The following is a 418,204-nucleotide window of genomic DNA, read 5'->3' on the forward strand; positions in this document are numbered from 1 at the left end:
TTGTCCTTTTCCTCCTTCTTTTGTTATTTTTCTTTATCACTAATTCCCAGCTTCCCGAGATAACGGCCTCATTCTTTCCTTCATGAGCTGGAGGGGAAGCTTGAGGCCCCCGCACAGTATGGGGCTGGAGCAAGCAGCCCTGCTTCCTCTCAGCTACCCTGACATCTTGAAGCCCGCTAATAGCATTCCGCAGCTCAGCCACCTGCTGCAGGAGGACCTCCACCAGGGAGCCCTGAGTGCAGCCCTGCCCATCGTGCTCCTTTCCCTCACAAGCCCAGTGCAAGCACCCTCTGCACTCCGAGCTCTGCACTGCAGCCTCCCCTCTCATCCGCTCTCTCTGGGTGCCTACGCTGGCCACCGCCGGGGCAGCCAGAGCAGAGCTCCCAGAGCGGGCCCTGGCCATACGACGGGTGCTCACCATCCCACGTGAACTGCCCCGCCGTGCCCTTGGTCGCTCGCGCTCCCTGGGGCAGGTTTTTAACCACTCAGGGCTGGTGCCGCTCCTCCTGGCTCTACCCCTGTGAGCCAGCGGCTCGCATCAACGGAGCTGCCGGCTCCTGGGCAGGTCTTGTTGAGGACTTGAGGCTCCCTCGGTAGCTCTGGCCACTCTGAGTTGAGGCTCCTGGACGCTGATCTCTCCCCCACTCCAGGGTTGAAGGCGTCCTCTCTCGAGCTACTCACCTCAGCAATTGGAGCTTCTCACCCCAGCAATTGCCTATTAAAGACAATTGTAGTTTTCTATATTGTGTTAAATGCATGGAAGCTTCATAATATAATAGCATACAACTAACAGCGATTATATGACATGGGAGGATGTTCACTTAAGGACGCATGACAGGAACAGCTTTACAGCACATCAGTAGATTATTTCAATTGCAAGGCCGTGTTTCACTTTTCAGTCCACAACATTTTCTATGTCTCACACAGTAAGAAGTATTTTAAGGAGGTCTTCTTGCTCTCACAGAATGACTTTTGATGACAAAGAGCTTTACAGATATCTCATCAAAAAAATCCCCTAGAATCTGTTCTACTATTATTCTTTTATGAAAAAGTATTACAAGTATTAAGAGTAAAAAAGAATATACTGAGAGATACCATAAGTAAAGATGCTATTACTTGCCTGTCTCTGTCTACAATAAAAGAATCTTAGAATACTATCTTCGAATAAATTCTTAAGTTTTAGATGGTTAAACTTAGGTGAGATGTACCCCACTTTGCAATGTGTCTTTAGAGAGCCTCTACAGCTTTCTTCATGTTCTCTCTGATTCATACTAGCACTTCATGTTGCTAAGAGCCTTCATTATAAACCTGCAATGCCATCTGAAGAATTACCTTTTGCTTACTTAACTCACAGAATTGTTAATATTTGTACATGACAAACACCTAAAGATTCATTGGACGATAATACAGTTCATGCACAATTCACAAAATTAAATATTATTAGGATTTCCTATTGCTGGTAGTAATAAAAGCTGCTCTTTGCAGTTCATGTTAGTAAACCTGTTTGGGGTTTTTTGTCATGTGTGTTTTCCTAAACAATAAATAAGGAAATCTTTCAATCTTTTCTGTTAGATACATATTATAAATGGAAGTAGCATATGGACAAGGGTGTTTAATTTTTATAATTTAGGCCTAAATTGTATTCAAGACTCTACATACTTGGCCTACTTTGATCACTGTGGGAGATGTAAGTAAGCATATAAGATTACAAATTAATCTTACTTACACAGTAGGAGAAAGATTTTATGTCAAGGAACAAGAGTTACAGAACTATAATCTGAACCCTTATTAGCTTATTACATATATTAGTTGCGCTGTAAAACATTAAATACTCAGCTAGAACAAAAATAGAGGTAAACAGTGTCCCAAGACACAAGTAATTTTTCACATAATCGTTCTGAAACTAATGCAGATGCTCTGGATGGCTCTTCAGGGTCAGAATGTTTGTTCAAGAGTGTAACACCAATCATGTATGCAATTACTTGGAGGATAAAAGCTTAAAAAAATGTTAGCTTTCCCAGTCATGGATTTAACTGATCAGCATAGCATAAAGTTGAAGGTAAACATACACATTTTGCTTCAAGTAACTATGGATTTTCCAGTTGGCTACCATACTCTGCGTGCTCCTTTCCTAAGGCAAAGCTCACAGTGGATATGCTTATGCTTACAGATGGGTCCTTACATGAGGAATCATGAATTCTGAAATCGGGCCTTGGTCCTTCAGTACAAAGTCTGTACTGAACATAGGTGTACGCACACAAAGGCCTGCTCAAGGTGGTGGTACTTAGAGGGACATCAAATTTTGTATTAGCTGCCACCACAGACTTGAACTCAAATAAAATATATAAATTTAAATTTCACTTTACCAGAGAAACCTGTATCACAGCCTAAATTAATTGATGGGTTTTGAAAAGTGCACAGAAAATAATAAACCTGTGGTTTACGGCTTTTTTTTCACAAACAGTGTACTCCGTGATAAAACAGGCTTTGAGTTGAAGTAACTTTTAATAGATTTCACTGAAAGGTGAAATATGAAAGTCTATTTTTTGACATTTTCTAGGTAAGACATTTTTTCTTTACTGTTTTGAAATTACCTTTTTGCTTTGTTACGTCCCCAAGATTAACAAATATTTAAAAAATCATGTAAATCCCCCAAATTGTTTCTAGCAAAAGTTTATTAATAAGCTATTTTTTTCTCATTTTTTTTCTTTCCATGGCGTAATCAGTGAATTTTACCTTAAAGTCAACACACAACAGTGTTCTGAGCTTTTTTAATTTTTCTTTTCAGGCACTGAACTGGAAAAACAAAACAAAACAAAACAAAAAAAAACAACAACAACAACAACAAAAAAACAACCCCAAAACCCACTTATTTGCAGTTCTACTACCAACCATAAATTCTTTCATTCAAAAAGCTGCCAGCTTGTCAACTACATATCCAGTACAAAACAAAACAAAACAGAAAGCAATAGCAGTAATTTACCTATCTTTATGGTGTTACAATGAAAAATGTACTTGTCTACAGAAAACATTTTTAGGTCAAGCTTAAAATCACACAAACATGTACACTTACTGTTTTATACAAGAGTGTGTGCATGTGCAACGTTTTCCTTATGTCACTTTTATTTTACTTAGAGTCATGATATCTGCATCTCCCCACCAAAAATGGCTAAATATCTATTATTCAAGACTAACATTTGATTTTGTAATTTTCTGGAAGGTTGAATGCATTTAACCAGCTACTGTGAGTTTTCCATATGTAATAAAACACAGTAGGATATTATGAATTCAGAAAAAAGGGTGGGCACTTTTATGATCTGACATTGTAACTTAATATAAAAAACTAAAAACACATGAATCCCTTATTGCCTTTTGTGTCTGTTAGTCAAAGAAACAACAGAAGAATATTTACAGTAAGAAAGTGCTTCTTTCATAGCAGAAAGATTTCTACTGTGATATGAATTATATTAGCTATCAGTTCTTCCTTTGAAATAACCCTTTTTCATGATACATCAATAAAAGTGAAGGTATTAAACTGTTTCTCCCACTTACACAGGTTTAAATCCTGCTAAATGTTTGTTTCTGCAGCTTTAATTAGAACTGCACCAGTGTAAACCGCAGTGAACTTGGCTTGCAAGAGTAAAATTACTCTTTTGCTGAGTTTTCGTGCTTAATATTGCATGTAGAACATGAAGTCTGATCATTGTAAAATATTTCATATACGGCAAATTAATTCTGGGAAATTTGCTATTATTAAGTTGTTTAACAATCATTTTTATTGGGATTTTTTTCTGCTAGTATAATTTTGGGTTGGTTTGACTGCATTTTAAATGTTAAAATACTAGACATTTTACCCCTTGTTTAGATTTCTTTAATACTGTAATTATATAGTGATTAAAAAGAGAATTATTTTGTCAGGTATACCAATTTAATGATTGAAACATTAACATATGTAATTTATACAGCACATCACAGATTAATACAACTTAATGTTGACTAAGAAAACCTATTTAGGCAGTTGCATTCTAAGCTGTAGTTTTACTCATGTGGCAGCATAAGGCAAAGTGATATGTAATTCATATAGAACATCTTCCTGATGGTGTTAAAGTTAATGGGAATGCCAAACAAGGAATTAAATTAAATAATTATCACTTATTCTAGTAAATTCTTCTGTGGTAAATAAGAATTCATTCTTGTGAGGTGCTAAACGTTCTTAGATGTCTTTAATTTCATTAAGAGCAGCAGGTGGGCAGCACTTTGCAGGAGGCACTCACCATTATCTCAAAATTAGGTTCCTAGTACCCAGCAATGAGAGTTCAAATTGTCACTGCTTCTTAAAGACGGTTCATTCACTCTCTAGTCTTCAAGGTCTGAATGCACTTAAACATTTATGAAATATCACTGAAAATACAACACTTTAAAAAGTATGAAAAGTTGCTCAATGGCCCCAATCACCAAATTTTATGGCAGGAAGAAAATAACTGAAGTGTTTTCCTTTAATATTTTCAGAGAATAGAATCAGAATCATACAACGGTTTGCATTAGAAGCGACCTTGAAGGTCATCTAGTTCCAACCATGGGCAGGGATGCCTCCCATTAGACCAGGTTGCTCAAAGCCCCCTCTAACCTGGCCTTGAACAGTTCCAGGGATGGGGCAGCCACAGCTTCTCTGGGCAACCTGTTCCAGTAAAGAACCACCCTCACAGTAAAGAACTTATTCCTAATACCTAATCTGAATCTACCCTCTTGCTGTTTGAAGCTATTCCCCCTTTTCCTGTCACTACATGCTCTTGTAAAAAAACCCTCTCCAGATTTCTTGTAGGACCCCTTTAGGAACTAAGGTTTCTTGGAGCCTTCTCTAGGCCAAACAAGCCCAACTCTCTCAGCCTGTCTTCACAGGCGAGGCGCTCCAGCCCTCTGGGCATCTTTTTGCCCCTTCCCTGGACTTTCTCCAACAATTCCACGTCCTTCTTGTTTTGGGGACTCCAGCGGTGGACACAGTACTCAATGTGGGGTCTCATGAGAGCAGAGTAGAGGGGGAGAAACACCTCCATCAACCTGCTGGTCACACTTGGGTAGAAATGGCTTAGCAAAATGTGTTGGTTTTTTGAAACTGCTGTTCTCTTAATTCTCTGAGTTCCTGGGATCAGCAACAGCTTTTATCTTCGAGATACTGAGCTCTATCTCTATCCAAATACTCTGAAGCTCTCTGAAATCTTCCTTTGTTATTATGTCTTAAGTGACACACAGTGATTACAGCATGCAACAAAATTGTACAAAACAATAGCTGTAGAGGTTATTTGTTATCAAGGCGATGGTAACAAAGTATTTAGTTGTTATACACTGGAAAATAGTGTGTGTGGGGGGAAAGATTATTACCTTGTTTGCAACTTTGTCTTTTGTGACCTTTTTCACACTCACCTGGTAGCTGCTATATGCCTGTCTGCCAGTGGAGGATAGCCAGAAAAATTTCAATATGTAAGCTGCATCAAACAACAGGTTCCCATAGACATGTTTTTCACTGATGTTTAAGCATGTTACAGAGTTGTCATTCAAAGGTTCACTTTCACACCAGCTGTTAGCTGTTTTGCAGGTTATTCCCCATCTCAAAGAGACAGTGTGGCAATGACACAAAAACTACCAGGACTTTTACAAGGCCTTTGTTTCCTCCCAGTAACTATACTTATCTTGTTAGTATGGTTGTGATAATGAATAACCTATATTATGCTTCCTTTTTATGATTATCTTAAACCTGCACTGCATTAGACCTGCACACATACACAGAAGTCTATTACAGATTTTTTTCTTGAGATCCCTACAAGCTACAAAGTGTTTGAGCTGACATAGTGTCACTAAAGCGCTATTGTTCAAGAACAGCTGCTGATCTATATACACCTCTGGCTAGTAACTGCAATTCTTTATATTAGCAGCTGTAGAAAAGGTGCAGAAGTATCCCCACTTTTCTATTTTAATTCTTTGTTGCAGTTCAGGGGCATGGCAACCCGGCAAGAGCAAACTTTGTACTATTTTTGTAACTGCCTGATGTAACTGAATTTCACTTAGGGAGAGAGAAATGTGGAAGTCTACAGTAAAGAGGCTGGAAGAGTGTGTCCAGATAAGCCCTTTAATAGAGTAAAATGGCTAAAAATTGTAAGAATTAACATACCAGAATAAGGAGAGACGGCAGCTTGTGGCCTGGTTTTCTAGGCAGTTCAGTAGCCCTCCAAAAATGAGTGAATATAACCATTTTCCATGCCAGTCTGCCTGTCAAAATCACAGTCATTTTTGAACATCATTTTAGAGGGGTAAAGAGCCTAAAGATAAGCAGTTTTTATAATTTTATGACAACTGGCAAGTGGACAGAGAAAAGACACCCTATTATTATTCATCTTGAAAGAGGCTAATGAGATCACCCTTTCTTAGACATCAGAGACAGGAGGGAAACCAGACATCATTAGTTATATTGTGCACATTACTTCTCCCTCTCCTTTTTTTTTTTTTTTTTTTAATCTTTCTATGTTACACTATCTTCTGTCCTAATGCTATAAATGGAGTGTGAATTAGAAGAGTACAGTATGGGGTCTGGAGGAATTGTCCCATCTAGACAACATTTCCACTCAGTATAAGAGATAAAAATAGAAAATCAAACTATTGCGAATTATATGACTGTTAGCCGAGGCTGATGACAGCAGAGCAGAAGCTGCAAACAGACTTTGACCCATGACAGAACTCTCATTGACTCTGGGACCTTGAGTTACAGAAGTGGTTTCAAGTTGCTTCTTTGAACAGAGCTGTGTTTACAGAAATGTCCCTACTGCCTGGTGTTTCACCCTTCTGCTTTCTATTGCTTTAATATGAATTATACTGAACAGACTGAAAAAAAAAAAACAAACCAACAACCAAACACACAAAAAAAACCCAAAAACAACCAACAACCAAACAAAAAACAAACAACAAAAAAAAAAAAACAAACCACCAAAACCCACTTGCATGATGTATATCAAATATCTAGACTGTAATTGCTGTAGTCTTGAGTCTGTTTTATGTTACATCACATAGCAGTTCTTCCAGGTGACTGAGGAATGCTACATACACAGCTGAAAAGAAACTAAAGAGCTGACACTATGACGATTTTCTTCTTTATTATTTTGCTTTAAAAAGGTTGCAATTCAAATTAGATATTTTCTTGCTATTTGATGTATGAAGACTGGTATTACAGCAAAATAATGTTTTTAATTGGTAAACAAACTACAGCCTCCTTATGAAGCAAGTATAGTTTCACTGAAGCATACTTCTAAATCACGGAATCACGGAGTCACAGAATCACACAATGGTTCGGGTTGAAAGTACATGTAGTTCCAACCCCCTGCCATAAGCAGGGGCACCTTCCACTAAACCAGGTTGCTCAAAGCCCCATACAACCTGGTCTTGAACATGGCCAGGAATGGGGTAGCCACAGCTTCTCTGGGCAACCTGTGCCATTGCCTCACCATCTCATAGTGAAGAATTTCTTCCTAAGATCTCATCTCAATCTCCCTGCTGTCAGTTTAAAGCCATTCCCTGCTGTCCTACCCCTACATGCCCTTGGTAAAAAGTTCCTCTCCAGCTTTTTGTGCAAGCTCTCAGCTTGTCTCAGAGGCATAACTTATAAGCAAACAACCTGTGCTGAGAACTGCCCTTGAGGTGAAGTACTGTTATCAAGAAATAAAATACTTTTTTAACTTTGTGATGAAGCTAAATAATTAATAAGTCTAACATCTCTCTTTTGGAAGACATATATCTTTCAGAAGCATGTAGAGCACAATGACCAGCAAATATTGGACAGTTTTTAACTGCAACTTTTTAATTTTATGACTCCTAGGCCCAGATGACATCCACTAATACCATATGAGGTATTAGCTGGATGTGAGGAAAATATTCTTTACAATGAGGGTGGTAAAATACTGGAACAGGTTGCCCAGAGATGGTGGATGTGCCATCCCTGGAGACATTCAAAACCAGGCTCAATGTGGCTCTGGGCAACCTGATCTAGTTGAAGGTACTCCTGATCACTGCAGGGGGCATGGACTAGATGACCTTTGGAGACCCCTTCCAACCCACACTATGATTTTATGATTTTAATTAACATGTTTCTGAGGTTTTAACTATCCACTCTTCTACCCTCATTTATGTTTCAGGTGGACAAAACTTGTTTTAGATGTTCTGGAAAAAAAAAAAAAACAAACAAAAAAGCTAGCTTTTCTAACTTTTATTTTTCCAGGTTGATTTTTCAAATTCATTTCATGCAGAAGATTGTGGGTAATGTTTCCCTTTTATAAACAGACTCCAAGACATTTTATTTCATCCTTTCTTCCTATTGGCAGCTTGGACTTAACATTCACCACATTAGTATCACCAGGAATGCAACAAAAATTTTATTTCCTCCCTAAGCTGCAGAAGTGGCTTGCTATAAAGGACTGCTTTCTCATTGCTGTTTATGCAATTAGAAAGCAATCATTAACATGAAAGAAGGTTTCTATTTCCTGTTCTGAACTGTGGTAAAGGGGCTATTAGCAATTACTGGCAAAAAAAAAAAAAAAAAAAAAAAAAAATGCCCCTACAGGCAGCTCTCCAGATATTCTCAGGTTTGAAGAGTTAATAGCTTCAAGCCAGTCTGCCTGACCTCAGCCTTCCTCCTTTGCTAAGAGCTGGCTGGACTAAGGAAGCAATTTGTAATGTAAGATAATAACTTTATCCAATCTACCAACTTCTGAAAATTGTTCTATATTCATTTGTGCCAGTGAATCACACATTGTTTCTATTAACTATATTTTTGCACATATTCATCTCTTTTTTTCAGGATTCCTATAAAGCTGCTGAGACTCAAAATGGTGGCAGCTTTACTGGAACAGAAACCAGTTATTAAAAATGGGTAGGATACAATTCCAGTTCCTCTCAGTCAGATCTGTATTGCCCCTTTTTGGGTACCCTCCACGTAAGGTACTGAGAAGCAGAGCCAATCTAGTAACAAAGCAATTTAGAAAGGATTCACAGTATAAGAGAGATGGGACTAATTAGGCAAGGAGCCATTGATCATTGTGAGGCTTTTGCAGGAATAGAGGAAGGTGGCTGAGATCCAAGCCCTGCATTTCCTGGAATACAAACAAAAAGGAGTATATCTAAAATGGTAAAGTTTGGATGCAGACTGAAAGATTGCCATGTTGTGAGAATGGTAAAGAGTAAAAATTTTTTAAAAAGTTCAAAACTGTGAAGTCAAAAGAAAAAAAATCAAAACCAAAACAACGCTGTATTTTTTTTTTTTTTTGGGGGGGGGGGGGGGGCTGATAAATCATTTTACCGTACAACCTGGATATGAGGCAAACAGCTCCTAAAGTGCAGAACACGGAGAAATCTCTACTAGTAAAATATATGTAAAGAAACTTAAAAACCAAAATCTAAAAAGCATCACATTTTAATTTATATATAACTCTGAAAAAATTGTCAAAATACATTGCCAAGACTGTGATAAGAAAAATCAGTAAGGAAATTCTCATCTGGTTTACCATTTTCAATGCTGTAAGACTGGAGAGCTTACTGAGTAATTTCAGGTTAATGTGCAAACGATTCAACACCCTAACTAAAATGAACTGGACTCGTAAATTTTAGTTATGCTTTGACACACATTGGTCCTTCAGTTTAGCTCAGCTTTCTTCTGAATCAAGAAGAAATACATAAAGGAATGGTCATGACTGAATTCTGTAGATATTGTCCACTTGCTGCAATATGGTCTTTATGTGCATTGGTGTTCTAGAACCAGATTAGATAAAATAACTTAAATCATGTCTGATATATATTTTACCCAATGGCTAAAGCACATGATGAGACATGTTAGAGAATCAGTGCACAGAAACAGGGCAAATAGAAGTACCAAACTCTATGTACATCGAAGAGCTAACTAGCCAAAGTGGTCAGAACTAAGTACTTTATTATACTTCAGTATAATATGTTTCTAACCCATGCTGTACATTCTAGAAGTATTTCTTACTGTTTTTTTCCTTTTTTAAGTACTTGTCAAGTGAGTATCTGATAATATTGGAGATTCTGCATCTGATTAAAATGTCGTTACACTGACGCTAAGTCTAGTACAGACGTATCCTTGTCAAAGAAGGCTTCCCAAAGTACTTCCCAAAGTGCAGAACCAGGGGTATGAACTCTACTGGTTAATTAGTTTTCTGCATTAATTCACTCTTGGTTTATCTTTCTAAGGATGTGACCTTAAGGACAGTTGAAGTCCAGGGTAGTTTTCCCATTGACTTATGAGACTGGCTTAGGCTCTCAGTCACAGGATTATCCTGTGTAATTTAAAACATCTAAGACTTCCAGTTTAAAAAACACAGAACCCAGCCTGCCTTTTATAGTCAATGGATACCTGCCTACAAACATGGAGATTGTAGGTAGGATGAACTGCTCTCTGAAGTTGTTTCTGTTGACTCTATGAAGTCAGGGTGAGTAAGCTCTTAATTAGACGGCCTGAAGCTAAATTGGTCGAATATTTGTCGAATTGGCCGAATATTGGTCAAAATTTGGTCTCAGTATAGAGATGAAACAAATAATCCTTTGAAGATACTACATGGCCTGAAACATGGATTCAAAATGAGAAATATGTAATAAAGTTGTAAAGTTTTTATTTACCATTTTATTGATGAGTAAAATATCACTAGTATGAAGAGGAATTCCTAGAGCTTAATATGATGAATACATAGTTTAATAGAATTAATTTTTTATATAATATCCCATACAGAAATAAAAACAAATATGATTACTAAATCAGTATTTGTTGGTTTAGAGCAGAAAAAGTACAAATATTTGAGATCAAATCAGCTCCTTCTTTGGAAGAGTGTGAGGTTTCCTTGAGATGATTCCAAGTACTGATTTAACCTCACCTTAAGGGAAAAAAAAAAAAAAAAAAAAAAGAAACTACAGCGCTTGATAGGTCCGCTTTCCTCCCCATCCACTAAATCTGTAATAAATGCATAAAAAAATATTTTCCACAGAAATAAGGGTCTTTTTTTAGGTTAATGATGGCTATACTAACTCTCAGATTGGCTTCAGGATTTAAAAGAAATGGTGCATATTGTGCACTTCCCTTACAATATGTCTTAATCCTTGACATGACCATGAAAGGGCATTTCATAATGTCCAGAACAACCCATTTCTCCATATAGAGAGAAGAACAAGCACTTGCACTGCAGAGTGACCTGAGCCTATTTTAGCAAACTCCTAGAAAGATGGCTTTTTTTGTCTTTGGAAAATTATGCACATATCAAATGCCTCCCACTAATTCTGTCTGGCCCATAGTACAAAAGGCAGCTAGATTTAGATAAGACGAATCTATGAAGGCAAGGAAACTGCAGACTATGACTATATGTATTTGTGTTGACTGTATGTTTGACCAAAGCATTAGGGGTTTTTTTGCACTATAGAATCAAACATTTTCTTCTGTGACATGCTTAATCTCATGAGTAAGTTCTTTAGTGGAGCTGTGATCAGCACTCTAGAAAACCTTTTCCATTTGGTCGTCTCAGGAATGTTCCCTCCACTGAAAAACAAAACACTAAACCTCCAAATCTCTTTTGCTCAGACTGAGAAGCACCTTGACCTTCTAACCAGCAATACATGAGGTAGAAGAGGCAGGTCAGTAGAATATTCTGCTAGTAATAACCAGAGTGGGGTTTGGAAGAAACTTTTGTATTTTGAGGAAGAATAAGTAATTTTGATTCCTATAAATTTAAAAAGCTCTTTGAATTGTTTAACCAAATAGTAGATAAATATACGGGTATCTTTGGAAGCTATTCTTACTAATCTAGATGTGGGGAAATATATATTCAGAAACCAGTTACCCTACATGATTTTATGCATTTGGTATTGAGTGTACAAAAATATTCATATAAGAATGCAGGAACTGTGACATTATCTTCTAAATCAAAAAGGAAGGAAAGAAAAAAGACATATGTATAGCTGAAACTTGAAGTTAAGGCTTACAAGGTGACTTTAAATATCTGTAGTGTTCTTTTTTCGAAAGGAAAGACCACTAGCTTAATACTAGAGGAATTAGGAAAAGGGGATGTAAACACCCATTTAGTCTGTAAAGAAAATCCTGGGTTTGAAACATTCTGAATATTTCAAAATTATTAAAGAAAAAATTAAATGCTTTAATATAAACTTCCGCATCATGGCTGTTATCTTCTTTAATCCTTAGAGAGCTCTTTGTGCCTCATGACTTTGGAAAGAATTAAGAAACAACTCACATTAAGAGTCCATTGTGCATTGCCCTTAGTACCATTTTCTTCTTTTCCTACAATTACTAGGATTTATTATCTTTGCTTGAAAATAGGATTTTGGTCTCATTTGAGACCCTGCTACTTAATTCCTACTTGAAGTCATAATCCCCCCTGTCACATCACACCAATCTCCTGGGAGGTAATTCTTATGTCACAGGCAGGATTTTGACTTCAGAAGAACTGATTATTTAGATAAACTTTATGTACTCGGTCTTCTTACATATTCAGTCTTTCTGAAATATACTGAGTAGGGAATACAGCAGTCAGACAATATCAAGTCACTAAACTTAAGGTACAAACTGTGAAAGTTTGAGCTAATGGTTATCCCTTCTAAACAGTATATCAACAGACTTTCTCTTAGAATAAGAAGGCAATAGAGTATACTCTTTGACTTTTCCTTCCAATATACATTTCTGAAAGATACAACTCTAATACACAGGCTGTCCACAAAAATTTAAGTTGAGGTAAGCATTTTTCCAGTCACTGGTGTGAGAAAAGTCTTTGAACCTGGACTGGTTTTAAACCTATGATTTAAAATAGACACAACCTTGTAACACTACCTGATACACACTTGTCCAAATATATAGTGTTTGTTTTGGGTTCTTTTGCCATTTCCTGGTGAAATGTGTAAGTCTGTGAAACAACTTTAAGATTAGAATAACTATCCAAGTGATTATTTGGTGGAATCCATTCTCATCGGTGTGTGTGTGGGAATCTTTTGTTGCAAATGAAGAATTCTGTTCTGGGAAAAATGCAAAGAAAAAGGCAATCGAAAACAGTAAGCATTTTCTGTAAAGCCAGACGTTAAAAAATGAGAGGAGTTACTGATTACAAAAAGAATCTATAGTTGAAAATGAAACCTTTTTTTTATTATTTGTCAGGAAAGGAAGTTCTGTGTTATCATCTCAGTGCTGAGCTGACAGAACCATAAATTTGGCTTTATTAATTGCTATAGGACTATCTTTTTGTAGCAACAAATAAAAAACCCTAACCTTTCATATGAGAGAATATCCACATCACTGAAAACTCAATAGCTATAGGTGATCAAACAATTTCAAATTAATGGATTAATTTATTGGCTATAATGTACTGAACATCTCAGCTGGGAGAAAAGAAAAACAATACAAACCAACAAACAACTTTAGTTAAACTACAGAAAGTATCCTTTATTTTATGTGATATTTTATTTCATGTGATTTATGTGATCTATCATCAGCACAAGTTTCCCTAAGGCTGCACTCAAAACATTTTTCAACGTTTTCCATTCATGTTTTCAAGTATTTCTTAGAGTAACAGCTTACCAGCTACAGTACTGATAGTGTTCAGCTTTCACATGGGAACTTAAACAGAAGCTAATATATGCTGCACTTGAGCATATTATTAAAATACAGAAAAGAGCTACCTCTCAAGCTTCAGTATATGTTTGGTTTATTTTTGTTTCGAGTTTCTTTGGCATATGCCTAAAACAGGTTATTGGAGTGGGAGGTTTGGTCAGACTTCAAGAATAAAGTAACCTATTTGCGCTATGATTCCTTTCGAAACCTCTACTACTAAACAGAATGTCGTGGTTTAAGACACTGAAACAAACGTTCATTAGAAGGAGGAATATCTTCTGCTATATTGACGCGAGCTCTGTACAGAAGACACACAGCGTTTTCAGAATCTTAGTTAAAAAATACAGATAGTTCCTTGTATCTACGGGAGCTCGAGGAATTAGGTGCCCGGTTTCCCCCGGAGATGCAGCCGTGCCACGAGCTCTCCTGCGGCTTGGAGGCGGCAGCGGGGCCCTGGTGCAGCCCAGCGCGAGAGAGCGAAGCGGCGAGCGCGGAGCTGGGGACCCTCCCGGCACCCCGGCGGGGAGCTTACTTCCCGTCATCCACACGCCATCTAGCGACGGGAAAAAGGTGGGCGGCTTTGCAAGGGAGCGGAAAGAAAAGGAGGAGGAAAAAGGCTCTCATAGCCGTCCAAGCTCTCGCCTTTGCTATAGCTGGTAAGAGCCATTTGGATATTGCAGCGAGAACTCCGGAGTGGCTCGGGGCGGGTTATGAAGAGCATCGCCGCACTTCACTCCCAGGCATTTCACCTCCTCCTCCCCACCCCTCCCCTGCTTTCAGAACATCGTTCCCCTTTCCTTGAAAGGAGCCAGCGCTCCCGAGGAATCCCTCGCATACCTCACCTAAGCCGTCTCCGCCACCCGATCCCTACCGAAGCACTGCTAACTCCAGAGGGTCTGTGCGGCGCTGCTGGCGGAGGGGCTGGACCGCGAGATCCCAGCCCCGCAGACACACGCACACACAGACACCCACAGCACACAGACCCGTACTCCCACGTTCCCCCTCCCCCCGGAGGCACTCCCCGCCTGCCCTGCCGCCGCCGGCGTAGCCGCCCGCAGCCCCTTTGTTCCGTCGGCGTAGCGATGCCCTCCTCTCTCGCCCCACGACCCCCCGCGCCCCGCTCCCCGCTCCGCCGCCGCCCGTTGCCGCCCGCCCCTACGCCCCAGGCCCGCGGGCGGCAGAGCGGCAGGGTGGCATTGCACGCCCGCCGCGGGGGATGCAGCGGGAAGCCCCCCCCACGCCCTTAGCCGCGCCAGGGCCTCGCCGCCGCCTCCCGCAGCCCGCGGCAGCCCCGCGGCAGGGGCAGGGGCAGCGGCCGCAGCCGCAGCCGCTCCGCAGGATCCGCGCCCCGAAAGGACGTGCTCTGCCGAGTTGCCAGGCGCGATTACGTTGTTTTTTTCCCCCCACCCACCCCTTGAACTTGTTGCTTGGCGCTCTGTGGTGGCGGAGGGGGGTGGGGGTGGGGGAAAGCCTTATTATCGATGTCCCTTTGGATGCGATCAAGCCTTCTCAGGAGCAACTACTTCCCCGCCGTTCCCGGCGGAGCTCGGAGATCTAGCGGCAGAGCCCGTATTTCCAAAAGTCTCTATGCAACTGAGCGCTTTCGCCAGACTTTCACAGGTAGGTGCCGCAGGCTGGGCACGTCTGGAGGGATGCGAGAGCAGAGCTGCGTGGAAGGGGCGAGAGGAAGCAGGCGGAAGGGGGGTGTGTGTGTGATCCACCGCCGAGCCGCTACAGAACCCCGCGCCCCCTTATGCGGCCCCCCGCCAGCCCCGGCCTCCGCTGCCGCCGGGAGCACCTGCCACGCTCCTGCTCCACTGCCAGCCTCCCCTGGCTTCGCCCTCCGCCGCCCGCTCGGTCGCTCCCGAGGACGCCCCATTTATCCCACCTTCTGCGGGCGCCTCCGGATCCCGCCTCCTACCCCCGCCACAGGCACCGCTGCTCTGCCCGGCCCCGGTCTCCTCGCTCCGGATCAGCCTCTGACCGTGCCCTGACGCCCCGTCCCGGGGAGACTCCCCTCCGCGCTCTTTCTCTGGGGCGCTCCCCCCTCCCGGCGCCCCTTCCCCAGCGCCCGTCTGCCCTTCAACGCATTTCCTGCACGGAAAACTTGCCTTAAAGTTTAATGCTGCCGCCCGGAGCTCCTCCCCCTGCCCTGCCGGCTCCCCCCTCCCTGCGCGGGGTCTGGAGGAGTCCCCGGGAGGTAATCAAGGTTAGGGAGAGGATTCGTCCCGCCGCTGCTCCAGAGCTGCGGCTGGGGAGGGGCGCGGCCCTCCCGGACTATCCCCTCCGACCCGACACGGCCCCTCTGCATCCCGCCCGGGCCCGGCTCTGCTGGCGGCAGCGGCCCGGCTCCGGCGGCGGGCAGGGAGCGGAGCGGAGCCGAGCACAGGAGGGGCGGGGGCACCGGCTGCATCGCGAGTGGAAGGAAACCTCCTTCCAGGTGGCTGCACCGCTGCACGAGAGCTACTAGCCGGCTTCTGGGGTTAGTGGTTTATGGAACATTGCTTCCATTCAGGGGCCTCGAGTGAACCTTGTATCCAAAGGATCTGGCTGCTACAGCAGCTGCTTTGAATACCTTGATTTCCAAGTGCCCTGATTTATTGTCCTGTCGAGCCCTGGAAAGGATACACTGGGATGAAAAAAGGCAAGAAACAAAAAGGGAGCAAAGAGATTTTTTCGTTAATACGGAAACAAGCAACAGTGTTAAATTCTATTGCCTCAAATATGCATGAGCATTTGTATTTTTCTTTTTCCTCTCTATTTTAGTGGCTGGACCAGAACTGTCTCTAGATTGACTCACTTAGCTGTAGAGCATGGCAGCAGGAGTAGCAGCTTGGTTGCCCTTTGCCAGGGCGGCAGCCATAGGATGGATGCCAGTGGCCACAGGTCCCATGCCAGCTGCTCCTCGGCAGGAGAGGAAGCGAAGCCAGGACTCTCTGATTGTGCTGAATGTGAGTGGCATTCAGTTCCAGACGTGGCTGGATACCTTAGAGCGCTATCCTGACACTCTGTTGGGCAGTTCGGAGCGGGACTTCTTCTATCACCCTGAGACACAGCAGTACTTTTTTGATCGGGACCCTGACATTTTCCGCTACATTCTCAACTTTTACCGTACTGGGAAGCTTCATTATCCCCGCCAGGAGTGCATCTCAGCTTACGATGAGGAGCTGGCCTTCTTTGGCATCATTCCTGAGATCATTGGCGACTGCTGTTATGAGGAGTATAAGGATCGCCGGCGTGAGAATGCCGAGCGCCTGCAAGATGATGCCGACCAGGATAATGCAGCTGAGAGCTCCCTGCCCTCAATGACAGCTCGGCAGAGGATGTGGCGGGCTTTTGAAAACCCACACACCAGTACACTGGCTCTGGTCTTCTACTATGTCACTGGCTTCTTCATTGCTGTCTCTGTTATTGCCAACGTAGTGGAGACAGTGCCCTGTGGGGTAAGCCCAGGTCGCATCAAAGAGCTGCCCTGTGGAGAGCGCTATGCTGTGGCTTTCTTCTGTCTGGATACTGCCTGTGTCATGATCTTCACAGTTGAGTATCTCCTACGTCTGCTGGCAGCCCCTAGTCGCTACAAATTCGTGCGTAGCGTCATGAGTATCATCGATGTGGTTGCCATCATGCCGTATTACATTGGCCTGGTGATGACAGATAACGAGGATGTCAGTGGAGCTTTTGTGACACTGAGAGTCTTTCGTGTCTTCAGGATCTTTAAGTTTTCACGCCACTCCCAGGGGCTGCGCATTCTGGGCTACACGCTCAAAAGTTGTGCCTCGGAGTTAGGCTTTCTCCTCTTTTCACTCACTATGGCCATCATCATCTTTGCCACAGTCATGTATTATGCAGAGAAAGGTTCATCAGCCAGCAAGTTCACCAGCATCCCTGCAGCCTTCTGGTACACCATTGTCACCATGACAACACTGGGGTAAGTGCAGCTGGTGTTTGGTTACAGCCAACATTTCAACAAGTGTATTGTCACTGATGGAAAATACTCAAAAAAAAAAAAAAAAAAGCATTGCTAGAAAAAAATGTGAGGGTAAGTTTGTGTTACAGAACTTCATGAATACGACTCATCACTTCTTTCTAAATGTATTACACGTAAAAGTGAGTTAAAAGTGTTGCTGAAGTTAAAATAAACCAAACCCAAAACTGCAGATAGACTGAAAAAGAAATCAACAAACCAAACAAAAATCTTGAAATTGTTTGTGTTCTTTCAAATTTTCCCTAACATTTTATTTGGTTTTGGACAGTGAAAATGGAGTATTTTATGAATATCTGTGAGTTATCAGTGAATGTTTAATAATGTGTTTGCTGACAGGACTTGTTACAGTGTTGCTAAAGTAGTGATAATTAGAAGGAGAAGTCAAGTGCGATCTTTTATTTTGATCATGCATAGAAGTATGTGAATCTGCCATTTTCTTTAAAGTGATGTATTGGTGTAGACTTGGATACAAAATCACTAAGTTATTTGGTTTTATGAAAATAAAACAGGTATAACAACCTTAATGTTTGCAAAAATTATTCCTGATGTTATTTAAGACACTGGATAAATTTCCTTTGATTTTCATAGACATGGAACTTGTAGATGACAAGTGTCAAGCTGAATTGACTGGTGACAGACTCTGGAAAATTATCTGAGGAAGTGTGAGACATGACAGATGAAGCATATGTCTTAAAACATAATTTTAATAAGAATATAAATTATTCCAGAGAACTTGGAGTTTAAAATGCCATTGTTGGCATTAGATTCCAATGCAGTTTAGTGCAAAGTTGGGAGATGGTATTAATTTAAAAAGTCTTTGATACCAGGTTATATTGTACCAGCTGATTCTATGCATCAAGCTGTAAAATGCATTTGTCTTTAATTATAACAGGGATTTAAAAAGGTGGCTGATTGGAGGAGGCAATTTGTTCCCCTATTCTGAATTTTGAGCTATAGAGTATCATTTATGAAACTGAAAATTTGTCAGTTCCTTGGAATATGTCCAGTTATTTAATAATTAAAAATATTAAAAGGCAAACTTTTCAGTTTAATGAATCAAAGCAGATAATTTTATTAGTCAAACTTTTTTTCAGATCTTGTTGAGATTTATGAAACATGTATAACATCTAAATTTAACAAAATAAAAAGTGCATTATGAAACTATTATGAAAAAGTTGACTTATTGTGTGCAATTGTAATTTAGTTGGGAAATGCACACACAAAATATTGAAAAAGATAAAAGGACTGCCTTATGCCACCATTTTTTATACAGGGCTTTTATCTTCAGAGTGATGTAACAGATGAAGATAAATATAGTGCACTGTAAATATTTCATATTACTTGTAAGGGCAAGTTATGCTAAAAAGGAATGACAAGAGCTTTGAGGATTTTAATCTGCTTTCCTGTTATTTTGGGGATTTTGTTTTTCTCTGCTAGTGGCAAAAGAAAGGGACAAGTTAACAGAAGGAACAAGTTATACATGCTAACTAGTTCTACAGACCTGTACATTCTGTGATAGTTTTAGCCATATATATTTTAATTAGAATTGTGATGATTTCAATAAGTTAGGTCTTCAGAATTTAGCAGTATTTAGAATGTATAATCTTATTATGAAAGAGTAGGGTCAGGTCTATGTGTTTCTGTAGTGAAAAGTAGTGTTTGAGGGACTTGTCTCAGTTCTGGGCAGTTTGTGCTGTACTTGTCCATGGTACTGAACATAATTCTTTTTTTTCAGGTTTATGACCAGTTTACAGTTGATTATGATGGGGATATGGTATCTGTTTGGAATTAGTATGATTTGTTTGTATAGGGTTTTGAGGAATTATTCTGAGTAAAGTCTTCAAAGTACTGATGAGATTAAAAGTCTCTTCGAAAAGAGCCTAAGAACCTATTTTCAAGTATGCAGCCATACAACATAGGTCACGAGGGGAAGAAAAAGGGTTGGAAAGAATACATGCATGCTTGACTCTTTTTTCAAGGTGGTTTGCACAGAGAAAAATTGAGCAAGTTGGGCAGAGAGCCAAAGTCACTTTCGGAAGTTCAGATATAGTTAGAAGTTCAGGTACAACAGACATCACAGATTTCTTGGAAATCTTTAATAAATGACTTAGGTAGATGAGGTCTCTTTAATAATATCATGATAACTACATACAGATTATGTTAAAATGCTATATATGAATAATTTAAATAGAATTAACATAATTAAATCTTTGAACTCTTTTCACTTGATGGAATAATTACAAAAAAGAGTGGAAAATTATATAGAAAAGAAAGAAGGGTCAGTGAAAGCTGAATGTAATTAGTACTGCTGTCTTTGCTCTGTGCTAAAGCTTCTTATCCATTCACTAATACAGAACCCCCTTTCATTATTAATTTTAGTTTTAGCTGAATAAGGGCTATATAAATGAACTCTCTATGAGCACCTTTTTACTTTTAGCAACAAAGGTAGATGAAGTCTATATGTTTTAAGTTACAATAGCACACAGCAGGTCATGTGAAATATTATAAAATAAATGAATGCTAATACTGAATAATAGATTAACATAAAGTTAAAGTTTTGAGTCTTGGTGTCATTTTTATATTTTGCTAGATAGCAAGGGTATTGAGTAAGCGACCTTTGTGATTTGGGGAGTTATTATCTTGGAAGCAGATCTATATTTCTCAGTTCTGCATGATTGCTGGGCAATTAAAGTGTCTTTAAAAAACATAGATTGCATTTTCCTCTGCAGAGTGCCAGTGACTTCACATACTACTACACTTTAGCCTCCAAGGATATACTAGCTATTAATTGTTCTTGACTGCTCAGCTAAAGTGTTGTAATTATGTACATAGTTGTACATAAAGATGTTATATGAAAGAAATGAAAGAAAGGAGGAAAAGAGGCTAGGAGAGTGAGAAAAAGATAAAGGCTGAAAGAGAGAGAGAAGAGAGTGAGAGATGACTCTAGAATAATAGCATGCACTCTACCCAAAATGGAGCTGTCTAATATAAAATTTCAAATTAGTGTTTTATCAGCATTAATTGTAGCAAAAACAAAAGTAAAGTAGGGACAAGAAAGGACAAGAAAATAAAATGAAAAGCAGTTTGTGGAGATTGAAGATAGCATTGAAAAGCATAGAAGTTAGGGGCATAAAGATCAAGAAACAGAGCAGCAACAAATCTGGCAGAGAAAAAAGTTCAGGTCTATTAAATTGGGACTGGCAGACTTACATGGGGCTTTTGTGAACAGCTACGTCCATAATGACACAGTTATGCCACTTTCTGCTGTCACCTTATAACACCTTCTGCCCTGTCAGTAGCTACCAGATGAGCTGGAACAGCTGGAAAGGTTTTGATAATGAAAGGGCAATGTCTGTTCCCAAATCAGTCAGAACTAGAGTGTAGTTTTTGTTTTATATAGATATTGTACTTTAAATAAGCAACACAGTGCTCTTCTGTGACTAGTTCTAAAGCAATCTCACTGCTGTATTAAACTTTATATTTATAGGCATTACATTGGCTAGCTTTGTCGAGTCATACAGTACTTTTGTAGATGAGAATAATACTTTATGAAGCAAAGCTTAAACAGAAGATTATTCATTTATTTCCTCTGATTGTATAAACTGGAGGTGTGTCTTCCAGAAAAGATAAAGCAACTGTTCATCTTAATTATTTGTTAAATTGCCCATAATGTATGAGGAATACTGTCTAAAATATGTCAGATTCCTTGAAGACTTACAATCAGGCAGGTGGCTGAATGTGACAGCAGAAAGCCACAGTAACAGTGGAATAGGATGACGGATTTCATTTTCCTGCACATTCTATTTTTTCCCTTCTTCACTCCTTTTCCATTCTTACTGCATCCCTATGGGTATATTCCATCTAGTAGTTTTCCTCACTTTTCCTTCAAATTACCACTGTCTTCCTCCTGTCTGGGGATTTGTCTGCTGGCTTGGCACCTTTCCTTCCTTGTTCAAGACAAGTTTAACATTCATATTAAGACTCTCTGGCTTTGTTTTTCTGCTTCTTTATTCCAGATTCCTCGTTCATCCTTCACCAGTAGATCAAATCTTTCATTCATCATTATTGTCATTCATTTGACCTGAACTTTCCTCATAACAGGTTTTTTTTCCTGACCTTTATTTGATATATTTTTTTTTCCCTTATGAGCATCACAAAATTTCCACAACATCGCTTTTATTCCAAAATGCCACGCATATTATCTTGGTTTTGTTTTTTTTCTGACCACTGCAAGTGTCTTTAGTTTCTTATGGTTTCTGCATGTTTGTTTGAGAACATCCATCTCTTCAGAACTTGTATTAATAAAACTTAGTTCAGTAAAACCTGACAAGAAAGCACAAAATTAGAAATCTTTGTTTTGTGAATAATTTCATTGAAAGTTTGGAAATATATCTGATGAATATTATAAAGATGAGCAAAGCTGCAATGCTATTTCTGTATCTCATACCTACATATTGGCTCATTCATTCATTTTGTGTTTGATATTTTCACCCTTGTTTCAAATAGCATTTTCTTTTCTTTTCAAATAGCATTTTCTTTTTTTTTTTTTTTTTTTGTACTCTTGTATACAACCTAGTGAATTTTGTATTTTACAAATGTGTTTGATGTCTCAATCTATGTTCTTTTCACAGCAGAGACATTTAGCCTGGATAGTTAGAATACTATATAACAGAGGAGGGACAAATTGTAGTGTGGTCACCTTCAAAGCACATACATAGATATTCAAGAAAAGCTCCAGGGAGAATTCAAAATACTGTAAAGTAAGGGTCATTTTGATGGCAGTAGAGAAAATTTATTTATTCTTTGATAAAAAGATTACTGAAACTGTATTGGCCTATTCTTGGCTTGACAGAGGAGTTGTTATATTCTTATTTAGTTGCACGGGGTACCAGCTTTCCTGTTTAAAAAAATGCGGAAGATCTCTTGGAGGAGCCAGGAGTTAGCTTACTTCACACATTTTCTTGAGCAGTTATTTCCTTACTTCAGTTATGAAGGGCATGAAGGTAATGCTTCACAAAAAGATCTTTCTGCTCAGAATCTAATTTATTTGTTCCTTTGGTGGAAACAGATGGAATTTTGTTTCCTTATTGTTACTGTGAGTCAAGAATAAGAACAGTGAGATTGGTGTGGGCCAGAATGTATCAAAGAAATTTGCTGACTTAGTATAGTAGAACAGATTGACTCAGAGAGTAATTATGACTAGTGCCTGATCTATTAATTATGGCCTATCATTCAACTAATCCTCAGTGAATATTGTGATTTTAGTAGAATCAGTTAAGTGATTGGACATAAGAAGTTCAAACTATCAAGTTTTTGATAAAGTAATGACAATTTGTACTTGACTCACTTCACTGTGCCTCTAAGAAGAAAAATTTGCAATATAAATGCTATATTAAAGTACAAATACAGTATGAGAAATAGAGCTACTGTAAAAAATAGAAATTGGAAATGTATTTAAAAAAATGGAAATATATTAAAAAAAATCTGGAAATGGAGCATCTGAACTGCAGAAATAAAAGTATCCGAAATAAGTTGAGAACATTTTGCAACATCGGGGTGGCAACTTTTCAGACATTTGAAAGAAAGTCTAGTGAACTGCTCCGATTGCTTGTGCTTTTTTTGCCATTATAGTCCACTGGCAGCAGTTCATAATTTACATCATGGTAAACTGATGAGACAAGTATCTGGTTCAACAGTGATTAAGTGGATAGATTGTTCAAAAAAGGGAATATAAATTAGAAATCCAGAAACAAAGTTTAGATTCAGCCCTATCAGATTTCGTCAGTTACCTGACAATGGAGCTGAGAGAGTGATGGAAAAGATGCTTGTATTTCTGTACCTATTATTTATTGGGTAATAGATGGGAGCACAGATATTTGTGCAAAACATCTTTTTTTTCTGAATTGTCTATGCAGTGGAGGAAAAAGTTTTAAGTTCATAGACAGTGCTTTGAAATGATAGCTCTATGCCACGTTTCCCAGAACAGTAATAGTTACCATGCTTAGACTTTGACCTCTGTCACAATTAGTAACCTAATTTTTCTACCATTATTTTTTAAGTATTTTTCACTGAAACATACAATTTTGATCTTCCTGGGCCTCCAGTAATATTTTATAATACCCCTGTAAAGTAAAAGAGTTGTGAAGTTTCTTTTGACAAAAATAAACAACCAATAAAACCCCATTTCCACCAAAGTACCAAAAGAAATTTGCATTATTCCTACAGCACAAACTTAAATAAATATGAATAGAGATGAAATAAAAATTAGAGCTTTTGACTAGAGCACCTGATAAGCAACAAGTGTAAGTGTTCTTTAGAAAAATACTGAATACGAATATTTACTCAGGCATCTGGTGTAAAAAGGCTTAGATTTAAACATGAGCACACATGAAGATCACATGATGAATACATCAGTCCTAGAATATTTCAGCTTTATTAAAAAAAAAAAAAAAAGCATAAATCCAACAAGATTCTGCTCTACCATAGCACAAATGAGACTGCACTCTTTTCTCTCACCTGGATATACACACCTCATGCACTATTACAAGGCATGTCTTAATGTACCCAGTCATTGGTACAGTTTTTACTACCTTAGTTTAGATTCCAGTAGTTAAGTGCATTTACAAAAGCTAACAAAACATTAAAAGACTATCTGTGTAAATATTGAAGATAGAAAGATACTATTCATATAAGCAGTCACATTCTTTGTACAGTTAGAAAAATTTTCCTTTCTTATATTCCAGTGTCTGTTATTGCCTCCCACCATCCTGAAGATGAAAGACATTGGAGTCATTGTGTAAATGTACTTAAATAGGGCTTGATTCTGCACTGTTATAGAAAAAGGGAGATTGCCTAAAAAACCCTGCAAAATTTTGTGTATTTAAAGTATTCAGGAGCAGTATTTTGCCTTCTATCCCTGTTTTTTCAGTTCCAGTGTAGTCAAGTATTACAGACATAGAGATCTCCCAAGTTTATTAGTTTATAGGAGCCAAACACTGCAAGGAAGATTTTTAAGGTCATTAAGGTATCTGGAGAGGTGGATAGGCACCTAGCTTGGATTCTCAAAAGAGGCTTAGGTGCTTAGAAACACAAGTCTTAAGTGCACAAGAATGACTGTGAGGGTAAGTTGAGTACTTCAGTGGGACTCTGGCTGTGTCCTACCCCTATAAAAATCAAATGGGTATTACAAGAGTTCATGTCTTGTTAAAACACAGCATGCCCTATATACACATAGCACTGTAGAAGGAGGTAGAATATTGTGTGTATGGTATTCTTAGGAAGAGAATTAAAACATTCAAGAAGAAAAAAAAATGGTAATATGACTGAAAGAGTAATGTAAAGCATCCAAGGGAAAAAATATAGTTTGAGCCTAGTTTTCTGTCTGCATTTTTCAAACCAACAGTTCAGTATAAAAATGTATGTAACAAATGTGTGTTATGACACGAAGATATTGTTAAATTAATTAAAATGTTCTTAGAAACTGCGTGCAAATGTACAGAACACTGTCAGGTAGGAGATTCCATTTTTTTCAAAGAAACATCCAGCCTGAGGATTTTTTGGCTTCAGTCTCGTATTTAGCTTGTATACAGTAAATTTGATAGTATGCTGATACGTGGTAAAAAAAGGTAAACCATAATTCTGAATTTTGACAGCTACAAATTCATCTCCTTCTCTGGTGTGCTGGCAATTATTTTCATTTTGTCTCTATTTTAATTTTCTGTGCATATTGTTTGTGGAATTAAGTGGGAGGTGTGAGAAGTATTTTGCCTGCATTTTATTTTTTTAATAATATAAGCTTTGTAAGCATAGTCTGTAGTAGTTGACTTTTACCTTAATCCATGTTTCTAAGTGAAACATCTTTAAAACATGTGTCCATGATTTTTCCTGATTCATTGTATAAAAAGTTATTTTCTTGAGGTATCTTGTATCACAGCTCTTTCTCTTTGAGACTGTGATTTGTGAGATGACTCTTAACCAGATGGTTTCTGGCTCAGCTTTGTAATAACTAGCACTTGCACTAAAGCTTCATATAAAAAATTAACATATGAAGCAGACCTCCCAATATTAAGAACACTTGTTTATATTTCTTCAAAGTATTATGTAATATTAAATAATATGAACATTAAAACAAAAATGTTATAAAGTCTGTGTCTGCATAAAGAAATTTGTCTATTTGATTATTGAGGAGTCTGTTTCCTTAGATAGACCATATAAACTTCTAGGAATATATTTAATTACTCTGAGTACTTTGGTAAATTAAAATAAAGTAAACATATTCCACTACAGTTTTAAATCACTTTGGATAAAAAAAGAACTGTGAAACTCCATAGAGGTACTTGTAAATATCTGATCTTATGATAATACATTAACACGTTTTGATTACGTATTCTTTGGGGGAGAAAACCAAAAACGTTAATTTGAGGCCAAACCCCAACTTTCTTCAAGTGTGTATCCAGCGACATGGAGTTTTTTTGCATTGTACTGGCAGACTCTCAAAATATTTTGGCTGATACATAAGGAAGAGTCTTTCAAGTTATCACTTGCAGGCTTGGCCATCCAAGGCATTCCTTGTAAATGGCTGAGAGTCAGAGTGAGAGATTGGGAAGGATGTAATTTAACATTGTGTAATAGCTCACAGTGTGAAAGTGTCTGCTGCATCCTAACTCCCTGCTTTGTTCAGTAAGCTGAACCAAAAGAGTTTTCTATATGAAGGCATATGTAATGTGAGTAGGATCCTTAACTTTTCATTGTTGTTACTGTTCATCTCCCCCTTTTTTTATAACCCAAAGGAGGATTTTTATTACTGTGTTAGTGGCCTCAATTTCAGTTTCTGCAACTTTTGTCTCTCCCACTTGCAGCTGCTTAACAGTTCCCTGAGCATCCTTATCAGCTATGGACAGCAACTACTGCACTGTGCAGGGTTGCTTAGGAACAAAATTGATGCTCTTTGACACGGTGGATTACAGCTGCAAGACGCTGGTCCCCAAACTCCTCTGCTTTCCACAGAGGAATGAAAAGCAGAGAGGTTGAAGGTACTTTCCAAATCTGGCTGTGAAGTGGGTATATACTTTTTTGATTTAGAATATCTAATCACTTTATTGTTGGTAAACAGCAGGCTAAGAATTGTGGCCTTTCTCTTAAGGGTACAGCAGGAACAAAAAAAAAAAAAAAATCTTTAATAGTGACTCTTTTAACAGCAACTATGTAATTTAAATACCATGGTATCTTGTATCACTTACATAATTGAGACTTTTTTAGCTTTTCTAAGATTTTTGGTCGGCTTGGGTTATCGATGTAATTTTTTACATCAGTTGATCAAATCCATGTTGAGATATGGTTATCAAGGACTAGAGACAGGCAGAACTAGACAGAATATATGCACCTGTTGTCATACACCTAATAAGAGCTAGATAAGTTATCAGTGCAACTATTTCTGGTGTTTATTTGATATGTATTTATAAAAAAAACCCCAAACTTTGAATATTTGCGTAGTAAACTTTACAGTGATTGAGAAAAAAAAAGTGTAATGTGTGATACATGTGCTACGTATGCTATCCTTGGACCATGTGCTGTTTCTGGCACCTCTCTCTCTTCACTGCATGTCAGTCAGATCATTGCAGAAATGCTACCTGCTGGAAGACTGAAATGAATTATCATTCGTATAACCTACAATTTCTTTCTTTCGAAGACCCAAAATTTTGAAATTTAATACATTAAATCATTCATGGGAGAAGCATGGTTCATCCTCCTGCTGTACTGGCAGCGCTGTGACAGCCTCTCTCCTCCTCTGGGGACAGGCACAGCTGCAGACCACAGGTGATGCTAACTTCTTGTGTGTGGTACACACAACCAGTGACTTTAAAATAGACACCTTTGTGCATCAAAGCACACATATAAGATAAAAACCTAGCTGTGGGAGGGGGAGATAGGAGCTGGTTTTGTTTCAAGTCTCTTGGAGGAGACAGAAAATAGTGTCTGGCGTGCACTGCACAAATCCCTTTGGATGCAGCTGCCTTCTGAGCAGTGACTGCCCTCTTCACACCATGAGTACACCACAATATCTGTCAGGCAGTGATTCACAGAGTGGATTTACTGTGGGTTTGGACATGCAGTAAGAAAGAGGTTGTGGGCTTTTCAACACTTTTCTGGAAGGTAAGTGAGCTTTCCCTGTTTTACTGTGTAGCCAGCACATAGAGTGTGGCATGTTTGCTACTTCTTTGCAGACAGATAAGTACAGAGAAAAATTCTAGATAATATGGAATACTGGACAGGAAAATAATTTGAACAGTGGGTCTGGATCCACATAAGTGGATTTGAAAGATACATGTATCAAAAGGCTGAAAACATGTTGGTTCACTTCTTTAATGTCGGTGTTGTATCTTCTGCCTTAGTGTACTTTCTGATACCTATTTTCCAGCTCACTAGCTATACCTCTAAGTTCCTTTGTTTTCAAAGCAAACAAATCTGGGTATAGCAGAAAGGTTTCCTTAAATAAGCTTTTTATGTTGTTTGTGTACAATTATTTTCCCAGTGCCTGCGTTTGTGTGGAAGGATATAGCAGTAGAATTTATAGATGGTATCTTCAGCATGTGGATTTTTAAAGGAAACAATCAGGTCATACAACTCTTTTAAAGGAGACATGTGCTACATCATTTTTTTTTTTTTAAGGACGCAATCAGGGCATGCTGTACAATAGAATTGTTCTAAAAGAATCTGGAAGCAGAATTCAGACCTATTTCTCTGCCAAATGCTTACCATCTCTCAGAGGTATTTATAAGCCTTAACTTACTCCTCCAAAAGCTGATACTTCTGAACTAGTCATCCTTGTCTTACTTAGGCAATAACGAAGAGAAGGAGGCATCTGGAGGTGCTCATTTCTCTGTGCTGAGTACAAATTAAATTTATTATGATTAGCAAAGATTTTAATATTTAAATACCAAGTGAAATGGATGAGATAAATCCCAACCTCCGTGTCTAGCTGGTTTGCTCTAGTCTACTTGTTCCCAGTTATATAATTCTGAAAGGCCCAGAACATACTTCTTTCAAAGATCATAGTAAAGTACATGATAGGGATTTGATGACAATTCCCACTTTATCAAAAAGGCGATGTGCCTGTAACCTTTAAATTAAAAATATTCTTGTTTTGTGTAACCTTCAAGGCTACTTCAGTGCTTTTGCCAATTTTTTTTGCCTTTTCCAAGCAACAGGCACACACAAATTGAAAAAGAATAAGGAGGTTACTGCCTCTGGAAAACTGAAAGAAACCCTTAAGTAGCTGCTAATTTTCTTCAGGAGTCATGCTTCAAATAGCAATGCTTTTGAATGAAACTATGGAGAGCTTGAAAACCTTAACTTCAGAGGTTTGTAAATTATTCTTGTTCTACTGAATGGGAAACCTAAAGATCAATTCGCATGTTGGTCTTGTTAACTGTTTTCACCACTGTCCATTTTCGAAGTGTCCCAGTAGAGAAGTGTTTAGAAAATTCCCCCATGCTGTTATTCTGGTGTCTTCCAGGAGGTGTCAGAGCTCTGGACTGCAGTTAGGCATTACCAATGCATAGCTCTGAAGCAGACTAAAAATCTTAGACTGAAATAAATTTAATCGGGGAACCTTTTCTCATTTCAGTATTCATTTTCATATTTAATTAAACGTAAAAATTACCAGTTCATTTAAAACTGTCCTCAGACTGGAGCATTGCAGAAGCTTGAGGACCATGAGTGAGGTTTACAGTCAAAACTGCTTTAGGGTTTGTGTCTTTCTCATTTACCTTCTGAATTTTGTTAGCTTCTTTGCGAATGATAGCAATCTCTGGTGAAGAAATTCCATAATTTGTTATGAAATCCTGTTATCAGCAGTGATTTGGTTTAATCTGTGTTGCTTTAATTCATTTCAGTTTGTCTTCATGTTCTGCTCCTTTAGAGCAACAAATCTCAAATTTGCCTGCCAGTAGTTTTCACACCTATTTCACACCAGTGAAAAATACCAGTGTGAAATATTTCACACCAGTGTGAAATAACGTTTCCTTCACTGTTTCCCTTTAGTGTAGGATTTCATGACATTATGTTCCTCTGTGCATTAAATGGCATAGTAAACTTTTCTCTTTTTGTGTGTAAAGAAATCAATAAACTGCAGAAGAAATATTTCCTCTTTTTATCCCCTCAACTGATTAGCTTTATCATAAACTTCCAAAAAAGTTCTAAAGCAAAAGTGCTATCCTGCATCACTGCACCACTACAGAAAATTTCCTGTCCTTTAAGATGGTTATATACAGCGTTTATTTCATAATTTGGGGAAATTAATTTTGACTTAATTATCGTTAAAAAAAAACAGTACTCCTTCAATTTGCTGTTTAAGTAAATGCTCTTTACAAGTTTGAAAAGTGATGATATTAGTGGGATAAAATGTAGTCTCTTTCTTAAGTTTCTTGCTTAATTCTAAGATGTCCTTGGAATCATAGAATCATAGAATAGTTAGGGTTGGAAAGGACCTCAAGATCATCTAGTTCCAACCCCCCTGCCATAGGCAGGGACACCTCACAAGAAGATAAGTTTATTTACATACTTCTGAGATTTGAAGTGATATTTTTAATATGCTAACCACTTTTCCACTGTCTTAAGAAACAAATTGGTAACGGAGACCCATGCAACTTATCTGCAGAGAAGTTATTTACCTAACTGGCTTGCTCAGGGAGTGTTAAAAATCTGAATCACTAGTCCTTCAAGAGAGCAACTTCATAGTGACTGGTGCTCCGTGCTGGGGTGGGGTGGTGGGATGGGACGTGAGAGAGAGATGGTGTAGGATTCTTTCTGGATCTCAATAAGAAAAGCCCAACAACAAATGCTTTAATAAAATAGCTGTTTTAATAAGTTAAAGTGAAAGAGTAACATAGATATTTTTAGGAAACAATGCTATGAGTTTCATCTTATGATGAAAGATCACGTTCCAGCCATTACTGTTCCATTCTTTTTTGACTGAAAAAAAATTAGAAAAATTAGTGGCAAAATATCCACCAATGCATATCAAATTCAAAAGATACAACATCTGCCTTGGGAACTCCTTAAGACCAGATTGCTAAAAGCTGAGAAGGTGTAATGGGAGACGTAAAAGATGCCTTTGCTTATGTTCTACTGGTGTCATCTGCTTCTGGCCAGTGATGAGGCATTGGGCTAAATGGCTTCTTTATCTCACACTCTCCTGTCCACAGTTAATGGAAATGACTTAACTGTGGGTTGGACCAGGCTTAGATTAGGGAAATAAATTAGTTTATACTTTTTTCCTAATTTCTTTTAAAGAACTTTGGGCAGTGGATAAAAGGTAGCTCTTCTTAAGTACCAAAGGTTCAGAGAATCCAAGAATATCATAGAGCATAAAAACTGTGCAAATAGGAAAACAGCTGCTTTAGACTCACTGTTATTTCTTACATCTCTATTTTGTTCAGCTATTTATATAATCAAAGGTCATGATCTAGAAGGCAATGAGAACTTATGTCAGATTCAAAACACTTAAACTTCATAAGCATTTCACTGGAAGATGAATAAATGCTGCAGCACCTGGGAGTGCTGAATGCCTTGCAGGATTTAGTGCTATTCATTTGATCCAAAGCCCATGGAAATCAATTACAGACTTGGATCTGACCTGAGAGGACTTTGCATCAAGCTTGTGTATGAGCACCTCTAGCAAGATATTGACCAGGACAACAATTATTTATTTGAATTATCTCAGACTGTAGGATTTAAACCAAACTCCATGGCAGTGCAGCAGGGATTCCTGCTATCAGTAGCTTATATAAAGATAGGGTAAAAAAAGCAAAAGGTAGAGGTTAATTATATATGTTGAAGCATAGTTTCATCATCAGAAAAAAAGTAAGACAATAGATTCAGATTTCTGATGTAACAGGTTTAGTCTGTGTCGTGGTTTAAACCGATCCACACAGCTCGTCCACTCACACACACCCCCCCCCCCCCCGACCCTCCCCACTCCCGGAGGGATGGGGAGGAGAATCGAGAGAATGTAACTCCCATGGCTTGAGATAAGAACAGCCCAGTAACTAAGGTATAACACAAATCACTGCTGCTGCCACCAATGATAATATTGATAAGAGAAAATAACAAGAGAATACGACACCAATGCCAAACGAGTTCGACCCCCCGAAGAGAGAGAGTGCCCTTCCGGGTAACTCCCAGTTACCTCCCTGGGCATGACGTGCTGTGGTATGGAATACCTCTTTGGCTAGTTTGGGTCAGGTGTCCTGTCTCTGCTTCCTCCCGGCCTCCCCTCATCCCCAGCAGAGCATGAGACTCACAAAGTCCTTGGCCAGAATAAACATCACTTAACAACAATTAAAAACAATCGGTGTTATCAGCTCTCTGCCCAGGCTGGAAGTCAAAACACAGAGCTTGCACCAGTTACTAAGAAGGAGCAAAATGGCTCCTGGTAAAACCAGGACAGTCTGTCAGCAATTTATCAAGAGGAAACTCTTTCTGGGAATCAAGAAATACAGCCTCACGTTTGTGAGCATGGAGGTTGTGTCATACATGGGATCCCTCCCTGAATATTCCACAGAAATTGGCCATAAACAACACTGGAGTAAGGAATTTTCTCAGAGGTTTTTACAGCTAAGAGGGGAATAATTTGGCATTTTTTTTTTTTCTTAGCTTACCAAAGTCTTGTTAACTCACAGAAACTTTCAGGCAACCTTGAAAGGATATCACACATTAATAGCATCAGTGAAAATGACAGCCAGAGCCTGATGTAACTAATTTTGGACTGTTACAAAAAGTGCTATTTAGAACCATAAAGGTTATATCTGTTGGTAGATCCGTTTACTAAAATAGTCAGTGAAAGATGTGCATATATTACATCTCCTCATTATCCTGCTGGTATGAAGGACTTTTAAACTGGTAGTTCTGCCTATACTTTGGGATTGTCCTGCTTAACTATATTTGGATAAGGTCATATATAAAATGGGCATATAAAGAAGAAATACTCAGTTCCCTAACAAGAATCTGTCAGACAATCAGTTAAAATGAATGCCTGGCTAAGACCCATACTCAATAACACAATGATTATTATAAGCACTTCTGTGCTTGCTTGTCTTTCAGCCTTAGAAACTATCACTACCAGTGAGAAGATTCACACTTTCTCAGGTTCCTCCCATACATGATGACCATTAGCTAAACATTTTTTTAATGAAAAACAGTTTGTTTTGGGGTTTTTTTTTGGTTTTTTTTTTTGTTTTTTTTTTTTTTTAATTTTGGTTTTTGTGTTGCTTTCTTTGTTGTTGTTGTTGTTGGTTTTTTTTTTTTCCTCTTTCCTTGTGTAAGAAACAGATGTCAATGTTCTGAAAATCCTGGAAGAAGGACAGAAAAATAGCTTTTATTCTTGGTTTTATTCCATTTGAGAACATGTTGGAGCTTTGTTGACATGGATGCACTGCATGAATGACTTTATGCATATTCACAACTTATTTGAAAGGAAATGGCTTAATAAATGGTAATCATATAGCATGTGTAAATGAGTTTTGCAGATAAGCGCGTATCTTTATCCTCGTTGCCTGAGACTGGTTATTGACTATAAAAAAGTTTCTGATGGCGTTTACTCTTCCAGGAATTTTACCAGTCATCTTATGTCTGATTTCCTTTTCTGACTGAGAAATTTCTTTTTCCTTATCTTATATATAAATAATGCTGATTTTTCTCTGTTCCTCTTGAATCACATGCTTGAAGAAAAAGAGAACAGAATTAAGGAGTGCCTAAATATGAGCTTAGGTGGGCTGCTCAAAAATATGTGTCTACTTTCAGGTGAGCTAAATCACTCTCTAGACTCATTAACTGTAATGACTGCAATGGGAGCTTCAGCACTAACTCACATGAAAAAACCTACATTCACACACCAAAAGTGTCTTCACTTTCTATGTGAATTCCACTCTAGGACAACAAAATGAACTGACCGTGATGTCAGAGACATGAATTTTTTTTTTTTTTAAATATTTTCCTTCAGATTTGAGTTCCTGTGTAATGATCTAATGCAGTTCAACTGCCTCTTATTCGATTTTCAAGCTTCTTTCCCCAAGATGCTTTTTCCTGATTGCACTGTCCACTCAGAGTGATGGCATTTTTCTCAGGAGAAGGGACACAGAATATATTGAACAGGTCACCTCTGAAAATATCTGTGTACCTGTATTCTTTTGACACATTATGATTATATTAGTCTCTGTACATGTCTTTAATGAGTTCTGGGTAAATATTTTTCTGCTAAATGAATAGAAAAAGGGAAACTATAAAAAATTCACAGCATTTAAATGTTCTGTCCTTTCTAGTGCATTGAATAAACAGTAGAAAATACATATGAAATGATATTCCAAGATATAAAATTCTGCTAGATGAAAAAAAGATGTAGCGGAAAATTGTGCAACTGTACTACAAATTGGTGAAATGAAATGAGAAAACTTACAGGGAATAAACCTAAAAAAATATACATCAGGAACACTATGTCTTACAATAAAAATGGACACTAGAAACTACAGGGGAACCTATACTTACTGTATTGGAAAAACATTGATAAATATTTTGTCTTTCTAAATGCAGAAGTAATTTCATGCCAGTTTCTTTTCATTTGTGACAGTCTTATTGATCTAATACAAAAGAAGAGTATTTTTCACCTGTGCATTTTTTTTTCCCTAAGCAGTAGTATAGATAAATTTGTGGAAAAAATAATTTATTTCTATCAGTATTTGGGTTTAGAGGTTGGAGGCAAAGCCCACAGGAGCTTTTATTTTCTTCAGCAGGCTTTAGTCAAGGATTCTAGTTGTGTCTTACAGTATATAATCTAACATTTCTATGACATCATTAGTTTATAACTTTAAAAGAAGTCATTCCAATGGGGACCGGAGTGTTGTTTTTTTTCCCATATGAAATCCAAAGTCAAAATTTTGACCTGCTTTCCTTATCAGAAAGGAAGGCAACTCTGTGATGATGGGCTTGTGGAAATGTTAATGAAAGCTGAAAACACTGTTAGAATTCTGTGGTTTTAAAATTGTTAAATGCATCATAGAAAGGTTTACTTACTTTATGTAATCCACTCCAAAATGTGTGTCTCAGCTGTCAGGTTGGAATACATCAATGTGTAAAAAATGCAATTACTCTTCAGGGCTGAGGCAAACTCTAATAGTTAGATGCTGTGCAAGCTTCTGAGACTAGACACCGTGACGATTTTGTAGGCATCTCATTAATGACTTGTAGCACTGCAGCATGCTCTGCTTTACTTATTTATTGAAGAGATAATGGGAAATAACTAGTTTCTTTGTGAAGTCATAAATAATATGACAGAAGGATATTAAATGCACTGAGATGTGACAGAAAAGCTAAAAACTTGTGGGGTTTAGTATTATATGGTGCCAGTTCTCTTTTACCAGTACATGTAAAACCAACAGATATGTTTTAGCTGTTTTTGTGAACAATTGTCAATTTAGTGTGCTAGCTACTGAAATGTGGTGTCTTAAATCATGAACAATATCCCAGTCTTGCTATTTTGCAGTAGCATTCAGAAGTTACTAAAGAATAAATCCCTCTACCCCCCTCCCCCTTCTTTTTTTCTTTTGGTCTTTCTCCATTTTTGTTTTATACAGGGATAGTTTTTGTCTGTTTTTAATTTCCCAATATGAAATACTGGTTCTACAGAGTATGAACATTTCTGACATTATTGTGTGCATCATTTGTTCTCAGTGAAAGTCCTGTTCTGAAAATGCATGCAGACATACACGCAAGGTCTATTGTGACTTCTCAGCACTTTGCTCACTTGATGATTAAAATAAAAGCTAGCTTTTTTTTCCCCTCTGTGTGTACATATGTATATGGCTGACCTAAAAAGAGAAAAATGTGGTTTATTTTGGAGTTCAGACATAGCACTGAGATACACACTGAGGTAGCACTTTCCTATCCTGTCTTCATTCCTGTTCTTCTCACTGTGAGATTTATCATGAAGCATATTATGAATTTCCTCAGAGACTGTGGTGATTAATGAAGTACCAATCTCATTGGTTAGTCTTTGGAATATTTTTGAGTACTATGCCCTAGAATTCTTTATCTTAGGTTTGACTCAATGTTTAGTATAAAGCTAGTATAGAAGACAGAGCTCCACAGTGATGCAGCCAGTTCTACTTAGGTTTCTGCGCTCTGTCCATCCTCACAGACCCAAGCACCTATAATGTAAACATGTTTCTACACATTGAATAAGCTATTTTGCCATCAAACATAGGAGCTCCTTCAAGGTTGGTAGCTTGGACACTGTTGCAGCAGGCAAGCGCTGAGGTCACAAATGTGTGGATCTCAGCCACTATGCCAGTATGCATTTTGTCTATGGAAAGCATTTTATGATTTTATATTGCCCATTACCACATCAGCTAATGACTAAGCTCATCTCCTGAATCATGCCCTTTTTACTGGAGGAGTTCCAAGCATTTTCATATGGGGTGCTGAGCCTTGCTGCCTGCTTGTCCCACTTACATCAGTTTTACAGCAGTATACATTGACTGTTTCATGAGCTACTCCTAGTTTACAGTAATGTGAAAACAGTGAGGGCTGATCTGTCATGCTTAGCACTGCCAGCAAAGTACCTTTTTAATTCTTTTGAAATAATGGAATGTAGGAAGAAGGTGAAGAAATCCTATTGTGTTTCAAGTGAGATATATATATGTATATATATATATAAGCCTAAGGTTAGAACAATTTTCATCGTCATTCAACTATTATGTGATGCTTATTATTGTAACTTGAAATTTCTCTTCAGGAACAGAAGTGCCATAATGACTTAAAATGAAGTGTTTGTTTTAAATTGAACAATGAAGTGGGGACTTGATGGTTCATACTACACTTGTAAAGAGTAAAATTTAATCTCCAATTGTTCAAATAACTGTGAAGCCACTGGATAAAACATCACTTAGTTCTGAAAAAACAAACAACCAACCCACCCCAAAACCAAACACCAAATTATGACAGTCTTTCTCATAAGTTTTAGGAAACTACAGAATTCTTGATCTGGAAATACAGCAGATGCGACACACTCGTGATCATACACAGCAAAAAGGACAGTTTACTGTTCTGGAAGTATCTTTCCATTTCTGCTAGCCATTTCGTAGGCACTATTGTTATAACTAAACCTTCCTTGTTTGCACATTTTGGATCACCCTTCAGGGGAAAAAACAAAGCCAAACAAAATGAATGGTTCTTTTGAAATGGCAGTTCTCCAAGTGGTCAAGCTGTAGACCTCTCATATGAAATGCTCTGTTTTTAAAAATTACCAAGAAGTTACATCTTGAATCTATTCTTTATATAATAAATTGAGAAATCTGATATGCAACCTGCAGGCCTAATTTTGATACTATATGTCATTGTAACTCTTTTCCGAAGTGGTTGGGAGGTCTCTGAGATACAGAGCCTTTAATAGATTATTTCTATCAGCAAACCATTCAATTAGGCAGCCACACATGGATAATCAAGGATAATAAATGGAGACCCTTGCTTGGAGCTTCAAGTGAAAGCGATAATAGATTGGATTATTGTCGCATTTTGCCATGAGTAGCTTGTGGCAGAACAATTCTGTGTTCATTACTTTCCATGTTTAAAACTATTACAAGCTATTTGAAGAGCATTTCCAAATAACATGTTTCAGAAATAATGCAGCTAGCATAGTCTGGTATATTCTAGGAGAGTTTTTCTTGAGAATACTGGATAGATGTTAAAATACCATATAACAGTTTTAATTATCAAAAGTAGTAGCTGTTCAGTAATCTTATCAAGTATTAGGTGTACTTTTAATATACGTTGTACATCTTCTTTCTTCTGATAGTAGTTATAGACTCAGGTAACCAATATTCTTGTTGCTGTGTAGCTTAAACTATTTTCCTCGGAGCAGTTATAGGGTTTGAGTAAATTGATAAAAAAACATAAAATCTGTATTGAAAACTTTACCATGACTTACAAAACATGGAGTACATAGCATGTTTCAAATATTTGCATGTTTAAATACAGTGGAGGACTTTTTCTTTTTACAATATATGTGCTATATTAAAAACATAATGAACACTTTACAGCTACGAACAGCTTTGTCATGAGAATTGTAAAATAATCATAGAGTCATAGAATAGTTAGGGTTGGAAAGGACCTTAAGATCATCTAGTTCCAACCACCCTGCCATGGGCAGTGACACCACACACTAGACTGTGTCACCCAAGATGCCGTCCAACCTGGCCTTCAGCACTGCCAGGGATGGACCATTCACCACTTCTTTGGGCAACCTATTCAAGTGCCTCACCACCCTCACAATAAAGAAGTCAATAAAAAAATGTTATCCTAATATTTCCTCAGTTATGTGTAGAATACAGCTTGAGAAAAAGGGGTCTAAGAATGTTATTAGGCTGTTCAGCTAACTAGTGGGACCATTCTGCCCCACTTCCAGTTCCAGGAAAAGATCTGCTTATCAGGTGTATATCCTTGGGAGTCCCTCTTTTCTGCCTACTGCAACATTTTTCCACTTCGTATCAAAATTTCATAGAAAACAGCCCTAATTAAAAAGCCTTCCTCTTTTGCTTTCTAGTGCAGAAGGAACCTGACAGCATCTGCTCTGATGGGAGGAGAACACAGCTGTATTGCTCCACAGGATCTTAATCTAAAGGTGTTCTCAGTTTATGTTTACAAATGGTGACGTATCTTCCTACCCATAAGAGATGTCCATTCCTTGCAAAACAACTAAGACCTTTCATAATTTTTCCTGGAAAGCTTGTATTTATCTTCAGCAAAATGTTAGGTACCTGGCTCTTTCTTAAAACAAACAAACAAACAAACAAACAAACAAACAAACAAACAAAAAAAAACAAAATCAAATGAAAACAAACCCACAACCCCACCTCCTCCCCCCACCCAAAACAACCTACCAAAAAACGTCCAAACACATATGAGGTGCCTCAAAGCTAATTTAGTGCCTTTATTTGATTTTTTTCCCCCTTGCACAGTTTTTAGGGCCTATTAAAAACATACAATATGCAATTTATATAGAATAATTACATAGTGCGTGTACCAGTATGTTTGTACATATGCATACATACATATAAACATACACACACATGGAGTATAAATGTAGTCTATATAATCATATAAATAAAAGTTATATGTGGTTGTGCTGTATATTTTAGCAGCACACCTTATATAAACTTAAATATGACCAAGAGTATTCAAATCTTGAAAAGTGCTGAATCTCATTTTTGTCTGCTAAAAAAAAATCTCCTTTTTTTGAGAGCGTGTTTTTTTACCCCACTTTATTTCAGTAAGACTTCTTGCATAGGTAAGGTCTCAAAATGTAAGGGCCTCTGTTTTCAGAGTCTGACTTAGACATTCTCTAAACAGTAGCATCTTTACATTGAATCTCTCTCTTTTGAAATTGGCAGGAGGCCCAGAAATTTTCTCCATCAAAGGCGTGTTCGCAATTTTTTAGCCTACTTTCATGCTAATTTGTTCTTGTAATCATAAAATTAATCAAAATCTTTTCCATTGTTTAAAACTAAAGATAACATTTTTACAAAATCATTTTAGAACATTTTGAATATAAATTAAGTTGACTATTAATGGCAGAAAAAATAATTACAGTTAAAGTTGTGTCCTTTAGGCAAATGGTAAGTAAATTAGTGAATGGTGCAAAACCCATTAAGGATCCTGTTGACTTCAGAGAGTTATGGATTATATCTCAGTAAAGAATCTTTACAAGAAAAAGACCTCAGAAGAGATGAAGAAGTAGGTAACTTTAGAAGTTGCATTACAGTCCCATCTTCACCTATAGTAATTATTAGATTTTTGGAGAAAAAAAAAAAAGGATAAAGGAGGATTTCTTTTAAACTTGTCTTGACCTTGTGAATGTTGTAATCTGAAACATGCATTTCCAGAAATGCTTGTTTTCACAGGTAGTCTTGTGTATAGCATCTTCCTCCTTTTGTTATCCAGGTAATTTCTTCCTGGCATTCTGTTTAAAATAAAAATGGACCTGATCATGGAAATGCAGTTATGGAAAATTCAAAAGATAAAACCCTTGCAAGATGTTATAATGTTCCCAAATGGAGAGGAAAAAGAACCAAGTAATTTCAGAACAAGTATTAAAGTCCTGAAAGTGTAGTTGAAAGTTAAGGTACTTGAAGAAGCATTTTTTTATTAGGATGTGGAAATCCAAGGGGATTTTGAAAATTGCTGGTTCTCTTCCCATGCTAGCATGAAATGAGGAGGAGATTAGGCCCAGTGCACAGCAGTAGGGCAAGGTAATGAGAGGGAAGGCATCAGCAGGTGGTGCTCTTGTCTACCGTGGGCCAAATTCCTGTGCCTTTGTGTATGCTATTTGTTTAGTCTTGGGAAGACATGAAGCGATCTTCTAGTTTAGGATTATGCAGGAAGAATGTACCCATTTTCAACTGATTTCTGGTAAATTAATGTTACAAAAAGAATTTGCTTTCCAGGAGCATCTCCTCAGGTTAGAGGATCAGGGTGGAAGAAAAAGGAAAAAAAAAAAAGATTCTTTTCAGACTATATAATTACATTTACTTCAACAAGAAATACTGGGTTTAATCTAGTCAAATGAGGGAAGAATACTAAAATGTAATTCTGTTTTTTGCAGAAGGAATAATGGGAGCCTAAGGTATGTGTCTGCTTTTACCAGATCAATGTCATTGAATGTTTGCAAGGGCTGTTTCAATGTTCAGTCTTTTGAAGTACTGTAATTATACTATGAAAAAAATAACAATGCCTTCCATATTGAATGTTCTGCAAGAAGACTGAGAATTATTCCAGCAGATCTTTAGTTGTTAACTTACTCATCAATCATATGACTTCTACAGTATTCATCAAACATAGTCACAACTAGGAAGAACTTAGAAATGCATTAAAGGAAATAAATATGATGGAAATTCTGTTTAATAAAGTTGTGGTAATACAAATGAGCAAGAACGTGTGTAATATGAATATATATATCAAGGTACATGTCAGCTAAATGGAAGGTGAAGCTACAATGTGTAAGTTAAAAACTTAAGGATTATTATTAAGATTTTATGTAAATGTAGGAACTCTGACCACTTTGTATGGTTCTAAAATTTCAGTTATGCAGGCATAAAATCAATGGAAAACACATGCATATAAAAAAACTTTTGTTTTAGGTTTGCTTATGGTTGGGTTTTGTTTGTTTGTTTTCTTTTTTGGTTTTTTGTTTTTTTTTTTTTTTGTGAATGCTTAAGTGCTTCATTAACTGTTACTTCCATACTGTAGTGATAGTTTATACTTCTAAGGAACTGAACTTTTTTTTTTTTTTCCCCAAGTTTTTCAGCAAACCAGAAAATCACTGAAATCTGCAGTATCTCACATAATAGAAGTTTAAAAACTCACTTTTACTCAAGGGATAGCTAGGCAGATTCATAGAACAGAAATTCATTTATGTTTAGAATCATAGAATAATTAGGATTGAAAAGAACCTCAAGATCATCTAGTTCCAACCGCCCTGCCATGGGCAGGGACACCTCACACTAAACCATCCCACCCAAGGCTTCATCCAACCTGGCCTTGAACACTGCCAGGGATGGAGCACTCACAACCTCCCTGAGCAACCCATTCCAGTGCCTCACCACCCTAACAGTAAAGAACTTCTTCCTTATATCCAATCTAAACTTCCCCTGTTTAAGTTTGAACCCGCTACCCCTTTTCCTATCACTACAGTTCCTAATGAAGAGTCCCTCCCCAGCATCCCTGTAGGCCCCCTTCAGGTACTGGAAGGTTCCTATGAGGTCTCCACGCAGCCTTCTCTTTTCCAGGCTGAACAGCCACAATTTTCTCAGCCTGTCTTCATACGGGAGGTGCTCCAGTCCCCTGAGCATCCTTGTGGCCCTCCTCTGGACTTGTTCCAGCAGTTCCATGTCCTTTTTATGTTGAGGACACCAGAACTGCACACAGAACTCGAAGTGGGGTCTCATGAGAGCAGAGTAGAGGGGCAGGATCACCTCCTTCGACCTGCTGGTCCCGCTCCTTTTGATGCAGCCCAGGATACGGTTGGCTTTCTGGGCTGTGAGTGCATACTGAAGCTGGCCCATGTTAATTTTGTCATAGACCAGCACCCCCAAGTCCTTCTCCACAGGGCTGCTCTGAATCTCTTCTCTGCCCAATCTGTAGCTGTGCCTGGGATTGCTCCGACTCAGCTGTAGGACCTTGCACTTGTCATGGTTGAACTTCATGAGGTTGGCATCAGCCCACCTCACGAGCGTGTCGAGGTCCCTCTGGATGGCATTCCTTCCCTCCAGCATATCAACCGAGCCACACAGCTTGGTGTCATTGGCAAACTAGCTGAGGGCGCACTCAATCCCACTGTCCATGTCAGCGATGAAGATGTTAAACAAGACAGGTCCCAACACCGGTCCCTGAGGGACATCACTCGTTACTGGTCTCCAGCTGGACATTGAGCCATTGACCACAACTGTTTGCATGCGGCCATCCAGCCAGTTCTTTATCCACCAAGTGGTCCATCCATCAAATTGATGTCTCTCCAGTTTAGAGACAAGGATGTCATGTGGGACATCATCAGTCACTTTGCACAAGTCCAGGTAGATGACATCAACTGCTCTACCCCTGTCCATCAGTTCTGTAGCCCCATCATAGAAGGCCACCAAATTGCTCAGGCAGGATTTCCCCTTAGTGAAGCCATGCTGGCTGTCACCAACACCTTGTTGTTATTCATGTGCCTTAGCATGCCTTCCAGGAGAATGTGCTCCAAGATTTTACCAGGCACAGAGGTGAGACTGACTGGTCTGTAATTCCCCGGGTCATCCATTTTCCCCTTCTTGAAAATGGAGGTTATATTTCCTTTTTTCCAGTTGTCAGGAACTTCACCTGACTGCCATGATTTTTCAAATACGATGGCCAGTGGCTTAGCAACTTCATTTGCCAGCTCCTTCAGGACCCAGGGATGGATTTCTTCAGGTCCCATGGACTTGTGCACCTTCAGGTTCTTAAGACGGTCTCAAACCAGATCCCCACTTACAGTGGGCCCAAGGTCTTCATTCTCACAGTCCCTGTGTCTACCTTCCAAGACTTGGGTGGTGCTATGAGAGCATTTGCCAGTGAACACTGAGGCAAAGAATTCATTCAGAACCTCAGACTTCTCCAAATCCAGGGTAGGCAGTTCTCCTGATAGCTTCCTCAGGGGGCCTACATTGTCCCTATTCGGTTTTTTATTCGCTACGTGTCTGTAGAATCCCTTCCTGTTATCCTTAACATCCCTAGCCAAGTTTAATTCTAACTGGGCTTTAGCCTTCCTAACCTGGTCCCTAGCTTCCTGGACAACATCCCTGTCTTCTTCCCAGGCCGCCTGTCCTTGCTTCCACCTTTTATAAGCCTCTTTTTCCCTTCGAAGTTTCCTCAGCAGCTCCTTATCCACCCAAGGAGGTCTCCTGGCCCTCTCGCCGCACTTACTTCTAGTTGGGATGCAACACTCCTGAGCTTGTAGCAGGTGATCCTTGAATATCAACCAACAGCCTTGGGCCCCCCTGCCCTCCAGGGCTATATTCCATGGAACCTTACTAAGCAGGCTCCTGAAGAGGCCAAAGTCTGCTCCCTTGAAGTCCAGGGCAGTGAGCTTGCTACACGCTCTTCTCACGGTCCTGAGGGTCTCAAATTCGACCATCTCGTGATCACTGCATCCAAGGCTGCCCTGGAGTACCACATTCTCAATGCGCCCTTCCCTGTTGGTGAGCACGAGGTCAAGCATGGCACCTCTCCTTGTCAGCTCCTCTATTACTTGCAGAAGGAATTTGTTTTCCACACAATCGAGGAACCTCCTGGATTGTTTGTGCTGGGCCGTACTGTCCATCCAACAGTTATCAGGATGGTTCAAGTCCTCCATGAGAACAAGGGCCTGTGAGCGTGAGGCTTTTCCTATCAGTCTGTAGAGTGCTTCATCCACAGGTTCTCCTTGGTCAGGCGGTCTGTAACAGATCCCCACGGTAATGTCTCCCATTGCTGTTCTCCCTTTAACCCTGACCCACAAACTCTCTATTGGCTGCTGTCCTGTCCCAAGACAGAGTTTCATACTCTCCAGCCTATCCCTAACATAAATAGCAACTCCCCCTCCCCGCGTGCCAGTCCTGTCTTTCCTAAAGAGCCTGTAACCTTCCATTCCAACACTCCAGTCGTAGGAGCCATCCCACCATGTTTCTGTCATGCCTATTATATCATACCTATTATATATCATATGTTTGTAAGTACATAGAAGAACTATCTGCTTCATAAAATCCCTAAACTGAAAACAGATGGAAGATGAAACAATATTAAGGGAAAGCTTCAAATGTTTGCTCTGTTTTCACTCTTTTCCCTGTAGTCAGCAATGGCCAGAAGACCCTTGCCTAGATATAGCTTTGATCTGGCACAGTATATGAATTCTGAAATCCTTACGTCACTTCAGAGCAATGGAGCATGAAATTGCTGTTGTTTGGGCAGTTGCATCAAGCCTGTGTGCTATAGGAATGGAGACTCCAAAATTCCAAAATATCCCTGGTGTTATTTCTTATCAGTCACTGTAAGTCCTCACATTTTCTAACAAAATAATTTGCATTTAACACATTGTCATCACATTGTCTCATCATAAATTTCATATCAACATAAAAAAAAAAAGCCAGGAAGTTTCCAAGATTATATATATATATATATAAATATATATATATATATATTTATATATATATAAATATATATTGCTTATTGCATAATTAGTCTGAGGAAATATTTTAGTTTTAATTAAAATGAGTATTTGTGCAATTTCATTTTTAGCAAAAATTCAAGAGGTACATTGGATGGTAAAAATGGGTTAGGTGGATGTTATAATGAAAAATGTTCCTGTATTCTCTACCATTACTTCCAGAAGTTTCTTGAAAATCTTATTACTGAAGAAAGTTGCAGAAAATGTCTTTAAAAGTAGATAGCTTCCACAGGATATCAGTAATGTGTATGTAACTTCTTTTTGTCTATGAGGCTAAAAGAACTGGAAGCCATGGCTTCTCCAGTGCTGAGGGGCAATGGCCATACAGTCAACCTGAAATACATTGCTGATTTAGCCCAGGAATTTGCCTTTCTTGCCACAGGGGCGCATTGCTGGCTCTTCCACCAGGATTAGCAGAGCCTTTCCTGCAAAGGTGCTTCCCAGCCAGTCGCTGCACATGGATATTCCTTCCCAGGCGTAGGATTTAGTATTTTCCTTTCCTGAAATTCTTGAGATTACTGTTTGCTCATTTCTTTAGCCCTTTGGCAGCATAAGCATCTTCCCAGGTTTGTATCATCTGCAAGTTTTCAGAGGGTGCACTCTGGGTGCACTCCATCATCCAGGTCATTACTGAAGATGTTAAACTGTACTGGCCCTAGTACTGACCCCTGGGAAACACCACCAGTCACAGGCTTCCAGCTGAACTTTGTGATGCTGACAACAACCTTTTGAGCCTAGCAGTTTAGCCAGTTTTCAGCTTACCTCAGTGTCCGCTGATCTTGTCTGTACTTCTTCAGTTTGTTGAGGGGAGTATTATGTAAGGCATTGTCTATAGCCTTGATAAATGCAGGATAAGCAATATCCTCATATCCATTGAGCTAGTCATTTCACCATAGAAGGCTTTCAGGTTCTTGTGGCATGAGTTTCCCTTCATAAATCCATGCTGACTACTCTACCTTGTCTTTTACATGTTTGGAAAGGTCTTCCAGGCTCATTAGCTCTACTACCTTCCCAAGGGTCGAGGTGAGGCTGACTGGTCTGTACAGTTACCTGGATCCTCTATCTTGCTGTTCTTGAATTTAACTCTTTTATCCTGAAGATAAATACATTAGATACCTAATTTAGGAAGTTCATTTTAGCACATACATGTAATTATGATGTGCATATGTCTTATAAAAAAACAATATGTATATTTATGCTACTTCAGGGTTTGTTTTGTTTGGGTTTTTTTCTTTAAATAAACAAAAGTTTAAAACACCTGTACTTTGAGTAGGGGTAGGGCTCATTAACGTTGCTTTGATTATCAGAGAGTTAAGAATCTTTGGGATGTTAATACATAAATGTCACAAAATGACAGTTACATTTTGAAAGATATGTATTTTAAGAGGCTTTTATGAAGACAGAACTTTTAGTAAGAAAACCTGAAGTTCAGGAACACATTTTTTCTGTTTCTGCTTGGCCATATTTGGAACTTGTGGTGGTGTTTTTTCCAGCTGCTTTCTCAATTGAATTTGTTCATATACTGGGAAAGTCCAGCAAGATATTTTTAACTGCCAGCTGTAAAAACCCATCTCCATGGCCCTGACCCCATACAAGGACAGACTGTGTATGGACATAAGGGTTGTGAGTTTCTGTGTGTCTTCAATAGGAAGATGTTTCCTGATGAAATGCAACAGATAGATGCCAATTGATTAGATTTAAAAGTAAAAAATCTTGTTTAGATTTTTTTATTTTGAGTCCACACTAGAAAAAAATTACTTCTGTCCAGTATAGATAAGAACAATACTATACATATTAAATCCTTGTGGGTGATTTTGATATCTGTGATGTTGGAACCAAGTAAAACTTCTTTGCCAATTTATCTCTAATAGCAATTTTTCTATTTGCTATGAAATTGACTTTAAAAAATATAATGTATTTTCCATTGTGAAGTACAAGTTTTACAGTATCACTTGGTGGTTTACAATAGCTATACTGCATTTATTGTGTCTTAGACAAATGTAATAGATCAAATATCTCATTTCCGACCTTGTGTTTTAGACAAATGTAACAGATCAAATATCTCATTTCTGACCTTTTTTAGTAACTTGTCTTTTTTTACCAAGGGAAAAAAAATGCCTTTTCTTGCAAGTCAGTCTTATTCTTTACTCCAAATAAACCAAAGACAATTCCACTTCAAAAGACCATCTGATCTTGGTTACATATTGAAAAAAGTCCTAGAACCCTCAAAATCTTTTCTAAATAAAATTTCTGAGAATGACACAAGTTAATGACATCATCTCCATTTTTTTAAAAAAGAAGCTACAAGACTATTCACCCTGCTTGCTTTTTTCATTTAATTTGGTCATTATCATCTTGAGTCAGAGGTAAAGACGTGTTTTGTAAGAAAACATCTGTCCTTAAAAGTGCAATGCTATACAAGAGTCACAGAAATGCCTTTGAACCTATCAAGGGAATTGGAAAATTTGGTATCAAAATGGTGGCAAAAATATATTTTATCCTGTCCTGTTCACACTGAACTCCACAGCATAACTTCCACTCAAATTTTATTATATCCAGTGCATGCAAGGCTAAGCATATAAAAAAAAAGCATATGGCCCAATAATCTGAATTTAGAAGAAACTGTGCAGATAATTTTAGTGAAATAAAAGTCAGAATATGAAATCAATATATTTCAGTAAAATATCAGAAATGGAAAAGGTCTCCTTTTCATATGGGTTATGTGAAACGATGATGACAGCTGTGAATATACTTTGCATTTTAGTGATTGATAAAAAGTTAAGGTTCAAAGTTAAATAAGTCTTCAGTCACACCTCAAACTGGAAAGCCAAAATTAACATTAGGAAAAATAGTTCTTCAAGCAATATGGTGATTGGATAGTTTCACTAAAAAATTATAACTTTGCATGGTATTGAAAGAATTTGAAAGAAATTTTAAAGGTATTCAGAATAGATGACTAGAAAAGAATAGACACAACAATCTTATTACTCTTTGTGAATTCAAGCATTTGTGAACCCCAAAGATTTGGTTTGAAGAAAAAAGCGCAAGACAAATAAATTTTTTGCCATAGTATCCTGAATTCAGTTTGAACAAGCATAAGTCAACATAGTGACATTCATTTTTACTTAGAAGTCTCCCGTGACATCATATGCAGCTATAAATTAGTGTCTGATTATGACAATGTTGGGAACCAAAGTATTTTTTTTTTCTCTATTTTGTCTTGATTCTTTAAGAAAAAACAACAGCAAACTGCACACACAAAAACCCAATTCAATGTTTTGGTGAATGTTACTACCAAGCATATATGGAAATTTATAAAAGTTAACCTGCAGAGACAAATTTAATTCTTATTTATGGATCATTACCTTGCTGGAGCAGTACAGCTCGCTAATTCCTATGCTAACTGCTGGCCACGTTTGGATTCTGGAACAGCCATATCACTGGCAAAATACTGTGAAACTGTTTTACACTAAGCAGTGGTCTGTGTGTCCCTAGCACTTCAGGCCCTCCTGAATTATTTGATTTCTCTGTCTTGATGGTCAGAATAAAAGCTCATTACATAGAAATGTAAAATGAGGCAACAACACTGAAAAGTGGGGAAAACACTTGAAATCTGCCTGTCTTCAAAACTTAGGAAAAAGGCAGAAAATTACTTAACACTTAAGTCAGGATGACAGATTCCCAATACAGAAACAACAGAATAAAAGGCAAGTGAAGTAATTTTAATAATTTCTTTTAATCAGACTTCTTCCATTTTAAAATTTTCTTTGAAATTATTTTATGTGATTCTCATTACTCACAGGAATTTAAACTTTTCTTATAAGGGGAAAATAGGTTATGAAAAGAGGTAGGTCTTATTGACCATATATAGGTTACATAGTGAAACGTGCCCAGAGCTAAACATGTCCCACATGATTGTAAGCAGCAGCTTATATTACTACTTTGAAGTTAAGAGTATGAGTGTCTAAAACACCTCTGGACCTGTCTCATGCTTCTGAGTTTACTCCCACGTAAGTCCAAAAAAAGAAGTTGAACCTTCAATTTATCCTGTAAAATTTAAAATGCTAGACTTAAGACATAAAATGTTGCACCTACATTATATGTTTAAAGTCTATAGTACATCTTCTGAACTGCAAGCTCAATTACAAACTGAGCAAAAATGGAGACTTGAGAATGCTGAAATATCAAACGAGTCAAAAATATTTGCAAATAATGAATGAATGAAGAAGTTTGATGTTAAATATGTGATGCATTCTGCATTTATAATTTAGTGTGGTTACAAGGCTGGAAACTTATTCACATTTTAATTTCTAGACAGGAGAGAGCATTTTTATGTTCTGTGTTAAAACTCCTTTGGCATGAGTACAGCCTGTTGTGAAGTCTTACGTATAATGAATTATTTCAGCATTGAGTAGTGAATTCTGTAGGCTTATAATAAATGTTGCTAAACAGAAGAAGACATTGAGAAATTATTTTTCAAATTAAGGGTAATACAAAAAGAAGACAATGAAATTCTCAGTTTTGATTATATCTGACACCTATTTTATCTCTTACAATTTGTTTTCTGAGGCAGAAGTGAAAATTTGTGGTTTGGATGGGTGAATAAACAGTACTGTCCAAAACATAAGAAACATTTCTATCAAGAAAGAATAAACAGTTAATTCATCTGTGAAATGCAATTACAATGCTTTTGTAAGAATATAGAGACTGTATTATTAAAGGTTTTATGACATAAAGATATTTATACAGGTCTTTCTCTTTTTCTTCCCCCCCCCGGGTCCATTTACACAGAATTTGTAAGGGAATTAATTATTAATTAGTTTTGTTTCAGTTGGAGCTCCAAATTGAATTTGAAGAGTTGAAGCAGAAGTAAAATATCTAGTTTTGCTTATGCACATCATGACTCTTGTTTCATGGCATGATTTGTAAGTAGCAAATTCAAGCTGATGAAGAAATGTCTCTGGAAACACCTTTTTAGTTTAAATTAACTGTATTCAGTTTTAAGGTCAGGTAAGACCATTGTGATCACTGCATCAGACTTCATATCTGACACAAGGTATAGGAGTTTTATGAAATAGTTCTGGCTTAAATTTGGGAGTACAGTTTAAGAAATACTTCCTCATTTATTTGAAGTGCCAGTGAAGAGTCCATCAGTCTTTTAATATGTGTTGAAATTTGTGTGGTATTTCTAATACAAATGAAGGATTTTTTTTCACCAAATTTTAATTTAGATGTCTATCCATAACTGAGCAAGTTTTCTGGTGAAGTGTGATAGGCCCTTTAGAGCACAGCTCACTCACCTAAGATGAGAAAAGTAGTATGATAGAAATGTTCATAGCTCTTCACAGCCTGCAGAGTTGAAGCAACTATTCATACTATAGATGTCTGCATCTTAACAGAAGAAACCCGAATCCAAGGCAACTTTGTCTTCAAGTTTGAACATTTGGAAGTTGTCTTACTTATGCTTAGCTCAGTGGAAAAGTATATCATCAGTATGTGTCCTCTTCATAGACACTGAAATCTATGATCTAATCGGGCACCAGTTAAGAGAGTCTTTTTGTGACATTAGATGGGCAATGTGCTCCTGGACTCTTTCACTATGAAGCCTGTTTTTTAAATTCCACAAATTCCTATAGTTATTTCAAGAATTCACCTTCATTTTCAGCATTAGTCTTCAATTATGTGAGCAGAACTATATGCAGAATTCTTAGAGCACTTTTTCCAGAGACAGAATGCAGATAATATAACCTGTGTAATTGTGATTCCTTTGTATGTATTAGAGAAACACACTGGCTTTTTGTCAATTACAGTAAACTAATCTATTCAGCTAAAAAAAATCTGTAAATTTTGTTTAACTTCAAGAAATTAAGGCATGAGTTAAGAGAAACCAGAATGAGAATATTCATGCAGATGAACTGACCACATAGAAATGTATTGAGGTTTCATGAGACACAAGGAGCTGTGCAAGCATGCTGTCAGTGACATTGAATATAAATATGTAAAAACAGCTGCTGTAGGTTTATTTGAGCTTTACAGAAGTTTTGATTAAGGCAATTGAAAAACATGTATATTGCACAAATCTGTCAAATTCAAGATGGTGAAATGAAAGAATGTACACTGAGAAGTAGCATCCTTGTTAACAGTTTGGGAGGGGCCTTGCATACTGTGCACAAGACTGAGCAAACCGTGTAGTCTTTACTGAAGTCTTTATCTTAATCGGCTACACGCTGGAGTAAGGCCTTAGTAAGGATTGCTTTTTTTTCACAGTGGGAATTTTCTTGAGTAGAAAATGCATAATGGAGTTAGTAGCAACTTCAAAGAGAAAGCTACAGTCACTTCTTTTTAAGAAGGCAGAAATCCCTGTTAAAAGATGTTTAAATGAGATCCAGCATTATATCTCTCATATGTTAGCACAGTGATAACAGTAAGATTATACCCACTATTAAAGGAAAAGAATAAGGAAAAAGAATGCTATTTCATTAATAGAAAAAAATTATTAACAAATCTGATCGGGAGTTGCGTGGATAGAGAGGTATGTGTTGGGGTATTTAGTCATCTGTATATAGGACTAAAACAGAGGAAAAAAAAGGGTGTTTACACTAAAGATGACAAAATTAAAATTTTTGAATGTATACAAATGTTTAAAAAAATAAATAAAAAAAAAAAATTTGCTTGTTCCTATTCCTATTGAAATGGATGTAAAATGGCCTCACAGCTTACTGGGATGAAGATGATGGCAAGTATCTGATGTAATGAAAAGATGCTAATGGCAAAGAGTCTTAGGTCAATTTAAATAATGAAGCCTTGAAATGCAGAAACATGTCTTGAGAAAAACAGGGGTAATTATTTGTGTTTACACACATACTTTTAATATATTTATATAAAATATGAATCCACATTCTGGTTTCAGGGAAAATATTTATATATTTAAGGTAAAGACATTATATAAAGAAATTATATAAATAATGGATAATTTAAAGAGCACACATATACCTGAATCACCAGATGAACCTAAGGCAGCATTGTGGTTTAACCCCAGGCAGCAACTAAATGTCACATAGGCACTTGCTCATCTGTCTCCCCTTTCCTGCCTCAGTGGGACAGTGAGAACAATCAGAAAAAGGTAAAACCCACTGAGATAAGAACAGTTTAATAACTGAACATAAATGAAATATAGCAATAAAACAACAACAACAAAAATAGTAACAATAATAATAAAGAAAAGAGAGCGAGGAATAAAACTTTATAAACGCAAGTGATGCACACAATTGCTCAGCACCCACTGACCAATACCCAGGTCATCCCTGAGCAGTGATTAGCCCTTCCTGGGCACCACCAACCCCCACCCCCTCCAGTTTATATAGTGAACATGATGTGCTGTGGTATGGAATATCCGTTTGTCTAGTTTGGGTCAGGTGTCCTGTCTCTGCTCCCTCCCTGCTTCTTGTGCCCCTACTCACTGACAGAGCATGAGAGACTGAAAAGTCCTTGATCAGGGTAAGCTCTGCTCAGCAATAACTAACACATCGGTGTGTTATCAGCATTATTCTCAGACTAAACCCAAATCACAGCACTGTACCAGCTAGTAGGAAGAAAATTAGCTCTATCCTAGCTGAAAACAGAACAGTTAATAATTTTTTTGATACTCCAAGACCCCCAAAAATGAAGTCTTGCCACGTACTGTGCGAGTTTAGCTTCTCCTAACATTTTCTCAACTTTCTTTTATGCAATATGTGAGCTTCTGATAGGAGCTTGGCATTAGGCAGGTTTTCCCCCATCCTTTCATATTCTTTGCTTCCTGCATTTCTGAGCAATTCTATGCAGCTTTCATCTGAGGTTTTGGGTTCAGTGCTCAGTGACTCTTCTCTTCAAAGCTTTTCAAAGTTTTTCTAAATTAAATAGATAGCCCAATGAAATTGCTCTCTTCATAGTTTGCTTAAGGAATTTCAGATTTTGAGATGGATTTCATACTTGGGAAGTTATTGTTTATTTGTTTAAGTGCTCGTCATGATGGGCTGGCATTCAGAACTCTGTCTCCTGCTGAGACCCTTCAGAAATCTCCACAGCTGGAGCTCCTAACATTATGATATTAGGCAATATCCTAACAGGTATTTATGTTCTGGATGAGCTGTGTTTCTTTCTTCTGAAGAAAATTGTTATGAAAATCTCTTTGAGGGATAAATGTCACCAAAAAAAAATCATCTCTACTAGTGCAATAACTTTTAGAACAGTAGCAGGCATGTATGTATACATATGGCTGCTTTTGCAGAGCTGCAGGACAGGATGGCCATCTTGCCTGACCTTACTGATCACATACTGGGAAGCTTAAGGATGAGCAATTACACACCTCAGAAAACTAAGGAAGGGCATGCTTTAGATTTGGTTCACAGCTGAGAGATGAAAGCTGATCCTTACATCCCCTCATCACCTTGGAATCTGTGTTAGACTGGTCACTGAGTTCCACAGCAGATTATCATTTCACTTTATGATTCTATTGTCTTACATCTTTATGGGGTTTAAATGGTCCCAAATCCCATTCTTCACTGTTCCACTGTCAGTTCTGAGACTCAGTCCCTGGCTTGAAAGACTGCCCATAAGCTGCTTGTAACACAGGAGCTGTGATTGATACTAGGTAATAGCATCATTGAGGGACACCAATACTGCCAGTTGTTTCTCACGTTTCAGGCAGTGATTCATAGTCAAACATTGTGAGTGCTCCATCCCTGACGGTCTTCAAGGCCAGGTTGGATGAAGCCTTGTGTGGGATGGTTTAGTGTGAGGTGTCCCTGCCCATGGCAGGGGTGCTGGAGCTAGGTGATCTTAAGGTCCTTTCCAACCCTAACTATTCTATGATTCTATGTTTCTATGATTCTATGATTTTGCAAAATAAGCAGCAATATTCTGTCGCCATAAATCAAAAGGGTGTTGTGTGCAACCCTGCATGAGAGTGAGCATCATTCCTGATGCTACTATTCGCCTTTAACCTGAATTTGTTATTGTTACCTAGCTAAAGTTTTAGCACGTAAGCATGAGATAATCTTACAGATGCTCATCTAGAGCAGCTCTACTCTTTCCATTATTGCACCTACAGGCAAGCTGTTTCCTGTCCTTGAAAAGGAATTGTTTTTGAGAACCAAAGTAGGGCAATTACAAAGTTATGATATATCCAGCACTAACGATCCGATCTCACTTGCTATTCTTCCTCAGGCAGACTCTATTGAAAGGAAACGATTCAGTAACAACTGTTTTCTGAAGTACTGGTAATCAGCTCAAGGCCATCCAGAGTGTATTGTTAGAAATATTATCCATTGTACATTAATGTGTGACTCCATTCTGGATGTCATGCTACAAGATGATCTTTAACAAAAATGACATTGACACAATGCAGTGCTTTGCCTCTAGTCATGTGGCATCCCTCCACTTCATAGAGGAGAGTAGTTGTTCATATACAGCAATCATGCAACAACAGAGTGTAGTGGCTGTTGTTCTCTGGTGAAATTAGGCAGCTCATGCTTTGCAATGGCTTTAAGGTTACAGGTCTGAGGAGATAGCATTTTGCGCCTGTTTTATGGCACATGTAGTTAAAGATTTCTCTGGATAAATGGCTTTCCCAAACAAATCTGCTTTTTTCAGCTTTTTAAATAAATGGAAGTGAGCGCTTTTTTTTTTTTTTTTTTTTTTTTTTGGCTCGAGGAACACCTGCTCATAGATGTCAATTATTCTTTCTCTTTTCCTGCCTTTAAAAAAACACTAACCATTCTAAATTGAATAGCCATTTAAATGTAGTATTAATTGCTTTACACTGGATAACATATCACGAAAAGGGTTTTTTTGTTCATTGACATCTGGTTAAACAAAGCAAAGTGGAACCTTCTGACATTATCAATGGAAAGATCTGAAAGGAAAGCTGTTCTGTACAATAGTCTCCTTCATGTATTTCTGCAACTGTTCTGTTCCAGTTTGTTACAAAATCATACGGCCTGTGCTGGTTATTTTTTTATCTTTAAAAATAAGCTGTAGTTACAGTATGCATGAGTTTTTTTTCATTGTTTATAGAGCCAAGTATAATCCATTTGTGTATGTTTGCATGATTTCTGAAACCTTTGTGGACTAAGCTGATCTTGCCTCATTGAACTCTTAGTTTGCCCAGTGAGTAGATTAATCTTATACTTCTTTATGAACTCAACCCTAGTGATTCATCATTTAGTTCCATGAAAATCCAGTTACCACCAGCTGCTGCAGCTGAACCACAAAGGTGCCTGTGTCTTCCAGATGAAGAGCAGAAGTTCTTAATTTTGTTCTGTATATTGTTTTCCTTATGAAAAAATCTACTCAATAGCTATGAAATACAAACTTGAATGCTGCATAATATTCCAAATTAAAAGCATGTGCCTGAGGATTTTATGTTTTTTACTCAACTAGCCTATTCCTAGTAGGGGTGTTTCTGCTTTCCCTTAAACTTATCTTATGCCTGATCATTCAGGTACTTCAGCCTTCTTTCTGATGGCAGGCACTTCCAAGGATGCAGCTAAGATCAAGAGCCTGATCTTAACTAAAGGTAAAATTCCAGTTCGTAATGCTGTCTTATGCACACACACACACAGAGGCACATGCGCACATTGCATTATGCAAACTAGCATTTTATACTTTTTTTTATTTTCATATTCTGAAACCTTAAAGTGCCTGGATGTATTTTAAGCAATAAAACATTTAATGCCAATCTTAATCCTACTAATTAGAATAAACCAAATATAAGACATAAAAAGCTATTTGTAAGGAAATATTTCTTTTAGAGTTTAAGTATGTCATTATACATGGGAGTGGAGAAATAAAACACGCAAATAAATGCATCAGTAGAAACAAAAAAAAATCATAGCAAATTAGAAAACACATCTGTTATTAAATCCTTTTATCATTTACTTTGAGTACAAATTTGACTAAATTATTTCTTGAATTACGCTTTGAAGCTAATAGAAACAGTTTCTGATCAGGAAAACACTTCTGTGCTGCCAGTAAAGTTGACAAATAGTATGGAATCTGCCAAGTTCCACTGAACTTTTATATCTAAATGGATCATTTATATAACATAAAGCAAGACAGTAGGTTTTGGTCTTGAAAAGCACAGGGGAGAATAAACATTTTTAGCCATGTACTGCTTATACACCTGGAATAATACATTTTCCTAACTTAATTTTGAATGGTTTTAGAAATCTGAGTGTTTCTTTCAGTACTTTTAATAATGCCTTAATTGGTATGTTTAAGCATGATTTTTTTTCTATGTTATATTAATCCCTGAGTTGTTAATTTTATATCACTACAGAAAGGTAAATATTTAAGTAGACTTAATTTAATTTGAGACTTAGTGCATGTGCAGATATGTCCACTAGTTGATAAATATTTAGCTGTTGTAGCATAATAAAAATAACAAAATCAAATATTAAGAAAACAGGAGAATGATGTAATTACCTCTAAGTCCTTTCATAAACTGATCTCTAAAAGATTAAAATCCCTGGACACTGTTATTTAGCTGTCCAGAAGCTCAATGCAGAATATCCTTAATGAGAAAAATGCAAATAGTATTGATAAAACTTTTGAATAATGTAAATTGCCTGTATAAGCCAGGTTGTCATCTCATATTTTCTGTCTTCAGCAGGTGAAATAAATCAGATTTTCTCTTTTTATCTTGCACCAGGCACAGAACTGAGTAAGATAATTGCATCCGTTTCTACCTTCATATTAACAGTAGATATTACATGCAGCATCCGCTTTACATTCACAGGCTGGGAAGGACCCCTAGCCTGACCTGTTGTAAGATGTAAGCTGTGTCATTTGTACATTTTCATATTGCTCATGATCAGGATATGTACTGTTGTCATTTCTCTGCCCTGGTTATACACCACAGCACTGTTCTGCTGATGCCTGAACTGCAGCCTAGATAAAAATAATAATCTTTGCTGACAAACCATGCCTTTCTTGGTGTATTTTTCACATACACATGGCCTTTAGTTCTGAAGACATAGTAAATGCATGAATTTAGAAGCCTTGCCATAATTCTTTTTCCATTACAGCTGCAGAAAGCCAAAAGCCTGGCTGAGCAGCCCTGGTACTCAGAACTATGAAAATTCAGTTTTAGGGCTACAAAGAATGTTGAGGAAAACGGTTGTTCAAAACTTACCCTGCAATGCCTGCCTTGTTGGCATTACAGAAGGCACTCTTTGTGTTCATTATATAAGAAAACCTACTTGGTAGCCCCTTATTTCAACTCATCTGTAGTTTTGCCTCATTAAAGTCTGAATGCAGACATAGTATTTGGTTCAGGGATAATACTGATTACTGAATATAGTTAGAGAATGAGTCTTCATTTGGCTGCAAATGTACTTATCCATATAAATCTCCCTTCTTTTGAGAGAAGCTGAATGTGAGTGATCTGTCAAGACAAATACCTGGGTTTAGCAATAAATCTAAGGAAAAATATCATTTACAAGGTAATCAGTAGCTTTTTTAAATCTCATCAGTGCAAAGGAAAGCCTGTATTTGTATCATACATTGAACAATGGTAATTATAAATTGAATCAAGGATTTTAGAATTCTTTAAGTTTGCTTAAACCAGATTGATTGATTTTTAAGATTTATTACTTATTTTTAGCCATCAGGTAAGTGTGCTTCCAATTGAATGAAATGTTGAGCAAGCCCATGATTCATGAATGATGGTCAAGTTTAATCTCTTTCCTTCATCCCCATCATTCTGCAACTTGAGGTACAAAAGACAGGGGGGTTTGAGGACCTTTTAGATACCAATTTCGAAGGGAATTTAGAGCTCTTTTATCCAGATCGACATCTTCATATGACTACAGAAATAGACAGTTCTCTCCCAGTAAATGTTTACCTTGATAAATGTGCAAAAGATAGATGATCATAGATAGATAGATAGATAGATAGATAGATAGATAGATAGTGAGATAGATTAAAATGTGTGAGGAACAATAAGCAAGTAAGCACAGATAACCAATGCAGTGCATAACAGTTCTGAATAGTTATTTGTTGTTTTAGAATATATTTGTTGAAAAATGTCTGTCAAACTTGGGATGTCCAGACAGGATTCAGGCCTCCTTTAAGTCATGTTTCAGTTTATTCCTTGCACTCTGTATGAAAGCATGGAAGTACTACCTTTCATAGAATCATAGACTCATAGAATCATAAAATGGTTTGGGTTGGAAGGGACCTATGGGCAGGGACACCTTCCACTAGACCAGGTTTCTCGGTTATACTGTACTGGATGTTCAGTTGACTTAGGATTTCGTTGTTTGAATAGAGATCCGTAGTGCCGTTTTATACAGCCTATGACATCTTGCCTGATTGCCATCTGCTTCTCATACAGGATGTGTGTCTCCATTAGGATTATGTAATAGCTTTCATTTACATACAGAAACTCTGCAGAGCTCTTTCAAATGGCACTACACATTCAAACTATATCTACTTTAGGTGAATGACATCACTCAGTAGGCATCACTGGTCTCGCTAACTGACTACAGTGGGAATTTAAATACCAATTCACAAGTGTATATATAAATATAATGTTAGGTATTAATTTTAACCAGACTCAAATGTAATGGATTACAGTACTCCAGAGCCAGCTCAAGGCAGGAAATGAGAAAGGCCAGGGCTCATTTCAGTTTTCTGAGGGCAGGTCTACTCACTGGCATGTGGGACACCCTAGGGTTTTCAAGTCTTCCACACAGTGCCAGCAGACAGACATCTATGATCTACAGGAGGCCCATTCCTTTTTTTGGAAGAGCAGATGCCAGGTCAGATGCCCTGGGCCATCTTACACAGAACTACATGCCTAGGTTTAGACAACTGAATCACATTCAGGGAGTCTATGAAGAAAACTACAGGTCCAGCTGAACTTGCGAATAACCAGAACAGAAAATACAGAATGGCTGAAGTTTGCAGTAAGGCTAATGATAAACAACATGCAGTAAGTCCATATTCAGAGTGTGGTAGTTCAGACTGGAAATGTAACTTTCATATAAACTTTTTAGCACTTGATACAAAGACTGATTTTTTTACTTAATATGCTGTTTGTACTTATTTCAAAGTTTCATTTTTCATAGTCATATTTAGAGTGCTAGCTTACTCCACAATGTATAGGATAATGAACTTACTACCCAGTTAGTTAAGAATATTTAACTTAAATTACTTTCAACTTTGATAATGTGTTAGCATAGTAACATAAAACATTATATATGTAAATTATGAAAAGCACCAATTCTGAAAACTGGAGATTTGCTGTATCTTCATGAGTAGAGTATTTTTAAAGTTGCCAACCTCAATTAGAAAAGGCATATGCATAAATATTTTCTCATGGTCTTTAAGAATTTTAATCCTTTGTTGAAAACATTGGTCTTGAAAATCTGCTGGGAATATTGGAAGGTAAAACTCCTTTAGCACATAATTCAAGACGTTATTTCTCCTATAGATAAGATATTTAACCTGTAATGTTGCAGTGAGAATATTTTGTATATTTTTAATAAACTATCGTGGGGAAAAAAAAGAAGTATTTACACTGCTATAGGCATACACATCCAACAACAAAATCATGGATTACTTAACATTTCATGAGTGGACTAATTGAATTAACTATAAAAACACCTTCTGATTTTTTTTTCTTTTAACCTCACTTGAGACCACCATTACATATCTGTTAAACCATAATATTTATGTTAGAAATGAAAATCTAAACCAGTGCATATTCAACAGAGTCGAGTAATTGTTTCTCAGGCATAGAAGTTACTTTGAATAGTCTTTGCCTTTCACAGACATTATCTAGTTTTGTCTGTTCATTACAATTCAGAAGAACCTCAGTTTTATAATTTCAACTTCTCAGGTATACAGTCCTTCCTAGAAACTGAAGATACATATTTTAAAAAAAGTCATTCTTCAAATGTGACCAAGTATATTCCCCACATATTCTATATATTAAAAAATTAGTGAGCCAGCAACTTTGAAAAGAAACAATGTTTACATGGAAAGGTTTAGCTAAGAATAGATATTTTTCAAGTAATAATAAGAAAAAACAATTATTTACATTAGTAGATGTCTTGGAGAAAATTAAAGGAGTCTTCTTGATTTATTACAAACTGAAAAACAGGAAGGCAAAATAGAAAGCAAAACAGAGGAAAGGAAAATGATGCACCTGCTGCAATAAAGAAATTCCTATTAATACTAGTAATGGTTAACGATGGCTGAAAATGTGTACAAGCTGTTTGAATGTAGCTTGTTGATACCATTACCTTAGTAATATAAAATTTTTCTACTGTAGGAAGATGTTCTGTATTATAGAATAATTCTTTTCAAGTATTGTAGAGCAGTTCTTTTCATGTGATTCTTAGAAGTAGCATCTCTTTGCAGAAACCTTTATTTTCTCTTCTTATAGAAGTTTTCTTTGATAAAGGAATTTTGCTACTTGCTGAACTAAAGTTATTTAGCTGTAGCCATGACTTCCCATTAATCTACCTATTCTGAAGTTTCCCTGCAGTGTACAGCAGTGTAAGTTTTATGTTTGGACTTCCTAAATGACAAGCCTGACAAGGAACAGTGCCATTCGTAATGCCTTGTAAGGGTCAAATCTGCAACACACCAGAAATATTCCTTCTGAAAGGACCAGGCATTGTTTGGGGCCTGAAAGGAACCCCACTAGCAATATACTTGTTACCAACTGACAAAGAGGTAAGTGAAGCAAGTATGATTTTCCAAAATGGGCTTGTATTTTTTTTTGGGTTTTTTTTTTTTTTTTGGTTTTTTTTTTTTTTTTTTTTTGTAAGAATAGAAGTAAAACCTTTGTTAGGTTTTACTTCAGATGAACCAGTGTGTCACACTCTGGAAGAAACACTACAGTGACTCTAACATCAGGAAGATTTAAATGAACTTGTGAATTATCAGTGAGCATTTGCTTTTAAATATTCAATCATTAGATTTCTTGAATACTTAAATCCTCAGACATCATTTTGTATCTTCAATATTTTATGTTGAAGGAATGATTTATCTGACTTTCCTATCTTAAGGTATACTCTGTCTCCTCTGAAATACACCTCTAAACTGGCTCGATTTCTACAACAAAGTTTACAATTGGAAGCAATCCCAGTTGCATTTCACCACTTCATAAACTTATTTTCCATGGTGACATTCCCTCTGAAACTGACATTTCCTGACATTATTTATTGCTTAATTGTAGTGGTATTTCTGTACTGAAAGTAATGATAGCATATTACTTTCCCTGGCTAACAAGTAATTTGCATTTTTTTTTTGTTGGTCGGCCTTAGAAAATAAGTATGCATTCATCCTACGTTTTTGTTCTATGGAGAGTGGTATGAATCAGTTTCAATGTAGATACTAATTCTTGCCTATGAAACTATTAGCATTTGTTTTTCACAGCTCTTTTGGAAACAAATCAAAATAGAAAGAATCAGAAAAGAAACTTTTCACACTGGCTAAAATCTCACACGTAATTGGGAGTTCTGCTTCAGTGGGGCCAGGAATAAATTCCTACTGGAATGTAATATGGTATAATATCATATCATATCATATCTTATCAATCATATCATATCATATAAATGACTATACATAGAATATTCATCCTATCCTTTTCAATAAAGCTGACTGAAAAGGAAACAACATCCCCTTGGCCTTAGTCTGCAAACCAGTAGTATATTTGCAATCAATAACCAATGTATGTAATAAATTAGCAATGTTAATTTAGCAGCAACTAAATTCGTGCGTTCTCTGTGCAGGCATTTTCCTATGCTGGATGAACTTTTCCCATTAAATGCTGCACTCATCATTTGGTTAACCATACGATTTCATAGCTTCTTTGAAAAGCCTGGTATCACACTAACCAAGAGAAGTAGACAGTAGGAAGATGCAGGATCTCCATTTTTGGAAGGAAAATCTGGGACCTAGAGAGTAAGTTGCTAGCTGGTGTTTGCAGAATATGTGGCAGGCCTGGGAACTGAAAGAGCACTGGTGCCCTTGCTTGGAGGTTAGTGTCTTCTTGCCCCCTCTGCACACCCTTGGTCCAGTTTTTTGAATTGGCTATGGTTTCATAAAACTCAGAAAATAGTCCAAAGGCATCTTAGTTACAAAAAAGCCTGTTCAATCTTTAGTAAAGATGAAAAAATCCAATAAAAAAATAATAATCTGGTGATGGATGTAGAGCACAAGACCTATGAGGAGTGTCTGAAGGAACTGGGGTTGTTTAGCCTGGAGAAAAGGAGGCTCAGGGGAGACCTTACTGCTTTCTACAGCTACCTGAAAGAAGGTTGTAGCAAGATGGGTGCCAGTCTCTTCTTCCAAGTAACAAGTGGTAGGACAAGAGAAAATGTCCTCAAGTTTAGATTGGTTATTAGAAAAAAATTCTTCACCAGAAGGGTTAATTAGCATTGGAACAGGCTGCCCAGGGAAGTGATTGAGTTATCATCCCTGGAGGTATTTAAAAGACATAGACATGGTGCTTAGGGACATGGTTTAGTGGTGGACTTGGCAATATTAATGGTTGGACTTAGTGATCCTAAAGGTCTTTTCCAACCAAAGTGATTCTGTGAATCTATGATTCTATGATTCTATAAAAACAGGAATGTAAACTTAATATTATTTTATATTTTTGCATCACACTGAAACATGCCTCTGTTAATTAGAAAAAACGTAACTTGAGAAACTCGTAATAAAAACCTAGAAAATGATAAATTACAGAAAGTAATGAGTGAGAAAAGAGACTACCTTTGTTTTTCTCAAGAGTTTACTTCAGCTACAAAAACCAGATGCTTTCATCAGCCTATAGGGCACTACTTGATCTTTTACACTCATTGCTTATTAATGGGGTCTAAAAATGGTTCTCCTACATTCCCTGAAATGCAGAAAAGTGGTCTTTTCATTGTTGAAAAAAACTGACATACAAGGACCAAATTTTATATTACATTTACAGTTCATTTTTTAAGCCTTAACACTTGTTGGCTCCAGTAGGCATCAGGAGTACTCAGCACTTTGTATTACTGACACCACAGCACCTTACATGAATATTTTGCTTAATATGCATAATCTCAGTAAAAGAAATTAAAGAAGACATTCCTCAGAAAACAGGTTTTGGAAAAAATAATATTTTTTTTATTTTCATGTATGTAAATTTTAATAGAATAGAATATGGAAGTGGGATTTTTCTTCTGTTTTATTTATGAAATAGGCTCAGCTACTTCTTTTCACCAGCTCAAAATCAAAACACTTATTTCTGCAAAGCTTACAAAATATCACTTTTCCATATAGCTGTGTGGGTAACATCAGTGCGTTTGGAACAACTCACTTAAGTGTTATTCCACATGATCAAACATTGCAAATAAGACATGTTTTTATGAATAGCATTGCTTTAGTTGCTGTTTTGTACAATATTTTTTACACAAATGGATAAAGAAATCTTTCCATTTTTTTGTATGAACAAATGAGGTTTATGTTTTCAAGTGTGGACTGCTGAGGATACCAAAGTTGGTCTTTTTTCTGACCCTTGAACATCTATGTTCTCTGTGCAAGAATATCTGATCTTACCCATTTAATCATGTCTTTTGCAGCTTTGTGTAGGAGGTGTCTATTTTTCACAGTTTGTTTTGAAATGCACATCTTGGTTTTGTGTCACTTATCTTTAAATGAAAGAAAGTTGTTCATTTATCTAATGAGATATGATACAGAATTCATTTGGGGATGATAATTGCACATTTTGTGAAGTCCTCAAAGGTGGAAGACTGGAGGTCAACAAAGTAATATTTCAATAAAGGGAGGTAGATATCCTGCCACTCCGAAGGCCTTAAAACAGTTATCTCCAATCTTGAATAAATGTCTTCTTTTCTTTCATGAACTGAACTGATATGGAAAAAATCATATCTATTTTGTTTGCTGAGTTCCCCCTTTTACAAATTTCTTTGTGTGTGTGTTGCGGGGAGGGTTTTGTTTTTTTCTGAGTGTAAGACATCTTTTTCAGAAACACCCAACAGGACATGTCTGGAATGAACTACATTCCCCAGACCCATCGCTGCTAGGAATGACAATTTATCAAAAAACATTTGCCCGAAACTCTAGTATTTCACAATGTCCTAAGAGTCTAGACATGTTCTCTGGAGGCACTAGCTTCTCTTCCTATGTCTTTCCCATGGCCATATACTATAGAAATACAAGAGTCTTTGGCCCAGAGAGCTTCTAACAGAAATTTAGGTGTAAATCAAATGGCTGTCTTGCTTTGGAATATACAAAAAATTGTCATATCTGAGATATCTCGAAGTGAAACACTTCAGACTCAACAAATTGCTGCTTCATTAACAAAGCCATTTTGCATTTTCTGGCTTATTTTTCTAATCACCACTACGGATCTAATCATCACACCTTTGTGATACTTTTTATTCTGTGATCTTCTTTGCCCTGGAGACTGCAGCTGCTGACTCCACCTGTGCTAATGCAAATCAACAGTGCAGCTGAAGAAACCTTTAGATGTGATTTGTTCGGCTTCCTTTTACCCTTTTTAAAAAAAGGGTCTAATTGCACTAGCACCAAATTTAGACTACACTCTTCTTATCTTCATCCATGCATGCTGTAAAAAGCCAGTTACAAGGAGAGTGGGAATCCTATGCTGAAATCCATGACAAGTATCCTAACCCAGAATCAAGGCACTGGAGAGCCAGGCTGATTAAAGTTACAAAGATGTACAAGTAAGCCCAGAGCTGAAAGCTGAAGTCTGAGAAGATTCTGAGTCTAGAAAAATGCTGATATCTCAGTTGGCAAAGTATAAGAAAATGAACACAAAATCTGTATAATCAGAAATGTCAGGTGAATTTAATGTCATCAAGTTCTGTTAGCCCTGCCTAAATTGCCCAAATCAGCCCAGGTGTAAACAGCTGCAGCTGCCATTGATGTTAGCAGGAGTTGCATCCACTTCCATAAGTGCATTAGGTTCACAAAGGTAAGGCGATAGTACTCCTCCCCTGCCCCCTTTTTCTTTTTTTCTTTTTCTCCTAGCTGAAAGAGCAATAAAAACAGCCTCCTAAAAAATGGTAAAGATAAAAGCAATGATGTTCAGAGGTAAACATGATGAAAGATGAAAACATTTTTTACGTTACAAAAAGACTAGATGAGCTACACAGATCATTGAAATTCATATCACAGTATAGTCACTGGTTCTATAAATTCACGAATAATTCATCAAAGAAAAATCTAAGAACTGTAGAACTACACTTTCAAAATCCCAGCATTTTAGTTGACCACGGGCTCTTTGGTTTCTAAACACTACTAAATGCATCAAAGGAGCCACTTAGATTGTGTCTTCATTTACCTGAGTGCTATTATTTGATGTTCTACTTCAGATGCAGATGAGTCTAATTTTTTAAAATTTAGCCAAAAAGTTGTACATATACACTGAAGGCAGAAATAGCCTTTAATTTTAAAAAGACTATTAACTTCCAGTTTATGTTTCTAAATTGGGTGGTTTGATGTGTCAGTACTTCAATGCCACCCCTTTCCCTAGTTTAACCTAGTATAGAGCCCCAGAGTGCTGCTTGATTCTAGCTGAGGGACACATGAGATGGCATTTACTACTAATGCTCTGAAGATTTACATTCTGTATGCAGACAGTACAAACGGTGAGCACATATCCCTGTTTTATCATTCTTAAGAGTACTAAAAGGGGGTTGTTTTTAAGGTTTTTGCTTTTGTTTCTTTTATGCCAAATGTCCGTCTCAGAAAGACGCAGCAGGACATCTGTTCCCCTAAATTCTCTGTTCCTGGTACTGATCATGGGTAGGGACAAGCTCTACATTTCCTTAAACTGAAAGACTGAGGCTCAAATTCATCTCGCCTAATACTGAAAAGTTAACTGATACATACAAATTAGGACAATAGTTCTCTTACACTTCTCCCATAGTCAGTGGAGAGTAAAAGAAAGTGCTTGGAATGAATGGTACTCCTCTCAGTCTTCTTAATGAAATGAAATGGTAAAATAGCTAGGCTCCTAACTTGCATATGCCTAGAGCAAATGGTGAATGTTAAGGATTCAGTGATTAGTGGAGAGATTAATGGTGGATACAGGTCCCAGCTTCCAAATTAAAATGAAATTACGATTACATCGTAACTATTTTTGCTTGGTTTAGGGTAAAGGAAGGTAATGAGTAATTATATTCCCCTTTTTAAGATGCCATTCACTTGGAGTTATGCAGTTAACAAATGATCTGCAGGTATCATGCTGTACATGTTACTAAGACCACATACAAGGCAAGACATCTTAAAAAACTTAACTATATGTCATTTGGTCATCTTAATGTTTTCTTATCTTTGCTTTCTGAGCTAATATTTGTTAGCTATCAACTGTCATAAATAGTTTTCCAGATATATGCTAGATTCCTACCTCACTTTAAACCTTGTCCCTGTTTCTTCACTGGCACAATTAATCCTTTCAAAGCTAAGTTAATTCACATTTTGATTTTTTTTTCCAGTACAGAAGCCAACTTACTGCAGGTGTTTGACAGCCATAAAGATATTTAATAAGCATGATTCTGAAGTTTTTTGGCTTAAAAAGTGAAGTTTTTTAGAAACACAGAGTGTGAATTTAGAATGATCAAGAACTACTATGCCATTTCCTTGGGAAACTTATGGCAGCATGCGAGATTCACATGCAATGCATTAGCAAGTGAAACCAAATTTGAATATGTTTCAGCAGGTTTAAATATAGAATCTTAGACGCATAGAATAGTTAAGGTCAGAAAGGACCTTACGATCATATAGTTCCAACCCCACTGCCATGGGCAGGGACACCTCACACTAAACCATCTCACCCAAGGCTACTTCCAACCTGGCCTTGAACACTGCCAGGGATGGAGCACTCACAACCTCCCTGGGCAATCCATTCCAGTGCCTCACCACCCTCACAATAAAGAACTTCTTCCTTATATCCAATCTAAACTTCCCCTGTTTAAGTTTGAACCCGTTACCCCTTGTCCTATCACTACAGTTCCTAATGAAGAGTCCCTCCCCAGCATCCTTATAGGCCCTCTTCAGGTACTGGGAGGCTGCTATGAGGTCTCCATGCAGCTTTCTCTTCTCTAGGTTGAATGGCCACAACTTCCTCAGCCTGTCTTCATACAGGAGGTGCTCCAGTCCCCTCATCATCCTCGTGGCCCTCCTCTGGACTTGTTCCAACAGTTCCATGTCCTTTTTATGTTGAGGACACCAGAACTGCACACAATACTTCAGGTGAGGTCTCACGAGAGCATACAGGCAGGATCACCTCCTTCAACCTGCTGGGCTGTGAGCGCATACTGAAGCCGGCCCATGTTCGTTTTGTCATAGAGCAGCACCCTCAAGTCCTTCTCCACAGGGCTGCTTTGAATCTCTGCCCAACCTGTAGCTGTGGCTGGGATTGCTCCGACCCAGGTGTAGGACCTTGCACTTGGCATGGTGAAACTTCATAAGGATGGCATCAGCCCACCTCACAGGTGTGTCAAGGTCCCTCTGGATGGCATCCCTTCCCTCCAGCATATCAACCAAACCACACAGCTTGGTGTCATCGGCAAACTTGCTGAGGGTGCACTCAATCCCACTGTCCATGTCACCGACAAAGATGTTGAACAAGACCGGTCCCAACACCGATCCCTGAGGGACACCAGTTGTTACTTGTCTCCAGCCGGACATTGACCCGTTGACCGTAACTCTTTGCACAACACTTTGTGTGCGGCCATCCAGCCAGTTCTTTATCCACCGAGTGGTCCATCCATTAAATTGATATCTCTCCAATTTAGAGAGAAGGATGTTGTGTGGGACAGTGTCAAACACTTTGCACAAGTCCAGGTAGATGACATCAACTGCTTTACCCTTGTCCATCAGTTCTGTAGCCCCATCATAGAAGGCCACCAAATTGGTCAGGCAGGATTTCCCCTTAGTGAAGCCATGCTGGCTGTCACCAAGCACCTTGTTGTTTTTCATGTACCTTAGCATGCCTTCCAGGAGAATGTGCTCCAAGATTTTGCCAGGCACAGAGGTGAGACTGACTGGTCTGTAATTCCCCGGGTCTTCCATTTTCCCCTTCCTGAAAATGGGGGTTATATTTCCCTTTTTCCAGTCGTCGGGAACTTCACCTGACTGCCATGATTTTTCAAATATGATGGCCAGTGGCTTAGCAACTTCATTTGCCTGCTCTTTCAGGACCTGCGGATGGATTTCGTCAGGTCCCATTATACACCTCACATAAACACAAAGTATAATCTAGATTAGGATATTTCTCATTTCAAATACGTTACTGACTTTGCTAGTAGAATTGTTTACTATTATTATAATTCTTAATACTATTATTTATACTCTAACAAAATTATATATATTGCATTGTCATATTTGATGCTGAGACTCTGCTAGTGATTCATATTCAATCCTCTCAAGAAAACAAAATATGTAATAGTAAAATTAAATTGTTTTATATACATTTAAGCAGGCATTCTTCTTTGCCTACTCTATCACACTGAAGCAATTTGAGTTTAGGAGAATGCACATATCCTTTTTCTGTCTGCTTGTGTGTGTATATGTTTCTACATAATTATAGAAATGTATGTATGCTTACATTTATGTCTGAAATAAATATTCATTAGTTAACATGATTTGCACTTTGACCCTATGATACTTGTCATGTTCATGAATCTTTTCATTGCAAAGTCCACTGAGTTTGCATGGCAAGAGGAAGATGCAGGATTAGAATCATAAGATGCAAGTGTCATAGTTAAGAAAAAAACATGTTCAATGTATAAATGAATGTCTTTGAAATGGAATTCTAATACTGATTTAACAATGAGAATATGTCTCCACTTTCTATTTTTAAAGCTAAGAATGCATTTACCATTTCTGACAGTTATTTCATTCTTTTTCTGGTATATCTCAATCACTATCAATGTATTCCTCCTGCTTACTACTTTCCCCAAACCTGATGAGAAACCTTTTCTATCTCCATAGATCAAAGTACTTGTTGAGAATTAGAATACTCTCCTAGCTGAGAGAAATGGGGATTTAGTACTGTTGTTTTATTTATTACTTGAAGGCTTAGATCTCTGTCCTATCAGCTCAGATGTTAAAACAGATTCACAAGACTGACAACGGTTGTAAGTCACATTATTAAAACAGCTGTATTATTTTATGGCCACAGACTACAGAGAAACTTTATATTCAGCATATAGACTGGAAGAGGCTAAAATTTTAACTATATTGGTACAAAGGTTATGCAGTTCTCAAATTAAACCACACAAAAATTTTTTTGCTGAAATTTTTACTAATTACTTGGCATTAAAAAGCACATGCTTTAATGACAATAATGATTAGTAAAGATCTATAACCCTCAAGAGGGAAGGTCCTGATTAAGAAATAAGATGACAAACTGTGCAATAGTTCTGATTAAAATGTACCATGGACGAATACACAAGGTGATGTCAATGCAGAGACCCTAATGTGCGTAAGGCATACATTAATCGGCCACTTCACACATTTGATTTACATTACTACTTTGGATTTTTAAATCAAGATTTTTATGCTTAAATAAGACTCACCCTCTTAAGTTATAAGTAGACCCCAGAGACCCTTTTGTATAAGTGTATAACATTTTGAAAGAACTGTTTGTTTAAATACTTAATGTAATCAATATTATTTGCAAGGACTATTTTTTTCCTCTTCCTCTTATTACATGGTTAGATGTCTTCTTCCGTTTTGTTCTCAGGACACGTTTTGTTTCAAGTCAGCATTTATTTGCACTGCAATAGTATGTTAAATCGACTCTATACTAGCGCAATTTAGTCAGGTCCTGCTTATTTTGCTCACCGCAGGAAGGTATTAATCAGGCTGGGAAAGTGTCTCTAGCTATGGACTCTGACTTTCAAAAATCATGAGAAAAGGAAAATCTGTTCATTACCCATCTCACTGGGACTATTGCAAAGCTCAGCTAATGAATTTCAAGTATCCTGGCACACCTTAGCGACTTACACTTCTTTTACATGTCAGAATTTTAGGACTAGATTTTAAGTATACTAGCTATTTGTTGCAGTTCCTTAAACTTGGCAGAGTTTTTTTGCCATATTTTGTCAAAATGTGTTTTACTCAGAGTATATCTTTTCCATGGGAAATATACCTTTCAGATTCCAAAGAATTTTTTAAATAATAATTTATAGAGATGTGTGGGAAGATGCTATCATAACCTGCTTGAGATGTTGCTCATTTGCTTTGATCATTTGCCTTTGATCATTTGCAAATTTAGGCGCTGTTACTGCTAACACTGTTGGGCTTAATTCTCCTTTAGATGAAGGTTTGTAGCAGTAAGGTCTTGAAGTTTTTTTCTCTTTCCATCAAAGACTACAGGCTCTAATGTTCTTGGATGAGAAGAGCTGATGTAAATGCAAAGGACATAGGGCTTTTCCCCTATGAATTCCACGAGAAATTTCCTTTCCTCCACTCCTTTTTTTCCATCATTGTCAGGCAACATGCCCAGGCTGCTTCCTACCACCATGCCAAGTCTGAGTATATACCTCTCTTGCAGTCTGATATGTGTCCATTCACATAAGCAGAAATGTGAATTCTCACAAGTCTGGAATTAGGGAAAACTTGCAGGAGGAAGTTTCTTAGTGCCAGTTTGGTACTTTCTGTAAATTAGCACCCAGAAAGTCACTTTCATTGTGCTAAAGCTTTGAGTAAAACCACAGATTGTTGTCTAATAGAAATACAAAGGAGATTATAATCTATAAACTGAGAAGTAGCTATAACTGCTACATATAATTCCAAATTCTCAAAAGATTGTATCTTCCCAGTAGTGTCATGCATTACATAGGCTTTACTAGCCGAAGAATTTACACTCAGAGTATAAAATATAGTGTCTCTCTGTAAAAAAAAAAAACCAACAAACAAAAAAAAAAAAAAACCAAAACACAACTATATATATATATATATATATAAAACTTTATGTTATGACTATTATGTTCTCTTTTCAAGGTGATAAGATGCAGGTATCAAAAGATAATGCAGTTTATTTTACAGGAGGTAGCCCTGGAAAAATTCAAGATGTTCCAATCTGATATTCAGTGCTAGGCTTATAAAAAACTAATAGGAGCACTTGTGCTAACACAAATCCTATGCAGTATAAAGCCAGTATGCACGCCTTTCAGAGTCATGAAAGATCATGCTGAGGCCTTAAGGCAATTTATTGGAATTATTTTTAGCTAATTGAGAGGGATACACCCTTGCGAATTTAGAGTTGAGAAAACGACATGAAACCTATTATTTCCGTTCCCACTCTACCAGCTGTACAGATGCTAGAGTAGGAACCCAGTTCATACTTCACTGCCCTGCTAAGGAAAAACAAACTAAAACCAGCTTCAAAAACTGCATGTACTTCTCACACTTCCTGGCAACTCTTTGAAGTTTAGCGGTTAGAAGTTTAAATAAATTTTCTCTGTTGTGTTGCTGTTTGAAAGACACCCACTGCAAGGGAAGCCTGAGTGGAAGGCAGGTAGTGACTTCTCTTGTTCAAAGTGATCTCTGCAGGTCTGTGCCTGAAGAGTCCTGTTGCAGATAGGAAGATTGTCTGCTGGCTTCTTTCCTTAACCACATCAGAAAATCCAATCTGACATCCTGAGGAAGTGGAAGTAACAATTAGCTCAAAGTGTCTAGTCAGAGCTCTGCCAGTTTGCAACCGTGTTGCTTCAGGAGTCACATGGATACAAGTAGTGAAGCGGATTGCATATTTTTGCATTCAAACCAGTATGGGTATTTTAGAACTAGAAGACTATCAACTGGAAAAATGGTAATTGCATTCATCATCTTAAAATTAGGATTTTGAAAATCTACTATTTACAGACAAATTCTGAAACTAATAGCTCAGATGTTATTTTCGTTTTAACATATGGATGTGAGGGATGCAAATCCATCAAAGACATAGACACAAGTCTCATTTTGTCCAACAGCAAACACCTTTGAAAAATGCTAGATATTTCATTGAATCAGGATGTAAGAAAAGTTAGTAAGACTGGTTTTCAGCAACTTTTTAATCTGAAGATATCCAAAGAGAAGACAGGAATATGTAGGAACTGTGGTGAGAATAAAGCTAAAGATCTCTCATGATATGTGTACTGTTGGACACCAGCAGAGTCATACAAGTAAAATGTCTTCTTAGGACATCTAAAAAACTCATTCTGCCCAATTTTATTGAGAGAGGACAAAACTCCTGAGACTGAAAATCACACAAATATAATTAATGGTTTCTGACAGGCCTTATTTGCACAGCAAGAGGCATTTGACAGCACAGGTAAATAAAACTCAGCTTCAGGTGTTAGCCATTTTAAGTTATTCATGTCCATAATGAGAATCATTTAAGTGTTATGGAAGTTGACAACATACCTTTAAATAAGACAAGAGAGCTTAAAAGCTTGATAAGCAAATTCAGGATTCTGTGCAAAATGTTGACTCATACAGGTCAGTAACTCCACTGTATTTAATATTTTTACAAATATATCACATCCTTACATTTTGAGCATTTAATTTTGGCAAATTTACACTTCAATTTGAATTCAATGAGACCAGTGATAGAAACAGTTTAATATTAATGGAAAAAAAAAAAAAAAAAAAAGAGAGAGACTCTGAATGGCTGGGTGCTCCACACAGGAGCAGAGGATTGAAACTTGGGAAATAACCAAAGTAGGGCACTCGCAGTTCAGTTCAAAAGTTGTAATATTCACAGAACAACGGAAAAACCTTTGGCACACATTTTGAGTAGTTTTGGCACTGCTTAGCTGGAGCACTGAATCAGAAATAGCCATGATGAGCAAAGCCAAGGAGAATCCTTGCAGGATCTCTGTAAAAATATTCCTAAAAATTAATGGTGCTGGAAATAGTAATCTTGGTGCCTGCTGTTATCCTCAGGCATCAGAATGCTAACGAAGACCACCTCACTGATTAGTGTATCATGATGTGAGGTGAGCAGAGACCAAATTGCACCTCTTCACAGGATTTCCAAAGTCCCATTGAAGTTTCTTCAGATTCTGAGTTGTGCAAAATAAATATGTATGCATTGACTGTGAGAGGCATTAATCTCTATTTGCTGGAAATGGGCCCATTTACTTGTTGAGTAAAGCAGGATGTGTAGAAATTAGCTTGTTCCTTCTGGCTCATCTGTCATCTTAACCCCAGGGAAAGTAGGAAGATGTAGGAGAGAAGGGGCAGGAAACAGCTTTACCAGCTCTCTGACTGCCAGGGAATCCATCACACTAAGAGTATCATCTGCTGGTGAGATGTTTTTCACTCCTCTGTGCCACCTGGTTGGTGCAGAGGGAGAAAAGTAGATGAGATAAGCCAGACCACCAAGTGCAAAACTGTAAAATGTTGTTCTCATTTTGAACATGTGCAAAGCATCATGGAATTAGGATTTATTTTAACAAACTGAAGGAATACTGTGTGAAAGGACTGTGTCATTAAATCTGGTGATAACTATACATTGGAAGTGTAAATTGTATTTCTTAAGCATTTTTTTTTCATTTCATTTTCATTGTAAATACTTCAAACTATGAAGCCTAATTTACTACAGAGAATATATGAAATGACGTGCAGTATGCTGGGTAACATCTGTCTGCACACATCACATTTCATTCAGTAGCAGTAAAATAGTGTTTTGTTAATTATACTGACTGACCATAACCTTCCCCTGCTACTTAAAAGCATGTTACTATTGAATGCCCAGCTGCCAGTTTCACTTTTTAATTTAACACTGTAATAATGGAAAGTTTTTTGAGTTATACTTCATTTTCAAGCCACATACTGATATTACAGAGGAGATCACATGTTAATAATTACATTATATGCTTCTCTAGAAGTTTGAGAGTGGGAATATTTTTTTTTTTTTGAGAGAGTGTGAAGATCATTTGCTTAACAATATTTGCTTTTATAGTAGATTGAACAGCATATTATTTTCACTATAGCCTCAAAGCATTGGCATGGAGCATTGGCATGGAGCCTCCTGCACTTAACACAGTGTTAAGAGTAGCTATGGCAGATGTGGGCCAACAGTTACTGTCAAGAAATGGCTGTTTGGAGAACTTAGAGGCTGGTGGCTAAGCTTTTGGTGCACTTCCTAATGCCCTGTATCCACATATGAATACACAAACCCAGTGAACATGACTGTGAGTAGCCTTGGCAGGATATGAAATGCACACTTGAAATGCAGTGAAAACATGGCACATTTTTTCTTGAACTTCATGATAGGGCAACTTCTGTGTTGCAAAAGTAGCTAGATTCACTAAGGCAGTTTCTAACCAGTATCCTTGTCAATTTTGTGCACCATTCTCTGTCCAGTCAGTGTTTTCTCTGAACAAGTTCATTAACTACGAATGCTGAAGACCCAAACCAGGGGATGACTTGCTCCTGGATCTTTAAGCTATAGGATTTAAACACCTTTGCACTTTAAAAATCCTCTGGATTCCCATCTCCAACTTCATATGCCAAAAAGCTTTGAAAATCCATTTCTAAGTCATAATTTGTTCCAGTTTTCTGATCTATAGCTTAACAAAATATAAATAATAATGTCTATCTACTTCATTGCCAAAATTATTTATTGTTTGCAATGTGCTCTGAAAATGTGAAGTGTTAATTATTATGATAAAGGTTTTCATGTCAAAAGAAGATTGGAGAGCAGAGAAATTACTATTTTATTCCTGCAACATTAGTTTTGTGACTGTAAATAGATTTCACCATACTTGATATGTACTCTAGCTCTTAGACAGCACTTAGAAAACTTATTCTTGTCTCTTTCTAACTTGAGAATAAGATACTGCATCAAGCATTCTTACATGTTGCCACTATTTGTTAGTCTCCAGTTGCTTAAATTTTATCGTTTCTCAAAATGTCCATGGGATATATCCTACGTCTGGCAAGGTATTGCTGATGCCAGAATCTTTTCATATGTGGGAGTGATTCATTTCAAAACAATAGTGTATGTTTGAGTGTATGAACTGAAGCATTAACAGACATAATTTCCTGCCTGCTCACTGGTTCCACTTAAGTTGTGGATCAGATGAAACACTGAATTCAATAGGAGGAAATTTGGAACTTTGATCAATACAAGACCCAGCGTGAAATAGCACTTCACTCTTATTTCTTACTGAATTGTCTAAAACATAATTACAAAGTACTCTTCTAATTAGTTACCTTTAAAATTTTAAAATTTTGCTGTTAGGACATGTCATTCAGCAGCTTTATGAAGTGTGAAAAAAAAGTCACATAAATGGATAGTGTCTGGGGAAACAGCTACTAATCCTAGAAAAACAACAGCTTGTGAGGGTCAATCTTTTAAAGTGTATGCTTCACTGAATGCAATTATTAATAATTTCCCTTCAGGAAAAATATTAAATTAAGTGTTAAAGTACAGATCTAAACAGTGTTAAGTGCCCAGAGCTACTGAGTTCATAGTTTCATCTATATTTCAGTGTGAGATAATTGACCTTCCCCAATGTAAATGTAGTGCTGGCACTGACTGCTACAAAATGACTCATCCTGTCTCAGTATTTTATCTCCTTGTGTTTATTCATTTATTTCTGTGTCCATTCTCAGTTGCAGTGAAGGTCTCTGTGAGAGTGCTTAGGACTGGATCCTTAACATTCTCAATTTTTAGTAAGCACACAGTTTGCAGGATGATTTTCTCCAATGTGAGAGCTTCCCAGTAAAGACAGATACAAATCAAAGCAAATAATATGGTCAAAGCTTTTTTATGATTAACAATCCTCTAAACCAGCTGAATTTACTGAGGTATAAAACTATATTTGTAAGCTATGGTTAAGATGATTTTCATAGGTAAACAAATAAAATCCTCAAACTGTATCATTCCAATTCAAAACCGAAAAATAGAGATCCCAACAGAAATCTTTCCCACTGTGCTTATGATACTGAAAAAGACCTGTAATATTAACTGTGGTTTTTCTTATTAAAGTGCTGTCTGTAATTATGTTTGAATAATATGATTCACGTCACTAATTACAGATTATGGCTTTTCTGAAGCAATACTCAATTCCGGATGCCTTCTGAGTGTCATGCTGGTAACATCTAAACCAGAAAAGGTGCTGCTGGTTTGCTGGTCAGAAGAAACAGATATGAAAATCCTTTACAATTGAAAGGAAGCAAGGCTGGAGCACTTGGTAGGATCTAAGAACAGCAGTGCTCATTTTTTCTACCTTAAATGTAGTGTCTTTGCATGTGTGTATGTATAAGTCTGTGTACAGAAATACATATACATGCCTATTGCTCTCCCTCTCTCTCTATAGATGTACTTATACATGCATTTTGTTTTGTCCAGCTATTCTGAGAAATAAAGCTGCTCTGTTGCTTTCACAATACGCTATCATGAATTTACATTATTTTGTGTCCCTGGCAGCATTTCACAGTGGAAGGACTGTTGCTGAAGAACAGTGATTTTGAAAAGAGTGATTAGGAAAGAAAGAATGCTCTGGTGGGAAAGATTATGCCTTGCATGATCAGAGCTTACAGTTTGATTCATTATTCTTTCACAAGACAGTTAACTTTAGACAGTTATTCTTATCTTGTACAGAGTCTGTGATTTGGCAAACAAATACTTCATGTGCAAAAATACTGTGTTCCCCAGTTGCAAGAAAATTGTAAAAATGTCAAATTTTTTCCACGTGCAATTTTGTTGTCAATTGAAAGGCTTTATTCTAAATATTAATGTGCATATTTGGTATATAGAAATCTCAAGTATATTGCAAACAAAATTAAAATTGAGATGTATTTTTTCTATAAAAAAGCTCTCCATGATGCTTTGAAAAGTAACAACTGGGAAGGGAGAAATGTAGGAACTAGAAATAATTCAGGATCATTATTTCTTCTTGTTAGAGTTGGTATTTCAAAGCCGTTTTTTATATCTAGGTCCTGGCCACCTTAGTGAAAACAGAGATTCTTATGTAATTAGTTATACAATACAGAAAGTGGCGTCCAAAGTGGCTGAACACATTATTTATATCATCTACTGTCACATCTCCATCCATACAGTAGCCTAATAGCAGAAGTGCTCAAAGGCAATGTGGGATGTGTTGTCCTGACCCGAGGTCTTAGAAAGATCAGGGGCTTCGACCTGTCCCTCTGACATCAGTAATCTGGCTGCAGGGCTGTAGAATCTCATTCTCTGATGTAATCATATGATGTAGGAGAGTTCCAGCAAATTACTTCCTTTAAGTCAATGACTTCAAAACTCATTTTTCCATATGTAAGGTGACTGCACTGGTAAGTTACACAGTCCTGGGCTAATTTCTGCTGTCAGGTAACTTACTCAGTTCTAGATATAAGGTACCAATCCAATGAAATCCAAAGTAAACCACATATATCCGTGCAGAAACTTCCAGTTTTGACAACTGTCATTTTCATATGAAGTGATACTCTGCAGAGAAATAACCATGAATATATGCAACCATTTTAACATTCTTGGATGTTAAATGTGAATGACTTTCTTAGAAAAATCATAGAATATCAGGTTGGAAGGGACCTCCAGGATAATCTGATCCAACCTTTCTTGGCAAAAGTCCTGTCTAGACGGGATGGCCCAACATCACATCCAGCTGAATCTGAAAAGTGTCCAATGTCGGGGAGTCCACCACTTCCCTGGGGAGATTATTCCAGTGGCTGATTGTTCTCACTGTGAAAAATTTTCATACCTCTTGTTGCTTTACAGCTACCCTCATTTTCTTTTCTGTGATTTTGTAGAAGACAGAGCTCCTGAGGGAAAATGTGAGCAAGTCCTGAGTGTTGGAACACATGGCTGTCCCTATGTACATTGCTCCAGAGTCTCCACACCTTGAGGGAATGATTAATTTGGAACTACATAGTATGGCCCACATACTGGAAGTCTCTTTTCCTTGGCTTGTCCTAGCTGAGGAATACATCTGTTTATATTTTGTTTTCTACTTCATTTTATGTTAAGCCAGTCAAGAGATGTTCGCTATTCCTTAGGAGCATGACAGAATCTGTCTGACCAGCACTACTGATCTTCTAAGTTGCACTTGTACAAAACTTGTTATAATGTGTATTTGGAAAGCTCATAAAGATAGTCCTATTTAATTTTATTTGCACACCTCTCCTTCAGTTCAGACTATGTGTCCTTGCCTTGAAAGACCCTGAAAGTTTTGCCCCAGGCTATCTCTCAGACCTGATTTCCTATTACATTTCTCTCCTTTATGCCACCAACACCTATCTCACAACTTCATTTGTCCCCTATCACTCTCTCTAGGCTTGATTCCATGACTATACATTCCAGCTTGCAATCCATTGACAAGTCACAATCCTACTTTAATAAAAGTCCATTAGCCAAAATCAAAGAAAAACATTTCTTTCACCAGATTTAAAGTGAATATGGAAAGAAACAATGAAAAGCCTGAAAGTCTGAAGTGCTAAGCTAGTGTCCCATTTCCTTGGGTCAAGATTGCTTGTCCAGGAACATGATCAGGCAGATAAAACTGCAGGACTTGAGAGATGATCCTTCTTAGCAAAAGTAATTAGAGCAGATTTATTTAAATCTGCTGTATTGCTTAGTCAGTACCACACCAGTAAGTAATTTCAGTATTCATTTAAGTGTTTTACGTGCCTGTCTTTTTAATATTATTTCTGTGACCCATATATAAAGGTATCAGTGCAGATTCACGAAGTTACTATTCTATGAGAATAGTAATTCTCATTTATCTTTAGTTATGGCTCATTAACACAGCACTAATTAGGGCTAGATTCTGCCATGAGGAAAGTTGACAAAGTAATAGAAACTCTTCCAAGAAGATGAAAGATTTTTATACGGCCTTAGGGTTACTGTCCCTTAAAAAGAGACTGCAGAGTTCGGTTCTGATACGTGCTTCCCCCTTGATCCGACAAGCAGTTGGCGTTGCTTCTCTTGTTGCAGTTCCTGGCTCTGTTTCTGCTCTATTTAGGTTGTCCAGTGCTCATCCAACAAGACTCTAAACGTTTTCCAACAGTACCGCATCTGTCCCATGTGGTGCAGTGTCTGAACCTGTCTCTGGGGAGAGTGCAGAAGAGTGTGATGCAGTTCCCTGTTTCCGTTTGTTTGAGTTCTTCCTAAAATGTAAGCTTAAAAAAAAAAAAAAAAGGAGAAAAAAAAAAATCAATCAAGCAAAAAACATTGTTTACCCACGTCTATTTGAGCTGCTGAATTTGAGATTTTTGCTTGACGTTGGGCATGGCCTATGCTCACTCGTTGCCCCTTCCTGCTCCTGAAAAAGACCAGCAATGGTGACACAGAAGGAGCAGCTCTTTGCCTACACCAACTCCACAGACACAGGTAGGCTGTGTTTCAGCCACTGCAAACACGATCCAGGCACACTGCAGAGCTCACAATCTAGTCTTTAAATGTTTGATTTGTTTATTAATTATTTACTTATAAATGTATCATGCCATTTAAAACCATGCTTCACTGAAAATCTGTCCTAAACTTTATTCACTCTGAGATGTGAAAGTAGAGGCATAATGCATAACCTTTAAAAGATTAAAAAACTTTCATCAGATTTCACTCAGGAAGACCCTCTCCCTTGCCTCTTAATACTTCAAAGTAGGTTGCCACTACACAGAGAAAGTGTTGCACCAGAAAGTTTGTTTCCTAGTCCTTTGACAGGCCTCCTAATTCTTTTCTCCAGTGTTCTCGAAAATAGACACACACACAAAAAAAATAACCTCAAACAATATAGCTGCTAAACTTAGCACCATCAACAGTACAAGATCAGAGCTGTTTGTTGTACTCTGGATCTGCAACTGCTGTCAAAGATTTTCTAGCCAGCTCTCCACTTAAAACTGAAAGATTCAAAGGGAAAGTTGTTTGGTTTTCTGTTCACTTTTTAAAGTTGATTAGTCTAGTGGGCATTGAATCTTTCATTATGAAGTTTCCTTTCAGGATAAAATATTTGGTTTCAGTCTTGCAAAAAACCTTTTAATCTTCAAGAAAAAAAAAACAAAAAACAAAAAAGCAAAAACACAACCATCCAACTCTGCTTTGCTAGGTTTGGATAGCATATGTTATCTTTCAGAGATATGCAGGAAAGTCCCCTAGGAATTGTAGTGCTGTTTGCCAGTATTCCCTGGGGGATTTATGGGAATGCTTATAGCTATTCCTGCCTCATCAGTTATTTTCAACCCAGATTTAATTTTATTTGTCTGCATGAAGATTTAATCTTCCTCTCATGCCATCTTCCATTCTCTCATTTGTCCTTGTTTCCTTAGTTCCATTAAATGATCATGAAGAAAGCAACAGCTGCGCTGAAATCAGCAGGGGTGAGGAAAAAGAGTACATTATTGTACAGTGTCCTCAGTAAAAATGAGAGGGAAGGAAAAAGAATGTTGTCAACAAAAATAAGAAACAGGATTTTTTTATTTCAAAACTAACCTGTTTTGTGAAGTCACAACATTATTGCTTGCACCTATATATGAGAATCTTAATATGAATGACATCACCTTCTGGATTGGCTTCAAGGGCATTTAGAAATGCCATAGTTCTTTTAATTTCTCCATAGTGACAGCAATTATTTTATAAGAATTCAGTCTGAGTCTTGCTGAAGTCAACTGACAAAGAACAATTTCTCCTCTCAATTACAGAAAAAGACTTTTCAGAAGTGCGTGTTCCATGGGAGGGTTAAATGGTATCTATAGTCCTGACAAAAATTAGCAGAAATGTACAGCTGAAGTGGCACAGATATTGGCATGGGGTGTTGACCAAGGTTTACTCATTACATACATTCATTATTTTAGTATTTATGTGTAGGAGAAGATGTGTTATTCTATGTTACAGCTGTTCTTCATTATAGGGGAACACCCTCACTATTTCTATTTCTGCCTATTTCTTCTTGCCCCATCACTGGGAGCCAGTTAGAAGAGTCTGACTCCGTATTCTTGATTTCCACCCCTACCACTACCAGGTATTTATACATATGCATAAAATGTCCCTGAGATTTTCTGCCCAGGTTGAACAATACCAGCTCTCCCAGGCTCTTCACATCACTCACATGCTTCAAACCCTTCATCATCTTTGTGGCTCTTCACTGGATTTGCTCCAGTATGTCCATGCCCTGCTTGTACTGGGGAGCCCAGAACTGGACCCAACACTTCAGATGTGTCCTCTCCAGTGCTGAGGAGGGTGAAGGGATTACACCTTCAACCTGCAGACAGCATGATGTTGTTCGTGATGCAGACCTGAAGAAGCTGTTGGCCCTCCTTGCCGCAAAGGCATGTTGTTGGCTTATGACCCAGTAGGACCTCCAGGGCCTTCTCTGCAAAGCTGCTTCCAAGACAATCGGCTCCCAGCCTGTATTGGTACACACCACTGTTTGTTCCCAGGTGTCCCAGATTGTTGACATCTCTTTGAATGTCAGCATAGCCATATGGTTCATCAAACACTCCTCTCAGTCTTGTATCTTTGAAAGTGCGCTCTATCCCGTGGTCCAGGTCATCAGTGAAGATGTTAAAACATATTGTCCCCAGTGTCAGACACTGGAGTACACCATCAGTGACTAGCCTCCATCTGGGCTTTGTGCTCTTGATCACAACCTTTAGAGCCCAGTGGTTTAGCCAGTTCTCAGATCACCTCACCATTCATTTATCTAGCCTATACAGCTTGTCTGGTAGCATTTTATAGGATACATTGTTTTAAGTCTTACTGAAATCAAGACAAACGTCAAATTCTTATCGTATATGCACCAAGCCAGTCATCTCAATGCAGAAGGCTTTCAGGAACCATAGAATCATAGAATGGTTTAGGTTGGAAGGGACCTTAAAGATCATCTAATTCCAATCACCCTGCAATAGGCAATGACACCTTCCACCAGACCAGGTTGTTCAAAGCCCTGTCCAACCTGTCCTTTAACACTTTCAGGGTTGGGACAGCCACAGCTTCTCTGGGCAACCTGTTACAGTGCCACATCACCCTCACAGTAAAGGACTTCTTAATACCTAATCTAAATCTACTCACTTTCAGTTTAAAGTCATTATCACTTGTCCTATCACTACATGCTCTTGACAAAAAGTCCCTCTCCAGCTTTCTTGTAGGCCACCTTTAGGTACTGGAAGGCTACTCTGAGGTCTTCCTGGAGCCTTCTCTTATCCAGGTGGAACAATATGCCAGCAACTTCCAATCACCTTCTTGTTCTTCATATGTTTAGAAATGGTTTCCTGGATTATTTACTCCATCATTTTTTGAGGGATCAAGGTGAAGCTTACTGACATGTAGCTCTGCTGATCCTCATTGCTGCCCTTCCTAAAGATAGGCAGGACATTTTCTGTTTTCCAGTTATCAAAACCTCCAGTGTTTGCCATGACCTTTCAAAGAGTATTGCAAGTGGTCTTGCAATGACACTGGCCAGCCCCTTCAGCCCTCCTAGGTGCATCCCATTGGATTCTGTGGATTTTACTTTGTTTAAATATTCCCTGATCAAATCCTACTCCACTGTGAGTAAGTCGTCTTTGCTGCAGACTTTGCCTCTGTTCTCAGGAACCTGGGATTCCTCAAGTCTCGTTGTACCAGTAAAGGCTGAGGGCAAGAAGACCTTGAGGCACAAGGCGTTTTGCATGTCTTTTGTCAGCATGCCTCATTCAGCAGCAGGGCCATGTTTTCCCTAGTCTTCCTTTGGCTGCTGGAGTACCTGTAGATACCTAATGATGCAATCTCAATTTCCCCCTTGCATATCTGTTTTCTTTACCTAAAAATCCCCAAACAGAAAAAAAGGTGTGGTTTGTATTAAACCAAATATAAAATGCTGTACTGAACCTCAATTTAGCTCTTTCACTCATGATCTAATATTATTGCACTGACTTTAGTATGGATAATAATTAATATCTGGTAAAATATAATTCTTTGCCCAGCTATAATTTAGCAGGGCATACAAAACTTCAGTTATATGTAGACAGAATGCTGGAATTCCCCAAGTTATTTTTAAATTGTTGTCCTACATTACCTGTTTTCTTTATATTAGTTAGTCTGAATAAAAACATTGTTTTATTGTACTGTAAGCACACAATTTTATTTACTAGCCTACAGGATCACAGACACTTAGAGTCTCACATAGCTTCTTAAAACAAAAAAATCCCAGCTTTACTGACTCAAGTATAGCATTTTGCCTGCTTGGCCAACATATCTTAAGCAAGCAAATCTCACATTTTGGTATATCCACTTTGAACTATAAGGTTCTTGTTAAATACATTATGAATTTCACCTGTCATTCTTTCACTGTTTGTACCACACTGCAGTCTCTGCAACCCACTTGGCTCATCCCTATCATTTTTTACTTCATTTATGCATTCCTCATATTCTGTCTCTGGACTTTTACCCATATTTTCTACTCAGAATGGTCTGTCTCTCTCTCTTTTCATCTCCACTTTTTTGTCTTTTTCTATGTTGGCCTTTCATTTTCAGAGAGAACACCATTTGTTAATAAGCAGGGCTCAGCTCAAATGTACATACTTTCTTTCCCTATAGAAGAGTAGCTAGGGAGATGAATAACAGGGGTTTTCAAAAGAAGTGTTTACATTTCCATACACTTAAAGCACTTTTCTCTACACAGTCATGAGTAGCCTGATTTCCAAAAGATCCGGTGATATTTTTCTTTGTTATAGTTCTCTTGAAATCAAGGCAAGGAGGCTGCTGGGTGGTTCTATTGTGTTACCATTCCTTAGAGCTTGCAGTGCTTATGGAGAGAGATTTTTTCAGTGAAGTGCAATGGTGTCAATTCAAATGCAGTTTCAGGCTGGAAATTTGTCCTGATTGAGAGTAGTTTCACTGGCAAATGGTGACATTCTGTCTTTTCAATCCTTTCAGTGCTGAAATTGTTTACAAGATATGCACACCATTTTTTTCTGTTTTTCGGTAGGGAAAAATTACTTTCTCTGTGGTTCGCTAAACTACTGAAATATTTTAAGTCCCATTTTATTAAAGTTCAGTGAAATAGGATATTACTTTGTCCTTCCCTGCCTTCTTATGTACTGAATTGTGCCTTATACAACTATGTTGATGTTAGTGGTTTTTATTATACCAAATTTGAGGCTCATTTTCACAGAAGTTATTTTTTGCACAAAAAGATGAAGCTGTGTCCAGATTATTTGTTCTCAGAAGATGACAGATCGTTCTGAAGGTTTTCAGGGAAAGGATGGTAGAATAGAAACAATTATATCATCTTTCTTAGAATGACTGAACTTTCAGTTACAAGGCTAAGAAGTTAGTACTGGCTTGTGAGCTTGTGTAAATCATTGTGCATCCTCCTCAGTCAAAGCTATGATGAAGCAAGGATGATCCTTCTTACTGGGTGGCAGGATAATAATGAATTGCTCACCAGATTACACTATTTTAAAGAGATTTTAAGATATCAGCTGCATTAAGAGTTTCAACAGAATTTGCTCTTACCAGTGCCTTTTGAAAGTCACTAAGGTGATATGCCAAAACAGACTATAACAACCCATTTATAAATTAACTTGAATACATAGAATGTGCCAGAACAAAATAAATTAATATAAATCAATACATTTTCACCTTGACATAGTACCACAGGAAAGAAATAAAGCAAAGTTAATCTTAAAATGAACTCAGCTCAGCCTACCAATTAATCAAGTGTAGAATCAAATAGGCTTTTGGCCTCACACAGGGTGTCCTGTTTCTTACCCAATTCTAAAAATAAATGTCCGGTGACATACCTTCAATATCCAACAAGAGGATTAAAGGCAGATCCTTGAATTTGGATCTAGATTTGAAGGCATGTCTTAGGAAGAAAGTCAGGTAGCTGAAGGTCCTTTTTTGTACTCAGTTTGCATCTTTCTACTGTGCTGTTACAGTAACCTCAAAGTCTTTCTCCTTTCATGCTTAATTCTCCTCTATGGCTGTGTAAAGATGTAGAGCTGGGCCCAGGTTTTACTGTAAAAGCAAAAACCGTACCTTGTTTCCAAGTCCCCCACATTTCCAAGCTAGGAACCCATCCTTGTACTCAGCAGGCCTTCTATCTTACTTCATACTTCAACTATCTTAAAGCAAAAACCTAACCCAGTTTCTAAAACCCTAACTCAGTTTCTTGTACCTCAATTATCTTAAAGCAAAAACCTAACCCAGTTTCTAAAACCCTAACTCATTTTCTTGTACCTTTTTTTAACCTTTCTGGTGCACTTTATGTCACATCCTCTTTGCTTCCTTTCTCCCCTTTTCTTGTGATAACCTAAAACTTCAGAAATCAACTTGACCTTGTTACTGCTCAGGGCAATAGCTGAGTGTTTTCTATGAAAGGGAACAGTGTCAAAGTGAGGGAGTAAGGCCAGAGATACAGGAATCAAAAGCTGATTCTTAAGCCATCAAACCACAGCTATGTTTACTGTAAAAGCAGTGAGCAGACTGCTGATTGGGAATATGAGGAGCAAGTTCATAGTACATTGGAAGAAATTTTCAAGTGAGAGAAAACTGCATGGATCCATAAAAGACTAAATTTTCCAATGCTGAAACCTGTTTTCCTGAGGTAATGTCTTGCTATCTTTTTACTAGGCAGGGCTGTGTGACGTTTTAAACATTAACACATTCACTTTCATAGCACCTCACTTTTGAATGTCTAGTAGTAGGAGTACTTTTACAGGAAAGTGAAGTATTAGCATTTACTGAAGATAAAGCAGAGATAAACTTTGAACCTGGATGTGCTCTCCCATATGGTGAGTAGGTGTAGTATTTAATAATTTCATCGCCGGGTGAAGAGTACCACCACATTTTACTTGCTTGTTTTGCTGGAGTAAAGAAATTACTTGGCTTGAGAGCCTGATTTCAATATCAACAAAAGAAAAAAGTTAAATAATTAATAAAAAATACTCAAAGTTAATCAGTTCATTTTTGCTTTAATGCTAGGTGTAGAAGACCTGCCATCCTTACTCCACATTTCATCTGCAGCTGAATTTTACGATAAAAACAAGAAAATAGGCTGTTTAAACCGTAACCCTAAAATGACTAACGTCAGTCTTATCTAATGCCTTGAGGCTTATTTTTATAGCTAAAACATCCAACTGTTCATTTTTATTTTTTTTATTTACCAAGCCATTTACAGAGCACCACAGAATCCAGCTGGCCACCTAAGGAGAAATATAGAGAGGTACCACTATTTCTATAAGAAGTGTTACACCATGCAATATTTTGAATTATTGTTCCTACATCATGATTCTAAAGGGGGTTTTGGCCATTGGCTGAAAGTGGAAAGGAAAAACTCAGACCTTCTGTGTACATTCAAGAAGAAATAAACTAAAACCATAAATAGTTATTTTCCCAGTTATTTTCCCTACCTAGTAATTATACAAACACATCTTTTATTTATAAAGTTTTCTATCCTTGACTCCTTGGAGTGCTATGTAAATGCTCAAAACAAAAATGCTGGAAAGAGGCCAGATGAAAAAACAAAATGACCATCTGAGGTAGCGCAAACAAGAATGATACAGTCTAAATTAACCTTGCTCTTCAATTCACAAACTGAATTTGCCCTCAGGAGTACAGTTCTGCTTTATGGGCCTGTTTGGATTTTCACAGCGTCTTTAATAACAAGCTGACGCACGTTCTAACACAAAATGCATGTTCTCAGGACCAGATTATGTTACAAAAGTCATCATTGTTTTGGGAGTCCTTGTTTGGAGGCATGGGGATTTCTTGTTTGCTTTTCAAGTAGCTGGGAATGAAGATGAGAAAACCTGGGAGAAATAGAGGCAGCTTTCTCTCCCACAGTAGCAGTTACATTTAATGCTATGTAATCTTCGGGATCATTAAATTGGGCTGTCTGTACATTTTTTCACATGGCTGAAATCTTATTGTGCTTCAGCCATTGCAAAATCCCCTTGCAAGTAAGCTTTGCAACTTGGCAATTTTCTTCAGTTTCATATATGTTATCAAGCATTGGCTTGAGTGACTCAGAGGCTGCTCATGGGTCTTTCCTTTAAAAAGAGAATGTGAAACCATGGAAAAGTTTTCCCTCCTGCAGAGACTTTGAATTAGTTGGAAAAATCTCTCAGTTTAGATTTTTCTAAGGAAATGATACCATATAGGATCTAATTGCTGTCGGTGATGTAGATACAGCAGTCTAGACTGTTAAAGGTAGTGTACACAGCATTACATATGCAGCTTTTAAGAGTATTATTTGTCATGCTCTGCTCAGCACCATGTCATCTTACTGTGCCACGAATTTTTGAGCCCAGCAAACACCGTAAGTTGAGAGTCGTGAACCTCAGCCTGCCAGAATATCCATAAGGAATGTGGGAAACATTAAATCCTCCTTCCTCATGTGGCCTGAAACAGGGCCTTGAGCAAAGGTGGTCTAAGAAGGAAGCAGGTGCTTTTGCCTCCACGAGCTAGGGTTTCTTGCTTGGTGGAACCATTTCTTTTTCTGTAAACAATAAAGAGTGAAGGACAGGTTTATAGTTCATCTATAGAGCATTTCCCCAGGGAGAGGCAACCCAAGTTTAAACCTCTGTGTCAATTGTTACAAAATTATTTTGACAAAACAGAAAGATAAGTCTAAGCTCTAGCTTAAAAAATTAAAAATCAGAGGGGAGAGGATATACAGATAAAAGGTGGGTATTTGGAGCATAAGATGGCAGTGGAGCAGCCCTTCTGATACTTGAGCGTGCTGAAGCCAAGCCAAGTGCCATTGCTGAGAAAGTGGCTTTTGTACTGCCTCATCCTGCACAACCAGCAAAAGGGTTGACAGCTCTTCTGTATTAGCCGGGAGACATCAGCATTCACATGATGCTAAGAGGAATGAGAACTCACAGGCCTGTACTAATGTGGTCTTGCGAACTGCTAGACAAGAGAATGGACAATGCAGGCCCATCACTGAATCCAGTCCTTAAGAACAGATTTCAGTAAATGTTAGTGGGACTTAGGTTTTAATGTCGCTGATCTACAAAGGCAAAAGAAGCTCCCATTGATGTTCTTTTGATTAAGGTAACTGGTTTTCTTAGAGAACATAAGCTTTAACTATTGTTCCAGCTAGAGCCAGAATGGCTTTGTAAAAGCCTTGTTAAACTGTTTCCCTTTTTTTTTATTTCAGCAATGTTATATTATTATTAATAAAAAAAAAAAAAGTCACTTCTCAGATGTTACTTTTAGGAAGGAGAGACAAAATAAAAATAGCAAAATTCTTTTCAAGATCAATAATTACAATTAAATTACATTTAATTATAGCAACTATTAAAGCTTTGGATTATTACACTCAGGATTAAATTATGTAGGCTGTCACAATTTCTTACAGCAAATGTAGAATGTCTTTTCTATCACTTTCTGTGCTAGCTAGATCATCAGAGTCGGCTCTTATTTGGAGGTGCCTTAAAACTTCCTAAACTGGATGTCCGCACCTCGTTTCTTTGAAATCTAAGTCATTCACCACTATCAAAGTTTACCTTTTTTAATACCTATATGACCTAGTATAATTTTTTAAGAATCAAGGAATGATTAAACACATCTTTCAATTACTAATGTTGTTTTAAATCACACTAAAACACTATGTACATAATGCTTTCTTTAAAACCTTGGAACTGAATTAATCAAAAGAGATGGGGGAAGAGGGTATGTACTAAAAGGTGGTAGAACAAAATTTTGTGCAGGCTAAGATTACCTCTTGTATGATGTGGTTAGTTAAATTCAACCTAATGAACTGTGGGCTAACATTTAAAAATCCAGTTTAAAAGGTTTTTTTTTCCCATCAGAAGATTGCTTAGAATAACTTAAATCAGTTTCTCCTTTTTTTTTATTGTACGCATCCTCAAATTATTTTTTGTATTACAGAATCATTTTGCCGTATTAGAGTCTGAGTTCAGATATCAACCTGTGAAAAGAGATGATTATTCACTTAGTCCAAATAAGATGGAAGTTCTGAAGAAATACTATACTAGTGGGAGGTAGTTTCTCATAACCTGACATATTGAATATCTATGTTTCAGTTATATGCCAAAGTTTTTTTAAGACATTTGTTTCACAGTTTTCATTGATTTATCAGTGTTCAATAAGATGGAGGAAGGTCTATATTTCTTTGGTTTTTCTGTTCTGCATCTTCTACTGTTATTCTCCATAGTACTTAAACAGTCCAACAGTACTTTAGCTGACTTATCTACCATTTATAACATAAACACAAATTCTTTTTAAAATCCTCCGCCAAGAGAGGCAATTGTTTTCTGTTATTCCATGTGTTTTTACAGGATGTTGATCTGCATCCTTGACCATGTCTTCATGTCAGCCCACATCTTCAGATTAGCCCTAAGAAACTTAGACAAGCTGCAGACCAGACTGGTCAAGGACGCTTTAAACTAGATGTGTTGGGGGAAGGGGGCATCATTCCATCCCAACACACCCAGTCAGTTGCCAACACCTATAATAAATGCTCGGAACAATGTAGATATATTCCAGCTGCTCCAGCCAACGAGCCGGCTTCAATTGGAGCTCGTCTCAGGTGCCTCTATACAAGTGTCCGTAGCATGGGGAACAAACAAGAGGAATTAGAGATGTGTGCACATCTACGGGGGTATGATATAATAGGCATCACAGAAAGACGGTGGGATGGCTCCTATGACTGGAGTGTTGGAATGGAAGGTTACAGGCTCTTTAGAAAAGACAGGCCTGGCAGGCGGGGAGGGGGAGTTGCCCTTTATGTTAGGGATAGGCTGGAGAGTATGGAACTCTGTCTGGGGACACGTGAGCAGTTTACAGAGAGTTTGTGGGTCAGGGTTAAAGGGAAAACAGCCGTGGGAGACGTTACTGTGGGGATCTGTTACAGGCCGCCTGATCAAGGAGAACCTGCGGATGAAGCACTCTACAGACAGATAGGAAAAGCCTCACGCTCGCAGGCCCTTGCTCTCATGGGGGATTTCAACCACCCTGACATCTGTTGGAACGATGGCACTGCACAGCACAAGCAATCCAGGAGGTTCCTCGATTGTGTGGAAAACAAATTCCTTCTGCAAGTAATAGAGGAGCCGACAAGGAGAGGTGCCATGCTTGACCTTGTGCTCACCAACAGGGAAGGGCTTGTTGAGAATGTGGTACTCCAGGGCAGCCTTGGATGCAGTGATCACGAGATGGTCGAATTTGAGACCCTCAGGACCATGAGAAGAGCGTGTAGCAAGCTCACAGCCCTGGACTTCAAAAGAGCAGACTTTGACCCCTTCAGGAGCTGGCTTAGTAAGGTTCCATGGGATATAGCCCTGGAGGGCAGGGGGGCCCAAGGCTGTTGGTTGATATTCAAGGATCATCTGCTACAAGCTCAGGAGTGCTGCATCCCAACTAGAAGGAAGTGCAGCAGGAGGGCCAGGAGACCTCCTTGGGTGGATAAGGAGCTGCCGAGGAAAATTCAAAGGAAAAAAGAGGCTTATAAAAAGTGGAAGCAAGGACAGGCGGCCTGGGTAGAGTACAGGGATGTTGTCTGGGCAGCTAGGGACCAGGTTAGGAAGACTAAGGCCCAGCTGGAATTAAACTTGGCTAGGGATGTTAAGGATAACAGGAAGGGATTCTACAGGTACATAGCAAATAAAAAGCAGACTAGGGACAACATAGGCCCCCTGAGGAAGCTCTTGGGAGAACTGGCTACACAGGATTTGGAGAAGTCTGAGGTTCTTAATGATTTCTTTGCCTCAGTCTTCAGTGGCAAAGGCTCTGACTGCACCACCCAAGTCTTGGAAGGCAGACTCAGGGACTGTGAGAATGAAGACCTTGGGCCTACTGTGGGAGAGGATCTGGTTCGAGACCATCTTAAAAATCTGAGTGTGCACAAGTCCATGAGACCTGAAGAAATCCATCCGTATTTTAAATGAGAAATATCCTAATCTAGATTATACTTTGTGTTTATATGAGGTGTATAATGGGACCTGACAAAATCCATCCGCAGGTCCTGAAAGAGCTGGCAAATGAAGTTGCTAAGCCACTGGCCATCGTATTTGAAAAATCATGGCAGTCAGGTGAAGTTCCCGATGACTGGAAAAAGGGAAATATAACCCCCATTTTCAAGAAGGGGAAAATGGAAGACCCAGGGAATTACAGACCAGTCAGTCTCACCTCTGTGCCTGGCAAAATCTTGGAGCACATTCTCCTGGACGGCATGCTAAGGCACATGAAAAACAAGGAGTGCTTGGTGACAGCCAGCATGGCTTCACTAAGGGGAAATCCTGCCTGACCAATTTGGTGGCCTTCTATGATGGGGCTACAGAACTGATGGACAAGGGTAAAGCAGTTGATGTCATCTACCTGGACTTGTGCAAATTGTTTGACACTGTCCCACATGACATCCTTCTCTCTAAATTGGAGAGATATCAATTTGATGGATGGACCACTCGGTGGATAAATAACTGGCTGGATGGCCGCATGCAGAAGAGTTGTGGTCAATGGCTCAATGTCCAGCTGGAGACCAGTAATGAGTGGTGTCCCTCAGGGACTGGTGTTCTGCCAGGTCTTGTTCAACATCTTCGTCGCTGACATGGACAGTGGGATTGAGTGCGCCCTCAGCAAGTTTGCCGATGACACCAAGCTGTGTGGCTCGGTTGATACGCTGGAGGGAAGGAATGCCATCCAGAGGGACCTCGACACGCTCGTGATTCAGAGCAGCCCTGCGGAGAAGGACTTGTGGGTTCTGGTTGATGAGAAAATGAACATGAGCCGGCAGTGTGCACTCGCAGTCCAGAAAGCCAACCGTATCCTGGGCTGCATCAAAAGGAGCGTGACCAGCAGGTCAAAGGAGGTGATCCTGCCCCTCTACTCTGCTCTCGTGAGACCTCACCTGGAGTATTGTGTGCAGTTCTGGTGTCCTCAACATAAAAAGGACATGGAACTGTTGGAAAAAGTCCAGAGGAGGGCCCCGAGAATGATCAGGGGACTGGAGCACCTCCTGTATGAAGATGGGCTAAGAAAGTTGGGGCTGTTCAGCCTGGAGAAGAGAAGGCTGCGTGGAGACCTCATAGCAGCCTTCCAGTATCTGAAGGTGGCCTATAGGGATGATGGGGAGGGACTCTTGGTCAGGGACTGTAGTGACAGGACAAGGGTTAATGGGTTAAAACTTAAACAGGGGAAGTTTAGATTGGATATAAGGAGGAAATTCTTTCCCGTTAGGGTGGTGATGCACTGGAATATGTTGCCCAGGGAGGTTGTGAGTGCTCCATCCCTGGCAGTGTTCAAGGTCAGGTTGGATGAAGCCTTGTGTGTGATGGTTTAGTGTGAGGTGTCCCTGCCCATGGCAGGTGGGTTGGTACTTGATGATCTTGAGGTCCTTTCCAACCCTAACTATTCTATGATTCTAAGCTTTACCCTTTTTATTTTTTATACTTTTGCTTAATTTACTTTTATAGACAATGTGTTTTGCCTGTGAAGGAAAGCAAACTACTACAAACCCAAACTGTTCAATAACCTAGTCATAAGCCATTGTTTACACAGATGGACATACCAAATGAAATTTTTAAAAGAAATGCCTAGGGCTAGAGCCACACCATACTTTGCACCTTGTGTATAGTTACCTTTGTTACTACAGGAGACACAGATGCCACCAGTGAAAAGGTTGGTGAGGTTACACAGGGCTCGGTAAGTCTGATGGTTTCTTAGGTACTAAGATGGCCTCATGAAACTCCACCAAGAAATCCCATAGGCAGTCTTGACAAAAGAGTCAACTCCCCCTCATTTGCATATGAGATCACAGAAATTGGAATAGTTAAAGGAATTTAGTAGGTTTGACCATAACAGCTGAGGAATGAAGTAAAAATGCTTCTATAAAATTAGCTTTTAACAGGAAGTTGAAAACTGCATACTGTGGCAACGATGTCTTCCTCTTTGATAAAATGTAATTTCTAAATTACTGTGAAGTCTTTGTTGGTCTGGATAATGCAAAGTAAAAAGACCATTAAATCAGCTAGCATAGGACTGGGCCTGATATCTGAAAGAAGGTCTCCAACATTTTCGTTATGTTTTCGTACAATATACCTTCATAAAAATACAACTTGTTTTTAAATTACTTTTAGCCCTAGATACTGAAGAAAATTAACCTCATAATGCTGTATTTCTAATATTAACATTCAGCACTGATTTTTAAAACATGCAGAATCCCAGGGCCAGCACACCAAACACATGAAATTGTAAATATGCACAGTTCACTACAGTAATTGTTTTCATAAATTTGAACATTTTTGCACAAAAAGCCCAGCTTGCCTAACTACTTATGTTAACTCTGTGTTCACATAAGGGGCTATGATTCTGCATGGTTTGGAAATATTTCTTCCTGAAAAAATAAGACCTTGATTTGTCTTATGTAGAAATAGCATTTATTATAGGAAAAACTTAAAAGTAAGATTTAGGGCTCACAATATACTTGTAAAAGTCAGCACAATAGCGTGCTGAAATAATCCAGTGACTAACAAAGAGAATGCTAAATACAAAAAAACCCCAAGTCAAAATAATCAAACACCATAATTTAAAACCAAATAAACTAAAGCGCTAGTTTTTCTTTTAACCTCTTTAACAGCTCTAAAATCAGATTTATTTTCCTTTTCATAACCATTCTGCTCATAACAAAACAAAGAACACAAGAGGCTCCTAAACAGATTAATGAGTCAGTGTCTCCCTGTCATTCTCAAGATCAAATTGAATTTCAAGCTTTTATGTCCCTAGTAATCTTGAAGGAGATCTTCACATTTCTCAAAGTAGAAACTGGGACAGAAGTTTCTACCAAAGCCACATCCATACAAGCAGGCACAGGTTTGTCAACAGAGCTGGCATGTTATTCATTGTACATGAATCAGTACATGATTTATGCCTGTAACTTGTTTGAAGTTTGGCTTTTCAGCCTGTACCCCAGAATTATGTAAAAAGAAATGAAAATAAGCTTAGTGATATAAAATTTCTTGGCATACTTAAGCATTTAGCTTCATGTTTTAGCTTGGGGTTCATCTCAATTAAGATTATAGCTATGGGCATAGATATTTGGGGTAAATCATCGTAGTTTTCCATCAGTGAAGAAGGGAAAAGGCATCTTATGAGCATGCATATTCTTTTTATTGCCCTTTGGAAGTATCTGTTTCTTTCTTGATTAGAAAGGGATCATAAATGACTGAAGTTTATGAAGCAACTAACTTTAGGATAATTACAATTATGTGAAACTGATCCAGCCCTTAGAGTGTGATAGGCTCTTGAACTGTGGATCAGTAAGCTTTACATTGCAAGAAGTACAATAAGAGATACTGTCTCATATCACCTTCTTTTCTGTTATCAATTGTTATTTGAGGCTTTGTGAATTACTGAGTATTGAACTTAAGAACACACAATAAAGAAATCAAAGTCGTGAAGTCAGTAGAAGTAAGCAAAATAGACAGATGGTCAATTTAAATCTAGATTGTTTTAATTTTATTTCAGTGTTCTGAGAAAAAAAAAAGAATTAAGAATGCAAGAGTCAGGGACCAGTGGAGTCAAGAACTCTTTACTTGTTCTCCATGGAAGCAAATACTTTTAACTATGATGTGAAACCAGGCAGGCCTTTGTATTTCTAAAGGTTTCAAAAGGTTTGGCTCTTTCAAGAGGGTTTACGGTATGGTGCAGGTCATTTTAAAATTTTTCTCTGGGTCCTGAAACATGAAGAGGTACTACTGATATTGTTGATCTTTCATTTGTATTGCAATGTAAATGCTATTTTAAGAATGAAACGAACAACAAAAAAAAAAAAAAATCTCTGTCATAATCCTTCTGTTTCTTTCTCTAATTCCACACTTTAAGGAACTTGTTCTCCTGTGTTTGAACACATCTTGTTTTGCCCAGAAGTCATATTTCTTATACTCCGTAAAACACAACACCCAACCCACAAGCTGTCTAAAGGTTTCCTCACTGAAACAGTAAAATTAGTTCAGTGCTACACAAGCAAATAACTAATCTGACCTGAACTTCAACGACATTTAACTTTTTGTGTTGCAGAAACACACCACCATTGTTTGCCATATGCAAGTATGGTACTATACTAAGCTGTGTGGACCTACATTCTTGTGCAGAGTTCATCCAAGTAGACCCATGGCAGTGGTTTATGCAGTTAAGGCTTACAAGTATATTTAGAAATGCAGGGAAACATAAATCACATCCTAACTAGGCATCTGCATGGAACTGAAATTCATAGACTTGTAACCATCACATGGGTGTATAAAAGTCTCTGATCCCTTTGAGCACAGATAATTGAATCATTTTTTCCTCTTAAAACATAAGAGCATAAAAGGGATGAAGCCAGTTTGTATGCATTTGCCTAATGCTGTGGTTCTGGTCATCCAAGAACGAGGCTTGGACTCCCAGGCTCAAGGATTTTCTCATCCTTTATTTCTGGCTAAGAGTTCCTTTGGCATAATACAGTGTTTCTAAAGCTAAAGAAAGAGCGAATGCCAGGAATGTCCATCTTTTGAGACATTATCCTCCATCTTCTGCTGTTAAGTACAGTGAAATCCAAACCAAATGTACTTCTTCCCAGACAACTCATTTGTCTCATTTTTTTTCACTCTCAGTGACTGGTGTTAGTTGATTGATATTTTGATAAATGTGAACTTTTTAATAAATCTGGCACATTAAAAGGATTTTTAGAGACTGAAGGGTGATATAATCATAGATGTAAAATTACATTTCTCTGCAGTAAATGGTTTGTGTCTTCCACTTTGTGCACAAAATTTATTTCAGTTTAAGTGAACAGCTCATTTGTAGCTGAAAGTAAAATAAAGCTGATATAAATGCCTAGTAAATTGTAATAGTCACTTACAGATAGTAAGACAGACTCTTCTAAATGGAAAATATTTTGTTCCAATAATACTCAGAAGGTTCAGCACCATGAAGTTGACTGCTTTACAAGGGGCTAAAGCAGAGTCAAGCCAGCTCTGGTTCTTTATAAACTGGATCATTAGTAGAGTGATTGAGATGCATGATATAAATGTAGATTTCATCATCTTCTAGTATTCACTAGTTCTAGTTAAAAAGCTCCCCTTGAGGTCTTTCTGAGTTCCACAGAAGCTTAGCAGAAGAATAAAGGTAAAACTGCAGTGGGAACAACCACTAAATGTAATTCATTGATTGTATAAATGCAGACTCAAAGTGGATCTGAAGATCACTTCACTGAAATTAAGCTGACGTCCAGGGTATTGATACTTGTAGTTTTACTTAAAGTGTTGTTCCGAAACTCTGATATAAAAGATACACCAAGGCAGCAGTTCTCAGTATTCATAAAAATACACATCTCTGTGGACAGCTAAAGGTATTAAACAGTTCTGTAAGAAATGAGTAGCCAAATATATTGTTGATCTCTAATCTACCATTAGTTCTTTTCATTATTTTTTTTTTTCCCACAGGTCATCAAATGTATTCCCTGTTCTGTCTCACTGTTACAGTCATTAAACAGGTATAAATTCCTGGAAAATAGTGTCCCATTAGACTACAGCAAAACTCTATTGATGTTTGTGTATCAAAATTTTGTGCTGAGGCACATGCAGAGCCATGTTTTAGCATGAGAATGAAATAGAGTTGGACTGTAGAACAAAACCATCTGCTACATGATTTGCGTGTTCTCTCACACCCTGGAAGCTATGCTGTGTGAATCAAATAAATGCTAACTTAAAATTAACAAACATTCAGTTTACTAGTACCACAAAAAAACCCAACAAAACAACAAAACAAACAAACAAAAAAAAAAAAAAAACCACCCTACTCTTTTATTACTAAATCACTAAGCTACTAAATGGTGCACACTCATTTCAAAGACCTGGTCTAGTAAAGCAATCCAATTTAGTCCATTTGTAAATACCAGTTCTGTACACTTTCGTCTTAAATATAACAGTTCTGTACCTGATAGCTGTGGGCATAAGTTTTGAATGTGAAACAGAGTATCTCTTTCAGACTGAAACTGCAAATTGAAGACAAAGATTTTCCTATCATGAATTAGCAACTCTGCAAAGTTAATAATAATTCATTAAATATGAAGTTATATATGCAGTGCTGCTGTTTTCAATTTCTATAACTATTTCTATACATAGGATTACTGAAAACCTTATACTGTTAACTACCTATGGACTGGGGACTGAAAAAATTAATTGCAAAACCAGATGTTCTGTTTCTGAAAGTTTCTTCTCAAACAAAAAATAGCAGAAGCCGTGGAAGAACTGATGTTCTTGGTTGGATTTTCTAACGCTTTAAAATGCCATCTTTAATTGAAGCCTTTTCTGTTCTATGTTGCTAACATATTTTTCTCTCCAGCATGTATTTTCATGTCTAATTCAAGGTTAATTCATACTCCAATCACTCCCTCGGTGAATATGTTAATAGATTGTTCATATTTAGCAGTAGTAATTATTTTTTTTCTTAAGAAGAATTTTTTAGATGTCATAACTTGGTATCATAATTTCACTACGATATTTTGTAGACTTTTGATAAAGGGTTCACATGTTGATTGAAAATTGACAGATACATTCAGGATTATAACACCAAGCTCTTTTTCTGACAGAAACTGCCAACGAAATGCAAAATTGAGGACAATCTGAAAATTACAGAAAGATTAGGGTTTTCTTCAGTGTTTACCTAAACTGGAATTAATCAGTAAAACCAGTTTCTGGTTCTTCAAACGGAATAATCGGTACTTTATGAATAGCTGGCCTGTGAAAGGATACTGTCTACCTTGGCAGCTATCTGGCCTGACAGCCTCATGAGCTGAGCGCTGCGGTTAGTCATCAGCCTTCCAGCTTCATGCCTGCCATGTCCTTCACCTGCAGAATGCTTCCAGTGGCTCACTGAAGCCAGCATATGTATGCAGGCATGTGGCATCCCACCAGGATCTGGCTATGCCTGCCACCACAATCATAAAATAATTACTGACATAGCAAATCTGGTCTTTCAGAAGGTCTCAAGATGGACCTCAAAACACACTGAGATCAATGAGACTATTATGGCCAGTAAATCCCAGCTGTGACATTTTCTGATGTGTTCCAAATTACGGATGAGGATTTTTCTGTATAATTTCTACTTTTTCCTCCATCAGGAAGCAGGTGTTTTCAGGCAATCAAGAAAATATTTGAGGTATTTAAAATTGATTTGTGTCTCACTGAAATTTAAAACTGTCAAAATATAAAAACAGAGCAGAAAATGTGATTATCATTTGGAGAATAATCTGACTCTGGCCTCTTTTAAAGGAAAGAAAAAATTCACGTCTTAAATTTAATACATTTTCAAAGTGTACATAATATAGCTCTGAATAAAACAAATTTTAAAAGTAGAATTTATTCTTCTACCATTTCCATGTTTGTTTAAAATATAACAGGTTTTTGCAAAGAACAAAAATTTCAATGGCAACATGTTTATTTTCCAAAGCATGTACACATTTCATTAATGACTACCAAAGATGGAAGTATTCAGGAATAGAACGGACTTTAAATCATTCTCCTAATGACAAATCAAAGTTTAAAGAAACTATAGAACAGCTGAAGGTTATCTCCAATCAACCTTATCTCTGAAAAAGTGATTAAATCTCTGACATAAATCTGCTTGGAAATTTAGAGTTGGATACACATCAAACTACTGCTTATTTTCAGACAATTTACACACATTGACTTCAGTACTGCTCATGTATTTCTGACTTGTCACACTAATGAAGTTCATCATCTCACAAGAAGGGCTGAGCAAAGAATTGATTCCTTTTAGTTTATTAATCAAATGTCAAAATATAAAAAATATATTTTCAGCTTGACTAAATATTTATGTGACAATAATTGAAAGTTTCACTGATTTTAAGTGTGGTTCATACCATATTTTTTTAAAGGGGAAATTTTCAAGTGAAAAGTCAAAGTATTTTTTCATGTATTCTACAGACAGCTGTTTTCAAATAATTAATTTTTACTTTAAAGCACAACTTTTCATCTGAAATAATTAAAGTCAGAAAAATTCCCAATTAATTTCAATAAAGCATTTTTGGTGAGTAGTATATCATTAAAATATGTTTAAAGTCGACAGATGATATATAAGTTGATTGTATATAATCAATAGATTATAGGTTCTGAAACATTTTGCTCAACTTCACTCATAACCTACCTGAGGGACAGTTAAAGAAATAGCGTACCTTCTTTACAGATGGAGAAATTAAATATAGAGTGATTGTCTAATTCCAAATTTGGTTATTTGCTGGTTAAAATTGTCTGATCTGCTACATTAGTTGATAATTTTAAAATTTTCAGAAAACAAAAAAAACTCCAATAATTTATTTCCTCTCTGATGCATTATGAAAAGTTCCAAGTCAGTATCTTCAGCAGAGCAGGAGCACCTGCTCCTTTCAAGTGTGGCAGCTGGGAAAAAGGTGAATTGTTCAAAAGTGAGGGGTCCCCTCCCCTTAATTTAATCTTAATTCATTCATCCAGTGATCAAAGAGATTTTATGCTTGGTGGCCAAGGTTTCCTGTGTAGGGAGAGCAGTGCAAGCAACAGCCGATCTTGTCTGTCCTAGCTGTGGTGGTGTGCAAACCTCCTCCAGTCTGTTTAGGCTGATATAGCAACAGCCTTTAACGGCTGCATAATTGTGCCCTGCTTGGGATTATTCACCTAACATTTAAAGAAACACATACAAGAGCCTCATTAAGATTTCCTTTATTTGTCTCAATAGTTATTGACTCTGTTCTTTTTTATGATGATACAAATTACTTTTCTGAAGGAAGCTACATTAGCATAAAGCAGCTTGGAGAGGGAAATCAGAGTTGTGCCGTTTCTGGGAAACAAACAATATTATTTCTCTCTAAATTAGTACAAAGGCTTTTATGCATTGATCCAGACTTCTATAAGTCTTACCTATCAATATTAGTGCATGTATAAAAATAGGAAGACAATACAGTCCTAATGTACAAGAGACTGATGCAGAGCTTGATTTTTGACTGATTCAAAGCAGGCACTATTCACAAACAATTCTTTTCTGCAAGCCATTATGGTTTTACCCCTTTGATTATGAGATGCCCTGTGAGAGACATGCTTAAGGTCCTTTTCAATCCCCAAACCTAAATCATACATGAAAGGACTATATCATGTGTAAAACAGATGAGTTAGCTGAACCCAATACCCATGATATGCAGGTTTGTTTATTTGAGCTTTATGCACAGAGGCATAGTGGCTACATTTCAGGATTGGTGACCAGCTGGAAAAATAGCAGGTTGCCACACACATATAGGGAAAGATTAATTTCTTATGTTCTTTGTATAGAAACTCAGGGTTCAGCTCAAATGCAGTGTTAGATGGGACATCTGAACTTTCACATCAGGAAGACAGAATGAGAATTGGGACCGAGGACTGGCCCCTCTGGGCATATACCTTTAAATGTTACTGTCCACTTTGTCAGCAGCTTCTTGTTATTTTCAGTAACCTCACCTATTCATGGGAATAACGTGAGCAGGCTATCACCCTAACTTGATTAGTTTGCACCTTCAAGGTAGTTAGCTCCTTATGTTCCTTTGCTAGAGGCAATCTGTGTTATATTCCAGGCAGCTACACAGTTGTCTTCCCTTCTGTCTATGCCCATTTTCAGGTTGCTCAAGAAGGCAAATTCTGCTCTAGAAATATTGCTGCTCTGCTCTGTAAATACATAGGTTAATGAAAATATACTTTCAGGGCAGAAAAAAAGGAGGTATCTGAAGTATAACTAACAAGAGCTGTTAGTCTGCTCAATCATGCTTGTATTTTTTATATTCTCTTTCTGAAGTCTACTTACTTAAATTCTTTATATTCACAACTTCTTTTCTCATCGGTAATGACAGAAGAACAGTAAAAAATCCTGATTGGCAAATATTAGAACTCAATCTGGGGACCTAAGGTTCTAGTAGGTTAGGATCTTGTTTCTGCTTGGGTTTTGACTTTGATACAAAAAAATACAAATTCACTTACATGGCTTTATGTTTATCCTGTTATACCCTCTAAAAGAGTGTCACTTTATATCCTTCTGTGTATAGAATAGTATAATTTAGTGCTAAGGCTATTTAAAATTTTTGTCCTATGGAGTCTGTGGCACAGAAACAGAAAATGTGTTACAATACAAATTGCTGGAAGAGGGCAACTTCTTTTTGCTTTCAGGATAACCAGAATGAGTAAGTCACTTATAGATGCATAAAGGAAGCACTAGAGCTATCGTAACAGTCACTGGGTTTCAATTTCAAAAAAATTACATTAAGAAGCAAATTAGTGGGTATCTTCTAAAATGTTATTTAATAAGATATCTCAAAGTGAGGTCATTCTCACAGGGAATGATAATACCAGTTTATTAAAGGGAAGGTCACATTTATATAATGTTAATCATATAAATCCCTCAAATATGACTGTTACAGTAATGCATTTTATGGATCTTAACATTGTATGACCTTTATTTGTATTAGTATTATAACTAAAAATGCGTTAATATATGAAAGCACAAAAAGGTCATCTTCTTTTGTTATATTATTTTAAACATTTGAGTATAACCACATGTTGTTATATACCATAGACTCAATGTAAAACATATCTTACAGGATGTTTTCTTCATGAGATTGCTTTTTATAGTACAAGCAGGTTAAAAAATGGGTTTTCTAGATTTAGTTATGGAGTGAAAGCATTCTTTAAAGAAAAATATTTAATTCCTTGCTTGATTTTTATCCCGTATTATGCCAAATGGATATAATACACCCATTCCTTGAATCTGTTTTAAAAAGACCTTAAATCTTTGTGGTTATATTTTTGTGGGGTTCTATTACAGAGACTGTTATAAAAGCAGCATGAAAAAATAACAGTTAAATAAGGTATGACTGCAGACTTTGGGCTGTTTATTCCCCTCAAGATTACTTTGTTGACATGATTAAAAATATGTAGTTCTTCAAAATGCTGTAAAAAGACAGGAAAGGGAAAAAGCAATTTTAAACTATAATTTTCATACAGATTTTCTAGAATTGTTTGGAGTGTATCTCTGTGGATTTTTGACAAAGAACAGAAAGTCCAAAACATCATAAAATATTTTGACAGTAGGTTTTTAAAAGGGAAATCTTCTAGGAAAATTGCTCAAGACACACATGTAAACACTGTCGAAGATCAAATTACTGCATTTTTTTCACACATGCAGTAAAATCTTTTTTTTTTTTCTGAGTAAAAATTTTATGTGACTATACAGTGTAGGTTTCTTTTCCTCTCCCTTTTCCACTTGAATGGTATGATGTCCTCTGAGCTCTAAATGACAGTCATTGTCATGTTGCTATTACTATGCGCACCCTTGTAGAGTGCCAGAGAGCAAGTAAAAAGCGTGAAAGCCAGTATTTAGTGGTAGAATTGGGACAGAAGTGGTGGTGGAGTTACTGGATTTCCAACTTTTTACACTATCTGGGAATCTGGCCCTCAATTACTAGACCTCAGGGAACTCATACTCTTAAACTGAAAAAAAAACCCCAACAAACGCACAACTAATCAGTGTGATAAATATCCCCAGATCACAGAGGAAATCAAAGATTACAGTAAGGTATTGCAATTTATTACATGACTTAGTTAATAGTCCTGGGAACTCATGGGAAAGAGTCATGGTGGATGCTTTTATCAAGGGTAAATTTCTCTTCCAATGGAAAGACACATTGTTTTAGATTGGTTTATATGATTTTTCTTTAGTTGCATATACTTCTATTGTCTTCAGTCTTTGCCCTTTGTTTTGTTTTCTTCTCCAAGTCTCACTCCATTCCTTGTATTCCTATCTCTTCCTGTGCCTACCATTCATATTATGAGGTATTAACCCTTATAATACCTGAGATGAACTAGAAGGGTGAGTCAGGGTAAGGAGCATGACAAGGCTCTGAATGCACATCCAGGAGAGTATTTCTCAATTAGGGTCTGAAGAGCTGGAAGCATCTCATATCTGATATAACCTATTGTAACACTTAGATTTTTTCTTTTTTTACATGTGAAAAGATGTATCAAAAGTTTATTGCATTATTTCATCATTAGAGGTGACCACCTTTTTGTTTTGGGATTTTTTTTTGTTGTTTTTTCCCAAAAAAAATAATCAGCACAACTTTCTGCTATAAATATGGAGGATAAGTTGGTGTTTGTAGCTATTTTCCCTCATAGCTGAGCAATAATAAGGCATAAGTCTGTTCCACTTCTGTCCCCTAGTGGGAATAAAAATAAGATGAGCCTTCAGGCTTCTAAGGTCATAAATCACCTAAATAGGAAACAAGACCTATGTTTTTCCTAATTTATCATGTTGTCATTTAATATAGATACCCTTTCATCTAAATTTTTCTAGTACTATTTCTTGCTCATCTTCTTAAGGCAAATCTCTGGATCGCTGTAATGCATCTTATATTTCTGCATTTACTCTTGGCCCTTTTCACACCTACTTCCACAACTCTGTCATTCCCACCACCCCCTCTCACCTCCTGTCTGCTGCTCCAGTGCTTCCTTTCTGCCAGTCCCACCTCCATATTCAGGTTGAATAATATCTTACAGTACTCCCAGATACTAAAAGCATGTGCTGGAATGAATTTCTCAGCCAATGACAACTTCGGCCTTTCTTGTCTCACCTAACTTTGAAGCCAGTATAAAATTTTCTAGTAATTGATGCAAATCACCTGTACAAACTAAAGTTACTTGTCTCTGCTCTTTGTGGTTTTGTTTTCTTTTACAGATTCTTTTTTTCTAGCGTAAAATTTGCTTAAATCATTCATTTAACTTCTGATTGTGTAAACATTTGAAGATTTAAATATGGAAAGTTTCAAAATGATTGCTTCATTTCATTTAAGGTTACTAATAAACTGATTTCCTCTATTTCTTATTGGAACATTTGCAGAAAAAAAAACTAAAAGGCTGCTGGCGAATGCACAGCCTTCTATTTTTTTTATTCTTAAAAGAAGCTATATCATCTCTTAATTCATTTTTCATATTGTTGAAAATTTCTGATTAAAACCTCACATATGATAGAATCATAAAATCATAGAATAGTTAGGGTTGGAAAGGACATCAACATCATCTAGTTCCAAGCCCCCTGCCAAGGGCAGGGACATCTCACACAACCATGTCACCCAAGGCTTCGTCCAGCCTGGCCTTGAACACTGACAGGGATGTAGCACTCACAACCTCCCTGGGCAACCCATTCCAGTGCCTCACCACCCTCACAATAAAGAACTTCTTCTTTATATCCAATCTAAACTTCCCCTGTTTAAGTTTTAACCCATTAACCCTTGTCCTGTCACTACAGTTCCTGATGAAGAGTCCCTCCCCAGCATCCCTATAGGCACCCTTCAGGTACTGGAAGGCTGCTATGAGGTCTCCACGCAGCCTTCTCTTCTCCAGGCTGAACAGCCCCAACTTTCTTAGCCCATCTTCATACAGGAGGTGCTCCAGTCTCCTGATCATCCTCGTGGCCCTTCTCTGGACTGGTTCCAACAGTTCCATGTCCTTTTTATGCTGAGGACACCAGAACTGCACACAATACTCCAGGTGAGGTCTCACAAGAGCAGAGTAGAGGGGCAGGATCACCTCTTTTGACCTGCTGGTCACGCTCCTTTTGATGCAGCCCAGGATACGGTTGGCTTTCTGGGCTGCGAGTGCACACTGCCGTCTCATGTTCATTTTCTCATCGACCAGCACCCCCAGGTCCTTCTTTGCAGGGCCGCTCTGAATCTCTCCTTTGCCCAACCTGTAGCTGTGCCTGGGATTGCTCTGACCCGGGTGTAGGACTATTCACTTGGCATGGTTAAACTTCATGAGGTTGGCATCAACCCACCTCACAAGAGGTCCCTCTGATGCAGTTAAATAACTTCATAAATTAGCTTGAATCTCAAAAGGAACCTGTAAGCTAAGGCATTGATTGTAAATTCATGGTTTTTATATTTGTCGAGATTTTACTAAGGAGTAATAGAGATAGTGATAGTCATTTCTAGACACAAGATGCAAACATGAAGAAAGGAATCATTCAAGTCTCTGTAAAACAGTATAATCCTTAGTGTAAAAAAAAAAAAATCTAAAACCTACTGACTTATTTAAATATTTTAGAATAATAATTTTTACCTGTAATCTAAACCAAGTCTTCTACCTAACTAGAAATCATTAAGAATCACTGAAAGTAACTCAGTATTAAAAAAACAATTTTTTAAAGTCAAATAGGTTCTCGATGTACTTTGTACATTGAGAGCAAATGTTTTCAGGTTTTACTGTTTGTTTGTTATAATGTAAGAAAAAAATACATAAATGCTGCAGAACTAGGACAAATATGGAACTATAAATAGCAATCAGTCTCAGTGAAGCACAACAACTTAATCTCCATTTAAAGCTATTCTGAGCACAAAGTTAGATTGAAGGATGTGAAACTTGTTCTCATTCCCACTGTCATCCCATCACTGTTGTCACTCCAAACATTTCCCTGTCTCCACTTGTCTTATATTCCTCTAATCCCTCAAATTTATCTCTCTGTATTTTTCTCATTTGTGACATTTCAGGTTCTTACTTTTCTTCCTCTGATGTTCAACAGAATAGCTTTTCCCTTGAATTTTCATTCTTCTCATCTTCTGAGAACCAGATCTGTTATCCTCAGGCTCCTTGAAATAAGCACAGAAAAAACCCACTTTTTTAAAAAGATATAACTTGCTGAATTTTTCTGTATAAAATTAAATTCTTTTGGCTAGAAGAACTGCTGTTACTCTTTCCTAATCCTGCTAAACCAGGTAGAGCTTCTTTATGGCATACAGGAACAAAGCATGTAGGAGTAAAAATGAATATAGGACACAGAATATAGGAATATAGCGTATTACCATAGTACATAGGATCAGTATAACTCTCATACTACAGTCCTTTGGGATCGGATCACATAATTCGTCAGACAAGCTATAGCAAAAGCGGACAGAAAAGGGGCTTCCTCAGAGTTTCTTTTTATGTCATTCCAAACTATTTTCTGAAAAGGTAGCAGAATTTATTCTCAAAATAGAATTGGCAAGAGTCCTAAGATTAGACCTCATGAGCACTCTGGTATCTGTCAGAGCTTAATACCTCCTAGCATATGATTTGAATCTTCTCTCGGAGGCAGTTGCTCTTAGGATGCCTGAGCCAGGCTCCAGAGAATATAGGATGATGCACTGTTATTTGCCACAGTCACCTACGCAGCACCCTGAGGTAAGACGTTGATATGCCTAATGTCATACAGGAAGGTGGTGTCAGAGTGAGGTTTCAAATTGTTCCCAGTCATATTTCTGATCCCTTCAGGCACAGAAGGCTGTCAGTCTTAAAGACTGTTGCTTGAAGTGGCCAAAGCTCCACCAGTCACTCAGCAGGAGATTGCTGTATGCATCCTGTCAGAGGCAGATAAGAAGCTGAGCAGCCCTAATGAGATCAGTGGTAGCCCACAGCTGTATGATGGCTGTTGCTGGCTGGAATGGCACAGAAAGGCAGGGAGAGGGGGTGGTTTTCCCTGTATTCTGTAAAATCTAGCTGAGTACAATTTCTATGCTGCGTCTTGAACAGATGTTCTTTTCTAAGGTTTTCAAGTCCAAACACACTGAATAGTTTGGTGCACAACTGGACACGACTTGACGGGCTCTCTAGAGATTGTCCTTCAGGCACAGCTTGGGTGGTCCACAGAGCATGAAGGGATTTGGGCACCCCTGCATTCGTCTATCCAGTGAAGGGCAGATGTAACTAGCACTGCAGAAAAACAGTATAGATTTATTTACCATGCCTTTGATCAAAGAGCAAATTTGTACTTGGTTCCTGTTACATGCATCTAGAGCAGCAGGTATCAATCCTATTCTATATCATAGATAAGACCGGAGTACAGGATCAGCCTGGTTTGTTGCTTGGAGTCCATGCTACTGCCCAGAGGGAACAAAAATTGTTATGAGAATAGGAAGGCATTATCCCTTCCAAGAAACCACTCCTCCGTCTTAATCTGCTGCTGTCTGTTATTGTTGTTTCATGGCTTCCTGCTTTCTTAATGCACCTCTTTTAGGACTCTGTGCTGCTGGGTGGCTGCTGGCACAAGAAAGCAGACCTGCAGGAGCAACAGCGTCAAGAATTAGAAAGCTGGCAGGGAACATGGATTTCACAGAGACACTCGCAGGGTTGGAGAGTGAGTTAAAAAGAACTCATCAGCTACAAGGTCTATAAAAAAAGTGTTTGGGAACCAGTGACCCAGAGCAAGCTGACTGATTCAGATCTGAAGACATCAATTTATAACAGGGAATAGGCTTACTTCTTGCATGTAGGATCCTGGTTAGAGACCTTTTGGCTCTGATCTAAGTAGGTTTCTTGCACCCACTCTCTGTCTTGCAACCAGTCACCCAGAACACTTTCAGGGGAGGAGAAATGGTCTGAGAAGCAAAATCACTTCAACAGTATAAATGTTAACATTGCCATGTTCTCAATTTAGCAGAATATTCAATAATTTTCAAAGCCTCAAGTATTGCTTTGTTAGTAGTAGATTTTGTCAGGTTTTTTTCTTCTATATTTATAATGTTCTTCAGCTTTATGTGATTTTCCTTACAGGAAACAGCCTCTAATTTGTATGCTGCTTCTGAAGTATGACCTTGGCGTCTCTTGTGTATTGATTAAGACAGCAGAGATACCCAAGTGTTTGAGCTCTAGTAGGTCATTTCAGTATTATGTCAATTTAAAACAGTTTTAATTTGATTTTTGTATAAATATCACATCGCCAAAGAGTTTTTGTCTGTAAGGGCACTTTAGCCATGCAGGGCAGTTTGCAATTAGCTCATATGCTGTATTGTAGTTCTAAAGGCACTGCTGGCATATGCAAGCAACCTTTCTTTCTATCCCTGCCTTTGCCTGCTCTGTTTGCCAAAAAGTTAGCTCTGCATACAGACCTCATGTTCTCTTTGCTACCCTGTCCTCCTCTTCCCTCTGAAGATCTGCTGGTCTATGAAGGGGAACTATTGTTTTGCTTTCTTTGTTGTGCACTATGTACTGACAGACAAAAACATTAAATTGTAGATGAGTCTGAATCTGTAAATGAAGATATAAAAGCCCATGAGGTCTTCTCTCTGAGACCTTCTGCTATGACTCTTTTTCTTTTTTCATGGCAGAACTTTATACTACCCCAAAAAATGACTGCACCTTGTGGATGCAGTCAAACCCTTACTAAACACCCTTCAGTCATTTCTACTCTGTAAGTCCTTTACTTCGAGGTATTATTTTTGCTGTTAAGAAATACTGTGCTACACTACCAGTGACATAATTTGTTTCTTCTTGCCAGTCATCCTGAGTTCCGGAAGGAAAGGGTTTTACATGATCAGAAACATCTGTCTGATGTACAAAGTTGTCTTTGTCCTTCTTGGATATCATGATTCTGGGGCAGTCACAAAGTTTCCTTCTAAATGCACGTGGTGTATGGAAAGATGAGTTATATCTGCAGCAAGGGAGAAGTATGAGAACTGCTGTCCTTGATGTCCTTGTATTGCTTGAAGGGGAGATGACCGAGTTAAGGCTGTTATAACGTGTTAGTACACAATACGCTTCTGAAAGAGAAGGTTGAGAGAAGGAAGGGGGAAGAAACCTGCTTGTGAATGCCATTGTCCCCCAAACATCCCAAATATACAAGGGCATCTTAAAAGGACAGCTAATCCTCTGACTAGTCTTCCAGATTTTAGTGGGGCCACTGTTATTCAAAATTGAATGTCGTCAGGAGCATGTCTTCACTGAGTAACGCTAAGAAGCAGCATCTCTCATTGGCTGCTGGCATTCTTCTCTTTCTCACCCTCTGTGCCTCCTGATAGTGCAGAAAAATGCTCTCTGTGAAGCAATGATGTAATTCAATCTCGTGAAAGAGCAGCCCTTGAGAAAAGAGACAACAATTTTACATCACACAGAAGTAGTGCATAACAACCTCCTCACTCAGCATTTTTACTTTCATTTGCACCACCCTGTTGCAGCAACAGTGAGGAATTTAAGCTTTAAAAATAAAAAAGATGCTATATTGTGTCATTAAAGCTGTCACTCAAGTTTTGCTAAAATCATGCTTTTTTATTATGTCTTTTGAAAATGCATGGTGTAAAAAGGAATGAACAGGATTAATGAAGAAAATAAAGCAAGCCCCAAGAAAGAGAAGGGAAGGATTATGTCAGGGAACCCTGTACACCCTTGAAATGGCTGTGCATCTAAAGCATCAAACTGTTGCAGAGAGTATGGGGCTGACCTTATTTACTGGGTGAAGCTGAAATGGAAAATTGAACTGCAGTTTCGGGATCTCAGGGGCAGCCAAAGGCCATCCGCTGCTCAGGAGCTGCCAATTCATATTCTCATGCTGCCCTAGTCTAATCTATGGCTAGCTGCTTTCGGTCACCTAGATAGGATCTTTACACTGCTGCAAAGGCCTATTTCAGGCAAGCCTGTTCCTGAGGATGCTTCTGAAAAATACTGTGACTTTTGGTCTCATTTTGTATGTTGTTTAAAATAATGGAAGGAAATAAAGCGTTTTGGACATTGGACATACTCTTTCCAGTTTATAAAGAACATGCATATCTGATCATGCAATATAGTGAATTCCTGCTTAGGAATAAATGCACTATGACAAGCAGACTTGAGCCAAAAAGTCACAGGAAAAGGGCTTGGACTTCAGGTTTTGTTTAACATCCTGTGCTGATCACATCACTGGTCACAAATTAGTATGGTACCAAACCATCTAGCAGAGCAGTACTTTTCACGAAACTACAAGATAGCTTAGATGCAGAAGTCTGATTTTATTTCCATCAGGATAAACGGCTTTTTGAATATTTTCCAGTAAGTCTTATTTGCTAAGTAGAGAGGATTGTGTCAAATCATATCTGCCCTAAGTGTAGGTTATCTGTCCATCTAGACAACACGCATTATATGTGTACAACCATGCCCAGCAAAGAAACCAGAAATACATGGTATCCAGAATTAAATACACATTGCCAGAGTTCCTGTCTCTTAGACCTGCAGACTGTCATTAGTTTATTGTGCATCAGGACTTGCATCATAAACTGAAACCATATGTGCATACACAATTAAAAGCTTCTTTTTTTCTCTCTTCCTATTTGTATCCTTAGATTCTTTGAAGTAAAAGGTCTGATCTTTTATTATATCAAGTATGAATGTATCTCCTATATTTAGCACACTGAAAAAACTATTTGCACAGGTGCATCCAAAACCACTCTAGCTTCAAGCTATTGTTATCTATCCTAGTTTCCTGCTGAATTGTATGGCATTGTGTTTCCTAGAATTATCTCTATGTTGTTAGTTCCTTATTTTGTTCCTATTTCAAGTTAATTTTGGGAGTTTCTTTGACATTATAAATGTCTTAACATTTCCTACACATCCTGATTAGAAGCATTTGTTTTTCATGTTCCAATGTACTGAGTCTGTAGGGCCCTGCACTTCAGGTAATCGTCTACACATGTCCATTGCAAATGCAAAATTATTATAGAATCAAAATAATGTCTGTGAATATTTGTACTAGCTGCTATGCACCCATGAATTGAACTTTCATGATTCATATCTCCCCAGCATATGAAAACAAAATGAGGACAGCTATGTACTTCATGTAAAAAATTCTAAGCTCTTTGAAGTCCTTTGAAAGATATTTTTAGATGAGCTCAGTTTCTGTCAGTCACAGGTATAAAAGGAAAGTGAGTGTATGATGTGTTGTGTGCATGTGTACATGTAAGCAAATATTTAGTAGTTCTTTATTTCTCAGTAATATTGATTGTTGAGATATTGATTATCGATAAGGGTTATCTGTCACAGAAAATATTCATTACTTTGCAAAGATGCAGAACGTTTCACAAGGTTTGTATCAAGATACCTGAAACTGGTTTGTATAGCTTAATCAATTAACTTAAAGAACTCATGATAGTAGTTTCATTGTGATAAAGTTATGATTTCAGAACACACATTACTCAAAATGGAAATAGTTGAATATAGCCATAATTATTAAAAAAAAAAAGTTCAATAAATATTTCTGTTCTGGGGAAAAAGCCAAATGCTATACTTACATTACAGGATGAGGAAAATAATTCTCTGTTTCAATTGTAACTAGAGGTTAAACAGCAGCTACTGACGTTAAAAAATTTCAAGCTACCATCTGTAAACACCTTGCATCTAAAAGTCTTGAAATAAAGATGCTCTCTGGATTATTACTAGTGATTATTTTATTTTTATTGGAATGAATGGAGAAATTCTGTAAGAATGGAAGATAATAACTGTTATATCAGTATCTAATAAGAATAAATAAGCCAACCTGGGAAATATAAACCTACAGGAAAAGCAGTGTGACAGTGATATGAACTAAACATGGATCATTAAAGACAGACAATCGGATTAAAAGAGAATGATTCCCCTCAAAACCAGTTTCTTTTTAATAAGAAGATAATTTCTGTTGATATATTTTGATTATATATTTAAAATAGTCTAAGACAATAATTTATCATTATTTTGATTTGAAAAATGTGGGAATACAAAATTTACCATAAAATCAAGAGGATGAAGTATTAGCATGATGACATATACCAAATGAACATGTAGAAGGAAACTTCTGCTATTCTGAAAAGGTCAGTTTCATTTTGATTATTATAGAATCATAGAATCATAGAATACTTAGGGTTGGAAAGGACATTAAGATCACCTAGTTCCAACCCCCCTGCCATAGGCAGGGACACCTCACACTAAACCATGCCACCCAAGGCTTTGTCCAACATGGCCTTGAACACTGCCAGGGATGGAGCACTCACAACCTCCCTGGGCAACCCATTCCAGTGCCTCACCACCCTAACAGGAAAGAATTTCCTCCTTAGATCCAATCTAAACTTCCCCTGTTTAAGTTTGAACCCGTTACCCCTTGTCCTGTCATTACAGACCCTGATGAAGAGTCCCTCCCCAACATCCCTATAGGCCCCCTTCAGATACTGTAGCTGTGCTTGGGATTGCTTCGACCCCGGTGTAGGACCTTGCACTTGGCATGATTAAACTTCATAAGGTTGGCATCAACCGACCTTACAAGCGTGTCAAGGTCCCTCTGGATGGTGGGACTACTAGATAGTGAAAATACAGAAAGCAAAATTTTCAGTTGACACAAGACTTATGATACTGATTGATTCGGAGAAAACTCCAGGAACAAACTTGCCAACAAAGTTTTCAAGCTGACAAGCAGGTATTCTTTATTGTGGGGCTGGGAGACACAGGGGATAGCTCCTCCTAACGTGTGTCTCTGTGTTGCTACACAAGCCATCCTTATATAGTCCCTAGGCGTACATGCATTGCATCATTTTCCAGAAAGCTCCCCACATGCGTACAGAATTGTGGTGGTGGTCTCTGAGGGTCGTTTACTTCATCCAACAATCTTCATCACTTCTGGCAGCCTTTGGAGCACACGCAGTAGACGCTCATACCAGTTTAATTGGTTCGTTAGCACCAGAGACATAATAATCCTCCTGTCCTCCTACTTATTGGTTAGTTTAACTGTAGCCCATCCTAGACACCTGCCATTCTCAGATACTCCTTATCCCTGTGTCCTGTTCTTCTAGACTGTGTTTCTTAAAACTATGTCAACTATAGCAATTTATCTTGTACAAGAATTCTCAGTATGTTCTCCAGCTGCACTCTATTTTTTTCTATGTATCATGCACCTCAGTAATTTTCCATTGCTACTGTTACAAAGCCATCAAACTTAACATTACTTAAAACTGATTCTAAAGGTTTATATATTCCATTTTGTGATTTTGTGCCCCACTTGTCTCAAATTCTTCCTTTTTCTGTCCTTTTGCAAATTCTTTTGCAACATTTTATATATTACCCTTACCATCAAAAGTCTTTTTGAAATAATTTCCCGTTTCTACTTGGTGCTTAATTTCATTCCTCTTCCAATCTGCATGATTTATCATAGGACATTTACAACACCAGAGGGAACATTGTATCATACCACAAGTAATCAATATTAAAATAATTAACACCAATATTCCTGCAACCAGTTGCCTCAGCCAGGAGAGATTAGGTAACCATGAAGTTAACTTTTTCCATATTTCTTCAAAATCCCAGGAGGTGTCATCCATGGCCATTTCATGAAATATCTTAGTTTGTTTCCAAATTTACTCCAGATCTGTTCCAATTCTGCCACTTTGGTCTATATAGGAACAACAACTTTCATTGATTATGGAACAAACCCCTCCTTGTGATGCCAGTAACATGTCTAGAGCCGTTCGGTTTTGTAATATCACCTTAGATAGGCTAGTTATCTCTTGTTCTGCCCGGATTATATCAATAGTTTTACTTTCCATTTCCTCTATGGTTGCTGAGATATTTACAATTGCTTTCTCTAATTCACTTACTCCCAAAGATGGAATTAGCCCTCTTACAAAACTATGAAATGCAGTATGCTGTTCAATAACAGGGTTAAACCCTCGCTTAATCCGTTTAACAAAATTTGTAATCCAGGTCCCGGAAGGATACCTGTCGATAATAGTAAAATTGGGTATTACAGCACCTCAGGTGCATGCCCCCTTCCAGTTGCAGGGTAGAGTCTTATAAGCATTTTCTCCACATAACCAATACCATCCTTTCCCTTTAGGAACGGGCCACCACTGAACTATGATACCATCTATATTAATAACATGATTGCAATTTGAATGGTGACCTACATCTGCATTTAAACAAGCATGATCTCCTACCCTGGTTCCTGGTATAATGCATCTTTGTGCGCAGGTGTAGTATTTATTACCTGGATTAGGATTAACTATTCCAAATTTTAACCTTTCCTTCAAATACAGATTGCTAGTGTTCACCCACAAATTTGTCCATGAGACAGTGTTAGGAATTGGAACTCCAGTTAATGGGGGATCCAGGCTTTCTCCTGATTTAGGCAACTGTGCACACACCCAAAAGGTCACTATGATTAAAAACCTTAGTGACATTCTGCGCTTATTTCAGGTATAAATTCTGGTCCCAAGCTTGTGCGCCAGTTATCATATGAGTCCTAATTGTGACCGACGCAATTTCATATGCAAGAGTCCTGAAGGTTCGATCCACCATGTCTTCTCTGGCTCTGGTGCTTTCTTTATTCTTGAATTATGTGTCCCAGCAGGTTGTTCCTTTATCTTCACTCCTGTAAAGGTGGTCAGTAATATCCGGTACGGTCTGCTTCACTTCTCCTGTGGAAGATCTCCTGAAAAATTCTTAACATAAACCCAGTCTCCAGATCTGAAAGGGTGGATCGGATAATCCAAACCTCTTGCTCTTGTCCCTAATATTCTCTTATTTATCTCCTCCATTTGTTTTCCCAGATTGATCAGAAACTGTCGGAGATAGCCTTCCCCCACTTCCTGAAGATTTTCTCCTTTAAACTGGGACTGATATGGTCTTCCATACAAAATCTCAAATGGGCTAACCTCTTCTTTCGACCAAGGTTTAGTTTGAATTCGTAATAGAGCCAGTGGTAACGCTTGGTACCAATATAAATTTGTTTCCTGACATATTTTACTAATCTGTTGTTTAATCAGATGGTTCATCTTTTCTACTTGCCCACTGACCTGAGGCCTGTATGGAACACGTAGTTGCCAATCAGTTTCTAATTTTTGCTAATTTCTTGTAACAATTTTGCACTAAACTATGAACCTCGGTCAGAAGAAATTGTCGCTGGTACTCTGAAATGAGGTATTATCTAGTTAAATAATGTTTTAATAACTTGTCTTGCATTATTTATCTTACAAGGGAATGCTTCTGGCCAGCCTGAAAAAGTATCTGTTAACACCAACAAATATTGATAACCCCCTTTTCTTGGTATTTCAGAAAAATCTATTTGCCACTGCTGTCCCGGATAGCTTCCTCTCCCAGTTGTCCCAATTTGATTTCTATTTTCAGTTTTAGGATTATTCTTAAGACATAGCTGACATTGTTTTGTCACTAATTGAATTATAGTATATAGATTTCTTCCTACAATTTGTTTGTTTAAGTATTTATACAAAGAGTTACTACCACAATGAGTTTTATTATGTTCCTCCTGAACTAACTTCCAGAGTTGGTTATAGGGGATTATGATTCGCCCATCAGGTATCTGAACCCCACCCTCTTTATTTTCCTGTCCTTTTAGATCTTGAATCAATTTTCTATCCTCTTTTGAATATCTAGGTTTAGATTTCTCAATTGTTAGTTTGCCATCAGGGATTAAGGACATGATTTTAGATTGTTCAGCTGCTCGTTTGGCTTCAAAATCGGCCAAATTATTTCCAATTTCCTGATCAGAGTCACCTTGATGTCCTTTACAGTACATAATAGCTACTTCTTCAGGTAGCTGAACAGCTTCCAGTAATTGTAGAATTTCTGTAGCATGTTTAATCTGTTTCTCTTGTGTGTTCTAAAGTCCTTGTTCTTTCCAGATAGCACCATGTGCATGTACCACACCAAATGCGTATTTAGAATCAGTCCAAATATTTATCCTTTTATCTTTAGCCAATTCCAGGGCTCTCGTTAACGCTATTATTTCTGCCTTCTGGGCAGAGGTGTTCGCAGGTAAAGATTTAGCTTCTATTACCTGTGAAGTTGTGGTAACGGCATATCCTGCCTTTAGTTCACCATTTTTCATGAAGTTACTGCCATCAGTAAACCAAGAATCAGCATCTTCCAGAGGTTTTTTTTTCAAGTCTGGTCAGCTCCAATAAACAGTCTCTATGGTGGCCAAGCAGTCATGTGTTAGTGGTTCTGCCAATTGTTCCTGCAAAAAGGATGCTGGATTCACAACGTTAGTGATCACAATTTCTATATAATCTTGTTCCACAAGGGTGGCCTGGTATGTTTAAAAAAATGTGAAGGAGATAACCAGTGGGCTCCTTTCTTTTCCAGGACTGCTGATACCGCATGGGACACTAGCACAGTAATCTTCTGTCCCAAGGTGAATTTGCGAGCCTCTTCAATATTCATGACAACTGCTGCCACAGCTCTTAGGCATCCGGGCCATCCTTTGCTTGCTTCATCCACCTGTTTTGAAAAATACACCACTGCTCTTCTGTATGGTCCTAGTTTCTGAGCAAGGACCCCCAAGGCTATTCCTTGTTTTTTATAGGAATATAGCCTAAAGGATTTAGTCACATCCGGAAGTCACAGAGTTGCAGCTCTCATTAGCTCTGTTTTTAAATTTCTGAAAGCCCCCTCTGCTGTTATCAGTCCACTCTAAAGAGGGAGGGTTTCCTTTAAACAGTTCATATACTGGTCTTACCAGAACACCGTAATCATGGATACAAAGTCTGCACCATCCAGTTGTTCCCAGGAATGTCAGAGCTCCTTGATGGTCGACGGTCATGGAGTCTGACAAATGGCTTCTTTTCTAGTAGCTCCAAGCTCTCTCTGTCCTCCTGCTATTTCATATCCTAGGTAGGAAATGAGGTTTGGATTCTTGTTTTATTCTAATTGGGCAGCCCCCCCTTTTTTATTTCCACTTTAACAGGCAAAGCATTTTTCACCTTACCTTGAGTTTCAGATGCCCATACTCCCAGATATATCTGATTAAGGTTTTCTTCTATTTCAGGGAGTTCCTCCTGTTTGCTTTTCTGCTGAATTAAAGATAAACTCAAAACTGCAATTAATTGATTTTTTTTTTTAATTCTAAATTCCATTTTGCCTTCTTTAAATGTTGCTTCTCTCCCTAATAAAGATTTTAGAGAATTTGGCATGCATAAAAATTTATGCATTCCTATTTGTTTTCAGAATTTGTAGTTTAAAGGTTTCAGAAAGAATGCCTCTCTCCTTTTTTTTCCTTTTTTTTTCCTTTTTTTTTTTTTCCCCTCTTTTTCTTGGTGGCCAGTAGCTCCTACATCTGTAACAAATTCTTTTCTCTCTGATTTAACACCAAGTTGCTCCTGTATCCACTAAAATTCCACTTTATTTCCTCTAATCCCTACTTTTAATTTAACCAGTGGATCTGCTAGGGTAGATTCCCCCGGTCCCCATCAGTATAGTTCCAATTCAGTCACCAAAGCCACCCCATGGCACTGCACCACCCACCCCACCCCCCTGCCCACCCCGGGCATTCTTGCTTCCAACATCCAAACTCCCCATAGCACGCACACCGATCCGCTTCCACAGAAGAAGAGCCCACTCCCCCACCTCTGCCCAACATCCCTCCTCCCATGCTCAAACACCGGACCTGCGCAAGCTCCCCTCCTTTCCCCCTTGGTTTTTCCTTTTTTATTTTTTTTTTTTTTTTCACAGGTGCTCACCCTGCTCTGCAGGGGCTGCAGATGCCTGCCTCTGCAACAGCACTTCTGTTTCAACCCTTTCTTAGCTCTGAATGTGAATGTGCTGCTTGTTGTCAGTGACAGCAATCTCTTCCTCCTTATCGATATCTGATAGGACAGGTGCAGAGGGTGCTCCTCTCGGAGGTACCTGTGATACATAATTTTCCAACCTATCTTCTTGATTACTGTTTTTTAACTTTAAACATCTTTTCCCAATATCACAGGCTGAACAACATCTCTCCATCTTAACTTTCAGTTTTCCCTGTCCTTTTCCAAAGCCAAAATTAAGGGATCTGGCGGAGCTATATTCATTTTGCATTCAGTCTGTCACTCTGGGTGGTTTCTTAAAGTGAAAAACATATCTGCGTACATTACTTCATCCCATTTTCCTTGCCACCTCAAAACAACATTAATTGCAACAATGTATTATAGTTCAGAGTTCCATTTTTAGGCCTTTTTTCCTGATCTTCCAAAATATACAAAGGCCACCATTGGTTACAATATTTCACCAATGTTTTCTTATTTACTGAGCCCCCAGGAGACCCTCCAAGTTCTTTCCGGTGTGCCAAAATGCACCCTAAAGGACTCTTTTGCAAGATGTCTTCACTCTGCTGATTTTCCATTATAAATCTCACATTCATACACACACACACACACGGAATCACGCAGACACGCTCCACACAGTTACAACACTTGAGACAAAGACAGAGACTAAAATTCAATCAAACAACAGTTAATAACACAGTTATAATATCCTGTCACCAATACCAAAATGACAAGACCAAAATCTTTACTGTAACAAGCCACAAAATAAGATGAATACCAGTAGAACCAAAAACAATACTTCCTAACCTCTATGCCTCAGACCGTATAGTAACATTAGTGGGGGGTTTCCTTGAACCCCTTTATATTTGACCAGCCTGTCAGTGTCCCAAGAAGGACGAGACCCTTATGTCCGACCAGCCTGTCTGCGTCCCACTGTGGGAACCGTACTGGACCGCCCACTGTATCAGAGGGTGATTCGACTAACCTACTCAGGGACCCATGCTGACAGCATCATGAATCAAATCCCTTATGGGCTGTTGATAGCACACTGGACCCAAAACCATTTCCACAAGACACCCCCTGCGTCTTGTAAAGTATTTAAACAAGCAAGAAGCAAAATATGCTTTGAAAAACTGGAGAAGTTCTATGTATTCTTTTTATAAAGTAAAATTCATTTGTCCAGGGTATGTACTGATGTTGTGGGTAACAAGCATAGCCTGTGTAATCTAGCAGTAGAACTTAATTTTTCCACTGTCTAAATTTGAAGCTAGAAAAAGCTGCATCCACATTTTTATAAATTTCCAAGGATTTGAGATGAATGCTCTATGAAAAGTATTTTTAAAATCAGGAGTAATCAATTGAGTAATCATTCCAAAAGACATGTCATTTGGACAAGAACTAACCTCAAGGAAGCACTGCAATCTGCATTATGTAAGTGGCAATGATTGCTGAAGGCCTTTTGGGTTTAAGATCTAGGAATTTATGAAAAGCTACAGCTTGGCCAAAATGCCATTACCTAAATCAATTTCTAATGCTAATATTTACAAAGCCTAGAAGGTGTTACTGAGGGCTAGGTAGGGATGAACTGTTCATGCTGTTGGGCATCATTAAAGAAATAAAAATATATTCCAGGTAGTTGAAATTCCTTGATGCTGAAATGCTATCATGTTTTGAGAAATTTGGCATTTTTTAAAAACATTTAAAAACATTTTAAAAACATTGGCATTTTTAAAAACATCAGCAATGTACAACATGAGAACTAGATACCATCTTTATCTCAGGTAAAAATTTTATCAAACCTTTAAACTAAGATTTTTAAAACTCTTCCTGTCTGTGTATTGGTATACAATCAAAGAGTTTTAGAGCTTCATAGAAATGGATGTCAGAATGCTTGCAAAAATATTCTCCTGACTTTAGAGAGATATGTATTTCTGTCATCTCATTTTACAGAAGGGGGTACCATGTGTAAGAGAAATTAAGTAATGTTGTTGATATCATGGAGGAAGGCAATGACCAAAAAAAGGGACAAAATAGCAGGGCATGTGATGCTGATATGAACTGCTTCTGCTGACTGGAAGTCTTATGTACCTGGCCAGCAAAACAAGGAAACTATGGCCCACCCTCTTCACAGGTCCGGTTGTTTACTCACTTTCCTTCTGGTTAGCTGGAGTCACAAGCCATTTGTTCCTTAATTTAGTCCAAAAATACATACACCAGTTACAGAGCTGTCCCTTATTGCGTTTCTTATTTTCTCTTCCAAGAGGAATCAGGCCAGTTCAGAAGGTTATACTCTCTAGATAAATGTTCCAAAACAAATGGGTTTATATATGGCCTCTGATTTAGTTAAAGAGGTCCTTTGGCAACAGTCCATAAATACTGAATTGAAACCCACTTAGAAATTGATAATCTCAAGAGAACCCAAATAATAGGGTCCTGTCCTAAAATTCTAAGACTAATGTTGGAATAAATTGCCTTTATATTAGCATCACAAGTTCTTTTGTAATTGATGTGTCTTCCCTTTAGACTGCATGTCTTGTTTTTAAATGAATGTTGAAAGACATAGTAAGGTTTGTTCGATGAGCAATTGAAATACTGTTTATACATCAGAGAACAATAATTTACATTTGTGCAAATATTTCAGTTTTAAAGGAATTATATAAATAGAACTAATTATACAGTGGAATTAAAAATGTAAAAAAAGAGAAAAATATATTACTTTCACAATATTAAATATCTGGACTGTTTTACAAATAGTGGCATGAGCTTTAGATTTGAAAATTGAAAATAGTGTCTGTAATGTTGATGATGAAAGACAGAAATGGTAATGTTACTGTTAAAATGAAAAAAATAAAAAGCTTTACATCTTTTTTTACCATTGTTTTTCTTTAAAGAGTGTACATAATTGAAGTTGCCTTTGTAATGTTACTGATAAAGATAAGAGACATAGCAGGGATATAGGAGCTGAAAATTTTGTGAATTTCTGTCTGGACAGTAAAAAGCTTTTGTATATAGTTTTCTGGCAGTTTTAGTGACAGATGCCTGCTGTCAGCTGTAGCACTGTCTTCTCTTACTGTAGCTGCCAGCAGGAAGTAGTCGTTCCAAAATTTACTAACAGCAGCTGATCAACATGACATTATAATGAAACTTGGGAGAATGTTAGAATAATACATCAGAGTAGGAACCATCATTAGTGCCATGGGTCTAAATGATATATGCCATTTTTCTGACTGTTGCACAAAGAATACAGCAGGGCACTTTGTTCCTCTATGGATTACTCTTGTAACAACACAATCTTTTGATTTAAACCCTCACAAGCATGGTTAGAATGGCTTGTGGAATAAAACACATAGGTTAAATAATTCAAAGTACTGTAGAGGGAAATGATGTGTAATCCCAGTTCTTGTAATAACCCTGCTTGGGATCAGGCAAGGTAGAGCACAGCAGTGGATAGAAATATTTGATCATTTAAGGCCTGATGCTGGGAAGTGCAGAGCTTCTCTTGAAGTTCTCACTAGAGTTAAGAGGTGTGAGAATCTCTCAGGAGCAGTCTTTCACTTCCCAAATTAGACACATAGCATTTTTGTTCAGGAGATTTATATTAGGCTGCTCTGCATTCTATACATAGCTGCTGTTCCTTTATATGGCTTGTTCTCTGAGGGGGGTATTCGTACCATGTAACTTCTGGCATCTAACTTGGGGACCTAAATTAAGACTTTGGGCTCCATACTTAGTGGTGCTCAAACAGGCAATTTAGAGCTAGTCAGCCCTAAATATCTACTATTTGGAAAAGGTGACAAGCAGCTAAAGTAAATCAGAATACAAGATATTTATTAGTGTGGCAGAGATTGTATCAAATACTGTACTTGGATGAACATACACATTTTTAATCAAGGCATAAAATCACAAATAGCAAGTGTCAAATGCTGGAGACAGCTCACCACTAAAAGTAGATTGATGGAAACATATACATGTGAAATATGCATTTTATTTATGTGACATGTATGATATTTAAGGTTTTCAGCACTCATAGCTCAAACTCAGACCATCACTTTTTATTTCAGAAAATGAAGTTAGAATCAGTTGGTAGTATTTTCATGCCTTTCCATAATTTTGCTGTATTTTTCAAAGCCACTCATCTTCTTTTTCAATGTTTCTTTATATATTTGGCTTTAAAAGTGTCTTCTGCATATTTTTAAACAAACAGGACTGAAGTCCATGAAAGCTGCCCATGTGCAGTGTTTCCAAAAATGAGTCCATGTTTATCCAAACCTTTAGGTTATGCAGGTTCAAATTACAATTCTACATGCGTATCTACAGTTTATAATAAGCGGTGATAGCCAGCCTATGGCATTTGTGACAGAATTAGCACACAGGGTGGTTGTCAACAGCAGAGAAACTGAGCCCCAGGGTTTACCTGCTTCTCCTGCCTGCCAGGTGGAAGTGCCAGCAAGGGGCTGGGAAGGCTCTGGGAAATGGCAACAGCAGAATGAGGGATGACAGGCAATGCAGAGGTCAAATACAGAGGTTAATGGCACACGTAATTTAAGGGAAAAAAAAAGAAAAACAGCAAACAAACCTGATTTTATGTAAGTCCTATAAAATGGGAATATAAAGTGCATTATACTAATATTAAGGTGGTGAAAGTTCTTTTTACTTTAATTTCAGCCTCCTTGCATGAATGGAAGTGGGTCAAATACAGGTAACCTGTAGTTACAAAGGAAAGTTCCAGATCAAACTGGAAGATACCTGGTGAACTTCAGTGGTCTGGATCCCATCCTTACTGCCTCAGATTTCTAAATGCAGAAATGAGCAAAACTATGAGGCATTGTTCTCACACAGAGTCATTGAATGATTGAGGTTGGAAGGCACTTCTGGAGGTCACCTGGTCCAAGCCACTTGCTCAAGCAAGGCCAGTTGCCCAGGACCACGTTCAGGTGACTTTTAATTTTTCAAAGGATAAAGCCTCCCCAGTGTCTCTGGGAAAACTCTGCTAGTGCTTGGTTACCCTCACAGATAAAAAGTGTTTCCTGATGTTCTAAGGGAGCTTCCCATTTTTCAGTTGTGTACACTGCCTCTTGTCCTACCCCTGGGCATATCCAAAAGAGCCTGTCTCCATCGTCTTTACTTTCTTTCTTCAGAAATTTGTACATATTGATGATATTCCCCCCTGACCCTTCTATTCTTCAGGCTGAATATTCCCAGTTCCCTCAGTCTTTCCTCATGTGAGAGATGCTTCACTCCCTTAATCATCTTTGCGGCCCTTTAGAGCCCTTTCTCCAGTAGCTCCAGATATCTTTTGTACTGGTGAACCCAGAAGTGGACACCGCACTCCAGGTGTGGTTTTGCCAGTGCTGAGTAGACATTCACAAGGATACTTTAAAGATAAAAATATGAAAGATCATGAGGATCTCCAATATCCTGGTGACTGGAAAACAAAATAAATCATACAAATACACACAGAAAGAATGTGAGCTAAGGCAATAATTGCAATATTAATTATGTTGCTACATATGCCTCATGTATTTGACTCTGAAGAGAACAGCATTCTTGTAAGGCAGCTTGAGTTTCTTTTGTCTCAAATTTCTCACATATAAAAAACTAAAGTACAGTTAAAAAAATCCTGGAATGTGGAATCACGTAGATACGCCTATGATTTATTCAGAGAAGACTTTGAAGGTATTCAACAGCATTGACATCATGGCTTTAGGATTTCTATTTTCTCTAATGAATACAGAAAGAAGAATCCTGCCTCAGAATGGATCTCACTGTACCTTTTCCCTTACACTAAACATCCAACAACCCCTGCTTCCTCCTGGATATCCCTGTCCCAGGCTGCTTCTGGCTCATCCCAGTTGTGTATTTTCTTTCTCAAGTTATTCATCTTGCTGCAATATTCAAGAAATTGGCTGCTGCATCTACTCTGCCATCCTTCTCCATCTCTGCTCTTCACCTTTTGTCCTAAAGAGCTTGAGTTCCCCTCTTTATTCAACACTACTTACAAAAGAACTCTCTTTCTTATCCTTCCTTCTTCCTTCCCTCTTGTCCTACCAATAACAATCATTATGAAACAAACATGCAGCGTGAAAACTGTTGACCTGTATTTTGGCAGTAATACTGACAGTATTCACAATTTTCTCTGTGGGTAAAAACAGTGTCATTATCTTCACAGACTACAGCTTCTAGAAATAATGTAACTTCTTGTATTGTAATATATAAATGTGGTTTCAAATTTTAACATTTCTTAATTGTGTCTATATTTCAATAATTAGTTTCAGTTTGAATAGACAAAGGTGTGATGCATTTCTGGTTTCCACCTGAAATCCTATTTACTGTGCATTATTAAAATCGGGTATTTTAAAAGTGTTTCTTCTGATGAATCCCATTTGGCTTGGCTTCTTTGGATACTTTGGCAATAGTAAAGATGTTGTTTTTGTAGGTCAGGGGGCACTGAATGGAGAATTCAGTGTTTTAATGTATTTGAAATAACTTACAGTAAGAGCAGACTTACTGTAATACTTGAATCATTTCATATGCTATAGCAATCTCGATATCTGATTAAAAAGCACATCTGCTTTTCAACATGCACTGATAGACTTCAGTATTATTTTATATACATATATATTAGAAATGCAAGAGGTATTAATATAAAAATAAGGTAAAGTAGCCTCAAATCTTGTTGGAAAACACTAGAATTTTAGAAAACTCTCCATTATCATTGTATCAGAAACATGTTGCCTTGTAATTTTCTTATTCTAAATCCATACTGTAATAGAGTCAAGTAAAAAATATCAAGAGTGTGTGGACAAACCTAAGTCATAACTGAAGAGAACAATTTAAAAAAAAAAAATCTACATTCCAACAGACAGTTGCAAAAATTACTTGTCATTTTATGGTTATATTCTCTTTATGGAGGCAGACCATGACATACTATATAGAAAATAAAGCTAGAGTATATATGAAGTTTTCACTGTAACATTTTACATCTCAGGAAACAATCTCATGGGAAATACTGTGTGATACAAGGGATAAAAGATGCATTCAGTCTTAACTGGTTTCTTTCATGGTTTTGTAGATACTGACTTGTGATTCAGAGAGGGCATATGCATTTGTTTCCAGTATGTTCTCATTTTTCAGTCACAGATGTTCTTTTGGGTACATTTGTATTCTAAAATGCAAAAGGTTTTGTCACATCTGGCTAGCCCAGAAAAGAACATCCCTTAATGACAGAAAGACAAGTCAAAGTCATAATGAGATTTAATCCCAGTTTAATTATTTCAGAACTGCTTGGGAATGTAAAGGCAGGAATCACCATAAAATGTTAAAAAGGATAGGAATCCATCCCAGTCATCATGCAATACTAACTTGCACACACTTTCATTATTTCCAATGTACTTGAATAAGCATTGATAAAATAATTAATAGTTCATAGTTGCATATGGTCTTCTGACTTTTTAGTTTTGAATGAAATGGAATTCTGTCCTTGCTGCTGATAGAGCCAAGATTTCATTGGTGGACTTGTGGGTGGATATGGCCCATTGGATTATCATGGATGATGTTACATCAAATACAGGAGGGAAAAACTGCCTAGAAATTCCCGCATCCAGCTTCTTGTAATTAGGGTACAATATAAGTGCAATAGGAAAATATATTTCACTTTTTTGTATTACATCAGTATTTTTTGATAGATTGGGGAAAAGAGGTCCATATTAGTCAACTAATGGAATTGATTAAGTAAATTAAGTTTTCTTTCTTTGCTTCCTTATTTCTGTTTTCTGTACTAGTTGCATAGTGATCTAGTGATCACTGAGAGAAGAACGGTAGAGTGTTCTGGTCTCCATTTACATATATTAAGAATTTATACAGCCTGAATTTTTCTCGGTGATGATGATTTCTAGTGAGAGGCTTCCTACTCAGTAACTATTATGTAAATCTCCCTGGTTAATCACCACCTGACACCTTGCCTTGATTGTGCTGATGCCTTTGCTTAGCTGATGTCTGTAACCTGCCTTGTCTGTGTCACTTTGGACAACTTTTATCATGAACAAAGACACTGCAAGAGGGATGTACACATCTGAAGAGTTATTTATGGCTATTACAAGTAACAGAGAATCTGGGCAAAAAAGAAAGGAGACTAAGTAATAATATGCTGACGAGCCCCCATAAAGCAAGCAGCAAGTCTGTGCCAGCCAGACAGCTTGATGGCAGGTGTGAAAGGGTCAGCCTCCATTGCTAATCCCCCATGCTGCTGATGCCATCTTTATACCTTCTCATGTCACTGTTTTTCTCCTGGCATCATTGAGCTGCCAACTATCCCTGTCTCAACAATCTTATCTCTGCCTATCATTTTACCATTCTTTTCTAGCTTAGCACTTTTTCACAGCTCCTTCTCACAACCTGGCAAGTTTGAGCCAAGATTACACAACCATGTTATGTTGAAGCAGTCCTTGAATGGCAGACTGCTTTGAGAGGACACCTAGCAGAGAGGTTACACACCAGTGACGTTGGGAGACTGACACTATCTAGTGAGGAAAATTTCTATGTTTTTAAACAGAAAGGACGAAGTACTATTCATCCCTGTCTGTACAATAGTAGGATTGCATGAACTTAAGTGGCCAAAGGCTCACCTTTGTTATGGCTAAATATGAAGATGAAAATCTAAACAGAGAAAGGAAGAAAAGTCGAAGTACCTCTCAGCTTCCCCTCAAAACATTATCCTCTGTACCAAATATTTCAGAGCCCTCCATTTCCCCACAAATTCACCCCGAAGAATTCATCTGTCACACATTCAAACCTCCATCTGCTCAGGTTTAGACAACACAGTAGTTACAATGCTGGCATCCTTCCTGCTCTAGCACTTTCATGACTGTTGTGACCACAGGAGGCGAATAAGAGATAGCACCTCCACATGTGTGAGGTGAGGGAGGAATATTGAACACCGACAACATGTTAATGAGTAGGAGAATGTGTAGATGAAGAAGGGAAAGATTTAGCTGGCATAGCAGAATATTAAGTGAGAAGCAAATGAAAATACTCTATCCAAAAAAAAGAAAGAAAAGGAATTCAATTTCTATACAGAAAATAAAAAAGTGGGAAAATTGAATATATCGACAGGAAAAATGACTGAATGCCATAGCTGTGCCAAAACTTCTTCTTTGGTCCAGAGGGATAAGGTGTGTTCATCCAGAAGAAATAAGATGCTCAAAGAGAATAATGTTCATAGATTCTGCCTAAAAGTTGAATGGAAAAGGCAGGAAATAAAATGTTCTAGTATAAAATATTTGTAGTACACCATCATTATCATGCCAGAAGAGCAGGCTTTTTATATGCTGCATAGCTCAACATAAGGAAAGACAGGGTAAGATATGTATGTAGAAGCACACACAGATAGGTATCAATGATTTAAATCACTGGTGGAATATACACCAGGCAAAATTCATGTCAGGCAGGCTGGATACCATCTGTCATAGTTAGGTTTCCACAGGATGACTAGATATAGATATTGGCAGCTTTCTGGTTAAAACCATCCATCTGAACATTCAAGAAAAGTGTTTCTCTTCTATCACAATCAGAAATTCAGTTTACTTTTTTTTTTTTTTTTTTTTTATGTAGGCAGTAGAAATACATCAGTATATCCTTAAAAAGCTTTGAGGCATAACAATAAATGGTTCTGGTTTATTCTTGAAAGTGATTTATTATGTTTCAAGTCCTTCCTAAGGCAGCTTTTTTTTTTTTGAATATGCAGTATGTTAATCTATTAGTCTCAAGCTCTGTTTCTTTCTCTCTACACCAAACTTGATGTTGAGGCTATCATTCTCCTTTGGTTCTAGGCGAAACAAAAAATTAAAATCAAAAGAGTTTTCTTCTATATAAACACCTCAATCTTTATAAAAGGAAAAAAAAGAAAAACAGAAAAAAAAAAAAAGAAGAGAAATACTGGAAAACACTTCAGCGAACTAACATCACAAATGTTTTTAAAATTCATTAAGCATATAGACAAATTACTTTATTGTTCCCAGCTTTGTGTAATCAAAATGCATAAACTCAGAAAGACTGTGTTGCTGTTAATAGGTTCCTATCCAGAAGAATCTAGCAATTAGCAAGCCAATGCTTTGATCAAAACTGGTTGATCTATGAATGATGTGATATGATGTGATGCATGAATTAAGCCATAAGCTACTGCATTATTTCTGTGGTGGCTTTCGGTTTCATCCTGTGCTATATATTTTAACAGGAATTGTGCACGCAATTTCAAATAAAGCAAATTGAAATGAAGAAGAGGTTTTTTACGATGGCTGTGTATTTTTACATTAAATACCAGCTAATCCATAAGGATTTTGCTGGTTCTCTGCCAAGAACAAAAGTTATTAGAGCTTTTAGTTTACTCTTTTAGTCAAACAACAATATATAACATGACAATTCTTCCAATGCAGTAAACTAAGAGGTCCCCACTGAGTGCAATTATCATAAGACAGAAGCTGTGGAGAATTTTATTTAAAATTGCATGTTTTAAATTAAAAATAAAAGGAAAAAGAAATCTACCCTCCTACAAGGAAATAATACTAATGTGTATTTAAAAAATTGTCTCATATTAATTTTCATGTCTTTTTACTGTAAATCCAATACTATCGTTCTAGTCTGAGAATCATAGCTATACAGTCCTGCCTAAAAATGCCTTGTGTCTTACAGTCTTGTCTTAATAACCCAGGATTTGGCTAAACTAATTTTTTATATGAGTATATTATATATATGTATATAATTATTTACACGGTAAGAATAGTAGTTTCCTGAAAAAGCTTCTGAGATTATGTGTATTTGAAAGATGCGAAGAGTATTGCAAGCCTAGGTGGCATACATTAAGAAACGTATTTTCTAACCAATGTGTAACACTGCTGTAATAGATCATTAGCTGATTTCTGCATAGTGACATTTTCATAAATATGTTTATGAAATATATGTTTACGTGACATTTTCATAAATATTTTCATAATGTGTACTCTTTGAGAATCTGCTCCATGGTTTGTACCATCTCCATATTTGGTTTTATTTCTTTAGCATGAGGAAACATCTTCTAGAAAAAAAAATAATAAAATGTTTCTCTTACTAGCAATCTCATACGGAAATTTTAATTTCTTTTAAACATGACTGATAGCTTTATGCTGCCATTTTTTTCACACTGCTTGAGTTTACTTAATAAAATAAGCATTCAAAGGAGATAGGCATCAGTTCAGGAACTAATTTTTTTTTTTTAGCAGTCATTCAAAGTCAGAAATTTCAGTTGGAATGCTATTGTACTTATATTCTGTGCTGTAGTTGTAGTACGAATTCCCCAAAAGCACAGAAAATTCAAGGTCTTTAGCTGTTACATTCCCAAATCTTTTTTGTCCTAACCAGCAAACTTTAAAGAAGCAATAGCTGCATTGTGGTGTAATTGCCCAAAGGTGAGTGTCCTGGGTTTACCTGGAGCCGTTTTGCTCCTTCTTAGTAACTGGTGCTAGCTCTGTGTTTTGACTTCCAGCCTGGGCAGAGACCTGATAACACCGATTGCTTTTAATTGTTGTTAAGTAATGTTTGTTCTGGCCAAGGACTTTGTGAGTCTCATGCTCTGCTGGGGATGAGGGGAGGCCGGGAGGAAGCAGAGACAGGACACCTGACCCAAGCTAGCCAAAGAGGTATTCCATACCACAGCACGTCATGCCCAGGGAGGTAACTGGGAGTTACCCGTAAGGGCACACTCTCTCTTTGGGGGGGGTCAAACTCGTTCGGCAGTGGTACCGTATTCTCTTGTTATTTTCTCTTATCAATATTATCATTGGTGGTAGCAGTAGTGATTTGTGTTATACCTTAGTTACTGGGCTGTTCTTATCTCAACCCGTGGGAGTTACATTCTCTCGATTCTCCTCCCCATCCCTCCGGGAGTGGGGAGGGTCGGGGCGGGTGAGTGGACGAGCTGTGTGGATCGGTTTAAACCACGACAGGGAGATACAAGTCTATTTCATTCCTGTTCGGCCCATAGTGTTGTGTTTGGCATGGAAGCCAAATACTTTCAAGGAACTTTCAGATAATACTATTGTAGTATTTGCAGCTGCAGGACGTGCGGTGTTTTGGGTTCTTGACTGCCTTGGAAGGTATAAAATTTAAAGAAATTACTAAAATTAAAATGTGTGCATATATGTATATATACACACATGTAACAGTTTTTAAAAGCTAAAATTTAACAACTGCATTCAGAGCAGATAACTACAATATAAAAATGCTCAGAATTTACAAAATCAAAGGTAATTATTTAATACTTGATATTAAAATACTGTGAAATGGGACTATAACACAGAGGAAAAAACATGTTAGCACATCACAGTATTTAATACAGTCATTAAGATAGAAATCAACATACATATAACTGGAAGAAAAGGCATATCTTGACTGACTACAAGAAGATAAATAAAAATCCAAATGTTTAACAACAAACATAAACCTTAATGGGAATGAGGTTTAAAAATAGATTCAAATTTCATCCCTTTGAATACTGTCTAAAACCCAGAAAAATCAATAAAGCTATTAATAAAATAACAGTTCAAGCAAGTGATATACATAGACATTTTAAATATCATAGATCACTTCTGGTTTGTGAGGGCAAGATCTTCTATGACGAGGTCTGGGATTTAACTGCTAATAAAAAACAGTATTTTTTTATTTTCCTATAGGACCTTTCATGCTGTCCTTTAACCACTTCTCTATGATTTCTGTTTGAGGTTATGAAATAAGTTAGGACAGAAAACGGTAGGACAGACAGAAATACACCTGAACTTTCTAAACATGATTATTGGGTTCCAGATGAAGTACGTTAGCAATGCATTTTCTCATTGATAGATGATTTCTTCATGCCACCTCCACATTAATGTTCATGCTGTTATGGAACCACTCTGTACTTTTGACAGTCTAGGTCCTAAAAATGATACAGGCATGCATGTGAGAGTGGACAAAGTTATTCTACTCTTCCCTTCATTCTTCTTCCTCAGACTGAGTGAAATTAGTGTTGGGTAATTTCTTCATACTAAAGATTCTTACAGTACACTGAAGATTCAAGCTGTTGTCACCTCTTTTAGATCTAAGGAAATATTAGATTGCTAGGATTTGATGAGGAGAAATCAGTTGAAATACGAGTAGCATCTTGATGATGCTCAGTTTTGCATCCTTATCTTGTGCTAAAGATGATGAAAGCAAATTGTCTTTTCATGCCTGAAGGAGATAAAAAGTGAAGAGATAATGGTGGCATGTGGTTATTTTGGCAGTCTTCCAAATCTAGAACTTTTGCCAGACTTAAAAAAAAAAAAAAACAAACCAAAACCAACAAAATAACAAAAAAAAAAATCAAACCAAAATAACAACACCAAAAAACCCCAACAAAACCCCCCCAAAAAAAAACAAAAAAAAACCCACACCAAGAAACCACCACCAAAACCCACTTGCAGTTTCCTTCATTTTCAAGTGTTTTGACAAAAATCTAACAAAAACTTTCTCAAATAGAAAAAATGAAGTCTAAATTTCTTTTATAAAAGACCATATTTTTTTCATATCTTTTCAGATATATATACCTTAGCATCATGGCCCATGCTTATGCCACCCTCAGGCAAGACTAGTTAAATACGCTAATTTGGGGCTAAACTGAAGAGATAAATGGTGGTGAACTTAGCGCTTGTTATTGTGGCTATTAGACAATACAGCTCCTTACAACTTGTAAGCACATGGCACTTGCCTTGACAGGACAGTGGGAGTGTAATATACCTAATCTGCCAGGCTTCCCTATATTTGTACTTCAGCCATCGTCCTCCATACCGGAGAGGCTTTAACCACTTGGCTTGCTTAATTGCAGCACGTTTCACATTTGTGAACAACCTGGCAGTAAGTCCACCCATCGATCACGAGCCCATCTGTATGTTGCATCTCTGCCTTGATGACCTGAGGTGGGCTAAAAATAATTCACCCTTATGTTGCCAATCTAAATCAATCTTAACAGCTTTATCTACCTGCTGGTTGTTCTGGCTTTCCACCATCCAAAAGTCACTATAAAGTACTGGCCATTTTTCTTGTTCATCAATGTCCAAGGCCAGCTGGATGGCTTTCACCTCTGCAAACTGATTTGACTTGCTCTCTCCTTCAGCATGTTCTGTAACTTCTCATAGGACACTCCATACAGCCGCTTTCCCTGCCCGATGCTTTCCCACAGTATGGTAGGGAAAATACTACAACTCCGCAATTCACATATTGAATTGGTTGGATATGGCCAGGTTGGATGGGGCTTTGAGCAGCATGGTCTAGTGGAACGTATCCCTGCCTGTGGCAGGGAGGTTGAAACTATATGATCTTTAAGCTCCCTCCCAACCCAAACTGTTATATGATGTTGGTGTTGATCACTAAAGAACTAAATAATCTCTCCTACTTGGAAGACTGCCTTTCCCAATTTTATTTCTTGTCCCTTTCTACATTATAGTGTTCGGGAAGGTTCCGCTGTTAAAGGGATTCTTCTTTAATATGTAAAATAATTTTCTACCACAGTAGTTTTTCTCCAAATCCTCTTTAATGAAACAAACACACAACAAAAACAAACAAGAAAACCCCAACCAAGCTTAGAAAAATCCTAAGCATCTTTTTTTTTAAACTTCACACCTAAATTCAAGAAAATATTTCTCCCCTAGAGACAGATTTTTTATTTCTTTTTAATTGCAAAGTACTAAAATAAGGAATAGGGCAAAAGAATCTGGACTGTTATGTTTGAAGGTCTTGTTCCTTCACAGTTGTTAGGTTTCATATGAGAATTTTTTTCACCATAAAGGAATACATCAAAGGAATTGCCAGCTGTGTTCCAGTGAGAATGAATGCATTTGTATGAAACAATCAGTGAAGCCTAACTAGTTCATTAGGAAGTAGCCATACATACATATATACACACATCAATAACCCAGTGAGGATTCAGTATTAAATGTTGAAAGATTTCAGCACACAGAAGACACCTACAGATAGAATTGCGTGAACCCTAATATTCTTTCTCCTGAACTAAAGGACCATACATGAGACAGTCCTATAAGAATATCTGCACTGAATTCATGCTATTTCTTCAAGCAAAACACAAGCAAACATAAAGTGAAAATACCTGATCACCACCATAGCGGAAGAAGTAAATGGGCAAGTCCCTGGAGTACTGAACCACAGCACTCTGACCTACTTCATTACTAGAAAAAAACAGCTTAAGTCAAATCCTGACAAACTAAAGCTATTAAGCAGTTTCATTCTGCTTCATATCACAGTTCAATTTTACCATAAAATCACAGCTACCACTTGCCAAGACATCACACCCTATCATAACTCTGCACAGCACGGGAGAGCTGCAATTTCCAGCTATGGGCTATCATCTGCTACACTCCACCAAGCACACACTACTGCAGCACGTCCCTGGCTGGCTGCCAGACTACTTCAGCACTCCACAACACTCCATGTCCAGCTCATAATTCAGCCTACTAGTATCAAGATACCATAATGGACATCATTGTGTGAAGAAGGATTTAGCACAGCTGTAGAATGATGCAGCTGACACTCTCATCGTAATACATCACCTTGTAAACCCAGTAATATCCATAAGAGGGGAAATCTGGCTGGCCAGATGAGAGTTCATCCAATTAGCCCCTATTGTCCTCTGTATCACATTAACACATCAGATTTCAACCTGGGGTTTGGAAGCTGAAAAAAGTAATGCAATATTTCATATGTAAAACCATCATATAATTCTTAGGCCAAAGTCTGTCCTTCATTATACCCATGTAATACTACTAAATTTACTCTGTACAGCTAATGCCCAGCAGGTGCAAAAAATTTTAGCAAAATGTTTTGCATCATGTTACGTAGCTGTCCACATGGTCTGCAATGTCAGGCTGCGTGGGAGGAGACAAAATCCACGATGCACTGAGAAGTCTGTCTAGGATCTGAGTTCACCCTGATGATCTGATTGAACTGAAAATAGGAGGTACGCCAGAAATAAACAAACCCAACAAAACACACCATTTGTAATTTTGCTCTGTGTGAGGAATCAAAACAGGGAATTACCAGGTGGCGGAAGGTGAAGACTGCATGAGCAAGTGTATTGGCCAGTGTGGCTGAACTATGCATTTGGCACCCAGACAGCTGGATGAGGTTATACAACCCTAATATAACCAGATTTGTCACTCGTTGATTAGCAGCTACAGCCTCCCTTTGCCATGGGGCTGGATTTTACAGCCTGTTAAATCCATCATATTTGTTGACCTTTGAAGTATAGGACTAGGTTTTTACTTTTGTCATCAAAAGAGGAAAGTGGATTTTTCTACCTTTCTGAAAGTAAGCCTGAGACCTTCATGAGTTGCATTTTTTCACAATGTATTTTACAAGGTGATGTCTTTGTTTCACACATGCACTCATTTCTGGGCATCTACAGGTGGAAGCAGAGATAGGGGAGTCATCCTCCCAAAGTGTGGGAAAAGGTGAAATATTGTGATGAATGCAATCCTGCAGAGATTAAGAAGAAACTGGTGAAGGCTGTGACATTCTTAGCTGGAATCAAAGACTGAGAAACAGAATAGGGCATTCTTTGAGAAGGACTGTGCAGGCATATATTCGTTAGGTCTGTCTCTGAGACACAAAGCATGCATGGGAAAACGAAGAGGGCTGTCTGCAGACACGCCATAGGCATGTCCCTCAGTTAATCTCTACTTGGAGGAGAGGCATCAATCTTCTACTAACTACAAGAAATTAAGGAAGGAATAGTGATCTGTACTGTAAAGTTGTGTCATATTATTCTCAGGTGATTAGAGTAAATTGTTGTCTTTAATGCTGTACTAAACCATATGTCTAGCCTCCTGTCTTTCTTCTCACACATTAAAGAACACTCTTACCTCTCTCTGACATTTGGTATCTCATGATCTTCAGCTGCTCCAGGTTCAGGTTGTGATTAAAAGCTAGAATCTTATTTGGATGAGTAGCAGCATTTTCAGGTATTACCCCTATAGGGAGGTATATATTATAAAGCTTAGAGAGCAGTCAGAAGCCAGGTAGTCTATACAAGAGTAAAAAGCACTTTTATTAACTGAATAAATGCTTAGTATAAAGTAATTGAGTTTGGTCTCCTGGAAACATCCAGGGCATGATTCAGTGAGGTATTCAAGAGGATGCTTAACTGAAAGCCTAGGGTTACATTCCATTAGTGAACAGTGTAAGAGTCTTCAAAAAGAAGGTTATAAAACCTTGTCCTTTAACTAACATACATGTTGGAAGTATTTAGCTTTGAATTAGGGAACAAACTGAGTGTTCAAGAGTGTTAGCAATACCTGTTGTAATATTATACTCTCCTGCAAACACAATCCCATCTGACTTTGCAATGTGACTGTCTTTTCTTGCACATTCTCTAAATTAGTGTTGTAGGAAGGTTTTTTAGTACTCTGAATGAAAACAAAAAAAGACCAATGAAATATTATAAATTGTATCGTAAAATAGTTGTTTCCCAAACTTCCAAAATAATATTTCTCCGTTCTGACTCTTCCCTATATTCTCTACATTGTAACATTTAGAAAGCATAATCTCACTTTCCAGAATGAAAGTGTGAATTTGTCAAAGTTTAGACCTCATGCCTTATTTCAGGTAGGTACTTAAAAGTTAGCTTAAATGGAGTAGTTACAGTTTTCTCTGTATATTTTGTAAGCAGTTAAGCATTTGGTTAAAATGAATGATGTTCAGCGCCGAAAACTAAAGTGATTAGGAAATCAGTTATCCAAGAAATTATCTGAGGTGATTGATACATACATAGCAACACTGCGGTGCATTTTTTGATTCACAACCTGTTGGGGAAAAAAAAAAAAAAAATAAGAAAAAAAAGTCCTGTGTCTCTTTTTTTGTTGGTGCTGCTTATACTTTCAAACAGTATTTAAGCAGCTAGAGTAATAACAAGACATTATATCCTCTGATCAAGGTACTTATTCTTCTTTATGTGGTCAGAGTTACTTATATTAACTGCCTTTTCTGGGTGGAAAGACATAAAGGAGAAAGTGTGTTTATAAAGGATGGCTGAAAAGGATTGCTCTGAAATAAAGGCATTGTATTTGGATGACAGTTAATCTTAACATTTCACCATACTGTCCCTGGAATATGGAAATATAAAGCTGTATGGAAAATCATATGTATTTCTCTGTTCTGTCAGGTGGCAAGGAAGTAATGCTGATAGATGGGGAGATGACATCTGTCACTAAACAAATGACTGTGGAAAAATCATGAATACTGCAGTTCCTTTAAGATTTTGCTGTCAAGCTGAAGTGAGAGAGATTTTTGATAGCAAGAGTCATTGAACATCCAAATCGATTCCCTTCTTTGGTAAGGGCAGAAACACATTTGTGTGAGAGAAATCTTTATCAAGGACAAGCAGGAGCAGAAAGAGAAAATAAAACTTACAAGAAAAATAAGTAGCATTTTTATTAACCCCACTTTATCCTTTCAGAGATGTAATGTCTGATAATCCCTGACATAGTCACGCAACATTTAGATATCAGAACATAGGAAATACAGTGAGATAAATTTGTCATCCTTAATACAATTGGAGAAATTATTTGATTTTCAGAAGTATAAATAGCTATTAGATATAATATTGGGTTATGAATATTAGGAAAATTGAAATAGCTACTCAGCTTGCTTTTTTCATGCATTTGATGTGGCTTTAATCTCCAGGAAATTCAGTTTGTAATACTGAATATGCATTTTTGTAGAAAGCATGTGACAGTAGTGTCTGAAAACAGCCATTTAATTTGTACACAATTTTAGCATAAGGAAAATCTTAGGAAAAAGACTTTGTTTTTCTTTCTTATTTTTTAATTACAATATGCACCAAAAAGCTATATCAATATGAATAATAATCATTATATCCACAGCTTGTTGTTTGATTGATGTGCACAATTGGGCTTGCTTGAATAGATTTTCTTCTATAGGTGCCGCAGGGATCTCTATCAGGAAAATGCTATTTAAAGCAATAATAAATGAGCAGAGAAAGTGTGAAAGCGTAAGAAGAGGATGTTTACGTTTTCAGTTCAAAGTAGCTAAATCTACAACTGACTGTGAAGAGTTGCGGAAGAATTCTCAAACACTGAGTGATTGGGCAACAAAAACTCAGTTAAGTAATGATAGGTACAAAGTGATACAAAAAGAGCTTTCCCAAACCACCTATTGACAATTATGGAGTTACGTGCTCTTCATTAACTTCTGCCACTCAGAAAAGAGTCATCATGAATAGACTTCTAAAAATATAACTCAGTGATTGGACATCACCAAAACCAAAATGGCATCATAAATGCTATGTATTTAGGTAGAAATAGAGAAGAAATACACGGTATCATACATGCCTGTAGTGCATCCTTCTCTTGAATACTGCAAGCACCTAGATATCTCCAAAAGACATTCACATAAAAGTTAACATATGATTTCACTTGAAATCATCAGTAAATTTCATAGAAGTTATCATTAGCTTAACCTGGTATTTTAAGATCGACACAGAAAAGTGTTGGAAAGTTCTGGGATCTGCCATAAACAGGGCAGTACAAAGACAAACTACCAGGGATGTCAACAAGCATTATTAGAAACAAGGAACACATTTTGAATAGGCAAAGACCAAAATGAATCTGGTTCTTCATCTTGGAAAAGAGACAAAATAGTTTTCTTTAAAATCATGACAGGCAGAAATGCAAAGCAGAAAGATTTCTCCCAGTTTCTTACAACAGAGGAATTAGGGAACATCTGAATTAAAATATCATGCAACAGTTCTAACTTGATCAAAAGAAAGTGCTGCTTTTATCCAGTACGTAATTTAAATTGTGTGATTAGGAGATTGTACATATGCATAAATTGAAATAATAATTAAATTCATGAAGGATATGTCTTAGATTGGGTGTTAATGATTTAGATGCAATCTGTGGCTCAGGCCATTGCTACTTATTGCCGGAAACTGAAAAGATACCCCAGAGGAAGAAACTCTATTCATAAGCTGTTCTTACTTGTAACTGTTAGTTTACTTAAGCCTCTATTATTGGCCGCTATCAGAGGAAAGCTAATGGGCTAAGTGGACTTTTGATCTGACCCATTATGACAATTCATATGCTCATCTAAGGCCCAGTTAGAATTAAACTTGGCTAGAGACGTGAAAGATAACAAGAAGGGATTCTATAGGTATGTTCCAAATAAAAGACTAGGGACAATGTAGGCCCTCGCCGGAAACTATCAGCAGAACTGGCTACCTTGGATTTGGAGAAGGCTGAGGTTCTTAATGTCTTCTTTGCCTCTGTCTTCACTAGCAAATGCTCTGACCACACCACCCAAGTCTTGGAAGGCAGACATAGGGACTGTGAGAATGAAAACCTTAGGCCCATTGTAGGAGAGGGTCTGGTTCAAGACCATCTTAAGAACTTGAACGTACACAAGTCCATGGGACCTGATAAAATCCATCCGCGGGTCCTGAAGGAGCTGGCAAATGAAGCTGCTAAACCACTGGCCATTATATTTGAAAAATCATGGCAGTCAGGTGAAGTTCCCGATGACTGCAAAAAGGGAAATATAACCCCCATTTTCAAGAAGGGGGAAATGGAAGACCCAGGGAATTACAGACCAGTCAGTCTCACCTCTGTGCCTGGTAAAACCTTGGAGCAGATTCTCTTGGAAGGCATGCGAAGGCACAAGAAAAACAACAAGGTGCTTGGTGACAGCCAGCATGACTTCACTTAGGGGAAATTCTGCCTGACCAATTTGGTGGCCTTCTATGATGGGGCTATGGAACTGATGGACAGGGGTAGAGCAGTTGATGTCGTCTACCTGGACCTGTGCAAAGCGTTCAACACTGTCCCACATGACATCCTTGTCTCTAAATTGAAGAGACATCAATTTGATAGATGGACCACTTGGTGGATAAAGAACTGGCTGGATGGCTGCACACAGAGTTGTGGTCAATGGCTAGAGCTGTGGTCCAGCTAGAGACCAGTAATGAGTGGTGTCCCTCAGGGATCGGTGTTGGGATCTGTCTTGTTCAACATCTTCATCGCTGACATGGACAGTGGGATTGAGTGCGCCCTCAGCTAGTTTGCTGATGACACCAAGCTGTGTGGTTCGGTTGACACGCTGGAGGGAAGGGATGCCATCCAAAGGGACCTCCACACGCTCATGAGGTGGGCTGATGGCAACCTCATGAAGTTTAACCATGCCAAATGCAAGGTCCTACAGCTGGGTTGGAGCAATCCCAGGCACAGCTACAGGTTGGGCAGAGAAGAGATTCAGAGCAGCCGTGCGGAGAAGGACTTGGGGGTGTTGGTTGATGAGAAGCATAACATGAGCCGACTTCAGTGTGCACTCACAGCCCAGAAAGCCAACTGTATCCTGGGCTGCATCAAAAGGAGCGTGACCAGCAGGTCAAAGGAGGTGATCCTGCCCCTCTACTCTGCTCTTGTGAGACCTCACCTGAAGTATTGTGTGTAGTTCTGGTGTCCTCAACATAAAAAGGACATGGAACTGTTGGAACAAGTCCACAGGAGGCCACGAGGATGACCAGGGGACTGGAGCACCTCCCGTATGAAAATAGGCTGAGAAAGTTGGGGCTGATCAGCCCAGAGAAGAGAAGTCTGTTTAGGCACCTCATAGCAGCCTTCCAGCATCTGAAGGGAGCCTATAAGGATGCTGGGGAGGGACTCTTTAGGGGCTGTAGTGATAGGACAAGGGGTAACAGGTTGAAACTTAAACAGAGCAAGTTTAGATTGGCTATAAGGAGGAAGTTCTCTACTGTGAGGGTGGTGAGGCACTGGAATGAGTTGCCCAGGGAAGTTGTGAATGTTCCATCCCTGGCGGTGTTCAAGGCCAGGTTGGATGAAGCCTTGGGTGTGATGGTTTAGTGTGAGGTGTCCCTGCCCATGGCAGTGGGGTCGGAACTAGATGATCTTAAGGTCCTTTCCAACCCTAACTGTTCTACGATTCTATGATCTGACTTCAGGTCTCCTTAGACTGGTGTGTTCCAGGAACTTGAAGATGCAACCATCAATTTATGTTTCCCATTCTCAATTTCCAAAATAATAACCAGTTCTAGCACAGTAGAAGAACAGTTACACATACAATAGAGTAAGGAATTGTTTCCTAATTACATCATGTGATTTGCTGCAGGGCTGCTAAAGATGAAAAATTTTCCATTTCCTCTTACAGCAGATAAAAACTGTTTGCTTTTTCAAAGTACCCATTGGTCACCATTTTGGATGACATGTACAAGTTCAGACCCAGCAGAAAAAAAGCTGCATTTTAATATTGTTTGAGTTGAGTATAAGATACTTATATTTTTATGTGGAAAGTTTTTCTTCTTAACCCCACCTCAAATATCCCTGCAGTTTTATCTGAACAGGCCATTTTCCTTCTTACCTGTTTAATTTTTAAACCCTACTTTTCAGCTATCTCTGCTTTAGCTGAGGACATGTGCCCTCTCAGTCAAGTGCTTACATGCTAATTATAATTATCCAAATTCCATTAAATCCATTGCTAATTTAGAATATTAGAGTTTTAGCCCTCTCAGCCTATCAGCCTCTAATTAGCAGGATATTTGTGCTTTTAGCCTTCTGAGAATTGACAGTAGTGCTTTTTGTCAACCACCATGGTTGTTAGCAGGACCATAGTTTCATTTCCACTGCATACACAAACATTAAGCAAGTATAAGGAGTTGGTTATCTCCAATTTTATTGATAACCTTCACATATTTGTGTACTGGGCAGCCTGCCCATGCTGCAGCTGCTCAGTCTGTAAGTCAGCCAGAGGTCTGGCATTCAAGGATCCCTGGCCCTTGCTTTTTTCTCTGGGCAGACAGGCAAACAGGGAAGCATATTTTGTCTTGAAAACAGTTCAGTGTTGTCACTTTGTTTCCAAACCAAACTATTATTGTACTGCCGTAGTTTGACAGAAAATTGAGTTTGTGAGCACTAGTTCCAGTGCAGGGAAATGCCCTTCCTGAGTGAGTCAGTTTGACTCTAGTTATCAGAGAACAGAACATAAACTGGGCACTCTTCATGTACAAGATAATAGATTTTCTTCATTGACAAGATAATAGATTTTCTTCATTAAGCCAGTTTTAACCCTTCACCTCAGTTTGCACATCTTCTGCGCATATTCATACAGATATGAATCCTTGACTATAATAGCAACCTGTCATGCCCTGAGAGGTTACCACTCTACTTTATATTTACCTTTTTCCTTTAACCCTCTTGGAAATTACCTTGAGTGAAAATACTTAACAGCTGTCAAAGAGGAAAAAGAAGGTTTCTCAATTTGTACTTCTTCAGGTATCACTTCAACATCTGTCTACTTTATGTTCATTCTGAATTTGTTTGGGGCAGTTAAGGGCAGTGCAGATATTTGGAAGGGAATTTTCATTTTCAAGCATGAGAAAACTAATGAGTATTTCCTCTTCCATCATAGCTCCTAAATAGGTATTCCCCCCCTCCCTCCCAATATATTCAATTACTTCCCCGCCACCAATTAAAATGCTCTCGAAGATCAAGACTGATTTAAGCTGCATTTTTTTGTAAAAATTCCTTTATCTATGAATCGATATAGAATTGAATGCCTCTCACCAGTTTTAGTATCTGTATCATGGATGTTTGTATCTAGCTTAGACATTACTTGTGGTCAAGAGAAAAGAATACTCAGCAGTGGATTAGCTTAGACATTACTTGTGGTCAAGAGAAAAGAATACTCAGCAGTGGATTTCTTTGCCAGTCCTGTCCTCTGTTAGTCACTGCTGTACTTCTGAGAAGTACTACTCTTACCACCTAAAGGAATTTATAAGACTTGGTATGTTGTAGGTCAACCATATGGTAAATGAATAAAGTTAGGTAGGAAGGATCTCATCCCGTCTCTCAATTGTTTCATTCTTTGAGATCAAAGAACCAGAAAGAAATAATGTAAGTAAACAGCTAGTGCTACTGATAAAACACAAAAACTTCTGCCTGCATTAGATGGATATATGATCACCCACAAAGCATTCCTGAAATAGGGAAACTTCATTTATGCTGCTAACATGAATTTTCATTCTTACAAAATTGCATTTGTGCCCTGGGGGAGTTGCTTTTTTTCTCAAGGGCCCACACCTTAATGCTTTTTAATCAGTTTTATGATTTTGATAGTAATGGAGGAGTTCAAAATTTTCCCAATTAAATTCCCCACAGAGTGTTTTATTTCAAAAGAAAATATCTATACTTGTCCTCCATTAAGATCCTATGCATATTATTTCACTACAGGACACCAATGAGAAAGCCAATGACTTCATTTTGGGTTACAGGTTTCATCATAGCTATATGACATCTCAGAATGGTATACATCTTCACAGGACTACTGGAGATGGCATCACTAGTGTTTTTTAGCTGAAGATGTACATATTGTTCACAGGTTGAAAGTTCATGGTGCATATAGGTTGGGTACACATGTTTGCAAAAGCATCTTGAAAATTATTTAAGTGTGGATACAGAGAAATGTGGTTAAACACTTAAAAGTGGGCCATTTAGCTTGTGAAAAGCTAATTTAGAAGTGACTTGGGGACAAGAGTATTAGTTTCTTTGCAGAAAGAAACTACTGACAGTTGAAGTTCTCTTTCATGTGAAAAAAAAACCGAACAACAAACTAATAGATACTCATGACCAGAAGACAGTTGAACTGAATAGGAAACTGGGCCAAATTTGCAACAGTGAGATTAACTAATTGCTGGGGGAAATTACTGGAAAAATTCTAGAGTCTCTGTGGCCAGATGTCTTCAGATCCAGTCTGGCTTCTATTCAAGAAGATATTCTTTGGCCAAACTCAATTTGTACTTCAAGAAAGCACAAATCGTTGGCTTTAGCACATACTGGTATGTAACATATGTAGTAACCTAATGTTTCTTTTTCAGCCATAAACTGAATGGAAAGGATGTGGCTGCACAATCACATAATTGTTTTAATATTAATTTTCTCTTTATTTGATGGAATTTGCAGGAACCACATACAGTACTAACTTTAGATTTTATAAGCTGATATGTGTACAACAAATATTTTTAAGTTCTAACCCTTGATCAAATTCCCTTTTGATGACTCTTCTAAGAGCATCATATGGGCCAAGACTGGTTCAACATTTGGGGTCTGTGTGTTCTATGTAACATCTCTACAGTTTTCATGCTATTCTTACTGCAAATGAGAATGAAGACAGAAAGATGATGTATGTGTGTACATTGCATACACGTTTTTGAGAAAATATACCAATAACACATGTCTGTACTTGGTACTGAGACCATTTCTGTTGGGCTAATCTGTTCAGTTGTCATAGAGCTTCTAGAAAGATGTTAAAAAATTAATAAGCTTCAGTGAAATTACATAGGGACAATTAAATTAATGGAAAACATGTACAACAGAAAGAATGTTTAAGTTCTTAGCCCATTCATGTTAGGAAGAGGAATACTTTGGTCATAGCTTGCACCAGAAATTCAAAGGAGAAACTGGATAGTAGAAAGTTTTTCAGTACAGTAGAAAAAGTGATAGTATATTACAGTCAGAGAAGTGAAGATTCACAAACCTGAACTCCAGAAAAGACTGTCTGGGGTTTAAATTGTTATTTCTTTGCTTGATTCATTTTGGAGTGTGAGGTTTTGGGCGGTGATCTGAATTCCACCTGACACCTGACAGTAAATCAAGCCGCATCCTCAGATTCAGATGCTCCTGTGCTGGAAGAGACACAAAGACACAGGAGGTATAGCTTCAACCAAGACTTTTAGGTTCCAGATTGTACAGGGAGCTATAAGTAAGAAGAGTTGATAGGGAGTCCATCTGATTTTTAACTGAGTAATGTTTTCAGATAATTTTTCACAGACAAGTTTTCAACATTCAGATAACATTAGCATGACTTAGCAAAGACTATGGTGCATGGACTATAATTTAAAATATTGAAACAGGAGTCTTTATTTATTTATTTATTTATTTATTTATTTATTTATTTATTTATTTATTTTTAATTCAACCACAGATACTGAAATACAAGTAATAATAGCAAGATGCAATTTAGAGCAGTTCTATGGCTATATTGGGCAGGATGTAGGACTAAATATTCACAATTCTTTCTCTGCCTGAAATTCTTTTACCATTGCTGACACTGTTCTTAATTCCTTACCAGCTGAAGTTGTTTATTCTTTCTTTGTTGCCAATTCAGTTTTTACTACTTCTTCAGGTGTCAAGATGAAAAAGCTCAATTTTAGTACCCAAGAGTCTCAAGAATTGCACTACCAATTTCTGTTTGAGACTTGACATCTGAAGTGAAATACATTCAAAGAAACATTGATTTTGCTTCAGTATGACTGTACTTGAATGCAACAAGCTGAACCTGAGAATATTACTGAAAACTCAGTAATGAAACCAGGAAAAAAAAAAAAAAAGGAGGACTTGAGTCCCCTTAAGCAGAGGAGGGAACTGATGTGCCCCTTAAAGTTTGCTTTAATACAGGAGTGATCTCACAGTTCTTACCTGTAGGAAAGATAGGAATTGGCTGTCTGTAAAGCTATCACCTTGGAGATAAAGATGTCATGGTCAGTGAAACAGCAACTCCAAAATTTGCCCTTAATTCATCCTCCCTTGCCAAGAGGAAACTTCAGGGAAGGGTCTTTTGGAAAAGTGTGTTTAAAGTAGGAATACATCATAACAGTCATAAACTGTTCTGTGAGTTGAGCAAAAAGTAGCAAAATCTACCTGGCAAAATTAACTACCTGGCCAAATATTGTATCCTTAGATTCTGCTTCATGGTAATCTGTTGCTATTTATCCTCTCTTTTAACCTTTAATAAACGCTATCTCTAATCATACATTCTCCTTTCTTAACATCTGATACTGTTTTTGCACTCTACTATACCAGAAACACGCTAGAAACTTTATACTACAGAAAATTAACAGAAGATACCTTCTACAGACCCAAATGCCCAAGGTTATTGTCATATCTCAAAAGTGAAGCGGTAACATCTCAACAAAGGAGTGAGAGCTTGTTGATTCATTGTTATAAGTCAATGCACAAAGCTTCAATGTATTCTGTAACTGCACCAGGAAATAATGGTAATTATTTAGTTTTGCAAGATAGGTACATTATGGTGTATACCATAATACCTTAATACAAGAATTTCTTTACCTGGCATGAGCATGCTCACAGCTTTTAGGAGGATATGTTCCTCAATATTTTAAACATACTTGATATTAGTTAAGTTCCACTTGTTAATTAAGCGAAGGGAAAAGGGAACTAATGAATATGATCAGTACATTTGGGAGGAAACAAGGGGTTTTACACCTCGTAAGATATACTGTATAAAAGTACTATTTGAACAATTTCTTTTTTAGAGGACAGTAACTCTGCAATCCTTTTCCACAGACAAGGTAGTTTGACCTGGCTGCATACCACAGGATATTCAGAACTTAATCTGTACCCAAGCTGGTGTATCAAATTCTACCTTCTGTAATTATAAACATGCAAATTTTAGGAGAGAATATACCACTCTGTTTAAAGAGTACTTCACAGATTTATTCAGCTTTGACCCATTTTGCACTTCATTGTGTAAATCCCTTGGATGTTGAGCATGGGTAAAGTATAGAAGTAAATGAATTATACCCTTCCATTCGTAGAGCTCAGCATTTCATCTCTGTCATGTCACTGTTATGAAGTAGACATGGTTATTAATCTTCAAATAATTTATCAAATGTGTGTTTCACACTAGAATATATTTAACTGCTGTATAATCACTTGTGGTTTCATTATTGCACCCATAGAAGATGTTTTATTTCAGTTCTGCTAACAGCTCCTGCAATATCAGATATCACATTTTCTCTCTTTTTTAGGTACATGATTTGTAGAAGATTTAGGGCCCAGCCCAACTCTTCAGAAAGATAATGTCAGTCTTTCAGTCAGGGTGTCCCATTAGTTGTCTGATGTGAGGAATAAATTTCACCATTTCAGGCACCATTTACAGGATTTTTTATTTATATATAGAATGTAGATCATGAAAGTGTTTCATGGACTAAATAAATAAAATGAAGCAGCACTGGATATTATATAAATATCCAGAGGATAAAATAAAATCCTATGAAAATAAGGTAAAACCCTTACAAATAAGTGTACAGCATACATAAACTTCTTATTTAATAAAAACATTTGTTGTATAGGCTTAATTTTTTAATGATGTTTATAAATGAAGGCTCAGTATCTAATTTCACTTGTATTTTTGAACTTTTTTGCTGCTATTGGAATTGCGCAAATTTGAGTTTTAATATTAATTCTCTATAAATATATATAGCTGTACTGTCTTTAATTTTTTGTATGTTTTACTTACTGTATTTTGTTTAAAAATATTTAGGAGACTGGATTAGAGGAGAAGCAAACAGTAGTCTATGACTTTAGAAATGCCAAAAAAACAAGTTCTATTCCCACGTATGACAGAGGTCATTGACTTTGCATTCACCTTTAAGTGGTTTGGATTAGATGCTTATACATTCAAAATCAAATTGTTGAATACTGCAATTGTCCAGAGTGTCCTGGCAGCTACCTGATTTCAGGTTAGTTCTTAGTTATATTTAAGCTTTTAACATATCCCTAATATTTTTTGCCAAGTAAGAAAGGCACATATAGAGAGGGGGAAAAATAGACTAATAGAAATAGCTACGCAATAATTTTTAATTAAGTTACTACAGATGAAAAAGCAGACCCCTTCACTAGGTTTGCTTTGCTATTTCATCTCCACACAAGCTCTAATTAATACTGTCAAAGGATCAATGCAGCACTTCAGTGCTTCACAATCTTTTGTAAATCTACCTGCCATACTCCAGAAGAAAGACATCTTTATTTTCTTCTTACAGTGCGACTCAGAATTAAATAAAGGTATCTGATCTTGGCAGATGGGCTATTTTTCTTGTCTGGAGTATAAATTGTATTAAAAGTGTGGAAGAATGTTGCTTTTATTGTTTGGGTTTTTTTGGGGGGTGTTTTTGTTGTGCCTTTTTTTTTTTTTAAGAAGAGGGGTAAAGGTGAGGAGTTAAAAATATACTGAAGATATGTACTTGCTTCTTCCTGTGCCAATGGACCAGGCTTAAAATTTCCATTGTGGTGGCTAAGTCATTAGACCCTGGGCTAAGGAAGGGTGAAGAGGGGTAAGATGGATCTCATCCCTTTGTGACTCCGTCCCTGAGATTGCTCTGCAGAAGCACACGAAATGCAAAGTTTGTGGTGCAGAAAAGACAGTTGCCAGGGCACTTATCTGGGAGTAGCAAGCCACAGATTCTTGCTTCTGATGGCTTAAAAGAGAGCTAAAAGTACCTAGCATTTTTAGTTCATGCAGTAAGATTTGAGGAAAATGGATCTTTCAACAACTCTAGCATAACCTTAGCTGTGTGGTACAAATATCCTGTCTTATTTTAACATAGGCAAATAAAAAGCAATAAAAGTGTTCTTTAAAGCCAGGCTCTATTAGAGGACATACTACAATGAGGTAACTGAAATGTGGAAAGCTCAGTTCAAGTAAGTTTGAATTAAAATGCTCATAAAACCTGCCTCTTCTTTAAACCTTACTTACAGTCATGCTTTCTAATCACTAGTGTTCACTGTCTCCTTGAACGGCAAAACCTTTCTCCACATATTCTCTGAGGCCCTACTTGTGTCACCACAAGCTGCTACGGAATCCTGTGCTGCAGGCCATCCATCCATCCATCCGTCCATCCATCCATCCAGCATTTCCCATCCCAGTGACCACTCCCAAAGCTTCTCACAGTTGCCTGCAGGAAAAGAACAGTTCTTTGTGCATTTTAGTGTCTTCTTTCTAACCCAGGCCAAAGAAAACAGGTAGTTGCCTCTTCCTTGCTGGCTGTTCTTTTAGAAAACACCATGCACAGCTCATGTGTGGTAAGCAGGGAACAAACAAATGTAACGTCTCTCATCCACCTTGTGTGCAAGCACCACCTAACTAGAAACATTCTTGGGATTTGGAATGAAGAGAACTGCTTGGGTCTGTGATGGTATAGGTTTCTTTATGTGTCTGAAATGAAAACAGAAATCGCTATTGTGTCACTTGGATCGTTGCAAAGAAGAACGTAGGAAATCCTGTAAACCTCCCAGAATGTGTAGTCTGGTCACACTGCCTAGGAAACATACTCTGCCCCAGCACAGAATAAATAAGGCAATCTTCAGCACATTCTTCATTTTTTATGTGTGCTCACTGACTCTTTCAACTGAAATTGATCCAATCTGTGCCTGTTCTATTCTTGTTTCTGTTTTTAAGTGGCACCTAGAATTAAGGCCATGGTTATCTTGTCTGAATTTAAATTTATTGGAACTGAGAAGAAAAGAGATTCACCATATTTGATACTGCAATGAATCTCTGCAATTGTATAATGTAAAAAAGGCAAAAGGTGAAATCATAATCTGTTAAAGATAATGAGAGCTTTTCCGTTTGCACCTGTATAGACAGAATATCACCCAGCACAGACTGTAGAAAGGAGAAGAGTCCCACAGACATTCATGTGTTGGACCACATCACAGAGGAGTATCATAGTGGTCTTTTTTGATTTTAAGATTTGCATGGGCCACCTCTGCTTTCAACTGTAACTGAAATGCTTTTTTAGCAGCAGCTGCAGCAATTAGTGAGGTGGAGAAGTAATGCTGCAGAAAAGAATTTTATAAATTTCAAGTGTCTGTTGATGGCTTTACTCTCCATAGAATGGCCTGTTTATCCTCAGGAAAAGAAGTCTGAATTATAGGGCTGTAAACATTCCTTTCAATTTTTTTAACAACCTTCTAGGCTATTCTGTGCTATACAGAGCATGCATGTCAATAGGAAAGCATGGCTCAGAAGCCCCTCAGATGGATTAATTGGATAGGCATTTGATCACTGACCGCAACCACTGGCTTAAAACAGTGATCTTTCCCTACTTCCAGTGATAGCAGACAGCATGATTTTCAGAAGAGTCTGTATTTCTTTACCAACAAAAAGGATGATACATGTAGCCAGTTTACTTATTTATATTTTGAGTAGCTGTTTGTATGTTCTGATGTCAGAGAGTTGCAAATGAAGTATTAGTAACCATTTGGGAGTTGGTTTTGAAGCAAAAACTGTAAATCAGTAATTTTTACCTATATTCGCCGCAGATCAACCAGCACAATTCTAACCTCTCTGCATTAACCTGCCTCTGTATTTCCCTATTGTCTAACTTTCTCTCAAATCTCTAATATGTTCTGTGCTTTCAACCATGCTTAAGATGAATGCTTCTTCACACTTTACTGCTTATTTGCCTTCCACTCCAAAGTTTGTTTACATTTTTCACCTCATGCACTTAGTAATACCTTTTCCCCAGTGGAAATAGGGAGCTTAAATTAATTATGTTTGTTGGCCATGCATCTGACACGATTAGCTCTAATTAGCAAATTTGTTTACTCATAAACATTGTTTCCAGGTAGATCATAATTCATGTGACCACCAGTGCTTATCAGTAGGTCTCATAAATATTTTACCTTTATACTCAATGTCAGAATAGTTTACTAACACTTAGAACCAATCGCTCTCTTCAACTTTATGTCTGAATTGTGTTTTACATGTTTTACTGTCTCTTAACTTTGATTACAGCACAACATACTGAAATTTAGGAGCAAACCCAGGCTACAGTTCCTGTTTTCCTGCCCTGCTTTTCTGGGATTTGCTACACTAATATTTGAGAATTACTGTAAAAATAAGAATTTTAAAATTTATCTATCCTTCACATAATTTTATTTTAAGTAGCATGGTTAACAGGGTTGCTTAATGGGTTTTGGATAATTAATCAGTATATTCTAGGTAGAATAATAGCATTGAGAATAACCAGTTTCATGTATAGCAATCAGAAATAGTTAATGCACAACGAATTGTACAAAACTCTAGTACAAATGGGTGCTATTTTCTGCAAACATAGATTTGTCTGTTATGAGGTTTGGTTCTCTGGGAAAATCCAGGAGCTTAAGCTGTACCAGAACTTAGGAGATCACTCCTTTAATGAAAATACTACTTATTCAAAACTATGTTTATTGAGTTATATAACTCAATAAAAACTTATTTTCCTAAATATTATGGTACACATTAAGTAGCAGGCATTTTTCTGTCCTATCACTGTGTAGGTGCTTCGTAATAAAGAGTTTTGACAAGCACCAGCCCAACCTGTTTTCGTAATAGTGATGAGATGTAAGAGAGATGACACTGATTTCATTCTCTACTCTTGTATCAGGAAGTCCATCTGCTTTTATCTTACAGTATATTAAGGAGAAAGAAATAGTTAACAAAGTAATACACAATACTTCAGCTTTGGAATTCATAAGAAAATCCTACTGAGGTTTATCTCTTCTCTATCTTTGTTGCAGGTTTGAATCCACACTGCTTTCTTTTCTTTTCCATTGGTCACTTTACTACTGTAGCACAGGCACACTTCACTGCAATCAGTGTGTGCATCTGCTGAGCCATGGAAACCCTTGTTCATGGCTATGACTTGCAGCCCTACAACCACTTCTTTCACACAAGGTGAATCTTCAAATGATCTCTTAGGTTCCCAGCAAAATCATAGGCTTTGGGAATAGGCAGCTGTTGAGTACAGCATATGCCCAAGTAGAGGCGAGGCGTTCTCCCAGGTTTCTGACTTGAACTAGAACAGGCTTCTTAAAAATGTAGTTCTAGCCAGATGTTCAGTAACCTACCTTTTAAATTCATTGACAGGTCTACTTTTTTCAAAGTAGACAAGGCAATATTGGCATTTTGCATCTAGTTGCTTCCTTATTGATGGCAAGGCCAGCTGACAGATAGTATTCACCTAAGAAATGCTAAGCAAATACTGCAAAACTCATTTGTGAACATTTATTTGAACTAAAGAAATTGGCTATGTCTGTGGCCTCAGTGGGTGCACTTTCTGCAAATATACTAGCAAACAATTTTAAAAGGAAGCATGTTCTTTGAAGGGCCCAGCTGAGCAGCTCATGCATATTCAAGAAATATTTAAGCATATGCTTAACTTTGAACTTCAAATTGCATTGAGTCTCAAAGGGATTCAAGCATGTGCTTAAAATTCTGCTTATGATTACTTATGTCAAGGAATTTACCATACTGTGTCCTGAGGTAAGACCACATGCATTGACAGCTATCCCAGATCAGCTAGTAAATGGTAACTTGCACAGCCAAATCACTGTGGTCTTGATAAAATCTTTGCATTAGTGTAAATTTATCTCTTGAGGCTTCTTAAGGTAAGTATTGTTTAAAAAAATGAGATCAATCTCTTAACGTGCTTTACCTTAATACACTTCTAAAGTGTATGGTTATTCCTCACAAACAAGGGATAAGAGCATCTGAGTTTTATGAGTACAAAGGTAACTGAGGCATAGCTATGTCAAACTGTATTCCAAAGGAGGAAAGCCCTTGGATCTAGATTTGTTTTTCCATTTAGCTCCATTGATAAACAGTAGAATCTAAGTGGCATAGTCATCTAGGAATTCCTATTTATTTCTTTCCTTTGGCTAGAAATAGAAAATATGAAGACACTACATTCTTAACTTAGTTCAGATAGGGTGACTCTGAGCCTTAACATTATCACGCAGATTAAGAAGGGTATTTTGTTAGGAACTATGCTATGACACCTTTTATTCTTACTGTCATCAAAATAACATTCCTTGACCTTTATGAACCACATAAATTCCAACAGAAGTTCTTGACACTTGTAAATTAAATTAATCTCTACAGGCATAGATTAATGTTTTGTGTCCTAAAAACAGCATATGCTTCAAAATAGGCAATTTAATATATGTTTTATAATGACCATAAAACTTGATTTTTCATCCAGAAGTTACCTAAAACATTATCTAATTTGTTTCTCTGATGATGATTTGATGAACACTGCTATTCCCCGTTTTCGATTATGTTTGTGTTATCTATCCTAATATACAGTTCTATTTTGACTTTGATAGTTTGCTACAATATTAGGATGTCACTTTATGACTCTTTAAAATTGCTACACAATTCATCTTCAGCTGTTGCAATAAACAGTTGATAATGATCTTTCCTTAATTGCTTAATTTATAGTTCCACTCCTCTCTTTTATATTTCCTTCTTGTGATAATCTGTTTTCCCTCAATGGACTTTACAGAAAATAGATAAGGAAAGAACATTTCTTCCTTCAGTCTAGAGCTTTGAAGAAATGCTGCTTTTCCATGCAGCTATTTGTGGGGTACAGGTTGGGATGAGTTTTTCTTCATATATGTACATTTCTTAAGTGAATGCAAGAAACAGCTGTCAAAAAAATGCCTCACAAAATAGTTCACCCAGGTCAGTTAGAATCTCCAGGCATTCCAATAATAATGACAATAATGATAATATTTTTTTTAGAAGTTATTCATGTATGCCATCATTGTTGTTGATACTACTACTACTGCAAAAATTAAACCACTAGTCAATAAAATTGTATTGTTTTCAAGGTTTAATTTAAACCTGTTTCAGTGTTCTGCAGAAAAGACAGGAAAGATCCTCACACAAGACCTGAAGTTTAGAAATCCTCCCTGCTTAAAAATACAAATAGCAATAACAAACACAAAAGAAACTTGAAAATCTAGCTGCTCATTAAAGTTGTTTCTTTAGCTGCATGAACTAATGGCAAGTCCTTTAGCAGTTTCATTTAGTGGTGTTTGCACTTCTTTCTCCCATAGTCATTTGAAAATAGGAAATGTTAGATCATGTTGACAAGTTGTCGATTAAAGTTAAATGTTGGTAGGAAATGCCATTGAGTGCCCTAATTAAAACTACCACAGCTCTTTTAAAAGTTAATGGTATCTGTCCTAGAAGCGTATGCTAATATCCCTTAGTGCAGAAAAAAAATGAAGTTCAAAACTGTGATTTAAAAACTCACTCTCATTACATGTGTCCATGAAATGAAATTCCAATGAAAGAAAATAAAAATAATTTTAAACATAGTAAGTAATTTGGAATAGATAAAATCTATTTTACCATTAATTCTATTCCCTTCCTGTAAACTGACATGCACAATATGGTTTATAAGTCATCTGTTTGTTCCCTGCGTTATGTATACAGCCAAGCAAACATGGAAAGTGAGTCACTGGGTTAGGCTGGCTTGGGAAAAGTGCTCTGCACCAGGGGTCCAGACTTCAGTGATTCTGCCTAACATGGTCCCGAATGAGTGCCACCACGTTTTTATTGGAAAAATCTATATGCTTCTAGGATAGAGAGATGACTTAGTGAAGAGACAGTCATTTTTCTAATATAGGGAACTACATCAACACAAATTCAGTGCAAGTCATTGTTCTGGGACTATGGAAGGAAAGAAAATGAATGCTTAAATTGCTACATGCCTTTTCTTTGATAGGACTCATAAATCCCAAATATTAGTTGCATAGAAACTGAAATCTATGCATCATGACAGCACTGGCATATTGTCTTTTTGAAGACAAAATTTTGTTTGGTTGGTTTTTTTCCTTGCAAAAGTAATTCTTTCTGTATTTGGAAAATCTGAGTCCATCAAACACAGCTGTTATTGGCCTTTCAGAGCACATTGGTGAATTTTAAGCACATTTTTAGGCTGTCCTACCAGTTGCTTCATTATAGAGTTGATTTATGACATGTTTGAAATACTTATCTTTTTTCACTAATCCCCAAGAAAAAAAAATGGGTAGGAAATCTACCAGGGAAATATCTTAGAATCATAGAATGGTTTCTGTTGGGAGGGATCTTAAAGACCATCTAGTTCCAACCCACCTTGCCATGGGCAGGGACACCTCATACAAGACCAAGTTGCTCAAAACCCCATCCAGCCTGGCCTTGAACCCTGACAGGTCCTTTCCAACAATATTCTATGATTCTATGATTCTTGCAATACAATATCTCACATACAGTAGCAGGAGATGTAAGACAAAACAAGATTAAATAGGATAAGACTTTACTGATGAAACTGAGGAAAGTGTCAATAGCCTTCTGTATTTGTGGTACCGACAGCACCTAAATAAAACCTGGAAGATGTAGCTTCCAGGTCCTGCTGAATTGATAAATTTTCATGAGCAGAAGTTCCTGCCTTACACTGACACATATCCCAGACTCTGACCTCCTGTTGCTACCAGTGACATTAATTCCTGTTGGAAAGAAAAACAGATCATACATGCTTCCCTGGCAAGATTTTTGACCTCTGCAGTAAGGTACTTGCAAAGCAGTATTGCACCCAGATTGTGCCATTCAGCTCTCACATGGAACAATGTTTAGGCATATCTTCAAGTTCCCCTTTTGTCCGTGTTAAAAACTTTGATGAGCCTTATAAGGAAATTTTCCTGAGGCAGTATCTAAATGGGGGAATTCTGTTTTGGTTAGAAGACAGAAGCAGAAAAGGACTGGAGAGGTTTTACATGTTTGTTGCATGTACTTAAAGAATAAGCGCATAACTTCTCATTCAGTTTTTTTCCCAGCTTGTTTTCTTGTTGTTTTTATTTTGATAATTAGCTGTTGGCTTAAGTCAGTGATATGCATTGCCTTCTACTTGTACAATTGGAATATTTACATAATTACTGTAAATAGATGCACTCATCATTAGAATGTTTTGGATTCCATGAAACTTCATGGAAATGATGTAACACACTCACTCAGTAATAGCTAAAACACTGCAATGTGATAGTTTCAACTTTTTTTTTTTTTTTAATTATATTGAGATTTTCCACAACAAAGCTCAAAGCTGTACCTGTATTGCAGGCTGCGGTATTGCACTGCAAGATAAGTGCAATACTTGTCAAATAGTATCCAGCAAATTCTACAAGTATGAAATCAGAAGACTTCTCCCAACTGCCTCTAAAACATAGGCATAAATACCTGCACAAAAATTCTTACACAGAAACATACAGAGATATATTAATCTTCAAATTCAGCAAACTTGTCTTTAGTTTTCCACAAGTGCCAACTTAGTACTGTATTAACATCTGCTTGGATGGATGGATGGATGGATGGATGGATATATGATAGATAGATAGATAGATAGATAGATAGATAGATAGATAGACAGATATAGATAAATGTGTAAAAGCATAAGATATTGGAAAGTAGATCTAAAATTCATAATTTGCTGCAACTACGGTAGGAGGTTCATTCAAAATAGTCTCACTACACTTACTCAACAAATTTTGAAAACTGCTGGTTGCATGAAAAATAGAAAGCCACAGCAGGAGAGCTAGAGAAGTTAGGGTATCACAACATTCTGAATTCCTAGGAATTCTGCCTGATAACAAAGAGATTCTTTTATAAGCTTCTCTGCTGACAGCAACAGCTGAGCCCCAGAGACAAGCAGCTTTTTACTCATCTGCAGACATCTCTAAGAAGAATGGTTTTTTTTCATGGTGATTTAAAGAACCATCCTGAGGACCTTAGAGTAAAAAAATCTACAAATCTATAGAAGGGTCAAGTCTTTTATTTGCCATCTCACTAGTCATCTGTTCTGCGTAGCTGTCCTGAAGTGATAGCAACACTTAGGGTGATTACCAGTGGACTGTATTGTATGAGGAACTGATACAGTTGTGAAAAGCTGTGCATACCCTGAGGAGTTTTCTTAGATTTTTTGTTTCTCATAATTCTGATATTTGACAGTCTGTTGGGAACAATCAGATTTTCCAAGGACTTACACATCCAGGCAACTAAAGGGGAGATGAACTCTGAAATTCTTTTCCAAATTGTGACTGATGAATATTAATATTATGGCCTACAAGATATTTCACTGTATCTGTTAGATGGTGATTTCTATAAGTATTCCTAGTGAATATCATTTCCTCATAAGCTGTATCCAGTGACATACCCTGCGTCACACTAATACAAGCGAGAAATTCCATTCACATGAGGAAATTGCTACCGAGCATGCATAAGCATTATAATATTCATTGTACCTAATAATTCCCATCTATATAGGATATAGGAAAGGATGAACGACATTTATGTTGTTGCTATTTCTGAATTGCTATTTCTAAGCCTTGGAACTCTGAAACAGACAAAAGATATATAAATCAGTGGGAGTTTTTCTCATTAAAATTTTTGGTATTCTCATTTTAGGTATTAAAATGAGATTATTCTCATCTCTCATTTTAGGTATCAAATAGCTCAATAAAACTGCAAGTCCTTTTCCATTTGTATTTCCACTTCCTTTTAAATATTTCTGAGATTGTTTTTCTTCTGATTGAATATGATTTCTGTATCAGACATGCACCAAAGTCTCGTTTCAAAAATGGCATAATTAAGGGTAAAGTTCTATCAGAGATTGCAAGGTATTTTAGATACTGTGGGAAGCAAAAGAACACACCCCCTGTAGATCATAGTTTCATTTCTGAACACTGCAATTTTTATCTTTTTATAACTTTTTTACTACCATGACTTGTGCATCTTGTGCTGTGCAACTCTTTTAATTCAGCACTCCTACACAGGAATTAATTTTACCATGGAGGAATTATTCTCTTATTTTTATGATGTGGTGTTCCTCAAGCCAGCAACACATACACACAACCCTGGAGATAAAAAATTATAGGTTTTTTGTCCTTTTGTGTGTGCTTTCCATTTCAAAGACATTGGGGTTAATTTAAAAATTATGTTGGGATGCTCTGTAGTTCTAGCTAGGGTTGTTGCTTTTGCAGTGAGCCATGCTCACTGCTGTTCTCTCAATTCTGCTGAAAGACAGGTAAGGGTAGCAAAACTTATGAAGAGAATAATGTTCACACACTCAGCTTCATTTATGGCTTGAATAGTCCTTTATTTATTTATTTATTTATTTATTTATTTATTTATTTATTTATTTATTTTAATCACTATTAGTTTGTTCAATGCATTTGCTATTAAGTAGCTAATGAAAGGAATACACTGTAGACATCTCTAATCGTGGTAAGCATATGAACAAGCAGGGTTGCCTTTTACGTCTTAGATAATATTTTAACTCTAAGATGAGGTGCTTCATGGTCACCCTCCATTCTCACATAACAGGTGTATAACTCCCACTCATTTCTAAGTTAAGCAACAGAGAAAAGTAAAGGATAATTTTCAGTGGCAGAGGTCAGTACATTAAAAATTCATGTCTTTTTTCTTCATATAGCTCATAGAGAAATATCCTGATCACTGTTTCATTTCTTGGATTTATTCATTTTAGCTTTTATTTGCTGCAGACATAAGACAGCTTGGTCACCCCACTCTCCATTCAACTGCAGTTTTCCTTTTTGCCCTTTAAGCACCAGGAATGACAGATGGACTCCTTCATCTTTGTAAGCACTATCAGACTCTCACCAATCACCATCTGAGCAGAGAGAAAGAGGACTATAGCTCACTTCTATCCTGACTTTGGAGGTTCCTTAAATACTGAAACCCAAAGTGCAGGAAATATCATCTTCTTTATTCATGTCTGCTATGATGCTAAGAATCCAACTGACTACAACTGTCTTGAAAAGAAACAGGGACATATGTACCGGTGTGTTTTAACCTCCAAGTGATTCATCATCGTTAGAATTTTACTCATTCTTAGGTTAAAATAAGTATTATCTTCTCATTACAGGTCAGCTTTTCCCTCCCAATCTTTCTCTTACCATGTGTATTTGAGGCCTGATATTGCTTGGAGCTGTATATGAGCGCATAGTGAATCCTTTTATGTCTGTCTGTCCTCAATTAATCATCACTGTGTTCTTGTGCCCAGAAAGTAGTCATTGTCCAAAAACAACCTGCAGGTGCAGGTCTGATTCTCTTTTTAATCTGCTCAGCAGTGCAAGGCTCTACAAACAAGGTTTTTAAAGGCACTGTGACATCTATCTCCCACTGATTTTGATGAGAGTAAAATGTCTAAATACCTTGAAAAATCTTGTTATAAATGGCTTAGTGAAATCCAATTTTCCAAACTGACTTAAGCAGACTTAGAAACCTGAGAACTCAGACACACAATTAGGTTACTACTGCTTAACATATTACCATTCATCAGCTTACCTTGAACTTCAATCATTTCAGGCTAGGCTAAACAAAATTATCTTATATTTGCCACTGGCTAAGACTGACTGCACAAACATTTAAAATTGCTCAGCTAATTCAGTATATCTTGTTAAATCATAGTAATATGACAGTGTTCCTGGATGATTTTTGTATTTGAAAATCAATGGGATTTGGCACTTTGATAGGATGATGAGTTTCTGTGGCATTACATTTTGTGCTGTGCCAGTTTTTTATCATTGACATTCCACATCTTTGCTCCAACCCTTTGGCACAAGGTGGCAGAGTATCCCCTTTACTATATTATGGCATATGTCCACATGAGGCAACTGTATTCACACTGACAGTTACAGCACCTGTAGCTCATCTCAAAATGTGTCATAACATTAAAGCTCATAATTAATCTGTGAAAGTAAATCTTGGATATATAAAGCTATTTCTATCTGTAGTAACAACTTATGGATACATAAGCCATCTTTACATTAACAACAGTGGTAACAATGAAACTGTGGCGACATAATGTTCTCCATGAGCTGACTGCCTCAATGGTTACCCAACTTGTAAAACAGATTAATTTCATTTTGTAGTAGGTACAGTAAATGTACTTCCCAAGCTAGCAAGTTAAAAGCTGATGTAAGAACAAGAGGATGGCCACACTAGAGATATATGTAGTCTAGCATCTTAATACTACCATGACTTGGAGCTGTGTCTGTGAAAGAGTATCAGAGCAGGGTCAGCATGCTGTGGCATCTCTGCTGGTATACCCTCCAAAATAGCAGCATTCTGAGTCTCAGAGAATTCTTCCAGCAGTGGTACCTTTGTTTTTAATAGTCTTTGTACATATTTCTTACTGGAATGTAGCTGGTCAGTTATTGATCCAGTGTCACCTTCTGAATGCCCATTGTCATGTAACACTGGATTTATCAGCTTTCGGTCAAAAAAAAAAAAAAAAAAAAACAAAACAAAACAAAACCCACCAAATCTGATTTTGTTTATTTTGACCTGACTAGAAATCATATTTGATATTCTCCAGCTCTTTAACAGTCTGGACATAACTGTCTTTCCTCAAGGTCACAGAGAAAGGCTGTGGTAGAGAAAAGGTCTGAATCTGTTTTCCTAATTTTTGTCTTGTGACATAGCCACAGATCCAGCCTTCTCTTGTACATATCAATTTAAACTATTTGGAATTCAAATGAGTTTGCTTTACTGCATTCCTAATTTGAACCAAGCTAGCTGGCAGAGAGTATTTCTTTGCTACTGCAATATAGATAAGATATACTATTATGAAGGAGACATTGCAGTGAAGGCACTTAAATGTTCTAGAACACCTCTTGTAAACCAGAAGCCCAGGAGTTCCTGTTCAGATTGTATAGATGCTTTATGTGTATTCTTATTTTGTATTATTTTACAGTAAACACTTTAAGTATTTATTTAAGGCTTTATTTCCATATTATTAAGTTGGTGCTATTTCTCCAGCATATAACTTCATCCTATTGATTACCAGTAATATTTTTCAGCTATGCTGCAAAATCTCTTGTGAATTATCATCTTACGTTTAGTTGTCATAAGGAAATACGAGGATTACTGCATACCTGCACTGTGTGCCAGCGTTCATCTAAATCTAGCTTACTTACCTTAAGTGAAGAAAAGAGCTCTTATTTTGATTTATTTTTTTTTAGACCATGTGATGATTTTTAAACCTTTCATTTTATGGGTAAAAATAATAAGTAGTTATTCTCTCCAGTCAGACATTTGCAACCTTTGAGATAATTTACAAGTTCACTCCTTTTCTAGTTCCTGACATATTCTGGTCTGACTATTACTGCAACTTTAGCATCGTCTTCTCAGGGTCCCAACAGCTCCTTCCCCAGGACACGATTTGGCCATTAAACTTTATTCAAGTAACAACTGTTTTTTCCAAGATGACTATTCCAGCTCATGTCTTTTTATATCTCTGTAGATTTCGTGTTTATTGATAGGCTGAGGTGACCTGTAAATTCATTAATGCATGCAGCACATCAGAAGGAAAACTGTCTGTATATGGTGTCTTTTCATAAATCATACCCTAATGGACTCTTAACCCCTGTGTCTTTTTTATCAGCTAAGAGAATTCTCATTGTTGGACTATATCTCTTGTACAGCAGTTTTAAGTAAAAACATTTCTTAGCAATTGTTTTATAATGAAATAAACAGAAATAAACTCCTTGTAAGTTTTAGTGTAGGTTTGTTTTGGTTTTTTAGGTGGGAGGAGGGGTTTGTTTGGTTTGGGGTTCTGCTTTTGTTTTTTTCTCTTGACTTTTAAGGAAGACAACAGCAGTAATGAAACATTTTCACTCTAGTTTGCTTTCAGTATTTTTTACACCTAATGGAGAAAAGAACATTTAAAGGGAAAACATAAGAAAAAAAACACAGTCCTAATATATTCACATAAAGGCAAAACACTGTGTAAAGGCTGTATCATGCTCAAAAGAAGATAATGGAAATTCTTTAAAGAAAAAGCACACAAGGATTTGGCCTAAAGTTTCGTCAATTGCTAATACCCCTAACAGCATCTCAGACACTGAGGCAGCAACTGCAGCAGCTGTAAATTTCAATTAATGTGAACATATTTCCTTCCTTTATGCAGTCAGAAATTATGCAGACATACTTTTGTTAACAAGGTACACACATTTCTCCCAATAATTATTTTTAAAACTTTTTTTTTTTTTTTTAATATCATTCCAGGGCATTGTGCAGAATTTTGAATAATTGCTGGAAATACTCCAAACCAGCATTTCTAATTTTTCTTCTGTGTCAAAGCAACATTGATACTAATAGATATTACCAGCAAATACCATCTCTTCATTACAATTCCTTCTGATACATTGCTTGTTAAAGAGACAGGCTTGCTTACTCTGATGTTTTTTTAAATTGGATCTACTTTTTCTTTTCATTCATTCATCTTTGAGTTTTGACATATGCTGTCATTCCGTGAAGGCTTCAAGAGCTGAGATGACCTTGCCAAAGACCAAGAGGTGTGTCTGGAAGAATTATAATTTGTTGAAAGGTGATTTATGTGATTACTGTGTAAAAGAGTACTAGTTTTCTAGTGATTAATGACAACACTGGCAGTATTGACTGATTGTTAGAAATATTTATATGACAGGTCCTTTAAGGTAGCGGTAGATGTGAAGGAAAGATTAAATGCATTTCAAAAAGACAACCATTTCTCTGTGTATGAAATCAGAGCTTGTAGTTCTTTTGCATGACTTTTAATTAATTTGTTCATGTTTGTCTTGTTTCTCAGAGAGAAATGTACCACAATTGGCTCTAAAATGTCTGCCCCACAAAATTAGTAGTGCAGAAGATTTGTTTCTTATATTTCAAAAGTAGTTAAGTTTTATTTTTCAACTGATATTATAAATCACTGCTTCTAAAAACATTCTTAGGTATAGAGCATATTCATAAAGACATTAAGAAAGATTAACAAATTGTTGCTCACCTATTTCTCAAGGTTTATGACACAAATGGACATTAAGAAAACATGCATGCTTTGTTATTTGTGACTCTGTCATATTTTTAGACACTGGAGTTTACTGCATTATTTACCAGGTTGTGTTCCTACATTAATGAGTACCCTTTAGTAAGTGATATGCTAGTATTTTAGCTATTTATAGTCATTAAAAATAGATGGCCATTAAAGTGGTAATTTAAATATAAGTTGACCAAGCATTATTCTCAGTTTCACCACATCACATAACATTAGATGTGATTACATGTGATAACATTAGATGTGATTAGATGTGATAACATTAGAGATGTGATTCAGTAGAATTATTCTTCATTTACTTAGCTGCAAGTGAAAGCAAAATCTCTTAGCCTACTGGTGTATATAGTAACTGAAGACACACATGAACACTCAAACCCTCCCTAAATATGTATATTTGTAGAGTGAGAGTTCATCTATTGTATAAGAGTTATCATAGATTAACAAGTATATTTAACTTATGAGAAATCTATTAAATATAAGCATGTTTAATTGATTTAAGCTTCCTCTTCTTTCTTTGTATTGCAGCACTGAAAAAAATTTACTTACACTAAAGTCAACTTTTTGAAATTTTTTGAGCAATGGAACAAGTTGCCCAAAGAGGTTGTGGAGTCTCCACCCTTGGAGATACTCAAAAGCTCTCTGGACATAGTCCTGGGCTGTAGGTGGTCCTGTGTGGGCAGAGGGTTTAGACCAGATGACCTGCAGAGGTCCTGTCCAACCTCTGCTGTTCTGTAGTTCTGTTCTTTGTGAAACTGGCCTCTGAAACTTCTCCGTGTAAAAATGAATTTACATTTCTGATAATAGGTCGTATGTAGCACAAAATACAAAATAGTAAGTCCTTATTGAGATGTACTGATTCCATTGTTTTGATGTGCTAAAGTAAAGAATGAGCCACGTTTGTCAGGTTTTATCTTAGCATATTTACATACACCGATAATCGCCAGAATAGTTAGCTATTATAGCTCATGAGGGAAAAGTATTAAAGCTTCTTATAATATATATCTAAATTTATCGCTCCTTTCCTTCATGTTACATTTTATGGGAGTTAATTATTAGTTACTTTTAATTATACTTTATGGCCTTTGTCCTGGAGACTATTCAAAAAGTAGATCACCATGATATGCAATTTAGTGAAACAGTTTCCAGGCATTATGCCATCGTCAAGATCATGTGAAACAATTGTCATTAAAATTAGGAAAATATTAGTACGCATGTTTAGATTATGAATAATGGGAGAGAAAAGGTTCACATTATTCTATGGTGTGCTATTCATCTGATGAAAGTTTGGGGTTTGGTTTGGCTTTTACTGTAATTCCTAGCTACTTCAAATTTAAGAGCATGAGAACAGCAACATGTCACTTCTGTTGCTCCATTTGCTGACAGAAAGCACAATGGTTTCTTATCTTGCTGAATCCTTTTGAAGTTCATGTGTGGGTGTAAAAATGCTCATCCCCCTGCTTTGGTAGCAGCTGTTAGGCAGGATTTGTCCTCAGATCCTTTACTGCTGAGTTGAGTGACTCAAACACTTCAGGTGAAATAAAACTGGCACAGGCTCTTAAATGGGTCAGTGACATCAGTGAGGAACTACTAGAAAAGCTAGGTAAATCCTTGAGCTGCTAGACCATACTGAAATCCTTGGTTAACCATGGTTACTTGTACAAGGATACTATGACTATATTATAACATTTGGTATTATGTACAAAGGCAGTAAATGTCTGTGTAGATACAGATAGATGTAACATAGCTGTAGGTCAATTTAAGCCTTTCAGGAACAATTTACGATTTTACAATAACATATTTATAAGTATTTTTAGGTCTTACTACTTGAAGAAATAACCATGAAAAGAACCAGAAAAACTGACTTAGAGACTGATCTCATAGAGACTTGCTGAATGAATAATTTTAGTTTCCTGAGTTGTACCATTGCTGGCTTCCTGCAAATATGTTCTGTAATAGAAAATGTTCTAAAGCTTTTAATGTTGTTAAAATACAACTGAAGACCAAGTAATATAAAAACATTTTAAAACAATTAACCATGATTTACAAAATGATGTCTTACATATTTATGAGCTACCTGAGGTCAGGTCTGTGTCTCACTACAGCAAAATTGAGCAGCTCAGGAACTTTCTGATGAAACATAATAAATGGAGTTCATGAAAGATGATTCTGGAAAAAAAAGTTCTGCTCCAGAAAACTATTTAGGACTACTGAAATGTTCAGGTACCAGTTAAGATAATGTATTGTTAAATGTATAATGTAAACAAATTAAAAATACCATCACAAAAAATGGAAAAACTTTCAATCAAATTATAGGTATAAATACATGTAAGTTCCCTTGGACTCTTGTCCAACAGAAATATAGTGAAATATAATGAGCATCCAAGCAGAAGCTTTATTGTAGGAAAAGCTAGAAGGTTTTGCCGTCTTAAAGTGCATTCAATATAATCACTAATAGGAACGAAATACTTGTTTGGCTTGTGAGGTATTCCAACATAGCACATCATAACCAACAGATAAAAAATAAGACAATTTGACATAGCTGTCTCATTGAAATGCATTTTAATATGGACAACCAAAGACCTAATTTCTGATTAATTAGGTCCAACACCAACAAATTATAAAAATATTTACTTAACCCAAACATCTCTGGCTCTCTTTGTGTAAGTCTGTGACTTGAAAACAGACTTTTCCTTACTTATTTCTTACTAAATTTTAGCTGAGATCTAAAAATATCTAACACTGGTTTTATGTGTTCAAAAAATAATCGAAACAACATAGACAACATTTTTGCCTTCAGAAACAAAACAAAAGATGGTTTTCATAATAGGCTTTTAGTGTAGCAATCTTGAGCCTGAATTTAGCCAGAAACGTTCATTGAATTTTGGTGTTTTGTTATTCATGCTAGCTTTTTAACAAAATTGACATTTTATTTCTTACACAATTAATATTTTAAGAGTTAAAACTATTCAGCTTCTCCCTTTAGAACTACTATATTTTTTTTCACAGATTCTTTTCCCCCAGTGCTTTACTTCAATAAACCATTTTAAGGCAAATTCTCAAATTTAAAAGCTGATTTTACTTTCAGGGATTTCATCTGTTTGAAATTTATCTGGATTTAACAGAGTACTGAATCATGGTCTTAAACCATTCCTACTCAACTAAATATATATGGAAGTGTCTCTGCTTTTCTCTATTACTCGAACCATCATTTTACACTATCAAGCCCGTGAGAAAAAAAGCAGAGTGGTAATGTCTCAGGTACTGTTATTCTGCCCTTTATTTTCTCACTTCTAAATAATGTGGATCTCACAATCTTTTGATTGTGACGACATCCAACCTTTTGCTTTGTCTCTTTCTGAATATGCTATTTCCAGCTCCTTTGTTTCTGAATTTTCTCATAGAATCATAGAATAGTTACGGTTGGAAAGGACCTCAAGATCATCTAGTTCCAACCCCCCTGCCATGGACAGGGACACCTCACACTAAACCATCCCACACAAGGCTTCATCCAACCTGGCCTTGAACACCACCAGGGATGGAGCACTCACAACCTCCCTGGGCAACCCATTCCAGTGTCTCACCACCCTAACAGGAAAGAATTTCCTCCTTATATCCAATCTAAACTTCCCCTGTTTAAGTTTGAACCCGTTACCCCTTGTCCTGTCACTACAGTCCCTGACAAAGAGTCCCTCCCCAGCATCCCTGTAGGCCCCCTTCAGGTACTGGAAGGCTGCTATGAGGTCCCCACACAGCCTTCTCTTCTCCAGGCTGAAAAGCCCCAACTTCCTCAGCCTGTCTTCATACGGGAGGTGCTCCAGTCCCCTCATCATCCTCGGGGCCCTCCTCCTCCCTCGAGAGGGGGTCAGGCCGACAGACGAGTGCTTCCGTCCCTTTCAAAGTAGAGTCCCCTATTACTACAACCCACCGCTTTTTCTTTGTAGTGCCAGTAGAGATCTTTACCCGTGCATAATCCGGCTGTTTGTGGTGCAAGTGCATTTCCTTGTTAGTCTCCTGAAGGACAGCAGTCTCCTGCGTGGGGACAACAGATTTAGGAAGAAGCCCCTTGCCTTTAATTGCCTTTTTCCTCCTTCTTTTGTTATTTTTCTTTGTCACCAATTCCCAACTTCCCGGGTTGGTGGCCTCCTTCTTTCCTTCATGAGCTGGAGGGGAAGCTTGAGGCCCCCGCACAGTATGGGGCTGGAGCAAGCAGCTCTGCTTCCTCTCAGCTACCCTGACATCTTGAAGCCCGCTAATAGCATTCCGCAGCTCAGCCCCTGCTGCAGGAGAGCCTCCATCAGGGAGCACCGAGTGCAGCCCTGCCCGTTGTGATCCTTTCCCTCACCAGACCAGTGCAGGCACCCTCTACACTCTGAGCTCTGCACTGCAGCCTCCCCTCTCATCTGCTCTGTCTGGGTGCCTACGCTGGCCACCGCCGGGGCAGCCAGAGCAGAGCTCCCAGAGCGGGCCCTGGCCGTACGACGGGTGCTCACCATCCCGCTCGCCTGCCCGCGCAAACTGCCTCGGCGCGCTCTGGTCGCTCGCGCTCCCTGGGGCAGGTTTTTACCCACTCAGGGCTGGTGCCGCTGCTCCTGGCTCCGCTCCTGTGAGTCAGCGGCTCGCGTCAGCGGAGCTGCCGGCTCCTGGGCAGGTGCTGTAGAGGACTTGAAGCTCCCTCGGTAGCTCTGGCCGCTCTGAGTTGAGGCTCCTGGACGCTGATTCAGTTTTTTTTTTTTTTTACTTAGTTTGATGGCAGCCCATAAAGATTTCTGCATCTTTTTGCGCCCAATATATTTCATAGTACATACAATGTAGATTTAAATCCCTACTGTTGAGTAACGTCTTTCTAAACTGAAAACCAGCTACTCAGAGTTAGTTAGATTAATTGTTTCATATTACAAAGAACAGTTCTTACAAGTTTAGGTCATTGTCCTAAGGGTTCACGATAGTTTAAAGTAATATGTTTTGCTTAATTATAATGATACTTTCATGAACAGAATCTCATTTGCGTTAGTAGTCATAAGTTGATTTTAATTTGGAAAGTTCATTGCAAATAAATTGTGTTCTCTTGATTTAGGTAATTATACTCACTTAGTATGTTAATGGCAAGGACTTCTTAGGCTTTTTAAAAACCTTCTATCTCTCTGTAGAACAGTTATTGAAAGGAGTGGAGAATATGTAATTCTCTTTGATCACTTTAATGAACATCAGTGTTTTTATTGTCTGTTCAGTTACATGCAAAGTGTAGTGCAACTGTGTATTAGCTACTAATTAGTGTTTTAGTCAAGAAAAATAATATAAAAGAAACCTATGTCATAATTAAGATTTTGAACAATATTGTTTTAATGTTTATCAAAGCACAAGACAAATTCCATTTAATTACCTTTAAAATGCATATGCCTTATTTAAAACCTATTGCTTTTGGTTGTTTTTTTTTGTTTATAAGGACTTAGGTTTTGTCAAAAAGACAAATTAGGGCATAGCCATTGTCGCAACCTTTGCCAGCCCATGGGCAGCAATAGTAAGGGGAAAATGCTGTGAGAACAACATGAATTTTTTTATCTCCTTGTTGGTCTCAATTGCACCATTTACACTAATATTTCTTGCAGCAAACATAACAGCATTCTGATAAACTTCTCAAGCAATGAATAGCCAGGCTCCAAGTAAGAAGATCAGCTGTTGAATCATGTTATACTTAGATGGATCATATTTATATAATCCTTTACCACTTTTATTCTGTGTATTCGTGAGACATAACATTGCAATATGCATGAGATGAGATAAAATGTTCTCATTACAATTCTGTTCCCAGTGCAAGTCCATTGTTTCCACAATTCAAGTGACAGCATAGGGGAGGAGATGATACATTCAGTAATGTATTAGCTAAACTATTAATGGTGCAGGTCTTCATATGTAAAATAGTAAAATAATAGGACAAGCATGTCTCTGACAGAACCAGATATTCAGGAAGTGGGGTACACAACTGAAGAATAATCCTCAATCCAAAGTAGAAAGACAGAGGTGTAATTTTAAAACACACAAACAAGAAAAAAAGTATGTGAAATGGCTTCTTACACAGAGAAATTGTGCAGAAAAAGTACCCCACCTGTTTGGAAACTAAAAAATAAGAAGGTCATAGGAATTGTCTACATAAATAAACAAAAATCATAGAGAGAACCTAAATATCACTCAGCCCTAGTAAGAATAAAAACATGGAAAAGTGGACTTAATTTTTAAGGGGGTGCATATAGCTTATATTGGACATCAATTAAAAATAAATGTGCATTTATATATATATATATGAAAAAATAAATTTTAATGTTTGCTTTTTAAGACAAGTGCTCCTTTCATTTAAGAAATTCATAGAAGAGGATTTTTTATATGCACTAGAAATTAGTAGTGCATAGTAAATAACGTTTGGTTACTTGGAAGAAGCTCCTTGACAACCTGAAGGCAAAATTGAGTGATACTTAATCTCAGAAACAGGGGAGACATGAGAAATTAGGGTTAATTTTCCACTTTATATAGCTGTAGCTTTTCATTACACCAGATACTGAATGCCATTCAGCCCTTGAAAGGACTCCTCTTCCACTCTAATACAGGCAATAACATTAGTGATGCTATCTGACAATAACCTCGTAGTAACGAGATCCTCAAACAAAAGGTGCTCTGTACAAATGAAATAAAATTATCTTCAAACACTAAAGCTACAAGGAGTTAGGGCCATTCAGAATAGTATTAATTTCTGCCCAGATTTCCCTTTAGACTTGCTGACTGAAACAAGCTGTGCAGCGGCTACTTCCCAGCTTCCTGCAACCAGGTGCAGCGCTGAGGATGCAAGGATGTGAGAGAGTCAAACACCATCATCTGAGTCACTTTCCTCCACCACGAAGGTATTTTTCAATAACCTAGAATAATGTATATGAACATTACAAAGATGCAGTCCCTTTGTGTATTTCTCTTTGATGATCTTCTGTTTCAAGCTTGTCCACTGGGAAGTGACCTGAATAAGCTGAGGACACAGGTATTAGTTAAATATGTTAATTGGACGAGCAATTGTTTTGGTCTCTGCACTAACATTAGTAAGAATAATGTTTCAACTTCAGTCAAACAAAAACTTCTGATAAAGTTCTATGTGGCTTCAACAAACATGATTATTTTTTTTTCTCACATATGCAGCAACTTTGCTTAACTCAAGACATCATTTTATTAATTGATATCATGTCAGCAATTGTACCCAAAGGTTTTTTAAAGAGGGCATTAGATGGGTGCGGGAAGTGACACTTTGCTCTCATTAGCCTTGTGAGACTGCTGAATCGCAGAACAGATCACCTGCTGGTCAAGCTCTTGCCTTATAACCTTGAATTAGGGCCAAATGATCATACAGTTATAGAGTTCATGTTGCATCTTCTGGTCCCTCTACTGAGTCTCCTACATGAAAACAGAAATATTGCAGAGAAATCTGCTAATTTTCATCACTTTCTGAGTTTTCTGTTACCATACAGAGCTCTTTGTAATCAAGTAAATTTTCTTCATCTCCTTTACTTACTGCTTTGCCTAATGCCACTGGATTCAGTGCAACACTTTACATGGGCTTGTGTGGATTTTGCATCACACAGGAAGTCGGCATGTCACTGGGAATGATAATACTGTATACTGATGTCTAGAAAACTTTCCTAGAACTGCATATACACCAACCACCATTTTTATAATTTTTTCTTTTACTAATTGCTTCTAGTCTCTCATTCATGGCCCTTCCCTACAAATCTTCATGCAGTGGGGTTCTGTGTACTCTGCTGCTGAGCAATTTCTAGTTCATACCCCTCTGGAAGCTGCCATATAAAAAAGGGAAGCTTGTTTATATGTTAACTTAAGATTCTTCCCATCTTCCAAAAGGACAGCAGCAGCTGGAGGAGGGATGAGTTATGTCCCAGAATCATAGCTAGAAGCACACTCTGGGCACAGCTGCAGTCCTGCAGGATCCAAATGCTTTATCTTTTCTGGCACTTCCAGCTCTCACTTGCTGGACGCTCTCCTAAATTTTCCCCAGAATGACCAGACAAGATTCGCTGTAAAGCACTCGGCTGTAACCTGGGGAATCCATAACCAGAATGCACACTGAGTTTAGCGGAATCAGCTGTCAGGAGCCACCCCCGCTTTTAGTGCATTGTTGACAAAAAAAAGTTGTTACTCTATCAAGTCTAGTATGCCAACATGGCATTAATTCTGTCTAACCTTCAGAAATTAGAAAAGGTAGCAATTATATCCTTAAAAAGTCACTTTTGAATTGACTAATGAATCATTCATTGCCCATGGCACTAATAAGTCATTAGCTGTGTTGTGGCTCATTATAAGGTGCAATACGTAAAGGGGCTCATTTATGCAACTCCTTGCCGAATGTTGACCAGGTTATTTATAGATAATACGTGCTTGTTATGATCAATTATGAATTAGATCACAGTGGATGTGTTTTTTCTGTTGAAATGTAACACGTTAAAGGCTCATTTAAAGTATCTTTACAATTAAAGTATTGTAAAAGAATCTGTTAATGCAATATCTTTTTCAGTACTATATCCTTTAGAGAAAGGGATCTTTTGTCTTGCTACATTGAAAGCTGTTAGCATTTGCTCTTTAGTTTTGTTTTTCAATTGCTGTTCTGTCTACTTGAGTTATTCATGCTTCCTTAAGAACTCTGCAACATGAGAACTAAAGTAAAATACATTGTAAACAGACTTTAATGAATGAAGGCAGTTAAGTGGAATTATTCCAGTTTTATATGCTAATGTTCTAAAGGCTTCAAAAATACAATATGAAGTCAAAGTTACTGGATATATTAACCTGTGTTTTGACAACACTGTCTGAATTTAAAAGAGACATAATTACCCCAAAGAAAGAGAGGGAGAGAGAAAAAAATGTCAGCAGGAATATTATGTGTCAATATTTGCCAATTTAGAGTCAAGGAAGTAATTTTTCAATTTTTATTTTTTTTTTTTATTTTTGCCCCAAGAACAGAATTTACAACCAAACAATTAAAAACATTCATTTCTCGCTAAAAGGAACGTAAGTAAAATGTAAAAACAGATCAGCTCTTTAGTTTAAAAAGCCTGCAGTAGATTTCATCCCAATATACATACACAGAAACCCCCTATCCCTACTGGATTAGATCATCTCTAAGGACAGCACTTAGTACCTCTAGAGTAATTGTTTCAGCCAAAAGAAAAAGCTTTTCCAGTCCTGCTAGCTAGTTGCAGTGGAAAACCCTGTTTGACATAGCCCAGCCTCTGCTTCCACACCCAGGCTTCCACAGAGAGGAAAGAAGGGATCTGAAGAGGTTCCAGTTCTCATTCTCGAAATACTTTTTTTCAAAGAGGGGGAAGTGGGAAGAACCCCCACCCAATTGTTCTTGCAGACATTTTGCAGCTTTGCAAATTGGGAAAATATCCAGAAGCCAGAGAGGAGGAAAAGAGATTGGTCCAGAAGTGGTATGCAACACCTCAGGGCAAGAAAACAGATCTTGGGGAAAATGAGGATGATGTTTAATAAATCTGGGACTATTTCCATCCCTTTCGTTCAGTCTACACCGTGCTCAGATCAAAACTGTGGGATCTTGAGAGATTTGAGCCACTGAAAAGGTGCCTGGGACTAGTATAAATCTGTCCCTTGAAGGAGAGGATGAGTTTATGGCACCCCAGCTTGCAGAGGGAAGATGGTAATGTAGATCTGAGGAAAGAATTCCAAAGACAGCAGAAGAGTGTGCTAGCTTTGGATGTCCTAGGAGAGGCTTGCCAGGATAATATATAACTACATAAAAAGAGATATGTTCTTAAATAAAGCTGGCAGACATCAAGGGTTCTTTGGCCCTTTTCCACCAAAGGCTGTATCCAGCGGCAGCATCTCCTGAAATAAGGAACTGCATGTGGTTCTGCCTTTTCTCCACAAGTACAATGTGGAGAAATACCACAACACCTACCATGGACACCACAGAGACATCAGTCTTGAAGGGTAAAAATTGCCTGAGCAAGGAATAAGGAGTCACTCAAATTCTATGTTCCATAAGGCCAGGTAAATGAAGCAAACAAAATCTGTAGAGGAGTAAATCACACCCTGGTAGCTATATTCTCTCTCTTCAGAGTCGTGCCATTTATATCAGCATTACTTTACAGAAGGTTCCTATATGCCCTGTGACTCTGCCAATATGTAATTAAAACAGCTGTTGACAGTTTTCTTTGCTGGTCCCATAAGGTAAAAGTCCCCAGTTTCTTTGAATCATTATCCTACCATTTGTTCAAAGGCATCAAAGCCTCCTATGCCATAGAGGAATTGGCTGGAAATTTTATCAGCAAGAGCTTGCTGCACCTGGGTTTAGTAAAGTATTAAACACATGCTTAAATCTACCCAACAAAACAGAGGGCCTTGTCCTGGGTTCAGCAGCAGCAGTCATTTTTCTCCTTCTTAGGAGCTAGTGCAGTGTTGTGTTTTGATCTTTTGGCCTGGGAACAGTGCTGATAACGCTGATGTTTTCAGTTGCTGCTCGAATGTTTGGTCTGGCCAAGGACTTTCTGAGTTTCATGCTCTGCCAGGGAGGAAGGGAGGCCGGGAGGAAGCAGAGACAGGACACCTGACCCAAACTGACCAAAGAGGTATTCCATACCACAGCACGTCATGCCCAGGATGTAACTGAGAGTTACCCCGGAAGGGCTGGGACTGGAGGCTTGGACAAGGTATCGGTCGGTGCTTGGCTGGGGGGAGTGGGGCAAGTTATCAGTCAGCTGGTGCTGAGGTGTTGTATTCTTTCCTCTTGTTATTTCCTTTAGCACTATTATTATTAGTGGTAGCAGTAGTGATTTGTGTTATACCTTAGTTACTAAACTGTTCTTATCTCAACCCATGGGAGTTGCATTCTTTTCGATTCTCCTCTCCATCCCTCCAGGAGCAGGGGGAGGGCAATAAGGGGGAGGGAGTGAGTGAACGAGGTTTGTGGTTGGGTTTAAACCACGACAGGCCTTAAGCATGGAAGAAATGTTTAACAGCAAAGCAATTCAGGTGAATTTAATTACGGCAATTAATTACATGCTTATGATACACAAGCATTAAAATGGTTGCATTATCAGGACCTGAGTTTGTTTCTGGGTTATCCCATAGAAGGGAAAATATATTTATAATTTGATAATTATGTAGTAGTCAGCCTCAAATTGTAGAGTCATAGAATCATAGAATATTTAGGGTCAGAAAGTACCTTAAGATCATCTAGTTCCAACCCCCCTACCTCAAGTGAGCATTTTTATATGACTTAATAAAAGAATGAAAACTTGAAGTCTCTATATAAAATAACTAAATCAAAAGTATTACTTAAAAATAAAAGGAAAAATATTTCCTAATCCAGTTAAATTGAACTCAATTGGAGCCTATTTAGTCACATTCAGAACTATTTAAAATGGTGATTGTGCAATACTTGTGTGATCAAAGTTAATGCAATATTTATGCAATCAAAGTTAATCTTAAGACATATAATGATTTTACAAGATGAGCTTGAATATAAATGACAAATTAACATAATTATTAAAGATCATAATATTTGCATGGAGAAAAATATTTTTTTATCAGAAGTAATGGTTTGTCTCATTATCTCTAAGTGTATTCCATGTATTATTTATTTTATGAGAAAGCCAGATTAAGATTTAATCAGTAGTAACAGAGGGGTGGGTTTATTTTTAATGGAATGATATTTAAGTCCCTGGAAAATTCTGCCCTCAGTAATATCTACTAGTCCATGAGTCCAACCAACCTTGGTCATTGCCTTGAACAGGAACACATCAAGCTTCTTACTTGCCCTCTTGTCTTTTAAAGTTATATTGTATTGACACATGTTATGCTGTTGCTTTTTCCAAGTGGAAAAAAAAAAAAAGACAAGAAGTCTAAGTGAGCTACATGCAGCTTTCCCACAGCTGCAGTCCATGGTGGGCCTTCCTCTCCCCGTGTTCGAGGTAGGCTCTTACTCAGCCGTTCAGACAGCAGTCATCAGAGAGGCTCCTCCTGTCAGGTCCTGGCACGGATGTCTCCTGTCACATAGTAAAGAACTTTGTGCCATTGTGGCCACCCAACTTGTCATGCTTGCAGAAAGGGAGAGGAATGTTTCACATGTCATTCTCGTCTCTTACATTCACATGTCAAGGAAATATAACCAAGCTTTTCTTGGTTTTTGACATACAAGCTGGGGAGAAGCCACAAAGATGAGATCTCACCACATCTTTACTTTGAAAAGACTTCATGTTCTTTTTTAAAAGATTGTTTATCTATTCTCAATTAAAGACTATAAAGGAACACTTTAAGTTTTCTTTGTTATTTCTACTGATTATGCTCTAGTTCCTTCTAATTGTCTTTTGGGTTTGTCCCAAAAGCCCACTTCTGAAAAATCCCAAATATCCTCCACCTGCACTGGAATTATTTAGATCTGAGGTCTCTTAAAACTTCACCAAATAACAAAGAAAGAGATGTTTTCCTGAGTTATTGTGGACTTAACCATTCAGTACGAAGAGGATCTCTGCTCATGATTGTGTCATAGACAGAAAGAATTGTTTTCTGTGAACATTACTAATAGGATTTGTGGAGAACAGACATGGGTTTAGAACTAAAGTGACAGCCCTCAAAAGTAGTGGCTGTTGAAATATGCTCCTGATTTCTGTTTAATGAACACTGAACAGCTTAATTTCAATGAAACTCACACCATAAATGCTAGCATATTTAATATTTACCCTTGATGGTAAGAGTGAAATGGGCTCCGTAAATATTGTGGAGCTTGTTAACGTGTTTTATACATATATATATAATTGGGTACATGGACACAACATAGAATCATAGAATCATAGAACGGTTAGGGTTGGAAAGGACCTCAAGATCATCTAGTTCCAACCCCCCTGCCATGGACAGGGACACCTCTCACTGAACCATCCAACACAAGGCTTCATCCAGCCTGGCCTTGAACACCACCAGGGATGGAGCACTCACAACCTCCCTGGGCAACCCATTCCAGTGTCTCACCACCCTAACAGAAAAGAATTTCCTCCTTATATCCAATCTAAACTTCCCCTGTTTAAGCTTTAACCCGTTACCCCTTGTCCTGTCACTACAGTCCCTGACCAAGAGTCCCTCCCCAGCATCCCTATAGGCCCCCTTCAGGTACTGGAAGGCTGCTATGAGGTCTCCACGCAGCCTTCTCTTCTCCAGGCTGAAAAGCCCCAACTTCCTCAGCCTGTCTTCATACGGGAGGTGCTCCAGTCCCCTGATCATCCTCGTGGCCCTCCTCTGGACTTGTTCCAGCAGTTTCATGTCCCATTTTTATGTTGAGGACACCAGAACTGCACACAATACTCCAGGTGAGGTCTCACAAGAGCAGAGTAGAGGGGCAGGATCACCTCCTTCGACCTGCGGGTCGCACTCCTTTTGATGCAGCCCAGGATACAGTTGGCTTTCTGGGCTGCGAGCGCACACTGCCGGCTCATGTTCATTTTCTCATCAACCAGCACCCCCAGGTCCTTCTCTGCAGGGCCGCTCTGAATCTCTTCTTTGCCCAGTCTGTAGCCGTGCCTAGGATTGCTCCGACCCAGGTGTAGGACCCTGCACTTGTCGTGGTTGAACTTCATAAGGTTGGCATCAGCCCACCTCACAAGCGTGTCAAGGTCCCTCTGGATGGCATCCCTTCTCTCCAGCGTATCAACCGGACCGCACAGCTTGGTGTCATAGGCAAACTTGATGAGGGTGCACTCAATCCCACTGTCCATGTCAGCGACGAAGATGTTAAACAAGACTGGTCCCAACACCGATCCCTGAGGGACACCACTCGTTACCGGTCTCCAGCCAGACATCGAGCCATTGACCACAACTCTTTGTGTGCGGCCGTCCAGCCAGTTCTTTATCCACCGAGTGGTCCATCCATCAAATTGATATCTCTCCAATTTAGAGAGAAGGATGTTGTGTGGGACAGTGTCAAACGCTTTGCACAAGTCCAGGTAGATGACGTCAACTGCTTTACCCTTATCCATCAATTCTGTAGCCCCATCATAGAAGGCCACCAAATTGGTCAGGCAGGATTTCCCCCTAGTGAAGCCATGCTGGCTGTCACCAAGCACCTTGTTGTTCTTCATGTGCCTTAGCATGTTGTCCAGGAGAATGTGCTCCAAGATGGTGTTTTCTCATAATATGTACTGATAATACTACCAGCAAACCTTCTGCACATGCATTTGTAATGATATTCTGTGTATAATACACTATTAAACTGGCACCAACTCTACTGTGCTCAGACAGTAAAATATAATGAAAGGCTGTTCTATAACTGTATAATTTATGAATGCCATGGTTATTTCAGAAGGTTATCTTTGTCCTCATGCAAATTATTTATTTTGTGTGTACCCTTTAAAATTAAAATGAAATTATGGAATGCCTTAAAGCATGACTATCATGGACCAGCTGTCTCAGTCAGCTGGCTTGTCAGTCAATACAGACTGCAAATCACAACTATACTATATTTGACTCCGATTAGGAGGCTATTTTGGGAATTGTGCCAGTGTAATGAACAAGTTGTACTGAGGAGACCATACCCTTTGTAACTGGTGAAATGAAGACCACAGAAATGATCACCGCTACACAATAATGACTTCCATTAAATAAAAAAAAAAAAGCCAAAAAAGCTTTTAAGAAAATTCCCATACCCAATCCACATCCCATTTTTCTCTTCAAACATTTTATCTTACTGCTTTTCCTGTTCCATCCTCCTCCTACTTTTTTATTTCCATCCTTTAGAAAAATTACTGCCTTTCCCAGCTGTCCTGAAGCTCTTCCTGGACAGCCACTGTCCTAGAGCATGCCCACTAGACACTGCTCTGGCTTTCAGTCTTGTCTCCTTCCATGTATGCTGAAACCTTCTCGCAAAAAAATATTTGCTGATTTATTTATTCCTTGTGTTACAGGCTGTGGCTGTGTTTCACCTCAGAGAAGTGTTTTTTTTTTTTTTATATCAGATTGGAAACTTTGAGTGGTTTGGGTGTTGTTTTTTTCTTTTGATTAATATTACTAAGTACAGACTAAAATTCATTTGTGTGCAGATCTCTGTTAAGATCTGTTACGCTGGCCTAACTGCTTTTTACTGAAGGAAATGTATTTGGGAACTTCTTTGCAAATTAAAACATAAATCATGAGATAACTTTTCTCCACATGTGCACACAAACACACCCCTCCCCAGTTAAACTGTTCTTTTTACGCCTAGATTGCTAAAACACCCTTTTCTATAGCCCTGAAAATGACAATGCCAGTCACCATATCATACTGCATTCTGTTGCTGTGTCACTTTATTGACCCCCCCATAAACATGAAGTCTGTGTGGTTTTCAGACTGTCATAGTCACCCAGACACATATATCCCCAGCTGGTTCCCTCACACTCTCAGCAGACTTTTCCAATATGTGCTTTTGTGATTTCACCCATAACCTAAAGGTACGTCCCATAAGTATCTGCTAATGTGACTTGCTATTTTCCTTCAAATCACAAATTCTGCTTTTCCTTTGCTGCGATGCTTGCATAGCCCCTGACAAAACTGCTGTCACTCATGCTGATTAACGTTACTTTGGTGTGCCTTTGCAGTCTCTGTCTGCCTGCACTTGCCAGTGAGCTGTTTTAAATCTAAATTGCCTGCCTCTGATCTTCTACTTGCACAATACCTGATGCAGTGGACAGAGAAATCCTACTTGTGCTGCTTCGAGGTTTTATACTTACAATAAACAACAATAATGATTAAAAAGCACCTAGTACCTGGATTATCTTGCTAATAGGGGGTTTTATTGGAACAACACTATTTTCTTTTTAAATGTCATGATAGTTCTTTCTTTTCTTGGCTTGTCTGAAGAAAATCCCATTTTACCTTGAAGTAAAGGAATTATTTTCCTTGAGAAGTTTGTCTATAGATAGGATCTATCATAAAAGATACTCTACTTAAATAGGTCAACTTCAGATTTTAATTCAAAATTTGGTGTAATGTTTGGGGGGGAATGAAATATAAAGTAATGAATGTTCTTTGATCTCCATTTTCTCTGGAAGGGAAAGAGAAGAAAAGGCAAAGAATAGTGTTCACTGTGCAAAAGTGAATGTCTTCGTCATCTCAAGAATATCATTCTCTGAATCTCAGTTCCACATCTCTCTCAGAAAGCTTCTTGTTCATGGCACTTACCCAAGCTGCTTTCCTCATTGCTGAACTTGAAATGCTCTCTTACCATGGCATGGCTTCAATTGTGTCAGTTAAATCAGAAAGAGAGAAAGTCAGGCCGACAAAACAAATCCAGCTTTCCTGGAGAGATATGATGCTGACCCAGAAATAACACTGAGCAGTCAGAACATCATTGCTACATTCAGTATGTTTTTAATAAAGGAAGAACGATCTAGCGGTATCTGTGCATATTCAGTCACTGTTGTGTTTCCTGCTGTCATGGTGTATGCTTACTAGAAAGATTTAAATAAGGAAAAGGAAAAATAATGTGCAGTATATTGAATGTTCTGCTTGCTACTCTCTGATATAGTATAGTGCAACACTTAATCCCTGACAAGCATCATTCTTTTATTATTAATAATCCATATGGAAAGTACATTGCTTGCAGTAGAATTTTTATCAAATTATTTTAACTCTGCATTTTCATATGTTTGGTATATTGATAACAATAATGTCTTGCTGTGCAGAAATGCAAATACTGAAGCATATTATAGCCAAGGCTTTCATGGCAAAGGTTCAGAATAGATTTGGGAAGTAAAGGACATGACTTTATATTAAGGATTTACTAAAATAATTTTTTTAAAATTGAGAACAAATTCCTTTTGGATTTTTTTTTTATTAGTATTCTCACAATTGTATGAGATGTCAACAAGCTTCTTACCATATCTATTATGTTTATGAAATGCACGGACATTACTCCAAATCTTGAGTGCAGTAAACATAAATGTGTTAAGAAAGACAGGATGATTTTGTTCTTTTGGATGCAGATGATGTTGTATAGTATTTCAAAAGTCCTTATTTTTGGCCTAACTTTTTTTGCAGTGATATCAGCTCAGCCATTAAATTCTAGGACAGTGCTCATTACTTAGTGTTTTTGACAACCCTACCCAAGGTGACAAGAAGTAAGAAAAATTACCAAGTTAAAGCTCAACATGATTTAATTGCCTATTTTATTATTTGTATCTCCTAAAAAGACAACAGCTCAAATTTTTGTGCTAATCACAAAGTGAATATTTCCATTTGTGAAATTATTAACTTACACTAAACTTACATTAAGTCAATAAAAATTTGAGGTCTGAGTATACATGTTGTCAGAAGTTAATATAGAAAAAGTTGAATAGAAAACTGATTTCAAATCACTTACGTAAGTACATAATGGAATACTCTTGTTCATTTCAGTCAATGTCACTTGCAAATGCCAAGTCCTTTCAAAAGATGGTTGTTGTTTCTTCATTATTCTCAAATTAAGGGACATCATTAAGATATAGTTGATATCGTTTGTGTGTTAACATCAGGCCCTACTCTACACACAGTTTTTGTTTTAATGTACACAGAAAGAAAAGAGGATTTTGTTTTTATTTTTATTTTCCTTAAAGCTCCATCTTGGATGGGACAGTGGAACACATTCTTATTGCAGTGTGCGTAAATTGATAAACATGTTGCTTTGGGACTTCCGTATCACCAGCTGAAATAAAATGTGTACTTGTTCTGTACATTCATGCAGTTTTATTTGAACTTGAATAGTAAGAATATATTTAATAGTTTGCTTCAATCATTCTGTGTCATTATGTATTACTAAAGCTCTCAGAGTTTGTCAAATACATCCATTAAACATGACACTTGCAAGGACGGAGTAGGATTTTTCTTGTACTAGCTCTCCACTGGGAACAGCATATTTCATGGTGAATTTTTCTTGATGAAGTGATAGCAGTGTTGAGCAATTTTAAAACATATTTCCCATTTTTCTCATAATGATTGGAGACTAATGCAAATGTCAATCCCTATAAAACTGAAGTTTTAATGAGAGGAAATTAACTGATGCAGTACTGTTAGTAATACAGTTTTTAAGATCTTTAAGATGCTGATTCAAAAAGTCTTCAACTAGAAGGCTATTTAGCATACATAACTCTAATTTTCCTACATGAGATTTCTAAATTATCCAACTATACTCTCTAAACATTTAGTATTTCACTTTCTTAGAAAAAGAAAGACAAAAAAGGACACATTTATGTGGTTGCAGTATTTTGCTTTGCCTCTATCAAAGTACGTCTCCCATTCACAGTGCATAATAAAATATATTTTTATAAGTTATGTATACATTGTGCCATCCAGTTCATAAGTTGCCAAATATTTTCACTGATCAGTTTTTTCTTTAGTAGCACAGTACTCACAGGAGGACATTATTAGTGGACCTAGATGCACCGATGTAGTAAAACCTCGTTGCATAATCATTAATAATTTTGTGATTTCAAAAATCACACCTTGGGACAAGGGAGTACTCAGGTGCCTTCATGATGTTCTGTATTAATGCTCTGTAACATAATAATAGTATTTCGGGTGTACAGCCTTCAAAAGATTGATTTTGTATGGCTGGATGTCATGCTATCTAGTGCCACTTTAGTTGTCAGACTTTGTCTGGGAGAGGGCAAATAAATGAGACAAATAAGAATGAATTATGAGAGAAGAAAGTTCCACAGGAACACTTCCCACAGATGACATACTGTCCTCAGAACCAGTGTTTAACTGGCAGGTTGACTTTATGCCAATCCTGCGTCTGCTTAACTTCCCCCAAATCTCAACATTTTGGTAAGCATATTGATTCTCCCTGGTAATCAACATGCCATTAAGAAATAACACTCAATCAAGCATACCTGACTAACAGTACAAATTCATGGCTTTTAAAGAATGTGAATAATTCTTTAATAGTTGGTAATATGAGGTATCTGGAGGCCAACAGTGGTGTTTTACAAAACACACTAACTTTTTATGGCTTTTCCTAGTACAGGCATCTCTTAATTGTACAGGAAAAAGACTAATTAATAATAACTAATGATAAGAAGTAATCAAGTAATATATTAATTAATTTCATTCCATTTCCCATGGTAATATCTCCAACTCATTTATATTTGATTTACATGAAGTATGAATGAACCTTAAGGGCTGTATTAATTAAATAATATGAGAAACTCCAGAAAATCAAATCAGGAACAATGAAACTAAGCACTTTATCAGTAAGAAGTGACTTCATCTCAGTCTTTTTCTAATTTATTTCATAATATTAGTTTTCCACACATTTGGGATTTGGACTATCTCATTTCCAAAGTCTTTTGAGTCCTACCAAGAAAGTTCTGCAGAACCTTTAGTTCCAGTGCTGAGCAGGTTGTAAAATTACTGAACACTTTGATCTCTAATCCTCAGAGATAATTATACACTGGAAGATCCCCCTGGATTTTCTACCAACATGATGTTACCAGGATGGCCATGCTATCTTCCTCTCCCCAATCCTTCTCATAGGTAGAATATTTGCCAAGTAAACAAGATATCTTGTCTCAAATCTTTCTTAGCCTTGGGGGGGGGGGGGGGGGGAGAAGACCCAAACCAAGTCTCACCAGATCGAAGTTAGTCTCTACCAAATGAGCTAAAAGGGTATAGAAGTTGGCAAATGTACAGTTCTTCTTTTAAAATGCTATAATTTTTACTAATTAAATAAATTTTTGCAATGTTTTAAGGATGATCCAACCCAACAACTGTTGTAAATGATGTATCATCTAGTCTATTTTTACTGGGGTTGATGCCAGACAGTTTGGCACCAGAAACATTGAAACGACGTGTAGGACCAGCCACAGAAATGTGGCTGCTGAGGAACTTTGCTAGTAGATATTTCAGTGCCAAAGTTGGAGGCGTGTTTTTAAGACACTCACTTTACACTCAGTTATAAAAATGACATTTGGGATCTAAGCTGCTGTGCAAATCTCAACCTTAAATCTCTAATTGTAAGCTGAATCTATTTTCTCACGTTGTACTGTAAATTCTTTAGGTTTTCAAACAGCTAATAAAGGAAGGAACTGAAATGTCAATATACTAAATTTGTTTGTTCTCTCTAAAGCCTATTACACACTGTTAAAAATCTCTCTATGACAAAAAGAACTGTCAGTCTCAATTAGCACAGCTTCTTTTCTTCTTAAAACATCATGCCTACTCCCTTTGGATTTAGGTGTTTGCAGTAGTGATATACAAAGGAAATTGTTCTAACTAATTCTTTGTAGTGTTTTGTACAATTTGTATCTCACTGGAATAAGACAAGGCTTCTGGCAGTTGCCATCTCAGGAATAATGCAGTTTCATAATGTCTTCTTTCTCTTGAAGAAGAAGCATCCACAACCAAAGTTCTTAGAGCATTCCTGGAATCGAATTCTAAGAGTTCCTCATGTAACAGTCCACATCAACTTTGTTAGGTGATTTACTTAAAATTTTTCTGAAAATAAGAAGTGTATCTAGTGTATCTATGGTCCCAGCTGAAGTCAGCTTATACGAAATGCAAGTAAACTATTAGAATATTGACATATTTTAAGAGGGAAAAATATCTAATTAGAATTATGTTTAATTTGTTTATGTCAACCTTGGAGAGGAAAGAATTTAGCATTAGAAGAAAGTATTAATAACAGTAGCTTCCTAGTACTTTAAAGCACTGTGTAAGGATGTTTACATGTGAGAAAAAGTTTTGCTGAGTTAATGATGTTTTTGACTGGAAGTGTGCAGCCACACTTGAGTAAGTGCATAGTGCCATATTTCTGAAAGAAGCATAATGCAAACATCATATTGTAGGGCTGTAACTGTGTCTATAATATAAAAGAAATGCAGACCTGTAACCATTCTGTGACCCTAAGATTTAAAGACATGGCGCATGACTAAATTTTTTTTCCCTTATGCAGAAATAGAGAACTGGAATTTGATCTCTAGTAAAAGGAAGAAGTTTTTCTGAAGAAGCTTCAACCTCTTGTTCATTGGCGATAAATAAGTACAAGGATTTCAGTGATAAAAGAAATAAATTCAACACATTTTGCTAGCAAAAATAACAAGAAAAATGAGGATTTATATTTTGGTGCATACATCAATACACACTTCACATTTTTCCAAATGCACCCACTCACATTGTTATGATGGATCTTTTGACTGTTAAGACTAGGAAAGTTCAGTGATCAAACCTACAACATTAAGCTGTGGGCAGTTATGAATGCTCGGAACAATGCAGATATATTCCAGCTGCTCCAGCCAACGAGCCGGCTTCAATTGGAGCTCGGCTCAGATGCATCTATACAAACGCCCATAGCATGGGGAACAAACAAGAGGAATTAGAGATGTGTGCACATCTACGGGGGTATGATATAATAGGCATCGCAGAAACATGGTGGGATGGCTCCTATGGCTGGAGTGTTGGAATGGAAGGTTACAGGCTCTTTAGAAAAGACAGGCCTGGCAGGCGGGGAGGGGGAGTTGCCCTTTATGTTAGGGATAGGCTGGAGAGTATGGAACTCTGTCTGGGGGCAGGCGAGCAGTTTACAGAGAGTTTGTGGGTCAGGGTTAAAGGGAGAACAGCTGTGGGAGACGTTACTGTGGGGATCTGTTACAGACCGCCTGATCAAGGAGAACCTGTGGATGAAGCACTCTACAGACAGATAGGAAAAGCCTCACACTCACAGGCCCTTGTTCTCATGGAGGATTTCAACCACCCTGACATCTGTTGGAACGATGGCACTGCACAGCACAAGCAATCCAGGAGGTTCCTCGATTGTGTGGAAGACAACTTCCTTCTTCAAGTTATAGAGGAGCCAACAAGGAGAGGTGCCATGCTTGACCTTGTGCTCACCAACAGGGAAGGGCTTGTTGAGAATGTGGTACTCCAGGGCAGCCTTGGATGCAGTGATCACGAGATGGTTGAATTTGAGATCCCCAGGACAGTGAGAAGAGCATGTAGCAAGCTCACTGCCCTGGACTTCAAAAGAGCAGACTTTGGCCTCTTCAGGAGCCTGCTTAGTAAGGTTCCATGGGGTATAGCCCTGGAGGGCAGGGGGGCCCAAGGCTGTTGGTTGATATTCAAGGATCACCTGCTACAAGCTCAGGAGTGCTGCATCCCAACTAGAAGGAAGTGCGGCAGAAGGGCCAGGAGACCTCCTTGGATGGATAAGGAGCTGCTGAGGAAAATTCAAAGGAAAAAAGAGGCTTATAAAAAATAGTAGCAAGGATAGGCGGCCTGGGTAGAGTACAGGGATGCTGTCCGGGAAGCTAGGGACCAGGTTAGGAAGGCTAAGGCCCAGTTAGAATTAAACCTAGCCAGAGATGTTAAGGATAACAGGAAGGGATTCTACAGGTACGTAGCAAACAAAAAACAGACTAGGGACAAAATAGGCCCCCTGAGGAAGCTTTCGGGAGAACTGGCTACACAGGATTTGGAGAAGTCTGAGGTTCTTAATGATTTCTTTGCCTCAGTCTTCAGTGGCAAAGGCTCTGACTGCACCACCCAAGTCTTGGCAGGCAGACTCAGGGACTGTGAGAATGAAGACCTTGGGCCTACTGTGGGAGAGGATCTGGTTCGAGACCATCTTAAAAATCTGAGTGTGCACAAGTCCATGAGACCTGATGAAATCCATCCGCGGGTCCTGAAGGAGCTGGCGAATGAAGTTGCTAAGCCACTGGCCATCATATTTGAAAAATCATGGCAGTCAGGTGAAGTTCCCGACGACTGGAAAAAGGGAAATATAACCCCCATTTTCAAGAAGGGGAAAATGGAACACCCGGGGAATTACAGACCAGTCAGTCTCACCTCTGTGCCTGGTAAAATCTTGGAGCACATCCTCCTGGACGGCATGCTAAGGCACATGAAAAACAAGGAGTGCTTGGTGACAGCCAGCATGGCTTCACTAAGGAGAAATCCTGCCTGACCAATTTGGTGGCCTTCTATGATGGGGCTACAGAGTTGATGGATAAGGGTAAAGCAGTTGACGTCATCTACCTGGACTTGTGCAAAGCGTTTGACACTGTCCCACACAACATCCTTCTCTCTAAATTGGAGAGATACCAATTTGATGGATGGACCACTTGGTGGATAAAGAACTGGCTGGATGGCTGCACACAAAGAGTTGTGGTCAATGGCTTGATGTCCATCTAGAGACTGGTAACGAGTGGTGTCCCTCAGGGATCGGTGTTGGGACCAGTCTTGTTTAACATCTTCGTCGCTGACATGGACAGTGGAATTGAGTGCACCCTCATCAAGTTTGCTGATGACACCAAGCTGTGCGGTCCGGTTGATATGCTGGAGAGATGGGATGCCATCCAGAGGGACCTTGACACGCTTGTGAGGTGGGCTGATGCCATGCTTATGAAGTTCAACCACGACAAGTGGAAGGTCCTACACCTGGGTCAGAGCAATCCTAGGGACGGCTACAGACTGGGCAAAGAAGAGATTCACAGCGACCCTACAGAGAAGGACCTGGGGGTGCTGGTTGATGAGAAAATGAACATGAGCCGGCTTCAGTGTGCGCTCGCAGCCCAGAAAGCCAACCGTATCCTGTGCTGCATCAAAAGGAGCGGGACCAGCAGGTCGAAGGAGGTGATCCTGCCCTTCTACTCTGCTCTTGTGAGACCTCACCTGGAGTATTGTGTGCAGTTCCGGTGTCCTCAACATAAAAAGGGACATGGAACTGCTGGAACAAGTCCAGAGGAGGCCCCAAGGATGATCAGGGGACTGGAGCACCTCCCGTATGGAGACAGGCTGAGGAAGTTGGGGCTGTTCAGCCTGGAGAAGAGAAGGCTGCGTGGAGACCTAATAGCAGCATTCCAGTATCTGAAGGGGGCCTATAGGGATGCTGGGGAGGGACTCTTGGTCAGGGACTGTAGTGACAGGACAAGGGGTAACGGGTTAAAACTTAAACAGGGGAAGTTTAGATTGGATTTAAGGAGGAAATTCTTTCCTGTGATGGTGGTGAGGCACTGGAATGGGTTGCCCAGGGAAGTTGTGAGTGCTCCATCCCTGGCGGTGTTCAAGGCCAGGTTGGATGAAGCCTTGTGTGGGATGGTTTAGTGTGAGGTGTCCCTGCCCATGGCAGGGGGGTTGGAACTAGATGATCTTGAGGTCCTTTCCAACCCTAACTATTCTATGATTCTATGATTCTATGAAGTATGGTAAATTCTAATGATTATTCTACAGTATAGTTATATTCAGCACATCCTTGACCAGCAACAGCTACATGTTTGCACTGTTCCCTTCCTAGTTACTTATGGCAGAGGTGGTATGAGAGGGCTACAAGCTGCCAAAGACTCGACATTTTCATTCATGTTCTGTCCAGACATTACTAAGCATCTTTCAAAATTTTTGAAATACCTGGAGATGGTAATTGTCCGAACATTTTTTGAAGATGTGCAGAGGAAGGGAGAAGTCTCTGACAACTGGGCCATCTGGTCAAAGCCTAGAGATGTGCACATTCCAGTAAAGTGAGAGTTTAAATTGAGCATATGAATTAAAAGCCCTGATTAGGTGGCTGAGCTATAACGTAACATATGGAGAAAGAGTTGCCACTAAGAGCAGTGTGTAACGATACAGGTATTCAGTCAGGATTATATTTTGTGTGAGGTGAATACCCTGGTGTGCCACAATTTGTGAACTGCCTTCATCATGGCATGATGCAGCATTTTCATACATCTTAGAGATTCCTAATGTATTAGAATTAAGTAATCTCTTGGCTGTCTTAAGCTCAGTGGCAGGTTGGTCTTTTACTTCAGTCAGTAAAGAATTTCACCCACTGTGGTGATCATAAATTTTCCAGTCATTTTGGTATGTTTTTTCCTCAGAAACAGATAAATGTTTCTGGGTGTATTAATTTTTGCTTCATATTTTGAAGAAAGATTTTGATGGCATAAGTGGAAGAAAAAGCCAAACAAACAAAAAAATATTCAGCTGTCTTTGCAGTGGGTTCTTATTCATTTTCCACTAGTACTCAATACTCAGATTTTATTGGTATATTAATGTCACTATATGCAAATTTTAAACAAGCCAGTGGTATGTCTCATGAAAGTGAATTTCAGCTTGTACTATAGGCAATCTGTTACATGTTGGCTAGATACATCAGTCATATGTTACTGTTTATGCTAAGTCATATAGCTCTTTTGGAATTAGGCAATGTGAAACAAGACTGCATTACTATCAACAGGCAAACAGTAATTTTCTGTAGATACTTTTACTATTTTAGAATGGCCAGAATATTCAAAAATACTGCAAAACAGATGTGCAATTTGCAAACAGGAGCAAAAGAATAATAATGAAAACACAATACTCTGCAACTTCTACTACTGAGTTGCAAGAGGTTTTAAATATTGCCCATGGCATTTGCTGATAAAATTCTTTAATTTTGGTGTTTTCTAATAAATTTTGATATCTGTTGTCATTATTTGTGATTACATCATAAATTAGGCTTAACCAGAATCAAATAAGGGATAAAATTCAGAATATAAACCCCATGTTAACTTCAGCGATGTATACTTCTTAAATCATTAATCTTAATAAGGTCAATATCTTAAATGAGTATATTAATATTCATTGTACATACAAAATTTGAGAGATGTGAGATCATGTCTAGAATACTATGGCTCTAAAACATTACTGTATTGGCACTACTCAATAATTCAGAATATTTTCTGATTAATATTTCATATTTATATATTGTGGTTTCTTGTACTAGTAATTTAATTTTGTAGATATGGTTATTCTTACTAAAAATCTCCCTTTCATTTGCATTTTCTTCCCACAAGTAACAAAGTTACTATACAAGTTTTTATACTTTTAAAAATAATTTTAAAAACTTGATACCGCCCAAAAAAGAGCTCAGATGTATTTTCTAAATTAAGAGGTAATGTCAATGGAAATGTAAGTTGACTTACTTAGGTAAGTTGCCACATCAATGCTGAGGCAGAGCTAAGACATTTATTTTCAAAGTTAGAAACATTGATCTTAACGACAGTGCTCTACTATGACGACTTCATTCCTATTATATCAAGAAATTGATGAACAGTTAACTGTTTTATCAGATGAATTGTGTTGCAAGAGAGTGACAGATATTCAATGTAGTAGTTGCTTCATCCCAAACTGACCTTATTTATCCAATCAGGTGCTAGATTAGATTTTAAAGTGAGTCATACTATTCGCAAATGGGACTCTTTGTTATAATGTTAAGTGAAAGAAAAATAATTGTGGAATAAGAGATGACAATATCGGTCATCTCTATTTATAAAAACATTTGGCCTTACTGCTGCAAGATAAAAGGACTGTTTTTAGGTTTAGTATTCATTTTATACGTAATATATAATTTACATGTCTAACTTCCACAGCTTCACTGAATATATCAATTCGCTATGCATCAATGGAGCAGTCAAAATACCAGTACGATGATTAGAGAAACAGCTTATTTTAGATGCATAGTCAGCTTAAACCATTAACTTCCGTAACATAATATAACATTGTATGGTCAACAACTAGTTTAATGTTGCAGTGTGTTCTAGAGCTTACCAAAACGATATTATAAACTAGAGGCTGAGGTTATTCAAAAAGCCAAAATTGGCATAAATTTATTCACTTTTATTATTGATTATTGTTCCTCTCATTTCTGTGAAAGCAGCATTATTTTTAGTGAGGTAGATAAGAGGTTTTACCCAAGTCCAGTTTTTGAGCTCGTTGAGTGTACTCAGATTTAATCTGCAAAGCCTTGAGATCCAGGTGCCCTAAAAGTAGTGGCTATTTGTTTATGGTCCCTCCATTGCCAAAGGAGAAAGATTAACTCCACAGAGTCCAAATAAAAAGAGGAAGCTGCTATAAGTGCTCTGCATCTTTCTCAGAAGTCTGTTTCTACATACAGACTACTGAGAAAGCCTAGAGACTTTGTCATCTTAAATGAAGCACATAAAATAGGAACACTAAAGGCCTAGTTTTCACATATTTAAATTTTTAAGTATTTTTCTTCATATGGCCACTTCACAGTAAGAGCTTCAGCTCCTACAATGAAATTACGAATTGGGAGCACTCCCAATAGCCCACACCAACTTTTGACTTCAGAGATTATGCTGTTCGAAAAACTCTGTAAAATAAGTTGTAAAATAGCAGTTGCAATTTTTTTTTGCCCTTTTAGTCCCTCAGGGGGAAGAGGTAATCTAATACACTGAAATTTTAAAATCACATTACATTGTCAGAAGCATGTTTCTATTTCCTCAAGGCATTCTTACTGAGATGTTAAATTCACTGTGAAGTTTAACATATAGCCACTTGTTCTACATGACAAATGGAGGTGGAAGTGACCATCAGGTCCCAAGAAACAGCATATTCAGAAAGGTGCATTCTGAGTTCCCTTTTTAACTAAAAAAAGTCACCAGTCTTTCTCTTCTTAAGTCAATTAAAGCTATGGATTTTATAATGTTGCGGTAGAGCATTTTCTTCTTTCGTATTGGCATGTCTTAAATCAATATTTATCTTTATGGACTCTTTTAGTTACAATTTCTCTAATGCAGGTTTCACTGAAATGTAATGGTTTTGGCTTAAAGAAAGAAAATTATTAATTAAAAAAAAAAAACCAAAATAAAGTATGCAAAGTAAAAATAAAAAGCAGGAGAAAATTTCCTGAAAAACATTAAATAGGGGGTTTTAAACACCTTGTTTTGTTGGAAGGAAAAATAATATGAATTTAAGTAACTTCATAGTGCAGAAAAAGAATCCAAAACAGCACTTAGTCAAATAACGTCAAAGCCATAGAAACAAATTTAAAATAGTTTAAAACTTTCTGTGCAACTACCATGCTTTTTTTTTTAGTGTTATTTTAATGCAGTTAAAACTAAGCACTATGGAACCCAGCTTCCTTAGATCTCAAGCAGATTTTAGCTACGAAGTACTATAAATCCCAAATTTAAAGACTGATCACAAGGCAAAGATGCTTTGTTGAAAACAAAAGTCTTTGGCAACTTAAATATCAAAGAGGCAAAAAGGTTGCATGCTGGAGGCTGCTGTTTCCTTACAAATTTAGGGTTCTCTGCTGTTGATGTTCCCACAATAACAAACATGGAGGCAGTTTCTGGAAGCACCATACCATCTGAAAGGCCCTTTGTTGCCCAAGTCTCCTGCTATTTTTCTTCTGGTGACTCATCCTTCCTCTGTGGACAGCTGTGGAACCTGTGACCTGCTGTGTTTTACTCCACCTTGTCCCCTTTCAACATCACTTAACACCTTTGTCTCTACACATCACTATCGTAATGTAGTATCTATAGCAACTGTAATATCACAATAGTGAACTTAGGCTTTCTTTAAAGTCATTGGAGAGAAACAGGCATCTGCAGGTTGTAATTCATCTCCCCAGATGTTGATATATGCAGGATCATGCCTCCATGACCCTAAAGGATGTCCACAAAAGCCAGTGAAAAACTATATAGGCATCTGCAATTAGTCAGGTAAATCCTATTCCATGTAGCAATAGATGTAGTCCTCACAGAGCATTCTCCAGTTTCTGTCACATTCTTTTAGTAGCATTTCAGTAAGGCAAAAATTACACAAACCTACTCCTACAATCCTTAACTAAAAAAAAAGGTTACATTAACTACAGTCTATACTTCTCAAGGTTAAAGCAGGGGACATTATAATATCCTGTGTTTCTATTTGACATAGTAATCTGGATTTCTGCAATGATTATATCATGGGAAAAATTTGCTGTTCCTACAAGAAAAACAGTTCTTTTAAAAAAGACGAGATAAAAACATTGCAAAGAATACTGTGAAAATGGGCACTGTACTATGCAATCTGGATCTAAAGAAAAACAAACAAATGAAAAAAAAACAAACAATTCTACTAGAATAAGGGGAAACTTAAGGTGAAAAAAGCTACTATGCATTAGGTTTAAATTAATTTTTCATAGCACATGATTAGACTTGAATAGTTGATCTTCTTCTATTAGGAAAATGAGGTTGTAACTGATGGAAGGAGAACATTTTAACATACACCTGCCAGATCTTGGCAAGATACTTTTCTGGGGTCTTAGAATTATCTTCTGCCCCAAAGCATAGTCATGCATCATTCAATGTTGGTATAAAAATGTCCAGTTTCCACAGAAAATATTGCATCTAAGGCCCTGGGATGGTGATGTAGAATGTTTTATTACATAAAACTTGTAACAGATTAATCAATCTGAAGAATTTAGTTCATTTTAGAAGTAACACTAAAATGCTTGATAACATTTCCACAGACAGTTGAAATGATTACCTGTTCACATATTCCAAGTAATGTATGTTTATCACAAAGCTTCATTAACTTATTAGCTCAATTTTGAGGAGTTTGTAGGAAATAAATTGCTGAAAATCACAGTTACAACTTAATATCTGGACATACTGGAACAACCATAGCATAAGAAAAATCACAAAAGCTTGACAGAAATCTCTCTTACTATTGTGAATATACTACTGTTTTAAGTAGTTTGGGGACATTTTTCTTCAATGGAGAAGTAGGCCTTGATTTTTAATTGTCAATTCCTTTTCCAGAGTTATGTTAATTCTTTATATGTTAGCATTATAGTTCTCTCCCTAGATAGCTTCTGGATGAAGACTCAGTGAACATTGTCTATCAGGGTTAATGTCATCTCCTTACTTCTCTCCAGCAGTGCCTTTTCATTCTGTTTCAGTTGTTCATCTTTCCTGGTGTCTGCAAGATTGCGCCCAACAGTTTTAAACTGCTAGCATGCTGTTAACTGAAAAGTATAGCAAATTAGTGTAAATTACAGGGGTTTGTACAATGTACACTACAAAGCTCTTAGCAAACTATGGAGTTTTAAGAAAATAAACTGAATTCCAGAGTTCTACCACAAAATGTGCTGTTGAGATCAGGGGGAATTGTATCCTAGAAGTAGGAAGAAACATCACAGACTAAACTCCATTTCCTTATACAGCCAATAAAATATCACTAATGTCAAAATGATTTTCAGAGGGAGTTCAAAGACCCTAAATTTGGTAGTAAGTTAATAAGTAATAGGGGAAGAAACTATCCGTTGGATAAAGGAGGAACACCTTATTGGAAGACAAAGTTGGTGTAAAAAAAATAGCAAAGAAAAACACCAAAACAAAAAAAAAAAGCAGAGAAGAAGTAAGTAAAGGGAAATGGAAGTTAATGGAAGAGGAAAAGAGAGTGGATAACAAAACTGGACAGGGAAAACTAATCTGATCAGCAAGGACACTTTTTATTTCTCCAGAGCAAATGTATCTGTATATACCTAAATCTTGAATCATATGTAACATTTCTACTGTTCTCAGTGACTTGATAAAGCCTTGATATGCGATTATATTCATAGATATTCTGTATATGTCACTATATAAGGTTGATCTTAAGGTCCTTTCCAACCCTAACAATTCTACAATTCTATGATACTATATCATAACAAAAAGTTCAAAGGCATTAGAGTATTTATTTTATTACTATAGAATCATAGAATCGTAGAATAGTTAGGGTTGGAAAGGACCTTAACAACATCTAGTTCCAACCCACCTGCCATGGGCAGAGACACCTCACACTAAACCATCTCACCCAAGGCTTTGTCAAACCTGTCCTTGAGCACTGCCAAGGATGGAGCATTCACAACCTCCCTGGGCAACCCATTCCAGTGCCTCAGCACCCTAACAGGAAAGAAATTCCTCCTTATATCCAATCTAAATTTCCCTTGTGTAAGTTTTAACCCGTTACCCCTTATCCTGTCACTACAGTCCCTGATGAAGAGTCCCTCCCCTATAGGCCCCCTTCAGATACTGGAAGGCTGCTATTAGGTCTCCACGCAGCCTTCTCTTCTCCAGGCTGAACAGCCCCAACTTTCTCAGCCTGTCTTCATACGGGAGGTGCTCCAGTCTCCTGATCATCCTCGTGGCCCTTCTCTGGACTTGTTCCAACAGTTCCGTGTCCTTTTTATGTTGAGGACACCAGAACTGCACACAATACTATAAGGTGAGGTCTCACCACCAGAGCAGAGGGGCAGGATCACCTCCTTCGACCTGCTGGTCACACTCCTTTTGATGCAGCCCAGGATACGGTTGGCTTTCTGGGCTCTGAGTGCACACTGAAGCCAGCTCATGTTCATTTTCTCATCGACCAGCACCCTCAAGTCCTTCTCTGCAGGGCTGCTCTGAATCTCTTCTCTTCCCAACCTCTAGCTGTGCCCGGGATTGCTCTGGCAAAGGTGTAAGACCTTGCACTTGTCATGGTTAAACTTCATGAAGTTGGCATCAGCCCACCTCACGAGCGTGTCAAGATCCCTCTGGATGGCATTCCTTTCCTCCAGGGTATCAACTGAACTACACAGCTTGGTGTCATCAGCAAACTTGATGAGGGTGCACTCAACCCCACTGTCCATGTCACCAACAATGATGTTGAACAAGACTGGTCCCAACACCGATTCCTGAGGGACACCACTCGTTACTGGTCTCCAAGTGGACATTGAGCCATTGACCACAACTCTTTGCGTGCAGCCATCCAGCCAGTTCTTTGTCCACCCAGTGGTCCATCCATCAAATTGATGTCTCTCCAATTTAGAGACAAGGATGTCCTGTGGGACAGCATCAAACACTTTGCTCATGTCCAGGTAGATGACATCAACTGCTCTACCCCTGTCCATCAGTTCCACAGCCCCATTATAGAAGGCCACCAAATTGGTCAGGCAGGATTTCCCCTTAGTGAAGCCATGCTGGCTGTCACCAAGCACCTTGTTGTTTTTCATGTGCCTTAGCATGCCTTCCAGGAGAATGTGCTCCAAGATTTTGCCAGGCACAGAGGTGAGACTGACTGGTCCGTAATTCCCCAGGTCTTCCATTTTCCTTTTTTTGTATTTTTATACCTGCAAAGAGATGTCCAGACCTACTGTGAAACACCCATGAGCATTATTATAACCTTTAAAAATTGTCTAAAGAGCTGTTACACATGTAAAGATGAAGCCATTATTAAAAGTAGAAATAAAAATAAATCCTCTTTCTAATTTTTCTATCTGAAATCTGTCACAACTTATACTGGATTTTATTAGGGAGCAGATTTATCTTCCTTCCACAGAAATTTCTAAATACTTTCCTGTGTCTTAGCTAAGAAACAATGGTTTCTGTAAATCAAGACTCCCTAAAATCTAGCCAGTCATCATCTATCTCTGAGGCTACAGGTAATGTGAATGGGATCAGTTGTCTATGTCTGAGCTGCTCACCTAGACTCTTGCAGTAGCCAAAGGAGAGAAGCAGGTACATTTGAAGCTGGCCATGCAACTGTGTCACGTCAGTCCAAACCAGAGATACAGGCTGGGTAGAGAACGGATTGAGAGCAGCCCTGAGGAGAAAGACCTGGGGATGTTGATTGACAAAAATCTCAACACGAGCCATTGCTGAGGCAGTGTGCACTTGCAGCTCACTTCTGGGCAGTGTGCACTAGCAGACCAGAAACCAACCATGTGCTGGACTGCATCAAATGGAGCATGACCGGCAGATTGAGGGTGGTTATTCTTCCCCTTTACTCTGCACTCATGAGACCCCAGCTGGAGTAGTGCCTTCAGCTCTGGCGCCTCCAACAAAAGAGGAGGCCACAAAGATGCTCAGAGGACTGGAGCATTTCTTCAGTGAAGACAGGCTGAGAGAGATGAGGCTCTTCAGCCTGGAGAAGAAAAGGCTTAGGAAAGACCTTAAAGCACCCTTCTGGTACCTAAGGGGGGCCTACAAGAAATCTAGAGAGGGACCTTTTACACAGCATGTAGTGACAAGACAAGGTTGGAATGGCTTTAAATTGGTAGAAGGGAGATTTAGATTAGACATTAGAAAGAAATTCTTAACTGTGAGGGTGGTGAGGTGCTGGCATAGGTTGCCTGGAGAAGTTGTGAATGCCCCATCCCTGACACTGTTCAAGGCCAGGTTTTGTGGGACTTTGGGCAGCTTGCTCTAGTGGAAGGTGTAGCTGCCCATGACAGGGTTGTAAGGAATCTTAAAGAATCCTTACAAGATTCTTTACAACCCAACTATTCTATTATTCTATGATTCTATGATACTTCTTATCCTAAAGAGATGATAAAAAGTTTCAGATGATCCTCTAAAACTGGTGAGACAAATTGTAACAAGTGTCTTTTTCTCTTTCTTGACTATAAAAAGAACCAAGCATGGCAACTTCTGATGCAGACATGTGGATGTCTTAATCCATATGCAATGAATTTCATGATCTATGACTATCCATAGCTGGACTGTAAGTATTATTATTGGATTATCACACTAGTACAATCAGGAATAACTTTGAGCCCCACTGTACTGTTATACAAAGAAAGAGCAGAAGCCCTCTGACCCAGAAAATAGGTAAGAAAGAAAAACAAAATTAATATCTTCATTTTACAGGTAGGTGGCTGAGATACAGAGTAACTTAAATTCTTCTCAGTTAAGAGTTTCCTGTATGTAGCTGCATAGTATTAAGTGCAGTGTGGCCCCCTGGATGCTATTCGTAGGTGTTAGTGCTTTGCTGATTAAGACAATGATATTTAGCAAAGGCCCAGAGGGAATCTGCAAAAACCCCAGTCACTGAACCCTTCTTTTCTAAGCCTTCATCCAATGCTTACTCACAAATTATTTTTCTAAGATACTTTTTACAACTGATGCATTTCTATGTGCTTGACTGATTCCTGTAGTAAATCGTGCATTCATTTTGCAAGTAAAACCTCAGAAAATGTGGATGAAGAGCAATGTGTTAGAGCATAGTGTGGGAAAAGAGAAATCAGTCCTGATAATTCTTGAAGCAGAAGAGGATTGTTGCTCCACTTTTCAGTTCACCAATCTTACCATGCTTTATAGATTCTTTGCTTGGCATTTCATTTAAATTGAAATGAATTCCATTTTCAAAATAACATCCTATCTGCATTCAAAAGCAAGAACAGTTATTTTAAAATATAAAGAGCATTTGCAAATAGTTCAACATGTTAATACTTGGTATTAACTGAATAACAGAAAAGGAGTAGTTTCAGCTCTGGAATTATGTTCTGCAATTATGTCATAAATTATCTTTAATTGCTCTCTATAAAGTCTATCTAATTTTCTCATGATTGCATCCTCCTATTTATAAACTATATTAAACCACTAACAGTATTATCTTTCTTTGAAAACAGTTAATTTTACAGACCACACCATTTCCTCGTGTAATATATATATGTAATATATTAAAGTTTTCAACTGCAGGTCTGCATAATTCTTTTTAAAACATCTCAGACGCAACCAGTTAATTATTTTTAAATTCATTCTGTGTGCTACAGGTACAAAACATTGACAGTTTTTTCTATAGGAGTAATATTTTTTATTTTATAGTCATTAGCAATTCAAAGACAAGTGAATCTTTGATATTTTCTCCCCTCTCCCTCCTCTTTCCCCAGCTGTTTGTTGGTATGGCATGCTTACTAAAAAGGAAGCAGAGCATTTGATGAAGAGAGACTTCTTCAAAGTATCATCGTCTCTCGTCTCTCCTGAATGCTGTTGCTTCATCCTTATGAAAGGCTGACACTAAATTAACAGGGAATGAAAGTGTCCCAAAACTGCAAAAGAAGCAAATCACAGATAGCAATATGTGGAGCTTTTTCCCCTAGTGTTAGTTGGATGTAGTTGAGCAAGAAAGTTGGGTGAGAAAGAGGCTGGATGAAGAAGGAAGATAGAGAAGGAAGGTCATGAACAGGTTTCATAAGATCAAGACAATTCATCCAGTTCTAAAATACTGTGCTGAATCTTTATCTCTTTAGAGAAGAAATAATATACCTGGAGGGGAAATTTATACTGCTTTTTCTTTTTAACTAATGGATCAGTTTTCCACGCCCACATTAACTTCCCATTGTAGTATTTTGCCATTAAAAACATTGGTTTCAAGGCAGTTTCTCCTGAGAAGCAACAAATAGCAAAAGGCACCTTGTATTGGTGAACAGAAACACAGGACAACAAAACACAGTGGTGTGTTTTCTGACAAAATACTGCAGATATAACTATATAGAAACAGGCAAACCCTGACCCATCTCTAAGTTCAAAGCCAGTTTCAGGGAGTATGCATTGTTACTTTAGTATCTAGATATTTTTTCAGCCTTGATCAGATTTTGATGATTTCACATTAGTGAAAGTCTGAAGATTCAAAATCTGAAACTGAGCTACTTAAAACGTCAGCCCAGTTACTTGCCAGAAGAGTGACTGGAAGCTTACTTTGTTCAGATTTTGCTTTTGCTTGTTGTTTTTTATATACATTAATTTATTACATGGATTTCTTGAGCTTCATAAAAGAAATACCTGTTGTTGGCTTTAGATGAACCTGAGGACAGGAATAAAATACAACCTCTGAAATACAGTACAAACTATCATGAAAACTCATAAATAAAAATATTTCTCTCAGTTCTTTACCCTGTACATCAAATAAGCTTGTATAAAAACATAGGCCTTGTGGTGCACCTTGAAGCTAACAGTGAACCTAAAAGGACAATGAATTTGGAAGTAGCGTCTTCCTCAAGGACAGTTCCACTTGTTTGATAACACCAGTGGTCTGCTTTTAAATTCAGTTATGTTAACCACTGATTGCAGCATATTTAGGATTTTGCTTTATGAAAGGTATTAACCTCAAGTTTGGCAAAGACTGGATTTGCAAAAGATACAAATAAATGTTTGAAAGTTGTAGACAAAATAAATAATTTTAAAATATCTGCCACTTGGCTTAGTAAGAAGCATCTGATTAGTGACTGAGAAATTTAAAAATCAGGTTATGGCTGGAGAAACAGTAGCAAACAAATTTTCCATTTTTATGGTTTGGTTACTATGTATAGTTTTGTTCTGATTCTTTTTTCCATTTCTGAGTTCTCATATGTTCAGTAATAATGTGTACAGTAGTATAGGATCTTATATGTAAGAATCATAAATATTCTACAGATTTTAATTCATATCACATCTTAATAGCACCAAAATGGAATTTCTGAACAGGAAAGCAAAAATTTAGTAAATTGGAAACATGTAATTTGAGTCAACATGAGAATAGAACTCAGAGTCTTACATCTGAACTCCTGGTTTTGAACAACTCTATAAAGAGAAGCATTTTAATCTTCCTACTGTTTTCTTTCAGTTTTGAAAGTTGGCTATTTTTAAATATTTCCAGCTCTAGTAATTTCTGAATAGACAATCTTGCTGCATCTTTTTGTGGTTTGCTAATTCATCAGCATGTAAAATTAATTTGGTTTAGGGGGTTGGAATTTGTTTAGCAAAATACAAATTTGTACAACATCTCTTCTTCCCATACTCTTTATAATAGTGTATTTCCAAAAGATTTTGTATACTGTATACAGTTCTGTACTTCAGAAAACAGGCACATAAACAATAGATAGTGGTTTTCCTAATGAATATGGTGGGTATGGGAAACCCTCTCACTTTTGCTATTTATGTGTCGTTAGGGCTGCAAAAGAGATTATCACAGCATCGCTCAGTCCCAGTTCAATGGCAGTATTATTATTCTAGTTCTGGATAGATAAAAACATTTTTGTAGCACTGAAGCATATAAGAAATGCTAACTGCATTCTTGCTGTATGGTAAAGCAGCACATGCAGTTTGTCACGCAATTGTGAATGTGGTGTCTAGCGCACTGCTTTCTAATTTGCAGTAATTAATTTTTCACTTAAATTCAATTACAATACGGCTACATCACTGCTGCTGTCACTGTTACCTTCTATTTCTTCCTGTTTTCCCATTTATCATAATGACATTCAGGGATTATTTTGCAGACTTATGTATCAGGCCCTTTGTGATAACGACAATTTAACATGCTGCTCAACATTATATAAGAATTCTTTCTCCAGTGCTTCAGATCCCAGGAAAATATCTGTGTATGAAGCAAATATCTTGTCCACATTAGCCCTGTTAAAAAAAATAAAAAATAAAAAAAAAAAATAGGATGTGTTTAGGACTTTTCTCCCAGCAAAGCATAACAAAAAACAAGCTGTATGCTGTTACTAGTTTTTTGAAGCACAGTTCTTGTCCTTTCTTTGTTCAAATAACAGCCTTTCATGACAGCAAAACCACAGCAGCCAGTCTGTAAGCAAGAGCTTAATAATGTGTATTGTGCAGTGATTTCCTGTCATAGCCTAGATTAGTTTTAAGAACACATAAAAAGTAAATTACAATAGCAGTCCTGGGAATTTTTTTGTATTTGTTTTCATGCTGTTAAAGTTTTAATCGGTTTCAGAAATCTGTTGACATAAAATAATTCATTATGCTGCCTCTAACAATAAACTCTAAATTACCTTGTACCTTCTATATACTTAAGCACAATTTGTTATATGGTGAATATCTGGAATACTTATTTTACAGCTTACTAGACAAAAGCTTTGCATTATGAACACACACACACACACACATTGTCTCTGCACCTTAGAGAGTTGCATGTATTATGAGTGATCCAAGAAGAGTAAATATGCATTTTGTATGGAAATACTGAGCAATTTGTGGCAAACTGAAAAATATAAACTAAAACCTACAATGAAAGCTCCAGTCTAGGTCGCACTTTCTGCTCCAGTTGAATTGTAGCATCATTCAAACAGAAAACTGGTGCAATGCCTTTAGTTGAATTTCGATTAGATCTCTCTGCTGTTACTGGGAGGTTTATCTGTTAGGTAACTTCCCAGACAGTGCCTGCTGTAGTGTCCCCAGGTTAACAGCTTTGAAGAGAAGCCCAGATACGAAAGATTTTCACCTATGCTGCACATATGTGGTAAAAGTAGCATTGAGACTTCCCTAGGCTATAAATAGAACTAGAAGATGGCTAAGGATGGCAGAGAGCCAGTAAATTTTGCCTCCCTGATCTCAGAGTGCTGGGATGTGCCATGACGTTAATTGAACTAGGAAAAAGAATCTTTCAGATTTTCAGTATACCTAAACAGAATTCATTCACATCAAAATTAACAATACCAGGAAAAAATATTGGGGGAATAATGCAAATCTATCTAAGAACTAAGGTTATTTTTCCTTTTTTTTGAGGTTGAATATTTCTCTTCTAGCAATATCTGTTGCTAAAGGACTGCTTATTTTTAAAGCAAAAAATAAAAAATAAAAAATAAAAATAAAATTAAAACTTTTTGAAAACATGAAAACACAATTCTCCAAAATCATGCTTGGTTTTGCCCAGCAAATAAGAAATATGAACAGCTCTCTCTATCTGCCAGCCAAAAGCCTGCTGCCCTTTTAACAAGGTGCTGTGCAGGCACACTAGTGCACTTTAGGCCTGTATGTGGGGCAAGAATATCTGACATCACTATCCTGGGAACAGAAGGCAGAAAAGTCATTCTAAGTAGGGTCACAACTCAGCTGAGCTAAGACCTTCAACCTCAGGAGTGGAGGAAGAATTCCAATCAGCTCTGGAGTCATCTATTTCAGAGCCTATTTTGCCATGTATTTCCGGGAAGGCAGGTTCCAAGGATGAACTGAATAGAGGCAGTGAACAGCATTATAAGCCAGTCACAGACCTGTTCTCCCAGGAATAGCTGGATGAATAGAAGGCTGCCAGGCTCAGGGCTCACCTGCTCCAGGTTGTGGCTAGCTGTAACATCCGTACTGAGGTTTGCAGGTGTTATGGAGGACACAGCAGTCTGGAGCTTGTTAAGCCATGTGCTGAGCTCAAGAGTTTAATGTATAGTGTATATGTAGCTGGCAATTTACTTTTAAAGGAGGCTGTGAGGGTCTATCTTTCAGAAAGGGTAGAGAAGTCTCCCACATGAGGGATAAGTTATGAGGAAGATACCCTGTGAGGATAAGCACTGTCAGCAGAGTAAGCCACGCTACATTTCCACTCTAAATTGAACATGGCATCTTTTTTAATAGCTTGAGCATGTGAAGTTTGAGGGACGAGTGCAATGTGTCTGGTGTGTCATCTGTAGAAAGCTGATATGCTCTGAAGGTCCTCAAAAAGGCTAAATGGTTCCATAAGACAATTTCTGGCATTACAGGATATTCATATTTGTTTTACAGTCATTAAAATATTCTGAAGTATGCCATATTTAGAGGAACAGAGGCTGTTTCAAAGGGATTAATTATCAAATATGCTGTTTTCCCTGAAGCCTGTATCGAGTTCACGATGCTCTTTGGGGACCAGGATTACCTCCTTGTGACGTTTAACTGCAGCCATGATCCTCAGATTCTTCTTTGGGGAGTGGATGGAACTGCCACAGAGAGGCAGGTGTATTCTTTTAGGACCAAACAGAGCATTTGAAGAGGAATAAGTACTGCTGCTGTCCTTTAAGTGTACCACAGTACTGTTTCTCCTGGGTTTAGGCTTTTTTTAGAGGGAGGAGCTGATAAGGAAAAGAATTTAATCATATTATAAAATTTGTGGAAAGGCTTTATAGGACAAATATTTTTTGTCAGATCTTATTTTGATAACTAAGAGCATGATTTTCAGGAAAAAGAAAAGACTTTTAGAATTTATCCACACCACATTATTGGGAGATGAGTAAATTTAGGCAGCTTTCGAACCAGGGTTACCGAAATGCAAGGCAAGCAGTGGCTCCAGTATGTCCTTTCACCAATCATGATGAAATCTGAAAAGATGGGAAAAGAAGATAATGTAATGTTTTTGGGCTCCACCATTTTCTTAGAGTTATTCTAGGTTTTTCATACATTATCAGTTTCCAGACTAAAGCAAAATTTTTTATGTAAGATTTGCTAGTCTAAAATGTATTAGTGGGGGAAGTAAGAGTGTGATTCCTAGCCTTGTGAAGAAGATAAAGGAGAAATAAAATAAATTTTGTTGCTTTCAGCAAGGTATTCTAATCCAGCTCTTTGCTGTGCCTCAAAATCTCTAACAATCATTCAAGATTACAAAAGCCAATTAAGAAATTATTATCAAAAAGAACCATGTGCTGAAACCCTGATATTTAGGTATTGAGAATACAGGTTCAGAATTAAATGCTACTTGCACGTTATGTACGCAGTGCCCATCCTGCAAAGGCTAACACCTTCGAACAGATTCTAGCAAAATTTTTAGATGTATAAGTTCAGTTCTGAAAAGGCAACACATATACTTGGGTTTTTTGCCTTTTTTTACTCTAATGCTGAAAACAGCTGCATGTTATTTTATGGTTTTAAATTTTGTAGGGAAAAAAAAGAAATGAAAAATACATTTCAAACTATAAAGTAGTTGGTTTTCATATTAAGAGCTTAAATCCTAAAAACTTTATGGTTAAACTTGAATACAAAAAGGCTTCATATGAGTCTATGAAGTGATTTATTCTTGTTTTGAAGACCTTAATATGAATCATACTCTGGATTTTTTACTCTTCCTGACTGCTGCACCTGCTGGCAGGACATTGCACTTATTTCAAGTAGACTATTTCATACTGATCAGTTCAAAAGAAGAAGGGTCCTTATGAAAGTATTTCATTTTAAGGAATAATACAATTAAAATGTAAATATCTTCTCTCAACTACTAGGAAACTCTTCAAATTGAAGGCAAATTTTGCTAAATTTAGGACGCACAATGCAGTCCTGGTCTTACTGTGATGTGTGTTAATTAGGAAAGGTTTCACCAGTGAAGCTACACAAACTTGTAACTGTTATGAATTGTTTCCAGTTTAGATTTATTCCAATAAACTGAAACACATAAAAGTTAATCATGACATTTCATCTGACATTTGGTAGCTTATGGCTTCTCATTCAGGCTTTTCCAGATACACTATAGCAATGGATGTGGTACAGGGTAAAGAAGACTTTAGAAATAGTGATACTTGAAAACGTCATTGTGAGTTCTATGTGTACTGAAGACCATCTGTTTAAATGAAATGCAGTTGTTATAAAATGTCCATTGTATATTGGCACATATCTAGAGTCTGATATACTGTTCAGGTTATCCTTTTCAGTGGGGTGAACATTTGAGCTAGAGATTTCCTCCCTAGACTGAGAAGCACTAGCTGTCTTTCCACTTACATCTTCCTATCTTCACATTGTCAATCAATTTCAACACTGTCTCATCAAGTCCAACCTCAAACTTGAAGAAAACATTACTTCTTTTTTTAAAGCTACTTTCAAAGGCATTAAACAAGGGAATTCTTGCTCGAACAACCAACACAGATAAATGGACCCTATAGATAAATACAGATAAATAGTGTATTCTGAGACTGAACAAGATGTTATGTTTTGAGCACACGTAAGCTCATTTGAGCACATTAGTCTCAATGCAAATCAGTAGTCCATATGCTCTTTCTTATTGTATATCATATTGAGATGTGACTAGCATACAATAAAAATGCAGGCATTCCTACCACATGCTAGGAGCTCTTCTGGATATGTGACAGCACAAGGTTACATAGTTAAATTTCTATTTCTGGGTTTTCTATGTGATGGGAGAAAGAAAAAAAAAATAAATTCAGAGCATCAAAACAACTAATCAGTCCAAGTGCAACATAGGATATTCCTTAACTAGTTTAGAAAGTGCCCTGATGCATTATTCTTAAGGGAAGGATGTAGCCTGCAGGACAGAGTAGGTAAACCTGAATTAATTTACAGGGTTATCACTGAAGAAATTTGTAGATGAGATACTGATAATTTTGACGAATGAATATGTGTCTACCCATATCTTCAGAAAAAACCACCCTGCAGCCAGTGATGAAATGATCACAGCTAGGAGAATTAGCAAGACTTTGACTCTGTATTTACATAAACGCAATTCATATATCCAGAGAAGTGTCTCTTATTAAGTGATAAGTATGCATATCCAGCCACAGGATACTGGATCATGGAATCATAGAATCATAGAATAGTTAGGGTTGGAAAAGACCTCAAGATAATTAAGTTCCAACCTCCCTGCCATACCTAACACTAAACCATTGTCACCCAAGGCTCTGTCCAGACTAGCCTTGAACAGTGCCAGGGATGGAGCATTCACAGCTTCCTTCCTCGGCAACCCATTCCAGTGCCTCATCACCCTTACGATAAAGAACTTCTTCCTTATATCAAATCTAAACTTCCCCTGTTTAGGTTTGAACACGTTACCCTTTGTCCTAATGAAGAGTCCCTCCCCTATAGGCCCCCTTCAGATACTGGAAGGCTGCTATAAGGTCTCCACGCAGCCTTCTCTTCTCCAGGCTGAACAGCCCCAACTTTCTCAGCCTATCTTCATACGGGAGGTGCTCCAGTCTCCTGATCATCCTCGTGGCCCTCCTCTGCACTTGTTCCAACAGTTCCATGTCCTTTTTATGTTGAGGACACCAGAACTGCACACAGTACTATAAGGGAGGTCTCACGAGAGCAAAGTAGAGGGGCAGGATCACCTCCTTCGACCTGCTGGTCACGCTCCTTTTGATGCAGCCCAGGATACGGTTGGCTTTCTGGGTTGCGAGTGCACACTGAAGCCAGCTCATGTTCATTTTCTCATCGACCAGCACCCTCAAGTCCTTCTCTTCAGGGCTGCTCTGAATCTCTTCTCTTCCCAACCTCTAGCTGTGCCCGGGATTGCTCTGGCAAAGGTGTAAGACCTTGCACTTGTCATGGTTAAACTTCATGAAGTTGGCATCAGCCCACCTCACGAGCATGTCAAGATCTCTCTGGATGGCATTCCTTCCCTCCAGGGTATCAACTGAACCACACAGCTTGGTGTCATCGGCGAACTTGCTGAGGGTGCACTCAACCCCACTGTCCATGTCACCAACAATGATGTTGAACAAGACTGGTCCCAACACCGATCCCTGAGGGACACCACTCGTTACTGGTCTCCAAGTGGACATTGAGCCATTGACCACAACTCTTTGCATGCAGCCGTCCAGCCAGTTCTTTATCTATCGAGCAGTCCACCTATCAAATTGATATCTCTCCAATTTAGAGAGAAGGATGTCATGAGGGTCAATGTCGAACGCTTTGCACAAGTCCAGGTAGATGACATCAACTGCTCTACCCCTGTCCATCAGTTCCACAGCCCCATTATAGAAGGCCACCAAATTGGTCAGGCAGGATTTCCCCTTAGTGAAGCCATGCTGGCTGTCACCAAGCACCTTGTTGTTTTTCATGTGCCTTAGCATGCCTTCCAGGAGAATCTGTTCCAAGATTTTGCCAGGCACAGAGGTGAGACTGACTGGTCTGTAATTCCCCGGGTCTTCCATTTTCCCCTTCTTGAAAATGGGGGTTATATTTCCCTTTTTCCATTCATCGGGAACTTCACCTGACTGCCATGATTTTTAAAATATGATGGCCAGTGGCTTAGCAACTTCATTCACCAGCTCCTTCAGGATGGATTCCATCAGGTCCCACAGACTTGTGCACGTTCAGGTTCTTAAGATGGCCTTGAACCAGATCCTCTCCTACAGTGGGCCCAAGGTCTTCATTCTCACAGTCCCTGCGTCTACCTTCTAAGACTTGGGTGGTGCAGTCAGAGTATTTGCCAGTGAAGACTGAGGCAAAGAAGTCATTAAGAACCTCAGCCTCTCTCCCAAGTGAAAAGCAGACTCCCCTTTCCCTGTCCAGGTTTCAGTTTGAACTTCCATCACTTTTTCTTAGTTTTCTAGCTCTCTGAAATTTTTTTGTAAAAGCTGCTAATCAGAATTCAGTGATTAGTTACCAAACTTTAGCATATGATTTTCAGGTGCCTTAGGGCTCGTATTGCTGTCTGTAAAAGCTCAATATAAAATTCTTTCTCGTTAATTTTACCAGTAATAGGGTAGTTCTTAATCTGTTTAAAAAAGAGCTTTACAGTTTATGAAAAGGACTTGTTTCAGGCGTAGAGTTTGAACTGGGGAGGGTTACATTATTCTTTTGTTTTGAAGTTTAAGAACTTTGTAAGAAACACACGATTGCACGGACTGAAGTGATGAAACCATTCTTCTGGAGTAAAATGTAAACCCTGTCAGTGGTTGTGAAGTCGCAAGAGCAAAAAGCTCTGTTCTTATCTCCAAGAGTGCTGGAAATGGCTTTCCTTAGCTTTTTTTAAGTTTTAAGATTAAATGATTTCCACTGAATGTAACTTTCCATTGAAGAAAAAAGCATGACTTGATGAATTTGATCATCCTGCATGTGGGACATTCACAGAACTGTTTATATTGGAATATAGACATGATAGTAGTTTAGCTCCTCTTTCAGGGTACAACAGCTGTTTTCTACCTGCTTGTAAGTAATTGTGGTGAGGATTTCTCTTTCCTTTGTGCTATTTCTCCTGCAAGAAGAAAATTGCATGATGTGGTGACTGCATGTGGCCTTTTGGCTTTCCTTGTTATGTTGCTTTCACTTGTGATAATCCTTCAGGGTGTGTGGATGAAGGTGTAAGGGACCTTTTCTCTAGGATGTTTCACTGGAAAGAAAATTACAGTAGCAGACTACCTGCAGCCTTTTAAGATCTTCCATCTCTAATGTCAGACTGAGTTAATTATTGGACACTTCAGCTGTTTAGGTGCAGTATCTCTTTGTCTACACCTAGACACATTATGGCTAATTCTTTGTGGGTTTTATCACATGGCACTCCAGACTGTGATAAGCAAGTAATTCTGCTACTTCAGAATGCTCTTGCGTATAATTCCAACCAGCTTTTTGACACATACTCCCAGACCAATAGCTGTCTTACAGCTTTCATTTGAAATGTCACTTTTAAGCTTTCAGTTTTGTTTGTGGTTTACTTGTATTGGCTACCTTGCTTGCATTTCTCTAAGCAGAAATTTTATTATTCCTTTTTGTTTGTTTAGGAATTTTAGTCTAGGCTGGACCCCCCAAAAAATCATTTTCTATTAAGTGACTTTAGTTGTCTATGATTTCAAAACATTTGTTCACTAGGAATTTGATTCCTGTTACCTGTTATTGGAAGAATTCTAATATGAAAATTATCTTCTGCCACTATCAATACTGTATTTTGAACAAGAGCCCTTGGCAAGAATCCTTGGAACTGCTTTTCTGGAAAATATTGGGGCATTTTGTAGTCCTGATTCTGAGTTCTGAGACTTCATTTTTTATTTACAGTTCAGAAAGTAAGTGCAACTGAAATAATTGTCAGATTAACATCTAAAACTCTAAAAGTCTAAATTTTACTGCAAGTTCCTGGCATAAATGCAAATGTATCTGATGGATGTAGGGAGAATGCTACTTAGGAGGCAAAAGCAACCCACTATTCCAGTTTAAAAGAAGTCTGTCACAGAACAATTACATGTGAACATTCTTTCTAGAAGGATTAAATAACACACTTGAAAACTGTAAATTGCCCATACATGATATGACTGCTCCACTCCATGTAATTATATAACTACATTGTAGTGTTTGAAACACCAATTCCAGTCTAGTAAGAGGTTTGATTGCATAAAAATGCATGTTTCAAAATATAATAATTTTTTTAATCTCCTGACCAAGTAGGTACTGTGAAGAAAATTTAACTGTTGTGGTTTTGTAGCCTGATCAAAATTATTGAGGCTCCCAAGCAGTTGTATGCCACTGCATAGAGAAACCATGTAAAATATATCTTTTCTTTCAGAACTGCACTTCTGAAATTGATTCCAGAACCAAAATGATTAGTAAGAACTTTTTTATCTTTAGGAGACATTCCTTTTTTGAAATTTCACCTTGGGTTTTTTTCATGCATTGCTAAAACAATACACCCTTTATTCTTCTCTTGTGACCAAAGCATTTATGGAGATTTATGGGATAGCTACTGCCCCAAGCTGGCGGATTTGATGTCCTGCTCAGGAGGATACACACACATTTTTAGAGCCTAATATTCTGGGTTCATTGCTTGCAAGGAATTCCACCAGGCTTCCTGAGAAGCATAAATACCATTTTAATATGTGTAAATAACCTCTAGTTATTAGTCACACCTTAAACTGGTTTGCAGCATTCATTTTCAGTCTTTTCCTGGAATGAGGTGCCATGTGTGCATGCAGAGCTGTCAGTTTCCTATAGATACACACAATAAACAAATGCTGCTGGATTACTTTATATTCAGTAGTCCATGTCTGGATTTGTTTTGGGTGGGTTATTTTTTTAGGTTGGTTGGTTTGTAGTTTGTTATATTACATGAAAGATGGCTGACTTTTGAGTTCTGTCTTTCAGATTTAAAACCTCACATTTCTGATTGAACTAATTTATATTATTAGTTTGTATGTTTAGGCCTTGTCATGACATATTAGAGCACAAAAAAACCATCCGTTATATCAAACTGGTTTCTTGCTGTTATGAAGTCTATCAGTGTCCATACAGTCAAATAGCAAATTAGCACAACAGAATAAGTGTGGTTATGTATTTAATTCTATTTTTCTTATAGCATTCTTTTAAAATTCCAGGGTAGACTTTCAGTAAAATACTTAGTAGACAAAATTGTTCTTTAACCTCCTGAGATCCATTCAGGTTGAGAATAATTCAAGAAAACACAGGCTAGGCATAAAGTTTAAAGCATAAATTTCCCTAAGTGTCCTAAAGAAGCTACACAAGAAGCATAAAATGAAGACTTTGATGTTTCTGGGTAGGACAGTCTGCAGTCAAAAGCCTTTGGGGATTTAAAAAATGAGATTTCTTGTTTCTAAAGTGGTGTCATGTGTGTTCCTGCAAATGTGCAGGGAGCCTCACTTGGAACTTCTGCCTCAGTTGGTCAGGGTGACAGTAGGTGCTGGTGGATGCCTTTTGCATAGCACCCCAGCAGCAAAAATACAATTCCTATCAATCATATAACACACTTGGTTTCCAGACTTTCTTCCTGAGGGACCTCAGGCTTATGGCTCCCCCATTGTAGAAAAATGTCCTGATACTGTCTTCTGTGGCTGTGCATTTCCTGGCTCAAGAGGGCTTAAAGCTCAGTATTTTCTACTTCTTAGCTTCCAAGCTACTGTAGGAAAGGTGGTGGTGTCAGTTCAACAGGCTTCTGGCTATAAGTCCTAAGTCAGCTGTTCTGAAGCTGGAAACACATAACCAGGATTTCCAGGACTACCTGATCTAGTGATGATTTACCTGTTGTGCAGCACTGGTGCAGGAATGCAGGCAGGTAAGGGCTGCTGAAGAAGGATGAAGGTTTGGCAGGAGGGGAACAGCTTTCTGGAAAGCAATACATAGCTGTGTGAGGACAGACAGAGGATATCTGTGAGCCCCAAGAGGTACTATAGATCGGGGATGTAAGAGAAGAGGAAAAGATGGCTCCTAAAGGGAGGATCAGGCAGAATAAAGAAACACACAGTTACCCTTGGACTCTACTAAATTTTTCAGGTACTTCCCAGCCCTTGATTTCTTCTAGCCATATGCAGTCCTTTCTGTCCCCTATGTTATTTATACATCTTTAATATCTCCAAAATCTGACAAAAGTGCTTTCCAGTAACTATATTCCTGCCATGTCATCTCCCTCCCCAAGACAGGCCCCTGGCACCTTTTCCTATTGTTGGTAAACCACACCAACACCTCCAGGTCACCCCCATCACCTCCCCTCTCCCCTTTGCCCAGCCAGCCACTCTTGCAAAGTTGCCTAAAGCTGCCCACAAGGGTAAGGCCCACTTGCTCTTTTGGGGAGCAACAATCAGTTCATGGTCAACACTGAGCTGCCCCAGCTCTCCCATCTGTCACTTAAACACCCCTGTCCTGCCTCCTCCTCAGGGATGACTATCCCCTTGCATGGCTTCTTGCTGGCAGCTCTCAGGTCCACAGCACAGTGTCCTGACATCATGGAGGTGTAACATTCAAAAAAATCTCCTGCAGCTACATGGTGCTGCAAGCCAGAGTTATTGCCTGTCAGGCAGCGTCTGGCCCACGTCTGCCTTCGTTGTCAAACAAACAGCAATCACACAGCAGTTGTTCACTGTTAGGCTGACATTTTATATTTCTTGTTAACTTAAGCCTCATATAAAAGACAGAATCACACAAAATACTGTCAGAATATTTTATTTTTCAAAAGATTTTTACCTTGTAAATGTAATTTTTTTAGTGATCAGGGGCATTTTCAAATGACTACATGAGTATCTGTGCTCTTCTCTGTGACCCAGTCTTTGACTCCTGGGTAAAAGATGATCTTCTTCTGATTGATGGCATACATAATGAGAGCTTTAAAGCACTATTTAGAAACGTAATTTTAAAATCTAGACATATTCCCCTTTGGCTCAGAGCTCAAATGAAGCAATAATAGGTCTCTCTGTTAAATCCTGAGATTTCTATCTCTGCATTCAGATTACATTTTTAGTGGTGAGTGTTATGGTGTAAGTAATAGAAAATCTGTCCTCTTCAGAAAATTGGAACTTTACCTCATAAATGGGGCAGATAGATAAAGCTTAGGAGTCAGACCAGCACTTCTGTAGGGGGAAACGGTAATTGAAGTTTCAGAAAGGCTGGGGGTTACCTCAAGCAGCAATGTATTTTATTGCCCTTTTGACAAGCCGTCCACATATGATCACCAAGTGGAAAAAAACCCTTTGTTTACATACAACAGATAGAGACTTAGTTTACGGGATGAATTCTCCTGAGACTGTTTGCTGTGAACAAATTCTATCCAAGTCAGAGCTCCTCTTCCCTGACAAGACTTCCTGTACCTCACCCTACCAAAAGCATGAGCAAGCTTCATCTAGCAGCTACAAGGCCTTTACAAATGACTCCACATGACTACCATGGTGCCGAGCACAAGATTAGGCAGCAGGAGAAACTTCTCTCCACAGAGGAATGCACTCTGCTACTGGAAGGAATGAGAGTCAAGACAGAGACAGAAGGGAACAAGAACCACAGAAGAAAGCAAGCATGAGAAAAGCTCGCAGGGACATGAGGTAGTTGAGGGTAGATGGGGAAGTGAAGGAGCAGAGGCAGAGTAAATAGCAGTAAGAGGAGCAGAAGGTCTACAGAGACAGACATAGAGTGAAAAACAAGAGGAGTGAGCATAATTGGACAGGTCAAAGCAGAGGGCGGTTCAGTGGAGGATGGCAGCACCTGCAGTTAAACCATGCAGCCCTGTTACACCACCTCCACACTATGCAGTCTGCTGTGTTACAGCTTTTTTTTTTAATCTTTTTTTTTTTCTTCATTAATGGGTAATAAAGATTGTACCCCTGCAGTGTTTTTCACTCTTACTTTATCCCAAAGCACGATTTATTCCATCCCTCCATATCTGCAGACAGGCAGGGAGCATCGCTGCACTGGGCACAGGAGCTCTGTCTACCTCTTGCTGAAAGGGCCCTAGTTTGTTCCTCATGATGGCAGCTTCTCCCTGAGAGCTAACCCCAGCCACAGCAGTCTGTGAGCTGACCTTGGGAGGGAGGCAGCTTCTTTGAGCTCTTAGACTGCAGGTCCTTCCCAGGATTTGCCTAGCCACAATTGTATAACTGAGTTTGTTGGCCTGAATGAATAAGGAGTCACACACACACATGCACATTTGTCAAATTCATCCAAATTCATGTTTAATATCATACTAGCTTAAAGATGGGAAGAGACATATTACAGACAACACCAAAAAATATACATTCCTGCTTATGTTAAATGGGAAAGGAATATCACAGAATCATGGAATCACAATATTGTTAGGGTTGAAAGAGATGCCTGGTGATCATCTAGTCCAACCCCTCTGCCAAGGCATGGCCACCTAAAGCAGGTTATACAGGAACGTGTCCAGGTGGGTTTCGATATCCAGTATCTGGATATCTCCAGCCTTAGAGTGTACTAGGAATCCCATTTCTGTCTGAGTTGTCATGTAAGATTTCTAAAGTTTACCTTCAATGTGGAAGTTGATGGACTGAGACAGCAGCTTTCCCCTTCCTGATCTTTTTGAGTTGACCTCCACAGGCTGCCTGAAAAACTGGTGACCTGCTCAGCTGCCTGAGATATAGCCAAGACAAGGAGATCTCAGTGGCTCTTTCCTCCATGTGTACCTTTGATCACCATGGATCCCTTTTGCCTCCTGGTTGTATTACTGAATAGTTTCATGCTGCTGTTCAATGCAAATGTAATAAGTGAGTGCTCTTCTTCACTCTTTATTCAGAGGATTGTTCCTAGTTTGCATTCCTGCTGTGCTTTTCACTTAGCACTTTCTGCTGGTGCAATCTTCCTTCCTTAAATGGCTTTCCTGTGAGATCACACTCCTCTCAGAACTGTTACAAAGTGCTGTAAATCACATACCATAAGAAGTCTGCATTGTACTACATCGTCTCAAGCTCTCAAGATTCAGATTGTTTTAGGGAAACCATGTACCATCTGGGGCAAGGGCGACAGACTGCTTTGTCTGAATATGCTTCCCTCTTATTTATTCTCAGTTTTATGCAACACTTCCCCAGTGTTCCATATACTGGGAAAACAATCATCATACAAAATAAAATACTCAGAATAGAGGAAATGCCAAGATTAACTTTACTGTGGCAATTTTAATCTCTCCCCTTTCTTCCTGCAAGTGCTCATTTATGAAGTTCATTAAAAATTTTTGCTAATGCACAGATTAACATTAGGTTGCTCAGTGAGTCTTCAAGCCCTCTCTTTGTGAATGAATATCTAAACTTAATCCTCTGAAAACCAAGTAGTACAAAAGTCAATACCCATGTCATGAATCTATAGCATTACCTCTTTACACACTGCTTGATGTGTATTCAAGCCTTTACCTTCATTGATGCTCACGACCTCAGACTTCAGGGTAAGTCTAGTGCTTCACTAATGTAGATTTGGGCTTAGATCAAGTATAGCACACAAAGCTATCTACAGTTTGCGTCTAGTTAAACCTAGCCATATATCACATGAAGCTACCTACAGCATGACTGTAGTTAAACCTATTCACGCTAACCTTATCACCCATGGGAAACAATTACCTCTTCTTTACTCTTACTCTGATGATTTTTCCCAAGAAATAACAGAAAGAAGGTGAAGGACATCACTGCTGAGTATGCCACGTGCATCTTGATGCTTTCTGTAGCCAGGAGATATCTTATCTGCCTATTTCAGGACAAACATAAAATAAATATCAAATGTCAATCCGCACCAAAACTGTTTATTCAGTGCCACTTGGCAAGCATTTAACAGAAAGTAAATCTTAAGTATAGTAACAGGATTGAGCTCCTATATAAAAACTGAAGGATACAAAAATCAGACATTTTAACATGAAAGGAGGATTGTCAGAACAATGAAATGTGGTGTCTTAGGTTTCAATTAAAAAAAAATAATATTTTTAGCCTGATTATATATTATATGTTATAAGTTGCCAACACAAATGCTCTAAATTATCTTGTGCTGTTTAGGGGTTGATATGGGACAGCCACATACCACACTTATGAGCTGTTGACACCAGTGTGCACTGGTGTCTTTGCGTGGGCCTGGTGGGGTCACGGTGTTCTGAGTTTATCAGTTCTTGCAGACTCAACAGACTCCAGGGGTTATCAGTCCTTGGGAAACTTTTGTATACTACTTTCTCATGTGCATTTTTCCTCTCTGCAGCCTGCTGTGTTTTTCTATCCAGACCTATCTATAGACACTTATACTACTCATTCACACACACCCTCTCCAAAAAAAAAAAAACCAACAAAAACCAAAAAAACTCACAGAGTAATTTATGATTTAAAATTGTAATATAAATTTATCAGGTTTTAAAAAGTCTTTCTGTTTCTCCCAGACACATATATAGATATACATGTATATGAATGTATACAAATCAGAGAGAGAACAAGAGAGTGTGGTGGGCAGTGTGTTTATTTGTACAGTAAGTTTTATTTAAGTTTCAATACATATTTAAAAGCATGGCTTTAGAAGTGTCTGTTTTGGTATTCTATCCACTCCTCAGCCTTAAACCAATGAATAATCAACAAGGGATTATATTAAAATCCAAACAGTATCTCCTGCATGTGCTTGAAGAAGTCAGTGCCTCATTCTGCAAGATGTAGATGTGCCCTGTGTATGAACTTGGTGCATTCAAAGCTGATTGATTTTTTTTTTCTCATGGTGGGCTCTATCCAACTCCTACTAATGTCAGTGGGCACCTTTTCAGTATCTTCAGTAGGGTTTCAGAGTAGATTTTTCATCTCTTTGATTTCAGTATGAACTTGAAGAAATCATGAACTGTAAACCTTTATGTTTGGCCAGCTCTTTGATATGAAGTGGTTTGTACCCATGGAGTTAATTCATTATTTACAGAATAATTTAAATTCAGAGCTGCGATAAGTGTTATTTTCTGATACATAAACGCAGTTTGACTTCTCAGTGGTACAAAAATGTATTCAGAAAAGTGCAAATCTAGTGTAGGCTTTGCAACAAAGTGTTTTCTGGGGAAAAAAAAAAAGGCATTTCTCAACAAGGAAAAATACTTTAGGTAATGTTTTTTGTTTTTTTTTTTTTTTCTTTTTAGTTATTAAGCTGTTTCCATTTTAAGTCTGTGGAAACACTGAACACGTCCATTTATGTCTATCCACATCTATTTAGCTAATGTTTTAACATTCTTTTTACAATGCAAAACTATTCAGGATATGGACAATCTGAAAAAGACTTCCATCTTAATGTAAAATATCAGGAAATAGATTTAATCACCTGTTCAGTTATATGCAAAACTCCCATCCTCTCTCCAATTGATGTCACTGCCGTTCAGGGCACTAACAGTTAAACAATTGCATTTTAATGATTTATTCTCAAATTCATATTCAGAGCTTCCATTAATGTTAATAAGGGTTACACAGCTAAAGCCAATTTAATCAAGTTAAGAACATATTCCAGTCTTAAAAACCTGTCATATGACAGAATGTACATTTTTGTTTAACTAATGAGATTATGGGTTGCAGTAGATATTCACTGTGTTTTAATGTGAGCAAGAAGAAAGAGGAAGAATACACAACAGATGCTGGGAAGACTGTTATTGCAAAGAATGAATTTCCACCACTGTCCTTTTTTCAGCTAAGATAGTTTTCTTACTAGCAGCTGACATAGTGCTGTGTTTTGGATTTAGGATGAGAATAATGCTGATAACACATTGATGTTTCAGTTGTTTTGCTAAGCAGTGTTTACACTAAGTCAAGAAATTTCCAGCTTCTCACACCACTCCACAGATGCACAGAAGCTGGGAGGAGACACAGACAGTACAGCTGACCCTAACTGGTCGAAGAGATATTCCATACCATATGACTTCCTGCTCAGTATATAAACTGAGGGGGAAAGCTGGCCAGGGGCTACTGCTCAGGAGCTGGCTGGTCATCGGTCAGTGGGTGGTGAGCAATTGCATTGTGAATCACTTGGTTTGTATATTCTAATATACAAATACCTATTTCCGGCCCAAATGCCTCTCTTCCCCTTCCCTCTAGAGATGTAAGCAAGGGCAGAAAGAAAAGGGAGAAGTGTAGCTGAATTCCCTGACTGTGAAGAACCCAGATGTTGTCATTTCTGGGGCTTTCAGATTGCAGCTTAATGTCTGGTTGCCCAGCCATTGTTCCCAGTCATAAGACTGAAAATCATCTCTCAGCCTTAATGTCTGTATACTTGAGAGTTAGCTGCAGCTTGGATTTTGATCCTGCTAGCAACTGGGCTGCTTCTCTAAACTACAGATGTGGATTTCATGTGTCATTATATGTGGAGAATATGCAAAAATATTGGACTGAGGCAAAAGCCATGGATTTGGTAGAGTGATTCCAAGTGTTATGGTCCTTAAAGGTTTATTTCCCTTCACACAATAATTAAGCCTCATTCTGGAAAAATGTCATAGAGGACCTGTGAAACAGGTATCTGAGATTCCATATGCAGTTGAGGTGATGGAGAGATACGTCTTGTGTATTATGGTGTTCATATGACTAACAGGCATGCAGAGGGCCATGAAATAAGAGCAGTGCCATCTGTATTGAGTCCCATGACAGGATTCAGGGGACATGCCTTCCAGTGGATGTTCAGTGTCACACAGCTATTCTGGGGTGAGGACTGCAGGACAGAAAGTGGAGTATGTAGCACTGCTCAGTGAATGGATGTGCCAAATGGGAAATAGGTCCCAAAAGCATGAGTTTCTATAGATGCTGTGAGGCTTGGCAGGCCCGTAGAGCACCAGCAACAAGGATGATCTAGTAAAATGAGTGAATGCAGTATAATAATGTGGGAAGAGGAGGAAGTGGCCAGCACAAAGTACCTGTATGTGGAAGCTGTCTCCCCACCAAAAAAAAAAATGTGACCTTACTTTTGTAAAAGGAGGTTTAGTTTATGGCACTGAATGCTGAAATTTTGATGTTGGAGTGTGGAACTTTTGTTTAAAATCAGAGTGCTTTCCACTCAAATAGAGCTTCAGATATGACTGATGGTTCTGGTCATGGATTCTGCAAAATGCAAGCAAGATATGGAAGACATTTTGCTGAGTGCCACTTACTAGTAGAGCAAAAGTACAAGCCTTCTGAAGGGAAAAAAAAAAAAAACCACACCGCAAAACAGGAAAATAAGTTAGTGGTCACCTGGACTAGCGCAGAATATACTTGTGGCTCATTGACCACTGGCAGGATCTTCCTGGAAGTTCATTGCTAGGCTTCAGTGGTGAGAGCAGTTCTGAATTAGTGTGGCAAGCAGGGTGCATCTAAGGTAAGTCATCTTGTTCTTTTACCTTTATCTGAACATGGAGTTACATGAATAACCACTGATAACCTGGAGGTAATAAAAAAATAGTGTTAAAAGTTAGGGAGAAAGAGGCCAGAGGCAGATCTGGAGCCTTTGCTATAAAGTACAAGTTCCCCTGAGAGCCTACAGGAGAGAGTTTGCCAGGGAGCCCATCTAGTCTCAAAAATTGATGGTCAGGCAAAGGCTAAAGTGGCTTGAAGTTTTGATGTAAGCAGGAAAGCTGGTGATTTCTTATTGTAAAACTGCATATTCAATACTGGAGTCACTGAAAGAAGGAATTATTCGTGAGTATGATACTGCGTGCTCTGGGAAAACAAACTGTCACCAGTCTGGGAATCCAGCAATAGAGGTGGAGACAGCCAGCTCCGAGTGCAAGTTCAGACAACTGTTCAATAGGGTTGCTCACAAACCAGAGGTCAAGAGAAACAGTTGGTGTGAAAGAGGATTAGAATTCCTGATATATGCTAAAATGAGAAAAGAATTTGTGCCTCTTCACAGTTTACACCTTGCACAGAAACATGAGATGATTTCCTAGCAATGGCGCTAGTTCTCCGTGGAAGGGACATGCAGGGGAGTGGAGAACATGTGGCTGTTCATCACTCAGCAAAGACCAGCTGGCAGCACAGGAAGAGAACTGTTGGCAGGTGTCTCTCAGATGGTGGAGCTGGCACTGAAAAAGTTATTGATAGATCTCTGCTCCAAACTACTTAAACTACTTTAGGGGAAAGATGGTAGAAAAACATGGAACTTGCTTTTCCCTGCATTACAGTTTGGGACCAAGTTATGTTTATAACAAGTGCTTTCTATGAAAGGGAGGAAAATGTATCAGCTGTACAAAACATTATTCCTGGATCCTTCTGGCCAAACTTTAAGGAATTTATTGTAAATTTCAGCTTACTGTAGCAGCCTTCAAATATGTCTGTGTGCAGCTGTGGTTTCTAAAATGTTAATGCTGCAAACTCTAAAATATTCCGAAGTAGAAGGAAGATGCAGAGTAGCATGTTTCTGAGCCAGTAATCTAACTAATCCGATTTATCAACCCAATAATCTAACCATAATATTAAGCAATTAACACTGTAGTGCCAGTATCCCTTTTACTTGAAGAAAAAGGAAAATGGAATCTAATGTTCCATTAACCTATCTTGGATATAATAAACTATGAAATTAACTGAAAAATGAGTGAATTGTCTTGTAAAGTCAGCAAAGCTTCTTATAGCATCGATCATCCTTTAATTCATAAAGCCCTTTACCACATCCTACAGTTGGTTGAAAGTATTCACATGAATTTTAAGTAATACTAAGTATTAACCTTCTAGGTTCACTATAGATGATTATAGAGAATAGATTATAGAAGATTAAAATCAAAGCTAATTTGATAGCTCTAATCTTAAAAACAAACAAAAAAACAGCAAAAAAGCAAACAAAGAAATAAAAACAAACAAACAAACAAAACCCACAACTTAACGCAAACCAAAGGCTTAACAGCTTTCCAGACCTGGAAAAGAAAAAAAAGTATTTTTCTGACAGGGTGACAGAACCTCCCAGAGTGTTTCCCTTTATTTCCTTTTTTCTCACCACCAACCAGAAGCCTTAAAATCTTTTTTTTTTTTTCATAAATTATATCTGGACTTGTAAGCAAACCCTCTTGATATGTAGCATTAATAAATGCTTGCAATCTCAAACACTGAAAAATGGTTGAGTATACTTGAAACATTAACCTTGTGGCAGTTGCTGAACAAGTAGCTGAACAAGGACTCTCCATCAACTGTCTCCCTAGAAAAGCCTTCCAAAAGTTGTGTTTTAAAGATAAATAGCATTTTAATTCAATCAGACATCTTTCACCCTTCAAACTGCTGACATAGGCCAAAAGTGGCAGATGCAGCTATCAGATGTACAACCCTTGCACTGATGAACAAACAAGCTGTGTTCTAACTCTACAGCTTTCACCTGTGTTTTGGTATAAAATGTCATTGCAGGCATGATAAACAGGGAAAATCATCTCTCCTCCCTGCTGTTTGCATCCTCCTCCACACTTCACACCAGTCAACATTTCACCAGCTAATGGTATAATTTCTCATGGCTGTAGCTATCCTGGCAGCATGCACAGCATCTCATCAGCGTCTCATTAATGTACACTGGTGATTGCTTTGGTGTCCATGCAGATGGAAGCCTGACATAAGTCACATCCCTATATGCCCACAATAACAAGAATCCATGTTCCTCTTTACTGGCAGTTCAACACTGAGCATGTTGGTACACTTACTAATATCTAGCATGTGTTTTAGAGGAAGGTTTAGGTCTCATGTAGTCTACTTAGAGCTTGTAAGAAAATGTAAACTGCACCTGTATTAGGTGAAATAGAAATGTTTTGCAGCAATATTCTGACAGAACCCCAGGCAGAGATTATATGAACCAGCCCCTTAGCACATCTGGAAAGTTGAGCTGTTGTCTGCCTGGTCACCTTCTTTGGCCTACGGTCCAAAGTCATCTGCCAGATGACCTGGTCACATGTCTCCCATGAGCTGAGGACCACATAGCTGCCTGTGATTGACACAGAAGGGCTTCTCAGAACGAGCCAGGCAGATTGCTCCACTCCTGGTGCTTCATTCCCTTTTTAGAAAACACTGCCAACTTCAGGTCTGTGTGGTAGTTAAAGCAGTTAGCCATAGCTACAGATTTTAGGTGTTGCCATTACAACTCTAACACTGCTGCAATTTTTTTTTTTTTGTTCAATCAGTTTTCACTGTAGAACTTTTGCAGGTTGTGGAGGCAGATAATGAGTGTTAGAAATAGGAAAGCACTGAGTGGAGTATTCCTTGTGTCAGTATGGAGAAAGGCAAGCATGCAGATATCTTGGGGTTTTTTTTAATTGCTAAGTAAATCTTCAAAAGTATAGCTTGTATCTTAGAACATAAATACTCACTCTCCTGTCCCTGTTTTAATGTCAGCTTAAGTAAAATGGTGCAATAACACAGCAGCTGTTAAACATCACAACATTCTGCACTAGGAAAACCTTTGGCTGGTAACTAAATTAAGAGGAAACTGATGGAAAATGTCTAACTGCTGTCCAGAATATCCAGATCTGGATGATCATAAGGACTGCTAGTTCTTTCCTCCCTTTTAGTTTAGGCAAATGAGTGGCTGGATCTGACCCAATTATTCTATTTCATTTCTGAAGATGACTTGGAACATATCTGGATATGAGCAGATGCTGAAACAGCCTAACCGAGACATTAATTTTTAATGTTCAGATTCTTTTCTGTCGAGCAATTTGGTTTATACAATACAGAGATCAGTAATTATTAGACCTCAGTAAGAAGATCTCTACTTTGGTTTGAAATTCCCTTTGTGCCTCTAGTGGCATTTAGGCCAGTACCGATCTTTCTAAGCCTGAAAGCTTAGCCTTTGGGATTGTTTTGTGGAATGCACTAATACCCTCAACTGTACAGGTTTTCAATTTACTGGTGTGAATAGGAGCCTTTCCACTGAGTTAAGCCCTGTGAAATATCTCAGTCTGTTTGAATTGAATCTAGGCATCCCATACTTTCAGCATCTATGTGATGGAGAAACAAGACTGATAGTATCTTGTTACGAAAACAGAAACTATGCCTGTTTGTAGTTCTCCATTTACCTTTGCTTTTCCTCAGATTGATACAAAGACCATCCATGGTCGAAGCATTTCCAAAATACACAAGGAATTATCCTACTTACTTACTGATACGCTCCCCCAGATTTACATTACTACAAAATTGTGTGAATAAATGCATGTTTATTGCTTAAAGTTGTATTGCAAAAAGCTGCGAGTACATGCAGATTTTTTTAAAGAAAGATATAGCATCTCAAAATGCCTTTAAGAAAACCTACTCGCTACATATTCTTGCCTCTAGCTGTCATTAGATTTACTCCATCATTTTAATTTGTAGGGACTAGATACATACTTGAAGCTTATGGAATTTTCTAGTGACATTACCATTTTATGTGCTAATCTTTAATATACTGAATGCACACTGATTTGAGTGCAAGATACGATTTGAGTGCAAGAAATGCACTTTAGGAAAACAGCAAAACAGGCAAGCAACCACACACGAAGAATATAAGAATCTTGGTGATTGATTCCACCTTCCTGAACAGTGTAGCATGAGTAAGTACTGAAGGACTCTAGCTCCTTCAGAGCCCGTTGTTCACATTTGTAGATTGTATAAACCTTAACTAGGGTGCTCCTGGATGGTGTTGGGGGCCAACCCAGCTGTCTCAGGAGAGCTGTGGACATGACAGCCCAGACTGCCTAGGGATCTAGAGATTTTCCAGACATTATCAGCTTTTAATTTCATACAGTCTCATATATGTCATTTCAAAAGGAAATCAGTAGTCTGTGGAAGTAAATTGTTTTATTAAAACAATTATCTATATAAAAGTATGTATACAAGTTTACAGTTATGGACCAAAACTGATTAGATGGGCACAGTTATTCCCCAATAAAACACTGGTGTGAAACTATCACCACTTACTCTGCATTTAATGCTGTGACTTGAAATTCCTTTCTGGTTTTTTCTGTTAGCAGGATTTTTTAGATGTCTTATTTGAATATCTAGTTCATAGCATCTTAGTCTACTAACAAAACAAATATGCTGCTCTTCCAGGCGTTGTTTACTTGTTCTCTATGTCTGACTTTGTCTTTTCTCTATGACAAAAATACCGTGCTAAGCCATTATTTTTATTTTTTTTTTTTTTATGTCTGGTTAATAAGTGCATTAGCCTTCAGTTATCACTCATAGAACTGAGTGTGAGTTTGTGATAGCGTCTCAAATAAATAGTGGAATCCCATTGTGAATCAGTCTGTGTATTACAAAATGACATTCATGTATATACCTCAGTGAAGAATTTGTGGAAGCATAAAACTACCTGTTCTCCCCTCAGGGCAGTGACATGGTGGTGCTTCATTCAGTATTACTTATCACTCAAGACACAGAATGAGGAAAAGTAAACAACATTGAGTACTATAGAAGGAATAAGTGCATCAGAAACTATTTCATCTTCATTGTATTCAGGTGCTTAGCAGATCTCAGTGTTTCTACTTAGAAAAAGAACCACTGCATATAAAAAAAATAACACCGGAGACCCAAATTATTGTTTGTTTTCTGTTACTAAGTGAAAATGAAGCCAGCAGACCAAAACAAGCAGTTTTACAGTAGAAAAGGAAAGTACTAATGAATATCAAAGTTGTAGTGATCTATGTATATTTATGCATGATTATTTATTTATTTATTCCAAATTTATCCCATACATGTGTATGCATATGCATATGTATATATACTTGTAATTAGGAGGGGAACTGCTCCACCTCTGATAAATCCTGATGTTCCAGGGGGAACATGCATTTTTTAACTACATTCCAGGAAAACTGGCTGACTTTTAGTGGAATAGACATGTGAATTCTCAGAAGACACACAAAGATATATGCAGAATACTTCCTAAAGACAGGCAGATCTACCCAAGTGCTGCTTCTGACTCAGCTGGTATCATTATAGCTGACTGTGATAATCATGACTAAAACAGAGCCATGAACCAAGGCAATGAATGCCCTTAAACATGACGCAGACTGTTCATGCCTACCATAGATCAATAAACAACACTGCAGATGAGGATTTCACAAGATTGGATATGGGTCGATCACTACCTTGGTGACATTCAGCAACTTCTGTCAGGCTTGCTGAAGTTTTTTCCCTAATTTGATCATCAAAGTAGGAAGCAAGCCAGTATTAACTATACCAGAAGAATAAGGGTGTATAAAGGGGAATTATTTTGCCCATGTATTTTCAGAATACCTACTTCTGTACAGATAGGGATAGGCAAGTTTTATGTGGCAGTTTGCAGACATATTGACATAGATTGAGACACAGAAAAGGAGTTTGCTCAGCCATCAGAGCAGTCCAGAAATCCTAATAGCACTCAGAGCAGTAACAGCCAGGCATTGCTATCTTAGAGATTTTTTTATTTTCTAGTGGTTCTTTTCTTATTTCTGATGTAATTTTAATGACTATGTTTAGATCTGCACCTAAAGTCTGTCATTGGCTCATTCTCATTAGAGCTGATTCTTTCAGCCCACTATAATGTCATGTGTGATGGCAATGTTGTTTAATAAGGCACACAGTGCAAATACCTTGCCTACTGTGGAAGGGTGGTAAACAATCTTGCATTTATTTATCTAGCTATGTAAAGCTCAGGCAGTAACACGTGCAGTGCTATAGCTCACTATCATTTTCTGTTTTATAGTTTTGGAAAAAAGAAGCAGGGCTGATAAATAAACAGATGGAACAGAATATCAGAAATAGATAAGCAAAACCAGAAGCCAGTCAGAGAACTTAAAAAAGAAGGAAACTAATTTATTAAACAGCAAATACCTTAAAGTCTTTCCAGTCTTTAGAGAGATTCTTTATTTTTAACCTCTGGAGAGCAGATGGAACAACAAAAAAGGGGTATATATGGCTAATGAAGTCTATGAAAATGACCAAGGCAACTAGAAATGGAAAACATGTGGGGTTTTCTAGCATATAGCTCTGCTATTTATTCCTGTTTCTGTACAGTACATTTTCTCATTACTTTTTCAGAAGTTCTGTTTGGATGTAAATAGAATTAAAAAACCTTGGAAACCAATGTAGCAGCCAGTTAGAATCATCAGATAAATGTTTTATATCTGATAGCCTATAAATTTGTGATACATTTATATATATATATACATATATACACTTTAGATGAAATTCATACAATGCATCTATACATACTTTACATCTCCTGTCAGAATAATACGAAACAAAACCACAGGAAGAGAAGTTTTGTGTAAAGAGAAGTTGTGTAAAGAGAAGTTGTGTTTGATTCCTCTTTGTAGGAATGAAATAATTTTACATTTCAATTCTCATAAAAATGAGAATTTCCATGAACAGTGTACAAATGGTGAAATATGGCCCTTAAAGGAACCATTAATTTTTCATCCTTAACAGTTAAGTAATTTCATAATTATGGTTGGCAGTCATACATGCTACAAAGTAGGCAGTAACTGTGTCTAATTATACAATGATTCAACTTCAGTATCAAAATTGTGTACATTCCTAAAGACTTCTTTTAATTCTAGCAATATTATGGAGGAAAAAAATATATATTTATAAAAATATAATATTTAATAATATTTAAAAATATTCTGCTTTGGCCATATGTATTGAAACGTAGATGCACTTCCGTTTGACATATGTTTTCAGATATTTGTTACAATGGTATGCATGATTTTACTAACAGACAGTGCTATAGCACTGATAAATCTACCTGCTTCTGTTCAAATATTTAACTGAAAGAATGAAGTTTGTTTTCTGTTGCAGTGGGGAATCCAGGTATCTTACTTCATTATTGAGTCTCTCTGCCCTATTGTATCCTCACAGAAGGATGCAGCTGTTAATATTTATTCCAAGGGCTGATGAAGCTCAAGATCACTCAGGTGTGATGTTGGCTGTGGTTATTTGTCAAAAGTGCCTAGGGTGCCCATTAAGAAACACGGGATGCATTGATTATAGGACCCAGTACTTTGATGTCAGATCCAACCACTGTCATTCATAGCAAATTACACTACATTTTAAAGTAGGAAACTTGAGCTTTGTATTTGTTTCATATTCTTCTGATTTTTTATTTTGATTATTCAGATGGTTAGAAACATAATATTCAGACTAGATTTACTGACAGTTTATATTCACTTGTCCTTTTGCCTATATTATCCTTTTGTTTAAATAATTATTTACCCTTTCCAGTGTTTACCCTATTAAATTGGTTTAGTTCTATTGAAAGTTCATGGAAGTTAAGCTTCTAAGTCACTTAAAGTTCAAACAAAAAATTTCACCCTGAGACTCACTAACACTGAAACCTAAGCACGTAAGTCCTATATGCTAAATATTTATCCTATAAGTATCTTTTAAGGAATTAATTCATGACACTTGGCAATCTAAATTTTATGTTCCGTTCTGTAAATTTCTCATTCAGCAGGAGGGCTCTAATTGAGTCATAACTGAGGCATGTAGTAATTAACGTTTATTCAGTCATTTCTTTAAAGTGATCATTATGGTCAGGAACTTTCTTATGCAAAACCTTAATCATTAGATACAATGTTTCTGTGCCTCCAGTCATACAAATTTATGTACATTTACTTCTTTGCGTGGCAAAAATCGTTACTAGTGCTAAGTTAATACAGCTACGAGACTGGTTCTATTCTGGCTTACAGATCATCTGCAGAATTGTTAACTAAATAGCAAAATCTCAATTACAGCATATATAAGAGCTGATAAGGGAACAGCTCTGAATTTGTTTTCTGATAAAGTAAAAAAAATTTCATTCTCTTTGTTTAGAGAGTGAGGATGGGTGTTTGCTTATAGCACAGGGCAATGCAGATTTGCACACTGCTGGTAGAAAGGGTTGCTTTATAGAATGTAACTCTACCTCAACACATTTGCATATCTGCAAACAATATCTGAATAATTAATCATTCAGCAGTAGTGCTACCTTTTTTAAAACCATACTTTGGTGGTAGAGTGGTAGAGCATGAAAATCTTATTTCAATAGCTTTATGGTCATGATAAATGTATTTTCTAAGCTATTTTGCAGAAATTGTGTGGTTTATCTCATTACACTACATTACAAAAGTAAATAGCACAGATAGCTTCCTCCTGTCCTGCAAATACAAAGAAAATCCATCTGTATGTAAAGGAGCAAAATAACAGGAAATATTTTGTCTTACTTTTCTTCTTACTCTTTAAAAATATGTTACAATCTTTTTCTTTTTTTTTTTTTTTTGTCTAACCCTCACAGTTGATGTCAAGATTCTTCAAGCAATGTTAATTAGTTTAGCAAAACTCAGAAAACACTCCAGAGTCTAGATAATTTGAAAAATCAGTACAGATCATTCTGATTTTCCAGGCTGTCTCAACATCTTGTGGTAGACAGAAGATTGAATCCTCCATGCCAATGGATATACATAACTCTTACACTACAGAAATAACCACCTTTCCTCACCTCTTCTCTGCTTGCAGTGCCCAGTGCCAGGAGAAGATGTTAACCTAATCAAAGATTTTAAGGGGAGATTAAGGAAATGGAGATACCTTGTACCGCCCTTGCTTCTGTCCATAAACATAATAGATGATCCTTTCTCTCTCCCTTGTGTCAGAATTGCTGCAAGTTAATAAATTTCACTTTAGCAAGGAACAGAAAGATCCATACTCTGTTATCAATTTCCTAAGCTGTTCCTTCACCCCACAAATCTGCCTTTTGGGCAAGATGAAGTTCTATGCCACTTGAATTTAGCATGCACTTCATTATATGTTCATACTCCTCACGCAAAAATGATTCTGCATTTTGTAAAGCTCTTAAATGACAACGTCCCTTAGCAGTTGGGGGTTGCACAGCACACAAGGAAGGTGGTAAGCCAGTTCTGTGGTGAGTGATATTTCCTGACAGTCAGATAATGCAGTCATAATAGGATTCGATTTTAAGCGTTCACTTGGCTCAGGACCACAAGTCATGGAATGCCATTGTGATGTATTTCTTAAAATAATCACGCACATCCTAGTTGCTTATGGATGCATGCATTTTAACAGAAATGTACAGATCTGAGCAAACTGTTCTGTACCTGAAAGCTGTTTTCTTAAAAAGCCAAGAGACTCTTATTTTTAACCCCTAATTGATGTTTTCCTCATTTGATAGATTTTAATGTAGTGAAAAAATGCTCCTTTCCTGCCAATGTGATGTATGCTGAATATGCCAACTAGTGTTCTGTTTATACCAGGTTTACACATGACTCATTTGACCAATTTTTTTAATATTACATTGACAATTTAATACGTAACTTGAAAATGTGTCTCCCTTAAAAAGTGGTTGCTGAAAATAAATCTGTCCAGTTGCATAAAACTTAGAATAAATTAAAACTCACTGGAACTCACATTTACAGATTTATGCATTACTACTGAATTTACATATACTGTACAGATAAATATTTTAGAAGTACAAAGAATAGTAATGACAATAAAAGGCTATTGTCAAACACTGGGAACTGCATGCTCAGAACCAGTTCTAAATTGTGGAAGAGAGATTTCCCTTGCAAACAAAGTGAAGTCCAGCTTCTGAAGACTCACAATCTACACCAGTGATAAATTATCTAAAGGAAGGGCTATATTGTGCTTCATGTCTTGCTCAAAATGAATACAAGAGTGGGAGTGTGATAATCACCTTTTCTTTTTGTAGCTCTGTGTTAATTAGTACATCTTTTGCAAACAAATAAGGAACAAGGGAATGGGGCAAGAAAAGAGAGAATAAAGGGTCTGGTGGAGATAGAGGTCTGAGTTCAGCCTGTTTGACTTGACTGAGCCTCATAAATTAGGAGGCTACTAGCTGTAGGTTGCCTTTTACAGTCAATGGATGGAGGCAGATGCCTTTAAAAGGCAATTCAACCCACTTCAACAGTGATTCAGGACTTGCTTTCTTTGTACACGTTGTCCTACGTTCAGCAGTAGCAGTCAAGTTTCACCTTCTTAGTAGCTGGTGCAGTGCTGTGGTTTTGACTTTTGGGCTGGGAACAGCGCTGATAGCGCCTATGTTTTTAGTTGTTGCTCAGTAATGTTTACTCTGACCAAGGACTTTGTGAGTCTCATGCTCTGCCAGGGAGGAGGGGAAGCCGGGAGGAAGCAGGTACAGGGCACCTGACCCAAACTAACCAAAGAGGTATTCCATACCACAGCACGTCATGCCCAGGATATAAACTAGGGGCAGTTACCCAGAAGGGCTGGTTCACTGCTCAGGTCGGGCTGGGTATTGGTCGATGGGTGGGGAGTGGTTGTATTCTCCTCCCTTGTTATTTCCCTTATCATTATTATTACTAGTGGTAGCAGTAGTGGTTTTGTGTTATACGTTAGTTACCGCACTGTTCTTATCTCAACCCTTGGGAGTTACATTCTGTCGATTCTCATTCCCATCATTCTGGGAGTGGGAGAAAGGAAGGGAGGGGGAGCGAGAGAGCGGCTACGTGGTTCTGAATTACTGACTGGACTTAAACCACGACAATGTTGATCCCGAAATTAAATGCAATTAATCCAAGGAATTCTGAGGCCAGAATTGAAACCACTCAATGCCTTTCTACAGTCAAGGCATTAAAATTATGTTGCGTGCCTGCTTAGAAACGAATCATAGAATCACAGAATAGTTAGGGTTAGAAAGGACCTTAAGATCATCTAGTTCCAATCCCCATGCCACGGGCAGGTACACCACACACTAAACCATGCCACTCAAGGCTCTGTCCAACCTAGACTTGAACACCGCCAGGGATGGAGCATTCACAACTTCCCTGGGCAACCCACTCCAGTGCCTCACCACCCTAACAGGAAAGAATTTCCTCCTTATATCCAATCTAAACTTCCCCTGTTTAAGTTTGAACCCGTTACCCCTTGTCCTGTCACTACAGTCCCTGACGAACAGTCCCTCCCCACCATCCCTATAGCTCCCCTTCAGATACTGGAAGGCTGCTATGAGGTCTCCATGCAGCCTTCTCTTCTCCAGGCTGAACAGCCCCAACTTTCTCAGCCTATCTTGATACGGGAAGTGCTCCAGTCCCTTGATCATCCTCGGGGCCCTCCTCTGCACTTGTTCCAACAGTTCCATGCCCTTTTTATGTTGAGGACAACAGAACTGCACACAATACTTCAGGTGAGGTCTCACAAGAGCAGAGTAGAGGGGCAGGATCACCTCTTTCGACCTGTTGGTCATGCTCCTTTTGATGCAGACCAGGATACGGTTGGCTTTCTGGGTTGCGAGGGTACACTGAAGCCAGCTCATGTTCATTTCCTGATCGACCAGCACCCTCAAGTCCTTCTCCGCAGGGCTGCTCTGAATCTCTTCTCTGCCAACCTGTAGCTGTGCCTGGAATTGCTCCGACCCAGGCGCAGGACCTTGCACTTAGCATGGTTAAACTTCATGAGGTTGGCATCAGCCCAACTTACAAGCATGTCAATGTCCCTCTAGATGGCATTCCTTCCCTCCAGGGCATCAACTGAACCACACAGCTTGGTGTCATCTGCAAACTTGCTGAGGGTGCACTCAATCCCACTGTCCATGTCACCAACAAAGATGTTGAGCACCGATCCCTGAGGGACACCACTCGTTACTGGTCTCCAAGTGGACATTGAGACATTGATCACAACTGATGTCTCTCCAATTTAGAGACAAAGATGCCATGTGGGACATTGTAAAATGCTTTGCACAAGTCCAGGTAGATGACAACAACTGCTCTGCCCCTGTCCCTCAGTTCCATAGCCCCATCATAGAAGGCCACCAAATTGGTCAGGCAGGATTTCTCCTTAGTGAAGCCATGCTGGCTGTCACCAAGCACTCCTTGTTTTTCTTGTGCCTTAGCATGCCTTCCAGGAGAATCTGCTCCAAGGTTTTGCCAGGCACAGAGGTGAGGCTGACTGGTCTGTAATTCCCCAGGTCTTCCATTTTCCCCTTCTTGAAAATGGGGGTTATATTTCCCTTTTTCCAGTCGTCGGGAACTTCACCTGACTGCCATGATTTTTCAAATATGATGGCCAGTGGCTTAGCAACTTCATTTGCCAGCTCCTTCAGGACCCGTGGATGGATTTCATCAGGTCCCATGGACTTGTGTACGTTCAGGTTCTTAAGATGGTCTCGAACCAGATCCTCTCCCACAGTGGGCCCAAGGTCTTCATTCTCACAGTCCCTGAGTCTGCCTTCCAAGACTTGGGTGGTGCGGTCACAGCATTTGCCAGTGAAGACTGAGGCAAAGAAGTCATTCAGAACCTCAGCCTTCTCCAAATCCAGGGCAGACAGTTCTCCCGAGAGCTTCTTCAGGGGGCCTATGTTGTCCCTAGTCTGTTTTTCGTTTGCTGCATACCTGTAGAATCCCTTCCTGTTATCCTTAACATCCCTAGCCAAGTTTAATTCTAACTGGGTGTTAGCTTTTCTAACCTGGTCCCTAGCTTCCAGGACAACATCCCTGTCTTCTTCCCAGGCCGCCTGTCCTTGCTTCCACCTTTTATAAGCCTCTTTTTTCCTTCAAGGTTTCCTCAGCAGCTCCTTATCCATTCAAGGAGGTCTCCGGCCCTCCTGCTGCACTTCCTTATAGTTGGGATGCAACACTCCTGAGCTTGTAGCAGGTGATCCTTGAATATCAACCAACAGTCTTGGGCCCCCCTGCCCTCCAGGGCTATACCCCATGGAACCTTAGTAAGCAGGTTCCTGAAGAGGCCAAAGTCTGCTCTTTTGAAGTCCAGGGCAGTGAGCTTGCTACACGCTCTTCTCACTGTCCTGAGGATCTCAAATTTGACCATCTCATGATCGCAGCACCCAAGGCTGCCCTGGAGTGTCACATTTCCAACCAGCCCTTCCCTGTTGGTGATCATGAGGTCAAGCATGGCACCTCTCCTTGTCAGCTCCTGTATTACTTGCAGAAGGGAGTTGTCTTCCACACAATTGAGGAACCTCCTGGATTGCTTGTGATGGGCCGTACTGTCCATCCAACAGTTATCAGGGTGGTTCAAGTCCCTCATGAGAACAAGGGCCTGTGAGCATGAGGCTTTTCCTATCTGTCTATAGAGTGCTTCATTCACAGATTCCTCTTGATCAGGCAGTGTGTAACAGATCCCCATAGTAATGTCTCCCATTGCTGTTTTCCCTTTAACCCTGACCCACAAACTCTCTGTTGATTGCTCACCTGTCCCCAGACAAAGTTCCATACTCTCCAGCCTATCCCTAACATAAGTAGCAAATCCCCCTCACTGCCTGCCGGGCCTGTCTTTTCTAAAGAGCCTGTAACCTTCCATTCCAACACTCCAGCCATAGGAGCCATCCCACCATGTTTCTGTCATGCCTATTATATCATACCCCTGTAGATGTGCACACATCTCTAACTCCTCTTGTTTGTTCCCCATGCTACGGGTGTTTGTACAGAGGCATCTGAGCCGAGCTCCAAATGAAGCCGGCTCATTGGCTGGAGCAGTTGGAATGTCTCTACATTGTTCCGAGCATTTATTATAGGTGTTGGCAACTGACTGGGTGTGTTGGGATGGAACAATGTCCCCCTCCCCCAACACATCTAGTTTAAAGCCTCCTTGACCACTCTGGCAAGCCTCCTACCAAAACTGCACTTCCCCTTCTTTATCATCAGACCAGCTCCATCAGCCCCCAGTAGACCTGGTCTACTAACTTCAGCCCTGTGTTCAAGACACCCAAACCCCTGACTATGACACCACCCTTTTAACCATTTATTAACCTGGCCAATCCTCCTAGCCTTTTTGGTGTCCTCTCCTGTATTCTACAGAATTGAGAAAAAGACAATCTGAGCTCCAGAGTCCCTAACCACCTCTCCCAGGGCTCTGTAGTCCCTCTTTATGTTCTCCAGGCTACTGCTATCTATATCACTAACTGCTATCTATATCACTATAGATGATATATAAAAGTTGCATATGGCTTAAAGAAGTGATTCAGTGAGTGGTGAGGTACTGGAGCAGGCTGCCCAAGAAAGCTGGAATGCTCCATCCCTGGCAGTGTTCAATGTCAAGTTGGACAGTGCCTTGAATGAGCTGGTCTGCTGGGAAGTGTCCCTGACCATGGCAAGGGGGTAGGAACGAGATGATCTTAAGGCCCATTCCAACCCAACCCATTCTATGAATCTGTATCTGCAGAAAGTTAGATACTGTATGGATTCTTGCAGTTGGTAGTAATATGATGTAGCCTTTAACACAGAAGCAGGTACCACATGACGCTCATTATGTTAAAAATTGAATGTGAAAAGAAATAAAAGAAATTAAAATCATCATTTGCATGCTTCTTCATGAGCTGCTTCTCTGCATGGTCTGCTTAAAGAAATGTTTTCAATTAACAGCAATCACACTGTTGACAGAAATAGTCTCTTTATATTCCTTTTGACAAAATTTATTAATCTCAGTATCTATGTCCTCAGTCCAGAAATGACATGAAAGAGCCTTATTTTGGTTAAAAAAGAAAAAGTTATAATATCAAATGTATATGTTCTAGAGGCTACCCGTGCATGATGGGTAAAAGTCTGCACTATTTCTATGTGTATAGTTGTAACTAAATGTCATGTTTCTTTTACGTATCAGTGTATCTGTATATAAGTTTACTTTTAAAGTTCCTCAGGTAACTTTCTGGAATATGAAACTTCCCTAAATTATATGTATATTGTGTATTAAAAGCTAATGTGCATTACAACTTTTAAGCAAATTAATATCGTACTGCTTACTTCCCAGACTTGAACACTTTTGCTTAAAGCAGGAAAAACAAGCATAGTAATTGCTAACAAGTCACAAAATGGATATTAAAAAAAGTAAACTTTGAAATAAAAAGAATGCGTTTTGTGAGAGAGTTCTAAAAGTAGCCTTCATTTCTCTTCACAGATGACCCTATCAAAGATCTCAGCTTTAGCCCTCCTACCTACTTGCCGATAACATTGAACCTGCCTGTTTGTGTAGATCATTTATTTGTTGTTAACATATTTTCATTGTGGCAGTTGCAGGAAGCTGTGTTTAGGCCCAAAGGCCAAATCTCCCACTGCAGGGAATTGTGTGACTGATTCATACTTGATTGGATTGCTGGGCCACAGGAAGAGGGGAGACCAGACCCATGTCAAATATGTTTAAATGGAAAGGACATTTATTTTGTAATATCATTGTTGCTTTGGGTCCAATTTGAGAAAGTAAATCTCTAAGAGTACTGTAAGGCCTTACAGGCACTGGAAAAATCACTTTTCTGTGTGCTTCAAAAGAAACCTCAAAAGAATTTAAGAAATTAATCCCAACTACCCTGAAATGATCTACAAAAAGTTGTCATTAGGATAACTTATGTTTTGTTGAAATCCACCAATATCTGCCAAGCCAGTAAGAAATTTGTCGAGGGAAAACACTAAGCAATTCAGCCTGTGACAAAACATTAAACTCTTGGCACAAAGGAAAGCAGAGGGTACGCATTTGTCAAGCTTCAGCTTTGCTATACAGTGGGTGCAACAAAGCAAAGCAACCTAGAGAAGCAATCCTAGAGATTGTGCTACAGACATTTGAAGCTGTCATCTCCATTTTGCAAGCTGATCTTCCATACACAAGCTTCCTGTTACTACCCAGCTGATGGTCCTTGTGATTTCTATGGACCACTGCTTGAAAATTTTTTGTGTCTCAGAGAACATAAAGCTGGAACAGATCTCAGATCACCCAATCTATGTGCCTATGCCATAAAAGCAAAATGAAAATTAACTATATTCAAATTATTTCCTGAATGTTTTACCTAGCTTGGTCTTTGATTTTCCACACATTTCCTCTTCTGCAGTACCTTGCCTAAAGCAAGATTAATTTTTTAATTCAAGTTTCCTTTAATGTTAGACCTTGCTCACAAAACGGCCTGAAATTCAAGTACAAAATTAGCAGTGGGACAGACTTGGATATGCTGTGTATATTTAAGAAGTACAATTATATATCCTAAGAGTGAAAGGTTCTTCTGAACAGTAAAGGTGAAGTTGCTCTGTATAAACTTATACTATTTTCAGACAGGCTGAAAAACTTTCATATAAGCAAGTTAAGCCCAAATTTCTTGGCCTGACTGAACTATCCATCCTGAAACTAAGAAAGAGAGAATATGCAAGATGACTTTACATTCTGCTCATACTGCAGATGCAGATGAATTCTAGGCAATATCTAACGTAATAGGTACAGTAATGTACAACAATAAGAATAGTTATTATATCTGGCAGCTTTCAATGCCAATTCCTCTAATTCCTTGAGACACCAAGCAATAGAATCCCTTTCCTCAGATCTTATCTGTTGTGCCAGGAAAGGAAACATATAAAGGCATAATAGAGCATATCTGTGCCATGAAATCATACCCCTGAGCAAGGTAAAACCTCATGCGACAAAGCCACTGTCTTCAGTGAATCACCAGAGCAGGAAAAGTGGGAAAGGACTTCACCGACCCTGCAAAATCTGTCACTTTTATTCCTACTCACCTGAAAACACTGGGTGCAAGAGAAGAGGAGTGGCTGAAAAGTACTGCCTGCGAAATGATTGATATGCATGAATAACATGTTCCCTCTGAGTGAAGCTTGGCCAAAGAGTTTATGTCACATAAAGGAATACTGCATCTTTCCCAGCTTCCTTTGAAGAGAGTTGCCAAACAGTAACACTGGCCATCAGTGAGGAGTTTTTCTCCTCTTTCCAGAGTGGAAGCCCTGTTTCCTTTTTATTCTTCCCACCCACACCCCCTCCCTTTTTATCCTGTTTTCTTCATTTCACACCTACAAAAGTCTTGTTCCTATTATATATGAAAATATGGATCTGCCATAAGTAATTCTATTTTTCTGGCCTTGCATTTTTGTGGATAAATCATGAGAATGTGACCTGATCTGCCTGATCTTCATAGATAGGTAATCAGTAGATCAGTAATGAGTGGCTGAACTCATTGGGCTTGGGGCCCCATGGGGTTTCCCCTTCCCTCTTCAACAGGGTAACTATGGATCCATAATATTACCATGGCACCACAAACTGGGACACAGGAAAGGGGACATATTCGTGTGCCACCACACACACACGTACAGAGGATGCTTTTCCTCCCATTTACACGCTCACTCATACATGCATTTGTCCTTTGCATTTTCTCTTCTGCTTTTAGAGTACCAGTAGGTTTTCTTATTACAAAGGCCAATTTGGGGTGAATTACAGGAAGAGCAAGCTCATAGTGGAGCAGACAGAAAAATTAGTTGTGCATATGAGTGTGAGTGTGTGCATATCCCAGAGGATAAATCAAATACTATTAACATATTTTTAATTTAAACAAACATTCTGTGGGAATTTGCAGTAAAATGTGCAGATCTGATGACTGAACTGCTCTTGTGGATTAATTTGAGTGGGATTTTTCAAGATTATGATTTTTGAAAGAGAAGTTTATTATTAATTTTTATCAAAAATTCATGCACCTACCTTCTTATGCTGAAAAGTTCATTAGTATTTTCAGAGTGGAAGTACAAATAATACTAAAATTTTCTGCTTTTGGTATCCATCTGCCATACAGATTTCTAAACATCTCTGGCTTTGTAGTAGGCCTTTAATTCTTCGAAAAGAAACTATTAACATATTTTGTTTTCATTGTTACAGCAATAAAACAAATAAACCACCTCCCTTTATAACTCTTCTCCAATCAAAAGAATTTTTAATTATGGTATTGGTCCTTTTTAGTGCTGATTATTCTATTACCTCCTATATAGATGAAAATTGAGTCCTGAATTACTCCAAATTATTTTTAGTTCTTTCTGTAGGCACAGAAACATAAATATAAGAATATACATTAAAATGACACTCAGAAATATAATTAGTATGTTAGGTAATATGTGTGTAAACTTCCATTAGGAGTTTTGTAAATCAAATCTTTAAATCAGCTCAGTGGGCAGGTCTTGGGCCTGTTTTGATAGAAAATATTAATGCTTGCTTTAAAAAAAAAATACAATAATATAATTCTTGGATACATAGTTATCTGTTTTTCTCTGTTTTTTCAAATCCTCACTGAGGGAGGATTGAGTTATCATATGCTGGTCTTAAGTAGGGGGATGAAAGTGGCAAGCTGAGATTTACATTTAAGTTCCATTGCTGTAATTATTTATTATTAATATAAGTCCAGTCAGTAGTGCAAAGGGTCAATATATTTTAAATAAACCTTCAGCAATCAGTTAAAAAGAAGACAAATATCTCATTCAAAAGGAGAGTAATTACTCAGGATGCTTAAGAATCACAGTGTCTCTCATTAGGTCTTATTAGTTGAAAAAAGTATTTATGCCATTTTTCATGCTAGTATGTAGCTAGAATGTATAAGTATATGATAAATACCTTAGCATAGTGAACAGTGTCAAATGATTTAGCACATCTTGCCACTTGGAACTGATGAAGCAAATTAAATAACTGAAGAAACACTAGAAAAACAAAAGCAAAGCGGTAGATATTAATAGCAGAATTTAATGATCCTTTAAAATATTTCCAACAAAACTTATTCAATCTGACATTAAGTTCCTATACAGACCTTCAGACTTCATCCACATTCTCTTTTCAACTTAGTAGAAGCTGCAAAACATATGTACGCATCCCAAAAGAAAAATTGAGTAATAGGAATCACGGTCATAAAACTGAGCTGGCCTTCCTTCCTCAGTAAAATGGTTGGTCCTACAAACTCTGAAAGACCTAGAATTATAACTCTTGCTATTGTATCTTAGCCTTCTTTCCTTTTGCTGTTTCTGTTAATTCTCTGTTTTCTACAGACGAGTATCTGCCTTGCCTACCTTCCAATCTAGCTTTCATCTACCTTAACTAGTAGAAGCATAATGAAGGCTGTAGTCTTTTGATCTACCTACTCACTGGCATATTTAGGCCAAAGTATCAAAAAAAAAAGACTGTTAATTTTACATGCCTCCAGTATTTTTTTTAAAACAGGTCTTATAGTTTGATAACGTTCGTCATACCTATAATGAAAGCTATAAAGTTTAAAGAACTAAGAATATTAAGCTTCCCACGATTCAGGTCAAGTCTCAGGAAATTATATCCATGCTGAAAGAAGACTGCCACATGACTCACTCACAGAATCACAGAATCACATAGTCATTAGGGTTGGAAGGGAACTCTGGAGACCATCCAGTCCAACCCCCCTGCTAAGGCAGGGCCACCTAGAGCAGGTTACACAGGAACATGTTCAGGCACGTTTTCAATGTCTCCAGAGAGGGAGACTCCACAACCTCCCTGGGTAGCCTGTTCAGTGCTTCAACATAAAGAAGTTCTTCTTCATGTTCAACTGAAACTTCTTGGATTTTAGTTTATAGCCATTGCTCCTCATCCTGTCACTGGGCACCACTGAAGAGTCTGCACCATCCTCCAGGCACCCACCTTTGAAATATTTATATGCATTAATAAGATCCCCTCTTAGTCTTCTCTCTAGACTAAACAGCTCCTTCAATCTCTCCTCAGACCAAGCATTCTCCTTTTGAAGACTAGGAAATGTCCTTGGGGCTCTAATTGCAGTACTCCTCTCACTCTAGACTTAAGATTTTTAAGTGTGCACTTAGACAAATTACTGTAAGGAATGTTGTAGTGTTAAGAACACAGAGGAGAATGCTTGATTAGTCTGTGCTGGCTACCTACCTGTATGCTGATACTGACATTCTTTTTCTCCCTTCTGAGGTTGTCCATCGTCACTTCAGTAGGCTTCCAAACACTTTCTAATTTAGCAAAACCACAAAATGTGGCAAAACCAGAATAACTTTAAATTGATTTTCAGACTCTAGAGTGACAAACATTGTCTGGCAGGCTCCCTGTATGGAAGCTGAATGCATCTTCAGCTTTTAAGGAAAAAAAAAAAAAACCAATGCTGGAACACTGTGTTCCACAGAACACTCCCACAGTCTTAAATGTGCTTATCATTAATATCTTCATAGTGATATTTTCTTTGGAAGGAACTAGAAAAGTACCAGCTGTTTGCTACCTTTTCACAAGGTAAGAATAATTTCATAACAATAAATCCATCACTCACTGGCAGAAATAGAATAGAATAGTTAGGGTTGGAAAGGACCTCAAGATCATCTAGTTCCAACCCCCCTGCCATGGGCAGGGACACCTCACACTAAACCATCCCACACAAGGCTTCATCCAACCTGGCCTTGAACACTGCCAGGGATGGAGCACTCACAACATCCCTGGGCAACCCATTCCAGTGCCTCACCACCCTAACAGGAAAGAATTTCCTCCTTATATCCAATCTAAACTTCCCCTGTTTAAGTTTTAACCCATTACCCTTTGTCCTGTCACTACAGTCCCTGACCAAGAGTCCCTCCCCAGCATCCCTATAGGCCCCCTTCAGGTACTGGAAGGCTGCTATGAGGTCTCCACACAGCCTTCTCTTCTCCAGGCTGAACAGCCCCAACTTCCTCAGCCTATCTTCATACGGGAGGTGCTCCAGTCCCCTGATCATCCTCGTGGCCCTCCTCTGGACTTGTTCCAGCAGTTCCATGTCCTTTTTATGTTGAGGACACCAGAACTGCACATAATACTCCAGGTGAGGTCTCACAAGAGCAGAGTAGAGGGGCAGGATCACATCAAGTTAACTTGGCAGCTCTGGACCTAATATTTGGACTAAAAGATCAAAAAAGGTCTCCATATATTTAAAGAAATTTCTAATATTTTATTTGTCAGAAATGTTCTTTGTTCCTTTAAATTTTCTAGAAATGTGTGTGTATGTTTGTGTTAATTTGTCTAGGACTTTTTGGTTTGTTTTAAATCTGATTCCATAACTTTAATGGCAAAGATGATCTTTACACCAACCCAGCATCTGAAAGCAATGGTTATCAACTGACTTTCATTACTGGAATTCACTCCAGTATGTGTTTAGCTACATATTATGTCTTCCACAGAAAGCTTTCTGATAGGATAATGCTTCTGTCCATTTACCCTGTGTTTTTATAATAATGAGGTTTGATATTTGAACAGTATGACTTCCGGTAAAAGGGTTGTTTAGGATGCAGGGAACTGCATTTCTCACTCAATTAAACTATTCCTTTAAATTTCTAAAATCTTTCATTTATTGCAAGCTATTAGAATAGTTCCTATGTTTTGTTCTTCGATTTTTTAGTTTGCTGACTTCTCTGGATAAAGGTTATGATTATTCAACATGCAACTTTTCAATTAACTATCTCCTTTCCTGCACAATCAGAAATAGCTTACACATTATATTTGCTATTTGAAAGAAAACTTTACAGAATCATCGGATAGTTGAGTTTGGAAGAGACTTCCAGCATAGATGGACTTTGTAAGCAAACCCAAACCATCTGAATTATGCTCATTATGTATCTGTCTTGTCTCTCCAAAACAAATCCAGTAGCTCTGGATAATGTCAAAGTAAAAATTTTATATCTCCTTTTCCTTTTTAAAAAATATATTAATATGCAAATTACACTTGCCAGAAGCAGACTTTTAATCTAATCTTATATGACAGAATTTGAAATTAGGTGTGTATGACCGTTAATGTTATAAGAGTGCTGCTAACTACATCTGACAACCAAATCTGTAAATTGTAAAATCTTTTGTCTCGGTGATCAAATCAGCCTTAAGGAGCTACAGTTTAAAAGAGATTATTTGTATGGCTAACAACCGTTTCTAAGGCTGTTGACAGAAAGCTAATGCATGGTCTAACATCTTAAAGTTCATCTCAGAATGTGATCAAGGTAACATTTTTGATCCATTTTCACCTGGGTAGTGTTACAACAAATGTGGGTAATCATAAAATGCTGTTTATGCAAGCTTAAATAATGATTTTACAAACCTTAACTACCAAGCCATTCCTTATTCAAGGCTCCTTACAGTGATGATAACACTTTCTCATCATAGTAAATAATATTACCTTTGTTTCTAAACAGTGGGGCTCATCCATCTTTTAAATAGACTGCAGTACAATTGGAACAGGGAGCTCAATGACATTTGAAACAAAATGAATTGGATGTTACTTGATAACATTATTATGTGGAAGATAAGTTAAAAAATCTGATATAATTTAGACCTGAACAGGGAAGATTTTAATATCTGCTCTTACCCTTTAGGAATATTTATACAGAATACTATGCAAGCACCTTAAAGTATGTTTTTCTTCCTGGATCCAAAGCAGATAAACTGATGACAACTAAGGTTTTCCAGTAGCTTGTGTTTCATAACTAGTTCTGTTCTCATAGTGATAAGAGCAAATTCTCCTTGACTTTATTTCCTACTGAGAGGTTACACATCACCACAAGTTTTTCAGGGTTAATGATAAGAGGTATTGGACCAGAGTCTAGACCAGGCTAACAGGGCCTGACACTAGGGCTTTTTGAATGAATCTTAAACCCAAGTTTTTAGCTCAGACCAAAAAAGTAGCATGAAATTAAATAAGTGTATAGACGTAAGAAAGTATTTGTTCAGATTTCATTGTAATTTTTTTCTCAAAGGGGACCACATGAACAAAGGTTTCCAAGTGCTTTGTGAGGGGTGTGGCCCAAACCAGGAAATGTGAACCAAACTCATACTGACATTAATAAGGTACTGAATATGGGTAGCATGGTATGTAGCTGATGATCTACCCTTTGGGCTGAGATCTCAGCCTACTCGAGGGAATATTTTTCAAGCACAGAAGGCTGTGCTTTTCCCTGATTGACTGACTGATATGCAATGGGGCATATCCAGGAAAATGTGATGGCCATAAAAATGAAAACTTTATTGTTTCTGTCCCTTTTTAACTTGCATTCTTCAGGAGCATGTCAGGCTGAGAGTTTGTGGCTGTTGGTACAGCTGCAGTTTCTTATGCTGACTCAGCAAACCTGCTGAAACTTGACACATAACAACTCAGGGAATAGACTAAAAATCTTCAATGAGCTGAGGAAATAACACAAACATAAATCCAGAGACCAAGTTTCTTCCTTTGTCCTTTTTTAAACTAGAGCTTACAGCTGGCTTTCTGGTGTATGTTTAAGCCTGATCTAGTAATTGACCTGAGTCCTTCTTTCTTTGGTGCTATAATAGCTGTAAATCACAGGACTGATTTCTTCTCAAGTACTGAACATCCAACAGTTTCCATTGACTTTTCATCTAGGAATGTTCCGCAAGTAATAAGAAAGAGAAGATACACAAAGGTATTTAGGGGTCTAAATGTCAACTGAAATCTATCAATGAAAGTTCAAGCATCTAAACGGAAGACTACAGAAAAAGTTTCCCAGTTAAAGTGAACAAAAAAGTTAGTTCTGTCTGTGAGGTTTTATGAAACTGAGAAAAAGATGCCAAAGCATGACGTTTGATCCAGAGCAGGTCTGCATATTTTTTTAATATTTGGGAAACACTGACTGAATTTCTTATCTCTGCTTTCTTCTGAATTGGAGGCCATTAAGAACAAATTAAACCTGAATTCACAGTACAGTATATGTATATATTTTGGCAATGGAATTTTGCATTCAAGTGATAACATTCAATTTACATAGTTGTTTACTTAAAAAAAAATAAATGCTAACTATATAGTGACAAAAGTTGCCAAAACAATTTTAGTCTTTATAAAATCTTCTGTTACAGCTTTCTTTGAGATGTATAGCTTACCCTTCCTTTAATGTGGTCCAGTTTGTTCATACCTAATATCATTGGAGAAATACAGCATTTAATCCACCAAGTATATATTCCAGCTTGCTTGGTTACTCATGTTCTTGCTACAAATCTATGGATTAATTTAATTTCAACTAGGTAGTAGGAGGTAGAAACTGGCAAACACTTAAGTCAAGGGAACTGTCTTTGCTTTTGTCAGCCTTTGACCATACTTTACATTACTAAATCATACTGAACTTCATAGTGAGTACTATGTAGTAAGCACACAGTAGCCTTTTTTCCAATGTCTCTAAAGTAAATAATTCCTTTGTAAGAAAACAGAAAAAGCTAAAGAAACTCATTTTTATGTCTAATCTATAATTCTTGTGTATGTCATTCCACTTTTCAGAAATCAAATTTAAATTACAGATATCTTAAATGTGGTTTCCTCATAACATTCACTGCTTTTGAAGATTGATTGTTCAGCAGTATTTCTATTTTTCTGGTTTGGTACTTTCAATCTACCCTGTGGACTTTGAAAAGTCTAATAATATAGTGAGCTTTCAATGAAATTTATTATCCTTTTTAGGCTACATATAAATATCTTAAATAAAACTTTGGCATCAACATCAAAGCACTAAAATATGTCTTCTGTTCTCTCCAGCTATTCCATATTTTATGTGTTTGATGTTAATGTGAATGTGATATTCAAACTTAATAAATGTATGGCAAAGGGAAAAGTAAATGTCAATAAGCTTTGTTGAATACTTTTATTAAATGCTTGTGTTGTGTAAAAAGACAGCTTAAAGAGATGCTGTAAATCCTCTGTGCCACCATTACATAGTTCTGTAAATTACAAAAAGATTTATAATCCACTACACATGTTAAAGAATTAATTTATCCCAATTATTAATGTATTCAAATTTAAACTATCATTTATATATAAGCATTTCTATATATTTATTATATATTTATATATATTTAAATATAAAAATATGTATATTCCAAATATATTTATATTCATTAATGTCTTAATATTGCCCTTATCACTGAAGGCTCTTAGAGCTATCTCTTTCTGCCAGCCTTATATTGTACTTCTATGTGGGCACAATGAATAATGCTATCCCAAAAAGAAAGGATGTTTTATTTCTATTTTGTCAAATCAAAAATGCAATAATTAAAACCATTTTCTACTAGTTTTTAATATTTTCAGTCACAGTCTAAGAATTCTTGCAGTGAAAGGACATTATTTCTCTATGTTAAAGTTCTGTGCATTACACATAAGCTGTGTTTAAGTATCTTAGTATCTATACAATCTCTACAAAAGAAGACTAAGCTGCATGCAGTGACCCTTCCTAGAACTCAGTTTTCTGGCAGCCTCTCTTCTAGGAGAGACAGGTGCAGCAGACATGGATTATTCCATCGACCTTGGTAAATGAGATTGAGACCACTAGGAAAATATTTCTGGGGCTGTAATCTCCATCCTTATGGATGCTTCTCTGCATGGTTTATATTCAAGTCATTTAACAGGGTAGCATGTTTAGGGAATCAACTACCCTATTCACAGCATCCGACTCCTCCGAATGTCAGGTGGCTCTGGCTTAAAGGGTACCGTGATCAGAGCAACAGGAGAAATTATTTATTTCACACTTTGGGGAGCACTATGAGTAGTGACAGCTCAGTAATTCTCACTGGCTGCTGTGAAGCCCTTGGTGAACATAAGTTTTCCCTCAGCAATAAAGGTAAGAGTTACACCGAGAAGAACCAGCACATATATACACCCACCTGTTCTCTCTCAGTGTTAGTCACCTTAGTGCTGCAATGGACTTCATAAGCCAAGGTAGATATAGCCCAAGGTATGTTTGAAATCAAGAGCAGGTGGTGGGCTGCTTTGGCAAGAGTGCTGGAGAGCAGTTCCCTTGGTGATGTACACCAGCTGTACCTGGTGATGTAGCTGTAACTTTGAAACAGCATATGCATGGTTTCCCCTGCCAAACTTCGACTTAGCTGTACAGGGCTTTCCTTAGTGACTTGGTCAGTTACTTCTGGAAGTATTACATAGATAAATTGAGTCCTCTCCCCCATTTCCCTCACCTTATTTTGCATTACTCATTTGTTTCCAGAACTTGCAAAAGAATAAGTGCTGGTAATCAAGGGGTCTTCTCCAAACTAAGTAATCCTAATTCTGTCTATTGTAAGACCACTTCGTCCTCACAGTTGGAGCATAAATCTCAAATGGAATTCATCTGAGGTCTAAAATTAAATGAAAATATAACTTCTAAAAAATGTCATATATAAATTGTGTCCCATCTTTCTATAGAAAAATTTCTCTGTGCATAGTCATTCTCCATGGCATAGCCAGAATTTTGAAACTTGAAAATATGGTTCCCTCTTTCATGAGCAGCTAAATTACTTTGGCTTTACCAGAGGGCATTTCTGTGCAAAATGCAGTTATCATGGCTAGCTACCATCTAGCCAATTTACACATTCTTAGGATTCCCTCTGTCATTTTTTTTTTAAGTTAAAATTCATCTTCCCTTAGCTATTAAAATTCTAATCCTTGATATCAAAGTGGAGCATTAAAAGATGCCTCTTGCACTTCTTGATGCACTTGATGAGGCCCCAAAACATTTCAGCCAACCTCCATGACTTTATGCATTAGTGGGCTGACATTATTAGCTATTCTTTTAAACTGCCAAAGAGAGCATTTTAAATTCAGAATTAGCAACAATACAGTAATTAGGTTTTAATTCCTGTGAATTTTAGTGGACATGAAACTTCAGGCCACATGTAAAGAAGGGCTTAAACACTTAAATGAGAATTCAGGTGATCTTTAAGTGTACACAACTTTGATTCGGAAAAGTCCAGTTGTGTGAGCCCTGAAAACTACCCACACCTTGAACCAGGTTTCTGTCTCAGATCCTGCAGAGCTCAGACCACTGCTGAGATGCCCCCACCACTCTCCAGCAGTGCCTCAGTCCTGACAGAACTTGGTGCCCTTCTCACATCTCTGGTCTCTGAGAAGCCTGGTATCCTGCTGCCTTTCTCCAGGAGTACTTCCTAGGAACTGGGGAAGTCACGATTTTGATATTCAATTTCTTTTAAAACATGAGCAAGCTATGATCTTTCAATCCTCAGCTCCAAGCACAACCTAGTTGTTAACACACAGATTCATAGTACATGAAGCATCGCTTGGGTTGAGGGGATTCACTCCCATTTCCTGGGAAAGGATGTGTAAGCAATGGTGGGATACTCTTAGGCCTTTCTTTTGAGTGGGTGCTAGATTGAGATTCATCTATTTGCCTAGTCCCATCTCCACAGGTGTTATATGACATGAATAACCCTTGGATTTAGAGCAGAAACTCCAGTTCTCAGGTGAACCTCAGCAGACTGGCTTTCCTTAGCCTCCTCTGTAGATCTGCAAATCGTGAACAGCATCCACTGATCAGCCTCAGAAAGACTGAATCACGTCATCTTATTCCCTTTCTGTATGAGCAGTGCATTTCTGGTTTTTGCCACAATGAATGATTCTGAAAACAAACAAACAAAAAACCAACAAACAAAAACCCCACCAAAAAACCTCACCCAAACCAAAACTATAAGACCTGGTTTAATTTAAAGAAAATTAACCAGCACCTACACTCAGAACAAGCTTCTAGGTAATCGGTTCTGCCTAGACAGAGATGCCTACCTGCAAGAGGAGACTGACAAACTTCCAGATTCAGATTTTTCCCTCTGTATATTTGTAAAGCTTTGGTTGACTACCTAATTCTCCTCACGCACATTGTAAGTGCCATGTTTTGTGGCACATAGTTTTCGTGAATGCTACATTGCCATGCCAAAATTAGGTCATGTGATCTTAAATTTCCTTTCTGATTTTAGTCTATAGCATTTACAGACTTCCTTGCAGCAATATCTCTGTTTTCCCCCATCTCCTTTGTATCCTTAGCTGAAGTCTGGTTCCTGTAAGATGTCATCAGGAAATAAATCTAACTTTTCCAGTCACAGACTGATTCTAGCGGTTGACTTGAAGTACAGCACTGGGGCCTGTGTGTCAGAATCTGAGTTCTGAGCATTTTCTGAAAATCAGATCTCAGTCTCCAACAATATCTCTGCTTTTCCATTTTTTGAGTGAAACTTGACTGGCATGGGTGAACTCCCACCCCCCCCAAAGTCAGCGAAAACTCTGCCATTGACTTCTAATTGTCATAAAGATCTTTGCTGTGAGCATACAAGGCCTATAAAAATCCAGTGGAAAAGTCAGAAAATGGCAGCTGCCTATCTGATGTTCTCAGAATTTCTGTTCCAGTAATGTGCATTAATTATGATATTGAACTTTCTGCTTCAGTAATGTATACTGAATTATGATATTGAACTTCAAAATGAAGGGAACTAATTAGTGAACACCAGTGAAAGCTAACAAATGAGATGGAATCAGTCTACATTACCCCAAAATATAAGCAGAAAAGTCATTTTACCTATTTTCTCTGTAAAGTTGTCACTGTTTGCAGTTTAGACTGTTTACCTACAACTTTCTATGAACTTTAAACTAAGTGTTCTTCTAATTTAGCAGAATGCCTTGAAGCCTGCTCCTGGCTTTCTAGTAAGCTTGATCTTTTATTAGTTATTATCTTTGTGATATTCATTACACTTTAATTCACATTTACATTTTTTTATTTCAGAAGTGAATTCATACTAGCATTCTTTTGTTACCAGCAAATGGCAGAATAATTAACAGAATATTTGATCACATTAATAGAATTCATGTTTGGTCTTTTGAGTCAAAGCTCATAAAAAAATCCTCTCTTGATATTTTCAGGATGCTTTGGTTGGTATACCCTTTTATGTTGCCTTATGTTCCTTTTACTGAAAAAGCATCCTTATCTGCACTTTTATGTTAATATAATTTTTTAATGCACTCTGAACTGGAATTGGTAATTTGAATGTAAAAGTGATAATAGTATATACAGTGTTCTAAAGCTGAACCCCAGGAATTTTTCCTTGCTCATGTCTTACTCCTATAAAATTCTACTAAAGAGGCCAATTTCTTGCACAAAAAACTAGGGGAATATACTGAGCCAAAAGTTTGAGTTTTTTACAGAAGTCAGTGACTTTATATAAAACACAGTGTCTCTCCCCCATGCAGAGGATTGCCTTTCATTTGGGAGATGAGTGAAATTTGTTCATCAGTACTTAGTGTTTGAATCCAATAGGGAAACTGACAATTTCTTAGCAGGTGATATATAACCTATATAATCTAAAATATAATTTAAGGTCAGATAAGAGAGACAAAGGAAATTCTTAGTATGATTTCTAACTTTAAGTTAAATCCAAATGGTGAAGCAAAGTGCTTTTTAGATGATTCCTCAAAAGATACTGAAGGAACTTTACCTGAGGAAGATGCTGGTGGATATAACTGGAGTGTGCCTACAATGGTGAGGCCATATGTTTGCCAGAAGGCTGTAGTTATGTATAACGTCACTATCCCTAGGTGTTACCTAGAGACTGAAAATGAAATTATTACACTCGCTACGAGGCAGAATATACATCTGTGCTCAGCTAGCTCTGTGCAAGTCTGGCAGGCTAATTCAAACTGCTGCCGCAGATGCTTGGGTAAGCTGCCAGGGAGTGCACTGAGGAGCACTTACATGCTGTATCCCGGCCACTTGGCCTTGGAGACAGTAACCTCTGGCAGCAGAGAGGGAGCGAGGAACCACAGGGGAAATAACATCAACTCTCATAGTTATTTCATCAGTGTATGACTGCCTTTGGCCTGGTACATTAGTTGCTCTTGTTCCTGTATTTTCTGAATGGTAAATTTTCAAATAAAATGTCATGGAAAAAATCACAACGTTTTTAATATAGGGAAATAATTCGGTTGACACAATTTCCTGCTATTGTCTGCATAAGGAACTACCACAGCAGGCGAGCAGTTCCGAAAGAGACTGAAGGGCAAACTAAATGCAGTTTAAAATTGTTAGCTGGGCTCAGTGACACATCAGGCATCAGCCAGCCACATTGGTGGTCAGTAACTGAGAGAAACAATGGGTGAAAGTGACTGCAGAAAGACCTACAATTAAAATCTGAAGATACGCTTTGGTATGTGCAGCATCTCTCTCTTTCTACAGACCAGGTTGCCTAACCAAAAAGAGACAGAAGGGAAATCAGCTTTCACTTTTTCCTAGCTGAAAAAATAAAAGGTTTTTAACCTTTTCTATGGCAAGAAATTTAGAATTTTATTAAGCAAAACATCTTCATAAAGCCCTCCTCTATGAAGGAAACAGATTATTCTCTTGTTAGATCAGCCCATGCTTGTTTGAAAGCATCCAATTCACTGCTGAATTAAAAGAATAATACAAAGGGGAAGGGGAAGGCCCTGCAGGGAACGCTCTCTTGGGATCCAGATTCTTCAAACAAGATACTATGCAAACTGAATGAGGCACCTCTGTGCTCTGTGAGAGCACTCTGCTATAGGTTAAAGCCTTGTATTACACTTTCTGATTTCACAGACCCTGCTGAAGGTGAAACAGGGCTTCACAACTAAAACATTTCTGATAATATTCATTATTAACACAGACTTTCATAGAGACATTTTATTATTTACCATTCGGTCTGAAACATGATGGTCAAAAGCTGCTGCAAACAACTAGATTTGTCAGTTCCCTCTCCCACCTCTACCACTAAAAAAATCCCCCAAAAACAAGCCACTTCATCCACCATTCATGGTGACTCATCTCCCCAGCTCATTACTGCCTATGAGTTGCCATGCGACAATGGTGTACTTCGTACAAATTTCTGCCACATGGGTTGTGTGGATTGGACTTTGTCTGAGTCTGTGAGTAGCTGTGCATTTTTCAGGTTATAATAAATCATCTCTAGCACAGTTAATTGCCTCAGGTGCTGGATACTTCTATTGCTGTCCATTTGCCTGGCCAACATATAGCATCTTCTTTGAAGTGATACCTTTCCCTCACCCTAGACAGGAATCACCTCTAAAGGCTAAGGACTTGTGTCCCTCTTCCAATCATCTTGTCAAAGCCTCCTTCTCTAGAAAATGATCCCAGATGCTTGGAATCCCTTCCCTCTAATTCCAGGTTAGTAGCTCCATTATCCTGGCGTCGGAGCAGCCAGGTGATAATGTGCTCAATTGGACAACGTTGGAAATCTTTTTTGCATATCCTGCAGCGCACTCAGGGACAGGGATTGAGGGGTCACCTCTTGCTCTGCCTCTTCCTCCTGCTCCTGTGAAGGCTTTGTTTTGTTCTCATTCACTAAACCAGCTGTCTTTTATGTACATTTCTTCTTGTGTCTAGGGACAACTGATAATTTGGTTCAGCCACAGTGCCTGTTGCCTAGGTTGATGTAGCCACAGTGCTTGTCAGTTTACTGACAGATCCAGAGACCTTCTTTTCCCTTTGAGGGTACTGAATAGTGTTGAGCAGGGTTCAGTAAGCATCGGCCAGGCCTCAGCACATTGCAGTGATTTGTGCCTCTCTGGTATTGCCAGGACAACAACATACATTTTCCTAAATGTTTTACCAGTTTTTCTGGATTTTGCACTTTTTCAGGGGTGAAGTTCCAAAGCACTGGAGGTGCCCACTGGCCTAGGTACTTGCCCATACTATCACACACACCCTGCCACTCATGACTTTCCAGCCTTGGGGCAGATCTCTGGGTCATATTTTTAAATATCTAATAGAGACTATTGTTTATTCACCATTTGGTCTGAAACATGATAGTCAAAAGTATGACAGCTGCTGCTAACAATTAGATTTGTCAATTCTCTCTCCCACCTCTACCACTAGAAAAAGAAAAAAAGAGACCAAAATCCGCCCTGTTACCTTAGGAAAACTAGCTGACAAAGAACATCTAATTCCATCTGAAGTGGAAAAGGAGACAAGGAATCACACTTATATACTGGAAGTCTGTACTTTTTAACTGAGTGTAACATTTGGGTTTGTGTTTAATCTATAAGACACATTGCCCTTTCTTCATCTTATAAATTTATTTTTTTCGATAAGACTTCTCAGCTCTATGCTGAGAGTAAGCTAGCCAGTTGGTTAACTATGCTAGTTGGTTAGTTAGCTAACTGCTTCACCATCAAGTTTGTCATGCTTCTGTGGAAGAAAGGTATATTTATGGCTTCACTTCAATACTGGACAATGGTTCAGCTCAGCAAAAAAAATGGTTTTATTTTATGGCGTGAAATTGTCCTCACACCATGCCAGAATGTGTTTTCCAATTGTTAAATGACAAATAGGCTTCTGGATTTCCCCTGAGTTTAAGTGTATTTTGAATTAAATTGTTTGAACCAGAGTAAGCAGACAATTGGAGTTGGACTTCTCACAGTCCCATTTAACATGATTCTCTTTTAAGCTTGCTTTATTGGTCAGACCAGGTGCATACTCCAGAATAGATTAAAATAAGTAGTTCTGCAGCTAAAATTACTTTACCAGCCATGATTTAATGTTTGTAAGCTACAGTTTTTGCAACTGCTTTAAATGGTTGCTCATTTTCTTCATGAGGAATTATGAACACTTATCAGCAATATTTTTTTCTAAATGAAGTTAAAGGATTGTTTTTTTGATGAACAGCAGATTTATTCCAAAAATATATCTATGAAGAGCCTAGAGCTATTCTCAAAATTGAGTATAGCAAAAAATACAGTCCAAAAATATTGGGTGTAAATTTCTAAAGCATTATTGTTTTTCACCAGTTCTTAAAAAAAATATACACCAAAATGAAAATTTTAACTGACCTATTATTTAAAATAATAAAGGTTTCCAAAAGCTTTTTATAATACAAACACAAAATGAATGAAATAATACTTCAACAGAATTTTTCAGGTTTACTTCTAATTACATATTTCTTCCTGTTCCATCTTATCCAACATTTCTGAATATAATATCTCATTTCAATCGAAAGCAAACTAGATTTTGCCTACTAGGCAAAAAAAAATCTGCTGCCATTACTGGTCCTATTTCTAATTGTAACTTTAGCAGCTGCCCTGCAGATATATTTTCTTTCATTTCAGGCATGACTGACCAAAAAATGTATCAGAGACATTTCTATACATTTATGGGGAAAACTATCACTGCTTTCATTCATACAGGAAGAATACTTTGTAAATGCACTATACTCTGGTTTTCCTGCAGCATTGAACTGGAACTACTTCAATATAGTATGGTCATCTGTTTAAAAAAAATAAATAACAGGAATGATTCTTATTTTTAATAACATAAATGAAACATGATAATCAAAGTGAAAATTTCTGTATAAAGAATCTGTGCAAGCCACTGGATCTGTTGGGCACTAGTCATTTCTACACCAGCTGTTATTCAGGATTGCATTCCTAGCTATGCCTTAGAAAAAGATTATTGTTATGTCAATGCAATTACTTCTTCCTGATAATATGGTAGAGGCAGTACTCATACTAAGGTATTTCTTAAAGAAGCACATGCTTCTTGGAGAAGTACTTCGTATTTTTGCATATGCTGAAAAGAATTGATACAAGTGACAGGAGAAAAGATGTAGAATCTCTAAATTTATTCATTATTAAAATTTGGCCAAGATATAACAAACATAAATTCTGTGGAGAAAAGGCATCTCACTTCTGTGTCATTATTGTATGTTGTTGAAATAACATACTAGCATCTATCAGAGATTAGTTGAATGTTTTTGTGTTCAATCCATTGATTCAAATATAATTCAGACTGCTCCAAGATCTAATAAGTTTCACAGTTGCAGCCAGATGGAAACCATGTTTACTCCAGTGGTTTGATTTTGCTTAACAAGGGGGGTGGGAGATGTTGTTCATGAACCTCCAATGTGTCCATCATTAATATTTTCCAAGAGTTAGCCATCATCACACACTAATCATAGAGGGGAAGAAGAGTTCAGAAGAAATGTTTCCTACCCTTATTTAAAGTAATAGAGGATAAAAGTCTCCTAAACAACTTCTCAGAAGTTTCTTATCTCTACAAGTCTCCTGCCTGCCGTCAGTCAAAACATTTGTTATATTCTGCTGGCAGATATCCATGGATAGGTGTGTGGTCTGAAATTCTGCTTAAGCACAGTTTACAGCAACATAAACTCCCTGTTCTTTCTTTTCCCAGTAAGGGCTTGAAAAAGGCCAGCTTGGCTTGAAAAGTTGGACAGATTGTGCTACTAGAAGATTGCACAGAGAGTACAACTAGAGAATCAGAATATACACAGAATGCCTCCCCTGTAAAGCCCTGGCCACACTGAGAGGTGACCTTTCTTGTAATATAAGATTGATGGAAAATGTGTTGTACACTAACCAGACGAAAACCAAATTCAAGAGGTCATGTTAAGGGACAAAGGGGAGATATTCATCTGTAATAGTTTGATATATGTTAGTTGTAGATCATCTGTGCTAGGAGTATTTAGTGTAACACACAAGTTTTTACTGCATTCCTGGCCAAGGACTAATGTTAAATGACCTGAGCTGTATTTTAATCCCATAAATGGTTGTGCCTATGCCATGCGACTTTCTCAGAGACAGCTTACATTCCCAAGCCTTTTTCAGTATGAATTTATTTTCTTTTTTGTATTTGGCAGGTCTTTTCCCTTCTGTTATTATTGTACTTATGCTTCTTGTTTCTCTGATACATAGTTTATTCTTAATTTTATCTCATATTAGCTACAATATGTTACAACTAGAACAAATGTAATCCTCTTTTAAATGACATGTGACATCATCATCAGTAATATATTTTCCTGCAAGTTTTTTGCAACTGCAGTGAATTAAAAATTCATTTACTATTCCATCTCTTATTACAGGAATTCTCTGTAGCTACTTAAAAAACGTTAGTGTTCTGTCAGATTCCCCATAAAGCATAATTCAGATGACTTCCTCAAACTGATACTGGTATTTCTGGACCCAAAGGTATGTAGATCACAAACATAAATTCTCTGATTGACATTACCGCTTAGTTTAATACATACTTGTTATTATTTGTCTACTGGTGTTCTAGGAGCATCTCATGCCAGGCTAGTATTCAATGAGCTGCTGTACAAAGTGGGAGCAAATTATAAACCTTGCCTCTTAAAATCTAAAGCTATAAATCAGAAATGCATTTAAGTGTCTATGAAGATTTTCTCTCTTCAGAAAAGCACTTAGGCAAATAATTTCAGTTAAGAATATGTATGAGTATGTTCCCATTAAAGAGTAATTTCTGGATTAAATCTCTGAAAGTATGATAAAGCTTAGATAAATTCTTAATTTTGCTTGCACAGTCAGAGTAATTCTATTGATATTTTACAATGCTTTGTGTATCTGTAAAAGGTACAGGCATTTGGGAAAATTTCATGCAAGGGGATAGTGATATCATGTTTCCTAAGGCAATGAAAACCCTGAAAATTCACAATGCAGACTGTAAAGTACAGATAAACTAACCTATTTCTTTAGCTTCTTGATGAATAAAGTTGTAATGGTACAGTTCTAACCCTCTTAATTTTATAACCCACAAAGTCTTGGTTTTATTGTCAATTGACACGGTATTTTTCATTTTTAATGTTTGTCCCTTGATAAAATGGATTTTTTTCAATGAAGATTTAATTACCTGGTATTAATTCTTTCATGGCATTGTTCTGCTGAAGAACTTCACTGCACATATATTTTTATGTGGCTAAACATTTGCATTTAACAGCTTTTGAAAGGCAAGTTCATGGCTACTCTAATTAATAACAATGATATAGTGTAGATTTTATAGCAAATTAGCTGTCCAACAACAAGGCCGAACAACAATAACATAAAAGTTACAGTGTGTGATTCATTCCAAAACTAACTTACAGTGAAGAAATTTCAAGTACAGAACATTAAATAATTCCACCATAAATCAAGCTTGCGCCTCATTTCCAGATTTATATCAGAAGTATCTTAGTTAAGAACACTATATGTATTCGTTATAGAATATAGAAAAGAGGAGGGCAGAACAGTATTGTATGTTTGCTTGTTTCTTTTTCTAAAGGTACTGATCATATCACTTAAATCATTGCTGTATTTTTGTGAAACATACACCTATAAACACCTATTGGTTTCGATTTTCTCAGAAGAGTTTACAACACTTTTTAATCACTTTGCAGCACCTCTGCAAATTAGAAGACTCTTACATTGACAAAACAACAACAACAACAAAAAAAAAAAAAAAGCCACAGTATCACAGAATTAGTTTTTCTCAGTACTTTCTGATGTGGTCAGCAAAATTCTACTTCTAAATACCAGGCAGTGAAGAGTTAGTTTTGCATTTTGTTTTCAAAGCTTTTGAAAGTAGAAACAATTGATTGCAGAAACAACTGATATGCCCAAGTCGCCTTAACTCTTACTCACATGGAGGGCAGAGCCATTCTGAGCATACGTATTCCTTCCTCTTGCTCTTTTCTACCTTGTCATAGATAAGAGAGAGAGCAAATTGCAGAGATAGCTGAGATCTGGACTAATCAGAATAGAAACAGGGAACAGGTAATAGACAAATCCCAGTTGCCATGAGGAAGGGGAGGAGAAGGGCTCACCTATCGCAGGTGATGTTAAAGCCTTGCATCTTGACACCTTCATTAGAGAAAGGGACAAAGCTGGGACATCCCAAAGGTGACAGGGAGTCACAGCTTGAAAACAAGAAGAGGATGTGAAGCTTATAGACACTATTTATTCTCTCAAGTTACTCTTGTTTTCCATTCCTCTACTCACTATTATCCTAATATTAATATTTCATGTTTACCCAAATTGTCCCTATTGTTTCCCTCCTTTCGTAACACATCTCATCTCCTCTTCTCACTTTCACAAATGTCCCTCTTGTTCCCAGCCTTTTATGCTTTAAATCCTGTCCAAAAAATTACTTTCTTTCTGAAAGTATGCTGTGGGGACTTTGAGTCTTCTGGGGTACTCGTATGACATGTTTGCCTTATCCTTTCGAAGAAATTCACATAGGCAGACAGATAATGGCATTTTCCACTTATTGACAGTGATCAGTTTGCTACGCAATTTGTTTTTCTAAGTGATGTTTTAACACCAAGAATCAATTGCAGTTAGTCTACAGATCCTTTTACTGTCGTTACTAGACTCACCCCAGTGTCTAATCTAGCTCAAGTGCCTGATCTTACTGCAGCTTCACGTAATCTTGCACATGCAGAAATGTGATTTGTTTTAAATATCAGTTATATCATTGCACAGATAAATTGAATGCATAACACAACCAAATGGAATCAGACATAGTTCTGCAGAAGGACAACTTGCAGATATGTTTTGTAGAAGGGAACATCTGAAACAGTCACTGTGTTTGAATAAGTGACATAACTTTCCTCAGCACCAGAACTATTTGTCTTAGAGTGTCTAGGCAGAAGGTAAAAACTATGCTGAGGTTTTAACAGTAGGCACAATGGGAAATTTGCCCTTAAACAGTGTTAAGCCTTGTAGAGCTGTATATAAATCTAAGAACTTGAACCAAACTGAATTTTCATAAAGTGACTTCAGAGGTCAGAAGTACAGACACTGTTGTGTCTGTAATGCAAACTATAACATTTGTGACTAAAATAACACAGTTTTCTTTTCAAGGAGAACTTAAAAGTTTCTGCTACATGGCTGCCTCAACAGGCTCTGTAACAATGCTATTGTCCCAGCTTTAGAAACACATCAAACTCTGACATTCAATTTAAAAAAAAAAAAAGCAAAAAAAAAAAAAACCAACAAACCAAAAAACAACATAAAATGTTTCTAGTGCTTACTCAGTGTTGTGCATATTCTGAGTCAGTCTAACACAGAGGATCCTACTGCGGAGGGCAAGGAAAGACTCTTGCTTCATCCTGCTTATTCGCCTTTCTTTTGTAACAGTCTCAAAGAGCTGGATAATATCAGTCTTCCCTGTTGTAAGAAGGTGGGGTGCAGAATTATTTGAAGATGTAACTTGCTTGGTAATTCCTAACTAGTAGAGGCTATATACTTCGTTTACACATTTGTACTCTTTATTTCTACCACTCCATTATGGAAAACCCTGACTACATGCCAGACCCAAATGCTAGAATGGAGTTTAACTCATGGCATATTTCATCTCTGTCCTGTTGAAGATTATTCTAAATTCTTTGACCAAACAGACTGTCATTCTGAATGTACTTGCAGGAAACAGCAGTCAAGTGGATGTGGAAAAAGTTTATCTTCCCATGAAAGAAACAGAGAGTTCTTCTTTAAGGTATTTTAATTTAAAAACTAATCACTTCTGTAAGCTTTTAAAATATAAGTGCATTCTTTTTCTGCAGAAAACATAGGAGAGATTGAGCTCCATCATAAGGCATAATACATCATAGCCGAGGGAATGCAACATTTCCATTTTCGCATAGAATTTACTTTGACACTGAAGTAAGAAGTGATGGTCCTCAAGTCTGATAATAGGGTAGAAATCCTGATCACGCTGAAACCAAAGGCACCCACTGACAGGAGTGACAAGATTGCATCTTGCCCTGAATACTGACTGGAATCTCTTGTCAAATTCAATTCCTATACAACTATGCTGAAGTGCTGCCCTACCCTCCCCACCCAACCTTCCCTCTTCCCCCTATTCCTTTCTTCTCTGGATATAGCTTTTACTCTTAAATGGCATACTCCTATCAATTGTTTGTCCTTTTCCTGCAGTTCAGTTTAAAATATGAGTTCACCAGTGGTTTTAGTTACAACTGGTTATAACTCATACTCCAAGCAATTGGTAGATAGATGCAGACTATAATTATTTCACTCCTATTTTTAAATACCCTTGATCAAATATGTACCTTGAATTTTTTGCTTTGGTGGCTGGAACAATGCAGAACTCTACTTTACATGATATGCCAGGGCATTTTTGCTATTCTAAATTGATGAAACTCCTCATTAACATATTTTATTGTTAGAGTGTATTTTGCCAGTATAACACTAGGAGTAACACAACAGATTTAAGTCATAAAGCTTTCTTCATAATGTTTTTAACAGCTTTCATTCCTTTAGGGCATGAGGAAAAGGTGTTGCATATGCATGCAAATTTGTTGCCAGTAAAGCTGAAATAAAATTAGTTAAAAACCCAGGGAATTTGGAGTTTTTATGGAACACTTCTACTATTAAAAAAAAATACTACAGTAATATCATCTCCTTTCCTATTTATATTAACTAACAGATTGTTTCATATGGGATCTTTAAAAGATCTATTTCTCAAAATATCCTCCAAAGCTAAGAGGAAGGCAGATGGTATAAGCTATAATTGTATGCTGTTCTGTAGTTTAAAAACATTCTGTTGACAGAGACCTGGTAGGAGTAACACAACTTCCAAATTTGCAGAGGCCCCTCTGAATTGCTCTAACTGTAAGAAAAGTCCATTGGGAACTAAGCAGTAATTGTGATTCAGTAACTTGCTCCAGATAAACTAAGCAGCATGTGAAACACCCCAGCTATTGAGCCCAGCGGTTCTGCACAATACATGTGATTTTTTAGAAGCCTGGTATCCCTAGGGTCCCTCTGAAGTAGACAGAAAAAGAGATTTCTTCCAAGGACTAGCCCCAACCACCCAAGTTCCTACTCTGAACCATCTGGCTTCTGAGTCTCACCAAGAGGGAGATAAATAACACTAACTCTCCCTGGGAAATGTATTATAAGGATATTCTTTTCTGCTTAATATTTAGGTAAGGAATTAGAAAGGGTCATTTGATCAGAAAAGAGCATCCCTGCTTAGAATAGGTTACTATAAATTCGTTTGGTCCCTCAAAAGCCTACTCATTAATTTTAAATACTGAGTGTTCTAAGGGACATCAGTGGTACAGCATATGTCATATCAACTCATGCAGTTTTCTGCACCTTTGCTGCAGGAAGTAGGAATTCATGTTGGCTTTGCACACAGAAAGGAGTGAAAGAAATAGCAAATACTGAAAAAAAAAAAAATCTTTGTTATAATTCCAACTACTCTGTGGCTGTTTCCTCACATTTTTCTGTCTTTCTTTCTCTCCTAACCATCCTTTGAGGCTGGAATAGCAGAAACAGACTACTGACAGACAGTTCAGTTACAGTCTGGCAAGAAAGGTACACACGTGGTAGATCATGGAGGAATATGAGAAGTTGTGAGAGAATTTACCATTAACATCACTGTGGTACCACCACTGAAATACAACAAGCAGCATCTGATCTTATAACTAGGGGTAAGGAATGATTAGTGAAACAATCTTAAGTATGACAAAAATGAAGAAAGAAGAACAGTGTTCTAGCCTGCAAACACAGTGTTTATCTGAAAATTGATTTCTTTCTTTGGATAAGTTAATGGGGTTTGAGTGTATTTTTTGCTAGATAACAGTGGGTCTATTTTTGCTTAAAAGAGCTGTATACCTTAAGTGAATATTCTTTCATAAGTTATCGTTTTGTGGATTGCATAATGAACTGTGAAAAACAAGTCCAATTTCAAGTGAAGTATCATAGCTGCATAAATTTTGCACATACATATTTTAAATCATCTAAATATTCATACATGAATGTTAGTCGAGCAAATAAAATAAAATATTTCCTTGACCATGTAAAAGACATAGTTTAGCAAAGAATTCAGGACTCCTGTAATAAAATTGCCTAACCCCCACCTATGTAAGAATATATTAGCTAAGAATTAATTTTCAACAATAATTTGACCTTTAGGGTATTTCTTCTTAAAAGAGGATCATTGTGCTGAAAAAGCAAAAACCCAAACAGAATAAAAAAGAGTGTGGTGCAGAGGGGCATTCTCAGTTGAATACCTGGTGAAGAAGTAGACGTGTTCAGAATTTTTCTGTGCATCAAGGTTATCCATTTAACTGGTGTCTCTTTTACTGTCTAAGAGCATACATTTTTCCAGCCCAGAAGTTTCCACACATGAATGGTAGTAACACATTTTGTAATTACCCTTCATCCTATGTCTTTGTCACAATGCATAACACCACAGTTTTTCATCATTAGAAACAGGGCAGGAATTTAAAATACTTCCAATGAATTTTAAACGTAACAGGTTTTCCTCAGAATTCTTAGAATACATATGAGTGTGTTTCAATCAAGGGAATGCCTTCTTAGTCACAGAAGGGGAGAAGTGATTAATAATACTATTATTAATCACTGTTTTGAGAAGAAGCATAGGCAAAAAAAATAATTATGTCAGAATTATTCTGGTCTCTTTTTCAGAATAAATACTTTGGAGTCAGTGGGCTAGTGGACAAAAAACAGAATTTACCATTCTGAAAATTTTGACAAGAATTTCCAAGAAATTGCTAAGAAATTATGTTCTTAATAATTCTTAATTAAAATGCCTCTAATGATTTTGATGCCCTTGTTGGCTAGTATAGGTCCATAGAGTAGATGCAAATCAGCCTCAGCGATGATAGATAGGCATTTAATAATCTTTGTTAAAAGAAATTTTCTACACACCACTCAGAACCAGAACACATATATCAGATCAATGAAAATATACTGCCAATTTCATCACCTCTGAAATTATGGTCTTTTCAGAAATATACGATGATAGGAATACCACATCATTTAATTTTATCTTCCACATATAGTAATTTCTTTGTTATTTCTCTGTAAAGAATGACCAGCTACTTGTAGAAGTATTTTATAGCAGCTCAAGATTTCACAACAGCTGTTCAATGGAAGATCTTTAACTTTTACTACCCATTCTTTGCAGATGACATACAGGCGTACCTGCAAACCTATTCATGTGAGGATGTGGGGCCATTGTGAAATGTAATTGCTAGAAGTAAGACCGAAATTGGTCTTCTGAGCCAACGTCATGTGGGATAACTGCAGATGTTTCATGTTCACTACTTCCCTTACTCTCCCTTTTCAGTACTTTGTCTGCCAAACTTAAAAGTTACATATATGTGTAACTTAGGCTTCCCAATAGCAGTGTCAATGGCTCCCAAGGGTAGCTGGGCAGGGTCTGCTAGGATCATTGGACAGGCTTTGGCTGGAGGTTCTTGCTCTGAGGGAGAGGGCAGACCAGAGCAGCACAAGGAGCAGACCCAGCCCCAAGAATTAAGTACCTCCATGGGGGTGTGGATGGACCAAGGCAAGGCCAAGCTGTGGACACAGCTTGGTGGGCCCCATGACTGGGCAGGGCTGTGAGGAGCTGGAGACAAGCAGTGTTGTGGCATCACTGGGACAATAGGTGATAGCCCCAGGGGGGTCCTAAGCCCTGGCAGGGTAGGGGAGGCAAGCAAGGCCATTAGGGCTCTCAGGGCTTTGACAGTACTGAGGACCCTGTAACCTCTGGTTAGCAAAACCAAGCGTGCTTAGCTGTAACTGTTTCATTACCCATAATAAAGCTCAATTTCCAGTATCAGGACACTAAATTAAGCATATATGTCCAAGTTTTATATTGACTAAGGTATTTAAAAACTGGAGGAAGTAAGTGAGCAATAAAGTGCTTCTCACATTTGGCACACTCTCATACTAAGACAAGTCTAACACTGTTATCACCTGAAGTATCTTGCTGGGCTCCTTTTATCATTTAACATCTTCCCTTTCCTTAGATCTACTAGCAAAGACTTTACAAATGTGAGTCTACCAAACACGTCAAAAGTTAGGTTTCCAGAGCTTCAGTGTAACCTTCATCTGAAGCAAGTGCGGCCCATAGGCAGTGCTCCTCCAACTTGCAGTGACAGCTCCTTCTCTGATGAAAAAGGCTATATAATACAGAGGCAGAGGATAAAAGACTTAGCAAAGTGGATTTTTTTTTTTTCTTTTTCCAGGTAGTTTCAGGCTGATTTCTCTGGAAGCAGAGGAAGAAAGGATGTTTTTCACTAGGGAAGCACTATAAGCAGAGGCAGTAGATAAAACTGTCCCAGGAACAGAAAACCCCACCATTTAGCAAGAACCTTAGGACAGGACTGTGCTGTATGCCAACATCATTCTTGTCTCAGCAAATTGAAAAGAGCATAAAGGAATGTAACCATTTTCAGGATACCTCATTTCTTTAGCTGTAGCTCAGTAAAGCAGCAGCTACTAGATGTTAACGTTCCATTGGCAGCACTGTTCTTCAATTTATAAAATCACTTGAAAAGGAAATAAACCAAGAAAGTAACCCAAGTACAATAAGACATGACCTTCATAACCAAAATATTCCAAATACTAATGCATTCTATAGAAAGTGACTTGATGCACCTTTTGGATTTCAATAACAAAAATGCTTTTCAGTTATGCTTCAAAATTAAGCTGCATGAAAAACAAAGTGTGCTTATGAGCTAATGAAATGTAAAATAGGGTGGCCAATTAAGAAGAGAGGCTTAAAAAGCACTTACAGAGGAGCCTTATTCAGCTCCCATTTTTAACTCTGCAATCCATGTTAGCTTCAGCAAATTAGAAGTGTATGAGTCTAGTGAGAGTCTAGTGAGAGCACCATTTGTCATGCTAGCTAAGGAACAGATTGACTGTTCCTGAGAGTTCTTCTTCCTTTGTGTAAGTACTTATTAAGGAGAGAGAAAGGATTGTTTCTGAAAAGGTGTATCACAGTTGTAAAGGAGTGTTTGGGTGGTACTGTTTCAAGCAGCAAGTAGTGCATGAAATAATAACAGATTCCTGTCTTCTTCAAGATGTCCATTTTCTCTGCATTGTTCCTACAATCATTACCAGTTTAATTCATGCAGCAATTTATGTCAATAATTACTTGGGCATCCGACAGATCTGTAACACTGTTCCATCCACTGATTCAGGGTGAGCTTTTGTTTCCTTTCTGTTTAGTCAAAAAAGACATATTAAAAAAAAATATGGTATTTTATGCTGTTCAGCATTTTCAGTACTGTCAATGGATTTTCAAAAACATGGTATGCAATACTTCCTGATCTTTATTATATCACCAACAACTCCATGGAAAGTGTGGAACTATGCCAGCCTGAATCAGACGCATTGGCTTTTAATTTTATTAAGTAAATAGAAACCAACTGGACTTTTCTGTGCAATACTTCTAGTAATATCTCCTTTATTTATCTAAGACCTATCTCCACAGCTTTTAGTTGCAGTTGCACTGTGTTTTTATACACCACAGTACTTTCTGTCATGATTTGTAATGTTACTGCACAATTAAATGAACTCCACAGATTCCCTAGATTTCACAAGGAATACTTTTCCTTTCATAATTTCCCACAGTAACCAGACCATTTTAAATTTAATATACAGGATTCTCTTTGTTTCCGAATGTTTTAAAATATAATGAACCACTAGGTTCACAGATGCTGTAGTTTTATAGTGAAGGGCTTCTAAAAATGATTTCTGCAGTTTAGAACTGTCACAACTTGAAACTTCTCAAAAGAGAAAAAAATCTAGAAGCAATTAGTCTGAAACCATTCATTGGTCCTGGACTTTGAATGAGAAAGCTCGTAATGGCATTGGTCTTGTGCAGGTGTAACTAGTGATGAGCAGACAGACAGCTGGTGTTGTGAAACTGTCCATTTAAATATCCTGTGGAAGTTTGCACTCTGGGTGCAGTAGATTGTCTGAAACATCATTAAGATGCCCATGACCAAAAAGTTGGCCAATTCTTCCAAATGTTTAAGTTTAGCAAAATAACACAATGCGAAATATATCCCATTGCTTTTAACGCATATCATGAGAGAAAAAAAAAAAAAAAAAAGAATTTTACCATGTCGTACAGAAGTATTGAGAAGTTTTACTTCTGGGTATATGAAAAAAAAATCAGCAGTACCTGTATTTTAAACAGGATTTTTGTGTGTACCTTGTAGTGAGAACATAATCATTAATTCGTTAGCCATTTTTCTGTTGAGCTATCAGTGCAATAAATTACTTTTGTAAATAGAGACTGAGCATCCCATCAGCTCCATTTTCTAAAAATAAGCCTTTTAAGTGTACTCTGTCAGTGCATTACCTTTAAACTTTGTTGTAATTCCTGCAGATTAGCTTGAAACAGTCACTGTGATCTGACCTTACATAGAGCACAGCTAACTTTTCTAGCGATATTGAAATAAGGGAACTACACGTGCATGTAGTACGTAGCTATGCTGACTATCTGGTAGACATTTTTGGATTTTTTTCTCTAACAATTTATGTAATTAATCAATAATTGAGCTGTCTTTTGAAAACATCTAAACATATTAGATGTTCAGCGTCTGGAGCATATATTAAAAAAAAAAAACCCAAAGAAACGGTGGTTTCAGCAGTTTGCTATTGGGGTTAAAAGGTCTACAGTCACCTAAACTTGTGGGCAATTGCTGACGATAATGGGCCTGGGGGCTTACTCAGGCAAATATAGATATGCATCCTCTTTATTTTGTATTCATTCTATCTAATAATGACAACTGACATCTATCTTTTTTCATACTTCAGGCAGCCTGTTGTAGATTTCAGAGTCTTCCAGGTAATTTCGTTTAGAGAAAAAAATAAGGGATGTATAGATGGATATGTTCTCCCCTAACATGTTTTATTCATGCTATATAGACAGAAGGTCACAAGCGACAGAGAGAATAACACTTTCCTGGCTCTTCAACTGTGACATTAACCCTGATCTTTAATAAGCGGTTCTGCTCCAAGACAAGATTTTAGTTTAAAAATCAAAGACAAAGAGCAGATTCCTTTCATCTACCCAAAAGGAGATTGTATGACATTATAAGCAATGATATTATATTTCCTCAAAGATATACTCACCACATAGGTTCAGAAAACATTTTCTAAAATGGTGCAAACTTCTACTATGGTTCTATTTTGCATGCACATACATTTTTACATGATGAAACTCACCCCATCTCTTTCTAGTTTATCAAGATTCTTTTCCTGCCTAGCCTTCGTTGATTGTCTGCTCTATTTCCTTCTCCTTTCCTCATTTTTTTAATTTTTGTTTTGTGGGGTTTTTTGTTTGTTGGTTTGGATATTTTTTACCCCTCAGCACTGTTGCTGACTCTTTGCCACTCAGTTCTTGTAGTTTTTCATTTCCAAATCACAGCAGTCTAGGTTAGTCTACAATAGGCATCAGCAATCAGCATCCTTTGGCATCCTTTAATTATTGTGCTGAAAGTAGGCAAAGGATCTCAGGACCATATTGAACAGCATTTCAAATGATAAAATGAGACCTGAGTCTGGTTTTGCTGTGGATTTAGATCAATGCACCATCTCTTTTGCAGTGTGAGAAAGTACTGACTCAGATTTGTCATTAATAAAGATAGCTCATAGCTTTGTTCTTGCTTGGGATTATATAATGTAGCCAGAGAAAAAGAATCACAATGCAGACAGCTACATCCCTCCCTCCACTTCCAGCTCCTTAACTGTCAAACATTGCAGAAATGAGAATACTTCTTGATTTTTACCACTGTAAATGAGATCTAGATCAAATTTATAATTCCCACATTTCCCAGCCTTCTTACAATAGGGTGTTTTTTTTTCTCTAAATTTAGGACATTTTCATTCTAGCAGTATTTAAAATCTTCATATGGGAGTTAGAAAGGATAACAGGTTTTGGGAGTACATCTATAAAATTCTCCTTAAGTGATTCCACTGGACCAAAGAGAGCAACTGCACAGAAAGGCACTTAGAACTGGAACAAAACAATTTCAGCTTCCCACTTTCAGCTCTGCTTTAAATGTCAAGGGCTTGCTCTTCTCTTGTAGAGCAAGGATATAAAAGTGTGTGATCAAGATTTAGCCTTTAATTTCAGTTATAATTTACAGTTCCTGAATCAAAGGAGGATAAATTCTTCCAGTTAGTTGTCCTGGCTGTTAGGAGTTATTGTCCTGTATTGTCCTAAGGAAATAAATCCGTATTCTAAACCCATGCTAATGAAAATTAGTGGGTTAGTTACTTTTAAACTCCTCTGTATATGGCAAAACACAAACCAGAAAACTGGCAAAGGATTAGATCTTGAAATAATAACAGAGAGCAAAAATAAATTGTTTGCATTGGGTAAAAGAGACTGTATGTAAAGCAAATAGGAAGTATTTTGAAAGAGAATCAAGCTTTGACAGTTTTTTTGCACAAATAACGTGGAAGGTTACATTATACAAAAGTTATTTTCATAACATTGTGAGATGTGAAGCACAAATAGTCCTTAAATAATTGGTTTTTACACTGGAACTAATTAAGATACAGACATAATAGATCTAAGGAAACCATTGAAAGCTTAACAGGGTTGGGTTGGGTTGGGTTGGGTTGGGTTGGGTTTGGTTTGGTCTGGTCTGGTTTGGTCTGGTTTGGCTTCTACAGAGCAATAGTTTTACCCTGGAAATCACTTAGAGGGCTAAAGTGTTCTGGTATTTGGCAAGCCTAAAAATGCTTTCTGCTACTGGCTGTTTCAACCTTTTGCAAAAGACTCTCAAAATAAGTTTGATGCCTAGAAGTACCTTCATAATTCTTCAAGCACTTTAAATCTGCACAAAACAGTGCTATGCCCACAAGACGTAGTCCTCTTCTCACCCTAGATGTTCTTTCCCACCTTCATATCACTGCCTCCGTTAGGCTGGCAGAAGTATTTGGGCAATTGTGGACCAAATTGTTAAGTAATCTGGTTTAAACTAACTCAGGAAATCAAATGGCTGAACCTCAGTCTATTATCTGAGTCAGCTCACTGTGTCTCGACTAAAGTGCCTGGTGAATTACAGCCCAAGGCAGGAGCATCACTCCTGAAGCTGCTGTGTCAGAAGGGTAGGTATGTGTAGGGACTGGAACACAGTGGGCATCAGGGAACCTGGGGAATAGACTGAAAGTGGAACATCCCAGTGCAGTAAGTTGGCTGTGACTACAAGGTTGGCATGGTGGGTCCTCAGTTTGAGATAACAGTTCCTGTTCATCCTAAACTGACTTTTGTGGGACTATTTGAGTTCCTCTGCATTGAGCTCCACAGCTGTCTGAGACTTTATGATCTTTTGCCAAGGACCAGACCCAAGCTGGCTTCCAAACTCATGCCATGCTACTCAATCTGGCTAAGAGGCCCCTCAACCACATCACGGAGCTATCACGCACCTGATCCGAGTGGATTTGCTTGAGCCATATTGTGCCTGGTTGGGCTTACAGGTTGACCTACCCATGCTGGAGCAGGCTGGAGGTATCTGTGGTCTTTTGTATCCTCCCTGCCTGTGTCACTGGGCAACCAGTGAAACTAGTGTATCAACAACTGCACAGAACTGCATGAATAATCTTGCCAGAACTGAGCTGGCCTCCCCCAGAGTCTCTGCATCTGTGGCACAGTTAATCTGTCAACTAAATAAACTGTCTGAGGATAACTGAGCACTGGCTGTGCACAGTAGAAAACGAACATATATAGCACATTGTATCATGGTAGTGTAAGGACAAGTAATGATTAACAGGTAGGTCTGCCTGTCACTGTAATTTACAAATATACTTTGTTGACAGTGAAGGCTATCAGAACTGAAAGGAGTGGGTAGAAACTGTTTCCCTAAGCTTAAATTATAGCGGAATGTAGCTAATCAGCTGTGTACCAGGGTAGGAAAATTGAGACTAAAGTTGTATTTGTCACGGATATGGTTTAGTAACGGGTATAACCACAATGTTGTCTGCAAGTGACAAAATCATCTCTGTAGGAGGAGACCTATGCCGTCAGCCCTGCAAGCTCTTGGAAAAGCAGCTTGGTGCTTTGGAAATCAGAGCCTGTTTCTTCCCCTGGATATCAGTGAATAGGCTGAGCAAACTGTATTTGGGGGGGGGGGGGGGGGGTTGCGGAGCAGACCACAGTAGGGAAAGGCTTGCCAGAAATCTCAACTCACCAGCTCAGACTGGACAATACTGGATTTCTAGAGCAGAAGAGTTATTTGCAAAGTGCTGAGTGGAGAGGAGTGAACCAAACAAGGCTTCTCCCGCGAGTGTCAGCAGGTGGCTTTGCAGCTAGTATTAAAAAAAAAAATCTGATGACAAACATACATAAGGGGCTATTTAGGTATGAACAGAAAAAGCACCTGCTGTGTTTCAAAGAATAATGAGCTAAGTAAGGCAGGGGGTAAATGGTGTTGTCTGTTATCTGGATGACATGCTAATAACGGGGAAGATTTCAGATGAACATTTACAAAAGCTAGAGGCTTGAAAGAAATTGCAAAGATGTGATTCTAAAACTAACAATAACGAAAATAGTGTCCTCATTTTTGTTGGATTTTTCCACTCCCCACACCCCCAAGACAGGTAACATAGCATATGGGCTGAAAATTAAGTCTACATATCTTCCAAAAATTAAAATCCATTATACACAGAATATAAATAGGGCCTTTAAGAGTTCTCCAGGGCTGAGCTTTAGGGCCATGAGAGAAGCTAGATGTTGAATGCTGTAAGTGGAAAGAGAGTCTGCTAGATTGGCAAAGCATTGTATGCTGTAGAATGTCATGTGGGATTTAGGTTTTTTTAATATGGTTTGTTAGTTTTTGCTTCCTAAGAGTGAGAGTTATTTCAGGTGTTATATGTCCAAGGTATGTTCTGCTGCTTAGACAGAACTATGGCATATTCATTCCAAATATAACAACATTAATTGGTTTGATATCTGTTCTTATAAAGAAAAATAAAAGGTGAAATAGCTGTGGACAGAAGAAAATAATGGTTTTTTTTTGAGGAAGGAAAAAGAAATCAAACAGTTCAATTTACATCAAAATTACATGTTACCCAAAACAGTAGCGTGTAATAGCTCTCTTCAAGGAACTGATCTGCAGCTCCAGACATCTGTAAATCTGGAATTGAAAGTATGTGACATTTCTTTCCACAATATTGGCAAAAAGTGGGAGAAATCACTAGCATAGAACTGAGACTGAGGATCATTACATTTCACACATAAAAAGTTTTTTTGGTCTCACAATGAAAATTCCCTAGCTGGTGACAGTCAAGAGCCTGGATCTTACCAGCACATTTTAAAGGCCGTCAGAAATATAAGCAAATCTGGAGTTTCTGTCCCACCTGCCATTTGTTCCAGGAAAATGTTCATAGAAAAAAGAAATACTTCGCTTACTAAATGACCTATTTATTACAGTTAAAAATATTGCTCTATAAATAGGAAAAGCCCCTGTATCAGTTAAGAAAATGAGTTTTACACACTCTGAACTTCATCATATAACAAAAGGGAAACTTTATCCTTTCTAATTCAGGAGATTGAATTATCTATGGAAAATGCTGGCTGAGGACTAAACGTAATAATACCAAAATATCTACAGAAAGTATGCAGAATAGTTTGAAATGAGGAATGAAAGAAAAAAAGTTAATTTAAGAAGCAGACATAGAAATCAATACACCAAAAAGGCAAGGAACAGGTCTGACCAGCCATCAGAAGCTGGCAGAGTATTAACAAATGGCATTATGTCACTTTTGGCTGAAACGGAATTGCTGAACACTGATTCTTCAAGGAAACACTATACAAATGTAGGTAGGCAGAGCAGACATGATCTCTCAGTGGCCAGAAGTTGAGGCCTTTGCTATTAACACCTGAAAAGTGTTTGGAGAGGTGTTTTATTCTAATAAATGTAATTTCAGAGAAATGTCTCTGATTTACTCTGGACAAATTTCAGACATTCTCCTAGCAGAATGCAGTAAAGGTCAATTTTTGAACAAGTTAACAGAGCAATTTGGGAATACATACAAGTAAGGGTAAAGGAAAAACTGTTGCATAATCCTACAAGGTGGCAGACCAAATTTGTTGTTAGGATCAAGGTTTGCCCCAAGACCTCCTGCTCAAAAGACTTCTCCAAAGTTGGTGTTCTACATTAGGTATTGTAAAAACAAAAACCAGCCAAGACCACTTGAAAAAGGTCAGTGCACAGTCTAAATGTGCATTTCACAGCTTTGATTGCACAGTGACATAGAGCAGGGAATAGAGAATGGGTTTAAGAAAAGCGTGTATTAAAATTGATGGTATATTAGGGAAAAGAAGAGATAACAAAGATGAGAAAAGGGCAGCTGTTACTAGGTAAGAGCTTAGTTACAGGGTATAAACCTGGAAGTGAATTGAAATGATTTGAGTTTTCATTGGCCGTGCAAAGAGATTATACCTGATCCAAAAAAAAAAAAAAAAAAAAAACCACAAAAAAAAAAAAAAAAAAAACAAAAAAACCCAAAAACAATTCCTCTAGGTGAAATTCTAATAAAAAAGATTAAAACCTTTAATTCTCTTTGCCTTCCTTGACCATAGAGCTCTACTCACAGAGAATTTTCAGATTTTCATAAGACCAACCAAATATGTTTTGTGCAGAAGTTATTTACAGAATTTACGAGGAAAACTGTATAGCAATTTTTTTTTTTTTTTTTTGTGATATGACTCCTAGTTCCATGGATTTGCCTACTTCCTTTTCTCAGAACAGGGTGTTTTGAGTACTTACATGATTGAAAAGGTCTTAGTTTCATCTATGATTTAAGCTTCTACAGTAACACAGCTTCTTCCTGATGTTTTCCATTTTCTTGCTGATGTTTTGCAGATGAAAAATAATGTTCTGTTCAGTATGTGCCTTTAGGAAGGAGTACTGGAACTTTTTCTTTCATATCTCCACGTATGGTAAAAACGTAACAGAAAGCTAGAATGAATACACAGTGCCTCTGCTGCAGCTCTGGATAATTTGCAGCTGAGATTATGGAATGATCCAGAATCCTCCATTCACCAGTTCATGTCTTCTAACCCTAAGGGTGGTCAAACAACCCTTCCCTCTTTGCCCCCTGAAAAAAAAATGGAAGGGCTGGAGCAGGTAAATATATATTATACATCCTTGCATCCACCTCAGTGAACCTCATCAGTTGTCTACCAGAAAAACAGCTTTCAAGAGAGATGCCTGCCTGCTATTCAACAGCAATTGTTCTTTTTTGACACAGAAATAGTTCATGGTTCAAGCAGGCAGGCAAACATATGTATTCCTTTCACAGAGAAAAACATGCTCTCAGCAGTGCTTAGGTAGGCAAGCAACCAGGCATAAAACAGTAAACACTCAGACATAGACAAAACAAGTGCAGGCAAATGCAGCCTCAAAGTTACTGAACAAAGAAAAGATGAAGAGGTTCAAGGGCATAGATCAGACCTCAGATCAATTCCTACTATTTTTATTTTTGTTTTTCATATTCTCAAAACATTTTCAGCAAAAGCAGAAAGATAATTGAGTCATCTCAGTATCGTGACCATTTTCCATAGCCAGAGGAAGGAGTCACAGCCTCAGTGTATAACACTGTGTAGGCTGTGACCCCTGTTCCTCAAATGTATATGCACACAGGTAGGCTGCAAGTCTTGCCAGCGTAGACTGGAGTAGCACTGGGTATTGTCCTGGATCTCTGCAGAACTGAGATGCCTCACAAGGGCAGGTGAAGGTGAACCTTTGTCGTCTGAAGAGTCATTAAAAAGGAACAATAAAGCATTCTTTCAATAGACAGCAGGCAGAGAGTGATGGCAGCACTTGGATGGAGAGGACTCAAATGGCCCAAAAGAAAGGAAGAGCAGAGAAAGGGGCCAGTGCAGTGTCAGTCTGGGGTCTGCTCAGCCTCAAGCAGCAAGCAGTTTTATACCTCCTGAGCCTTAAAGATCCATGCCTGGTAATGGCTTTTGGAGAGGAGAAGGAAGGGGGTGAACCATTAATTTTGTTATCCTCCATGTCACAAGGTAGTAGAGAGTCTGAATTGTTTTATAATCCCATTTTCTCCAAGTAATGATCCTGGTTGAAAGAAATTATGGAAGCACCTGTATAGACACTTTGGGCAGCCTTTCACATATATAAGGTTTGTAGTGCAAAAAAGAATAAGAAATACCTACTCATGGTCAGAAGAGTGCAGTATCAGAAAAAAAGAAAGCAGGTCTTCCAAATGAGCTTATTCGTCAGCAAATTACATGTTTGAATGGATGCCATGAGAGCCTAGTTCTCCTCAGAGTGACATTTCAATGTCCATGTTTTTCTTTCAAAGAAATACCTGCTTTCGTGTCAAGTTAGTTCAGTTTATCAGTCAAAAGAAAATACATATTTCCTTCAGCCACGCAAACACATTTTGGGACTTGAAAATCTAACTGAAATCTCTGATTCATATTACATATATATTATCTTTCTTTCTGTCAGTTTCTTTTGCTTCTGTCTTGATACTGAATAATTCTTATTTTCATAGACTTTAGGTGTCCCTCTGGTTTTCTGAAACAGGAAGAACAATGACTATATCTCTTCCTCCCAAGCCAAGAGATAAAACTGCTTGTTCCTGTTTATTTGCTTGTGTTTGTATGTATTTATTTGATAAGGGACAAATGCATGTCTCATGCATGTGTAAATAAATTATTGAGAGAAAATAAGCTAAGATTATCTTTTGTTCTGAAAGCTTTTAGAGTAATGTGGATGTTCTTATCTTGCACAGAAGAGGGCATGATAATGTCCATTATCCTCTGCAAGTTTTGTTGCTTGCACACACCAGCCTGTTGTTGCTCCATTGTTTCAGAGGACCATAAATGTTATCAGAGGCAGCGATTAGCACAGGGTGTGCAATTCCTCAGCAGGCAGGTTTTGAAATTTAGAAATTTAGTCCAGCCTTCTGATGAGAATTACTGGGAAACCAGGACAGAGAACTGAGACATGAGGCAGCAGGTTTTAGGAAAAGATGACCAAAACCAAAATCTATGTCCCATCCAAACCTGAGGCCAAACTAGGAAGTGTCAGCTCATGGGAAAGTGTGGAAAGTATTTCTGCTGGTTTATTTGTGATAGTAGGTGAGAGTTTAAGCATCTATCTATGCTATTTAGTGAGAGTTAATTTAGAGCTGAGAAGGTAATAGCAAGGTTTTTTTGTGATCAGTGGTTATCATCAGATGAGGTGTTGAAAACCTTTGCTGCTATCCAGTTAAGGCAGGCTTCAGAGTCAGTGGAGATGGCCATGGGTGTTCTCCTGTCTTCCAGGTGTGACTTTTGTGTGACTTGAATTGGACTGTGTTCAGTTCTTCTGTCAGATTTTCTCTTCTTCCAAAATCCAGAGATTTTCTGTAAGGCCACCCTGCATGTGGGTATTGATCTCTGAGCTTTGTTCTCAGGGGCATGGAAGCAGCAAAGAGAAAAGCAGCTCAGAAATATTTGGCAAGCTGTTATTTAGCCAGCACTTTTAGCCATTCTGAATGAGTCTAAAAAGGATCTAAACTTCTCTTCCGCAACAAATTTCTGGTCTATGTTTTGTTCACTTCTCTGTAAACAGTTATACCGGTGTCCTGGGTTCAGCAGTAGCAGTCATTTTTTTCTCCCTCTTAGTAGCTGGTGCAGCGCTGTGTATTTGACTTTTGGCCTGGGAACAGAGCTGATAACACCGATGTTTTTAGTTATTGCTCAGTAATGTTTAGTCCGACCAAGGACTTTTTGAGTCTCATGCTCTGCCAGGGAGGAGGGGAAGCTGGGAGGAAGCAGAGACAGGACACCTGACCCAAACTAACCAAAGAGGTATTCCATACCACAGCACGGCATGCCCGGGATGTAACTGAGAGTTACCCAGAAGAGCTGGTTCACTGCTAGGTCGGGCTGGGTATCGGCAGGTGATATCGTATTCTCTTCCGTTGTTATTTCCCTTATCATTATTATTACTGGTGGCAGCAGTAGTGATTTGTGTTATACCTTAGTTACTGGACTGTTCTTATCTCAACCCGTGGGAGTTACATTCTTTTGATTCTCCTCCCCGTCCCTCTGGGAGCTGGGGGGAGGGAAAGGGAGGGGAGTGAGGGAGCAGGCTGCGCAGGTTACTGACTGCACTTAAACCACAACCGGTTAGCCTGAAGCAAGAAAAAAAAATGGTATCAATTCACAAATGCTATTAGCCCATTCAGTATTTCAGTAGTCACTGACTGCTAGACAATAACTCTTCTTATCTTTTTGGGGGAAAGGGTAAATTGGTAATGACCCTGAGCAAAAGGGAAGATATAATATTAATGCTAAGTGATCACATTACCTGCCTTGTGTTGGTTAGGGTTAGATTTTCTAGGACAAAATTTTGCTTTTTTGCAGTCTTAGAGAGTTTTTATTACTATTTGTGCAATATCTCCTGCAGTCATAACTAGGTGCTCTATGTTCACTCTATAAACAAAACAATCTTTCCCTGGGGATTAGGTACCTCATACCTTGCAGCAACTGAAAGTACAAGAGAGGTCAAAAAAATGGAGGGAAAATAGAAGTGCAAAGGCATATATTCAGACTACGTATCTTGTGATACTTCAACCTAAGGAGAGTGCTGAGAGTCCACCTGCTGTTAAGAGCTGCTGGCTTATTATGGAATCATAGAATTGTAGAAAAAATATTGCTGGAGGTTGTGTGGTCCAGGCTGCTAATTTTAAAGTTAGGTCACACTGTTCATATCCTCTCCAGTCAAATTCTGAATATATCCAAGGGCAAAGACTCCACAGCCTAGATATGGTCATCCTTTGCCAGTTTACCAATGTATCCCCTGCAACAGAACATCCAAAATCAGAGACAGTGCACCAGAAACAATCTCACAATTGCTGAATAGAGGTCCATCATAATGTTACACATCTTCATGTCTAAAATCCTGGGGATGGAGCTCTACATGTGGGAAAGAATGTACTGCTGGCTCCTGTTCAGCTTGCCCATGAAGACCTGCAGTCCCTTCTCTGCAAAGGCACTCTTGCCAGTAAAAAAAACAGTAAAGAAGACATTGAGTATCTCAGCCTTTTTCTTGTGCTTTGACAATGAGTCGCAAACTCAGCAGCAGGCTCTTGTTTTTCTTAGTAATTCTTCTTTTGACAAAGTTTTGATTTCGTAAAAGAGAAGGAGTTTGATGCCTCATTCACATTGCCTGTCAAAATGCCTCATTGAAGTACTGTTAAGTGGGTTGTTTCCATTATCTTACATGCCACAATGGACAGCATAAATGTGACCTAAAGAAGCATGCCCCATTTCACATAGTGAGTCCCTGGTAGAGGTTGGAATAGCATGCTGTCCTCTCCCTTACCCCATTCTTTCTCTTCTGTTTAGTGCTTTTTATGCCTTTTTGGTGAAAATGCTGCCTGGGTTTGGTAGACTGAAGATATATTACCAATGTACTTGTGTCCAAGGGAAACACAAACCAATGCAACTTCTATCCTTACTTTCTGCAGAGTTCTAGTTTGCAGACCCTGCAAACCCCAACAGTCATTGTGCCCATCCTTACATCAACATGGCAGCACATCTTTATTCCCACTGGATTCTTCAAGCAGCCATTGAGGAGATCCACGAGCCTCATTTGATGTCTTTCAGCTCACATCAGTTTTCCATTCTTCAAGGGCTGGCTCTGGGTCTTTTTTTTTTATAAAATAAGCAGCAGTTACAGGGATTAGTATCCCAGATCATGAAAGAAATTCCATCATATAATATCTTATGCCTGGAACAGTTGCTGTAAATGCTTATAAGTGTCACTGCTTTTCACTAAAGCATTGTTTGCTGGAGGAAATAATTTGAGCTGAGCACTGATGAGCATGAAGGCTGCTCTTCAAGTGAAGCAGTGCTTTGTATTTTATTCTTTTTAAAATATTATTTTGACAAACAGAGGAATAAAAATAAAACACTTCAATGTCTGGACAACACGTTTCTGACATGTATAATTTTCTTTTGACTTTGCTCACAGAAACACTAGTATTTTTTCTTTCTCAGTAAAAAATCCAGTCCTGGATTTAGCTGCTTTGTGCGGGTTGTGGTTGTTTATTCAGGCTAATGGATATTAGAGACCTATGAAATGCCCAGTAAGATACCTCGTAGTAAAGAGTTTCTGGTCTGGGGTGTTAAACAGGTTTGAACAGTTTCTATAATATTTAGCACATGCTAATATAAAACTTGAGCATGATCTGATTTACAGATAATCCTTTAGTGTCATAAAAATGTATGAGCATATAAAATGAAAGGGAAAAGGAAAAAAAGTGTATCTTAATAGACCAAGTACACAAAATATTGAAGTATATATTCCATTGCTTAAAGCAGAGTAATAATAAAAATTGTAATAATAAAGAAGTAGAAATCTTTACACTGAAAATGACCTGTCAACCTCAACTGTAAACCAAAAACAAAGTCAGAAGTATCATTTCTAACTCCAGGCATTATATTCTCTAACCACAACTATCAGACTTTTTAAAAAAAAGCAAACTTATTTATTAGAGTCTCTAAATGTCTGGCCAAAGATTATTAATATACATGTATTTACACAAGCTGAAGTATACATGCATTAACAGGTAAGCACAGTCAAATAAGGAGAAGAACTGAAGAATTCTGTGCATCTCAGGGGAAAAGATAAGTTTTATTTCCCTGAGTATTTACTGATCTATTGAGAAGAAACATTTTTGATCTGGAAAACTGAGGAACTTCTAAAGAGCACTGGGGAGTCTGAGGAACTTCTAAAGAGCACCATCTTGGTCTCTGAGCCTCTTGAACATTGCTTCTGAGAACATGAATGCGTAGGCTGAGACTCATCTCTTCTGCTTTTTAGCTTTCCATAGTTAAAGCTCCTGAGTTTACCTAGGCTTTCAGATCATGATGAAAAAGAAGTTACCATGAAGTCTTTGGAAATAGCTCAACTATGCATTGAGAATTAAGAACTCTCCAATTCAGATTCCTCAGCTAACTTTCCAGAGGGAGGTAAAGTGAACCCATGTGAAGGTCTATGCAACCATACATCATGTATCCCACAGTTCTTACTATAGAAAGTATCATTACCATCGCAAAACAATGTTCTCAAAAATCGTATAAACAACATGTACTTTAACTCCTATTTGGGTTTTTCTCCATTTCAGCTTCATCTCCTGGCTCTATAAGCTCTGTTAAGGTTTTCTGGAACATTGGCACTACCTTTATTTTTAACTACACATTATTAGCATTGCACCAGTAATAAATCCTGATCATCAACAATAGGGAGCTTATTTGCTATCTTATTTGAATGACTCCAAATGACAGAGGTTGGCTTTCAGACTGAAATTCAATACCCCTTTTTCTGTGGTACTGGCCCATTGATTCCAGTGGGGATTCATTGGTGTAAATGAAGCTAGAATTTAGTCTACAGTGTTCATATAGTGTCATGCCACAGCAAAACTTTTAGTTTCACTACCTTGATAGCAGTCTTCGTTAAAGACTCCTCGCTTAGGTTCCCTTTCACATCGATGTCAAAACTCTACTTAATAAATGAAATCTTTATATAAGAAGCCAAAGCATATTGTATCTCCAGAGCTTAAAGAACACTCATTACACAAACTTGGAATTAGTTACTGGTCATTATGGAGTTATTGTCCTAGAAAATTTAAACTCAAAAGCAGTTTCTTGTAGTGCTTACAAACATCTTTTGCATTTAAATCCTGAAAACTCCTGTGCAGATTGTTTTTGAAGAAAGCAGGTTGTTATCAGTAGTTTTAGCCCTAATCCACCTCCTGCCAATTTGAAAGAGTATTATAGGGTCTAATCCTGCTCCTTGTAATTCAGTGAATAAGATTAGACAGTACATGTAAGGGCACACACATTGCCTTTATAATGGCTTCAGCTGGGAAGATACCCCACTCTTTCTCCTTAAGGTGCTCTTGTCCTCCTCAAATACTGCAGATGGGATCTGAAATGGTGTTTTAGGGCATTCTTTATAGAAGAAGGACAAAAAAGATTGTGTTAGACTTCCATGACTGCTACCCTGAGACCTTGGGAGACTAGGATACCAAAAATAGCATTCACGACTGTGTAACAACAGGAATTTTATTCCAACAAAGCAAAATAATTTGTCTGTAAAAGGAAGAGAGAAATATTTTAATGAAGTCTCACCTCCTAAGTGTTCTTTTTTTATGGTGCCACTCAGCCTTTGGCAAAAGCTACCCTGTGGCCCTAATGCATTTCTTGCATAACAGCTCAGCTGAATAAAAAGGGCTAGATATAATGCAGTACATGACCCCCATAAATTCATCCCTTTTATGGGAATAGAATAAAATAAGTATCAATGTAATTACATCTGACATTTCCAAAAGATTTTTGGAAGAACAACAACATTTATTACACTTGGTTTATGTCACATTCTGCTTTATTTTTCAAGTAATGTTTCATAGGTTTATAAAGTACTTAAGGTGGAGGAGTTTTTAAAGATTAAGTAAATCTGCTCAATCCCTTAGCTACAAGCTAAAATGCATTAATTACTTCAACTGTCATGAAGGTTTGATTGTCTTTAGTGTATCTCCAGCACTATTTAGGGCTTAGTCCTCTTATTGAAGTGAATACTTGCACTTCCAGGCATTTGGCATCACTATTTCATTCCTCCATTTTGATGAACTCTGTATTTCTGAAAATCAGACTGCTTTTGTTTGATAACTCATTTGTAATAGTTCTGTAATTACTATGTAAGAAGGACAGAATGGATGCAGATGAGCTGTCAGTGTCTTCCAGCCACCAGCAACCGCACCCTAAAATGTGACCCATATTGTCCACTGAGGGCCACAGACCATTCTCTCCTCAGAGTAGAAGTAGTGCCCTTCTCCCTGTTGGATACCAGTAGCAGCAAGTAGCAAACACACTGGAGACACAGCCACTGGGTTGCATGTCTCTTCTGCTCACCCTCTGAGATTACCAACACATCAGCTTGTTGCCTCACTTAATCTTCAAAGAACTGAATCACCAAGCACAAAGGCAATGTGCATGGCTGTCCTCAGAGACATGTCTGCAATAATTCCTGAGGAACCATGTCTCTGGGCATCTCTTTCTATTTTTCCCTTGTCCGCTTTGTTCTTCACTCTCTCTGTGAGGTTATGCTCATAGAATCATAGAATAGCTTGGGGTGGAGGGGACCTTCAAAGGTCATCTAGTCCAACCCCCTGTAGTGACCAGGGACACCTTCAACTATATCAGGTTGCTCATGTTACACATATGGTGACACTGATTTGTAGGAAGGCAGGATCCCAAAGCCTGTAGGCCATTATCTTACAAACTGAAATTTGAGGTTGAATAACTCAAACATGGTTCTTATGACTGAGAGGATCAGGGATTACCAGACAGATGAAACTTTTTTAGGCTGCGGAAAAGGGTGGAAAAACACAGTGGAGTAATACAAAATCAGAAGGAAGAAAATACTGCTCAGCTGTGTTCTGATTATTGGCACAGACAGGAATTGCTGCTTTAGTCCCTAAGAAGTTTCTATTAATTTGGTCTTTTCTTTCTTGTGAGAGTTTACCTCCTGTAGATTTTTTCTCATTCATTCCTACTCTGTCTAAAGAGGAAAAGAGCAGTGGTGCACCTATGTGCCTACTTATTAAAGACAGAATGTTGGTAACAGAAAGTAGAGATCTCCCAGTTCCTAAGGCAAATACATTTACTGGTTAATATTGATGAACACATTAAAGAAAGAAAGGCCTAGAGAGAGGGCTTGAATTGCTACCTGCCATATGAGATTGTAGTAGTACATTTTTTAGTCAAAAGAAAGGAAACTCTCCTCATATTTACAATCAAAATTTGACCCACTTTGATAACAATGAAAAAATGATTTAGTGGGTTTTTAGCTATCTTACACCCAGAACTGATCTATGCTCTCCAGCACAAATAACTGAGGTCTCACAGTCTAAGTTTACCAACAGAGTGAAGGATGATCTAAAATGCGTGAGAGGAAAAGCCAGCAAATACAACAGAAGTCACAATAATAAGACCACATGATTATTTAGTTTCAAATGCTTGAAATATTTTTAATCTTTTTATGGAAATTATTGTTACTTCAGCTTCTGTAGTGCTAGAAGGAGTCCTAAGTATGGAAATTAAAAAGATGAGTATGGTTTGTCCCACTGCTGTGCATTCTGTATGTGGAAGTGGAGTAGGACCATGCGCTTTCTGTAAGAAGTGTGCTTACAACTGCAGCAGTGAGGGAAATCAGGGAACTGACAAAGACACAGCATCAAGGAGAACCTCCGGTGTGGTACCAGCAGGATGCAAAGGACTAGTAAATGTGAGAGCAGAGCACATCCTGAAAAAGGGGTGGGAGAAAATTGGGAGGTCCCCTGCAGTAGATAAATTAATAGGAATTATGCAGAGTATGTCATTAAGTAATGTGCCTTATCATCACAAGAAAAAACATTAACACCAGGATTTGTGTGGTCTCCTCTGCAATCAGATAAAGGTTGTGAGCCAGATCATGAACGTCAGATACTTGCAGATGTAAATGGATACTCAAAAAAGAAGCCGTACTGGAGTAAAGAAAACTACAGCTGCAAGTGTATAGACCAGAACCCAGTCCTCATCAGAAGTTACACTTCACTTGAAAATATAACTTTCAAAAAAATTAGTCTTGAGAAAATTGAAAATCTCTGATTTTCAGACTACAATGACCCTTTATGTCAAACCTCCGGGCTAAAAGTCAGTTTAAGAGTCCTTGCAATCATGAGACAGCAACTCCTATCTCGCATAGGAGAGCAGAATTCACTTCTGGAGCTAAGTGTGTGCAGCATGACGCAGCATCCACAGCAGTGACATGCAGCCCTACTTCTCACTCCTCTGTCTCTTGTACTGTCTAACAGCTCAAAGCCAGCAAGTCATTTCTTCACCCATTCCCTAGACACACAACCTCTATACAGAACTGAAAATCATTGAGGACCAAGGGCACAATTGTCAGGCAGCCCCAGCACAGTTCATAGAAAAGCAGTGCTGTGAAATATATAATCTTTTTTGCACCAGGATTACAGTCCTGACTCTTCTCCCAGGATGCCTGCGTCATGCCTAAAGCTGTGCAGTTATAATGTGGGCACAAACAATACCTACAGTAAGAAAGACAGGAAGAAAAGGAAGGAAATCAGCATTCAACACACTGAAAACAACAATCCTGACAGCAGAAGAGGACAGAAGACTTGCTATATAAAGGTCTCTAAAAAGAGATTTATACTCAGTGAGAAGCAAAGCTAATTGAAAATGCATAAAAGGGAGAGGGTTTGGCAGTCCTCATTAAATTGTGCCTGTTGTTGTAGAGATAAAAGAAACACAGTTTGCAGCAAAAGGTTGAGTAGAGATTTAAAATCCAAGGACAAAATTTTCAATGAATGGCACAGGCAAAATCAAGTATGAGGGTTGGTTAAGTATACTGGTTAGAGTTCCTGACGGATTCTGACAAACAGAAAGACAAATATATCGAATACAGTTATATTTGAAGTGGAGACAGGTAGAGACTGTGCAATTATTCTGTGATGCTGTTGTGGACCTGGAGGTCAAGCTAAAGAGAGCGGCTCAGGAAATTATCTTTTAGCTGTGGTCAGAGTGCTAGTCAGGAGGAGCTTACTTGCTTAGATATTGTTTACATCTAGGGGACCAAAAGCACAGCCTGCAAGGCCAAGATAAATGATCAACAGTATTGCTTTTATAGTGTTTTCAATTAACAATGTGATTCTAAAGGTTCGCAGTAGTTCAGAGAATGCTGGTGTGTGTTCAGGAATCAGTGGTTTGGGGAATTCATTGGTTGGCGCATAAGCAGAAGGTGCCCATATGTACAGCACAGAAACCATTACTGAAAATCAGGCAAGTTTTACAGTGCTTCCACGCCAATGTCTGACGTACCACAACATTTCTCTGAGCATGACACAACCTTCAGAAGGGGAAAGAGTTACAGAGGAGGCATAATATGAATGATTCAGGAAGTCTTGTGTCAACCCTGAGCACTGCAGTACCTTATTATGAGGCATAACGATTTGCACACAGGCTGTGCCAAATGTTGACGAGAGAATTAGACACCTAAAAATGGAGTCTGCCCTCTGGGGAAGGTCAATGTAAGCCAATTGGTGGGGAAAAAGCCAAAGCAGTGCTGTGGGACTAAATACCTGTTCCCTCACAGAATCCAGATTCATGCTACAATGAGAGCTACATCCTCCAGAAATACGTATGGAATCATTGTCTTAAGTGAAACAGATGTGTCTTTCAAAATCTTAAGAAGGAAAGGGTAAGAAAGGCTTTTCTTCCAAAAGGTACCAAAGTAGGTGCAGGTGCTCCCTCTGAATGCCAGCCTCGGTGTTTAGTGCAGTCAAACCACTGTCAGAGAGCTGGGATCAAAAAGATTTTCTGCCTGAGGGATTTGACCCTCCATGAAAGCTCCAATCTCCAAAAGCTTTACTTACTGTTGGTGGGTATTTTCTCTATGTTGTAATTAGAAAAATTAAAAGCAATTAGATTAAATAATTACAAGACTTCTTGTAGCTTTGGTTTGATTGTTCACTTAAAACAGTAACAGGCTTGGTTTGCTGAATATTAAATCATTTTATAAAACAGGCTGCATAGAAGGAGATTAAGAAAATCCCTTTCCAGCTTTTCCTATAGCATGATTTCTTGAGTACACATGTGTCGTATCTCTACTCACATCTCCCTGGGAAGAGAAGCCTCACACGACCTCCAAAATCCTTGCTTTTACCACTGGGCTTCTGGCAATTTTTCCACAAATCTCCAGAATTTTTAATGAACACTGCAGCTTTAGAGAGTTTGCATTTAAAATGTGATGGAAAGGGTATGTAGTGGCCCCGAAGCTCCATTTCTGAGGGATCCATGTAAAAATTCAGGGTTTATCAGCAGTCTCTAAAAAGTTAGACTTTGAAAGGGCTCTGGCACAAAGTATTTAAATGTACACAACAGAGAGCGGAAAAATTTCAAAAACAGAGGAAACCCATGGAAAATTTATTTCTTTACTACCTGTAAAAAAGAATGGTTTTGGTCAGCATTATGAAGCCTTATGTCTGAATGACTGAGAGGATTGGTAGTGAGAAATAGAACCTCTCCCTTACAGGACATGAATTCAAATAGGAATGGTTTTAGGAGTGACAGAAAGTCATTATCATGTCATTGCTGTATGCTAATATTTAGAGATTCATTGGTGGCTTGAGTCCAATTACCAGCACACAAGAAGTCACGTTACAAAATGCACTATCAAAACTGACAGAGGTAGGCAAACCCACGTCTGCTCTTTGTAACACACTGCTACATTTCCATATCCAAAGTTATCCATTCAAAGTTGTGTCAAGACCCAAACCCAGTGTGGTTAAGCATTCAAATTCCACCCTGCACAAAAGAGGACTTTAGTCTCCTAACCATTGATTCAATACTTCCCATGTGTAATTATTATAAATTTCTCTATTTAAATAATATAAACTAAGCAATACCAAGCTTTTACAGCCTGCAAAGGCAGTGCCCAGAAGCTGGGAGGGTGAGGGTTAAGCTGTCCTTTGAGCAAGGCAACTCCCACAGGCTTTTGGTTTCTTTTCAGGAAAGGGGATATAACTATGCTTGGCTGAAACTTATTACCAGGAAACTTTAAGATGATTGAATACTATAGCATCCTCTTGTTCTTTCAAGTTTTGGGGTGATTTAACACTGGCGAAGAGCTGAGTTGTGAGGAGCCTTGAGTGAACTCAGAAGAGGCTATGTTTTGCTAAACTTAAAGTATGTGGCTTGTTTCATTTTTCCTGAACTTTCCTGAATAGGCTCAGAAATCCCTGAAAATTGGAAAGAAGCAAAAAAAAAAAAACCAAACAAACAAAAAAACCCAACACAAAAACAAAAAAACCCCGATAATTATACGAAATGAAAAAAATACTATATAGTCAAGTGCAGGTAGTAACTTCCATGGATGTGTTTTCTCAAATGTATTCTAAACAGAAAGGAACAAAAAATGTCATGAAAGAGGAAAGAACTGAATTTCAGGGGTGCAAAAAACCCATATATGTTGTAAGGAAAATTACTCTCTTGATTGTTAGCTAGAGAGGGACACTAAGGTTCTGGACTGTGATAAATCTTCTAGTGCACAGAAGTTGCACAAAGGAAATGTTATTACCTTAAAGGGAAAGTTCTTAGTCTTTACTAAATGTGTATATGTATCTAAATATTTATATGCGTGTGTGTATAAAAATATACTACAGTAGCTTTTACTCTTGGTTTAACAGATTTAGAGTTAGCATTAGAGAAGTATTAACTGAAGTATTCAATATTTGGCAGAGATCCCTAGAGAGGCCAGTAACAGTGTCACACTGACACAAGCTGGTTTGTATTTTTCAGCTTTGCCTGAAGGAATGTAAAAATAACACTGGCCCATTGGTGGCTGTGTTGGCAAACAAAAAATTAGCTTGGTTTAATTGGGTAGTGCTGAACATGACACAATAGCCTGGTTTCAAATCAGGTGAAAATATTTAACGCAAAACAAGTAATAAATAGTAGGTTGGGAGGATGGGGAGACCTAATTATTTTTAAAGGGAAGGAAATAATTCTGGTTTTGTTATTTCAAAACCACTTTTTACTATCAGTATTTTCATATATTAAACTCCAGTGCTACCTAATGGGACTAAATAACGTGGAAGAAAAAACAGAATATTTTTAAGTTGGAAGGTGTGCCAAAAGACAAACCTGCACTGCAGACTGGGGACTTTGTTAGTACTTTGCTGAAAAAAAAAGCAGAACAAGGAGTTCAGATTTGCTGGAAATCATCCCTAGATCTTGATTTGCCTATTGGAGTCCTGATCAGCATTAAAGCCAGCAGTGGCTAAAACCTGTGTCAGTCAGAGTTTTACTTGAACATGGGAGCAGCTGGATTTGATTCCCAAGTGAAATCAGCTCACTGATCTCAATGCTGTGCTCAGTAGCTGTCACAAAATAAAGGCTCAGCTGTCCTTATAAACTGCCACAGTGCTTTTCTAGTGTTAATATGACTTATACTTGGAGCAGTTTGACCTGATGGCTAATATATACTCAGGAGAAATTTAGGAATGGATTAGCAGATCAATGCTTTGTTTTGATTTTGCTGCTATTTAGCACAAGTTTTGCAACAAAAAGAACACCTGTAGGAGAAAATAATTACATACAATTTTCAGCAATATTTCTGGGATGAGAACTGGACCCAAAATGTACCTAATCACACTGCTAATAGGAAAATTCTCCCCTCCACTGGAGCAAGGTGGCACTTCAGAACATACAACTGGGCTTCAGGAAGGTGCATTTGAATCTGCACCTGCATTTGAATCTGCACCTAGATCTGTGCTTCACAGCTCAACCCTAATTTTAGTCACAATATTGAAAAGTTTTACTAAAGAATGAGTTCCTAGAAGAATGCAGAAATGTGCAACTCTGGCACCTTCCACATGTTCCTGAGGTGTCTGAAGGAACAGAGCATCCACAAACCGAGGCCAGGTGTGGGAGGTCAGTGATATTTAGCAGCTGCTTTGGAATCATTTCCCAGGAAGGACGTGTCAAACCCTTGTCCATCCTGCTGGGAAGCAATGGAGCTTGCAGCTGGACTCTCTTTACAGACAGCCTTGTTGTAGTCAATAAATCTCACATTGCTCTCATTTCCTACCTGTACCGTGGGTTCTTTATTCAGTATTTACTAGGCACTATGGCCAGACCCTCAGTTGAAGGCTAGACTAGAGATGGTGGTACTTTTGAAGGTGGAGATTTTTATATCCTGAAGTTCCTGTTGCTTCCAGTTAATGTCTCAAGTAGTAACTGGTGAAAAGTCTTTATAATATTTGTATCAATTTATTTAAAATGCTGAGCATTTGGGATGGTGTGCATTCATCCCAGTTCCTATATCCTCATTTCCCTGTGATATATAAAACACTGTCTCTTAACTTTGTATTGCATTTTAGTCCAGTTCTCCCAATAACAGATTTTCTGAAAGAACAAAGGAGGAAAATAAAGTAAGAAAAAACCCTAAACATTTGTATTCACAGGACAAAGATGCATTTCGTGATTTGTTGGTACAAATCTAGGAGTGCTTTTTTTTCCTCTACTTAGCACAGGTGCTTCGTGAACTATGCCAGTTCTACAGTTATTTTGTAAGGATTATGTCCTGGCAGTCATCAAAAACCCCATGCTGTGCAGGAAGTCTTAACAGCTCCTTTTCCTCTGACAGTGACAGAAATCTGGAAAGGAAGGCAAAATTTGCCAGCTCCCACCAATAAAGATTTGTGCAGAGAAATTACAAGGAATCACATTTTAACATTGTGAATAATCATGGCTCACCTTCCAAGCTGGTGCCAGAAAAATAAGCTATTTTGAACTTGTCCATACCTCTTCTTTGAAAACTGTGTGCTGTTCTGGTCTTGTTTTATTGTAAATAGTATAAAAGTATTGGAGAATATCCAGAAAAGGGCAAAGGTATGATCAAATGTAGGGAGTAAACTCTGTATGAACAGAGTAGGAATTGCCAGGCTAGAAAAAAGATAAAAGTAAATAGGTATGAAGACACAAATAGCAGGACGAAGGTGGCTAGAGATCATGCACCAGCTGCTTTATTGAATACAAGGTCCTGGCTTAGGGCATCATACAAAGCAAGGAACCACAGCCAGAACAGTCAAAAGGACACTGACCACAGAACTACCAAACAGTGCTGTGAATGCCAAAAATTTGCATGGATTTAAGGGTACAAAATAAAACCCATGGAAGTGCAACCCACTAAGGATCACTAACTACAAAGAAATTGCAGTTCTAGTACTTCTTGAGTTATTTATAAATAGTTGGAGGACAGAAGAGCATTCAGGGATATTATGTGTATTTAGCCTAATATTTTCCCTATTAGTTTGCTTCATGCTAAATTTTGGAATCTGAATACTAGGCTAGGTGGAGCTTTAGTCTGGGCTACTGGTATGCTTTTGTTTGTTTCTAAACCCTGAAAGAGCTGTTCAGTTCATCCTATATATCTGTTTGTGTGTGGGTACATGCACTGAAAAAAGGAACTGTTGAAAAATTAGGTCCTAACTAAGTAACACAAGTTATTGATTTTTAGGAGCAAAGACCTTGGGACATTTTCTCTTAGGGAAGTAAGTCAGAAGTACGGCAGCAAAGATCAAATTGTCTCTTTTTTTCTTCCTTTAAGTTACTTTTGGCTTCACATAAAATAGAATGGAAAAATTGAGTGTCTACATCAGGCCCCAGAAAATGCAGTCTCTGAGGAACTAAGGAGAAGTATATTCCTTTTGTAATTATTTGAACTATCTTATGAATTATTATCCAGCCAAGCATTTTGTCTCTGCTTATCACTGTGGTATCTTAAAGACTTGAAATTCTGATGTAATACAACAAAGTAATAAATGAATTCTATGTTAATTAGATATAGTGTTCTTAAGGGCTAAAGACTTTCAAGAAATTAAGATATTTTTACCCACCTCTGTCTCATTTTTCCAAGTCTAGCCCTTGATCATTTCACATTTGCATGCAGTAGTGTTCTGAAAATAGAGTTAGATCCTAAAGAGCAACTTATATATTTTTCAAATTGTGAATGTACAGGTTGAATCCTTGTGGCAACACAGTTAAAATGCTTATTTAGAATTTCAACTTAAGCTTATCACCAGTAGCAATTTAAATGATCTGTTGTTGGATGAAATGTTAAAATAAATGACTAATTAGTGTGAACTTGCCAGCATTTAGTCACCAAGCAGCTTGGAAGCTCTAGGGAACAGCTTTATAACAATTTACAGTACCCTACTTAGACAAGGACACCGTTTTGCAATTGTCAGATATAATTTGACATGTCTGTAATATTGCTTTATGCATAACACTTCTTCTGCTCTTCAAAACGGATAGTCTTCATTCTTCACTGATGGTCTTTATTTAACTGGTCTCAAAGTTAAAGTGATTAACTGATATTTGCTCCTTTACAGTGTATCTGCTTAGTCCTAGAGCTAGACTTACCATAAAGGGAGTTTGTCGAGATTGGTTTATTCACACATCCATGCCAACACAAAGGTAGTTCTTTACCAGTCATTCCTCCTTTGTGGGGTGTGAGGCAGTTCAGCTGGTGGTTTTTATTGCTGATGGACAGTCCTTCATCCACTGTACTAAACATAAGATCCCACCCAATACAGGGCAGATCTCTCAGCAGGTAAGCATCTCCATTACAGGAGCTGGTGCTGGAAGCCTCAACTCTGAGGTCCTCCATAATGGGCTGTGACATTGCATCATGTTTTAAAAAGGCCCAAAAAGGGGTTGGCAGCACAAGGCAATGCCTGCTGCAGTGTGCAGGGACCCTCAGCAGTGACTGTACCATCTCACTCTCAATTTTTGTCAGCAAAAGGCACAGGTATTGGTGAGGGCCACACAGGGTGAGGGCACCTCCCTTGCCACAAAGCTTGCTACCGTGTGAAAGGTTGTGTGAAGCTTCCTTTGCCTGCAAACTCTATAAAAGGCCCATCTTCGCCTATGAATGTGGTTGGTGGCCAGCGTGTGGCGAGAAACCCCATGATTTAGGTAACACTAGGAAAGGCAGCTTGCAACTATTTCATTAAGAACAGTTTTTCTGCCATGTTGCTTCTCTTATGCATAAAGTGTCTGATCCATTCAGAAATATTCTCTTTTTCATAAAAGCAAACATGCTTATTTTTGCCTCTAAAATCTGGGGAAAAAAAAACCCAAAACAAAACAAAATGCCAACTCAGTAGTCTGTCTGTGTAACTGTAATGCAGCTGTTAGGAGTCTGCTGAGTTATAGCTCTGGTAGCTTAAATAGCCCCTATATAACACGACCCAAGCATCATACTTCTGTGGTGCTTTGCAGCAGCTCAGGAACAGTTAGGATATTACCTTTTCCCGTGGAGTGAGGAAGAGGTGACAAATAGGATACTTTTTACCTTTTTGGATTTAATATTTTATGATAAATGAAAACAGAAGGAAATTGGTTATCTAGATCTCTGTCTTGCCTGCAAGAAACCAGGAGTTTCCTTGGGCAAGTGATTCAACTTTTCCATGCAAAAGTTCTCTTTTTTTGACCTTTAAGTGCTAAAGCACACCTCTATAAATCTGTTTAAGCTTCTTGGGTGAAAGCTCTGGTGCACATGGGGAAAAAAAAATCTCTGCATTTTATTAGAAATGTTGTATCTCAGAAGCTGGTAACTCAGCCAGGGGCAGGGCAGTTGTCCGACTCTTGCACTGCAGGATGGAAAGCCCAGGGAGAGCTGTCACTCTTGAGAAGCAGACGTGGTTTTCATCATTCATCAACAGTCATTCTGGCTGGTGCTTTAAGGAACTTCTGTGGACCCCAGAGGGGGACATGTCCATCACTACTGAGCAGAAGAGAGGGCTAATGCAACGCAGGGACCTTCACAGCAGTGAGAGAAACCTGGAAGATTTTTTGCAGTTTATGCAGTGTCTCCCCAGGCTGGAATAAAATCTGGAATAATCTATGTAATGTTCCACATCTCACACTAATGGCAATAGTTTGTATTATTAGAAATTACTTTTCCAAAATCATAAGGCTATTTTAAGACCTAGGTAAGGCTGCAAATTCATCATGATTACTGTTGGTGTCAAAGAGGTTGGGAATTGCTTTCATTGCCTTTTCCCCTGTGCTGACACATAAACACATGCCCAGTTGGGTGGCTGGCTCCCTAAACGCATGGGCCGATGAGCAGCTGTATAACCTTCACTGGCAGTCTCACCAAAGCAGCCTCTTGGGGTTCTGTCTGTACAGGAAAGGCCATTAGCCCATGCAGAAGGCAGGAGGCAGCAGGTCCATCCTCATCCCACCTAGGTGGGTAAAGCATGCACCCTGCACAGAGCAGGCGATCAGCTGGAAGATGGGAATGTAGACCTTGTCCTGGAAAGGCAAGGAACCGTTCCATTAATCAACTCCAGGGCAAGAAGCTTGAATTCTGCCTGGATGACATGCAAAATCCAGTGGGAAATGTGATTTGTCACCCACGCATAAAAAGATTTTCCATGCTGGCTTCTACAAAGATTTTGTTTAAATGGATTTCATACCATTTCCTTTGTTCTCTGGTCAAAAATTCAATTTCCTTTAAAATAAATATCAGGAAGTTAATTTTAATTGCTTTTTGTTTATTTTACAACTCCATTATTTTCTGTCAAGTTTCACATGTTTGAAAACAAAAATGTTACTAGCTTTCTGTTTCAGCAGATGTATGGGAGCAGACAACAGACCTCAATCAATGTGATATTTTTTTAAAGAATGTAAATTAATTCGAAGGAGGTGGGAGAGGGCACATGTATTTGTAACATGCATTTTAAGATATTTTTGCATTTACATTTATTTTTAATGGCTTTTATGCCCTCTAATGTCGGAAAACGTTATTGCAAGGTAGTGTTGGGTTTTTGACAATTTTTTCCTTAACTGTGTCTGTCAGTATCAGACTAAACTATTTGGTCTTTATAAAAATCACATCCTGGATTTATTTCTACTATAGATGTTCTGCAATTTCGCAGTTTTGGTGTAAAGGTCACTTTGGTGGAGGGAGGGGATGTTTCCACCCAAAGTAAGCTCTCCCAAATACAAATTTCCAATGTGTCAAACACACACAAAAATATTGCTAAATTACAATTTCTGTGATTACTTGTTTCATCCTCCAAAATACACGTATTTTTGTCTTGGAAAAACAATTACTCTTGTGTTCAACCAGAAGTTAAATAAGCAACATTGTCCCTCTCATTTCTTAAGATTGTTAAAGCAAAAGACCTTCTCTGGTCACATCAAGGAAAAATAGCTAAAAAGTATGACTCGTTTCAGTAATAATTCAGACCTTTGATTTATGAAATATTTGATCTTAGAGCCATCAAAACCCAGTCTTTATTGGACTCAGGAATAACATAAATAGCTGATGATGCCACAAATACAGCCTCTGTTGTCTGAGATTTCTTGAATTATGGGTATGACACATCACATGTATTCCACACATCTGTTAGAAAAATAGTATCGATACGGTAGGTGGATGACCATGGATAAACTCTGCAGTGGCAGTGCTTAGATTACAGACTGGGCATTCATAAACCCAAATATATTCATGTTTCGCAAGCTCCTACAAAACCTCAGCCTTTTGTGTGTGATTCAGGCTCATTTCATGCTACCAAATCTGTCATGCAAAGTGCTAAGTCGTGCCCATGTTACTCCAACAGTAATGTGAAAGATCCAGTAATTGCAAAATGAAGGAATTCACTGGCTTCCTCTCTCACCTTGTATTAAGGTGTCAAATATGCAGACGTGGTCTGCCGCCTGTTGAATACAAACAAGTGAGACAAATACACATGCCTTTAAATCCAGTCATCCCTGAATGAAGTCACTTTGTGAGCAGATAGATGTCCATGGGCTGCAAGCAATAACACATGCCTGACCTATCTGGATTATGCTTAGAGAAACCTAGGCATTAGTTTGATCATGTAGTTTCTGACTTGTGATTTAATAAAACTTGATTGGCACTTTTAGTTTGTCATAGCCTTTTCCCTTCCCTTTTTGGCTAAAGAAGTAGAATGCACCTGACTGATAACAGGAATCAGTACAACATCTCTTTTTCTTCAATCATCCAGAGTGTACAATATTGGGATGACACTTTTGATGTTAGAAAATCAGATTGTCAGTACAAATCATAAATGCCCAAGGACTGACTTGAGCTTTGGCCACAATAATAGACATATGTGGAACAGACTATATGCAAACTATGAAAAGACTGCAACTAGAGAAAAAAAGCCTGTAAAGGAGAATATGTTTGCATTTCCACTCTGAAGAGCAGTGAAACAAGCAGGGTAGCACTAGATAAAACCTTGAAATTGTTACCTTTTGAAGAGTGACTCTGAAAATTGCTTAATAAGACTCCATATTTGTTGTGTCTCCATGGCTGAAGAAATCAGACTTTCTGCGGAGTTTTGGATTTGTTTTAGAGATCAGTTATAATTTTTCCACTTTGAAATACAAGCACCACAAAACTACCCTGCCATCTGAAAATGAAGTTATGTTCTTTCTTAATTTAGACTTTATAAGGAATAAAGCCATTACAGGTGGGGGTAAAAGAAGAAAGTTTCTCTTCATTTTATGTCATCCACTTCCATTGGTAGCATTCAGTCATACATGAAGTATAGCTAATGGTAACGTTTAATCCAGTAGGGACAAGTCCATTAACAATTCCGGGCATGCCAACACAAGATTAAAATCTGTGTCACTGTCCAGAAGAGCAAGTATGTTTCTCTCCCTGTGCAGAAAAGCTAATTTCTTGGAAGCAATTTTTTTCTGACCATAATTTTATTTCAACATCTCCAACACAGTGTTTATCAACAGGAGAAAAACTAGATATGTAAGGGTTATTAATGATGTGAAAGATATTATTAACACTAAACTGTGGACAAGCAACATTACCTTTGTAAAATGTCACAGTATTACAACTTATTCAAGCTGAAGTAGAAAAATAATCAAAAGCAAGTTATTTTAAAATAAGCAGTATATCCATCTACCTGTCATTTTGCCCAGAAGGCAAGAAAAACACTGCAAAATACCTTCATGTATCAAACAATCCTTATATTCTTATTTCACTCCATAACACTGAAATACTGTAAAAAGGCATCTCCTTGAGTAGGTCCACACATAAATACTGAAATGTTAGACATGGATCAGCTAATAGTTCCTGTCACTACTTCTAAAGCATCAGTCTGCACTTGGTTCACATAATTACAGTGTCACATTATCAACAGGATGAACTATATCCCTGAGCAACATCAAACCAAATTAATTGGAGCCAGCAATGCCTCCTGTCCACAGCAGCCACCAGTGACTATATGAGCTTATGAAGGTTCCGAAATATAGGATTTCAAGGCATCTAACTAGGATACGCATCTAAATACAGATTCTGGAATCTAGTTAAAGAGATCTGTTCCAGTAGTGCTGCACACGTGTAATTTTTAAATTTCAAGATCTGATCGTGCCGGGTGTCTGCCTTTTAAATAGCTTTCTGATGATACACTTTGATTCAATTTAACAAAATACTTGGATTGTATCTAAAAGGCTGATGTAAAACAATAACGAATACCAAATCAGCAATGATTATCAGTGATTAGATCCTGGGACTTCTCCACCAAGCTCACCACCCTGGCCCCATGCCCACCACTCTCCTCACTGCTCTGCCGGGAAAAAAAAGGGAGTTAGTTAGATGTCAGGGATCCCATTTGTCAAAGGGACCTTGAAAGGTCATTTATTCACTTCTCTGCTCAGAGGAAAGAACAGCTGGGCATGCATCACTCCTGACAGCTGAAAGTCAGCTCTGGCTTTAGGAAGATAAGCACCAAAAATGCCTATGATGTGAGATGCAAATCTTTATGAGAAGGAAAGAATGATCTCTTTCTTGTATTTTTCCAGTTTTATGCATCTTGTCATTAAGACCAGCTATATTAATAATTTAGAAGAGGGATTCTATTGCATGATGTATTTTATTCAGTCTTGCATGTCACAAAATCAGAAACTATAGCATTCAAATTCTGAGCAGGTGGGGGGGTGGGTATTAGTAGAAATACTAATGTATTTTTTCCTGTGAATATTTTATACTTGACCATGTTTTGTAAAGCAAATAAACATTTATTTTACACAAGATGATCTTTGTCAGTAGTCTAAGACCTGAGAATCTATATTATATCAGCCTGGATGACAACTTATTTGAATATTTATGTTAAACACCTTACTCTTACAAAATTCAATCTATTTATCTTCACCTACAAAGCAATACATATCCTTCTGACATATGCTGAGCACTCATTGCTAGAAAGTGTTCTCTAAGTCCATACAGATTCTCCATCATCTGATATCCCCATCCACTTATCCCCTCCTCGTGATTAGGTGCGGGATTTAGACCATGTGACTTGAAGACTGCCCTCATCTTTATTATTATTCCAACTCCTGCTAAGCAGACAGATTTTGTTTTCCATAGCATTTTCCAAACACTGCTCCTCCTGCAGTTTCATTTCTAACCTTTTCTTGTGTTAACAGTTTATAAATCCTTTGTAATAGGGAATGTGCTACCTCCCTTCTCACAAACATACTAAACATACATGCCACGATCAGTGTTTAATAATAACTTAAAATCCAACAAAGAAAAAATCTGAATGGTACTTGAAAGTAATTTATCTATTAAATTCCACAGTATGTAATTAAATACTTATAGAATATGGCATGCTACAGAGTGCAATGAGCTGATATCTTGCAATAAGCTGTCACTGGATTGCCTCCACATACTTCAGTAGCACTATGTTTTTACTTGCTGGACCAAACAATATTCAGCATCATAAAGAGAGGTAGTAGAACTAGTAATTCTGAGCACTGCCAGGAATGGCATTTAGAATTTGTTTGGTTGCTTGCTTGTGTGTTGAATTTTTCATGTTTGCTTTTGTCTAGACCACAGATGAGACCTCTACAGGGCAGCTAGTTCAGTCCCCCACTCAAAGGCAGCCTATCAACAGCAGTAGGTTAGATCAGCTGTGCTTTTGTCCAGCCAAGTGTTGAAAATCTCAAAAGATAGAAATTCCACAATCTCCTGGACAGCTGGTACCAAAAATGTGCTACCCTCCTAAATGAAAGTACTGTATCAACTTAAGTGAGACAACAGATTATTCAGCTTGGCACTTGCCTTACCAAATAGTGTCCCTGTGATCTTGCCAATGGAAAGTGATGAGTTCTTCCAACAAGCAAACAGAGTAAAGACTTAAATTCAACACCGATTTATTTTTTCTTCCTTAGCAAGGTCTCTCAGGTCTCTCACTCTCCAGGCAGCCTGGGAAGACTACAGCAGGTAAAACATAGATGCCCACAGCTTGATGGACAGAATGCACAACACTGGGAATGCAGCAAGGATTATTTGCAAAAGAAAATCTATTATGCAATTAATTCAACTTGAAATTCAATATTTAAAAAACATTTTGCTTTTTTTTTTGTTTTTTTTTTTTTTTTTATCTAGATACGGTGACATGGTGCCAAAGACAATAGCTGGCAAGATTTTTGGTTCAATATGCTCCCTGAGTGGGGTCTTGGTCATTGCTCTGCCAGTTCCTGTAATTGTCTCCAACTTCAGCCGTATCTACCACCAGAATCAACGAGCAGACAAGCGCAGGGCACAAAAGGTGAGCTCCTAATTTTTTCCGCTTCTGCTATTGAAAAATTAATAACTTGAGTTTCTATATGTTGTGCATCCTCAAAGTGAGTATTTCTTAGCAAAATAACTATTCTATATATGCGCCACACAGCTAGGCCATGTCCTAGATGCTAAACAACATCAGACAAAAAAAAACACAACATGGCTCGTTTATATTTTCTGTCAAAATTTACAGATTTACTGTTGTGGTAATTCATCCTACTTGTTAGACTAGATCTAGTCTTTTCAGACAATTGTTGCAGTTCCACCCACTGAAAATCCTTCTGTGTTTCTTACACAGACTTTCTTTCCATGAGCATCTTCTGAGAAAAAAAAGAATAAAAAGAAAAAAAACCTAATAATGATTCCTAATGTCTCTCTTAGCAGCCTGCTCTACTAATCCATGTATTTAATTCCCAGGTTCAGTCTCTGGGGAATCTGATTATTGATGAACTTGTCTCCTCAGCACCTACTTTGCTTAAAAGTCTTCAGAAAAAAAATAAAAACTTACTCACAAAAAGCCGAAAGCAAAAGTCTCTTTTTCCAGCTTCCTTGATTCGCTGAGTCTATCACTAAAACACCAACTAGTTCTACAAGACAGTTCCTCTCCTTGACCCATCTGGGCAAGGTTGGGAGCCAGGAAGAACTATTTACCGGAAGAGCTGCAGCCAAGCCTGGGCAATCAGCTTCCACCCAACATCACGGCTAGTGTACTAATACCAATCTACTTCACCCAACCCTGCAATGCTAAGCATCTTAGAAAGCTTCCACTGACACCTGAAGCTCTGATAAGGGAGCTGAGATGCATTGCCTTCTGCTCCTCTGCTGATGGCCATTGAGAAGAGTGTTTACAACCCAGGCTGCAAGATGGCCAAGGCTAAGGTGTCAGCACTTGAGTTTTCTGTGGTCCGATGGCCTCTGTTCAGGGGTCCTGAGTCTCCAGAAATCCAAGGAGAGCAGGATCATTGCCCACAGAGATGTGCAGGTAGGCCATTGTTGGAGACTACATACATAGACTGTGGAACACAGCCAGCTGCAAGCTTCATCTGCCTCATATAGATAAAAGCACCAGATTTAAAGATCCAGAAGTATTTGCTTCTTTCTGGACACCTTTTTGACTATTTTTTTTTCATGAAAAGGAAGTGAAATAAATATACACAGTCATACCATTCCCAGAATATCTTAAGGAGAAACAGAGGTACATGGCCAAGTCTGCCATCATCTCAGGCTGAAAATATTTCACCCTTTAATGGCCGCACCTTGGAAGAATGCTGTCAGATGAGGAAAATGGCCATAAAAGAAACCAGGTGTATTGCAAAAATGTTATCCCTTTCTAGAAACCTGATTTCAAATGTAGTCTGCTTCAGTGATCCAAATACCACACCTTACCTATCTATTAATTCCACCCACCCTTTTGCATGCCATTTTGTCCCACAATTATAGCTGTGCATTCCGCTCTCTCAGAGCTGGGAAATACAGAGACATGTCACTTCTACACTGCGTTGTTTCTGCCAAGAAATTTTCCACTTCTGTTTGTGTAATGGCAGCAGACAAAGAACAGTATACATCAGCCAAAACACAATGCTTCTTTACTGTTCCTCTGAGCATTGCACCAGTCATGGGTAACATATCTGCTTGATCCCAGCAATAAATGTGCCTGTTTTGAGCTTTCGTAATAGCTACAGACACAACCAGCCTTACTTCCTATAGAGACTGTCTCCTACTGCATGTCAAGTCTTCTATGCCTGCTTTACACTTGCTGGTGAGAAAGAGATGGACACTAGAAAATACCTTGCTGGCAATAATTAGATTGGCAGACTGCTATTATTCCTCATAATCTCCTCCTGAATAGAAGCTGCTTGAGTTAATAACTGACTTTTCTCCTTGCTAAACAGTGAAGTCATTATATGTTTCAAACAGGAATATGAAATGATAAATGGTAGTCTTGCCAAGTGTTTTTTCTCTGCTCTCCAGAACAATACTGACAGTAAGGATAAGAGATTTCTGACTGTGTTGATGCCCTTCTTGCTTCAGAGAAAATGGCTTTGAGGTCTGATTGACTTAGCACTGATTTATATCTCCTCACTCATTTATATCTCCTATTGCAAAGCTGATCTCTGTCAATCTAAAATGACTGAGATGTTGAACTGAATATCACTCTGAGAGACTGAAAAAAATCAACAAAAGGCACTTCTTGGGTACTGTATAGTCCATATTTAGCAATATTTAGCTAGGAAATATAGCCTTGCATGTCACAGAAGGGTTCTATTGCATTGCATAAGAATATTCAAGCAAAAAGATCACATTATTGAAGCTTGAAATTCCTTCTTCATTCAATACAGTAGAAGCTTCTCGCAGCTTTCTGAAATAAGTATTCCCTTAGGCACAAACCTTATTCTTACTCTCTAAGGCTGAAGAACATAAGCTTGAAGAAGGGGCTGTTTCATGGAGCACAGCATGAACCCCTGCAGGCAGTAGTACCTCCCGCTGGCTACAACAGCTTCCATCTGATTGTGGGAGTTGTGTATTTGAATTGTGTAACTTACTTTATCAGTATCTCATGCAAAAGTTTAATCAAGATAGTCTTCAGAAATGGCAAAATATTTGGTCTGTAAGGAAACTCAAGAGCAAGTTCTCTGTTGAAGTCGAAATCTGGTACAGGAGCACTGGCAATTTTCAGCAGAAGAAAAATTTGTCACTTATATTAGGTTTGTTCAAGAGCCATGTGACCATCAGCATATGCATTTACTGAGTTCTGCACAGTCATTCAAGATTAGATGATTCCATTTGTTTCTTTTTGGCCAAAAGATGATTTACATTAAGGCTCAGGAGAAGATAGAAGAAGAAATGTATATATACCATCTCATTTCAAATACATTTCAAAGGAAGATCCTGCTTCCAACCATGGAATATATTGCAATTAGCTTTAAAACCCACTTTGTAATAGAGCTGATAGGTTGTCAGGAGAGGCCAACCTTCCACTGCACTACGGGAACTCACTAGCAATCAACACAAACAAAAAAAAAATAGGTGAAAATAAAAAGCAAAGAAAATTCATCTCTGCTTATCAGAACATTTTCTTCTATCAGATAATAAGGTCCAAGGATCTGACATACCCTGACAATTGCAATTCAGGGCAGAACTAATTATGCCCCGTAGTCTTACTGTGACTTTTCCTCAAGCACATTTATCACTACTGAGACAGTTCTGAAAAATCCTATTTGTGGAGCTTTTCTCGGCTATAAATGATTTCAAGAGGCCAAGTTATTTTGGTTGCCCATCAGTGCCTTCAGGTGGCAAAGTTAATGACAGATGTGTTGTGACTGGTCCATGTGTAAAGGAAAGGACAGAAAAAGAAAAAGTTTAGGTAAGCTTGGACACAATTTCCTATTCCATATTTGATGGGTATTAATGGTTAAGATATGGCTAGACCCTCACAGTGGTGAGTCACCCCATTCACTGGGATGACTACCAAATCAGCGGAGGGCTCCTCTTGAAACCTGTGTGTGGCTACCCAATGGCAGCTTGGCTGTAAAGCTCCATTCTATGTACTGCTGCAGCTCTTATGATGGCAATGTCCACCTTACCCTGAATGAAGCATCTTTACTAGATGCCTTCTTTGTTTTCCATATACCTATTTTTCTGCATATTTTGAAGGCAAGAGCCTTGTATTCTCTTAACCAGCAAGTCCTAAGCGTGGGTCCATCTGCCCAATATTGTTCATTATCTGGTAACTGAAGAAGCCTTAATTTAGTTACCCAAGCAATTTCTCCCAAGAGTGACAAATGGTGCCACAACAGAAACCTAAACAACTATCATCAGCTCCAATTCCTGACATAATACATAAAACTCAACCTGAATCTTTCATGTGAGTATGGTCTTCTATCTTTGTATAGCAAAATCTATCCTAAAGATTGGCTTGGCTTTATTATTTATTGATTGTGAATGATGTATTTATCTGCCAATTTATGAATAATTACTTACTAGATAAATATAAATAGCTCTCAAATAAACTGCAACAGCTAACAGCACCTGGCAGTCTAGAGCTGAGTGTTTGTAGTAGGGAACCCTGCTAGTTATTGTGACTTCTTTAAATGACATAAATAGGCCATTAACCTCAGTGGGGTTGCCAAGACATAACTAACAAAACAACTTACCCAAGATTTTTTTAATTTAGCACAAAAGCATATAAAGCTTGTGTTTACTGAACAATACAATCATAGAATCACAGAACAGTTAGGGCTGGAAAGGACCTTAAGATCATCTAGTTCCAACCCCCCCTGCCATGGACAGGGACACCTCACACTAAACCATCTCACCCAAGGCTCTGTCCAACCTGGCCTTGAACACTGCCAGGGATGGAGCATTCACAACCTCCCTGGGCAACCCATTCCAGTGCCTCACCAGCCTAACAGTAAAGAATTTCTTCCTTATATCCAATCTAAACTTCCTTTGTTTAAGTTTCAACCTGTTACCCCTTGTCCTGTCACTACAGTCCCTAATGAAGAGTCCATCCCCAACATCCTTATAGGCCCCCTTCAGATACTGGAAGGGTGCTATTAGGTCTCCACGCAGCCTTCTCTTCTCCAGGCTGAACGACCCCAACTTCCTCAGCCTGTCTTCATACAGGAGGTGCTCCAGTCCCCTGATCATCCTCGGGGCCCTCCTCTGGACTTGCTTCAACAGTTCCATGTCCTTTTTATGTTGAGGACACCAGAACTGCACACAATACTCCAGGTGAGGTCTCACGAGAGCAGAGTAGAGGGGCTGAGAAGTCACGCTCCCAGTTCATGTTCATTTTCTCATCGACCAGCACCCCCAAGTCCTTCTCTGCAGGGCTGCTCTGAATCTCTTCTCTGCCCAACCTGTAGCTGTGCCTGGGATTGCTCCGACCCAGGTGTAGGACCTTGCACTTGTCATGGTTGAACTTCATAAGTTTGGCATCAGCCCACCTCACAAGCGTGTCAAGGTCCCTCTGGATGGCATCCCTTCCCTCCAGCATATCAACCGGACCACACAGCTTGGTGTCATCGGCAAACTTGCTGAGGGCGCACTCAATCCCACTGTCCATGTCACCAACAAAGATGTTGAACAAGACTGGTCCCAACACCGATCCCTGAGGGACACCACTCATTACTGGTCTCCAGCTGCACACTGAGCCATTGACCACAGCTCTTTGTGTGCAGCCATCCAGCCAGTTCTTTATCCACTGGGTGGTCCACCTATCAAATTTATGTCTCTCCAATTTAGAGACAAGGATGTCATGCAGGACAATGTCAAAAAATTTAATAATTTGATAATTTGAATAGGTTGTGAAAGCAAGGAACAACTCAACAAATGTATGAACCTTATTTAGTTCTGTACCCATTAATGTACATAAACAGCACTTCCTTCTCTGCTACATGCTGACATCCTATAACTTATTGTCAGCTAATCTGAAGTCAATTATTTGTAACTACTGAAAATCGGAAGATCAGAGCATGGAATCTGAGCTTGATTTTTTGCTTGGAATGAGCATACAGGATGGGTTTATGAAAGGCCAAACAAAAAGTGATATAAAGAACGTTACTTGATATTTGGACAATTCTACCACCCAACCACTTGTTCGCTCCTCCCCAGCAGGGTAGGGAGAAGACTCAGAAGGATAAACATGCAAAAATTTATGGGTGTGGATAAAGAAAGTTTAATAGTTTTTTGAAGTGGGGGTGGTGGATGAGGCCTGAGGGGGTGGGGGTCAGCAACGGAGGGAGAGGGGACAAGAAAATAAATAATGCACCAATTGCTCACCTCCAACAAGCTGATGCTCAGCCTGTCCCAGGGCAAGGGCAGCCCCTGCCAGCCTCCATCCCCATCCAATTTTGTTGCTGAGCATGACATCCTATGGTATGGAATATCCCTCTGCTCAGCTGGGGTCAGCTTTCCCAGATATGTCAGCTTTCCCAGATATGTACCCCCCAATTTCTCATGCACCTTCAGCCTGTTCAGCAGGACAGTCTGAGGAGCAGAAAAGGCCTTGATGCTTTGTACGCACTGCTCAGCAGCAGCTAAAATACCCCATGTTACCAATACTGTTCTAGTCACAAATCCAAAACATAGTTCCATAGGGCTGGCAAACCTGCCATATGAGGAAAGATGGAAGGAGCTAGGTCTTTTCTCCCTGAAGAAAAGAGGGCTCAATGGAGACTTCATCACAGTATTCCGTTACTTAAAGGGTGACTACAAATAGGATGAGGACTCTCTCTTCATGAGGAGCCACATGAAGAAGACAAGGGGCAATGGGTAAGAGTTGCACAAGGAGAGGTTTCATCTGGACATAAGAACAATTATTCATTGAAACAACACCCCCAGTGAAGTGGTAGAGTTTCCCTTGCAGAAAGTTTTCAAGACATGATTAGATGGGGCACTAAATAATTTTATCTAGGCTCCATTTCTCACAGAATGTTAGACCAGATGAACTTTCAAGGTTCCTTCCAACCTGTGCTGTTCTATGATTGATTCTATACCAGCTACTATGAGGAAAATTAACACAGTTCCAGCGAAAACCAGTACACACAGAATGAGTGTGAACGAATACTTATCTTTTAATTCTACAAGATCATTAACAAAAATAATCATAAGGTAAGTAATTAGCAGTTTTTGAGTTTTGATAGTAAAAGAGTTATCTGGTCTACAGAGCAGTAGAAGAGTGACAGCAGGAATGATCTAAGTCCTAAATTACCTAGGCTACCTATGCTTCTTGCATAGCAAATTGAAGACACACTCTTGCCAGAAATGTTTCACAGTACTGCAGTAAGCCATGCCTTAAAGTGTTCCTGATAAAATCTCTCTCTTAAAACAGCTGGACAGATGAGGGCATCTTGGGTGTTAAAAGCTGAATGTTGTAAATACTCTGCGGTGCTACATTTGGCACTTATTAAAAGCTTGTGAAATTAATTTTTTATATTTCTAAAATTGACAGAGCTAACTGTTGTTAAATAACAGTGAATTCCCTTTGTAAGGTTTCTGTAAGTGCAGCCGTAGACAAGGACCCACCTCTAAGTTGTAAAATTTGAAGCTAGGAAAAAGAAAGCAATTCATTCAAAAGCAAAGTTTAGTGCAAATACAAGGAAATCTGATCATCAGTTTCTTCATGAAGTTTCAGACAAGATTATTGTGGTGGAAAAGAACCATATTTCACCTACATTGGCTTTGTCCTGGACGACATAAAAATTGCCAACATCAGAGACACATTCAGTGGCTAACAGGGAAAATCTCGCAGCAGTTTGAGGACTAAAGGAAAAAACAGGTGTTCTGTAATCACAGTTTTTCTGATGCCATCGCATCATTTTGGTGTCCTTCATAGGAATTCAATCCCCGGTGCACAGCCCTTATAAACCTGTTCCCTACATGAGCTTTTACTGATTCCCTGATAGGAAATGTGAGGAGACACTAGATTACTCATGCTACAGGCTCTGATATAAATCAGGCAGAAGCACTGAAAAGAAATCTTATCACTTTAACAGATTTGTAAACACCTCCAGTTTCAGGAGAATTTTCTGTTAGCTGAGGTATAAGCATGGAAGCCACAGTGTCTGGTTCCTGTCTTGGTAATAGATTTATCTTCTTCTTTTTGGTAAGTGATGTAAATTCAGGCCATATGAACGGATCTCAGCTAGAAAGATGTAAGCTACTCACTCCACAAAAGCTTTTCAAGATGCAATAAATTCATATTTGCAAAGGTATTTGAAAACTTCACGTGGGAAGTACAGCCCATATTGTGTGTGTTGTAGCACATAGATAAGATAGTCTGACAAACTGTTATGTTTCATATATCTTTATCAATTGGTGCTGCAACATAATTATTGCTTCATCACCGCAAAAGAAAATGAATATGCATGCTAAAAGGAAAAGCATAACTAATGCATGTTCATTAAGTCTAATAAATCTCCCTGTATGAAAAGCACACTGAAGAGTACCACGGCTAAAACTTTTGTGCCTGAAATCACTTATTTATGGGACTCCATGTTGCGCCCTGCAAAGGCATCTCTAAAGTGTCTCAAGATCCTAAGGCTAAACAGTACTACTAAGAAGAACCTTTAATATATTTATGTACATAACCCAGTGCACACATCCCGACCCATGAATATTCTGTGGCATAGGTAAAGCTCTTCCATCTGCCTTCACCCATCACACTGTTGGTGTATCTCAAGAGCTCCATTTTGAAAAGGACCTATTTTCTACCCCACCCACACCCCCCCAAAGGGATTTTTAATTGGTAGCCTTGAGGACTCAGCCATATTCACATTGGTAGCACTGGATGTGCCACCGAGGAGCCTGTGTGAGCCTGAGGGTTGGAGCATCGCACGCCCGGTGGCTCACTGCAGCACACTAAGCTGCCCAGGGCTGGTCAGTCATGGTGCTCAGTAAAAGACTGGACATTTACCCTCCAGTCCAGTCCCTGGGGACCTGCTCAGGGTGTTGGAATGTGGGGCTGCAGATGTCCTTCCAGTGCTAACAGGAGGAAGGGGAAAGCAGGAACACTGCAGAAGCACTGTGCAGGTGATTGGGGCACTTGGCTCCTTACCTCTAGCATAATTAATGCATTAACTGCATTGCTAGAAAGGCTGTGTTCACCAAGGAAGGCAGTAAAACAATGTGTTATTCTAAAATACACAATTTATCACAAAATCAGGCCACAGCCTCTCATGTGAGATTTTTGACTCAGTGATGCACGCACACACGCACAGCATTATTTTATTTCAGAACAGTTAAAAGGTAATAAATACATTACATATAACGTCAGCCAGACTCTAGCATGTCTGCTGTTAGCTGTCATGAATTCCTGGCTTGCTGCTGAGAAGATCTGTGAGTTTGAGGCTGTGGGTGCAAAGAAGCGTGGTGTTGAGCTATTCCTTATAGTCAGTTAATTATTAATCATACTAGAGAGATCTGGTGCTGCAGTGACCTGGCTGCTTCCCTATTCAGAGATTCTCAGTCATTTCATGGTGATGTTTAATGTCCCAGAAACTGGGACAAGAGGGGAAGATGTTTCCTCTATTTTCTGAAAATATCAACTGAGTAATTATCAGATATGAAAATCCCAATTAATATATCAAAGTCAGTTTTTTAAGTTCTTCACTGTATTTCTTTCCGTGCTTCAGCAGCCATTCAACACAAAATGCTGCTCAGCATTTGGCTTTCAGAATCAGAAATTTAACCATGAAGATAAACCCAGACTGTGTAACCAGACACAAAAATTACAGAATCAGGATACCATGCTAGAAATCCCATATAAGCTTCTGTTTTCCACATTACTGGATGAAAGAGTCTTTTCCTCGTTTCCCCCTAATGTTGGTTTCTTGCTTTTGTACAGAAGTAACTGGATGCTAAGTGTCCTTCTCTCATGAACCACCTTCCACTTTGGAATAAATGTCACCTTCATGAGCAATGAAGCTCACCTGAGAAATCTCAGATCTCTCTCAGCAATTTGATCCCTGCATTTTCTGAAAAATCAGATTATGATAAATGATTGCAAGTATTAAGTCAGATTATATCAACAGACATGAAGAGGCAAAAAGACTTTTAAAAGGTCTAGCAAGTATTTAGGACCTTAGCTGGGAGACAGCATAAAAGGCACTACCACATTCTGCTACTCTAAAAACCCAGAAGGTTCTGAGAAACCAGCTCATGGCAGTTGCAATATTATGTTTTTTGAACAATATATTCACCTTTAAAGACATTTTCCCTGCAGGAGCAGCTGAGATGGATGCCTGTGTTCCTGACCCGCAAGGCATAAGGAGTGGCACAGTTGCAGCAATGCAAAGAAAAGGAGGCACTTACATGTTAATCTGTCCAGTACCTTCTCCAAAATCATTGTGCTCATTAGCTGATCCATGCAAACAATAAACCTTCTGTCATTTGCATTCTAAATGGGAAGACACTCATGCTTTGCTCCACCTGGGGGACAGATGCAATGCAGCCTTTCCGTTATTATGATATTGATATTCATAAGCAGCTGATTCCAATTAGTGGTTTTAGATAAACAGAATAATGGATATGAGTACAAGTGACACTCTTCCTTTTGTCTGTTTACACAGAAAGCCAGACTTGCTCGAATTCGTGCAGCAAAGAGTGGGAGTGCTAATGCCTACATGCAGAGCAAACGAAACGGCTTACTGAGTAACCAGCTGCAGCAGGTAATGTTCCCATATCCTCCAGCTCCAGAGTAACAGCTTAATGACAGCCCAGCAGTGGCTTATTCTATTTATCACCAGGGCAAGTCAGCTTGGGTCTTTTAGGCAATGTTATATTTGGAGGTAGATTAAAGAAGGATAAATTGGACAATTACTATCATTAAAGGAAGCTTATGAGATGGCGTGGTATTAAAAGATGAGGGAAATGGCCAGATAGACATGCTGGATTCAAATGTAACCCACATTTTTAGTTAGGAGACCTCATTAAGAAAGTAAAGAGCATTTGTCTCTTAGGAATTAGGTTAGATTTATTTCATTTGACTTTAGACAGGTAGACCCTGGGCCACAATTGTTAGTGAGGGAAAGAAGTAGCTCCGGGCTATTGTTTGCACAGAGAGATGCTGCAGATTGAAAAGCATTCCCTGGAAGTGCCTATTTTGCTCTAAGGACAATCTTGGTGATTATATCAAATGCATTGAAATACAGTGTTATCTGAAGAAATTCCACCCCCTGCTTACACCTGCTGAGGAAGCCAGGACTGAGCACCAGGCAGCGGCTGGGACTGGAAACCACAGCAACCCATGCTACTGGAGACAGTCCCTTAACTGCCCGGAGCTGTACCCAGCTGAGAAAGACTGAAGACACAGAGCTTCTTAATCCCTGACATTTTCTGGTATTCAGGCAATTCCCTGGGGCATACAGGAAGGCTTTCATTCCTCTATGCCCTTTCTGTTCAGTATGTGTTAAAATGCCGAGGGCTCTAACCTATAGCCAGAGGAGGAGGAAGTGGCTGACCATCCGTCTTGTCTAGCATTAAAGATGAGCAGTCGTAGCCCTTGTTTCCTCTTCTGGTTGAAAGAACTCAAATCTCTGAACTAAAAAGACACCAAATAGTTCCATTGCCATGCAGATTTCAAATATCCCAAAGTTGAACTGTAATCTTCCCTATTATCCCACTTCATTCCCTATTTAGTTTTTTGCTTTCTAGTGAATAATTATGAAACCAGTTAATAAACAGTAAATGCTTTCTACTTAATTCTTTATTCTCTGTCAGTAACATCTGCTATATGTTTTCCAAACTCAGCAGATTGGGATCAGTGACATGAATTTTTGTGTAAGCAGCAATACCACAAATTCTTTAGTGCTATGAAATGATCCCAGGAGGTTCAATCTCCTTCAAATGAGGCACATTCCCAGGGGAAAAAAAAAAAAAAAAGTCTATTGTCACTTAAATTTATGATAATTTTAAGCATGCGTTGATCCAATATTCAAAGCTTACATGTTGATTGCATTTGTAAATTGTGTTATTCCATCTATGCATAAAAGACCTAAGTTGGAAACATTTAAGAGGAGATGCAATGGCAGGAAAGAAAATATTTTGATTAAAAAACAGATAAGTAAAATTTGCGTTATACAGTATAGCTGAAGCATTGCAGTTATATGACCGTGTACAATCCAGATTAGTTCTGATCAAATATTTGGATAACAGCCCACTTGTTCACAAATGAGAATAATACGGAGTTCTATGTATCAACAGTCCTCCAATGAAGAAGAACAGGCCTTTGTTAGCAAATCTGGCTCTTCCTTTGAAACACAGCACCACCACCTGCTTCACTGCCTGGAAAAAACTACGGTAAGAAAAGAGATCTATCTTTTCCTGTGAATTCCAACACCAGCCTAGTTTTGAATGTTTTCAGTTATTTCTTCTAATTAATAAGCCTTTATATGAAAGTAGTTAGCTAGAAAGAAAAGCCATTTTATCTTAAGGCATTATGCACACTGCATATAAATAACAGAGAGATCCCGGATGAGCGCCTCATCTAGCGTGAAAGATGCTGACATAAGTACACCATGAGATGACATTAGTATGACCAAGCTGTATGTGTGACCTTCAGAATGTTTTTCATTCATTCCAGAATGTTATCATTTGCACTTTTCTGCAGCAGAGTTCATAACACACAATTTGTAGTCCTTATACATTCAATACTCAGTACAGACAAAACAAGTTTTCGCCTGAGCCAGTGTTGGAATCAGGGAGAGCTGATGGGTGTTTCCTCTGATGTCAGCGTGATTCCTGACAAAGTTAGTGTAAAAGAGGATCCCCCAGCAAGTTGTTTTGAAACTTTAAGTGCTTAATCCAGGTGCAGGTGCAAAGCTTCAGTCTTTTGGCTTTGGTTTAGACGCTGAGATCCCAGTAGAAATAACTGATGTAATTCATAATAGCCCAAATATGCTCATCTGGATTTGAAACTCCCTATAAATCAAAAGGACTACTTATTATGTGATCTTTATATATTTCCCTGCTCAATACCTGGATAATTAGACAGCCATTAAGGACAGTAAACTACAGTCGAGTTATGATTCAGTAATAGGTGCCATGTTTACTAAGAGTGTATTTCTAGGCAGATAGCATCACAGCAATAACTCTAATCATCCTGAATTTTATATTGTTTCCTCTTTATAATCTCCTAGGGAACTGAGAGCATAATTATTAGTTGTATTGAATTTAATCTTTGTAGATTTGAGAATTTCACATAGAGCATGATGAAATTGTCTCCCTGTATTTTTATGTTTGTGAGGGGGTTATATTGCCATGTAGAATTTACCTTGTATTGTGGGTAAATTGGTCAACATCCATTAAGCTACCATTCACAAATTTACACCTAGTTTTATAAGTTTTAGCTGCATGTAAAAACTATATGATTTCTCTTGAAGTTTTCTATACATAGTGGAACTTTATGCTATTTTGTCTTATCTTTGTAGTCTAATTTTTAGATTTTCATTAAAACACCTGGTAATGCCTCTGCTGTATTCGGTAGAGATCACTAAAAGCCTTTCCACTCTTTCTCAAAAAGAAAAAAAGAATAAATATGTTTTCCCACAACAGACATTGCTAAATTAAAATATGATGTATATACAATTTAATATTCTCCTTTCAATAGCATTTCTTTGTAAATAAAATGGCCCAGTTTTTACATCACTTAGATAGTAATATGTCATCTGACAGGTGGTTATGCGTCCTTCATTCTTCCTTTTGGAGTATTGATTTTTATATAATGTGCTGTAGGACAAAGCATCATGCTTCCTATTCAGAGTATAATGTGGTTTCTTTGCCGAGATTCAGACTGGGTCCTTCTGGAACATTTTTGAGACATTTTGTACTAGACCATAGCAATCCATCTTAAAAATCATTCCACAGTTGAACATTACAAAAATATTTTAAAATCCTAGTGGTAGCCACAGGTCTTGTCAAATGCTCAAAGAAATCATGGAAAAAAATTGTATTCATTTGGTGGGAACTGAATTCAGCTGCCAATACATTTCCTCTAATCATAATGGTGGACTATGTGTGAGCCTCTTCTTTTTCTTCTTTATTTTTTAAACAAAGCTTGGTTTGTTTTTCTGTTTTATTTTCTTTGGCTGGTTTGGTTTGGGTTTTTTCTTTTTTTTTGTGGTTTTGGTTTTTAATAAGTCTATAAAACAAGTATTATCTTATTTCCTAAATTTTCATGGAGTCTACTTTCTTTTTTTTGTTGTTTGTTGGATCCTGCTGCTAGCAGTGAGTTAATATGGCACTTGAAGGGGTTCCAAGTTGTATTCTGCATATCATGCATTCCTAAGATTTAAGCGGGAAGTTGAGATTTTGGGCTCTCAACTTGTGGAATCTGGCAAGTTGCTGGTTCATGGTATAACAGCAAGGGTAAGATACATTCTTAGCCTCTCACCAGCTTTTGAAATATCGCATGATTCAAGCATCACTGCAGATGACACTAAGCAAAGGCGTATTTCCACTTTTCCCTCCCTTTAAAATCAATAGAATAAGATCTCTTCCAGTTAAGAAAGGCAGAGTGAGTAATGTTATGGGATTCTGTGAAAATTACATTAATAATGAAAATAATTGCACTGGAGGTTATATTTTACAGGCTACTTTTGGCTAAGTAAAGAACGGTTAATTAATAAGTATAATCAAATCTATTAACTTGAGCCATTATATTGTTTCACAATGTTTCCAATCTCTATTAAAAGTTCACTCAATAAACCTCTTTAATAGACCCTACAAATTGAATTCTTGTTGGTTGTTCCATAAAAGTTTTAGGAAGCACAAAATTACTTTTAATCAGAAAACTAGCAGAGTTCTTGGCAAACATACTGGAAGCCACTGAACATAATCTAAAGCAGGTGATTAGGTAATTTTTCTCTCTGAATTTTATGTCCACTGTGCAAGCACATTCAAAAACTTGATTGTGACTGGCATATACCTTACAGAAATCAATATTCAAGCAAGTTCTTTCTTTCCATGTCACTTGAAATTGGCATTCTTCAACACCACTCACTTCCACACAAACTGAGTGAAGAACAGAAGAACTAGAAATAACAATAATATGCCTATAAAGGTATTTCCATTTGTTGCAAACACTTGGGCACAGTTGCTACTCGATTTATTTTGTTCACATATTTTACATCAGTCCCGTACTGTAATTCTCCCCAAAAAACATCAGCACCTTTCCAATTAGTGCATCATTCTTCAGGGGAAAACAAAAATGCAGCAAGCTAACAAATGAGAGTGAGTGAGACTGAGTGTACAACAATCCAGACCATGCTCCCTAAATCACTCCCAATCCATTCCCAGGATATGCGGACTTATTCCAGCAGAAAATGGAAAGATTTTCCTTGTTTGTTTGTTTGTTTGTTTTAAGGAGGCTTTCCCACACTGCACGTGAACGTATCTTAACCTCTCCTTAGTTTGGTCTGCTACTTTAAAATGACTGTAAAAATTCCCCCTTTCTCCCTCCACTATAAGCAGCACCACCATTTCACACTCTTTTGCACACAAAGAAAATGTGGAAATCATGGCTGTGTGCGAAACACTCTGTAATCACTTACTGAGCCAATATAAACTGGCCATTTGCATGAATTTGGATTCGGCTCTATGACAGCCCTATAAAACAACTGTCTATGCTGAGATTAAGCAAAGATCGCATGAAGTACTTCATTTAACTAAACGTTCAGACTTCTAAGCTGCTTTCAATACATCCATCTCCTGTAATTAGGAACTTTTGGATGCTTTTAAATAACCATCTCATCTCCTTTAATCAAAACTTCTGTTTCATTAATCTTTTTCTTTTACATAGATGCATACCTCAAACCACACTTTCATATCCTGATTTTTAACATGTAATTCAAAAGGAAGCTTTATAAACTCATTTGGACAATATTTATGGATTTTATTGTGTTATAGTTCAATATAATAAATCTTACTTACTTCCAAATGACATTTAGAGCATTTACATGAGCACCACTTGCATTTTTATTAATAAACATAATCCTCTATTTTATGGCATTTCATAGATTATACAGATATTTATAATGCAAGCCACATTATTATCACATGCTATTTTACAAAGTAATTTGGATTAACATTTTCTTACTTAGGGCTTTGAGAGTTTTGTTCCAGCATTTACATTTGTATTGGTATTCATCCCAGGCTAATGTGGGCTAAATACTATAATCAAGAATAAGCTGTCTAACTTCGCAGTTTATTCAATTGTGTCAATTTAAGTCTTTAAACAATCATGATTAATATGTTCACTGTAATTATCTTCCTGTGTGTTCTTTGTCCCTTGGTTGGATTCCTCTGGGCTAGAACCATGAGTTCGTGGATGAGCAAGTCTATGAAGAGAGCTGTATGGAGGTTTCTACAGTCAACAGACCCCCAAGCCACAGCCCCTCTCTTTCATCTCAGCAAGGTGTTACCAGCACTTGCTGCTCACGAAGACATAAAAAGACTTACCACATCCCAAACACCAACATCAGTGGCAGCCGCCCAGGCAGCGTACAAGAGCTCAGCACCATCCAGATCAGATGTGTGGAGAGGACGCCTCTGTCTAACAGGTACTTCACCTGCATAAGCACACAGAGGGCTGAAGCCCCTTCCTTCGTGAGAGAAGGGATGTAGAGGTGATGTGGCTTCCATAGTCAGGCTGCGAGACTAAAGGTGAAAGTCGAATACTTATCCAAAAATGGATACTAAGACTGAAACATCCTGCACTCAGTTTGCTGCAGGCTTAGTCCAAGATAACGCAATAGTGTTTCTATATCCATTTCTGCCCTCCCCACAAACTACCACGTACTATTTGCAGCAAATAACATCCAGTTATCTCAAATGAAATAGAGCATCAAATATTATATGCCATGGAAAAAATTTAACATCGAAAAATGTGTGATTCAGATATACAAGGTGAGCAAGTGGGAAGAGAAAGAAAGGTCTGTTACTACTATTTCTACTGTTTTGGTTCAGAAACATATGACAAATGAGACTTCCTCATATTTCCACAGAGGAGAGAAATAAAACTGATTTCCAGAGTCATAAGTGTAATAGTCATAAAGAAGACTCTTCTAAATTGAAAAAAAAAAATGAAATAAGAAAAATCTATTTCCTAATTTAAGGAGTTATTACAAAAGTGAGGAAAGTGCAGGTGAAGTGTTTGTAATTTACTGAATGTCTCTGTACTCTCACAAATAAACTGTTTGGTTTTCAGATATATTCGAACACCACCTCTGAAAACACAGCAGTGGTCTCAGGAGACCCAAAAGTGTTTTCTATTGAAATCAAACATACTACCATTTAAAGAAGAAGAGTTTTCAGCACTAGTTGCCATAGAAATTTTCTTAAGTTACATTGATAGCTTGCTTTGTATAGTTACCAAGTTTGGCTTCACTTTCATGATCAACCCAGCAGCTTGCAGCTACTGAAGTTTTTCAGCTGTTATGCAATGAGACCTCCTGGCCAGTACAAAGCTACAATCTGTTTTAGCTTTTCAGGAAATATTCTTCCTGGTTCCATCCTTTCTCTGCTGGAGGACTTGCCTGAACCATACTTCCAGTGACAGCATATGTAAAAACACAAAGCACCAGCCTTGTGCTAAAATACAAGCTAAAAACACAGGCACAAAATGCCATTCTCACCTTGAATCAGCCACTTTTAAAAGGTCCTTATGACGCTGAGGTACTGCAGAAGCACCAAGAACATGTTAAATCAACCTTAATTAGCACATATATCATTGTGCCTTTATTATTAAGGATACAGAACATACAAAATGCTCTTAAATATGCATGGCATAGAGGAATCTGTAGGAGACTGGTTCCTCTTTTAATAGAATCATAGAACCACAGAATAGTTACGGTTGGAAAGGACCTTAAGATCATCTAGTTCCAGCCCCCCCTGCCATGGGCAGGGACACCTCACACTAAACCGTCTCACCCAAGGCTCTGTCCAACCTGGCCTTGAACACTGCCAGGGATGGAGCATTCACAACCTCCCTGGGCAACCCATTCCAGTGCCTCACCACCCTTACAGTGAAGAATTTCTTCCTTACATCCAATCTAAACTTCCCCTGTTTAAGTTTTAACCCGTTACCCCTTGTCCTGTCACTACAGTCCCTGATGAAGTATCCCTCCCCAGCATCCCTATAGGCCCCCTTCAGGTACTGGAAGGCTGCTATTAGTTCCCCATGCAGCCTTCTCTTCTCCAGGCTGAACAGCCCCAACTTCCTCATCCTGTCTTCATATGGGAGGTGCTCCAGTCCCCTGATCATCTTCATGGGCCTCCTCTGGACTTGTTCTAGCAGTTCCATGTCCTTTTTATGTTGAGGACACCAGAACTGCACACAATACTCCAGGTGAGGTCTCACAAGAGCAGAGTAGAGGGGCAGGATCACCTCCTTCAACCTGCTGGTCACACTCCTTTTGATGCAGCCCAGGATACGGTTGGCTTTCTGGGCTGTGAGTGCACACTGAAGCCAGCTCATGTTCATTTTCTCATCGACCAGCACCCCCAAGTCCTTCTCTGCAGGGCCGCTCTGAATCTCTTCTCTGCCCAACCTGTAGCTGTGCCTGGGATTGCTCCCACCCAGGTGTAGGACCTTGCACTTGTCATGGTTGAACTTCATAAGGTTGGCATCAGCCCACCTCACAAGCGTGTCAAGGTCCCTCTGGATGGCATCCCTTCCCTCCAGTGTACCAACCAAGCCACGCAGCTTGGTGTCATCGGCAAACTTGCTGAGGGCGCACTCAATCCCACTGTCCATGTCACCAACAATGATGTGGAACAAGACCAGTCCCAACACCGATCCCTGAGGGACACCACTCGTTACTGGTCTCCAGCCGCACACTGAGCCATTGACCACAACTCTTTGTGTGCAGCCATCCAGCCAGTTCTTTTTCCCGTGAGTGGTCCACCTATCAAATTGATGTCTCTCCAATTTTCTGCATAGCAAGTCACTTGGCTATGCAAAGTTTGTTCGGATACTTCCCCTGTTCAGAAACACTTAGGTGATGAGATGAGAAACTTTTAGATGTGCTGAAATGGTAAAGGAAAGGAGAAAGGGGCCTGTCCATGGACACAGCCCTGGACCACCTGCTGCTGGGGACAGGGGGGTGCGGTGGTGTTGGTTTGCACACCTGAGCTCTCTAACGGGACAGGATGGATATGGACATGCTAAGGGAGTGGAATGGGCACAAGGGGTTTGCAGTAACACGGACTCTTTCTTCATGGATTTTTGTTTCTTCCTCCAGCCGTTCCAGCTTAAATGCCAAAGTGGAAGAGTGCGTTAAACTAAACTGTGAGCAGCCTTACGTCACTACAGCAATAATTAGCATCCCGACACCTCCAGTCACCACACCTGAAGGAGATGATAGGCCAGAGTCTCCTGAGTACTCGGGAGGAAACATTGTCAGAGTATCTGCTTTATAAAAGAAGGAGTTATTTCTAAACTAGCATAAAGACCACTTGCAAGCTGAGCTCAAGCAGTGAGGAATGAGAGAGCTGACAAAGACAACGCCCCTTGACGTATGCGCTAGCAGCTGCAGAGCGAGAGGTGTGGGGGAAACACAACACTCTGTGGGTTTCGGTGTCATAGCGCGTGAACCAACAGGAGTTTCTTACCCGTTGTCCGAACAAAGGCGCAGTGGAATGTTCTGTGACCATCCTGACTTACTATATGAGCACAATGAAATGCCCCCATTGATGCTTCTTCTTATCATGAGAGCTCTTTTTAGAAAAAAAAAAAGAAAAATAAAAACCACAAAACAAAAATAGAAACAAACCTGTGTTCCTGCCGAATGCAAAACAACGAGAAACATTTTGATAAAGTGTCTCTTTTTTTTCCTGTTAATAAACCACAAACTTGATGAGGAACTATCAAAAAATGAAAGAAAAAATGCTCATATGAAATATGTTTGTACTGACTGAAAGAACTGCAACCATAATGCATGCTGAAATTATTTGGAGCTGTGATCTCAGTTTACTTTTGTTGTTTTTCAGATTAGGCATGATAAAATATTACTGTAGAAAGGGGCATTTCCGAGCACTTACAACAAGTTGATTGTTGATGTCCCATGGTAGTTGTACAAATAACTTCCCTTTGAAAAATGCAGCATTTCTTATTCAAACACTCATTAGTGAATTAAAGGTGTTCAGTTAGTTCAATATTTATTATTGTTTTATCTTGCTTCCTAGGTACTGTTACAACTGCAATAAGTCATTGTACACCTGTTGTATCAGGAATCAGGATTTCTTTTTTATTTAAGGTATTTTACACAACTTCATCTACACTATAAACTTCTAATGGCAAACATTTAAATAACCTTACAGCCAAACCGTGCACCACAAATGAGCTATTCAGTCATTGCTCTTTTTGTCCACTGTCCTCTATTTCTGTAACAGTTTGTCACACACTCCAATGTTGCCGTACTGTTTGGGATTTCAAGGCTGCTGATGAAGCCATACAGTCCTTTTGTCCATAGACATCTTGTCCGCTTTTGTATTTTCAGAACAAACATTTCATCCTAGTGTGCCGTTACAGCATCAATCACACCTGAATTAAAAGTATTCTAAAGGTGGTTTTGGGATCAGCTAACACTTATCTCCAAACCTTCTTTGCTGACATTCTACAGCATCCAGAGCATTAGCTATGCTGGGAGACACTGGAAGACATTCAGTAAAATGATGGCTAAATTCTTTTTGTCATTATCCGTAAACTTGCATCCTAAAACTTGTCTGAGAATTTATATTGTGTGAAGATATTTAATTACCTAAGAACACTGACAGAATAATGGATTGGGTCCCAAAGCTATAAAAATATGATTTATTGCAATTGGAATTTGACTACACGGGCAGGCCTAATAGCTAATATGAAGGCTTTACTAGTTAAGGCTTTTTTGGCTTCATTTTTAAAAGACATTGATGTTATCAGACACCTTTCTGATAAAAAAGTACCATTTTTCTTCATGAGAGTGCATTAAATGTATCGTAATGCTTCCTATATTCATGACATACCATACATTGTATACATCAAATATACATGGAATATGTGCATATCAATACATACCTATATACATCAAAAACACTGGATCAGAAATAATTGCATGTCTGCAAAATACAATATGCATATAAATCAAAAGACTCAGTGCATTAGATGCCATTACAATAAATGATTACCACAGTTACTTAATAGTTTAAATAGTGTAGTGTTTGCTAGCATTGTACAACCTGAAAATTTACATTAAGAGAAAATACCCACTAAAACCTGAAACTTGCTGATGATACACTTTTTTACTGCACACAGGTACTGATCTTTCTCTTTACCTGACAATTGAGATCGAAGAGTAGATGATGGACTATCATGCTACAGTATATACACCAAAATACAACATCACATACTAGAATTAAACGTCAGTTAACAAGTACAATGTGATGAATTATTCCCTGATCATTTACTTATATAGAAGCTTGGTTAATTTGCACTTAATTTCCCAATTTTTCTGCAAATCAGGGTAACTTACTGTAATGTGAGCTTCTGTATTTCTTTCAGACCTTAACAGAAGCAGAGGCTGTCCTCTGCCTCTCTGTCCCAGAGGAGTACTTCTGAGAAACTGCTGAAGTTGATCAATTACCTGACATTGCTCTCCTGTCTTTCACGCTGCTGAAAAGTTACAATAGACCTGCAGAAACTGGTGGGTTACACAGTTCTAATTGGGTTTAAAGGAGAGGCAGAATGGACCTGGAGTTTTTACTTCCATCCTACTTCTACCCATGGTTACTCATACAAAAAATGTTTCATTCCCACCAGCTACTGTTATAAAAGCTGCCTTGATACTATCAATCTGCAACAACTTCTTTATGCCACATGGTATGTCTTGGCTAGTTATATCAGGTAAATAATGCAAAAAGGCAGTGACTAAATCCACTTTGGGACAGACTACATACAACCCAGGAAACCTACTGACTCCATCATCTTCTAAAATATCTTTATTCTCCTTTTCATATGGACTAAAAGGAACGCACTACAGCAATACACTTGCATAACAGTGACACCCCTGAAGCAACTTGTGCTTTCATCTTTTAAATGCAGCTTAAGGAATAATTTAGTATAATTTTGCAGAATTCCGGTCCTGTCGCCTATTTCCATGTCACATGCAAAATCATTAATCAATTCTGAATTTGGGAAATACACATTCTTTTGGTGTTTTAGGTGATTTAAATGCTGTTTTAGTAGTGAATGACTGTTGATGACTGTGTAAAATGCATCTGTACTGTACATGAAATGTAATTATTTCTGTGTATCATACAAAGAAACCGAGGTTGTTGTTTTGACAATTTTGTTTGACAGTCATATATCGTATTTCGGAAGGCAGCATAATACATGTTATGCTGAATAAATAGGCATTGGAGGAGTATTTAAATAAAACATCTGCATGCTTGAATGGGTCGACTTGGTTTTGCAATAACTTATTCATGGAACCTTTTTCCTTCTCTAAGGAAGGCTACAGAGCCTCCTCAAACCTGATACCAATTTCCCTTGATAAAATATTAGTGCACAGATGAGATTAGGATCCTTTTGCACCATAAGAGCAGGTTAGACCATAGGATGGAGCACTTACAAAGGGTGACTGCTAGAGCAGATAATGCTCATCTAGCAGCTATGCATACCACAGCACTGGCATGCATGACAGCCACCTTTGCCAGGAGCTAACGGCACTGGGGAGGAGGGAAGGTAGAAGTAATACCTGCCTGCGAAGCATCCCAGCGCATTTTTAAGGAGAATGACTGTGTTTCCACAAAACAGCCACAGGAGACAAACTGAAAATGTACACTTTACATTTTGAGGCGTGGGATATACTCACTAGGGAAACACGCTGACTGCCCAGAGAAGGTTTTTGCAGAGCACAGCACAATGCAACCTCAGCTGCTCCAGACAGAAAGGTGGTTTTCGGAGAGGAAACTGGTCTGGAGAAGGATAAATTAGTGAAATCCAAGGATCATTCCATTTTGGGTGGAGAGGGTGCTTAGGAGGTCATATGCTCTCCTTCCTGCACCTGAGGCCCAGCAGGACTTCATTTTCCAATTGACCATGGAAACACCTGAAGATTATCAGGAATTCTAGAATAGCAATCAGCCAATGGGATACGTCAACATGAGGCTAAAAGAGCCATCAGGAACTAACAACATATTTTGGTTGACAAAGGCAGACATACATAAATCACCTGGATAGCTTAATTTAATTTAATTGATTACCAATCAAACCAGACTAGGATAATGAGAAATAAACCCTACATCTTAAAACACCTTCCCCCCACCCCTCCCTTCTTCCCGAGTTCAACATTACTCCTAAATTCCTCCCCTCCAGCTGTGCAGGGGGACAGGGAATGGGGGTTGTGGCCAGCTCATCACACACTGACTCTGCTGCTCCTCACTCCTCAGGGGAGGACTCCTCACACTCTTCACCCTGTTTCAGCACAGGAAACAATCCCCCATGAACTTCTCCAATGTGACTCCTTCCCATGGGCTGCATTCACAAACTGCTCCAGCGCGGGTCTCCATGGGGTCACGAGTCCTGCCAGGAGCCTGCTCCAGCATGGGCTCTTCTCTCCATGGAGCCAAAGCATGGGGAGTATGGCCCATGCTACGGAGCCATGGAGCACATCCTCCCCTCCTTCACTGACCTGTCTGTAGGGACGTTCCTCTCACACATTTCCACTCATCTCTCTGGATCCAGTTGCTGTTGTGCATGTTTTTTCCCCTTAGCTATGTTATCCCACAGGCACTACCATTGTCACTGATGGGCTTGGCCTTGGCCAGCGGCAGGTCTGTCTTGGAGCCAGCTGGTATTGGCTTCCTCCCTCAGACACAGGGAAAGCTTCTACAGCTTCTTACGGAAGCCACCCCTGCAGCCCCGTTACCAAACCCTTGCTACACAAACCCAATACAATGCTTTTGCAATAAAAACTTCAGAAACTATTTGAAAGTCCCTTCCTCCATCATATTTAACTGTATAGTCACTGTGACAAACAGCCTCTCCTTTCACTATCATTTATATATTTGCTTGTATTTATGGGTTGTTTTTACAAAATTAACTGTTATAAAAAAGAGAAAATGTAGTTATGTTTCCTTCAGAAAGCCTTGTCACACAAATCAGAACCTTTTCCAAAGACCAAGAATAGTGACTTTTGCCTCCTAAAAGCATCCCCATGCTCCCATGGCTGCATACTGAGCCCCACAGCTACAGACACAGTCCCATGGCCTCAGCGTGATGCACAGGACTGAACAGAAACACCTAATGCAAGCAGGGGGTGACCTCTTTTCTAACACAGTTGCTCTCCTTAAGTGACCTGTGAAAAACATTAACAAGCAGCTCTGTAGTTGTCTGTGTTGCAACAAGAAAGATTTGGTTCATTACAGTTTTTGCTGCAGTGAAGAGAGAACACACCATTCCTTCTCCTCCAGGTACTCCTGAAAAACAGGGGAGAAAGGAAATAAAAAGATGAAGTAGTTTTTACTGCTGCAACCATCTCTACATGTTCCTCTGTCGCCAAGCAGCCTCTCTCCTACATATATCCTGAAGCCCTACAGGAAGAGAACAGCCTTGTCAATCAATGTTCAGGCTCTTTGAACAAGCCCTAGAAAAACAGATACCCCTCAGAGTCTGAGCACAGGGAAAGGAAAAGGTTTGAAAGTGTTCCAATTTACAGCCAAGATCTATTTCAGCAACTCAGAAGGATTCTTTCCCAGAATACTTCGAACTCCTTGCTAGGGAAGGGAGTACTTTTTATCATTCCTGACATGCGGGATGAAACTGACATCCCCCTAATGAAACTAGCCCCATACTGGATGCAGACCGGCTTGGGATTTAGGCAGCCAATCCCAAGCGAGGTTACCCTGCCCATGGATGGTCATTCTTGTCGTAGCCCACAAACACCGGTCTGGGAGGATGGTCCTGTTTGAAAGGAGCCCTACCAAAAAATCCCTCTACTTCTAAAGTAACCTGGCTACACCTAATGGCAGTGCTTCCTCACCATCGGGGAAGCCTAAACCCAAATGACCTGGCCTGCCAGAATATCTTAATTCTAGCTGTGGACTTCTCCAATAACATCTCCCTAGCCCAGCTTGCTGTGTATTTGCTCCTTTCATGAGCTCTAACCTAAGATATGAAGGCAACCCTCACAGGCAACCTCCTCCTATGGGAGGATTTGGGATGTCTGAAGCATGGCTAAAGGAGCTTCCACAGACACTCCTTAAGTAAAGGTTAGTGTCAGGAGTTCCTGGACAATTTTTTATATTCTGGTGAAATTCCCTATATTGAGCTATAATCCACAGCTGAATATATCTGTGTACATGTGATCCATGCAATCCGCAATCCAAGATTCCACAATCTGTGGTTTGTTTGGCTTTTTAACAGGGTAAAAGAACTCCAGCAATGGCTCAGTCCACTGTGCACCATGACCAAGGTCTACAGGTGGCCTGCATCCAGGCTCAAACGTCTGCTCTTTCTACACAGACACCACACCACTACCTACAGCAACACAGCCCCAGCTGAGCAGTGGAAGGATAGAATTCTGCTGTACATGTGCAGTACCACTGGGCACAAGGCTTCCCAAGCAGTGCATGAGGAAGTATTTCTGACAAATATACTCCAAACAAAATTTTGGGAAGGACTATCCTTCGGCTGCCTTCTTACCTCCAAAAATAAGTGTTAGCATCTGTAGGAGAGGTGCAAAAGCAGAAAGGTTATCTTGCTTGCAATACTACCCGTGAAACACTTACACCCCCACATAGACTGTTAAAAAACAAACAATAGCCCACACAACTGAAGAGCTCAATTTCATGAGCCCTTAAAGAAGCTTTCTCAGAAGCAATAAAAAAGAAAATGAAATTTACAATGCAGTTTCTCCACAACAGAATAAGTGGAATGGGTACGGACACATCAAATTAACTCATACTAGCAGAGCTGCCACCCAGAGCATTCAAGCTCTAGGACTTCCAAATAAAAACAGCCATTAAAGAATTTAAGACAAAAGTAATTTTATTGTCTACCAAATCACACCTTTTTTTTTTCTTTTACAAATTCCAAAACAAATGGAAGAATTTTTAAAATGCAATATTATGTAAAACCCCATTTGCCACAGACTACTGTACTCAGTGGAACTAATATATATTTCAGGAGCGTGGCCAATTGTAAAAATAATCCTATGAAATAAACATTGTTCATAAAAATACAGTAAAATGCACTTTTGCCATCTCAATAAATACATTTTAACTCTGTTTCCAGTTGGCATTTTAAGCCACTAGATAGCTTTTAATGAAGAGACCGCCAAAGTATAATTTCTCCGTATGCACTTTTACAATTATTGCATAGCATCCAGAACTGTAAGCATTTTCCTTGTAGTCTTTTGTTTCTACCTTCAGGGGAATCACAGACAGGAGAAAAAATTTATTTATAAAATGTGCTACTCCCATATTGATTCCCATTTTGGAAAGAATGTTTAAGGCTTGCTTTCTTAAGAAACAGTCCTTAGAACAAATTGTTTCAAAGAAGAATTCTCCAGAATTACTCAGAAAATTTAAGTCTATTGTCCAGAGACATAGTTTTGGTTTCAATCCATGTAATATAATTAAAATTAAAAATTAAACAATTGTTAGATAAAAATAGATGTTTTAAGACAATCTTAAAACAACAGCTAAAAGTTCTGTTAGAAAAAGAAAATCTTGCCCTTTTTTACAAATCTTGCAAATTTTTAAATCCAAGTATTGACCTGCAGTTCTGCTTCCCATGCACACACAAAACCACACAATTATATATACATAGATCCCTGATTAAGACATTTTCAAAATGGCTTATTAAAAATGTAAAAGTCAATTTCAACTGAAGTCACATTTTGTTTGTCCAAAGAACAGTCATTTCTTCCGAAGATGAGTATTTCTCTTCCTTTCCTGTGATGCTTCATTACAGGTTGTCTGCCTGTGAGTGAATCAGTGTTTTACACATCACACAGCTTGTGAAAATAAGTTAAGCATTACTGTGCCCAGTGAATGAGTGCCTTTTAAAAAACAAACACATTCAACTCTGTTTCACAGCTGAGACTATGGCTAAGAGGCTGACTGGGTTATCCCTTCTTTGCTGGCCTCCTTCACTTCCATTCATCAGCTGTTTCTGATTCACATGAAGACTGGTATATCTGGCATACATAACAACAAGAAAACCCAATTAAAACCCTTTGTGACTTCATAGATGCATTGCATCACCTATAGCTCTTCCATTTCAAATTGTGTATTAAAGCTGTTTGCCATGGATGTATGTTCAAAGATCCTTGTCAGGCTTGGTGACAGTAGCTCCACAGAATTACATGACAGCTGCTGTGAGGTATCACTCTTCAGGGCCATGATCTGATGCGTTCCAGGATCCCTTCTGTCATAGTACAGAGCCCACAGCAAAGTAATCGTGAGGATCATAGCCAAGATCTGCGTTACTCCAATAGAGATTCCTAGAAATCTCAGCACTTGCAATTGCTTCGTTCCCCTCAAAAAAGTGTACATTTTTTTACCACATCCCTATGAGACAAAAAAAAAAAAAAAAAAAAAAATTAAAAGTTAGTCAGTATTATTTGGTTTGCAGTTCCCAAGGTTTAGCTCATCCTACCTAGTGGCTTTCCTGGCTCCCCAGAATTTCTCTCTTGCCTCCTTCAAACAATACTTTGAAAATTATTTTGCCTTCTTTTTAATCACTTCCATAATGACATATTCAAGTTTTCTCATACACTGAGAGGTTACTGCATGTAACCTCTAAAAGATCTATGCTACTCTAATTCAGAAATGACTCTGAGTTCCTATCAAATATAACTGTTTTCTAAAGAAGCTCAACTGGTTTTGTGAAGGTTTAAAAATCCTCTTAACCATCTTGTTTCTCTCCTTAATTTGCAAGTTTTCAAAGTCAAAGTTGTCAATTATTTTAAACTCATCAGACTTTTTATACAATTACCACCACAATCTGAAGTTTAAACAATATTATAGGAAACATCTACAGACCTGCATAACCTCATCAGTTTCTTCCCACCTTTTCTCTTTTATCTGGGCTCATTATATGCCAGCTTATTTAGTTTCACAGAAAGTCTCTAGGGAGTAGAAAAATCGATACATTCCAGTCACCAGTAAGGAGCACTGAATAAAATAACCTTTAATGGAGGACTTCTGACAAATTTCCAGAACACAGGGCGTACACAAACAGACTTTCTTTAGTACTTAGTGATAATAATACTACATACATGTGGCATTATGTCTACTTTTCATTTCCGAAGTACTTTCATCTCCTCATTGCAAAAAGCATATCCACTTACGCTAGTTACGTTCTGCCTACAACTATATTTCAAAATTAACTGGCTTAATTTCAGATTTGAATATAGAAACTTCCCTGCCAATTATGATGATGGCATACCAACGGCCAGTTTTGCTTCATATCTTGTGCTGTTGCTACTTCAAGCAACCCACGCAGGCAGCTTGACCCTGCCCCAAAGAGGTGACGATCCACACAGTGTATTAGGAATATGGTCACACACACCACCTCTGCAATTATTTATGGAATAATATTAATTATTTTTTACACAGAAAGGATCTGGTGAAAAGCTATGTTAAAACATCCCAAGTTGATGTTTCCCAGAAATGGAAATTTTTTTCTTTCCAAACCATCAGCACATGCTCCAAATTTTGTGTACATGGCCAGCCAATAATTACTGTGAAAGGCTTTACAAAAGCTCCCAAGCCCTCTTAGGGCAGCAAGGATCCACAAACAGACACTGGCTCTAGGAACTACTGTACAACAGTACAAACACAAGTTACGATGATTGTTGCTCAGGAAAGGTGATGCCCATTCTCAGACAGGATAAAACCTTGACAAGAGGGACCCTTAGTGACTGGCCAATGTTTATTCTCTATTCTAAACTCTGCAAGACTTCACAACCTGCAAAGTTGCAAAACTCAAACACAGCCACCAAGGGAAAATTCAGAGTAACAGACTGGATGGGATAACACCCCAAATAATCAATAGGCATTGGTTCCAGAAGACAAAGAACCCATCAAGATAGGCACTGTCTTCAAAATGTCATTTTTGCTTTTATATCCTTACTACATGTTTCTTATAGCTTTTCTGTGAGAAGAAAGCAATTGATCAAAGTGACAGATCTGAAGACAGGACATGCTAAATAACACTTTTCAATCACACTAAAATTCCCCAAAGCCAACAATTTCAAATGCTACAGCCCCCAGTGTATTTGATGAAAGGTCCAATTCTTGCCTCACACACAAAATTCATGCTGCAGTCAACAGATTTTCATTGAGTATCTACTAAATTAATGCACGTTATGATAATGGTATCAGAGTTAAAGGATCTCAATCTCTTTGCTCCATTCTTCATTTCACTGTGTTGGCTTCTAAACATTAATATATTTTAGACACAAAACAGTGAGTGAATGTGGATTCTTTGACACTTGAAAAGAAAAAAAAACACTGTAGAAAAAGCATTGTAATTGAACTTGATGAGGAGCAAAAAATGTCACATTGGTGTCTTCTTGAACTAGAAGGCAGTGATGTAATTATACTACTTTCCAAATTTGTTTTTAATTACAGACAAGCTGACTGCACTTTAATACTTTCAATAACTTTAAGGAATGAAGGTACATGCTAGTCACAAGTTAAAAATACTCAACCACAGCAGTATTCAAATTCAGTTCATTCATTGCCTAGAGGAAACATCCATTAGCAGAGAGCAGTAACATTAATGCCTGCATCTCCTGCAGTACAGACACATAATTGAGATGAACTATGCCTGAACTAGACAGACTGCCTCCCTCCATTTAATGATATTCTTGCAGTTCTGCTCTAATACACACTCAAAATCAGTTTTAAAATTGAGAAATATCCAGCCACCCCTGTTATCCTCACATTCATGCATTTTATTTCTGCTTATGCAACACATTCATAGATGGTAGCCTGCAATCAAAGGGTGCATAAATATACTTCCCCTGCAAAAGTAAGAGTTTGTCACTAAAAAGGAAACTCTTGTTGACAACTCAAAAGTAGTATAAAACTATGCAGCAAACATTCAGAAGAATTAGCTTCAAATTCCCACAGAGCTATGGATTAAAGGCCTGATTCATATTTATTACAAAGGCTATTTTTTCTTCTCAGTCTTAAAGCGGAAACAAACCAGATATTTCTGATTTACTGCAACATCTGAGAATAAGGAGCAGATCTTAAAGAAGGCATTCTCAGAGTAGGAAAGAGAATCACCAGCATATTCAACAGATCTCTTGTATGCTCATATTTTGGGTATACTTAAAGTATACCAGAATACAAAAAAATACTGACTATGCAATTTTGATTCTTCTGAAGATATCAACTCCAACCAATCCTTTTGTCTAGGTTACAGTTCTTGGTCACAAGATGGGCAGAGCTCCCCTTGTCCTCAGACCATAGTAAATCTCTGAGTTTCTTGCACATGTCGCGATGTATTTCCCTCACAACCACTCTCTAAGGTTAGGCTGTTCCACAGACTGCACCAAAGATGAAGCTCGTCAGAATAAAAGAAGTCCAAGACGACTAACACATTTGAAAAATAGCTTTGAAAATAATACTCTCAAACAAAACTCTAAGCCACCTTTCTTCCTATAAAAAATTGTATTGTGAAGGATTCTAACTTAGACTAAAGAAAGCTCCAAAATCCCAGTAGAAAACTGCAGCACAACTACAAAAAACCCTATGTGATCAATCCCAGCCAAAACAAACTTCAGTTTTCTGAACTACTTCAAAGAATTTTTCTGAAGTACCAAAATTAACTTGTAAAGCATTTACATAAGCCAATTTTAGGCTGGCGAGTCTAATACCATCAGGCTCCCTCTCAAACTACCAAATTATGCAAGTATGTTTGAAATCACTTTCTAAAATGGCTTTTCTCCTTCAAATCTCGAAAGCAGAAGTCAGAACGATTAGCTTTGCAAGTGCAAGCTGGTTTTGCATGATACTGATAAACACATTAGCAAGCACACCCTACGAGCCTGTGAAACAACCCACAGGCAAGGACCATGGAAAAAACAAATATTTTGCCAACCAAATACTGTACATCTCATAAAGCAACAGAGTATTTTATGGCTGGTAAAACAGAATATAGCCTGTCCATTTTTTAAGGGATTATGCAGTAGAGAAGCAAAAATATTTTTTTCTGAAAGCTGAATCTATCCAAAATACTCTGGGGTATGGTAGGGGAAGAACCATAAATATGCCCTTCAGGTTTCTTTCATAAAAAAGCCAGGCAGGCTTTATTAAGTGGGTCTTAAACAAAGCCCTGATGTTCTACAACATAATCATCTTTGGCTGTTAATTTTCTACAAGTAGACCAAAAGAACTTGAACATACAAAATGCACAGAGTACCACTTAACCAGAACATGGCTAGGGGAATGAAATATTAGCAGAAGAGGTGACATAAGAAAACCTTGCAGTTTCAACAAGACGCTCCAATGACTAGTACTCCTCAGAATTTTCTGAGCTTCCCAAGCTCAACAATTTGTTTTTCATTGAGTGACACTGCTTACGTACTCTTGCCTTTTCACATAAGCAGGAAAGATGCTCAAGGCAAATGAACATTCTGCAGCTTCCACACACATACACACTTTGAGCACTCACTATGGCAGAGTTGGTCTGTGTGGCGTCAATACTGGCAGCAGTATTACAAAAAAAACAACTATTATTGCAAAGTGAGCCACAGTTCGCTCTTCTTCAAGCACAAGTAAGAGACTAGGCTTCTTCTGGGGCCTTGCCCTATGGCAGGAGAGTCTCTACAATTAGCTGATAGAAGGAAAACAGCCTCTGCTACTGTATTTAAGGTTCCCTAGCACAGACTGGCCTTCTGAGGCACTGGCCTTTTGGCAGCTCTTCCTTCTCACTTCCTAGTGGAATCACACCAGGCCTAGGATGGATGTCTGAATGTCCATAACAAATTACATCATTTCTGCTCGTAGAGACAATGTCATACAAATGCATTTCAACAAAACCAGATTGTTTCCTGGCAATAGCTAATATTCATTTTGGCTTGTTTTTACATGGGTCTCCCCTGCTTCAGAGGTATCTCTCCATACCATCTCAACAAGAGATGCCCATGGAGGAAAGAAGGAGGCCATTAACCCAGGAAGCTAGGAATTAGTAACACAAAAAAAGGAGGAAGAGGACTATTAAAAGCAAGGGGCTTCCTCGTAAATCTGTTGTCCCCACGCAGAACCGATTTGCTGTCCTGCAGGGCGCTAATGAGGAAAACACACACACCAGAAACAGCCGGCTGATGCACTGGTAAAGAAGATCTCAACTGGTGCTGCCAGGAAAAAGCGGTGGGTTGTAGTAGTAGGGGACTCTACTCTGAAAGGGACAGAAGCACTCGTCTGTCATCCCGACCCAGTCTCAAGGGAGGTGTGTTACCTACCTGGGGCACAGATCAGGGATGTTACAGAGAGGCTGCCTGCTCTAGTAAGTCCCACTGACTATTACCCACTTCTAGAGGTACCTGTGGGTAGCCTGGGGAACATAAAGAAGGACTACAGAGTCCTGGGAGAGGTGGTTAGGGGCTCTGGAGCTCAGATTGTCTTTTCGTCAATTCTCCAGGATACAGGAGAGGACCTAAAAAAAGCTAGGAGGATTGGCCAGGTTAATAAATGGTTAAAATGGTGGTGTCATAGTCAGGGGTTTGGGTGTCTTGAACACGGGGCTGAAGTTAGTAGACCAGGTCTACTGGGGGCTGGTGGAGCTCTTCTGATAAAAAGGGGAAGAGCAGCTTTGGTAGGAGGCTTGCCAGACTTGTCAAGGATGCTTTAAACTAGATCTGTTGGGGGAGGGGGGCATCATTCCATCCCAACACACCCAGTCAGTTGCCAGCACCTATAGTAAATTCTCGGAGCAACGTAGAGATATTCCAGTCACTCCAGCCAATGAGCTGTCTTCATTTGGAGCTCAGGACAGGTGGCCTGGGAAGAATACAGGGATGTTGTCCGGGAAGCTAGGGACCAGGTTAGGAAGGCCAAGGCCCAGTTAGAATTAAACTTGGCTGGAGATGTTAAGGATAACAGGAAGGGATTCTACATGTATGTAGAAAATAAAAAACAGACTAGGGACAACATAGGACCCCTGAGGAAGCTTTCGGGAGAACTGGCTACCCTGGATTTGGAGAAGGCTGAGGTTCTGAATTACTTCTTTGCCTCGGTCTTCACTGGCAAATGCTCTGACTGCACCACCCAGGTCATAGAAGGTAGACTCAGGGACTGTGAGAATGAAGACCTTGGGCCCACTGTGGGAGAGGATCTGGTTCGAGACCATCTTAAAATCCTGAACGTACACAAGTCCATGGGACCAGATGGAATCCATCCGCGGGTCCTGAAGGAGCTGGCGAATGAAGTTGCTAAGCCACTGGCCATCGTATCTGAAAAATCATGGCAGTCAGGTGAAGTTCCCGACGACTGGAAAACGGGAAATATAACCCCCATTTTCAAGAAGGGGAAAATGGAAGACCCGGGGAATTACAGACCAGTCAGTCTCACCTCTGTGCCTGGCAAAATCTTGGAGCACATTCTCCTGGAAGGCATGCTAAGGCACATGAAAAACAACAAGGTGCTTGGTGACAGCCAGCATGGCTTCACTAAGGGGAAATCCTGCCTGACCCATTTGGTGGCCTTCTATGATGGGGCTACAGAACTGGTGGGCATGGGTAGAGCAGTTGATGTCATCTGTCAAGTGCAAAGCATTTGACACTGTCCCGCAAGACATCCTTGTCTCTAAATTGGAGAGACATCAATTTGATAGGTGGACCACTTGGTGGATAAAGAACTGGCTGGATGGCTGCATGCAAAGAGTTGTGATCAATGGCTCAATGTCCAGCTGGAGAAAACTAATGAGCGGAGTCCTTCAGGGATCGGTGTTGGGACCGGTCTTGTTCAACATCATTGTTGGTGACACGGACAGTGGGATTGAGTGTGCCCTCATCAAGTTTGCCGATGACACCAAGCTGCGTGGTCCGGTTGATATGCTGGAGGGAAGGGATGCCATCCAGAGGGACCATGACACGCTTGTGAGGTGGGCTAATGCCAACCTTATGAAGTTCAACCATGACAAGTGCAAGGTCCTACACCTGGGTCGGAGCAATCCCAGGCACAGCTACAGGTTGGGCAGAGAAGAGATTCAGAGCGGCCCTGCAGAGAAGGACTTGGGGGTGCTGGTTGATGAGAAAATGAACATGAGCCAGCTTCAGTGTGCGCTCACAGCCCAGAAAGCCAACTGTATCCTGGGCTGCATCAAAAGGAGTGTGACCAGCAGGTCGAAGGAGGTGATCCTGCCCCTCTACTCTGCTCTCATGGAGTACTGTGTGCAGTTCTGGTGTCCTCAACATAAAAAAGACATGGAACTGTTGGAACAAGTCCAGAGGAAGGCCTCGAGGATGATCAGGGGACTGGAGCACCTCCCATATAAAGATAGGCTGAGGAAGTTGGGGCTGTTCAGCCTGGAGAAGAGAAGGCCTACAGGGATGCTGGGGAGGGACTCACTAGCGACTGTAGTGACAGGACAAGGGGTACTGGGTTAAAACAGGGGAAGTTTAGATTGAATATAAGGAAGAAATTCTTCACTGTAAGGGTGGTGAGGCACTGGAATGCTTTGCCCAGGGAGGTTGTGAATGCTCCATCCCTGGCAGTGTTCAAGGCCAGGCTGAAAGAAGCCTTGGATGTGATGGTTTAGTGTGAGGTGTTCCTGCCCATGGCAGGGGGGTTGGAACAAGATGATCTTAAGGTCCTTTCCAACCCTAACTATTCTATGATTCTATGATTCTAAGTGCTACATAACTAGATTCTTGTAAGAAAGTTTTTAAAGTGGTAAGAGACTGGGACAAGATAAAATGGTTCTTTGGGTGATCTTCCATAATGCAGAATTTCACTATCTGCTGGAACAATATTCATGCTGCAGCATCTGGAAGGACACTTCTCAGGCTCATGCTCCTTTCTATGCACCCTATATATCCTTTAAAGAAAGGAAATGAAAAATATATCTTTCAGAATCTCCTAACTACTTGATGTAGACATGGGGTTTGCCGCTAGTGGACCACCTGGTCTGTTGGTCATTCTGCTATTACTAAATGCACAGCTAAAGATTTTCAGAGGTCTACTAGCATTAAAAAAAAAAAAAAAAAAAACAAGAAAAACCCAAAAACGGTAGGTACCAAAGCAGTCTCTAGGCAAAGGTGACTTTAGACAACATTTTTGTGAGAACAGTTAAAACTGTGTAGTAGAGAACATATTTACTTGCTTGTATAATTTTCACCCTAAGAACAGTAATGAGTTGCTACCATGATCACCTCCCTGACCCACTTTAAAAAGGTCCTCTCCCGATTTTAAGTTTTTTGTTTTAGATTTTTTTTTCAATAATAATCCTAGTGTAATGTAGTAGAGTTAAAGAGCATTTTCACACAAAGTTTCCGTGCATTCTCACAGTGGAGCACCTGAATTACCTGCCTCCTTGCATGAGCCCTGTTAACAAGAGAGCTCTCATCTTCCAAAGGACTTCTCAAAAGCATCCTTCACTGTACAACATACCACTCCAGTCCTCATTACTTCACAGAAAGTAGAATTTCTCTTCATTTGGCAATCTGGAGACTGGACATTACACTAAAACTATTTGGTTTGTTTTTTTTTTTTTTTTTTTATTTCTCACTTGAACAAATTTCAACTCCAACCTAACCATTATAAAACAAATATTCACGCACATCTCAGATGTTAACTGCACTGCTAACAACTCATCTCACTTCCAGGTAAGGGTGGGTGGGTTGTTTTCTCTCCTTTTTCCTTTCTTTCTTTCTCCCTCTGCTTCAGCACTAATCAATAACAAACATAAACAAACACAACAAATACTTTCCACAAACACAATTACTCAACAAACTCTTCTGCTGCATTGCAAATTATGAGTTTGGAAAACGGATCAGGAAGAACATACAAAGCCTTCTGAAATGTCCACACTTTTCTTCTTACCTCCTGATAAAGGTCACTGAGATCCTCGTGATGTGCTTGCTTAGAGCATCCTGGGAACTCTCTGACACAACAGGAGTCCGGCGGCCAGTCCATCTCTGTCATTTCCAGCCAGTCCGTGAAGTACACCACCCCACAACATTTAAACTGCAAAGGAAGGATTAGCCAAGATCAGCAATGATGATGCTACTTCTTCATAAGTCATCAGAAAAGCTACACAAATTCCTATTAATGACTCCCAGAACATTTACGTAGGACTAAAAACATCTACAAGAGCTTCTACATATCCTGTTTTGCTGCTCTTTGACATAAAGGTGACATGAAAAATGTCGTGAACAATGAGCACCTCAGAAACAGCCAATGATACTGCTCTGTCGTTTAAATCCCAACTGCTCCCTCAAAGGATGCTTCACAGAAATTGACCTACCCTGTAATTCTGTTATCCTTACTACAAGGAACTAACGCATTATAAAGGGTGACTAATGAACAAGTACACCTGTGGCAGAAGGGACTAGTAGGAAAAGGTGATTAAGGTCTTACTAGTGAAGACTATTCTTGCAAGGCTAAAACTATGGACACGTCTGTTGAAAATCAAATGAGTAAAAGCACAGATTTATCTGAATACAGAAAAAGAAAAAAGATTTTAAAAATGAGTGTAAAGGTATGGAAATGACAAATGCTGAAAGGAAAAAGGGAAAAGGAAGGAAGGAAGGGGTATTACACTAAAATAAAAACTGCGACAGAACAAACCATAAAAACAAGAAGTCTAGCTGCAAAGCAGATGAGTCATAATTGGCTATAAAAACCACATGGTCTAACAACCTGTCTTCTCCTCTGCAAAACACACCAAGAGAATTAAAGCCAAATGACCAGTCTATGACATTCCTCGCTGCTATCAAATAAAAAAGGGCTAAAGCAGCTATATTAAATTTCCTTTGGAATTGGATGGCGAATTGTTATAATGGAAGAAAAAAAAAAAAAGCCTTGCTGCAGGAATAGGAAGCTGGTTTTGGTTTTTTTTTTTTGGGGGGGTTGTTTTTTTGTTGTTTGTTTTTTTTGGTTTTGGGGGGGGGGGGGGTTCTTTTTTCTTCTTCTATCTGGATATTCTCTAGTACCAGCCTGAGTTTGTGAGTCATCACCTGGTCTCTCTGACCCATGGGCTTGGGAACATTTGCGTCCCTTACCTGCTTCAGAGACAGAGTCCTGTATATCATGCCTCTCTTCAGTCACAACCAAGCAAATCAGTGCCCTTACACTAGGTCAGCACATACTGTGCCTTGACTTCACCAGTCCTCTTACAAATCCCACTTCTTCCTTTTTCACTAGAGCTGGTTTTTGTTAACTAGTTTGTGGGTCAAAATCCTCCCAACTCTCAGCTTGTGGCTCCTCATTGTAATTGCAAAGACTACTCATTAAATATCCTTTCATTAATCTCAAATCTTTTCTTCCCCCTGCCCAGTTCTTCCTTCCTGACTTCAACTGACCCTTCCCATCTTCCTTAGCATAGTCACAAATGATAACAGACCAGCAAGGGGGTTATGGAGAAGAGACATTTACCATCTCTCTCAGATGTGAAAAGATACAGAAGAGCAAGCACAAGGCTGACCAGGGCTGAATCTTTGCAAACAAAATTGCAAATTTTTTTTTTTTTTTGCTTTTGGAAAAAAAAAAAAAAACAAAACAAAACAAAAAAGAAACAAACAAAAAACCCACAAAACAACAGCGCTAACTGAGAAGGGCTCCAGGCATAGCGCTCATTCAGACATAAAGCACATACCAGGCTCACACATCTACCATCTGAGTTATGAGTAACAGAGTAAAATTGAGAGTCCACCAATTAGGTAGGAGCTGTAAAAGAGACTTCTTAGTTCACTTCAAACTTTCCCCAGATCATTCCTCTGACCAGACATGGAATATAGGAAATTTAAGTTCTAAAAGAAGCCTTTTGTCCCTGGGAAGAGTTAAGGCACAGCTGAATTTTTATTAGATTCCTTTTTTCACATTTATTTTTATTCATATTAAAATCAGCCATTATGATGACACTACAACAACCAGGAGGATAAAAGGCAACTTCTAAATTTAATCAACCTACACATTTAAAAAAAAGATACAGTACCAGGTCTATTCAAGGAAAATGAGGCCATTTAATTATATTACCTCAGTTACAGAACAGACACACTGTACCTGTGTATGAAGAATTACTCAGTTTCACAGAGCACTTGCATAGCCAAAGCAAGGAACTGGGGAGGGTGGGGGTGTGTTTAACCTCATGTAGTCCTTACTTTTTCTTTCAGGTTAAGTATAAATACAGACTAACCAAGTGCTGCCAGGAAATGTTTAAATAAACAGGAAATCTGTGCAACAATGATAGATTTCAAGATTTCAACAAGGGCAACACAATGACAAGCACTCAGAGTTCTCTTCCTGCACGTGAGTTATATTTGGAGTTAATGGGTTTTACCTTGGGCAATTTCATGTTTTTGTAACATAACACTTCATTCTTTATAAACAGTTCTGAATTTTAGTAGGCTAGAGGGCAAAACTGTGAATAGACAAGGAAGATTTTTGGTTTGTTTCCCACCCCTTCAGTCAAAGGAAATAAAAACCCTGAGCACTTTCTCAAACCTCAGCCAAAGAGACAGTGTTTGCATCTTTCTGGAAACTTCCTGTCCCCCTCATTTCCAGGTGAACACATTATCTTAACCAGGACTGCTCTGTGAAAGGGTAACTAACAGAGTCTACAAGAAAGCGAGCACAGTTTAATATTAAAACAGCCTACAGAAATGTTTGTTTCACTTTCTTTGCAGATTTTAAATTTCACATACATCATACTCTTAAATGTTACAACAATCCTAAAAGGTGTTGGTATCCTAACCTTACTGGCAAAGGGGAAGACAGTGTCAGCAATTTAACTGAATTTTTTCACATTCTTTTTTTGGTGTTTTAGGGCATACATAAGCTCAAGAGTTGGGTATCAAGTGATGTTAACAGATTTCATCACTATACAGGATTTCACATGAAATGAACTTGCATTTATTTACCTATTCACTTAAAACCAAACCTTTTTTTAAAAAAATAACATTTTATAATATGATAAATAACATTTACCATGCATGTATTACTTCAGACCGTGAATTAACTGTCATTTTACCTCCCTCTGGAAGAAATTCCAAGCATGGGTCAGCCACTGGTACCTAGGTAGGCCATAATTGGTCATCCTGGCTTTCAGTGAGATCATATCAGACCACTGCACCGGAACCTAAAGCAAGGAAAAAAAAAAAATTCTCACAGCAGATCCGCTGACTTGTGGCTCCAAACCCAGAACTTCCATCGATTCTGAGATCTTTCCAATGCAATGACCAAAACAACTTTTGATTAAACAGTAAAATAATTGCTTCAATTTTTACGATATTGAAACTTTATGACACTTTATTAAAACATCAGGAAAAAGTTATTTGTTTCCTTTGCTTACAAATTAACGTACACTAGAAAAGGAGCTGCATTTTGGAAAGATTCAGAGACAGCTAGATACAATCTGATTATGACATCATCAGATTTTTTACCTGACATAAAACTTGCACAGAGCACCATTTGTCTGCCCCAGTTTAGGTATCTCGCTGGTGTCATCTTAGTCAACAGAAAGAAACAGGCAGCCATATGGGGAAGTGCATCTCATGATAAATATTTTAAACAGAGCAGATGAATCATTCCATTGAAGTCTCAAATCCACTTTACTTTGTAAAGTGACAAACTTAAACGTCTAACTTCTAAATACATAGAATTATCCGAGATGAATTCTACCCCAAGTCTTTTCAGTGGCTTTTTGGCTTTGCATGCAGGTATCCTGAATGTACTTGATTTCAGTATCTTGTCCAATAGTAACAAGGAAGTGTAGACATAGAGGCCCTGTGAACTTTTTTCTTCACATGCAGCCTTGTAAATCTTTCCTTCTGAAAGAAGAATAAGTATTTTTCTTCCAAATTTGGCTACTCAGAATTGAGGTGCTCTCCATTGTCAGACTATGACCCTAAGTCAGCAATTTATTTAGAAACAATAGAAACAAGTCCATGGCACTTGGCATACAATGCAGCTACTAGGCAAGATAACTAAAGTGTGCCAAATTAAAACATGGAGCTGAAGACTTTGCAGCACAGCATTCATGCTGAGTTCCGCCTTGTTCCCGCTAGCCTTAACAGTCACTGTGAAAGAAATCACAATTGCAGCTTTCACTGGGAGGACAGAGGACCCCAGCTCTTCTAGCAGCTATGACTTAGCTCTCCTGTTCAATTTGGAGTCAAAGGTAAGGGCATTTGGCAAATAGCAATAAATGTTATCTAAGAAAAAAAAAATATCAGAACACTTCCTAAGGAGCCTGGAATTCATTGTGCCAGATGCTCTACAAAAAACAGGGACAATCAACACCTGACTGACCCCATAATCCAAATAAGAACATTTCATAATGTTGCATTACCACTGCTAAGTTATACTACATTATCGAAACTTTGGTAAAGCTTGATATATCATTAATATGAATATGTTAATAATATCCCAGAAATAAAACATACCTGTAACTTAGCAGTTTTTATTTCTTAAGCTATAAAGCACTGAATTCACAACTGTCCAAGTGAAAAATATTTTAGCAGTAGAATACTAAGGATACTTAAAAACAGTACTACTGTTTTTAGACATTTAGACATAGGTAGAACATTTCTACCACAAACATTTACACTGTTCACTCTAATAAAGTAATTTGGTTTTGTACTCAATGCATTTCTCTTTCCACCGCACTGGAAGTTAGCACTCTGCTTTCTTTGGATATTATTTGATATCACTGCAATTAAGTTCATACTTGCCAAACTATGTTTTTATTATCTTATTTGAGTTGAATACAGTCCAAGGTTACATATGTAACACAAGGCATCTAACTTCTTTATGAAAATAATTGAAAGCAAGAAAAAAAATAAGAAGTGACAGAAGGAAATTAAAGCAAATCAAAACAAACTAAACCCTACTGCAGGAAGGCAGTTTGAATTCTGGAGCTAAGGAGAGGTACCAGAATCTGCTTGACTGCTCCAAGAATGCCAACATGTCACACTAAGGACCACCAATGCATCTACTAAATAGCTTCCCACCAGTTCACACATGCAGGATTGCATAGGAATACATGATCTTGAGATGTATTTGTTTGGCTATACACCAACAGTTTTCTGTAGCATGGTTTGAGCTTTGCATAAGTTCTGTAAAACTCTGTTTGCCACTGAGATCTACTTATTCATTATTATTTTTCTAATGAGTATCAAGGCTTGACCAATGCCCAAGTAAGCTGAGAACCCACACTGGCTTTTCAATCTTGTGGGTGGACAAATTAGTCATGAAGCACACTTCATGCTGAGAGCTATCAGGAGCTGGAAGGAAAATCATTCATACAAAGACTCTTAGAGCAACTTGTCCACATGCCAAGGACAGCCCATATTGGATCAGCAAAGGCAGTTATCCCCCAGTGTCATTTTTGACAACATCACTCACCCACCTACGCTAATGTCAACTGACTCTTTCAAACCCACCAGTGGCTCATGTGATTTTATGTTATGCTGAAACTAATACGACAAGTCACCCACATGGGTATAAGAGGGAGTCTTCTTTATAAAACAGAGTAGGAGAAAGCATGCTCTAGGGAAGTGACCTGCACAGGTATGAAAGAACCACTGAAAGCCAACCGTGCTCTTCCAGACTGCCACATTCCCTAAGAGGTCTCAGCAGCAAGAAACCTGAGTCTGGCCCACCTCATCACATGAAAGGCAGTAGTGTTAGGACAAAGGGAATAAGAGGAGAAAAATCAGATGGAAAGAGAAAATACACCCCCAAAATATAGTTATAACTGTCATCCTTGGCAAAACTCCCACAGAGGGCAGCTATGCCCATAGGATGAAGCATGTCTCTGCCTGCATTTCCAGTTTTAAAACACATCAATGTAAGCTGACATTCCAAGTAAAGGAATAGCTTTATTGCTGTTATATTAGAACACCCCTCTGGAATCCGTACTGCAAGCAAGGGAATGAAGGCCGATGCAAAGTGCTACCACATAACTTCAGACTTCAAATCTGCCAGAAATTCCTTTGGTCCCAAAAGACTCTCTCCCATCTTACTGCAATGTAATTGCTACTCACTGTTGAAAAGACCAGGATATTGGGCATATTTTTATTCATAAAAATGTATCAAACTGAGTACAAGACCTAAGGACATAGCAGCCAGCAGAATAACGTTTCTCTACTTACCCATTTTCTTGCATGCCAGTTACAAGTTTTTAGTTTGAAAATTAAAGGTTGGTACAGCTATAAAAACTAGACAGAGATAAAACCTCTTCACAAGTTTACAGGAGAGTGTTTTATAGCTAAGACATGTTTTGCTTAAAACTGGCATTTATAGCTTGTGGAGGCAGTGTGAAGATTTCAGCAGACAGCAAGTCCTCTGTTGAAAGAACATACTTTCCATTTACAACACAGTACACTCAGCTCTTTAAAACGTGAAGAACTTTTGGGGCAAAATCCCTTCAAATTCTCACATCTCCTCTCTCAGAATACTTATCTTAAGGCTTAAGTTCATTCTTTATTCTCAAAACTTCCACTGACTTCAATGAGAACCTGCCTAAGTGAGAATTAACAAAAAATAAAGTCCTTAAATCAGGGACTGCAGGATTTGGCTCTCAAATATAGAGAGGGTAGAGAGAAATTCAGAAGGGACCTTCCAGACAGACAAGATTTCTCAGAAGAATTCTCTATTTAAAAAAGAGCCAGTCACTTGAAATTAGGCTGTTGGAATAATGAACAAAGATAAACACCACAGCAATCAGAAAACAGCTAGTTAATGGAAATCTGTGTTTTCTTCTGTTGAAAAAATGCAGCCTCCTTTTCTGACTCACCGTTATTTCCTGCTCATAGGTCCAAACACCACAGGCCAGTTCAACACAGAATATTACAAGCAAGCTTCCAAAGTACTGCAGAAAAAAGAATGGTCTTAGTTATTTTTGCTATTCAGTTTAACTTTTAAAAAAAGACTTACCCATTTTGAAGGACATCTTGAAACATTATTAACATTTCACATGACTGAAGATATGGAATGTAAAATACTCTTCTTAACCAAAATATGGAAGAGTCATGTGGCAAACTTTCTAAAAGTTTAAGTCATGTGATTTCATACAAGCTTAACATGAAGCACATGAATATTACAACGGGAAAATAAATTCATTTCCTTGTTGCCCAAGAGTACAAGGCTATCATGACACATTATGCTAAAACAGTTGAAGACAATCTTTTTTCCTCTCATATAGGTGGGGAAAAAAAAAAAAACCCAACTTTTTTTCAGTTCTACCCATTTAAGCAACGTATCCAAATCACGACAACAGTCTAAAGCGAAAAGAAAAAAATAAACATAAAAAAAAAAGAGCAAATTGACAATACAGAAGCAAACTAGGTTCTTCAAAGCTCTGTTCTCATGAAAGTGATTTAGATATTTGAGATCAGGCATAAATGTCTAAGTTCTAACCACTGAACTACTTAAAAATAGAAAATACATGTATAAATGAAGAAGCTGTACCGGTCTTAATGAAGATGGTTAAGAAAAATCAATTGCTGTGTTTAAAAAGAGCAGAACTATCTTCTGTATAGCATCAACAAACCCTTCCTAAACTTCAGGATAAAGCCTCATGGAATTTAAGACTATTTTAATTGATGTTCTCTATTAAAAGTGATACATTTATCTTTTGATTAAAGCAGAATATAGCTCCATTCATCCTTAACTCCAAACTTTCTTCCATGTCAATGGACTGAGCTCCCCCTTGTTCTCAGTACACAAGACTTAAAGTTACAGCCATCATGGATTTTAATTTTATTTGGAAATCAAATCACAATGTAAAATAGAATAAATCTATAATTCAATTAGTAGGGTACATGCCAAAAGGCTCCTAATTTAGTCATTTAATTCTGGAATCTATTTAGGACAGGTATAAAACACATAAAACTTGTACTGAGGATACAAGATAGGGGTAAATAAGCTGTATTATTTAAAATGGAGAATATAAATCCACAAGTAGGGGGATTTAACAGTCACCTACATAGTGCCTTTTTCATGCGCCCAGTCTGGAACTGAGTAATTCACAGATACCTTAGCAGTCACTGAACAGTGTCATCCTTAACTCCTACTTGCTGATCAAATCTATCTCCCTGAATCAGGTTTGCAGACACAAACAGCCAAATTAGAAACGTGCATGTAAAAATATTCATGTGAATTTTGAAGATAAACCTGTATTCAATGCCCTCCTCCTGCAAAGGTCAGTTCAATAAAGATGATATTGAATGAAGACATCCCATTTTTCTAATCTCCACCACATCACATTGTATCATCATAGTCACTATAGCTGAACACATTGCACACCCTTACAAATCAACACTGTAAGCACATGAAGAGCTCCTGTACAGGCCTTCAATAACCAGTATGTTCATCCTCCAAAGGTTCAAAAATTTTAGTCATGCCTTGTAAGAATCATGCAGCTTTCTCTAAAAAATAAAATCCTGAACTTCTAGACAATGTACCCACTATCACCGCAGTGCCTGCAAGTTACGCAAATACTCTGCAAATGTTCACTTCGAAAGGAGATAAGAATACCACATGCTTTAAATTCATATTAAAAAAAAATGTTTAAGGATATTGTGGCTAATACTGACATTTTAGAGAGGAAAAACCACAAAATATTTTAACGAAAAGCGAATTTGAGTACTCAGCTGACAAAGAAAATTTTAGTGGCTTTATACTCCAACTAGATAATAAGCCTGGGACTGCATGCTATCACCAAATCTTATGCCAAGCTCACCGATTATGGTAAAAACGATACATGTGAGGGTATATGTATGGCACTCTCTGGAAAACTCTTCATTTGCAGTTCCTTGCAAGAACATTTCATTCACCAACCTTAACATCTGAAACTTCCTTGTTTTAGTTTAGGTAAGAAAGTTTGTGTTAGCAGATGGAGAAAGAAGAGCCAAACCCAAGATTTTCTCCAGTAACTGAATCTAGCCCAGCACAGAAAACTATTTAGCCAGATTCACTCATAATCCACTACTGGGTCTGCCAACAACTGAGCACTCCTGACCCATCAGGGCCCTGTAGAGTCAAGCCTTCTGTCCTGAGAAAGCACATCTTCTGTCCGTAAGGCAAAGGACAAGACAAAACACACAGCATTTACACACATGAAAGCACACACCACGAAATGAGCAACTACAAGCACAACAAACTTGTACAAAGGAGCTTCAGTTTCCCTCTTCTACTGAAGGGCAACCTTATACCTCTCTCTAAATGCAATGGTTTGCAAAACAAGTAATTCTTATGACAGTTGTGTATGTGTGGAAAAAACCCTCTAACCATTACTCAAATTTACTACCCTTAATTTCCATCTTCCAAAACCAGAAACTTACTGATTTCAGTGCTTATTCCTTGTCCCCAATTAGATTCCCACAGGAGTCTGAACGTTAAATGCATCTTCCTATATTTACACATTTCTGCTTTTTGCCAGAAACTTGAATGTGGTTTTGAAGCAAGACTTAATATTTCTTCCTATGGGCTGAGTGGCTACATTCTGTAAAGGAGACTAACCCACTGAGGAATGCTATTGAGCACTATGCACAAAACTGCACCAGCAGGTCACTGATACTACCTTCTACAGCACACCTCCCTCAGAACAGTTTACTGAGATGTTTTCTATGGATTTTTTTGTTGTTGTTTTGTTTTGTTTCTAGGTTTTGGGGGGCACAGAGAGGGTAGGATAGGGGAAGACACAAAAGGAAGCAAATGTTTTTGCAAAGATATCTACAGGTTATCATAAAACAAAAAACAAAACTATAAGCAATTAATGCAAACCCACAATCACTTAAAAAACAAGAGACCTTTCCCATGGCAAATACTATAGACTCTTAACATCCCTCTTTTGAAGGCAATTGCTAACCACTATGCTTCTCTCCCTAGACAGACTATGCAAAGTCATCAGAAAATTGAAGTGGCTCCTTCATCCTGTTACAAACCTGTCGGAGTCCATTTCATTGAAGGATTTCCTCCAGTAAGGAGGAAAAAGCTAAACCAGCAAGGCTGTGAAAAAACCTAAACCTTGCTTCCTTGAGAGGGGCTGAATGACTGAAATGCTGGTAGAAAACACTCTTTTGAGAGTAACAAATCAATGTAAGAATATTTGCCAATCAGAAAAAATAGAAAAAAAAATGCAGTAGGCATTTACTGCTCCTAAGTCACAGATATGCATGTGGCCAATATACTAAATTTTAGCACCCCTGCAATGTCAAATGGATGTGTCAATTAGCAGGGCTGGTTCTTCTGCAAGCTCCTCATTAAGCTTGCTCACCACCACTGGCCACAGGGGATAAAGGAAGGCAGGCAGCAGTTCATTAAAGCAGTAGCTGTCCAACAGGAGCATCTCCTCTAATACCTTTAACCTTGCACAAGCACCTGGGCTTTTCTTCTGCAGCCTTGGATAGGTATATGCATGTGGCTCCATCATCAGAGCACAGAGCTCCACCACTGACAGTCTGCAGAGGCTTAAACAACTGGAAAGAAGTGGGAACAGAAATAAAGTAATGACATGAAAACCATTTTCAGAGAGAAGCAAAGACAGAGGGGTGAAGGGCCAAGGAAAGATACTGAAGACATTCCCTGTGTGAATATCAGGTGCAACTACCTGTCCGGTGTGTGTAATCACCAGACCCTGCTCTGCTGGAATACTCTTCATGTGGAACAGGGTAAAAGTGACTACAGCTGACATCCTCACCCTGCCCTGAAAACTCTGATGCAGAAGCCACTCACAGCAAAAGCACAGACACCCACCACTGTGAGTACAACCTGCTAGTGCAGAGATACTACCAGAGCATGCTCCACTTCTACAACTTATAACAGGCTCAAGAGAGGTTTTGCTCTTAAGCAAGTCAGACAACCGTAGGTCCACTTCTGCAGGGAATTCATATATAAGACAGAAGGACAGTGGGATAATGGGTATACTGAATGGAAATCCAGTGATGATGAAATTCAGCCACAGAAGGGAGGTAAACATCAAGAAAATAATCAAAGACAGAAAAAAAAATATCAAAAAATGGGTACTAGCATTAAAGTAATAGTTTCTGTTCTAATTCAGATTGCTTTCAGATAGCTATACACACAAAGGCTATCAGAACCTGAAAAAGCACTAGAAACATATATGTTATTTTCAAATATGGATTAAAAAGTCAAAATAATTCAAACCTATTTTTAGAAAGATCTGTGTGGACTGTCCAAATAGTATCAAAAGTTTCAGTCTGAATAAAATTTCTGCACACCACAGTGGCATCCCATGGGAGGGTACAAGCTCCATATATGCCACTGCTCCATACATGGAGCATACATACTCCGGCGTATGCCCAAAATGTCCTCGTATTTCTCAATCTAAGGCTAAAAACTGAACTACAAAAGTAATTTAGCCTAATTAAGTTATCAGTTTTCCTTCTATTTGTTCTACCAAGCTAAGCGAATGACCACCAGCACCAAACACATTACAGGAACACATTTTTTCTTGATCATCTCAACCACTCAGATATAAACACACAAAAATATAGCAAATCCAAGCACAAAATCACTACTGCAGACATGCTGCATTTGTTTAAAAGGTGTTTGCTCCAACAATTCCCATTCTGTTCTGAGAGCAACAGTGAGCAGCGCACACATGAAGTGCCTCTCAACATAAAATCTGCCCCCTCATGGCCTTCTATACTGCAGAGTACAGGATTTTTTTTATGATGCAATGATGGGCAATGACAGGCAATGGCAGTGAAGGATATAAAGCATGAAGCTTTTTTTTTGCTCCTCCTCCCACCCCAGTCACCATTTCAAATACCCTTCTCCAAAGTATTGCCAAGAACACTGATTTCTCTTTTTTTTTTTTTTTGACAGTGGAAATATTAAATCCTAAGTAAATTTAGGAAAGGAAAACTAAAGTTAAAATTCTTGTGTCCTGCAGCAGCTGTCTTCAGTGCAATAGCCAGGGCAGAGTGAATACCCCGTGCCTTATTATCAGCCATCTCAATCACCCCACTGGCAGAGATACAAAAACCACATGACTATCTTCAAAGGATGCCCTTCCAAACTCTAGTGTAAACATTATGCTAGAAATGAAGCTATGAGCAGAGGCCCTCACATAAATTTTATGGCTGTAGGTACTTAGTGACCCACAAGTCACTATAACCCTCTGGTGCGAAGCAGCCCAGGCAGGTAAGGATAGCCATACTGCAAAGCCATGCATACACAGGTATGCTCCTGAAGTGATACCATGTGTGTTTTTCTTGCTCTGCCACAGCTGGGCCTGGCAATTTTTCTGCCAATCGCCTATGGAATGCCTCATCAGCATTCAGCTACTATAACCTGTAAAATCAGTGGGCTGTTAGCCCATGCACAAGGAGAATCAAAGACCCGAACACATGCCCAGTCATGCTCACTTGGAGAATTTGGTCTACAAGACTGTAGAAAGCCTTCCATTTTTGAGCAAATGTATCTTTCTCTGAAGGACCAGCGTACTTATTAATGAATCATCATTCACATGCTCTGCATTTAATTTAATAAACATCTTTCTCACACTTTACCACTCTCCTCCCAAGAGTTTTTGTTTTCTTACACAAGACATAAAGCTTTTTTTTCCTCCTCTGATTCAAGAGAAAACACAACCCTTATGTCCTTATGTCAGAGCAAATGAAAAGTAGCTTATCAGCAAGTCCAGCCTCCTCAGACTTGCTGTCTGGCACTCATACCACCTTCTCGGGCAACATGGTCCATATGGCAAGAGAGGCAAGGAAAGCAAGGGGAGGGAAGGGTAAGGTCTGAATGAGATTCCAAGGGTAAGGCAGCTGCAGAATGAAACCTTACGGGAATCTCTGAAAGACTAGAGTATATGGTATGTAAAACAAATGCCAGAAGATTTTAACAGGCTTATGCATAGCATTTCCCAAAGGCTAACAGCCTGAGAGCATCAGCCTTGTTCTTTGGAGACACAAGCCATCCAGACATCTGTCTGCACCCTGACCACCACCACTAGATCACCAACAGGAACCAGACTCTTTCTGTGCAAAACCCAGTAAGAAGTCCCTCGTCCTTCAGTAAGTTACAAGCTATGGTTTCCTTTATTTATTACAGCTTACAAAGTAAGGAGGTTATTTTAACGGTTATTTTAATCCAGCTATATCTTTTAAAAATGAAGCACTCATTAAACAGAGTCAGACAAGCTGCATGGAAAACTGAAATCCTCTGTTTATCCACTCCGGCAGCACAAACTTTCCCCTGCCTGCCCTGCTCCCTTCCAGCTCCCTCAGCCCTGCCCTGAAGGGATTAACAGTTCATTTGTCATTCCAATTTAAAATTTGGTTTGCTTGCTTGACAACACAAATCTGTGAGAAACAGTCACAAGTCAACAAAAGAATGGGCTGAAACAACCAACTTATGATAACAGCTACTAAATGCCATCCAGTTCTTCAAAATAAATACATTCCACAGCAAAATAATCAAATATCCCTATTATTTTAGATTCTTTTTACCAGATCACAAAGCTTTGCAAAGTCCAAGTTTTTTATGAGTTACAACTTTTCCTAGAAACCTTTGTAAATAATTTCCTGAATTAAAAAAAAATAAATTATGGCAATGAACATTATAATCTTCTAAAGTATGTGTCCAAGTTCTTTTGATTGACCCCTGTGCTTTTCCAAAAGCTAAATAAAATTGTTTATGAATATTTAGGACTTTGTTCACAACCTCAATTCTTCTGTGAGATACTAATGATCTGTTTTAAATGTTTAATAGCTAATTTTTGCTTTTATAAAGAAATAGGTATTACTTTGAAAATAAGAAAATGCACACTTCAGATAATTATTAGGATTTATTTGCTCAAGGCTCAACTACCTAAAGTCAGTGAACTCTGAGGAATAAGGGTTGTTGTGAGGGTATGGTAAAGTACTGAACAGGACATAGGTAAAGATAGACATTAGACCATTATTCCCTCACAGCTCAAAATATTCCCTTCCTCCTACTTCATAGAATTTTTTATTAAAAACTAAAGTTTCCTCTTCCACACAGATTTTCAAAACACTTCATCTCTCTACCACTTCTTTATTTTTCTGCCAAGTAAATCAAAGGAAAGTCCTTTTTCCCTGTAAAATAGACTAGTTTGGTACTGACACACAATAACTCTGCCTCAGCATGCCCAAAAACACTTCAAGCATTCACCATTTTCAGTGAAGAAGTGCTCTCTTACCACAGCCCCCGTGCACACAGCACAGTGTCTCTGTGATTAATTAGTCAAAAGGGCAAGATTAGGCAAGAAAACGAGATTAATTTAACTGTCAGGGCACACACTCCACACTCAGTCTGTGGCAACAAGAATGCAGTTGAACTACAGTGTCAAGGCATGCCCCAGTGGTGGGGCTGGGCTGCATTTCAGACAAGACACTGAGCTTGGCTGGGCTTTGCGGATCTGTTTACTCATTTACTCCTTCCTCACTCTCAGGGACTCTCCCATTCCCTGAGGAGAAAAAAAAAAAAAAAAAAAAAGGAATTGAGCTGGGAAAGCAATGAGAAAAGAGGAGTTAGGAAGGACAGTGGAGAAAACGTACACTATGGCAGCAAGACAACATATCTCCGCAGCTCCCTCTCTTCTTTCCTCTGTCAAGATGCAGCACCTCTCACTCCCATCCTGGTATCATTCCCAGCTCTCTAGCCTCAACAACCTCAGTCCCTTGAACCTTTAGTCTTACCAATCCCTGTCTTTTCAATAGCTTCCTGGTACCCACACCCATCATTCCACTTCACCTACCCTTCTATTACTACCTTTACTCCCCTATTCAACAAAAAGCATCATTCCAGAAACCTTTTCAGTTCTGGTGTCATTTCAGTCCCTTCTGCCTTTGGTATCAATGACTTTCAAGAACTTGAGAGGGAGGAAGCAGTATTAACAGTGTAATAAGTGGGAATGGGGGGGAAGGGGGTGGGTGTGGGGTGGGCGATGGACGGACAGGAACAAGAAAGATAAAAAGAACAAGGCTTGCTACAAAAGTTTTGAGTCATGAGTCTGGACACAGTGACACACAGTAAAACCAATACTCAGGCCAAACATCCCCAAGAACAAGAAAAATAGTAACTCCATTAGTTGAGCTTAAAAGTATAGCACACAGTGCAAAGTGTGCCACAGAATTCCAGGCAGTATGTTTCATGCCAAAAACATTCTGGAACCATAAAATACTAATATTGACAGATATTCATCTTTCAACTTCGCACTGTACCTTCTTCCTAAAGGATGAGCAACTGACTCTTCACTATTGCAGAAGTATGAAAAAAAAACCAAACTATTTTAATTGACAGCATCATAACCATGCTTTCTGAGCTTGCTGTTGTGTTGTGGTTTAAGCCCAACCAGCAACTAAGTACTACACAGCTGCTCAATCACTGTCCCAAAGAGCAGGGGAAAAAAATGTATAAAAAATATGGGCTGAGAAAAGAACAGTTTAATAATTCAACATAATAATACAATAATGATAATAATAGTAATGATGAAAGCAAATAAAGAGAGAGGGAGGAATAACCACCCCACAAGAAAAAAAAAAAAAAGTGACACACAATGCTATTGCTCACCACCTGGTTACCAATACCCAGCCTGACCCAAGCAGTGCTTTGCCCTTCCTGGTCACCTTTCCTCCCATCTATCCACTCTCCCCCACCTCCCCTGTTTATGTGTTTATATACTGGCCATGACATGCCATGGCAGGGGATACCCCTTTGGCTGATTTGGGTCAGGTGTCCTGTCTCTGCTCCCTCCAGACTTCCTGTGCCCCTCCTCACTGGCAGAGCAGTCCTTCATCAGGGCAAGCATTACTTAGCAACAACTAAAACATCAGTGTGTTATCAGCATTGTTCTCAGACTAATGCCTGTAGCAGCTAATGGAAAGAAAATTAACTCTATCCCAGTTGAAACCAAGACAGTAAATCAAAGGCATTCCCCTCAATAGCGCTTAAGGGGCTAGACAGTTCTTGTTACTTTGAGCCACTAGGTAACTGCATCAGAGCCTCTGCTCTGCTACAACAGGGCTGTGCGTTCAAGGCAGCGGTTAAATGCTAGGGTGAAGGAAGCAGATCATCACTGTGAGCACAGCAAATATTTGGATTTAAGCCAAACATTTGCAAGAAGACCTGGACACTCCCAACAGCTCAATTCCTGTCATACTGCTCCACCCCAACACTCTTCCCTCCATGCTGCTCAAATATACAGCTGCTATTGCTGTCTGTTCAACAGGCAGCACCCTTCATCTCTAAATGCCTCCCAAAACCCCACAGTGCCAGCCAAATCTCTCATCTGTGAGCTCCCCCTCCTAGTTAAGAAAATTAGGCACCGTTTCAAAGTACTTGCCTTTGAGTAAGTACATGCACAGTGCTGCACATTTATGATGAAGAAGACAAGGTCAAAAAAACCACACCTCACACTTAGTCTGAGGAGTTGTCACTGGACTTCAGACCCACTACAGTCCACTTCACCAGACCCACTACAGTCCACTTCACCACTCTGGCAGCCCTGCAGAGCACAGCCCCCCCTGCAAAGCCCAGCTTCGCTCTGTGGTGTTGGAGCTGCCACAGTGTCACCACTCTCAAAATTTAACCTTTTGAACCTCAAAAACTCCCAATTTGAACAGAAAAACAGGTTACTATCTATCACATTTCAAGGCAAACAAAAAAAGATGCCTGTAGTAGTCATCATTAGACATCTCTTCAAAGTTTCCCTTTGAACTGAAAGTTAGAAATATAGAAAGAAGGAAAAAAAAAAAAACCAAAAAACCCTCCATATTTATTTTCTCGAGAAAGTTGCTCATATCTGAAACTACTGGAGTATAATACAAATATTTTCTCTTACAAGTGGAATGTCAAATAAGCAGCACTTAAAAATGCAAACTACACGTCCAGCTCCTTATTTACCCATTGAATATCTGAATTCAAATTTTAGTGCAGTACTAGCCTCTCATCAAACATGTACTACAGTATTATAAACCCACTTAAACCAGCCCTTCCGCAAGGCAGGCCAATCTGACCTGTGAATCTCCATTTTCCTTCTGCTCACATTATATTTGTAAATGAGCTGCTGAAAAAAGACACAAAACATGAAAATGAACCCAGTCTCTGTCCTGTTTAGTTCTAAACTGTATGGGATTACACCAAGCATGCTCGTCAGTTATTTTTTCCTTTTCAATGCTCAGTTGTTAAAATAATGAAGAAATATTTCTGGTTGGTAAATAACAATTCCAGTGCCAAATGCTAGTACAAGGTATTGGAGCAGCTGTGACTGTGGTAAGAGTCCACATGGATTAGAACAAATACCCTTTATTATTACAGGACAAATAACGTAGCCATCATCAGATGGACTTCACAGAAACTACATTCACCAACACTGCATTTAGCTGCCTGAGAACTGCTGACATGAGACAGCTACATTCAAGCTAGGTTTGTCACATCTCCAGTTTACCTTTTCAACCAAAACATAGTATAATTTCTTTTTATGAAGTATTTGTCTGCTTTTAAAGAAAAGATCAGTTTAGTTTAATGATGGTTTGTCTGGTTGTGTTTCAACTCAATTAACAGACAATTTAGTCTGGCAAGTTCCAGTTGATAACCAGGTTTTGGCAAAAGTGAGTTAATAAGCTATTTGACCACACACAAACAGGATCTAACAACATCTAGCTCTGAGGAATAGTTATTTCTTTGCCAACTTAATCATAAATATCAGTAATAGGATTTGCCCTATTGACCATCAAATATTTCTAACAGTTTTTCCCTTTGTGAAAACATATGCAGACAAATTTGAATCCTGTGCTGTTTAAATCCTGTAATTACAGAAAACTCATAAATGCCAGAATTTGCAATGAAAGCTCCAGCCAGGAAAATATTTTCCAGTGGTATTTTCATGAAGCTCTTCTTGTCAAGCAACGGAGTTTACACTTGCTGTTCTTAATCAAACAAAAACTTAAGAAAAATCAGGTACACTTAAGGTTACTGTTCTTAAAGAAGATATGTGGAGAGGGTTTAGGTGGGTGTGGGTGCTGTGTTCTGTTTGGTTTTTAGCTAGGCTATGGGAACAACAGACTTTAAAACCAATTCAAAATGGACAGAGCCTCAGAAGAGGAAAAGGATGGTTCTGGACTTGAACAAAATATATTTGAAGAATCTTCTTTGAAAAACTGTAACAAGCACCATAAAACCTGGACTCTAGCTTCTCAGACTTTTCCTACATTCAAGTCAGTGTCTAGGAAAAGTCCAGATCTTCCAGTTTAGGCTGGCATCACAGCCACTTCTACATGAGGACACTCATCACTCATGACATACAACCAAATGATATTATAGACACTTAACGTATACATGGGCTTTTTATACCAACCAGCCTTCAGGACTTAGTATTTGTGAAGCAATTAAAATCAAATTATAACAGTTTTAAAATGCTGGTTCTACAAATAATTCACAGCATGCAGAAGACCAAGGTGTTATATTTTTTTACTATTAAACTGAGTAAACATTAGTTCAGTTTATATTCATGCCCCATGGGAAGGTTTCAAGCATCTAATTGCCAGATAAAGTTTGAAAAACAAATGAAAATAATTATATATTCAGATGTACTAAAATATCTAACAACATAATATCTATATATTTTATGGTCCTTATGCTTTATTAGATTTTCCAAAAATCCAATTTAATTAACATTAGCACTAGCAATTAGCATGCTGTCAGGAACGTCAAGATTTGTGTCCAAAAATCTCTGCATGCAATCATTATGGTTGTTCATGTACTTCTGAAAGATTAAAAGCATGATTGAAGAGGTTGTTCATGTTTTACATGAAGGTTCTTTTCTTCTAGATGAACAAAAGCTCATTTTGTTGATCCATCACTTTTCTGATTAGTCTGATGAATGAAGCATTGACTTATGTCTGCATACTTCTGTGGTGTAACATGACTATTTCTTTAACAATTAATCAAAGACAAGACATACTTAGGAAGATACCATTTAGTTTTGCTTATCAGTCTGCTTAGCAAGAACAAATTCTCAAGCTCCCGAGAATGAAATATTGCCACACAAAATGATACAAACGCTTGCTTTGTTTTAGTATCATTTGACTGCCTACAAACACCTTATTTCCAGATGACATGAAAAGCTATAAATTATTTCTTCTTTTCACTGGCAGTTTAAATAAACTGATGGCCAAAACCAGTTTTAACTTCATTTTCTTTTTAATTAGTTACAACTTCTTTTTCAAGGCTTATACCAAAAGCTATGACTTTTTTTCCCCAGATACTATGTAACACTGGTCTATATCATATAGTTTTACTTTCTACCTAACTCACAATAAAAACTATCACCACTGCAAAATAAAAAAATCTTAGTAAAAATAATCTTACAACCTTATAGAAAATAAGGGTAAGTTTTACTATTTATACAAAACAAATACGTACAAAGCCTTTTTTAAGGTATGCAAGAAACATTGCTAAATAGAGTATGAATTTACATTAATCCATTATTTTTATGCAAGGGCTCATAAGTAAGTAGCATCTGTCTTAGAACTTGTTCCCATGGATTCTAACGTTGCAAGTTTAAGATCTGGAAATAGAAAATGAGTGGCTATTATATTACTATAAAATATTCAGACTTAAGAGTTTTTCCTAACTATATAGCTTTGAAATAACAATCCTCATACTGCATATGGGCTTTACAAATGTTCAAAAGTAGAAACAGCTTTTACCCTCTTGCAGTTGAGGAACACTTCTATTGCAGAATTTCAGCTGGAAATCTCAAATAAAGTTTACTCCCATCCTCTCAAATGAAAAGACGTTTTAATACAAAAGCCAGGACAGCTTCCAAATTGTTTTAGCTGCAGTTAAAATATTTCTTTTTAGATAAAAGCAAAGGCTGTATAAATCCATAAATCTCAGGCAGGATTTTGCCTGTTCAGCTTCTCCTGTAATCACAGTGATCAAGTCTTACACACCTCCTTTTGCATCCATTGCTCCCACTCTCTCAGGCTTAAGACTGCTTGAAATCCTGCGTATCCTCATGTTAAAAAACAAAGCCCAACCCTGCAAGGACTACCATCTAGATTTCTAAGAAGCATACTGGTATATGGCACTCCTTGATCTTGGACAGTCTAAAAATTTTAAAACACTAAACCTTTAAAATTAGTGCAAGTTTGACTTTTTTTGGTTTTTTTGTTTTGACATTGGGGGTTTTGTTTGTTTGTTTGTTTTATTGCTCTAAAAATCACTGACTTAATGATGAAGAAAAAGGCATTTGTTTGCCTTGGCAGCTGAAGTCTGCTCACAGTTAAATTGTACATAGAGCCTTGCGCAGGAAAGACTATAGCTTTTCCGCTGCTGTTGGCTCAATTATGTAGCCTCCAAACAAAGGAAAAAGCTGGGTACTAGGAATTTATTTCTAAACTTGCCCACAACCAAAAGAAACTGCAAAATTCCACATCCACATAAGAAAAGGCAAAGCTTTTGAATACACTCGGAAATAACTTTTGTCAGCTACAAATGCTGTTACTACACACATGTAATCAACTGTGTGGATAAAGCAAAGTCTAGGTTATTTAGCTATTACACAGCCAAAAGGGTAGCATTAGGTTTATTTCAGAGCACTCAGACTCATGTTCCTATAATTATTAGTACTTAAGAGTTTGAGTTATATTTCCCCTCAGCAACTCCTCTACTAAATGAAGTGGATTTTTGCAAATGACACACTGCATGTCTTTCAGTCACAGCATAATGCAGTCTAGGCAATAAATTCTTTCCTACTGTGTGCTTTGCAATTACAATTCCTTACTGATACCATAACTCAACATGGTAATAAAAAATAAGCAGTATTTGTCTAGTGCCTGTGGATCAAAACTCTTCTTACACTGCTGAAGCAAATCAGAAGTTAGCTGTTTCTAGAGGTTACAAAACATACCCAGACAAGGAGCAACAGATTACTTTTCACTGTTCCACAGTAGCCCAGCATTCCAACCATGATGAGGAAACAGCAGACTGCAATCATGACCGGGTGGACCACAGGAAAGTAAGTCAAAATGACAGCCTCCTCCACCCTAAAGCCAATCAGAACCATAATCAAAAAAGCGTAGTAACACAAAAATGACATGTAATATGTATGTAATACAGCCATCAAAATGAAAACAGTGGATTAGCAGATGAGCTCTTTCCAGCACCTTGCACATTTCAGAGAAATCTATTCTACATGATTTTAAAGTCAAATGCTGCATTCAGGTACAAGAAAGTAATGCATCATCTGAAATCTCTTTGGAGAGAAAGCCATCTTCCTACCCTGCACTTGGCTCATAAGCGCTACTGTAATACAACTAACAGGATTCCTAAATCTCTGAACTGAATAAAGTATATAAAACTAAACAGCAATATAATATAGTTACATCCGGGCAAAGGGCCAAAAAATTGATCCCTGACGGAAGAGAAAGGCACAGGAATGAAACAAGATTGAATTCATATCTTTCCTGCTTCTCTGAAGTTCAACTGATACCAGAAATGGTGGCAAAAATACACCTTTTAAAAAAACAGTAACTAGCTCAACCGAAGGTTTCTTAATTCTAGAAATCCTGACTAGGAAACTTCCCATACAGAATGAACAACATATACTGCAATCAATCACCCACACAGATTAACAGGTTTAAGGAAAGGTTTACCTTGTTTCTGCAGTTAAAGTGAGAACATTATTCAGGTAGTCTCTCATCCAGGCAGAAACACCTAATACGCTGATGGACATCAACTAAAAAGAAAAGAAGTTATTTATCACGCATTTAAAAAAAAAATTGCAAGATCATTCATAACTATGTAGAAGATCAATCATTGGTAATATCTTTCATCCTTTCATTTATCCAAACCACATACTGTTCCCAAAACTATATGCTTAGGGTTGGGTTCTGCCCAAGTATTTAGGGAGACAGTGACAACAATCTTCTCTTCAGCATGCATAAAAAATGCCTGGAATAACTTCTCTTCCATTCAGTGATGCTACTGCTGCCTCAAGTCCCACCAGTGCACAGTTCACCACAGAAACAACAGAGAGGGTTTTGTTAAAATCAGTGACTCTTTCCGGACTCACAGTGACACCCACCAGTCTGTACGAAACTATGAAGACATGCTGAGGTACACAGCCAGTGAAGAATAAGCAGAAGCCCCATACAGGATAGTACTGATACACTGACACATACAAGAGGAGATGAGGAGATTTATCTTGGAGTTAAAATTCAGAAGAACATAATTATTTTTGCTCATTTAGACAAAGTCACACCATGAACACTATGCCACAGTTTCCTGAACCACAAGATGACAATAAAACTCACAGCACTTCAATTACAAACCCCAGACCATCAAAGTGGCTTAGTCCCTAACCTGCCACGCTCTTAAGAGGCATAAAACCACTATACTTTCCCTAGGACTACTCCTATGACAAGTAAATCCCTGAGACAGAACCCCACTTAGAACTGCCACCACCTCAACAGACCTGGATTTCTGTCACAGAATCACAGAATCCCAAGGGTTGGAAGGGACCTCAAAAGATCATCTAGTCCAACCCCCCCGCAAGAGCAGGGTAACCTACAGTACATCACACAGGAACTTGTCCAGGCGGGCCTTGAATATCTCCAATGTAGGAGACTCCACAACCCCCCTGGGCAACCTGTTCCAGTGCTCTGTCACTCTTACAGTAAAGAAGTTCTTCCTGATATTAACGTGGAACTTCCTATGCTCCAGTTTACACCCAATGAAACTGTGTACTCCAGCACACCTGGGATCTACCAGTGCTCTGGCCTCCGATTTTCATGACAAGCCAAACCCAAACAACACTGTCACAACACACCTACCACACCATGACAGCGTCAGCTCTTCTGCTGCTGTATCAGAGTCACTGCTAGAGGACAAAGCATTCTTCACAGCACTTGTCCATGTATTTTGCACTGGGATAGGTGAGTAAGTTTGCCCTTCCTCCTGGAAGAGGGCTCATGGAACAGCAGCAGTCACCCCACTTTTGTGCATGCTCTCTGGCCACAGAAGCACCACGTCTCCTCCTACACACACAGGACAGATGGAGCATGGCTCCCTGGACAAAGGGTGAAAGATGCAGCTACAAGCTCCTTCAAGGACAAGAGGGAACCACACAAAATGGAGTAAAGTTAAGGTTACTAATGCTGCTTGTTAGTTCTCAAATTATTTCAGCTGGTTTATTATACTCAAAGGAGAATTTAAGAATATCAATCTCACATGAGGATCTAAGCCTGAACCACAACTCAAGGGCTGAATCTGGCAGACTCAGGCCTTCAGCAGCACCACTGTCTAACTGAGGGAGGGAGACCTAAGCTGGTCTCACTGAATACTGCTGGCTCTCCTGCATACTACTGTTTTCATGCACTGTACCAGCTTATGCCAGGAAACCTCACCATTGCACTAACAGCCTCTTACATCAGTGAGAAGTGCTAATCACCCCTGTTGCCCTCAACAGCTAGCTTCCCACATGCTTTCATGTTTCCCCAAAGTTGTTATGAAGAACAAGTTAACTGGTTCAAACCTAACGTGTAAGAAAAATTGCTGTGTGTCCTTACTGGCTCCGTTGTCTGCAGCAGGTCCACAGCAGGCTACTTCTGCCTTCAAAATTTCATGGGAAGTCCCACTGGCTACTCCATGGCTTCCTCCTGCTCTTCAACACCAATGCACAAAGTACAGGCATTGCATTGGCTCTGGGCAGTGCCAGCAAGAGCCCTAGGTGCTTGGCATGCTGCAAGCATAGTCCTGAAAGGTAGTGCATGCTATAAGTCTACCATGTACAGATATCCTTTATGCTCTGTGGGATCTCTTTTAGCTGCTGGAACAATAGGAGTAAAGAGCTTTTTCTGTTGTATTATTTGCAGGAAGCTGCAGGAGCAAGGAAAAGTAGGTGACTAGAATCTCCTAGATAAACCTCTCAACAATGGCTACCTCCTTGGAAGAAAGTATCAGGCAAATATACCATGCAAGCAATAAAAAACACATTTCTAACACAAGTACAGGTACGAAGACTACAAGCAGACAAACTGCCTTCTTATGGCCAAAAAGCAACAGAACACATTTTTTACCCTCCACATCTCCCTGCAAGGCCTGCTGATACACAGAAAACGTCAGCTTGCACTTCCACTCTGTTTAGAGTAAAATACTAAAGATAAATTTGGTTGCTTTGCTTTGCAGCAGTGGTGCTCAGGAGTGAGAAGTCCATCAAAACCACACTCCCCAGCAACTCTTAACAAGAGCCAGATGGCCCAGCTACAAAAACTGTACCAGAAAAATGTTCTCTTGCTAAATAACATTCTTCCTCCCATACCAGACTGATGGGTTGCCTAGTCAGCTCTCCATTAGGAACTTGCAGGATGCACTCATTTTCTTTCAGCCTTCAACATGCAGCAATACAGTCCCACACAGCAAAAACTTGGAAGAAAGCAGGAGTTTGCTTCTTCGACAGAGGTCAAATTTGCTAGGCAAAAGTGTTACCACAAGGATTCTGGAGCCTGCAGGTGATTCAGAAGCAACAGGGAAATCACAGAGCAACAAACTAAAAGGCAGAGGGACAGAAAGGACTTTGTAGAGATCACAAGAAATTAACAGTCCAGCTGCTGAGAGATCACTCAGTTTGCTAGGACTTGCTACAAATGCAAATCATAGAATCACAGACTGGGTGGGTTGGAAGGGAACTGAAAGATCTAGTTCCAGCCCTACTGCCATGGGCAGAAATCACGAAGGAGAAGGACTGTTTTCCTGCTTGAATTTTCTCTCCCTAGGTACATATTTTTGCCCACATAAAATCAGTAAGTGGAAAGTCTAGGCAGATACATCTTCAAGCTGCGGCCAACACATGGCCACATGACTTCTAAAGAAACGCTTAATGACCATATCATGGAACATGACTCCACTTCCACTTACCACAAACAGCAACTGGAAGAAAAAGACAGCTCCCTTTCACCTAGGAAACATAACCTTCACCAATAATGTAACAACATGAACACTCTTTCAGTCTGTAAGAACAAGCTCTCTATGAAAGGTCCCCCTATTCAAAAAGATTTTAGACATTTAGGTCCCCCGTTTTCCTTCTATGTAAACAGCTAACAGCCAATTACTACTGTATCTTGCTGGACATAAATTACATGCAAGAAAATTCCTCCATAGCCCCAGTGATAACCATGCTACAACTCACCTGCTCACCTACCCTGTGCCCTGAATGCTCTCACCATCATTAACTCCTTCAGGTGTTACCAACTTCTGCTACACTCACAACACACATACGGTATCAACGCAAGAGCTAGCTAAGCATTACTCTGAAAACGTATATGCACAATGCCTTACTTACTTCACTGCTGCACAGATGTTAGACACAGATTATTCGAGCAACACCATCTTGCCAAACAGATCCCTTGGGAAGCACCTCTGGCATCTTATTTTGAAGAAAGTCCAAAATGAATTATTACTCCAAGTGACCTGAAAGCCAGAGTGCTGTGACACACTGGATTCATGAGCAAGAAAGCCAGTAACACTTGCCAAAGTGGGGCAGCATAAAGACATGGCTCAGAGAATAGGCAAATACTCAAGAAGCTCCTCTTGAATGAAGGGGCCAGAGAAGAGCAAACCTTGGTAACTCGAAAAAGTAATTCTGCAAGAGGTTGATGACAAAAGGTATGTTTTACAGCACATAATCTGGCAAGTGCTTGGTAGCGTTTTGCTAGCAAAGGGGAGGTGCTGGGGAAAACAGTCACATCCTTTCCAATCAGTAGAAGTGAGGCTCTGGGCAGAAACACCTTGCAGGATTAAAGATGCATTTGCAACACCAGATAGCCCTGCGTAATCATGACTGATGTTTAGTTTAATGACAAAAGATTATCAAGCACAAACGCCATCAAATGACTTGCTCTCCTGCTCCAAAGCCACAGGGGAATCACAAGAACACAACACGAGCTTGGCCTCCACAACCTCCCACTTACAACTCAACATGCATATGTGCTGCACTGTATAAGTGCTAAGCATCCTCAAGTGCCAGCTGACATCAAGGAGGCTCCAGGCATACATCACTTCACACCACCTATGGCAGAGGCAGATCTTCACTCAGCAGCACAGGAACTACATTAACAATAGCCATACAACTCAGCTCATGTGCTGAGTATGGAGAAACAGTAACAAGCTCCCCAAAAACCTTGGTGTGCATCCAAACCTACCAGCAAATAACAGAAGTCACACTGCTGCAACTCACTGCCATGCAATTTTCAAGGAGTCTGGGCAAGGGCAAGGTTTTTGTGGTTTCGTTTGGAAGATGGAAAAAGGCGGCCTTAAGAAAAGTGCAGCCCCTACTTCAGCCACTGTTTTGTAAATAATTCAGATGTAAAATACAGTTAGAGATCTGTATCAAGAATCAGATGAAAGGACACAAGTTTATGAGAAATAAAACTACCAAGATAATTCTCATATTAGCAGTTACATCATTCACCCAAATGGTTTCATCCAAGTTTCTCTGATGACAGTCTGCTGTGCTGTACACATAATATGATAGTAAGCAGTAAAACATGTTTATTTGTTGTAGCTGGCTGCACAAATCACTACGGGTTTCATTCTGAACTGTCACAGAATGTTATACAGCCACGAACATGACACTGAAGAGTTTACAAAACTGCCTCTTGTCATACTCTAAATACATTTTCACACTGACTAAACAAAGGTAACAGAATCATAGAATAGTTAGGGCTGGAAAGGACCTCAAGATCATCTAGTTCCAACCCCTCTGACATGGGCAGGGACACCTCACACTAAACCATCCCACCCAAGGCTCTGTCTAACCTGGCCTTGAACACTTCCAGGGATGGAGCACTCACACCCTCCCTGGGCAACCCATTCCAGTGTCTCACCACCCTAACAGGAAAGAATTTCCTCCTTATATCCAATCTAAACTTCCCCTGTTTAAGTTTGAACCCGTTACCCCTTGTCCTGTCACTACAGTCCCTGATGAAGTGTCCCTCCCCAGCATCCCTATAGGCCCCCTTCAGGTACTGGAAGGCTGCTATGAGGTCTCCACACAGCCTTCTCTTCTCCAGTCTGAACAGCCCCAACTTCCTCAGCCTGTCTTCATACAGGAGGTGCTCCAGTCCCCTGATCATCCTCGGGGCCTTCCTCTGCACTTGTTCCAACAGTTCCGTGTCCTTTTTATGTTGAGGACACCAGAACTGCACACAATACTCCAGGGGAGGTCTCACAAGAGCAGAGTAGAGGGGCAGGATCACCTCCTTCAACCTGCTGGTCATGCTCCTTTTGATGCAGCCCAGGATACAGCTGGCTTTCTGGGCTGCGAGCGCACACTGAAGCCGGCTCATGTTCATTTTCTCATCGACCAGCACCCCCAAGTCCTTCTCTGCAGGGCCGCTCTGAATCTTTTCTTTGCCCAATCTGTAGCTGTGCCTGGGATTGCTCCGACCCAGGTATAGGACCTTGCACTTGTCATGGTTGAACTTCATAATAAATAACATTTTTATGTACAACCAATATGCAGATCACGCAATAATATATTAAATTTCCAAACTTATCTTTAATGTAAAGTTTTTAAAGCTGTTAGAGCTTTCTCAGACAACTGAGAAAGTCCATCCAACAAAGGACTCAAGCTATTAGGAGTAGCCATTTTCAAGCATAGGTCAAATTGCCTCTGGAATTCTTCTACATATATTATGCATCAAAATGAAAATATAAAATCATATTTTATACATTAAGTATGTGTTTTAAACCTACTCACAATGTCTTTGAGGCCATACCTAAACTGACAAAAATTTTCAATTAATGAATGAATATGGATTTCTGTCTTTGAAGGAGTGAGACCAATTCCTGTTGCTATTTGCACACTTGTTTTCATTCTAATACCTCAATTGTTAATGGTGAAAGTTCCTATGCTCAAGCTTGAGAGAAGGGGTTTTCTCTATTATTCAGTTGGAGGAAAAATAAAATTATCTTCATACTGAATATCACACACCACTCTTTATTCTAACAGATGGGTTAAACAACTTCAGGTCACACTCTGCTATCCATAAGAAGTACTGACTAGCAGCACTACAGAGCAACTTGCTTTGCAGAAAAAGGTTTCCAGCTCTAAGGAAATTACTTCCAAGATACAACAACATTCATCTGAATATGTCCTTTAATTTTAGTAAGGAAATAAACCTTGAGAAAATTTTCCAATTTTGGGTAACCTGAGCTGAGACTTATCAAAGGTGGGTGGAAGGGGTGGGGAGAAATCACTACAAGGTCATGAACAAAGCATATCACAATGCTTTCACAAGATTTTCACAATTAGGTTCGATACTCAGATAACTGAACAAACACGGATGACTCAGATCTCAGGATAAACAGACAAGCACATTTTGGGGGGAGAGAGGGGCATAAGGGCGGAGGAGAGGAGGATAAGACATCTTGTTTGTATTATCTGGCAAAAGCCTTTAAATGTTTAGAGAAAGAAGGGTGGTCTATAAAAAAGGAAATTTCCCTATTCCCCACTCATGTACCTTTTATTCTACAGACATGCCAACTTTTAATTTTAGCTGAGCTTCCTACACAGGGTTTAGCCTAGCTCTCCTCCCACCTGCAAACAGCCGAAATATTTACTTATTTGCACTTTGAGTCTGGGTTTGCTTGCACAGCTACAACAGTGAGTTAACAACCTGCTCCATGTCTGGCACAGGCTGGAACTTGCACACTTTGCAATAGGGCAACTGCTAGAGCACTGAGAGCCTGATGAAGGATCAGCCTCCTCAGGGAAGCAAGAAAGTTTTCCAGCAGTCGGCTGTGCAAGGCTCTTCCAGCAACACAGCATAAAGAATAAGAGAAAAAAAATATGCAAACAAGCTGAGGTACAGTTCATCTATCAAACAGTTCTACTGAGTGTCAGCCCTATATACCAACTTCTGGCTGTGTAGCACAAGTGTACTTTAAAAACAGAGGGATACAAAAGCACATGTATTTCTGCATTCATCCTCTCTGTGACTACCTAGGCACTGCACTTCTTGTTAGGACATAATTTGTGCCACTCTTCCCTCAAAAGCATTTTACTGTCAGAAGAACTTTTGCCTCTGGGGAGGCAGAGGCATGTGCTGCTAATCATGGGTGATTTGTAGCAGTGCTCAGAGCTCTAGAGTGTCTAGATCTATATCATGAGCCACACACCACCAAGATGATATGCCTTCACATATACAAAATATACTCTCAATTTTCTGTAAGAGCTTGGTTTTGTTCATAGATTCTAGTCAACCTCACAGATGGCAGACAAATTATTTTTAAACCCGGGGTATATAACTGGAAGATTAGTATGAAAAAAGTGAAAGTATTTCGTATGATTCACAGGAAGGACCTACAATCAGCTGTTTGTGGTAACATCACTTAACTTCCCTGTTTTACATGTGAATACCCAAGAGCACAAGAAGATGACTAAAATGAACAGGCATTTTTTATTAAATCACACATTCTTATAAAACTGCAGAAAATTAACCTATCCCCTATACTTCAGGAAATAGCTACAAGAGATTAAAAAATTGGTATTATTCCTATGAGCCATGTCAAGTGCCTACCACAGACTCTCGATGGATGGATATGGTAAAGAACCAGTGCCTGGGAATGCCCAAATAGCTGGGTAGCTACATTCTACAAAGTGATGATAAATTTAAAGAAAAAAAAAAACCCAAAAACAAATGCAACCACCTACAGGCTAGATGGACCTCCCAGTTCTGCCAGAGATCACAGCTCACTGGTATAAGCATTTAGCTTGAAGTTTTTAATTCCTTTTGATCTGTGTGCTCAAACCCAGTCAGTACAGGTTTGTGCCTTCATCCTCAAGGTTGATACAATGAGTTCCACACAGTTAACCATAAGGATTACCCAAAAACTGTCGTTTCACTTATTTCTGAATGCCAATTAAGAAGTGTATTAATGTAATTTCTAACATTAGGCTGGGGTCTGGTTTTATTTTTTTCTTTCCATCATCACATCAAACCACCCTTTTTCAGAACAGTTTTGCAGAGACTTGTCTATCAATTCACTCTGACATGCAATGAAGGGTGAGCTTTATCACCTACAAAGACATATGGGATAAAAAGGTTATATAGAGGTAGATGCAAAGTTGACTTTATGACTCTCAGTTATGGCTGAACTCTGCTTTACTTTATTAGGACATGGTCTAGTAACGTAATGACATTACACAAATAATGCAGCCCAAAGACACCAAAAAGATTTCTCAAAAAAAAAAAAAAAAGGCAAAAAACAAAAAACAGAATTAAAAGTATTTCTGGTCCTTTAAAACTTCTCCTGTAGCTTGCTCTGCTGCACACATTCCTTTAAAATACACCACTTTCCCACAGAAGCCAGGGTTATTCTTACATGGCTTTTAGGTATTTTCTTTATACAAGAATGCTAAGAAAATCAAGTTTCAATTACCCAGGTCTACACTGCAGTCTCTAAAATCAGAGTATATTAGACTAGAATATATAAACCTATGTTTACACTGCTACAGGTACCCCGCCAGGCAGTGTTCATTTCAATGGGTATCATTAGTCACTTAAAAACTTGACACGAACTTGACACTTAATTCGAAGTATCTACAAACCTCACCAAGAGTAGAAGTTGGAAAGCAGCAGGAACAGTCTGGTTCCACAAAAAGGAGGACAGACTTGATTTCTTCCTCACATCACAGTAGATTAGAAAAACTGAAGCAAAAAAATACAAGATTCAATATATACATTTGAGGTTGGAAAAAGCAAGAAATACAATACCACTGCTTCCAACCACTCTTCGTGTTCCTTTGCACAACACTAACATTCTTTTGTTCTGAGTTCCCAGGTGGTACACCTAGCCAAAACTGGAAAATTTAAGTGTGCAAGGTATTCTGAACAAAAGGAAAACTAACTAGAAGCTTGCTCCTTTTTCATTTCATATGACTTTTTGTTTACAGGCACGAATTCAAGATAGATGCAAAACAATTTCCACTACCTGCCACGAGGGTTTATTGGCTGCAATCACAGAGTTGAAATTAGATGGTGCTGCTACATTTGTGAAGGAAAGCTTAGGCACTGCTCAACAGAAAAAGCACATCCCCAGGCAGAAAAACCTCACAAGGTGAAGGATGTGGCAAAATTGCTGGTTTGGCTCAAATATCCACTGACACTATTAATCATTGGGTAAGAGATCCTTACCACCTATGACACAGTCATCTGCAACTTACAACCTTGATTTGTCCAAGCCACTACAGTACAGTCATGCCCAATTACAAGGGACACAATGGCAGCTGCTCCTCCTTTTTGCCTCACATGCTCACCAGAAGAAAAAAACAACAAGGAAAGCTGGCAGTTTTCTGAAGACAGAAAGTCTATATAGAGCTTTTCCTGCACAACAGCTAGACTTTCTTTAAAAAATGGGAAAGTTGACAAAATAATTGTACTGCTTTTACTTGCTTCTACTATCACTACCCAGTTCACCTATTTTGACTATAATTTTTTGAAAGAACACACGTGGCTGAGCTGCCAAGTAAAACAGGCCTGTGCCTCTCAAAGTTATTGCTTTGCTTAATCACCTCCTATTGTAAGCAGCCAGGAGACTGAACTTTTGCTGTATTCAGCACCATTTTCTAGTTCCTGTTGTAGCACAACCCCTGCGGGCCGCTGCTCTCCATAATCTCTTGTGTTATGCCTGTGCCATTATTATGGTCTGGCCATGTTCTGCGACTGAATGTCTCCCCAGCATAAACATTTATGAAAAGAGACCACAGCAAAGTACAGAAGAACAATGGCAAGACGTGATGAGGAGGATTTCTGTGAGGACAAGTTATACAGTGCTCAAAATGAAAGAGGATGCTCATGTTGCATACATGACTGCGAATGAGCTGGAGCAGCGTCAAGAGCTTGCTGATACAGAAAAGCCTCACCAGAAGTCTCATAGACTGCATTTGTAGAACTATCAAAACTAAATTTTTCTAAGTCCTGACACACACACTAGCTAGAGATGATAAAGGCCAGTATTGCCACTAACAAGAGAAAATTAGGAACCAGTAGGAGCATTTCTTCTCTCAAGCACCACTAAGATAATCTGCCTAGTTAAGCACTAAGTCTTGAGTATAAAATACCAAAACATGCTTTTTGGGATGTCCCCTCTTTTTATCAGGCTTTCCAGAATGTAGCATGCTGCAAAGGGCAGTGTTACAGATTGTCAAGTGAGACACCTGCAGAAAGCAAGAAGTGATGCTCATTTACACATGAGGATGACAGAAGAGTGAAAACAGATGTTAACTGCAGCACTGAGTCTGAAGGATATTCCTTGTCCAGGGCACTATAAAGAAAAACCCTCACGCAATTAGAAGACCCAAGCTGGTCCTGAAACTGCAACTCCTATTATTTATGAAGAGACATCTTGCAATCAAATGTGTTATTCAACTGACCTTGGAAACCTCTTCCAGAAGGGTCTCATCAGGTCTAAACCACAGGCATTCACTTAACAACAGATATATGCCCATCTCAAAATAAAACACCTTTCAAGATCTGCTGCAATTTGCAGCTCCAGAAGTAGCGATTCATTCACATCCACAAAACTAGTGTTCTTCAGAAGCAGTAAAAGCAGTATGTCAATTGGTCTATCACCCAAACAGGATGAACCACTAAAACAGAACCTTGGGCTTACAGTTTGTTGTCGTTTAAGCTTAGGCCATAAATCAGCCGCACAGCCCTCTTGCTCACTGCCCACCTTTCTTCCTCCCCCCCCCCCCCCCCCCCCCCGGGGGGATGGGGAGGAGAATTGAAAGAATGTAACTCCCACAGGTTGAGATAAGAACAGTCCAGTAACTAAGGTGTAACACAAACCACTGCTGCTGCCACCAATAATAATAATAATGATAAGGGAAATAACAAGGGAAGAGACTACAATACCACCTGTCGATGCCCAGCCCGACCAAGCAGTGAGCCAGCCCTTCCGGGTAACTCTCAGTTACATCCTGGGCATGACGTGCTGTGGTATGGAATACCTCTTGGGCTACTTTGGGTCAGGTGCCCTGTCTCTGCTTCCTCCCGGCTTCGCCTCCTCCCTGGCAGAGCATGAGACTCAGAAAGTCCTTGGTCAGACCAAACATTTGAGCAGTAACTAAAAATATCGGTGTTATCAGCACTGTTCCCAGGCCGAAGTCAAAAACACAGCACTGCACCAGCTACTAAGAAGGAGAAAAAAAATGACTGCTACTGCTGAACCCAGGACACAGTTGATTACTTATGAATTAGTTACAGCTAAGCAGCCTTCAGGCTAAAAATTACAAAAAATATAACAAACAATGCCTGCCTCCCCCTCATACACACACAAGTACAACAGCCTGTCTAAGATTACGCATCACAGCTCATCAGCTGAGCCCAGCTTAAACACGTCTTCCCAAACAGAAAGCATGCAGCTGTACTCTTACAACCAATGTTCTGGAGAAGCTATAAGGATGGCAGCAGAGTTACTGATAAAGCTCTCTCACTTCTCTGCTTCTATAGGCTCTGACAGCAACCAAATTAAGAAGACACCAGCATGTTGTGGCAACCATCAACATCTTCAGTTTTTCAGCAATATTCATGGTCAGATTAGGAATTCTCTTAGGCATAACATCTTCTGAAGGAGCTTTATGTGCAGTAGTCTGCCCTTACCAGGCTGGAGTCCAATCATGCACACACTGGGACAGCTGCACATAGGACAGGCCTGAAGCTGACTTCAGATGTTCCCTTTAGGAGGCTGACAGACCATACCAGTGATGACCAGCTCTTAAACAGTTTTTGTCAGACCTTCAAAAGCTTCAAGACCTCAGTTTGGAGGAGAAAGAAATCCTTTTTGCACAATGTGTGGTTAGCCCTACCACTGGACACCACAGTGAAACAGAGAATGTCACTCTATTCCAGCCAGGACTCTCAGTCAGACCATGATTTTAAAAAGTCAACACATGCTGTTTGCACATCTTCGCTGTTTGTACATCTTCACTGTTTTCAGTCAAACACTGAGAACTGACACAGCCACTGGGCACATTATCAACAAGCTTGAAGGCATTTGGCGGCAGTGGCTCTTGGGAAGGAAGCATAAAAAAGACTGGGCTTGAAGAGAATCATACATATGCATCCCAAACTGGGATGCCTGTACAGACCCTGGAATCATGGCATTGCTCTTGCCTTTACCCACTGGGTCAGAACCATCCTGCTCAGAAGCAACACCGCTGTACATTTTTTAAGAGCTGATTTAATCTAAAATTCCTGACATCCAGCCCACAACCTGGGCTGGTGTTTATCCAAGTAAACACTAACTTAAGCAATAGGCAATCTAAAGCTTTCCAAATGGAAGAAAGAGCAGCGGCAAGGGGAAATCATGGCCCCCATGCCCACACCAGTAGATAAGCACCTGCTGCCAGGGAAACTTTTCACCAGAAAAACTCTGCCCTCATGCCATGCTCTGACACTCAGAAAAGGCAGTGGCAAAACTCCTGCTAAGCCAAATAGGATAAAATTTAAGCTCTGACAGAGACGGAGATGTGGCAGATTTCCCTACAACAAGCAGCTAGTAGCAGATTTCTATTTAGCTGTTAAATACACATCTGAACAGGACCAGATAGGAAGCAGAAAGAGGTTTTATCACACATTCCTCCAAAGAAGTCTGATGTAACTGCAAATACATTTAACTGCCCACCCACCATACATCCCATTTCATATCACAAATCTGGCAGGCTTGGGTATTTTTGCTTATTTGTTTATTTAGTTTCAATCAAACCAGTGCATTCATCTGCTTCATAAAATGCAGAGAACTCAAAATGGACTGGCCAATTTTTCATTCGAGTTCCAACACCTTTAAATTTACACACATTATGGAAGACAGCTTTAATTCTATGCAATATCTGTGATGCAAGTCATCTGCTGTACTGGCAATTATTATTTAATTACCCAGTCACATGCTTCAGCTCTATACAGATTTCACTTAGCTGCTCGGGTATAATATCCAGTGTTCTCATCTCAGCTAGGAAGATTAATTACAGCCATTTTTTATATTTCGGAGACAAGTATGAGAAGTTACCATTTTCTTCCCTGAGACAGATTCAAAAGATCCTTTCTCCTCTGTAATCTGGGGGGAGGAAGGGAAATGGACACATGACGACTTTCTAGTTAAGGGCAATCTGAGACATTATTTAAAGTGCAACAAAATCTAAATGATCTCTATTTAATTTTCAGTAATTGTGGGACTCCATCTCAATTCCATTATAAACCAAGCTTGATCCCCACCCATTTACTATCCCTGCATCATTCATGCATACAGCACCTCAAGAGTCAACCGTTGTTAACAGTTATGTCATGTCATGCCTTTTGCCCTTTTGTACCCTTACACTTATGAAACAAATCTCAACTATTCAGGTGAAGAAGATTCCATTCAGTGCAAGTGAGTGAGGACTCTGAGTGACCCTCATCCTACCATTTGTCCAGAGCTGTGAAAGTTTAAGAGCAAGCACAGATCACATTCACTTATGCTTGAGTGAGAAACCCTGCTGCTATAAATACAGCTTTGACTGAAACGCTGGAAACAAAAGAAATCACCTTGCCTGCCTGTTAGGATTTGGCAACTGAAAGCACAAAAAACAACCCCAAGACCCAGGGCAAGGCCTCCGCAGAGCAGCTCACTGCTTAGGTACCTGCAAGAGTGTGGAGCTCAGCTAAGGTCACAGGATGCTCTGAAACTCATCTCAACAGCAAGGTACCCATGCATACTTCCCTCTGTAAGTGTTATAGGTGCGCAGATTCACGCGTGCATTTATAACACTCGTTAATATCAGATCTAATTTTACTTACAACTAGTTTCCAAAGGCCTTTATTTTTTTACCTCCCGTGACCGGGATTCCCCCGCGGGAACTGCCCGGCTCGGGCAGCACACCAGGGGCACCAAGGACGGGCAGCCCCCGCCGCCCGCACCGCTCCTCCACACACCTGCTCGGGCGGCGGTGGGGGCCCAGCCTGGCCCGCCCCGCGTCGCTCCACTCACCCAGAAGAGGAGGTTGAGGGCGTAGAGCAGGCAGCGCAGGCACTTCACCGAGTCCTCCCTGGCCATGGCGAGCCCCCGAGGGAGACAGCCCCATCCTCTCACCACATCCTCTCTCCCAAGGCCGGGCCGCCGGCGCCCTGCAGGGGAAGAGGCGGAGAGGGGCCGGGCGAGTCCCCCTTGCCGAGAGACGAGCGCGCAGGTGGAGGCAGTGCAGCCCAGCCAAGCTGCCGGGCGGCCCTGGATCAGCCGCGCCCCGGCGAGAGCGGCCAAACCCCGCAGCGGCCACCAGCCACCCACCCCCGGCAGCCTCCCTTCTCCTCCCGCCCCGCCCGGCGATACTGACGGGCGAGTTCTTTTAATAACAACAATAAACTCGTGTAAAGGGGGTAAAGCCGCGGGCTGCCCCAGCAGCAGAGCGGGGCTAAGGGCAGCCGAAGCACAGCCCGGCTCGGGAGCGCTGGCTCCCTCTCCGCCCGTGAGGGACGCGCTGCCTCAGGGCAGGCGGCGGGGGAACAGCTGCCACTTACCGCCCGGGCGCCCCCCTCACTCACTTGCTCCGGCGAGGACTCATCGGGACGGGACAAGGCTGCAGAGCTCGGAGCCGCGGCACCCATGCCCGGCGGTGCAGGCGATGCCTCCGACGGAGCGCTGAAGGGACGGTACCGACAGCTGCCCCGAACCCCCCCCGCAGCACTCCTCAGAGCTCGGCGGCGGCCGGCGGCACCTACACTGTCGCGCATGCGCCTGCGCTCGCCGACCGCTAGGTCCTACTGCCCCTTCGCCTCCCGCCCCGTCCAGGCCTGCAGGGCCTGAGTCCCTATGGACGGGAGGAGGAAAGTAGCGGTCTGCCTATGGCCTACCGGCCGTGCGACACACCTACGGGGCTGAGTGGGAGTGGAGGCTCACGGCATGCGCGACACTGGAAGAGACCATGAGTTCCTTCCGGGGAGCTGCGCCCTCCGGGCCAGATACGGCGCTCCGCCTCAGGGGCACAGCCCGGTGGGACAACCCCAGAAGTGCCTTCCCCGTTGACAGACACGCTCAAAACCCAGTTATGGAGGGGCTTCGGGGCTGGTCTGCTTTTTTCCTTCAAGGCAGATGTGAAGCAATGGGCTCAGGCAAGCCGAAGTACACGGAACATCTCCTTGTGGCATGGGGGTCCAGAGTGGCATATGCCTCATGAAACGTGGGGGACTTTGCAGGATTTTGCAGGCATTTCACAAGGTTTCTGCACTATTGCATTGGAAATTAAACTCCGCTGACATCAAACACGAATCCTGTCATTAACAAGTGGCCCAGCACCTGCTCCACACTGCTAAGCAGTCAAGTCAGAAGCACAACCGTATTGTAAATAAGTTATTCCATAAGCAGGAAAAATCAAGAGTTATCATTCAGCAAAACGGCCACTGATTTGCCCCATATATCTCAGTACTTACAGATGCCACAACTAAGCTGAAGAAGTCATCCTGCCTCTGAAATCTGCTAAAGTGTGTGTACATTTGGTCATCATGGTGGTAGTTCCCTGCTGACTTCTGTATTATTTCAATGCATATATCTCTCAGTATTTCAAAAGGAAGAATTACAGTCTAAAACACAGTTACATGGAGATTAGCAGAGAATTTTCCATGAATATGTATGAAGGTGTTGCAGTGCCACCATCACAAAAATGAGAAGAAAATACACTGAAGAATGTTTCTTAACTAGTAGAGGAAAATGGTCTTCAGTGCATGTTACATAAAGACTGTTTTAACAACTGCTAGTGAAAGCTAAGGACAGAGATAAAATGGATAAAATCTAGCTCTTCTGAGGCCAAAGAATAATACGTTTCTTGAAGCACTAGAAAGAGTGACTTGAAAAAAAACACACAAACTAGGTACTCAAATGCTTGTCACTTAGGCTGCTGGTGGGATCTCACTTCAGCTTTCATTTACATGATTTCATGCCATTAGTAATGAATCCGGCAGACAGACTCTTCAAGTGTATTTATCTCTCCTTAAAAAGAAAGTAAAATGGACGTGGATGAACATAAAATCCCATGCAACGGGGATTTTATGCCAAATTTATAGAAGTGAAAATGGTAGTAAAGTTGAAAGTACTCAAGAATGTTGCAGAAATGTGGAGTGTGAAGATTTTTCTTCCTTGAAATTTGCTAAGCTTTAACTGCTGTTTTGATACTATTTTCTGAAATCGAGAGCCCCTTCAGGAAGTGCAGTATGCCACATCTCTAATCTTAAGTGAATATTGCTAATTCCATACCTCAATAAGACAAACTGAGCTAAGACAGATACTGTTAAGAGGTGACATTGTACATTCATTGTGCTGTTTACATACCATTCATTCCTCTTATTACTGAAGACTTCACATGAGCACAGTCAGTGAGACAGATCTTGAACAGGTATAGTATTTTCAGTGAGCCCACACCAGTTTACAAAAATAGTGTCAGTTTACGACTGAGCTGCAGCCTTGGCTGGGGAGAACACAGTCTGTTATAAATCAAATTAAAAACAATTGAGGTTGTGTTTGTGTTCTTGATTGTTCCTTGGAAGAGAAAAATTACCTGAGCAAGGCTCTATGAAAAATGCACTACAGCACTACAAAATATTAAATTATTTTACACCCAGTGAGTTTTCTTTAATCATACCTAAAATGGCAAGTAAGTCTTCTTACTCAGTTCAGGTATTCTTGGTTTAAAAACTCAACTATTCCTAGTGCATAAGGAATTTGAGGAAAGAAAAACCAGTCTCATGCCTCTTACTTATTAAAAATCCTACTGAAAATGAGACTTCAAGATTTTATGCCTCTCAGAGTCCAGTTTTGAGGCCTTAGGCCATGAGATGCTCTCAGACTAAGTCTTTAAAAGTCTGTTACAACAACTCCGCCACAAACATAGAGGATCCCCTATCTGGTGAAACCTTTTTTCTATCGTTTTGCTATTAGCAGAATCATTAGTCGTCCAGAAGAGATCTGCTCAAAACCTAAAGAAAACAGGTCCTATTTATGAATGTCTGCCAAGTGCTATAGGGCCCAGAGGAAGGTCCCTTTGGAATACTGCTTTCTATCCGGCTGTCAGACCTTGTGAAATTTCCATGATGTCAACACTGGGAAAGAAATACACAGAAAGTTCCCATGCATTCAGAACAGTAATTAAACTGGAAGTATCGGCTGATCACCCCCCAAAATAATCAGGGAAGCAATTCTGCTGCTTTGTTGTTTTCCGTTAAATTAATATTTTTAATTTCATTTAAGGTAAGACAAGAGAAGATTTTTTTTCACAAAAAGAAGTCTAATGATGAAGCTCTTCATATTTATAAATTTTTTGGAAAGGAGAGTTTGCTGTTAGCAAGCAACGCTTCTTTAATGTGCAGCCCAGAGATTTATGAGCATGGAAACTGTTGAAGACTTGTGGATCAGTATTGTCTACTGGCATTCTCTGATGTCTAATAACCTACAAGTTGTGAAGCTTTTTCTCTGTGAAAGGGCATCCACAATAACTTTATAACATGAATTCTGTAGACTTAAATAAAGTGTTCATGATACAGCCTTTCCATCAGTGGGTGATGGGAATGCCAGTAATTCCAATAATCTCTCTTTCCTCTGTTTAACTGTCTGTTTCGATTTGATATACAGAAACTTAATATCTGTAAGATAGCTTCTCTGTGATGTGTGCTTGAAACTGGCCAGCAGGTTCAAAAGCTGTTATATGAGTGTGGATTGACAGATATATGTCTGCATGGATACTACAGTATGATATCATAAGCCATTTTTTATCGGGAAACCTGACTAAAATAGGAGTGGATAATTAAGACACCCATTGAGCACACAGCTGCAAGTATCTTTAAATTACATGAGTAGCCTGATCAAGTGAAATAGCATTAAGCACGCATGTAAATTTGTAGGTGATAATTGCCTAGTACTAGATGGCAGGAAACTTTATCACTGAAAAAGCAGTGAGTTAAAGTAATGTCCTTTTATATGCAGCCATAACATTTAAAATTACTCAGATGAGTGCTGAACAGAGGAACATACATTTGGATGTGCTTTGGCACATACTCATTTCAATTCCATGTGGTATCCACTCGATCTACACTGATGAGCAAGTTGTTCATGTACAGATTTAATTGTGATATTTTAGTGTAATCTAAAAATGTCTTTGATAGCACCAGGGAAATTCCTATTGATACTTGTAATACATTTGTTCCAGCCACACCCTGTGTTAGATGTGAAAGTGCTGCGATCCCTTTCACTTTTGCAGTATTTGCAAAGATTCAAGGATACAGAATTTCTTTTTACACATAGCTTTTTAATTGCAAGTCCCTGCCAGGTACTGCCTGGGCAGGAAAGCTCTGCAACCAGTGTCTGTCTGTGAGCAACCTGGTCTAGTGGGAGGTGTCCCTGCCAGGAGTGAGGTTGGAACTAGATATCTTTATGGTTCTTTAACGCCCGTAGCATGGGGAACAAACGAGGAATTAGAGATGTGTGCACGTCTACGGGGGTATGATATAATAGGCATCACAGAAACATGGTGGGATGGCTCCTATGACTGGAGTGTTGGAATGGAAGGTTACAGGCTCTTTAGAAAAGACAGGCCCAGCAAGCAGGGAGGGGGAGATGCCCTTTATGTTAGGGATAGGCTGGAGAGTATGGAATTCTATCTTGGGACAGGTGAGCAGTTTACAGAGAGTTTGTGGGTCAGGGTTAAAGGGAGAACAGCCGTGGGAGACATTACTATGGGGATCTGTTATAGACTGCCTGATCAAGAGGAACATCTGGATGAAGCACTCTACAGACAGAAAGGAAAAGCCTCACGCTCACAGGCCCTTGTTGTCATGAGGGACTTCAACCACGCTGATATCTGTTGGAGGGATGGGACGGCCCGGCACAAGCAATCCAGGAGGTTCCTCAATTGTGTGGAAGACAACTTCCTTCTGCAAGTAATAGAGGAGCCAGCAAGGAGAGGTGCCGTGCTTGACCTTGTGATCACCAACAAGGAAGGGCTTGTTGGAAACGTTATGCTCCAGGGCAGCCTTGGATGCAACAATCACAAGATGGTTGAGGTCAAGATCCTCAGGACAGTGAGAAGAGTGTGCAGCAAGCTCACTGCCCTGGACTTCAAAAGAGCAGACTTTGGCCTCTTCAGGAGCCTGCTTAGTAAGGTTCCGTGGGATATAGCCCTAGAGGGCAGGGAATCCCAAGACTGTTGGTTGATATTCAAGGATCACCTGCTACAAGCTCAGGAGCGCTGCATCCCAACTAGAAGGAAGTGCAGCAGAAGGGCCAGGAGACCTCCTTGGATGGATAAGGAACTGCTGAGAAAAATTCAAAGGAAAAAAGAGGCTTATAAAAAGTGGAAGCAAGGACAGGCAGCCTGGGAAGAATACAGGGATGTTGTCCTGGAAGCTAGGGACCAGGTTAGGAAAGCTAACACCCAGTTAGAATTAAACTTGGCTAGGGATGTTAAGGATAACAGGAAGTGATCCTATAGGTACATAGCAAAAAAAAAACAGACTAGAGACAGCGTAGCCCCCCTCCGGAAGCTATCGGCAGAACTGGCTACCCTGGATTTGGAGAAGGCTGAGGTTCTGAATGCCTTTGTTGCCTCAGTCTTCACTGGCAAAGGCTCTGACCGCACCACCCAAGTCTTGGAAGGAAGACTCAGGGACTGTGAGAATGAAGACCTTGGGCCCACTGTAGGAGAGGATCTGGTTCGAGACCATCTTAAAATCCTGAACGTACACAAGTCCATGGGACCTGATGAAATCCATCCACGGGTCCTGAAGGAGCTGGCGAATGAAGTTGCTAAGCCACTGGCCATCATATTTGAAAAATCATGGCAGTCAGGTGAAGTTCCCGATGACTGGAAAAAGGGAAATATAACCCCCATTTTCAAGAAGGGGAAAATGGAAGACCCAGGGAATTACAGACCAGTCAGTCTCACCTCTGTGCCTGGCAAAATCTTGGAGCACATTCTCCTGGAAGGCATGCTAAGGCACATGAAAAACAACAAGGTGCTTGGTGACAGTCAGCATGGCTTCACTAAGGGGAAATCCTGCCTGACCAATTTGGTAGCCTTCTATGATGGGGCTACAGAACTGATGGGCATGGGTAGAGCAGTTGATGTCATCTACCTGGACTTGTGCAAAGCATTTGACACTGTCCCACACGACATCCTTGTCTCTAAATTGGAGAGACATCAATTTGATAGGTGGACCACTCGGTGGATAAAGAACTGGCTGGATGGTTGCACGCAAAGAGTTGTGGTCAATGGCTCAATGTAGAGCTGGAGACCAGTAACAAGTGGTGTCCTTCAGGGATCGGTGTTGGGACCGGTCTTGTTTAACGTCTTCGTCGCTGACATGGACAGTGGGATTGAGTGTGCCCTCAGCAAGTTTGCCGATGACACCAAGCTGTGTGGTTCGGTTCAAATGCTGGAAGGAAGGGATGCCATCCAGAGGGACCTTGATACGGTCGTGAGGTGGGCTGATGCCAACCTCATGAAGTTTAACCATGCCAAGTGCAAGGTCCTACACCTTTGTCGGAGCAATCCCAGGCACAGCTAGAGATTGGGCAGAGAAGAGATTCAGAGCGGCCCTGCAGAGAAGGACTTGGGGGTGCTGGTTGATGAGAAAATGAACATGAGCCGGCAGTGTGCACTTGCAGCCCAGAAAGCCAACCGTATCCTGGGCTGCATCAAAAGGAGCGTGACCAGCAGGTTGAAGGAGGTGATCCTGCCCCTCTACTCTGCTCTTGTGAGACCTCCCCTGGAGTATTGTGTGCAGTTCTGGTGTCCTCAACATAAAAAGACGTGGAGCTGTTGGAACAAGTCCAGAGGAGGGCCACGAGGATGATCAGGGGACTGGAGCACCTCCCGTATGAAGACAGGCTGAGGAAGTTGGGGCTGTTCAGCCTGGAGAAGAGAAGGCTGCGTGGAGACCTCATAGCAGCATTCCAGTACCTGAAGGGGGCATATAGGGATGCTGGGGAGGGACACTTCATCAGGGACTGTAGTGACAGGACAAGGGGTAACGGGTTCAAACTTAAACAGGGGAAGTTTAGATTGGATATAAGGAGGAAGTTCTGCGGAAGATCCACGGACAGCACGCTGATTAATGTAATCAGAAGCTGACATTTATTCACTTCAGAGCACTGCCTTTTATAGCTTCCAAGCTTGGTCCCGCGCTTAAGCTTTATAATGATTGGTTTCTACACACAATGCAAAGGCAGCTGATTGGTCCCTTCTTCAGCATCCGGGAGTTGTTTCCCTCCTGCAGAACTTCCGCATACATGGCCACAACTTTGCTCTGAAGTAACCTGTGAACTAGGCCATTAATCCTTACTACAAACTCTAACCAATGGCAAGTGTCCTGGATCGCTCACATGCCCATTGTTTGTTAAAAAGCTCTCAACAAAGTTCTTTCCTGTTAGGGTGGTGATGCACCGGAATGGGTTGCCCAGGGAAGCTGTGAATGCTCCATCACTGGCAGTGTTCAAGGCCAGGTTGGACAGAGTCTTGCGTGGCATGGTTTAGTGTGAGGTGTCCCTGCCCATGGCAGGGGTTTGGAACTAGATGATCTTAAGGTCCTTTCCAACCCTAACTATTCTATGATTCTAAGCTTCTTTCCATCCCAAACCATTCTATGGTTCTATGGTTTGTGTGACTGACTGTGCCAACACTGACCTCTGAGGATGGATTTCTGAATCGATCTGGTGGCTTGTCAATGTCTCAGGTAGGCATCTCACTACTCGGTCTTGCTATCTCAGCATATTACTTGTTTGTAATGGTATTCTGTACTCTGGTCCTCTCTGCTTAGTTTAGCTCTTTCTCAGCTTTGCTCCAGGCCTGTCGGCTGTTTAACCTAGACTTAGACGTAATTAGTTTCCTTTTCTTTGCTCCTTGAGGTGTTTACTCGAGACCCGTTACCTCCATGTTTCCCTTTTTCTGCCCTTTCCTTGATCCCCTTCTTAACATCTCTGGGGTCTGGTTTGCCTTGCTTTTAAGCCTGATCCTAGCCTGGTCTTTAGCACTTGTAATGTCTGCCTGCCCAATGAATATTCCTCCCTAATGACAGCATTAATGTCAAGGGCAGGATGGAGTTTTGTTTCTCATGTACACAAATACCCATATATAAAACTGAAGGTGTACTAGTTAACTCAAGAACAATGTGTCTGGTAAATGCAAGTTTGTAACACCAATGCTCAAGACCATGAGGTAAAGTGCCCTTTATTAGTTTGAAATTTAGGCATAAGAAGTCACCAACTTCTTCCAGTTCCTAAAGCTTTTATTGAACATGAAAACAACACTCTGGCATGAGGTAGCACTTAAATAACCTACAGAAGATTAAGAGATTAAAATCATAGTCTTGAAAACACTCTGGCTTAACAGGCTCTTGCAAATGGGCTTCCTCGCCTCCTAATTCTGCAGCTTTCCATGGCTCCCTAAATTGAAATAACACCTCAGCAGATTTAGGGGGGACAAGGGGAAGGGAGGGCGAGCATATTTTGGGACAATTTTCCTTCTTTCCATCATTTCAGAGTCTCACAGGTTGAATCCAGCTATAGTACCTGAAAAATAAGGAGTTGAGTTGTTTTATCCCTGCCATAGAACGAACTTCTTTGCTGCTTATCTAGGGGTGTTTCCTTGTCTTACTCCCCTCTCCATAAGTATGGATTTCAGTTCAACAGAAAGATCTTGCCTGCACTAAAAGACAGAGTTTGAAAAATTCGCTCTGTGTTTATCTGGTGGCTTTTCTTCAGTACACGGCGTCTGATGTTATAATGGGAGTCATGGAGTTTTCACTAGACAGTCTTTTCTAGTTAAATACCCTAAAGAGGTGTTCAGCATTTGTAACTGATCCAGAAACGAGAAGACACACAGTCATCTTCAGAGTCCTATTTATTACAGTCCACACTTCCTTTTCAGGCACAATGGGGGATTTTACATGAGCAAAGAGTACAGTTTAGTATCTGTGATGTGCCAATAACACTGCTTGTTATCAAGGTTGTGTGACAGTTCTTATCGTAAAGCCCTGGTGCACAGGGAAATGCAAGGGAGATCTCATCACTGGACAGTAGCTGCTTTGAAGAAGTGGAGTCTGTCTCCACTGCAGAGTTCCTGTGTGGCAAGTTCATTTAATCACATTTGTCCCAGGCGGTTATGTTGTTCTCTGTTTTCCTTGTCCAGCTTGAGATCTCACAGGCTGATTTGCAGAAACGTTTAAACTTTTACAGCTATACCTGAAGCTACTGGGAACTGCTCTTTGAAAACACAAAATGTTACCCATTGTGTACTACTCAGCTTGAATTCTCAGATACTCGTATCATACAGCCTGAGCTTCCCAGCTGTATGGTGGGGATGATAAAACTGAATTCTTTCAGGGAAGCGTTGTGGTGTGAAATGTTTGTGAAACGTGTATGTGCTGTGAGAGCCACAGAACAGGCCAGCAGGAAATGTATGGCTGTCCTCACAGTTGAGACTGAGTAGTTAAAAGTAGTAGATCACACACTGAATGAAGCTAAAAGAATATACTAATAAGCTCATTCGTTGCACATGATGAAGCAGGGGTCAAGGCGAAAAATGTATATGATTGTAAAACAAAAGCCAGCATCATAATTTAATAAGGGATTAAAGATTCACAGACATCTTTAACACTGACATTTCTTTATTTTTCAGTGTTTAATAAATTATCTCTTAGGGCAGTTTTTCTTTGGGGAGGTCAGGGTGAATCTGAAATACCTTTTCAGAAAAGATTCTTTTGCAAGCTATGATGAGTGTGCTGCTCTGCACATCATTGCTCTGTGGTACAGAGTTGCTGTCACACCCTGTTGCTCCGTCTAATTACACATACCCTTATGGAGTTATCTTCCATAATAGAGATCCCAAGACTGAAAGGTGTGACAGTCAGAGCTCAACTGTGACTAAGAATTAGCAGAGAACTTACTAGAGGTGATGAAGCAAAATCTGGTGTTATGTAAGTACTCAATTTCATTGTGGCCTTATGGGAATGGGAGAAAGTCTTCCCATTCATTTCACCTTCTTCCTTTTTCTCCTTATTCTTCTTTTTATCTCCACTTTTTTCTTTGTCCTCTTGTAAATATCCTCTGCTGCTAAACCTGTTTTACCTCCTAAATTTCAGTCCCTTGTCCAGATTCTTTTCAGCATTGAGGTTGTCATCCAGGAGCCAGATAAGGAAGTGTCTGAGGTGACAGCTGTGTCTTGATCACTTACACCAAAGTCTTCTGATGACAAAGCTTGGGGCTATGATGCGTGAGATGCCTTAACAGAGATGGTGTTCTATTCTCCTTGGATCTGAAAGCACCCTGGCTGGCTCATGGTTCACACCAAAATTGTTGCTGAAACTGTCACTGGAGGCTTGAGTGAGATGCAGGAGAAAGCAGGATATAGAAATGACAGAGATGAGTGAAAATTCAGAGACTTTAAGAACAGGTAAGATAAAAGAGAATGTAAAAATCTGCAGAAGGATGGAAGGATGCCACGACGATGCCAGGACTTAAAAAATAAAACAAGGGATATGAAGACATCTGAAATTATATTACTTTGCTATTATTACAAAGCCTGTCAGGAAGTGTGGAGTGACGGTGCTTTAGACTGAAACTCTTCAGAGGAGAGAAAAGCAAATTGGCTCTAATTTTCTTCATTCTAATAAAGTTATTTTTTCCATGTTAGAAGACAGAGATTTGTACCATGATTTTGTAACTCTGAGGTGTGACGATTAGGTCTGTATTGGACAAAGGTACAAGCCTGCCAACACACTTATGAAAACAGAAAAACTGTAACAGGCATGGAGACTGTATGAGAAAGATGCCTCTCAAAACAGCACTTATTTTACTGACTTATCTTGAATTGTCGCGTGGTAGGTTTTAATTGCTTTGAACTTCTGTGCGGAAGAAGTGAACATATTTAGTTATCCAAGCCAAAACTGTTTTTCTCCCCACATTGATGAGTGAGACCAGAGTTACCATATTTTTCTTTCACACTGTAATCAGTCTCACATATCTGCAATATGAACAATTCTTCATGTGAGAAAATAGGCTAGTACCATGACAGTCAGCAAGTAACCAGCTTCCATCAAAGTTGGAATCAAAATGATCTTTCATTGGACAGAGGATAACTGACTTCTTCACCCATTTTTTCTCTACTTCTTGTATATTATCTGAAGTAGGTTGCTTATGCCCTTTATCTGAGCCATCTCTGTGCTAGCTTTTTGTAGGAAGTACTCTGCATAAACTCAATTTTTCCTTGGAGCCTCTATATGCTTGCTGCAAGACAAACAGCAATATTTCTTAAATGTATACATCAGAATTATTGCACAGCTTCCTCTGAACACAAAACCTCATTATTTTCACAAGTACTTGTAATTCTCAAGTATTTTGAATTTTAACTTGGCAGATGTGAATGTATGGCATTTATTTGTTAAAATTCTGCCATAAAGAGTCTCTTTGTAATATCTTTTCTCAAAGTAGCCTGTTTTTCAAGTGGGTGAATTGGCTGCTTGTCATGTAAACAATGTCGTATTGAAATGTTGATGGATTACTCCCACAGACCAAACACCCTGGTGAGGGAGGGTGCTGGATTTGTGATGCAGGCATTAGCACACAGAACCGGACTGCCACTCAGTGGTGCTGGAGATCATCAGTTCTTGTGCCACTGCCCATTGGCACTGACATGGCTGAACACAGAGCTACATAACCAAGTAGGTAAGATAAACTGGGCACAAACAGGGGTACAGAAATGCTATACTAGTATAATATCCTAGCAGTGCCAGAGTGATTATAAGAAGTCTTTGTAAGTGATTCTGAAAAAGACAGTAGGAACCCAAATGTCATAAAACTTAATTTTTTCCAACATTAACCCACCATTATTAGAGAGAATTGTCTGCTCTGAGCTATCGCATCAGTGACTTGGGACACTTGCTTACTGTCTTTTAACCAGGAGTTTCCATGGAAGGTGTTAAAATTACATTACAGTCCCAGCGGATTGTTTATCAAAGAACTCTTACTTCAGTACTATAGCATTGGGATGCTTTTGATAGCTATGACATGCCTTAGTTTAAATCATCTTCTCTGTTTGCATTACGCTAGTATTTATCACCTTTTCTTTTTCAGGATCAAAGGATATCTTGATGCATGTCAGAAACTCATTAAAACTATATTTGTAAATAAAACATTTGTTCCACAGTACCAGGTGTCCTTGAACCACTACAGTGAACAGCTCTGCAGGACGTGTCCTAAATGTACTCTAAGCTCCAGTGAAGGATGAAACTTGTCTGTTAAGTGTCCTGGGAACAACTTGTTATGGCCTATAAAGCAGTAGAAAAAGCACACACGATATTCCCAGAACTGAAACACAAATCTAATTAGACTTCCATCAAATGGCTTATTTGAGACTGAAAATTGCTGGAGTGATTACAAAGTTTGCTTTACAGATTAATAGGCTAGTTTATAACCACAGTTATCATTGTGTATGAACTATTTTTTTATGCACTTTGTTGCACAGATATTAATTGCTTTGGCTTTTATGTAATATATGTTTATATTGCTGCTGCTTTTGCACATGAGACCTGCCTCAGGTAACCTTTTTAGCCTGTAATTTCTTTTAATTTTTTTGATAATGAATGAAAAATAAGTCAATCTGTTTTCCAAGTTAGAATTCATTTTCAGGCTTATCAGCAGCTGAATACCCAGACTAGTACTCATGCTTCATAATTATTGAAAATTAATTCAATCCAGCAAGACTTTCAAAATGGAAGCAGAACGAATTATACATGCAGCAGAATTTTATACACAGAACTGATGAAATTAAAATAGTAGTAAACCTTCTTCTGGGGACATCTTACATTGTAGGCAGCCACGGATCTGGGAGATAAGTGAGAAGAACTTTGGTCTGTGTCACACAATGACAATGACTGTTTGATACCGATGCTGAAGTGGTGAGGGCTAGCCACAGCTGCACTGCTCACAGCTATTAAGCATCAGGGTGCTTCCCTCCTTCACCAGTTTCTGGAACTTGGGATGGCAGTTGTCACTGCCAAACGTTTGACTGTGATTTCATAAAAAACCTCTATAGCCTATAAAATCCCTGTCCTAATGAACCACAATGACAATGAAATTCTTGCGCATTTCATCCTTTTCATTTTTAGGACTCTGTGGACTAAAAAGTCCACTCCTGTGTCAATATCTAATGTCAGATTGCATGTTTGGCTATTAAAGAAGCCAAGAGAAGCACAGAACATTTTCTTGAGAGGGAAAAGATGCACTGGCAACAGATTTTGAGAAGAGTAGATAAAGGGAAGTGGCTGTGTGGAAGTACACACAGTCACTATTTCAACACTAGAATAAGACCTGCAATTTCTTAAGTATGAAGGAAACTTCATTTCTGATTGTGACCACTCATTCAACCTTTTCCCTCCTTCTAGCTTTGGCAGGATTTTTCTGCTTTTCTTTTCTAAAGTGATTGCTCTTCTTACCAAAATGTCCATGTAGCTTTCTCTTCATTAAATGCTGATCCATCCAGATTGCCATCCAGTCTATTTTTGAACAGCCACCATTGTTTCCTACATGCTTACTGGCTATATGTTGGGCTTGCATGTGTGACCATGACTTTCCTTCAGAGTCTTATCTCATTTCTACTTCTTGCATTTCTACTTCATAAATCTACTTCATACATCTGCTGTACTTCCTCTTGTCTGTCTTACTCATAAATCTTCTTTGTTCTTCCTCCTAACATTATCAACAGCAATTTCCTTTCATTTTGTGTATCTTGAATTCTGCTAGACAAATGTTACGGTTACTTAGAGGTCCTCACTGTAAGCTTTTCTATTCCTTAATTTCTCATATTGACACTTCTCATGTCTTTTCTTGCAAACATTCCTCAGTAAAACTTTGCTTCTATGAGATGATGTAAGTGAAATCCATCTCTTGAAAATTCCTCCCTTTCTCGCAGTCTTTCCTTCCTTCCCTGAGATCATGAGATGATTCATTTGCAGCTGGGACTCAGCAGGATTTTTCATATCATCACATATGATGTCTTAAGAACGTACTTTAGTTGTCAACATAGGAAAAAGAAACCTCCCCTTCTGCCCCAGTAAGAAAACAAAAGTTTAGGTGGCTGAATGACAGAGATGAAGTTATATGTGACATGATCATAGTTTAAATATGTATCTGTGCACAGTTGTGTTGGTATTGTTTTCATGCTACTGTCAGTCTTATACATAACATATATACTTAGTAACTGTATATTGTACTAAACACTGACATTTTTTCACCACTGTTTTTCATTCTTTTCTAAATCTGAGAGTATAAAGGTTTAAGAATGTTTATTTAGTTCTGTTGGTCAATAAGCTTGAATGATACAATAAAAAATATTGATCTGAATTGTGCTGTATATAAACATTTGACACATTTGGCCAGTCATTACTATTGTTAGAAAAGAGTTCTTTATCTACAGCATTATACCATGTATATTTTCTGTTTCCTTTGAGAACATCTTATAATACAAAAGAATCAATTAAAAACTCCTTCATATCGGGAAATTCATAGTCAAGGAAGAAAGCATTGTTTGATAGAAGTCTCAATCAGATAAAATAGTGGTTGTGCTCAATTGACAAATATCCACAGGTTCCACAGTATCTTGGGTCCCCTCTCAAACTAACCATTCTCTTTTATTCCATAAAACAGTGTAGGACCAGTGATAAACCTTTTATGGGAACATTACTTATCCACTGCTTAAGGTACCGAAGTCTCCTTCACTACTGAGTACATCTCACTGGCAGATGTCTGCCTTACAATATCTTCTGAGGATATGTAGAAAATGTATATACATGCTTTGTCCATTACTTGTCTTTTTTATACACAGAATACTAGGAACAACAGGAATTTATTACTAAAACAGGCTGGCAATGACTGAAAAGTTGTGCAAGTGAAGCGTATCGTCCTTCAGCCCACAGATTTGTTATGTTTCATGTTCACTCCATGTTGAGCAGAGAAGAACACTTGGAACATATGGAAGAACTGAAGGTGATTAAGATAAAGCTATTCTGAAGCCTGATCTCGCATTCAATAGTGTTGTTTCCATGGTAACTCCTGCATCACATGGCACCTGTGTGCATGACACAAAGGCATCCCTTAAAGTTACACAAATACTAACAGGAAGGGCAAACTTCAGTGTTTCTTTTATCAGTATGAAGTGAGCATTTTATTTCCATGACAAACACAGAATTTTCCATAATTCACTGGGTACTTAAGATGTGACATTGTAAACAAAGTTATCCACAAGTGAAAAACATTAATATCTAAGGATGAAAAAAGAATGGGTTTATGAGAAAGGAAGAGAGCAATGGGTTAAAGGGACAGCTGGTGCTTGTGTGTTACCTGATACGGGAGTCTGCTCTGCTACTATTTTGTTGCTGCTTGGCAAGGCAGCAAATGATATCTACTAGTAAGTAATTCACTGAATGAGGCATGTGCATCATCCAGCTGTATCCATGCCTCTGGCCTTCCTGTGAACAAACTGAAGAAGACAGTCCCTACAGAAAATCCTTTAGAACCCACCAGAGGTAAGGAGGCTGACAGGATTATACAGAAATTACTTTAAAACTCATAGAATTTATCGGAGTATTTGTCCTTCTTATCTCTTACATTATCTTACAAGACTCTATAATGTGAATACTACTTCCTAATGAAATCTGTAAGATAAAAGAAAAACATAATTATAACATTCCATTAAATTCTATAGGTTTACCTTTATGGTGTTATCTTCGCCCTTTTTAATTTCAGTCTTATAAAAATCTTATATAAAACCACACAGATGCCTTCACAGAAAATATGGATTCTTTTCCTTTCACATTCTCAATCTATAAGTATATATTGTGTCCACTGAAAGGAGATATGCAAGGACAGATAATGGAAAATAGTATTATGAGCAAGATCTGAGTACCAGTGCCAAAATAACGTGTATGTATGCATATGTATTCACATACATAGACATGTACCTATATGGAGCAGATGTGTGTTTGAAGGGGGCTGATTAAAACTAAATTCACCTGATGACAGTAGTTGCCCTTGATTCAAATATACTGGTTCTGAACTAAAAATCTGTATAATATATTGAGTCTTAATACTGAAATTCTGATATCTCTGGGACAGGCAGCAGAGAGAGAGCTCCTCCAGACTAAACTATAATTGTCTGTGACACTAGACACAAAGGCATCTAGCTCTGGTACTATGAATTTTGCAGGGCCCTGTAGTCTTTGAAGATAGATCTGACCTGCGCATATCTTCTTTTAAACGGCTTGATATGACCATATCACTTGCTGCCTATGTTACACATTTAACAAAATGTGCCTAAGTTTTTGAGAGGAAGTTCCAAGGAATGATTATACATTAGCTTTATGCAGTTGACACTGATTGAAAATAGAAAAGGAGGAACATTCACAGTAGATAGATACCCACATAGGTGTATTTTGGTTTTAGGTATCTATATAATCACTTTCAGTCTTAGCATGGTAATTTAATCTTCTTTCCATTCTGTTCCAGCTTGTTCCAAACACTGTCCCATTTGGCACAGAAACACCGAGTTCTCTGTTGGAAACCAAATATTTTTCTTTCCAGGGGCAGACATTCTTCAGTCAAGTTCAACTAAGTGGCCCACAGGGGAGCCTGTCTCTGTTGTCCAAGCTAGCAAGATACATTTATGAGCCAGCATCAGTAAATAAAGAAGGCAAGCTACATCTGTCCTCCAGTACTTGAGGTCACTGAGCAATTCCAGAACCATAAGTCAGTGATCTAATGGAATTTCCCATTCAGAATATTAGGGCACATTAGAACATACCATAAGCCAAAACATCGGATTCTTAGTGCATTCCCACAAAACAAAACAAAACCATGAATCAGGTTTTTCTGTCTGACATATGTTACATACATTTTTTGTAATTCTGTGAAAAAGTACAGAGAGGTCCAGAGAAATTCTTTGAATACAAAATATCATGTGGCTTTTAATGAACTTCACAGCCTCCGATGAGCCATACAGCTGGTATGAGCCAAGTCACAGATTTTATTCATTGTCTAAAACAGGGGGATGCAGCATGGGTGAGGAGAGGTGCCAGGGAGGGCCCATGGGAAAACAACCTCCCCTGTAAGGGCATGCTAACAGAAGACCAGAAAATAATTCCCATGGGCAGGCAGAATGCGCTCCAGGGATAAGCTGCAAACCCTGCAGCCACATGGCTGAGTAGGGATGAGGAAACAAAAGTAGAAAATGAATGCTTCTTGGTAGGAAGAGTGTGGTTTTATTCTGTGGGACTCCTTATAGGGTACCGACTGTATGAGAAATATGATAGAGGTCATTTTGGCTAAACAAATGTATAATTGATTATCCAGCCACTGCATGTCACTACACAGAAAATGAATGCATTGCTTTGAGACCTAATATTTATTCAAATATAAGACCACGAGTAAAAAAAAAAAAATGCAATTATAAAACACTATGATCTATTCTTGTAAATTACCTGTTGTAATTTGAGCTGTAAACAACAATGACAAATGACCGTCCTCATTTCAAGGATATGAGGTGCATTGCATAATGCAGATCTATAGAGTTTAGAACCATTAATCATCATCATCTCGCAGCACCATTTATGTTAATCCTGTTTATGAAAGAAGAGACCTGCTGAGACATACTATTTTAGGCTTTTCTTCTTTCAGTAAATATTCTTTAGAAGCAAATATTTGTAATCTGAATTTATGTTTAGCCTCAAAAAAATGGGAAAATAGCCCAGATGTAATCACAGCAAAGAAATATTGACATCCATGATAAAAAATAATTAAGACCCATTTCTATTTTTACCAAATAATTACCAGCTAAATGTTGTTATAAAATTACCACACTGTGTTACCTGATAGTTTTAAGATTATATTTTATGCAAAAAAAATGAGGGGCCACTGAATTATTCTCAAAAATTTATCACTGTCTTGGAAGGTATACAAAGTTCATCAAGTTTCCTCAGAGATTCCCCCTTTCTATATACAGAACATTGTCAACATCATAGAAGACCAGATTTCACTGCTAACAAAAATAATTCTTAATGATATCAGTATATAAATACACATTCAAACTGTATGAGTTTATAATCATGTGCAGTCATAAATATTTTTTTATTAAATCTGTCCCCTATTGATGAAAGATGCTCAGTATCAGGTTAGACCAGGAAATTTTTAAGTTTCTTAATTGTTCTTTTTTTACTAAATTACACTAAACCCTTTCAATTTTATAGATGAACAGACAGAAGTCTGGCAGTGAGAGGAATTTACCTAGGATGTGAAAGATTCAGATTCAGTCTGCAGGTCTGCCATTCATCCCTGTTCCAGAAATCTGCTTCAACCCTCAGGAAATCAACTCTGCAGTGTTTTTTCTAAGTAGAGATGGATTATGACTTTTTGTTATTGTATATTTTGTTTAAATTCTCTGTGACAAAGCTGTGAAGCTGAGTACCCAAAATCCTGGATAGACAGAATAATCATTGGACTAGATCTGTATAGCCATTTCTCTCACACCTAGCACTCGGGGACTAAAGACGAAGAAGGAAAAATCTAGGCCCAACACCTAAATAAGGCAGAAGAGGCTCCTGAATGTGCTGCTTATCTCCCAAGAGAGTTCCACAATCACAAGGCTATTACCTATTATACCTCTTGCTCTCTTGGAGTTTTGCATTTCAGTAAAAGTCCTGTTGAAGCACCTAGGTTCTTGCAAGTGCCTTAGTATACACTGAATGAGTGTTGTCCAGCCAAAAATTTGTTTCATTGAAGAATTCAGTTAGCTGCATTCCCAAGTGTTTTGCAGTAATCTTTAAGGACAGAGACACAGAGAAGAGCAAACAAGATCTGAGATTATAACTAAGTGAAATACAAGGTTTCTCATTAACAGGAAAAAGAATACTTTTTGTTATCAAACTGAATTGTGGTGAAAAATGCAGTAATTTTATTATTTTTCTTATAGATTCTGGACAGTTAAGTAACAATAAGGATGTTTTTTCTTAATAAAAATACGTTCCCCTGCCACATTAGCTTACACTTGCTGATATATTGTAAATCCAACTTGTGGACTCTCATGAAGTAGCTCTTTTTTTCTGGTAAAGCCCTTAATTCTGTGGTACTAACTTCTGTGATACCAACAAATTTAATGGCCAAAACATACGAAAATCTAGAAGACCAGACAGCTCTGCAAACAGCATGGCATGAAAATGAGAGATAGAAAATCAGTTAGAACCTTTTCACCAAAATTAACTCTTTTGTGAGTAAGATGTCCTGCTCATGGCAGAAAAGCTGTTTCTGAAGTGGCATTCTTACCACTTGTTACATTGGAAATACATTGTTGATTGCAATGAATGCCAACTAATATCCCAGTTAAGACCAAGGTGATTATGTAACTCTCCACGTTTTGTTGAAGCACAGTATTGATGCAAAGTGAATGTCTAATAGGAAACTCTCCACGTGGACTAATATAAAAGAACATTGCACACTTAAGATGTAGATTTCTTTTTTGAAAAGAATTGGCCTTGAAATGCATGAGAATTGTGGACATATTGGAAAGTTGAAACAAAATCAATTCTTTTAAAATGGTCTGCAATGGCACTTACTGCCTGTTCTGTTTTAGGAATTCAATTTCAAATAACCTTGGGCATGCTTGCATTAAGGATTTTTGCATATATGCAAACACTAGGTAAATTGTTACATCATTATGGTATTTGCTGATTGCAAGCCTTTAGAAGTCATCTAAAAATACAGTAAGGTTACTTCACCAATGCATGAAACAAAAAATAAATTAGGTGTCAGTTTAGCCTGTGGCTACCTTTTATTCTTTATTTCTGTAGTAACTAACATGACAGGGCTCACCACATCTGGGACCATGAATTTGCATTTTAGAACAAAGATGATAAACAAATTCCCTACAAGCCAGTAGGGAATCATATAGTTCATTCGTAAGCTAAGCAAACGTATTTCTAATTGCGAATCAAGTATGATACCTATAAAAGTTATGTTTAGATCATGTGAAATATTTTTAAGCTAAGAACATCACACAAAAAAATGTCAGTTGTAGAAGAGCTTATGAGCTCTCCAAATAGTCTGTATTTTCATCAACTGTATATGTACTGAATAAGATAATTACCATGTAAATTAGCTTCTCCAGAAGGATCACTTGATTATATCTTTAGTGCGTCACAGGTACTATGTTATTACCATCTCACATACAACCACTAATAAAATTTCAAGAAAGCCAGTTGTTCTTTTTTTCTCTCCTCAAGTTTTGCCTACCACTGTCACAGCAAGAGGTAGATCTGTGCCTTATGCCAAATTCCACTAGATCTTCTTTGCTTTGGTAAGAAATTATGGTATTTGTACTCTGTCACAAGGATCTGTCCTCTCCTGCAACTCATCTGGGTCTGAACTGCTCTGGCTTACTGATTATGAAGAAGGTGATTTCTGGGTTATCCTTACATACCTGACAGTATATGCCTAACAGCACTGAAGATCCATGCCAGCCCTCAAAGTCTGCATCCTCTCCAGTGGCAGCTGTGCTCCTTCAATCATAATGACACTATTTTGGCAAATTTCTCAGAGTATTTCCTTCCTCTGCTGCTGTTTTCAACTTCTTTGGATTTGCTCCAGGGACAAAGGAGGCTACAAAAGCGTGAATCTGGGTGGAGGGAAATATAGCCACATTGTCATCTCCTAACTTTCAGCTTTTTAATTTTTACCTGCTCCATCTGCAGACCCTCACTGTCAAAGGACACATCTTCTGAGCAGCACAAGGGACAGATGGTGTCATATCCCACATTCTTCTGTGCCACTGATGGCGTAGCAGGCATTTATAGCATTTCTTGGTGGAAAGCTAGCAGATATGGACCTTTTCCAGCCACAAGAATGTGCTGACCTCATGGAAAAAAAGTCTGTAAATCTGACAATTTTAATAAAGCAAGAAATGTTTTTCTTTACAGATACATGGCTAAAGGCACTTGAAACTTAAACGTGTACTAGAAGTGTTTAAATACCCATTATCATAACTATTTTCAAACTTTATTCCCATGCATGTCATGTGACCCAGCATTCAGGATTTTAAGAAAATCAAGCGAACAAGAGAGGTTCTGTGAGCAACATAACTGCTTATATTGGTTCCTTCTGCATTTGTGCCTTACAACAGTGCCTAATAAGTTACGTTCAACAGCTGAAGCTTATTCTGTGGTTGGGGCACTTGCTGCTCTCATGTATGGATTTTCTTAACACTAACAGGTAAAAGGTTAATACTGTAACCTTTTCCTCAGTGAAAGGAAGAAAAAAACCCCAAAACTATTAGGGACAACACAGCATTTAAGGAGTATGCAATTCATTTCTAAAAGAATGACTTTTCTTAGTAAATTAGTCAATCTGAAATTGACTAACTGAGGTGATTAGTCAATTTGACAGACAGGAAAAGGACAGATATAGGAGTGTGCACACAAATGTATTAATTGCTCATATAAGCTTTATTTCCTTAGGAAGTCAGGATAAAACATTTCAGTGATTAATATATAACCAGCAATTGTTCATATCCTGCAGACTTTCAGGAAATAACTGAAATCTGCAAGTAAATTTAATCAAGTCTGTAACAGATAAAATTAACTAAAAGATGGAGATGTAATTGCCTGAGTCTGTACACAAAGTCAAGCTGAAACATAAATGACAGTTCCATTTTCCTGTTGAGTGTTACAGCAAATTATCAGGGGTCATGGATTTGTTTCCAGAAATAGGAATGTGAATCTCAGAATCTGAAAGTTTGCAATTAGCAGAAAAAGTGATTTCTCAGATAGATTACCATCCAGACACAATACTTCGGGGCCAAACTTGCTCTTTTGAGGAACATTTTGTGGAAGTGTGACGTTTCGGCATAGAGCTGCACCAGACAAGGGTAACATTATGCATTTGACAGCCTCACCCAGCTTTTTCCTAGATCTGGCTTTGGATGGAGTTTCCCATTACATAAAGTTGATTGTCCAGAACAAATATGATCATGCTGTAACCCTTACATGGTGCTCAGTCTCAAGACAATTTAGTTACTTAACTCATGTCCTCCAATAACCATGGTGTGTAGTACAGCAGGAATGATAGTTATTTCCTGCAGAGGAAATAACTGTGGATGATGCCCCTGTAGCAGCAGAAGGGGTGCAATATGGGAGATGGTGGGTCCATGGCAGTTTGGGGGACAGCTGGACTGGGAGGACTTGAAAGAATGGAAAACCAGCAGCAACAGTGGCAAAATAGCAGGCAACAAACAGGAAGTGAGGAGGAGTTAAAATAAAATAGTTGAAAGCACGTGAGGAGACCAGCAGGCCTGATGCTGATACTGGCAAACAAAACTGCTAGGAATGCCGTGATCCACAGCACATGCTGGCAGCAGCGCACCATGGTGAATAGATTCTGGCCTGCCAGACAGGACTGCTGCCGTGCAGCAGGTGCTGTGGAAAAGCAAACTGCTCGTTTCTAGTAGTTTAAGAGCTACTCAGGCTTGTAGTTGTTCGTAGGCTCTGCTGCACCACTGGTGGATGCCCCTTTGCTGTCACTCTGTCTTAAAGTTCTTCTGTGAGAGGAGACTCGCCCTGACAGGTTTTGCTTTCTGAAATCCATACGTCGTTAATCTTTGTGTACAACGAAAACAAAAGGAGAAACAGAAGCGCAGGAACCTACCAACAGTAGGTGAGACTTGAAGGGTCAATCTAGGGATGGGCTAGGTAGGTCTTCCTGATCTCAAATCAAAGCATTAGAAATGTGTCCTTCTTGAAAACAAAGAAACAAAACGTAAGGGCTATTGGTCTGGAAACTCTGGATTACTAAAGAGTTAAAAATCAGAGTACTGAAGAAAATATGCAACTGTGAGAGTCCTGATGGGCACAAAAGTCCCGGCAGTCATAGAACTTAGAACAGATCTTAAAGGAACAAGGAAAGGGAAGTACCAACAGACTGATAACAGGTGGAGCTCTGAGATGGAAAGGATGGAGTTAGAGATGTGTCAAACAACCCTAGATGTGGGAAGAGATAGAAGAAATTAGAATAATAGAAAAAGGACATTACAGAGATTTGGAATGGGTAAGGATAAAAGAAAGGGAGAAGATTTAAAAGTTTTAACTCCATCTGAGAAGTGTACATCAGAACATAAATCCATGTTTTTAATTATTTTTTTCCTTGTCAGTTGAAAACTATCAAAACCTATGCAAGCAATTACCTTTAGGGAGATCATAGGGCAACTGTAATACTCCTTTATGCCACCATTCTGTTACAAGTGAAGACAGATGATTTACGTGAAACATTTGCTGGAGAAATGCCATCAACATTAATAATGTTACATCAAGAGAAGAAAACACGACCTCCTGTGGCCTCCCTTCCTTTCTCTGTGCTAAGCACTTCTGTTGTCATACGGAATTTTTTTGTGCGATGACTGTGATTCACAAATTGAATTCCTTTTTACCTTGAGTTCACAGTTGGTGTTTAGTTCTTTTTCACTGTATTTGTATCCCAATAAACACTGTAATCAATCCATGTTTCCTTATCAGGCACTGTTCCAATTAGACTGTTCTAAAAGTTTAGTTAATCAATTGAGTTAATTCTTTACATTTATACACAACAGGAAGTTTTCCATTGTAAAAACAGCTTCTTTGTTATGGTCTGAGTGGATGATCACTTCTTAAATGTCAGTTTAAACTCAGTTCACACAGCATACCATGATAAGCAGCACTTAGACACACAATCCCACTTTTTGATGAGAAAATGAACATGAGCTGGCAGCGTGCCCTTGCAGCCCAGAAAGGCAACCGTATGCTGGGCTGCATCAAAAGGAGCATGACCAGCAGGTTGAAGGAGGTGATCCTGCCCCTCTACTCTGCTCTTGTGAGACCTCACCTGGAGTGTTGTGTGCAGTTCTGGTGTCCTCAACATAAAAAGGACATGGAACTGTTGGAACAAGTCCAGAGGAGGCCACGAGGATGATCAGGGGACTGGAGCACCTCCTGTATGAAGACAGGCTGAGGAAGTTGGGGCTGTTCAGCCTGGAGAAGAGAAGGCTGCGTGGAGACCTCATAGCAGCCTTCCAGTATCTGAAGGGGGGCTACAGGGATGCTGAGGACGGACTCTTCATTAGGGACTGTAGTGACAAGACAAGGGGTAACTGGTTCAAACTTAAACAGGGGAAGTTTAGATTGGATATAAGGAAGAAATTCTTTCCTGTGAGGGTGGTGAGGCACTGGAATGGGTTGCCCAGGGAGGTTGTGAATGCTCCATCCCTGGCAGTGTTCAAGGCCAGGTTGGACAGAGCCTTGGGTGGGATGGTTTAGTGTGAGGTGTCCCTGCCCATGGCAGGGGGGTTGGAACTTTATGATCTTAAGGTCCTTTCCAACCCGAACTATTCTATGATTCCATGAAGCTGGTGTGGCTACTCATTTGACTATACAATACAAATTATCATTGGCAGAATTGTGTGACAGTTTCTTCACTTGTCTTGAAAAAAAAAATAAATAAAATGAAGAGGACTACAGGTAGATAAATAAGTTCCTGTTTGCTTTTCAATAGATACTGAACAAAGTTAAACTAATTTTCATTTGTATTCTACTACATAACCCCCTCCCATCCCCTGCTGTAAAACACTACAGTGAACAATTTTTGAAGCAGGTTCCTATTTTCATAAAAGCCTCTCACATGTTCAAATAAATCACGAAACATAAAGGCACTCATACCCTGAAGACACCACCCAGCCTCACCAGCATTTTGTCTTTGTCATTCTGTTGGCATGCCCAAGTTCCATTTGCTCTTTCCACTGGTGCAGACAGTGCACATGCTGCTACTAAAGGTAATGACCAAGACACAGCCCCAGGAGCTGTGTTTCTTGGTTTACTTGATCTGGGAACCACAACACAGAGGAACTAGATGAAAATGCCTTGCACAATAGCCCTCCATGAGGATTTTGGTGGCTATTCCCACGCTTGCAAAGATCAATGTGGCAAACTCAGACATGAAAACTGGAGCATGAAGTCACAAGGTCTCAATGTCCTGGTTGTCCTAGGATTGTGGTTATGAAGCAAATGGTAAGAACTTACTCTATGACTGTGTTTCAGTTGTGGTTCTGACAGTGGAGTCTTTGTACTGTATTTGTGTGCAGTATTGTTTTCTTATTCTGCTGCATGATATGTGCTTCCAAACATGACTATGACAATTAAAAAAAAAACACAAACAAACAAACAAAGCAACCAACATTAAAGCCAACTAAAGCATAAAAGAAAGTGACCCCATCAATTCAGATTTCCCTAAACTCACATAGCTTTTCTCCTGATCAGTACAGGATGTCAGTACTTTGCTGTGCTTTTTCATAGTCTAAATTCTCTTGTTGCATCAAACCCTTTCGCTTAAATAAAAATGCAGGCATTTGTCTTCCCAGGAGGGGTCAGTCTTGACTTCTACATACCAAAATGGGACCAAGCAATTTCTCACACAAAACTTCAAAAATGTTGTCATTCCTACTCCTGTGTGTCAAAAGTACATTACAAAAAGTGATCTGTTGAGCATACATTAAAAAGAAATCTATAGGAGCAATAATATACAGATTCTTACAAGTGAGCTTAATGACCATCTAGCAACTGCTCATTGGTGCGTATGAAACTAGCTGATATTTCTGTTTCCGCACCACAGATTACATGGCTAATGATGGAATGAGTATGGAAAGTGACCACTTTGGCACAGCACTTTTTTCGTTAAATTGATACTTACTGATATACTTTTTTTTTTTTTTCCCCTCGATCTGTAATGACATAGGAATCTAAAAAAAAAAAAAATAAAATTGCTTAGCTATACCCTTTATGATCAAGACATGGATAACATTGGTCTTCATAAAGGGTACACACAAAATTTACACTTCACTGCCCCAAATTTAGTCATCCTTAACTAACTACTCACACTGTATGAGCTTAAAACATGAGTAAAGAATGCTGTTTTCCATTGGTCCTGGCACTCAAAACCATCCCACACAGGTTTTTACTCAGTCTTGGCTTCAGCATACACTCTTCTTCCTTACCCGGACACATACGGGAAGCTGAAAAGTAGATAAGACAGCATGGCAGAAAACCAGCCTGTTCTGCTACAACGCTTATTCTCCTGTACCTACACCTGATATCATGTAAGCCAAAAAAATTCCTTCCCCCAGTGAAAAAATGAGTAAAAGCACCAATCCATGATTAGAGGAGTAATTATAATGATAAAACAACAATGAAATAACCCTTTGGGGGATTGAAACTGCATGAAAGATCTCCGTCTCAGTCAAGTTAAGAGCTTATAATAAGAAAGGCTATAAGCAAGAGCTATTGTAATTAAACTGTAGCCACTACTATCTGCTAATTACTTTTTCTACTTTGAGCAGCATGTGCTCTTGTGTGCTTGTGTTACTGTCACTACCTGTGTTACTGATGCATTCTGAACACAGCAGCTTGTTTCAACTCAGGTCACTCATGCGAAGACACAGAAATCACAGAATCATAGAATGGTTTAGATTGGAGGGGACCTTAAAGCTCATCTAGTTCCAAACCCCCTGCCACGGACAGGGCCATCTTCTACCACATCAGATTGCCCAAAGCTCTGTCCAACCTGGCATGAACACTGCCAGGGATGGGACAAGCCACTCCTTCTCTGGGCAACCTGTGCCACTGCCTCGCTACCCTCACAGGGAAACGACGACGATTTCATTAGTTCTGTCATCCCTTAAGCTTTTGACGCACTATTACCAGCAACGATCGTTTAAAGTAACGGATGGAAACCAAGCGTGAAGCCTCGTGCACGCGCTGCAAGTTTCTCCTTTCACACAGCGCCAAGCTGCCGCCGCTCCGCTCGAGCCGGTCTCTCCGCCGGTCCCCCCGCCGGTGCCCCGGCAGCCGCCCTGTCCGGGCCCAGTTGGCACTGAGGCTACCCCCAGACAAGAGCCGCCCACCGCAGTCGGACCGACACAACCGGCGGGGTGGGACCGAGCTCCCGGACCGCCCACCGGGCGGAGAGGGCGCGGCAGCCGCAGCGCATGGCGGCACATGTAGTTTCCCGCCACCTCCCCGCAGAAAGACTACACTTCCCATGAGGCCGCGCGGCAGAGCGCGGGCACAGTGTGCGTCAGCGGCGCGGCCAGCCAATCGCGGCGCGGCCGCAGCGAGCGCCGTCAGCCGCCAATGTTGTTTTCGCTGAGTCGAGCTGCTGGTGTTGTTGGCGGCGGCGCCATATTGGAAGGGACGAGCCCCCGTTAGCGAGGAGCCCCTTGGCGCGGGCCCGGCTGCCGCCATGCTGTATCTGGAAGACTATCTGGAGAGTGAGTGTGTGCGGGACGGGGGCGCCGGGCGGCCGGGCACGGCCGGTGGAGCGGGGCCGGGGCGGGAGCCGCGGCCATGAGGCGGCGCCCCCTCCCCCACGGCGGCGAGTGACTGACTCCCCCTCCCCCCGCTGTCCCCGCAGTGATCGAGCAGCTTCCCATGGATCTGCGCGACAGGTTCACCGAGATGCGCGAGATGGACCTGCAGGTGCAGAGTACGTGAGTCCCGCCCCCGCGCCTCGGACCGCCCCCTCCCCACCGCCCCGCCCCGCCCCGCCCCGCCCGCGGGCACCGAGCGACTGCCGCAGGCGCGGGCAGCCGCGGAGGCAGGAAGGAGAGGAGAGGAGAGGCGGGCAGCGAGGCAGGAGGAGGCGCTGCCGCCGCCGGGCCGCTCCGATCTGTGCGGGCAGCTCCGCTCCGCTCCCTGCCGCCGCTTCCCCACGCTGCACCCCGGCTTTGCGGGAGCGCCTGTCCGGTGCAGGGGGCCGGGGAGGAGGAGGCCGCGCCTGTCTCTTCGGCGCGGTGCGCCTGGCGGCGTCTCCCGCGGACCGGCGAGGCGGCGCTGCGGAGGCCCGCGCGGCGCGGGGAGCCGCCGGCACGCAGCGAGGGGCGGGGCTCGCTGTCTGGCGCCGTGCCGGCAAGCGGAGCTAGCCTCGGCCCCAGCCGCGCCGACCCGCCCGCTCGCCTCGGGCCCGCCCCGGCCCCCCGCCCGCGGCTGCGGCCGGCTGTCGGCGCGAGTAGGATCTGGCAGGAGATTCGCTCCTGGCCTTGTGCTGCTCCCAAAGGCATTTTCGGCGGCACGTCCCAAACTCTTTAGATTTTTGATCCCTAAGAGCAGTGATGGTGGTTTGGAACATGAGTTATGTCCCACTCCTGCAGCAGGTAGCGGCGTGCTGTCCCTGAAACTTTTCCAGCCAGCTCCCCTCACAATGCCTCCTGAGGTGGAGGTGCTTCTTGCTTGGGTTCTCGTGTCCTCGCTGACACATAGCCAAATACGATCTGCTCTAGGTGACCTTGTAGATCACTGTGTATCTCCACTGTGATACAATACACTACTTCATGCTGTTTTCAGGGTGTGTTGGTTTTTCATCTTTTCTAATGCAGTCTTAACCTGGGACTCGGGTGTCCTGTAACACGTAGTTAGGTGTTGCTGTCATTTAACACACAATTAATGTGTTCATCTACGTGATGTAAAAGTGTTAATGAAACTTGCTGCACTAAAGATCAGAGGAATCATCAATACAGAAGAGTCAGGCTATTGTAAAGAACAGAGAAAGAGCAAAGGTTGAAATAACAAGTGCATGCCAAGCAGGAATACAAAATGTGCACTGTGGGAGCATAGTTCTTGAAAACAATAGTTTAACCTATAATACTTCACAGTGTGGTCTCAGGCTTTCCCATGGATGTTTACTTTATCAGACCCATCAGGTCTGTTTAACAGACTTTACTGACACATGTTGAATGGCTGTAGGAATTTTTCATATACTATGGCCTAAGTGCTGCCTTCGGTTCAGTGCTAGAAGTTGGGGGAACAGAGCATGGTTATGGGAGATGGATGCCTCTGAAGTAACTATCACTAGGGAGCACCAGGAGAGGGAGTGATCATCTCATTGACTTGAGCAGTGCTGAGTACATTCACAAATTTTACCTCTATTCAGGAGGGTGGCCAAGAAGCTAGGAGTTTATTTGAACTTTCAGTCGGCTAGCACTGCCAAGGGTGCAGTAGCATCATTTCCTCTGCTTTAACTGGAAGTGGCAAATAACATGCCGCATTGTATTTCTGGAAGTAGTAGATGTCAGAGTGTTGTTGTATACTAAGACCAACCTTAGGCCCAAAGAAAAATTCTCAAACTGCTTGCCGGATGCTGCATACAAAGCTGGAGGTTGTTACCATACTGTGGCATAGTAATTTGCTGTGAAGATTCAGTGTCTCTGAAGTGCTTTGATGAGTGATGCTATCCCAGAAACCTACATGAGTTGGAGTTCAGAGATAATTCTGCTGCTGTGTTTTATAGTCAATGTTGACTTTATATTCTGTCCTGTTTGGACCACATGGTCTTCTAATGGGACAGGTGCTGATCTTCGTTGAAAGAAATACTAAACCAGCTGTACCTACTGTATGTCCTGATAAGGCTGCTGTGGGAAAAGTGAAGACCATCCAAGTTGTGACTTGACTCTTGAGCTTTAACTGAGCTCCTCATGGAGGGTAAAATATGTTTCTCTGCTTAAGTTCAAATAATGGATTATCAGGCCTCCATGGTAAAATGTCAAGCTCTGGAGAAAGGCCTCTCTCATAATTCTGTCAACTCTTCAGGGAAATATTGATCTAAGAAATCAGGATCTCAGAATATAGTATCAGTTTTATTAAAAAGGTGGTGGTGGGGAGAAAAGGTGAGGGAACTTCAGTGTATCAGAACTTTTCATGAAATTCAGTAGATCTGACTGCATTTCCCTGTGCCATCTCTGCTCCTTCAGGAGAAACCAAGTTTCTGTGGAAGTTTTCCCTTGTGCAGTTTCACAGTCTGGTAACCTGTCCTCAATAAAAAGTAAAGACGGAAGATTTTTTTTTGTTTTCTTTTCATGTCTGTGGAACCATTAGAGTAAATTTGCACGTACCTGTTTGCACCCTGGGAATAGGAGATAGAACATTTTGTCTGTTGGCTTTATGTCATTTGGTAAAGAGCAAAGTTTTGGAAGCCTCCACATGCTCAGGCTTCATAAGCTTCTCCATAGCAAATGCTTCTTGTACAGGTTCACCCATCTTTAACCTATTCTACACCAGAACTGTTTGACTACTTTGTTTGTCTGGGTCTGCATAAAGCTGATGTGGGCCTGTGTCAAAACTTCTCAATCCAGTCAGTTGTTAGGTTCCTGTTGGTTTTGATGCTGGATATTCCATTCTCAGCATAGGGAAAATTGTTTTATGCTTTTGATAACTGAGTATGAATGATCTTCTTATTTATTTATGTGAACAGTTCTAGTTGTGAATTTTCACAAAGTAAGAAAACATTTGTGCTGCGTTGGATTTGAAGAATTAATCATAGTTGGGTATTTCAGAGTTTCTTGAAGAAACTTAGATAACTTAGATAACGGCGATCATGAGATCCAGGTTTACCAGTGGTTTCTGTGAAGTATATTAGTGTTTTATACCCAGAGCCTGAAGTCTGTAGATAGTTGGTGCATTGTCATGTTTAATTTGAAACTGCTATGTGGACAGTATTTCTGAAAGTGCTGTGAAGAAGAATTCAGTGCTGTTGTCTATCCTGAGACTAGCATGGCCGCCAAAGCTAGTTTGACTGAGGCAGCTGCATGTTCTTGGAAATATGCAAGCTGTTACATGCACAATTGTCCAGCTGTTGAAATAGCAAACTCGGTGCTTTTGACTTTTGGGTTGATTGTTTTTATTGATTTTGTTTAGGTTTTTTTGTTTTAAAGTAGGGTGGAGGGAAAAGGAACGGAATTCCTGTTCGTGTCTCAATGAACAACTTGTATTTGACATTTTCCTTTCCTATAATAGCTAATGTTAGAGAATTGGTGGCTTTATTTTTTCCCTTTATGATATTTCTCAACTTCATGTAAGTGAGAATCCTGTCCAAAGAGTATTTAATTGTTTACCCTTTAGTGCTACCTTGGGGGGGTGGGGGGAATAACTTTGTGAGTGCTTTCAATTTGCCCTCACCCTTCCTAGCATACAGTGGAGAGGGCCTTGACATAAAGGTGGTGACTTGACTCTTTAAGTTGCTCTACCTTTTTGAGGCACTAATTTTTTCAATTATTTGGTTTTGTATTTGACTGTTTCTCTTAGGAGAACATTTTGTTTCCTGCTCAGTTTGTAACTGGCTAGAATGTTCCAAAGTCAGCAGTCTAGAGCCCTGGGTGAGGAGTTTGGGTCATGCTTTAAGTCACTACCACTGCTCTTAGGGACAAAAAACCTTTAGAACTTGGAGTCCTGCCTGTCCCATGCTGGAGAGCACAAGAACCTTGATGAGAATCCTACCAGAATGCAATTCTGCTTCTTGGAAATTAAGGTAAGTATTTCCCTCCTCTGTCCCCTGTCACTTGGTTCTTTTGGTTTTTTTGGTTTTGTTCTGGTTTTTTTTCCCTTCTCTTGCACCTCAGTCATGTCAACTTTGTTTAAGAAAAAAATTCTGCCTTACTTCATAACGTTTATGTACATGAGAAGATAACATTTATCTTAATCTTTTCCTGTGCTACAGATGCAATGGATCAACTTGAGCAGAGGGTAAATGAATTTTTTATGAACGCAAAGAAAAACAAACCTGAATGGCGAGAAGAACAAATGACATCAATCAAAAAAGTAAGGATATCACAGGAGTGGATCACATTTTTCTTTTGCAAGCTAAGATAACCTTAGGAAACATAGCTTATGATTGATGGACACTTAAGCATTCAGAACTGTGACTTCCTTTGGGCTTTCAACGAGATGGATAGAACTACCTGGGAGGAGAAAAATGACCGAAAAGTTTCTTTCGTTAAGCATTTCTCTAAAATTTTATCCAGTATTTGCTAACATTTTTAAAATTGTGATCCTGAAATGGTGAGGAAACCAGGTACTAAATTTTCAGCCCAGACTTTTTGTTTCTGCCTGTGTGACATGAAGTTATGTAAGTTAGTTGTCTTTCTTCTAAATGATGTTTTTCAAGCTTAGCTTCAGCATTTCCTGTAGTTCAGCCTGTGTCCTTGTATGTGTTATACATACATTGCATATAGCTTTTGCGGGGGAGGAATAAAAAGATGGATGTGTTTTGTTTTATCCTTCAACAGTTGGGCATTGGGGGTGGTATTGTTAGTCTATCATTTTGTCAGGAGAAAATCCTTTGTAGTCTGTTACGCTTGCCACTTTAGCCCCTTATTTGGCCAAGGGGTATTTTTTCCTTAATTAATACAAATAAATTACTACGTTAAAGAAAAAAAAAAAAGAAAAAAGCTCTGATGTCCATAGAGTAAATTATTAATTTGCTTTTGATTATATTTGAACCAAAATTTCAAGTAGTTTTTTCTTAAGTAAGATCGTTCTCAGTGGAAATTGAGGATAAGAAGGTACTTAAGCCTGTTTAAATCTGGAGTAAAATAGTGTAAACATAGCTAGAAAGTTTTGTCTTGGATTTTTGTTAGTTAGAGCAGACTTTAAAATTGGATTGCTTTAGTCAAATTATTTTGTAATATGCTTATATATTATGTAAATGTATTTAAAAATAATTTAAACTATATATAAATAATTATCTCTATTTAACTATGGTGCTGGAAACGCCTTCCCTACTGGTACTGTTTAGCATCATTGTGAAGGGCAGTAGTATCTGCAGTGATCCCTGCAAAGTGAAAGACATCATCTCATGTTGAGTCCCTAATCTTATGCTATGTAATATAGAACAGATCTAAGACTATTTCTTTTCTTGTAGTATTTCTTACAGGAATCTAAGTGCCACATCTTATGGTTTGGTGTTTCCGAAGGCACAAACAATACACTGATATGTATTATATCTGTCATCTAAAACTTAGTTGATCATTGTTCACAGTAGAGTTTCACAGTCTTTCTGAAAACTGATGTGAATTTCTCCTTTTAAGTTGCATTTTGTGCTGGATGACAATACCTTAAAATGACTGAAATTAATTCAGTTATGTTCATAATTTTTAAAAAAACCCTCTCTTTAAAACAGGATTATTATAAAGCGTTGGAAGATGCAGATGAGAAAGTGCAACTGGCTAATCAAATATATGATTTGGTAAGTGGACAGAAGTGGTGAATTGTATGCTTGTCCCCAAGGAGTTCTAAACATTTTGATAAGGACTACAACTCTGCTACCTGTATTGTTAGATCAGCTACATTACAGATTTTTTTGCTGGTGAAAGAAACATTAAATATTTATTGACTTTTTAAGTATTTTATTGCTTTGTATAGTAAATGTCACTTAAATATAAAACATACACAAGTAATTTTAGAAATTACATTGATTTTGTTCACTTTATTTCTTTTCTGAAAAGAGGCCATGAGCAAGTTACTCTTCATTATATCGTGTGGATTTTCCATTTTAAGTAGATTTATTTTACATTTTCTCAGAAGACAGAACCTGCAGATCAGAACCGCACTAAAATATGGTAGACATTAAACAAATATTTCTTGTCTGCTTTAGTTTTACTTCAGCTAACCAAAAATTTATTCCAAAAGTTGGAGCTTATCCCCTGTCTTTTGGTTAGCTGTTAACTGCAAAACCTGTTCAGTTTTTAATAGGTTAGAGACAGGTACATTCTGCAGTACGAATACAAATGAAGGAAGCATTTGGAACACAGTGTTTCTTTCCATGATATTAAGTTCAGATATTTTTTGTTTGTTAATTTTCAGTACCCAAGAACATGTCATAGTTTACTTAAATGCACAGGAGTCTTTACCCTTTCAGTTTAGAGACTCTTTTACTCAGTACTTAGGTTTACTGATGTGTCTAATAGTCTACAAATTGTAATTGAATAATTTTGCAGTTTCCCAAGTGCAGCCCAATGTCTCCTTAAGCACATGTTGTGAACTGTTCTTTCTCTTCCCCTTTCTATATGCATACCCACAACACCCCCAAGTCTTTTAGTCTTTTTTTCTCAAAAGAAACACTTAAATCTGTGTCTTGGTACGTTGTCTATAGTAAGAGGAGGGCTTCTAGCTGCTGAGCCAATATCCAGCTTTACTATATCCCGTGACTGACTGCACAGTGTAGGAGCAGCAGCACTATTTTTGTGTTAACTTGAGCATCTCTGCTGAGTTATCAAACTGTAGGGCTTCTGCATTTTTTGTAGGTGCTTAGTGCTGTGTGGCAGGGAAATATTTAGCAAATCTGAGATGAAGGGTGTGGATATTCGTGTTTCAGAACTGGATGCTATTTACTGTTTTGTCTCAAAAACAGGTAGACCGTCATTTGAGAAAATTGGACCAGGAGCTTGCTAAATTTAAAATGGAGCTTGAAGCAGATAATGCTGGAATTACAGAAATACTAGAGAGACGTAAGTATGCATGATTTTATTTAGGATCTTGACAGATTTTCCATCGGTTTGTAAAATTAAAAAAACATATATTTGTTAGTGGCTTGAAGTATTTCCGCTTGTTTCACTGTTGTGTTTAACCCACATACTTTTCATCAGTCAGTGATTCTCAGATCTCAGTTTCAACCTCAGTTTTTACCAGTGAAGTCAAAATACACTTGAGTAATTAGAGTAAATTTTTCACACAACTGTTGTGCTTGTGAGTTACTAGAGTAGGGTGCAGAATTCTTTAAACTTGTTTTTAATGACTAGGTATTCAGACAAGTACTTCAGCCCAAGCTTGCCATCAACGTATTTGCAGGTGTACTATTTCTTACTTAAATTGACTACCACCAAATTGAGGAGGGTAGTTATTTTAGTTACATGTGTGGAATGCGAAGTTAGTTACTCAGTGGGTTTTTTTTAAGGGGAGAGAGAGGATTGTTTTGTAATGGGGTAGCAAGGGAAAAACATTTTGGGTAAGAAACCCCCATGCTTAACAAATAGGGCAATGCTGGTATTCAGACTATGAACAAAAATGCAGTATCAGCTTTTTGGCCAAGCTGGTGTATCACAGAATCATGACGATTGGAAGGAACCTTTGGAGATACGTAGTCCAACACCCCTGCCAAGACAGGGCCACCTAGAGCAGGTTGCACATTAACTTGTTCAGGTGGGTTTTGAATGTGTCCAGAGAGGGAGACTCCACAACCTCCGTGGGTAGCCTGTTCAGTGCTCTACCACCCGTGACGTAAAGTTCGTCCTCATGTTGAGGTGAAACTTCTTGTGTTTTAGTTTATGGCCATTGCTTCTTTTCCTGTCACTGGGCACCACTGAAGAGTCTGGCACCATCCTTCTGGTATCTGCCTTTGAGATATTCAACTGCATTAATGAGATCCCCTTTCAGTCTTCCCTTCTATAGACTAAACAGGCCCAGCCCCTACAATCTCTCCTCTTAAGAGAGAGGCTCCAGACCACTGATCATTCTTGCGACCCTCCACTGGACACGTTCCAGTAGCTTCTTGTGTTTCTCATATTGAGGAGCCCAGAACTGGACACAGTACTCCAGATGTGGCCTCACCAGGGCTGAGTAGAGGGGGAGGATTACCTCCCTTGACCTGTTGGCCACACTCCTTCTAATGCATCCCAGATTACTGTTGGTCCTCCAGGCCACAAGTGTATACTGCCGACTCGTGGTCAGCATATTTATCAATTCTTTCAGGTCCTTCTCAGCTGAACTGATCTCTAGTAGGTCAGCCCCCAACCTGTACTGGTACTTGGGGTTCTTCCTTCCCAGGTGCAGTACCCTACTATTGTTGAACCTCATTAGGTTTCTCTCTGCCCTATTCTCCAGCTTATCAGGGGTCCTGCTGAATGGCAGCATAGCCTTCAGGTGTATCAGCTACTCCCCCCTAGCTTTGTATCATCAGCAGATTTCCTGAGGGTATGCTTTAGCCCTTTATCCAGGTCATAAATAAACAAGTTGAGTAAGACTGTACCCAGTACTGATCCCTCTGGAGCACCGCTGACTGCAGGCCTCCAACTGGATTCTTCTCCGCTGGTCACAACGTTCTGAACTCTGCCATTCAGCCAGTTCTAAATCCACCTCACTGTCCATTCATCTAACTGTACTTCCTCAGTTTACATACGAGGATGTTATGGTAGACGGTGTCGAAAGCCGTGCTGAAGTCAGAGTAGATAACATCCACTGCTCCCCTCATCGACCCATCTTGCCATGTCATCATAAATGGCTGTTAGATTGGCCAAGCAAGATTTATCTTACCCTTGGTGAATCTGTGCTGACTACTACTGAAGACCTTCTTTTCTACATGCTTGGTGATGACCTGAGTGATTTGAGTGTAGAAGAAACTGTCCTTTCTGTACATACCAGCATTTAGACATGAATTTCAAATGTGATCATGATAAATTTCAAAGTTGATGTAACTACTGTGATTATGGAGCTGAGAGGCAGTGACTGCTCCCATACCCAAGAACAATGAAAAGTAACCTCAGTCCCTTGTGGAGATTAGTAATAATTATTCTTTCTTTGTTTTTTGTGTTGCTTTGTTATAAAAGATGGGAATTTTTGTATATTTTATTTTTAATTCATATTACAAATAACAGGCACAAAAATAAAACTGCAAAGTAAGTACTTTTAGTGAGCTAGAAACTACAGAAAAGGACTAGTTTATTTTAGTTGGAATCCCAGCTGAATTTGTAAGATGTGGTACTACCTTCAGTTTAGCTATGTGTTTAGTGAGTAGGTAGGTGGAGTTCAAGAACTCAAAATAGAAACGTACCAAACTTTCATCTTTAAGGTAGTTTGTTGGGATTTTTTTATTAAAGGGAAAAGTAGGAGCATTTTTAGCTTTCAGACTAAATACATATTATGGAGGTTCCGCCAGAGGGCAGCCTTTGGACTAGTTCATAGCATGATTGATGTTAGCTCAACCAAAATAGCCCTTCATGCTTTGAACCTCTTCAAGAATAATTTTCTTTAAACTTTTGTAGTACAGTTATGTGCTTTTTGAAGTCACTGGAAAAAAGGTAAAGAAATGCTGAAGCTACAGATTTTGAAAAATATGAATTTCTTGAATTGACTTCTGTATAAATATACGTTGCTAGGTATTGCAGCTATTCAAAATCTCATTGCCAAAGATTCATACACAGACTGTTGTATATTGTTATATGCAATTTATGGTCAAAGTCTCTCCTCATATTACAAGAAAATTTATTCTTCGACGTAGACTTGTATTTGTGCCCTCCTGCCTTTTTTCTTTTCTTTTTTTTCAACTTGTGATTGTTGCTCTGTATTTTTGAATGTTATGGAAATTTGGACGATGATCTGAAGCCCTCCCTGTTGAATGTTAGGTCATCTTTTCAGACATTACTAGTGCTTGTGTGTTTTGTTTCAGTGGGACAAGGTGCCTCACTAATACAGTTTACTTGCTATAGTTGTCTTCTCAATTCATATTGGTGTAGATTGTCAGTACTTTTGGTGTTTCATTTTCCAACCATCACTGCCATGTGTGCAACTCATCTTCATACACGGCATGTTGAGGCAATGTTGTTGTTTATTCTCTTTGTGTCGATAGTTGGACAGCAGCATGCACCAATTTTTGTTTTACAACCATTCATCTCACTGGCTCCTGGTTGTACTTCCAGGAAGGGTTTCAACTCTAGCAAAGCTCCTTCTGATTGAAATAAATGTGACTTCATAGTGATGTGGTTAATATTACAAAGATTCATTTAGTATATAAAAGTCAAAACTATGCCAATGATGACTGAAATTTTTCTCTCCTTTTTACTTCCCTCTTAGGGTCTTTGGAGCTGGATACACCATCACAGCCTGTGAATAACCATCATGCTCATTCTCACACTCCAGTAGAGAGTAAGTATTTTGAGACTTAAAAACATGTAGTCGCAGTTTGACTTTCAAGCTGAAAAGGTTTTACATTTAAGTTCCCTTCATTTCTTTCATTTAGAAAGGAAACATAATCCATCTTCTCACCATAGTACAACAGATCATGTTCCTGAAAAGAAGTTTAAATCTGAAGCTCTTCTATCTACCCTGACTTCAGATGCTTCTAAAGAAAATACGCCAGGTAATCTTCATTGCCTTGCATTTTTTTGGTTTTTAATCAGGAGAAATCCAGTTGTACTTGTGAGTTATTGTCTCTTGAAATCAGAGGCTCATGCTCTTTCCTCTGGGATTTTAAGTCATTTATAACATGTGAAATCGCAGCTACTGTTGCTCATCTGTGTTGTCCATGAAGTGCATCAACTTTGTCATTTAACAGCTGCATGTTGGTTTCTTTTTATTTACACTGCTTGGAAGGAGATACAGTGCAGTTTCATTCAGCTAGTGGTAGAAATATGAGATTAATGCATTGTTATTTTGAGAGAAAGAAAACATATGCAACAATTTCCAAAGTAGGGGATTCACACTTTTGGGTTTGTTTTTTTTTTAAGGTTTTGGTCTGATATGGCATTGGCTACAATAAAATAATTTTGTGCGTTGTCTGTTTCAGAAGAGGTGAGAAGTCTTTGAGTAATGAATAAAAAAAACCAAAGCCAAACACAGCTTTCTGCCCATTTTCAAAATTGGGGTGCTGCATAATTGGTTTGGTGGGGTTTTTTTTCTGAAAATAAAAGATTGCAAGAGGTTATAGTAAGTAAACAACCTTTTGTTTTGGAGTTTAGTGCTGTTCATAATTTTTAGGTAGTCTCCCTCACACCCATGTTTCTTTTATTTTGAAGGAACTTCACGAGGTAACAAAGTGTAATTACGTTTGAGCAGCTCTCAGTCTGTAGATGGCCATGGATATCTGTGTTGCATTAAAACTGTGGTTTGTAGTTTTTAGAATTGAAATTGTTAAAAGTTTTACTTCAGAAACAGTATAGGAGTACCATCAAATTCTTCTCTCTTCCTGATGGTTACAGTAGTCAGCATTATTTCAGTGGAAACTGGGTTTATAGAGACATAGACATAACAGCTGCAGCTGTTCTTTGACAGCTGAGTATGATAGTGAGGACTGTCTTTCTGAAAGGACTCCCTGAGCATGAGGATAAGGGGGAATAAACTTACTTTCTTCAGCCAATACTGGCTGTGTCAAATGGCTTCTTAAAACTTTTCTCCCAAATTATCAGATTGCTTTGGTGCATAAACGGAGTTCCTGCTCTTTCACTGGTTGTCGTATATAACTCTTCTTAAAATGCAAAGGAATTTAGTTTCATTTTAAATTTCATAAATGTGTTCTGTTCATCAAGGGTGTCGAAACAGTAATTCATCATCCTCTTCAAACAATGCATACAATACAAACTCTTCTCAACCATTGGCATCATATAACCTGGGCTCATTATCTTCAGGATCTGGGGCCGGTGCAATTACCATGGCGGCAGCTCAGGCAGTGCAAGCCACGGCACAGGTAATGTCAACACCTTATTGTCATTCTGCCATTTGCTACTGGTTTAAGAAGAAAGACTAATGTGTTTGGGGGGGGGGGTGTTCAGGTGCTTTGTTGTTGGGGTTTTTTTAATCTGAATTCCCATGATCACTTTCAGCTGCAGTGGTTTGGTTCTCTTATTATCATTTTCATTTATATGCTACAGCTTCATCCTGTAAAATTTGCATAACGGGGAGAGCTTGTTCTCTAGCTTTTCCTGTGGGATATTCTTACCCTTTTTTACCACTTACTATACATCATTTTGTTAACAGGGTAACTAATGAACCTGTACAAATAATTAGCAGTTAGCAACATGGTTCGTCTTCTGTAAGAGCTCCACCGTGTAATCTGATACAGTATCAGTATTCCTTTTAGATGAAGGAAGGAAGACGAACATCCAGCCTAAAGGCCAGCTATGAAGCATTTAAGAACAATGATTTTCAGCTTGGAAGAGAATTTTCGTTATCCAGAGATTCCTCTGGGTATTCATCATCAGCTCTGGCATCTACATTAACACAGACATTAAGTTCATCAACCACAGATTCACGAAGTGGTAGAAAAAGCAAGTAAGTGTTCTCAGTTGTTGACTGCAATTAACAGCTTTTAAGACAGCTAAAATGTCTTGTAAAGGTCATGGGCCACATTGGAAATACTTCATGTTAAATAAGAGGAAGGGAATCAACAGAAGGTAGTTATTGTCTGCTGGCCTTTTTTTGTTCAAGTCTTTCTTCTTTTGTCCTCTCACTTCCTTTTCTTTAAGAAATTCACTCCAAAGTTTTAAAGCCAATCCAGATACTTGTTTTTCATTTGTGGTACAGTCTGGTGTCTTCCATCATTTTTCTGTGTTCTGGAGAGATTTGACCTAATGGCAAATATTGGGAATTGCCATGCAATGCCTCGTAGTTGGTTTTGAAATAACCTGAAGGTCTGCTTTATGCCAGTTCACAAATAATTACACTTTCTGATGGCTGACATCTATGACAGGAAAAATGAAGTCTAAGACCAGTTTAAAACACCATAGTGTCATAACACATTGTGACAACAATCACTAGGTATACTTGAGTTGTACGTCTGCCCATCCTTGTGATTTGTAGAGGTTTGGTTTTTTCTTCATACAAATTTGAGTTTGTTCACAGCTCAGTTAATAATTTTGTCTTAGAAGCATTTTTCTTCTATGTATATCTTGGTTGTCATATCTGACCTGTAAACAGAAGCATAGAATTTATATACTGGCACTGTTCCTATGGAGTGATTGGTGATGCTTGGGTGGAGATTAACATAGAACTGGTCATCTTCAAAAAAGTTGTATATCATACATAACATGGCATTATTTATATGTAAATTTCTGTTTTATTGGTAGCATAATTTTTATGGGGACCTGACACCAAGGCTGTTGATGGAAAATTTTGTGAAGAAAACCATTCATTAAAGCCATTGGACGGTTTAAAGCTGTTACATTCCATTGATTAGAGCAGTGTGTCTTGCACTTGTAAGCAGGGATGACTTGTTTCCAAAGAGCATTCAGCGTGTCCATTTCAGTTCTTGCAGTTGTTGAATGAATTAAGTTAATGAGTGATACTTTGGCATTGACATACTGCAGTATTTCAGTGTCAACGGAGTACTTGTTAATGATTCTTTCATTTGACAGGAGATAAATTTAAATTATTTATGCTGGTTTTTTCCTTTTTTTTCCTCCTCTTTCCCAGAAACAACAACAAATCTTCAAGTCAGCAGTCATCATCGTCTTCCTCTTCTTCCTCTCTATCATCATGTTCTTCTTCATCTGCACTGGCACAAGAACTATCACAGCAAACAGCAGTAATACCAGAGTCCGATTCTAATAGCCAGGTTGACTGGACCTATGATCCAAATGAGCCACGTTATTGTATATGTAATCAGGTAAGGATGGCCCCCAGCCTGAAATATTCTGCTATAGTTGAACTTCCTTCTCTGATTGCTAATTTAAAACCATTCTATTTGCAGTTTTGAAATTCTGATCTGTTTTTATTTACTTACTGGTGATACGAATAATGAACTCAACTGTAGAAGCTAAAACCAAGCAAGTTTTACAGTGAAGTGATATACTGGAAAGTTTTGTATTTTCTAATAAAGACATCAGGAGTTACCAAATTTAAAATTGAACAGGTTTACAGTGAATTAACTTAAGAAATTAAGTTAGTAAGGAGTTTGCCTGGTCTCTCCTACCCTCCTTAAAAAATTAACAAACAAACCTCACAAAAACCCCAGCCAACTAGTTTTTATAAAAGCTATCCAGAAACTTGAGAGACTGAATGACAATATAAGAAACTTTTATTTTAAAATGCTTGTTCTTATTATGAACACTTTTAAGAGTGTTGGCTTTTTTTAGAATTTATAGAATTCTACAATTCACTTGAAAGTGTTTGTTTCATAGAATCTGAGAACTGTTTGGGTTGGAAGGGATCTTAAAGATCATCTAATTCCAACCTAGTTTCAAATAAGGTGCTTGAAATTGTCAGGTATGCAAGGGAAATACCAGACATCAATATAATCTTGAAAACTGGGCTGATAATGTACTGAGCGCTGTTGTTTAGGCCAGAATGTGCTTTGTTCAGGTTTTCAATGCTGATCTTTTTTATCCAACCTGAAATATGCAGACTTTGGGGGTGTTTGTATTAAAAAAAAATTAAAATCAGTTTGCTGTGAACATGATGTTCTTTGGGTTTTGTAACAAGAAAAATCGAAATAGTTTTACTGCTGTTAATGAAAAAACTCAAAGGAAGAAACTTAAACTTTACCCCTTCTAAAATGTTGATTGCTTTTAACTAGTAATATAATTATTAATAAGGATTTTTTTTCTTATTTACTAGGTGTCCTATGGTGAGATGGTAGGCTGTGATAACCAAGATGTAAGTAACAAAGCTCAAAAGGCTCATGAAAGGCTTGTACATGTAACTGTTGGTGGCAGGATTTACTTTTGAGTTGGTTTTAGAGTATAGTTTTTTAGAGTAACGTGCATATGAGTTGAACCATTCTTCAGGAAACCTGTCATCTATCACCACTGTCCAGTTTCTTTTAGAAGGTTTCACCCTTTGCTGGGAAGCTGTGACATCTTTAAAATGCCCGTTATTTCTGGGAACTTTTAGCTGTGTCACCATTAATGTCAGTTGTCCCCTTCAAATAGAAAAGTTTTAAAAGAACAGTTGAATGTACTCATGTATTTACTGAGATACCACATTTAAACAGAAGTGAGTGATGAGATTACTTTTTTGTCACTTAGTGTTATCTAACTAAGTATTTCAAAGCATAACATTCTTGTGCTCTGTGAGTCTTATGTATGACTTCTAGAAATTTTATCACTGCCCTTAGTCTATTGAGTGTATGATAGGGACGGAGGTCCTCCTCTCTTCTCGTTGTAAGCTGTAACTTTGTGTGAAAAGCAGAATCTATGCTTTTTACTCACACTTCATTTTAATAGAATTGTATTTATAATACATGTTTTGAGGGGAAAAAAAAAAAAGCCAAATTCCAAACCTTTTCTTTAACTCTGTTTTTATAGTGCCCTATTGAGTGGTTCCACTATGGATGTGTTGGACTGACAGAAGCACCGAAAGGGAAATGGTACTGTCCACAGTGTACGGCTGCAATGAAGAGAAGAGGCAGTAGACATAAATGAATTTCTTCATCTTGAAAACAAATTACATATGAAAGGTTTTCTAGAGGACTTGGGAGGGGGAGGAACCCTCACCACACTTCCTTGCAACCACTTAAGGGTTAATATAGCAGTTGTAAGATCTTGAACTATTGATTTTGCTAGTTGTGTTTTAATATTGTAAGTAAATTATTTATGCACATTGACGTGCTACAGATACTATTCCAGTGAGCCTTGGATTGTTCCATTGGCCAACATATGCAGACATTTGTACTATCAAACCATTTTCTCTAAGCAGTGGGCATTCTACAATTATTCAATCTTCCAAAAATTCCGGTAAGTCAAGATTTTAAATGTATGTTTTATATACAACAGATATATTCTGCTGCATGTACTGTACTCAAGAGCTGTTATGTTACACTTCTGTATATAAATGGTGCAAAAAGTCAGTGCTTCTGGAAAAAAAGAGACAATGATTTTTAAAATGCCTTTATAGGTTTGGTTCTTTATGAAACATAATTCAGCAGGCTGAAGAAAATGGTTCTTGTATACAGCGGGCTGTTGTCCTCTAGGGTACTTGAGTATGTAAAAACAAAAATAATGCTGTAGAATAAAACAAACTTGTGCCATTAGTCTTTATATGTTTCTGCTCCAGAGAAGGAGCAGGCCATAAGAGGAAAAAAAGGTGTTAAAGTGATGATAAATTTTTATACCAAATGTGTTTATTTTTTTGTGCAAGTAATCCTTTAAATTTGAATTGTATTAGGTGTTAGAATAAAATGACCTCAACTCCTCAAATTGTTTCCTGTACATTTGTCAAAAATACAGGATTATCCCTGGAATGGGAGAATTTCAGAAGACTGTAGCTATGTTTGCATAAGAAATTCCTATGCAGGACCCAGGAAAAACTTTTTTACTGTGAGAGTGACAGAGCACTGGAAGAAGTTGCCCAGGGGGGTTGTGGAGTCTCCTACGTTGGAGATATTCAAGGCCCGCCTTAAATTAATACATGTATAGGCAAATGATGAATTACTGTTTGCCTTCATGTTGATCAGTGGCACCTGCTTAAATGGGCACAAAAGTTCTGTTTTCCATGTGGTTAAAAAAACTTCCGAAACCAACTGTGTCAGGAGATGCCCACAGGCAGGATTGCCTTTGTATTTTCATGGCAGAGGTGGAAATAAGAAGGGGAGAAGATAAACCATGGTAAGTACGTGCAGCTGACCTATTTCTTCTGGACCGTGGTGTTCGTGTAGAAACCAGAACATGGTTCAGGAAAGAAGGGACTTCATCCTCCTTGTAGGCTGCCTAGGGTAACAGGGAGGATCATGTTAGGAAGCCTCAGCGCAGGCCCATAAATGGTTGGATCTGTGAGTTGTATGCATTGTAGTACAGGACCAGAAGACTGATCTTTAAATTAGACCCTTGCCTGTGAATATAATGGGAAGATTTTTCTATGGGTTTTCCCTACCTGCTTATTTTGAACACACTTTGTAGGTCTCCTTTCACTGACAATTTCCTTTTGTTTTTTTTTTTTTTTTGTATGGTTCTTTCATGCATCAGCGCTGAACAGAAACAAGATTATGACTCTTTTTTTTTTTCTCCTTCTTCCATACACTTTCCATTGGAATAAAGATTTTACTTTAGCACTGTGTTGCTCTTTAGTCTCTGAGGCTGAAGGACCATGGCCTTCCTGTGATAGCTTTCTAAACCCATGCAGAGGAGGAGAAGAGGAGAGAAGCAGTGTATGACTGTGCAAATAGTGTCCAAGAAATAGAGTTAGGCTCTCCAGTTAGTAGTGGGAATATGTGCAGAAAATGCAGGTTTTGACCAAAATGAAACCAGGCTTCTGTCTCAGCTTTTATTTAAAAATGAAAACAAAGGCATTTTAAATCCATGAACTGGGTGAAAGCAGATGTGTAAGAAGGGAAATGTGATTATGGATGATAAATAGACTTTGGTGAAAGAACAGGATAAAAGTTGGTGAAAATAAACAACAGAGCAGTGTAACCAAGGTTCCATTAAAACCGGGAATGGAGCCCGCTGTGTGTACATTTCTGTGCAAAACTCGGTCTAAAAAAACACTTGAGGACTAGGATATCTGGTTTTAAGTGAGCCTATTGAGACAATAGAGATAACAAACTATTTGTTCTGGTAGAAACTGGTGCCATGCTATGAATTGAAGTTAAATACGCAGCAGCTAATCTAGATTCCCTTTAGACTGAATGTCTTAAGCTTCTCGGGCTAAAAAGTAAGTCCCTTGAGAATATATATCAAAATCCCTCACTCTGGTGGTAACCTTGCCTAAGATGGTGCAGAGATTGCAAATCCAAAATATTTCAACTTTTAGTGTGATTGGTGCACTGTTTCAATGAATGGACAATATATTTTTTTGTGGAGGAGCTAGTTAGAGAATTTAGGAAGGGTAAACAATAGCAATGTTTGTACTTGTGTTCTCAGAAATAACAAAATTGGAAAGTTAAAGGTAGCAGAACAATCTTGTGATTCTGAGTGCCTGATGAGGTAGAAGATGAATATTCGCTAACATAATCAATCATAAAATAATATTTAAAATAATAATTGCCAGTTTACCTGCAGGAGGGCCTCTGAAGTAGCTATTGCAGCTTTCAGAGGAAAGTGATTTTGGAGTTAATCTAGGTAATTCTGTAGTGGGTTTCCGTGACAGTCCTAAAATCCTCTGGCATACTCCACTGAGCACCCTCTCATAAAAGACACTGGGTGAGGTGACCCTTCAGCATTATGCAGTGCAGCTGCTTTCAGTCTCATCTCAGTGCTCCAGCATGTGGGTGAATTTTAAAGAGAAAGTATTTGTAGTACTGCAAACTGAAAACCAATGTGCCAAGCACTATAATAGAACGAAAAGTGGTCTATGCCTTAAACTGTATTGGGTATTTGCATTGTGAAGGCATAACAGTTTTCCCTCAGCTATAGGGTTTTTTTATTCTAGGTCTGAAATGAAATAGAGAAAATGACACGCTTCCTGATCTGAGAATCTTGCCAGGTTGTCTCTCTGAATAGCACAGAATAATGCATTGCTGTATTGTTTACTGATTCTTGCAAAATGTTGTTCAACCGCGTGCAGTAAAGATGAGAAATTCTGAGGTGTGTTTTAAAAGCTCCACAGGAGCTTTTCTGACCCCCCTCACCAGGGAGGCACTTCCTGCTGCAGGCTGGCTTTTCTTGGCAAGTTTTTTCATCTCCCACCTCATCCTGCTGGAATGTTTGGACCATGCACATCTCTTGTTCCAAAATGTGACAGGAGACTGAAGGATGAGCCAGGGGGGCCTTCACCTTGACAGCACGGGGTTTTGCACTTAACACTAAAAATCTCTGAGAATTAGAATTGCAAGAGGGATAAAGGTCCGGCTGTTTACACTTGCTTAGGGCTATAACTAAATAACTCATGTTAGGCCACACTGCAGGAACACAGCCTCTGCAGTTTTGTAACTCCTCCCAGGATTACCCAAAATACTCTGAGAATAATGTAACAAAAAGAAGAAAAATGCCACACTTCAGTGTGTCTATGCCAATTTACAGTAATGGTCCTCTAGCATTTTCAAATCCATATTTTGCTCTTGTATAACATTCTGTAATGACACGTGGCAGCTTTTTTCCTCTAAATAAATCTTTTACTTAGGAGCAATTTCCACATGTGAACAAATTGCATGATTACTTACAGACTTGTGCTTGTGTACATCACAATTACTATGTTTAAGAAAAAAAAGACACATAGATAAAAAGTCTATATTATCTAAAATAGATAATAAAAAGTCTTTATTTTAAACTTGACTTTAACAGTTTGCTAACTGTATTCCCTTTGTCTACTAAAAAAAATAAATCCTGAAGGTATTGAACATAAATACCCCTAGTGTATTATGAGAATAGAGAAATACTTGCCTCGTGATGGTACAAGGAATCTACCTAATGCAGTAAAAAAATAGGAAGTGTTAGGATCTGCAGCTGGTTTAATATTTTTAAAGCCCTAATATTTAGCTGTAACTTGTACCTTACATTATAAAAACTTTGGAGTGCTGTGACTGCTCCATTCCTTTCTAAATATTTATTCAGCAGTGCCATATACATTGAATCAGATGGGTATGCCCGCAGCATATGTGAAGATAATTTGATGTTGATTCCACCTGCAAAACCGTGGCCGCCTGATTTCAAAGCAGGTTTTACTATTTCTTCTCAGAAAAAAGGCATGTCGGATAGTTGTTTGGGTTTACGTTGCAAGCGTGATTGTAGTTAAGTGCTGGAAGGGGTCAGTCAGAAAAGTGCTATGGGATTGGGGAATCCTTTCTTGTCAGAAGTGAAGTACAGGAATAGTCTTCCCTGTGCCGATAAAGGAAATGAATTTTACAGCTCTTGTTTTGTGCTGGTGAGACTAAAATTACATTTTTATGGGGGGAGAGAGGAGTGTAAAAATAATTTGTCATCATATTTTAAAATTGTTTCAATAGATGTTCAATTATGTGGTTTGCTTGGAAAGGTGACAAGTTGGACCGTTTCTGCTATGATGAATTCATCTGGATATGGGATTCATGGCATAAATGTTTTCTAAAATGTGTTTAATTTCTCTGTTGTGTAATTTAGGGCTAAATTAATCTCAAGCTTTTAAAGAAAGCACATTCTACAGATGGATGGATTAGTCAATAGTTGAGTGAACTGACAATAAAAACGTGTTCCTTGGTCAGGACTGGAAAATGAAATGGCTTTACAGTCAGTAGTATTGACCAACCCTTATTTTAATTTAGAGAGGTATACCGTCCATTTCCAGGGATCTTCCTGATAGCCTAATAGACTTGGAATAACTAAGGAACTGAGGAATAGAAAGTTAAAACAGGAGTTATTTTAAAATTGCCCTCAAAAACTAGAATTATGTGTTAATCATTTTATTAAGATTATGACCTTTCCTAGACACTGACTTGAAGCATGCTTTTGCACAGAGAAGTGCTGATTTCAGAATTAATGATTACCTTTGGGAGAGTCACATCAGAACAGTCCTGCCTGCCTCTGCTGTAATATTGTTTGTTGCTCTTGTAAGACATAAATGCAATCTAAAATATACCCTGAGAGAACATCTCAGTGAAATTTTAGCCCTGGACAGGAAAACTGTTGATTCTCAGCAACAAAAAAGATAAAAAATTCCAATTTTGATGTTTAGTATCTCCATTAATGTTCAAGATTTACCAACTCTAAAGTACTTTCCATTCTGCAAGTGCTTTCCAAACACTCACCTACAGCTATTTACTTACAGACTTCTGTTAAGAGGGTGAAAGGAATGTATTGGGAATGTCTCTGTATGGAGGCCAACAAGCCTTTTAATGGAAAAGATTCTAACTTTTCCCTATTGTTTGACTCTTAAGCAGTAATATTTAAATTTATGAAGGAAGGAATAATCTATTGTTCATAATTACATCAGCACATTGTAAAACTGTAACCTGATTTCACATTTGGCTAATGATGTCGTGATTTTAAATAAACCCCAACTATTCTGTAGTTATCTTTCTAAAGCTGGTTTTAAACCACGCAAATCAGCTATCAGCCTTATTTACATTTTATTAATTTTCTGTGTTGGCACTACCTGGTTTTACATTATTTTCCAAAACAGATGGTCTCCTCAACATGCTTTACTTTTAAAAGTGCATCAAAACATAGTTATGCAGAAACAGTAATCGATTTCAAAATTTTAATAGGAGCTCGTTCAGGTACCTCACACTGTACTTCAGGGGGATTCTGATTTGGTTATATTTTGGTTTTGCAAAATCAAATCCTAAAAACGTCTGAATCCCCCTCTAGTCATAGGACAGACCTCCATAATTAAAAGATATAGCAGAACAACCCACAGGAGAGACAACCCCCAACAACCCGGTAATCAGACAGTGAACAAAAATGCTTCCATTCAACTTTCAGCCCCTCTGGACAATTCCGATTAGGTGTGAAGTGTGGAAGATGACAGCAAAACATCTTAGATCTCTCAGACCTGAGAAATACCTTCCTTAAACCTTGCTTTTTCAACAGACCCTTGCCTGGAATGCTAGTTTCATACATGACCCATCTAATCAAAATCACCCACTGACAGTATGATGTTTGCCTTCCTCCCAGCCGTATCACAGCTGTTGAGCATGATGTCCCTCCCTCCCTCCCTCCCTCCCTCCTTCCCTCCGTTACAGCTTTCAGGCTGCTTCCTCCCAGACCACTGCAGTAGCCCTCAGGTATGTTTCGATCAAGCTGTGCAGCCCAACAGACCAGAGCCGAGAGGCACTGCAGTGACTGCGTGGGGCAGGACATAAAGAATTCATCAGACCTCATGCCAGCTGCAATGGGGACTGTCTGCCTAACCTCCTGCACTCTATTTATTCTGGCCTCCTTGTTTTTGTTCGCTGTAAAAATAGTTAAACCTAACTTTCAGCTTTACTTGTAGAAATACCATGTGGAGCAGGTTGTCAAAAGTCTGTGCTTAAAAGATGTAATGTGCTTAAGGGTATTTCTAAAGTAACTTCTGTGCCACAGTGTTTGCTGTTATCTTTTTCTGCAGCAATCGCGCCACAGGAGCTGGACTCATGAGACAAACTGTCTGGTTATAATCAGATCGATGAGTTCAGCAGTATACCGTTATCTTTTCGTGCTTGTCCCTGAGAACAGCAAAATAGCATGTCCTGCATCTTCACATGCTCTATTTGCTTGTACAGCTAATTTCTCATATACCTGCACCATATGTGACGTGCCCCATGTTTTGGAGCTGGCTTATTGTATATTCTGGCAGCAACACAAGAATGCAACAAAATGGAATAAACTGTTTTGTACTCCAGTATATAATAACGGCTGGTCCTGATGGGGCTGGCAAATATGTGGGTGCCTTGAGAGGCACAGGTGAGCAGTCTACATTTCTGTGTGATGTGGATGTCTTAAAACTCTCCTTGCTAACAGATGAGCTCTGTTAAACAAGTCTTTTGATAGGAAAAGATCAAGTTCTTGCTCCCTTGTGCCTAAACTACCCACATGTATGCACTCATCCACTGAAGTCAGTGGAGGCCATGATGTCGTTGAAGCTGTACACTTGCATGGATGTTTACTGTAATGGGGCTAACCAAAATTTAATGAACAAAATGTCTGAAATGACTGGCTCCTGGAAAACTTGGTCCAAAATTACACAGTGTGTTTGCCCATCGTGGCAGGCACACCATCAGCAGCAGCACTGTAAATCATCCAGAGGACGACACAGAGGCAGCTGTAGGTACCTGGGAGCTTTGCACCCTTGTTTTATATGCATACAACATAGGTGACAACATTTTCTTGTTTGTAGGAGACTTCCATTTGTTTCCATGCTGCCAAAAAGCATCAGGGAACTGCTCAAACCTAGGAGACACTGGGATGGTCATTCAGAAATCTGAGAGGGGTCTCAGCAAAGCAGCTAGTCTGCTAAGAGGATATTCCAGGCTGAAGTGAAAAGGGAATATGGCAATGAAATAACTTAGTTTACACAAAAGGAGAGGAACAGGACCTGGAAGTCTATGACATCTGACTGCAGAATGCTAACCTTTATAAATAAAAGGGTTTGCAAATGTTTCTCTTCCCCCTGCTAAATTCCCTTACAGTCTGGTCCTTTCCTTCACATTTGTTGCTGCCATTTCCAGCAGCTGCATGGCTGGCTTGCAAGCTTTATTCGTTTCCACTGTACTGGAAGCTATTTAGGCTACACCCTACCGGCACCCTGGAGGCCTGGCTGAGGGAATGCTCCTTCCTCTCTGCAGTAGCCTCCAAGCCCATATGCTCACCACTTGCTGTCCGTTTCCACCCTGTCTCCTTGTCGTGGAAGCTTTTCTGATGTGGTGCTGCAGGTGGAGGGGAAGGGCCTGTCGTGGGGAGGGTGTCTCACACAGAACAGTCAGTGGGCAATACAAATACCCTCCACTGCAAACATCATTTGAGCAGGCATGGAGTGCCTAGGACAGAGTCAGTGGCACTGGTATTCTCTGCTTCTTCCCACTCCCATTAGCCATTTTGATACACTTTCACCTGAACATAGGCAGCTAGAAAGAGCTGCAAGGAAAATACTCATGCAGCTCATAAAGTGCATTCAGAGCTCTTCTGCAGGTACAAGGCAGAGAACAACTCTGCCTGCAGCAGAGAAAGTAGGAAAGTATTTGTACAAACACCCTTCATATAATAAACCCAGAGAAAGTAGTAAAGTATTTGTACAAACACCCTTCATATAATAAACCCAGAGAAAGTAGTAAAGTATTTGTACAAACACCCTTCATATAATAAACCCAGAGAAAGTAACTGAAAAAAAAAAAAAAGACAACAGGAAGTACCTGGATCACCTGAAAGAAGAGATTAATCACTTTGTTAGAAGAGCATTAGAGAGAAGAGAGAGCTGTCATTAGAAAAAGGTTGTAGGAAGAAAGAAGAACACCTGAGAATGTAAATTCAGATGGTCTCACCTGAGGTGTGAGAGGGGGACCAGCAACGTGCCAGAGAATGAGATGTGGACCATGACAGAATTTACTCAAACCCAAAAGGAACACAGATACTGTCAGAGGTTGTGAGATATTTCACTTTGATCCTGTTCTGCATACCCAAAGAGAAATGTGCAGGTCCTTGCAGCCTATCTGGATATTTTTTGATTATCACTGATTCTTATTCAGCTCCCAGCAGTAAGCAATGAGTCTGAGCAATCAAACTGACTACAAAATCCATAAATCTCCATGTAATCTCAGAATAACTGCTGCAAAGGGGTTATGGCTAGAGTCAGTGAGTAACTGTATGCAGGAATCTATTTCTTCTTACTGTAAATTTGCCTTTTAAGCAGTAACTGGTATCTTTGTAAGTCTTTGGTCTTCATCTGCTTTCCCTTACCCTCATATCAAGCAAGTTTCTGTATTATTAACATATATAAATAGATCCTATGTTTTATTACCACCCTTCTGCCAAAACACAGTAGTGAAGAACATGTCTGAGATACAAAGAGATGCTTCTAGACAAACACCTCAGCCTAGGCCCTACCTGAAACTTTAAAGATGCTTGCGTAAGTTCAGCACGGTGAGCTGAACATCAGGCTTTGCCACTGCCTAAAATATCCCTTCCTCTGTTTACATCCTCTCTTGATTGTGTTCTCCTGCCATTTAACTTGTGTCAGCACTTAGGGCCCACTGGACCTCTCCAAGAGGCCATTCAACTCAACTGGTGGAAAAACAACAGTTTTTTTCTTATTAAATGATCTAATAAGCTACTGCCACATGGTAGGTAGGAGCAGAGGCAAGGAGGAGATGCTAAAGGTAGGGGAGAGGGTAGCAAGCAACATTTTCCTCTTTTCATGGCAGCGAATTACAAGACTGGCTGATTTGCACATGGAGCTGCAGGTCTAACAGATCTTTCTTGGGGCAAAATATCCAGCAGTCACGGTTATTAACACACTGATTGAATTTACAGACTAAGGATCTAAACTGGAATATATACCAACTACACATATAAATGGGCTGTACCTCCTGTAGGAGAAGTAAACTCATTGCTTGTGTAGTCCAGATACTTGTTGCTCTTACATAAAAACAAAATATTAAATGACATGAACAATAATGAGAAGCAAAACAAAAATGGGAGTCTCCCTAAAACTCTTCCCCTGTTAACATCAGCTGTTTCGATTCCCAAGGGTTTGCAGAACCTTCCCTGCAAGCCTGCCCTCACTGTGAGCCAAGGTCAGAGAGCTGAGCCAAAGCAGAATTAAGATGTGAATCTTTGTTCTCTGGAGCACTCTGTGGAACAAAATCATGGTATCATTGAGGCTTACAGTGCTCTATGAATGGGAAAAGGGGAGAGAGTCTGGGGTTTACTATGCTGGGATTAATTTAAACTTCAGTGGTATTGAATCTTCCAGTCTGCAGAGCAGCAGTGAAATGTATTTCTTCTTCTTTTTTCACTCTGCGCCGGTCTTCCCCATTCACTACTTATACTGGGACCACACACAGTATAAGACACTGTGAACCTAATTGCAATCTGGATTGAATTCAGGGTGAAGTAAAGAATCCTGGATGGTGCAGTTGAGCAGGATTTCTCCAGTACAGTTAAACTACATGTTTTGCTTGAATATTTACAGTGCTATTAATGCCTATTGTTCATAAAGCTTTTACCCAATTTTTGAAGTTAGTGAGAATTTATGGCCCTTGGCATAAATCTAATATGCTGGAAAATAAAAAAGAAATCAAAGAGTTGACCATAAACAATGAAAATTGCATATAGGCTTGCACTGGGAAGATGACAGACATGATTACAAGGACTCGGCTATCAGTTAATTTAGAAATGATCTGTTTGAGCTTATTTTTCCTGTGAGCTCGTTTATCACTGAAATGGTTGCTAGGATGCTGTGCTTTGAAATTTGAAACTTGGTCTAGGAAAGAGCAATTGTGAAGTTTTTTAAACCAATTTTCTTCTTGGCAGCCTCTATATAGTGGAATTAACGATGCAAAATGGTTTTATTATATCAAGACCTGATCTGAAGGGCACTTATATCTAGACTTAACTTTATTCACAGTTGCAGAATGATTCATGTTAGATCTCTGAGTGAAGTTAAGCATGCGTAAGATGGATCTCTTCAGCTGGCCTTAAATTCCTGCTAACTTGCTTACTCTAATATTTTCTTCCTGGTCAGCTCCTGGCAATTATCTGTCCAGGTCACTACTTAGGCCATGGAAGTCATTCTTCAGTGATCACTAGCTTTCACTACAGAACAAACACAGAGACTTGTGTAAAATGGAAGCTGTGTGAGTATGAGCCAGGTTGCTTAAAACCCCAGTGAGATGATGAATGGTGCACGTTACATGCCTGCACGGCATATTGGCTAAGCCCTTTCAAATCCTAGTCCCTGGCAATTTTTAGCAAGTCTTGTGATGTTCCTCTCACCTTTTCTGTGTCCGGGTATCTTTAAACACTTACAGTCTACTCCAGATGATGCAGATGAAACTCAGATTGTTGCTCCAAGCACTAAAGATCGCTCTTGACAGTTATGGCTGGTGTGCTTTGGCAGAAGGGATCCCCACAGGACCTTGCCTCATACAGAGCAGGAGAGCAGCTGGCTGCTGTGGGGAGCATCCAGGCAAGCAGTCCTGGGTGAGTGGGAGGAGCAGGGATGGGCAAGTCAGTACACAGCCCTTAATCCCTGCAGTGGGAGCAGCCGCTGGAAGGAACAGAACTGGGAATCCCAAACAGGAAAATGGTATTAAATTTGTATGTCACAAAGAGGAGATTTGTACCTTTCTGCTAAAAATTCTGAAATATGTGCAGTCACCTGCAAGTATAAATACCAACTGGATATTTCTGATCTTAGAGGTAATTGTCTTCTGCAGTTATCTGAATATTATGCACTGAAGCATCTTTCTTGTGAGTTTGGGACCCAGAAGGCCTGACTCTATCCACTTATATCCTTTTCCTAAGTAAATAATTTATGCCAGGGAAATTAGTCCTGATTTGCAATAGTCTTGGTTCAATTTCTGAAGTGTCAGGATGTGACCAGGTAAGTCAGTAGACATGTAGGCCCAGAGATGTGGTGGAATCCTGGTTCAAAAGATGTCAGGAATCACATTCATTGCACTCTAGCTGTGATTGAGAAAAGTATTTACAGCTTCAGAAATGTTTATTACATTCTATTGTTATGAAAGAAACCACAAAGCATAGGGAAAAAGCCAGCTCCTTGGAACATCTGGGAAAAGCAGATGAACAGAAGGCTGATCCGCAGGAGTATACAGGAGGCAGAGTGATCTGCCTGCCCTTTGCTGGTATCTCTTCATCTCTGTGCAGTATCAGTTTTGGTGCAGTAAATGAGTAAAACTTGCCCACTTGCCCTGAGTACTTGGGGCCTTTGTGTGATTCTGGGGCTGTACGAAGGATGAATTGACTCTGAGACAGTGGGGAAAATGTGAGGATGAAGACCCCTCTCATGAGCTTGAAGAGGAAAAATAATGTTGGGCTGGAGGGAGAGCATGGTTATTTGCTGTGCTGAGGTAACTGGGGGAGCAGGGTGTGAGGACAGAGAGGATTACTTTGTTCTAATGTGAGACTCTTCAAGGGTGTATGATCATATCATGAAGCAACCATTAATACAAATCTTTATAAACTGGATTCAATCAAGTCTTATAGCAACAAAGCAGTAAAGCTAGCAATAAAGCTCTGACTAAAATCCTCCCACTATGAATCTCCGAGAATTTGACAACCATGCAAATGCCACCCATACAGCTGGTGGTTGTGGGCCCAGAAATAGGGCATGCAAAAAACCACAGGGCAATATTTTCAAACAATAAAGACACTCTGCTATGGTCCCTCCTCTGCTGATGGGGTTACTGTGGCTCCCCAGCTGGCTGTATTATCTTTGCAATCCTCCTTTGAACACACTAGCTCCCTGTGTATTCTCTCCATTGTATGCAGAGACCTACCCCAAAGCCAGCTGCAGGGAACCCATGGTTTCCCGATGTCCACTAGCCAGGTTTATTGGCTTGCCAGAGGCTTTGCAGCACAGGCTGGCCGGAGCAGGGCCTGAGGATGTTGGTGTGCTGGCAAGGAAAGAGCATGAGCAACATGTCTCCGGGCAACAGAGATGGGAGTTTCTGTATGGATGGCAAGCATCTATCATGGAAGAGTACAGGCAAGTGTTGTGCTCTTTTCTTGCTCAGGATAACCTGGGAGTCTCATTTAGACAACAGCAGCCGCAGACAGAAAACTAAAATGCAGTGCATGTGACAGCTGAGGTTCTGTGCAAGGTGTTGGATCTGTGGCATTTTTCTGTATGTGTG

At 38.8% G+C, this 418,204-nt stretch overlaps 3 protein-coding genes and 2 long non-coding RNA genes across 12 annotated transcripts; 3 read left to right on the plus strand and 2 right to left on the minus strand.

The window, feature by feature from the left end:
• The first annotated feature begins 15,191 nt into the window (after nucleotides 1-15,191).
• Nucleotides 15,192-309,655, plus strand: KCND2 (potassium voltage-gated channel subfamily D member 2). The gene is made up of 7 exons (XM_065665007.1): nucleotides 15,192-15,274; nucleotides 16,421-17,582; nucleotides 290,558-290,720; nucleotides 300,808-300,906; nucleotides 302,441-302,536; nucleotides 306,548-306,795; nucleotides 309,478-309,655. Exons 2-7 carry the CDS (start codon nucleotides 16,468-16,470, stop codon nucleotides 309,653-309,655), a joined length of 1,899 nt encoding a protein of 632 aa, XP_065521079.1. The 5' UTR covers nucleotides 15,192-15,274; nucleotides 16,421-16,467.
• A 6,589-nt stretch (nucleotides 309,656-316,244) lies between these two features.
• TSPAN12 (tetraspanin 12) lies at nucleotides 316,245-363,349 on the minus strand. Of its 4 annotated transcripts, none has more exons than XM_065660601.1 (9): nucleotides 362,983-363,071; nucleotides 362,432-362,568; nucleotides 361,475-361,522; nucleotides 348,058-348,140; nucleotides 347,313-347,448; nucleotides 333,195-333,269; nucleotides 329,427-329,534; nucleotides 326,279-326,422; nucleotides 316,245-317,788 (listed from the first exon to the last, which is right to left on the minus strand). In XM_065660601.1, the coding sequence occupies exons 2-9, from the start codon at nucleotides 362,495-362,497 to the stop codon at nucleotides 317,483-317,485; spliced, it is 966 nt and encodes a 321-aa protein (XP_065516673.1). In that variant the 5' UTR covers nucleotides 362,498-362,568; nucleotides 362,983-363,071; the 3' UTR covers nucleotides 316,245-317,482. The 4 variants fall into 4 exon arrangements, with proteins under 4 accessions (XP_065516673.1, XP_065516746.1, XP_065516827.1 ...); XM_065660674.1 differs by having other exon boundaries at nucleotides 362,959-363,048; XM_065660755.1 differs by lacking the exon at nucleotides 361,475-361,522.
• Nucleotides 363,350-377,827: 14,478 nt separating this feature from the next.
• LOC136004455 (uncharacterized) lies at nucleotides 377,828-382,946 on the plus strand. The gene is made up of 3 exons (XR_010608479.1): nucleotides 377,828-378,000; nucleotides 378,980-379,163; nucleotides 380,716-382,946. It is a non-coding gene; the product is annotated as an uncharacterized LOC136004455 (long non-coding RNA).
• Nucleotides 382,947-382,950: 4 nt separating this feature from the next.
• Nucleotides 382,951-389,421, minus strand: LOC136004360 (uncharacterized). 3 transcript variants are annotated; one of them, XR_010608453.1, is made up of 6 exons: nucleotides 389,233-389,421; nucleotides 388,412-388,547; nucleotides 388,226-388,274; nucleotides 387,559-387,665; nucleotides 385,160-385,742; nucleotides 382,951-383,135 (listed from the first exon to the last, which is right to left on the minus strand). It is a non-coding gene; the product is annotated as an uncharacterized LOC136004360 (long non-coding RNA). The 3 variants fall into 3 exon arrangements; XR_010608456.1 differs by lacking the exon at nucleotides 382,951-383,135 and having other exon boundaries at nucleotides 383,943-385,248; nucleotides 385,695-385,742; XR_010608439.1 differs by lacking the exon at nucleotides 382,951-383,135 and having other exon boundaries at nucleotides 383,943-385,742.
• Nucleotides 389,422-389,625: 204 nt separating this feature from the next.
• On the plus strand, nucleotides 389,626-406,199 carry ING3 (inhibitor of growth family member 3). Of its 3 annotated transcripts, none has more exons than XM_065661109.1 (12): nucleotides 389,626-389,801; nucleotides 389,945-390,016; nucleotides 394,019-394,119; nucleotides 395,480-395,545; nucleotides 396,710-396,806; nucleotides 400,144-400,215; nucleotides 400,310-400,429; nucleotides 401,694-401,752; nucleotides 402,146-402,336; nucleotides 403,477-403,669; nucleotides 404,620-404,658; nucleotides 405,309-406,199. In XM_065661109.1, the coding sequence occupies exons 1-12, from the start codon at nucleotides 389,774-389,776 to the stop codon at nucleotides 405,423-405,425; spliced, it is 1,155 nt and encodes a 384-aa protein (XP_065517181.1). In that variant the 5' UTR covers nucleotides 389,626-389,773; the 3' UTR covers nucleotides 405,426-406,199. The 3 variants fall into 3 exon arrangements, with proteins under 3 accessions (XP_065517181.1, XP_065517115.1, XP_065517269.1); XM_065661043.1 differs by having other exon boundaries at nucleotides 389,627-389,801; nucleotides 401,595-401,752; XM_065661197.1 differs by lacking the exon at nucleotides 389,626-389,801 and adding an exon at nucleotides 393,723-393,829 and having other exon boundaries at nucleotides 401,595-401,752.
• The last annotated feature ends 12,005 nt before the right edge of the window (nucleotides 406,200-418,204 follow it).

This window comes from Lathamus discolor, chromosome 1 (assembly GCF_037157495.1).
Source record: "Lathamus discolor isolate bLatDis1 chromosome 1, bLatDis1.hap1, whole genome shotgun sequence".
NCBI classification, from domain to species: domain Eukaryota; kingdom Metazoa; phylum Chordata; class Aves; order Psittaciformes; family Psittacidae; genus Lathamus; species Lathamus discolor.

Coding starts and splice junctions, on each gene's coding strand:
- KCND2 (XM_065665007.1), top strand. CDS start 16,468: ATGGCAGCAGGAGTAGCAGCTTGGTTGCCCTTTGCCAGGGCGGCAGCC. Junction 17,583..290,557: donor GTCACCATGACAACACTGGG/GTAAGTGCAGCT, acceptor TTTTTTATCTAG/ATACGGTGACATGGTGCCAA. Junction 300,907..302,440: donor TGAGTAACCAGCTGCAGCAG/GTAATGTTCCCA, acceptor ATGTATCAACAG/TCCTCCAATGAAGAAGAACA.
- TSPAN12 (XM_065660530.1), bottom strand. CDS start 363,171: ATGCGCGACAGTGTAGGTGCCGCCGGCCGCCGCCGAGCTCTGAGGAGT. Junction 347,449..348,057: donor ACTTTAACTGCAGAAACAAG/GTAAACCTTTCC, acceptor GATTGGCTTTAG/GGTGGAGGAGGCTGTCATTT. Junction 317,789..326,278: donor TCAGTGACCTTTATCAGGAG/GTAAGAAGAAAA, acceptor TTTGTCTCATAG/GGATGTGGTAAAAAAATGTA.
- ING3 (XM_065661043.1), top strand. CDS start 389,774: ATGCTGTATCTGGAAGACTATCTGGAGA. Junction 402,337..403,476: donor CGAAGTGGTAGAAAAAGCAA/GTAAGTGTTCTC, acceptor CCTCTTTCCCAG/AAACAACAACAAATCTTCAA. Junction 403,670..404,619: donor GTTATTGTATATGTAATCAG/GTAAGGATGGCC, acceptor CTTATTTACTAG/GTGTCCTATGGTGAGATGGT.